Source organism: Trachinotus anak, unplaced genomic scaffold (genome assembly GCF_046630095.1).
Source record: "Trachinotus anak isolate AG129_WGS33_773 ecotype Australia unplaced genomic scaffold, CSIRO_AGI_Tana_v1 ptg000008l, whole genome shotgun sequence".
Lineage (NCBI taxonomy): Eukaryota > Metazoa > Chordata > Actinopteri > Carangiformes > Carangidae > Trachinotus > Trachinotus anak.
The window spans coordinates 14,920,793-15,420,000 of record NW_027273859.1 but is presented as its reverse complement, the minus strand read 5'-3'; the positions used below and the strand labels follow the sequence as shown (position 1 = coordinate 15,420,000).

The 499,208-nt window shown below is 41.4% G+C and overlaps 27 protein-coding genes across 60 annotated transcripts in view; 12 read left to right on the top strand and 15 right to left on the bottom strand.

Moving 5' to 3' along the window:
• usp39 (ubiquitin specific peptidase 39) overlaps positions 1-445 on the top strand; it is a 6,963-nt gene extending 6,518 nt beyond the window's left edge. The window contains exon 13 of the mRNA XM_071482984.1: positions 146-445. Coding sequence (XP_071339085.1) covers positions 146-199 — 54 coding nt within the window. The 3' untranslated portion in view covers positions 200-445. The remainder of the gene's footprint in view (positions 1-145) is intronic.
• An 8-nt stretch (positions 446-453) lies between these two features.
• On the bottom strand, positions 454-4,387 carry sftpbb (surfactant protein Bb). Its single transcript, XM_071482985.1, has 11 exons — positions 4,234-4,387; positions 3,966-4,018; positions 3,491-3,565; positions 2,954-3,076; positions 2,717-2,848; positions 2,532-2,612; positions 2,255-2,438; positions 2,023-2,165; positions 1,583-1,663; positions 1,200-1,310; positions 454-1,013 (listed from the first exon to the last, which is right to left on the bottom strand). The coding sequence occupies exons 1-11, from the start codon at positions 4,283-4,285 to the stop codon at positions 969-971; spliced, it is 1,080 nt and encodes a 359-aa protein (XP_071339086.1). The 5' UTR covers positions 4,286-4,387; the 3' UTR covers positions 454-968.
• Positions 4,388-16,356: 11,969 nt separating this feature from the next.
• Positions 16,357-21,633, top strand: LOC139624138 (eosinophil peroxidase-like). The gene is made up of 9 exons (XM_071482983.1): positions 16,357-16,532; positions 17,195-17,324; positions 17,590-17,796; positions 17,899-18,259; positions 18,543-18,703; positions 18,802-19,060; positions 20,236-20,406; positions 20,538-20,775; positions 20,850-21,633. Exons 1-9 carry the CDS (start codon positions 16,372-16,374, stop codon positions 21,055-21,057), a joined length of 1,896 nt encoding a protein of 631 aa, XP_071339084.1. The 5' UTR covers positions 16,357-16,371; the 3' UTR covers positions 21,058-21,633.
• A 1,924-nt stretch (positions 21,634-23,557) lies between these two features.
• Positions 23,558-28,821, top strand: LOC139624137 (eosinophil peroxidase-like). The gene is made up of 15 exons (XM_071482982.1): positions 23,558-23,636; positions 23,857-23,925; positions 24,243-24,330; positions 24,450-24,625; positions 24,719-24,851; positions 25,082-25,211; positions 25,475-25,681; positions 25,784-26,144; positions 26,266-26,426; positions 26,527-26,785; positions 26,876-27,046; positions 27,161-27,398; positions 27,512-27,708; positions 27,800-27,820; positions 27,941-28,821. Exons 1-15 carry the CDS (start codon positions 23,615-23,617, stop codon positions 28,351-28,353), a joined length of 2,646 nt encoding a protein of 881 aa, XP_071339083.1. The 5' UTR covers positions 23,558-23,614; the 3' UTR covers positions 28,354-28,821.
• A 5,934-nt stretch (positions 28,822-34,755) lies between these two features.
• LOC139624136 (eosinophil peroxidase-like) lies at positions 34,756-40,417 on the top strand. Its single transcript, XM_071482981.1, has 15 exons — positions 34,756-34,842; positions 34,991-35,059; positions 35,379-35,466; positions 35,586-35,761; positions 35,855-35,987; positions 36,754-36,883; positions 37,138-37,344; positions 37,447-37,807; positions 38,091-38,251; positions 38,350-38,608; positions 38,699-38,869; positions 38,984-39,221; positions 39,335-39,531; positions 39,623-39,643; positions 39,764-40,417. The coding sequence occupies exons 2-15, from the start codon at positions 34,993-34,995 to the stop codon at positions 40,174-40,176; spliced, it is 2,622 nt and encodes an 873-aa protein (XP_071339082.1). The 5' UTR covers positions 34,756-34,842; positions 34,991-34,992; the 3' UTR covers positions 40,177-40,417.
• A 4,108-nt stretch (positions 40,418-44,525) lies between these two features.
• On the top strand, positions 44,526-74,349 carry ebf2 (EBF transcription factor 2). Of its 4 annotated transcripts, none has more exons than XM_071482980.1 (16): positions 44,526-45,145; positions 47,041-47,197; positions 48,958-49,015; positions 50,468-50,523; positions 50,645-50,718; positions 52,113-52,181; positions 67,797-67,878; positions 69,337-69,478; positions 70,442-70,572; positions 70,794-70,920; positions 71,036-71,124; positions 71,235-71,300; positions 71,898-72,072; positions 72,170-72,352; positions 72,468-72,638; positions 72,816-74,349. In XM_071482980.1, exons 1-16 carry the CDS (start codon positions 45,012-45,014, stop codon positions 72,845-72,847), a joined length of 1,746 nt encoding a protein of 581 aa, XP_071339081.1. In that variant the 5' UTR covers positions 44,526-45,011; the 3' UTR covers positions 72,848-74,349. The 4 variants fall into 4 exon arrangements, with proteins under 4 accessions (XP_071339081.1, XP_071339080.1, XP_071339079.1 ...); XM_071482979.1 differs by having other exon boundaries at positions 44,886-45,145; positions 48,952-49,015; positions 72,816-72,996; XM_071482978.1 differs by having other exon boundaries at positions 44,886-45,145; positions 72,468-72,824.
• Positions 74,350-77,122: 2,773 nt separating this feature from the next.
• On the top strand, positions 77,123-174,710 carry ank1a (ankyrin 1, erythrocytic a). Of its 4 annotated transcripts, XM_071482971.1 has the most exons (46): positions 77,123-77,365; positions 87,764-88,274; positions 119,596-119,688; positions 138,292-138,393; positions 141,162-141,260; positions 141,699-141,797; positions 142,094-142,192; positions 142,376-142,561; positions 142,675-142,773; positions 142,862-142,960; positions 143,060-143,158; positions 143,451-143,648; positions 143,756-143,854; positions 143,978-144,076; positions 144,195-144,293; positions 144,634-144,831; positions 144,950-145,048; positions 145,155-145,253; positions 145,345-145,542; positions 145,654-145,752; positions 146,463-146,561; positions 147,125-147,223; positions 147,314-147,406; positions 147,567-147,639; positions 147,797-147,817; positions 150,132-150,252; positions 150,439-150,517; positions 151,509-151,624; positions 151,726-151,950; positions 152,696-152,850; positions 152,946-153,157; positions 155,307-155,511; positions 155,765-155,861; positions 156,030-156,258; positions 156,407-156,535; positions 156,658-156,777; positions 156,888-156,972; positions 157,114-157,188; positions 157,581-157,712; positions 157,910-158,065; positions 164,139-164,784; positions 164,965-165,313; positions 167,509-167,592; positions 167,957-168,109; positions 169,322-169,420; positions 170,812-174,710. In XM_071482971.1, exons 2-45 carry the CDS (start codon positions 88,149-88,151, stop codon positions 169,391-169,393), a joined length of 6,114 nt encoding a protein of 2,037 aa, XP_071339072.1. In that variant the 5' UTR covers positions 77,123-77,365; positions 87,764-88,148; the 3' UTR covers positions 169,394-169,420; positions 170,812-174,710. The 4 variants fall into 4 exon arrangements, with proteins under 4 accessions (XP_071339072.1, XP_071339070.1, XP_071339069.1 ...); XM_071482968.1 differs by lacking the exons at positions 77,123-77,365; positions 87,764-88,274; positions 119,596-119,688; ... (37 more) ...; positions 164,139-164,784; positions 164,965-165,313 and adding an exon at positions 166,154-166,643; XM_071482969.1 differs by lacking the exons at positions 77,123-77,365; positions 87,764-88,274; positions 119,596-119,688; ... (38 more) ...; positions 164,965-165,313; positions 169,322-169,420 and adding an exon at positions 166,151-166,643.
• Positions 174,711-175,295: 585 nt separating this feature from the next.
• LOC139624133 (eukaryotic translation initiation factor 4E-binding protein 1-like) lies at positions 175,296-178,942 on the top strand. 4 transcript variants are annotated; one of them, XM_071482975.1, is made up of 4 exons: positions 175,318-175,482; positions 175,624-175,769; positions 177,162-177,353; positions 178,281-178,942. In XM_071482975.1, exons 2-4 carry the CDS (start codon positions 175,634-175,636, stop codon positions 178,310-178,312), a joined length of 360 nt encoding a protein of 119 aa, XP_071339076.1. In that variant the 5' UTR covers positions 175,318-175,482; positions 175,624-175,633; the 3' UTR covers positions 178,313-178,942. The 4 variants fall into 4 exon arrangements, with proteins under 4 accessions (XP_071339073.1, XP_071339076.1, XP_071339075.1 ...); XM_071482974.1 differs by having other exon boundaries at positions 175,614-175,769; XM_071482973.1 differs by having other exon boundaries at positions 175,600-175,769.
• Positions 178,943-182,004: 3,062 nt separating this feature from the next.
• On the bottom strand, positions 182,005-184,252 carry spaw (southpaw). Its single transcript, XM_071484167.1, has 3 exons — positions 183,803-184,252; positions 182,582-183,396; positions 182,005-182,469 (listed from the first exon to the last, which is right to left on the bottom strand). The coding sequence occupies exons 1-3, from the start codon at positions 184,086-184,088 to the stop codon at positions 182,317-182,319; spliced, it is 1,254 nt and encodes a 417-aa protein (XP_071340268.1). The 5' UTR covers positions 184,089-184,252; the 3' UTR covers positions 182,005-182,316.
• Positions 184,253-184,524: 272 nt separating this feature from the next.
• dguok (deoxyguanosine kinase) lies at positions 184,525-188,053 on the bottom strand. 4 transcript variants are annotated; one of them, XM_071482965.1, is made up of 8 exons: positions 187,775-188,053; positions 187,397-187,583; positions 187,133-187,242; positions 186,847-187,046; positions 186,357-186,504; positions 186,027-186,142; positions 185,374-185,473; positions 184,525-185,158 (listed from the first exon to the last, which is right to left on the bottom strand). In XM_071482965.1, the coding sequence occupies exons 1-8, from the start codon at positions 187,778-187,780 to the stop codon at positions 185,132-185,134; spliced, it is 894 nt and encodes a 297-aa protein (XP_071339066.1). In that variant the 5' UTR covers positions 187,781-188,053; the 3' UTR covers positions 184,525-185,131. The 4 variants fall into 4 exon arrangements, with proteins under 4 accessions (XP_071339066.1, XP_071339067.1, XP_071339065.1 ...); XM_071482966.1 differs by having other exon boundaries at positions 187,764-188,048; XM_071482964.1 differs by having other exon boundaries at positions 187,397-188,048.
• An 818-nt stretch (positions 188,054-188,871) lies between these two features.
• Positions 188,872-206,345, bottom strand: tcn2 (transcobalamin II). 3 transcript variants are annotated; one of them, XM_071482952.1, is made up of 10 exons: positions 206,342-206,345; positions 192,460-192,533; positions 191,751-191,940; positions 191,451-191,620; positions 190,836-190,988; positions 190,107-190,279; positions 189,806-189,980; positions 189,543-189,723; positions 189,309-189,427; positions 188,872-189,194 (listed from the first exon to the last, which is right to left on the bottom strand). In XM_071482952.1, the coding sequence occupies exons 2-10, from the start codon at positions 192,515-192,517 to the stop codon at positions 189,133-189,135; spliced, it is 1,281 nt and encodes a 426-aa protein (XP_071339053.1). In that variant the 5' UTR covers positions 192,518-192,533; positions 206,342-206,345; the 3' UTR covers positions 188,872-189,132. The 3 variants fall into 3 exon arrangements, with proteins under 3 accessions (XP_071339053.1, XP_071339055.1, XP_071339052.1); XM_071482954.1 differs by lacking the exon at positions 206,342-206,345 and adding an exon at positions 192,846-192,954 and having other exon boundaries at positions 192,460-192,530; XM_071482951.1 differs by lacking the exon at positions 206,342-206,345 and adding an exon at positions 192,846-192,901 and having other exon boundaries at positions 192,460-192,527.
• On the top strand, positions 193,032-197,031 carry ccdc117 (coiled-coil domain containing 117). Of its 8 annotated transcripts, none has more exons than XM_071482961.1 (6): positions 193,032-193,213; positions 193,865-194,071; positions 194,218-194,268; positions 194,371-194,643; positions 195,735-195,881; positions 196,055-197,031. In XM_071482961.1, the coding sequence occupies exons 2-6, from the start codon at positions 193,929-193,931 to the stop codon at positions 196,293-196,295; spliced, it is 855 nt and encodes a 284-aa protein (XP_071339062.1). In that variant the 5' UTR covers positions 193,032-193,213; positions 193,865-193,928; the 3' UTR covers positions 196,296-197,031. The 8 variants fall into 8 exon arrangements, with proteins under 8 accessions (XP_071339062.1, XP_071339064.1, XP_071339063.1 ...); XM_071482963.1 differs by lacking the exon at positions 193,032-193,213 and adding an exon at positions 193,243-193,562 and having other exon boundaries at positions 193,824-194,071; positions 194,221-194,268; XM_071482960.1 differs by lacking the exon at positions 193,032-193,213 and adding an exon at positions 193,245-193,440.
• Positions 197,457-207,632, bottom strand: LOC139624126 (trichohyalin). 6 transcript variants are annotated; one of them, XM_071482947.1, is made up of 30 exons: positions 207,545-207,632; positions 206,840-206,915; positions 206,642-206,748; positions 206,501-206,555; positions 206,279-206,401; positions 205,436-206,044; positions 204,785-204,853; positions 204,584-204,679; positions 204,290-204,397; positions 204,097-204,178; positions 203,845-203,989; positions 203,621-203,713; positions 203,431-203,543; positions 203,161-203,287; positions 202,919-203,038; positions 202,548-202,661; positions 202,157-202,387; positions 201,880-201,975; positions 201,543-201,644; positions 201,280-201,462; positions 201,052-201,183; positions 200,727-200,959; positions 200,483-200,609; positions 200,318-200,401; positions 200,006-200,217; positions 199,761-199,787; positions 199,477-199,552; positions 199,131-199,328; positions 198,467-198,527; positions 197,457-198,000 (listed from the first exon to the last, which is right to left on the bottom strand). In XM_071482947.1, exons 2-29 carry the CDS (start codon positions 206,904-206,906, stop codon positions 198,507-198,509), a joined length of 3,750 nt encoding a protein of 1,249 aa, XP_071339048.1. In that variant the 5' UTR covers positions 206,907-206,915; positions 207,545-207,632; the 3' UTR covers positions 197,457-198,000; positions 198,467-198,506. The 6 variants fall into 6 exon arrangements, with proteins under 6 accessions (XP_071339048.1, XP_071339046.1, XP_071339049.1 ...); XM_071482945.1 differs by lacking the exon at positions 198,467-198,527; XM_071482948.1 differs by lacking the exon at positions 198,467-198,527 and having other exon boundaries at positions 205,436-205,969.
• A 2,483-nt stretch (positions 207,633-210,115) lies between these two features.
• On the bottom strand, positions 210,116-258,073 carry osbp2b (oxysterol binding protein 2b). Its single transcript, XM_071482937.1, has 14 exons — positions 257,775-258,073; positions 251,442-251,650; positions 226,840-227,090; positions 222,462-222,660; positions 221,205-221,325; positions 220,431-220,497; positions 219,741-219,893; positions 219,394-219,639; positions 219,088-219,208; positions 218,258-218,361; positions 216,465-216,560; positions 215,862-216,046; positions 215,519-215,739; positions 210,116-213,025 (listed from the first exon to the last, which is right to left on the bottom strand). Exons 1-14 carry the CDS (start codon positions 257,930-257,932, stop codon positions 212,883-212,885), a joined length of 2,274 nt encoding a protein of 757 aa, XP_071339038.1. The 5' UTR covers positions 257,933-258,073; the 3' UTR covers positions 210,116-212,882.
• Positions 258,074-259,357: 1,284 nt separating this feature from the next.
• rasl10a (RAS-like, family 10, member A) lies at positions 259,358-273,876 on the bottom strand. The gene is made up of 3 exons (XM_071482944.1): positions 272,779-273,876; positions 264,762-264,886; positions 259,358-261,478 (listed from the first exon to the last, which is right to left on the bottom strand). Exons 1-3 carry the CDS (start codon positions 272,992-272,994, stop codon positions 261,208-261,210), a joined length of 612 nt encoding a protein of 203 aa, XP_071339045.1. The 5' UTR covers positions 272,995-273,876; the 3' UTR covers positions 259,358-261,207.
• A 2,237-nt stretch (positions 273,877-276,113) lies between these two features.
• ap1b1 (adaptor related protein complex 1 subunit beta 1) lies at positions 276,114-302,839 on the bottom strand. 3 transcript variants are annotated; one of them, XM_071482936.1, is made up of 24 exons: positions 302,437-302,556; positions 300,011-300,071; positions 297,671-297,776; positions 297,425-297,560; positions 296,526-296,771; positions 296,119-296,309; positions 295,785-296,006; positions 295,465-295,585; positions 295,260-295,355; positions 294,602-294,717; positions 292,741-292,906; positions 291,791-291,889; positions 290,361-290,620; positions 289,778-289,982; positions 289,546-289,566; positions 289,225-289,311; positions 288,434-288,463; positions 288,201-288,338; positions 287,965-288,110; positions 287,743-287,872; positions 284,848-284,932; positions 284,243-284,329; positions 283,434-283,588; positions 276,114-277,676 (listed from the first exon to the last, which is right to left on the bottom strand). In XM_071482936.1, the coding sequence occupies exons 1-24, from the start codon at positions 302,461-302,463 to the stop codon at positions 277,602-277,604; spliced, it is 3,006 nt and encodes a 1,001-aa protein (XP_071339037.1). In that variant the 5' UTR covers positions 302,464-302,556; the 3' UTR covers positions 276,114-277,601. The 3 variants fall into 3 exon arrangements, with proteins under 3 accessions (XP_071339037.1, XP_071339036.1, XP_071339035.1); XM_071482935.1 differs by lacking the exons at positions 289,225-289,311; positions 289,546-289,566; positions 302,437-302,556 and adding an exon at positions 302,747-302,839; XM_071482934.1 differs by lacking the exons at positions 289,225-289,311; positions 289,546-289,566 and having other exon boundaries at positions 302,437-302,553.
• A 2,524-nt stretch (positions 302,840-305,363) lies between these two features.
• Positions 305,364-327,222, bottom strand: gas2l1 (growth arrest-specific 2 like 1). The gene is made up of 5 exons (XM_071482933.1): positions 326,013-327,222; positions 316,764-316,871; positions 311,777-311,873; positions 310,516-310,825; positions 305,364-308,651 (listed from the first exon to the last, which is right to left on the bottom strand). The coding sequence occupies exons 1-5, from the start codon at positions 326,712-326,714 to the stop codon at positions 306,572-306,574; spliced, it is 3,297 nt and encodes a 1,098-aa protein (XP_071339034.1). The 5' UTR covers positions 326,715-327,222; the 3' UTR covers positions 305,364-306,571.
• Positions 327,223-331,381: 4,159 nt separating this feature from the next.
• On the bottom strand, positions 331,382-340,386 carry ewsr1b (EWS RNA-binding protein 1b). Of its 2 annotated transcripts, none has more exons than XM_071482938.1 (15): positions 340,312-340,386; positions 339,791-339,827; positions 339,458-339,509; positions 338,977-339,118; positions 338,244-338,439; positions 337,886-338,145; positions 337,604-337,763; positions 334,229-334,266; positions 333,613-333,642; positions 333,357-333,472; positions 333,143-333,272; positions 332,892-333,002; positions 332,422-332,548; positions 331,979-332,335; positions 331,382-331,784 (listed from the first exon to the last, which is right to left on the bottom strand). In XM_071482938.1, the coding sequence occupies exons 1-15, from the start codon at positions 340,325-340,327 to the stop codon at positions 331,748-331,750; spliced, it is 1,809 nt and encodes a 602-aa protein (XP_071339039.1). In that variant the 5' UTR covers positions 340,328-340,386; the 3' UTR covers positions 331,382-331,747. The 2 variants fall into 2 exon arrangements, with proteins under 2 accessions (XP_071339039.1, XP_071339041.1); XM_071482940.1 differs by having other exon boundaries at positions 338,977-339,115.
• A 1,195-nt stretch (positions 340,387-341,581) lies between these two features.
• rhbdd3 (rhomboid domain containing 3) lies at positions 341,582-344,224 on the top strand. The gene is made up of 5 exons (XM_071482943.1): positions 341,582-342,135; positions 342,219-342,602; positions 343,239-343,365; positions 343,452-343,706; positions 343,875-344,224. The coding sequence occupies exons 1-5, from the start codon at positions 341,973-341,975 to the stop codon at positions 344,041-344,043; spliced, it is 1,098 nt and encodes a 365-aa protein (XP_071339044.1). The 5' UTR covers positions 341,582-341,972; the 3' UTR covers positions 344,044-344,224.
• Positions 344,225-345,181: 957 nt separating this feature from the next.
• On the bottom strand, positions 345,182-397,857 carry emid1 (EMI domain containing 1). 2 transcript variants are annotated; one of them, XM_071482941.1, is made up of 16 exons: positions 397,023-397,857; positions 390,531-390,644; positions 390,099-390,202; positions 358,044-358,133; positions 357,866-357,927; positions 357,606-357,738; positions 355,504-355,548; positions 355,296-355,403; positions 353,062-353,169; positions 350,294-350,383; positions 349,712-349,764; positions 349,527-349,589; positions 349,394-349,438; positions 349,093-349,137; positions 346,619-346,709; positions 345,182-345,640 (listed from the first exon to the last, which is right to left on the bottom strand). In XM_071482941.1, the coding sequence occupies exons 1-16, from the start codon at positions 397,211-397,213 to the stop codon at positions 345,507-345,509; spliced, it is 1,476 nt and encodes a 491-aa protein (XP_071339042.1). In that variant the 5' UTR covers positions 397,214-397,857; the 3' UTR covers positions 345,182-345,506. The 2 variants fall into 2 exon arrangements, with proteins under 2 accessions (XP_071339042.1, XP_071339043.1); XM_071482942.1 differs by lacking the exon at positions 346,619-346,709 and adding an exon at positions 346,894-346,978 and having other exon boundaries at positions 397,023-397,589.
• Positions 397,858-399,884: 2,027 nt separating this feature from the next.
• On the bottom strand, positions 399,885-425,487 carry dnah10 (dynein axonemal heavy chain 10). 2 transcript variants are annotated; one of them, XM_071482929.1, is made up of 79 exons: positions 425,009-425,487; positions 424,673-424,779; positions 424,423-424,531; positions 424,208-424,323; positions 423,837-424,026; positions 423,468-423,625; positions 422,976-423,206; positions 422,603-422,793; positions 422,243-422,441; positions 421,951-422,145; positions 421,621-421,791; positions 421,089-421,265; positions 420,822-420,980; positions 420,518-420,696; positions 420,277-420,428; positions 419,993-420,157; positions 419,696-419,903; positions 419,415-419,571; positions 418,828-419,307; positions 418,565-418,723; positions 418,352-418,468; positions 418,140-418,242; positions 417,863-418,041; positions 417,544-417,755; positions 417,285-417,441; positions 416,950-417,183; positions 416,748-416,870; positions 416,423-416,656; positions 416,116-416,339; positions 415,749-416,018; positions 415,469-415,652; positions 415,237-415,371; positions 414,448-414,600; positions 414,130-414,318; positions 413,829-413,975; positions 413,362-413,553; positions 413,100-413,218; positions 412,852-413,010; positions 412,564-412,699; positions 412,344-412,466; positions 412,127-412,258; positions 411,468-411,684; positions 410,989-411,108; positions 410,727-410,872; positions 410,483-410,635; positions 410,117-410,377; positions 409,852-410,024; positions 409,663-409,756; positions 409,314-409,481; positions 409,017-409,205; positions 408,427-408,598; positions 408,131-408,334; positions 407,969-408,049; positions 407,568-407,765; positions 407,323-407,484; positions 407,034-407,208; positions 406,551-406,732; positions 406,279-406,415; positions 405,969-406,186; positions 405,610-405,831; positions 405,237-405,384; positions 404,793-405,072; positions 404,453-404,682; positions 404,080-404,353; positions 403,849-403,953; positions 403,563-403,717; positions 403,327-403,481; positions 403,036-403,219; positions 402,699-402,899; positions 402,368-402,577; positions 402,129-402,224; positions 401,871-402,042; positions 401,646-401,777; positions 401,310-401,521; positions 401,054-401,221; positions 400,741-400,921; positions 400,518-400,663; positions 400,250-400,422; positions 399,885-400,054 (listed from the first exon to the last, which is right to left on the bottom strand). In XM_071482929.1, the coding sequence occupies exons 1-78, from the start codon at positions 425,235-425,237 to the stop codon at positions 400,276-400,278; spliced, it is 13,722 nt and encodes a 4,573-aa protein (XP_071339030.1). In that variant the 5' UTR covers positions 425,238-425,487; the 3' UTR covers positions 399,885-400,054; positions 400,250-400,275. The 2 variants fall into 2 exon arrangements, with proteins under 2 accessions (XP_071339030.1, XP_071339029.1); XM_071482928.1 differs by having other exon boundaries at positions 399,885-400,422.
• Positions 425,488-425,782: 295 nt separating this feature from the next.
• Positions 425,783-438,046, bottom strand: atp6v0a2b (ATPase H+ transporting V0 subunit a2b). Its single transcript, XM_071482931.1, has 20 exons — positions 437,486-438,046; positions 437,059-437,137; positions 436,537-436,634; positions 436,246-436,383; positions 436,017-436,114; positions 434,926-435,052; positions 433,719-433,801; positions 433,509-433,602; positions 432,559-432,771; positions 432,033-432,183; positions 431,437-431,576; positions 431,154-431,311; positions 430,860-430,950; positions 430,256-430,374; positions 429,948-430,158; positions 429,683-429,802; positions 429,454-429,573; positions 429,216-429,333; positions 427,707-427,878; positions 425,783-427,600 (listed from the first exon to the last, which is right to left on the bottom strand). Exons 1-20 carry the CDS (start codon positions 437,600-437,602, stop codon positions 427,498-427,500), a joined length of 2,550 nt encoding a protein of 849 aa, XP_071339032.1. The 5' UTR covers positions 437,603-438,046; the 3' UTR covers positions 425,783-427,497.
• A 1,155-nt stretch (positions 438,047-439,201) lies between these two features.
• tctn2 (tectonic family member 2) lies at positions 439,202-443,839 on the bottom strand. The gene is made up of 18 exons (XM_071482932.1): positions 443,621-443,839; positions 443,318-443,431; positions 443,096-443,166; positions 442,729-442,930; positions 442,532-442,632; positions 442,232-442,431; positions 442,000-442,120; positions 441,737-441,890; positions 441,562-441,645; positions 441,347-441,469; positions 441,155-441,229; positions 440,946-441,041; positions 440,712-440,829; positions 440,531-440,634; positions 440,189-440,336; positions 439,899-440,042; positions 439,674-439,762; positions 439,202-439,509 (listed from the first exon to the last, which is right to left on the bottom strand). Exons 1-18 carry the CDS (start codon positions 443,718-443,720, stop codon positions 439,388-439,390), a joined length of 2,166 nt encoding a protein of 721 aa, XP_071339033.1. The 5' UTR covers positions 443,721-443,839; the 3' UTR covers positions 439,202-439,387.
• A 467-nt stretch (positions 443,840-444,306) lies between these two features.
• LOC139624115 (tRNA (32-2'-O)-methyltransferase regulator THADA) lies at positions 444,307-457,345 on the top strand. The gene is made up of 31 exons (XM_071482930.1): positions 444,307-444,611; positions 444,727-444,907; positions 444,995-445,081; positions 445,162-445,189; positions 445,263-445,411; positions 445,504-445,626; positions 445,731-445,851; positions 445,973-446,118; positions 446,207-446,291; positions 446,375-446,511; positions 447,105-447,302; positions 447,396-448,125; positions 448,491-448,643; positions 448,762-448,871; positions 448,969-449,129; positions 449,218-449,387; positions 449,487-449,651; positions 449,756-449,904; positions 450,034-450,171; positions 450,260-450,364; positions 450,451-450,651; positions 450,736-450,886; positions 450,973-451,225; positions 451,461-451,697; positions 451,807-452,011; positions 453,017-453,205; positions 453,641-453,900; positions 453,996-454,166; positions 454,250-454,516; positions 454,606-454,808; positions 454,915-457,345. The coding sequence occupies exons 1-31, from the start codon at positions 444,490-444,492 to the stop codon at positions 455,160-455,162; spliced, it is 5,643 nt and encodes a 1,880-aa protein (XP_071339031.1). The 5' UTR covers positions 444,307-444,489; the 3' UTR covers positions 455,163-457,345.
• A 1,385-nt stretch (positions 457,346-458,730) lies between these two features.
• On the top strand, positions 458,731-466,422 carry pik3ip1 (phosphoinositide-3-kinase interacting protein 1). Its single transcript, XM_071482926.1, has 6 exons — positions 458,731-458,995; positions 459,184-459,312; positions 459,845-459,961; positions 461,891-462,079; positions 462,167-462,245; positions 464,565-466,422. The coding sequence occupies exons 1-6, from the start codon at positions 458,884-458,886 to the stop codon at positions 464,779-464,781; spliced, it is 843 nt and encodes a 280-aa protein (XP_071339027.1). The 5' UTR covers positions 458,731-458,883; the 3' UTR covers positions 464,782-466,422.
• A 759-nt stretch (positions 466,423-467,181) lies between these two features.
• On the bottom strand, positions 467,182-485,813 carry limk2 (LIM domain kinase 2). Its single transcript, XM_071482925.1, has 16 exons — positions 485,548-485,813; positions 485,133-485,229; positions 477,135-477,270; positions 473,954-474,063; positions 473,558-473,743; positions 473,141-473,246; positions 472,178-472,392; positions 471,876-472,062; positions 471,671-471,757; positions 471,215-471,346; positions 470,623-470,679; positions 470,052-470,117; positions 469,571-469,745; positions 469,408-469,463; positions 468,901-469,058; positions 467,182-468,520 (listed from the first exon to the last, which is right to left on the bottom strand). Exons 1-16 carry the CDS (start codon positions 485,561-485,563, stop codon positions 468,307-468,309), a joined length of 1,998 nt encoding a protein of 665 aa, XP_071339026.1. The 5' UTR covers positions 485,564-485,813; the 3' UTR covers positions 467,182-468,306.
• Positions 485,814-490,651: 4,838 nt separating this feature from the next.
• Positions 490,652-499,208, top strand: part of LOC139624110 (sodium- and chloride-dependent GABA transporter ine) — a 15,555-nt gene continuing 6,998 nt past the window's right edge. Inside the window, exons 1-6 of one of the 3 annotated variants that reach the window (XM_071482922.1) lie at positions 490,652-491,230; positions 492,320-492,454; positions 496,710-496,920; positions 497,305-497,437; positions 497,922-498,056; positions 498,693-498,796. In XM_071482922.1, the coding sequence (XP_071339023.1) occupies positions 491,023-491,230; positions 492,320-492,454; positions 496,710-496,920; positions 497,305-497,437; positions 497,922-498,056; positions 498,693-498,796 (926 nt within the window). In that variant the 5' untranslated portion in view covers positions 490,652-491,022. Of the gene's footprint in view, positions 491,231-492,317; positions 494,722-496,709; positions 496,921-497,304; positions 497,438-497,921; positions 498,057-498,692; positions 498,797-499,208 lie in introns of those variants that run through there. The other 2 variants (XM_071482924.1, XM_071482923.1) reach the window with 2 other exon arrangements.

Below are 499,208 nucleotides of genomic sequence, written 5' to 3'. Positions count from 1 at the left end.
TTCAGATGTGATTTAAGTGATTTCAGAGCATCAAGAATAAATTTAGTGGGGAATTTCTTGGTAAAAAGACAAGATCAAAGTTTCAAACGATAATAAAATAAAAATGGTGATTGAACCCAACTTTTTTTTTTTTTTTCTCTCACAGATCTGGAAGAGACAAGAGAGTGATGGTGACACAAACAACCACACAGGGGTGTAAATGAGGCAGGATTTTCTTCATGTTGGCCAGAAGTGTTGTCACCATTAAAAAAAAAAAAAAAAAAAAAAAATGAACTGGGTATTTATGTGATTGAAAATAACCGCAAAATATACGAGAGTGGCAAGAAAACGTGCAGACTTTTTCTTTGTCTACAGAAAAAGCAAATAAATGTAAATGTCTCCATGTTTTTTCACACCGTTTTATCTTTTTACTAAATGGAAGTTTCTAAATAAACAAGCTCCAGGACACACGTCTCTGTCTGTATGTATAATTTTAATGGCAAACCTTTGATTTAATATAGTTTTCGGAGTTTGTATGTGGCAATAAGATAACAACAGGATAAGCAACTTTGCAGTCGAGTTGTGTAATCAATTGTCCAAATTGTCTTTAATACATTCTGAGAGTTAATCTTGTGGCGTTTGTTTTTCCTCTTTTCACATTCATAATGACACATATTTGTAATGTACAGAATAGCACTTCACAAAACTGTTGACTGCTGCACAAACTGATGCTTTAGACTGAATCCCCAGCCCAGTCTTGTGACACATTACTCCATGACTTCATGCAAACCAGAGTATTTCATAATTAATATTTATAGCTGACTGAAATAGTATGAGATGAATAATTTCCCCAAAAAGTAAAAAAAAAAAAAAAAAAAAAATTCAGTGCATTACATTTATAAAACATTTAACTGTTGATAAATTTAACATTTGTAAAAAGAAAGTGGTTCTTTGTGTGCACATATCTTATTTTTGAGTTGTAGTTTGGTTCACTCATTCTTCTTCCACACGTATTTCTCACAGAAGGCTTGGTTCTGCAGAAAAAAATACACAGAAATAGTATGTGAAAAAGAAAATGAAATTATTCATAAAATCACACTAATGGCAAAATGACTGTTAAGGGAAAAACATGTTGTACACTGCAGTTTTCATATGATGGCTCTGACCTTTGCATCACTTATATCAGCTAAATCAGCAATAATGGACTGCCTTAAACTTACACCACACTTCTGAGCAGTTTCCCTGTCTTTGCACCAATAGCTTGGTCCCCAAGTACAACGATTCTTTCCCAGAGGCTCCAACTTCTTCGAGGCAACGCACAGATCTGATCTCTGCAGGACAGATAGGCCAGAAGATTCTCAGAATTTTAACCAGAGCAAAGAATGATTGCACATTTTTAGTCACCAGTAGAAGTGTGCTGCGGTAAGTTATGGTACAATTCATGTTCAGAGTGCTAATTTCACCCCCGATGAAGGTGGCTCCTGTGAATATATGGAGGTAGATTAAATTACTGCAGACATATCCTCTTGTGGATTTGTAATGCTGTTTAAGGACTTGGATATAAGCGGTTTCCTTTTTGTAGGTTCTTTTTTCGAATTCTTACTTCACAGGCATGTGGAACATCCATCTGGTTTCCCAAAACCTTCTGCAGTCGGGAGCTGTAGATTTTGGTGAAAGCCTCACACTGAGAAGAGAATGAGAGTTACTGAACAGTTTTTCATACAAAGTGACAATGATTTTTTTCTTTCCTATTTTACCTGGTAAAATCTGATTAAGTTCCTTTACTGAAGACTTGACTTTAAGGCTAGGTGTAGGTTTATTCAAGCAACAAACAATGAAAGCATAGAATACCAGGACATGTGGAGGTGTAAGGTATAATCAGCTTGAATAACTACATAACAGTATGTGTTTCCACGCAGACATATTTTGTCTGCATCCTCACAGACAAAATCTGTTGGTTGGATTATGAAATATTCTAAAGGTATAGTGAGTTTGTTAGTTGGGGGTTGGCTACTTAGTGTTAGCGGGAAATTAAGGTCAAACCTTAGGGATGGCGTTGGGGTGATTGACACACACAGACAGAAGGAAAGAGGAAATCTGAGGTTCGGTGGAGTTAAGACCCAGGTGCAGTCGGCTCAGCACAGCCAGCGTGCGGCACGACTCGCAGTCCGAGGGGAGGAGAACCTCTGGGAAATCAGTAGAGCGTTAACTTGGTATGGGTCTGACCTATAAATAAATGCTGACCAAATTTATTCACGATGAACATGGTACTTACCTGGAAGAGGCTGCTCCTCGAACAAACAGAGGTGCAAAAGAGTGCATATTGTGTGAGGAGCGGCGGACGATAAGAGGAATTCGACTATCTGTACGCCATATTTGTTGACGAAATCATCACATTGGTCCTTATAGCTCTGAGGTACAAGATGGCAGACCTCTCCCATGAGCTTCATTAAAGCATCCTGCAGGGCAAGACAGAAGATAGTGACATTTACATGATGTGACGTGTGGTGCACCTCAAGCAATACACTGACACACACACACACAAAAGTCACCTCAGTCATATTTTGGGGCAACAGGGTCTCCAGTTTCTTGATGATAAACAAACACAGGGTGCAAACTGGATTGAACTGCTCCTAAAGAGAGGATTAGCTGATTAGAGGGCCACATATATAATGCAAATAAAAACGTTTCACTTCAAGTTTCATTTCATATTCCACTTCTGCTTTCTCATACTAACATGGCTGCTGGTGGCTGTGCCAAGTGCAGGGCTGGATATGTCTCCATTGGTAGCATGGGGGATCAGTTTCAGTTGTTCTTCCTCCTTGTGGGCAGCACAGAGTCCAAAAACCATACAGGTATCATCTGGTTTCTACAAAACACATATGGTCTGATATTAAACATCATCTCCAAAGGCCATAGTGTTTATTGTTTTTCCATGTGGCAAAAAAGAAGCTCAAATAGAGGTTAAACTCACCAGGTGACCAGGCGTTTGCTGCAGGACTTTGGGCAAATACATCTTCACCTGTGAATCACACTCTGATGCCTGTTCTCTTGGGAGGTGCAGGCAGAGAGCATGCAAGGTTACATATACAGTCTCCTGCAAGAAGTCACAGGAGTTAGTGGCATGTCTTCATTGTGGCAAAGATAGTGGGTGTTTTAAATGTGTTTTTCTACACAAGGAGACACTCACTTTACCCATTTTATGTATCTGCACAAGTGCAAGGTGAGCACATGCAAAATAGCTTGACCAACCTTAACTTCTGTCAAGAAAATCACAATTCAATGCCGGCACATGTTCATGTTGGAATTTCTCTCACTGACCACTAACGGCAGACAACTACCTCATTACAAATATCCATTTTAGGTTGAACCTTTTAAGATATTATGAATCCCAGCTGCTGGGTGTGGCAGCCAGTTTCCACATCAACCAATTTCACAAACCCATGTGATCAGTAAAGTGAAGTGAAGGTTTAATGAAATTACGCAATGAGTGAATCACAGAGATCCTCACCTTAGTATCTCTGCTGGAAATCATGTTAGTGGACAGCTGGATGATCTGGCTGCATTCTGAGCAGATGTCCAATGTCTAAGGAGAAGCCACAGTCAGATAATTATTTAGGCCTGAGTACAGCAGTGTCAGTCAACACAACTTCTTTCAAGAAATAAAGCATTACTTGGGTTTTTCGCTTAGTGTGTCCACTTTTTAAGAGCAGTGTAAGGAAATGCCCAATGACTGTTGGTGGCAAAAACATCATCTCTAATTAATAAATGCACTGACATCTTCTGTTGCTATTTTGAACAAACATAGCCTGCATGTGCAAAAAGAGGAAGAGGATGTGAATGAGACTGACATTTTTCTAATTACAGTTAAGTGCTAGTATAAGTACAGCAAACCTATGTGCATGTATTACTTTGAAATTAATCTCGCTCCATATATTGTTTTGATTTGACAAAACAATGATAATGAAGGAAATAAACAGGTTTACCAGAGATTTCTGTTTGATGAACGACAAAGGGTCTATGATCAACCTGGAGTCTCCTTTAAACCGCAAGACACAGAAAGACATGAGAGAACATTTAAAAGGTACAAAATTTCAATGTTTCGGTGTCGGTCAGAATATCCTATATCTGCATCCATTGTGCAGTAATTGCATGTTGTCATAAATCCCATATTAGCAGCCCGATCCATGACAACAATATTAATGGCGACCGGTCAGGTGACGTTGAAGTCGCTGTAATAAACCTTCATCTTACCGGGACACAGAGACGCAGCGAGGATCAGCAGCACAAACCCTGATGCTGACATGATGCGAAGGAGGACGGGACGACAGGAGATGCGGATGATAAGGTTATAATAACATCAGTGCGCACCGGAAACACAAGTTAACCGTCTCGCCCAATCAGAACCGTAGATGTGATGCGCAGTCGCTGTGGAGGAGATCACATAAACGCACACGCATGTACCCACGAATAAATAAATAAACAGACAGACCTGGGGAGTTAACTCCTCGCTGCACGTACCTGGAGCTTGTCGAGGCCTACACTGTAGTCTAGGTCTAAACCATTAATTGTGTATGTAGTCTATGGTCTAAGCAAAAGGGGGATATCCATGAATTAAGTTATAACTCTTTACTGAAATGAAAAAAAAAAGGTTGCTGAAGTGACCAATAGATGGCAGCATAGCACAATAAATATACAGGGCCATACTGAATAAAAATGTGCATATGTCACAAGTGAAAATATACAATGTGCAGGTCAATGCAAAAGACTGCACAGAAGCTGGAATGGTCCATACCTGAGGCGGTGAGGCTCCTTCACTAGCTCTGGTTCTGCATCCTCTGTACAAGTCCTTAGCAGAGCAGTATCCATACCAGGCGGTGATGACCCCTGGTTGGATTCTTTCCACAGCACCAGAGTAGATGGTCTTTAAGATCATCAGAGAAATTGAATTCCCTGTCTCAGCTGTCTGAGGTAGTGAAGGTGGCAACTCACCTCTCTCACCAAGGTGCACGTGGACCACGTCAGATTCATGGAGATGTGGACTCCCATGTACCTGAAACAAGACTCCTGTGATTCCCAGGAGTGTGTAGTTCCTCTGCTGGTTCCTCCATAAATCCACAACCAGCTCCTTGGTTTTGCTGACGTTTATTAATAGACAGGTCATTCACCTCTGACAGGTGAGCCTTCGAAGCATTATTGTTGGACGATAAAGTTGGGCTGCTAAATACACAACCATGCATCTATTAATGAGTTATCTAATATGTATTTCTAATAGTTTTGTATCCTTATTGCTTTCTATGTTGATTAATCCTCAGTTCTGTGGTATGTTGTGTCTATTTATGAGTTATGAAAACAGAAAATATTATGCAATTGAACACAATAGGTATGTGAAAGTTACAATCTTTATCCTTTTCTCTGTTATGTAATAGTTTCTGGATAGTTTGTGTTGTTGCACCGCAGTGTATTTAAGGTTGTTTCTGTTATTAAATGTTTTTAGTTGGCTAACTGCTCATTATGAGTGAATTAAATTTTGATGTATTATGGTCCGTTTTGTCTCACCTGTTGTGTCTCTTCTCACTTACAGTGCATTGGGAAAGTGTTCAGACCCCTTCAGTTCTTTCACATTTTGGCTATGTTGCAGCCTTATACTAAAATAAAATTTAAAGAAATCAATATTTCCCTAATCAATCTTCACTGAATACCATGTGGGGACAAAGTGAAAACAGAATTTTAGAATTTGGTGGAAATTTAGCCTATTAAAAAGAAAAAACTGAAATATCACATCGACACAGTATTCACACCCTATGGCGCATGAAATTTAGCTCAGGTACCTCCCATTTCTCTTGATCATCTTTGAGATGTTTCTACAACAGTCCACCGGTGGTAAATTCAATTGATTGGACACGATTTGGAAAAGCACACACCTGTCTATATAAGGTCTCACAGCTGACGTTGAATATTAGAGCAAAGACCAAGCCAGAGACAGGATTGTGTTGAGGCACAGAACTGGGGAAAACTACCAAAAACTTTTCTGCTGCATTGATGTTTCCCAAGAGCACAGTGGCCTCCATAATTCCTAAATAGAAGAAGTGTGGAACAACCAATACCCTTCCTAAAGCTGGCCCCTCAGCCAAACTGAGCAATCAGTGGAGGAGGGCCTTGGTAAGAGAGGTGACCAACACACACGCACATACAGTACACACACACACACACACACACACACACACACACACACACACACACACACACCTGCTCAAACCTGTTGCACCTGTTTTGGAAGGATTGACATATTACCCTATTTAACTTAGCCTGTGTAATTACATATTTTTATTGAGATGTGGCCATGTACTTAAGTCTGCATTTATTTAACAGAAATCCCCACATATCGTTCCAATTCTAGTGATTCATATGACAGAAATGTACCTGGTTGTGTTCATGACAATTACAGTGATGACTATCTTGGGAGTGTCTGATTATTAATTACTCTTTCATTTTCTTGCCTACTAAATGATCTTACCATTACTATCCACGATTTACTCAGAAATAGAAGGGCGTTCCACAAATGTTGACATAAAAACAGTTTCATGTATTTTTGCAGAGCATCATATGCAAATTATAATAATGTGAACCTACATGAAAATGCTTTTTGCACAGATATTGAACAACAATTCAAATCAGACAAACACAAAAAACAAGTGGGTCAGCTTTGCCTCTGCCAGCAAAAACAGAGTTAGCAGGTTTTTCTTCAATTTTTTAAACACAGGCAATAAATCTTGCAATAAAAACAATTATTTGTTAATACTTCCTTGCACATGAAACAGGGTTAACCGTAGTTCATAACATAACTGGCAGGCAGAAACAAATATGAGGAAAGACAATTAGTGGACTTTCCTGTTCCATCTGCAGTGTACCAGAAAGAAACATGCTGAGGGGACAAAAGAAGCCAAGACAATGACGAAGGTATGACAGAGAGTTAACCTGGAGACAGATGGTCATACATGAGTGAACACACACACACACACACACACACACACACACACACACACACACACACCTGTGAGGACACTCATTGAGATAATGCATTCCATAGCCCCTTACCCTAATGTCCTCACAACAATAGTTTCAAACCAAAATTTGTCCACACAACCATAGAGTCGTATCAGCCAGTGGTGGTGAGTATCCTCTGTGCTGCAGTCTGCAGAGGCAGCAACATGTCAGATAAGAAAATAAAGAGACTGGACGAGCTGGTTAAAAAGGGTGGGTCTGTGCTTGGTAGGAGTCTGGACTCACTGAGGACTGCTGTGGAGAGATGCACGCCATCTTTGACAATACCAACCACCCTCAGCAGCAGCCAGCGTTTCATCGTTTCACACCTCAGTCAAAGGCAGTGGATGATGACACAGACTTAAATCCTAACTGGACACATTCATGAGCTACTGGACAATCAGAATTTCCTCTGGGGATTAATAAAATATTTTATCTATCTATCTATCTATCTATCTATCTATCTATCTATCTATCTATCTATCTATCTATCTATCTATCTATCTATCTAAGATTTTTTTTTTATTGATTTATTTTTTTATTTAAATGACCATTCTTTTACAAGCATAAAACCCTTCAACTTCTTGTTCACAACACCACAAACAGGGTGAACATCTGTAAGCTGTTCATTATCCTTTACTGCTGAGGTGGAAAACACATTTTCTCTCTGGGAAACTGTGAGACGTTGAACACTGCTCAGATATATTATTCCTTCTTGAGACTCCGTGTGTTGACTGATGAACATTGATGTCTTCATTCTTTTCATTTTCAGTCTTGCAAGATGTAAATGTACATGGAGGAAGGAATTCACCTTTAATTTCTCATTTCAGCAGCGAAGAAAAGTCATTAAGTGCTGTTCTTCAGTACAGTTTTGAAGTTCTTACTTCAGAATCAGAATCAGAATCAGAATCAGAATCAGAATCAGTTTTATTGCCAAGTATGCTTTCACATACAAGGAATTTTTTCTGGTGATTGGTGCAATTGATCAGCAACAGTGGGGACTTATATACTTATACTTCACCAGAGTATTTCCATTTTATAACCACAACCACCATTATCAAGTTTTTTTTATAGATTTTTTTGAAACATTACTTTACTATACATAGTCTTGCATGAGGTTACTTAACCAAAATGTTTTTAAAGTATGAAGGAAGTTCTCTACAATTAGCTTGGGAGTTTTCTGCAGGGCAGGACTAAAACCTTAATTGAAGCAGCTTTTAACTCTTCTGCTCCAAGCTGTTTGAACAACCTGTCTGTCTGTCCTTCTTATTTCATTCCACTTAATCATCATCTTTGAATGTTTTTATTGTCTTTTACCCCATTTTGTGTTTTATTTTCATAAATTTTAATGTTATATCTGTGATTTTTAAAATGTTTTCATATATTTAATTCAGCATTAATCTCATCCAGTGCATGCATCAGTCTCCTATTATTTACTGTTTATACTTCTACTTCAGTTTGTCAGTCACCTGTAAAACACTTTGACGTCAACAATCCTATATGAATATCTTACATGGATTTCCAAGTAATAATCATATTATTGATGTAAAACAGTTTTACTTTGTTTAGTTTTTTTGTTTTTTGTTTTTTTTATTGGTGACAGTTTGATTCATTTTATAGAGGGAGAACATGAATTATAATTCTCCTTTTTTATATGCTTTATTGGGTTTGAACTATTTCCTCATTTTCTATTTTATGTTATTATCTTGTCTTAATGGCTTTTTATGTCTTTGAATGTCACTGAATTGCTTTGTTGTTGAAAACATTGCTTTGGTGTTGGGAAGTCCTCTACAAATGAACTTGTATTTAATGGCAGTTGAATAAATTCTCAAGGCCACTGCAAAATCCTCACTTACAATTCAAGCACAACACGCATAGTTTTCATCAACTTGTTATGTTTTACCATATGATACTGAGACTAAGTTATGGGTCATTTCCTAACTCTGCATGTTCTCTGCATTAAGTGTAACAGCTTTCCTCAAAGACAAAAATAGCATTTATTCCAATACAATGGGTAGATTTAACATTACTTTCATTTTCCAAAATACTGATTGCCAGAGTCAGTGCAAATAATATATAATAATTATAAATGTTAACAGATTTTATTCATATAATTCTGTTATCTTGACTTCACAAATTGAATTACATGCTGTTTCTTTCTCAGTTACTCTTTATAGTGTCAAGTAAGTTGGCAAAGTATCTACTGACGGTGATTAGTAATGCAGGAAAAAGAAAAGCATTTTTTGCAGACATATGGTTCCTATAATTACAGGCTGTCATTCACACAGTCATAAACTGTGTGGTTCTTCCCATTGTCTTAAATGATACTAATACTTCTTGTAATGATAAACTAAACTTAACATGATCCAATATGTTTTTTGTTTTTTTTTAAATATAAGAAACATTTTAAGCTCCAGGTTACAGGTTTGTAATATGTGTTCGATTGGAGGTGGATGTTATCTGTTCATTATCCTTCACTGCTGAGCTGGAAAATTTAGCTGGAAATTTTCTCTCCAGGAACCTGTTGAGCGCTGCTCGTAAACTTTATTCCTTCTTGAAACTCCTCCTTGTGTTGACTGATAAGCACTGATGTCTTCATTCTTTAGATTTACAGTCTTGTAAAATAAAACTGTAAATGTAAGGGACAAATGTACATTTCATTTTACATTTATCAAATATATGATTCATTTTTTTTTTTACCATGAACTGCTGTAACATTAAATTTAATATTTACATGTTTGATATATATATATATAAATAGGATTTTGTTTGTTTGCTGTTTTGTTTTTTGATAATGTAAGCATGCATTCTGTGTATTGACCACTTAAATAATCTGTTAATAATCTTACAATCCACAACATGAGGATCTTTTGTGATGTGTATATATATATATATATATATATATATATCACAAGCATGAAACACTCTTTCTTGTTCACAAGACCACAAACAGGGTCTTATTTTAATCATGTAGCCACTATCATAAAGGTTTTATAACCTAATTGTTTTTTTTTTCAAATGTCACTTTATAACTACTAGATTACTAGATTTACTTTGTGTTATGTCAAAGATTTAGTAAACTACTAAGTTACTCTTCCAGTTCTTCCAGCATCTCTGATTTCCTCATGCATACCAGGGTCACATTTCAATCAAACAAGTAAGCTATTTACTCAATCAGCAGTCAGGTATCTCACCTGATATACTGAAACTATTTCATGGCTTCTTCCCTGTGCAGGCATCCTGAAGACAAACAACAGATAATTAGATAATTAAAATTTCTTTTTTTACGGCCCTGATACTGAAAGATGAATTGGATTTGTTGCTACCAAAAGAAAAACCTCTGGTGGTCCAGAGTGGAGATTCTTAGTCCTCAGGGTCTGAATATTTAGAGAAACCAAAACAACTAAGATAACTTCCATGTTATTTTATATCGGTTTTTCTGCCTCAGGAGTATGTTTACTTTGAGCAGCAAGAGTAATTTATACATTAAGTAACTGTTAACCAGTTTAATAATACTTATGTAGAGCTATTTTTAGATGCAGGGGAGTGTCCCATGGTGAAACAACATAATAACAGAGTGTTGCAATCATATACTGTTACAATAATATAACAGTAATGTCAAGTCAGAATATGATGATATACTTTCTGTAAGAGGAGAACCTTTGTGATGATTGTTTTATTTGTTTTTTTTGGTTTTTTTTGTATTCAATAGCCTGAATAGGAGGGGAGGGTGTAGTCATCAAAGCCTACACTACACTATCATTTTTGTGCTACATTCTCTGTGTCTGATGGCACGACACTGCTGGGAAAGTTCTGCCACCAGGAGCCTTTGATGAACTTGTACACACTTATTATTTTTAGAAGGCAGTGGCCTGATACGGGGCTATCCGTGCTGCGTCAGCCTGTGCCCAAACCGCTTTCTCCAGCCTGCAGACATCTCATTCAGGTGATGTCATAGGGTTGTCATAGAGAAACTCCCCAAGAGAAACCACTCCCCACATAGTTTAGTCATTCCTTTGTCTGGTGTGTTCGGTAACTGTCTGACAAAACATGTCTCAAGTTTCAGTGGGCATAACTTGTAATAGTTAAACACTTACTTGTGTTATTTATTTATTCATTTATTTACTTCCTCAAGTTCATCATAAAAAAATCCATATATTTGATATACTGTTTTATTTGAAAATAACTATATATTTGGTGGTTTGCAAAATCTTAATCTGCAAAGTAACTAGTCTCTAACATTCTCATATATTTGTATTGGAGTAAAAAGTTCAAATCTTTTATTCTAAACTATTCAATAAGTATAAAGTAATATAAAATAGAAGTATACTTCCACTGAAATATACTTCAGAACTGTGCTGTAATACAGCACTTTTCTGCTGAAATGAGAAATGAAATGTAAATTTCTCCCTCATATTTACAAGACTGAAAATTAAAAGAATGAAGACATCAGTGGTTATCAGTCAACACAAGGAGGAGTTTCAAGAAGGAATAAAACTGCCGAGCAGCGCTCAACAGGTTCCTGGAGAGAAAATATGTTTTCCAGCTCAGCAGTGAAGGATAATGAACAGATAACATCCACCCCCAATCGAACACATATTACAGACCTGTAACCTGGAGTTAGCTTAAAATGTTTCTTATATTTAAAAAAAAACAAAAAACATATTGGATCATGTTAAGTTTAGTTTATCATTACAAGAAGTATTAGTATCATTTAAGACAATGGGAAGAACCACACAGTTTATGACTGTGTGAATGACAGCCTGTAATTATGGGAACCATATGTCTGCAAAAAATGCTTTTCTTTTTCCTGCATTACTAATCACTGTCAGTAGATGCTTACACATTGCCAACTTACTTGACACTATAAAGAGTAACTGAGAAAGAAACAGCATGTAATTCAATTTGTGAAGTCAAGATAACAGAATTATATGAATAAAATCTGTTAACATTTATAATTATTATATATTATTTGCACTGACTCTGGCAATCAGTATTTTTTGCCATTATAGCTCTACTGAGCCGAAACAGCAAGACTTTTACTTGAAGCTACATTATTCATATCATTTTGGGCCCTTCTTCCTACTGCTGATTTTATGTCATATGTTCAATTAACAAACATATACAGTAAACTTTAGACTAATTTTATCACTGGCTTGTCACACATTCAAATAATAAAACAAGAGAGGTCACGTATCTGAATGAAAGTAATGTTAAATCTACCCATTGTATTTTTGTCTTTGAGGAAAGCTGTGACACCTAATGCAGACAACATGCAGAGTTAGGAAATGACCCATAACTTAGTCTCAGTATCATATGGTAAAACATAACAAGTTGATGAAAACTATGCGTGTTGTGCTTGAATTGTAAGTGAGGATTTTGCAGTGGCCTTGAGAATTTATTCAACTGCCATTAAATACAAGTTCATTTGTAGAGGACTTCCCAACACCAAAGCAATGTTTTCAACAACAAAGCAATTCAGTGACATTCAAAGACATAAAAAGCCATTAAGACAAGATAATAACATAAAATAGAAAATGAGGAAATAGTTCAAACCCAATAAAGCATATAAAAAAGGAGAATTATAATTCATGTTCTCCCTCTATAAAATGAATCAAACTGTCACCAATAAAAAAAACAAAAAACAAAAAAACTAAACAAAGTAAAACTGTTTTACATCAATAATATGATTATTACTTGGAAATCCATGTAAGATATTCATATAGGATTGTTGACGTCAAAGTGTTTTACAGGTGACTGACAAACTGAAGTAGAAGTATAAACAGTAAATAATAGGAGACTGATGCATGCACTGGATGAGATTAATGCTGAATTAAATATATGAAAACATTTTAAAAATCACAGATATAACATTAAAATTTATGAAAATAAAACACAAAATGGGGTAAAAGACAATAAAAACATTCAAAGATGATGATTAAGTGGAATGAAATAAGAAGGACAGACAGACAGGTTGTTCAAACAGCTTGGAGCAGAAGAGTTAAAAGCTGCTTCAATTAAGGTTTTAGTCCTGCCCTGCAGAAAACACCCAAGCTAATTGTAGAGAACTTCCTTCATACTTTAAAAACATTTTGGTTAAGTAACCTCATGCAAGACTATGTATAGTAAAGTAATGTTTCAAAAAAATCTATAAAAAAAACTTGATAATGGTGGTTGTGGTTATAAAATGGAAATACTCTGGTGAAGTAAGAACTTCAAAACTGTACTGAAGAACAGCACTTAATGACTTTTCTTCGCTGCTGAAATGAGAAATGAAATGTGAAATCCTCCCCTACATTAACATTTATATTTTACAACACTGAAAATGAAAAGAATGAAGACATCAATGCTCATCAGTCAACACAAGGAGGAGTCTCAAGAAGGAATAAAACTACCGAGCAGCATTCAACGTCACACAGTTTCACGGAGAGAAAATGTGTTTTCCACCTCAGCAGTAAAGGATTATGAACAGCTAACAGATGTTCACCTCTGCACACGATTAAATATAAGACCCTTTATTTGGTGTTGTGAACAAGAAGTTGAAGGGTTTTATGCTTGTAAAAGAATGTTCATTTAAATAACAAAATAAATCTTTAATAACATTTAGAGATGATTTTGGCGTTCTGTGTTGTTCTAGGCCTATATAATTTATTTCATGAATTTCATAGTCTCCAAACATGTGTGCTAATGACAGGTTTTTGTTTTTATTGCATGTGTGTTAAAAGCTACATCAATTAAGGTTTTGGTCCTGCCCTGCAGAACACACCCAAGCTAATTGTAGAGAGCTTCCTTCATACTTTATAGAGTGCTTAAAAGAAAGTAACATGATTTGTACAAACCTGAAAATGTGTGGTTGTGCTTTATCCTCTGCTCCTATGCAGCAGAGGTCTGAGTTCAGAGGTCAAATGAAACTGATGACTAATCATGTTTTCTGGTGGACTAGACAGGGAAGCACTACATATTACACCATGTGTCATTGAGAAACAACATGAAAGAACTGAAAGAACCATTTTGTGGTTTTGTCTTTTGTTCAGAAAAATGTTCTGTCTGCTTGACTGACCTAATTCCAAAGATGCCTTTATAAGTCTCTGAACCAGGAAGTCATTTGCTGTCTGACTGATGTGATGTTGCACTCTTAGTAAATGTTTGTTCAGCTGGATTAAAAAAATCACTTGTGTTTACCTAAATCACCAGGTTTCTACATATTACATTAAATAAAAAAAAAGTTTAAAACAATATATTCATAAATTGCTTTTTTTAAAAACAGGTTAATACTGCATAGATGATCAAACAGATGACTTTATAAATTTCTTGTCTGATAGCTGCAAAAACCCGTGGACAGTGATCTGGACTCAAGCAAGGCCGATTTTTATATAAAAATAAGTACAGATATTATGTCTAATAAGAAAAAACCTTCCATTAAAAGAAAACAATGTCTGCTTTTGTTGTGCATTTGTAAAATGTAACTAAATTCTGTAGTTTATGCTTTAGGCCAGGTTAAAGCTTCAGCTGTGTGTATTGTAAATGAATGCTAGGATTATGGTATTGTTATTGTTGGGTATTGGACAGGATCTTCACCTTAACAAACATGAGTAAAAGGAAGTGGTGTGTGCCAGAGAGGTGACATAATTTATCCAAATAAATAATAAGGAGCTGTTTCTGAAAATGGGCCCATGTTGGCAGGAGTCATTACACCCAACTGTCTTTATCAGAATCAGAATCAGAATCAGAATCAGAATCGGTTTTATTGCCAAGTATGTTTCCACATACAAGAAATTTGTGCTGGTGATTGGTGCAATTGGGGATCGGGGGGATCAGTGACTTATAACCAACTTAGTTTGTTGTATAAGATTTTACATGATCCTTCACCCAGTGTTACAAACTATGAAATAACTCAACAGGAGCTGCATGTGTGTTTGACTGTCAAGCAAGAAAGAGGTTTTAACACAAAGGACCCTCTTAGTCCCAAAGCTGAATTATGGAGCCATTCGTACCTGCAGCATTGTGTTGATGGGTTGTTGAAGTGCTGGGCTCTGCAGGTTTTTTAGCTTCCTGTTTAACAAGTTAATTTCTTTCGAACCTGCTCGAACAATGTTGCTCCAGGTGTCACCAAGGGGTATTCTTCTGCCACAGAGAGTACCATATATATATTTGGAGGACAAATTGCTGTAAAATGCACTGACTCCTGACTGCAGCTGGAGGATCAGACTGGGACTTGCAGGACATTACAGGTACTGTGGTCAAGCTTCTTGGCTAACTTTTTACCTTTCAAATAGTGTTTCTACATGCTTGCAGTTGCAGACATAGCTTATATTCAGGCAACTATGCAGTCCTTGTGCATTTCTGAGCAATTATTTTAAAGAAAAGTCAGAAAAAAAATCTGTATTTAATCAGTTTTGGTTATTCTGTACATGATGGGACTGTGCTTGTCTTTTTCAGAGATGAACTGGTTTTTGTGTCTGATAACTGTGGGCTTTTACCTGTGTTTGCGAAGTCACGTAAATGCTGGTGAGTATCATGAAATTAGAAAATAATAAATAATAAATTTCATACGTATGAAATGAAATACAGTCATTATAAATATGCATAGAATAGTCTGTTGTTACAGTTTATTTTGTCATTTTGATAAAAGAAAAAAATCAAGAAAAAACAATCAGAGAAGAACAAGTGAATTTATACTTACTGTATATTAAAAAAGTGTTTTGCTGTAATTACTGGATTGACATTGTACACCTGAAAGAGACCTGCAGAAACACTGCCCACTTCAGAAATGTATGGCTGTGACTGGATTGTGTTGTGTGTAAGAAAGCAGAGAGCAGATTCACTACAAGTTCATTTTTCAATTCTTTTGCCAACAGGATCACATTTAAGTAGAAGTGTAATTGAAAAAGCTGTGACTGAAGCAAAGGCCACTGTGGACTCTGCTTATGAATACTCCAGGAAAGAGTGAGCGTGCACGTCTGCTGAACTGCTGCACATGTTCTGCATGGATAGAAAAATAAATGGCATAAATGTATCATATGTATTCAAACTGATGATTATACAGCATCAGAGACATCTAAGTGCTGATAAATCTGACCTCTCCTCACAATACAGGAGCATTGACCGTGTGAGGAGGAATGCAGCGAATCCTTCAGACGTCCTGAGGCTGCTGAAACAGCCCGCTGGGCCAACCCGCACTGCTGCTCGTGCTGCAGACTATATGGATATTGCTGTGAAGCTGATAAAGAGGTCTCTGGATAGACGTCCAAAACGCTCCATCAATGCCACAGGTGTGTATCCAAAATACTGTGGGTTTTTTTTTATTTTTATACAGGTGGCTTCAAGTTACTAAGTTAGTCAGCTAAGATGTCTATCCTTTACTTCTGTAAATTAGATCTGATCTCTGAGGAGGATCTGCAGTTCATCGCTGATCTGACAGGCTGCTCTCCTCGACATCGTGTCCCTTCTTGCAAGACGACTCCCAATTTAGACAAGTTTCGCACTGCAAGCAGCGTCTGCAACAACAGGTGAGGCAACTGCTCGTAGCAGAAGTAGAAACTTTAAAATTAAGGGAAGAACAAGGAAAAGAACAAGCCACAGACACAGTCCACAGCTAATGGACTGCTTAATTTTTGCCCCTCGGGCTAATTTGGATCTTGCAAATGATTTTCGCCCCAGTCCTGTCTTTTTCTTCATTTAATTTCGCGAATACAGATTGTGACTACCACTCCTCTTTTGCTCCGTCTGGACTGTTGCTTGCCCTTTCTCTCTTCCTCATTTCAGGAAGCAACCAAGCAGAGTGGTCATCAGCCAGAAGTGGTTCACCTGGGCTGTGGGCTGGGCAACCCTTTAAAAGCTGCCTGCTCAGTCTGTCTCTCTCTCTCACCAGCTACATCCCTTCTTTGGTTGTTTCATTTGTTTGGTTAATTTTAGCACTCAGCACTTTCATTCATCCATGCATTCCCATACACTACTGATTTTACTGATTCAGCATGTCCTGTTTAGGTTTAGTTATGTTACTAGGTTACTTTACAAAAATTAATTTTGTTATTTGCTTTTTAAGCATGCGTGTTCTCCCTCCTTCTTTGTCCGAACCTTGAGCCAGGGTGTGAATAGTTGGAATGCAAACATTGGTACATGTTGTTCATGATACACCCAGGAACAACACAAGACATTTTTTTTCCCTTAGACAAAACACTCGCTGGGGATCTGCCAACACACCTTTCACCCGCTGGCTTCCTGCGGAGTACCAGGATGGCATCTCTCTACCTAAAGGCTGGGACCCTAAGCTAAAAGTCAACAGACGATTTCTTCCATTGGTAGTGTAATTATATATATATATTCTATACAATGAGCATTGTATTGTACAAACTGTGTGAGAATAATTGTTAGAGGAAAGACAAGGTGTAAAGGTGTAAAAAGACGATAGTACTGAAGAATATATAGAAGAGTTATAAATTGAACATTTAATCCCATCTGCACTGATGCTTAAGGTATTTTCTCACCTGTCAAATGAGAGATAAACAATGATAGATGTATAAATCACTCTCACCAAGATGTTCATTGTCTACATCCTGTCCCCAGGTCAGGGAAGTGTCCAACCAAATTCTGCGCACAGCTAACTCTGATGTGGAGAGTGACCCACTCTACACTCACCTGGTGACAATCTTCGGCCAGTGGACTGACCACGACCTGACCTTCACTCCTCACTCTCCTGTCATCCGCTCATTCAGTAATGGTATTGACTGTGACAAGAGCTGTGATCGCACAGAGCCCTGCTTCCCCATTGAGGTCAGTGTCACTGCATTACACAGGAAAAGACGTGAATACACCTGAAGCACAAACACACACACAAACATACTGAATTCTAACAGCTTCTTCTCATCTAAACAGATTCCAAAGACAGACCCCCGCTTTGGCAAAAAGTCAGAAGAGTGCATACCCTTCTTCCGCTCAACAGCAGGTTGCGGTTCAGGCAACACTGGCCACATCTTCGGTGCAAGCACTGTCCGTCAGCAGATGAACTCTCTCACAGCTTTCATTGATGTAGGCCAGGTGTACGGCTCAGATGATGCCAAAGCTCGCTATCTCCGCAACCTCACCACAGATGAGGGCCTATTGAGGGTCAACACGCAGTACACTGACAATGGCCGTGAGCTCCTGCCCTTCACCACCATGGGTGCCAACATGTGTGCCACACGAGCCCGCATTACTAATGATGTTAATGCTGAGGAGGTGCCCTGCTTTCTAGCTGGTGAGTGGCAACAAAAGCACTGACATGTCATCGGTACAGGTTAGGTAAAAAAAAACCTTTAACTGCAGTGACAATTACGAAAGAGGCAATAGACAATTCTTTTGCTTCATATTATCATTATAAATTCAATTTTGATGTGCAATGTAATGGCTATAGAATAATGACACCATTGCTGTTTAGACTGGTTCCTTTTATGAGTCGCTTTCACTATGCAGTTCTTTCTCTCTTGGGGGTCTGTTTGTCTGTTTCAACTTGAAAAGCTGCCTTTTGCTTTATCTTCCAGGTGATGAGCGCTCCAATGAGAACATTGGTCTGACCTCTCTACACACACTGTTGATGCGCGAGCACAACCGTCTGGCACGTGCTCTGGCCAAACTCAATCCTCACTGGGGCGGAGAGAGACTCTACCAGGAGGCCCGCAAGATCATGGGAGGATACTTCCAGGTTCGAGAGAGGCTTGGCTGCATAAAGAGCACAAATCTTTCATTCATGACTGTGCCCTTGTGTGGTTCAGTTAACTCATTTTCTTTTGTGTTCTTCAGGTTCTCACCTTCAGAGACTACTTGCTCCACATTGTGGGTCCAGACTTCATTGCCAAGCAGCTGTCCACCTATCCAGGTTATGATGAAGACGTGGACCCCAGCATTTCCAATGTGTTTGCCACAGCTGCCTACCGATTTGCTCACCTGATGGTTCAGCCGTTCATGTTTCGTCTTGATGAGAAATATCAGGAGCACCGTGAATACCCCAGCCCGCTGCTGCACAGAGCCTTCTTCGCACCATGGAGGATCATCTTTGAAGGTTGTTTTGGAAATTGCATAACCATCTTCAATAATAAACACACAAATGAGTGGGAATGTGGAATGTTCACCCACACAGGTAGAGTGACAGCGGGGATTTCTAATGAACAAAAGTGAAGCATTCAAGAGAACAAACCCTTGTACTGATAATAACACCTGAGACTCATATAGCCAACACACTCAGCCTCACGTGTATAAGACCTATAGCATACCAGAACACTTGAACATATAGAACATTACAAAGGTTGTAACTGCATATTAGTAAAAATCACATATCACACCCTGTCAACCGTATTATACTCCTGTCATACTCATATGTCATTGCTGAGAACAATGTAAAGACATTGCATAAGGATGTTATGTAAGACTGGATATTGTCATAGTCTTAAACAACATAGTGTACTTTCTCACAGTACGGCCAATATGTTTTACTTGTTTCCGTAATCATATTAAATCAGTCTTGTATGAACTGCTGTACGACTTCAGTTGACAAAAAGACTCCTGAACAGTCAGCTGCAACTGCTACAAGCTATGATAAGTATTAGTACTGATCCAGTACTATCCAAGTACTCCTGGATCCTGACTTTCAGGAATTCAGTGCCCAATTAGTCTCTCAGTGGGAAAATGTTGAAAATTATTAATCACTGAAAGAAAGGTGAAGGTTAATCTGGGAAGAAGTTATTTTCAGTATTAGGTAACAAAAGCATGGAGCACATTGATTGTGAAGTGAACACAGCCCATGTAAAATAGTGTATAATCTTTTAAGAGGGCTTCACAGCAGTCAGTGCTACGGATGACAGCTAGAAGCTTTATTGCAGCAATATTGATGTAAAGTCCGCTGAAGTGTAACCCCATCATGCTGGATACTATATACAACCTGCATTCTTAAACGTACAATGTAAGCAGATAAATCCTTACTTACAATGAACCATTGGTACAAAACTGGATGGATTATTAAACCAAAAAATAAATAAATAAATAAATACAAAGCAGCTAAATACTACACTGAGCTGTGAAAGTGGAGGCATTATTCTCAGTGGGTTTCAGCAACACTTTCATTGCTTCAATACAACGGAGGCTCATAAGTAGATTCAATATTGATATAAAAAAATGTAGCTAAACTAAATTTCAAAATAGCCTTAAACTTAAATTGTTTCTACCTCTTGGCCTCCTCAGGTGGACTGGATCCAATCCTCAGGGGGCTGGTGGGCCGCCAGGCCAAGCTGAACACACAGGATCACATGATGACTGATGAGCTGAGGGACAGGCTTTTTAAATTCTCCACTGAGTTGGCTCTGGATCTGGCCTCTCTCAACATGCAGAGAGGGCGAGACCATGGACTCCCTGGTATTACTCTGGTTCAATCTTTCTCTGTGTTTTCTGACTTGTATCTGTAGGATGTTCTCTGCATCTGAGTCTTTGAAGGTTTAAAAGAACATACACACTTTTCTATTTTCACACTGTGAGCTCCTTTTTAGGTTACAATAAATGGCGCAAGTTCTGTGGCCTGTCACAACCACGAAATCAGAAACAACTGGAAAAAGTGCTGAAAAATAAGAAACTGGCCAGGAGCCTTCTTAAGCTCTATGGCAAACCTGACAACATCGATGTGTGGCTGGGAGGAGTGGCTGAGCCGTTTGTCCATGGAGGAAGAGTGGGGCCCCTGTTAGCCTGCCTGATTGCCACTCAGTTCCAGAGGATCCGCCAGGGTGACAGGTAAGCAGACAGGAAGCAGACATGAAGTTACATTAATGATATTAGCCACAGTTTTAACAAACTGTCAATTTCAGACATTGGTGGGAGAACGAGGGTGTCTTCACTGAGACTCAGGGAGAGTCCCTGAAGCAGACGTCACTTGCCCGCATCATCTGTGACAACACTGGTATCACTGAAGTACCAGAGAAGCCCTTCCAATATAAGCTCAGAGGGTCCCGTTTCACTAAATGCAGGAACATTCCTGCCTTTGACCTCAGTCCATGGAGGGAGAATATTAGGTAGAAATCCTTGCTGCAATAGTCTGACTAAAGGCAGCTCTGAGGGCATCTCAGGAGGAGATCATTGTTCTTCATGCTATCATGTCCTCAAAATATTACTGACACAGAGCTACAATTTGATTTCGAATATTTGCTTTCTTTGTTGTGTCGAACTAAATAATTTTCCTTATGCTGTTTACCTACATTTCTTGTTTAAATGAAAAGGCAATTCCTATGTCACACATCTTTATTAACTGCTGAAAAAACATGTGATTGCTATGAGTGCTATTTTCTCAGGTCCCTTAAAATGTTATTTTCATGACTCTCAAGTAAATGTGAACCATCTGATAATTTCTATATAATGGACATTAAAAGACATGCATTTTTCAAACATTAATAAATAAAACAATGTGTGGATTAAAGATTTCCTCTCTCTAAGAATTTACATATAAGATTTATATCTCTTTAAAAGTAGTATAATAAGCGTTCCTCATGAATAGCTATGGCCCAGTATTTCATTCTTAGAACAACATTTGGAAGATCTCTGGTGTTGTACTGTGCAACACTGAAAGCAGGAGAAAATACATAAATCCACATGGTGGCTTGGTGGAGACAATATTGACATTAAAAGAAATGTACATAATCATCATCTTATGTATGCATCTAATGGTTTCAGCAACCGTCAAATCAAAATAAGTTGATCTCTCGCTTAATTTATTTGTCCTTGTTCTTTCAGAGCTTGAGCTCCTCCAAATGTTATCTGTGCAACCTTGGAACTTCATATTATGTGTAAAGGGCATGTTTGATATGCTACAGTATATATGAAGTATTTCACTTGAAGAGCTGTGTTTTTCTTAGTTAAAAGAAGTTGTCAAAATGTCAGTCCAGTGTCTTGAATGCCCAGATGGTTGGCATGCAATTAAATGATGAGTGTAAGTGTAAAATAAACAGCAGTTTATGCAAATTATGGACTGTGATCTTACAATAGGGAGTCTTTAAGACAACAGCAGTACAGTTTGTAGCTATTATCTACTAAACCATCAAGCTATAGCCCATCCACATCGTATAACAAACACATATCAACATACCTGCCTACCAAATAAACTATTTCTTTCTTTACCATTTATACTGTAGATTGACATTGTAACAGAATTAGCTTTTTTCACAAACTAGAAACGGTTCCTGACTTCACTGCACTTACACATGGAGAAGGATTCACAATGGCCAAAAAGGCCGCTCAATTTCCTGCATAGCTTGGAAATACGGATATTCACATATTGGATCTCTGTAACAGATTGAAGGTATTTTGTAATATCTACATAAAGACAATGAGATTAAATGTCCCACTTCGTGACATTATTGTAGAACATGTAAACTAAAAATGAAACCATATTCATGATAAAGACAAAAGGCATTGGTAAGCCCAAGCATTTCCATTGCATGGCCTAAACTAATTAGTTTAATTATGATGACTCAAGTTAAAGGTGGGGTTCTGTAAAACACCCTGGTGCTTAGTACAAAGTTGGCTTGCTACTAATTACTGTTAAACCCATTTGACCTGAATGGAAAAGTTTCTTGAACGAGGACGAAATAGATCAGGAAGCAAGGAGGCCCACAAATAAATAACAATAATATATTATTAATGTAAGATGGAACCTCCCCAGATTTTAATGTGTAGAAATCTCTGTGTAGATCAGAGTTTGTTCTCAAGCAAAAAAGGCATGTGCACACAGCTTGATGGATCTGCTGTGGTTGTTTTTAAGACCATATTAAATAGGCCTTTTCACAACAGACGTTTTGACGTATTATAGCAGGGAAATCATTAGTGTAGGTGATTCAATGGCTTACTTCTACTCAAGTGTCCCAGTAAACGCACAGAACTGTAGAAAATATGGATTAATACTTAAAATTTCACATAATTTCATAATTTCAATGTTACACACACTCCTACATGGAACATCAGCAAATGAAATTACATATTTAATTACATTATTTTGCTTTTGGCACAGAAAAGCACAAAGCTGTAGGCTATCTTGCAAAGGCTACTTTTTTGTTGAATATGATATGTAGTTACATAGAGAAATTGGTCTACCCTACAGCCTATTGTTTTTTACATTGGTCCAGGACCTTGGTTTGTTTTCATTAGCCACTCAATATGATGTCTCAGACCATTATGTGCTTTATCAGAAAATGTGGCAAAAGTTTCCACTACGTTAAATTGTGGAAATCTGACATATGTGACATTGCTGACATTTTTGTTTTGTATCAGGTGAAACGTTGACCTACAGCTTTGTTGCAGCTGACATGATCTTTGTATGTTGCATTATTCCTGACAGCTTGTTCTTTTGTCTGGAATTTTTCTAAATGTATATCCACTGATAAAAAGACAAAAGCATCAGGAGATGTTGGCTGTCAGTGGGGTTGTCAATTCTTCACTGCCATAGCTCTGTGTTACTGTAATTAACATTCTCGACAACAGGTTTCACATCTAATGATGCACTGCCTGTCTATAAAAACCAGAGCAACACTGATCCTGACAGCAGCTGCAAGTTCAAGTTGGATACTGCAGAACATAAGAGGACATGAGCTTCAGCTTTTACACAGGTGACTTTTACAAATGCTTTTTATTTTTACACAATATACACAGTTAATATGCTATAATCATTAATAATATATTTGATTGGAATATGTGTTTTTCCATAATATTTTTCAAGTAATTATTATAAGGTAAATTTTGAAATATTAGATTACTATTATTATTATTAGATGTTTGTACTGTTTGACCGCTGCCTTAATGACCACAAAATATTTGTCTGTTTTGCAGACATGAGTCGTTTTCTGTGTTTGCTGGCTGCAGCACTTTACCTGTGCTTGCAATGGCAGGTGAATGCTGGTGAGTGCTACCTCTGTCATCTCAGAAGAGACACAAACCTAAATTAAATCATTGTGTAATTGAATAAAACTTATCCCATCCGAGCACAATTTATCCTCTTATGATTGTATTAAATATTCGATCTCAAAGAAATGTATGTTTGGTTCCTCAGTTTCTTATGTTACTATAAATATTCTGTAAAATTCTGTAGCCCAATTGTGTGATATGTTCGAAAGTTGAATATTATTGTGTCAGAAATGCACTGACCAAAAACATCAGCATTAAGAGTGACCCATAAGTAAACAAAATATGTTTTGTGTTCGTTTTTTTGTTTCCAGAATCACGTTTGAGCAGGAGTGTGATTGAAAATGCTGTGATGGCAGCCAAGGCCACGGTGGACAATGCCTATGAATATTCCAGACAAGAGTGAGTGCAGCCAATTCTTCAGGAAGTGAAAAAAGGACAACAACATAGATCTATTCAAATGAAACTGAAGCTATTATGACTGAAGGTATTGATAAATCTGACCTCTCCTCACAATACAGGAGCATTGACCGTGTGAAGAGGAATGCAGCGAATCCTTCAGACGTCCTGAGGCTGCTGAAACAGCCCGCTGGGCCAACCCGCACTGCTGCTCGTTCTGCAGACTATATGGACATTGCTGTGAAGCTGTTGAAGAGATCTTTGAATAAACGTCCAAAACGCTCCATCAATGCCACAGGTGTGTAGTCTTGACACATTCTCTGACCTTTGCCTGCAAAAGTCTGCAAGTGGGTTACAGCTGAGGTGCCTTTTCTGTGCTGCTTTTCATTAGATCTGATCTCTGAGGAGGATTTGCAGGTCGTTGCTGATCTGACAGGCTGCTCTCCCCGACACCGTGTCCCTTCTTGCAAGACGACTCCCAATTTGGACAGGTTTCGCACTGCGAGCAGCGTCTGCAACAACAGGTGAGAAACCTTTTGTTTTCATTTCAAAATGACAATAAATGAAAAAAGGTAAATGATACGAACTATGATGTTCCTGGTTTTGATTGCACAGAGCCCTGCTTCCCCATGTTACTTTTTCCCTATGTTTTCTCAGGTGAAAACATTAAAAAAATGTGAAGTACCACAAAACGTTTACTAAAAACAGAAAAGATAACAGAGAACAATGATGGATTTATTTCTCTCACCTATAGAGAAAACACTCGCTGGGGATCCGCCAATGTACCTTTCACCCGCTGGCTCCCTGCTGAGTATGAGGATGGCATCTCTCTACCTAAAGGCTGGACCCACAGGCTGAAAGTTAACAAACATTTTCTTCCACTGGTAATGTATTCATATGTATATTCTATATAAAGTGCATTGTACTATACAAACTGTGTGAGAATAATTTTTAGAGGAAAGAAAGGTGTAAAAAGAAGATAGTCCTGAACAATATATAGAAGAGTTAAAAATTGAACATTTAATCCCATCTGGACTTATGCTTAAGGTATTTTTTTTTATTTTTCACCTGTCAAATGAGAGATAAACAATGACAGATGTATAAATCACTCTCACCAAGATGTTCATTGTCTACATCCTGTCCCCAGGTCAGGGAAGTGTCCAACCAAATTCTGCGCACAGCTAACTCTGATGTGGAGAGCGACCCACTCTACACTCACCTAGTGACAATCTTCGGCCAGTGGACTGACCACGACCTGACCTTCACTCCTCACTCTCCTGTCATCCGCTCATTCAGTAATGGTATTGACTGTGACAAGAGCTGTGATCGCACAGAGCCCTGCTTCCCCATTGAGGTCAGTGTCACTGCATTACACAGGAAAAGACATGAATACACCTGAAGCACAAACACACACACAAACATACTGAATTCTAACAACTTCTTCTCATCTAAACAGATTCCAAAGAAAGACCCCCGCTTCGGCAAAAAGTCAGAAGAGTGCATACCCTTCTTCCGCTCAACAGCAGGTTGCGGTTCAGGCAACACTGGCCACATCTTCGGTGCAAGCACTGTCCGTCAGCAGATGAACTCTCTCACAGCTTTCATTGATGTAGGCCAGGTGTACGGCTCAGATGATGCCAAAGCTCACTATCTCCGCAACCTCACCACAGATGAGGGCCTATTGAGGGTCAACACGCAGTACACTGACAATGGCCGTGAGCTCCTGCCCTTCACCACCATGGGTGCCAACATGTGTGCCACACGAGCCCGCATGACTAATGATGTTAATGCTGAGGAGGTGCCCTGCTTTCTAGCTGGTGAGTGGCAACAAAAGCATTTAAGTACAAATTGCAGTGGAAGCATTTACCACACAGTTGTTGTAGGTAAAATAACCTTTAATTGCTATTATTAAAAGCTGCCTTTTGCTTTATCTTCCAGGTGATGAGCGGTCTAATGAGAACATTGGTCTGACCTCTCTACACACACTGTTGATGCGCGAGCACAACCGTCTGGCACGTGCTCTGGCCAAACTCAATCCTCACTGGGGCGGAGAGAGACTCTACCAGGAGGCCCGCAAGATCATGGGAGGATACTTCCAGGTTAGAGAGAGGCTTGGCTGCATAAAGAGCATAAAAATCTTTCATTCATGACTGTGCCCTTGTGTGGTTCAGTTAACTCATTTTCTTTTGTGTTCTTCAGGTTCTCACCTTCAGAGACTACTTGCTCCACATTGTGGGTCCAGACTTCATTGCCAAGCAGCTGTCCACCTATCCAGGTTATGATGAAGACGTGGACCCCAGCATTTCCAATGTGTTTGCCACAGCTGCCTACCGATTTGCTCACCTGATGGTTCAGCCGTTCATGTTTCGTCTTGATGAGAAATATCAGGAGCATCGTAAATACCCCAGCCCGCTGCTGCACAAAGCCTTCTTCGCACCATGGAGGATCATCTTTGAAGGTATGGCTAAGATCCTAAACTTCTTAGTCCTTCCTTATGGAGAGAATAAATACAATAGATCAAAATTAAATGATCAGTTGTGCTCTTCAGGTGGACTGGATCCAATCCTCAGGGGGCTGGTGGGCCGTCAGGCCAAGCTGAACACACAGGATCACATGATGACTGATGAGCTGAGGGACAGGCTTTTTGAATTCTCCGCTGAATTGGCTCTGGATCTGGGTGCTCTCAATATGCAGCGAGGCAGAGACCATGGACTCCCTGGTATTTATTTAGCCTTCATAGTTTTGTATCCTTTATGCCGAGAATTCAGGCATTATGGATTAAACTCTGACACTAAACATGACAACATTTTCACCCTGCGTGTCCTTTTTTAAGGCTACAACAAATGGCGCCAGTTCTGTGGGCTGTCACAACCACAAAATCTGGCAGAGCTGGCGAAGGTTTTGAACAACACTGAACTGGCCAGGAACCTTCTGAATCTCTACGGAACACCAGACAACATCGATGTGTGGCTGGGAGGAGTGGCTGAGCCGTTTGTGCGTGGAGGAAGAGTGGGACCCCTGTTTGCCTGCCTGATTGCCACTCAGTTCCAGAGGATCCGCCAGGGAGACAGGTATATTACTTAACCGACATTGCTGAATTATGTGGACATAGCTGTTTTAGCTGCACCTCTATGTTCACCTTTAATCCGGGCTCTTCATATGTTAATAAAATGTCCAATTTCAGGCTCTGGTGGGAAAATGAGGGAGTGTTCACTGAGGATCAGAGGGAGTCCCTGGGGGAAACATCTCTTGCCCGCATCATTTGCGACAACACTGGCATCACTGAGGTACCTGAAAGACCCTTCCAGTACAGGCCCCGAGGGTCTGGTTACACCCAGTGTAAGGACATCCCTGCCTTTGACCTCAGTCCATGGAGGGATGGTGAGTTGATGTTGTGAAAAGTGCTCTGACACAGTTGACTGACAGTGACCTGTGAGGAAATACTAATTTTTCTCCCTTTAATTTTCTGTAGGAGACTCAAGTGGAACACCAGGTAAGTCTACCACTTCCTGTCCTATTTATCCATAAAGGGTAAAATGTATCTACTAAAAGTATTACTTTAAAATGAAAAGGTTCTCTAGGTATAATTATACTCATGTCTTTTTCCACACAGGACCCAAAAGGCCACCTGCTCCAAGAGGAACAGAGGCGAATGTTGCCTTCTCTGTGCGACTGGGCAACAACTTCCCCAAAGCTGGCGTGCCCATCGCCTTCCGTGATGTCATCTACAATGGACAGAACAGCTATGACATCAAGACAGGCATTTTCACTTGTCAGCACACAGGTGTTTATGAGTTCCAGTTCCACTGTACGATCAACAAGAACGATGCCAGTGTGGATCTGCTGCGTAATGGAGAGCTAATTGTGCACTCATTCACCACGAAGCAGAACGGATCCATCACAGCCAGTGGCCACACGTACATTAAGATTCACAAGGGAGATAAGCTCTGGCTGATGGCCAACCATAGTAGCAATGGTTTGACCAGTGACAGTTTCTTCTCAGGACATCTGTTGTTCACTGAGTAGGAAACCTGAGGGTACTGTGCTCTAAAGCAATTGAAGACAAAATAACTGGTTAAAATTGACATTGCAGTCAACCTTGCTAATAGAAAAGCAGTTTTTCAAAACCCATGGCATTATTTGACTCTTTAAAAGCTTTATATTAAATAAAATTTTCATGATGCACTGATGCCCACACTCGTAATGTAGAAGTAACATCAGGATATACATGTTGTTTTGTGAATGTAAACAATCAAAATCAGCACTACCTGACTCGATACAGTATGTGATATTTTTTGTATTTAAAAAAAAATTCTTACTTTTAAAAGTGTATGTAATCCTGAATTAATATAATCATTTAATGCTTAAATAAGTTTAAATTGTAAGCTCTAAATTCTAACAGATTTTTTGGAACACACTTTTGTTTGTCCCAAATTTAGGTGTAAGACATTGTGTCACTTCAAGTTGGACATTAATAAAGGATTCTGCCTCTGAGTGAAATTCATGATGATTATTTTTTCGGGCTTTTCATGCCTTTATTATATAACCCCATTTCCAAAAAAGTTGGGACACTGTGTAAAATTTAAAAACAATGCGATGATTTGCAAATCATGTAAACCCATATTTAACTGAAAATAGAACAAAGACAACAACCCCCGGGGCCTCCTCCCAGTTGGACATTCCCAGAAAACCTCCAAAGGAAGGTGCCCAGGAGCCATCCTTACCAGATGCCTGAACCACCTCAGCTGGCTCCTTTCGATGTGAAGACTGGAGACTGTGCTCCAAACTCCCTCTGGATGTCAGAACTTCTCACCCTATCTCTACAGCTGAGCCCAGTCACCCTACGGAGGAAACCCATTTCAGCCACAGTATCTGTGATCTCATTCTTTCGGTCAATACTCAGAGCCCATGACCATAGGTGAGGGTTGGAATGAAGTCTGACTGGTAAATCAAGAGCCTTGAGGCTCAGGTCCTTCTTCACCGCAACGGTCTGGTGCAGTTGCGGACCGTATTACTGCTGAAGCTGCGTCAGCATTCCGTCTGTCGATCCGCCGCTCCATCTTACCCTCACTCATGAACAAGACCCCAAAATGCTTGAACTCCTTCACTTGGGACAGTACCTCACCCCCAACCTGGAGGGAGCAGTCCACTGTTTTCCGGCTGAGAACCAGGGCTTCAGACTTGGAGGTGCTGATTCTCATCTCGGCCACTTCACATTCAGCTGCAAACCATCCCAGTGAGCACTGGAGGTCATATTCTGATGAAGCCAACAACAAAACCACATCATCTGCAAATAGTAAAGATGCAATTCTGAGGTTTCCAAAGCAAACCCGCTCCTCGCCCTGGCTGTACCTTGAGATCCTGTCCATGAATATCAAAATCAGGATTGCAGACAAGGGGCAACCGTGGCGGAGTCCAACATTCACTGAAAATGTGTTTGACTTTATGCTGTGAATGTGGATGCAGCTCTCACTTTGCTTATACAAGGACTCTTCAGAGCTGTTTTTTTCTAGTTAAAGCCAGTTGGAAAATGTCAGTCCAGTTTGTTGGACCCCCAGCTGGTTGGCATGCAATGACTCTTCCTCAGCAAACAGTAAACAAAAACAACTGGAACTGGAAAGGACTAAGGGAGAAAAAAAAACTTTCCCCCTCATAGGTCCTCATATGTTACATAGCATCTGAGCTAGGGCTAGTCCTTACCTCCCTGGGGCCCTAAGAAAAATTTTGCTAAGGGGCCCTCCAACTGACCTGTAAATATGCATCCATATTGCCCAGAAAACCCATCTAATCAATATTTTAAATTCAATATTTAATCAACAGTGTCAATCCATTGCTTTTCATCTTGCATCTAGTATATAATCATGTTCTTGTTTTAAAATTATCTGCGCTATCTAGTCTATTGTCTGGACTAGTCCCCACAGAGGTTACTGTTCATTTCCTGCAGGTGCATATGAATGCAGGTTCACACGCGTTATCTCAAACTGCAGTTTATAAACTGTTGCCCGTTTGTTTTTTCAAACGTGATAAATAGTTGTTACTTAATGTCACTCTCACTTTTGTCAGGCTCAAAGTCACATGACATACAGACCAAGCGCACTGCTCAGACAGACTATAGTGAGCTATGCATCAGCATAATGTTACTGTTATTTGCTGACATTAAACTTGGAGAGGAGAGAACAAGTTTGCCTTCTTGTTGTTCCTGCAATTCACTCTCTTGGTCTATTTTCTTTTCTGTTCTCTCTTTTCATGACCAGAAGCATTGTTCCACTTTATTCTCTCATTAAAATTGTTAATACTTACATTACGGGGTGGTGGGGACTTATGCAAACTGCCCAGCTGTTTCAAGCTGTTTTGTGGGACATTTCCACGGGACATTTTAAGTGCACTTTGGCGCCCTCTGGTAGCCAAGGGGGACCTAAGCAGGCACTTAATTTGCATACATGTCAGGCAGGCTCTGGTTTGAGGCACTTTTCCTCCTTGTGATTAGAAAGTAGCCAACTGATTTGATCTCTTTGAAAAGTATTAAAACTTAAACCAACAATTTGATCAAATTTAAGCAATCTTTCTTTATGGTATTTTCTTTAAAACCTTAGAAGCACATGACCTCAGTCAGTGAGACATAGTTGTCTGTAAACTACAGTGTGTTCAGGATTTACAGTAGTATACATAAAGATGTAGGCCATGCAGCAGGTGTAGAAAATAAAATGATGAGTTGATGTGAGTTTTCTATGCACTGCATCCTTACAGAAAACATGGATACAAGCAGTTTTCCAGCACAATGGAGTAAATTCATGCTCAGCTTTCCACAACTTGGATCTCAAAGGTGAAAAAGTGAGGCAACCACTAAAACTTGAAACATTCTCTAGTGTAAAATAAACAACAGCTCAAAGTAAAATTATTGAATGCAAATCACAGAATATAGTGAGTCTTAAGTATAGTATTATAGGCTGTTTTTGCTTCATATAGCGATCACTGTCTGGAAGATTATTACAGTGTTTGAATTCATATTATTGAAAAGGACCATTTAATCATTCTCCTTTATTCCATAATAGTAAAAAATAAATTCCAGTGGCCCCCTTGCAATTGTGCCAAGTGACATCTCTGGGTGTCTTTCTTTTGCCATTGACAAAAATAAACCAATAGGCCTAGTTTTATTTGAAAATACAGTTTTCTGTTAGTGATGATTCGGCGCTCCTTTTGGACAACAGCAAGACATAGAATTTGAAGCTATCATCTATTTGTTGACCTTATCTTTTAGGAAACCATCAAGCTGTAGCCCATCCACATCTTATAACAGACCACATGAAAACCCAAGATTGCATCGATGCTATGCAAGCATACGTAGAAGAGCTTTAAATGCGTCTTGACCATAGATTCCCCGCTTTCCTATACAAATGAATGGTGTCTTTACGACAACCAAGGATGATTTACGGCTTACTGGTTTTGTGAGAGCGCGCCGCCCAGCCGCAGAATAGCTCCAGTAAAAATGAAGAAATAAAACTTGCAACGGATTTTGGAAGTGATTTTTGATGACGACGAAGAACAAGACATCTGGTGCACGGAGGAGGAATATGAGGAAGACATCGATGCATTTACAGGAATAAAAGTAATGTAAAGTTAGGCTATAACACATTAAGTGATTGATATAGAATACTGAACTATAGAACTGATATAAGAAATGATCAAAACTGAGTGATGGATTTGAAGAAATGAGGATTACACTTTATAAAAACATATGCTTTCAGCTCAGGCCTACATGATAAGACGCCTCATCTGCCCCACTACCCTCCACACTCCTCAGGACATTATCTAATCCACATTGCACTTGGGGTCTGTTTATGAAGCTATCCATTTTCAATAAGTTGTTGTTCCATAATATTGTATAATGTAAGTGTTATTGATAAATCAGTGAATGTACTGCAAATAGATTTGTGTTAGCCTCTTCTTGCTACTTTGGAAATTTTTCCCATTTCTTTTTGAAAAAGTAAATGATTACTTTAACTTAAGAGCCACAGACATCATACCATAACTTATTATTGTTGGCATGTGATTATCGTTGACTAATTGTGCATTTTTGCTGTTAGATGCTGACGCTTAATATATTGTGGGTGCGTTAGGTCCTTCTGTTAAAGTGCGCTTCCTGGTGTCACAGGGAAGAGCACACACTGAGCCTATATGTCACTAAGGAAAAAGGTCTGTTTGCACAAAACTTAACATGGAGCCCTCAAACACCTAAATAAAACTTTTCACATGGAAAAAAAATCCCTGATTGACCATGGAGTTATTCAACAAAACACAAGCTTTTTTCTTTGTCCGTTTTTTTTTTTTTTTTGGTCAAATATTGTGTCCTTAAGCAAAGGTCATGCATGATGGCGACTTGACATTGCACCAGACAGAAAGGGTAGGTCCTCCTGAATCTTACGATGTGTATCACTTGCTGCTGACTCAGAGAATAATTTTTTTATGATTTTGTTTGTTTTATCTAGCTAAATGAGGGGGTCCTTTGATTGCTTAATGCTGACTTTTACTCCGCTTTTCTCTAGGATATTCAACATAGTATATGACAGTATATTGTAGCCTATTATTTATGTGCCTGTTGTTTGCGGGCCTGTTTGTTTATTGTGACGTTCTGTCACAGCTTCAGTGCTAAAAATGTGACTCCGTCTCTCTCTCTTGCTCGCCCACTCGCCCTGTGAGCAGCCATTTGTGCGTCCTGTGAAATATAGCCTGATCCTGCCGGCGCCCCTGCATTGCAGAATGATATCTTGACACAACTTCAAAACGTTTCCTGACTTCACCGCACTTAGAGATGCCAAGGATTCACGAGGGCCAAAAAGGCCGCTCAGTGCATGCAGACCAGCCAGCTAACTGATCAAAGGCACTGTGTCATATCCGCACGGAGACAATAAGATTGAATGTCCAGTATCATGACATTATTGTGGAGCACATTAACTAAAAATTGAGTCATATCAAAAACAAAACAAAAAAAAACAAAAACAAAAGAAAGGCAGAGGCACCGGAAAACCCATTTGCTTCCACTGAGTAGTGATAGACTAATTATTTTTAATGAGATGACTCAAATTAAAGGTGGCTTTCTGTAAATTCCCTTTGATGCTTGACACAAAGTTGGCTTGCGGCTGTCAGTAATTCCCGAGCAGCCTGGATGGAAATGTTTCTCGATCAGGAACAGAGGAATCCTGAATGCTGTATAGAAAAGCAGCAGAGCGCGGATTTTTGCTGTTTAAACATCTTTGTCCAGTTGAACATAGTTACAGAAACTTAATTTGGTTACACACAGGCCTCCTATGAAACTTCTATGTTTCGCCGTGGGCCATCTTGATCATGTGAATGGACATTTGTGCTTTTGCCTTATTTTGTTTAGAGTTCAGTAAGCGATGCAAACTTTTCTGTGAGTGAGTTAAAAATCAGAAAAACATTGTTGCTCTATATTGCTTGTTTTATTATCATGATTATATATAATAGCCTACAGCCTATTTCTTTCACGTTAGTCCAGGAAGTTGGGTCCTTTTCGTAAGTCACGCAATATGATGTCTCAGACCATTGTGTTGTTTGTCAAAATATGTGGCGAATGTTCCCACTCCAGGAAGCTGTGGATATCTGACATAGCTAAGCCGTGGTTTTTTTTGGGGTTTTTTTTTTTTTTTTTTTGTGTGTGTGTGTACCTTCTGCAGAGCTCAACTAAAGATTTCCCCTTAGCCTACATTATAATTACCACAGCCATTAAAGGCTTACGTTTATCAAGCAAAAGCGTAAATGAACAAGAACAACTGACGAATTTAGTTACAAAAACAAACAAACAAAAACTGCAGTAAATGCTAAAACTGGAAAAAAAAAAATAGAGTTAATGACAGATGATAACTGTATTTCACTTTAACCTGCGCAAAAGATTTAGTCTATTTATGAATTGTTGCCCAGGCATGTAAAAGGGCAGTGTGGCTTATTCTGAGTCACTTGTTCAGGCGAGGCGTTGCCCCGCAGCTTTGATGCACCCAACATGAAAAATGAAACAACAAACAAAACGCGTCACTATTTGAGCAAATGTCTCATTAAAGTCTCATTCAATATGTAACATGTCACATTCTTTCACGACCGCTTATTCCTCTGCCTGGCCTTTTTTTTTTTTTTTTTTTTTTTTTTTAAATTTTGATATACAACAACGGATGAACTCGATAAAAAGTTAAAAGCATCTGGTGACGTTGACCGTCAGTGGGGGTGTTCATTCCTCAGTGTCACGGCTCTTTTTCCGCAATTAGCCCGCAGGGCTGCTTGTGAGAGGTTTCGCGACAGAGATGCTTCGGAGGAGGAACTAGGAAGAAAAAAAAAAAAAAAAAAAACATTTCACTGTCTGAGAAGTAAATTCCTGACAACAGATGTTACATCAGATTAAGCCCTGACTGGCTATAAAAACCAGAGCAACACCGATCCTGACAGCAACACAAGTTCAAGTTGGATACTGCAGAACATCAGAGGACACGGGCATCAGCTTTTACACAGGTGACTTTTACAAATGCTCTTCCTTTTTACACAACATACAGTTCGTTTATTTGAAATATTATTTTTAATAATAATTTCTAACAGTTATATTTGTTTGAACTATTTGACCGCTGCCTTAATGAAGGGACAATATTTGTCTATTTTACAGAGATGAGTCGCTTTCTGTGTTTGCTGGCTGCAGCACTTTACCTGTGCTTGCAATGGCAGGTGAATGCTGGTGAGTGCTACCTCTGTCATCTCAGAAGAGACACAAACCTAAATTAAATCATTGTGTAATTGAATAAAACTTATCCCATCCGAGCACAATTTATCCTCTTGTGATTGTATTAAATATTCGATCTCAAAGAAATGTATGTTTGGTTCCTCAGTTTCTTATGTTACTATAAATATTCTGTAAAATTCTGTAGCCCAATTGTGTGATATGTTCGAAAGTTGAATATTATTGTGTCAGAAATGCACTGACCAAAAACATCAGCATTAAGAGTGACCCATAAGTAAACAAAATATGTTTTGTGTTCGTTTTTTTTTGTTTCCAGAATCACGTTTGAGCAGGAGTGTGATTGAAAATGCTGTGATGGCAGCCAAGGCCACGGTGGACAATGCCTATGAATATTCCAGACAAGAGTGAGTGCAGCCAATTCTTCAGGAAGTGAAAAAAGGACAACAACATAGATCTATTCAAATGAAACTGAAGCTATTATGACTGAAGGTATTGATAAATCTGACCTCTCCTCACAATACAGGAGCATTGACCGTGTGAAGAGGAATGCAGCGAATCCTTCAGACGTCCTGAGGCTGCTGAAACAGCCCGCTGGGCCAACCCGCACTGCTGCTCGCTCTGCAGACTATATGGACATTGCTGTGAAGCTGTTGAAGAGATCTTTGAATAAACGTCCAAAACGCTCCATCAACGCCACAGGTGTGTAGTCTTGACACTTTCTCTGACCTTTGCCTGCAAATGTCTGCAAGTGGGTTACAGCTGAGGTGCCTTTTCTGTGCTTCGTTTCATTAGATCTGATCTCTGAGGAGGATTTGCAGGTCATCGCTGATCTGACAGGCTGCTCTCCCCGACACCGTGTCCCTTCTTGCAAGACGACTCCCAATTTGGACAGGTTTCGCACTGCGAGCAGCGTCTGCAACAACAGGTGAGGAACCTTTCGTTTTCATTTCAAAATGACAATAAATGAAAATAGGGGACTATGATGTCTCTGGTTTTGAAAGGTTTTCTTTTTTTTTTTTTTTTTTTTAAATCATCTGGACCCACAAAGCACATGAAAGGGAAATTGTTATACATTCTTATGATAATAAGTAATAATACTTCAGTTCTGGACGATTGCTGGCGTTATAGTGGAGTTATAGTGGAGAGTGTGGCTGGTAACAGGAGGACTGGAGACTGGATCTGAGGGACAAAGAAAGGTCAGGTTACAAAGAATTTAAAAGTAAATAAATAAAACACAAAACATCGATCAGGCAAAAGTTTGACCGGAGCGAAATCCAACCACCTCCTATGACGGAACGGTCTGGGGACGAGTGGTGAGATGAACCGGTGTTAAATACTGTGGCAGGACAGGTGCGGTGGAGGATTAGTGGCTGCAACTGGAAGCCACGCCCAGCTACACACACACACACACACACACACACACACACACACACACACACACACACACACACACACACACACACACACACACACACACACAAACAAGGAAGGGGAAAACAGCAGAGACACAAAGAAACGGGGCCAACTGGACCTAAAGCTAACAGGTTTTGAGTTTGGCTACATATTTCTTTTTCCCTGTGTTTTTTTTATTTTTATTTTAGGTCATTCAATAAATGTGAGGTGCCACCAAACTCATCTCAAAAATAGAACAGATAACAGAACAATGATGGATTTATTTCTCTCACCTATAGAGAAAACACTCGCTGGGGATCCGCCAATGTACCTTTCACCCGCTGGCTCCCTGCTGAGTATGAGGATGGCATCTCTCTACCTAAAGGCTGGACCCACAGGCTGAAAGTCAACGGACATTTTCTTCCACTGGTAATGTATTCATATGTATATTCTATATAAAGTGCATTGTACTGTACAAACTGTGTGAGAATAATTGTTAGAGGAAAGAAAGGTGTAAAAAGAAGATAGTCCTGAACAATATATAGAAGAGTTATAAATTGAACATTTAATCCCATCTGCACTGATGTTTAAGGTATTTTCTCACTTGTCAAATGAGAGATAAACAATGACAGATGTATAAATCACTCTCACCAAGATGTTCATTGTCTACATCCTGTCCCCAGGTCAGGGAAGTGTCCAACCAAATTCTGCGCACAGCTAACTCTGATGTGGAGAGCGACCCACTCTACACTCACCTGGTGACAATCTTCGGCCAGTGGACTGACCACGACCTGACCTTCACTCCTCACTCTCCTGTCATCCGTTCATTCAGTAATGGTATTGACTGTGACAAGAGCTGTGATCGCACAGAGCCCTGCTTCCCCATTGAGGTCAGTGTCACTGCATTACACAGGAAAAGACGTGAATACACCTGAAGCACAAACACACACACAAACATACTGAATTCTAACAGCTTCTTCTCATCTAAACAGATTCCAAAGACAGACCCCCGCTTCGGCAAAAAGTCAGAAGAGTGCATACCCTTCTTCCGCTCAACAGCAGGTTGCGGTTCAGGCAACACTGGCCACATCTTCGGTGCAAGCACTGTCCGTCAGCAGATGAACTCTCTCACAGCTTTCATTGATGTAGGCCAGGTGTACGGCTCAGACGATGCCAAAGCTCGCTATCTCCGCAACCTCACCACAGATGAGGGCCTATTAAGGGTCAACACGCAGTACACTGACAATGGCCGTGAGCTCCTGCCCTTCACCACCATGGGTGCCAACATGTGTGCCACACGAGCCCGCATAACTAAGGATGATGATGCTGAGGAGGTGCCCTGCTTTCTAGCTGGTGAGTGGCAACAAAAGCACTGACATGTCACCGGTACAGGTTAGGTAAAAAAAAACCTTTAACTGCAGTGACAATTACGAAAGAGGCAATAGACAATTCTTTTGCTTCATATTATCATTATAAATTAAATTTTGATGTGCAATGTAATGGCTATAGAATAATGACACCATTGCTGTTTAGACTGGTTCCTTTTAAGAGTCGCTTTCACTATGCAGTTCTTTCTCTCTTGGGGGTCTGTTTGTCTGTTTCAACTTGAAAAGCTGCCTTTTGCTTTATCTTCCAGGTGATGAGCGCTCCAATGAGAACATTGGTCTGACCTCTCTACACACGCTGTTGATGCGCGAGCACAACCGTCTGGCACGTGCCCTAGCCAAACTCAATCCTCACTGGGGCGGAGAGAGACTCTACCAGGAGGCCCGCAAGATCATGGGAGGATACTTCCAGGTTCGAGAGAGGCTTGGCTGCATAAAGAGCACAAATCTTTCATTCATGACTGTGCCCTTGTGTGGTTCAGTTAACTCATTTTCTTTTGTGTTCTTCAGGTTCTCACCTTCAGAGACTACTTGCTCCACATTGTGGGTCCAGACTTCATTGCCAAGCAGCTGTCCACCTATCCAGGTTATGATGAAGACGTGGACCCCAGCATTTCCAATGTGTTTGCCACAGCTGCCTACCGATTTGCTCACCTGATGGTTCAGCCGTTCATGTTTCGTCTTGATGAGAAATATCAGGAGCATCGTAAATACCCCAGCCCGCTGCTGCACAGAGCCTTCTTCGCACCATGGAGGATCACTTTTGAAGGTATGGCTAAGATCCTAAACTTCTTAGTCCTTCCTTATGGAGAGAATAAATACAATAGATCAAAATTAAATGATCAGTTGTGCTCTTCAGGTGGACTGGATCCAGTCCTCAGGGGGCTGGTGGGCCGTCAGGCCAAGCTGAACACACAGGATCACATGATGACTGATGAGCTGAGGGACAGGCTTTTTGAATTCTCCGCTGAATTGGCTCTGGATCTGGGTGCTCTCAACATGCAGCGAGGCAGAGACCATGGACTCCCTGGTATTTATTTAGCCTTCATAGTTTTGTATCCTTTATGCCGAGAATTCAGGCATTATGGATTAAACTCTGACACTAAACATGACAACATTTTCACCCTGCGTGTCCTTTTTTAAGGCTACAACAAATGGCGCCAGTTCTGTGGGCTGTCACAACCACGAAATCTGGCAGAGCTGGCGAAGGTTTTGAACAACACTGAACTGGCCAGGAACCTTCTGAATCTCTACGGAACACCAGACAACATCGATGTGTGGCTGGGAGGAGTGGCTGAGCCGTTTGTGCGTGGAGGAAGAGTGGGACCCCTGTTTGCCTGCCTGATTGCCACTCAGTTCCAGAGGATCCGCCAGGGAGACAGGTATATTACTTAACCGACATTGCTGAATTATGTGGACATAGCTGTTTTAGCTGCACCTCTATGTTCACCTTTAATCCGGGCTCTTCATATGTTAATAAAATGTCCAATTTCAGGCTCTGGTGGGAAAATGAGGGAGTGTTCACTGAGGATCAGAGGGAGTCCCTGAGGGAAACATCTCTTGCCCGCATCATTTGCGACAACACTGGCATCACTGAGGTACCTGAAAGACCCTTCCAGTACAGGCCCCGAGGGTCTGGTTACACCCAGTGTAAGGACATCCCTGCCTTTGACCTCAGTCCATGGAGGGATGGTGAGTTGATGTTGTGAAAAGCGCTCTGACACAGTTGACTGACAGTGACCTGTGAGGAAATACTAATTTTTCTCCCTTTAATTTTCTGTAGGAGACTCAAGTGGAACACCAGGTAAGTCTACCACTTCCTGTCCTATTTATCCATAAAGGGTAAAATGTATCTACTAAAAGTATTACTTTAAAATGAAAAGGTTCTCTAGGTATAATTATACTCATGTCTTTTTCCACACAGGACCCAAAAGGCCACCTGCTCCAAGAGGAACAGAGGCGAATGTTGCCTTCTCTGTGCGACTGGGCAACAACTTCCCCAAAGCTGGCGTGCCCATCGCCTTCCGTGATGTCATCTACAATGGACAGAACAGCTATGACATCAAGACAGGCATTTTCACTTGTCAGCACACAGGTGTTTATGAGTTCCAGTTCCACTGTACGATCAACAAGAACGATGCCAGTGTGGATCTGCTGCGTAACGGGAAGCTGATTGTGCACTCATTCACCACGAAGCAGAACGGATACATCACAGCCAGTGGCAACACGTACGTTAAGCTTCTGAAGGGAGACAAGGTCTGGCTGGTGGCCAACCATGGTAGCAATGGTTTGACCAGTGACAGTTTCTTCTCTGGGCATCTGCTGTTCACTGAGTAGGAAACCTGATACAGCTGCTGATCCATGTATGACTCCCTGCAATGCTGAGAGTTTGCTGAAGTCACAAATGTCTTCACATTAGGGGTTAATATACATGTTGTTTTGTGAATGTGAAAATCAACTAACAACTACCTGACTGGATATGTGATATTTTCTCTATTCTTTTTTTTTTTTTTTGTTGTTGAATGAATCATTTTCTCGAATCTTTTAAAATTGTTTTTAATTATTTCTGAAAGTTGCACTATACAGTAATTTATACAGCCTATGTCTGGAAAGTGAATGTAATCAGTTAATGCTTAAATAAGCTGAAAGTGTAACAGCTGTAATTTTTGCCAGTTCTTTTGGAACACACTTTTGTTTGTCCCAAATTTAAGTGTAAGACATTGTGTCACTTTAAAATTGACATAAATAAATGATTCTTATAGAGATTAACTTCTGCCCCTGAGTGAAATTCATGATGATACAGAACAATACGTCAGAGGACAACATATTTGTTTGCAGACCCAGTTGACAATGTCCTAATGCAGACCAGCAGATGGCACTGACATACAAATTTTCAGGGACAGGAAGGCAGGCACAGGCACAACCTGTGGGTTTGGATGAATTTCAATTATTGCACTGCATGGAGCACTTATAGGTGGTTCTCAAGTTGAGGTGGTGATTTGTTTATATAGCCTATATTAGTATCAATTATAAAAATCACTCATTTTTACCTTTGCTTTGAACACATGCAGTCTCAGACTTTGTGATATTTTCTGCTAAAGCAAAGCAAATCATCAAAATAGATTGATTGCTTGGAGCTAAATTACAAGACAGGATGTTCAGAGGACATATTTCTTTAGATTATACCTTGCATATGGTAATTCAGTGTATTTCCCCCTAAACCACTACTGATTGAAAAGATATATCAATCAACATTAATTAATGATAGATGCATTTCATTGAGATTTGGGCCAGTTTCAGGATATTGTGCATGCTGCCTCACTGGCTTGGGTTTAACTTGGACAGAGTTCAAAGTTCATTGTTTGTAATGTATGTATGTATGTTATGTGTAAGAAGAAGAAGATATTTAAGCACTTTGCTGTAGTATTTTTTGTGTCTTTTAAGTTGAAAGTTGAAACATCATGAATGCCTTTAACTGCACATGTGCTTCTTATGTTGTGTTAAGTCAGAATAGCTGCTTTGAAGGTTAAAGGTTGAGCGCAATTCAAAGTCGAAGCTAAAGTTAAAACATATTCAACCAATTCACCAGAAAACCAAAAATGTCTCACATTATGACACTGCTGTGACAGCAATATGAAGACTTTTAGTAATATTGTGATATTCAGAAGTACTTCTGTGATGGTTTTACTCCATCAGTAACCCTTACAAGATTTTCTGTGGTAATTTTTGACTATAGATATTTTAAGCCTATAGTAGTTTTGTATCCTCTGAATCCAAATGCTTGTTAAACGCTTAGCAGATAATGGCTTTTGATATTAAGGAATGAGGCAAAAGGTGGTCACTCTGCTTTAATTGCTGACGCCGACACTCCCCTGGGGGATCTGCATCCTTGCCTAAATATAAGTAAACAAAAACCGAGAGCAATATGAGGCGATCGATTGGAGACATGGTGGGTTGCATTAGCTCTGTTGTTTTCTGCACAGTGGAGAGGAGGGACGAGAACCAGCTGCTGTGTCTCCAGCACCCCCCCCCCCCCCCCCCCCCCCCCCCCCCCACACACACACACACACAGAAGCCACGCCCCTCCTGACCTCCGTGGACACAGTGCCATCCACAGAGAGTGGCTCTGGGTGTCCCATGGGAGCAGGGGAATGCTGGAGAGGACGAGCGGCACACGATACCCCATTGTTTGGTTTAGCAGTCACTGATCAGCCCCCCCCCCCCCCCCCCCCACCCTAAAACACACGGGCTGACCGTCTTAACGGGTTAAATTGATTAGAAAGACGACTGTGGTTTGTATAATCCCCTATTTTCGCTCCGGCTCTGCGCTTCACCAAACGAGAAAAACCACATTTAGACAACAGCCCTCGCACCTGTGGGACTGAAGTGGAGAGACGAGTTGGTCAAAACACACGAAATGGATATGAGAGAAGGACTTTAAGTTAACTTCCTACATGACTTACAACTTCCAGTAAGCTTGACAAGCTTGACAGCATCCTAATGAAATGTTGAATATGATATCGATTATTTTCAAGCCAAAAGCTAAAATAATATGCAGCTAGATGAAGATTGCGAGATATAGCCTAGTACCATCTTGATTAACTGTTCAACAATTGTGTATCTTTTTGGCAAAATGACTAGAATTTTCTTCTGGAATAAAAAGCCTAAATAAATAGGCTACGGTAAATAAATCCATAATTTGCCTACTATAATACATTTTATGAAAGGTGCACACATGACTCCTTAATGACACAAAACATTCTCAGCCTAACGACTTGTATCAACTAAAAATGTGTCTGATGACTCAGGTGATTTGTGAGTCTAGGCCACCACTTCCCAGCATTAGTGGTGTGGTGCAGTCTGTTCAAATCCAGTTTTTAATTAATCTTTTCTCTTCGGGCAACTTGCAGAGGAACCATCAGAGGCTTTAATTTCCTGCCCACATTCTGCATCAGTTACCAGAGTTTTACAACAAACCAGCCCTGCACTGGATGCAGCGTTCATCTGCTGCTCGTTTTGAACGGGACAGTCAAAGAGCCAGTAAATCCACGCAAAGCTTTAAAAGAGAGCATCTCCCTGCGTTTCAAGAAGAGACGTTTTACAATGAGTGGAGGAATTTTATTAAAGTGTGTCATCATATCTAGATTTTTCACGGTTAAATAGAGCTGTCAATCATGTCAGGGGAAGTGTGTGAGGGACACGGCGACAGGGCGGAGACTCGGCAGCAGGATTCCCCAGGACTGCTCTCATAATTGGGGGAACATCTGACTTTGTCCCGCGCTGGCAGATGGTGGGTTGGGGCGGGATCCAAGGGGGGAGATTTACATTCATTGTCCAGGCGCACAAACTCTACACAGAGACAATAGTCTCGGCGAGGGGCAAGGAACCAAGGTTGGAAAAAAAAAAAAAAACAACTTTCCTTTTCATCGCCAAAACGAACGGGAGCGGAAATTAATTTTTTGTCTGCAAAAAAAGGTCCAAAACATGGTATATTTTCGTTTTGGGGGGCTAAACAGAAAACACAGATTCATTTTTACTCAGAAAAATATCTGAACAAAATATTATTTATAAAAAATATATCGTTTTTTAGTTAACTGAAATCAGAAACTGTTCTTGGAGTTATAGCCCCACACCTTTTGGGCTGTTAGACTGTTTTTTCGAGCTTCTAAGCCGTGAAACAATCCATCTCAGCATCTAAAGAAACTTTGTCAGCCTGTATCCAAAAAATATTACGCGCATTACTACTCGTTTTTTTTTATTTTTATTTTTTTATATAGATCACTTGAAGAAGCTTTTTTTTTTTAATCAGTGTTATTTGTGACTGATTTCATGACCACCAGATAAGGCGGTCGTTGTATTGATTAAGAACTCATTTCGGGCACTGTCAGGCAGCGGTCCAAACGCCAATCAGAGCGCAGCCCTGTCCGCGGCTGGCGGAGATTGATGGACCAACCAGACGGCCATTGTTGCGGCTGACACTGATGCGATGCCTCCTCAGCGGAATCACTGCGTTCAAAGGAGCAGACGGTCGGGCTGCTGAATACGCGCCTGTCGAGAGCGCACTTGTGTTAAATTTTGACTCGGATGAATGGGCCAAACAGGATTTGCTGTCGAGACGACGCAGGGCAGTGTACAGGAGAACTGAAAACCAGAGTGAACAAGTGGCTTTCATAAAACATTCAGACATTAGTAAATACCCAAAATACAAATTATTTTGTGAATGAAATTTAAGCTTTTGACAATATTTGTTCGTGAAATTTGTGGCTGAATTATGTCGATTATAGGCTATTAATTTTAAAGGTTCCCCCACCTCTTCGCCCACGCACACACACACGCACACGCACACACACATACACGTACACACGCATGCACACAAAGGGGACCAATAATTTCAGTCATAAGCAACAGATAATATTCTATTTCATGATTAAAGATGATTTTCAGATGCCTACAGCATCTGCTTTAACATGTTGCGTTTTCCCTAGGCTGCATTATCACCCTGGGCGAACCTAATGTGTGAAAAGTTTGCAGCAAGAGTCAGTGGTTGGATGCTGAATCTGGCAGAAGTCCAAACAACGGATGCACTTTACACCAATGAGAGCATCCATTTCAACAATCGGTCCCCCATATGGCACTAAGGCCCCTCCTCCACGCTCTATCCCGGCAGAGGGTCTCATTCATGCTTCAAGACAGCGGTTCACTTCAAGCTTCCTGGCCCTCGGATCAACTGTTTTGATCCAGTCTGGCCTTGTGACAAAGGGAGACTTTCTACACAGATATCCGAAGAGTACTCTGAGACGGACTCGCTCTGAACCGTCGGAGGAGTTCAGCCCACCGAGCAGGTGATCGTTTGCGCTCGACCTGACGCTGGAGATTTGCGCTTGGACAATGCTTGTAACTAGTCGGGGAGTGTATTTGATATGATCTTTTGAGCCTTAAAAGAAAGTCTGTGTGGATTTTTTTTATTTATTGAGACGCCCTTTGAAACATCACACAGCACCGGCCATTTATTTCTCAAAGCTCCGTGCAAGCTCTGCTTTCTCGTGGCGCTCTGGAGGAGCGCAGAGCCTTGGGGTGGACCTTCTGTTGTTTGCCAAAGTGCTTTAGCTCTCCAACCCAGTGTTTTCCCCCCAGTTCAAAAAAGTGCACCACACGATCGGGACAAAGCTTAAATGTTCGGGATCGGGGAGCATCTGATACGAGAAGTGAGCGGATTAAAAGAGAGAACTCTTGCGGAGGAGATGGATCCAGTCCGGTCGTGGGTGCGCAATGTTGGGGTTGTGGATGCGAACGTCGCGGCGCAAAGGTACAGTACAAACCCAGCTCATCTACCTTCTCACCAGCTATTTTCATCAGTTACGCTCAGGCTTGGCAGCAACGTGACAGAATTAATTTTCATGATCATTATCATCGCCACAGTGTGATATGCGAATATCTAACATTAGAAGAGGCGTCCTTTCAGAAAAGAGCTGCAAACTACTTGTTGCAGAAGATGACACGACTCCCCTTTAAAACTCATAGGCCGCAAACTCGTTAAACTTCTTTAAATGGGACGACAGAAAAGAACTTGAGATTGTTGTCATCATCATTATTATTAGGTAGCCTATTATTAAATAAATTAAAGGAAAGTTCTGGTTATGTGCACAACGGGAAAGTAGGCTATGTTGCCAAACATAAAATTATTAATCAGAGCTGCTTGAGTTTGACATAAAGTCACACACAAGGAGCATTTGATCAGAGAATTTACTGTCGTGCAAAAGGTCAACTTACATTTTTAGTTTACACAATTATATTTGAGATTATTTCTCAACGTGACAAAGCCAAATATATTTTTCCTAGACCAGCTATTTTAGCTGATGGAGCTGATATTTTTATTTCAGCTTAAAAACACTATCATTCCAATGGGCCAAACACTTTTTACATTTACACCATTCTTCTACTTATGCAAAAGTCTTCCATATTTCGCTCGATGTTCATTCATCCTCTTTGCCTTTTTAATTTCTATGCAAACACACATACATCAGTGTTCTTATGTTCCAAATTGAAAGTTTAGAAAACAGTCTAAACAGAGTCAGTAAAACGCAATAGAAGACAGAGTAGGCAGTTAATTAGTATAATGCAAATTTATATATATATATATATTATATTATATATATACATTATCCGTATTGTATTTAAGTCAATTGATATCATAAAATATTAATTTGAACTTATACATGTAATTTTAAAAAGCTGATTGTACATTTTATATCTATATAAAAAATCGTCAGAGGCAATTTTTTCCTCAGGCTTTTTTTTTTCTTAATAACAGAAACGTTTACGGCTGCTTGAATAAAATCCACAATTTACTCAAGTTTAAAGGAGGCTTTCTGAGACGATATAAAATGACTCGTTTTCCGTTTTAGACCGAAGTTACATTTACAGAAAAACAGTGCAGGCTCTCTGTTGAACAGACCGGAAGATTTGATCATCTCTTTTTTGTCTTGATCTGAGATAAAACACTTGGAGTTTTTTTTTGCCTAAATCTATTATGTCTTAATCTTTGAGATCATTCATTTAAATTCAACGGTCAGTAGCCTATTGTACGTTTTTCAACATCAGTCCCAGTCAAAAGAGCTGATTCTATTGTGACTTTACAGCTTTAGAGCTCAATCCCAGTTTATAAGTTTTGGTCCTGTTTTTTGCCTTGGTTTTTGTTTTTTGTGTAATTTTCCAGGCCATATTAGGTTCTCGCAAGTTATAGCAAATATAACATATCTATAAATTCAGCAATCAGTTTTTTTCTTTGTAAATGATTGATAACTATTATGGATAAATTGGCCTAAACAATTAGAGAGCAAAAAACTTTTTATTCATTGAGAAATAATATGCTTTTAAAAATTATTTTAATATTAGAATATCTACCTTTAAAGTGCCTATAAATCAAAGATATTTGATATACATATTCATTTAATTTTCATGATTTAGTGCAAGCAGAGTAAAGTGTCTGGTCTTTAGTTTTTGTTTGTTTTATGTTGATTACTCTGAAAATTTTTTCAACCATTAATTTATATACATTATATATACATTGATAGGTGGTAATGTAGTTTAAGATAACCTTTATATATGCTGATGTGAATCAGTTTATTTAATGCTAAATGAATGTCTTGAATATCATAAGGGTGAGTGTGAGCTGACTGTCTCTTCTTGTTGTGTTCTCAGTGGCGTAGCTCTGTCAAGAGCTCATTTTGAGAAGCAGCCGCCCTCCAATCTCCGCAAGTCCAACTTCTTCCACTTTGTCCTGGCGCTCTATGACAGACATGGCCAACCTGTGGAGGTGGAGAGGACTGCGTTTGTGGACTTTGTTGAGCATGAAAAGGTGTGTGAAATGTTTCTGTCTGCCTGTCTATCTTAGTAATTATTTTAGGATATCATCAGTTCACTACATAGCTTTCATCTTTACAATTCTTTTAATGGACATTTAGACATGATGAAGCTGAGGCAATAGTGGCTGAAAAACTGTGGATAATAACAGAGTGTATTAGTAATGTACACTATATTTCAGCTGTAACCAGGTGCTCAACTTGATCTTCCCCATCCCCAGTAAAGCCAAGCATATCCAACAGCTGACGGCTACATGTTTACACAAGCTTTACCCTCAATGAGCTGATGATGTGGGATTGAAAAAGAATATCTAATGACTAATTAGCAGCTTGCCTCATTAGGAGGACATCACTACTTTTTAAAATGCAAATTATGCTCGCTCCTGTTAAGTTATACAGTGAACTAATCATCAAAGTCTCTTTTCCTACATGCCCCCCTCCCATACTCTAAATACTGCTGTGGGGGGAGCTGGATTCCTCAGGTTTGACAAGACCGAAATAAGGAAGGGTGCAGTGTGGAGACAGAGATAGATAGAGACCAGAGAGGGCAGACTGCCTGGAGTGGGAGCCTTATGCCCAGCGTTGATGGATGTTTTTGCCTTGTGGTGAAGGGAGCAAGAATCTCCTAAACTGCCAACAGCTCTCCCCTGTGAGAAAGACAAGAGGACACCGTCCTGTCAACTGAAGTTCAAATATAGTTTCACTATGAATTTCATGGGGGTATAGGGAGGGAGGGAAGGCAGCAGTGCTAATGCCAGGGCTGAAAGCTGTCAGTGTGCGCCCCTTTGTGCCACACAGGCCAATGTAGAGTAATATGACGGCAGTGGAGGAGTTCATTTTCTGCATGGTTACCCTGGCATCTGTTTTTGCTTTGTAATTATGAGGAGGTAGAGTGATGGCATGGCAAAATAAATGTTCCTCCGTGTATATTTACAAAACTTATGAAGCCAGCCATCCATCTATCTCCTGATGTGTCTCAATCTCACTTCTGATATTAAGTTTTGAGCTGTGTTACTTTCCAACTTATCTTCATGCATCTCAATTTCCCCACTTCTTCCTCCCTCCTTACAACTGTCTCCTTTTCCTGGTATCTCCTACTCCCCCAACCTCCCCATTCTCTCTGCTCCTTTCTTGCTCTCGTCTCTGTGATGCCAGCCTCCTGGGTTATTGGACCAGAGAGCATTCCTTTGAGACCACTTAGAAAGACCAGTAGAGGTAGAGGAAGAGAAAGGAAGCTGGGGAACAAGAGACAGAGAGCGGGAGAGAAGGAAGAAGTGAGAGGCTAGTGGGTAGCCTGGGGGAAGGAAGGATAGTGGAAAGGAAGTTTTTCTGTCAAGGTCGACTGCTGCTCAGTCTCACGTACAGTACTTTCCACCAACTGGAACACACTTTTCACACACACACACGCACGCACATATAGCCATGCCTGTACTACCTCGTTGTTGGGAGGACCACTGCATTTGATCTTATGGTTTTAGGAGTTCGCATCAGACATGATAGTTCAACCTCTACAAAGAACATCCGACTCAAGGTTAAGCATTCAGCTTATGAGCGCAACACAGGGTCCCACATGGGCTTTGGGCAGACAACCCTCTGATCTCAATGCTGCTCCTAGGGAAGGGCAAGCTGCAGGATTAGGAGAGACTCACTGTGCTTAACACTGCATGGGGATGCCCAGCTGTACTTATCTGTGCCCCAGATGTGCTTAACTGCATGCCCTGCATTTGTCTGTCTTCCATGTCTTTCCAAGGAGCAGCCGGGAGAAAAGACCAACAATGGCACTCACTACAAGCTACAGCTCCTCTACAGCAACGGTGAGTAGAGTCAAGCACGAGTTCTCAGGTCCTGGGGTGATTCTTTGCCCTCTGAGGTGTCTAATTTGATCATTTAGACACGATGCTAAGTCCTGCACATAACAGGAGTGGAAAAAAGGTTACCTGTGACACCAGCACGCTAACATGACAAACACCTTTCCACTTAAGTAATCTCCCTCCACATCCTCCCCTGCATTACCTCGCCTCTCCTCTCTGAGCTCATAAATTTCCTTCCGCTCATCACCTAATCACTGGGCTTGTACCATTCAGCACTCAACTCTGCGAGTAGCCTCTTCAGGGCCCACGTATGGGGAAATGAGGTACATGTTGCCACCCCACCGCATCCCCCCACCCCCCACTCCAACCCCCCACCCCTACCTCATGGTGCTTCCACATCAGATCGGGGGCTACACAGAGAAATTTGGTTCCCATGAGCCACTGCTGGCCCTACTCTGCCATCGCAGTGGCACCCATGGGAGAGAAGATAAAAGACATGTTCTACAGCAACCCCCTCATACACCCTCAATACACACACACACACACACACACTCACACACACAGATGTACATACAAGCACACCAAAAGCACTTCCTCTACATCCCCTCCTCTCATCCCCTTCCCCCAAGCGATATCAAAGGCATCTCAATCGAGACTTTGATGAGAGGAACACATTTTAAAAGCAATACTCACCAAAGTCTCTATAAAAATTCCTTGGGTAATGCACTCTTCTTTCAAGAAGCAATTCATTAAATGTTGTTTCCCAACGTAGTGTGATCTATAGTGGAGGTTTCGAAGCATCCAGAGGTTCAGGTGTCTCTAGAAATCGCACTCCGAAACACAACTGATCACATAGACGCGAAAAACTGATAAAAAGACATTTTCTCTCCAATTAAATCCCCCAACAAACGTATCAGTCACCTGTTGGTGTATAACTAATCTCCCATTAGCGAACTAAACACGGGAATAAATCAAAAGTTAACTGAGAAATAACCACAAAATGAACAGCCTGACAAATCGTGAGAACCTGGATATAAATTCTGGCCTCAAATCGTAACATGACTAATAATCATCAAACATCAAATAACTCTCAATCCCCTCAGAAACCATCAGCAAGAAAGTATGAACTGCATGCCAATCTTATTCCTCCATGTTTGCTGGACAGAGTTCAGTGCTTTTTCTGAGAGCTTGTCCAGAGTTTGAGAAAAAAAAAAGATTTATATCATAAATCTTTTCATTTTATTTTGAGAATCCACAGTGCAATGCACTTTTTTATCAACTCGTAAGAGTGGGTTAGTGAGTTTAAGTATAATGTCAGTTGTTTCACTGAGGGCTAGAGAGCATACATTTAGTTTATTTGGAAAATTTATTTCACTTTAATAAAACCTTTCTTGTGCCTAAAATGAGTTGTTAGAGTTATTAATAACAACTGATTTCCATGTTTTCTCTTTGCAGGAGTTCGTACAGAGCAAGATCTTTATGCACGACTTATTGATTCTGTCACTAAACAGGTTGGTAAACTTTCCTTAAGTCTTCTTGAAGTGGATTCCACCTCCAGCTTTATAAACAGACGTTTCATTGATTCTCCGTGAAACTGAATCTGTCCCATTGCTTCTCATTTCCTCCTCTCAGCCCATATCGTATGAGGGACAAAACAAGAATCCAGAAATGTGCAGAGTTCTGCTCACACACGAGGTTATGTGCAGGTGAGCGTTACACATACATACAGTGCACACACACACACTCACACACACACACACACACACACACACACACACACAAGCACACTCATTGAAACGTTCACCCACAGGGACAAAATCCAAATATCCATTACTCTCCTTCACTCTGCTTTGTCTCAGTCAGCCCGAAATGTGGTTTTGGGAAGACACTTGGGGCTCTACGTTTTTGAAAACTAGACTGTGGCTGAACCGTAAGTCAAGCCTGTCTGTCATCATCCTTGTTACAGTGGTAGCCCCCTGCTGCTTTCTGCTGTAACGCAGCATGTTCCCGGGCAGCTCCTGTTTCTTCCCGGAGCTCCTTTCTCTCTGGCCTGGGGTTTTGCAGCCAAACCTCAACTGACAGCAGGAGACAGACTTTAGGAGAAAAATCTACCTTTCGCTATCAAAACTGCAGCACTTCTGTTTAGTCGAGACATCATGTGTGAACTTTGTCAACAAGTGTATTGGTGCAGAAAGTTCTTTCAATGGTAGAGCAAATTTAAAAAGTCTAATCATGGCTTAGGGACCAAAGGGTTTTTGTTATTATTTGGTGAGTGAAGAACATGGTGAATACAGGGTTATGGATGGAGAAGACAGAGCAAATCTGAGACAGTGGTCTGGAAGTGGAGCAGTCACCCAGTATTCGAGGGCAGTAGGGGGAAGGATAGGGGGCTGGGACAAGGGGAAAGGGGCTTAAACAGAGTGGGCTTTGCCATTGTGTAGCCAGCAGATGCCCGAATGTGACTCACAGCTGGCTAATAACAGAGCCGAAGAGGCAGAGGGCAAGCGTCACAGCTGGGGAGTGAGGCCGTCTGACAGGGGGGCGGAGGGGGGCAGGGCAGGGCCAAGCTGGGACACGAGAGGGGTGAGGCGAGGTGTAGGGGTGGCAGATGGTTAGGGGTGGGGGCACTTTTGTTATGCAGTGAAGGGGACTTTGGGGAGGGGTGGGCTGGGTGGCCAGCAGGCTCCTCGGACAGGACTGCTGACGAATGGTAGGATGTTGTGGGACGGTGTGTGTGTGTGTGTGTGTGCATGTGTGTGTGTGTGTGTGTGTGTGCGTAATGAGGCTTCGTGGGGGTTGAGTTTGATTTTGAAATCAATGTGACAGATTGCCTGGCTGGCTTTTCACTTTTGAATAGTCTCTCACTGTTTGTAGGGTGTGTTGTTGTACCTTTTCTTCCTCTTTTATTCTTTTGTCTATTCCTCCCCTCCCCTCTCATGCCTCCTTTGTGTGCTCCTGGATCTTGGCCGACTGCGGGGCAGAGTAGTCTGGGCCTGAGGATGTGGATGGCCCAAACAAATGATGGCTCCTCTTGTTTAATTTGTTTTTCTTCCAACAATGACTTTTTTCCTCTTTTCTGTCTCTTCAACTGCCTGCTCAGCCGCTGTTGTGAGAAGAAAAGTTGTGGCAACCGAAACGAGACGCCCTCTGACCCAGTCATCATTGACAGGTAATGAGATCAAATCATGTCCTACACAGTGTCCACCACCTCAAACAAGCACCTCTTCATACTAAGTATTCAGGCTGCCCTTTCTTTGTGTATATGCACCTACACACTCACACACAGTGCAGGAGAGAGGTTCGTGTGCTGAGATCCTACCAATCAGCTGCTGCACTTACAGCTAATGAGAATAGTGACCATAGTGAGAAAAGCAGCAAATAGCAGAGTAGAAGCCCTGGGGGCTCAGCATTGTTAATGTTTGTGTGTTGATTTCACATATGAATATTAATCTGTACATGTATAGTGATACAACATAGTGATAGGTGTTCACAGTAGTTAGTGTTTCTGCCATGTCCGTTTAAACTGCACCAGTGCAGGTAGGCTGTAACATACAGTACAGAGTATCCGTGTCCATGTCTGTCTTCCATGTGTTTCTCTCTCTTCAGCTTTCTGTTTATCTGTTGATCTATCTTCAGCTTTCTGGGATCTGTTTCAGATAGGTTTCTCATTACATTGAACAGCCGGCATTGCACCTGAAACCTGCCAAAAGCGCAGATTTCCTTTTTATCAGAAGCATGTGGATCTTTCATACCACCAGACAGGCTCACATATGTAGTAAATGTTCATCCTGACAACCACTTATCAGGCTTAAAGGCGGATGACCACCGCTGTAATCAGCGTGTGTGAGGGCCTTCACGTCTGAGGGATTTCGGAGGTCCAGCACTGTCTGCCTGGCATTAGCCAATGTGATGAATGTTCATAAGCAGAGTGCATGTGAAATACCTTCTCTGTGATGTCATAGATGCAACCTTCATCACCTTTCCCTCCTCTCTCTTTTCCTCTCTCCTTCCCTACAATTGTCTGTCTAGAAAACACTCACTTCATATACGTCAAGGACCCTTTTCTTCCCCCTTCTCAGTTCAAGCTGGCTGGCCGTTGACAGTGTGTCTCAAAGGATCTCAGCTGAAGATAGTTTTCATATAATGGAAAAATGGGGCTGTTGTTTTTTGAATTTTCCCAGAATGCTATGGAGCAGCTGCTTTTCTCATTTACTGTAGCGCATTACTCTCCCAATAACCCCCTCTGCACCATTTTTATACTTCCTCCTAACATGGCTAAGCCTCTCGAAATTTGTTTGTAAGTGGCTTGGTGGCGTGCTGGTGAGGAAAGAGCGATCTATATCTTGTTGTGACTTTGTGTGTGCATGTGTATGTGTGTGTGTGTGTGTGTGTGTGTGTGTGCATATGTGTGTGCAGGCTGGTGTGCAACTGCGAGGATTGATTTAAATGGAATCATTGACCTACTGTACTCTCTAATCACACTGGGCATATCCCATCCTGATGGGGGCTTCTCCCTCTTGACTGGCCTGCGAAATCCTCTCCTCAGGGAGCTGCCTATTAGCAGCCAGTTAATTTCTGATAAGCCAATGGAATTTTGTGCAGCCCTGTGCCCTTTTATCCCACCTTATGTGCACTTTCTTACTTGACTGTGTGTATGTGTGCACACTATACACTGAAAGCAAGAGAGAGCAGAAAGATTGACAGGGCAGGATGTGTGTGTATGTTCTGAGCCAGTTTTCACTGTTTGTGTGCAGACAAACGGATGTATATTTTCATCTGAGTGTGTAAGGATCCCCGCACATTTATTTATGTATGTATATGGACGTATGTGCAATTGTCTATGTGTCTGTGTGACCCCTACTCTGACCTTTTTCCCTAGTCACTGCTTGGGTCTTAAATTATTCATGTGTGTATGGGTGTGTGTTTGTGTGTGTGTGTGTGTGTGTGTGTGTGTGTGTGTGTGTGTGTGTGTGTGTGTGTGTGTGCAGCCTATGTACATTTGTGCATGTGTGTATCCCTGTATGTGCAGTTGTGTGTGTATGTGTGGAGGAGACGGTCTGTTTCTGTGGCTCCAGTAATCAGCCTCCTGCTCCCAGCCCCAACACCTGTTCTCCAATTAACATGCAGCGTGCTGGGGCCCTCTCGCTCCTATCGCCCAGCCACTGCTTTCTACCCTTTTTCTTCTTCTTTTTCTCTTTTTTTCTCTCTAACTCTCACTCTCAGCCCCATGCTCCCTTCCTTCCTACCTCAACTTTTGTCTGCACTTCTGCACACCCCTTGCGTTCTTTTTCATTTGCTCTCACATGCTCCTACTGTGCACTTACTCCCTATTGCTTAATTCCCTTGATCCACTTCTTTTTCCTTCACTTTACCATCTCCACCACTACCCCCCACCTTCCCTTTAGCCTGTCTAATTTTGCCATAATTAGGCGGTGTCATTAGGACACCTACCCAAGCACAAGGGAGTTTTCAATTCCCCAAACGGCCCAAACCCCCTCTTTTCTAATCTCCTTTCCATATTGTTTCAGTTTTCTCTCCCCCCTTCTCCTGCTGCTGCTGCACTCCCCCTCCACCTCCCCTTCTCCCTAATCCTGATTTGAGTGAAAGGAGAGAGGGGAGATCACAGCTGATCCATAGGGAGGGGTGAAGGGATACAGGGTGGAGGGACCGAGGGATGAAGAGGGCAAGGGCAGTTGTTGACAAAGAGATGACTCTTGAGTTGCCTATGGGAGAAAATTATCTATCGCTCTATCTGCCCCACTACCTGCTGTGCCTATTAGTTTTACAATTGTCTAAACTTAACTTCAGTGAACTGTTATATTCATAAGCCTGATGTGACTTCTCTGTTTGGAGGATGTCACCTATCTTTGACTGATGGATCAGCTTGTTCACTGATTGGTTAGATGATTGATCAACAGACGGATAGATAGATTGTTTCCTCTGGGCTCACCACCATAAATCCTCAGTAATGCTTCAAAAATAATGCTGTCAATTTTTTTTACTGCTTTTCTTTTTTGAATTATTTTTCAGTTAAGTTTCCATTTGGCCATCATTTTTTTATATTGTTTGGTGGTTTTTGTACAGTTAGTGCTGAAATGATTAGCAGATCAGTTAGTTAGTTGATTGATAGAAAATTAATTGACAAAAATTTTGGTAACCACTTTTTTTTTTTTTTTTAGGTAATTTATCAGGGATTCATCCTTATACCCTATGAATACCTGACAGACCAATCAAACTAAAAATTCAATCAACCCCTTGTATAATACAAATATTTTTCACCAATCTTTGTTGCTTTTACTGTGTAAAGCTTCTCTGTACTGAGAGTTCTCAGTATTAACTCAGGCAGATCTTTTAATGGTGGCATTATTGTCATGCTGACCTCTGACCTCTGAGAAACTATATTGGTTCTGGGCCAAAGCTGGCCTCTGTATTTATGAGTGAGCCATAGGTTTACAATGGAGACAAGCAGATGTCAGTATTAGTATTAGACTGTGTGGTTTGTACGTAAGGGGTCAGCTCTCACCGTGAGTGCGTGCTTTTATATTTGGCTGAGAAGCAGAGATCAATAGTTGGTCATAAGGCATGTGTGTGGAGGGATCCATCGTGAGGCAAGAGCCTTATGAGGTGGAGGGGGGTGATCAATGGCAAGCACTATCTCACTAATTGATTGTGTTTCCAAGAGGGGTCTTTTTTAACAAGCCGGTGCTCAGAGAAAAGAAGAATAATCAATAGGAATTTTCCAATTTGTCAATATGGCTCTTCCCTCCCCCAGACTCAAAGGAACTCGCAAAGACTCAGAAGGCTTTGATTTTGAAATACTGAGACAAAAAATTTTTTTTTTAGTTTTTCATAGATCTGTATTTTCTTTTTCTTTTAAGCAGTTAAATTTGCTTTCCGAGTTCATCATTTTACTGTTTAAACAGTGATTAGTTGTCCTGGGCAATGGCTTGACTTCAGATGCTTGGCTGCAAGAGGAATCCATTAGTCTTAATCTTAGGTTGTGGGTTTTATTGATCTGTTTGTAGTCTTGTTTCTAGTTATATGTGTGTATCATAGGTTTGTTTTCAACTAGTCAGTGCAATGTTTTTGTTAGTTTTTTTCTTTTAGCACCAATCGATGTACATTGCTGCAGTTTCAGCTCAATTACAAAATTCCCAAGTTGAATGTTTATTATTGCAGTCATTAGTTGTTAATTTATTATGCTGATATTAATTAATTAATTGTGAAACCTATTTTTCCTATGAAAAGACGTCTTACAGTATAGTAACACACTAACACAGATGCACACAGTCTCAGTTCTGTTGTGCAGTTTTTTTTTTTAGTTCTTTATGGATTAACACTGTCTGAAAAGTTTGACAATAAAATATTCTGTTATTTGTTTCTGTATGCAAATCAGAGAATCAGTCTGACCATGAGTTTCACCTTTAGTCAATCCAGCTGTTTATGCCTGCCCATCTTAAAGTAATTTAAAAAAATAACAATATGTAATGACTGAGGCTGTTTCCCTGTGTGCGTCCTGAATGGCATTTTTCACTGCAGCTTACCTGTTCTTACAGCAGCCCAAAAAGTTTTTCCTTGTACTGCTGATTGTGGAAAACGCCAACCTCCTTATTCTTCAGCCTCAACCAAAAAGAAAATAGAAGCTGCAAGTCTTTGGGAAAAGAACATTAAACTATCAGCCAAAGAATAAATGCAGCAACATTTTTTGGACTGTGTCAGGGGTCGAATTCCTCCCCTTTCCCAGATGCATACTTAAGTTCTGCCGCCAAGTCGCTCTGTTAGGTCATCATATATGCACTTGAGAGTTTTATGTGTGAGACAACAATGTCATTTTAGGAGATTGTTTCTCATACTCTCCGTATAAGATTCTCCTGTAGCTGTAAAGTGGAGCTCATAACTCTCCATGTTGATACTGGCATGTTGTACTGCCAGTACCTTCTGTCTCATTACTTCAAGATGGATTTTCTGATGATAAGTCAAGAGGTGAAAATCCTAAGGGCCACTGCCATGATTAGGTTATTTCTGAATGACACAATTCAGATATAATTTACATTATCAGATCTCCTTGTCAAGAAAAAAAATTAAAATCCAGTCAAATAACTTATTTTTATACTTTTCCTTTAAATATATTTCATCCTGAAACAAATGATCAGTAAGGATTTGAAGTGCTTGGCTGCAAAACTGTCTGAGACTCTAACTGTTGTGGATCACTCCCCTCCTCCATCATCCAACTTACATAGGATGTGGAGGAGGTGCATTTTTTTTAACTCAAATTGAGCCCCTGCCTGCAGACAGAGCTGCAGATGATTTTGGAAAAGTTACCGCAAACTGACACAGACCCACCATCAACTATAGTAAGTGCTGCTAGTGATGCTTGTTAGCTCCGTGGATTTGTTATGATGGGAAGAGCTGGATAGTTGGAGGGAGGATTTTTTTTTTATTTTAGGTTTGATTTTTTTTTCGTAATCAATTGTGGATTATGTAATTGTCTCAGTTATTTATGATTTGGTCCCTTTTTGACTGCTGCAGCCTGTGGCTCTAGTGCAAAGATTTTGAATCATATTGTGAATCTGATGCCTTGTGTAGACATGTAGAGTGTGAATGCTCAACATTTTGCTGACCAGAAGAGAAAAGAGATTTTGATTTTTTTACAAAAAGGTTTTAAATACCCAATCTACATTGCAACATGCCCCCATATACATCATTGAATACTACATACGGTGTCCTTATTTACCCAGAACAAGCTGACTAAGCATTTATGCTTTTCATGTATAAGCAATGATAAATGATGAGCTGTTCATCCATAAGAATATAAGTGATGAAGTGGAGATGAGGAACATCATTCTGTTTGGCATTATGGTATCTTCCACATCTCAGAGTGTGTCATTACACTCTGCTCTTACCAAGCTGTCATGTTGTTGATATTCATGTGCAGTGAGTTTCATTCTTGGTGTATACGTTTCGCCTGCTGAGTTACTTGTTACTGTAGCATGAATTATATGGATATGGTAACCTGCAGTTTAATAATGGCCTGCACACTTGGTTTCAGTAACATCTGAATTTTATATTGTTACTTTTTATTGGGTTTTACAAACACTTGCCATGTCATAGGCAAACTACTTCACAGCTGCTGTGGATATTCACGAAAGACCCTGATCACCCTGTGAAGCTGCTGGTTTGCACTCACAATCATCCACATCACATAGCTGCAGGTATTAATATGTATGCATAAAGTCTGTCACACATACAAACATGCAGAAAGACAAAGTCAGACACACTGGTCCCCTCAATCTACTGTCACAGGTCTCTCCCTGGTGGGCTAGTACTGTCCTGTCCAGTCCCTCCAGACCCCCTGTCAGTGAGCCCCTCAGGCAGGGGGCCAGGCAGCGTGGCGACAAGGCCCTGAGGCTCCAGTGCACACCGCCTCACACAGCAGAGCGGCACACAGGCTGGACCACTGAGCAGCTGGCACAGGACCGTGGGGATGGCTCCTCCCTTGGGGCAATGCAAGGGAGAGAATGACACAAAGACAGACAGGGAGAGACGATGCAATGTCTAGAATATCAAACCCACTGACAGGTGAAAATAGTGAGAGCCCCACTCAGAGTTAGACTCGTAAGAATGAGTTGAGGGACCTTTTGGTGTGGCGCGAGCTTTCTGCGATGTGTCTCAATGTGAAGATCCTGGACTCCTGTTTGCACAGGAAGTGTATAATGAGTGGTAGGTTATGAGCCAAGTTTGTGTTTGGTCACCTTTGCTCTGCTTTGGCCATTGTTGGCTGTTGTGGCTTGAACCCTGACATCTGAAGTAGGCCTGGTTTGTTTTCTTTGAGAGCCTACAGAGGGGGCAGTCGGAAACAGAGAGCAGCAAAGAAATGTTTTGACAGGAAATGGGAATGGACTACCAATGGGCTAATGTGGAGGAACAGCAGGGGGACTTGTGTGAGTGGGTGGGATGCGGGGCGGTGGGGGGGGGGGGGGGGGGGGGGGTAGAAGTTTTTAGCTGCAGCTCAATGGCAGTCTGAAAGGCCTCGCACTCCCAGAGTGGCCAGGGCAAACCCTCCCATTTATCTGGCCACTAATAGGGTTCACCTTTGGTTGAGCAGTGTAGAGATTAAGTAAGGGCACTCAGAGGATCAGAAGGGGGCAGATTAGTGTGATTTAGAGGCACTTCAAATTGCAAGCAAGTGAGCAACGTGTGGTTATGAGTGTGTGGGTTGTCTGTGGTTTTATTTTTGATGTGAAATTCCTGCATTTGCCATTTATATTTCGTAAAGGGATCTTGTGTCTGTGTAATCAGGATCTCATGAGTTTGTGTCTACATGTGTGTGTGTGTGTGTGGGTGGGTGTGGAGTCAGAGGCCAGTTAACAGTGGTATTTAGGTGCAGGGGCTGTTTTCTTTGGATGGGTGCTGAGAGGGTGTATGTGTGTATGTGTGTGTGTGTAACTGGGATCGGTCATCCTCCTCTGTTAAGGTCTTAAATTTCACTAACGACTTAACAACACCCCCTGGTGCTGGGCCGGCCCCGCAAGCCACCCTGTTTGTTTGTTTGTCTGTTGATCTGGAATCTGGACACACAGCAGTATTTCTCCCAGGAGTTAGATTTCTCTAAAACTCACCACCCTCTAACACTAATATGTACACATCTGCAGTATTTCTTAAATAAAATTTAATGAAGTATCCCTATTAGCTAGGAAACAGCTATTCTTCCAGAAGTCCATTGGAAAAGCAACCAGGCCAGAATATTATGTAGATACATTTTTAAAAACTTCTACTGACACTTTTAATCCCTCAGTGCTAACAGAAGAATATGCAAGGGGGTGTAGTGAAAAGTTGTGTACTGAAATGCAGTATATAAACTCAAAGAGAAGCAGGAATCGGTGCTTTTGTGTTTTGCTGCCCGAATCTTTGATGCAACAGATGTTGTGTTTGCCTCATCACTGAGGAAAATCTAAGTCAAAGGTAAACAGGAGCAGCAATTTAACAATTAGAGTGTCACTATAATCTTTGTCAGTGTGTGTGTGTGTAATGGTCCTGATGAATCTGTCAGGGCTGAGGGCAGGGGGTGATGTGACTGCTGACAGGCTCCCAGCATGCATGCTGAGAGCCCCAACAGTCTGCGTGCCCTCCCTTCAGCCCCCCTATCAACCCAGCTCCCTTTCTCCTCTCCCAGTCCTCAGCTCAGCTTCACACATTTGCTGTGTATTAGCCACGGACAGTAAATTACAGCACCCTGGACCCCTGAGCGATTCCATTCCCATGTTTTCACACGTTCCACGTTCCTCTCTCCCTCCAGCACCATTATCCAGCTCACCTTCTCTGCGTCTGTCTATCTCTCCCTCCTTTTCTCTCATTTTGATCTGTTTTCCTCCCTCTGTCTGTCATATTCGTCCTGGCTCCTCGACTCCCTCAACCCTGTCAGATTTCTCTCCCCTGTCTGTCTTTCTCTCACTTCTGTTATACTTCTCATCCTCCTTTCCTCTATTGTGTCACGCTACACAGCGTTCCCTCCCTTACACATCCCCTCCGCTCCCCCTTTACTTTCTTACAAGCAGGTCCCTGTTGTCTAGGCTTCACAGGTTTCTCAGCCGCTTTTCTCTCTCGCTCTCTCTCGTCTTCCTTCCTATCCCTCTCTCCCGTCCTCTCCTTCTCTCTCCCTCTTTGCTCCCCCCTCTCCTCTCTGTTTCTGGAAACAGATGTTGTTTGTCAGATCTTATCATTACTGGCTAATTAAGAAGACATCTCTTCTCCTTCTGTTGTTGCTTCTCTTTCCACTCCTAGCCCTCTCGGTGGCATCCATCCCAGATTCATTGTTCTTCTCAGAGGAAGGTTCGGGTCGAGCTTTGATAAACGCATGTTATTGGTAAATCTGATTAGCGGCTGATTGATTGAAAGGGTATTGAAAAAGCAAGATCAGTGTTGGTGTATTGCAGATGACCTTCTGGTATGTTTGAAATCTTTTCAGCTGTACAGGGTGCTCTGCGTTGCATTTGACAGTTATGAGAGTATATTTTGAATCCTCGTCCCTCAGGACACACCAAGCATGCTGGGAGAGGTCAGGCCACTGATGGGACTTCTATTCCCTGTCCTGGTTGTGAATTCATGCTCTCTAGACTCTGAATATCTATCCATATCCATCTATTTGGCAGGCTGACCGCGGTCCCATGTGGCCAAGCTTTGTATGCAATCTATGGCTGAGCTAAGCTTGGGAGACTGAAACATTCATTCATTTGAAATTGTTGAAATGCACATTTAGCAGCTAGCAAGAGGTTATGCAGTAAAGCACTTAAGCACCCAGGAGAAACCTTGTTGAAACACTCAAGTGCCTCTTGTGTACCCTTCCCATCATTCCACTTTCCTCCTTCCAGCACCTCTTTTCCTCTCAGCGCTGCCGCGCCTCAGTCACTTTTTGCGGTGGCAAGCCCAAGGGTTTTACAGCGCTACCCAGCTCTATAAATCAGCACTAGTGGTTTAAATGTTTGGCTTTGTCACAGTTCTCAAGTTTAGAGGCGCGATAGGCCGGGCCTGAGGTTGCAGGGGTGAAACCAGCCTGGGAGGCAATGAAGAAAAGGCCAAGAGGGGCACAGCCAGTCCACCAGGCAAATTCATAAAGAGTTTCCCCCATGTGCTCACCGTCTGCCTGACATTACCTGGAGATGATCTACTCACTGGTTCTCTCACCACTGATCAATAAGATAGATAGATATGATTTTTTTCTTTTTATATTCAGAAAAAGAAGCCAAAGTTATCAAATATTCTTTTTTTTCTACACCCAAGCTGCAAGACAAAAAACTTTGCCTGAATAAAATGCAGTTTAAAATATACCAAAATATTATTTAATCAGTAATTATGTAATTAAAGAATGAGGAAACAAGACTGTGAAACTGACCTGGCTCTCAATTCCAACTGTCTTGAGGTTTGAAACCCAATACTTAAACCTGGTATTTCATTGGTGAAGGAAAGTAACTAAGTACATTTAACTACTGTATTTAAGTTTTGAACTACTTAGCTTGAGAATTTCCATTTAGTGCTACTTGTGTTCCTTTGCATTTATTTGACAGCTATAACTATTGGTTACTTTTTTAGATTTTCACACTTTAAACACACAATCAATGTATAAAATATTATCATCTTTTACTGATTCAAATGCCAAATAGTACACAAGGTGATTAAAATGAACTAAACCTTAGCTACAAAATGAAAATGATTTGTACACATTTATGCATCTGAAATTATAATCTAATGTATTATAACACTGTTCTTTGTAAGAGTACTTTTACTTTTAATACTTAGAGTACATTGCACTGACAATACTTTTACTGTGAGTGAGATTTTAAATGTAGGACTTTCACTTGAAATATATGAATACTTCCTCCACCAGTGGATTTCACTTGGCCGGTTTGGCGAGCATGTCAACGCGTGGGGCAGATGTTGTTCAAACTCCATTAGCTCACATAGAATAGGTACGATGCCGCGGACTATTAGTCATCAGGGTAATGTGGAGACCAGTCACTTGCTAAAAGGGACACAGTGGATCCAGGTTTAAAAGTTTAGTAAAAATGTAGAAAAGTACAGCTGCCACTGTCGTGTTCATTCTAAAAGTTGTGCCAAAAAGGGAGAAAGACAAATACGAGTCAGTTGGACTCTGTGACGTTTGCTTATGAAAGGTGAGTGAGGTTGATGCCAGAGATTTCCCTGTATGTTTTAGAATGAGAGGGGGTTGTACTGGGAGGACTGGTGTGAAAGGTCCTGTGGTGGTATGCGACAAAGGGGGTATCAGTTCGTGGACGGTTTTCTGTGCCCCATTAGCAGTGTCAAAGGTCATGTGCCCCGGGTGTTAACCCTGGTGACCAGTCTAGCTTCCAGTCTGCCAGGGGACCTGGGTCCAGGGGTATTTATTACTAACCCCCCTCCTCCCCCCCTTACCTCCCTGCTCCATCCCCCAAACACAGCTCTCCCCATGGAGGAAAACAAAACACCTCCATCCCTCCCCCCTAGCCTTTCCTCAGCCTGGGTACATGTACTAATTGGATGCATATCCATACACTGATGCATGACGACCCATCTGTAGATCTGTGCCTTGGCGTGAAACATTCTTAGGTCAACAGTGGTTTATCCAAATCCTCGTCCATAGCCATAAGCTACAGCATTTTTTGGCCCATTACACTCATGCTTTATTAAAAACCACCAAGCACATTTATGACTTTTAGACATTTGTTTCTGAGGCATCATTTTTGCTAATGTGTATAATTTTGCATGATTGATTGTACACACACGGTTGCTTGCAAGTCAGTTTTTGTCTTTGTGTATTTTTCTGTGAACTCAAGCATGTGTGTGTGTGTGTGGCTTGTATAGCCTGTGTGTGACATATGCATGCATACGTGCATGTATCTGGGCCTGGTGTATGAGTTAGTGCTCTCAGTGTGTGAGTGTGGCAGAGGAAGGCCCTCAGCATGTCAGTATGTTTTAAGGCTCCACATCTGGTTTCCTAATTTTCCTCCCTGCCTCCCTCCTTCACTCCCTTGCCCTCCCCGCGGCTCCCCTCCACCACGATGTCAGGACACTGTTTTGTTTTTTCAGGGTGATGGTGGTGGAGGGGATGTCCGATGAGTGATGGCCCTGAATACAAGGCGTCAACATTCTCCTTCTCTTCCTCTGTCTCTAAGTCTGCCTCTCCTCTTCTTCCTCTTCTTCTGTTGTGCAGTCTCTTTAGATTTCCTACACCCACTATCAATTAGGCATTACGGAGTGGATCAGGGGTTACATGTACAGTAAGAAGGGGATGAAGAGGAGCAGCTCTTTTTTTCTGTCTCCTCTTTGTCTTCACTCCTCCTCACTTCTGTCTGAGCAGCAGGGCATCCACATCTGCTGAACAAAAATAATGACAATCTCCTCCTCCTCCTCCTCATTCTTTTCCTTACATTTTTTCCTCCCATATTTTTGTATTAACGCATAAATTTGTCATCTATGGTGCACTAACCCAAAACTGGAAGGCCGTAGGCAACCCCAGAGAAGGAGAAGCGTAGTGAAAGTTCTCTAGCTGTGCTGCTAACTAACTTGAACTCTGTTTTAAAACCTTTCGCATCACATGCTCACATGCTTCAAGAGCTGCTGCTACCAGTAAACCTTCATTTACAATGAGCACAGAGGGCGATGTGTTTTATGTCTTTGTGAAAATGCAGTTTATGTCAACAGTGATTAGTGCTGATGAATGCCTATGAAAATTTTTGTTAGAGGTCCTGTGCTGCTTAGGTGCTCACTGCATGATTAGATCCATATGTAAAACACTTATGTGTAACAGATGCCCCATGGACTGAGAAATGTGAAACAGAGCGTCCACAATGATGAGTAAAATTTTACAAAAAGCTGCATCTCTTTTATTGTTTTTAGTGTCATGACTTGCTGGTTGGGCGTTGAACTAATTTTAGTTAAGCAAGTTGTCACCATTGGGATGGCTGCCTCATGCTGCGAGGCCTGTGTTTAGTCTTGGGAACTGAAGCAGATGCAGACAAAAGGGATCGGAGGCTTTGACAGAGATGCAGAAGTGAAGACAGAAAAGAAAATAACAGACTCCCTGTAGTGCCGCAGTGGAAAATGATCCCAAGGTTTAAGACTTGGGTCTATGTTTTGTTTGTGTTTCCTGTTTTAAGTGTGTCTGTGGAGGATAGGTGAAAAACTTGGTTTCCATTGCTGACCACAACAGACTGTGTGAAATTGCACTCATCAAGTTTTGGTGTCACATTTGTTAGAAATCAATGCCACTTGTGCTTATTCTCCAGCTTGACAAAATTTACTTGTTTGCAATTAAAGACAAAAATAATCATTATCACAGACATGTATGACGGCTTAAAAGTTGAATCATGTTTCCCATTAGCTTTATTACATTATGTTACTCACTTGACAGTGTTTTAATCAAACAGAAGCACCATTTTACACCTACATTATAGAACAGTATATTCTGTAAATGCACAGAACAAGACACACATTAGATATAAACACGCTAAAGCTAGTGGAGTTCTTTGAAAATGCCCTTTCTTTGCAATTTCCCCGTGACATGAAGATCACCTCCAATTCTTTGCATGCTCTGCTCATCTCTTCCCTGTGGATGGGGAGGTGTGTGGGTGTATTACATTACCAAAACAAAAACAAACAACAGCAATATTAAACTTCTGCAACCACAATAGAGGAGGGGATAAAAAACAGAGGGTCCTCGACTTCTTATTAATTATGCAAGATTAGTCTAATTATAATTCAGCAAATGAATGTGTGGCAGAAGGTGCGAGGCGACGGGGCTGGGAGATTTGCATGTTAAGTGGGCAGGGGGAAGCGGCTAATGCATGCTAATATATGCGTCAATGTCTCGCTTTAATTTCAGCATTTGCAGCTGTGTGCGTCCGAACTGAGGGGGGTGAAAAGTTGACTCAATGGGTTTTTGGGAGGGGGGCAAAGGTGGGGGTGTCAATGTATTAGAGTGTGCATGCATGCATGTGAATGCGTGTTTCTGTGTGTGTGTGTGTGTGTGTGTGTGTGTGTGTGTGTGTGTGTGTGTGTGTGTGCGTGTGTGTGTGTTTGTGTATGTTAGGCATCTGGTGTCATACAAACAGGGAATGATGAGAAGAAGTCAACAAACAAGGTCAAGAACCCTCAGAAAGTGCACAAAGCCTGAGATGGATGTAGACAACCTCTCAATTAGGGTTGTGATTTCACTATCTGAGGCATCACCGCTGTACAGATTTATCATGTCAGTCAGTAAAATGAGTGATGACTGCTGGTTAGATGAGTTTTAAATAGTCAAAAATGGAAGTGGCAAGGAAACTAGTGTTACCAAACCACAGCCAGACCATGTACATGGTTATTAAATCAAAAATATGGTTCCCATGCTGTTGTGAATTACCCTCTTATATATGACTGCTATAGACATAATGAGCCATATTGTAAGAATCATTGCCCAGGATATAATGTACATATTGTATGACCCTCAAAGGAGGCAGTAAAATGAAATACAACACTTTTGATTGTGGTCTCTTTTCAGAGCCAACAAACAGTATAACTTTCCTACCGTGATGCACCAAATATAGGGATTTTAAATAGAGCGAAGCTTCTGTCATTGTCTCTAGTGGGGAGATATAAAGAAGGCTGACAGAGTCAGACATCGAATTGAAAAAGAAATGGAAGGAGGAAGTGGGAGAGGCGCAGATGTGCCCTTTTACATGTTTCCACCCCGATCTGAGGTCTAGTGCAGCTTTGAGGTTGGAGGTCCGAGCTCTCGTGATAAATTATAATCACCCTCTGCCAACAACAATATTGATTGTCCTCAGACGAAATAGCTCAAATCAAGAAATATTGGACACACTGTTGGAACTGAGAGCTAGTTGCAAGCCAGGTCCTGTTCGCAAGGGAGGAAGCTGGAGCAAGTGATGGAAGAATAGCGAATAAAAGCTGACAGAATGAGGGAGAGATTAGTATTCGATGGGAGGGTTCAGGGATGTGGGGCCAATATGAAGTTCCTCTCCAAACAACCGCTCTCCATTAAGATGACTTATATTTGCAGAGAGCACAGTGTGGGTGGGATTGGAGCTACCCATGTATGTAGCCCAAAACCACGGCCTCCCTTTGCAGCATTTTTCTTCTGCACTGTTGTTGTTTGTTTAATTAGAACATTAATGGACGTGTTTTTCACTGTGAAGTGAAGTGGACATCTGGTTTGAGGTCTATACATTTGCCAGTTGCCATAATTATATCACAACCCTGCATCATTTCCAAGCTCATTTGTCTTTTCTGTTGCTTTAACATACATTGTCTAAATTCTCTTCTCCATGAGATTTGTGTGGTTCTTCTCACCCTCGTCTGCACCTGCACTCTTGATATACTTTCCTGCATCTCACCTTGCCAAGTCTCTCTCCTCCCTTCTCGCTGTATTTCAGTGATGGAATGTGTTTCTTGTTGTTGCCTTCTCTTTCCCATCGCTGTCTTTGCCTCTCAGCATGGGGACTTTGGGATTGCGGCAGAGCTTCGTTGCCATGGCAGCGGGCTGTGTTGCCGAACTGTGTACACCTGGGATTTGGAGTCTCTCTCCATAGTCTCCCTCGCTCCTATTTATTCCACCTTTCTCTCAGGTTTTCTTTGGTGTAGCAGGGGCTATCAGCACCCCTCACTCTCTCTCTGTCTCCACATTCTATCACACTCAAAAGTAAGCTCACATACGTAATGAGACACATATACTTGAAAACACAATTCATGTCCATACCAAATCCTGTGCCTCTATCACTACCTTCCTCTTTCCACCTCCTCATTTCACTTTCTCTGTAGTTGTCTCTACTTCGTTTCCCTCTCCATTCCCATGTGGGGGTTCAAACACAGCATTGCGGGATACCATGGTCCCCTGAGTCCTCTGGCATACATCACTGTCTCCAGTTTACTTTGAAACACAGCAGCACTTTTCACTGGACTGTGCTTCAGATTCTCATCACTTGATTTAAAGTATAATAACATTGACTTTAATACTAAGCTAAACAGCTGGGATTGATGTCAGAGCTGTAATCATATAGATATGCACAAACACACACACACACACACACACACACACACCCACACACACACACACACACACACACACACACACACACACTCGTGTGCCTGCACCATGCCTGTCTCTGAAAAATAATGACTGTCTCCTTTGACTGTAAGTGTGTTGCAGGGTTGCAAATAATCATATACATGGTTCTTTCATGTGATTTCTTAGTTGCTGATGTACAAACATGTGTCCTCTTATTTACCTTTGCAGGTTTTTCTTGAAGTTTTTCCTGAAATGTAACCAGAATTGTCTGAAGACAGCAGGAAACCCGAGGGATATGAGGAGATTTCAGGTATGAAAAATTGAAAAAAAAAAAAAAAAATGCATGTGTTCTTGTGTGTGAGCGGAAAGAGGGAAGGTGGGTGCCACTCCATCCTAACAGAATGATTAAATAATTAATTTCTTGTCCAGTGTGTTCTAAGTTGAGTTTATGTTCTCATATAGTGAAGCTCTGGAAAAGTTTTTCCAATGGAAGACATAGTCGGGAGAGTTAGAGGTGAAAGTTAAAAATCAATAAGAAGTCAGAGAGATGGAAAGACAAACGAAAGAAGTTAGATATGTGGGAGACTTGGCCATTTGAGTGCTGGGGTGCAGGAAATAGGTTGAGGTGTTTCAGGAAGTTGTCAAAAATTGAGTGATTGGCTCCAGATGGAGGAGGTCATGCTCCGTGACCCAGGAAGTGGTCACGAGGGACACTCCCGCCTCACTTCCTCTGCCGTCTTTCAGCACCAGCGGCCCCTGTCTGGCATTCTCCTTCTCCCAGCAAACCCTCTGTCCTTTCCTCCTCTTCGAGCTCCCCCAGTCTTCAACCATGTTTGCTTTAACTCCTGCTATGTGACGCATGCTGAGAAGTTATGAGCACGCAGGACTCTCATCTGTGGGTTAAAAGGTGATCAGAGCTGGACAGGATACTGCTGCTTGATCGATAATTTACAGTTATTTTCCTTTAGGTTCCCCCTCCTTTCCTCCACCTATAGCACATATGCTTTCTCTCCTTTTCTTTCTCATGTTCTTTCACCTGTAAAATTACTGCCAGGTGTTTATTTTGAACTGAGTGCAAGCGTTTATCTTTGCCGTCTGATTTTCTGAAGATACATAAAATATTTATGGTTTACTATTTAATTAAAAATGACTTTTTCTCACTGACCCATTCCCTGTAATTCTCAAAAACATGTTCATAAACACACACCCAAACTCATTATCAGTTTCAGAAATAGTATCACATCGACACTCATAAATATCCAAAGAGAAAAACCTACAAGTATCCTCTCATTAATTATATGTGTGTCAGCCACGCAAGGCAGATGTGGGAAGGGACACACACATGCTGTGGCCAGAAAATCAAATTAGGGCCACTATATATCATCCACTATTTTAACAGCCGGCTAAAATGGGAGATTTCGTCCATATGTTTGGTGTCATTGAAGAATCAGGAGGAGACAACGATGAGCCTGCTGCATGCTGTATGAATCAAAAAGTTAGGCAAGAGGCAGCGGAGAGGCCATATGGAGACCTGATGGAGGAGTGGAGGGGTATATGAGCAGCGTCATCGCCAGAATGCAGACATATTATGGAGATCCCAGAGATGTCACATTACATATTGAGAAATATTACCATCACCTGTATGCCGAAACAAATTGTTGCTCAGGGATTTTGCTGCTGTAACTGGAGACTGTGACTCACAGCATGCTGTCCAAGTCGTGCATCTACACTCATGTATCTTCCTCCTGGCTCTTGTCCTCTCTATCAGGTGGTCTTGTCCAGCACTGTGAGTGTAGACGGCCACGTCCTAGCAGTGTCTGACAACATGTTCGTCCACAACAACTCAAAACATGGTCGGAGAGCCCGCAGACTGGAGCCAGGCGAGTCTGTCGAGAATACTATGGAATATGGTAAGACACTGACACTGCAACGCTACAGTGTCACACCCCATTTATCTTTTTTATTTCCTTACATGTCTGCTTCATTATTCACACTCAGAAACATAGTACAGAGTCATCCATAGCAATCCAATGGCAGGTTGCCTAATGTCCGTTTATAATCACCATGATATATCAAACATTACCAGTGATGCTACTGAGGTCATTAACTGAGCTAATTAATGCATTAATTAAATACTTCTTCACATAAAACATAACACCTGATCTTAAATCAATTTAAAAACATAATATAATTTAACCAGCTCTTGGTCAATAAGTCATATTTATCTCCAAAACCAAAAAACACACATTACATTTACCCGTTCTGTGATGGAAAGTAACTAAGTACATTTACCCAAGTAATGTACTTATGTACAATTCAGAGATACTTGTACTACTTTCCATTTTAAATTCCATTTTATGGTACTTACTGGTTCTTGAAACGCTATACTTAAAAAAAACCCCCAAAAAAACCCATTACATTTCTTAACGACAGCTATAGTTACTTTGATGATAAATATTTAACATACAATACATATAATGAACTGTTATGGAATTAACTATGATGTTGTTCAGAATAAATCCATACTGGCTGGTTACAACATAATATAATATAAATGATAACACAGTACTCATAGGGGCCATTTTTGTCCTGCCAGTTCTTTAAGGTGTGATACCTTAAAGAACTAAGTACATTTTGTTGATAATACTTTCATATTTTTATTCAATTAAGATTTAATTTATTTTAACACTGTTGTACTTTTACTAAAGGATATGAATTTGCTTTGAACATTGCCTCAGGACTTCTTCAAACTAAAGAGAGCCCCTCCAGAGACACCCATTACGCACACGTTCTATCCTCTCTTTTTTTCCCGATACTTGTCTGTTCTGTTTTTGAAACCCTCACAGTAAATCTTGCTTTGCTCTCCTATCCAGCAACCCCGTGTATCAAAGCCATCAGTCCCAGTGAGGGCTGGACCACCGGCGGGGCCATGGTCATCGTCATTGGGGAGAACTTCTTTGACGGGCTGCAGGTGGTGTTTGGCAGCATGCTGGTGTGGAGTGAGGTAGGAATTGTCTTCAAAACATCTCACTAATGATACAGTCTAAAGCACAGTTTGAAATGATATATATATAGCATATGGCTTGTCTCATTATTTAGATGATTTATGGGCAGTCTACATAAATTAATCTTTCCACAGTATTCTGTTAGCCTAAATATTTACACGGCATGGGGAGGAATTGTTTGTTGCTGTTTTGTGACACAATTTCTGTGCTGTATCCTCAGCTGATCACACCACATGCTATCCGTGTCCAGACACCCCCTCGACACATCCCTGGGGTTGTGGAGGTCACACTGTCTTATAAATCTAAACAGTTCTGCAAGGGAGCTCCTGGACGCTTCATCTACACAGGTATTAAGACAACGCACTGTGCGCTTTTTGCCTATTTTATCCACAGACTGAGGAATTTTAAATATGAAGTTTTGATGAACATTGACTGAGGTTTGATGTGCTTTATGTTTCTTAGCTCTTAATGAACCAACTATAGACTATGGCTTCCAGCGTCTTCAGAAGGTCATCCCTCGACATCCTGGTGATCCAGAGAAACTAGCTAAGGTGAGAGACTTCTAAATTAATAATCTTACTATGCTCATGATTATTTTCAAGAAACTGTCCACGCTACACTCTTATTAAGATATTAATGTAATAAATTCTGTTCTTTGTAGGAGATCCTCCTGAAAAGAGCAGCAGATCTTGTGGAGGCCCTGTATGGAAATCCACATAGTAATCAGGTAAACAGAACCATGTTTGGTATAATGTCCAAAATACTTAGAGACATGACATATTCTACATCTCCATCTTAATTCTTCATCAAAAATGACACATAGAGGTTGTAGATATTTAAAAGACTATAGTGGATCAATCAATAGTTTTCCAGTTAATCCAGTACTGTATGAAAATAAATTAAATTACAGTGATTTGAAATCTGTTTGAGATAGTTAATCCACCAGAATGAATATATTAGATGGCTTTATTTTTTTGTAAAATTTCTATCAAATGAAAATACAGTTCTGAGAAGAGATTGTTTTGAAAAGCTTTGCAGTAAAAGCTTCAGTATCAGAGGTTTGACTCAGCTGCCTATGCTGTCAGAAAAAGGCCCATAAGATAAACAGTATGCAAACATTGTAAACAAACATTGTACCGCGCTGGTAGTTTGTGGCGGCCAAATGAATGTTTGGCAGCTGACTCCCTGCGCTCAGATGTTGGCATTTTATGACAAATACTTTAATGCACCAGCATGAGTTGGACAACTGACAGCAGAGCCATCTAACAAAACAGCATTATGGTTTGTTGAACCATTGTTGACCGTTGCATTTGATCTCCTGTAGGACATGCTGTTGAAACGTGCAGCTGACATTGCCGAGGCACTCTACAGTGTTCCCCGTCCTCACAGTCAGCTGCAGGCGCTGCCAAGCTCACCAGCCCATGGCAGTGTCATGGGTCTGGGCTCCTACCCCTCTCAGTTAGGCGTTAGCATCGGGGATCCAGGACAGAGCAGCCAAGGTGAGCGGAAAGAGACAAATGCTATTCTCTGCTTCTTCTTCTTTTTTTGCCACAAATGAAGCTCAGATCTGACCCAGCATTTTCATTTTCCATCCAGGTTACATTCGAAACTCCAGCAGTTTGTCTCCTAGGGGTTACCCATCAGCCTCCACTCCTCAGCAGTCAAGCTACGGTGGCAGCGGTGGGATGACCGGAGGCTATGGGACAGTTCCCATGACCAGCCTAGGAGTTCCTGGTTCTCCTGGTTTCAGCAGTGCCTCCCCCACAGGCTCTCCCTATAGTAAGACTTTATGTACTCTCTTAATGTCTATAAATGTGTTTGTTAATTTACCTGACTCTACTGATCCCATTGTGATTTTCAGACTTGACACTGACTGCTGCTCTCTGTTCCACAGTAATGCCCTCCAGCCCCACTATACCAGGAAGCTCCAGCTCCTCATCGTCTCTCTTGCCTTTCTCCTCCTTCCCGTCTGCTGCTAAACAGAAGAGTGCTTTTGCTCCTGTCCTCAGGCCCCAGGGCTCTCCCTCCCCTGCCTGCCCTGCCTCAGGGGGGAACAGCTTCAGAGGTAGCCACCCAACTCACTATCTGACCCCCCTGTCTGAACTTACGAATGCAGTCTAACCCCTCATACTAACCACTCGAAAGCTATGACTGACCAAGACAGAGAACAGTTGCTGGATGTACATTAATGCAAGACCTGATTGATTAGAATCATAGATTTTGTATATTTTTTTCTCTCCAGCGATGACGGGCCTGGTTGTACCCCCGATGTAGCAAAGCACCCACCCCAATCTACCCCAGACCACTGCTTCACTTAGCCCCTCTTTTGGCACTGAGAGGACAGGGACAATGGAAAATTGTTCACTAGTGACCAAGTATAACTTTCCTCCCTGAGCCCCCTGCCATTACTTAGTCCCCTTTTCATCTACGTGGATGAACGGGACGGGGTATGAAAATGTCCAAAGACCAGCCATCTACTCCAGAGGCAGAGGAGATTACTCCACCCACAACTACAGACAGACCATGCTCCTTAGCTAACAGCACCAGACTGGACCATATTACCGCTGTGTGTGTAATGAAGCAACTGCATTTTGAAAGGAAACAGGAAAACTGGTCCTAATTTCACCTCAAGCTTCAAAAGCATCCGTATTGACGTCTGGCCTGCTCACATGCAGTATTCAATTCTTCCAACACCTGCCCAAACCTTGGCCGGAGATGCACAGGACGCGTTGTGAGAGCGCTGCTGGATGACGGACAACTCTGATATAATGTTGCAGCTCTAAAAAGCAGGGTGCTATTCTGTCTGTGTATGGACACCTTCAATGGCATGTGTGTACACTGTCTGTGTGTTAGCGAGAGGTTTTTTTGTAGTAGACTTTTTGAAGACAATTTACATTCCAGAAAAATAGACCCTTTATTTTTTGTTCTGATCTCTACGGTTTTACAAGGGAGAACTCTTTGTCTCAAGGGTTATTACTAAAGGAATTCATATATTGATTTATTTAAGAACAAGCAATTTAACTTATTATAGTTAGTTTAGGGAATAATATAAATGTGTTTTTATAAAGTGGTCCTTTTCCAACTGTGACTGAAATGAAGTTATCTCAACAATTGCCTATGAATTTGCTAAATGATCTGAGGGAATGGATTTTTTTTGGTGGAGAAGATAAACTCAGTGATTTGGATTAAAACATCCCCTGTTTGCAGGTTCTTGCATAACAAAATCCCACAGTTAAAGAAGGTTATTGTCCTTGTGTAAAGGAAAAATGTTAGTTAGCCTTATCCTTTTTAATTTCACTTATAATGCATGCTTTGTCACACCAATGCCCTGATATTATTTAATTCCACACTGCAAATTTAAATGTATATGACTACAATTACAGCATCATTTTAAATGTCTCAACCCAGTACAGGTCTCTAGTCACTATGCAGTAGAGTAAATGAAGGCACAACTGCTCAGTAGAAAAGAACAGGGCGTATTAGGTGTTCATTAACTCATACCATGCTGGTCTTTTTCATAGATTTTTGTCATCACAACACAAACTTCATTCTCAGGACATGAAAACAAAGAACACAAAGAGTATGTGACGTTTGCAAATTTGTTTTGTTTAGAGTTTGGTTAATTTTATTTATTTAAAAATTATTAGCAGTTTAATATTATGTTTTTTGAAGCCATCTTTCTTTGAAACGCAACAAAAAATGGTGCAAATGTGATTTGTATATCTCAAGGTGTAATTATATTTTGTGCTCCAAATAAAACAAATGAGAAAAAGAAACCACTGATGCTGATTTAACTTGTTTTAGTTCTTACCATGGATTAAATTTTGACTTGTCTTGTGTGCAGAACGGAATCACAACAGAAGTATTTTTACACACTCTGTATTATCTAATATCCAGGACATGCAGATTTTCCTATAAGTCTCCACATTTCAAAGTTCTGCTGGATCTATTTTTGTCTTTGCCCATCACCTGTGTGCTCGTGCAGTTTGCTACACTTTTTGTATACATAGCTGATGAGCCGCAGCATCTTAATTGTGATGCGAGCGTTAAAGACTGAGTAGAGCATGTCAAGATAAACAACAACACCCTCCTCCCCCCATCTCTCTCCTCTCCAATAAGCCTGCTTCTCTCCAAGGACCAAGCCTCTGGGGGCCCAGAGTGAGAAACACGAGTCTCCCTCCAATGTGGCCTCCTCCTCTCTGTCTCTTTCTCTCGCTTAAAACACACACACACAAACACACACGCGCGCACACACACGTAGGCATGAGCCTCACCACTGCCTTGTTTTTCAGTCTTTGTTTGGTACTGCTTCATCTCGTCTTTCTTTCTCACCTCTTCTTTGCTCCCCTGAAATGACCCTTCTCCGCTAATGTAATTAGCACTGGTAAAGAAGGGCAGTTAATTACCCACTCTATTTTGATCGGGTAATTAATGTTATGCCAGGAAACAGCAACTGTTTCATTAACATAGCGCTCAAAGCAGACAGCGGGCAGCGTAGCACCCAGTGGATGCATTTCTATGTGTGTTTGTATGATGCATTTATGGACAAACAGTGTAACTCTGCTCAGTGGCAGTTAAAGACATGTGGACTTCAAACATGTGACAGTGTCTGTCTGTGATCTGACCTCGACAGCAAGTCACAGCTTCTCTCTGTGCTGTCTTTGTCATCATCAAGTAGCACTTGTCAAAATAGCTCAGGCTGTTGCCTCTTCCTCCTCATCCCTCCCTCTCTCTTTTGATATGCTGTTAATTTGACAAGTTAAAGTCAGCTTTGTTGCCGGCACCTCAGCATTCATCTTGCTGAGCGCTCCTTCTGCCCAGTGGTGCAGGAGCCATATGCTCCTCTTCCACATGACTGTTTTGTTGTTGGTGTAGTGGCTGCAGCGGCGCCATTTACTGTCTTCATGATCACAGTTTGGATAAAGACAGGATGAGATGCCACCTGCCACCAAGTCGTTCCACATCACACTGCGCGCACAGCTTCAAAAGAGCATCTAGCTGCAGGGCATATGAGAGCAAAAACCATGTCATCTTTCATTATCGATACAGCTAAAGTACTGATGACTCCCCATGTTTAAGTTCCAGCATTGTCTTCCTTACAATAGGAGGAGCATATAGCACAAAATACACCCTTCCCCTCTCGCCTCTCAAGGGATGTGTTTGTGTTTATATACCCAATTAGCCCTCCGGCCACAGCATGGACATGCATTAGGCTGACATTAGCCGTACATCTGAACGTGTGTGTGTAAAATACAGTGCACCCCCTTCTCATTTGAGGCATAATTTTCAGGGGTGTACCTTATTAGGCAGACTGAGGCAGAGCTTGACAGGGGTGGCCCACTGTTTTGTCAAATAGATTGGTTTCCACACACCCAGCCAGTGTCCTTTGCCTCTGGCCGGTCACTAAAACCTGCATTGTTGCCCATTAGACCACTGGACCCCGATTCCTTTTTCCTAAATGAATCCCCCACCCCTTCTGCCATTCCCTTGGGTGTCAGTAGAGTGGGGTGGCAGATGGGACAGACACAGAGCTGCCCCATGAGATCCCCCCCCCCGCCCCCCAGCAACATACACACATATACACACACATGTAAACACACACATGCACATTCACATATAGGTGCACACACACATACTCAGACATGCATGCATGCACATATGCATAACCAACAACACACATACACAAGCACAGCAGCAGCAACACATAGCTCCCCTGCCCCCAGACACAAACCTCATCTGTCAGCCTGCTGCTTTTGTCCAGACCACCGGAGTTTGTTCTGTGAACACAGAGTGATGTCTCTGTCCCTGCCTCTCAATCTGTGCTTTGTGTACCTGGGTGTTAGTGTGCGTGTATGTGTGTGTTTGTGTGTGTGTATGAGAGAGAGCGAGAGAGAGACAGAGAGAGAGAGAGAGAGAAAACTGCACAGTGACAGCTTCTCTTTCTACAAGAGAATTATTATAAATGTCATGATATGTTCCTTCTATAATGCTCAGATCCTGTTTCTGATCTGAACACTGTATCGAACCTGACACACTGTATAATGTTAAATGTATGAGTTATTATATTTATGTAGATTTAGATCAATCAAATAAGTACTTTCTTAAAAAAAAACTTTTTTACATAGGGGTGTTTACTGCTGTATGCATGTGCAAACACTGACTTTAAACAAAGCATTAAAAGCGATAGAAAGCATTATACACAATTACAATTTCTTATGCCAATGAAATTTGGAGTGACCAACTTCCTGTTTTAGTGTTTGGTGGTGGGGGCATTAGTTAACTGTGGCCTATTGTGTCAACATAAACATTAAGTAAAGGCAGTCTGTGGCACCCAATAATAAAGGTTACATATCGTCTCTAATGGTTCCACTTTCTATTATATTTCCTTGGCCTCCCTTGTTTGCACATTTGAAAACATCAAGTTTGTCTCTGTAAACTGCGCATATAACCGATTTTTTTTTTTTTTTTTTTTTTGTCGGTGAGGAAGAGTTTGTACATCACGATCTACTCCTCCTCTGGGTATTATATTGACAATTAGCCAGATTAGAGGAGCGGGGATGTAAATTGGGCCAAACGTACGTATTGGCTGTTAGTGCGCACGGCGGTGTGAGGTGAGAAGGCCCCACGCTGGTGATTAATTACAGCCACGCCGCATGACAGAGGTGGGAGCTCTCCCAGTGCTGTCTGCAGCCGACATGCAGGGAAATCCAGCCTGGCTAATTGACCCGGCTTCTGTAAGGCCATCCATCAACCGTGGCCCGAGTGGCCCCGTAAGAAACACATTATTCAGAGGTAAGTTAGTTACCCAACTAGCTCTCCGCCGTTCATTAATGGTATTACCTTCTGTCCTGTCTGTCTCTGCTAGCAAAGCACATTGTGAAATGTTCGCCTCATCAACAAAGAGTATACTTTTATTTTGTGTTTCATAGTCGTTTTGGTCGATAGTTTCATTACTTGTATCGGGCCCGGGGGTAAACAGCGACCACGCCCAGTTTGAGTCACGTCTCATGTTTTGGGAAGATCACCCAACTAGTTTCCTTCACTTTTTAAACAAGTAACAAGTTTTGATGCCAGTGCAGTATGCACATATATATCAAATAAATATTCCTGGGGCAATTGCTCGAGTCTAAAAAAAATCTGTTCTGTGCCAGATTTTCAGCTGCTGTGAGAAAAAACAAGATTTGAACTCAGTTTTTGTAGAATAGTCTGGACAGCAGGAAAAGTCCTTATTTCTGTCTCAAAGTGGAGAAGTCTGTTTCACTGTCTTTCCATGGGCATCCACTTGAGAGAGAAACCCAGGTACTGTGTTCTTGTCGTGAGAAATAGATGGAGTACTATTAATTTTTTGGTCAAAGCCCCATTAAAAGCATCCTTATAGTTAAAAAAGATCACATCAGTGAGGCAAATACCCACCTTTTGAGATGGACTGCTATTAATTCTATAACCATAAACCTGACACCATTACCTCACATCAGCCTGTGTGGTACCTGTCAGCCCTGTCTGTTTTAGATTTCATTTCTCTTTTTTGCAACCTGGAGCAGGCTGAATAGGAGAGACAGGTACAGTAGTGTCCAGATCAGCTGTCAGAGCAGTGTCTAGGCGGTGTGGTTATGGCTAAGTCAAAGATGGAGAAGCCCGAGGTCTCTGCTCGTCACACCTGGTCAGGGCCCACACGTGCTTTCACTTACTTTCCCCACAAAACATCCCTCCAGCTATCTCACAAGAGAAGGGGAGAACACATATGGAGACATGCATTAAAGTCAGTGTGAGCAGGAGGAATGATTTCTCATCCCCAGAAGGTGACTTGTCACACTGGAGTCTCTCCCCAAATATCTGCCCTCCTCGTTCCCCGTCACACTTACAGCGAGGGAGGGCAGAGAGTAATTGCTGTTGGGTCACATCTAGTTGTCACAGTTGACCTTTTGCCAGTGATGAAGTTGTGTGTGTGTGTGTTTATGAGAGAGTGATGGCATGCGTGAGTGTGTGTGTGTGTGTCTGTATATGTGTATGTGTGGTCTTCAAACCAAACAAATCATCAGACTTATAATGGCAACTTTATAGATGTTTTTCATATTCCTGAGGATGCATCAGTGCTGCTCATGATCACTTTCATTCATGCAAACTGTGTGTGTGTGTGTGTGTGTGTGTGTGTGTGTGTGAGGCAGCACCATAGCGCCACCTACCTGTGAAAGAGCAGGGTTTGTTTTTTCTTTTCCTTCAATCTTCAGTGTTCTTACTAGAATCATTTGCACTGTAAGAAGTGCAGTAACTGTAGCAGTACATCTAGTTGCAGCAATTTTCTTTCCATGCTGCAACTAGGGGTTGCAAGCAGCTTCATTTGTTTATATATATATATATATATATATATATATATATATATATATATATATATATATATATATATATATATATTTATATATATATGTGTGTGTGTGTGTGTGTGTGTGTGTGTGTGTGTGTGTGTATTCTGTTACATGCAGTGTTGTAGTCATGGCATGCCAGTGATAGCAACACTGTGGCAACAACCACAAACAACTGTTTTATATGTCTCCCTGTCCTCTGCATAGCAGCATGCATAAATATGCAGGAGGATATCTAATCAAATAAATCCATTCATTAGGAGAGCTGCTGGTATTTCTGCTTTTGCATTAATTACATAGTCATTACCATATCAATTAGAGAAATCAGAGATCATGTAATTAAGGTTTAACCAAAAGCACCTGCTGCCTCTGAGCTGTGTTGTGTTGTTGGTGTGTGTGTGTGTGTGTGTGTGTGTGCGCGCGCTACAGTCCTAATCTAATCTATCCTTTGACAGGACTCCCCCTCATCAATCCTGAGCTGACGGAATTCAGCTTCTTTTTTTGTGTGTGTGTTTTGTTTTTGTTTATAAGGGTGGGTGGTGGCGGTGGTGGCAGCGGTGGCGGTGATGTTTGGAGGGGCGTCATGCGAAATGTTGTCATGGTGATCAAATTGATTGGCAGGGACGCCTGCTTAGAAAGGAAGAATAGGAGACAGGTGGAAGGAGGCGGGCTGTACATCTAAAGGAACAGATTGGGACAAAGTGAGGACTCACTGGGTGTCATGAGGGGGACAGTGTCTGCTTGGCTCCGGTTACACCTTGTAAAAAATAACCACTAATTACTCTAACGGTCCACAGAGGCTTTTTGTATTCTGGGATTTCTGAGTTTGCAACAATGTCACCAGATGTTCTTGTATTCGGCTTTAGTTAGATAAAGTGAATCAAAGATTTCTGAAATTTGCTACAATGACAGATTAATACCAACAAGTTTCAGAGGCACGGTGGCTCAGATCACAGAGGGAGAGTGAACACAAGGTGTATTTTGTGGTGTTAGTTTTCCACCTGTGAGGAAAAGATGGATATAGCTGAGAGGAGGATGGAATATTTTTTTCAATGAAGGGGTCAGAGGAAGCCATGTGTAAGGAATCCATGGAAGAAAAATAAAAAGAGGAAAAGAGAGTGGGCAGGAGAGGAGATGAGGAATGAGAGGAGGGAGGAGTGAGAGGAAGGGAATGGGGCTCAGGGGGATGGACACCAACCTCCGGCCTCCTCCTCCCGTGCACTTCCTGTTCCATTTCCTTTCTCCTCCCTCGTTGCCCATTTCACTCTTGCTGACATCTCACCTTTTTTCTTCAGTGAGGTCAACCCTGCGCCTACATGCTCTTCATCAAGCTTTTCATCATGTTTGCAGCTTATAAATTAGATTTTGCAATTTGCATGATTACTACTGACTGTTACTGACCTTAATTTTTTTTTCATTTCACTATATGTCCTACATTCCAGGGAGCCATAGTTTTATAAAAATCAAACTACAGATACATAAAAATTAACATTTACTCATTTACTCAACTTTCATTTATTTATTGTCAGTGTGTTACTGTCATTTAGTGATGCAGAAACAGGTAGAGACAGTTTCCAGAACTCATGTCATTGGTGTATTTATGTAAAGTCCCACAGCCTATACGATTAAATTTAGGATTCTTTTAAATGCTAGAAGTACATGTTATCTCTCTCAAGCTGGTCTCAAGTTTGTGCAAGTTGTTTATGCTTTGAAAAATGTCATGTAAAATGTAATTTAAAGTAAGTGTAATTTTTTTAGTAAATGGGTTGAATCACCCACCAAAATAGTTTTTAAAGCAGAAACTGTGTTGTTTGTATTGTTTGAATTTTAAAGAGGTTCACTGAACAGCTTAAACTGACAGTGATTAATCAACACTGACCCTCCAACACATATAAAACTGGCCACCTGCAGTGATCTTGTTCCCTGATCAGACAACCTTCGACACATCGACTCTCCGAGTGTGCGCCTGTTAAAGCACTGAGGTGGTAAATCTTTTCCCCCTCGTGTCCTCTTCTCATCCTCCTCATAACAATTCTCCATCCTCACATCCCGTGCACCTTGTGGTTCAGTTAGGACATTTAAGGCACAATGTTGCATAAAACTGTAGTTTTCTGCAGTATTGACTTTAGATGATCATATCTCAGGCTTTTTTACATGATGAGTTTGATGAAATAAAAAGATTCCAACATTTTATGTCATTAAAAACTATGTATGTATGTTTAAAAACAGTATGTTTTTAACTACAAAAACACTGAAATATTATATTTGACATTTTTGACATTCCATTAATCTTAGATGCGTTTGAGGTAAAGCCTAAAATCAACCATTGACAAGAAAAGACAATTGTGTATTAACAAATTCTTTACATGACCATTATTATCTTTAGGAATTTACCCATCGGTCAACTATAAATCAGAGAGGTGAGACTTAATCACTCTGCACTTCAGTCTGCTTGGTGGACCCCATAGTTTGTTGTATTTAAAAGTCATGTGCACTATGACACCACTAGATGGCGGAAGAGAACTGGATAAATATCTCTCAGCTATTTTAGCTTCATTTGTCAAAGGAGCCTAACATACTGTAGCTTCCTCTTTACTTTACTCTTCACTATCGATTCACTGCTTAGGGACTTTGTGGAAAATGCTCCAGTTATGGAACCATAAAGTAAGCAAGGTCACTTCTCAGAGTTTTTTTTACTCTTTGTTGAACTGTCTCTGTCTGCAGTTGTTGCACTTCACACTCCACAGATGGCAGCTTCTGTTATTTGTGACAAGAGACTCACCTGATTGATTTACAGAAATAATGGATGTCACTCTGAGCTATTTTTAGACTTTCAATCAAGAATTGCTGCAGATTTCATCAGACTCATTACATTTCTCCTTCACAGTAAAAAGATAGTGGCAGTTATGTAATTGTTGTGATCACTATACAAGCCCCCTCTTACCAACCAATTGAGAACAAAGTATTGCTTTTCCTGCACACTGCTGTGCTGTGCTTTGACAGAGGCCATTGTCTTTCCTGGTTGGTGTGACGGTGATATTCACTGCTGACTCTGCAGCCATGAGACTACTCTGATCTGCTGTTCACACCACCGAGCTGGTGATAGTGGAGCTCCAGTAACATTTGTGTCATATTTACACTGAACTCTGGTCTGCATACTTCCCTAGAATACAGAGCCAAATCAGATGAGCTCTTAACATGAGGTGGCAGGGTGCCTGAGCCGCGGCACACTGTGGACATGAAGCCTGCCCTTGGTTTGTTACCTGCCATATGGCTTTCCCGATCAGTGTTGCAGTGCCAGCACAGAGGGGGAGAGAGACACAGAAAGACATAGAGAGAGAGAGGGAGGTGTTTCTAAAGGAGCATGTCGGTCTTTGAGCTAACCTGTGCTATCCTCCCTTCATGCACCACTAGCCAAATGTCAGGAGGGGAAGGATGACGTTTACTTGGGGGTGTGCAAAATAACAAGAACCCCTGAAAATTTCACCATGATTGAGCAGTAGACCTGCAACAAATATTAGTTTAGTAACCTTGATGTGATGTGGATCTGCTTATCAAGACAGACTGGGCTTGACACATTTTTGTTTTACCTATACAGTGCATTACCCTCATTTTCATAACCAATTCATTCTTCAGGTGGATTAAGATTTATTGTTTAGTCCAAGAATATAGTAACAAAATAGTAATAATAAAATATAAAAGGTTAAAAAAAATTAAAAAGCAGTAAAAAAAATGTTTTTGTTTGAGACAAAAGTGCAAAACTCAATAATATTCAATATAACCAAATGTTTCATAAATAGTCAGAATTGATGTAGTTTTTTTCTGTGAATAATTGCAGTACTGATTAAATACAAAGTTCAGTGCTCATGGTCACATAAAATTAATTTCATCCTGTTCGTTTGGACGTGTGGTTTTATGTGAACAGTGTGTTCTTATCAGAGCAGCACTGAACTGAACCGTCCTGTGGTGTTGCTCTGAGTTGGCCGTGTGCTGCAGTGCAGTGTTGAGCTCTGCTGTGTGTGTGTGTGTGTGTGTGTGTATACGCTCACTCCAAATGCTCTAAGAGTCGCCTACGGGTGGCGCTATGATCAATGGTGTAATCAGTATTATGAATTACCCCTGATTCTGCCACACTTGTTGTCTCTGCTTTAACAGTGATGTCATTTTGTCCTGACAGATTTCACTGGAGCTGCTTCTATCAACTTTGACTGTATATTATCTGATTAATTCCCATGAATGAACACATTTCAGCAGCATGTTAATACTGAGACCCTTCATATAGAGACCTGTGTAGCCAATGTCCCAGTTCCTGTTGGTCACAGTACCCCCTGCTCATCAATAGAGGGTGCTGTCTGACCTCTCTTCTTCCCTGCCTCATGTTTCTTGCCTTTCCAATTGATCTTCTGTGACGACCAACCATAATCTGTTTCACGTGGTTAAAAGGGCAGTATAATGATCCTTTGATCCACTTGGAATCACAAAACAGTCCACAGTGTTTATCCAAACTGTAGGAGCACAAATACAGGAAAGGTTTTTGTTCGTCCCATCATCTCATTGTGGCTGGTATTGACTGACGATGCTGCTAAAATAACTCTTCTGTAAGCCACAGTTGATGGTGCAGAGGATGGCAAAGGCCTGCAGAAAACTGTATCTCACTTTAGACTGTGGCCCTCTGCCAGCTAACACACTGGAGACTCACTGTATTAGAACTGTTGAGCAGCATAGTAAAAACCAGCAGCACAGTTGGCTGTATCTGTACATGAACTACTGCTGATGCTAATGTGTGAATATAACTGATGCAAAGCAATAAGATGCATTAGCAGCTTTCCTGTCGTTATGACTAACTCTGATCTAATAAAGTGTTTGTTTGAGAAATATTCTCCAGACCTGTGCACCCATGTGATCTGTCCCCGATGAGAAGGATGACTAAATTAGAGAAGGAAATGAGAATATTGTCCCATGAGTTTCACCTGTGGCGTGGGTGTAAATTAGTGTAAAACTGACATTTACTTTCGAGAATGACTGGCAAGAAAGTCCAGTCCAATGTATTTCTTACTTGTTAACGCACCCTTGACCTGCAGAATGGTGGCATTTTAAGGCATGGAAACTAGTCACCTGCTTCCAGGAAAGTGTTTCAGTTTCAAGCTGAGATCTGTCACTGAATCTGGCTACACTTAAACAGTTACATGACTGACTGACTGTGCTGCTATCCTGAGGGTCTGGATTTGACAGCGAGGTTACATACAGTATGCTTTATGTACTGAATTGGCTGTCTCTCCACTCTTTTCACTATGGTGTGTGTGTGTGTGTGTGTGTGTGTGTGTGTGTGTGTGTGTGGGGCTCTGTTGTGTCCTATCCACAGTTTTTAGAGGAGCAGTGGAGCGGTTAATGTGCTGGTGGGTGCTGGCCGTCATACTGAAGAGAGTTCGGGCAGTAGCTGCGTGTTTCTTTCTCCCCCCAGGTCCACACAACCTGTCCCTTTGTGTCCCAAGCAGGACCACCCCAGGGACCGTCTATATACATTGGGTGCACTCTGAAACACCAAAACATACTTATATGTGGTTTGCAAGGCCCACTCTAGTGGCTTTGCATGTTTTCGCCTACTATATTCTAACAAAAAATGTGTATGATAATTATTTGTGTAAACACTGGTGCATGTTAAGAAAAGAGTCTCACCACAGTGCTGTTTGTAAAACATGGCATTGCCTCCATTTGAGATCTATATATAAAAGCTTCTGGAGCTTTCAGTCATTTCACACAAGCTGCATTAGCTACACTTGCTCAGTTGTCATGGAATTATAGATGTTGAAATTATGTTTAAATGTACATTTATTTGTTAGCGTTTGAAGGAGGTTCAAAGTTCATTCATGAGCCAACATAGATACGAAGTACTAAAAACAGCAGTAGTAGTGAAAATGGAAATTTTAACATCTGAAATACCATGACAACTGGGAAAACTCAGTCTGCTGCTAAAGATCATGTCATGTGTTTTAAAGCTCCAGAGGCCCGTAGCACAAAAGCAAATTTGAGCACTGTTCACATTCAGATCTCTAATTGTGGAAATATCACGTTACACAAATGACAGATGCTCACAAATTATTCCATGTTTGACATTTTGTTTAGATTAGTAAAATTAGTCAAAAATGAACAGGAAAGGAATTGATCTCATGTTGAAACAGACCTCAGACCAGCCACTAAATAGACTTTGTGACTGAATTTAGAACTTCAGTATTTCTGTTATCATTTCGGCTCATGTGTGATATGTTTGACATTTTTAATTATGCTGCGGTCCGTTTACCGCAGAAGTCAAATGTCCGCATTCCATTACAACTATTGGAACCTTGTTATTGTTGTTGATGGCTCGTTGTTGTTATATTTAGCAATACCAGTTTATAACAATACATTATGCTGTATTTTGCACATACAAACACTAGAGCAACATGTCTACAGATTGAAGTTGGACAGTACATTGCTGCAGCTTTAATTTCTGTTGATTCGCAGAGCAGCCATCTTGGATGTTGAGTTTGGAATCTGACTTGAGGGGGCATTCCAGCTGAAATTTCTGACTGGGAACTCAAACTTCCTAGCTCAAATGAAATGCCCATAATAAGCTAAATATACTTGGCTGTTGGCTGATTGGTTGGTTGCTCTTCTGGTTAGGTGTCATTGGTTGCTGTAGCTGTTGTCAATTTGCAGACATTAATTAAAAATTCCACAATGTTTAAATTGATTACCCTACCCTTATTTTCCAAACCAAACCATAGGTTTTTTGATTGATTTCTTTAGCCACTGGTTTCCATTTAATTTCTGAATGAAATGACGTGCATCACAATTCAACATTCGCTATATGTAAGGCATTTCTCTTGCTATTAAGTTACCCTGATGCTTGAAGTGTCATAGAGACTGTATAGCTTTGTCAGTATGTAATGGATGTGGGACGCCCTCTTCTCCAGAGGGTCTCTCCAGGTACAGCCCCAGATGATCTTGCTACAATAAGTGGTCCCACTGGCTGTGATAAAATCCACTGTAAAACTGCCCCTCCATTAGCTCAGCAAGAGTATGGCTTAACAAGACCAATCTAGTTGGCTAAGCAAAAACCTCCTTATTACCAGTGCAGTCAGTCCTGCTGGTGATTCATTTAGACACATTCCCCAGGAGTTCGATATTGTGATGGATCTCTTGCCACAGAGCTGTCAGCCTGTCAGTATTTGTGTTTGTTTGTGTCATAGCTGGGCCACACGAGCAAGTGATTTGTGCAGTAGCATTGCAGACAGAAGGCAATATCACCAGTTCTATTCATTAGTATGCTGCAGTATAGAGAGAGAGAGCTGCTATCAGATCAGGGGAAGCCTTGGCAGGAGAGCAGAGGAAAAACAGAAAGAGAGAAAGACATAAAGCACAGTGACATGGACAGGAAGCAGCAGCTGATAATGAGTGAAAGGTATGAGGGACAGTCTTAATTTTGTAACGTTTTGCCGTTAAATAATAACAAGAACAGCCCAAAATTGGATTCTCAAATGAGCACTTTTCTTTCAAATTGGGCTCAATATCATGAGTCAGTGTCCGTCAGAAAAGACTTGACAATGACTGTAAGAATATAGTTGAGAGAACGGGATAGGGACCGATAATATCCTGCCTGTTTTTGTACATTTTGCAATGCAGTCATCTGAAACTGGCCCTCTGTATGTGTGTGTATGTACTGAAGCACGTGTGTTGGCAGGCATGTGGACTGTGTTTGTATGTGTTTGTGAGTCTACAGTATCAGTGTGAACTGTATGTGTGATGTATAGTGAGCCGGGCAAAGAGAGATGTTAAAGGATCTTTTTTGCCTGCGTCAGCAGCATTGCAGGGAGGAAGAGAGAGGGAGGGGAGGGGAGAGGGGGAGAGAGAGGGAAAAAGAGAGAGAGGATACAGGAGTGCAATACCAGTAAACAGGTGCTGGCTCTATCGGCACCTCCCTTCCTATGGACCTCTTTCTGTCTGCGCACACATCCACACATACATTGTACATGAGCACTACACACAGAAGCCTTTTATACTATAATACATATATTTATACCACACATTGTCTTTATTGTATGCAAAACTGTAACAGGAGATGAGGGAAAGAGGAGAAAAGGAAGACAGTGAACCAGAAAAAGGACAAGAAGTCAATTACACAAAGCTTTCGATAATGTTACTTTATCACACTCAACAGTAGACGGTCAGGGTGTGATAAGGACTAGCCTGTTATTGCACACAGCCTCCCTGTAATATACACAAGCTCACTGCACCAACATCCTTGCATGGGTACCAATCCTGTCTGCTGCAGCGCCTGAACAGTAAAGAGGGAGGAGGGAGCAGAGACAGGGAAGGGGGGGAGAGAGGGAAAGAGTAAACGAGTAAGAGGCAGTTTTTTTCCCTCATGCATGTTTTAGATTTTTTTTATTTCCTCTGGTATCCTGGTGTGTGTGCATGTGCATGAGAGTGATGGTGTGATTGGCTTTGGTGATGACGGGTTCCCTGTGCTGCCTAGCGATCCTCCACAGATGGACACACAGCAGGACTATGAGATACTGAGAAATTAAATACAGGAAAAGGAAACAAAATCAATGCAATGTGAGGAGGGAGAGCTGACTTTGATTTAAAGCTGCTCAGGCTATTCCTCAACTGACTGTCAGTACATCCCTTTTTAATCTTTGTTGATGGGGAGGAGGGGTGGGGGGGGTTGAAGCAGTTTTAAAGCATGTGAAAGCAGTGAAGGGAAGGGTGATGTAGAGGAAGAAAAGAACTAAAAAAGAAGGAAAACCTGCTTGTTCACTGTCATTTACCCATTTTCTTCTGCACATAGAGGGAGGAAGACCTGAGAGGAAAGCAGCACAAAAAACTGAACGAAGGAAGAGTGCATGAGCGATTGAGAGAGGGAGAACATGAGAGCGTTGGAGAGAGAGAGAGCGAGGGAGAGAGAGAGAGAGCTGCGCTGCAGTAGCATCCCACAGCAGACGGCTGAGGACTGCCGGTGTGTGTGTGACTGCACTGCTGAAGAGGAGGAGGAGGAGTAGGAGGCAGAGGGTGAGCACGCTCGCAGACTCTGCAGGGCCATAGAGGAACACACAGCAGCAGCGGCAGCAGCAGCAGCAGCACTAGTGTTGGCCCAAACCAGGTAGAAGTCCCCGCATTCCACCGCCGAAGGATCTGGACACGTCAACACCGCCTAGACCCCCACTACCAACACCATGGCACAAGCGGCCAAACATCTCCGCAAGAACAAGGATTTAGAAGCCCAGGCAGAGCAGGAGCGCAAAGAGAAGGAGGAGGAGAGGGTCAAAAAGAGGAGTCGCTCGCGGGATAAAAAGCGCAAGGTACTGGGACTATTCACAGGTGGAGTAGTCAGGGGTGGGGTAATGGGGGGGAAGGGTGGGGAGGGAGGGGTGGCTGGAGAGGGCGGCAGGAAGGTTGAGACGCCCCCCCCCCCTCTTCTTTCTCTGTCATGCTAAGCTGTGGTCAGGGGTGCCGGGGCACACATGGAAACCCAGTCATGAGTGTGTTTCTACTGTGTGTACACACAGTCTCCCTGGCACACATGTATGTCCTGCGCATACAGACACGGGGAAACGGTACAACACACTGCATGCTTTCCTACTCCTCTCGACCGCTTTATACCTGCTTTATTGACTGTCCTGTTTAAGCCGTCTGATAAGGCAGTGTAGTACTCTACCTCTCACTGTGTCTCTGTCCCTCTTCACATCTCTGTCTCGTCCCCTCTCTCTGTCTCCTCTCTGTTCTTTGTTTTCACACTGCGGTATAGTGTCAGTGAGACAAATTTCACTACAGCACTAATCTTCCATGAGGACAGTGAGCTTTCCACAACAGTGCATCCTCTTCTCCACTGAGCTTTTCCTCTGTGTGGCATTGTAATGACCGCAGAGCAACACCTGCAGGCTTCTCTCTGTCTGACTGAGAAGTCCCAAGCAGAGCTGGAGCGACTGGCGGGTCTCATTGTAAACAATAAATCTCTGCTCTGCCAGTCACCGACTGCAGGGATGTATCATCAAGCCACTACTACTTTATTCCTCTGGCTGCTCGTCGCATTTCACTCAAACTCATTAATGAAAATGAGTCATCTGCAGATTGTGCTGTTGTGTATTGGTGGCAAATTGGTCCTCAGCAGCCGAGTATGAGTCCAGCCGCCCTGTGAGCCTGCACTGTGCCAGGCTGGCTGTAAACCAATCTGATGCTGATGCAGTAGAGACAGTGTTATGGACAGACACACAGTACAGCTTCCACTTTCCCAGAGGGGAGGCAGGGCTGAAAGGACGGTACAGGGATTAGATTTTTCTTTTTGGTGTGCTTGTGCAAAGTAGAGTAAGAACGGGACAGAGGGTGTGTTTGAGAAAAATCAAGAGAAAGGCAAGAAAAACAGCAAGAGGAGAGGGAAAAGTGGTATGACTCACATACACCAAGGGTGGTTGCCTGTCATTAGGGGTTTTCTCCTCAGCTCTTCTTGTTGGAGAGTCAGACCCACTCCTTTCATCACAGACACACACATGTGCCACCTCTCTGTCGGCGATGATTGACATGAGCCACTGACTCCTAAGTTAAGGTTTCTCCACACCCCTAACTTCTACCCTCTTTCAGAGACAGCTCTTATCAACCTTTTGCTTTTGCGAAGAGATCCAGTGTGTGAATGCAGTATGTTCAAGTCTGGCAAGATGAGACTCGAGAAGGGAAAACCTGCAGCTCCAACAGTATGGACGAGGCAGGGGTGAGATTTCAGGTGAGGGTACTAATGCAGCCCAACTTTGACTGGAAGTGTATGATTTCAGAGGATCCCATATCACTTACGTAACCATGCAGCTTAAGTCTTTCAAATAAGCTTCCTGACTCCCCTCCAGCTCCCCCTCCCAACCTCTCTTCCTTTTTTTAACACCGGCTTACAGCCATTCCTGGTTTCTGGAGCAGATGTTAATACTGGGGGAATTCTCTCTCTTTATCTTTTCTTTCTCTCCAGTTCCCTCTTTGTTTCCTTGCCTGCAGCTACAAAGTCAAATTCTGCTGACTGTAATCCATAACTTGACTGATTGCCTTTCCTTATATTGCATGGTGGTTAACAAAACCACCGTCGCTCTTGGTTGTTTTCTTTGTTTGCTACTCGTTTTTCGGTAGTTGTTCCATCAGCTGTCATGTGTATCGACCTGCACCTCAGGAGTGTCCCTATCATCGCATTGTAAGCAAGGTCAACACTTTCTCTGTGACGGAACTAAATTTTTTATTTAACTGTTAACACACATGTTAACAAACAGGCACACTCACCAGTTTTTTTCTTTCTCTGTCATTTTGTTCCAAGCAAAACAAGGCTTTTATTTATGTATGCTTCAGTTTCCGTCTTCACTGGAGGCATTTCAAGCCTTTATCATGCACGACTGGTGTGTTTTAAGTTATTATAAGAAAAATCTCTCATTGCTTCCTTATTGATTTTTACATGCCTTGTACAGCAAATTGTTTCAACTTATAGTGGTTGAGATATTGTTGCTCAGGTGCTTTTAGTCACAATAGCAGGAGTGCAGGGTCATAAAAGGATAGCAGTGTTAGTCGGTCAGCCGGTTACACAGACCACCTGGTTTAGTCTCCTTTGGTCGAGTTGGGTCCAATGAGTGTTACGGCCTCCAGGGGCTGGTGTAGCTGGTGTTTTAGAGTCAATTTCTTTTATTTTTTTAGTAATTCATTATAATTTTGGATCTTTTGAAGACATTTCTTCATTTGCTTACCTTTTTCCTCATCCTCTTTATTGTTTTAGTCCCTTTAATCTACTGTTTGTGACTAATCTATGTTGGTGTTTTACATGATTATTTCCATCCCTGTGGGGACACAAACCAGTGTCCGCTGATAAATGTCCAGAGTCATAAAGCTAGCAATTCGTCATCAAAGGGTGAGAGTGCCATTTTAATTGGCTTCATGGTGTAGTGGTATTGTACAGCACAGGTCAGTTGCTGAGCAGTGGATAATGTTGTCCTCAAATTACTTTTATTGATGAGTTTGCTTCTCATGAAAAATGAGCATTGTCAGGATGTGAACAAACCCCTATTGTCCTAGTCAGCACCTATTTTCACCTTATTCTGAATGTGTGTATGTGTCTACATCTAAAGCTGCTATAAAGTGAAGTGGTTTACCTGCCGACAACGGCCCTGAAGTATGTAGCAGTGCTTTGCTGTGTGCATCGTTCGTATCAGCCTCACGGATAAAAACGGTAAAAATGTGTCTAGTGCAGTTTTTATTTCAGGCAGTTTACTTTATTAAAGATTCAGGACTGTTCCAAGGTCACATGAAATGTACACCTGGTATTTATTACTAAACAAGCTGTTTGAAAATTGAAGATATATCAACACTCCAGGAGCACATAATCTTGTTTATTCTGCTTGACTAGTGTTATTTTGGCCTGTGCATTCTTAACATATTGGTAGCTTAATCTTGGTATCTGGCAAATGAGAGCTTTTTCTCTATTTGCAGTTATTTTTATCTGTTTTATGATGATCTGCTTTAAATCAAATCTAGACAGATTAGGAGGATTGTGACCAGAAAACATGTCCAAGAGTTCAACAATATGATCAGACTGTTATATTTAGCAGTAATTTACTTTGCCACTTCAAATTTGACATCTAATTACAAATACTTAACAAAACTATAAAGCAATTTTTCTTGTGAGCTGTTATTAAAAGCCCTAAAATTATTTCAGATGGTCTCTTTATGACCATATAGAGATCTGCTGCCTCCTGTTACCAGTTGTTTTAGTGCCACAATATGTGATCATTATTTGGTGACCACCCCCAGGCTGTTTAACAAATCCAATAGTCCTTCTCAGGATGTATGTTCAGAGCAGTATTTTGGTGTGCAATAATATGGATCTCTCTTCAGTGTCATTTGCCTTTTGCACATTTAGTTGAACGAGAACGTACAGTAAGCAAGTTTTGTGTTTCAGTGATCACTAATCTCGAAACAGTGTGGGTACATGGGAATGCACATGTAAATCTCTTTACATGCCACTGTTGTAATTGTTATTGTTGTGATTTTGGCTGCAATAAGGATTATTTTTATTTCTTCTGTTGTCCAACCAATAGCTCATTTAGTTTACAGTCACAAAGATTAATTAAACCTGCAAATAATCACCGTTGGAATCGGTGTATATTTGGCATTTCTGCTTTAAAATTGACTGTAATTATTAATTTGTAGATTCATTTTTGGTTAATCAACTAATGGAAAACCACCCTGATATCTCCAGGTTGTAATGAATGTATATCTGCAGCTTTTTTTCTGCCAGCAAATGTAACACCACATGCTCTGACAGAAGCTACTTCTCCAAGGCATGAGTTCAAATTAAAGATGTTTCTCTTCAATGTGTCATTATCAATACTGTAGGGCAGCAACTAATGATTGATTTTATTATTGATTAATGTAGCTGTCATTTTCTTGATTAACCAATGGATTATTTGATTTATAAAATAAAATGTAACAATATATGCGGGCTATAAAAACAGTGAAAAAATGCCCCTCATAATTTCCTAGAGCCCAAGGTGATATCAATATATAGTATCACAAGTAACAACAAAAGTTATTACATTTTCTGTAATGTAAGACAGGAGAAAGTATCATTTCTGACATTTGAGAAGCTGGAAACATCAAATGTTTGGCGGTTGGTCTTAAAGAATTACTTCAGCAATAATTGATCATCTGATTTTCTGACAATTGATTATTGTTTAATCATAACTATATAATGCAGTATTGATGGATGTATCTGAGGATGATTAGAATCATTTATAAAGTCTGTGTTTGATGTGGCTAAAAGGTCATTATTAGCGTTTACATATGTTTTTTGACTTGTCAAGCTGTTTCTTGCAAGGCAGTGAAGTACAGAGAAAAAGAGTCATGGCAGCTGAGGACTGACTATTAGTGGTTCAGGTTCTCAGACTCATCAATACGATAAGTCTGGTCAGGATGCACTATTGCTTTGTTTTTGCTGTATATTGTCTGGCACTCAGTGGTGCTGGCTGCAGATCACAGCCCATCAGGGATCTTAAAGTTAAAAATCAGTTGCAGAGACACTTAGGCTCCCAAACAACAACTATGGTGCAGGACTGTGCAGCTAACATGGCTGCCAGCGAACAATGCAATGGTGAAAGTACTAGTACTGGAAAGTGCTATCTCCGTCTTCATATAAAACAGAGGTGGCAGCAGTGGATCAACATTCCAGCGTCGTCTCTGTCTGCCCTCCAAAATCTGTTACCCTCCCTGCCCAAACAGGAAGCAGAGCCTTTACTGAAGGTAATGTGTTGATCTCTGAGACAGATTGGTACTATAGTGCTGTCTAGGTGTCGATGCTCTGTTTATGTGCATGTAAGGCTCTGTGTGTTGTTCAGTGTGTGTTCAGGTTTGGTGCAGTGGATTAGGGGTGCTGCAGCAGTGACTAAGCCCATCAGAGCCAACTCTAGTACCTGTCTGCTGATCAGCCCTGCAGGCCTGCTTATCTGTACCCTGATTGGTTGTGATCAAAGTGATGAATTTTGAATGAACCATCCTTCAAGCCAAACCATTGGCAGATGGTAGTTAGTTTCATTATTGGCTGCTACAACATGTGAAAGTTTTTATAGTTTGCGTTCCTTGTCTCTTATCTGGAACTTGGCTTCAGTCAATATCTGTTCCAGGCTCAAATAAAGTGTGGTCTTACTTCACCTCTTCTGTGTGTTACTAGTTGGATATTGGCTGATCCTGCATATTCCAGTCTAATTAATTGTTTGGCCTATGAAACAAAAAAAGAGAAAAGTAGCACACACTCACAGTCAAGTTGCTAGAAGCAGCAAATGTTTGGTATTTACTTAACAGTTAATTGATTATTAAGGGTTGACATTACATTTTTGTCAATTAATTAGCTTATCATTTCACCCCTTCTCCTAACTCCAGCAGCTGATTTTGGTCCATGCACAAAGAAAACATAATCTAGCTATAGGTTTCCAAGGTTGCTCATTGCTGACAAATGTTTGGAGAAAATCTCAGTTTGGACAACAGAGTTGAGCCAGGGTAGAGCTGACTAAAACCACATGACTGTGTGAGAGTGACAGCCTGCGACACCTGTCAATCAAGAGACCCTAAATGCTCCCTACTTCTGTTTGAGCCTTCTTCAAAACCAAATAACACACAAAAAATAGAATGTGCTGTCTTTGTGCTTGGCTAACTGGTAAGTGTAATACCCAAAATGTCAAACTATTCTTCTAAAGTCTTATGTGAACATTTTATTTATTTACATAGATCTTGAGTTTAAGATTAGTGCAAGCATTAGCGTTAAGATTATATATTTAATATATTATGTTTAGTCTTCATAAGGACACTAGTGAGTGTTTGTATGGATATGTGTGTATGGCTGAGGGTGGGTGGGTGGGGCAGCATCCATCCATCCATTTTCTATACTGCTTATTCGAACTGGGCCGTGGGGGGGCTGGAGCCAATCCCAGCTGACATTAGGCGAGGGCGGGGTACACCCTGGACAGGTCGCCAGTCTATCACAGGGCTGACATATAGAGTCAAACAGCCATTCACACTCACATTCACACCTACGGGCAATTTAGAGTCACCAGTTAACCTAATGTGCATTCCTTTGGACTGTGGGAGGAAGTACCTGGAGGGAACCCACGCAGACATGGGGAGAACTTGCAAAATCCACACAGAAAGGCCCCAGCCCTGGAGGTCAAGCCAAGAACCTTCTTGCAGCATGTTGCATCATAACCAAGTGACAATTCCTGAGGCTGAGTGACAAAAACTGCAGTTCCTCAAATGGCCATTTGAGGCCAGCTCCAAATGAGAGTTAATCCCTTTAGTCTCCCATGTTAAGATGCCCAACTTCACAGCACGTTTACAGCCTGGTACAAAAAACAGTTTCCCCCTTCGTGACAATTCTACAGGGGGGGATTTTTTAACGCACCCTTTTAAATTTTATGAAGGTTTAAAGTTATGCATTGTTTAGGGTGTGTCGCTTTGAGCGCCACAAAACGGCATGCACCGAAGTCTCAGCTCCACACATGCCTCACCTCTTTGGCCATTTTTGGATTCGCCAGGAGTTGGGCACAGTCAGGCACTGCCAAGATGGCGATGCCAGAGCAACCCACTCTGAGCTTTAAAACCGTTCCTCAGAAACCTATGGGTGACGTCACCAAGACTACGTCAATCTTTATAAACATGATCATAACACATCATGAGGCATCACCAACATTCACCCAACGACTCAAAGATGAGTGTGTGTGTGTGTGTGTGTGTGTGGCCCTGTGGAACCCCTCAGACAGATGACTCAGCAGGCCTGGCCAAGGCACTCACTCATGTTGATAGAGCCTGGGAATGAGTTTCAGTGAGTCCAGCTCCTGGCTCTACAGTAAGTGGTGCTGGGGCAGGTTGGCCAGGATCTGAAGCCTACACTCCTTTAATTAAAACGGGAATGGAAGGCGCACGTGAGGCCAATTCCCCAACCCCCACCCCTCTCCTCCATAGTGGCTCTTTATTTATGAGCTAGCAGAGACTGAGTGATTTTTAAAGCAGATACCCCACCAAACACATAAGGGTTCATTTGATTGGACAGAAAAAGTCCATTCTTTGTTAAAATAGAATAAAATAATGCTTGAAATAAACAAGCAGAATTACATAAAGCATCTGGCAGGCACTCCCTCTCTGCAGGGGTTTGGCTTCCCCAAAACTCGAAAGCCTGAGGATATTTTTGAATTGTTGATCAGTGATAAAGATGCAGCGATTCACTGTTTCATTTCAAGACCGAAGCCATAAGCATTTGCACCTGCTTATTTTCTCTTACTATCTCAGTAATAAAGGAAAGCATGATGCATGATTTTGATAATCCTCATAAGCCTTCAAGACGCCAACCGTTTATTGGTGTGTTTCTTGGCTGATGATTGTAAATGAAGCTGAACTGACACGTAGGACTGCAGCGCTTTCAGCAAAGCATTAGTCTCCAAGACAGGTTTGCGTAAACCTCCAAAAAAATATCAACAGTAGCAGCATTTGTCTGTGCCTGTCCTCCCACTGCACAGTTAAATCTATTCATTTATGAAACAGCACGTGAAATGATGTGTCATATTGAGAGGGGCTTCCTTAGATTTTCCTCTTGGTGCCTCCCTCCCTCCCTCCCTTCATCTTCCTCTCTCTCTCTCCGTGGCCGATTGCGCTAATCTCTCCTCCCAATTGTTATTCTGATAGTGCGGCTGTTACGTAACTGCCTGAAACAAAAATTGAGAGATCAGGGTTATTGAAATGGATCCTCATCATACCCAAATAAAAGAGAGAGAGAGGAAGAGAGAGAAAGGTGGAGAAAGGAAATGAGGAAGAATGAAGCAATATCGTCTTAGAGGAATTTGATAAATTACTGCTGGACAGCTTGTAGTCAAGAAAAGAAAGGTTTTGGTGTCCGTTACTCAACCTGAGCTCTTTCCCTTTAAGCTCCTTCTGGCTGATGAGAGAGGAGAGAGGAAAGGACAGGAGGTGGGATAGGGAGCTTAGTGCAGTTTGATGTCCAGGTACTCCGAGTCCTGATTTGATATCCTCAGACTCTGCAGCATCTCCTGGACTGCTATGTGCGATAGTTAGGAGCCTCTGCAATGTGTAGCCTGCCATTTACTGTATTGATTTGCTATACTTTGCACTGTAGAAAAAAATTATTTGTTGTATGTGTTCAGCTTTAAAAAACAGGGCATATAACTTGTAGATATTTGCAATCACATTTTTCTATGTGGATCCACCTTTTACTGACGTTCTGATTTTGTCACTGTCTTTTCTTTTCATTCATGCTTCAGCACACAAAATGGGAATGAATGAGTAGATTAGTATGAGTGATGACATTGGATTTGCAGGGACGTTTGCTCATTTATGACCTTTTTAGCAGCACGGCCCTGGGAATGGCAATGCCAGTCTGTCGGTCGGGCCACCACTTTCGTCCAAACTGATAAATCCAAACAACAATTCAATGGAATTACATGAAATTTTGGTGAAGCGTTAATGTTCCTCTCAGGATAAATGTGGTGATTAACTGGCTTTTCATTCATGCTAACACACTAAACTAAGATAGTGAACATACCTGGTTAGCGCCAGCATGTAAGCATTGTTATTGTGAGCACGCTGACATTAGCTTGTAGCTCAAAGTACTGTTGGGTCTTAATAGAGTTGCTAGCTTGGTGGTTCACTTTTGGTTTTGTTATTTTAGGTGAACTTTGCACCTCAAGTGCACATGTTTTGCAAGTTTGTGTGTGTGCTTGTGTGTTGAAGGAAAGCTTGCCAGTGTAGGACTGCATTTGTATGTGTGTGGGAAGCACCTTATGTGTGTGTGTGTGTTTGGTGTTAGGATGAGCGCACAGGCTGAAGGAATATAGCCCAGGGCCATAGAAGAGAAGAGTGAGAGCAAACAGGAGTGAAATATCAGAGGAGAGTGGGTGACCCTAGCGTGACTCTGCACCCTTCCCCTCTGTATTGGATGACGGGTGTCTTATTTACCTGATTGATATGATGATTCCTTTTTTTTCTGTCTACCGAAGGGAAGAGGAATAATTCAATTCAAAACCCAGCAGTACTGTAAGTCATTACAGCAGCACAGCCTCCCTGCTGTAATTCTCAGTTCCAGTTCTCTGAGTGCGGACAATAGAGAACGTCTGATTCGTTTAATGTGATGGGCAGGAGAAGATTGAGTTCATGATTCCAGTCTGAATTTCCTGACTGAATTAAACCTGCATAGTCCAAAGCAGTGTCCAGAAATGCTGTGTATATGTTACAGAAGTGTAGCTGAACGTTTCAGGAGGAGATTCAGATTTACTTTATAACCACAACAGTCCTTTTAGGTTACAGGTGATGGCACTGCAAAACCAGGGGTTTTGACGTTGGTTGGTACCTTGGAGTATCACTCTGCTCCCTGTTGATAAATCTTACTTAGTGGAGTGCAGATTTCTTGAGTCATCTAATCCTTGTGTCAAGTGTCATCACAGTGTCGTAGCATCATGGACCTGTTATTAAAAGCTTAGGCATTTGTAAACCCCTTCATCTGAATCCCCTGGAGGCAGAGGTGGTGTCACTTTGATTTGATCCTCTTCACTTCTCCCACCCAGCATGCACTGTGATGCTCTGCTCTCCGGGAGCATGGCCAATAAAATGTAGATCAGTCAGAGGATAAAACATGGCACAGACCATAATAAGACCTTAGTTCATTCATCCATTCCTGTGGTGAACACGCTACAGCTGCAGTTGCCCATGTAAACATTGTTATTTAATTACCTTGGCTGAAATATTATGTAGTTTCTTTAAGTGTATAACTAACAGTTGTTTTAGTGGACAGTTACTCTAACAATTTTTCACCACAGTAAAATCCTGTGTACAGGTACAGTCAGTCTTTTGTGTCATTTCAGTGTCATTTCATTATACCCAAGTCTCAAATTGGTAATGTGGCGATGTTTGTTATGTTAAAATGCTAGAAGAACAGCAGCACTTGTAGCTCTGTTCCAGGGCAATAGGGGTAAATGAAATTTAATCTGTGACGATCTGTGATCGTTTTATATATAATGTACCTGACAAACACATTAGGGTCCATTGACACGAATGGGAAAGTAGTCTCAGAATATTGGACCCCACTGTATCTAAAACCATCACCACTCAGTAGATATTCTGGAGCTCAGCAGATGGAGTTGTTCCCTTGTTGTGGAAAATCATAAATTCATATGTCCACTTTCTCAGTTCCAGTTGTTTGACACTTGAGCAACTCCATCTGCTGAGGAAGATAATGTGATATGATGAAAAGCTACTGAGTGAGTGAGGTTTTTAGATATTAGTCACTGAGGCAATATGTCTTGGTACAAAATAGTTCAGGTACATTGTTTATGGAAAGAAATTTAGTTTTAAAAGCATAATACTACAAACAACATGTATTACGATATGTCTATTGTATTGGTGTGGAGGCAGACATTGCAGAGATGCAGATCTCAAAACCCAGGCAAGTAAAACCAAATCTGTCTACATGGGTTCTACCGATTTGGGTAACTGCTTCTTAGACACATCTGCCATTAAAGCAGGTGACCCTTAAATACGTTCCATGTTTAACAGTCGCCAGTTTCACCGTGTCCTTTTTTTTTTTTTTTACTGTGTGTGTCTTGGAAGTTGTCCGCGTGTCTGTGTATGAGCTCACACGTTCATTGAACAGAGGCACGTGGGTTGTCTTGTGGCGCAGGATTTACTAGTTAGCTGGGAGGATAGTGGTGTCACCCAGCCTCTAATTGGCTGACCCCAGGGATATTTCTCAAGCAGATGCAGAGCCAGGTGCCCAACCCCTTCCCTTTCTCTCTCTCTCTGCTAGAGTACATTCCTCCATCCCTCTGATAATCAATTCTCCTACTTCGATATAGACTACAACTCCTTCCCTCTCCCCCTCTCTCTGCCGCAGTTACTTGCGGCACATTGCAACACTACGAGATCGTGCTTTCGATTCTTAACACCTCCCTCTCTTCTCTCTTCGTCTCCGACTTTGCACTGAACACTATGGATCCACATTTAGAGAGAGAGAGAAATGAGAGAGATTAAGTGAGCAACAGAGAGAGGCAGGAGGGGGGATGAAGCATCAGTCATATTTACTGTTCCAGAAGCCTAATGTTTTCAGTAGGCAGGAAAAGAAAAGAAAATGTGCAGCGTAGGTAGATACGGACTAACCAACTTCCACCACACATATTTGTAAAACCTTTGATGAATCAAGAAGACATTTGTTCAGATAATGTTTCAGCTGCACCCCCCACCCCCCTCCATTTAAATCAGTGTGGATTGAAGAGGAGGGGGGTCGCTCCTTGGGGACTGTAGCGGTATCGGCTCAGGATGAAGGAGAATCAGGGTGTATGCAGCAGCTTTACAAGGTCAACCGCACCTCGCACTGGATCACATGTAAGCACACATGTATGTAGACTTGGCACACGCGCATCTCACTGTCAGCCAGCCCTTAGTCAGCACAGAGTCGGCTGCTCTCTGACAGAGTTGGATGTCGCCACCTAGTGTTAACACAGAGACGCTTCTAATCATGATATGAACACTGACATCATCTCATTTACTCTGGGCTCTGTCCTCTCTCCGCTCTTCAAGGCAAATACACAGCTTCCCAGACATATGACTATATAATCTCTCTTTGTAAACACATCTTCTGTAATAAATATACAAACATCCATGGTTGTCTTTGTGCACTCTAAAAGAGTTCAGCGTCCACTGTGATTGAGTTAGAGGAAAGCGGTGCAATACTTTGATCCGTCTGCCCTTGATCCCTTTGCCACTCTGGGGCAGTGTGGCACCGTGTGTGTGTGTGTGTGAGTGTGAGTGTAGGGTATACACTCTAACCTGACCATGCTGAGTGCCAACAGCTGGCCCAGCGCTGGCTGTAATTATCTCCCTTGGAAACACGGAAACACTGTCCTTTAAATGTAGCCTACTCACAAACAGTATATGCTGTTACACATCCATATTTCACTTCCTGTTCAACCACATGCTGCACTGAAATTTCATTTTAACCATATGGATCAGGTTTCTTTTTTGTTTGTTTCTTTCTTTCTTTATTGGACAGTTACTGCTATTAGTTAAGAGGCAAACAGTAAACATGTGGGAGAGAAGGGCTATGACATGCAACAAAAGTCCATGATCAGATGAAAAACCATGGACAGTTCAATTATGTGACGTGCTGTAACCCTTCGGTCCCCAGATCACTCCGTGTCCCCTTGCTTTTGTCTTTTCAATCTGGGTTGGATAGTGATACGGAGAGACTAACAGTCTTCATCCATTTATCTGCTCCTTTTCTAGCCTACTCATACAGCAGCACTTCCTCCATCCCTTCCTTTCGCTCATGTGGCCACTCTTCTTTTCATCCACCTCCCCTGCTGCCTCCCTGCAGAGTCTAAGTGAAGGAGAATGTATAGTGGAGCTTGAGGCGGTGCGGGACAGTTAGTCTGCTGGTAATGGAGAAAATGTTTGTCAGAGCATAGAGCACTGTGACTTTGGCCTCAGCACCCCCTTAGGCACAGACCTTTAATTGCCTACACACACTGCTGGAACGCTTCTGCATCTGACGCAGATGTGTATGTGTGAGGGAGCGAGAGAGTATGTACATGTGGGTTCCTCTTTGTGTGACCATATTACAGCCTCTGGGTTGTTCTGTGTGACTAAAATAACTCCTGGATCAATATTTTGCCCGTGTCCCTTTCCTCTTTATTTAAAAGAGATGTGTGACAGATGTACCGTAGAATACTCTGCTGTTTATCCTGCACATCTTAATGTTTAAAACATTTTGGACCTAAGCTTGTTCTCAGTCATATCACAGTTGAGTGAACCTGTCAGTGAACAGAAAGCTCATGGATCTAAAGTCTGAATCAGCTGTAAAGTATAACGGGTATCTTTGTAAACTTTAATACGAGATAAGCACAGAGCAAACAGTCTGGTGTTTCAGCTGTGTTAAGTTTTCAGCAGATTTTCTTTGTATAAACACACACATTTGTCAGTGTGTATTTAAAAAGAACTTCAGCCATTTAGCAAGAGGTCCTGTTTAGAACTGAGACGCAGGATAAATGATCAGTTAATCAATAGAAAATTAATTGGCAACAGTTTTGATGATTGATTAATTGTTTTAATTGATTAATCTTTTAAGCACAAATTGCAAAAAAAAAAAAAAAAAGTGTCACGGCATCTTCAATGTGGATATTTTGTTTGTTTAAAAAAAAATAAAATCTTTTGATATTAAAATTTGAGTTTTGGACAAAAGAAAACATTTGCAGACATCACCTTGGTCTCTGGGAATCATTTAATCATGAAAATAATCAGGACATTAATAGATAATGACAATAATCAAGCCTTACACCTGTTAATATTTTAATCTTGTTTTTTCCACCTCTTCTCTCTCTCCTTCAAGCAAACAGGAGAGGGGTGGGTGGGTGGCTGTTTGTCCTTGGTCAGGAGCCTGAAGGTCATCATAAAGCAACTTCCTTTAAAAGAGCTGTTTTCCCATCATTCATCAGTTTTCTTGCCCCACACCTCCCCCTCCTGTCAATCCAGTCTAGTCGTTTTTGCATACTTGCTTCCTGCTGAGTCGATGAAATTGAATCCACTTCAACACTTACTCACTGTTTTTTTTTTTTATGACCACCCCCTTCTATGGTGCCTCATGCTCACTTTGTCCATCTTCAAGTCATCTTCATCTGAGTCATCTGATGCATCATGTGTAAATGCAATGTACAGTATTTTAGGGTTGGACAGTGTAATATAATCATTAAAAAAAGCTTTATTACATACAGTCTATAGCAGCAGTTTAATGTTTGAAAGTGACTTTGCAGTTTATTTTGGCTTTAATTTCAGCTCTCATGCAGTTTAAACTTATTATGTAAAATTCCAGCTATTTTATTTAGTTGTAAATCTTATCATTCCAGGTACGGACACATTTTTCTAACATGGTTGTGTAGTTATTGTTCATTTTATCATGGTTATTTTTATGTTTCACATGCCTGTTTTTACACACTTGTAGTACCCTTAAACCTTAGCCTCAGCTGTTATGTAATGTGCTCAGAATATCCTGATACTCAGCAGAGGTGTATGTGAGATTGTGAAAATGTGGTTTGTGTGTCCAGTGAGGCATTCTGCTGTGTGAAAATCCTTTTTATTTGGCCCAAACAGTACTAATCCAAAATAATCACTAGGTCAGTTTAAGTGTTGTTGGTTGTGTCATAACTTTGCCAAATTTAATAATATACAGTGTATCACAGTCAGAAAATCTGTCATATACATACCCCCACCCCCACCCCACCCCCCACAAATTATTGTCTTATTTGTGTATTTTAATGTTAATGGCCTCCCTGCAGAGAAAGTTTAACATGGTTCATCTGAAGCTGGCACTGTATCCTCAACACTCAGATTTGTGTTGTGAGAACAATCCAAGTTTAATGAATGTGGTATCAATACAAAAATGAGCAGCTGACAGGCCAACATGACTTTACTCTCGGTTGTCTTAAAAAACACAAACTGTGTCTAAAATATGTGATGTGGAATATTAAGTTTAATGTGTTCTCTTCCTTGAAGATGGATTGTCAACAGATGACAGATGGAGTGGTCTTAGCTCCCTCTGCTGGTCAGAGCGGGGTCAGATCTCATTTACATTCAGCTGCACTGTGACTTGGTCAGCATCTGAGCAGGTTGACAGCACAGCATGATGCAGTCAGTAGGCTGACAGTTGGTTCAAAGGTCATCCACAAGACAGGCACATGTCCTGAAGAGAGTCAGAGGGGAGAGGGCAGGAAGTGTGAAGGACATAGCATTACACTGCCTTCACAGGGAATCTGTTGTGTCGCGTTGTTGTTGTTGTTGTTGTTGTTGTGTTGTGTGAGACGCCTGGAGGACTCCATCTTTATCCGTCACACACAGAGTCACACATTGCCCCAGATACCAACCGAGTGTGCAGTACACACACACACAAGCTGTGTTCACACCCGCCTCTCCCTCTCATCCAGTGCAGCAATTCATCGCTGTTCTGCAATACTGTTACGCAGAGTCATCAATTATTCACGAAGGATTTCTGCACTTGTTCAGCCATTGGCTTGATAGACGGGAGAGATGGAATCCAAGGGTGAATAGGTTAGAAATGTATATCATTTTCTAAAAACCTCAATGAAACAGTATATTTGGTCAATTACTCAAAAAAAAAAATCATTATCCCCAAACTATTGATATTGTGCTAATATTATCCCAATGAATCTGTTATTCTAAACCTTAGATCAGTGTGGGTAGGTAAATAATGATGCAACATATGATCCAGACCATCTGATTTATTTGTCATGTGGGAAGCATCCGTTGCACTGCCAATGAAGCATCACCATCTCTGCACCTGCCTCATAAACCAAACGCATGGCTCCATCTTCTCTGCATAGATGACTTGGGTCACGCCTATAAATAACCATGTCAGCACAGCTTATTATGTCGAACTCTTTCAGGAGGGGTTTTATTAAGTAAAAGTTACAGTGAACGTCCCCTGATTCCCGATCTGGGTATTTAAGGACAAAATTCAATGAAGTCATTGAGCAGATTTTTGAGGACAGACAGGAATTTGCAGGTTCATTTGCTCTTAATAAGTGGAGGAACATTTTGCTCAGCAGAGGACAACCTGATAGGAGAGGGAGGGTGATGTCTTAGGGGAACCCCCTCTGCAAAGAATTGGTATCCAGTGTGGCCTGTCAGACCCTGTGCAGAGCTCATGAATATGGACATGAGGCTGATCGATGGTGCGGGGAGTGCCGTGCAGAGAAAGAGACTATAAGAGAGAGGAGGTGATTTAGACACATTTTATGGATTGATGCTGGCACTGAAGGCAGCAGAGGATACAGGTGTATGGAGCAGGAGCAAGGAGACACAAATGAGTACTGAGTGTCTGAGTGTTTGTGATTGTGCGTGCCTGCTTGGATGAGCATTTGTAATTGCTGTCTGTGGAGGCTGATTTTAGTGCAGGGCTTAAAACAGTGAGTCTACTGGCACGCGCATGTGTGTTTGCATACCGTCAGAGTGGAGACACAGATTGGTAGAGGCAGGGTTGGCACTATGTGACCCACAGCACTGCAGGGTCATGAATGATTTAATGGCAGGAGAGGTGAGCTCCGTCCTCCAGCTCTCAAGATGCACACAGGCAGTTATGACCTGCAGGAGTGATTCATTTTCATGACTGAACCAACTGTTGTATTGATACTCTGAATAAATTGGATTTCTTTCAGTTATATTTATGATGATATGTGTTTATATGCAGCTCTACACACAGCACTGCTGCAGCATTTTGCTGCAGTTTTTCAAGAGATAGAGTTCACTCCTACAATCTTGTCGATGTTATTCTTGAACTTTTCAGTGTAGACTTATGTAAGTTTTTAAAAAGAGGAGGAGGAGGATCTGCCGGCCCACTTTCTTAAGTAGTATGCTACAGAAATACTCTTCACATATCAATATTTACCTACAGTACAAAACCACACATGCTGCATTGTTCTTATATGATGCTTATGAGAGAATAGTATCATGTTTCCCTGAGCTCATGGTATGGTAATACTGCTCCAACATAGCACATCATGTCCAAGCTACTGCTGGACTCAAGCCAGTGAGCATGTTCATATACATACATGAACACAGTTTTGTTCATGTGAAAGGTCATGTGTCATGTGTGAGATCAATTGAGCCTCTTATTCCACATATTAAAAAATTATATTCATTCCAGTTTGTCCTCTTACTGAAAGTCCAGAGGTTAAAACATCTCTTCACCTCCTTCTCCTCCTCATTTCGTCATCCAGTCCTTTTCATTCTGCACTGGCATTTCTTCTTCTCTCATCCCCATCTAAATGTTTCAGTTTTTCAGTTATACGGGAAACTGTTACAGCAACAGTTAGACATACTACCAGTTTGCAAAGAGAATCACACTAAAACACTAAAACACACAATTCAACTCTAACTGAGGCATTAATAACACATAGATGGAATCTGAATTACCATACTACCTGCTCAGAAATCATGTCTCCAGGCAATGTTCAGTGTTTAGTGCATTACATACTTTTCTGCTCACAGGGGGAAAAAAATTCTGATTATTATGCTTTTAATCAATTTCAGTACATGTCAAAAATAATTTCATAATAACTTCACAGTTTAATAAATATTAAATGAAGATGAGATATTCTTCATTTTCCTTACTGACTAAAATTCCTAGACAAAGACCAAAACCAAAACAGTACTTATAGTAAAATAGTACTTAACAATTGTTGCTCAAACAGGAGGAAATAGTGCATTTGCTGGGGACTATTTTCAGCTGTGGATTAATACACACTTGGTGTTCTACTCAGTGTTCACGGCAGCAGGACAGTGTATGTGGGACTGATTGAAAATTAACTATGGGGCCCATATGCAGGGAAATGAAGGAGCATGTCACCTAGTGCAACAGTATTAGTGCTTATTAATGTGTTTTTAAGAGCTTTTACAGCAATGGAGCTCTATGGCTGTTTTCATGGGACTTGCTGAAGGTAAGCAAAATATAGAATATGACAGGACTTAGCCTTTTTAGCTGGGTTTAAGTATATGCATTTAATATGTGTACATGATGTTAAAAGAGGATAGCATTTGGTTAGGTGGGGCTGTAGGTAAGACATGCAGACTTTTTTTGTGTACATGCCACGTCGCACAACAGGGCTAATGAAACACAAAGGGCACCTTTTGTCAGAGCTGAAGAATACCTGTGTGAGAACACATGTCCCGCATCACTGGCAGAAGGACAAGTTTGACAGAGATTAATAACACAGGCCGTGACAGAGTGTGCATTTGAATACAAGAAAGAAATAAACACAAAGAGAGAGGGAGTGGGGAAAGGTGTATGCGTGTGTGCTTGCGGCAGATTGAAGAGGGCGTGGAGTGGTGGTATCTAGCTTGGCGCTTCCTTGGCTGTTCATCCCTCTTTCATGCTCCATTTATTCAGAATGGGAGCCAATGTGCTGTCTAAGGTTAAAACTATTTTGAGGCATTGCTTCTGGTTATAGACTTTGTTTTTTACATGCTGATACAGGCATTTTTTGAGGCTGTTATAACACATTCAGCACTCTTGAAGCAGCTTGTCCCCTTGTCCTTTCCATTAAGAATAATGCAGCAAATGTGTTCACACAGTATGGTGTCCTTCATGGCACTACACTGTTGAAACACTGAGCACTGGAGAGAGTTAGATGTTAAATTCACATTTCATATTTATATGTTGACACTCCTGGAGCAGTTGAACTGTATTGAGTGGGACACTCCTGCTTTGATTATCACACAAAAGTGATGTTTGTTTTGTTTTTGTTCAGAGCGTGCCGTCTTCTCTGGCTTCAAATTACTGTGCAAATTGTTGATTTGTCAGTCCTCCTTCCTTTGATCCAAAATATTTGTTCTCCATAGCCCACCTCCCACTGATGACAATTTACTCTCAATTTTTCCCACACACTGTGCCTCTCAGTACAAACACGTTCCTTCAGTAGGGCCAACGGTGTATCACCTTTTCACTTTCTGCTTTTTTTCTCCCTCTTGACCCCTCTCATCGTGTACAGCTTCAGTTACAATGTTCGCTCTCATCACATCCAAACCTTTCCGCTCGCTCCTCTCCTCTCTCTTTTGTACTTCTTTTCCCTATTTCTCTCCAGCCCTCTAGTTTTCACAACGCTCGCATTCTCCTTAGTCCTTGAACTGACCTCAGCCTCTCCACCATATGTGCGTCAGTCTTTGTATGTTCTGTGCTTTGACAACCCCCTCGAGCCACTCTCACCCATCAAATCCCGACTCAAGTGCTCTCTTCCTGTTTCGGAGGGCTTTGCTAAGGGTTGGGGACTTCTCTGTGGTTGGTATGTGTCTCGTTTGGAGGGGGAATACATGCTTTGTGAGAACAGAAGTGTTTTTTTCTCAGGCCACAGGTGTGCAGCAATGGGGAGTTCGTATTGTATGTGTCTCCTCTTGCTCGAATAATGCGAGAGGAAAGTTAATTTAGATGTTGACAGTGGGGGTAGGGAGTTTGCAGGATTTACACCAACTCCCAGTCTGTGACATACCACAGAGGGCAGGAACTGTGATCTTCATACAGATTAACTCTTTAAGCACCCAAAAAATAAGGATCTTGTAAAGTCAACCTGAACTTCACTGACATGTTCTTCCTCCGCGCTACATGTTTCTGCAGGTGCGTAGACCAGGTGTTCAAAAACAGAGAAACAAACATTGACACTCCAAAGATAAAAGAATCAAGAGGTCAGAGTGCAAGGGTATTTATAAACACCTGTGCAAAACATAGTTTTTCCAGAGCATTTCATCCACCCAGACTACCCTCAGACCCTCCAGACTGTCTCTCTGACAGCATAAAATGGATGCTTCTCATTTTCTGTGGAAGTAAACTTCTTCAAAAGAGCACCATGAGCCAATTAGTTTTTTGTCAGATCATTTTTCAACATTAGGTTTACTAACCTACTTTTAGAGCCCATTCACATCCAGAGCCAGCACCATGCATCAATTCTGGATATTCCAAAGTGACTAAAACTTTTTATTTCCTTGCCTCAGTGCAGTTGTATATTTTTCATCATAACCTGTATTTAACAAACTATAGGTCCCACATAATGACCAAAGTCGGCTTCATGATATTTTTGAAGGCATTGTGTGCTGCCATGCTTAAGTCTTTGGTCTATCAACCCCTCCGTGACTAGCTGTAGTGCTTCATTCTTGGGTTTAGAGCTGAAATGATTCGTCACTGACTTTTTCAAGCAGCAGTTATCTAACATTATCAATTATCTGATGTTCCAGCTTCTTCTAGTTGAGAGCATTTGCTGCATGTCTGTCTCCTGTGTGATAGTTAACAGAATGTATTAGGTTTCTTGACCGGTGGTCAGACACAACAAGCAAAATGTCACCATGAACTCTTGGAAACAATGTTGAATTGCAATTTGCAATTCAAAAATTTCTTTTTTTTTTTTAAATAGAGAAAATAATCAGCAGAATACTCCACAATGGAAACAACCATTGTGGTTGCAGTCCCACTCAGGTTACTGCTAATAGAAAGATTTATAGATGACTCTAGTGATGCAGAGGTTACCTGATTAAACAACTTGTTCCTATTGAAGCCCATCTTCTTGGTGCAACAGTAGAAATTAAAGCAAGCTATGTTTAATATCTACTGTAGAGGTTTTGACTGCAGCATGTACTAGATGAATACTGTGAAGATTTTCCTCTCAAGTTTTACATTGTTGTGTTTCATCATCTCATCCATCCACTTTTCATCTGTTGTTAGTAGTGGTTGATGTCTTCATTAACAGTGGATCCTCCTCCATCTCTTTCTCTCCACACTGGTGGGTGTCACTCATCAGTGCTTCCCACTAAGCAGGCAGAACGAGAGAGGGGGGAGGTGGAAGAAAGGGGAAGGGACCTAGGGATGCTAGATGGAAATATCAGAGAGGAGAGATGGAGGATAAATATTGAAAAGAGGGTATGAGGAGGGTATGGCAATGTCAGTGTCAATGGGGGGGGTGAGGAAAGCTCCATGAAAGCGGCTTGACTGTCCACCAACTGAACGAGCCCCACGCTGCTGATAAGGACGATGAAAGGAATAATGATGGCAGTGGGGTTGACAGTGGGGTACTATTTTTAGAAGCATTCAGCTTGCCAGCTTTGTATGGCTGTGTATGAGAGTGAACCTCTCTTTACATGGACCTCTTTGTGTGTGTTTGGGTCATATGTGCAGGCATGTGCGTGAGTGTGTGTAAAGGTATGTCCAAGGGTGTGTGAGTCAGTGTGCGTGAAAGGTTATGTGTTTATCTTAGCTCCTGTCCTATTGGGCACATGGGTGTAGGTTTAAGCCACGTGCCATTAGTGCTGACTACAGAGTCAGAGAAGAGCTGCAGTGAGGAGCTCAACGTGCCCTCTTCATGAACACACAGAAAATGGCTCTGCAACAGCTGTGTGTGTATGTGTGTGTGTGAGGCAGATAGAGAAGCGCTGTATTTACAGTCACCATTTCCCATCTACTGAAAACTTAAAATTCTTGATCCAGTAGAAATAATGTAGGGGACACAGTACATAACAGCGCTAAATGCAACAGTAACTGTTGTAATTTGCTTTTTTGGCCTTTGCAATTTGCTGCAAAGGCTGCCACAGCTGTGGCATTGTCTGTAGCAGTAGAAAAGGTTAAATGGCCAAAAACTGATGTTGTATACAAGCCGCAGTGCTCATATTGACATCCTCCTCCTCTCTCTCCTCTCACACATTTCACTATATTCCAACTTGATAAAACATCTGTAGACATGTGTTCACATTTTTATAAAGTAATCCCATAGCACTCCAGCACACCATCTACATGTAGTGTATGTTCAAATGTGTACTGTACAAGCCTTTACCATTGCCAGCAATGCTCCAGCCCCACTGCAGCCAAACCAGGGCTGGCTTCATGGTCTCCCTGAGGGCTGAGTCAGCAACAACAGGAGTGAAAGAAAGAAAGGAAAGAAGGAAGGATGGGGATCTTAACATCAACTACACCAGCTTTTTTCTCCTCTGCTAAATAACACATATCAGCCAGTCCTAACATCTCCTTTCTTGTACCTGTCTGTGTGTCTTTATGACATGACATCTGTGGTACAAGACAGCTCTCTCCCATCTTTTGTCCTCATCTTTTACAGTACATGCTGCTAACATTAATATACAGATGCTCTAGTCTCTTTAGCATAGTCATCAGCTTTCTTTGAATCCAATGTAGCTTTTGTGAGTAAATGTACACTGTTGATGAGCTAATGCTGCCAGCAGGTGTATTTGTGATGGTTCAATATCACCAGATTAATATATTTCATTATCCTGTGAGTTAATCAAACAGAAGACAGCTACAGTGTTAGTGGTGCAAACCTTCACACCAAGCTTGTTACATTAAAACTCTTCATATGTAATTTCCCCTGCTCATCACGGTTTGCTCATGTGAGAGGCGCACTCTGTAGGCTTTTGGGGGCCTTTCTCTGCCTAATTTTTCTGTGGGATTTCACAGGCTAAATGCTTTGTCTCTTACCCTCACAGCTTACCGGGTGCTGTTTTTGTTCCTTTCCCTCCTGAGAATATTACCCTTCAGTTTCAATCTCCCCACTGTGAATCTAATCAAGGATGCTTGCAATAAAGTTTTCTCTTAAGAGCTATGCACCAGCCATCTGTGAGATTTTATTGCCTTTCCACATTATGGCACTGCAGTGTGAATAGTGTCAGGACTGCCTCTTAAAAATTCCAGAGTCGTATGGTTAGGGTTCACTTCAGGTACATGATGAAATGAAAAGAATGTGGGGATGCGGACCCCCAGACCTCTGCAGCCCACTCCTCATTTCTGCTCGAGGTTAGCAGCTTGGGGCTACATTAGCGTCTACAAGCATAACACACCTAAATCTCAGACCGAACTGATAACAGTCAAATTGCATCGTGGGCAATGCAATTCAGTTCAATTCAATTCAGTTTTATTTGTGTAGTACCAAATCATAATATACATTATCTCAAGGTACTTTACAGGGTAAGGCCAAGACCTTACTTTGTTATAGAGAAAAACCCAACAGTTCCCACAAAGAAAAACCCAACAGTTCCCAAAAAAGAGAGAGGAGAAAAGAGAGAGAGAGGGACCAGGAACAGCTGTATAGGTAATGGTGTTATCAATAATAATGACAGATAACAGTGGTTAATAGTAATGATGAGTCGTGGTGGATCTGGATCCTGCTGCTCCAGAGGCAGAGATACCTGCAGAATAAAGACAAAGAAAGGGAGAGAGAGAGACAGAGGAGAAGCACAAACCACGGGAGAGAAAAAAAATACAAAGTTAATGGCATAAAGTAGTCGAGAGAGGGAAAGAGAGAGAGAGAGAGAGAGAGAGAGAGAGCCCAGTGCATCATGGGAATCCCCCAGCAGTCTAGCTCTATAGCAGCATAACTAAGGGATGGTTCAGGACATACCCGAGCCAGCCCTAACTATAAGCTTTATCAAAGAGGACAGTTTTAAGCCTGATCTTATAGGCGTAGGTGGCTTAGAGTATGTAGTTCCTTAAAACCGTGACATTACAAAAACTGTGTATTTTGTGTGTGTGCGTGTGTGTTTGTGTGTGAGAGTAGGAGGACCACTGACTTACCACAGCAAAGGGGCTTAATGAGCGCTTCGTGTAGTAGTGATATAAGGGGCATCTGTCTTTGCGTCCCAGGAGGGAGCTGGAGAAGGCGAGTGTACAGCTCTGATAGATGACCACCAGAACCTCCAGCTCTATTTTGCCAGATGCTGAGCAGAGACATACACACATACATATTACACACACACATGAAACCAGCACACACACACACAAATACACATATAAAATGCATTTTATTCTCACAGCTTCTAGCATGTATGTGTGAGACCTATATGTGTGTGTTATTTAGCATATTAATGCTGCATTAGCTGGGTTTTGTTGACCACTTTTTCACTGAAAATAGCTGCCTTTTGTGCATTTTACATGTACTCATTAGAGTCACCTTTAAGATAGAAATGTTCATTAGAGCAGCTTGCATACAGGGATATTATTTTGTGTGGTTGTTTTTGGTGCAGCTGACTCTGAAAATAACAATGACACAAATGAAGTTGAAATTGACCTTTATCATCATGTATTGTTTGAACATGTATTATTACAGGTCTAATGTGATGAGAGACACAACAAAAGCAGACAGTGACCTCAGGTTTTTCAGTGACAAAAACATTACTCCTATCACTTCTAAACATCTAATCTTATTGGCGTTCAGTTTGAGACATGGTGCTGTGTGGCTAGACTGCACACTGCATGCTGATTATCAGTGGACAGTAATATATTTTTTCCAGTGCTATGATAGCCGTGCCCTGGTTTAAAGACCTAGATGTATTGTCCACACTGATGTCTGCGCTACAGCAGCTGGACCGGTCGGTGGTTCTGTCTAAGTGTTGACGTAAGTCTGGGTAATCCACCGGCTGCTCTGTTATGCCTGTGCACAGCTCTGGGCTGGCCCCATACAAAAGAGCAGACCTGAAAAGCACCATAATGAGGCACAGGCTGAAAGAAAAGGCATGTCTCTTTCCATTTCTCTGAGCGAAAAGAAAAGAGCAACATAAAAGAATAGAAGACAAGAAAGAAAGATGAAAATAAGCCTCTCAAATCCAGGTTTTTGGCTGCGCTGTCTCTTTGAGTTTATCTTTTTTTTCATGCATGTGTTTTATTATGGTAATGAAATGTTGCATAAATATAGTCTGGGATGGAAGAGCAACGGTTTTCAATGGAAAGAGGAGAAACCATAGAGGGAGGGGCAGGAGGTACAGCTAAATGTCATTGATAAAAAGAAATTTAAACTGGCTTCCCTCTCCCTCATACTGTCAGTTTCTCTGTCTTCTCTTTCTTTTCATCTGTTCTTGTCTGAATTTCTTCTCTTTTTATCTCTTGGTCTTTTCTATGAAGCATGACCAAAAATGACTCGTGATTACTCACAATAACTTTGCTGCAGCCCTATAAACTGCTGCAGCACTCATACCCAAGCTCTCTATTGTTAAAACAGACTCCTCCACTCACCGCGTCTACAATACCCTGTAAGTATTCCCTGAGGAAGACAAGGCTACAAACAGAGCTGAAGATCAGAAGAGACTGTTGTACTTCTCTCCACTACAGAGAACATCATAGTGGTCTGTGATGTTAATCTTTTTCCGCTTTAATGACCTCTGACCTCCACAGGCTCAGAGCACAGGTTGGGGACAGGGGGAATCCTGAAGGGATAGACAAAATAATGGGAACACCTTAATATGATATACAATCCAATACACTCGCCCCTGTTTAAGACAATCTAAAGTCCTTGTGCATCTTTCATGTGTAACAACAAAATTATATGACATGGGAAGAAAATGACTATATATTATATGGGAAAAGTGACTTATTAAAAAAGGAACAGATGCAAAGCATAGTACAGCGTATCCAAATTAACTGAAGGACTGGTAAGAAGGGATTTGCTTAAACCTGCATTAGCAGAGTTTTTTTTGCCACTTGGGGGCAGCAGAAACAAGATGTAAATACAATACTTACATCTTATCCCCTATAAAGCTGATATGATGAACTTGATAGCAAGTGTGCTTCTTTATACATTCAACAAATATGTAGCAACACTATCATTGGGTAACTTTAAATGGATGGTTTTTGCAGCATCCAGTTCCTGTGCTTCATGTAAACATCATATCCTGAATGTGATCAAAACTGGGATAAGCCTCATAACCGGGACAGAGTTGGTTTAGAGTCGTTTGTGTCCAACTGAGAAATGTACATCCAATATCCAGTCTCCTTTTAGCTCTGTTTTTGGTCTCTACCAACTCCTGGAGGAAATACCTGTCTCTTTAGCTGCTAAATGCTCCACTCTGTTCACAAGCCAACTGTGCTAACTGCTGTCTGTCAGCTGCTTGAGAGCAGTGAGAGTGAACCAAAACAGTAACGTCTCCCGGGCATCCTTCATGCTTGTGCACACCACTGTGGCGAACCCCTTACTGTGCATGAAGACCGAACGAGAGGGAAGACACAGGTAGAGGTGAAGTGGACAGTAAAGGATGAAGACAGTGGCCGCACATGCACATACACAAGCGTGTATTGGACATGCAGAGAGTGAATGTGAGCCCAGATGGAGAGTTATACAGAGGGTGAAAGAAAAGCAGAGTATAGGTGATAGGTGGAGGTGACTGCACCATCCTTCCCTTTCATCCCACCTGGCGGTTCCACCTGTGCCTCTCCAGAATCCGCCTCTCCTCTGCTGATGGAGCTCAGGCTGGTTGCTGCCTGGCACAGAGCTGGCAGTTCTCTGCCATGCATTATTAATCAGGCTGCGATCTGCAGAGCTCTCCTGTTCATTCTCACTCTGTCATCTCTTTACTCTCCTCTTCTATATCCGCATTCATTTACGCCTGCTTACATGTAAAACCTCTCACCCATTTCAAATGTTTAAAGCAGTGATGTTTTATTTATTGATTTATTTTTGTTTGTTCATTTATTTTGGGGCAGTGTGTGTGTGTGTGTGTGTGTGTGTGATATCTTCATATCAGAAGTCTTAAGGGTTTTATTTTTTATTCTTTTCTTCTTGTGTGGGGCTGTGTTGCATGTCTGTAATCATTATCAGCATATTAATAATAATAATATTAAAGTATTTTTCAAGTATCATTATAGGTGTATGGTAAGCAATCACATGAAATAATCCATTTGGGATACAATGCGGTGCTTTGTTATTTAAACAAAACATCAGACGACCTTTCAGTCAAGAAAAAAAGCTTGATTGATTTAATTAGTTTTTTAGTTTTCTTGGAATAATTATTTGGACAGCATCATTTTTTTAAAAATGACTCTATGATACAGTTTCATCATATCATTTGACATGATTCCTCTGACAGTTGATTAACAATAACATTTCACCATCTTCAACGTTTTTTTTCCAAAACTATATGTTAATGAAATACTGCCAATGAAGGCTAGGTATTTGGACTGTTATTAAGGCTTTTTTGTATGGTTTCACTGTGGCTTTGGTACATGAGTTGTGTTAATGCAAAATTAGCTATTGCTTCAGCGGTAGTATCAAAAATGTTAATATCCAGCCTGTGTGCTAATGCATTCAGCTAAAAGACACCCTATTCAAGTACTCTGTCAACTGCTTGGGACTACACACAAATTTCCTGTCTTTAATCACCCTTGTAGTTTCTCACACTAGGCAAACATCCCCTGTGCTTTGCTGATGTGATCAGTTAAGTCTTGTCGAAATAAGAGCTGCAGACCAGATAAATCAGGTGTCTTATGGGATTCTGAGAAGAGCTCTCTACAGTCCGGCACCTCAGTGAAGATGCTATCTTATAGTTTTTTTTTTTGTTTTTTTTTTTTTCCTTTCTCGTGAGTTGAATAATTTAGTAGGGGTCCATTTAGTTTAGATACTGTGTCAGCCCTTTGCAAAGAACTAGCCAGGCATTGGCCTAGTTTGACTCAAGACATTAAAGCTTGATTACCTGATGTTTGTCCTGTGCTTGATGATAATGGACAGGCAGGTGGACAATAAGAGAGAAGCTGACTAAAACAAACTCGACTGATGAATAGGTGTTGTGAGAGAAGTGCTTGGTTCTTAATGCTACAGTCATTTGTGTATATGCCTTATTGTTTTCCCTGTTCTCACAGAGGCAGTGTGAGTTATTGAGGCAGTGCAGGTCCATTGAGCAGAGCTGCTCTCTCCCTGTGGAGTGCTTATTCTAATGAAAGCGCCGTGCACAATGCTTCTCAGTTTAGTGAAACCCGGTAGCTCAAGCAGATATATACTGTAGTATTGCACGTACCATAATGATCAACCCTACTGTGATCTTTAACAATATCTTTAAGTAGTAATTCAGGCCATTTTTCTTCCTAGCTATACATCTTGTGCTTATTTTTGAGTGTTTTGTCCCCTGTTCCAGCCTGTTAATCAATAAACTATGATCTTACAAATTAGGGGTTTGCATAGGTCACTGAAGCCATCATCAGATCACCATCATAAAATATTTTAATTAATTGTTGTTGTTTTCAAACATCTCTTAATCTGCCTGATAGTGGTAAAGTGCTACAACAAACAGCTTTAAATATTGTAATTTAAATGTAAACTTGTCTTTGTCTGGGTAACTGGGCACGGCTAATTCATCTGGACATGGATGATGTATTTTATTTGACATTGTTGTGGGCTGCTTTGGTATTGTATTGTTTTATCTGCGCATATTTATTGTGTGTAAATTTCAACCTGACAGGCTGATGTAAAGTGCACTGTAATCATCTCTGGTGAGGCTGCTGTTTGTCAACCACAGCAGGTTCTGTTGACTGTCAGTACAACAGTGTGTATAGTGAATGTGAATTCACGTAGCGTCTGCAGCCATAGCCTAAGTCTACAATCTGATGTAGATGTGACACTGTCTGTTTTGTGATTGATCAAAGAAAAGAGGAGAAAATAGGTTATATTGTCATGTGTATATGTGTGGGTATTTAAAAATTTATGCAATTTTTACTAACTTGATGGTGTTTAATTTCACATTTTTGCTGCTCGACATTTTCATTTCTGTTCCAATACTTGTGTGATTGGAACTTCCTCAGTCCATTTCTGTGGTCCACCTGAAGTCATCATGTGTCAACTTGCAACAAATGATGCTTGTGACAAATGAAAAACCAAGAAAGCCTTGTTACGCGATATTTCACCAGTGCCCTTTCCCACTGGATTACTCTGTAATTATTCTTCTACTTCTCTCCCTCACACACTCCTCTTCCTTTAATATGAGACTTTCTTTGACTGTCCTCCTGTCCTCAGTTCTGTCCTCAGCGCTGCCTCTGTAGCTGTCACTGTGAAGGATAAGCTGCAAATGTGGAGAGGTAACAGCCTCCAGAGTGGCCCTACTCCAAAGGCCATCAGGAAGGTTTAAGAGCCTATAAAACAAGTGGAGACAAAATGATGTGTCCTTTTTCTGTTCTGCTGTACATGACTCATATTATTTGTCTTATGCTTGTCTTGGAGTTTGATGTAAAGTATACCCAAATGCCAAGAGGCTGCTAGTTAGTTGTCCAGAGACTATGAGTGTTATCCTTCTATCCCTCTAATCTACGGCGTAACGGTTTGAGTTCCCTCAGCGTGTCTGTTCCCTGCCTGGAGGCTCCCAGAGGCTCCGCGGCAAATGGCCTCTTACTCTTATCAGCACCTCTCTCCCCCTCTGCCTCACTCTGCCCCCCCACCCCCATGCTGCCCCCCCGTTTCTCCCCCCTTCACCCCTCTCTCCCTGTCATCACTAGCCGTCTGCTACTTAATCCAATTATTCTTTTAAGCTGACACGCTCTGTAACTCACCACAAACTCTAAGGATTGATGCCGCTGTGCATCACGTACACACACACAGACATACACACACTACCCCCGTCGCACACACACACATACCACATGCAGAGACAGTGTTACTGAGCACTGCTACTACAAGTATTTCTCACCGATGAAGAATGTGCAGAGTGCAAATTCATGCTTGGAAACTTTGAAAAAGGATCAAATGTGCTACAGTGCTTTCTGGTTGTACACTGTAGTTGCCCCTGTGCGCTTGTTTTGTCTATTTTCGAGTGTCCTAACAGAGGCTTTGGCCTCTGCTGTCACCCTCTGATTCACTGTACCCTTGAGGTGACTCTGTCTGTTTCTGTGTATTGTCCTCCACTTCCCTGCTATGTGTTTACCAGCTAATGCATCTGTCTTTGCAGACACACCACCTGACACAGAAGGTCCTGCTCCCTCTGTGTGTGTGTGTGTGTGTGTGTGTGTGTGTGTGTGTGAGAGAGGATCAGATGTCCTCACAAGTGTAGAGAGGCATAATGCTACCCGTTCCTTGCCTCTTTAAAGGGGTTTTTGTCAGGTAAGACTTGGCTTTTACAGTTAAAATTCAAATTTGGATTAGGTTTACATAAGGATAAAGTTTAAAGGAGCCAGTATACACGGTCGGAATACATCTCTCAAACTAATTTGTCACCCGGCCTTAATGTAGTTGGTCTTACAAGTATAACAAACCTGTACAAGTGTCCTCACTTTCTCTGGTCATGATCAGTGTTTAAAAAAAAGAAAGCCAACAGTTTTTCTCCTTCACTCAACAGTTCCTGTGCTAAATGGTCCTTCAGTGCAAAACTAAATGTTATTTTGCAGTGTCAACGTATGACATCCCGCATCACTGCATTTTAAAAACATAACACAAATACTGTAAAATTTGCTGGCGTAAAGTAAATATTGAATGTGCAGCGGCCGCCATGACAGGATAATTAATCCATGGGTTCTGTGATTTCACCCCAGTGCAAATCTTGACAAGCATTTCTGCCGCAAAGGGGCAGTGAGCGAAACAAAAGGAGCTGTGTTTGGTTGTTTTTGGTGCTGACACGACAACAGTCAAGAGTAACAGATGGGGTTTGCTGGGTGTGTGTTTGTGTGTGTGTGTGTGTGTGTGTGTGTGTGTGTCCGTCCGTGTATGTGTGTATGTGTGTTTGGAGACTGGGACTAGAGTTGGCTACAGTATGTGTTTGATCGGAATCACAACTGAGAGAGTCTGAGCAGACCTGATCTGTAACTGTCCCTCCGTCTGTCTGGAGGGAGAAGTTTGGGAGATTGCCTATTTGTTTTATTGTCTGATTTGCTGAGAGGAGCAGACAGTTGTGCCTTTCTGGGACAAAAAAACAAGTGTTATCTGGTCATTGTCTGGAGCTCACAGACTTTTGCTGGCTGGCTTTTTTTTAATGAATTATTCCTGCTGTTTTTTGTGCCTTTTCTATATTTATTACTGTCTGTCTGCATACTGTATGTACTCTGAAAACAATTGTAATGTTTCTTTGTTATAAAACAATGCTGAAATATAGAAGAACACACAGTGTTTCTGTTTCTGTGTTATTGTGTTGAAGATATTTCTATGTCGTGTTGTTTTTGTACTGCACGTATGTGGTTGCACATTTCTGTCTGTGCATTCTGGGTAAGTACGCTGCATTTTGTGTCCAGATTGAGCAAGCGTGATACAGAGGACTCGCTCCAATGTGTAGGTTGCCGCTTTCCACAGAGGTACAGCTGATCCATCTGTGAGCCACAAACCATCAACACCAGATCCTCCTCCATCGCCATCAGTGTGCCGTTGCCCAGCGATCACCACTGTATGTGTGATATCCTCGCGTCGTGCCACATCGTGCTTCCACACTCATACCATTCATTCTAACCTGACCTGTTTCCTGCAGGGAGAGATTTTTTTTTTTGTTTGTTTGTTTTTTTTGGGAGGGTGGAGGGAGGGGTTGGACAAGCAGGATGGGATAGGATAGGGTGGGACAGGGTGGGCTGGGGTAGTTCCTCTTCCTGCTCTCTTCCTCCTCTCTCTCCCCTACCTCCTTCCCTTCCTCCTCCACCTTGTTTCCTACCTGTGTCTCAATGTAATGTTCACCTGTTCCTCTTTAAGTCTTCCTCATTTCCTTGCCATTGTTTTCTGTCCGCTATGTTGCTCTCCTCTCCCCCTCCTCTCTTTATTCCCCTTTCTGTTCTGTCTCTCCATCTCTCTGCTTCTCACTGTTGCGATTAACTGGGCTCTGTCTTTATGTCGTATGTCCTTTTAGGCCCACGCCGTGCATCGCTGGCTAATCGATCAGGACAGTAGTGTGAGCTCTGAGATGCCGGATGGCCAAGGAGTATGGCACTATGATGATGAAGTAAATATCTGCAACACGTATATCTGGCTTTTCCTATTTCTATATATCTATATATCTATATATGTATATATATATTCTGTATTTATGACCATCTTGTATCTGTCACTTAAAGTTTGTGTCACTGTTGTTGCTCTGCTGTTGTTGTTGTTTTTATCTTTATCTCTCTTGTTTTTGTTGTGTGTTGCTTATGGTATTGTAGTTCTGGTTCCTTTGACTTTCTAGTGTTGCTGTTGTGCTGTGAGCTGATTCAGTCAGGTGTCGTGGGATCAGGCTGGAGCTTTTTCTTTGTTCCTGTCCTTGCTTGATGTATTGTACTAACTTGCTGATTTTAATTTTTTTCATTTAGTTTTTTTGTTTGGTTGTTTTGAGTTCTTTCTTTTAGTTCCACATATTTATATATAACATGAGTGTGTATTTGTATCTATATTTACATCTATATTATTGTCTGTGATTTCTCTGAAATTAATGTTCACAAGCAGCATATTACATGGCAAGAGTCCACGGGCAAAATATAGCTTTGATATAATTTCCATAGACCCCGATACTAGTTTGAACTTAGTACGTCTGCGTTTCCTGCCACACAAAGTATTTCACACAACACAGGTTTACAGTAGTGATAATAGACAACAGTCCAAGTATTTTTCCTGTGGGTTCTTCTGATTTAGAAAATATGCTTGTGTCATTTCTACCACTGTGTTTGTGTTTAGGATTATATCAAGGTGTGTGTGTGTGTGTTTGTGAGAGAGAAAGCAAAAGTGTGCGAGAAATGTGTGTGTGTGTTTTTTTTGGGGGGGGGGGTGGGTTGACCTCTTTATTCTTATCAGTGAGTTTGTGTGCATGCTTTGTTTCCGTCCTCGCATGGCTTCAATCTGTGTATTGGTATATAATATGATTTGAATGTCCGTCTGTGTTTTGTCTGTGCTTAAGTCTCTGTTGGTGTATTTTCCACTGTGGTGTTCCTGTTGAGTGCTGTAGATGTTGTGGTTCTGCCTTGCCTTAGCCTGTGCCTTTGATGTGTCAGTGTTGTGTATTGTGGCTGTTGTGCATTTCACTGTTTGTCATGTGCTGTGCCTGTGTTTTGTCTGGTTTTATCTGTTGAAACAGTCTGGGATACGTTTGCCAAAGGTTTTATTGCATCTATCTAGCAGATGATCTTGAATCCATTACCACTCGATGGAGGAGAGATCATCTAAGTGCAATACGGCTGCTGGGAAATTTGTTCCAGACGACTCTTGCCCCTGATGATTTCCCCTCAAATCCTAGCTCCCCCCCTGCGCCCATGTCAAATTCCTAACCTACTCTCCCGATCTCCATATTGCTCCCAAACACTCTGGAGCATCATTGGGTTAATCTTTACTCAAAGTAAGCCTTGTAAAAGTACTGAAAGAACAAAGGACAAAAAAATGGGGTGAACACACTTAACACAGAATGAAGATAACACATAGAAGGCAAGTGGATAAGTATGTAAACTATCATCAGTAACAGTTTTCCCTGGCCATTGGCCCAACACACAACAATATGGAGTATTGTCTTTCCCTCGATGCTCATGAATGCGTGTGCATTGGGCAATTGTATTTTTACTTTGTCGTTTTGAATTTTTCTTTTCCCTTTTGTGTGAATGGGTGAAAGATGACATTTTTATTTGTTTATTTATCTGTCAGGACTGTTAACATCATCCTGTTATAAGTACAGACCCAAACCGGTTGGGACTAATGTTCTTCATACTGGTTTACCAATAACATAAAAGTCAGCAAGTAAGTAGACAGAGTAGGATATAGAGTAGGGTGGTCCTGTGTCATTTTGGAAAGAAAACGTGGGTGATTGCTGGGTGGGAGCAGAGACATACAATCTCTATGTTTGTGCCCAGACAGAAAGAGTGGTGCATTGATAAATCGCCCTGAACAGCCCAGTCCTTGTCGCTGGCCCTTTGCCAACACAGCAGTGGAAAACATCAGCAGCATAAACCAAATTTCTGCAACAGGGTGTCACCATCCCCAACTAGTGTTTACTGGAGAGTGATACAGTATCCCTCCCTTTACTGCCCCAGTCCTGCATCTTGAAGTTTAATACAACTTTTTAATTTTTACTTGTGTATCTCTAGCCAGTCAGCCTATCAGAAACATTATACTCAGCAAAGTTAATAATGAGATCATAAGAGGGGTCAGATAATCACACAGGTTGTAAATAAGCCAACAGTTTGGTCTGATTATCTAAATGTCTTAATTTTGAACTAAAACTTAAAGCTGTTACAGTAGGTCAAGGAAGTTGGGATGTAAACTGCATGGAAGTGTTAACAGAGCTGAATACGGTGCCACTGGTCTTTCTTGACCTCAAATTTGTCCCATTGGCCCAAAAAACTGTTTTCCCCTAAACTACCATTATACCATCTGTAAGACTGGTGACCGGAGAACAAGGTCAATTACTACTCTTTGCATTCAGAATTTTTAATCCGTGAAGGATTTATCTATGATAAACTGTGACAGATGTTTACAGCTGACAGTTTGGGTAATGATTTTACCCTTTAGCCTTTGTTTTCACCTTCAGATAAATTTGACTAACCTGGAAGTTTGTTTACATCCTGATTGTCTGACCGACTGTCATTACCTGGTTTGAGCCTGGTTTTAGCAATGTGGCTGATTTCAGGGATTTTAGCAGTTAATGTGGTGGAAAAAAACATACCATAACCGAGAAGAACTGAATGGTCAATGCTGTGAAAATAAGAACCTAAGTTGTAATACACCATAATTTCCCTCCAGCTTAATTTTATTGTTCTCAGCTTTGGGAACAGGGTAAGTCCAAAAGCATTTAGCATAATGCAGATTGGCCAGTCAGCATCTTAGTGATTGAAACTCTCACCACCCCTCAAACTGGTCGCTGAAACCATGACTCTTTCCCTGAGGGCTGATTTAATTTGCACAAAAATCTAACGCTTCATCAAATGCCCCATCCGACCCGCCCCCTCCTGTAACACAGAATTGTGAGATGTCAGAGGTCTGTGTAAAGGCGCCGTCCCCTTTGCCACCATTAATAGTTAGTGGGCCTGGAGAGTATCCCTTATCATCCCACAGTTCTAATTACCCCTCAGTGAGTCCTCGGAGACAGATGCTCAGGGAGCCAAGCCCCATTCGTCACAGTACGGCTGCATGGCAGACTCAATATGAAAAAGAAGCAAACTGTCACACTCTGCACTGTCACATAAATTCTCCCCCCTCTCAGTTTCCCTGTTCCAGCTGCTCCCCAGCCCACTGTAGATGCAGACTACATTAGGAAGCCCATTCATGTCCAGCCACCAGCAGTTGGCTGTAATTTGTTTCGGCTAGGGGGGCTGAGTTTAATTTACATGTGAAAGGCCATGGCGCATTCAGATATTGTAACTCTCATTTTTGTCCCAGGGTTATTGATACCAGCTTCACAGAATTCAGATTAAAGGTAGAGAGGACTTCACTGCCATTGTGCACCACTGCAAAAGTCGTGTAATAATGTCTCAGTTGGCCAGAAACCAAGTTTAGGAAGAAGATGGGAGAGCAGGATTCTCCTGGACTTGCTGACCCATTCAAAACTGATGTTTTCTGGCTTTTTGCAACAGTGAGATGCCTCAAGGGAACAATATAGCCTACAAAGAATACTTTCATTGGAGCCATCCAAAGTAACTATAACCTAAATGGCTTTATTAATGCAGACCACACCTACTGTATAGTATTGGTTCGATTCGACTGGGTTTAAAATTATTTTTAAAAAGTAGATTCACATTTAAAAGTTGAAATTTCAAACACAAGAAGAATTCACAAAGCATTGCAGGTGGCAAAAACTGAGTGAATACAGTTATGCCAAGTTCTGTGAAATGTATATATTTCACTCCATCTCTAAGAGAACAAGATATCTTAGTTAGTAAGCTACAAAGATAAATGTATAAACCTGATCTTGTCACAAATGAGAGGGTAAATATAAGGGTGAAATTGTGTTGCTTTTGTAATACGAACAAACATGTAATATAGCTATTATAAGTTGACAATCAATAAGCTTGTTTCAGGAATGTAGTAATGAGCAGACAGTTGAAATCAATATGTATTTTTCAGATGCACTGAGTCAGAGTCTAGCTGCTAACACAGGAGGATTTAAGAAAGCCATGTTCAGACTTTCTCACTTTACCACAAACAGATTATACCTTTTTACTTTTTGTTCATCTGTGGCCCTTCCTGAACTCCACCTTACTCACCATGTTATTTCACTTTTATAATGTATTTCATTTATTTTTTATTTAATTCAGCGTTATTTACTCTCAGTTCATTCATGACTGTGTTATCCACAGTTTCTACTTCTATAGAACATAGTCATAGTTTTTACTTTGGTTGACTTTTAAACCGCACCATTTATTTTTCCTTTTCCACTGAAATATGGCACTTAGTTATCGTCAGTTTAAGTTTTTTTGTGTGTTTACTTGAAAAAAGAGAGAAAGAGAGAAACTGAGCGACAGTCAATGTGCATGCATGCGTGCATGTGCATGTGTTTGAGGTTAATGCGCAGAGTGCATGATAAAGGTGGAAGTATACTCCAAAAGAAGTGCTGGTCGGAAAGTCTGAAAGGTGTAGAAAACTCCTTTGCGATAGATAATCTTTCTGCTCATATCGGCCAGCTGTGTAAACAGGAGGAGTAAAGATGTGCACAGGTCCAAGTTCTCTACAGTTCTCCCCACATCCATGCTGCCACGCTGTCTGCATGAGCAGTGCTGAAGACCTGGTTGGTCGTCAGAGAACAGAGGCAGGCCAGGACAGCTCAGTGTTTCACAGACAGACTCTGTCTGCTCGACATTCCCAAGTTAAAACTTCGCAGCTCGTGTGTAGCACAGACCAGGACAGGAAAATCAAATAGCTATAGTTCATGTACACACAATATTGTGTCATTTTTATATGTTTTGATTTGATTATTGACAACAGTTAAAGAAACTGTTTCACTTTTAGATATTATTAGCTCTCCATAATAAGGGGATAATAATAATAGGGGGAATTGTGCTTTTATTTTGTAATTTAAGAGTCATACCCAGTTTTCTCTTGCGTCTAACCAAAACCTCAAGACCAAATGCCTTTTATGTGGCATAATATTATAATAATTAATAATTAACATGGCATAATAGTATTTTCGTGGAGCCTACCACCGTTACACCTCAAACCAAAAGTTAATATAAAGAGCTATTAATTTAGAGAAATTATCAGTCCTGTACTGGATTATAGTGCGTCCCACCACTACCAGCGGTGTAGATAAAGTGATGAAAACAGCACATTTTCAAAGTGAGATCTGAACATACAGGTTCCTGGTTTGGGTGTTTAAATGATGCAGAGTGTATAAGTTGATACAAGAGAAGCACATTTTAAACAAGGTATGATTGTAATTTTAATGTTGACTGTGACTCCAGTGTTTAACAGAAATATTTACGTTTTACGCCCACCTCAACCTGAGCTCTTAGTATGCAGACAAAAATGAGTTCAGCCCAGATACATCACTACCTCGAGGCCCTGTCAGGCTTTGGTTGAGTTGCACCTCTGCTACTGATCTCTTCTTTCAATGTCTACTTCACCTTCAGTTTATAATTTGCCCACCTCATCTTAACGACCAGCTTCTCACACCCACTTTTAGTGTCTTACTCTTAGGAAAAAATTTAAAACACTTAAACTTAGCCTCCCCACATGGTCGGACAACGAGTTGCACGACCTTGTTCAGTTTGAGTATACCGCTGCCTGGACTGTATGCCTGCATATGGAAGGTTGCTGTGAGCTGCACATATGTGTGATGACCACGAGTGAGTGCGTGTTATGCACCTGCATGCACTGGACTGTAGGTGAATGTGTGTGTGTGTGTGTGTGTGTGTGTGTGTGTGTGTGTGTGTGTGTGTGTGTGTGTGTGTGTGTGTGTGTGTGTGTGTGTGTCGATGCAGATGTCTGTGTATTTGTGAGTGTATGTTTGAATCTGTATGTGTGTAAGGCAGCATTAAAGTAGTTGAACGGAGGCAGTTGAGTAATTGGCGTTAGTTTTATCATCTTTCTTTTGAGAGCATCTCCCTTGATTGGTTGTATTTAATATTTATTAACATATCAATCTCAGATACAGCAGGCAGCTCAGCACCTGGCCCCTGAGGCAGCAAATATTAACTGTCATAAATATTAACTGTCAAATATGTATTTCTTTGTTCATTGAGAGCTGTCCATACATTGAAGTCTGAATGGGTCCCTCTTACTTGCAGTCAGCCATCACTGCTCAGTGTAGATAACATGGTGATAGACGGTGTGTGTAACAGAGGGAGAGCGGAGAAGAGAAATCAGAGTCTGACTCAGCAATGCTGTGCAGATGAAGATGCCATAATACTGTCAACAAGAGTGTGGAAGAAGATACTGTACACACACCCACTGAGGCACACACTCAGTAACGCTCCCCAGGCGAATTTATTTATCATCTCAGTTGCCACTATGCCCAAAGCGTCCACCCTTCTCTCCGCTGTGCCGTGTACTTCTTGCTCTTTCCATCTATCTCGTCTTTCATCTTTTCATTCCCGGCCTGTTTCCTCGCCGCTGCCACTCTTTATGGTGAGAAATGAGGCAGCTGCTGCACTGAGGCAAGCCGCAACAAATGTTTGGAAATGCCACTGTCCCCATAAAAATGGTAATGACATACTGTAAGACTTACAGCTGACATATAGACAGACTTAAAACCAAGTGCACTGAGAACAATATAATGCAGAAAGGCAAAGCATCCATAGGGTCCCACATTTTTAAATCAACCTCAAAAGTCCAGTACTGGTCAGGTACCTATCTGCAGCTTATTTGTAATTGTGATTCATACAGCAGCACAAGATTTTGCGAAAGCAGTGATCAACATGGTTTCATGTTTGTCCTTCAGAATAAAAAACAGGGAGTTTCCTTCTAGACTCACAATTTTGCAACTCAAATGTGCCTTTTGAGTAGGGGGTGCTAACCTCACTGGTTCTTGGCTGGAAAGCAGCAGCAGTATTGCTATTGTTGTAGCTTTTACAGACCTTAGAGCGTTAGAGAGTATGTAATGATAAAACAGTAGAGTGACATTTTCCTTTGAGCTCTTCCTCTTCCTCTAAGGAAACAGTACGGTTCATATTCTCAGGGGACTGACTGTTGAATTGCATTATGTCCCATTTTAACAAAGTCATGTCGACAGTGGCAGGTGAACTCTTAGTGGAGACTGAATCTTATAGTTTCAGGACAGTACATTAGGTCTGAATAGAGTCTGAAAACCTGGGCCAGCTGTATTAACCAGTCTGATTGAATTATAGTCTGGCTGCTCGGATCCTGCCTGATGCTGACTCAAACCCAGTTGTGAGTGATGGTTAGAGCCTTTGTTTTAAATGATAGAGTCTGTGTTCTCAGCTAGTGCTCAGATATTACGTGAATACAAGAGAGAAAGACATGGAGAGTTGTGAGGACCTGTTCCCTCCACGGTGATGGTCTTTCTCTCTCCTTCTGCACATCTTCACGCTGTATTTCCCCATCTCTACCTCTCCACTTATGAAGATTAATGGGAGCCTGGTCCTGCACAGACATATTGCTGCTGTCATTCTTCTCTATTGCCTTCATCTTTTCTGCCCTCCTCCCTCATCTGAGTATTTCTAACTCCCTGTTTTTGTCTTCCACAGGTCAGTCTGCCTTTGTCACATTGAGGTACATGTGCATTTGTTGAGACTTCTCTTTGTGCACTGTGATATACACTATGATATTATGTATATGTGAGTGAGCCAGGATGTGCGTGCTGGCATGTAATATGTAATCTGTCAGCAGAGTGAAGGCAGTTTTAACACCCACAGCTGTTAATGCTGAGTTTAACCGCACCTCTGACAGTTCAGAGGCCAGACGAGCTTAATGTAGTTTGTGAAGAGGAGCTGAAGCACAGGATAAGAGGTTGAGTGTGTCAGTGTGTGTGTGCGTGTTGTGAGTTTTGTGCCAGGGCTGCAGTAATCAGCCCGACCCAGCCCATGCTCTCTTGGAAGCTGCTGCAGGCCAATACTGCAGAGCCTCATCACGCCACTAGAGGGCTATTATACCAACATAGAAGCATCTTTAAAACATTTGAATTTAAAACTTGGGATAATGTACAGAGTCTTTAATTTTTGATTGATAATCCCACATCTGTTTCTGCCTTGGAAACCAGGCTCTTTAAAGACGTTGGAAATGTAAAACACACAATACACAGCTTTTTTTTAAACTGGATGTTTTTTTCCTTTTATTTCCAAATTATTTACGTTGAGGTCCCATGTGCATTACGGTCCCTGTTGCTGTTTGGTTAGCTCTCCCTCTGTCAGCCTTGAGAGTGCATAGACTAGTGACTCAGTGAGGACGTTTACCAGCAGGATGAACTGCACAAAGAGTTTCATGCTTGCCTCCCATATCGTTCCTTCCACAGAACACCCAAACTGATCAACCTGCATTGGTTTTGCAGAAGGATGGACATGATGCTCACCTGCTCACATGACCCCCCCCCCCCTCAAATTCCTGGTTCCTACTCAGGAACCTTGTTAATGTGGTTAATTCAAGCATTAAGCAAAGCTGAAAATATTGCAGCTTGAGCTCAGACCTGCACCACACTTTGACATGGAGGTGTGGGACGATTCAATTTCATCTGTGCCACTCAGATGTCCATTATAACTTTTGATATTTTAAAATACCACCTTACATACTATTTGTTTTTATCTGTGTGGTGTTAGGCAGAATGTGAGAGGCAGTGAGAATTTGTTGAAGAAAGACAGCTGACAGACTACAAGTGTTTATGTTGAGTCCCCCCCCCCCCCCCCCCCACCTTTTCAACTATAGTCTCTGTTCTCTGAGACATCAGGACACGGGCAATAAACCACCACAAGCAGCACACGTGGGACAGCTGTAGCCCTTTATCCTGCCAACAAGAGGGGCTCAAAACAGGGTGCAGAGGGCATGTCTGTCCCAAACCTAAATCAACCCAGTTACAAAACAGGAGTGTGGCCCATGTGTTATAATGACCTGAAACCACACTGGGCCACACACCCTGACAGTCACTGTTGCCTGTTCCAAAGAATATATGACAATCCATGTTTGCAAGCTGGCACAGAGTTACAGCCTAGATACTTATGATACTATGAGCCCCAGTCCAGCCCACCTGCATCATATACAAGCCCAAGCCTGATCCCCTTTCTTGTGCCATCTTTTTTTGTGTTTCAGAACTTAAGGACCCCTCCAGCAATGTTTAAGACGTAGAGAAACATTCTGCTTTGAAAGATAATTTGTGCCTGATATATTGTTTCCACAAAATTATGAAGTTACTTAGTTAAAAAAGTCTTAAAATGACTTGTACTCCATCTCACCTACTCCTCTCATGAAAATTCTTGAATCTAGGGATATGCAAAAAGTTTGCATTTGAACAGGTTATAGGATGGAGTCACATTTTTTCAAGTCTGTCTTAAAACAATAGACCCCTGTATGTTTGGATATGAAGCAGTTTTTGCTTGCTGTATTCATTCCTCGTGTCAATACTGATCCCCCCCAACATGCTTCCAAGTTTATCTGAAGTTAGTTGGGGCTTCAGCAGTCAAATCAAGAGAGCATCTTCCAAAGTTAGTCTTTTTAATATCAGTCTCCTTCATGTTTCTACAGACTGTTTCTGTGCTGAGCTGTGGCAAAAGTACAACAAAGACTAACTATGGAAGATACTCACTTCATTTCATTAGTTCAGACTGCTGAAGCCTCATATATCAGGAAGGGCACCTGACTGTTGTTTTAACTAGAGGTTTAAGTCTCCATATCACACTTGCATAAGTTACATATTGAACATTATTGATCTACAAACTAGTTTTGGTCACACGGTGCTGCTTGTGTACACACATTTTAAACTCAGATTTAAGCTGAGCATAGAGAGTCTTCCCTCCTTCTGCGGATCAGAGTGAAAAAATGCACCATTCTGCACAGTGAGGCTCAAACATTGAGGCAAAGTCACATTGAGCAAAACAAATTTTTGAGTGGAGGAGGATTTTAAGTCATTGATGCTAGGTAAACACATCCAGAGAAAACCTCAATCATCACTCTGCCACATCAAGAAGGTCTTATCACATAGGACTAATGATAAGTTATCATCCCGCTCCTCACATGAGTTGAGAGACTCTCTGCAGGCTGAGCTGGAGAAGGTTTATGTCAGAAGGGAAGAGTTGCACTCCCTTTCCATGGAGGACCACAGGACAATTTGTCATGTCTTCATGGACATTAGTGTCCGTGGTCCCCTGCCCCACATTCTTTGGCAGCAGAGCTCTCATCGCTGTCCAAACTTAATACTGTGGACAGGACAGACATCCCACGTGATGTTTTTGCCCAGGTCACGGTCCAGTGGCACTGAGTAGTGCGTAGCCTTCTTTCTACATTACCCCCTCCTTCCCCTCTCCTACAAGCATTTATCTCTCTGCATGGTTTTGGCAGCGATGTGCTTTTCCCAGCATTTAGCCAGGAGAGGGAGAGAGGAGGGGAGAGGCAGAGAAAAGGAGGCCTTTTCAAGCGGGGAATGACGGACGCTTTATTAAAAGAGGCAGGGCCTTTTGAGAGGCTGGCCCCTCCGTCCTTCCCCCCGCCCCGTGTGTCTGGCCCATTGTCACGGGGCGGTGGCAGCAACCCCCCCGCCAAGCGCTTTGTCACTGTAAGTCACCTCACAGACTGAAACAGACCCGCTCCGAAAAACACACCCATTCTCCACAGTAACTCTACGCTATTTTGGTATTGCCTGGTCCGTGAAAAAAAATGATTGTCTGGCTGTCACAAAACATACAGGAGACACAGAGACGGGCGTGACGTGTTGGTAAGAAGGGACAGGAGAAAGGAGGGATAAAGTTGGGGTGACACAGAGTGATGGGGTGCAACAAAACCTGAAAGGTGGAGAGGATAGATGAGGTTCGAGAGCAGAACATAGACTATGATGGAGGGTAGAAGAAGAGAAAGATGGAGATGGAGGATCAAAAAAAAAATGTTTGAGGCAGAGTTGGAAATATTAAGTTCAGAGAAAATGGAGAAAAGAAGCCAGAAATGAACCAGGATCTAGGCAGGAGACCCATGGTGAGAGTGTGGGGCACCCATCTGTTTTTGTGTGTGTGTGAAATGTGTGTCTTTAGATACAGGCAGCATTCCTCCAGAGATAAACCCTTGGGCCCCCGTCCCCTCAACCCCCACCCTCCTCCGTCTCTCCACCCACCATGCTTACTCAAGTGTGTGCGTCTGGGCGTTTGTGTGTATGTGTGGCATGTGTGTGAGTGTGTGTGTGTGTTCGTGTTTACGTTGGACAGGGGTCTGCGTGCTCTGTACCGCAGCACTTGCAGGGGGCAACAGAAAAGACAGCTGAGTGTTTGGGAGAAACAGAAAACGTAAGAAAGAGAGAGTGGAGGGCCAACAGGCATGCCAGTCAAGACCGTCACTTTTGGAGTGAGTACCACAAACTCTGCTGTTCTCCGTCTCCTCTTCACCTTCCTCCCTCTACACTCTCACTTCATCTCTTTTCCTGTCACTCTCGCTGTCTCTTAGTATTATCCATACACTTCTCCATCATTCTTGTTTTATTGCTGTCTTTTTTGCAATGTTTTGTTCTGTTCTTGGTTGCATTTCCACAGATGTAATGCACCTGCCAACGCTCACCGTCTTTATCCTTTCACATCAGACAGTGATGGGCCTGAGACTTTGTTCCAGGCTTTGTTCCCAGTTTTAAATCCAATTCTTTCAAATGTACTTTCTCTCTAGCGCATGAATATTGATGTATTGGTATTTACTCTTTGCCCATTTTGTTACAGCTTTTTTTATTAAGTGAATGCCTCTCTGTGTTTGCTCTGTTTACTAAGTAGCATTCTTGTTCTCCGTCCCTTCAAATCCACTGTTTTGGAGACTTCTCTCTGGCTCCACTTTCACCAATCGTTCTTGTTTTCCATCATGAATATGCCCTCATCTTTCAGTCTGACACTGAAAAAAGAAAAATGACAGATGACAGAATACAAGAGAGAGCTGCCGGTCATGGAGATGTAAACACTGGTCCTTCTTTATAAGAAAGTGGTTTGCAGACAAACTTATGATTGCAATCAAATGAAGCAAAGAACACAACAAAGAAGCAATGGAGCATTAAAAACACATAGCAAGTCATTACGCACAGACCCAAACATAAACTCACTTGATCAAACTCTTCAGACAGAGCCTCCCATAGGGAGGGAGCTTGATTGCTTGAGAGTATCTTTGAAAGTTGTGATGCATGTGCATCCAAGATTAGTGTAAGTGCGTATGTGTGTGGGTGTGTATCATGTTCTGTTTTCCTCCTTAATCTCGTTTTTGACTTTATTTGTTCTTCTGTTTGATGTTCAGATTGTATGGTGTCAACCAGGATTAGCTGTGGTAAGTAAACTAGAGGTCAGTAAACTGATTAGTGTGTCAATTAATGAGATTCTTTCAGTGTGGCTTCACTGGAGACTATAGACTGTTTAATCTACTGAGCCAGCAGAAGTAATAGCAAAACAGGGCACACGACCACAAGGCCCTGCTACATGGATGTGTAAAGGCACTAATTTTGTGTCAATCAGAGTTTACCTGGGGCTATGAGCAGCAGCAGTTTGTGTAAGGTTTTACTGTAGATGATGCAACATGCAGAAATGTGCCACTGCACAATTTACAGTTTCGTCAGTGGAGTTTATTTACCTCAGAATCCACTGTTGTCTGAATGTTTCACTTTTTGCAATATTTCATCCATTATTTTAGTTGTAATTTTTTTTGAGTTTCTCCCAAAGATTCAAGAAATTTGCAAGCAAACAGACCAACTTCACAACAGGAAAACATGGCCAATAGTGAAATTTAAATAGCAAATTTAAATAGAAGTAAAAGCACTAATATTAATTATCAGACCTAAAGTACTTAAAGTATTAAAAGTAACAGTAATCATCATGCAGAATATGAAAACAGCATTTTAATGTTGTAGTGGGTGAAAGTTTAACTACTTTTAGTTTGACTGTTGAGTAGTTTAATTTATAACAAAACATATTTTAGAAACTAATCACATGTTTTATTGGAAAAAATCTTAATCAGAAAAAGTAGCAAGTCACTATAGCAGTCAGATAAATATGCCGGAGTAGTGGTGTAAAGTATAATTGAATAAAAAGAAAAAGAAAAGTTCAATATTTCAATAATTCTACTTAATTATGTTCCACCACTGCAAAAAAATGCTCACAATACCTTGAGCGTTCACTGTTTTTTCTAGCTGTTTTAGCAGGCGTGATACTGAGGCATCGTTCAGTTTATGGTGTAGATATGCCCTCAGTTATATGAAGTTTTAACAGTGCTAGACTTTAATTTTTATAAATGTAAGTTCCGTCCAATATCTGCACTAAAGTTGTTTATATTGTTATATATTATCTATTCTTTCTGTCCCTCAAACACTTATATTCTCTATAACTACCGTTGTGTTACTGTGCAGTTAAACACAGGTTGTTTACCATATCTTGATCCTATCCTCCATAGGGTTCAAACCCTATCTCCACCCTATGGCTTTCACCCTCTTTGTCATCCCCACAAGAGATCACAGTAACCATGACAATCTCATCTACAAGCGCAGAGGCTGCAGCAGGGCAAGATATAAAGAGACAATCAATGAGTACGCCAGGGACAAACAGTGGGATATTTGGAGGGGGGGGGGGGGGGGGGGGGGGGGGGGGGACTGTGAGAAAGTAAATAGTAAAAATGGGACAAGACGCTTCGCCACATACAGGGAATAGATGCAGACAGACAAATGGTCAGACAGACAGGCAGATTTACATACAGACAGTGTTGAGTGGGGGAATGTAACAGCTTCATCCCAGTGGCCCTGCTCGCCTGCTTCCTGTAAATGTGTCCATAGCTGAGCAGTCCCACGGGTCTCAGTCTGACTGACTCTACACTTACTACATCTCTGTAGCCGGAAACAGCCCGCTGCCTGCTCAACCTCTTCGAGCAGCCTGAGAGATGAAGGCAGCGATGGAGGCCTGAGAAAAAAGGACAAAGAACGAAAATCAATTTCTAGAACAAATGCAAGTCAGCAGAATTGGGTGATGGAATAGCTGTTTAAGCACTCCGCAGGAATTTCCATATCCGCTTTTCAGTGTTCACTTACAACGTATAGAAACTGTCCAATCACGCAGTTTAGTTTAAATACATCAAGGTATTGAGTTTAGCAGAAAAACAGCAGACAGAGTTTGGTAGGCTTGCAAAATTTATGTTGTTTAAAGTTCAGGAAATTATTGCAATTAAAGTAGGACTCGTGATATGCTGAACGTACATATGCACCTTATTTTCACCTTTCTGCTGGGTGTACAAAGAGCTGCCGTGGCACTTAAAATATTCATGATTTGCACCTGGTGGTGTGTCAGCAAATTCATGTTGTTGTGCGCGTGTGTGAGAGAGAGAGAAAGGAGATGGGGGGGCTCTCTGTATTGTGAATTTTATGTTAATAAGAAATGCTGAGATTCTCTGAGGTAGATGAAAGTTCCATATCCCAAAAAGATCACGCTGATCTTTGACTCAGAGATTCTCCCACTGACATTCAGTGGAGGAGCTCCAGGATTTGTCTCTTGATTGCATTGGTGAAATAGTCCTGGATTTTATTCCACCAGCAATGAGGCCTGGTCAGACTTATAACCTGTCTAGACTGTTAGGAGAAACACATTACAGTAATTTAAACCAGTGATTCCCAAGATAAGTCCAGGGCTAAAGGGGATTTAAGAAAAAAAGGTATTTATTTCTGTGACACAGAATTTTTCTGCCGTTTTTTTTTTGGGGGGGGGGTTTGTGCAATGCTGTTACATGTTGAAAAACTCCTCACATTCACATGAAACAGTCAAAGAAGGAAAAATATTTGGGTTATAGATATTGCCTGATGGGTAAAAAAAGAGTTGGGAGGCCCTGACTTAAACTGTAGCTGCAAGTGGGCATCAGCTCTGTTTCTGCTTGATTCATATGACTACAGTATAGTAATAGAAATTAAATGAGCCAGAAACTTTGGGTCATTGTCTTTGGAGTCACAATAGTCAGCGTCCTTCGCTAAAATCACAAGAAATCCCCCCAGAAATGTGTCTACTTGCAACTGATATAATGGTTGAAACACTCAAACACACAAATACTGTTACTGAGGTTTGGTGGCTCCAGTGATCATCTGATGAAACCAGTTTGTTTTCCACATTGCTCTTGTATTGACAATGGCAGATGAGAAAGAAGCTACTGTGAATGCAGTACAGCATGTATCTGCTTACGCAAAGAGATAGAGTGGGAACAGTTTACGCAAAGATTTAACACAGATGGAGAGATGGCATAGTGAAGTTCTAACAGCCATTTTCAAGCCCACTGTGGACACATGACGGCATGTTCTGTAATCCAGTAAATTTAGATCCACAAACACAGTTTCCACTGCTTTCTACTCGCCAGTATCCCTGCCTCACATTGTCTTATTTCACCCCCCTTTAAACACACAAGCACACACAGTTGATCTGATCCCACTCTAAATAATCACAAACACATGATTGATCTTGTGTGAAAAATATGCTTCTTCGGGTCTAGCTGTGCGTTCAACATCCACGTCATGGTCATGGATGTTAAACTCAGGCGTCCTCCTCGTGTGCACAAACACATATATATGTACACGTTGAGTTTTCGAGCACTGCAGTCCACCGGCGGGGAGGTGATGTCATTCTGTCTGCTGCAGCACCAGCAGAGGAGGCAAGCGAGGGGGGAGAGAGAGAGAGAAATGTAAGAAGCAGGGGATAGAGGAGAGAAAGAAGGCAACAGAAAAGAAAAACTGAGATAAACATGAGAAGAGGAGAGTTCAGAAGAGAGGATTTTCTGTGATGAGATAGGGGAATCATTTTACTTGGTAATTTTGAGCTTCATTATCAGGAGCCTTGCACTGGCTTAGCCCGCGGACAGTTGTGTGCACATTGCGGGACAGTGTGTGTTGATACTGCTGATGTTAACCGTATAGCTGCTGAGCAGGTTATTGTCTTGTTTCTTTTGCTCCAAACAGTATGATTAATTTGCTCGCTTATTTTGCGCTCAGCTCCAGACCCCGAAGCTTGTTTGCTCTCTTTGGGAATGATCAGAGAGGGACTCATTCATCTAAATCATACCAAAGTCCAGCAAAAACTCAGTAGAGGAATTATACCACAGAGGATTTTTAGACTGCTCTGTGTGTGTGTATGTGTGTGTGTTTCCACTGCTGTATGCATGTGTACCGTACCTGTTTACATCTCAGTTAGTGGATGGGTGTGGTTCACTTGCATCCTTATCTCACCGCACCACACACTCCCTTCTTGACGCACGCAGATACACTCAGAAACATGCAGCCACACACATGAGAATGCAGGACTGATCACTAGGAAAGTGTCACCATGGAGCGAGAGAAAATTTGCTGTAACCAGCGACAGCTCACTTGAGTCTTTCCTCTGGGATTACAGTGTGAGTCTCTGTTGTCTTGTAAACTTCAGCAGGCTGTGTCTGTGGTGCAGTGCTTTGAGTCCAGGGGGGTGGGTCGCCTGTAGAGGAGCCTCAGTCAGGGTCGCCATGGTGTTACCATGCTGCCGTTTGCTTTCAGTCCATGTATGTTGTGTTAAGTTGCGGGTGTCTTTGCATCAGCTGTATTTGCTCTGACTTTGATGAAAGAATTTTTCTTGTCTCACCATGGCAGAGTCTGCAAACATCTCATACAACAGCCTGCACTCTGCTACACTGGGTGTAGCTTGCGCCTTCTGATGTTTATATTTATCTTTTACATACAAAATTCACTCAAGTGTAACTGTATGAAGGAGGCAAGCATAAGTAAGTAACACTATTAACTGAGACAACTGAAACTGAAGCTGAGAGACTTTGCAATATGTGTTAAAATACCTACAGGTATATGTTTTTGTGCCTCTTGTTTTGGGTGTTTCCTGTATCAAAGTAATTATCTAAATATCATAGGGTAGATTCATAGATGCAGTTTTTTGCTTTAAGTACAGGCAGTGTTTTGTTTTTATTTCATTTTTGTGTGTGGGAATGTCTAATCAGTGTCAGCATTTGCGTGTGTGTGTAAGTGACTCAGAGGCTTTGTACTGCAGAGTAATATTCTTCTCAATTGTCTGTGAGCAAAAGCTAAAAACAAAACCATATATTGGAGAGAATGACAGTGACTCATAGGCAAGTGGCTCCGCATGAGTCTGTTTACTCACTAAAAAAGCCCAGGATTTATTACTTTACACACAGGATGTTGTATACTATGTGAAGTTCATCTGATAAGTGGAACCTTCGCCATTGTATAAATTTCATCTTTTTATAGCAGACATGAAGAACAAGAATCTCAGACTGTCAGAAACTGTTCTGCTACTCCAGTCAGCTTGGAAGTTTTCTCTTTCCCTTCCATTACCCTCACTTTTTTTTTGAAGTGACCTCTCTCTTTGCACAGCACTGTGCTACTGGTGTCATGCTGAGTGTGTGTTGTGTCATTTGTTGCTATGCCTTTACTCCAGGCATGTGGATCTTTTCTCTTTTTTACCCAGGCTCACTCCCTCTCTGTCAAAAGAGGACCAACAACCCTGTCACAACAATAGGCAACACAGCTTAAAGCTCTGTGTTAGGAAGTTGAGAAAAGCAGTTATGTTGGTGTGTGTGGCCGCATTTGATGTTTTTTCTTTTGGAACAGTAAATCTTTGGTTTGTGAATGAATCTAATCTCTTCATTTGTGCGTGAAAACATGCACTGAATGAATGGATGGCTGTTGATTTTCCTGACCAGCATTTTGAGATAGCTGGTTAGATATGAAGGGGATGGGTACGGGGAGAGGGGAGATTATGTAAGTGAAATGAAAAGGTGCAGAGTTTGCCGCAGTCAAGTTTCTCCGTGTGGTTTTCCCTCAGATGCTCCCGCTTCTCCTCCTCTCCTCTCCCTCGCTCTCCCCCTGTGCCGCATGAGTGATCCTGTTTCAGCAGCACCCCTGGCTGCCTGGGAGAGGCATGAAGCCCTCAGACACAAACAAAACACAGACAAAAACACCAGACGTGCCATGAGCTGGCCCGTGAGCCAGGATTCACCAAACCCTCTCTCTCACTCTCTCCTTTCTCCATTCACCTTGTGTCTCTATCTCTCATTCATTCACACACACATAAACTCAAAGACCAACACAGCTGACACACCAGAGACTGTCAGTATAATCACACTTGCTTTATCACCTGAGCACAGAGCAGCAGGTAGACTTTATGGTCACATTTTTGGCTAAGAGACCAGTTTACACTCAGGGGGGAGTCTGTGTACTGCTTTTACTTCACTGGCATTCCCACCACACCCTCAAACATACAAATTACAAGGTGCTAATGCAGATTTTCACTCTGCACTCTCCAAAATACCAGGGGAGGAACAGAAATGAGTGGGAAACTGATGGGTAACCGCCATCTTGCCACTGAACGTTTTCATTTTTTCATATACTGTTTTTCTAAAAAATAATAACCAAACTCTGTCTCCCTCTCCATTTTTCTTCTCTATTCCTCTACTTTATGTGTCTCTCACTTTCTCTTATACCCCTTACCCCCCCTCTCGTTCCCTCTCTCTGTTTCACTTGCAGGCAGATGCTGGCAACAGTTTTCTCCGAGCGGCCCGTTCTGGCAACTTGGACAAGGCCCTGGAACATATCAAAAATGGCATTGATATAAATACAGCCAATCAGGTGAGAAAACGGCACATTCCCAAAGTCATAGCTTTGGACTGGAAAGCTCATCTAACTATCAGACAGTGATTTTTATTTGTACTGTACTTGCCACTCTTCTCCTTTTATTCATTTCGGGTAGTTTTGCTCATCTGCAAAAAATGATCTTCAGTTGTACTGTGTAATAGTGCATGGCAAGAATAGAAATAGAAATATTTGAGTTTTCATTTGCCCACAGTTGAATCCTGCCAGGATTTTGTATTCTGTCTCTCTATCTGCTTTCTAGCTGATTCAATTAAAATTCAGGAGGTGGGTGTGCTGCCCACTTCTTATTCAAAAAAAGAACAACAATGTATGAATGGAAACAGCAGCACAATTTCACTAATGGTGCTTACAAACAATGAAATGATTAGTCATTTTTCATTACTTGGTCCTGATCAGATGTAAACAGAAAAATGACCTGCAGTACTTTTACATTTATTCTAAAGTAGACACAGAAAAGAACAAGTTACATTTTAAAAAAATGGTTTCATTTAGGATGTAATTCATATTTTCATTATATTCTGTGCAAATATTGCCCATGTATGCCACCATTTGGTGAATCATTATTTCTATATAAATGTGTTTTGAGTGTCCAGTGTGCATGATGTGTCTGTGCTGTTATATACCCATTCATCTGCCTGTGCACTCAGTCATACACTGGACTGTATGTGCATGCTCAGGTAGACTGTTAATCAGTGGCTGGAAGTGACAAGTAGAGTATACAGGGTCTCCAGAGAAGGTGATAAATGGGGCAGGGTCTTCTCCTTCGCCCTGCCTCTTTCATCCTGCCTCCTTTACTCTGGCGGTTGTTCCCAGAGTGTCCAGGAAGAGGCAGCGCTAGTGGGCTAGGGCTGCTGCCCTCAGGCTACTGAAACTTTGCCAAATACTGTACTTGTGTGTGTGTGAGAGAGATTTCTCTGGCTCATTAATCTAACTTAGTCATGGTATCCCTTCCATTCACTTATGCTGTCCTTAACATTTTGTTATTATTGCTGGTAATGCTTCTGTCAGGACGTCTATGAAGCCTATTCATGGGCCTCATAACAGACCCCACATAACAAGAGTTTTATTCATGTAAAGTGACACTGTGCAGTGGCCATTTCCACCAAACGCCCTCATTATGATGAAGGGAGACACCCCATGGATTAAAAATATAATTACATTCAGAAATGCAGTCTGATACCAGGATGTTTTTGGACTTTCAAGATGAATTCTCCTAATTTAGACAATTTCATTTCATTGTTTTGTTGGTATTTGTCATATGAAATTGGGTTATTTTCACTATTTGGTGTTAATTGTGTTTGAGTTAAAGTGATGATCTACAACAAACAACTTGTTTTATTTGAATAAGGTGACATATTGCTTTCTAGTTTTGCACTCACATCTCCTGTTAAGTTGGATTTTTATGTGATTATAGCTTTTTAATTAGTCTGGTGGCTTTTGTGAAGATTTGTGCAGTGTACTGCACATGTTACTTTCAGTCAAGCTACTCTCCTTTTTTATACTACTTCTAGATGTTGGCAAAATTAGACATTTTCAAATTCTACACATAGTGGCTTTAATTTTGCTCAGGCTCAATGCAATTATAAAGACATTAAATGTGGGCTATGGTAACTTATGTATCGCCATGTTCTTATATTTACATATATCTCATAAATACTATTGATTTTCATTATTGATCTGAAGTATGTGTAGATTATTTTCTGGATTCATCTATTATAATGTCAGAAAACGGTAAAAAAAAAAAAAAAGTTTTCCATAGTTCAAGTCAAGAGGATAAATTAATCTTCTAACTTTTACAGCTCTATGCAAATTACCATGTAAATGTTTTTGTGGTGATACAGAATGACATGATATTTTTATATTTGAAAATGGTTGTAGACTGTCACTTTAACACTGGCAGCAAGAGTGTCGTAGTTTTGGTTGTGTGGCTGTTTGTCCTGGTGCTGTATGTCCAGTCTGATGTGTCAGTCTGATGGGAGTGTGGCCAGATGGAGGTTGGACTGTGGCAGTTGTGTCTCTGTTAACTTGTCTGAGTGGATACCTCTGCCATGGGTTGCTCACCAGCATGCTGCCTCACTCCTGCCCTCCCATCATTGTGTTGTCTGTCCTCTTCTGTCCCTCTCAGCCTAACAGCTGCTCCACTACCCTCAATCCTCCACCTGGTTTACTGGTTTACTAACTCACCTCCCTTTTTTTTCTTTCTGTTGCTTTTTCCACCTCCATCGCCTCCCTCTCTCCCCTCCCTCCTTCTCTCCTCTGTCTGCAGTAGAGTGATGGTGTGCTGTGGTCTCCCCACTCAGAGGAATAATATCAGTGGTGTGGGAAAGGTCCAACCTCACATGTCCTGTGCGGCTGAAGGAAGGCTGTGTGAGGTCAGACCTATTCCACACGGCTTGTATTCTTCCCAGCCACGAGACCAGCGGCCTGCCATCCCCCTCCCGTCCTCCTCTTCCCTCTCCTCCTCCTCTCACCATCATTAATCAAATGAAAATGATCACATCCTGATTTTCATCCCCGTAGACGTTGTTTACGCTAATGACCACTTTGATTCTGAGAGTTCTGCATGCGTGGTGTCTAGTGTAAGTATTCGCCTGCTGTGGTTTGTGAGTGCTTTAGTCACTGCGATAACAATCACAATTGTTTCATTTGGCATGGCCTACGTGTTTGTGTGCATACATGGATATTTGTGTTCATAGTGTGTTTAGGACTCTTCAGTATGAGGTCTGCTCTGCTCTCTCACTCAGAATGGGCTCAACGGGCTACATCTGGCCTCGAAAGAAGGCCACGTCAAAATGGTGCTGGAGCTACTCCACAATGGAATCGTACTGGAGACCACCACAAAGGTAAAAATCCTACTACCTACCTAGTTTGGTACCAACCAAAATGTGTCTGAGTATCAAAACCTGTGAAGCATTGAAAGCTGGCATGTAATGACTGCGCAAATGTGTACTTGTCTTTACTTATTCTCAGTTGCTTCCTGATTTAAATCTGAACTTTGATACTAAAACTAGCATCAATACTACGATAGAAAAATTTCAAACGATACCTATCTTTTACATGTAAATCAATGCCGTTTATTTAACACATAAGTACACATAACACATAAAGTAATCAAAGCACCTTTCATCTAGATTTATGTAATGTTAGAATACAACATGAAAGATTTGTCCACCTATGAAACTTAACATGGTCATAACCACATGCACTTTGAATATAAATGTTGGTTTTTAGTGCTGATTATGACTGTGTAATCTTGTCCCCATGTATCTGTGTTTAAACAGAAAGGGAACACGGCCCTGCACATTGCAGCCCTGGCAGGGCAGGAGCAGGTGGTCACAGAGCTGGTTAACTACGGGGCCAATGTCAATGCTCAGTCCCAGGTGAGATTCAGTGTTGCTCTCACAGCAGTGACCACAGGACACGGAGGCTACTCATCAGTGCTTACTATGTGAACTTTACTGTGAAACCATTGTAGTAACTACTGCAGTTCCATCTGTTAACATGTGTCTTTGTTCCTATATTTCTGTGTGTTGGTGTTTCCTCCTTTCTGTGTACATCCTTGTGCGTGCATTTGTGACTGTCTTCCTACCTTTCTGTTGCTGTGTCTGTGTCTCCTCTACTGCTGCTGCTGTGTGTGTGTGTATGTGTGTGTCTGTTGTGCGTCTTTCTGAGACAGAAGGGTTTCACTCCACTCTACATGGCTGCGCAAGAAAACCATCTAGAGGTTGTGAAGTTTCTTCTGGAGAACGGAGCCAATCAGAGCATTCCAACTGAGGTACCAAAGACCTGAGAGACGTTTTAAAAGAGTAATCTCCCAAATTTCTCGATCCCATCCTCGCTGATCCAGACTCGTTGTCCTTTCATTCTGTTTCGTTCTCATGAGCCTCTCTCCTTTCATCTCTCCAATTTTCTCTCCATGACTAAATCCAGTTTTCTAACCCTCTCCCGTGTGCTTCAGGATGGATTTACTCCTCTGGCCGTGGCTCTTCAGCAGGGACATGAAAATGTTGTAGCCCTGCTCATCAACTACGGCACCAAGGGAAAGGTCCGCCTCCCTGCGCTGCACATTGCAGCACGCAACGATGACACACGCACAGCAGCCGTGCTCTTGCAGAACGACCCCAATCCTGATGTACTCAGCAAGGTGTGTGGACGTGTGGACATCTTTGTGTGGTGTCCTTGTTTGGTTTGTCTTTGTGTTTCTGAAGTGCAAAGGTAATAAGAGTGACGTATACTGACCCTGATGTGTCCCTGCAGACTGGATTCACACCCCTCCACATTGCTGCACACTATGAAAACTTGAACGTAGCTCAACTACTGCTCAATAGAGGAGCCAACGTCAACTTCACCCCAAAGGTAGATAATTAGTAATAGGAGGTTAATCTCTTGTACTTGCTCTCTGTTCTCTTTGTGTGTGTCTAAGTGCATCTGTATCTTTCTGCAGAACGGCATCACTCCTCTGCACATTGCATCCAGACGAGGGAATGTGATAATGGTCCGACTCCTGCTGGACAGAGGGGCACAAATCGATGCCAAGACCAAGGTACAGCAGACATCTATCCTACTGTTTCCTAAACTCTTTGATTCACTGACTGTCTTTGATGCATCATTAGCTAAATCGCTAACAATTGTGTCTCTCCAGGATGAGCTGACTCCTCTGCATTGTGCTGCCAGAAATGGTCATGTCAGAATTATAGAGATCCTGCTGGACCATGGGGCCCCCATCCAGGCAAAGACCAAGGTAAACCATCTAATGTAGATACAAGTAAAGAAAATTCTTCACCCCTCTTATAAAATCAACTAAACACCATCTGGTTTGGCCGTGAATGCAAATCAGTGAGCTTTTTATATTTTACTTTTAATGAAGTGAATGAAAATGAAAGTTTGCAATCCACAGCACAGCCATGTATTCCTCTTTCTGCTGCGTCTTAATTTGTTTTCACTATAAGACAATTTGCTTCCTGTTTTGCAAGCAAGGGTTGTGAGAATCAACACAGGTTTTTTTTCTTTTGTTTGTTTGTTTTTTTTTGCAGAATGGCCTGTCTCCAATCCACATGTCAGCGCAGGGCGACCACATGGACTGCGTCAAGCAGCTTCTGCAGTACAACGCAGAGATTGATGACATCACGCTGGACCACCTCACTCCTCTGCATGTGGCGGCACACTGCGGCCACCACCGCATGGCCAAAGTACTGCTGGACAAAGGGGCCAAACCCAACTCTCGGGCACTGGTCAGTGACAAACACACAGAAGAACACACAGTTAATTTGTCAATTCAGACAAGGCAAAGTTATGTCTTACCATTGGGGTGATTATAACTGTTCCTTTGGATTTGCAGAATGGCTTCACTCCTTTGCATATTGCCTGTAAAAAGAATCACATGCGTGTGATGGATCTCCTGCTCAAACACTCGGCATCATTAGAGGCTGTGACTGAGGTGAGATGGAATAAAATAAATGAGAATAATTTATCTAAAAATGGGTTCGAAATAAAAGCATCTAAATGTAATGAGGTGCAGGTCCATTTATAATTCTTTTAATTCTGCCCCCCTTTTGAACAGTCTGGTCTGACCCCCTTGCATGTGGCATCGTTTATGGGTCATCTCAACATTGTGAAGATCCTGCTGCAGAAAGGAGCTTCCCCCAGCGCCTCCAATGTGGTGAGTTCCCATCTAAGATTCCAAGAGCTACACAACCAGCTAAATAACACTGGAGTGTTGTTGTTGAAGTGTTGACTCTGATGGTGTGTTTTTTGTGTATGTTTGTGTGTGTGAGCAGAAAGTGGAGACTCCTCTCCATATGGCATCACGGGCAGGACACTATGAGGTGGCAGAGTTTTTACTGCAGAATGCAGCACCGGTGGACGCCAAGGCCAAGGTACAGATTTCACACAGCACAGTCTGCACATCCATGGACACATGCAAAAGATTCCTCAGAGATGTATCGTAAATGTGCTGAAGGATTAATTTTGCTACATAATATATGAAAGTGTTGATTTAAAAAGTCAGTTTACCAACTTATTCTTGGCTAATGAGGTAGACGGAGCTTTGTGTCTACATGCTAATACCCCTCCTGCACACCAGAGCCTCATTTTGACTGGTAGTGGAGATCACAGTGGAGAAGTTTAGAAATTAAAACAGGATGGTAGAAGACTTTTCTTTTCAGGTGTTTCATACAGTACGTTACACTTCATAAGCACTCTCTCCTCCCTGACCAGGATGACCAAACACCTTTGCATTGTGCCGCTCGGATGGGCCACAAAGAGCTTGTGAAGCTGCTGCTGGAGCACAAAGCCAACCCCAACTCCACCACCACAGCAGGGCACACACCCCTACATATCGCTTCCCGGGAAGGTCATGTACAAACTGTCCGCATCCTACTAGACATGGAGGCTCAGCAGACCAAGATGACCAAGGTAAAGCGTATACTGCATATAGAGTATGTCTTCCCTAATGTTAAGTATTTGCCTAATATGGACTTTGAGCTTCAGTTACCCTAATATTGTGTCCCAATTTCTGTTGGTGCCTCTGTAGAAAGGCTTCACCCCACTGCACGTGGCCTCCAAGTACGGCAAGGTGGACGTAGCAGAACTGCTGCTGGAGAGAGGAGCCAACCCTAATGCTGCAGGGAAGGTAAGAAAAACAAAAAGGTCTTTGATGTACAGGAGGAAGTATCAAAAGATTAAAAAAGTGATGAATGATGTAATGATATAACAAAGTTTTGATTCTCTTTTTACAGAATGGTCTAACTCCACTGCATGTTGCTGTACATCACAACAACCTGGATGTTGTGAACCTGCTTGTCAGCAAGGGAGGGTCACCACATAGTGCAGCCAGGGTACAAAGAAAAAACACAAATCCACATACATTTAATCCTGAATGTGACAAATATTTTGTTTTTCTGACCACTACTCATGTCTATGCTGCAGAACGGCTACACCGCCCTGCACATAGCATCCAAGCAGAACCAGGTGGAGGTGGCTAACAGCCTGCTGCAGTATGGAGCTTCGGCCAATGCTGAGTCACTGCAGGGCGTCACACCTCTCCACCTGGCCTCGCAGGAAGGAAGGCCCGACATGGTCTCCCTGCTCATCTCCAAACAAGCTAACGTCAACCTTGGCAACAAGGCAAGAACCACATGAATGAATGATGAAAGAATGACCAAAGTGGGCATTATGTGTGTGCAAATCTGTGATATATGTATTTGACATTTGTTGTTTGACTTTTGTTGCCTACAGAGTGGATTAACCCCACTCCACCTGGTGGCACAGGAAGGACATGTTGGCATCGCTGATATCTTGGTGAAGCAGGGAGCCTCAGTCTATGCTGCCACACGGGTAAGACCTCTTCAGTCTCATGTTCCTATAATCAAAAAAATGAATATACCAAGAGTTTCACTTTACCCTGTTAAACAGGGTTATCAAAGCCTTATCGTTGTGGAAACTACTCGTGCAGTAGCAGATAGTGTCTGAGTTCTGTAACAAAAATAGCCTGATGATCTCATGGTAGAGGGTTATGTTACCAGGGGTTCAGATCACTCAGACCTCTGGTGCATTGATTTTACAGCTGTGTTGTAACGTGACATTGTATCAGATTAATATAGAGAACAGTAAAGTTTCATTTATGCATTATGAATCACATAATGTGGTCAGTACAACAAACACTACACAACAAACTGCAGGCTTAAACAAATGAAACCTGTTTGACACAATAAGCATTTTATGTGGTAGTAATTGTTGTGGGGCTCTTGAAACCAGAATTTATTATAATGTCAAGGTGTATCTGTCCTTTACTCGAGAAACAGTTGTATCCTTTCTCTCCTAAATTGCAGCCTGATTGCAATTTTTACCGTCACTGTCTCTTCAAAACTAATTTTACTGTGTGAATTTGACTCATCAGTTGATGTAATATTCATGAGACATTCAACCTCAAATAGGATCAAATTTACATAATGTAGTCAAATTAAAAGGTCATTAAGACACTAAAGTTATGCGACTTTGATGTTTTTGTGTTGACGACTTTCTACTGTTACTCTCTCTCCTCTCAGATGGGTTACACTCCTCTGCATGTAGCGTGTCACTATGGCAACATCAAGATGGTGAAGTTCCTCTTGCAGCAACAGGCCAATGTCAACAGCAAAACAAGGGTGAGTGCCTCCCTCTGGTTTTGGATAAAACTACAACAAAATTAGCCTGGGCATGAGTCACAGGGCAACACTGTGTCAACTCTCTCTGTCTCAGTCATCAGTAACTGCAACTACAATACATTACCCAGCACAGTTCGTGACTGTAGCAGGGATCCCCAGCTGTTAACAGAGACCTTTTTATATTACGATTTATTGGTTTGAGGGTATTTTGCTTCTCTAAAGTGTGATGTGTCAGCCTGTGTCATATTGTATGTCTCCTGTTGATTTTTTCTTTGTAAGGGATAGTGGGACTAACATGTTTTAAAAAACATGATTTTCTGTCTATTCCAGGGACAGTTTTGCTGACAGTTGCAGTTTAAAACTGGAACATTTTTTTATTTCTATTTATATGATGATAAATGCACATACAGTATATGTTGTAATAAGAAACACAGTTTATTGGCTGACAGATAAGGTCAGCTGATTTAGCAGAAAATTGTAAAAAATTTCCATCACAAGTTCCCAGAGCCTAAGCTGACCTATACACATTACTTGTTTTGTCTCGTCTCTTGTCACTCTTCCAGCTTGGATACACTCCTCTGCACCAGGCGGCCCAGCAGGGACACACAGACATTGTGACACTGTTGCTGAAGCATGGAGCCCAGCCCAACGAGACCACTACAGTGAGCATGAATATGCCATCTCTCCCCTTAAGCTCATAAAAAAGTGTTTTCTTCAGTGATCTGATCATTCTGCTCCTCTATGTCTGTTAGAATGGTACTTCAGCCCTCGCCATTGCTAAGAGGTTGGGCTACATCTCTGTGATTGACGTCTTGAAGCTTGTCACTGAGGAGACAGTTTCCATGGTGAGAAGTTTAGAAATGCTATTATGCCCTTTTGATACAGTACTGGCATTATGTGGCCATGGTAATCACATGGAAATATGATTAAAAATTCCAGTTTAAAACCTTTTCTCTCTATGTTGTGTCTGTAATTGGTTCTTTCTCTTCCTTCTGTGCCCTGCAGACAACCACAGAGAAACATCGCATGAGTTTCCCAGAAACAGTGGATGAGATACTAGATGTGTCTGAGGATGAAGGTAGAGCAATAAAATTATTATTAATCACAATGTGTAATGGACTGTCAGTGTTACAAAAATATAACTTAATCTTTACTAGTTTGATTTTAAGATGATTCATATGCTTAGATAAATATTTATTTTTTTCAATTCCTGTTTTGCCTTTGCCCTTTTTTAGGAATTGCACAACTAACATTAGGTATGAATGTCTCTTTCTCTCTTTGTGCAGCATCCATAGGTTGTTGTAATAAAGTGTGTGGCTCCATTTCAAGCTCACTCTCTCCATCTTTATCTCCCTACCTCTCTCTTTCGTTCCCTCTGTAGTGGTGCTCACTGTGATGATGGCTCTGGTTTCTCATTGGCATGCACCCATAGCACCCATGTCTGTAACCTTTATATGTCCCTTCAATAACACCCCCATCCTCTAACTCTCCAGGTGTCTTTTTGCCTCCATGTAATGACAGCAGTCCTTGTTTTTACGGTTATAGTCAGTACGTACAGACAACCCCTATAAGTACTGAATCCATTGTTACTAATATCAAATCAAATTTATTGAATATTTGGTTAAAAAACTTTGCTAGAAGCTTTTGTGGTTCATGGTTGAGATGTGTTTGTGTCTCTCTGAAGTCATTGTTCTGTCTAAAGTTGTGTCTGCATTGCAATCCGTCTCCGTTGTACATCTTGTGTTCCTTACAGGTGACCTGTGTTTGTTAGGTTGGTAGTTTGAAGGGTATGGTGGCTTAATAAAATGATAAAAGGGACTATAAAAAATTAACATTTTTGTATTAATGATGGATCAGGTGACTATTTATATCTGAAATGAGGTGTAGTTATGAGAATTATTACCCCACTCTACATTTACCTACAGCCCTACGGAGGCTAATTGCAACATTATGTTTTTGGTTCGCTCTCAACACTCTCAAAATGTTGTGACTGAAACAAAACGCAGATGTTTACCTCTAATAGCCAACTACATGCAACCTTTCCAGTCCCAAACAGGAGACAGACACAGTTAGCAATTAGCTTGTGAACATAGTCTAACATTTAGCAGCTAAAAACAGCTAAAAGGAGAGTAAATGTTGGACTTACATTCATCAGGTGGACAGAAACATGACACTAAATAAATGCTAATGTTGCTTTGAATCTGTAAATAAGCAACTGTTTGCTAACAAGTTTGCCATATCAGTTTAAAAGTAATAATATGTCACCTCACGTTTCACAGTTTGTTTCTGCTGCCTCTAAGTGACCAAAAAAATCACTTATTGCAGGTTTAACTTTTAATGCCTGAAGTTAACAACAACACAGACAATGACGTCAGAGGACATTATGTCTTGATATTTTTAGTCCCCTGATAATTTAACTGACAGATTGTCGCCTTTGCTCTAAATATAGAAAGTAGCTGAGTTGCCATCTTAAAGACACATATCCAGAATGATAAAATGATGCTGGCAGGATATCCAATGTACAGGCTCGCATACAGTAACACCTCGCCTGCCCGACGTGGAACACGCACATGGCACACAAGACAGAGAATATCCAGGACATGGGCTGACTCATATGAACCTGTGGGAAGTGCGCTCGCAGAGTCAAACACAGTGTAATGACACCTACGACATCACTTTGGCTCTGCAGCGCGTACAGACACCCACTCACACAAGCTGTGCTGATACGGACACAAATTAATAATACACACGAGGAAGACTTGCTTTTGTTGCCGGTGAAATCTAGAAAAGTACAGCGAGTTTTGGGGGGGGTAAGTAAACAAGGACCCACCTCTGCTCACATCAAGATGTACTGTACTCTGCCTTCAAAGTGGAGTAAAGAACAGCTTGTACTCTTGTCATGTGTGTTGTCGTGTCCTGATGCTGTTGTGATGGTCTCTGTCTTCATGTGTTTTAGAACAAATCTCCTCATACATCTCTCTCTCTGAGCCAGATGAAACCTCTAAAACCTCCAGTTCAATAACTGTTTATTCACTAGACAACAAATTTCTGGAATGAGATTATGCTGATGCATGCTCTCCCCAGAGACAGCGCTCTGTGCACATCTATAATGCTGTTGTCTCTAACTGAGCTTTTATGGGTTTTGAAAACTCAACACTACATTTATAAAGTGTCCTCTCATTTCAATGCAGTGATATTTAGCTGTGCTGAATCAAAAGCATTGTACTCAGCAGGCTGAAACTACAACTGAGTATAGTGACCTGCTGTATTGTTCCTGTCCTTGTACCTTATTTTTAAGTGTTTCTGGTGTTCTGTAGAAGTGGCTGCATTTCATTTTTTTGCTATAGACTAGAAGTAAGGTCAGTGTACGGCACATTGTCACTAATGTCTCATTTCACCAGTCTAACCCCTAAATCACAGAGCCATCACCTAAGTCCTGGGTTGTCATGTTGTCTAACCCTTCTAACCGCTGGTTAACAATCTCGTTCTTTTCTTTCTCTCTTTCTCTTGTGCTGTTTCACCAACCTGACCATGGTCTGTTCGCTCTCTTTGGCATGTTGTTCTCTGAAGGAGAGGAGCTCTTGGGGACAGAAGGGGCCAGGTACATGAAGATGGATGACATGAAAGACCATGATGACGATTTCCTCTCCCCCAAGAAATCACTGGAGTACGAGAGAGGGCTGGGCACAGCGTAAGGGGGGCTGGGCGGGGAAGTAGGGGAGAGAGCCAAGCTGGTAGTCACAGGCTAATAGGTGGATGGATAGAGGGGGATACACCATAGACACTCACTGAACACCAGGGATGAGTACTTGGGAGGAGGTGAGATGTGGAGAAACTTTTTTCAACTGACTTGTGTTTTTCTCTTTTCATTCAACAGAAATTACTCGCCAGCCATTCCTAGGATCCCCCGGGTCTCTCCAGAGACTGTCATCCTGAAAGAACATGTGATGGATCAGGTACTGTACAGAGCAGCATGACTAAGATATTGCAAACTGAAGATATTAAAGTTGTTCTCCAGCATTTTCATATTGCAGTTCCACTACAATTGCAAGACAAAAAAGAAAAAAAAAGAAATGGTCCAAACAAAAGCAGCACAGCCCCAGACTTATGGGTCAAGCTCCAAAAACACTGGATCCTTAATTTCCTATAACGGCGCTCAATAACATCTTTCATTATATGCCATCATCTTTCAAACTTGTCATCCCCAGTTTGCAAAGCAGAATCTGTTTCCCGGGCTGAAATGAATCAAGCGTCGTCACTTCGAAAAATCAATGGAGCGCCACTTTAACTAAAGGCCCACTTACTAGTCCTTTTTCAAAGTTTACCACATCTCTCAGTCTTCCTCAGGCAATTACGTTTGCTTAGTTGTCAGTCACCATGACAGCTGAGCAACTTCCACCTGCTGATAAAGACTGAGATACAGGTGAAAGTTCAGTAACACCCTAGTATGTGGGCCTAGAGTTAAGGTCCACTTACTGCATTTTTGTTGTCAAAGTAGTATTTCCATGGTCGATAATCAACACTCACATTCAAGTCATTTGTTTTTCAATGTGATCTCATTAATATAAAGGGTTGTGTATAGTGAACATGTTTTAATATAAACTCACAGTTTTGATTAAAACTTTAAAAAACATCTACTGTCTGGCTTTTACTTGAAAGCATGCAACATGAAGCAGTTATTTTAGTTTCACCGTTTTTTGTAATATGACATCAGTGTAGATGAGAATTGCTCCACAATGGTCTTTTGAAGTTTAATACTATATTTCTCCAGTATTCACTGTAAAAAAAAAAAAAAAAAAAAAAAAAAAAAGACTATAAATATGTTAATAGTCATAATCTTTTTAATCAGAGCCCTGATGTTAGTATAAGTAATACAGTTTTCGGTTCTTATAATGCTTAACAGTGTTCTTTTGAGGATGTCACGAACAGTTTTTCTGTCTGTTGTAGCAACACACTCCACTTCCACTGCCCAAAGAATACGATGAGGACTCCTTGATTCCCAGCAGCCCAGCGACTGAGACCTCAGACAATGTCAGCCCAGTCGCCAGTCCCATACACACAGGGTCAGCACAGTGATGTTTCAGAAGAAAACATTTTATTTCACTTCATCTCTATTTATTATCTGATCTGGCAGCTAATAATCACGCTCTTTGCCCATTGACAGGTTCCTGGTCAGTTTTATGGTGGATGCTCGGGGCGGCTCAATGCGAGGCAGCAGGCATAATGGTCTGCGTGTCATCATACCTCCACGGACCTGTGCGGCCCCCACCCGCATCACCTGCCGCCTGGTGAAGCCGCAGAAGCTGACCAGCCCCCCTCCACTGGTGGAGGGAGAGGGGCTGGCCAGCAGGATCATCTCCCTGGGTCCAGCTGGCATGCAGTTCTTGGGGTGAGGAAGCCACTGGGTAACACTTTACTCTAAGGGCTGTTTAGCATTTATAAGCACTATATGAATATTTAATAAATGGTTTATTACACACTACAGTCTAGTTGTATGCACCTATAAGGACATTTTACATTATTACAACAATGTGTTTTTTACTATATTGTCATTCACTATCAGTTCATGCAGTAGCCTTTACTTATGGGTGTCCACAGGAGGAGTTGCAGTGGTTAATGAATACATCAATAAAGTCTTATATCTGCTTACAACTACATTATAGTGTGTTATAAACCTTTTCTGACATGTTTATATACTGCCTATAAAAGCTACACGGGGGAACTGAGAATAAAATGTTGCCTGCAACTGAAACGTTCTTCTCTTTGTTCACCTGTAAATAGTTAGGGTTTGACTCAGGTTAGATTTTTGAATTCATCTAAATGCACAAAAAACATTTTTTTTTCTAAAAATTTGGTAAATAAGTAGTGAATAATTTTATGATTTATTGCATCATCTGCAAAACATTGTGTTTATAATTAAGAAAGTTATGACACTGTTTTCTGTTGTTTTGTTTTTTAACATCATATTTAACTATTGTAAAGGCTCAACAGTAGAATGTCCATCCCAGACACCGATAAAAACAATACCCTTTTACCTTGTTTATTTTTGATTGATTGATTGATTGATTTATTTATATTTTTATATTTTCTAGTAATTGATTAATTGTACAATCCATTTGTGTTATGATGTTCAGACCAGTGATAGTGGAGATCCCACACTTTGCTGCTCTGGGTCGTGGTGACCGGGAGCTAGTGGTGCTGAGGAGCGAGAACGGCTCTGTCTGGAAAGAACATCGTAATCGCTATGGCGACGAGGTGCTAGAAACAATCCTCAACGGGATGGATGAGGGTAAGACTTTAAATGTGTCATGCTTGATTACTGGCTCTTAGATGCTCAAAACCTGTCACTGAGTGGTATCATTTAACCTTCTCTCCTCTGCCCAGACTTAGAAAGTCAAGAGGAGCTTGGGAAGAAGCGAATTCGCCGTATCATCTCTACCGACTTCCCCCTTTACTTTGCTGTTGTATCACGCGTCCAGCAAGAGAGCGACCTGATTGGTCCGGAGGGAGGTTCGTTGACAAGTAAACTAGTGCCGATGGTCCAGGCCACATTTCCTGAGACGGCAGTCACCAAACGGGTCCGCCTGGGGCTGCAGGTGAGATGGGACGATGTGGAGAAGGAAGGAGAGGAAAGACAGAATCGTTAATGCCTGTGTTGCCTGAAAAAAGCATGTTGGATGTCTTTTGATTGATCTTGGAATGACCTGATCATATCAGCACTTGTGCCACGTTTTCCTGATTTAGTTTTCTGTTTCTGTGTTTAATTTGCTTTTCGCATTTTTAGGACCTTTTTTCCTTTTATTTCACACAGTGCATGCACCTTTATACAACTATGGACTGCTCATTTAGTGCTGATATGTTATTGTTTGTTTTATCTTCAGTGTTGTCTTTCTTACTAATGTATTTATGTCACTGGCAAAGCCAGCCTGTATTTAGTATATTTAACACATTAATTTTAGATTAGTTAAACATTACTTGATAGAAAATCTTCAGCATTCTTGGTGTAGCCAGGAAAGACTGTCTTTTACAATTATTGTCGAGTTGTTTTGGTATCATGAATGTCTGAAAATGTGCAAAAAGACACTCTTTTTAAAAGAACAGAAGTGTTCCCCCTCTCAAAAGGGCCTGACACCTGAGCACCTGAGCTTCAAATCTATTTAACTGCAGTTATATCACTGTTTGTTGAAGCTTGTAGCCCCTTTTTACAGCTACACTTCCCAAGTCAGGTTTCATCAAACATACACACCAAAGACAAGAGAAACAGTTTTTAGCACACTTTACCACGCTTAGTTATACAGCAAATATTTATTTTTAAGACAACATATTAATAAGGATCCTATAAAATGGGCACTTTTCAACAATTGCACCTTTCTGCCTGTCCTATCAAATCAAAACAGCCTTTTTACACATTCACCTATGATTTAGTCTGAACTGTCTAATGTCCTGACCCCGCAGGTTGTTTCAAAAAGAAAATATGAAGTCAAGCAAGTAATGATACCATTTCATTGGACTGTCAGCTGTAAATCAGAACATTTCCTTATGGGATTTTTTAATGTGGTTAAATTGTAGATTGCTCTTACTAAAGTCAACAATCCAGTCATTAACCATAAGATTTTATTTATTTTGGCACAGTGACACTTTTCACTTTTACCAATTTCAGTTTCCACTAATTTCAGATGTTTATTAAGGTTTCTAAACAAAAGTATATTAAATATCATATTTATTTTCCAGCAACATAATTCTTTGCAGCATGGATATGTTTGCTGTATAAATAAATATGCACCATTTTCTCAGTTTTGCTGATTTGGGATTTTAAGGTTCCATTTGCATGTGATTTGATTTTGACAGATTAAATATACCCACTCTTTAGTTTCCAGCTCAAGATTGATTTCATTCATTCCTGTTTTTAACAAACTTGAAAAAAAATCCACTTTAATCCAAATCTAATGCAACATCCTTTATGAAAATGTAGGTCAGCAATTTATGGATTTTAATCATCGGATGTCAGAATATGTTTCAGTAAACCAAAATGACAGTGTGATACAGTATGAATGGACCTTCTGCCATGTGTTTTGGTTCAACATCTGTCTGTTAGATGAATGAATGAATTAATGAATAAATGACAAGCTAAATATTTCTTGTAAACTAACTAAATGCTACTAAATCTAACTGAATGTAAGTAAAATAGTTCAATATTTCCTTGTACAATGTTATTTTAACCATTTCATAATTTTCAAGAACAAATCTATTTAACGAAAATGTTGCTGTAGTAATCATGTCATGAATGGCCTTGTGAAAAACCACAGAGCGTTTTTCTTTGATATCCTTTTTGTATTAATGAATGTAAATGCCTCTTGTTAACACACATTGTTATTTTACACAATAAAAAAGAATTATTAAGTCCTACAACCAATTTGTGTTGCTATTGTCTTTCCAAATGTATTGTTAAAACCATGAGGTATTTTATTCACTGTGGGATTCTCTCTCTTTTTCTCTTCACCTTTAATTTCCCCTATTTGGTTGTCCTCTCTTTGACCCTTTTTTACTCATCCATTGCTCCATCATCTACCTCCCATTATCTTACTCTACCTGCTATCCTGTTCTCTCAACATCTTTTTTTTTTTAAATCTTCATTTCCTGTTTATATGTTTTTCTCCTGTACCTAATTTCCATTCTTTCTACCACATCATCAAACCTGTGCCGATGTTACGTCCCCCTTTCTCCATCATTTACTTTCAAACTCAGGCTCAGCCAGTTCCAGATGAGCTGGTTGCAAAGCTGCTGGGTAACCAGGCAAACTTTAGCCCTGTTGTCACTGTGGAGCCTCGGCGGCGCAAATTTCACCGACCCATCGGCCTGCGTATACCCCTGCCCCCGTCCTGGAGGGAGAGCCCCCGAGACTCTGGGGAGGGTGACACCACCAGTCTGCGTCTGCTTTGCTCTGTGATAGGTACTGCATGCCATGACTGGGTCTTGTGTGGGTGGGTAAGTGTGTGTGTGTTTGTGTTGACGGGGGAAGTTTCCTTCCATGGCAAGGAAAGATTTATGAGGCAAAAGTGCTGGTTTGAAGTGGGGACGTCAGTGACACTGCCATAGTTGGACAAAAAAGTTTCTTACTTTGTACAAACACTGTCACTGTCTTTATGACCTTTGTTAAAGCTAGATTTACCAGTTTGACCTTTCTCATCCTGCCTGATTCCCAGGTGGCACAGCTCCAGCCCAATGGGAGGACATCACAGGCACAACCAAGCTTATCTATGCTAATGACTGTGCCAGTTTCACAACCAATGTGTCAGCACGGTAAGTTCAGTAAGCAGCATGTCCAATACGTCAGCCACCATACCATAAAACTAAGTTTAATAAAAGTCTGTGCCAACTCAAATTATTCTAGCAATCAACTTGACTGTCATCATAAAAGACAGAGATTTATGTATAATACTGTGATTACATGTCGTGATGTCCTCTCAGATTCTGGCTCGCAGACTGTCCTCGGACAGCTGAGGCCGTCTCCTTTGCCAACCTGCTCTACAGAGAGCTGTCAGCTGTACCCTACATGGCCAAGTTTGTGGTGTTTGCAAAGATGAATGAGCTCCGCGAGGGCCGCTTGCGCTGCTACTGCATGACCGACGATAAGATGGATAAAACCCTGGAACAACATGAGAACTTTACAGAGGTGGCTCGCAGCAGAGACATAGAGGTCAGTTTGGAGACAAGGGCAGTGCATCACACTGATGTGATAAAATTGGCATATGTTGACAGAGGACACAGGTGCTGCTGGGGCCCTGCTATTTGTTTCTACTGAAAGTTCTTTCCACTTTGGCTAACACCTGTGTCACACCTTGCAGGTGATGGAGGGGATGCCACTTCACCTGGAGTGCTCAGGAAATCTTGTGCCAGTGAGGAAGGCCACCCAGCAGCCTCGCTGCTTCAGCTTCCAGGCCTTCAGAGATAACCGACTTCCTGTCTCTGTTAAGGTATTATCATTTGGCCCTCTCTTAAAAATCTTTTCTCATTTTTATATTCTTTGTTGCTCACCGTTAAACCACCAGCTCTATCCTCACATCACTTCATTGGTTTCCTTGTGTCTGTGTCAAAGGTGAGAGACAGCAGTAAAGAGCCCACTGGGTTTTTGTCTTTCCTGCGCAAGTCCACCAAGTATGAGGACAGCCAACATGTGCTCTGTAACCTCAACATTACCATGCCTCCATGTATTAAGGTAAAGCTCTTAATGTTACCTCACCTTAACAAGATGCATCAGGTGTGTTTATTAACAGTCTGTTTTCCCTGAGATGTGTGACTTCAGTGGTTTTTGTTCATGACTGGCAGATTGTTGGGAGTGAGGACCGGAGGAGAACTCTGACCCCTCTGGCTTTAAGAGAAAGATACAGCGCCCTAAATGAGCCTGCAATGGGTATGAGAATCTATCACACTACTTCATCCGCAGCACTATTCCATATACAGAATCCACGAGCGTTCAGTTGCAGGAATAAGCTGAACTTCACATTCAATAGACTCAGATGTTTAAGCCTCAGTTGTGCTTTGGTCTCTGCAGCATCAATGAGTGCCATGGAGAGGACAGAGCTGAAAATGGCTGTGATTGCAGAACAGTTGGGTCTGAGCTGGGCTGGTAATATACTAATATATGTCTATACGTATATCCTATATACTAATATAATATGCTAATATATAATATAGATTTATATGCTGAATCTATTTTTATGTGCTATGAACTATCCATGTTTACCTTATGTCTGACAAGCTTGCCTAGCTTGTTGCTGATTAAACAAAGTTATAATATGGCAACCAGCCAACGAAACTAATTATTTTCTGTTTTCCTGCCAAGAGCCATAGTTATTTTGCAGACAGAATATTCTTCCTCTTCTGCTTAGAGCGACTGTGAAGCAGTGTACCATTTCAAGAGCAAGACCCTGTATGCTACAACAGCATGAATCGTAAGCTAAATGATATAAATATTTCCCTTGCCTACTTGGTCTTTTTCTGTCTCATTTTTTAAAACAGAGTTGGCACGTGAGCTTCAGCTCAGTGTGGATGACATTAATAAGATCCGCGTGGAGAATCCCAACTCCCTGCTGGAGCAGAGCTCTGCGCTGCTCAACCTCTGGGCCACCCGTGAGGGCAAGAGGGCCAAGAGTGAGTATATGAGATCCAAGATTGCTGTGAATTTCTCTCATCCCCTCATATTCTTTGTGTTTCTGCATCTTTAAACCAATCAGATTTCAAGTCAGATTGGTGTTATAACTGCATTGCTGTTTGTCCTTGGAACCCCCCCTCCCCTCCTCCTTTTTCCTTGTCTGCTTGTGTGTCTCCGTCATGCGTCTTCACTGCAGTGGAGAGCTTGTACACAGCTCTGAAGAGCATTGACCGTATGGACATTGTAAGCATGCTGGAGGGCCAGCCACCTCAGCCTGTGAGACAAGGCTCCCGTGATATCAACAGACGCCGACACAACGAGAGAGAACACCTCTCCCCTGGTATGACCAATGGTAAGATCCCTCCCCAGATCCCACAATGCAGCCCCCTCCCCATATCCCTTTTTGCCTCGACCCCGAACCACTTTTCCAATAAACAAACATACACCTCTTTCCCTAAAATCCCCTGAAGGTAGAGTGAAGTTTGTGTCCCTCTGATTTCTCTGTGTTGTCCACATGTCTTTCTTATTTTAATTCCCATGATGCTGTTGTGTATGAAAGCTGCCACAAACAACTTTTGCAGGACTTTACCCCCAGCAACATGCAGAGGGACTCAGGACACTCCTACTGTACTACAAACTCTGTAGTGCCTTGGTTATACATTTTACATTATAACTATTTATAGTGGTGGAAGGTAGTAGAGAAATGCAGTGAAGTATACAGAAAAGTATGCTTAAATGGTGAAATGGTGAATGCTTGGGGGTCAGTGTTTTTGTAGATTTTCCTTCACTGGAGCGCTGGAGCTCCAGAATTTGAAAGAACCCCCGCTGAGCAAAACACTCCAAGTGGTGTAGTAATGTCACACAGAGATAAATAAACTCTTATTATTATTATAGTTTTATTGTTGTCGTTAGGATGTGTGTTCATTTTGATTATTCAGATCAGTCAGCTTATAGTATTTTTATCCACCATTTTAAATTTAGATGGACTACATTTTAGCTTGTATATTGTGTTTATAAAACAATGCCTTGTCATACATGATCGGTCCACATAGATCATAAGTATAGCCTAGCATAGCTGGCCTTCTTACCAATTGTCAGTCCTCAGTCTTTTACTCCTTTTCCTCATGGTTTCCTTCACACATGCATAACCTACATCTTATTGACTCCATTTTCACCTCTGGACTGGTGTGAGCCCCCAGTCTTACTGGACTGGCTTCTCTTCTCCGTATCCAGTGCAGGCGACGAGTCAGTCCACCAGGTGACAGATCCCCTCTGTGAAAACTGGAGCAATAATGAGAGATGTAACGATGCATACAGATATGACCATGAGGGTCAAAGAGTGAAAAGGGAGACGTTCAGATCACAGCTGCAGTGAATCTGATAACCGTGTATCTGTGTTGTCTGTCTATCTCTCTGGCTACTTGCCTCCCAAAGGCCGTTCCTGTGTTGACGTTCTGCGTAAAAACATGGTGGCACTTCGAGTACATGGATTTTGTGTCTTCTGCTTATGTCACAATGATCACAGTGACGGGTTTCAAGAGGTTCTGCCTTACTGTTCCAATTTAGTACGTCTACAAAGTGGAACAACAAACCTGTTTTAGGCAACAAATAAGGCAATAAATAAAATGAATCATTGAGTAAAAGGTTCAGATAAATTGAAAAAGAATCAAATAAATAAATAAAACGGGCAAAGAAATGAAAAATAAATCTATAAATGTTCAAAGAAATTGAAAATAACTATCAAGCCCTAAAATATATATAAATACATGAATACACTAATGCATTTTTGATTTCCTCGTGCATTATAATATATTTTTGAATAGTTTATTTAATTCTCATTTTGTTTCACAGGTAAATGTATTCATTTACTCATTTTATATTAAAGGAATATTTAATGTTTGATGTTTTTGGAAATATGCTATTTTGCTCTCTTGCCAAAAGTGTCAGTGTTAAATATGAAGCCACAGCCAGTAGCTAGTTAGCTTAGCTTAGCAAAAAGAGTGGAAGTGGGAAGAAACAGCTAGCTTAGCTCTGCCCAGGCTCCATTTTTGGCCAGGTGCAGAGCAGTACCTTTCTGAAGTCTCAGTGGGTTTCCAGGCAAAAGTTACCCTGCCAAAAAATAGTAAATAATCCTCAGCACAATTTATTGTTTTTACTTTTTGGTTTTTGTATGGATTAAACGATGAGATTAAACTTGATAATTAGTTAGCTTTACAGGTGCTGGGAGGCATCTGTTTCCAGTCTTTTTGCTAAGCTAAGTTATCTGGCTGCTAGCAGTAGCTTAATATTTACTGCACAGACATGAGAGTGGCGCCCATCTTCTCATGTAACTCTTTGCAATGAAAGGAAATATGTGTATTTCCAAAAATGTCAAATTATTAATTTAAGTCAGGTTCAGTACTCTATGCAAGAAAAGCCATTATTATCAGCAAAATAGCAGTTTTTAGTCAAGAGGTTTTACAGAAAAAGCAGCAAGAATATTCACTAGTGTAGAGGAATAAGTCATACTGCAGCTTTCTTCTATCTTTCTCTATCTTGACCTGTCTTTCCTTCTATCGTGACAGAATGTGTGCAGGATTTTACTTATCAGTTTTTCTTCATAGTTCTAGTGCACCTCTACTGTAGGTAAGCAAATTCCCAAGGTTTATTCAAGATAATTTCCCTGTTAGAAAATAGAAAATACACTAAATGATAGAGTAGGATCCCTTCTTTTAGAGGGACATTTAAATGCTGTTTGCCTGTGGCTGCATGGGGAGTACTTTGAGTTTCTTTAGGGCTACTGTTGGTGCACTGAATGTCCTTTTGGGAGCCCTGTTTACATTCCCTGTGAATCTGTCCCTCTCTCTGTGTTTCTCTGGACATGTCATCTGCAGCCTAGCCGCCCTACTCTTCCTCCTTCTCACTCCTCTCCGAACTCTGACCTCATGCCGACCTCATGTTGACCTCTGACCCATATCTTTTATTATTTGGCGACCAGTCGTGCATTTTCTTTATTTTTCTATGATTGAAAACCCCTCCTTTTTAATTGTCTGCTCTGTGACCAATAACCCTCACACAGACTGTGTACTCAGCACCCACTGGGAGGGGGGAGGTGACCCTCGCTCTCTCTCACTGTTTCTGTCTGTGTTCATCACCCTATTTTATATTCCTCTTTCTCTCTTGCTGCCCTTCTTTTCTCTTTTTTCTTCTTCCCACTCTGTCCTTTCCCTCTTTGCCCATCCCTTATTTCCCTGCCCTCCTGCCTGACCGCATGTGCATGAAGGCTGACTTTCATCGTTCATCTCCCCCAGTGTTTGCATGGAGACACTGGGATGAAGGGCAGGAGTAACACTGGCTTGTTGGAGATGACGACTTTAACACTGCATTAGCACCTAATGCTGCTTAACCGACAGACATGCATCTCTGCATGGCATGCTTACTGATAATGACCCTACAGTCTGTCTCTGTTCCTCCTCAGTGATCTGTCCTATGGGGGGTAAAAAAGGCCTAAAACCTTTTTTTGTGAACTATGACTTGTGTCTGCTCTGTTCATGTATGAATGTTGTGGTTGTTTTGTATGTCACTGATTCTACATAAACTGTATCCATCTGATGGGTTATTTGGTATGAAACATATGTGTTTAATGTCTTTGTGAGTGTTGTACAAGGGTCAGTTTGACATTGAAAATGTGTTTATTGTGTAATGTGAATCTCATCAATCGGTCTGTGTGAGTGTGTCAGTGTGTGTGTCTTTATGTATGTTTTAAGTTGTAATTGTTTTGTGTCTTCCATATACGCGTTCCCAGTGTATCAGTGTTTAAATGTATGGGTAAAACAAGCACATTTCCTTTACATGTATTTTTACGTGAGCATCACCGCTTTGTTTTTCTGTATTTGTGTCTTTCAATAAGGGGGGTCAGCAATCACAGCGACATTTTTCAAATTTCACACTTTCCCTTTCCTTAATCTCTTTCTTTTCCAAAGCTCTTTCTTTCACCTCCATTGCCTCATCTACTAACATGGAGAGAGAAAACTGAAAAACACAGTCATGATTCAGATTTTCATTTGCAACTAATCCATAATACAGTGAATTGGTTTGTATGAGGATTTAAAGGGAAAATAGGTGGTCAGTTGATTCCAGTTGAATTTAGAATGAGCTGTTTTTAATTATATTATTAAAGCTATAAATGTATTTGCTGCAGCTGATATTACTCAAATTAAACTCCCAGTGTACTGACAGATATGAATCACTATTTAAAGTGAAGCCAAAGGACGGTCAAGCATTTGTGAATGGGACTCCTAAACTTTAAAGGAACATGACAAAGCAGATATCTTGACCCAGATAAATGAGGAATGACGACTATAAAGTTAGATTTAACACTTTACCCAATATTTTCAGTTTTCTGGTAGTACAGTAAAATATGTGAATTTCATTAGCATCAAAAGATAGAGTCAGTGTGTATTGTTGTTTTTACACCTGATTTTTGTCTGTTCTAGTAGCACTTTTATCTTCATAAGGCAATTCTCTATACAAAAATATATATACAGTATTCATGAGAAATAGTTTCGATAGACAAATGACAGTAGTTGAGAGGCTAAGAGAGAGAACAGAAAGTAGGACAAGAGATCTGTTTGGTTGCTTGGTGTCACAAATATCTCCTGCACTCTCAGCAGTACTCAACAGCAGTGCTGCCAACTATGAATCAAGTTACACCCTGCACAGCTCTGCACCTTTTTCTCATCATTACACAGTGTACACATACAGTCAGTGTCTCTCTTTCTTTCTCTCTATTGCCTATGCATTTACATGTTACCATGCAGGGCAGGAATTCTCTTCTCTTCATGCTCCTGGCCTGCACCATATCTCCTATTTCATCCTCTGGTTAATAAATGTCTTGGTCTTGTGGTGTTACAGTAATAGTAGGCCGCCACACTTTGCTTTACCTACATTGTCATCCATCAAAATCTTCACATGAACAATTCACTGAATTTGCTGGGTAGTTGGTCATTTTCAGGATGATTAATTCAGTAGGTCTGTGATGAGAGCAGAAGCTCACTCTTTTTAGTCTTCAACTGGATTTTCTTGGTGCTATATAAAGTTATCTTAATAAAGAAATCATTCCTGCTGCTGTGACATTGTGCTCTATCATGCCAGGTCTGCCTTTACAAACAAAAAAAAGAGATACTGTTGCGGGTGTTTAAGAAACAGCTGTAGGAGTGACCTGAGTCCACAGTATATCAACAATTCTCTGTTTTTCTAATATATCTATTAGAATGATATATGTTTTTCTAGATATAACCACCTGAAATACTAATTCAAATATATGTTTGAGGCAGCAAACGTGTGGCTTTCACAACACAAGGAGAATCAAGTCTACTGTGTTTGTATAAATATCAGCATTACTATCAGTTCTATGCTCATATACACTTCATTGGCAGTTTATTAGGTACGCCTAGCTAAAACTAATGCAGCCTAATACAACAGTCCTTTCGTCCACTCATCCCTTCATAAAGGTTATAATTGGGGTGGCCAAAACAATATAAAACCATGTCTATATAGTTCAACAGCACCACAAACTACATCCTCCAAAATGATGAAACTAAAACAGTTTCAATACAAACTGAGCATATGACCTTCCTGAATAGAGGATTTATTGGAGGACAGTTGTAGAAGACTGCATTAGTTTTAACTCGTTGTTCCTAATAAACTGCCAACTAAGTGTACCTGTGTTTTACTGAGTGCATTATGACAAATATATGTGTCAATGGGAGACCAAGCAGCTGTGTGGCGTGAGCTGAGGTGCGAATATGTGTGTGAGGAGAGAATGAGATTGCCTGCATGCATGCTATCCAGCCTGACAACAATATTAACCTGCCTGTTTTGAGTGGGTTTGAATGCATGCATATACTGTATGAGTGTGAGTGTATGTGTGTGACAGTATGAGACAGAGTGAGAAAGAGGGTTTATGGCATGTGTATGTGTGACAAAGTGTTCGTCACTGTTGGACAGGTGAGTGTCCCAGAGGCAGTAATTCCTGTCCGTCTCCCTGCAGGTGGCAGCCAGCAGAGCAGCATCAGTCACTGCTAGGTTCGAACCTCAGTCTCAGTCTCTCGGTCCATCTGGCTGTGTCTGCTGCTGCTGCCGCTGCTGCTCTCACCGTCAGCTCTGGCTGATCGAGCTTGACAACCCCTCTTCTAAAAGTTGCCCTTGCTCTCTTGTCCTAAGCTCCTTGCACCTTTATTCCAGCTCCTATTGTCTTGGCCCTCCCCTCTCTCCCTCCCCACTTTTCTCCTATTTGTCCCTTCAGCCTCCTCTACTCCTCCCCTAGATGCCCAGCTCCTGGGCAGGGGTACTTACCCCCTCCCAGGTTCCCGGTGCTGTGGGGGTGAGGTGGGGAGCGAGGTGGGGGGCCGGGTGTCAGTGTGCCTCTCTCTGTCTCGCTCCAGGTTATGGGCTCGCGCAGGAAGAGCTTCTCTCACCGGCCTCCATGCAATACAGTCTGCCCTCCCCGCTGGGCGCTGAGCCTTACTGGCAGGAGGTTTCCAGTCTGGACTGTGCACCCATTGCCACCACAGAAGAAGACACCCTCATGGAGATGTCTGATGTGCAGGTGTGGCCTTCAGGCAACAGCCCCTCCCTAGTGCCTGTGGAGGACTCCTCGCTGGAGTGCAGCAATGCTGATGATTCAGAAGGTCTTCTGGGGCTGCCGTATGGAAGTCTGGGTCGGCCGGCCAGTCAGGCCAGCGCAGCCAGTGGAGGGGGTGGGGTGCTGAGTGGCTCCATAGAGCTGCCCGAAGACGATTCAGAGATGGGCGTTGACTCGCTCAGCACTGCCACGCCAGCCTCGCTTGGGGGCACCATTGCTGGGATCAATCTTAATGGGCTGAACAATGGTCAGGGGTCAGAGGCAAGTTCGGAGGTATCAGCAGTCACCAGTACGACTGGTGGTGATGGAGCTGGAGGAGAAGGAGGAGGAGGAGGTGGGAAAGGCTCAGAGGAAGGGCTTTCTCTTGTTGCAGGACAGCAAAGGGTGTATGCTCGGCTGAGTGAGTCACCTGGTCTGAGCTGTGTTGCTGATCGAAATGGAGACAGGTGAGTCAGCCCCTGTTTGCTTCTCAATAAATCTGTGCTTATATCCCATTTAACTTCATTGCATGTCAGCAAATGTCAGTGATGTTGTTTGGAGTTGTTTCAAAATTCAGTGAAGAGGAAGTGATCACCAAGGGGACAGTTGTTTTACTGTCCTTGCATTGATCCGTTCTCTCCTTCCAGGTCAGGTAATGGTGGAAACGGAGGTGGTGGGGGCTCTTTCCTTTCCTACCTGCAGGAACAGACAGGCCCAGGGTGGATCCCTGTCACTGACCCTACTCAGGCCTGGGTAGGCAATCAGCCGAAGCCCAGGCAGGCCATGGACACCATGATGTCATCAGTACTTAACGCTGTGGATGGGGACCAGTCCCGTATGTCCCAGGAGGCCTTGCTTCAGCCTGTAAGGGACATGGGGCACTCGGAGATCTTAAGGGGGCACTTCAGAGGTACCCAGCCATTTGAGAAGGGTTTGGGCTTCCCACACAGGGTGCCAGAGCTAAGGGCCTGGGACGACGTGCGCCTGAAGGGCCAGGTGAGTGTGTCTCCTCCAATGCAAAATAAAACAAATGTTTGTCCTGCCTTTAGCTGAGAAATGCTGTGAAGTCGTAGGAGCAGAACATTTTCTAGGTTATATTTGCAGCAGATTCACCATCATGTTGAACACACAACAAGCAGCACAAGTCTGATGCATTTTGTTTTTTAACTGCCTCTCCTAGAAGACACCTTGAAGTCAGACTTAAACCTCAAATCAGTATTATAATTATTCATGACAGATCCTAGAACCAGTCAACCAACAAACATAAACACACAGACACACACACACAAAGTCTAGGGCCCAAGATGGGCACAAACAGCATGTCCAGCCAAATATAGCAAGCATTCTCACTGTCCCACTCATGTTACATGATCCCCACCCCAGTCATTCCCACGTGTTAACTTTCTGGCACAACACAGACACATCACACTCTAAAAGACAATCTGTGCCATGAAACTGTGTGAGAGCAAAAATAGATTGTTGCGTTTAGGGCTTTTGTGGGCTTGACAATGGCTCATACAGGTAATTAAAGAGCCCACTTTGGCTTTATTTGGATGCAGTGTGTACTCCATAAATATGTCTGCATAGAGCTATGATTGACTTTGAGGAAATGTGCCTACAAGGCTCCGTGGATCATTAGGAATGGGAAATATTTTGTGGCAACTAGTAACTAGTACATGAGAAAAGTCAGGGTGCAAGTTTCTTAGTGCTCTTGCCACAGCATACAGAGCTTCACTGGAGTAGCTAGAGGTATTTAAAGCCCACAGATCACATGGTTAGAAAAAGAGGTGGGAATAGAAGCCTCCCAAGGTTGCTTTTGCCTGGATTTGTCATTGACTGGCTACTCCTGACCTGACAGTGTGAAGGAGAAGGAATAGAGAACTGGGGAAAGGGCCCCCTGCCCCAGCTAGTGGAGGACGGATATGAACTAAAAGACACCAAGCCACTGTGAATGAACCAGTCACAAGAGGACTGAAGTTATTACCTCCTCTCTTAGCTGAGAGAGGCGCTGTGTCGGGAAACAGGAGTCACGGAGTGGCTGAGGGGGTGTGAGACGTGCATTGTCGTGTGCAGGCTGCGTTGATTTGCTTGGGATCTAAGCGGGGCGATGTGGGCCCTGGTGACTGAGCTCCTCTTCAGCTTTGTGCTGCTGGCTTTCCTGGTGATCAGCTGTCAGAATGTCCTCCACATAGCCAGCGGCTCAGTGCGGTCCGTGCTCACCTACATACACCTTCAGCTGGACCGCGAGCTCGGTGAGGTTGAGGGAGTGGCTGATGAAGAGGAGAACGTCACCACCAGAGTTGTCCGCCGCAGAGTCATCCTCAAGGTACAAAGAGGAGGGACAAAGGAGAGTCAAGCTGAAATTTGGAGAAAGGATTTACTGGCAGGAATACAGTGATGAAAGAAAAGAGAAGGAGGAAAATATTATTTGGTTTAAGGTTGTGGTAAAACAGGTGAATAAAGTTTTTACTGCAGTGGAGCTGAGGGGGCGTGACAATCGGATTGACCTGTGTACAATAGGAAATGTAAATGTGTGAATAAATAGTAAATATTTTCAACTCAATACAACGATAATAATTAATCTTCTAATAATTTCAATCTTTGTAATGCTATCAATTTACCGTGAGAATGTGGCTCATCTTATCTTCTGCTGTTACAGATGTAAATAGACTGTCTTGGGCTTAACAAGTTTGGTCTATAAAAAGTTCCCTTCCTACTGTATGAGTGCCAGTGCACAGTATGACTCCGGACTCTGTGAATTTTGCTCTGTGAGTTTTATTCAGAAGCTTCACCCATGTGTTCAACTCTCACCCGTCTGGCTGCATGAGTTTCTTTGAGCTTATAAATAGCTGTGTAGACTCGCTGCAATTTATTAGAGGCTATAACAGTATTGTCATGAACTTCATGAACTGTTTAGTGTCACTAAGAAACATCCCCTCACCCATCTGTCATTCATATGCTTCCCTGTGTTTCCAATCAGTGGATGGGTTTATGGCAGTGATATAATTACACTGCAGTGACAACTGTTTTAACATGCAGTTGGTCCATAATTTACTGAGCCAGTTTACGCTCCACCACCTGAGTTTACTTGGAAAGTCATATCTTGTAGAATTAAAATGTGCTTTGAATAAAAAGGAAGTGCAGTTTGTGGTTTATTTAAATACAAGTACAAATGTTTTTTCTGTCCACAGGGCGATGAGGTTGAAGATCTTCCTGGGGAGCAAGTGAGTGAGGAACAGTTCACGGATGAACATGGAAACATTGTCACAAAAAAGGTTAGCCATGTCAGCATGTTTTTGTGTTGAAGTCTTAAAATGGGGTTAAAAAATTGTTTCCCTTATGTCAGTGTCACAATACTCTCACAGCATCGATCCACAGAATGATTATTAAACTAATAATAATCATTAAGTTCATCAGCGTTCATTATATACAACATTACACTGTGGATTTACTGTTTACCCCCCAAACAATAGATTTGATATTGTTTTTTAAAAGACAACAACTTTTTTCTCCATCGCCATTTCTTTATACTTCACCAATTCAGTTGTTTCACTTCCTTATTCGCACTCTCTGCTTTCACCCATCACTCTCTCCCACCCTCCTGTGTGCGGTTGTTGTGTACATGTGTGTATGTGATAGATTGTGCGTAAGGTTGTGCGCAGAGGGAAGGGTTCAGGTGAGGAGGGGGTTCAGGAGGTGTGCATGGAGGGTTCTCTGCAGGACGCCAACGAGCTGGAGGTTGATGCAGAGCAGTTCATGAGCTACGCCATCCTGGGCCGGGACAGCAGCAAGGTGGGATTCTGATCTGCAGGCAGCTCTCTGTTGGCCTCAAGGCCTCGCAACACCTCTGGCTCCCGTTATAAGCTAAAAGGAGCAGGGAGCAATGGACTGGGGCCCTGTTTGATTGAAAGCCATGTAGTAGCTAGTTTATAGTGAACAGGGGACTCTGTGCTGGAATGAAAGTCTCGCCTCTTCCCTTATGTACAATAGCTTAACCTGCATGAGCTTCAGTATGAAGTACTGACAGGCTGAGAGCACAGTGTGTGTACACTTAGCCCTGTTTCATTATGTGTCAGTCTTAAATCACTGCAGAAGACAGAGTGAGATGTGTGTTTGGTTAATTGTTTGAATGCTGAACTTGTGTAACATTAATCTCCACCAAAGTATTTCTGCCTCATGTTCATCTACTGCATGCAAGAGGGAACAAATGAGGCCACTTTGCTCTAGCGCTGTTTTTGAGATTGAGGTGCTCACTGTTCATCAGCCCACACAGGGTGTCATCATTTTAGTCATCACTAAGCTGCATCTACAGCTCATATGTTTGGTTCTTGCATATCAATGACTGAATAATCTGACTGTGGCTCCGTGCATTAGTTATATTTTCCATTCTCTCCCCATCAGTTCTCAACGAGTGACTCTTCTGTCTTTTTGCCTTCATTAAAGTTTATAGTCCCTCAACTGTGATTGTGTGCTGCTGTATCACTCAAACCTACAGGACTCTGTAGGGCCAAATATTATTTACAGTCATTCAATGTTTTTTGTATTTTACCTGCAGGAAATAGCAGAGGATCGGGGTTTAACACATCAAGATAATTCAGACTACCAGGGTGTCTCTGGTTGTGTAAACCCTCTTGAAATTAGTGAATTGTCTCATGTGGCTTAACCCCATCCAGCTAATCAAAAATGTATTTGCAAATATTTTTGACACTACTCTGAATCCCAAATACAGTAGATGTTTCTGGTGCCATCTTGTCTTCAACTGTCGCCCATTACTTCTGTCTTTGCTTGACAGTTTATACATAATTTCTTTCTTTTTCCCCCTCTTTCCTCTCTCTTCGCGTATTTGTCTCTTACATTTCTTTTACATCTCTGTTATTTTTGCTGTTTTTCTGTCTTTTCTCTCCCTTACTAACATTCCCTCAACCTCTTGTTCTGCTCCTGTCATCCCACTTCTTCTCAATCCTTGCACCTTTTCTGTCGTCAACTCCCCTCCCCCTGATGTAGCCCGATACTGTGGATGTGAAGAAAGGTGCTCAGATAGTGAAATGTGCCAGTCTGCGGAGAGTTAAGCAGTGAGGCAGACTGAGCGCTGCGTCCCCGCAGGTATGGGACTGACCCACAATGCCTCGTCTGACCTGTGGGCTAGACCATTTAATCCAGTCTCTCTGGATTAAATGCATTTGAATGTACCTTTAATTCTATACTAATGATATGTAATGTGAGGCTGGCACAGCAAAATGACAATTAATTATTCAGTTTAACTAATAGCCAATATATAAATGACACATAAAAAAGAAGAAAAAAACTATTTTTTGTCCTTATAGTACAAAAATATAATAAAACTATCATCAGGAAATCCCACATGCTACAAAAAGAACCTGCTAACTAATGACCAACATTAAGTCTGTTTAATGTAAAATCTTGCGTTTCAGTTAGTATTAATGCAGGTGATATGATGACATATGTGTAGAAACCTGACATGATCCTTGATGCTTTTTAGATACTTTTAGAGAGTTGATATCTATTTCTTTCAGCTTTAACAGATATTATAATCTTTTATAACCTGAATAAACAATAGAATTTCAGACTGCTTGCCTTCAGGCAATTGCCTTGTCATGTTTACTTCAGTTGTATGGAGTTATATATGTGAATAACTAAATGTATTAGTTTTTTTTTTTTTCTTAAATCATTCTTTATATTATCTTTGTATGAATGTACAGTAATTTCTCTGTTCAAAATGACTGTGTACGCAGAAATAAGACACAGATATAATTCCATACTGATGGACAATGCAAGTTTGATGCAAATAGATTATTAATGTTGCAGTAGATTATACTAGACCATTTGTCATGCATGTTGTGACAAGCTGGAAAAGGGTTGGCACAATGTGCACTCAGCAAAACATCCAACCAAGAAGGAGCTTGTAAAGTGAGAGCTCTCAAGGTCAAAGCTGCAAAGCCAGTTGTCCAGTGAATTGCAATCTGGAGCCACTGTGATGTGTGTGTGTGTGTGTGTGTGTGTGTGTGTGTGTGTGTGTGTGTGTGTGTGTGTGTGTGTGTGTGTGTGTGTGTGTGTGTGTGTGTGTGACCTGCCCTTTCTAACGTAAAGGCCATGACATTCCTGAGATTACTGATATTTCAAGTGACTCTCTACTGAATGTTAAACCACTTCTGCCAACCATTTTTGCTTGAATGCTTTTGCAGAACTAATGTTCTGTGTTTTAGTTTTACAGTGACTGATTAAAATAAAGGAATCTGGGTGATATATGAGGATCAACTTAGGGGCAATTTAAAGATGGACATTTCAGCCAAGGCCATTTTAAAGACTGCATATAGCAGTTCACATACCTCAAAACTACTCACATTTGCACTGGCTTACTGCAGCTTGCATGCCACCTGCCATGTAGATTCATGAGGTTTTGCTCTGATCTGTTGTACAACAGCAAGACAAATGTGTGGCTTTTCCTGAATCAGCGTGTTTCCCTCTCTCTACAGAGTTCTCCGCAGGATTCAACCCCTTCACCAAAACCATCCTACATGGACACATGACCAGCAGCAGCTGACAGGAGGAAGAACACATAAAAAGGCAGACAGACGGAAATGAACGGCAACAGACACCAACTTAATGACAACCACAGCGGTTATGCCGACTATCAGCACGCACCAGAAGAGAAGGATACGGATTTACTTGTAGTTTTTATTACCTTTTTTTTTTTTTTTTTTTTAAAGAAACTGTGGGAAAAAAAAACATCTACTACTAGGCTAGAAGCATGATTTCGTAAAAAACAAAAACCAAACACAAACAAAAAAAAACTAGCAACCAAAACGTGCTTCCTGTTATCTGTATCAGCATGAGTGACTGCTGCCGCATGGCCTGTCTTTAACTACAAATACTGAGGGAATACAGGGGTGGGTGAAAGGGTGGGGAGGGATGGGGAGGAGACACTGCTGTATGGGACAGGCATGCAATGTAGGGTATGGTCCATCACTGGCCCATTTTCTAAACCAACAGGGAAAAATTTATCAGTTAAACGTAAGAAAAAGGGAGACTAAAATAATGAGAAATATTATATAATCTCTAGGCAACAGGTTACTCCCCCTCCCACCTGCAATACTCTTCCAACTAAGAGCATCACAAACTAGTTTTAAACCTGTCCCAGTGCTCTCAGAGTCCAGTAAAGCTACAATTATCACCCAAGGATATTGGTGTTGTACATAATATCGTATGCACTAAAATGCTCTACGTGACTGTGTGTTACGTGTGTTGTTTATGTTATAAGATCCCTATGCGATGCCACTGATGCTGCTGTTTCAGGTACAAAAGAAATTCCTCCCTGTTTTTCTTGTTTGGTTCGTTTGGTCTGAACCTATATATTATTCTATATATCTTGAGATCTTTGTGGGTACAAGAACATACAAATGTTGTGTCGCTCTGCCTGTTTTGAACGTCGGATTTTTGTGTGTCAGGCTGTTTGTTTCTTTGTGCTTTTCACGTGGTTTCACCCTTTGCTTTTGACATGTCAAACTGTAGAGGGAAGACATCCTGTAAGTCATTTACTGTACTGTGGGTTTTTTGAGCTTTGGGAGGCAGGTTTCTGCTTTGAACCTGCCTCCCTGACCTTCCCTCAGAGTGGTTTGCCTTGTGAATAGGGTGACAATGAGTAATAAGGACGAGGGACAGATTATCATGAGAGATTAACCTGCTCTACCATCCCACTCCTCCGCCTTTTACTTTTGTTCCCAGTGTGCTGTATCCTTGTGAGGTCTGTGTTAATCAGATATCTGTCTGAGCCAAAATCCCAATACCTCTCTTCACCCTCGAGCTTGTCCTTATCACCCTACCTCCACCTCTCACCCCCCTGCCCCTCCAGTCAGCCTCTCAGAATAGATGTAGCAGTCCTGTCCACCCCCAGCAGGGGGCAGGACCCCACCTTCAGCTAGTAGCAGTGTCTATTTGACCTCATCGTGCAGTGTCTGACACCACCACCCATTAGGTGCACTTATAGACCATCTCACCACCACCAGAAGATGTCACTTGATGAGGGTAAAGTAGCTGAAATGCTGGTAATAATGTAGCACTGGTTTGACTGGGTAAAAGACAAAGAGTCAGCTGAAGAAAGAAAGGAGAGTGTTGTGTCGAGGGTCAAGGATGTGTTGAGCTTTGATGTTTGTCTCCTTGGTAGTTCTTCAGAGTGTAGCAAAGGCAGTCAGTCACCAATCACTGTGATGAGAAACTGTAATACTGACCCGCAACTGTGAGCCTGACCCTTCCCGAAGCGTGTCCTTTCATTTGTGTTACGTCTTTTTTTTTCATGATTTACTGTCTTAATTGTACTTCAGAAGAAGCAATAACTGCTTACAAAAGGATAGGATTGTTTGTCTGAGTGTGCTTGAGTGTGTTTGTTTGTGTGACAGAAAGACAGAGAGAGAGAGAGGATTTTAGGATCATAGTTCATGTTCTTCCTCAGCATTCAATCTGTCAGTCAGAGCTTTAGGCTACTCCTCACTACACTCAGAAATGATGTCAGTACATTAGTATTCTACATTATATTATCACTTAGCCTCTTTAGAAAAGAAAACTATTAAGTTTATGTATTACACTGATCAAATATTGGTATGACTTAATACCAGCCACCCCATCGAAGCAAAGTGTCTGTTTTTGTTACACTCATCAGGGAATGTAGGCATGTTCAGTCATATTTTTTAAATCCCAAAAACATTCATATGCACCTTGACAGAAAAATCCTATTGGTTGTTTGTGTGTGTGTGTGTGTGTGTGTGTGTGTGTGTGTGTGTGCGTGTGCGTGCGTGTGTGTGATTTTACTATCACATATTCAGTCCTGGATAATGGGACATGTCAACATTGTGATAATATCACAGGAAGTCATATTGCAAATGGACAAAGAGCAGCAGCTCTCAGATTATACGTGTAATTCTAATTCACATCTTTTTTAAAGTTGATTTACCTCAATAAGCACACCGTCTCACATGATATCAATTACCTACATGCATCTCTTTCAAACATTTCATGTGACATTGAATACTTTATTATAGAATAAGATGTAAGTCACAAAAACGTTGCAATAAGCACCCATCAATAAGTGTTTAGTGTGGCTTCACAGCCAGAGATGATGAATGTAAAGTCTTGGTATACTGTAAGTCTTGTTATAAAGTAGTCATCTGTGTTGGCTCTGTACTTTAGTAGATAATAGGGTATTCACTCTGTTGTTTCAACTCAGTATCTCCTGTTGATCATCAAACATATGTCTTCATTCTCATTTCATCACAAACATACATACAAATGATGTGAGAGGAGAGACTTAAAGAGAGAAGCCTCAAATGGGTTTTGACATTTTAACAAATATCCCTTCACCAGATATTATTTCTATTTTATTATCTTTTTTAATAACCACAACAAGTTAGATGTCAATAAAAACTGCACAGCAGTGTAATTGTGTGGTACCCCTTATGTCATAGCATACGGTTTGCTCTGTAAGGGCTCATAATTATGCTTGTGTTAGTTTCTGAAGCAGTGGCTATTTTATTAATCCACTGCTGATGTCAGGGTTAGAGCAGGGGGCGGGGGTCTGATGAAAAGACAACAAGAGGGAGCACTTTGAAGTTCTGTGGAATTGTGGGGAGGCTCAGTGGCTTCGATGGCTAGTCTTTCAAGATGACAAGCATTTTTCCTCAACACAGCCCACCCCTGATCTATTTCTGCCCCCTTACCAAATATAAGACTGAGCCGGTTCTAAGGCTTCCACATGGTGACGGTTTGAAAGCAGTTTGAGAGGAGGAGTCCGACTAAGTGCGAGCAGAGGGAGGAGTGGTTACACCAGAAAGCCCTGCACTGAGGGACGACTGAGATGATGCCATGCACCAAGTTCATGCAAAAATATTAACTGTTGCAAAAACTAGAGAACACATGTATATTCCTTTAGAATGGATTGAAGACATTATTAACGCAATAGCATATTACTCAATACTAAGGAATGCAACTGCGCACATGCACAGAAAATGTTTTTAACATAAAAGGCTATATATATATATGAAATATATGAAAATATATATATATATTTACTTAGAATGCTATGCACCCTTACTTGTCAACTGGGATTCTAGTTATGTTATGGATGTACTTTTAGCATCATACAGCTGTAGCTACCAAGAGACTGTTGAGTTCTGGGTAATGCCTGCAACCTGGGGATAAATAGGGGTCTTGTGGGTATTTTAACCTGTTTTGTTTGCTTTTTTTATTGTTATGGAGAATCAAACATGAATTTAAAATATACATGTAAAAGCCTTTTAATCCAATCAAATCCGAGGACATCTATTGACAATTTACTCTGTACACCAGCTCAACATTTACAAAATTAATAAAGAAATGAAATGTCTTTGTGTATAGTGTGTATACTTTTGTGTGAGACACATGTGCACCTAACTACAGGTGATCATACTGTAGTTTTCAACAAACCAAACGTTATAAACACACTGAATTGTTCCAGGCCTTGTCCTGTGCATACCGCTCAGCAACCCTACTCCTCATGAAAATGCCACCAAAATAGGCTTCGTGTTTAACAGGGTTTAGCAGGGCTGCTTGAGACCATAATGCCATAAACAAATAAGTGAACACACCAGTGGCTAGACCCCGTTTGTCCGTGAAAAATGGTAAAATGAGTAATGTATCAATTTTCAGGATCCACTTAATAAATGCAGTTTTGCAAAACATGCAGGCATTGCTTGTGTTTACTAGAGGTTAGGCTGGTTTCTCTGGTGAGATCATAAAATGTTGAATTGATCATTTAGCCTAATTTGTCCTTGATTAACTCAATACTTTATTAGATGACACGAGTCTATTAAATATGCGTTTGCAAACATGCTATAACGTGGGGATTGAAGCAGAGTAAGTATTGAGCTTTGTTCAACCATTGCACAGGCATCAAATACCAGCAGGGGGCGAAATAAGTCCACTTTGTCCACCTCGGGAGCATTTACCCCTGCAGCCTGTCTGCTGTCTGTGTTGTTTTGTTTGCATGTAGAGGGTGAGTGGGGGAGAAGGGACGTGTGCTCAGGTCCTTTTAACAAAGAACCTGGACACTCTGTGTGAGAGACTGCATGCTGTTATGTTAGATATTACCTTTCATCATTTGCACTTATGAAAAAGAGGTATTTATTTTTCTTTATCCTCGAAAGTAGCCATTCGGGTTGAGCCAAAGCAATATCCGTAACAGGCACGGTGTGGCTTTGTTGTTTTGATTCTCTTGCCTGTTTGATGTTATTCAGTTAGCTAGTTTTAGTTTGTCATAGTTGAGAAAAGATGTCCACTGACTGCCAGAAGACCACTGCCAAGGCCATCCCGTCGACCAGGAGGGTGACAGTCAACGACGCGGAGCACATGCCTCATGACTACTCCACTACTCCCGGAGGGACCCTGTTCAGCACAACCCCGGGTGGTGCGTACTGTTATTCACTGTATTCACTTAAGAGATATTGTATTAACCACGGGCATACGATTTGTACAACTATCCATCAAGCAGCTGCATTGTCGGAGAGTGCAGGCGCTGCTCAGGCTAGCTCCATGAGGTCTGCTCCTGTCAAACGCCACCGTGCAGAGCCAGCTGCTAGCTCCGCCTCAGCTAACTGCTAACCCTGGCTAGCAAGTGTTCGGCTGGAAAGAGAGAAGGAGATACAAAGCTGACTCTGAAGCCGTAAAGTAAATACGACCCAAGGCTTGTGGGTGGTATAGACTTAAATCACAAATAAAGTCTTTTATTGTGGGTTTCCTCAGCTCATTTTGGGACGTTAGCGACTCCTACTGTTCACTTCTACGTCACCGAGAACTCAAGCCGTGATTGGGTCTCTCCAGTGTGACGTCACTGAATTATGTCTAGTTTTGTGCACTTTAGATTTTTGAACGACTTTTAATTAGACGTTTTATTTGTATGTAAATATGATAAACATGAGATCAGAACAGTAACACCTTTTGTGAACAATTATGTAGTAGTTTTCAAACTTTAACATTATGTGGCTCGTTGCAACCATGAGGAAGTGTAAAGTAAATTGATGAAGTGTACAAGCAAGCGAAAGAAAGAAATACCTTACCATCTTTGTTTGTATTGGTATAATTAACCTCTCCTTCATCTGTTTTTTTTTTTATGTATGGCTGATGTACAAAACCAAACACACCCACAAATTTTTTTATTATCTTTATACTTATATACTATATTTAAAATATTAGCAGGGTCTTATTTGAACATGCTAATACACTCTGCACAATATAAGGGTAGAGGTTAAAAATACTCACTTTTGTGCAAACACGTCTTTTTTTTCTCCATTCAGTGTTTCATAGTTGGATTTAATCATTTTTATCTGTAAGATTTTAGTGTCTAGTGTAGAGCTGCAAAGATCAGTCAATTAGATCAGATTAAATCAGTAAATAGTCGTTTGTCAGAAAAATAATTGGCAACTATTTTGATTAATTTTGATTAGTGGTTTAAGTCATTTTTTGAATTAAAAACTCACCAAACAATGTTGCTTCCACCTTGGACTCAGGAGAGGGAAGGAGGAATATTTTTCACTATTTACTGACATTTTATAGACTTAATCGAGACCATAGTTTGGAGATTAATTTCTCAATTAGTTGCAGCCCTAGTCTAATAAATATATGAATACATCAGCAAAGTAATAAGTACGGGTGAGAAGTGGATGTGCTGCACACCTGCAGACACATAAGCAGTAGATGCCAGTCAGCTACAGTATGTGAGACTTCAGTGCTCTTTCTGAGCGAATGCAGTGCTCTATCTCTGATGGTCATCCATTGCTTTTCCTGCCTTTTCACTCAAAAGGTACCAGGATCATCTACGACCGAAAGTTCCTGCTGGGTTGTCGCAGCTCTCCGGTGGCTAAGACTCCTCCACGAGGTCTGCCCAACATTCCAGGGGTGACCAGTCCATCCTCCAAAGACACCAAGGAGAAAGCCCATAATGGAGAACTACTGAACAACAACAACATCACTGCACCTGACAGCAACAACACTGGTATATTCAGACACCTCAGACACACATCACTGGGTGGCATTTGGAGTGAAGGATTCAGTCCTAGATTCAAATGTAAATTCAAGTAACCACTGAAAACCACAGCACTGATTCAACGCTCTGAAAAATCGTTAGCCCAGTTATGTCATTTGTATCACTGTTAACCATTAGATCATACAACATACACGTTTTGCTGCCCTTTTCTGCCTTTGGCAGATGATAGGTGGAGATCATTTGTGCTGTGCATAACATTTTTCATGTTAAAAGAAACATGCCAAGTTAAGAGTTGTTATTTCTGTAAGTCGACTTGCAACAAACTGTACAACTGCATCCATTTCATCTGCACCATTTTCATTGCATTTTTTTTTCTGGCGCATTTTTTCTGGTTGCGGCACAAGAAGATGACATGCCCCTTCTTAATCCCATTTACTAAACTATATTGGCTTGGTTTGTTTTTACAACTGGGTGAACAACTGTTACTAAGCACAACATCAGGCATATTTTATCTCTAAAAAACATGATGTGGGCTGTGATTCAGAGGGCTGGGACCGGGCTAAAAAGGCACAAGTGACAAGTTACCTCATTTGATTTTGTCTTTTTTATTCTTGAAAGAATTGGTTGAGTACTAACACGAGTAAATGTCAGAGTGTGAGTAAATGTTTTCATTTTAAATGAATTCATATTTATGCAAGTTGTTTGTAATCAAGGCATTTCAAATTACATTTTATAACAGTGTTAAAATGATTTATTGATACGTAACTAACTTGTCAAATTATTCACAAACACTTCCTGCCATGCTGACTGTCTGATGTTATTTAATTATGTTTTACCAGCTAATGACATGTGTGCATGAGACTGTTAAAGATGAATCGTATTGCAGTGTGGCAGTTTGTGCGCTGTTTGTGAAATGTGTTTTTGTGTTTCTTTAAGGTGATGATGCGCAGTTTGAAATGGACATCTAGGTGGTGCTGGAACAAGTATTAAGATGTCAGACTTACAACATGATGCTGTGAAGAAAGAATCAGGAGCACCTTCTCTCTTCCTATCGTCCATTCCATGAAGCCGGAGGTTCGCCTTTAGTATCCACAGTGTCTTTTTGTCTTCAAGTCTGTCATTTGCTAGTTTTGCCCAGAACAAATCTGTAATGAAGCCTTTTCTGTCTGTCTCAAGGCTTAATCCTGATTTATGTGTGACAAAGTGTGCCTTCCTGTAGCGGCTACTTGTTCGAAATCAACACTGGGAAGTATGTAACACCAACAAAGCCTCATCCTTCACTACTGAGAGACATTAATGAAAATGAAGATCTAATTTTCTGAATTTATAAGCATTCCACAAGCGTTTGTGACATGATGTGCTTTTATTTCCATACATTTCCTGACACCTCTCCTCAAATATTGCCTTGAAATGTTCAAGTTACTGTATAATTTGATGCATAGCTGATCGTGCTCTTAAAATTTAAAATAGTACTTCACCTGAAGTGTCATACAGAGAATGTATGAAACTGAATTTTGTTGATGAAATTTTGCAACAGATTTTCACACGGTTTGTAGGGAGATAAAAAGCATTAAAGCACACACCATTAAAGTTAACAACACATTGTCTTTGTCATGTATTTTTCAGTGTGCATTGATTGTGTGCTACTAGTGGGTCTTGTGCTACTGTCACATCAGTAGGTTATAAAAATACAGTCCACTGACATAAGTTGGGCAGTGTCTTCATGTTAAGTCAGTTCTCTGGTTTGAATACACATTTCTCTTGCAGATGTCATCTGAAAGAGCAAAGCCATGGATTTTGTTCTTTCTTCAATGAAAATAACAAGAAAAAAAATTGAATACAACTCATTTAATTTCACTTCAAATTTTTAAGTAAATGAAAAGCTAATATGCATTTTGAAATGATATTTCTGAACTGTCTCGCTTCGCAGCCTGTAGCAATTCCTGTGTTCCCCTGATTCAGCACAAATCGTATCAGGAATTCCTCCAGGAGATCACTGATAACCTCAGTCGGTGGACTGTATAAAGAGAGGTCAATATACATAGCTCTCTACATAGCTTGGGAGAAACTCCTCCTTTTCCTTCCATTCAACATTTCCATTTCCACTTCTACTACTGGCACCTTGTTGGTATTCTGTGCCTGTTTTTCTAAGCTCGTTCTGAGGTGGCTTAGCAAACTTCCCCTTTGAAGATTTTAATCATTACAAGCTTCTAAATAACTGGATGAAACTAATGTGCCATGACATCCCAACCTGAGTATTACTTATTGTACTGAATTACTCACTGTACTTTGACAGCACCATTTGTCACTGTGTGGAGTTTTATGTTCCTCTGTGTGTATGCACTACCCAAAAGATTTGCAAGTCAGGTGGACTGGACACTAAATTATCCACATTTATGAATAAGAGCAGTTTTGTTCAGCCTGTGATGAACTGGTGACCTGTACAAGGTGTGTCCCTACCTTTCACAGATGCATGCTGTAAGAGGCTTCAGCTCTCTGTGACCTTGAATCTTAATCACAGGGTTTGTGGGTTGCAGATAATGTCAAAGAGCCTGTTTACAGGTTTACTGATTGTGTGCAAAACATTTCAGTGGCAGAAAAAGAAATACTGCAGGTCCACTAGTTCGATCCCCAACGCTGCCGAAAGTGTAAAATTATCCCTAAAGCATTTTCAGTAATGTAAAACCAGGCCTTTGTGGAAGGGCCTTTATATCAGTATTTCTTTGCAGTTATTCCTGGTAGAGTGAGACAATGCAGCTACCGGACCAACAGGGTCACGTTTGTTCCGAATAGAAAGTGACATGATTTGGAGTTGGTGACACCAAGCTCTCGCTGAACATGGTCATTACCATTACTGTTATTTCCCACTTAGTTCTTTAAGTATTGATACAAACCAACACAAATTGAAGCTGAGACTTGGGACTTTAATGTAGTATCCATTTTTATTTCAGATTGTGCTGAAGCATCTGTCACTGCTGTTGTTTAATTAAGCATAAGCATATGTGATGGCGTAAGCCTTTCGGTGATGAAAATTTTAAAGGCGTCATCAGCAAGGTCATTTCTGAAAAAACCAAAACTGAGCGAACTGTCTGGTCTTGTCTTGGCTTTCGTTGTGGATTGAATGGTTTCAGATGATCAGTTCCAGTCTACCCTGTCCTTCCTCCACAGTAGCCTCAGCATCCAGACGTTGACTCTCCCCATTCCTTCAGACTGCTCTCTGTTTGTTTGGGGTCTAATTCCCCTTGTCACCTCTGCTTCCTGACACCCCCACCCCGCCTCCCTAAAATAAACAAGTGCTACTGCTTTTTCCTCCCCTATTGATCTGTCCTTCAGTATACCTTTGGAGCTGCTCCACTCAGCATGCTTGTTTGATCACAATCAACAAAAGAAGCCTGGCCACAGAGGAGCTAATGACCTCTGATGATGAGTGCACTGTAATGGGACCAAAGATGCGGATTGGAGGTGAAGAAGGCAAATACACTAAATTGTTTGCTGGTCACCAGTCAGAGAAGACAAGTGGGATTAAGATGTAAATGAGTATCTACGAGCAGGTTGAGCGTCTGAGGAGTGGTTTTTGTTAATCCAAAACGATTCTGTATAACAAGGTGTGTGACTGTCATCCTGTACAAAAGCTACTGATAATTCAATGGAAAGTGCAACAAATGAAATACAGCTAAAAATTGACATGAAATGAATTCTCTCAAGCCCTGCATTAAGTTGTGCATGGAAGTAAATAGTGGCCATAAGGTTTAGAAGCAAACTTAAATATCATTTAATAATTAGCTCTGAAATATTTTCCTTTGAAAATCATCTGAATTTATGTTGTCTGAGTTCCCATCTTTTAAATGTTTGTCAATTTAATTTTGTGTGGTTTCAAAAATGTTATTCTCAGTATACTGGTCAAAGGTTTTTGAACACCTCAATTTTCCTGTTGTTTATATAAATTTAGATAGTGTTATTTCTCAGTGTACTCTGAAATTAAATAAATAATAATTTTTTTTTTTTTTTTTGACTCATTCAGCAGCCAAACACACTCGTAACATCTTTCTACAATGGAACACTGTTTGAACAGTTTCTCCCAACACTGTTGCACAAGCTCTTCCATCATTTAGTTCTTTTCTTTTGATGTTTTGTGTCATTATCTTGCAGTAGGGTGAACCCTGACTTTGTTTTTTACTTGTCTTTTTGACACCATTCTGATAGCAGTATTACAGTTGTAGTCCCTGCAGTACAGTATTGTTCTAATAATGCATCAGTGGGTGTAGTAACACAGCTTGTTCCAACACTGGCCTTGTACAGATGGAGGGTTTGTAAGTCATTGACAAAAGGTGGGGCACCAGTAGGAGTTGTTTGCATTGACTTTCAAGGCTGCATTTACGTCTTGTTTTTTCATTTTCAGTTTTTGGTGACCCAAACTTTTTTTTAAATTTCTTTGGCAGTTTTGTTTTCTTACCTTTGTACCATTCAGTGTTATTCACTGGACCGAACTACTTAAATTTCTATAAAAACTGGTAAAATAGGGCTGTTCTAAAACCTTTGACTGGTAGTGTACATAATATACTTTCAGGATTCAATAATTCATTCCAACTGAAAATAAAAGAGCCCAATATTCAAATCTATACTCACAACACCATACGTTTGTCAAAATAAAATGTTTTAATATATCTTACATATTTTATGTACAAAATATACATGATGATGTATAAATAGATAAAACATGACACTTGCATATTGGAGTTCAGTCCATAATAAAGATAGAAAATACTATAGTGTACCACCCAGTATGGATGAAATATACTTTGAAGTCATTCAACCTTAACAGTCATATCCTGTCATTATTCGTGGTAAAAGGTCATAACTAGGAACTCTCAGTTTTCCATTTGAACATGTATACATTTGATTTAAAGTTCAAGATTATGCTCTGTCGATAGTTGCTCTTTTGACTGCGGTGAAACTAGTGATGGGTGGGTCTTCAGTGACATCCACACTCTTCAACAATCATGTCCTCGTGATGCCGCAGGGCCAAATCATCATTCTCGTAGTACAGCATGGAGAGTGGGCTGAGGCGCGTTGGTACGCACGACGGGCACGTCACTCTTTCTGGATGGTGATGACGCAAGAGGCTCTGAAAAATAGATGAATGATTCACATGAATAAACCAGGAACTACAGACAAACTTGTGATTGTTTAAGATTCTATTGTATTAAATGGAATTAAAAAATGAGTTGCCATCTTACCTGCATATATGCATGGTTGGTGGGATGGAAGGACTCATCCAGTGGCGTAGGACACTCTCCCTCACAACGATATGCGTTATAGCGCTTAGGATGGACAATCCACTCATCCCAGCCAATGTGGTCAAAGTCCACCCACAGGTCTACCTTCCGACACAGTGGCCTCTGGGCCGGCTCTGCTGCTGGCGCAGCAGTAGGTGCAGCACCACCAGCCACTCTCATCCTCTCCATTCGGTTCCTTTTGTGGCGTCGACTTTGACTGTCAGTGCTGACTCTGTCCGTAGTCACATACTTGGAGTTCTCCACAGTATGAATGAGACTGTAAGCTGAGTGACCCTCTTGAGGCAGGTTATGATTGGAGAAGACGACCATCATGACCCGGTTCATGGTTAGATGGTGTATTTTTCTCTGCCTCAATCCCAAATTTTTGAAGATGGACTTTCCAGTTCTGTCTCCTTCCTCCCCTGCACCACTCCCATGCTCTGTTTCAGACTCTCCTGAGGCCTCCTGGCTTGACACTCTATCTCCTTGGTACAGCCAGTATTTTAACAGAGCAGTCACATTAAAAACCTTCCAGGAAGACTTTGTGCTGCTGGGTGATGTGCCAAAGCTCCCCAGGAAAAGGTGCTCATCCTGGCATGATGTGCTGCCCAGGTCACAGCTCTGCTTTCGGGAGTGATACAAATCCACAGTGGCATGCTTGGAGGCAGAGAAAGCTGGCAGCCCGATCCGAAGTTCTGCCAACTGGACCAGTTCACTAGTAGAGATGGTTGACATATCGAATGTGACTGCCCATCTTTCACCCACTTGATGGCAACCTAAAAATGAGACAATGACATTTGAATGAGAACTCAAATTCACACACAACAGTCAGCAGTCTGGATGATTCTGGGAAAACCAGATCCCTGGACAAATGTCAAAACACTGGAGTGGGCGGGTGAACAGAGCAGGATGTGTATTGAACCCCCCTGTGCAAGGACGTCTGAGGGCTAATATACACACCCTCTCACATAAAACAGAGAAAGCCTTTAAAGTGGAATAAGCATTTTGACACTTGCTAGGTTGTAAAAAGGGAGGGTCTGATAACACAGATAGTGAACCAACCAGAGAGCTGCAGGAGAGCAGAGTACACACAGGAGAAACTAACATATGCAGTATGTAAGTACAGGTTTATGTCCAGTAATGTATATAAGCATCATCAAAAAAACAAAACAGTTAACTCACCTCTGGCCACCAGACTCAGGACAGAGTCAGAACTGTGCGCTGATGGGTTGTCACCTTGTGTGGCGATGGTGTTGACAGCTACTGATGATGAGGAATCAGCAGTCCTGAAGGAGCGGTACAGCTGCATCATGTACAGAGGGTATCTGCTGCGATGACTGACCGAGAGATTCCTCAATGCTAAACTGGTCTCGAGGCGTGTGTGATGTCTGAGCCTCTGAGCAGAGAAAACAGTTCCAACGGAGTCGAGGAGGAGCGCACAAAAAACTGTCAACACCTTAGCTTCCATTTTTACTGAAACTCCAAAAATCTACACAAACTACAACCAGAGAGAGGCAAAGATCTCCTTCCTTCCTCCAGCTGGTCTCTGGCTGAAATGATGCTGTGTGCAGACAGAGCTCCAGACAGGCCCCTTTATAGTGGACAGCTGCCCTTTGATGACCTCTGACCACTCCAGGCATCTCGACAGCCCCTCTGATCATCAGAGCACATCAGAGGGGCAGAAAAAAGAAAACATTTAGCCAAGGTCATTGTCCTGCCAAACTGCCTGGCCTTTTATATTCATTCAGGAGCCTAATCCTCTTGGCATGTAAAAACCCATTAACAAATAACACTTAAAATCTTGTACAGCCATTAGCACCTTTCTGTTTCGTAACAGTGGCACAAGTAACGGAAAGTTTTACAAATCTTTCACAATAAAATGGACAAAACATCACAAAAAAATAAAAAAATGAACACGCTTTTATTATTAAAAAACAGAACAAATACAGTATTTGCCTTGTTTGCTTGTTCCAGTCTGTCAAGAATGTATTAAATATTATCAAGCACAAACAATGTGTGATGGTCAGTAAACCATGTTTTCATATGTTCACAGTAGTGATAGCACAGATTTAGTGTATGATTTGCATAGGCTCTAAAACCGCTTCAATGATCTGTGTGTCAGTAACGTGGTTATGTGAGTTATTATGTCATGGAGAGAAACAGTTCTTATGATTTCAAGTGGAATAAACAGTAAAACAAGTACCTTTTATAAGTACACAGTGACTTTCAAAACTAACAAATAACTTAACAAAAAACAAAGAGCTGAAAAACAATGTAACAATCTAAAGGTCTCTTTAGAAGAATATTTGTACACAGATGAAAGTCAATCTGTGTTTCATGTAGAGGCAGCGGTTTATCAAAAAGAGAAGTCTGTTTTACATTACTTTATATTTCTTTCACATGTATATTTATATTTATTTACATTTATATGTCAGTTAACACACTTGATTGAATGAGGTATGACTGGTCTCATCTGTTTCCCATTATTGATGTTAGCTGACGACTGTCCTCTCACAGAGTATTGAAGAAGTTCTTCACCTGTGTATGAAAAAGGTACTTTAGGATCACAATGGGTCAAAAACATGAAACACATCACATCAGAAAACAAAAATGTCCCATGGCTATGAGTTCTCATTAAATCAGGGGCAAGACTGTGGGGATAGGAAATGGCAGCTCAAACGTTACAGTGACCTCTTGTGGTTAACTCTGGCACAGCAGCTGCTAGATCAGAGCGCAATAAAAAATGAACGCACCTTTGTAATAAGCTGCTCTCGCACCTCTAGGTCGCTCAGAAACTCCACACTGGCATCGAGATGTAGCACAGGTATCTGTTTCAACTTCTCAAAATGTATTCTGAAAAGAGAGAGCCAAGCTGTATAAGACACTTCATCACATTAACAGCCCACATTAAGTCCCCAGACCACACACTGTTGACCGTCATTTGTTCACAGCTGAGCAACAAACAGCTGCGAGGAAAGGCATTTAAGATGGTGGATGTTAAACAGGAATCTGAGTAGAGCATCCCGTAATACAACGGCTGTCCCACTGCTGGTGTCATTCATTTCAGTTTTAAAATTACGCACCACATTCTGGTGGGATATCAGGATTTCAGGTCATAACAGCTAAATATCACATTTGAATTAATTAATTTGCTTATATTCATTGCAGGCAAACCTGGATAAAACAGGTCTGTATTCACAGAAACCAGCTGAGTATAAAAAAGCGTAAATAATGACGAACTAGGTGGATCCCCAATAATGGCTGAAAAAAGGTAACTTTTTATGACTCACTTCAAAGGTTATGTTTAAATGATTCAAAAAACAAATATCAGTGGTCCCTGAAAATATTCAAAACAAAAGGCTCGGAAGAGGACAAACAACCCCCAAGTGATGTCAGTACTACTCACTCAGTGCTCTTCTCAACAAGCCACTTCTCATGTTGAACGTGCAGCTTATTCAGATAGTCCAGTTTCACTCCCTTCTCCTCTGCTCTTCCTCGACGCTCCAGACGCTCCATACATTTCTGAGAAATGCACAAAACTGCCCATGTCTTTCTACTTTTTTTTTTATGATGACACTGAATATTTGACAATGATGAAAAGCTACAGTAAGAACTATAAAAACGTTAACATTGACCAGAACTTAAAATTGTTACAACTGCATGTTTTTTGGATTCAAATTCTTTGTTGTTATTGTCTTGTCTTGAAATCGAAACATGAAACATTTGATGTTCATACCTCTGGTGGGGCTGTGAGGTAGATTATGCCTTCCAGCTCCACCTGGTGTCCAAACTGCTCCACCAGGAGGGAGTGCCAGTCCTGGTAAACTGCCCACTCTGTAGAGTTGATACAACCCAACTCAAACATGTTCAGGGCAAAGATGTATCTGGCAGGACAGAGAGCCAAGTTTCATTTTATGCAAAACAATAAAGGGAAGTGCATTTGCTAAATGAGTTCAATCGCACACAAAGTACATGTATACATTTCATATTAGTTCTATCCTGATTACCAAAACAGTAATTATACGGTGACAATGTCTGAGTTTAGGGATAGTGTACTAAGTCCAATCTAAGTCTGGTTTCAAGAGCTTTGGGAACGATGACATCAGCACCTTCACACCGATATGAATTGATCATGTGCCTTTTAATTATAAGTTTAATTAATAGAGCCAGAATTTCCTCCAATACAAATTCACTTTCACTTTCCAGTCTTGCCCTGAATCACTCACCTGTCGCTGTACACTGAGCGCTCATACACCTGGACAGGTGTTCCCTCTGAGCTGAGCAGGCGAGCTGGAGGAGGCTGCAGTTGTGTTCTCAGCCGGCTCATACACGAATATGTCTGAAATGTGTATGACCAGCGCTGAGGGTCCTGGTACATCATCTGCAGCAGGTTGCTGACTGTTGTCTGGGGGGATGCGTCTGTCCCCTGTCAAACACGCAAGAAGACATGATCAACTTGGCCTCTTTTGATTTTTCTTGGGGACAGATATGGAGGTCAGGAAATGTGCACACCTTTGAGGTCCCACTCTCAATGTTCTGCCACTTGCTGACAGGCTCTGCCATCACCTCCCAGTCTGGACAGGCTGACTGCAAGAGTCTTGCAAAAGTCGACTTTCCAACAGCTGATATTTGAGATCACATAACCCAAGGATCTTACATACTAGCAACACTTAGCAACACTTAGCAACAACAGACGCACAGCCAAGCCACAAAGGTCTGTGTTAATATAATAAGTTTAATCTTTTGTTATTAGTGCAAGTACACTCATGATCTTACCGATGTTGCCTTCGACAGAGACTCTCTTCACTCGAGCTTTTCCATCTTCAGTTGAAGCTTTACTCGACAAACACCTTGAACAAGAACCACCGATCTTGCCTGTCTTACTGGCCATAGTACTTAGGTTAGTGGCTGTCAGTGTTATGGCTGTGTTTCCTCCTTGCAAGAAGCTGCCCGGTGTCTTCCACTGTGGAGGAGGCGCATTAAACCCCAATCTTATCAATTCTGCTTGCCTTTTAAATTTGTAAACACGGTTGAACAGGACGCATCGGTACAGGGCAGCCATCACAATTACTGCTATTAGTACAGTAACGGAAGGACTGTGGTGTTTCCTAATGTAAATGAGCAGCTAGGACAATGACATTACCGGTGAGTTACCCTCATGGTAGCTAGCTCATCCTCTCCATGATGTAACTGCAACGGTCGTTAGGAATAATCCATTTATAGCTCATTTGGCAAACGTTTCTGTATTTATATATAACGTTATAATATTTGAATAACCCCTGTAGCGTTCACACTTCAGTGTTTCGTATATTTGCTCCCGGTAAGTAAAATTGCGACTGTAAGTTCAGAAATGACAAAGTATGTCGAAAGGCTACAAACAGTAGAAACAAAAAGTACTTCCGGTACACAAATTCTTTCCTTTCACAATAAAATCCTTCTGGCAAACCATATCCTGTCTGAACAGAAAATGAACGCCAAACGACAAATTCGTACTTGCTGGATGTCACACGCTGAGCTTATGTTGTGTGTACAGTCTTATGTTATCCCAACTACATCGTAGTTTAGGGTGGTGACAATACACAAGCGTTTGTTTGACACCCCGGAAGTACTTTAGTTTTGGCCCAGACATTTTCCATTTAGCACATCCATGGGTTCAGCAAGGACAGTTTGTTGTTAGTCTATGGAGGGAATAAGATAGAGACAAAGGCAGACAAAAGCCTTTTTTTATTCTCATAATTCAGTGATTTTAATTTAAATGTAAACTTCAAATTGTATTTTTTTTTGTTCACTTCATAATGTGGTTCCTGTGTCAAGTTGACCTAAACTCACTGATGAATAATTAAACAAGTTTACTTTTCACAAATGGAAGTGTACTTTGATGTGGCATTAGAGTGACTTTTAATGATGCCTGCGTAAGAAGCATTGTTGTTGGTACCATTTCCAACCATATTCAACCTAAGCCTTTTAAAGATGTAATCCAGCCATCAGAAGTTATGTGTGAATGGCCTCGTTTGTTAGTACACAAGTGGAAATGTGAGATATTTATGTGTTGCCTTTTCCCCAACAATGTGACTTTGAAGACATCCACTGTTTTGTCTCTAGGATTTGATCTTGCTTGTATGCCAATCAATCACATGCAATGTCAAATAGATGATAAAGTGCTGCATGTTTGGATTTATGTGACAATGTCAGGCATAAAGTAAACCCAAAATGCACACTTTTGATAACAAAGTCAAGTCAAAAACACAAACCTTCAGAAATTCTTTATTTAAAAACAATCATAAAAAAGCTTTACAATTTACATACTAAAGTTAGAATATTCACAGCAAAGTCTATTCACTTAGGTCTAAATTACACTTTCATTCAAGTGAAATTCTGTGAAATTACTATGACCATTTATTCACAGATTCACAGACAATTGAAGTATAATCACTGGTTGAAACTACAAGGGTCAGCAAAGAACTTGAAAAGATTGAACCACTTTTGATTCACCATAGCATCTGCAGTGATTCTCAGTAGGCTGTATTTTTGATGGTGATCTTTTGTGCCGCCTCTATCTTGAAATCACTGATACCTGAAGGAGCAAACCAGCATTATTTTAAACAAAGTGAAATTAAAAGAGCAGATGAAAGAAATAAAAAAAAGCTCTATTAGTGAGTCACAGTGTAATATATGTGTGTGTCCTCACCCTGACTGAGTGAAGTCCCATCAGAGGAAAGGTGCCAGTATCTGCGGTCGCTCTGTCTGGCCTGCTCTCCATTCACCACACTCAAGAAAGGTCCCCACAGGCTGGACTCCTTCTCAAACCTACCAAACAGCACCAGAGTATACTCAATGGAGGCTGTCATACACAACTTACAGGACATACAGAAAAAAAGCTATAAAAAGCTGAAATGCATAAAGGTAAATGATATGAACTCACGTGAAGCCAGAATTTTGCACCTTGAGAAGTTCAAGGGCCTCCAACAGAGAACTGCCCTTTGGCACATCAACAGAGTAAACAGCCGCTGCCCCACTGGCTGTCACCACTTCCACCTTCACACTCACTTTGGTCTCGCTTGGTAAAACCACCACAGGATCTATGGGCTCCAGCACCAGAGTGTCTGTAGGAATGCACATCCAATTACAAAAACAGTGACAATACACAACACTGACCACAGAGGGTAGAAGTAATGCTACACATACTGTCCTCATTGAGACACTCCTTGGTTTTCACTGTTAGGTAGGATTTCTGCTGGAGAGCTGGCAGGATCTGAGATATGGCCATGGGGTTGTGGTATATGTTGCGTCTGGCGTCTGTCCTCATGGCCTCCATTGAGGCAGCACACTCTGCAACCTCGCTGCCCATTGCCAGTAAGGCCTTGAATGAAACAAATAAGTATATTTAAGTTGCAAAGATATTGTCCTGTAACATTTCCTGCAGTGAGAGAGACAATGGGAGCAGAACAAACAAAAAAAAAAAAAAAAAAAGGAAAAAGATCCTTACTTGAACTGCAAGACCTGTGCTGAACTCATTGCCAATATGGCCATCAGCCCTCAAAGAGCCAAAAAGCTTCTGCTTAATCTTGCTAAGGGCGGTGTCAAGCTCAGCAGCATTTTGCACATGAGAACCAGCATCCTTCACACACTGGAGTGCCATCGCAGCCATGGCATAGGTATCTAGGGAGAGAAAGTAGGATAAAAATTTGCATATTTGGCAGACAGGGGACTTTCATTTGAAGCATGAGAAACTGAGCTGTTACCAAGAAAGGCTACAAGATTCCTCACGCATATAAACGTGATGGTGTTAACAGAACTGAGGATACATTCTCCCACCCTGAACCTTCACTCTGACAAATTTCTGAGAGATGACCCACTAGAAAAAAATCATCCCAGGTAGCTTTGTGGACTTTACCTGTAAATAAATATGACCCCAAATCTATCTCACTCCATTGTAAAAAGTTTGCAGACCTGCGACTTTGTTCATAGTACAGAGCTGATTTGTATTAAAACCCCCTTTTATTTGTATTATACAACCCCAGATGCTACTGACTCCAAGGCTCACAGCAAAACTCAGGGACTCTCTCTTTTGTGTGTTTATGTTTACAATGTCTGTGTGAAACCTGAAAACAATTAAACATCTCATCTTTGGGGTATTGTTAATTATCCTTTTTTCATATCCTTTTTCAATTTTTTCATATTTAGCAAAGAAAACATTTAGGCAGGTTTCACTCACCTATACTATCACCGTCTCCATGTTTGAAGTGTTCATGTTCCACTGCCTTGATGAGTTTGTTGCTGACATGGTTGTTGACCCTGACACCACTTGCACAAAGAGCAAGCACACCCAGAGAGTACTGGTAATAGTTGGTCAAAGGGCGGTGGCTGACTGTGTAAAGGACATAGAGGAAACCAAATTACATCAAAACTTAACTTCCCAGCAATGTTCAAGAAATTAAGGTACTTTATTTTCTTCAGTGCCACTGCGATTTATATTTGATTTTTGATGGAAATGGTCAATAGTTAACTAATGAGGCTGACTAATTCCATCAAACCTGAAATATAAATGTGTCATTCATATGTCAAATACAACCTACACACAATCTAAAATTTCATTGAGATAACCTACTCAAGAGACATCACAGCTATAAAGCTACAGCCATTAAGAAATGGTCTATATAATAATAGACAATAATTACAAACTAGAGTTTCTTTTTGTTGATTATTTTACACTTTTACATACATTTTCTTGAGTTTACTTTTTAAAGACACTATGTAAAAGCACTATGTAAAACAGTATAGTGAAAACTTTTTTATGGTGTTGGCCTCCAAAATGTCAAAGGAAACTTACAGCCAATGTGCTCTTTTTCTTGTTCCATCTGCTTCTTCAGGTGCGTCAGCAGTGTCTCACTTGTGTCGCTGGCGGTGAAGCTGACTGTGTTGAGGTCGTAGCAGGAGGACTTCAAAGCCAATGTGTACAGTGCCATGATGCCAGTCACAGGCTGGCTGTTAGAGAGGGAGCTGAGAAAGACACAGGAGGTTGAGGCTCAGGTGAGAACATCAAGGGAAAAGATAAATGCAATGGACATACAGATTAAACATAACATGACATTACTTTGCAGCATAAGTATATTTGTAAACACTGCATTACTTTTGTATGTCATTGTGCACGTGAGTTTTCAGTTTATTCAGGTGTTCGCTCTCCTTGTCAAGGTTGTGGTAATTAGAAAGTCGCAATGCCAAGTGCACACTGGGATTGGGGAGTCCCTCCTGCCTCTCCAGAGAGCGAAGCAGGTCCTTATTGAGTGACAGGAGCAGCTCATTGATAGATCCTTCAGTATCTGGATTAAGATATTTCCAAAGAAATGTTTGTCAGAAATGTCAGAAATGTTTCTCAGAAATGTTAATAAAAGGCATAAAAGTACTTCAGGAACACTCGCTTGCTGACATCAACATGAACTTTTAAGACATTGCAAAACCAGAACTGCAGCATCAGCAGTCACATCAAGAGGGAACAAAGACTGTGAAAACAAAGACTGTGGAGATCTAATAATTTAAAGTATTTTCATTGCTGTGTTAGTCTTACAAATATCTTAATGTTGCTCTATTTTTATCAGCACTGAAGACAAAAAAACTTGCCATCATTCCCAGTAATTTGACAATTGCACAACTGTTGTCAATGAATACGCAATATGAAGGCCATTCAGATTCATGAAACAGGTAATTGCAAAATCTGTAAATATCCAGACGGTGAGTCAATGTATTTGCAAACTGTGTTTTTCCCAGAGTTGGCTAAGATTTAGTAAGAACAGTCAATGTGTCTAATGACCGTTCATGGTTTATTTAAAAATGTTACATACCACATGGTTTGCTGGAGGCAAAAGCCAGTAGACATATCATTATGACCGACGACAGCATTCTGGACAACCTGCTGAATAACACAAACAGTGGGAACACATAAATATTATTATATTATATTATATATATATATTTGCCCAAAACGTTTAAGTAACAACACAGATATACAATAAAACGAGGAGATAAAACTCCTCTTAGTATGAAAATTTGCGCGTATTTGAGAAAGACAGGTACACAGATGTCAAACAATAAATATGAAAATAATAGCTATATTGTTTTTTGATTAGGCATGTAACTGTCCATTTAGCGATGTTAGGCATGACAGGATGGCTGTTATAATATCATAACAGAAATGTAGTATTTTAGTTTGTAAGCTTTTAAAATGTACCTGTTTGTTACCTCCTCAGAGAGACAGTCCAGAGCGAAGAATGGGAGCTGAGTAAGGAAACAAGTAGAGACAACAACGTCTAGTATTTCACTGTCACGTGAGTCGTCATTTGAGATGACAAAGCGATGAGGAAAGCTGGACGGCCCTTTACACCAGCTGTAGGTCAGGCCGTAAACAGGAAGTTACAGATGAACATCTTGCGACCGTTTATACTCTTTGGTAAGAGCGACACAAGAAAAGTAGACAGATGTGTATCTTGTTTTCCACATATCATCTTCCGGCCGCTGTTGGCGTCCTGTTGTCACCACTAATAGTTCCCAACTATGTCGCGACAACTGGTATTGACGAAACATCAAAACTTAACTTAGGTAACGTTGCGTCTCTGTCCAGCCGTGTTTTACACAAAGAAGACTGTGTAGAAAGCAGTTCGTCCACAGGAACTACAACTCCCACAATTCACCGGAAGAAACTTACGCATTTTCTAGAACCTCGTCGCATCTTCAGGCGCGACTCACTTTTTCAGAATAGCAATCTAACGTCGACTTAACCAAGCCCTCCCTTCAAGGCGTCCACATCACACGGGACCGTCAATTTGGTGCCTATTTTTGTTTGCAGGTCCTTTCGTGGTATTAGGGTTTATGAGACTTGAACACGCTGAACCTTTTGCTGTTTGCTAATGGGAATATCCCAAAGGACAACGGTGTGAACCAAACGGAGGCAAGCTAGCAAAACATCAACGTCAACAACAAAAACATTAAGGGGCAGGGCAGCTGCACGGGTCAGTCTGTAACACGGACTTTAAATGTCTGGTTATCTGATGCAGAGTTGTTATTCAGCACAGGGATGAGGCTATCATTGTGTGTTATTATTAATACTTTTATCCGGAACGTTAACGGTATCACGCAACAGTAGCGTTATAAGCTAGCTAGATAACAGCCGGCCTCCTGTAAACAGATTTATAACTTGTGCGTCATGTAGGTTGCAGGAGATACCTTTACCGTTTCATTACTGATCTCCAGATCAGACCCATTTGTGGTCATCTACCCGTGTGTCTCTTCAAATCATCTCACCAACTGGACCGCCATGCATCACTCTGCTCCCTCAAGCAGCGAACTGGGGTTCCTGCCAGCCATGTATTCATTTTCAGGCCCCTCCAGCCTACCTGAGTTTGACCTCGGACCTCCAAGCACATCTGCCCACCTACAGAGATCAACTGTCTCAAACAAGTACGTGACTGATGATGATTTGGGGGTTGTAAATTCCCTGCATACAATTCACAGCAATACGCCGGCAACACTTGAAATATCTTCGCTATCTTAGTGAGACATACGTGCATTGTCTGTTTTGATGCATCTGTCTGTCTGTCCCACAGCAGCTGGGAGACACGGTGCCTCAGGAAGCACAGAAGGAGAGTTGATGATGAGTGAGTGAAAGAGGGACAGGAAAAGCGGTCTTACCTAACATGCTTGGAATACACAAATACTAATATAGGAGTATTATGATAAATATCCTGATGTTTTCTCAGGGGATGCAGTGCAAAAAGGAGAAGGTTAATGGTGGAGGCAGAAGTCGATATTTCAGAGAACTCAAACACTAGCACTTGTCATGACTGGTCTACAGCAAACAGCTGCCCTCCCATATCTGCACAGCAACCCAGCCCTGCACTTCCACAGCCCTGCCCAGAGCCTCAGTCCCCGACTTTGCCACATCCCTCCCTTGCCTTGTCCCGACTTGAGACAGAGAGCTCTTGCATGGAGATAGAGGCAGCTCAGAGGAAACTTCAGGAGATTGAAGACAGGTATGCAACAATATGCAGTATGTGCAAAAACTGCTTGCCAGAATTAGACTTTGGACTGACAGGTCATTACCATAAGTCCTTACTCCAGCAAACCATCCTGGAAAATGTTGTTTATGGGTTTGTGTGTGTGTTATTTATGCATTTCCATGGAAAGAAAAACACTGCAAAAATATATAAGTGCAGCAAATGTGCAATTGAGTGCACTTATTGATTCAGAAAGAATTCAGGTATACATTTTCATAAATTATTGAGAACCAATATGAACCGATTCTTTTGTTTCGTTTAACCTGTTCAGGTTCACAGGGGCTGGTGTTTATTCCAATATGGATTTAGTGAGAAGAGGGGTACACCCTGGACAGGTTACCTGTTTGTTACAGATCCGAATATCCACTGATGTGGGTTTGATTAGGCTCACAAATCCTGCTTCATAATAGAACCAGGCATATAGCCTGTTGTATGCTTTAAAGGTCAGTTCGCTGTAACATTGCTTCCCTGGTCAGGAACCATATCAGTATAAGTGATTGTTCAATATTAAAATCATTAATTGTCTTGTCATATTATCGTTTCAAAGTTACTATGATAAGAAATTTTGCGTCAGTTTTCTGATGTCTAAATGAACGAGACCATCATGAAATTCTTCAAAACACTTTACAAACATCTGAAATATTTGGGAAATGGTTTATTTACAGGATTTTGTTTTTAAAGAAATTCTCAATGAAGTGTTTTGAGTACTTAAGTAATTACCATCATGTACCAGTATCACCAGTTATCTTGCTGTGATAATCATCTTCTAATGAATTAAGGCATATCACCCTCCCCCTGCTTAGACATGTACTGTATGTCAGGAAACACTGTCTGCCACATTTCAAATACAGTTCACAGACTGTCTGGTATGTTTGGCTGCAGTCACCAATACACTGTCAAGATATCTGTTGGTTCCTGGTGTTACTGCTCTGCATTTATATCAGCCACAGTGGGTTTGTTATGGCTCTTAGTGGTCGTGATTGGTTTGGGAATTTGTGTCATATTAAAAGGTGACATCAACACATACTGTACTCTCTACTTCTTGATGTGTATACCGTGTATCACAGAATAACGCTGGAGGATGACGATGAGGATGAGGATCTGGATGCAGAGCCAGCCCCAAGAAGGCCAGTGCTGGTGATTTCAGACAGTTTGAAAGAAGGTCTGCAGCGCAGCATCAGCGACATCCTCCCTCACAAAGTAGCCCAATCTGTGTATGTTCTCCTTATTTTGTTATCGGAACATTTCATTTTGAATGAAATATCTTCACTTGAGAACTAAAAGTAACATGACTTGTGTTGTGGCAGGAATTTCCTCCTTGAAAAGCACTAGATACATTTTTTTCTTCTGATAGTTATTTTTGTCTGCGACCTCCTCATACTTTTAGGAGCCATTCCTGCATGGAGCTGGTGTTGTGGCGGCCACCTGACGACCCCTTCTGTCGGAGGCTAAAGGGCTCATTACAGAAACAGCGTAAACAGACAGTAACTCGGCAACCCCCAACTCCGTGTCCATCTCCTACCCCTCACAGTCATCCAAGCCCCTCCACTCCACCTGTAGACACACACTCTCCTCTGTACAGCTTTCCTGTTGCTCACAGCTCTGGGGAGGAGGACATGGAAATGTGATAGTGCTAAATGACTTTGAAAGCCATGCCAAAATAAAAGCCTGGACATGTAGTCACACAAAAGACTATAAAGGTCCCAGAACCACTTTAAGTCGGTCAAGTTGACAAGGCATATTGGCTTTACATGGATATTGTGCTGTTTTGGACAGTTTGTGCAACACATACAGTATTTTGCTTTACAGTCACTCATTAATATTTTCTGACTATAATCCTGGGCAACTATATGTAATGTGTAACAATAATATTGACCTAATTACTTAGTTTTATTTATTTAAATCTCCAAAGTAACTTATGATCTCAAGACTCTGAAAAGATCTGTAGACAGCCTTACTTAACTAGTTTTATATAACTTACAGAATTGGCCTTTGTTCATAGAAACAGGATGATTTGTACAAAATTTTGCCAAAGCCTAGTCAACACACCGATGTATTGTAAACATAACTTTGCTCTTTGTGAAACAATCAGTATGCAGTTCCTGAATTTTGTACAGTTTTTATGTTCAGCTTCTGGGCATCAATTACAGGACACTATTTGTTCCTGCATGGCTTGCAGTTGTACTTGTGGTAGAATGATCTTCCTATAGTGTTTAGCAGGTATGCCATCTGCAAGCTTTGAGAAATGAAAATGCACCTTTTTATGATTTGATTGTATTTTCATACATATGTTACCAGAATTGCAACCAGCCATTAAGTGTTATTACTTTATAATTGTTTTTAAATAAACTCTTAAATTGTCAATGTAAAGATTGTGCACAGCATAGCTGGTTTTTATTGGATTAAATTTTGGTAAGTAAATATTGAAAACAGTTACGTATGAATGATTTTAACCAACAAACTTAGCATATTGAATACAATAGCCTTAAATTTGTTACAGAAAATGATATGATTTACTGTGTCCAATGCCATTTCCAGGGTAATTAGATAGATCCATGTCGTTGAGTTTAGAGAGGATGACTTTATTCATTAGTTAATTTTCCTGAACCCAGAGTGATACTGGTGATTGTGTTTATTTAAATAGGGATGTAATTCAATTAGAACTGACAACGCTACTACCCTAGTCTGCTTAAACACAACAGAGGGTTGACTGACAAACATACTGTAGGTGTGATAACAGATGTGATTATAGGGAAACATATTTAAAAAATCTCAGATCCAGTAGATTTTTGACATTAAGATAACACATTTTCAAGTCTCAAGTTTATTAAGATGTTTAAAGACATAAATGCTTATCACAATGCTCTTTGAAATTAAACACCCATAGAACTTCTTTCTTAAACATCACAAACATTTATGAACAAAGAACTATCAGCTTTATGAGGTTATTTGACATAACTCACATGATCATCAGTCTCCAGTAAAATGTATGCTTATCACTCATTCACAGTTCACTGTAACCTTTAGCTATAAAATTTGACTGCCTTGACTCAGAGGAATGTGAACTTGATGACTAGATGTTCAGTTGTGTCATTTGTCACTGTGACCTGCTTGGTGATCTGCCATCTGAAGCACATCTGACAGTAAATGATTCATTTCTATGGTACGCAAAGACAGCTTGAAATGCCTGGGACTCAGATTGAAGAAGGTTATATCACTTGTGTTCATCCAGACACACACGTACATACAGAGTAAGGCTCCATTTCCTTAACTCGAGACTGTCCTGATTGCCAACTGGGTCTGGATCCCAGCGCTGTCTTGACCTTGAGTGATCTGTTAAGCAGACATCAATATTACCTGATATTATGACGACAAGCACAGATATAACATTCACACATTGGCGATGCTGCTACATTTACAGGACCATTTTCCTTGTCTTCACAGTTTTAGAATTAATTCAAGCGTTTCAAATCAGATCCAGAAGTGCTGTGCCTCTCTCAAAGGAAAAGTAGGCAGTGTGTGGTGATGCTTCTCGTTTCCTGTGGTGCTTCTACAAGACAGTGCTTGTTGTCATTTATAAATGTAAAACACACAGAACTGTAAATGCAGTTTGTAATGCTTTACCCATTAACTACATAATCTTCGTGAATGTGAGTGTAGTGCATCAGCATCCTACACTGCCATATTCTTCATAAATTGTTGATTAAATTCATATTTTCAGTTGTGCTGCTTAATAATGTACTACTAGCATTTTTTTCCACAAAATTATCAATGAGATGTGAACATCTTTGAAAAGTACCTTTAGCAGTGAGCAGCTGTGAACAGTTTTCTTGTCATGTTTAATATAAACAAATGGTGATCTGTGAAGATATATAACAACAATTATCTGGGTTTCTTCCTACATACATGACATGGCATATTCACATCACTCCTCTTTTAGCTTCTGGCTCCCACTTTGTTGTAGAATTGATATTAAGATATTACCAATTATTATTAAGGCTCTTGATAGCTTTTATCCCACTTATAGTTTAGTACTATATGAGAGATTTTCAGGCAGAGGCCTTTTATCTGTTCCACAGACCAGCTTCTTTTTAAATCCCTTCTTAAAACATACTATTGTATAAAACAAACTATTTTTTTCTCTACCCTGATTTTATTTGAGTTTTTATTTATTATTTTATTTGTCTTGTTTTTATTTAGTTTAATCCCTTTTTCATAACTTTTTTTTCCAGAGATAGGATATTTTTTATCTTATGATTTTGGTTTTAATTTGCTGGCCTATGTGAAGCATTGTGTAACTTGAGTTTAAAAAATGCTCTACATATAGAGACAATAATAATAATAATAATTCATTAAATTACAAGTACTAATGTTTGCAGTATACTTTTTTAGTAGTGCTGCAGATGGAGCTAGTGGTTAAATCAATGATCAATAGTACCCTGCTATTAAAAGAATTTACTCACTGTTGTAAGATAGGATCCTGACAAATCTGAAGGGACTGTATCTGGAGGAGATAAGCTCCAGGTATAGGCCTGGTTTTCTAGACGGAGCTGCTTCACTCTGCTCTGGAGGTAACGTAGAAGTTTAAATGAAGCCATGTCTGAGGGGCTGTGGGAAGCAGCAAGGTCTACCACATCAAGGCAGGGAGAGCAAACTGAATTCTGACGGGAGGGAGACATTGGCAGAAATAGAAGAATTTTTTTTTTTTTGATAACAAATGAATACAAAGTGTCTACACTATAAAGTATGAGGTACTGTGTGTCTAAGAGCTTGATGTTACTGCTCACACAGGAACAGTAAAACATTTACCTTTGCACTATGCGTCAACTCTCCTTCAGGCCTCTCAGGCTTTCCCTGCCTCTCCCCTCGAGTCTTTGATGTTTTTCTGGAAAACAAACAACAAACCTATATTTGAAAGGTTCTTGGTGCGATTGATTACTGCGAGAAATAGGTATGGGTTCACATGTATAGTTAATATTACATCTATGGTCTAAAAAGCATATCACAGTGAGTTAAAGTGAGCTCATGCTATTGCAAGGACAGACAGCTGGTTAGTATGTCATCTATGTTTCCCAGACACAGAAACCAGTTACCTGCCCCGTAACAACTTTGCCTTGCACCTGTAGGATGGCAAAAATCAGAGCAAAACTTAACAGCAGAACAACAGAGGAATAGTGTTTGATTTCTATTGTGTGGACCAATAAGATTCTGAATGCCATAATGATGAAAAGGGCAAGTATGGAAAATGATTGCTTATTAATACTTAGAAAGGACAAAAATTATGTGGCTACATTTTGACTTAGTTTGGAGGATGTAGTTTTCATGTTTAACACGTCACCTTTCCAGCTCAGCCGTCAGCTCTTCTTCAAACTTGCATGCCAGGCGAGCTGCAGTCTGTTCCTTCCACTGACCCATGCTCCTCTGAACCTGCCTGAGCTCAAAGTCTTTGGCCTTCAGCTGCTTGCGGAGAGATGCTGCTGCTCCTCCTCCCTCAGCTCCTCCATCACTCATCTGAGCCCTGTTCAGACTGCTCAGCTCCTCAATGTGCTCCTGCACAAATATCACGGGGACACAGCATTTCTGTAATGCTGAAACTGTTTTTAAATCTTTTTGCACAAACATGAGCTATACAAAGTGTGTAAGCTCATACCTGAATGAGACGCTCCTTAAGAGAGTCCAAGGCTTGATCTCTCTCCATCCTCAGCTGTTGTCTCTGGATGCTCAATTCTTGCTCCTGAAAACATATGAACATATGAACACATCTAGAGCCCTGCAAACAGCAGGTATTATGCAGGATGTCAATTCCAAACAATACCTTGTCTTTTCTCAGCTGCTCAGTGGTTTGTTTCTGGGAGTCAAGTTCCTGTTGTAGATGGCTGATCAAGTGCTCCAACTGCCCTCTCAATGCTCTCAGGTTTGTAAGAGCCTCGGCTACTGTAGAACTGCACAATACACAGGCACAGAATCAGAACCTAATCATCAAACACATCATGCTGCCTACAAAGTATCCACATCTTTCTAAAGAAGATATGGATGTGACCCAGAACAGGACATTGTACCTGGCAGGTAGCTGCACAGCATTCTGCTTGACTCCGCTCTGTTCCACTAAGAGGTGTAGATGCTGGCACTCTGCTCCCAGCTCCTGGGCCAAGTGCCTGAGCTGCTGGTCCAGCTCAGCTGTGATTTGGTTATGGCCGCTCTCCCTTTCTTCTAGCATCACCTGGAGCCTGTCAACCTCTTGCTCTGCCAGCTGAACAGCCTGCTCGAGCCACAGCACTGTCCTTTGACTCTCCTGTGACCACAGACCAAACCATGTCAGGTTTTCTGTAACACCACATCTCTTTATGTGCCTACAAATTATGACTCTCTGTGGTTTTCTTGCACCTGAGCCACCTGTTTCTTCAACCTCTGCAGCTCAGCCTTGTGCTCCTCTTTCAGGGATTTGCAAATAACAGCGAGCAAAGAATCCTGCTCCCTCTGCTGTACGCAACTTTCACTCTCCAACTCCTGCACTCTCTACAGATGAAAAGAAAATAATGCAAAGACAACAAAAATGTATTCCGATTTATTTATGATGGTATTGTTATATATCATGGTTGCGAGTCGCCTTACTGTTTTTAGTTCCAAAACTTTATGTTGAAGAGCTTGTGCTTTACTCTTCTCTTGCTGCATCTCACTCCTCATGCTCTCCAGGCTCTTTCTGTTCTGCTCTTCCAGTATCCCACAGTGCATCTGCACAGCTTCCACTTTTTCTGCCTCCCACTTCCTCCTCTCCCCCTCTATTGCTTTGTGCACCTGAATGGGAGCATACTCCGCATATTATGCAATCATGTTGAAAAAGAAGGCATATTCTAGGCAGAAGACTATCAGAATACCTTTTCAGAGGCTTCTACATGCAGCTCCTCTTCACGGTTCTTTGCCTCCTCCTTCTGCTGCTCCAGAGATTTCCTTAGCTTCTTTGCTTCTTCTTCTTTTAGCTGCCAGAACAGGAGGAGATCACATCTTTAAAAGTAACCCAGTGGAATGTTTTTACTCACAGTATCTTTAGTGTATAGAACAAGAACAACATAGATAAATGAGTGGCATCCAAACTTAACATACAATATATGCATTCATGGCAGTGCTCGGTATTTTGGATAAAATACTTCACCAAACATTGTATATTGAGGTAATGTTGTGCTGGATTTTACATGCTCAGTGTGACACACTGACCTGAATGGAACTTTGCATGGACTCAATGCATCGTGTCAGAGCCAGGGCCTGTTCTTTCAAAGCACTTGCTTTCTCTTCTTCAGCCTGCTGATTAATCTGAAGTGGAATTAGATGAATCAGTATTTTAAGTTCTCAGATTCATTTGCTCCTCATGTGCCAAAGCCAGCTTTCTTCTATTGATTTAATACCGTCTCCTGAAACAAATACAGAGTAACCCCAATAACATTATGATATATTAGAAAAACCTTAGAAAGCCTCAGTCTGTCTCAGCACCTACCGACATTCTCTGGGCTTGTTCCTGGGCTTCCTTCAGGGCTTTGCAGTGCTGGGTTTTCAAGTGTTGCAGCTCCACCTTCAGTCCATCTCGTTCTGCCTGTAAGGCCCCACATTGTGTCTGGAAATCTAGCAGCTGCTGCTCCCTCTGGGCCAACATCTTCTCCAGAGTACCCACCCTGATCTTACATTCTCCCAGTTCAACCTGCATCTTGCTTACTTGAACTTCTAGTGCCTTAGAGTAAGAGAGACAGCAATAGTGGGGACAGTTAGGAAAGAAATACAGAAAAGTGGATGCTGGCATTGTGCCTGCCCTTGCTTGACAGATAAAAATGTGATTATTATTATTTTAATTTTTTTTTCTTTGAAATTAGCATGATGATAGAAAGTACCACCTCAATTTGCTTCTTTTTCTGGATCAATTTCTCCTCCAGACAAAGACACCGGCTCCTCAGTGAACTCTCTGCCTCTGTGGCCCTCTGGAGTTCCTCACAAGTTTCCTCTAAATTCTGCTCCAATTTCATAGATGATATGTAAAACACAGAGACTAAATGTGCCTTTTACACAAAAACGGTCATTCACATCTAAACACTTAAAACAGCACGACTAAAATGTTACACTCACAACATAGTCTTTTATTAATTTCGGACGTTGTTCTCTTTACACTGTTAACAGTGCTGGTTTTACTTCTAAATATTAATCTTGATATGGTTTATAATTGTGATATAGTTCTAATTGTAAATATAACTAAGCTTTAAAACTGTACCTCTTGCAGACACTCTAGCTTCTCTCTTGCACGTCGCTGTTCAGCAAACAATTCTGTTTTTGCACTATCCAGCTGTCTTTCCATCTCTTCCCTCTCAAACAGTGACATCATGATGCTGCTCTGTTTGTGGAACAGTGGAGCAACAGAGAAGTGGCAGATTAAAATGTGAATGTGAAAGTGAATGTGAATGACTGAGCACAACCATAATTGAAAGACATACTGGTTGAGTCAGGTTTCATTACCCTCTCCATGCAGGATCTATCCTTTAGACTCTTTCTATGTTGACTCAGAGTTGTAAGTTCTTCTTCCATGTCTCTAATCTCACGGAGACAGGACTCTCTTTGCTTCTGCAGCTTCTCCAGCTGGCAACTTCAACACATTCATTGTTGTGTTACTCCTTAACAGAACTATCCTTCACAAAATCCAGTATTATGTTGATGCAGTTTTATGTTAACCATGTCAATGCATATGGCTCTGTATAGTACAATTAGCAGGATACAGTATTAGGATACCTAACAGAGTCCATCTCCACCCTGCTGTCACTCAGAACAGACTCCAGAGTCCGCTTCTTCTTCTCCATCTGTGCTGTCTCTGCAGTTAGTAGCTCTAATTCCTGCAAGGCATGCTGGGGCATGAAGCATAAACTGTGAGTATTACTGAGACGTTTATACACAGTTTTCTATTGATTATGCTGCATGTTACCTTTCTTCTCTGCCGAAGTTCAGAGAGGCAGAACTCAACGTCTTTTAACTGAGTCCTCTTCAACCTTAGTGTCTCCTCCTCTTTCTCACATTTCTAAACCACACACATAAACCTCTTGATATCTCATACATATCTGCACAGAAGAATTTATACAGCTGATATAAAAGTATTTCTCAAATTATACTAAGTAACATATTAAAATACACTGGGAGATTCATTCTTACTTGTTGAAGGTTAGTGAGCCGCTCTTTCATCTTTGCCCAATCTGTGTGCATCTTCTCTGATTTCCTCGTAGATCTGCACCTCCCGCTCCAGTGGTTAGTTTCCTCATCTGTGTCCTTGTCATTGTCACCCAAAGAATTCACAAGTCTGGAAGATGCAAAATTGCAAGTCTGAAATATATTTTCATTTAATTTTTAAAAATTATTATAAGACTGCATAGAAGACTAAAATGCTTAGTAAGTTTTAAAAATGACCTGTAAGTTTCTCTCTTTTTATGCTGAGCTGTACGAACAGGAGGACTTCTTTTTTGTACATTTTCATAAGAGGATCTGTGGACTTAGCAAACAAAGAAAGGCAAATTCTTTCAAACAAAATTAAAGGATTAATTGTTCTTATGTCACTGTGGACTATGTGGATAAAAGACTATACAGTCAGATCATGCTTCACCTGATGTGGATTGAGGTTCACTTTCTTCCTGGGTAGGTGTGTCATAATCACTGTGGTTGGTAAAATAATCATCTGTTCCTGTGACAGACTGAATGAGAGAGCGCCATCCTGGGAGGGGGGGCACTAATGATGTTAACTACTATATATATATATATATATATATATATATATAGTTTGTGCTGTCAACTGACTGTACAAATAACTGTATTCAAAATGGTGATATTTTATCAACAAATATGATTTGTGATTTTAAAATGAAGCTCACTTTCCTCCACATTTTCTGCAATCTCTTACCTGGCTGCCTGTGAATGTGCTGTCTGACTTGCTCTGTGCAGACTGAGTCAAGGTCACTCGCAATGGACACAGTGTCAAAACTCCTCACAGGTACTCCTATAAAAGAAACAAGCAGCCTACAGTCACTGTTTGCAGTGAACAGATGTCCAAGAGAATTAGTTAGACTGTGATTGCAGATGCAGTGTAATCTGTGTGTGGTACCTGCCAAGCACCTGGCCATAGGCGAACAGTTGTTGTTGTGTTGTAGGTTTTCATGTTCTGTTACAATCTCTGTTTTGTGACGGGAAAAGGGAAGTGAAAGAATCAAAGGTATAACGGGGCTGCAAAGAGATCAAGACTGAGAGTCTAGAGCCAGGCTGGCAGACCCAAAAGGCAGTAATAACTAAAAAAGTGCTGGAAAAAACAATATACTGGCACTGGTTATGTATACATAATACACAATGTGCTCAGTCATTTTCAAGACAGCATGGCCATCAGCACATTAAATTTAATGCTCTAGGTACTATGAATATTTCTGTTTTTTGAGATACCTGGTAAGTGTTGATTGAAGGGAAATTTTGACATGCCCTTTTTCTAAAAGACAAGTCAGAGACTATAAAGTCCTTGGGATTCATCAATGGAGCATGAACATCAGTACCAACTTAATAGCGACATGTTGAGTAATTGTGGAGTTAACCTGCTTTGGATCAAAATGTTGGACACACAGATGGACACACAGATGCGTGGACGTAAGAGCAGACAGATGGATCATTTTCTTAATCTCATGTGTTGAAACTAACATTGTTAATGAAAATGTGGAGCATATCTGACTGCTCTTTTTGGTCTCCCAAAGTGATGTTGGGTTGTACTTACTGCTGTTATCGTCAACAAGCTTCTGTGGTGCTTTCTCACTAATATGTGATATATTTACTTCAGAATTTCCAGAAAGACATTTATCCAGGTCCTTTCGTTGACCTGGCTTGTTTGACTGGGAACAGTGAACTACGTCTTTATTGCTTTTCCCAAGTGTTGTTGATCCTCTTCTTTCTTCATTAAGAACACTTTGTCCTTTTTGTTCATTCTGGCAAGTGTCACTGTCGGAAATCTCTGTCCTCCCAGCCTCTTCTTCTTTGTCTAGATGTTGCATATTACTCTCCGGCAATGCCAATTCCACCATTTCCTCTCTGAAGCATCTGACAAAGTCTTCGGTGCAGATACTGTCTGAAGGAAGATGTGTTTCTCCTGCCATCATATCCTCCTTACAGGTGTCTCCAAGCAACCTCTCGAGTCTCCAGATGACCTGCTCCCTCCGAGACTCCATTTCCTCTTTGTCTCTTGTCCTTCTGTCTAACCTCTTCTTAGTTTCCTCGTGAATGCCAGGACCTCCCCAGCAGTCTGTGCTCCTCTCTGGGGTAGAGCAGTGGAAAGATGTGTTGTTTTTGTGGAAAAGAAAAGCTTGTCCTGTTGCACTAAGGACGGACACTTTGATATAAACAAATTATCCAGTTAACACACCTACTTGAATATTAAGCAGATTATGAAACATTCATACATCTTACTCATTTTTTTTCATTATCTTGACAAAAAAGCTAGTGACAAGCAGCACTGCAAGTTATTTCCCTAACAACAGCCTGTAAAAAACAACCTTTTGAGAAGAATATGGCTTAAAAACAGTTAGAATTCATATTTCTTCCTGAAATGATATTGAAATATTACCTGATGTTTGCTCCATCATTGGAGTGTGTATCAAATCAAAACAAGACATGGGAGTGTCATTTGTTTGAGTTGTACTTCCAAGACCCGTGTCTTTGCTCAGAGACTGACTCCACTTAAGAGGAGCTACAAAAAAAAAATAAAAACACATTATCATTTACAAAATATATATGTATGAAAAAAATGCATTAAAAAAAATAAGGTGTGTATTATGATATAAATTACCTGCATCACTGCAGTCAGGCTTTCTGAAAAATTCCTGATGTTTCTGGGGCTGGACCTGCATTAATCACATTACTGCTTAAAAGATGTATTTCCGATAATACTTGCATACAGACAAGCAGACAGACAATGAAAATCACAGACCTGCAGCTGACCAAGCTCTGCATCCATGGCATCTAGGAGGAGGTCACAGTGGTCCAGTTTGAGAGGCTGGGGGTCTAATCTAAACACACCGCTGCTGCCATTTAGATCTGTGAGGTCAGACAAAAGGGTTAACAAGAGTGGGTGCAAACACACAAGAGAGTGAAATATATATACTGTACTGCTGATTAAACCTCAGACCAGTGTAAAGCAGCTCATCGGCGTCCTCTGCATCTCTCTCTGCTCCGCCATGGCCTCTGTCTGCCATGTCTTATTGCTGCAGACAAATGTGCAGATAATCAGCAACACCATACAGACACAACTTCCACAGTACCTACCAGTGGTGAAGGCTGGCTGGGCAGTCTGAGAGGTGGGGGGTTTCTGTTGCTCAGTTGTCCAGGAAACCAAGACAATGTAGCTTGTTAGCTGGTCACACTGACTTCTTTTCACTAGGAAGACTATAAATTCCTGTAGCTTCTTGTCTCTCCCACTCCCCCAAACGAATATCAAGTACAAAGGGTGTGCAGCTTAAATCCACTGTAGAAGGATTTTTTCCTCTCAGTCATGGGTAACATTATATGGTGCTGGTGAATTGTATTGCGTTATAATGACAAGTTTCTATTATTTTGCCCACCCCATTAACATCGAGGTTAGTTTAGTTAGCCATGACTAAAATTCCTGAAAACAACTTTAAGTAGTACTTTAAAACTATTTTCCTTCACCGGGGCTACTAAAACTGTACACAGCAAAATTACAACACTAAGATGTAGACCGACAAACACTGTTAACTTAACTGATTCCTCCTCTCACATAAAGGTAGGTTATCTGAAGACAAAACAATATCACTTTTGAAAATCTCTAAATCATTCCTCCACCACTGCATTGCCTCAAACAACCATAACTTACTCTGAAGGATCAAACGCGGAGACTTTAAATCGATGCTGTGCCTGACTCCTCAGAGCTGAAGCTCACAGCCGCAGCACTGAGTCCTGATTGACAGGCGCGTCACTTGGTTGCCCTGGAAACGGTTAAACAGCAACCCCAACGTTCGCCGAGCGCCCGCCCGCGAACGTTCGCCGAGCGCCCGCCCGCGAACGTTCGCCGAGCGCCCGCCCGCGAACGTTCGCCGAGCGCCCGCCCGCGAACGTTCGCCGAGCGCCCGCCCGCGAACGTTCGCCGAGCGCCCGCCCGCGAACGTTCGCCGAGCGCCCGCCCGCGAACGTTCGCCGAGCGCCCGCCCGCGAACGTTCGCCGAGCGCCCGCCCGCGAACGTTCGCCGAGCGCCCGCTCTTTGTGTTAATGAATGTATATATAGACTAAAAGTCACATTTTTTACTGTTGAAATTATTACTTTCATTGAAAAGATTCACGCCAGCACAAAACTTAACGAAGTAGCAAAGTTGCTTAGTGACGAGGGTTGCCTTTGTGCTGCATTTAACCTTATGTAAAACCTATGATGACAGTTGGTCTTTTGAAATGGACTTTAAGGGAGAAGTATGAGGATGACTTGTGCAAGAAGCAGACTAATGATCAGACTTGATTTCCATTTAGTTTCACTGTATTGCTAAATCTTTTTTAGGGCTGGAAGTTTTTTTTTGTTTGTTTTCCTCAAATATGCCCATTAAATTCATCCCATCTTCAAAATGCCACTGAAAGAAAATAAAACAGACGCATATTCAGTGTCAACAATAACAACTTTATTATCTTCTTTTTTCATTGTTGTGTCTTTCTTGTTTAAAGACAATGTTATACGAGTATAAATTAAGGGAGAAAATACACAATTTAAAAAAAAAAAGCTAAACCTCAGATGAATCTGCAGTTACACCTGAATACACAGTCGTGTATTTGGGAAGTAAGAGTAGTAGTCAAGGCAGGTCAATCACCTTTGACCTCCTCTACCAGGCCGCTGTTGTGATGCGTTTCAGAACTTTCATCAAATACAGAGTAACATCACCATCGTCTTACAACAAAGCCGTGAGTCACAGTCCAAGGAGAAGCAGGGTTGAGTTTTGACACGGCAAGAAAAATCTCCCCGTCTTCATTAGTTAACCACTGCCTCAAAACTGAGCAGCATCAAATGAGAAGGAAATGTGTGCCAGGGATGCACACAAATCAAGCTCATTATGCATACAAACAGTATGAAAACACGAACATAAGAAAAATGGCACCCATGAGCAGATAGAAATCAGAACAGAAAATAAAAGCATAAAAATTAAAGCTAAAAATCACACCATAGTGAATTAAGAGTTGGGTGAGATGAAAACATGAGAGGGGAATTACATTAGATCCCTCTGAGATAGGGAAGGCAGATGAAGAGTTTCTTTTTTTAAGTCTACATACACTCTCCATTTACACTTTGGTTGTGTTTTCCTCTTTCTGCATGAGGCAGACAACTGTATGAAGCAACAACAGCCATTACCTAACAAATCTACACCTCACTGCGTTATTGCTACAGCTGTCTGAGACTGTACAGGCCCTCATTGGGGCAACTTCAGTAGGCAAGTCACCATCAAACACTGAGGTCAAGTTATTTGGAAATATATTGATTAAAACGTATGATGAGCTCTCCATTATCATTTAAAATATAATACGTATTCTCAAATATAAAATCATCTCAAACACAATATATTAAAGTAAATCTCTAGTGAATCTCATATTGATCACTGAAAAAAGTAAGTTACAAACTAACTTTCCATTTGTACAGTTTCTTCCCCACCACTCAGCACCGTGTTCTTTCAGATGTCATGACTGTGCGTAATGATACAGAATTAACTGTACAGTGACGATTTTCAAGATGGCAAAAAAAAAACCCAAAACATCTTGCTGCAGTAGTGTCCATCCCTATACGTTCACCATTGATATGATTTAAAGTGTACAAAACCTCAATAGCTTGTATTTATCTACGTGCTAATGGAAGTGTTTGAGTCTGTGTGAAGCGGATAGACCAGAAGAAAACCCAAGCAGTGAAGTAAAATTGAAGGAACTGACATTGCGGGAAATATACTTATTTGTTTTCTTGTTAGAAGTTAGATGAGAAGATTAATACCAGTCTCACGACTGTCTGTCATACAGTAAAGCTAAAGCCAGCAACTAGTTAGCATAGCATAACTTAAAGACTGGAAACAGGGTGACAATTGGCCTCGTTCTGCCCAAAGGTAAAAAAAAACAAAAAAAAAAACAAAGTAGTGACATCCTGAAGAATAAACAAACAATATATAATGTGTTATTGAGCTTCAGAGGGGCTGGTAGGTGGATTCTTTACCACTGGACAGAGCCAGGCTAGCTGTTTCCCCCTGTTTCTAGTCTTTGTGCTAAGCTAAGATAAACACCAGCTGGTTGTAGCTTGAGAAATTAAATATGTATTGTATTAATCTTCTCATCCAAAAAATATAACACATTTCGAAAAATTCTTTTTCGGTCTAGACAAGAGATTTAGTGATTGATCAAACTGTGTTCATGACAACCACAAATCAAAAATGAATTAAAACTTTTTATGTAAGTGGGTAAAAGAAACATGTTTTTGTGCAAAAAACATCAATCATCAATCATTTCATTTCATTAATTCACTGGTAAAGAATCTCACAGATAAACATTTTACATTTTTAGAGCTCATATTATACTACTGAAAATCTCCATCAGCCAGATACTCAGAATGGAGGGGTACTCTTTTGTGAATGAATTTCTTTTCCAGTGCATTTTTCACATCTTTATGGCCCCCAAATCAGAGGAAATGATAACCGAACCACAGTTACTAATGTGCTAGTATCAAGGACTCTATAAAAAATGTTTTCAGTGTGTTAAGACAGTTTATGGAAGTATAAAAGATGAATCTGCAGCCAGATTGCAGGTGCCTCAGGATTAAATTCCATCTTCACAGAATTAATGCGGATTAAAAATTAAAATTACAGCAAGTCCTTCGGGCTCATTCAGTCAATTTTTCAAATTTGAACAATGCTGTACAGACAATACTCCGATTAGTATAATTATTCTTAATTTTACAATATCATTCTTTTATCACAAAATATTCACACAAATAGACTAGACGGTAGATACAATACCTCCAGCCTTGAATTCTACATTCCAACAATAATTACAAAAAAATACTAACTGGTTTTGTCACCGTAACTCTTGTCACTGTAGACATGTAGTGCACAGGTCAGAGGACTCTTTCCCTTGTTCAGTCAATTAAAGGCAAAAGACTGAGGGTACCTTCGTGAGCTGATCCCAGATCAGCGTGTCCACAAACACATGTGAGCTATGGTGAGTCTGGAGCAGCGGCTGGTGGAGTCCTCTGTGGCTAAAGCTGACTGCACAGTGGTGTGCTACAGGAACCAGCCCTGACCTCCTGTCAGCTGAAGCCACTCTGAACTCCTATGAGAAACCACTCCAGTCTCATGTAGCGCAGTCCCACTGCAAATGTCTGAACTACAAATTAGTGACTGATGGGAGGCTAAGGAGCTAGTGCAATGCACACTCTAGGAACCAACATGCTCCTGGATGTAGTGGGTGGCAAAGATTGAACGTCTCAGTGATTTGGCGCAGGCTTAATACTTTGTACGATCACTGAGAATGATGTCAGTCAAAATGGTCACCGAGGATACGGTATGTGTTGCTATGGGAGAGCACCAGAAGACAAGGTAAAGTCTCAACATCAACATCGACACAGAGATATGTGCTAACCTATGGTCAACCACAGTGAAAAGTGCTTGATGAAGATTCCTGTTCGAGTGATATGAATGTTTTGAAGTTTAATGTTGTATTGTTGCAATTACACTGATGTTGTTACAACTAAAGGACTGACTACTGTAGAATTTTGCTAATCAGAATCACAAATGGAAGATGTGTGAAGTATGTTTAGATGACTGAAATGCATTGAAGCATAGAGGCATTTCATATTAAAGTATGCAATGGATAAGCAGCCATTATCATCACTACATGGACTACAGTCTAACTGACTATTAAACAGACTAACTGCATGTACCTAGAGGGAAACCCCTACATTCACACCAAATAAAACATATTTCTGCATTGCTGCATATTTCATCACTTCAGATAAACCAACCTCTAATTTATAAGAAAAACATAATTTGTCAAATATTAGCTGTTTATTATGGAGACCCAAAGAGTTGAAAATTAAACAAATACATTTGGTATAAAGAATAATAAGAATAACTACAGACAAAATACATCCAGAACTCCAATAAAATACTCCACTAAAACTCTGGAATAATGATATTCATTTAAGCATAGCTTATATTCACACCTAAAACTGTTTATTGCAGCCAGCTGCATTTATTTTTTAGCTTTAGCTAAAAAAAATTTTTTTAGCTAAAGCTTAGCTTTATTTCATTTTTCACTATGACCATTTCATTTTATAATGTCATTTAGATCAAAGCAACATCAGATAATCGACTTTGCTTTGTCTTGACTACCAGATAAAATTTTTTGATAAAACAGTTAGAATTAAATAAAATGGAAATAAAATCTATTGCTACTAATAAGCAGCAAGAAATAACACGTCATTACATGAGCTGATTTTTTAAAAATGTATTTAAAATGTATTTTTCACAATTTTATGGTTATATTACATTGTCTGTAGTTATTAATATGATGATGCCTTGTTTATTTATTTTTGAACACTTAGGGTCTCCATAATTTTTTACCAAAATCATTTTCAGGCATTAACTGCTATCTTTAAGCAACCAAAAGGGGCAAATATAAGCACTTGAAATCATTCCTATGAATAAAAAGAGGGGAACTAATTAAAATTTTATGAAATAGGCCTAGCATAAGCTCAACTATGCTAAATAAAACTGAAGATGAGAACTTGTTTTCTTGTAACCAACAAAATACTGATGTGTATTCAAAACTGTTGTGTTTCTGTGTGCCTCTTCATGACTTTGTCCTGTTAGTTGTCAGTGATAGGGAGTGCGCAGGTGCCTTTATTGTGTGATGTTACAACTTCATTATCTCACATCCACACATTATCTCACTGCTGTTTCAGTACAGTGTAAAAGAGGACTTATCAGGGAACACCCCTTCTTTTTTCCCATAGTAAAAACAGAATGAGAGTGTACGTTTGGAGGTACAGTGTAATCTGAGAGTGTGTGAAACATACACATTCTCATGCTCACAAAGGTCCACATAGAGCTCATAAGCCAGCTACGCCCGACGGCGTAAGGACCAGAGGCTGAGAAGTTCCCTGTCTGATGAGGTTGGGTGTGATCTGGGGTCAATTCCTGGGTTAGAAGATGTCAGGACACATGCTCCAGTCCTGTCTGTCCTTTGTCTCCCAGTAACCTCCCTTGTACACAAAGTTTGTCTCTCCAGTGACTGAGTCCCTCCTCTGGTGAAACCACAACGGCTGGTAGCCTTCATATTCTCTACCTGCAGGAAGAAGCATAGGTGTTACTCAGTCTCCATCATTTAAATGCCAATCTAGTGGAGAAGCCACACTTGCAGGCAATTTCACTGAGCGATCAATTTCCATCCACACATACGCAAATATGAGAAGCAATCAATCGCTAAGCACTGCATTCAGGATAACTCCAAATGTGAACCAAGCTCTTGTGACGGTGAGCAATTTGACCTTGCATTAATAAAATCCAAATAAGCGTGATATGTATGGTGCCAAAGCCTGGCTCGATCATGGTAGAGAAGATAATTATAATCACAGTTTTGGGACCTTTAGAGCGGAATGATCCATCTGTTTCTTAATATAGAAACCCAGCCCAGAAAAGGCAGAAATGTAATAGTTTAAATCCAGCACATTGGGCTATTTGTAGCTCATGTTGTTGCATTTTTCTTTACAGTTCCCCTCATAAAAGTGTAATGTAAGTATCATTTAAATTGAACAGTTTAAAATAACTTGTTTACTACAGGTAAGTGCACCATAAAAGTGCCCACAAGCAGTCCAAGGCCCTGTTCAGACCTGGCATTAACCCCCGTCTCGGGTGATCCAATCACAAGTGGACAGCTTGTACATCAGTTCACACCTTGTGTTAAAATGTGTCTCCACGTGTCTCGAGTGACCACTCTATATACAAATAAACACGTATGAGTTGTTGTTTTTAGAGTTACAGAGAGAGAGAGAGAGAGAGAGAGAGAGAGAGAGAGAGATGTGCACAGTTCTACAATGAAATAAGGTTTTAGTCATTTAGAATAGTAAAATAGTTTCTGTTCATTCTGTGGTGGGGCAGATTAGACTGTTGCAGAGGACGTCAGGTGAGTAGGCCATGCTTCAATGTGGCCCAGGACACTTTTGCATTCACACTGGTAAAAGAAAGTGGCTACATGTGACCCAGACCACCTCTGAATGTGGTCTAAGTGATCAAATCTCAATGAAATACGTCCTCAATGCGTCTTGAGTGCGTTCACACCTAAACTGTTCACTTGTGATCAGATCACCATAGACGGATGTTAATGCCAGGTCTGAACAGGGCCCAAGGGACAGGATGACAGTGCAGTGCAAATTAATCACTTGCTGATGTGGCTTCACCATAGCACACTAAAAATACTTTTTAGATTTTAAAGTTGTATCTGTTATTACATGTAACATATTGTTGAGGCCAGATCTAAATGAAAATGTCACATGTATGCAGGAAAAAGTCTTTTTCCTGGGTCATTATCTGTAGAAGTTGACATGAGAGGGGCATCATGCAGTTCCCACACAGAGGCAGACAACACAGAGGACACACAGAGGATGGTGTGTGTGTGTGTGTGTGTGTGTGTGTGTGTGTGTGGGAGTGATGCACAACAGAGGGGCACAGGGCAGCCCCCACTCACCAGAGTCATAATCACACTCTGACCACCAATAGAGGGAGGAAAAGAAAGACAAGTCATGGGTACATCGAATACAGTCTAGCCTACGCACAACACACACACAGGCACAGGAAGGCAACCACGATGAAATGTTTCTGCTGAGTTCTCCTTAAAGTTCAGTCTGGCTTCTATCACACCAAACTCCTCTTAGCTCTTCTCTGTTAAGCCTGTTTCTGCCCTCTGACCTGCAATAACTGCTATACCTACTTGAACCTAAACCATCAAGATCAAGAGACCTTGAGAAATTATCCATATTAATGAAGGTTAACAGCTGTTATGTATTAATCATTTGATGTAATGCTATGGTTTGGCTGTAATAACTGTGTTGACACGCAGCTGTACACTGCCTATAATGATAAAAATAGCATTCTGTAGATAAATATGTGAGGCTTTATTGCCGTAGAGTTGCAAAGGAAGGAGGACCAGCTGGTTCTTGAAGTATTTTTCCCCACTAATAATTCCTATTTCAAAGTTTTCTTTTTATTATGCTATCAGTGTCCTTCAACAAAGAAAACAGGAGTCTGTAAGGTAGTTTAACAATACTACAGATTTATATTATCATTAGTTTTAACTATTCCAACTTGTTTCTGAGAAATCATGTTTTCTCTGTCAATTTGGTGTGGCGGCTAGCTCGAAACACTACAATACCCATGAGCCTCAGCTGCCATTGCTATGGAAAAGAAGCTAGTTAGAGGTGTGAAAATCAAAGCTGCTGCAAATCAAAAATGTTTTGTTCTTGCAATTGGGAACAAAACACAGCAGCATAGTTGCAGTTGGATAGTTGCATCCAAATTTGACCAAGAATCTGAATTTCTTTTGTATATGTACGGAGTCTTTTATTAGTTGCTTAACTTTTGTACTGTTGATAACATTGACTAACAATGTCTAAGCATAAACTGAATGGGGCTCGAAAACCCTGGATGCCTAAAATAAGTCCTCCCACTTTGCAACTCTAAACCTTTCCCTCCCTTCTTTCTTTCTTCTCTATCATCCCTGCTTGTCTCTCACTCAGCAAGTCTTTGCCTCTCAGACATCACACTCATGTTCTCCATTTCATACCTTCATCCAGAGCGTCTGAGGCCTCAGCTTCCCTCCTCCTTCTCACAGCTCTTTGTTTCTCCTCTAGCCTCTGTTTTTCTGAGTTTGCTTCATCCCATCGCCCGTCCTCCATCAGCCTCTGGTCTGGTCTCAGACGGCTATCGGTCAGTCCCACTCCTTCTTCCGGCTCATTCAGGGTCAGTGCCAGCGCAGAGAAGTAGTACATGTTCTCAGCATTCTCCCTGAGAGAGTAAGAGAAGAGTTACATTGTGTCTTCTGCAATCAATGATATTGACTGAAGGCTGCAGTTGTTATGCAACAACAAGGATGCGTTCCTTTTGAGGCTGATGAGACAAGCGCTTACGGGAGAGGGTATTTCTTCCACAGTAGTTTGGGGGACAAAGTCTGATATACGGTCTTCTGCTTGCCCTCTGATCCACTGCCCCCTCGGCTGCTCTGAATGATCTTGGCACTCTCCATCTTATCATCCCAAGTACCAGAGAGGATGTAGTGAGCCTGGCCACCACTGTCTGCCACCACACCTGTCACCTGAAAACAGCAAAAGGAAATCAGAAAAGAGACTTATCACATAGATACTAAAAGAATTAAGGCACTAAGGCAAGTTATCTTTCTGTGAGTATCACCATGGTGTTTTCCCCTAATGCTACTCACTTTAAATGCACAGTCCCTTCGGTAGTACATCAGTGCATTTTCATAAGCTCATCTAAAATTAGTCACTACCAAGCAAAGCAGCATTGTGCCCCATTTCTAGGTAACTGCTATGTCTCCAAAGGAGGTCACTTCACTGAGATGTGACCTCATACAGTGAACTTCTCTCATATTACACTTCTCTAATATATTTGTTGGTAGTGTCCAGCAGGAGGCAGCATCACACAAATTAACTCCACACTGTATGGCATCACAGCAAGGTCAGGTATCGGGAAAGTGTGAGAAGCAAAGCATTTACCTTCCGTGGAACGTCCCTGGAGAAATAACTGTAGGGAGAGAACTTGAGTTGGCAGGTCTCCTTGGTCCTGTGATTCACAATCTCAATGTCTCCCGACTGCACATATACAGAAATGAACCGACACATGAGTGAGAAGGACAAACACAGAGAGAGAATGATAGATACCATATAAGCAGAGAACAATAATCCTGAAGTAAACATGGAAAACAGCATGACTGACAAAAAAACCCTGAAAACTGAATAGCAAGATGTGATTAATCAGCTAAAGAAAAGATTTGGAATGAGTCCCATTTCCTCCTGCATAGTTTTGTTTTAAAGGCCATTGAAAACTATTTCCTTAGTCAGCTTCTTGCTACTGTAAGAAGCAGCTATAGTAAGCACAGTAAACTGAAATTACCCTGCATAAACATGTTTTCAGGCGATTTAAAGGTACCATGTGGACTGTTTGACTACTAATGCTGCTACGGAGCAATGTTTTGATGAGCAGCTCCCTGTGTTCTTTCTGCATTACTACCAGCATGTGCGGCATGATGGCAAAATGTGCCATAGTGTTCAAGTCTTGTACTTCACCAGTGACACCAGTCTCTTTTGCAGCATCTAACAGCCATGAAATTTAAATTTCAAGGACTGTCATGCTGTCAAGCTAATTATAAAATGACTGCTCTTTAATCCTAGTCCACTGATAATATGTCCAATGCCAAAGCCATGCAGATGACTGTCTCTACCTTTAGTTGCTGTGCCTGCTGTTACAGTGGCCAGCAGTAGAAAAGGCACTACAAAAATTGTTTTCACAGTTTGGTATGGGGGTTGTTTGGCTGATGTTGTTCTGCACCAGAGGGCAGCACACTAGCAGATCAATGCATGGACACTGTGGCAGAGGAGGGTGAATATATTAAATAAAGAAAGCAAAACAATAACGAATAAAACACTGTTAAAACTGACAAGGCTTTGGTGAGCTGGAGAGACAAACTTTCATCGTGGAGGGGGTGTCATTTTTGCTGAACTAATATGTTAAATTTATATGTGCATAGCAAAAATAACCATAACAACTTATTTGGATGCATATTTATGGTATATATTTATGGCACATTTACGCTACTTGGGGTACTATGGATCCTAAATTTTAAAGTAAGTACTAGGTCCCAAATAAGGATCACCTCCCAAGAAAGACCACAGAGGATCACAAACCCATGTTATCACAAAATAAAGACAGTGATGGTTTCAAACAAGTCAAGAGCTTTGCTAACAATTGGTGAGATGATTCAGAGATGTAAGTGAATTTTTCTTCCATACATCATACTTCTATACATTCTATACTCATTTGTCCATGAATTATGTATGTTTACTCTTCAAGGTCGCACAGAAACACAAGCACATACATGTTTTGACAAAGGGGCCAATATGACACAAACATAACTATGTGTTATCAGGGTAGAGATGGGGGGGTTTCTGCAAAGACAGGCAGATGTGAAGCCTGCCCCTCCTACCTCCTCCCCCCTATATAACTGGGCCATTTCACTGAAGGAAGAGGCTGTTATTTTAGGGTCTTATTAGAGATCAAAGCTAAAGATAAATCCCTGGAGATTGTGAAGCTCCTTACTCATGTGCTGTAAGGTTTTGCTCTGATTCTCTTCTTCTTCACAAAGCCCTCCTGGACTGTACCACACACTGTTCTAGCACAGGAAGGAAAAATACCTATAGGCTTCTCTGGAAGGTTAGAGGTATTAAGGCAGGGTTGCTGGGTTTGGAGATGTGGTTGAATGGTTACCAATGAGAAGTGCTTGCAAACAGACCTGGTCAATCCAAAGCTTGCCCACAATGATGTTGTGCACTGTGGAAGTGACCTTTCTCCACACATAGTGGTTCCCGCTGGAGTGGAACTGCAGGTGAATGGCACCTGGGGAGGGACAGGGACAAAAGGCTGTAAGGGGAAAGAAATATCGCAACTGCTTTTGTTACCAATCTGCAACTGCAGACCTGAAAATGATGTGTTAGATTGTGTGTTTGCTAGTGTAATTCTAAATCTGGTTGTGAAGATGGTCACTTCTACCTGCAGCAGCTGAAAACATGTCATCTAACAAATTTATGCCCTGTGCACAGGCAAGGCATTTCCACCTATTTATAGTGTGACCTAATGCCAGAAGACTGATAGCATGTCTTTTAACATAAACGCTTTCCACTTCAGACACAGCCTTGATACACTTTAAGGTATGTGTTTAACCAAGTGAGCTACTGGTGTACCCCTAAAAGTTTTTTTCTATTACATGGCACCTCACAGCAGGCATATAACAGGAAGCAAGATAAGTCAGATAAATACCACTGCATCCCTTGATAGGACCGCACACATCAAATCTCTCACACAATAGACCCTGCTCTCTACTGTCCCTGTGCAATAGAGACCTCCTTTTATATCCATACTTTATGTGTGTGTCAAAGGGGTCATAAAACCCTCCTGATTCATTCACACACCCTTTCCTCTGGCTTTAGATTGTGAGAGAGGCAGGTCAGTGGTGTACTGCTCTCAAGTGGGATGTCTGGTGCTGTGGCTGTTCAATTTGCATGATGGAGCCTTTATTTACAGATATAGTTTGTTAGTTTCCCAGCTGAATGTGAGATGTCTTACCCAGAGGCATTATGGAGAGGTATTTTCCGCGGAACTTGCTGGCAATGGTGATTTCCTGCCACAGGGTCCAGCCGCGTTGGGAAATCACATGATGTGCAGCTGCCGGGGGGTGATGGCTCACCTTTGTTGAAAGACAGACATAAAGGGAAAGTATAATATAGGAAATGTGTTCAACTAAGCAGCAACTGCTAAACAACCAGTTTGGAAAACATAGTCTGACCTCGTGTATGTCAGTTTGTGTGTGATGTGCCTGCATGCACACCAGTGAGCACGTAAACAAAAAACTGCCCGTGGCTCTGCTGTTACCTGCTCACACAGCGAGCGGTAGCCGAACTCTTCCAGGCGATCGAGCTCATACGTCTCGCCCAAGAGGGGGTTGAAGGGCTTGGCTGTACGGTGGACTGTGGTGGAGTAGGAGGAGACGGAGAAGGCAGCAACCAGGCACATCTGCTCCAGGGAGGACTCACAGCGCGCCGCCTTGTCCAGAAGCTCATGATACTCGAGGTCCTCAGTGAGACGCTGCAGCATCGACAGAGGCTCATTGAAGTTTACCTGAGTGGAAAATAAAGAAGGAGTGAAACTCATTAGATATAATTCACACAGATTTATGCTAACCTGTCAGCAAGGAGGAGGACCATGCCTCACACACTTACAGGCATGGGGATTTTAGAGAGCTCCTTGCCAATGCAGTTCTTCATGATGCTCCATAAATTGAGGGAGTAGTTGGGCTTGTCTGGGATATGAGTCCGCCTCTGTCTGCGGGGTTGCAGCTCCTTCCCTGACACATCATTACAGCTTGGAGACATCTGGGAGTGGGTGCAGGGTGAGGGGGAGGAGGATGAGAAGGTTGTATCTTAACTTTGTGTAAAAAGAATATTCGATATATATACAAGTTTGAGAAACACTTTCAACTTCATGGACAGCTTGGGAGCATATCATCAGGCACAGTCACAGAGCAAGTGATAGACAGGAGGAGAGGAAACAGAAGACACAGATGTGTAAGAGAGAGAAGCTGCAGCAGAAGAGAGATAAGGGGAGAGAAGAGCAGATGTTTGACTGGTAATTAAGATTTAGTTGAATGATGCAGCTGTGAATCTTTGGCACCACAGGGGTGACAACGAGACCACAGGAAACACAGACAAACACTTTGTGTCTGCATTGGATGAATGTAGGGTAGGAAGGGAAGACTGTGAGAACAGCAAGTGAAGATGGTTATACAAATAAATCAATGAGCTGTGTGCTCCACACCAGCACAAATGAATCTATATTGGAATTACAAAAGTCAGCAGTGTTCACAAATGTCAGTCCTATTAGTCAGACTTGTTAGGAAGACAGACACTTACATGGTCGTCCTGGTTCCAATCATTGGAGTGACCTCCGCTCGCTCCGCTCAAATTACTTTGAGATCGCCTGGAACGGAATGAAAATATTTTCTTCAATGGGCACTGGACACATTCACAGACTCCTTGTCTATTTCTCTCACTTGCACATACACCCAATACACAGTGCACACACAGGCGCAAACAGACTGGGTATTACAGTTGAATGCTGTGTAAATGTTCCTATCATTTTTTAATGGTGTTACTGAGTCGAGGGATATGTTGCAAGAGATGAGCCATAACAATGATGAGGAAGGCACTTCATTTAAAAAAAAAGTAAAGACTGAAGCTCTGCAAAAACAAGTGGAGTTGGCAGCAGGAGACTGACTCCAATGCAGTAAACAAATATGCTATAAAAATGTACTGAGAGAGGCAAAAACGAACACAGGAAATAGGTTTACTCTGCTACAGGAAAGCAGACTGGGATCAGAGTTATTTTTATCTGTGTAACAGAGTGAACACATCTGACATACTCCAAGAGTGAAGGGATCACCAGTCTATGATTTGTGTGTGTGTAGGTTAAGTTGTCACATCATAAGGCATCATCATCAGAGCCTTGTTCAGCTGTCAGCCAGAGTCAAATTCACTATTATGATTAATTACACACAGAAATATTTTATAGCAACTCTCTTCCCTGTATTTGTCTCTCAGTTGTTTTTCTCTTTCAAGAAATACCTATATAAATACTACACAAATACTACAGAGCATGAACCACATGATTCCCTGTGTGAGACTGACCTGTGCTGTGTGTTTTCAGTGGCAGTCACTGTGATAAATGCAGGGGAATCCTCCATGGCATCAAAATACTCAGTATCCTCATCTTCATCACTTGCCTCTTCTTTGCGCGGCCTCTCACTTCCTTCATTCAGGACATATGCATTTGTGAGTACATACAGAGAGCATGCAGCACTTAGGAGAGCCGTCACATGTTGGCGAGTTTGTTTTCTACAGAGTTCAGGGAAGAGCAGCATATAATCACAGACCCATGGCAATTAATCAAGGAATAATCAGCTTAGTAAAATTGGCAACGTTCCTGCTGGTTAACTAGCCTGAATGATGCAGGTTCCTCAGGGGGTGCTTCCCATACTCAGTATCCAACATTCAATATTCAGTATGTTCAGTGATCCATTATATGCACAAACTGAAACCTCCAACAGAGGACATCATAATGCCTTCAATAAAAAGTGATTCTATTAAAAAAAAGAAAGGTAAACTATGACTGTAAAACAAATGAATAAAAATGATGTTTTTTCAGTTTTAAGTTTTAAGGGCAATATAGTTTCTTGCACTTATTCTTTTAAAACCTTTCTGTTTAATACTACTCACTAATAGTCCAAGTATATTGATTAAATATTTGTATTTGCCTCAGATGATCTACTTCAGAAATAAAAACAGAACTGAGAGAAAGCAATTTTATGTTTAGGGTTATGAAATGTTTTTTTTCACCACTCCAACCTTTTAAAAGGAGTGAACACTCATCCCTTTGGTTAGCCATTACCTTTCCAGTCAGCACTGATGGGACACCCCATTCTCCACTTTTAAAATGAAATGCTTTGCATCCCTATCCATCAACCGTGTCTTCCTACTTCTAACTTTAGGTTATACTATAATAAAGTTACACTACCTCTTTTTTTGGTATTGACTGCTGGCTTGAGCTCTTTTTTGAAATGATTAGTGCTGTCATTTTTCTGGAGAAGGCCAGTCTTGCATTAAAGGTAAAGTCATGGGGCCATGTTGGTAATAGGTACACAGCCAAGAAAAAAAAACAACTCGATGGACAGACTGACCAAAGAGACCACATGACCTACAGTCATTAGCGAAGGTAATTACCACCTATAACTGAAGTATAATCCAATCCAGTCCTTCTGACACAACTTAAAAATTCCTTCCTCCACATGAGCAATGCTTATAATATTGAGCCTGAGGCCACACATGACTTTTAGCCAATAGAGTGAGGTCCACAGAAGTAAGTAACACACAGACAGTCAGTCTCACCCTTGTTGGCGATAGGGGCACTGGGTGTGCTGGAAACAAGCGTGGGTGCTTCTCTCCACGCTCGCTCCAGGCTGTTATGCTGCTTGGCTAGCTGCTCAATGGTCTCCTCTAGGTGAGTGCGCTGCTCTCGCTCATACTGCAGCGCCCGCTGCCATCTCCTACTGTGAGTCTCTGCTAGGTCCAAGAAGTCTCGACACGCCTGGGGGAGCAAATGCATACAAGTACATAAACAGAGAGAGAGCACCGGAAGTTTAATTTCTATAACATTGAGTCTGTTGTTCATAATTCTCAACAAGGTGCGAGTTTCTTTCCACTTGCTATTACTAACAGCTCAGATTTTTGCAGTGTCCTCAAATAATTCCTTTTGTGGCTTTGACATCCAGTCACCATGGGGACTTCTTTTGATTCATGTTCAAGTTTAGGTTATACCTTCTTTAAAATAACACCATTAAAATGATAAAGCTTTTATGAATCTGTAGGCCAACAAATAACACTATACTGAAAAAGATCATCAGGATGTAACTTTTCCTGTCAGCTGACAACAATAGAGAGAGAGAACACTGGGACAGAAAAGGTTGTGAAGACATCTGTGTCAATCATTGTAATCAAGGTGATTTATCACCACAGTTTCGAACAATCATCTATATGCCAATTAGCTGTCTGTGACACATTTTCTGGGTCTCCCTGCTGTGACAAATGTTCCTCAGAGCAAACTGAAAACACAGAAAACATCACTGAGTGATGAGCTGATTGCATAGCAGACTATGTCTGAGTCAAGAGGGGGCATCATTGTTTCTGCTTTGGTTTTACTGCTGACACGCTGAGGTTACTTCAGATCAAACATATGTCAGCACTTGTGAGCAGTGCATCATATGTCTGACAGTTTTCCCTGATAGTGAATGAAAGGTCAATGAACCTAAATAACACCTCACAGCTGACCACATGCATGATGAAAATGTCATGTGATGGTCACTGAACTGTCAGCGAGTGGGCCTCAAGAGGAGGGGTTTTATTAAGTTTTTTGAAACTGACGCATTACTATCACTAGCACTTTATGGGGGCTAGTTTTTGTTATTTCCCACGAGTGGAACAGCTCATGATTAGATAGGGTCCACTCAGTATTTGCAGTAAATGTCTCTTTGGTCACAGAGCCAGAGGGGCTGCTGAGAGTGAGCTTGAACCACTTCGATGAAGTTGTGGCTGCAGGCAGCGAGCCGGGGGGGTGAATGTGTCACAGAGCTCAAATAATCTGTCAGGATGTACAGTATCAGCTGTAGGCAGCCAGAAGAGAAACAAGGATGCTTTAACACCTCCAGAAAACAGGTTTTTTTTCTGTGTGCTGAAATGCTCTGTCATACTGATATACTATTAGATGGCACTTAATATTTAAAGAGGTGATTATTTTTAGTGAAATTTGAAAGCTATTTCTAAAAATCACATTATAATTACATTTAATATGTGCAACAAATCTTTAATCTTACTGAGTAACTAAATTAATGCTTTACATTCAAACATTTACCATTAATCTTTATTGTTGCAATTAATTATTTATTATAATATTATAATAATGTTTATTATAACCTTAATAAGTTTACTTGTTGTCATGCAAAACATCATCATTGACATTTCCACATAACTAATCAAAGAGAAGGGAAACCAGGAACAGAAAGCTAAAGCTACAACATAAGACATGTTATGACTACTAGACACTGTATGACTGTTACAATAACGGTTTTAAGTAGCACATGCAGTCTACATAACCATTCTCTTATTCACATGTTTGTATGTTGTTTGGTTTGTTTTTCAGCAGGACTAGGCAAGAAGTTTGTACCGAACTTGGTGGAGGGATGGGGCATGGGCCAGGAAAGAACTCCAGATCAGATCCAGATCATTTACTACGAATTTGAATTTTTTTCTCTAAGTCTGGTGTATCTTGTTTGATATTGACCTTGGCAGAGGTCTGCACTCTCTTGAGTGCCCTTCTAGTTATAAATGTATTTCAGATTATTTATAGAGCATTTTAGCTTCATTGCCAAGATATGACTTAATATCTAAATGTCTTTGAAACAGAAAAATGAAAAAAACCTGACATGTTCTCCAACAATACCAATGTATAATTTCATGAATTACATTATCCCAAAAATTGAGATACCACACCATCATTAACAAGTGAAGAACGATCCTGGGAGTTAAGGCTGATCAATTAAGACAAAGAAAACAACTTTGTTTTGTTAAGACATAAGAGAAAAATTACAAAATATCTAACAGTGAAAATGTTACTACACCCATCTCCAATCAAAGTCTTACCTTCAGCAGTGCTGCACGCAATGTCTAAACATCACTGTCTGAGTATCAGTATTAATGTTAGATGTGCACGTGACGTTGTGGTCCACTTCCTCAGACATAGCCATGATATGAAACTCAACACCCACTTGAAAAACTATGATAGTTCCACTTTTTTATGCTGACTGTCCAGTACAAACAGAGACTGCATGTGATGTCCGGTGGGGGAAGAAAAAAGTTAATGGGCAATGCAGGAGTGGAGGTGGCATTCAAATTAAAAGTCCTGGTGAAGTATGCAGAATGAGCAATGTGACCAAGAATGAAACAAACTTGAGCAACATGTGATTAAAGCACACAAGTCTAAAAGTGGTAGATGTGTAAATGTGTGCATACACAAGCAGGCTAGAGCCTGGATTCTTGTGAGAAGTCACATCACCACTAAATCAACTAGACTGAAACCCTCTCCCCAGGCCAGGGTCAGATCACTAAGAGCATGCAGTTGTGTCTTGCAGTTATGGCTTCCCTCTTCCCTTAAACCCCCACCCCCCACCCCCCTTATTCCCTCCTTACATGTATAGCACAATTTCTTTGAAAAAGCACATAAAACTACATTAATATTTTAAAGCAAAGAACACATCATTACAGTGAATGAACCAATGGCTGCAGAAATCCAAATACCCCCATCCTGTGCTGCTCTCTGCTTGAAGAGAAGCTTTTATGACACGAAAAATTACCACAGGGAGTTTGTGGCAGCACTTCTTTCTCATTACATGCACATTCTTGGCAAACTTTGTGGCATTTTAATGAGTTAGGTAATCGACGGGGGCCTATTTTATTACTTTTGTCAAGAAACCTTCATTTTCCTATAACAATTGATAAAAAATGGATGACAAGAAGAAACAAAGGCCTCACCATTTTGAGTGCAATCTAAATTAAGACTTTCGTTTTTTCTTACCCCATGGTGCAAGTCTCTTAACAGGCAGAATTAGCACATACTATGAGTATGCACATACTATGAGTATGTGCTAATGAGGGCATTATTACTATTATGAGTAATTTATCTCTTACTGGCTGATTTCAAAACAAATTTTAAGGTAAATGATTGCCACAATTGAATTATTTTACACCTATCAACCAGATAAGCAAGAGAAAATTCTGTCAGACATGCATTATAATAAATGAATCATTTGAAAACATTCTCTGACCCAAGAACAGACAAAGCTATGGAACAATTCAAAGCCATCGAGAGAAGCAGGCAGAGAGACAAACCTTGTATGATTGTTTGGCTTTAGTCAGAGCAGGTCTGTCTGTCTGTCTAACTGTTAGTCCAGAAGCCTCTGACATTCCTCACCAAGAAGGGAGGGTCAAGGTTTTGAGAGGAGTGGGAGAGCAGGGGCTATTCCTGTCCCCCCCACCCACTATCATATCTAGTATCACTCCCTCAAGACCTCAACTCTCCCTGAACTCATGTCCATTACCAACATACTGTAAAGCCCATGGTATTTACCATTGATGAGAATGGAACAGTGCCAGATATAGTAGGGCATTTCCTATTATGACGCTAGTACTCAGAGCCAACACATCTGACATAGTTGTAACTGAAAAGCTCATTGTGTTGATTGTTGTGTTGTGTTAAATGTAGCTGACAAGGTTATTACTTAGCAAATAGAAAGCAAAATAGGAGTTTCATGGATGTCGCACAGACCATACAGCTGTTTGAGAAAAAGCTGTCAATTGTCTTCTAGGGCTATATTAATAAAAATGACATGACCCATTCTAACAACAGCAGAGATGTTAGTATTCTTAAACAATAATAAGCTGCAGGCACAGGGACCCACCATCACCTCAGCAGCTACGTTTTTCAAACATTAAGGTAGGTGGTAATGCAAACCCGCAGTCTCTGGGCCTGCAGCTCAGTGTCTCTGGTTTAACATTCCTCAGTGTGAAGGGATCTCATCTCTCATCACTCACTAACCAGGGCATTATAGATGACTGGCATTCTTGTCACATTGATCATGCCAAAGCACGAGGAACTCAGATTACTCTGTGCTCACTGCTGCTGTGTCTTGTAGCCTGGTCTGTCCCAGCTACTTACATTGATCATAGCATTGGAAGTGATGCGGAAGAGGGTGGCTCTTTCGTTGACAGCCTTGATCTTCTCCCCTCCCTCCACAGGGACTTTCAGACCCTCGAGTTCACTCAGGGAACGCTGTAGGGCCGCCCCATGCTTGGCGATCAGGTCATTACACGTGCTGAGGTCATCGAGCTTGCTGACCAGTATCTTCAGGGTACCCTGAATCTCGCTGCGGTCCGACTGGGATGTGGGCTCTTCGTCCCCTGAGTCATCTGAAAGGGAAAAAAAGGGATTAATAAAGACAAATGATGCAAATGTCTTTCATACAATATTACTGGATAGCTGCTGAATTTCAAAATAAGTGCAGGCACCTTCCTTTTTTAAAACTTATACTTCCCACTTGAGATGCACTGACTTGACTTCCACAGTGGCAAACAAATATCCAGTTACTTCATTGGTCTGTGACCTTAACTGTCAAACCTCCATCATAGATAACTTATTACAGTCACTTCAAAAATTGTAGTGTTAAATTGCTAACGATAGAAAGCCACAGTGCCACAGTGTGTTGTTTACATATTTCTGTGTATCTGTAATGTGTTGTTCATTTAAAGATAAAAAGGCAAAAATAAATAAATGACAAAAAGACAAACTACTTAGTAACCATATTTAATAGTAATTCATTCAAAAGGTTGAAATTAGAGTTAATTGGACAGCCGTTTTACAGATACCTTCCTTTGACACACACAAATACACTGTAAACAGTAACTCACTAATCATGACTGCTCTGACTGCAAAAATCCTTGAAAGCTTATTAAATGTCAATGTGAGCCGTATTAGGTCATTTTAATACAGACAGCTCGCCCATACACATGAGCCTTTGCTGTAGCAGCTGCCTTTCTGTATGATGTCACTAAAGAGGTTACTCAAGGTTAAAGAGAACATATGAGAACAGTGTTGCAGTGTCAGCTCTATATTACACACATATACGCACACACACTGCAAGCACAAGCACACACACAAAAAGACAGAAATATACCAACAGTAAGACCCCAGTCTATAAACAGCCCACTCATATAGCAAAGGGAAAGAAATAAGGCAAAAGTACAAATTTTCTGAACTTAAGCAAATGTATGCTGTGCACAATCTTTCTGGAAGAATAAATTCTACTGTTTTATCTTTTTATAACAAAGCACCAGGGAACCCGCATGTTGGACTCTGAACTTAAGAGGTTTTTGCACACCTGTGTATCAAATCTGAATCACACAAAAAATATTTCCCCACATAAAAGCATCTGTGTTTGTGTGTTTCTAGTTTGATAAATGAAGCTAACAAAACCACGGCAGAGGAGTGATGTTGCTAAAACTAAGAAAACAGATGACAAACAAGAAGGAGCAGAGGGGACATGGAGAAAAAGAAGGAAAATAATGACAAGGAGGAGTGTATTATTTATCTCAAAGGGGAAAATCTATTTCTGTAACAATGGGGTTAAATGTTTGAGTGTAGAGAGAATGTCTCTCAACCCTCTGATCCACCATCTTGACCCTCTAATGCTCTAATGTCTAGAAAGTGCTGTTCTGCTGTCTTCTACACCACAGCATGCAGAGTATGGTTTGTCACATTGAAAAGGTGTGTTATGCAGCTGATAGGAGAGACTGTCACAGTCTTGGTGAGAGGCAGCGCTACAGCAACACTTTCTCCTAAGAACATGGCAGCTGACTGTGACCTTGCAGTGGAAGAGACTATCACCTCTGTCAAGAACTATTTACACCATGCAAGTATAACACGCATATCCGCCTGGGGGATGCTGGTAGCCTGGACTACATCATGTAACAGCAATATACTGAGGTCAGATTTGACTGGGACCTTTGTGCAGTGGAACATCCAGCTCCACTGAGAAACAAGCAATACACAGACGTATCCACTCGGACGAGCTGCTGGTTGGCATCCAAAATAATGCTCCAGTTAGTGTTTTTAAAATAGTTTTGTTAAATGCAATGGCAGCACACTGAACAATAAAGTGAACATGATCTTCTAAGTGAGTAACATTTTTGAGTCGCATTGCAGGAATTCACCAGCTTTCAGAAGCTTTCCTATAGTCTTTGACTGACTTGTCAAATCAATGATTGAGACCAAAACCAATACAAATATTTGAGACTTATTTGTTGCAGAACATAAACATATAATATTAACATTTCGTTGAGAGGGATCCTCCCTTTAATTTGATTATCAAAGAATTGTGAAAACTTCACAATGGATTTTCTTTAAGGATGAAGAAGTCAGTCAATCAGGCTGATACGTCTCAACAACTGCTGGATGGACTGCTATGAAATTCACAGATAATGTTGCCAGAGGATGAATCCTAATGGCTTCGGTGACCCTGACTTTTCCTCTAGCACCATCGCAAGGTTGACATTTGTGTTCTTTAGTGAAATGTCACAAGAGCCATTGGGTGGACTGCCATGAATAGTATTTCAAACATAAATGCGCTCAGGATAAACTGTCATTGTTCCTATGAATTTTCATCTAGTATAATACTCATAGTGTTACAGTGTGTTATAGTACATAGTGTTAGCAACCTCCAATCAACAGACCAAAATTACAAGAACTGTGTGACTACAAAAGACAAGATGATGAGATGACAAGAGCATACTGTACAAAGATGGAGCGAGGTCTTCTCATCTAAGAGTACCAAGTGGAGTTCATTTAGAAAGAAGGGGGGGCAGGGAAGGATGGGGAGAAAGACAAAGAAAGATAAAAAGTCCTCACCATATTTGCATTCCTGGGCATCCATTTTCACCAAAAGGTAACCACAGTTTAGCAGGAAGTAGCAGCACACACAAGCCACTGAGCTCTAGCCTCAGACTTACTGTGTGAACATGTTGAATAGGCTTTCAGAGAGACACAAATGTCTGACCGTTAGAAGAGACAAAAGCAAAGCAGTCCAGCCAAAGGTCGACCCAGCAGCCCTACAGCACCAACAAAACCTAAAGCGGACCTGGATCAGAAAATGATTGCACTATGCACCCATTACCAGCCAGCAATAAGAGGAATTAGATTACACTGAATTTCAACAAAGTTACTGCGGAGAACAGAAAGCAAAGTAAAAAAAGCTGAAGTAAAGTCAGAAAATTGACTAGAGCGTGTGTCAAGAGACGAACTGCAAAGTAAGAGGTGGGGGAGAGAGCCAAAGAGGTTGGGAGAGAGTTGGAGAGTTGGATAATGAAATAAGCCTTAAATTGGAAAAGCGTGACAGAAAAGTTAGTTGGAGAGTTTAGTACAGTTTTGAACTTCCTCCCACAAGGCAACAATAAGCCTGCTCCAAATCACATTTGATTGGATCAATTTATGCATACACCCTAAAGTTAAAAATGAGTCATCAAAAATATGTTAAAGATTTTCACAGGAGGAGAGAAGATTTTTTTTATTGCCCTTTTGGGCATTTTATGCTTTTATTAGGTTGCGATAGAAGAGATAATGGTAAATGGGTAAGAGAGAGATCGATATGCAGAAGAGGTCTGACTCAAACCAATCACTGCCTTAATCTCTAAGCAACAGGAGCACCGCAAAATGAGAGATATTCTGATAACAAATCATTTCAGACATTTGCTAATGAAACAACAACAAAAGGACATAGGTTTAACTTGAAAAATGGTTTCTTAATTCATTCAGTCTTCATTTACCTTAAGAGAAAATAAATGAAAAACTTCACTTCCTGAGAGACTAAAAATGGTGACAAATGTTTAATCTTTATATCAAATAAAGACCACTGACTCTAACTTGTGTAGAACAGGGATAACTGGATATGTGGACCTAAATTGTATCTACTTTAAACATGCAGCTTTGGATATTGCAAATTATTATAAGGTTTTATTTTAACAATATTTAATTTATTTTTATAAACAACACGTACAATAACAGGGCATTGTTAAGAAAGTGAAAGTTACAACAAACAACCCCTTTAGAGACAGTATCCGTTAAAGTTAGAGTGGGTCTGTCATGGAGCTAGGTAGAGTGTGCCAGGTGCAGAGACCTCGGTTAAATACAGGGTATAAGGCATTGTGCCCTAGAGATTCAGACTAAACAAAAACAAACAACTGAACATTGGAGACTGACCTATAGTAACCCCCTCAGGGAGATCAACAAAAACATCTTTTGTTCTGATGGAAAACCAAGGTTACTGAATGGTCACCACTGAATGAATTACAGTAAACTCAACACCATGGCTGTGCATCACGTCCACACTTGAGAGTGTGAAATTACAGAGTAGCCTCTGTATAATATGTGGTTTACCGTTGAAGGGTCACTGGGCAGTCATGAGACATTATAGAGGTACTGTAAGGAAAAAACAGAAAGTGCAAGAGACACATCTTACACATTTAAAATATCAGTGCACTGGCTCAAGATAATGATTGTTTCCAATGTTCAATTATATGCACTATTGGGACATTTGAAGGTAAACTGAAACAAACAAATAAGTGAAGACATTTCCAGCACTGCAGTCAAGGCTCGCTCATATTATTCCCCCTCATTCTGCCAATGAGTTCAGCTCTAAGCAATGCCACTTAAAAATAAACTGTCACATGTACCACGGCATATTTGTTTAGAAGAGACTCTGCTAGCAGCATGTCGTCTCCAAAACTTATTCTCTTTCCAAAACCTCACTGGGACGAGCTGCGAGAGCACAGATTTTGGCTATCGGCTCTACAGTGTAGACAGCTTGCAATTACAAGGAGACACCAGGACACAAAGATTTCTTCAATCTAAAACAAAGTATGTCACAAATGTCCTTTCTGCTCCATCCTTAACTGAAAGGACGGACTTTGCTATTCAGTAGCCTTGGTTTTCCATCAGAACAAAAGATGTTTTTGTTGATGTCCCTGAGGGGGTTACTATGGGTCAGATCTATATAGCATCGATAAAATGTCAGGCACTAGCGGACAAGTTTGAATATTGAAGATGAAAATCCTCCACAATAACACATTCTCTCAACTGTATATCACTCAGAACTGGAATAAAAAGTGAATACTGGGTTACACTAAACCTGTAAACTCAGTAAATAGTCTTTCTGTGCTGTCACTGCCTAGCTTGCCCCCTCACAACGGCAGATGTGGATGGATGGTCTGCCGTAGCAAAGTCGGCACCATGAGGCAAAGCCAGGAGCCCATTACCACTCCAGTCATGCCTCAAGGGCGGATTTAGAACGGTCAACCACCTCGAAGAACACCCTGCATAAACGCAAATGCGGGTTTGTTCCCAGCTCCCTCCGTGTATCTACTGCACTCTCCTCCAGAGGAAGGGCTGCACAATATGCTAAAAAATCATATTGGGATTACTTTGGCAGATATTGTGATTGCGATGAGTCACAATTTCAGTTTCACTGATTATTTTTGCAATTCACTTAAATAAAATTTTTTTTTTTTTGATGTGATTTTTGTTTGTACCAAACAAGCATGTTCCCATACGTCTGGAGAATATGATTTGTAGGCCTCTTTTTAGGCATCTCAGTAGCACCACAACACTTATGGTTCTTACAATGCACAATAATATTGTGTCACATTTTACCTTGATCAAAAAAATTGCAGCTCCTGCGTTTTTTTTTTTGCAGCTTCTGCGATTTGGATATTGCACTTCCTGAGGTGATATGATTTAAGCAAATATCTGTGTCTGCAAGCAAAGACACAAGCTTACAGGTCACAGCTCACAAATCACAAAATTTTGACACACAAAACACACATCCATCTTCCTCCTCAGCATGTGTATACCATCTTTGCTTCTTAGCCCCTTCCTTATTGTCCATCTCAGTGTTGAGCACACAAAAGCGAAGCAAAGAGAGAGAAAGCGAGAAAATAGGCAGTGGGAGAATGTAATTGGGATAGCAGCACGCTGCTATCCCACTGTCAGGGCTTGTCTCTCTGCTCGTCCCTGAGGACAGGCTGTCAGATCAGTGGAGACAGACCTCCGGCTGACAAGACGTCACCCTGTGGTAGAGAGACGTGCATGGCCAGCAGCCGAGCACATGGGAGAAATGTACTGCCCCTCTGGATTAAAGATGGCATTTAAACATGGTGAAACGCCTAATCAGAGAGGAAACTAACGTCAGAGCTCACTTTCATTTCTAGTGTTATTTACCGTTCATTTTCATAGCTCAAAGTCACCATGGTGTTGTGGACTGTAGACCAAATTCATATACAAGCAGTATAGCTGTGATGCAGTTATGTCTATATTGTTAAACTACTGGGATTCATATCATCCTTAAAACTCTTCAGTCTTATTACTAAAACTGATGCACATACTCGGTTGTCCTTTGCCTGTCACCATATGTATAATATGTGTATTTGAATACAGGAAAAACTAAGATACATCCATTCACACTGCTTTAATAGTGTATATCATAATAAATTAATCATTATGATTCTAAGATACTGATTCTACTTAGTCAGCCTTAATGCACATGTAATCTGAAGATCATTGTTATTTTAGCACAGAGTGTGTTTATACCTGGCTGGAAAATAATTCTTTCACCACTGACAGCAAAGAGGGAGTTGACTGTTTTGATGGAGCGTGCAAGAGAAAGGGAATATATGAGAAGTTTATCAACAGAAGTGAGAACAAGCCAGATGAAGAGTGAGGATGTGTCCCAGGGGATGGGAGTGTAATACTGGCCAGTAATTGCTAACTGGCTCCATACCTCCCCTGAGATACATCACACAGAGACAAACACAGGAGACAGCAGGTTAAAAGCAGTAACACGGTGCTCAGCTCTACACAAGCAAATGAGGAACTGTGCAGTGCAACTCATCACTGTCCCCAAAGCTCTGCAGTACAGCTCTGGCAGTGAATCTAATCGAACACTCTCGGTAAGCAGCAAACAACAAAGGAAAAGCTTAAGAGCAAACTGCAGCAAATAAGCAATGTGTTTTAATTCAGTAAAATTTTATAATATGCCAGGACAGACGAACAGAAAGACAGTCTGCTGAATACTAAACTGTAGATTTATATTCTGGTTTGCTAAGTACATTTAAAAAAATTTCCATCTGGTGCATTAAACTGGTGAATGGAAAATGGCTCTTGCTCACTGCATAACTCCTACAGTCTGAAGGTTGAGGTCATTAATTATCCTACGACTTCAGAATACTAACTGTCATCTCCACAAGTGTGGTCACTGTACCAGAATTTCCAGGATATTACTGCAGTGATAAAAAAGCGTATTGTTGTAGAGAAACAATGGATCACAAGTAAAGTGTGAAGCCAGTGTTCACCATCTGAAACAGTCTTCTCTGATTTCTCCTTTCACTGATGTACAACATTTTTATCATGAAAGGCAATAAGTTTAATTAAAACCAATGTATACAACACTGGTAAGCATACATTAACTACATGCATTCTCAGAAGCATAAATCTTTCATTTAAATGCTTGCAAACATCTGCTCGGCCTGTGAAGTGGAGGGTCTGTTTACAGCTGCTGTGCTTCATGTAAAACAGGGCTGAAATACAAACATAAAAATATCAGTGCTTTAGACAGACTGGTCACATCAATAGAGGTACAGCACATCAGGTACTATTTTTACTTCTTACTTGCTTGTTGCAATTTTTAAGTAGTTAACTAACAAATGCACACAAATGTAATACACTAATACATGCTTGAGATGCAGTATTATTGCTCATTTAAATTTATACTCTTTAAGACTTTCATGAAACCAAGCCCTGTTTGTGATGTTATTTGTAGTTGTCACATTAAGTGTATTTACAATATGTAATTACCTGTCTGTACGGTAGTTTTCACTGTTCCTGTGCCTGCCTTCAAAACACACAGGATTCCAAAGACACAATGCACACATGCAATCCAGTGTTACTTTTGCTATTCTATTCCCCACATTGCTGGGACCTATGATATTAAACCACACTTCCTGTTCCCATGGTAACCACAACATCTTAAGGCAGCTATAGCTGATATTTCTATGATGACAAATGCCAGTGTAAAAAGGTGTCGCTCAGAGTGATGCTAATCTCAGCTTTATGGAGCTTCGTAGAGAGTTTCAGCTCATTGTTTCGCTGGCCAACAACTATACTGCTTTGGTTCGGTCTCACAGCTTTCACAGGGTTGTTTTTGGTTGCAGCTGTTTGCAGTGAAAAAACAAAACTCTAGACAGACACAGAAAGTGACTAACAAGCATTTAGCATCTAAAGAGCCCCAAGTGGCCAAAAATATCAGGTATAAGAGATTCAGGGATCACAACCTTTAATGACAGAATTTGACTCTTCCTTTTATGTGACGCGAAGTTCGTGCACTGATTCTTAGTTGCATACTAGTGTCATACTAGCATTAATTTCAGCACTAGACTTTGGCATTATGATGCTAATAACCATGAAACAAAACAGATTTGTCAACCACAAGATTTTTCCAAACACTTGAGGTCGCTCTCACTTTAAAATCACTGACTGTATTGTATTAAGTAATTTGGGTCAGTAGTGTTGCATCTCAATAAGCATTGCTTTATTTAAATAAAGATTTTTTAAATGATTTTTCCATCAGTGTGATGACATGCCTTGATTGGCCAGGTATTTAATTCATTGGATTAAACAAAACAGACATTCCCTGCCCATCTCAATTGATGTTATAGAAAATTTTAGATATTGCTCTACTATAACATTGTTGCAATAGGAAATTACAGTGATGGAGGATTTTATCTGTATTACCTCTCAAATTCTACAAAACCTAGCAAGCTAAAATTAACATGTTGACAACTATTTGATCTGCTATTTGATTTAGCAAGATCATCATCCATGACTCAGTAACCTCAGAACATATCAAGATTGTGATCCATCATGCTAACTGTTTGGGTGCCAGTAGTGCAAGATAATGAGCCATGAAGGTAACAATAAAACCAGAGCTGAGGTGAGATCCTTCTCAGGGCAATAGCAGAGGGAACTCTCGAATTATATGCATTAATATTTGAAAAATTAAACATGATGAGAGCACTGCAGGAGCTCCAGGGGCCAGACCGTGCACTCTGACTCTTCTTAAAAAATGCATTCAGTATGTGCAGGGAATATGTGTGTTTATAACTGCGGAGAGATGAAATGTCAAATGTCAACTGTCTCTGCACGCTGACAAAGTTTTCACTCTCTATTCTTCTCCTGAAACAGACTCAGAGCTGTGATTATCACAAGAACTGATTATCAAAGTGATGTAGAATCTGGCATGGTAGTGCAGCTCCAGAAGAGGCTTAACATGTCAACAAACCACTCAAAATAATTCTGTTCATCATCGCAGCCTGAGCACAACAAGAGCTTTCCACTGGGACCTGAGAATATTTCATTTTGTGACTGCAGATGCCACTGATTATCGATGACTTATCCTGAAAACTCATAAATACAATATATGCTCCTATTAAAAAATAGATAAGAATGAAGTGATGTGTATGAGACTTTCTGGTAGAAGTACAGTACAAGACACAGATATTCTCTGACATTTATTTTACATGACTGTAGTGCAGATATGCGCACGTAGGATTTTCACGTCATCATTTAAATTAAATTTGACAAAACTCACAAAATGTTTCAGATGCTTGTCAGATTACATTCAGGTTTTTAGCAGCAAGAAATCATCCTTACTTTAAGGAATTATTGAGGAATGATTGTACTTTCTTAGGCTGCTTTGCTTTTATTTTTCACAAATCCCAGTGCCTGCCTAAAACTGGAGCACTGCCTTCATGACAGTGACAACAACATGGCTGTCACCCAGACATGACTGTTAGGCGTGTGTGTGCCTTCCAAGGTTCTCCATCATGGGGAGCTGTGACATTGTAAAGCATCTTATTATTCAGGCTATTTATTTGTTGCTTTTTTCGGCAGTGGCTCTGACAGTGAGTTCTCCAGTTTCTTGAGCTGAAGTGGTTTCGACTGGCCCCAAGCCACTGCTTAACTACTGTTACTGAACTCTGCAAGTAATTTACATTGAACTGAATTGAACTGAATTGAACTGAATTGAATTGAATTGAATTGAATTGAATTGAATTGAATTGAATTGAATTGAACTGAATTGAATTTTATTTGTATAGCACCAACATGCTGACCGGTTGGTTTGACCAGAGCCACTACAGTGCCATTTTGACTAATTTTGTTGCTTGGTAACAACAGAGGACTAAGTCACATCATCTACATAGTTTATGTTAGTCTGTCTATGTATCTTTATCTGTGTCCATGAACGCAATTAAGAAGTGGATCCTTCTATCTAAATAGCTAAAAGGTATTTATAAATCCTTTCATAAAAAATTAATGATCAACATCAGACTCTTGGTGATGTTCGATTTACACACAGCGCTACAGTCACTTCGCTGTTACAAGTAAGAAATACATCTTTAAATGTCCGTTGCTTTGCAGCTGCCTTACAAAGTGTTATTCTAGTTACATTTATTCATGCACCATATCAAAACACTGATCCCCAATCCACACCAACTGAGAGAGCTACTTTATGTATTTAACACATCTTAAATTTATATTAGCAATTATACACCCAGGACGTACTCATGAATATCTTTGAACTGTCATATTATGTTGTGACAGTGTAAGAGAACAGCTAGTACTAGTTTGTCCTTAGAGGATTTCAGGCTATTGCTTAGATGAATATTTAGAGTTGCGATAATTGGGCTCTGACTCATGCTCTCTGTATAACTTCAACACATCCTTACATTCATATCATGGAGAGTGTGCAGAAGCCTACTGTGAAAAATCTTTAAAAAAACAGGGTCTATACTACCTATCCCAAACTCATTTTAGTAAACAAACAGGCAAAGTGAGGAGACAGGAAGCCCAGGGCTTTAGAGCGCAGCTGTTCAACTCAACACGGTCCAACTCTGACACACGCAACAAAACGAGAGATGAAGTGCGAGAGGCAGGAAGATAAAACAGGATGGCAGTGAGGTGAAAACGCTAACGCATTTTTCATTGTTCCTCAATAGGTCACATAATCATATACAGACAACATGAAGCAGACTCTATTAACCTGCCATTAGCAGTAATTCAATATAGATTTTTTTCTGTCCAAAATCCTTTATCATTTGGATTACATGTTATGCAGGCTGGTATCTCCCATGAGTATACAAGGCAAAAATCATATTAATTTGTAGTCCTTACTGTCCTCACCACTCCATTATATGAACACATTAAACTAGTCCTGTCCTCCCTAAGACAGGTTCTAGGACCCTGTGATATACAGCACATCCCTTTTTACAGTTTCTGACGGTGCAATAAACTCTCCAAACATTATATGCATACACAGATGCACGTTGCCAACATAACACGTAGGCTTGGCAGCCTCCGACTCATCCATATGCAAATGTGAGGTGGAGCAGGCGCAAAGGAGAGAGGGGAAATGAGTCTGAGTGAGAGCGGCACAGGAGAAAGAAGGAAAGGAGGGAAAGGAGACTGCATGCAGTGAGGAGTGCAGGAGAGGAGAAACGCCGGCGCTGCATTGTTAAAGGAGGCTGCAGAAATGTGAGCATCCATGGCGACAGATGAGAGATGCCACAGAGAGGACGATGGATGGAGGAATGACAGCTACCTCTCAAACATATGATAAGGTGGAGATGGCAGGATGAGGAAGGTTTTGTCGTTGCACAGATGGACAGGAGTGTGACAGCTCCGTGTTCCTGTGCTATAGCTTTAGCCATAGCTGTACTGACCCTGGTTGAGTTTACTCAGGCAGCCCGAGTTGCAGAGGGAGCGGACCGTCCCCGGTTCCCAGCAGCTCCGGCCCTTCATCTCACTCTCTGCGGGCCTGATCCCACTCCACGCTCCCTGAGACACAGCGCTGCCCTGGGCCGCTACATAATCCCAGCGAGGGGGGGGCTGAAGCAGCGACTTTTTCTATTCAGCATTGCAGCATGCACACACACACATACATGCATACACACACACACATACTTACAGTGCACACATACAGTGATGTGGGGAGCAATGCAGGCGCTCCCTCTTGTAATTCCTATCTCCTCTCCTGCATTGCTTCCCTTTCTCCCGGAAACACACACAGACACACACAGACACACAGACACACACACAGACACACACTCAGGATACACACATTCACAAAGCTCGGCACATTTACAATTCTCCTCCACATGCTTCTCGCAGTGCAGTGCAGATTGGAGAGGGAGGAAGGGAGGGAGGGAGTGAGTGAGTGAAGCAGAGAGGAGATAGGACTCGGCAGCCAGCAGTCATCTACACAGCTAAGACCATAATGCATTGCCTCCTCTCTGTTACCCGCCATCTGCTGCTTTCGTAGCTTGATGACAAAAGTCAACTATTTCAGTGAAGTTAAATGCCAAAGATTGTATCAAGTAAAAGCTGTGTGTCTTCAAAAATGACAACATGAGGGATGAAAAGATTTCAGATTGAGTTATGACATATTGACTCAGAGTGGTGCCACTAGACAGTGGTCGAAAGGTCAAATTATTTTTATTTCCTCTCCCGATGTATACTTCCTCTGTTGTCCTCTGTCCCTCTCGATAGCGCTGACCATGGGCCGCTGACAGATCACGTGAAATCTGACCTCCCACAGAGGTCAGGGTCACTGGACCTATACCGCACAATTCTTGCTGTAGTCAGCCCTGGGCTGCAGTAACAAGCCCCCCCCCCTTTTTCAAAGCAGGTGAAGGTTATCATTTCAGTATTACTGCCAGAGCACATATCACACTCTACTGTAACTCAAGGTCACCTTGGTCACCTGAGCCCATGCACCCCCTCTAGAGATAAAGGGGTTTCTGTTAACATGCATGTTACAGCATATGTACGTAGGAATGGACAATTATTCAGTTTATCATTTATGTAATTTCATTTGAATCGCATCACAATTTACAGTATGACCATATCCTGTTTTTGCTCCACAAATGCTGTGTTACCGTGTTACTGTGTTCATAATATAATGCATAATATCAAGACCTGAAAATATCCTCAATATTATCATGATAACTTAATTACAAGCACATTACACAGACAGACATACAAGCTGGATGATAACTGAACTACCAACCTACATTTACTCTCTTTACGGTTTTCAGTTAAGAGATTTATAGTCTGAATCCCATATGATTAAAATGAGAAAAGCTATAACATTCAGTGACATCTAAATGTAAATCTAAGAAACCAATCAGGTCAAAGTGTAGTCCATAAGTGCTGAATCTTTCACTGGTCATACTGTAATTTATCCAGGTAAACAGATACATTGGTCATTGATATGAAATTGATTATTTATAATACTTTTTTTTGTTTTGGATCGTATCATGCAGCCCTTTCCAGTTATAAATGACCTCTTTTGAATGTGTTTGAATATGTCATGACCATGGCTGTTATCTGAGTGTGTTTTTATTTTTTGTTTTAATTACCTCTAGAAATTAAAAGTTTTACCTTTTTAACCTGGCGTAATGAATAATAAAGAGTGTATTTTAGTTAGCCAGAACTCCCTGTGCCTTGGATGCAACATCACACATAAAAGAAAACACCTTTTATTTATCAATAATGCATGTGAATATCTCTGGACTATGCCTTCAAGAAAAGCTGACTGTGACTGCAGTTCCCTCTTCCAGGGTAGCAGCATGGATAAAATACACAAAAACAGCAGAGCAATTAAAAGCACTGCCTGAATATAACATGAAGCCTGTCTATTGTAATATCTGTGCAGTGATTCTGTAAAATATCTGGTAACAGCAAAACCAGCTAACATGGACGGGCTGCTATGGACTGTAAGTGAGGTGAGAGAAGTGCTGATTGGGAAAGATCGTTGGACTGTTAATAAATAACATCACCTAAATGTCCCAGGGCATGTTCAAGGGGGAAATGAAGCATGAAACTTCAATTAATTTCATACTTGACCTTCATCATCTCTTTTCTTCACTACACTGCTTTGAACCATACAAAGAGAGGAAATCTGGCTGGTGAAAAACAGCAATATAACTGCTCATTTCCTCATGAGCATTTTATCATTTCTAAAATACATCATCTTTTTGTCTGTAATTTTAAGTTCTTTAAACATCTGTTCTTTCAGTCATTTTGTTTTCAGTCATTACTCTAAGTCTCCATGAGAAGGCTTCAAGTTTAAAAAAAAAAAAGCTCTGGACTCTGGAATAAAATCTTCATTATATCTAAAATGATGTTCTTTTGAAATCCCAAAGTTAAACACAAATCCATCTCTACATTTCCCTGGTTATTTAATGGAGGAGAGACAGTTGAAGGCCAAACCCTCCAAAAGACAAACTAAAGGAGAAAGAGAGCATTTAAACAACACGAGTTACAGTCTCATTAAGCCAATTACTGCCTTAAGAACCAGGAACCCACAACACTCCTCTCAGCCTGAATGCACAAGCGCTGAGCTCATTAAAACCAGTTAAACAGCTCAGTTCAAGTGAGAAAGCTTTTTTTTCACCATTTTTTATTGTGCAATGAAGGGATTACAAAACAAGTTTAGACAAGGGCAGGGACACACAAACAGCCAACAGAGAATATACAAAGTAAGACAACAACACACAGAACTACACACAAAACGAACTGAGGAATAATATATGAATTCAAACTGGTGGGTCTTTAGTAGACAAGAGGCAAAAACAGGTCCAGCAAAACACTGTGTATGCAGAAGTGTGTGTGTGTGTGTTGTGTGTGTGTGTGTGTGTGTGTGTGTGTGTGTGTGTGTGTGTGTGTGTGTGTGTGTGTGTGTGTGTGTGTGTGTATGTGTGTATTTATGGTGTGAGAAAGGACACGTAAATAAATAAGTACAATAAAATACATATCAAAAAGACAGCCAAGACAGACATACAATAATTATAATATATTATAATGATAATAGTAATAGTTACAAATGGTCATATTAACAATGAAGGGATTACAAAGGGATCATATATACAAACAAGCTAAAACCACAAGAAAAGGAAGGAAAAAAATATTGGTAACTGGTTTTAATCTTTTTTGATCTTTTTTGGATTTGTTGTTTTTTTAATGACATCAATGATTTGGCTGATAAATGGGAGGTCAGATAGAACCAGAACCAGAAAGAAAGTTTGGCACATCTGAGTGGGTTAGTCAGATGTCATTTAAAACATTTGGCTGCGTCAGTTTCTGCAGGAGTAGCTATAAATGTTATTGATCCATGCCAAAAGAGATCCCTGCTCTTACGCTAGAAACTGAGCAGCTTCACTTTCATTGAGGGAACAGAAGACGACTTGAATGGAACTAAAAAGACAAAAATCGACTGCAGTGAAATACATGCCGAAACTGTGCCGTCCTAATGGACTCCTGCGGTGATAATAAACCGCTTATCCAAAGGAGGTGGAAGATCTTTAACTAACCACAAATGTAAGACTTAAGAGTAACCGCTTCCTGCATAAGCCTGTGGTGACTTATAGTAAGAAGACTATACATCAACTTGATGATCACAAACAGACACAACACTTCATGTGAGTTCCCCACACAGAAGACTGAAATTACAGTTGATTCTCACGCTGGGGGAATGAATCATCCAGCCCTGCATGCACTTAGTCATCACTGACAGATACACTCAAGTCCAGATAGCATCTTTGCACGGCAGCTGCTGGTGCTGGCAGCGCAGTGTAAGCATCTCTGTGAGTTCCAAGATTTTGATGTTTGAGGACTCTTTAAAAATATTGCTGCACGTGTCTTGAAGCATGTAGAAGCAATGGTGGTTAAAAATAGTTTTCTCATTCATATGCAAATGAAGATACTCTATTTGAACAGACAATCTGCATCACAGAACATAAATGTTTTCTAACACTGTGTCTATTGCACACTTTGTACCTCTCCAATATATTTTATAAATCCTTGAAAACTGATTTTCTACTCCTGACTGAATTTCTTGCTTAAGCACCAGCAGCCCTGGATTTTAAAAAGTATGTGAGTTTTACATTTAGGAAGTGTCAAACCTCAGCCAATTGTTTCCATGGCTGCTGACCATAGCTGCAAGAATGAGCAGTATTTTTAAACACTGCTCATTAAAGAATAGTTTCAGTTTCTGTGACATTTGTGGGATGTCTTGCATGTACAGTTTAATGGGCTTAAGGTCAAGACTCTGACTTTCAGATAGGAAAATTTAAGTAACCATAACCTGCTGTGGAAGGTGTATTTCTGTGCTGGTGTTAGTCATTATCACATTGTGTGACCTGACCTCTCTTTCAGATTCAGACCTTAGTCAGATACCTCCATATTTTCCTGTAGAAACCATTAGAAATTCATCAGACACTGGACACAAAGCTCCCTCCACTGTGCTTCATGAATGGGGTGAGGTCCTGGAGTTAATATACTTTTCTGAGCACTAGCGAAAATAACACCGTCTTTTATTTTGCAAATTGGTTAGACTTCTGTATTTGAAACATTGTTCAGTAGTCATGGTTGAGAAACAAAATATTTTTAGGAAATATTTTGTCCATGTTTGTTTTTCTGAGAGAACACTGCACAAACACCACTGTTGTAATCTTCCTTATTGTCTAATGAAATTGAACAGTAGACTGGCATCACCTCCTTGAGAGATTTTCATACATGTCATTACAGAGATCAGATCCTCAAATGACCACTCCTGGTTTCCTGCAGGTTGACATACATGTTGCGTTTGATACAACCTGAAAAAGTACAGCCCTTTACGTTTGCTTGTATTTTTTTTACTATACAACCAAGACGAAGATCAGATCACATTTTTAAAAACAATAATGCTGGAATACATTTTGCTCATGATATTGAACCATGTGCTAAGTATTTTTTGTGAACTGAATAAACAGAATAATCCCTACTGTACCAGTGACATCCTCTCCATCAGTCTTCAATTCCTTATCATCAACTCAACTCACGGCCAGCTCTGGTTTGAGCAATGATCTTATCCAGTATCCATTATGAACATGGTTACACGAAAGGATAGACAATGCCAGCAGCCATAGAGACCAAAAGTAGCAGGGTCTTTACCAATCCACTGATGCTGCCTGGTGCAGACTGCTACCAACCCTGATCTAAAATAAAGCAAAGAATATTGTGAAAACAGCTCAACAACTCAAACACAACTGAAAGCACTAAAACAAGATAGATAATTACATGACACGTTGGCCTTTTCTGAAACATTTAACATCACTTAAAGAGATACTGTAAGCCACAGACCAGACGGGTCCATTAAAATGGGTATAAACAAGAATGAAGCTACTCAGTCTCACATCGTTCACCAGTAGGGTGGACTTGTTAAGCTGAGCCATTCTGACATCATGGTTACTGTACTGAACAAAGAGCTTGGCTGAAAGGAACGCTTCATTAAAAAATTATGACTTTTGTTATCATCTCTCACAGCCCTTAGCATGAAAGGCCACACGAACAAGTTTAAATTCATAATGTTCACAAAGACCTGGGCTTCCAACAGCGGTGGCCTTTACACAACCGCAAAACAATATCAGACCCACTGTGTCAGATTGTAGTGCTGTAAGAAAAACACTCTTAGCTGACTGCAGAGAAAAGACCAGAAGTACACACAAACGGCTTCACCTGACCAGGGAAAATGAGGTGTCCCAATACAGAAATCCACTAAGCGGATAAAAAAGGAGGAAAATGGAAAACTGAACCCGGTACTGAAACACTATTGTCCTAGTTGACCGCCTTGCACAACGTTCAAGTAATATTTTAATGACCCGCCTGTATCAGCATTCTCAGTTTCTCAACTTCTGCTCACTGCTGATAAAGCAGAAATGTGACGGAGAGTAAATGTGTGTGACGACCGGGACACAATGTGAGCTTAATAAGGAATTTCATGCAGCATACAGCACGTCACTGCACACACTCAAGTCATACAGAGCCATACAGAGCAGACACAAAAACAAAGGACAGCACAATAATAGCAGTAATATAGTGCAGATTCTGTAATAATACAGTGTTTCAATAGCACTGTACACTGACTGTATAGACTGTATATGATTAACATTATTTATAGATCCAATAAACTGAGTCAACAATAGTCTAATACTAAAACACCCATGTAAGAAACAAAGACAAACACAATATTATATCTAAACCTAATTATCTAGCTTAGCCAACATCATGTGACAACACACACACACACACACACACACACAAACAAGCAGAATGGAAAACTGACTGGTCATAATATCCCGTTCTCGAACAAGTGGCCTCTTTTTAGAGGATAATTCCTGTTATTTTCAACTATATTCTGGTAGTTTTGGTCCGATCACCTCTGATCTGAATAGTGAATGAAAATACAACTGTTCCATCAATGCCAACAGCCAAAAAGTTATCACCATTATCACATAACATTTAATCTAATCAACCTTTTTGAATACCTTTTGGCACCTCTGATACTCTGACGTTCTGATGCTTTCCTGTCCTGCTGTCTGCAGTAGTTAATGTGTGTGAACCATCGCAGTCTAATATGAACAGGTAAACAATACTTTTCCACTAACGTTGTGATAGATGAGAACACCTATAACCATGGTACCATAGCCATAGCTTAACAGCTGAAGACTCAGAAAGCTTAAAAGACATAAAAATTAGAAATCAGCAAAAAAAGACTAGATTTCCACTAAACTATTCTTCTTTTAATTTTCGTTGACTGAAAATGGAGTAAAGCTCTTAGATAATCTAGTCTATGGGCCTAAAAGAAAACCTACAGGACTTGTGTTTCTACAATAGAAAAGTTTAATATCCCAAAATGTTTGAATTTGAGACTGAAATCCTGAATGTTTAAAAGTTGACTGTAAAAGGCTTGTTGTTTGTTCTTTCACAGAGAATTGGTTCTGTGGTCAAAACATCCATCGTAACTTCTCGGTCCATTTCTGCAGCATAACAGGAGGACGGGGGCGCCCTCAGACCGATGCAGAAGCCAACACTGCTTGTGCCAGTGCAGTGTATTTGGCCAAGAAAGCTCTCTTCAATGTTAATTTAGATGGAAATGCCATCCATAAACTGTCCAGATAGCACTCACCTACTGGTGGAAGTCCACTCAATATGTGTCAACTAAAACTGCATAGTTTGCCCAGTGTGGTTTCAAAATATAATGAGAGGAAGAGAAGAAAAATAAGAGTGGAGAGAGGAGGTGAAAATTAAGATGTAGGAGGGAAAATGCCAAGTAGCTTTAAGTTAGAAAACTGGCAGCAAGTCCAATGGAAATAGAACAATGGGCTTTATTAGTTTCAGTTGTTTAGAATACACTGTAAGAAAAACAACAACAACAACAACTTAGACAAAATGGAGATTCAAAGGGCAAGTCAGACCCGTGGGAGAGGAGGCAAGTGCCAAGATCGATGTGTGGGTATGGTCAACAGCGGTGGGTGGGACATGCAGTTCATGGAGGGATTGTGAGTCCAGAAAAATCCGTTGTGAGAGAGCAAAGGTTTAATTTCACGGGGACACTTTCCTTCTACATTCACAACAGATTCCAGAGACACATAAGGAAGAAAGACATTAAATATGGCCAGAATACACGACAAAAGCAAAAGCATGCAGACCATCATTTTTAGCTGTTTGACTGCTTGAGACAGCCAGAGCGTTTATGATCTCTGTTAGGAGCTTGGCGTCATCTGGCAGTGATGTTCGTTATGTTACAGGACTGAATCTGACTCTGATCTTTGTCTACATCTCACTTGTCAGAGGAGACTGAGCTGATCCAGGAAATCGACCTCTGCCGGCAAACGCTTTTAAATCCAAGACAAACAAGGACAAGCGTTTCAATCCACAGCCACTGCAGAGCTAATTGATGAGGATGATAAGCGTGCCATCTGTTCTGTCATAACATTTTTTCATGAGCTCAGACAGTAGCACTTCACACAGGATGGGCCCTATTGAAAATTTTGCAGATTAATTAAAACTATGTGAATGTGAAAAAGCGGCACTGCTTATTTGTAGATGATAAAACACTTTAAGATGCTGTTTTTGGCTCTAATCAATAGAGTAGGTGTGAACATTTTTCATAACAGTCAAGAGAGTGTAGCAGAAATTGTTTTATAGAATCTATCATCAGAAAACATTTTTCACTCTATTGGTAAATCATTAAAATAATTTGTGCGTCATGAATTTATTGGTGGAAAGGAAGCTACAATTACTGCACAAACTATCTGAATTTATTGCCATATAGACTGGTGTAATAAAACTAACACACACATTATATACTCTGTCCTACAATCTGAGTCTCCCGCCCTGCCCAGAAAGAATCAATTACCTGCTCACAGTGCAAAACATATATAAAAAAGAGCAAAACAATATAGAGTCCTACCTGAATTCATACTAAATGTTTTCTATGTTCTCCTGATGGTGAAAGATTTTTACATGTTACTTCCTTATTTCCTTCATAATTCTCCAATTTCAAAGTCTCAATTCGCTTCAACAGTTTCAGTGGCAATTGTCTACTGTATGTAGTCTCTACAGTAACATCAAAAGTACAGATACCCTTGATATATCCACTGTAAATCAGCCAATATACACCTATATGATGTATGATGGAAAATAAATACACAGCAACATCTAATCAACTTAACCAGATACACATGTATGCATGTAAACACACACACACACACACACACACACGTACACACATTCCTGAGGATAACACAACTGGAAGAAAAGCCGTGTACTTACAAGGAGACTCTCTTCCTTATTGCGTTTCTATTTTTTTCCCCAGACTTTGCAGGACAATAGCAGTGTTTTAAGCAAAAGAAATGGGTGAAGGAGCGAGAGTTGGACAAAGCAGAAGGTCTTTCCATTCAGAACTAAAACCCCGCTGGAAGAAAAGCTGAGTAAATGGCTTACTGAGAGAGAAGGGGAAAGAGAGGGAGGAAGAGGGAGGGGGCAGGAAAACCAGACAGCGAGTGAGAGGGAGATTGGAGGAGAGAAGAAGAGCGAGCGCTGGAGCAAACGTAGGGGAAAAAAAAAAAAAAACAGGGAGACAGCCAGGACCAAGAGATAGGGACAGAGAAGGAGGGGTGGAAAGAAGGACAAATGAAGCGTGTTTAAGGAGGCATTCCTTATCTGCCCTCATGTCATCCTCCCTGATATCCCCACTGTTTCAGGACCATGGACAGAGCACTACATGTTAGTGTAATGGGGGAGCGGTGGCTGGGCTGTCAAAATAACATAAAAGACACAGGAAAACAATGGAACAGAAACATGACACGAGCAAGAGGATGAATGTAAATATCTGTAATAAATGAATCCCTATGAGTAAATAATATGACTACCAGCTTACTACCACACATGACCAGAGCCAGTTTAAGAAAAACCTCACCCAAGGACGGTCAGATTGACTTACTGATCAAACAGCGCTGCAGATCAATGCACTGTTCGAGAACTAACGATACACATCAGCGTGCATGCTGGGCACATCAGAGTCAGGTGCTGTTTCGCTGCTGCCTACCTCAGCTGTATCTGCCTGAACTCAGCTAGATCCAGAGGAACCCCTGATTGGATGAATGGTCTCAGTATCTGTCTATATTGATTTATCATTGTTTTTCCACCATCCTCCACTAAAGATTTCGAGCTTCCACTAAAATTCACCTTTTGAGAAAATTTTTACTTGTGTTAAATTGAAATAGTTGTGTGTGTCAAGCTAGCAAATTCAAGACACCATTGGAAACAGTAATTTAATGGACTGTGAGTCCACTTTAACAAGCAGAGGCAAGAAAACAGGCAGGAAAACGCATAAGAAAGGTTCTGTTGAAGTGAGGGGAAACACTGCCACCTGCTGAATGTATAGGGCTTAGACTACAGTGACCAGCTTCAGTAAGCTGTTAGAAATCCAATCTAAGCCTAAATTGAAACAAGAGGCACTCATGTAGGGACAGGTAATTTACAAGAGAAGGCTTATAAATGGAGAGGCTGCAGATGTGATGCCAGTCGTAATGAAATTCAAGTCAAGATTGAAGGTGCAGGTCAGTTGTACACAGAAAGAATCTCATGGCTGACGGACAAAGACTGACTCAAGAGTCGAGTCAGTACAGGAATTTTAAAGTATATAACTGGATGTAAAGATTTTATAAAGGACACTGCAATCCAAAGCGGGGGTAACGGTAAAAACATAAGGATATGAAGTTGTACCTTTGATCTCTATCGATACACATAATGTGCCACTACACTGTGCTCTCCTGAGGAGATCAATAGGAGCTCTTTGTTCCTCTGACAGAGAGGGGAGGGCAGGTTAATGAATGTAGGCATGCTGTCACTGATCCATGTTTGTCTAATGCCATGGACAATGATATGCTCTGACAATTATCCATAAATTTAATTTTGACAAGCTCTGGCAACATATACAGCCATTCAGTGACGTATTAAAGCATTACTCTCAGTAGCAGCTGCATTAGCAGATATCACACAGTGTCCCTTTTCTCACATTCTCTTAAATCCTCCTCCCACAGACAGATTAGCTGTGAAAGGGGAAGGTAATAAAAACAAAGACATGTATTCTTTCTCTAAGCTTTATAGCATTTACTGACTCAAAGCTTAAACGAAGTACAAAGAATTTATTGCTTATAAAATAAAAGTCTAATGTACAACAGACAATTATAGAACTAACACGATAAATACTAGAGATGTTCAAGTTTTGCTTTTATAAACAAAGTATTTAGTAAACAGTTTAAGAGGTTCTGACTGACAGGACTACCTCCTAACTTAAGACTTAACAGAAAGTCTGCACTGGCATGCACTGGCATGCACTGCAAACTGGAGGTGTGAGGTTGAAAGAAGTGGGCATTTAGGTAGCAGGAAGGGACTGATAAAAGACGCTATTCAGTTACATTATGTGAATGGTAGGATCCAGTGTTTTTTTGGAGCTTGACCCATACTACGGATTTTTTTCTCTCATGAGTTCTCCAGCTTTACTGAAGAGCAAAACTGCTGCAGCACATCTTCAGATGTCAACAGTTTACTGAGAGTGGTGGAATAAAGAAAAACAGTTGAGGCAGTGACAGACTTGTGAGTAAAAATACCTCATTCAATATGGAACGTGACCAATCCTTCAAACAAACATGTTGATCACACATGAAAAACAACAGGTAAGTACCTCTGAGCACACCACTGAAGCAAACTCATCTGGGCAATGAGCAAACAGACAAATGGTAACTGACAGCTTGAGGAATGAAAATATATGCAACACATTATAACTGACCCTCTATTTAAATGAAAAGCTAATACTTCTATCATTATATTAGAGTAAAACCATGGTTATAGTGTATGATCTTTTTTATAATAACTTTTATGCTTTATTACTTTTATTACTACAATCCAAAATCTGGCTGCATCCTGCAACAATATACCAGATGCTTCATTTTAGGATCAGATTGCAGAAGCATTTATATTGTAGTTCTTGCAAACTTAGTTGAGATGTCAAAGCTATCTCAGCTAAGGATACACTGTTTTCTTTTAAAATAAATTTCCAGCATATTCCTGCTTTTATCATGAAACTAACACAGTGGATCCTGGCATGGACCCAGAAGAGAACAATGATGCCTAACTACAAAAAAGATATACATGTTTAGATTTCTGTATATTCCTTCTACTCTCGCGAGTGGACTAGACTACTTCTCTTGTAACAAACCAGGCAAAACATATTGTGCAAAAACATAGGTTAAATACACAGAGAGGGCCATGTTCTAGTAAGGGACTTTATATAACACAGAACATCAAACTGTGTCAGCACAAGAGCTAAGTAAGCTAAGTGTAGCTTAACACGAGTCCGATTTAACTTGACAACAGACTTGCTGCTGAAAATATGCATATTAGACAAACACAAATATGCAACCACAGACACACATAAACATCAAATAATGGCTGTTCAATAGCCTAACCTTTTTAAAATACAAATATACAAGCATTCCTCTCCTACTTACTGGAAGTGGTAAGCTAAAAAGCACTCACATTCCCTCCCTGTCTATATTTAGTGATCTGACTTTCAAATGGAGGCCAGGGGAATATATAGCCTGTCTCAGTCTCTGTGGACCCTGTCTGCAAAAGACTGTGGCAGAGAGGCTTTGGGATCATGCCAGAGAGAAATGTGAATAAAACGCTCCTCCCAGGCTTTTCCCACAGCCTTTGACCAACAACACCTAGTAGAACCATACAGGAATAAGTCTCCTTGGAAAGGAGAGCGTTCTGTTGTCAGGAGGAGGATGAATGGAAGCTCAGTTCTCACGGTACCATTTGCATACTCCAGTTTGTTTTCCAACTCCACTGAGGAGACAGCACTGCCCTCTCCTGGCTCGCACAGGAACCTGAATCGCATTAAAGGAGGAGGGCGTGAGCTGAAACACCAGCTGTGCTGAATATCAAATGCCAGGGGACACTGGAAACCAGTGGCTGGACTGAGAATCATGTTGAACATGTTGAGTTAGTGCTGAACGCACCTTTCACCGTGCAAGGATCTTAATAACTGAACTAGCAATTCAGGTCAGAAGACAAAAACACTCTTGTATGTTTGCCCAGACTGTATGAGCCCAGCCTTTATTTGCCAAGGTTAGATTCTGACTGTTAACCTTTTGCACCAGTGCCCCATGGGTGTATTACATTCTTTTAGCTTGAACTTCCACAATAAAAGGCATGTCATGCATCTTAAATTTTCAATATATGTAGCTGCTTGCTTCAGCTGCTCTTACCGGACTGATCGTTCATCATGCGGATGGCTTTAGCTTTGGCCAACTCCAGTGCTGTGACCCATCTCTGCCGCTCCACTTCAGTGCTAGCCTTCAGGTGGTAAGTGCGGCCTCCGCTGCTCAGGACAATATTGCAGGCATCCTCTGTGTCGATGTGTGCCGTGGCCAAGTTGATTGTTCCACGACACGTATGGGCCATCTCCGCCTGCGTCCTGCAACAAGATACCAGGCAGAAAGAGAGACAGAGAAAGACAGAGAGAGAGAAAAAGACAGGCAGACACAAGAGAGAGCTGAGGATATCGGTCTTGGATATGAGTTAATCATCAATGCTCATAGTATTTGTCCTACAAATAGTCCATTCATAAATATACCAAAGCTAATTATAAGTATAATTCAGCAGGGTTGTAGGTAGGATTGCACAACTTACATTCCTATGGCCAATAAGCACAAGCAGGGAGGTAAGGAGGGACAGAGGACTGCCACAGTGATCATGGCAAGAGTCATGGCAAGCAGTAATGGAAGTACCTGTTCATTTGACTGAACATATACACTGTCTCTGAAGCACACTTATCGATGACACCTAAACCTGCATTAGCTAATGTAAAACAAAAGGGATGGTTTGAACATCTAATTTGCTCAGCGTGACCTGCCTGTCCTGTTGTGGATGTGCAGAATTGTGGGTATTCTGTGTGGCCTCCACTAAGACCAACTGTTGCACATTCAGTGGGCCACAGTGGTCTAGATAACAAGGCCATTGTCTGGCTCCAAGCCTGTGTAGTGAACAAAACCAAACAATGAATAACAGCGCAAACAAAGAGAGGACAGAGTGTGAGAGGTGGTAAAAAATGAGACAGAGATCGCAGGGGAGGGAGGGAGCCAAAGCAGCAGGGAAAGAGATTAGGACAAAAAGGAAAGGCAACAGATTATGTGTCTGTGCATATATGCACCGTGTAAGTATATACTCCATACATATCTGTTCATGAATTTTCCAATAAATCAGAAAAGGGGAAGCAAAAATGTAAATGCTGTTGCACGTCTTCCAAAACAGACAAATATAGTGGAATTTATGGTTGCATTACTACAACTGATTTCATTGACTGAAAAGAGAAAGTTAAAGAGAAACATCAAATTTACTGTTGTGTGTTGGAAACCTGGCTGTCTGACAATCCTTTCTCAGTTAGAAAAGCAAAGCTGGAGGGCAGGGATGGACCATCATGTCCCTCAGAGAGCTGAGTGTATGCAGATTTTCAGCGCAGCCACAGACGGCTGATTTTGCTGATTAACACCTTCAACCAGAGGGCAGCAACTAATCAGCGAAATCACATGCTGTGTTGGTTGCTTCAGATAAAGCAAATCCTCAGCTCTCCGTGTCACAATTGCCCGTCCACAGCCCACTCTGAAACATGCAGCCATGCAATGTGGAGCTGTCTGTGGGTGCTAACATCCGTTCATCCATCCTCAGTGAGCCCTCACTGCCACAAGCAGCTGCCTCTCAGCAGCACTAAGCCCTACACCAGCTCCAGTCTCAGTTAACACTGACAAGGTGGCTGCCTCCCTGCTAAGTCAGAGGTTGAAGTGCATTTACAAGTTCTGCCAGGCGGTGACTTCCCTCACAGTGTATCTACTGGCTGAAGTCAAGTCTTGTTATGATGCCAATCTAGAACAACGCTTCAGTGTACCACTCTTCTGCTGGCGCTCGGTGCACATCAGTTGTGCAGACAAGACCGCACTGGGGCCATGCGAAGCCGTGAGGAGGGCGGGCAGAGATCCTGTACAGCCCGGTTTCCAGCCTCACCCAGCCGAGCTCAGCTGCAGAGTCCCGTCTGAAAGTGGGGCAACAAACTGAATGTGCTGCTGATGAGTAAGATGAGATCCATGCAGATCATTTCTGCCCTGTGGGGATGCGAGGCCATGCAAAGGCCATGAAATTATACAGTCAAGGAAACTACAAAAGCTGGGAAGAGAGATAAGGACTACAGGGGCATTGAGGCTCTAGATGGGGAGGGGGTGAAGGTGAGTGGGGGTAAGCTAAGGGCATGAGAGAGGGTCCAGCATGTTGCGCTGAGCCAGGAGAGAATTGCAGTGCTTTACCTGTCAGTCCCCTGTGCACACATCCTCATAAAACACAAATCCACCGATCTGGAGCATGTAATGACAAAACAACAACCAGTGAACAACACAGAACAGACGGCCATAAGCATGAGGAGACATACACAGACAGGCGGGGGAAATAGGACACAGTACCCAGAGCATGAGAATGTAGATAGGTTTTGTTGTGGCTCAGGGCTGAAATATCACAAGACATGGAGGGAGAGAGCCAGAGAAACGCTGGGGAACATGCCATGCTGGAGACTGAAAAGAAACATAAGACAAGAAAACCAAAGCAGTGATACTGCAATGTGGACGGCATGATGTGCTGAAAGACTGAGGCAATGAGATGGTGAGAACTGTGGCCAGACTCCCTGCTCACTTTAACGTCACTCTGCTGTTCTCACCTTCACATAAAAACACAAAGACCACCCAGACAGGCGCACACACACACATACTCTCTGTAGCCTGGTGCTAAGACCAACGAAGAGCCCATTAACAAGATTAGATCACAGCATCCACATCTCGAGCTCCAGTCACTCTGCTGATGTGCCAAGTTAGTAAACAGGGTTCAGGCCAGGCTTTACCCTGCAGCTGGGCCCAAGGTTAGCAAGCTCACCACCCTCCCACCTCCCTTCACCCAGGAGCTGAGCGTGCCAGGAGTAACACCATAACTTGACTCTCCAAAGGGACACAGATGGTCCCGAACCCCCACTGACCACTTAAACTGATAGTATCTAGTTACTCTCCTCCACAGAAGGAAACGTGGCGGGCCTAGTCTACTATGAAAGACAAAGCCAGATTCACTGATATGGCAGCTTCAATAGCACTCAAAGCCTTAATGCCCTGTAATCTTCCCTAAAGCACCAAGCCTAAAGCACCAAGCCGGATTTACTTTAAGAGGTGAGCAAGTAGTGCTGAGAGTATTAAAACTGGGAGGAAAAGTCAATAAAGAAATTAAAAATGAAAGAAGTTCAGTGAGAGAGGGAGGACAACGATCTTATCACATGTCCTGGCAGAAGCAGCACAGTGAAGCTCTTTGGGTGATTTAGGCAAAAGGCTGATGTAGAATAAAAGACAGTCAGCCTTGCAGTGTCAGAGCCAGAAGTAATCAATAACAAGAGCAATGTAGAATCTCTATAAAACTCATTACAGTTTAACAGGCGGAAGTGCTGAGTGTGTCAGTTTGTCCACAGAGTCAAAGCATTGATTACAGTCCTCCACTGCCCTTTGGCTTCTCAGCTACAAGCTAGAGAAAAAGGCCTTTGCTTTAACAACAGCAGACCCTGGAAATGAAAGTGATTCCTCATGTTATTGGCTAGACCTCTAACTGGCAGTCAGTCACTATCGATTTATCAGAAACATAAACTGGCCTTTTAAAAAGGGCAAACAAATATTCAACACTGCAAATCAAACAACTGATCAATGCATGCTGGGATACATCTGATGTCACATAAGATGTGTGGGCTTTAAAGTGCGTCTCTTAGTATAGAGTTCAATCTGTCATGAAATGTCTCTCCATTAAATCATATCATACACTGATCTGTCTTTATAAGAATCTGAAGCTGCTGAAAATATTAGTGTAAGAGCAGCAATTTTAAACTAAAATATTATTAAAACATTGAGCTGCAAGGCATATTTGTGTGTTTATTCCTCGTCTTATAATTATATAACAAGAACAAAAATGCGCTAGAGAAAGTGTACATAAGAGATGCAACACAATGATCACTTCACATACAATGAAGATGCAACAATTAACATGTCGTCACATTTGTCTGACTGTTTCCCTTTTACTTCACTCACAATAGATGTGCAGACAGTCGGCCAGAGAAGGCGCACACATAGAAGCATACAAAGCCTGAAGTCAGACGCACACAATGTGGTTTGCAAGGAAGACATGAGTGGAGGGGACAATTCATGCGCTTCACTGCATCTGTGCTCAGATGTTGACTGGCTACCTCTACCTCAGGGACAGCAGTCACCTTACAACATAATGGACTATTAATAGAGGGTAGAGGCAACAGGCATCTTTCCTTTCACCAGGCAGGAGTAGGGCTTCGGCTACCATACCTTGTGTCAGATAACACTTTGCTGACAACAAGAGACAATCAGGCTGCTTGAGAAAGTGTGGCATGGAGGTGTTGGGTAAGACTGTAGCATGAGATGAAATGGTTTTAATCATATTTTACTGCAAGCACAACCAGTAAAGAATCTTGTCTATCCAATCTGAAAATGTATATTTTGGAAGATTGCATTTATGACTCTTTGAGCTGCAGGGAAGCATGATGACTCAAAATATTGCCTTGCAGTCAGAGGACCCAGATTCAAACCCTCATACTGACAAGAATTCACCCGACAGTAGAGCCTTTAAACAAGGCAGTGAATCCCTTCCTGCTTCATAGCTGATTTTGCAATCTACCCTCCCAGTGAAAGATGACATTTGAAAAGACAATCATCCTAGAGGGACCAGCTTAGTGTCACATTAATCATTTTTATTACTGCAAGCAATTATAGTTTGAAATAACACGTTAAACTAGAAGGTAGAGACTTTTTAAAATCATTTCTGATTTAAGAAAGCATTTAAACTTCACAGTCTCAGCTCTGACTAATAGTACCGTTAGCACAGGAAGACAGCTGCACCTTCATTCTGCTGTGAACCATTTAATTAGGCAAACTGGGTTAGACAGGGTGACAACTGTTGCAACAAATATTTTATTTCTAGTTTTATGTGGACCATGTGTATACACAGGAGGTTCAGGAGCTTCATGGTGAGCCATTATTAACTGCTTCAAGCTCATCCTGTGGTGTAAAAGGTCCAAATGTTGAGTCTATTCATTAATACATTTTCCTGTCAAGAGAGATACTTTAAATCCAAACATGCAACAACAATCAATACTAAGTTTCAATCGGTAAATGTTCACCAAGGGCAGTGTAACCTAGAAGTCGACAGAGCAAAACATGTTGACAAAAGCAGTCACGTGGTGGAGAGCAGGTTGGTTAAACATGAAAGAGTCATGCAATGAAGGCAATGAAAATAGTCAAGCTCTAGAAAAGGTGCACATATTGCTTTTTCAGAGCTTTCATCTGCATCTCACTGCCTTCATCAATGAATAAAGCTGGCTCAGGTGAAAGCTCTGTTAATAGAAAAAAAAAATGAACCTTAAAACTGAGCTTCTTTTGTTACACATGCTGTTCCCAAGGTCAAGACTGAACTTCCTCCTGGACCATGTGACAGTGAATTTACCAGCTTGCAAGATTGTATTAATATTAGACTGAATGGGAAAAAAAGCAGTTGTAGTTTTAGGGGAAATTGAGTTTAAATTTGGTTTCATTCAAAGAACAACACTCGTTATAAACGTAAAGTAATAATACTTGTTGAACTCAAGATTTAAAGTTGCTCTTATGACCTAGTACAATCTGTTCAAGTTCCTAAATATATAGGGCACTTCTATGTTGAAGCAAACTGAATGTGTTGAGGACTAAATATTTGTCACCCAGCGACTGGACATGCTTTATGATCTAGTCATTGTTTCCATGTTGTGCCTGTACACCCACACCTGTGGAAACATGACTCCCTTGCGAGAGGCACCTGAGCCACAGGTGTTAGGCTGTTGTATGGCCAACCTTGGCTCACAGCTTGCAACTGTGTGATCAGACTGAAGACAGACTGATAATGACAGCGACCATTTCTAGAAACACTATCTGGCCACAGTGATCGCACTTGGCAGCCCAGTAGCGTTAGCTAACGCAATGAATGAATGAATGAATGAATGAATGAATGAATATCGCAGAGTAATATGACGCTCATAAAGCATAATGTTTTCAAACAGTGAGATTAAGACAATAAGCATGTCGACCTTATTAAAGAGCAAATTCAAAGAGCAGTATGTTGCGGTGCTGGTGTCTCTGAGCGGCGGACAGCTGGACGGTCCGCTGTCCGCCGACTGAGGCTGCAGGGCTAGCTTAGTTCGCTAGCTAGCGTCGGCACTTGTTGTAGCCCCCGTTTCTGTCACTTTATTGAGTCAGGGGCGGAGATGCTGTCGCTGCTGTATGTAAGCCTGTCTGTGCTGGCACCTTTTCACAGCCCGCAGTCAGTCAAAGGAAAAGGTTTTGTCACTGCCAGGCTGAAGTAAACACACAGCTTTAGCCCGCTGCTAGCCAGCTGAGGCAGCCAGCTGTAATGATGCACCGACAACATGACACGGGTTCATTTTGTGAAATATTACACTCTGCGTTGGCAAAATTTACCTGTAATACGAGAGCAGGCCATTGCTGAGGACGAACCATCGCCGCTGGTACCCTTTCAAATAGTTGGTCCATTTAAAAAGCCAGCCTTTGTAAGTGTCCGACCCTGGAGCCGGGGCCGCGGCAGAGGCGGATGCCGAGCCCTTCCCTTGCTCGCTCATCCTCCGCTGCAGGACAAACCGGGGACAGAGACACTACCCCACGGACACTACGTGGACAAGGAGGTTTTACCAGTGAGCTCGACGGAGTGGGGGTCCGTACCGGAGCGAGAGAAACCACCGTGAACCCCTTTCACATGACGCCGGAGGAAGGACGTGAAGTGATGCCAAGACAGTTTGCTGATGCAGACTGCAGAGGATCCAGAGCACAGAGCTGCGTCGGATAGAAAGGAAAGTCCTTACATGGCTCCCACATTATCTGATCAGGTTGTGAGGGAGCCAGCGGTGATTTCCATGACGACAGAGCCAAACAGTTCATGGCTGTAGTTACAGAAGGGAGCGGCTGCTAATCTGGCATTTCGTGTAGTATATGTTTGAATGGGAATACCCGCTCTATCAGTCCAAGTCTATGGCTCAGCCCTGCACCATGTGATGTTGTTATCTAAACATTCCCAAACATTTGACATGCGGTTTGGCTGCTGATACCAGACCTGATACCAGAGCTGATACCAGACCTGATACCAGACCTGATACCAGACCTGATACCAGTCAGATGAGTTGACTCTATGAAGTGCAGGCGATTACATGTGATAAGCAGCAAAAACACACACAGAGGGACACATTAATACAATAGCTGATAACAGCGCACAGCAGTGATAAGCCTCCCTTTCACTTTTGAAGAAGTTCATCTTATATGTAATGAATTAAATACAGTATGGGGTCACATCAGGGGTCAGGTGATGAACTACATGATCAGAGTCTGGATTGGCCACAAAACTAGACTACCTAGCCCTGACTTCCAGTGCCCCATGGCCATTACCTGTTGATTGATTTTTGGTAGTTTCCTGCATTAATGTCAAGGCTGTAGAAGGAATCCTATGTTGGAATTTAGTTTAAAAAATTCATTATTTCTTTCTATATTGTGCTGATATGGTGCACGCTCTCAAGTAAAATTACCATAAACTGACTGACATTTGTGTATTTAATTGAAATAATCCTGGGCTGTAAATAAAGGGATAAGGAGATCAATAATGAGCCAACAACAAACTTGGGATCCATAACAGGTTAATGCAGCCATATGACCCACAAGAAAAGTGGGGGGGGGCTCAACATCAGCCAACCATCAATCAGGCACAAATTTATAAATTGATGATTGTCATCATTATATATATTATCATAAATGGAAGTAGGTCAGTTATTACACTGGGGAAATCACCAGATGATCATTTGGTTCTGTTGCATACAATGTTGTATGGACTTTCAGCAAAACTCCAACAACTGAAAGAGGTTCCTATGCGATACCTGATACATTGTCTGCCTCTGATCTGACTCCTGATAACATCACTTTACCACAAGATGGCAATGTTGTCAAAATGATCTTTATGTGGTGTCATTGTCGCACAGAATTAAAAAGTGACCAGAGAAAGGTTGCTGTTCTCAAATGCATTTAATAATAAAACAAAATTACCCACAGTACTAACACAGTAAAAATAAATACAAGTAATGTTTCTGATAAAAAACTGTAGCCCTTTTAATTTGAAAACGCGCACACAAACAAACTGATGAGAACTCATGCTACACACAGTTGCTTTCTAATGCATCTCTGCTACATATTTCATTTTTTTGTTACTAGAAAAACAAAAAAACTAACACACCCATCTGCCCTGATTGAAGGGTTCAAAACTACATCTCGGAGAGAATCATGAGCTTGTGCTCTCACATGCCGGTGAAAAACGACCACACTCACTCAGCTGCTCATTACAGTGTCAGAAAACCATGTATTACAAAAAATAAACACAATATCACATTTTCACATCAGTGCAATTAAACCCTGACCCGTTGGCTCTACCAACAAAAGCATGCAAGTCAATTACTCTAAAAATCACTCTTATATACAATAGGTCTGCTTACTTTCAGTGCAGCCATGTTCACAAAGTACCTAGCCTAGGCCTAATCAAATGAATAAGCAACTGTTAATCTCACAACATTATCAATTAGATACTATTCAGATACTGACATGTAAGCTAATTTTATTAAGGTTCCCTGTGTGTATGTGATGTACTCATGGGGTGTTTGTGGAAGTCATTGAGCTCTGCCCCCTTATTTCTGCAGGATGTATGAGCACAAGTGGATTACATCTACTGTGTGTGAGGCATTTTTAATATAACATGGTGGTAGATATATCAGTCAGGACGCCCCTGTGGGATTTTATTGCTCCTTCCTAATCCAAAGATTCAACATCTGTCTCTTATCTTGTCGTGTCTGTCCTTTGCTTGTCTGAATGTCAGCTATTAAACCTGCCTTTCTCTTTCTCTGTCTGTCTCCATCTCCCTCACCATCTCTCTCTCTCTCTCTCTCTCTCTCTCACACACACACACACACACACACACACACACAAAAACACAAATTCACATTGCATGTACAGGTTCGCGTTTCAGGCTCTGCAGCCTCCTGCAGGTTCCCAGTTCCCTGGATTTAATGTATTCATCAGAAACAGACACTGAGTGAGGGGAGGGAGCAGATTAAAGTCCTACAGTACATCATGATAAGGGACTGCAGTATTTTCTGCTGCAAGACAACCTTAAAACACCCTTCATCTGAACAAACAGCTTTTACCCTAGGCCAAGTTTGTAATGGGGACAGGGAAAAGAAAAAAACGTAGGCTACTTCTCACAATCTAAAATTAAACACCATCTCATTGTATCTGTACACACCAGATAATCTCTCCAGAAAGGAATATTTTTTTGCTCTTCATCTATTCCATCTTGTTGACCACTGCTCTCAAATAAATCCAACTATGTCAGGTACGAGCGTCTGCCGTTGACCTTGCTGAATATGACAAATTCAAAGGAAGACTCGATGATATTGCTGCCTCTTCATTTTGAGTCTCACTAACACAGCTTCCATCCTTTCAGACCCCGATACACCCACAAGACAATCCTCAACAAGACCTGCTGCAGCCTCAAATGCCTAACTGTCTAGGTGACGTGAGAAATATAACTGTGCTATATGCTAATCACACTGGTTTTCACCTGCTTCCTCTCCTGCCTCCTTCCTTGCATCTACACATTTAGCAGATCTTGACTAGGAAGTGGTTGGATGATCATGTGTGAAATTTCAGTGTCTTACAGCGCAAGAGTCTAATAAACCTCATTATGAAAAATCAGCTCAGTAAAGCAGGAGGCCACGGGGTATTTTTCCAGCCATTTAGATAACAAGTCCTTTACTCCACTGCCGCTCCACTCCTGAGGTGAGAGCAGTGGAGGGGGCTCTCAGGGTCACATGATGGTGCAGCGATTCCTCTGTAGCGCCCCCTGCAGACGGATGGAGGTGTGGTTCTGGCGCATGCCCCGTGCCACAGCGATGCCCAGCAGCTCCTTGAAGAGCAGGACGACATGCCAGTTAAACTTGGCAGAGCACTCCACATAACCGCACTTCCAGGTCTTCTTCACCAGGACTGACACTGCCCTGCGGGGCATGAAGCGCTGGCGCTGCAGATCTCTCTTGTTGCCCACCACCAGGATTGGCACCTCACTGCTGCTGCCTTCCCTGCAGGAGCATGTGAGAGGTATAAAAATAAAGGTTAGTTTTAAAAACGCACAGTTATCATCATGATGTTTATCACAGTGGTTGGGCGTGTGTAAGATGTCTGTGTGCAGTTTTTTCTTTTCCTCTGAGGTGTGCGGGGGCGGACTGGAGGATTAGAGCTCACGGGCTCAAGGGGCCTCCCACCACACTCTGCAGTGACTGGTTGACAGCATTATGGAGTGTGAAAATGTACGCAAGCCAAAGATAGGCATAAATTAGTGTTACTTGTGTTTGTAATACTTACTCCTACAGTGTTAATGATAAACATCAACATCTAAGATGATGTCATCAAGTACAACAGTTTCCAGTAACAACTGATCGGTGGTGGTTTGGAAATCAAGTCTGAAGATCTACTTAAAAAGGAGAGAATTATATTTTACTACAGCAATGTAGATAAAAGTATTACTGGAGGAGATCAAATTGGATTGTAGAGCAAATACTATGAAGGAAATAAGGCTGATTATATAAATAGGATTTTTAACAATGTTGTGAGCCAGAGCCACTGGAGCTGGAAGCTTTAATTGTTATTTATCATGAAAAATAATAATATTAGCATATGAGTTTTATATTTAAAAGAAACTGTGGTATGTCAAGTTGAATTCCCCGAGGACTAATAAATCAGGTGAATTATGAGACTTGAAGGAGCAGCGATGTGTGTAAGCACAAGACAGCTGCTGACTTGCTGAGCTCAGTGTCAGCTGAGGTATGAATTGTTAAAGCTGCTGCGTTAACAATTCATCTCTTCCTCTTATACTGAACAATGGGGTTTTTTTTTGCCTTTTTATGCCTTAACAGATGGATAGATAGCTCAATAAAGAATATTTTAGAGACACAGAGAGAAACACACTGATGATAAATTAGACTAAAAACCCACAAAAAATTGTCTGAGTAAGGGACTGTTTCATCACAAGCCTCCAGATCAGCTTCACTACTGGAGGGATTAAAACCATCTTTATCAAACAGTTTCTCTCATTTGGAGTTTTGTTGATGGTGGTGGAGAGTAATGTCTAACTGCAGCCCTGCTCAAAAATCTCTCATAGTGTTCAGTTGGGTTGAGATCTGGTGACTGTGAGGGTCATCGCATGAGATTCTTATCATTTTCGTACTTAGCAAAGTGTTCAGTGACCCCCTGTGCACTTCAATGAATGCATTTACGTGCACACTTGTATCCAAGTTTTGATCATGTTTTTTGAGAAACTTATGTGAAACCAGGAGTTCTCCAGTGGCTAATATGACATTGGTAAATGGTAAATAGCGCATCTGATCATTCCTTCATGATGGTAAACAATGTAATGCTGATCTACACACTGAAATTAAGGTCTGTCACTGGTAATGTGGATTATAAACTGATGATAACGTGAAAGAGCCAGAAACCAAATTTAGCTCATCCTGTGCCATTGAGGTAAGACTGTGTTCAGACAACAGCCCTGCTGTCATACGGCAGAACAGGTGAACCAATCTCAACTCTTGCTGGAACGCAACATGGCGTCATCCAGCAAGGACCCGTGCTGGCCAATCAAATACAGTTCTGGCATGCACACATTCCTGATACATTACTTTGCAATGTGAACACTTTTTTTCCTACTGTTTACCTAGCGATTGCAACAAGAAAAGATACAACTGACACTGAAATAGCATTTCAGAGTTGTTGTCCAGTGTTATGGGGTCTTATTTCATATTTCTATTGTGTTTTTTGGATCATATTTCATTTCCACTGTTGCCTGAACCAACACGCCCCCATCAACACACCCCCGTGCATTTCTTTCACCCAAGGTTGTTACAAAATTTTTACCAAAGTGACAGGTTTGCTGGATGTGCAGGGGTGAAAGGCATGCCTGCACCGCCACAAAGAATCAGAAGCCTGGAGACTGTATGAGCTTGTGTACAGAGATATGAATAACCAGGTTTCTTATATTCCCCACTTGTCATATATACCGAATATGAGCGTAATCCAGACAGAACTTAAAACTGAGATACCAGAGTAAATGTGAATTATGTCATTTTGGTATTTCCTTTAATTTGTCACATGCATGTATGGTAGAATTTCCAAGCCCTGCGGCAAAGTTGTTAAAGATGTGGAGTTGAAAAACACATTTCACTTTTTTCCTTTTCACAGGTTGTGCTCACATAACAGACTTAAATATATCTCCAAGCATATCTGCTCAAGCTTGGGTGTTTTAGCACATCGAAATGTACTGTGTGTGTAGGAGTGTGTGCATGCATCTGTTTGTGGGAACTGGGGGAAACTATACAGAGGTAATGGAGGGACACAACGCTGTCACAGACTTCACTCAACTGAAGGCACGAGGACGAAAAAAAAAATAGAGGTTATTCTGTTTTTGAAGAGATTTTGTCAGAAGAACTTTGAGGATTATGTCAAGTATTTTAAGGATATATTTCAAAGTTGAGCAAAATGAAAAAATCTTTATAATTGACATCTACACTACAGCCACCCTGAGCTGCAACAGCCTCCATTATTCATGAGTTCAGTTTATATACAGAATTTGTCCTTTCTCCACTCTTCCCTCTCTTCCTCCAGTCTTGTCTCAAATCTTTGTCCTATGATTACACATCTCTCCTGTTTTCCATTCCTCTTGCATTCACCATCCCTTCCCCAGCTGCTGGTGATAATGGTTTTCTCTCATGAGCCAAGAAGGTGGGGATGAACTGTGCAGTGGCAGTTTGGTCATGTACAACATAGCAGAACAAATGAGGCCACTCATTGTACCTTTCAATATGTAAATATATGCAGGTATGCCAACAGTAAGGATGATAGAGTAGGTGATGCCTTTCCATTGGTCTTTTTTCCCACTTGCCAGCCAGGAGACCTGTACTATATGTTATCTCCCTCTAGCTATCAAGCTTCCTGTCTTTTGCTGCTGTACTCTGTCCAATAAAAGCAGAAATATCCTAAAAATAATCTTTAAATCACTAGTGACATCTCAGGCAGCTCTCATGCAGCAATGCCAGAATCAAATGTTATTACTAAACTGTCAGGATGCAGGGAGGAGTGTGCTGAATTAAAAGATATCACCACAACCAGACTATCTATCACTGTCACACTGTCACAAACGTGTAATTGTACGGCTTTGTGGCAGGGCCCTGAAATTGCATGCTGTCTCCAGATGGGTGACATGGTAATGTCATCAGAAATAACCAGCGATGGTTAACCAGCTGTCTGTCAGTGGACGTATTTTCAGTCACGGTTTGGCCAGCTTAGCTTAGAGCGCACAGTTGACTGTACCTGTTCTCCACTATCTGCTGTCGGATCATCTTGACATATTCAAAGCTCTCCACACAGCAGATGTCATACACCAGGATGTAGGCGTTGGCATTGCGAACACCTCTGCAGCGCAGATCCAACCACTCCTATAGGACAGACACAAAGAGATAAAAAAATGTAAATATACAAATAAAGAGACGTTGTATGGCCTAGAGAAGTGGCATCGCTCTGTCAGTCAGTCCACCTCTTTGGTCCAAAAGCTACTAGATGGATTTTCATGATAGGATTTGGTCCTTGGACATTCATGGTGCTCAGAGGATTAATCCAATGACTTTGGTGATTTTCTAACATTTCCTCTAGTGCCACCTTGAGGTTATTTGTAGTTTTGAGTTAAATATCGCAATAAGTACGGATAAAATCTAATGACGTCTCCGATAATGGCATCAATAAATCAAACTTTTAATGATTGAATTCTTTGATTCATGATAAAACACCTGCAAAACATTCTCATCAGCCTCTACTATGTGTTGTCTTTGTAATCAGCAAACCATAGCACGCTAACACCCTAAACTAAGATAGTAAATACTGCCAATTATTCCCTGCTAATGATCATCATGTTAGCATTGTAAGGGTGAGCATGTTAGCATGCTGATGCTAGCATTTAGCTCAAAGCACCACTGTGAAACCTCACAGAGCTGCTAGCACATAATGCACCTACATATAGAATACAAAAATGTTAGGGAGTGACTGAACAGCATGTGTCACGTGTTCCTATAATTATTCTAAAGCACTCTGGCCCAGAGTCATAGTTCATCTGCCTCTACTACTTATCATCTGTGAAAAAGTGCAGAGTCAACGAAGTCCTAGAGCTGGTATTGCTCTGGGAGTCTCACAGCTTAAAACAAAGTCATAAAACATGGCAACCGGCCAGCAGAAAGCACTGCACTGTGTCCTAGCTACACATGTTCAAGGACGGTGACAGAGGATACAGCTTATAAAAGATAGGCAAACACACAGCCTTCTGTCAGGAGAAGAGAAAGGAACAAATACTACTTGTAAATTTTAAAATTTTGCTGCTGCGTAGCTAAGCTTTTTGATTCAGGCAAACAATATTTGTTTACTGGTTACGAGTTTCAAACTGTAATTCAAGCACATGATGGGTACATTTGCATCTTACTGGAGGACAGTTATTAGTAACACAGTGACCCTAGCTTCTATTCATGCTGTGTTTTTGAGTTTTCACCAACCCACCACCGTAACCACCTCTAACAGCATACAATGAATTTATATGCATTTGATCTGATAAAAGGGGGAGGAGAAAACTGAGGAATTTCAGGGGTTGGGAGGAAAAATTCTGCCGAGGGAGGAAAATGAGAAAACAAACGCAGCCCTGAGAGACTGTCAAAAAGATGAAAAAGGCAGTGGTGGATTAAGGGATGAACAGATATGTGTCAACATAACCTCTGGTGTGCCTGCACACTGCTAATGAAGGGTCTGGAGATGTTGACTGTCAGGAACTGAACTCAGTTTAAGTCTATTCTATTCTATTCTATTCTATTCTATTCTATTCTATTCTATTCTATTCTGTTTGAATTTCAGTTCCATTCAATTCAATACAATTTATCAAGCAAACTCTGGACACTATGCTTTGTGCAAGAAACAATAATGTTTGTCTTATTCAGTGCTAACTGCTGTAATGCACAAATTATGAGCATATTCATTTTGGAAAACACATTTTTGTAAACACGTCTATTCACCGTAGTTGCCAAGAGTTACACGAGAAGATTAACACCACTCTCACATCTGTACGCTAAATATAAAGCTGGAGCCAGCAGTTGGTTAGCTGAGCATAAAGACTGGAAACAAGGGGAAACATTTAGCCTAGGTCTGTCCAATGATAACAAAATCTTTCCAGTATCTGTAAAGCTCACTATTTGGCAAAATTGCAAGTTATGGTTTTAGAGGTTGGTTGGTTATGTGCTAGACTATTTCTTGGCTGGGTGCAGTGATTTATCATCACTCATTCTAATTCTCAGCGAGAAAGGGAATAAGCATATTCCACATAATGAATGTTGATATATTTAATTCTGAAGCAACTTTGAGCCTTTATCAAGTCTCATTGTTTTTATGGTATTATTTGGGTCCAAGTGCTGAGTATTTTGAGCTAAAAAGATTTTTTGCAAGAGATTTAATAATTTCTCTGCAAACTATTATTTTAATAATATATCTTCTCATCACACACTCACAATAAACATTTAGATCCAAGCATAATTCCATATGTGACCACTCGTTTCGTCATATGCAAGCTGTTCTGATTGATTTAGTATATAATTTGGCTCTGTTTTTTTTTTGTTTTTTTTTTTTGACTGATGCACCTGCACCTTGGGCACAGCTCTTTGGAGTTCTGTCTGTTGCATCATGTTGCTTTGACTACTCAAATATCAAAGTGTTGATTGTCAGACCTCTTTTAATTTTTATGCCTCTAATTAGCATCCAAGCCACTGTGACCCTTGTTTGTACAAGTGCTTGCAATGATGAACAATTTGCTACAGTGTTAAAGTCATTCTCCACGTGCTGTTTACATTTGCTCTTGTAGCTCCTTCAGCAGCTTGTTCATCCTGAAGGAAGTATTTCAGAAATCTAATTACATTGCTCTCAAGGTTGGAGAAAATATGCTTTTCAAATCAACATACTGCACAGGCAGTCTGTGCAAATAAAATCAACTGACAATTTGTGACAGGGGAGGCTAAGGGAGCAGATGATGATCAGTGTGACTTCTAATGATGATAACGATAGCACATCTGTGTCAGTGAGGAATTATCTGCCTTCAATCAGTTTGGGGGAGGGCATTTGTGGGTTTGTGTCTAGGTGAGTGTGAGGAAGAAACAGCCTCACACATCAGCACGGAGATAATGAGGCCAATCAGGCAATGGAGACAAACACGTGGCGTGAAGATTGCTGCCATCAAAAGCGAAAGAGAGGGCAGATGAAGGGAGGGAGGAAGGGGGGCCGTGTGTTGTAAAACCTGGTAGAAAGTGTGATTATTTTCTCTGTCTCTATCCAGGTTGAATCAGTGGTGAGAGACAGGGAAAAACATGGTATGATTTCGTCTTGTTGTTGAGAGTCCAAGACAATTTAAATCCAAAGTCATGTCAGGCAGACTTCAGAAAATATTCACCTGTTTTTGCCAAGACATGTCCCGTGTCATAACACATCATATCATCACAACTCACTCTTTTCTCTTAATCGAGGCAATTGATGATGTGAAATGCACACAGTGGCTTCAGTTGCAGCCTCATATCCCTGGGGCTAAAAATAGCAGCTTGTGTTCTCATCTCATATCTCTTTGTCATCCAAGTCCTGTTTTTAAATGTAGAGGAGGGGCTAGAAGCAGCGATACCACTTCTCTAAAACACAAACATGAAACACAGGCACAACAAGGAAATTAAGAACTACTGCACAGTGAGCCTGGGAATACAAGACAGTGCAGCAATACAATGGCTGATGAACCGAAATCAAAGAAATTTAAAATGCATGTGTGGGCATGTTTATTTGTGCGCACTTGCAGAATGTGAGAATGTGCTTGCAGGAGTGTGAATACGAAGTGTGGTGCCACTGTCTGTGTCCTGCGGTCTTCTTAACACGGCGCAGAAAAAGAGCATCTCGTCCTTCACTCCTCACGAGCCAAACAGATCATGTTTCCCTGACAACTGCAGGCCGTGGTCAGTTTGTAGCAGGTTATGACAAAGCTGTCGCGTCTCCTGATATAAGGGGAGGCAGCTTAATAGTAATGAGTGGTGGTGATGGATCAATACTCAAGCACAGGAGGGAGGCAGGTGTAACCTGGTGGGGGAAGGGTGCTGAGTAATTATCAAAGATATGCCACACATAAGCCACGATGACTGATTTGCAATTAAAATCTATTATATACCCTGGGGATGAAATTGCCATTAGTCACTGGTGACCTATACCAGGAAAACCATTAAAATCTGTAGGGTTTATTGTCCTTTTCAGTAATTCACTTTGAGATGACACAGAGAGGATGGTCTGCTGCTGGTTTCTCACATTCTCGCACACAGAATCACAAAGAAAGCAGTCAAGTAACTCCGGGCAATGTAGTCATGAATTGTTAATTTTGAAAACAGGAGCTAACAAGGATTTTACACAAATTGAAACAGCTTGAAAGGCATAGTTCGACATTTTCAGAAATACGCTTCTTGGCTTTCTAGCTGAGAGTTAGATGCGATGATTAATACCATTTCCTGATCAATATGATGCTAGATCCAGTGGTCAGTTAACTTAGCTGAGCATGAAGACTGTAAGCGAGAGGGGAAACTCTGCCCTGTCTGAAGGTTATGAAATCCTCCTTGGCTGAGCACAGTGACAACTTGTGTTTAAACTTTGGTTTTTGTCAGTTAATGAGCTTTAGATGTGCTGCTTGACCCATTTAGTCACCTTTGGAAAGAGCCAGACTAGCTTTTCCCATTGTTTTCAGTCTTTATGCTAAGCTAAGCTAACCATCTCATGGCAGTAACCTCATATTTAGCGTACAGACATGATAGTGGTATCAACCAACTCGTCTAACTCCTGGCAAGAAGGCAAATTAGCCCGAAATGTTGAATCATGCTTGTATATAACAACAATGACACTATTCACTGATATGTAATTTGCTGATAATTCATTTAAATATTTTCTATTCTATTCTGTCTAATTTATACGTGGCTCAATTTTAAAAGTCACAACCAAGACTCTCAACACACGTCAGCAAACACTTACATGGCTCGTAAACCTCATGTGCACTTCACAGACACTCACCTAATATTTGTACGCCGCCTGTGAGAGTCAAAATTACACAATGTATGACATGCGAAGCAATAATTTCCAGCCTGTTACCACAGACTGTATGAACAGATAGCTGAGAAAAATGTCCAGAGAGAGCAGGAGGGGGAGAGAGAGCATTTTGCGTGGGAGGAAGTCATGGAGATACATTGTGGCAAGAACATAAAAAATAAATAAAAAATTTGAAGAACAATAAAAATCATTGCTGAATCCACTGTCAGGCTTAAAACCATCTGTCATTCCGTCCTATTGACATACTGTGACAGATGCTCTCTAAATGCAATACTCTCTGCAACAGACTCACATAAACCAAAGCAAACAAATCATTACACCATCACAGCCTCACAGTAAAATAATAGAAATCTTGCCTGTTTCCAGCATTGTAAAAAGATAAAAATGGCTGTCAATGTGGTTGAATTGGGGTCACAAGTAGCCCGCCAGAACATTACTGTTCTTCTTTTAAATATAATCTGAACTGATGATAAATTGCCGCGCTGCATAAGCATGGAGGCGTACTGACTCACTCCATTCTGCAGCTTATTCATCACAAATTTCAGAGGACATTATACAACCTCATTTGGTAACCCTTACTTTGACAGTGTCCATTAAACTCTGTGCAACCTTTCTAATTGAGTGCAGTAAATGGCTACTGTCTCCTCTGTTGGTCTTTTATTCCCAGCTGTATTCTAGCAGGGAACTGTGATTTAATTCAATCTATTGTGTACTGCAAGTAAATTTCAATCAGGTTTCTTACCATTATAACTCACTGCTCATTGTGCCCACTGCCCCTGACCCATGTTACGTTTCTCTGTCCACGGAGTAAATACAGAGCAGGGCAGTGAGTCAAAAATGCCTCATATCTCATCACTGCTCTCACTCTGAATAGAGGACATCACCAGACAAAGCAGGAGATCGAGGCTCAGAACAAGCAGGACGTGACAGGAGCGGAGAAGAAAAAGTACAGCAGGCCTCAAAGGGTCGTTCCTCTGCAAATGAGTGGCCATAAATCTGTCTGGTAGAAATGTTGTGGCAGCACTCAGCTAATGGTTTTCTCCGGATGTGTACCTTCCACAAAGGGACATGCCAAACCACCACTCCAAGATGAGCATGAAATGTTCTCACGATATGATGCAGCGTGATACCAAATGAAAGCAGTGTAAGCTTAATAGCTCTCTCATGTGACTCAACCTTAGGGACACACACACATACACACTCACACTCCCACACATGAACTCATGAGACTCATCCTGTCCTTTTCCTGCTTTCTGTTCACACACACCAGCTTGTTCCCTAATGGAGGTTAAGCACCATTTAGCAGAAGAAAGAAAAAACTCAATCAGAGTGTCTTTACAGAAGGTCTCTGTGGGCAGGGAACAAAGGACTCTGTGGGCCTCTTAACACTTTCTAACAAAATGTTAAATCTGGTAGAGCAGCTACATGTAATTCTGCAGCAGTGTGACAGGATGATGACTCTGGCCCATCAGCCTCCCTGTCAGATGTTTTCTGTGTTAACACCGGGGTTTCTGAGTGCACAGCAAACCAACACTTTGGGAGGCCTCTCACTCAAACTGCTCTTTTTTTTTCGTCCCCTCCTTGGCTTGATCTCATTCTCTCAGTTGGTGCCTCGTCTGTGTAAGGCTATGTGCGAGGCCATATGGGAGAAAAGGAGGGAAATGTTAAGCAGCAGCAGCTGCAGCTGCTGTCAGCTTGGTGTGGTGACCTTGGAGATTTCTACTGTATCTTGAAAGCATCGCAGCCTCTCCACCCTGGCTGCATTGGACAGGAGTGAAAACATACCTCAAGACAATAGACACTTGGAGTCGGACACTTTCAATATCTGGGGACTATTCACACTCATCCAGACACAAACCAAAATCTATACTTTTTTGTGAGAACAAGATAATTTTGCCGAGGTTAGGTTTTTCAAGTCTATTTGAGAACAGTACTCACATGCCCACATGTGCTGTGAAACAGGTTTTGGTCGCTGTAAGATCCCACTGGCCTTGAAGACATTCTTTCTTTTAAAAGTTTCTATTTGTGATGATAAGGGATAGGGAACAAAGTCTCATTGTATGCAAGAAATGTATAAGTTCAGCTGTAGCTAACTTGATGCTTCAGCAGTCTGAATTAGACAAATCAAGTTGGTGTCTTCTAACATTTCATCCGACATTTCAGTCTTTTTAGTACAGAATTCCCGTTGTGGGGAATATTAATGCAAAGACAGAATTTTGAACTAAAAAGACTGGACAATGGACTATTGAAGCCTCATGATGGCTTTGGCTGAAATACACTGTAACACAGAATAAGAACTGTGGATTTTGTCACCCAATCACTTACATTGAAACGCAAGAAGGAATCTTTTCAGGGCTTATATGGACACGAGGAACAATTACAGCACCCACTAAAGCTTTTAACATGAAAATTTGAGTTTTTTAACCTGTCCTTTCAAGAAAAAACTTCCATTGAAGAAAAAAGCTGCTGCTGAGATAATTCCTCTATATCCCTGATTCTTGGCAAGGAGGAGGACACAGCTACAAATCTGCTTTGCAAAGTGATTACAAACCTCGGGCCTTTGGAGCTACAGTGCATTTTTGCTATGATCCTGCAATCAGATGTGTCTCCAACTAATGAGGTGTGGCATATGACCTGTGGCCATGAATAAAAGGGCAGTCTGTCTGTTCTATTTTTAAACTGGGAGTTCAACCAGGTGCTGTGTCAAATGCCTGCAGTACAATCCTGCTATTACTTTCTGTGCGTGCAAGCCTGATACAACACAACCACCACCGGCACTGTAAAATCAACTCTAAACATATTTGACACTGCTCTTAGTTAGGAGTCTGTAGGAGACACGGTATGATCAGTAAACAATATGCAAGCTGGCATTCCCTCCCTCCACATGAGAGGGGTGGGAGAGAGAGAGAGAGAGAGAGAGAGAGAGAGAGAGAGAGTTTACAAAGTGAGGCTCTCCAAAGGTTTAAGTCAGTCAGGTCTCCATAGCAACTACTAGACTGGGGACATCTGATAGTGATAGAAGAATAAATAAAATTGGTGGGTTTGCCTTTGAGGGATGCCACTGGCACTGAGCAGAGAGAGATTCAGTAAATGAGAGGTGGGTTCAGGGAATCTGCGAATGGGTTGTGGATTGTGTAAATCCTCTGATAAAGTTAAAGATCTAAGTCCTGAGACTGAGACACGGTACCTGGCTGGAGCTTGATGGAAAAGAGGAGATCGGTGGGACGTCTAAAATCTTCAGCTCATACATGTTCCCGTTGAGTATGACGGAGGGTCTGTACACATATCTGGTCCTGGTCGGCGTGTACACCTCCGAGAAATCGTTATAGATGAACTGGCGGATTATAGAAGTTTTCCCCACTCCGGGAGCACCGATGACTGCGATACTCAGCGTCTCCACCATCCCTGGAGCACGACTTCAGCACCATGGACAGCGACGACAACGACGACAGATGTGACCGTCCAGGAAGCACAGCTGGCCGCCGCTGCTTTGCCGCCGCCGCTGCTGCTCTGATGGAATTCAACCCACCGCTGGCCCCTTTCAACCCGCAGCCTCTAAAATCACCTCAACTGGCTTCAACTGTGCGCAATCAAACGAATCAATGGCCGAATAAATCATCCAGCCGTCGAACAGAGAGAAGAAACTTTATCTCCGGGCTGAGGGAGAAAGAGAGAGGAGCCACGCAGCTCGGAGATTGTCAAGAATAAAGCTCAACCATGATCATGCAGATGGAGGGGCTCTCGCTGCCTCTGCAATCCAACACACAGAGAGAAACTCTTGGTTTTCAGGGGACATCCCCAGGCGACCTCGTCGGCCCCCGAGAGGAAGCGTAAAAGTCCGTCCTTGCTGTCCCCACATGGACATAATCTCATCCAGGCTAGACTCTGACCTTGTCCAAACGCACAGGAGTCCTCGGTGTCTTCATTGATTATCTCCTCTGCACCTCTCAACACATTTCCACTGATGCACCACCACCAGCACCACCAGCACCACCACAGCGCGCCTCCATCACTCGGAGGACGGGCGCGCAGCCGCCAGCCTCGCAAATAAGCCCTCCGCCACGTGTTCTAAAATTTTATACAACCTCATAATCTGTTTTCGGTCGATGGCAGAAGGATCAGTTTACATCCATGTGATCCAAGAGAGAGGAGGCAACCCACACAGCCCGCGGACGCGCGTTTTCTGTAAAGGCATCTGGAGCCTATGAACGAGCATTGTGTGTCTGCCGTTGGAGAGACATGAGCTGGTGAAGACTGCTCTCCATCTCTCTCTCTCTCTCTCTCTCTCTCTCTCTCTCTCTCTATCACTTGCAATATCCCCTGCCCTGCTCATCCAATAGGATCATGTCTTGCGCAAGGCGTGTGAAAGCTTTCAGCTCCTATACGCCGCAAATAAATGGCAGAGGAATAGGCCACACACCATACATCACTCATACATCATCTCAGAGTCAGGGTCATGGAGAAGCGGCGCAAGACTGAACATCATATCTCTGAGGACACGGCTTATTATTGGTGAGGGTCCTCGGGCAGGGCAGGGACGACGTGTCCCATCAATCACTGCTGCATGGCAGCAGCACACAATGGCCACAAATCCACTTTAGTGACCGGTCTGGGGAATAAACACGCAGACACTGTGTGATCCCTCAAAATAGATGAGCTTGTCTCGTCAGGAACAGTCCAATAAGAGCACATGCATATCCGTGTTAAATGGTATGTTTAGGAATGATTAATACGTTGTTTACTAATAGCCTACTTTATAAGCTATTAATAAAAACATTTGGGAGTCCAGGCGGTGAACAGTCCTTTTGGTTGGATTATAATCAGTGGGAAACTTTCCTGGGCTTCCCAACCCTCAGGGGCCCTACACCCACAGATTCAACGTGTGGCAGTTTTATCCACTGCAGTTATTTGGTAGTTTGCACCACTGAAGCACAACATTATTATATTAACTGCAACCCTGGTGTTTGGTAGTAATGTGGTTAGAAATGTTGGTGATCCATTAACAATAACTGGTGCGTTTCTCAGCCTCTAACAGACCATCATGTCTGCAGTTGTAAATGTCAGGGTTTTTGCAACAACCCTGAGAGTCTGCAGCTCTGAATATTTAATATGTTGTTAATACATGAATTTTGGACCTGATTCTCTGCAGCCCTCATTCAGGGAGTGGTGGTCAAACAGAGAAGAGTCTCCTGATTAGTTATTTTTATTAACTGCTTGTAACAGATCCAAAAGTGTTAGTAAGTGGAAAAAAAACATCAGTAATTTACAAAGCTTTCATAAAAGGGTGTCTCATTAGAAGATGGGACCGCAGAGCCCACAAATGGGAAATCTACAAATGTTTGCACTTCAAAGGTCTGACAAGCGACATGATGAACGTCTTTATGTGTCAAAGAAGGAAAAATGAAACTGATTTCTTTTGTTGTCAACTGTGACCTGAATTTATCAGTGTACTCCCAGATATGCGCATGTGATGGACTTGGTGCTCTATAAATACACTCAGCACCAATGTCTGTTCCCTCATGCACTGGTTTTGCCTTTAAAGAGTGTGGAGCATCACATAGATCATACAGAGAAGATCATCTTTCCAGCCGTCAGAACATGGAAATGCATTGAAAATGAACCGAGTCGTTAGTTACATTCAGGGCCATAGAGCACTCAGAGAATGTCCTTGCAACTGTCCTTCATGTTGGGAAAGAAAATGAATAAAATGTACACATACCTGAATAACTGAACGAACTGTATGTTTCTGGTCCAAATTGTCTTGGGTCTCTGGTCCAACCTTGTAAATCTATGTTACAGTGTACAAATAAAATGTTTACTTACTTAGTGTTACTGGTTAGGAATCAATAAGCCCTCAGTTATACAGACTGAGCTTTTATCAAAATGCAATGCAGTGGTGCCCCCTGTTGGAATGCATTCATCACATAGGACCAATATTATAGATCATTCACTTGTAGAAGAGTTGCAAACTTGTCACAGCTTTGCACTACTGAGTCTTCTCTGATCGGTGAACCTGCATCTTTGAGCACAGCTGACCTTTGTCATTCACAGAGGAACTGATCTGAGAGGTGTTCGTTTTCCCCAGTGGGTCATGTGGTTAAAATCCTGGTTAAGCTCTTCCGAGCAGCTTGGACTTCAAAAACCCCATCAACACCTCACAAGATGTATGCTGTAGATAAAGCCCAGACTTCACTCAAGGTTAAAGGACACAGAGGGCCTGCTGACTTTATATGCAAACGCCGTGACGGCTGTTCAGTCTGTCTGAGCTGAGTTACCCATGAGAGAAGCGACGTGAACACCTCAAAGGTCACTAATGATTATAAAGCATGGTGGGAAAACAATGCCCGCTGGCTTCTAGGGACTTTGGGAATGAGGACTTTAGACAGCAAATAAAACTGAGATAACGTTTTCCATCTGGTGACACTGGGAGTTTGGCATCAGCAGAATGTGCCACTAGTCTCTGCACTGGATTTTTAACTTTTATTCTGTCACGTCTAAACAATGAAGAAAAAACTCCATATGTGAATTTATCAAGACTTTTAATAGTTGGTTTTCAAATGATGTACACACAATGAACAGAATCATGTCAATCAAAAACATCTGATTAAACACTTGATGATTTTTTTTTTTTTTTTTTTAAACAGCATTTCATATGAATCAGCCGTCACCACACACAAAGACACACTCAGAATACACAGCCACCTCTGTTGTAATCAGTAAAAGGTGTTGGCGTAGGTGCATACATCCTGTACAGCTGATATAAAGGGCTTCAGTGTAATGACTCAGTGAAGGAATCCAATTAATCTGCAGGTAAGACAGGGACACTGGATGTTGTTCTCGCCTTGTTTCAGCTAAAACAGAGTGCGCTACCAACATGTATACTTATTACTGTTAAGTGTTACAAACCATGACATCATAAGTTTAGAGTTATCCCGCCTGAGCCTTCATCTCAGGTGGCCACGGTTCTCAAAAGCTGCAATGGGAATAAAGAAAGAGCAAAGTGGCAGAGAGAGCCTGAGTGGCTTTCACTGCCGCAGGGGCAAGCAGCAAATATAAAATCCTCAACACCTGAGGCTCTCTCCCAGTTTGCCACATGTACACTAACAAGACTATGGACACAAATTAAACCATGGAATGACTAAGTATAAGAGCAGTCAGTGAGCAACTGCTGCTAGTCTATAAAATGTCCAGATATTGATGTTAAAATGAAAAAGAACCACACATCAGCAAACAGTTTCCATGCACACAACCACGTCAGACATTCTGCTTTAAGGGGAGAGCAGAGGATCCGATCCCACTGCTAACCACAGATACTAAAGAAACTCTATAAAATGACAAAGACAACAATAATGTAGTTTGTAAGTATTTATGTGTCTCTTCTATGGCCCAGACAGCCACTTTCCACTCACACAGGCGGAGGGTTAAGGAGAGTTAAAGCCTTTTTCTGCTGCATTTTAATTGAAAGTACCCCAAATAAATATGCCCCACGGCGATGATTCACCTGCTGATTGCAGACGCCAAAAATAGACTGCAGTGTGCAGAGAAGTGGGGCTAGATAATGATTAAAGAGAAAACAGTCACGGGAATACAAGTCATACACCTTCTGTCCCCAAAAGAATAAAGGTCGTCACAGGATGGCTCGGGCAGGGAGGAGTGGAGGACCTGCTCAGTCTCAAAGTGTTCATCAGATTATTTATCACGAGATAATGTCCTGAAACTGAAACTTATAGTCTGTCAACAAACACAAAAAGACTAGCCAAGAAAGTGATTCAGACATCTCCGCAGTCTTAGAAAAAAAGAAAACATGGTTCAAAATGAGACAGTAGATCATTACCATCCTAAGTAAACAGCTGGATGACATACAGAGAACAGTCTCCAGGCCCAACATGGCAGGAAGGGGCTCCTGCACTGTGTGAGGTTGTAACATGGTCCATGGGTCAGGTGAGGGAGAGCAAGAGGAGGTGCCAGGAGTCTGTGAGGGCAGCGGCCGGGTGGATGTAGGGGTGTTTTTCAGTTCTTCAGCACCGCCTCGTAGCTTTGGAACACACACTGGGAAACCTCTGGAGCTCTGCACTTCAGAGAGACCTGAAAGGAGAAAAGAGTCAAGTAGGGTTGAATATGAACTGATTTAAAAGCTGCTCTACACATCCAGACAAAGTGAGTTAATAAATGCCCCTTGTGGGATACGAGCTACCACAGGCATCAATAAGTCACATAAACAAGGCACACAGAAGAAAGTGATAGAATTAATTTTACATCAGCCATATTACAAAATTAAGACAGTTGTGAAGCAGAATCAGGTTAGCGTCAGCACTGTATAAATGAGCATGAATGGCGCACAGGCGCAGGGAAAAGAAGTTATTCGCACAATGAATTCTGCAAGCTTCAAAAAAATGTAACGATATAACACTTCAGCCTTCATCTGAGCATTGTTCAAACATGAGCATCGTTAGTATTTCTTCAGGTTAGTGAGTTAATGGGTGTAAATCAGATCTAAGGAAATAATCAATAATAAACAGGAAGAAAAAAAAAAAAAGCTTTTGATGGAAAGTCTTCTAAATTCAGTCTCATCAGACACAGACAGACAGAAATATACATCCATAAATTCACTTGAAAAAATAGAGGCAGCCTCTCCACTATTTGATGTTAGTCTCAGCTGGGAATAGGTTTAGGATTTGATACAACCTCACAAAGTGAGTTTTCTCCACCCCACAACTGCACTGCAATCATACTGCAGATGTCATTTTCTCAGATACAAAAACACGCTTTTGACAGGAAGCACAAGGCAGCAGGAGCTTTGCAGTAATTCTATCAGGACAGACACTGTCATAACGTAGCATTAAACACAAAAGACAGTGATTCTGAATATTTCAAAATGTTTCACTGATTAATTGCTGCGCCATGGGCTGTGCTTTCTCACAAATGGAAGCCTAAGACCCCACATGTCTGTGTGACATTGAAAAGAAAACAGTGCGGTCAAGGTGTTAGCTAACCAAAGAACAAGTATAGATCCTCCACGACTGGTTTACACTGACAAATCCAAACAACACAGCAAGACTCTAAATCCAAGAATACTACAACCTGGGGGGGAAAGCTGTTTAACTGCCTGAAGAGTTTGAAAGATCTGTTCTTTTATTTGAGCAATTTGTCTTTTATTTCCTTGACTTTCTAGCAGGTACTTTGGGCATTTTCTGCCAATTATTAGACAGCAGAGAGTTGACAGGAAGAGAGAAAACAAAGAGACAGGAATGAGATAAGGTCTGTTCAATTCTGTCCAGCATACCCTTATTTTCTTCAAGTGTTCCTTTCTAAAGTTTTTTTATTTTTATTTTTTATTTGTGCTTTCTTGGTTTTCACCTAAATATTGATATCCAGTATTGTTCTTTTGCACTACCAAGTACAAAGTACTGTTTTTATTCCTCTTTGTTTTTTAAGCAGTGAAGTGTCTGTTGTTTGAAGCAGTGAAGTTGTTTTCCACTGTGGTAAAGAAAATGGAATATCAATATTTTTCAACATACAGTGGTGAAGTTTGATATTCCAGTATCGTGACAAGACTATAATGTTTTCTCTTTCAGAGAGACACAATTATTGTAATTAGAGTGATGAGTTATTCAGCAGAGATTTGATGAGTCACTGATGTGAACTTCACACCAAGCCCCTCCTCAGCTCATTTGAATACTGAGACCAAGCAAAGGTGATGAGTGCGATGTGGTGGATACCACAAAGCTGCAGTGGATTGAAGCAGTAATCTAACACAGCTCTTTAAGTGTTGCCTCTGTACACTCAGAGCTCTTTACTAATGTACGCTGCTGCTAGCAACATTTAAGCAGCCATGCTCCTGTCAGCACGGGGTAAGATGTGAGGAAATGCAGATTCTCTAGCTGCTGTGTGCAACCTGCTATTAGGAGAGCTAGAAACTGCGGCATTCAAAAAAGGAAGAGGGAGCTATAGTAACAAGGGAGGAGGTGGTAATCACCTGAAGGTGTGTATTTAGTATGTAAAGAGACAAAAATATTCTTATTATCAAGCTTGTTATGTTCCATCATCCCAAGACAATGAACTTACAAATTTCCAGGGTGATAACACAGCTCTGCGTTTCTAACTGTTACTGTTACAAAAACGGCAGTGTCCTATGTGATGCAGTCTCCAGTGAGAGACAGACACGTGGGTTCATACAACTCATCATGCAGTCTAAAAACACTGCAGAAGTCCAAACCAGTGTAAATTGTGACCTACAGCCGCCGCAGTTCTCTGATCAGCAATGCAGCACTGCAACGGGAGAAAACAAAGAAAGAAGACTCCTCGATGCATGATCATGTTCTGACAAAGTCACATCTATCTTCATCTTAATTTGATATACTTAATATAAGTTGTTTATCAAGTTAAGGTTGAGTCTAATGGTTTACAACTCATCCTATGTCATTAGTTTAGTGTGTCAACTGTGCGTGTTAACTGGGTGTAGGTGGAGATATATTTTAATACAGTAAATGCTCTGAAAAATCAAAAGGTTTATGAGATTGAAATGTGAGATTTGAACAAATTTATATAGTCTCACAGTATATGTTTAAGGTTTTAACCCAAAAACAGAGACTCAATATGAGGGACAGCCCATATATGTGTGTGTGTGTGTGTGTTGGGTAACACTGTGGTGTCCATTTCTCTGCTGAATTTTACCAAAACCCTCAGAATTACCAGCTCAAGATGTGGGAAGAGAGAATCAGCCAACATCACTGGTCACATAGTTGCCATGGGGACAGGAGATGGCAGATGAGAACACCATGCTTCATATCAAAAGGATCTCAGTTTTCCATTGTAAATACTACGACATATACATGAGCTAGGTTGAAAGCAAATTAAATTTGTGCGCCTCTGAAGATTTCACATTTGCAAACCTGAAGCAGCTGTAATCAATATTTTTATACCAAAAATGTATCAAATGAGAATGTGAAAAAACAATGTGACAAAGTGAAATGGGTCACACACTACATCTGCAGCTCCTCTCAGCTTTATGAAGCTAAATAGCGAGTTTCAGCTCATTGTTTAACTGTCCATCCAGCAACATTGCTGTAAGAGTTCACTCTCAATACGCCACCGCTCTCAACACATCATTTTTCGACTGCAGCTGTTTTCAGTGAAAAAGCTCACACTGTACAATACCTGCTGAGCACCAAACAGCAGACAGACACAGTTAGTGACTAGCTGGAGCAAACAGTGGCATATTTAGCAGCTTAAAAGTCAGATATTTCTCTCAGGAGTTGGTAGAGACCAAACAGAGAGCTAAAAGAGCGCACAAAGCAAAGTCTGCAATATAAACAAAGGAGATGATACGTCAGTGTTGTGTTCACAATTTGTCTCCACTTCTCTCAAACAGCCAATATTGCAGGTTTAAGGAGAATGAGGAATGTTTTTGAATGATGTGATGGTTTGTTTTCTTAAGCTGAACTTTCTTACTATGAAGTGTGGAATTGGGGCACAGCTATCACGCTATAAGTAGTGAGGCATCATGGGAGAGTTGAAGCCAATCAAGTTTTGAGATATCAGAAAAATAGGCCAAGCCATGTTTAAACCTTAAAACAGCATGGGTGAGCAGCAGCAAAAATGGAACATGCCACCATGCATCTCCACTCATGGCAATGAACAATAATGGCTTTTGTCTCATCTTCTGAAGCAAATTAAAATGCATAAAACATGCGGTGGCAGGGCTTTACTTCTTCAAGTCTAAAAATAGCTTCTGACAAAAGGCTTTGGCAGCTTGGCTTTAATGTGCCGTGCCAAGAGAGTGCAGGGATCATGCAGCAGCCAGCAGCCAGCAGCCAGCAGCTCTCAGCAACAAGCATCAGAGTACACACCGTACATGCAGCACAGTTAACTTTAAAGTCTAGTCTTCTCTTCACTTAACAATTTATGACCCATCTGCAAAAAGTAGGGGAGCCTTTCCAGCCGCAGTGAGGAACATTTTGGACTTGAATATGAAATTAGAAAGACAGAAGGAGAACAGGACAGAAACAGCTGAGGGTGGATGAGAACAACCTCTTGAACGAATGATGTGACATTGCAAAAGGACGCACAGGGGAAATATAAACACAACAAATCAAGAGCAAGAAAGGAGAAAATGTACACCACCTCCGGTAGAAAAAAAAAAGTTCTACAAACAATCATTTCTTAAAAATCAGCTTTCACTTAACCCAAGTCGTGTTCTCTTAAATCTCCTGAGCGAGGTCAAGCTATGTGTTGACTAAAGAGGGAGGGGTGTGAAACCGATTTAAAATTCAGAAGATTTAATGAGTGAGAGCTGGGTGGCTGACAAATTGACTAGTCTAGACAGGGAAAAACAAAAAAACACTTAATGCCACCTTATGAAAAAGAAACATGATCTGAAAGCTGACTGAGTGATGAACAGGGAGGAGAGTCACACCAAGGTCATTGTTCTGGACTAGTCATGCAGAATTTCTAAGCCAAACACAATCCATCAAGAGCAGAGACCGTGGCATGCTGACGGAGCAGAGACATGCAACAACACAAAGGAGGAAGCAAACAAATACATGTGCACACTGACACACACACACACACACACACACACACACACACTGACACACACACACACACACACAGATGAGTCACCAATACTAGAGACACACTCCAGTCACTGTACAATGAACCAGCCTCCCGCCTTCAGCGCGCTCACCACTCATTACTTCACATCAATCTCCGTCATGTCTGTGCTTGTTCAAATCAGCTGCTGCTCTGTCATGCATCTCTATCCATGACGTGCAGGGATGACAGTATTTTGTTAACTCCATCACACTGACTTAATTGAACAAGCAGGGCAGTGCTGAAGAACGGAAGCGAGAACTTTCCTACACTGTATATGGGAACGTACAACAGTGAGACCATTCACTGGGTGGTTGGTTCAGTTCAGTGAGCCCTTTGATTCCTGATTTGTGTTTATTATGGGATAAATCTCCAATCCCAAACAAAATGTGCTGAAATCAGTTATTATGGTAGGTATGATTAAAGCCTCCGAAAATAGCTCCGGCTCTGGATTTAAAAGATGTCCTCTCACCATGTGTTGTAATATTGCTTGCTTCTAAAACACAGACATGATGTAAAGATCTACTTGGCGCCATGTGCCAACACTTTTTAAAAATCAAAATCTTACAAAACTTACATAACCCCAAAAAAACCCACACAAACTCAAGTAGAGATAATTATTTTTGGTTTGAATTACAAAAGTCTGGGAATAATTTTAAATAACAGTAAGTAAGGATTGTAAACACTGGATAAAAACATTCACTAATACAAAAATTCAGATGAAATTGGATTAAATAAAAGTACAATTTGTACTGCAAACACTGATTTCAACAACTGTTCAGATAAACTTCGCAGTTACTTTATGATGATATAAAAATAATTTTAAAAATCACCTGCCCTATTCCAAAGAATCCTTTATGACCCATTAAAATGCTGATGAATTTTGGCATTTCACCCAAGAACAGGTAAAATCAAGTTCCACATCTTTAACAGAAACAGCTGTTCCAGATTATGTGGCAGGAATATAATGTTAACAAACTGTATACAACACATATACACATAATATATGTTGCCATATTAAATCTCTCTTCATCAGTGAGAAACTTGCCTGCCATTCATCCTACAGCATAACAAACTGTCCTGGAAGTATTTAAATCAGTACATTAGTGGCTTCACTTAAAAAAACCAAAAGTTGTCACCTTCTCTCACCAGCTTTTTGTTTTGGCACTAATTAGTTAGTAGAGCACCAACACCACAACAGCAATGACTTAAATTCATGAATTCAGCTAACACAACAAGCTCAGTACTCACCGTGTAGTTTGGGTTTCCTGCCTGCACCCTCAGTTCAGCCAGCACCCAGATGCCGTTGGAGAGTTTCATGGACTGATACAGCATGTCCTGCCCCTCCACCGTGCGCTTCGCTATGGTGAAGATGTTGCTACCCTGCAGTTTGTTGGAGGCTGCATCTGTTGAGGGAACATTTTTTTTTTTTTTTTTTAAAAAGGTCACAACACAGTCAACACTGTACATGTTGAACTGAACTTATAATGTCTTATCTGAACAAGCTAATGTTCCTTTAGTATTCAGTTTTTCACACTGTTATTCAGTGCCACTCACTGACTCCTGCCATGCTCTATGGCTGTCTGCTGAAACAGTCATTAAATGTATCAGAGCATGGAGGATTTCTTTTTTCACTTATCATCCCCTAAAATTTCACTCTAGGCTGTCTGTACAGCAAAGATATAGTCACTAATTTGGAATGAACTTTTCTCCTCAGACTGTTTTACTGCTGTGCCCCAGTAGGATCTGAGACGCTCTCTCTTTGTTCATGAAGAAGAAATTCAATCTGTGGGGGGAAATCTCCATTAAACTGTCATTATGAATTCTTCTCCAGTTGAGCTGCACTCTCACTTGTGTAAAACCAAATTATCGCACGTAAATAGGGACTGCAGCTGATGAGTTCTCATCAAATACAATTTGCTTCATTAGCAAGGATCTGAATTTGAGTTCGCCGCTGCTCTGCTTGGCTGTTTTCACATAAAGCCTAGCAGCAGGCTATGGCTGCATAATGATGCATTCTTCAGCTAGTGCACTCTCTGTTCTCTGTTCCTACTTCTCACCTGAGTTGAGATGGCAGTCTTTGATCTGAAACTGGGACTCATTGTCATTAGGAATGTCTTTCCATGTGGCGAGGAACACCTGTCGCTCTGTAGAAGAAGAAACACAATCACTGAATGAGTCCAAAGACAGAGCACAAACTTACATAGTATAAGGATAGAAATAGGATTTGTGGTGAAGATAAATGTACACATTGTAAGTGTTGTATGAGTAGTCTGATTCAACACTAGACATAGGGTGTCCTGCTGTGGCTTAGGCTCTGGAGCATTAGCTTGCAGCCTTTGGCAGAAGTCCTGCTGCCAGCCCCATCAGGAGACTCCACAGGGTGAAATGCCAACATGTTATCACAACATAAAACAAACAGCAACACAAAAACAAAAGGGACAAAGGCCCAAAAATGGCACTGGTGTACTATATAGGAGCGAGTGTGCAGCCGCAAGATGTGAATGAGTTCAGGCAGGTAGACAGTCACACACATGTACGTCACACACTTCTTCACATGCTCATAACAGTCACAATAATGTTCCCTCACTGAAGAATTGACGTATGTGTGTGTGGTTGACGTCAGGTGGTCTTGAGTGAAGAGATTTAGCCAAGACCCACTCACCCATCTTCCCGTCCTCTGCAAACAACATGCTGATGGGGTACTGGCAGCTGAAGTAGAATACGTCAATGTTGTTCTTAACAGCCACCTGTGAGAGTGATTACATACAAGGAGGGGGTAGAGGAGGACGACAGGAGGAGAAACAAGAAGCAATACATAGGTAATTACTTTTCAAGTGCCCTTCAAGGATGGACATGGCTGGTTTATGTGTGCTGTTTACTGAGCAAGAGGGCTACAGTCCTCACTGTCTCACACATAGGCAATACTATATCCTATGATATCATCGCTCTATCCATGTTCTTTACTGGTCTCCTCTCACACTGTACCTCACAGTAAATATGAGGCTGCTTTTTGCCAAACAGTATTAGCAAACATTATTTAGATGTTAAATATATCATAAATAACTATTTCTATACACAGCCTTTAATAAATGATTTACAGGAGGATATCAATAAAGATGAAAATAGAGGGAGATAAGAACAGCAGGTTAAAAATAAAACACCAGACGCAAAAAGCTAACACACAAACAAGACTGACAAGTAAGAGGAAACAAAAAAATAACACCTAAAAGCAGGTCTACGTTTTCAAAAAATGAATCTGTGAACATTGGCTCCTCATGCTGGACCTTTTACAATCTATGGACCCTGAAACACAAGAGCAAGTGTGGAATAATGGGGGCACCTGAAGTAGCAAGCAGCAAGCAGTGATACTGATCAAGCTGCTTAACAAAGAAGTGCTGAGAGAAGGACAGTGAGTTCAGCCAAAGGATAGCCAAAGAATGACTCATGAATAATTCAATAGGGCATCTTCTTCCTGGGTGCAATGCAGGACTACACAATGCTTCACTCTGAATGCTTGTAAACTAAGAGACCTCTATTACAAAGGGTTATATGACCAAGAAGAAGTGGTCTGACACCAAATACAATTGGGAAAAAACACTACTGTATGATATAATTTCTGACATTTTATTACAGGTTTTCTGTGTCATGAGTTGACCTACTAGACCACTGATTCCCAACACTGTAAGGTCCTTCCTTTGTACAAAAGGATATTTTTGCAAGCTCCAGCACTCTTGCCAGCTGGGACAGGATGTCACCTCTACTGTATTGTCTTAATTTTGCTTGGCAAAAACTGACTACATGATTTTGCAACAAATTTGATTGTTATTTTTAAAGCAAAAATGCCCCCCCACCAAAAAAATTGTGATAATGTTTTACTAGTTTATGACATTTTATGGCCCAAATGACCCAATGTAATTTGTAAAATAATCCTCAAATTAATCAGTAATGAAAATAACCACATGCTGCAGCTGCACTGACTTCAGTCCACCACACTTAAAATCAGAGGAAATTATATTTATATTTAATATAAAGCTTCAGGGAAAAATATTACAAAGCAATAACCATGAGACAGCTGTTAACAATGTCATCTCTTAACTAAACTGTTGCACAGACGAGATGATCATTGATCAACTGAATTGAATATTTATTATTTCGTACTATATTTGATATTGATGGGAAAAAAATATCTAAATTCTTAGATCTGGTACAAAAGATTTAATTCAGCCTCCGCCAGTCTAGGAGTTTAGGAGCCACTGTACTAGACTGATTTTTAAATGTCTTTACTATTGAATAATTATACTGTATATATCCACTTCTGTAACCAGGAAACGAGACCAAGTCACCACTTTGATGTTTAAATGAACTTCTGTGTTGTTCCAGAAGGCCGTAAGGTGGCAGAAACAGCTGGGAAACGTGTCCCCATCATTACTAAAGCCTTTCCCTTAAACTTGTTGATGTGTGATTAAATGGTTTTAGTGAATGTGGCAGTGTACAAGTATCAAAAAACTGCATCCACACATCAGTAGTTCAAAGAGTAGTTACAGTGATATTCTGAGACATTATCTTCCAGCAAGACAATAATCACGCAAAACCTCCTAAAATAAAACATCTGAGGATATAAAACAGACCGTCGCACCCATCAAAGCAGGGCCTAGAAGCAGCAGAGTAGAAAGGTTAGCTGGGCTGCTGAGGCCAGGAGAAACAATGGAGTCATGTGTTGTGAGACCACTAATGACCGCCCCCACCTCCATCATCCCCCTCGATACTCTTATCTTCCCTCTCCAGCTGCACACAAAACCCAACCACCATTCTGCCCACTTAAAAGAACCACCCTGATCAAAAACAAGCCTGCCTCTGCTTCTCTTTATTTACAGCTTATCAAAACCACTCTCTAAAACGGCTGTTTTATGTTTTAATTCCGTTTAATTCACAGCATGGGAATTCAGCAGTATAGGTGAATAACCGCAAGGATGCATTACTAATAGGTTAAGATGTGGTCATGTTTTCACGACCAAACTTAATATCCCAAGAGATACAGTCAGGTTCATGAATATTTCACACATGAAACATTTTGATATTTTACATCTGTAAACTTACAAATATACAAAAACAAATGATTAGGAAGTTACAACACTTCCAACTTGAATTGGGAATTTCAAAAATTCAGCAGTATTTTAATTTAATTATCAAAAACTTAACATGCAGCTATGTCTGCTAACTCTGCTTACATAGGAGTACATCTGACAGAGTGCTCTCATTATGTTCAAGGCCCTGGGCTCCGTAAGAAGCCATGTTAGGACAGTAAACTTGAAGCGTCATTATCCTGATATGGCCAGTGTTAAATAAATAAATAAGTTGACCCACATAACATTGTGCTTCTAGGCTGTACTTGACAACTGACAATCCTCTTGTCTGTAAGTTGCATCACTGTTAATTTCAGCTGGGAATCAGGATTCATGACAAATAAAAGCAGAAGCAGCAAAAGAAAGTTACTGTTCACCCAGAGCAAAAACCTGCACAGTCACATTATATTTAAGGGAAATGAACATTGCATTACCTGCAGGTTATTGAGAGGCTCCATCTTCATGACAGGTCCCACATTACTGAGGGGAAGGGTCACTTCAATGCTCTGGTTTGGGCTAAGAGGAGTGAGAACCTGGAGTGGACCAGCCGGAGCGAGACCAAAGCTACAGAGAAACACAGAGGAAGGAGGAAAAAAAGTGTCACAAAATGTGTAAATAGAAAATTGCAGCATCCACAGCTAAGTAGATGGTCTTACCTGTTTCTGTTAAACTGGATGGCAAAATCAGTCATCACACTCATAGCTTTATTAGTGAGGGTCATCTCCATCTGGATCACCCCAGAACGGCGGGCAAAAGTGCCTGATATCTCCAGACCCTTGGCCTTCATGGCAGGAAGCCAAACCTAAAGAGAGACAAGATCAGTATTTTATTGGGGATCCCACCACTGGTGTCACATAACTTTGTTTGTATGTACCAGCATATCAAGACTTACTGTTTTGGGGGGGGTGTAGGCTCCCATAGGCATACCAACTCCACCACCGAGATCAAACAGGTCATCCAGACCACCGCTAACATGGGCACTGAAAGAGGCTGGCATTGCAGCTGGAGGAGCACTAAAACCAGCCCCCATCTGTGGATCACAAAGTAACATGTTACCCTAACACATTCAGTGTCACTGTGTATTGAGAAAAGCCCGACAAAACTTCACTAGACAAAATTACTTACGGCAGGACTTGCTCCAAGGTCTCCTCCAAGCTGGGTAAGGGGAAGAAGCACAAAAAAACATTCAGGTTATCTGTTGCTGTAACATTAAATAAAACTGGGAGGTCTGAAGAGGATGGATGGAGGGATGTGAGGGTCAAAAATGTTGTTCAGTGATTGATGACAGCTATGGGGTTTACAATACTAAATAAAAACAAGGTGACACCAGTTCAGGAAAATTTCTCCTGTCATGTAACTGTCATTTTACTGTCCACCCAAGTCCGACTGAGTGTCTACTGAATTCCAGTAGGTTTTGTTCAAATGCTACTCACTAGATGTATCTATTGTGGTGATGAAAAGGCTGGGGGTACAGCGACAATGGTGGTTGGGGGGGAAAAGAAAAAAAAAAAAAAAATATATATATATATATATATATATATATATATATATATATATAGATATATATATATATATATATAGATATATATATATAGATATATAGATATATATATATATATATAGATATATAGATAGATAGATAGATAGATAGAGAGAGAGATTCCACACAGTGGCATAGCTGAACTATTGTGCAAGAGACTTTTTTTTAACCAAAAACAAAAAACACATAGGCAAGATTTACTAACATCTCACCTAAATGGGGCGGGAAACAAATACAATGCAATATAAAGTGCAAACAGGCACAGTTCAACTGGTGGGGGGGACTACTCAGAGGACACAGTGGTACAACAGGGGACAAGAGGGGGTTCTAGGCTGTTGCTGGCCTTTACTGGTCCAGTGTGGTCCCCTGGACCAACCTCAGTGGGGCTGTAATCTGGGGGCGATGGGGACTGATGTGGGAGCTGAGGTGACTGAGGAGTGTCCGTCCGCAGGGGAATGGGCGGCTGATTGAAAGACGAAACACAATCGCAGAGCCCAGACATAAGAAAAGAGATGGACTTAAGGATTTAACAGCATGCCTATTGTTCATATCATGATAATAACTGATGATAAATGATGAGTGAAAATGTCAGACTGATGCACAAGAACTACAGCAAAACAGCAGTGGTTAAATTAGTCCTCTAAAATGGCCTGAACATGATTTATTAAAGTTGTGCCCTCTCCCTCCATGTAGTTACCGGCTCAGACTCATCCCCCATCTGCAGGTGCAGCATTGAACAAAGAAAGGAAAACACACAAGGGTTAAAGAAAGAAAAAGAAAAGGCACCAAAAGATAGAAGAAACACAAAATACAAAGATACATTACCGTCACTGTCACATTGAGCCTATCACCAAAATCAAATACGATGTGTTATACCAGTCTTTCAGAACCTGAAAGCTTCTCTAAACAGTGGTGTGTAGAAGACCTACCAAGCTGTCCAGTCCTCCTCCAAGAAGGTCCATAGCACCCATTTGCATGCCAGAGGAGGGGGGTGGTGGTCCTGTGGTGGTAGGAGGTGTCAGGTCCAGGTTGAGCAGATCTCCCAGGAGATCTCCCTGGGATGGGATGACAGCAGGTGGTGCCTCAGAAACTCCAGTAGCAGAACCTGTGTCTGGGCTCTCAACACTCTCCCCACTACAAATAAAACAAGGCATGAAAAAGGAAAATAACATTAACTTAGATTACGCATTATAGTGGTGATGTCATTTATTTGATTACTGTTCTGCAAACTAGATATTCCTCGTGATTTTCATATACACTGTAAATCTAATTTGTCACTAAAATGCTGCTGCTGCTAAACCTCCATCTAGTCCACTGAGAACAATGGCTAGTACACGTGATGAGTGGGATTTGAAAGCAGGAGGAGATGCACAGCTTGACACTGCTGGAAAGTGATTTACTCAGCAGATTTGAAGGGAACCATAACAGCAGAGTCAAGATGCTTGCTCCACATAAGTAAACAAACCTCTTTGCCTGCTGTGTTTAAAAAAAAAAACCAAGTGCACGACTCACGATCCAGCACTGCCAGGCAGTCTCTTGTGCTGAACACCACGGCTTCCCTCAACAAAGGCACTCGGTGGCTTATGGTAGACAGAGGCCAGAGTACCAATGTGGCAGATGAGCTCCTCCAGCAGCGTGGGCTCAATGAGATCTGTCTCCTCAGAAATCAAGGGCTTCTCAGCCAGAACCACCTCCTTGGCAGCCACAGGGTCTGTGGAGAGCAGACGCCAGTAGATGTAGCCGCGGTCCCTGAGGTCTGGGTTATCAGAATCCTGCAGACAGAGAAGGAGGCATGAGGAAGAGGGATTACTATTTATGGAGCATGTTTAATAAATACTTAATGTTAGACTCTTTTCTGTCTTGGCCCCAATATGTGAGACTGAGCAGTGGCTCAAAGATATCAACAACCAAGTCAGCCTTGGGGTGGTGCTAGGATTTGGATAATGTATGAGGCAGCCTTACTCTGCACATTTTTATTAGTGTGTTTATCTATGCCATATTTTTAAGGAATAATTTGAATCCAGAGAACAAATATCTTGTTATAAGATTCTTCAGTTATGAGGCACATTTTCTTCCCTCTGCTGCTTTCTCCCCGCCTTGAGCAGGAGCAAAATGTTTGTGTATCTGTGGTTGTTGCACAAACCGTTACCAGTTATTTAATGGAGTTGCATCTGAACAAATTATTATACACAAGCCCGTGTAAATGTGTGAAACTCATGATAATATTTACTGCTTGAAGACATTCTCTCAGAGACCTTGCCTCAACTGTTTTTGAAACCACAGTTGTTGTGGCGTTGTATTAGACTGCATGATATTGAGGTGTTTCTCATATTGTGTCATCCTCATGTACACAAATGATGAAGCATCTTATCTCTTCCATGATGATACAGATGATCTATGATGATCAATAACCACACAGCCGTACACTTTTCCCTTGACTATGTTGTGTTGACTAAACACGGTTGCAGCTAAACAGAGTAGTTCATATAATATACCATGTAGCATATTCTAGATGGTCGGCTGAACTGCACTTCAAATTTAACATTTAGAACTGTTGATTTTTTTTATTCTATTTATTTTACATTTTTTAAAACCAACTCATTACTTTCAACCATAAAACACAATTAGTGTAACTGCAGAGTAAGCTCAAACCACTGAAGTCATTACTATGCTAAGTGCGAGGTTTGGATCCATAGTGGCATTAAAATACTCCAGAATCCCTGGAATGATAAAGTAGTGAGGAACTCTCTGGAAAAGACACAAAAATAAGAGCTAAAAAGCCATGTTGAAGAGAACCAATTATCCAAACCTGGGGAAGAAAAGAAGGATGGTGAGTTCAGAGTAGTAGATAGGAAAGTGAGGACTGTCAAACATCGGTCGACAGATGTTAGCAGGAACATGAAGTGCACGAATTAAACTGTGCGTCTGTGTTTTTTTCTCACCTGTGTGGCCAGGCTCAGCACCTGCTGCACTAGCTCCTGGGTCTCAGTAGGCTTTTTCAGGAACAACTTGACAATTGCTGTCAGAAGCTGCAACTGCACCTAGAGGGCATAGTGAACATATACCGTATGTTACAACTGCTCACTGCTCAGATTTCCAACATCCTGCTAAACAGTAAATATTTCAAATATGTGCCAAATCTGCTCCTGCAAACAGCAGCACAAAACAGTTGTTGTCTAGACAATGTTTTCTAGATCACAATTTTGTAAAAATATGGTTTTATGAGATGCTATCGGTTCCACTTTCCACCTTACTTGTTTACAACATCTGGACACTAGTGTGGGGAAACAGGGGCTGTGATCTGCCAGGGCTGCGGCCCCAGCTAGTGGCATGCGGCTGTGTAACATCTCAGATTAGTTTAACTGACTAGTATTTTCGGTGCTAACTAGTGAGAGTTGCGCTATTTAATCATTTAGTTGACTAATCACACACATCACTACTAATACAAATCTACTACTCAGGGGGAGCTGTCTAACAAGTGCAGCTTGGTTTAAACCCACAGTGAACTGGGGCAGAATGCTCCTCAGAATAACGGCTGGCCTCTCTACAAAATGTGCCTCTCAGCCACATATAAAAAGTGTTCCAATTACTGTAGTGTCTTCCCATTAAGCACAGCTCGAGTCAGAAAAACAAAATATTTTACTCAGGATTCTTTGATTTCTCTCATGGTTACCACTGATTTTGTCAGTTAAATAAAACCAGTTCACCATAGTGCTTCTGTGTCTGTGTATGGCATGTCACCTCCATGCTTTGCAGCAGCTAACTAATGGCTTTATTTTAAACTACAAAAACCAAAGTGTGCTACTCAGTGCCAGCACTGACTGCAAATTAGTGCTGCCACCACCATTAAAAATATGTTTCACATTTTTAAAATAAGAACGTCCCTGCACACCTGAGTGCTTTCATCGTGGAAACCCTCTAAAAAGCTCTCCAGCAGTTCATCAGCGTTGTCAATGCGCTCAGCATACTCTCCGACAATCCAGATCATGGCAGCACGAGCCTCTGGCTCATCCAGGGAGTCCAGGTTTTCACACAGAGTGGCAATCACACTCTCATACCTGAAAGTAGTCACACAAAACATGCGCTCAAATTTTGCAAATTTTTTAGGAGAGACAACAAAAAATAAACAATTACAGTTTGAATTACTGTAATTAACAATAAGTTGCATTCATGGATTTTTGGCCACTATGGACAGCAAAAACAACATCAGCAGACACAGAGCAACATTAACATTAACCTGGAGCTGTGTTTTTTTGTCCACCTGACAAATGTAAAACAAATACCTTTCTTTACACCAAAATTAGTGCATATAAGCAGGTTTTTTTTTTTTTTTTTTAAACATGAGTAACCCACTACACAAGGTGATTAAGCAATGTCATCACATGCAGTTACAGAGCAAACACACAGACACAGATTCACTCATTCTCAGCAGAAGGTGTAGCCACAGTGTTTCTTGTGTAACAGCACTGTGCTGGGCAGGTGACAGGCCTGTGTAACGTGTTCACCTGGGTGTTGTGTTTACATCGCTGTCGGCTGGAGCCGGAGCCAATAAATATCCATGACTACTGCAGGGTCATTTGAACCAGGACTGAATGCCTATTGTAGCCTTTCACAGGTACAAAAAACGCAGGTCTTTTTTGACCTATGTAAAAAGGGGCACATAGTTATGCTCCTTTTAGTCTGGTTTGGTCACTGGTTCCTTCATTTACTCAACCAGCTTCTGTTGTGGCTGATGAATTTCTGTGGTTTCTGATCTGCATAAAATGGCGAATAATAACCCGATCCATTTAAATATTGCTTTTCTTACAAGATATGCTAATGAAGAAAGATTTAGTTGGTGCCTAATTAATAGAAAAGGCAGAAGTTTGACAGGGCAGTGACTCATAGAGCTAAAGGCCTGGACCATGCTGAGGTGTAAGCTTTGCAAAGCTGCTTCCTTGGAGCCTCACAACTCCAGGGTGACGGTCTACTGCTGTGTGGCAGAGGTTTCTCTCTGGCACATGAATCCACTCTGTTGGATCCACAGCAGAAGTCACACTCCAGCCAAATGTGCCAGACCTTTGACCAGGTGCAATCCAAGCAGTTTAATAAGCGCTATCCACAACAAAACACAATCTGTGCTACAGATTCTCAGTTCTCTTCTTTAAAAACTCTTGTCAAAACCTTGACTTCCAGCACCTCTCTGTAATATTCCAGTGGCAAAGTACAAGTATAAGGGGCAGATGAGGGTTGAAGGGGTTAGAGTTAGATCTTCTCTTTCTTTTAATATGGACATGTTCTGTAAAGCTAACATAAGCAGGATACAAAGTACAAATTGTATCCTTTGTTAATTCAGTACTACACTGACATATCCTATATACACTAAGTATTTTCAGTCCATTTGGTCAAATCCAATAAAAAGATCTTTGAGGAAAAAAGCTTTTGTATAACTGTTTAGATAAAGGCCAAGCTGAAAACACTTTCTGTCTGTGCAACTGCCAAAGTAAAGACCGAGAAAATTTAAACAGGGTAAGAGGAGTGCAACAGTCGGGGTATCTGCTTGTAAATAAAATGTGTGAGTAAGTACCATAATTCTTAGATGTAAATATCAGATAGCAATGCAAAGCATGTAATAGGTCATACAATGTTACATATCTACAATGTCTCGATGCAAATGCAAATGGAGTTTTTAAAACTAAAAACCTTACTCAATACGTCAGGTGTTGAATAAAAAAAAAAAAAAGGACCACAATGATATCTAAGAGGGAACTTACTTGTTGGGGTATTTGCGGAAGATGTCCTTGATGACCACAATGGCTTCCTGCACCACATAGTTGACCTTGGTCTGGATGAGGTCTAACAGAGTGCTGACACAGCGCTCTGCTGATTGCTAATGAATGGAGAGAAAAATAATTTGACATTACAGGCCTACACATTATATAAAGAGTACAGACATATTCATATAAAATATAAACGTGTAATATATATAAAATATATGAAACTACATTAAATTTTCTTTATTCTTTTAACAGGAAAAAAATCTTTTTAAAGATCTAAATCTTTTTATCTTGTGATATTATTGAGGAAATAATAGTTGTTTTTATGTATTTAACTTCAGGGTTAAAAACAATCACTTAGGCCCAGGCTCTAATATTAAACAGTCGTGTGGTTCTTCTCATCATGATCTGTTGAAATTATACAAAACAAAAATATATATCATGATATATAACTTCAGTGTATTTAGACAGAGCACTGACATGATGACAGAGCCCCCTTGTGTTCATCATAGAAACACTAACTAATCCTCACTGATCTGATCTGACTTTGAGTCTAAATACCAGTAAACAAACAATTTTATAGACTGTTGCTTTATCGTTTAACTACATAGTTGATTCAAGTATCTGATGACAGTATTACATCATCTCCACCCACCTCTACTTTGATGGCACAGCGGCCAATGGCTCTGACAGCTTTACGGACAAAGTCCACGTCCACCTCAGTGGCATACTCTTTCAGCTCAGCCAGCACCTACAGCAAGACAGACACACATCCATGTCACTCAGATAATTTTGTTAATACCTTTTCTTTCTTAAGAGCACCCTAAGACAACAATGTATTATAGCTGTGGGTGCGATACCTGGGCGATGTTGGCTTGAGATGCAAGGCGAATCATGATGTCCAGCTTCTCCAGTTTGACATAGATTGGGTCATTGTACTTTACAAAGAAAACCTTCATCTCGTGTTTCAGGATCTCTGGGCTAAAAAGGGACATCAACATTTCTCATCATTTGTGGTACCTGCCTTAGATTGTAATACAACAGACAATGAAGCAAAAAAATAAAATCTTGATAAAATATACCACACAACAGTAAATACAACTTATATTAGGGGCTGCTATTTCCAATGTATAAAGAATAGTAAAGAAACCCTCTCCCCAGGTCATCTCCCCAGACTTACCGTCTCTGTACGATGAGATTGATGTTTCTGAGGGCCACATATTGCAACTCAGGTTCAGCGGAGAGCAGAGTGACCAGTGGAGGCGCGAGTTTCTTCAGCAGGGTGCCATAGTAGTCCAAGTCTTTGGGCAGCATCTCCATGAACTTCATTAAAACTTTAACTGCTGACAACACCACTGCAGAGTTGGCATGGGAGAGCCGTGGGGTCACACGCTCACAGATGCTAGCAGATGTTAATGATATTGGGAGACAAAGAGCACAAACGTTAAATTGAGTTTACTGTGAATATGTGCTAAATGACATGCAGTGTTAATTAAGGCAGTGTTTGCTTTTACCTTTGGGACTCACGATCGTCACGAGGTGTGTAATTAGCCAGGCAGTCAAGAATGAATATCTGTCCCCACTCTGTACACTCATTTAAAGCCGTCAGCAACTTGTTGATGGTCTGGGGGTTCAGGTCCAGTAGATTACTGTTGGGATGGGACTCGGCTATCTCAGACAGCGCTGCCACTGCGTTTGCTACAACCTAAAGATGAAGACAAGAGAACCGATAAATGCTGACAGAAGAGGTAAAGGCCAACAGCTATATTTAGATATAAAAGAGAGATCATTGTACTAACACCATTCTGGCATCATGTTGAGCATTTAAATGCCAGCACAGGGTTTATCAGTGAAAGCAGAGCTGGGGTCTGTGACCAGCTATGTCACCCTGAGACAGAAATCTGCCAGCTAAGAGTCGTACCATGGGGTTGGAGTCAGAGATGAGGTCTTTAAGGGTGTCCAGGAAGCCTTGGTCCTCCACCAACTGGGCATTGATATCATGCAGCTTTGCTACACACACGGCAGCTGTCTTCCTCACATATGGGTCTTCGTCCTTCAAACATTTCCTTAGTGGCTCGCAGAGGTATTCAGTGATCTTGTCCACACGAATGCAGCCCATTGTACGAACAGCAAGAGCCCGAATGAGAGGGTTGGGGTCTTCACAGTCCTAGATGGGTGGATTGGAGAGATGATTTATATCTCTGTCATCCTACATTTTCTAAGAGGCATTTTGATTTCCTTTGACATTTGTTTATATTAGCATTCTGTAAAGAATACAATGATCATATGTTGAGGTGTCAAGGCTGCTGCAGGATGATGAGAGGGAAGAAAGTGGAATGCACCATCAAAGACTACAGGTGTCTGCAGCTAACCTAAACTGATACCTTAGGGTAATTGGTAATTATCTCACTGACGTCAGAGATTCAAGAGGGAAATAATGGGAAATTACTTTAAACAGCTGGCAAAAACAGCATGCATGCATGAGTAGATTCAAATTAGCACAGAAAATATTTATCCTTCCAATCACAGTGCTGTACAAAGCACCTGCATGTAAAAAGAAGGAACCAAGAGTTGGTCCTAATGGTGAAATTCTAATACATTCTACATATTTATTATTTCCTGATAATTTTCCATTATGAATTGAGATTTCCTTTTTCAATACTTTATGTTTTAAATCACTCATTTGATAGGTTCAAGGACTGCATGTACCCTCTTACAGCACTGTGCAATACAAGAATACAGATTTCTGCACTTAAATAATGAAATACAAACTGATTATTTCATACAGTTTCTAAACTTTTATGACAGACTGAGATTTACCTTCACAAAGGTGTTAACAGCCATGATAGCCATGTCTGGCTGACTCTTGGCATAGTTCATCAGGTAGAGGTAGACCAGCTTTTTCAGTTCCAGGTTGTCCGTCTGCATGCAGTTCACAACATCTGGAAACAGAGCACTGGAGGAGGCACAAGATGTTTCGTGAATAATGACTCAAAATGGAAGGTGATGAGTTACAGTACATAATTCCAGTGTGGGATGTTTCTGACATAGTTTCTCCTTGCTCACCTGACATCCTTTCCAACTGTCATAGATGCAATGACCTTCTTTACGGCCTCTTTCTTCTTCTCTTTCTTATCACTGTTCAGCTCTGCCTTCAGCTCAAAGATCTCCCCTGCACACACACACACACACGAGGAAAGAGGGATCATTCATCAGGTAATCCATTTGTGATGGAGAGAGTGGAAAGGATTACTGTGCAGCAGGGGTCTCTCTTCACACATCATAACATATAAACTGGACACAGACATTTTTTTAAAGTTGTTTTTTTTTTTGGGCCACTTTATACCTTTATTATTTGATAGGATGGTGAAGAGTGACAGGAAATGGGAGAGAGAGAAGGGGACTTGTCTGCTCAAAGCATTTGCACCCACATGGTATGCGCCCTAACCATTCGGCTATCAGGTTGCTGTCCTGGATAAACAGACATGCATTGTACAGCACCCTTGTCTATCAGAACCTCTAATAAACAGAGAACACTGGCACCCCCTGTAGTTTCTCATACTGGTGGGTGGTATTGGTTATCTGGGGTTTAAGTGCAACTGGTTTTACCGTTTTTCCTTTGGACTGTCTAAAACAAAAACTTGTCCGTATATTTATGTTTTTTTATTCAATAATGAGTTAGTGCATCCCTGATTTTGGTGACAAAGGAGACACTTCCAATAGCTCCTGCAGCCTATGAGCCTTCTGGCAGGTCAGTGATAAAACGCTTTTATTAAAAAGTCGCAGCAAAACATGTTCACATTCTTAGTAGCTGGACAGCAGCTCCAATAAAACGGCAGATGGGAGTGCACAAGTCATCTCCCTGACCGTTAACGGGTGGAGCTGGCTGATTATTCAATAAGATCTTTCACAGCAAAACTTGGCATTGAGGTTCTTGCCTGTGCTTTGTAAGATGTAGTGTGTGACAGTGGAGCAAATCTTAATGCATTGAATTTCAGTTTGATTATATGAGATTTTGCACATCCTTGTGTGTGTATATACTGTATATATCCTTGATATAAAACCAATATAAGAAAAATATTCTTATTAATGTCAATTTTAACTACACCCCACCCCATCAGGACTTACAGGTATTGTTGAGCAGATGATAAAAGGTAAGTGAGTGCAGGGTCACCCACTGATTGTCGAGAATATACCAATTGTTTTCTAATCATTGTGACTGCTTAAAGACAAATGATATCCATACAGCCTTGTTTTATGTAAAAAATACAAGAAAATAATGATGGCATAGGAATTCCTTGCATTTAATTGACTATGTTATTTTTCCTCACTGCCTTAAACAAAAAGAGTATCTGAACTGTGAGCGCAGGTATTGAACAAAGCATCATGTCACCATGTGAAACTCTCAGGAAAGATGGCAAAGTAGTTGTGTTTGTTTATCCATTTGTGTTGCTTTGTGCTAAACTGAAAGAGACTAATCTTTCTTTAGTTTACATCTCAGTGCAGTGTTACTTTGATGCCTACATACACAAACACTGTCAGTACACTGTTAATTTTGGGCTTGAATTGGAGTCTACCTGCTTAGAGTTTCCCAGGCATTGTAAACCGTTAATCACTCCCAATCTCCTTCAAGATGCCAGCAACAGACTGCACACAGCAACATTCAAATCCACAGAAGAAGCACTACTAAAAGAAACATGCTTCTACAGTATCTCTCAAGAAACCCTAAACAAACATAAGGAGTCTACACACTATTACTTACAAGTATGTTTTCATTATCTAAGCAAGTATGTGGGAACATGCAGTTCTGGGATGTGTGAGAGGAGCCACAAAAATACAACAGGAGGCACAGCGAGACAGTTAAATCTCTGAGCGCTAAGGCTCAATATGTCTAATCTGCTTTACAATAACCAGAGCTGTGAAGCTCTTGGCAACAATGTTGATACCAAGCAGGGTGATAACTTCTTTGGTTATTTATTTTTTTGAGGTCTAGTCAAGTCAGTTAGATGTATTCAACAACTCAAAGTTTATCGGAATATGTATTAATTGTAACATATGAATCTTAAACTGAGTAAGAATCTTTGGTTTCATCCACTGAAAGACCATAAATGTGCATCATGCATGCATCATGTTGTTGGGAAAATATGCAATATAATTTTTCTGAAATCACTGAACAGCTTGAAGTTAATTGGACAAAATTAACAACCTGAAAAAAGCCAAGGTCTGTCTTTGCAGAGATAATTCAGCACCATCCAGCTAAAATCCACAAAGCACTTGCTTAAAAACAAGGCATGGATGCTAGCAATAGCTAAGAACTAAAAATAATAAGAACCTTGTAACTTGTCACTGAGGTTTTACATGTTACACCATCTATCTTATGAACTAACAAACAGTAAGCTATCAGACCTTTCTTGGTGGTGGTGAAGTACTTGGAGTCCGTCATCTTGGATCCAAATTGTCGATTTTCCTGCAAAAGACAGAGAGAGTGAAAAAGATGATTGTGAAATCTTTTCCTGAGTGGAAACTTGGAAGCACAACAAGAGCAAGAGGAAATACTAGAAGTGCAAGCACAGGGAAATAAAAGGAATTCCTGTCTTCTCCTGAACAAATAGCAGTGATCCATCAAAATAAAAAACAATGGATTCTGGTGAGAAAACAGACGCCAATATCTCCTCTTTCTTGGTCAGCAATATCCCTTTTACTGAGCAGCATGAAAGGATGTCTATTTCCTGTTGTTGATTTCCACTTGATCCAGCACCTCTCTGCAAAAGATATTCTCTCACTTACAGTACTGGTCAAAAGTTTGGACACATTATCCCATTCAAGTGAATAGGAAAGTGTATATAAATAGACACTCAGTTGCCAGCTTATTAGGTTCACCTAGCTAAAACCAGCACAGTTAATATAGCAGTCCTGCTATAAACCCTCCTCCATGAAGTTTATAATGTTCAGGTTAGGTTTAAACTCTTTTAGGGAGATGTTCACTGAACTGTATGATCATTTTGGAGGATGTAGTCGATGATGCTGTTGACAGTTATTACATTATGGAGACAGGTATTTCTGCTATTTAGCCCACCCTCATTGATATAAATGAACACAATTCAACAGCACCACCAAGTGCACTGTTATATTAGACTACATTAGTTTTAGCTAAGTGCACCTATTAAACTGCCATCAGAGTGTGTGGTATATGATGATTATGATACTTTGTTATCATAGTATTAATACTGATCTAAATCCTGGCAGTGGTCTGTACACTACGACACAAGTGGCATGTGAATAAGATTTATCATGGCTAATAATTTCATTAATTCAACTGACTTTCCATTTACTCAGATGATACCATAGACAGGTCCCTGCCAATTTTCCTTGACCATAATCCATAACCTTTCAGCCTTTCATTGATAAGACAGTATTATTAATGAACTCTGCCATTATCAGTCCGGATATACATTAATATTACAGCGATTTACTTATTCTAAATTTGATTTCATTCAAGGAAATAATTTCCGGGAACAATGATGCCAGCAGATAATGATGCTGATGTTCATTTCTACCAAATTTAAGTTTATGGCTGAGACAGTTATAAACGTTAAATTGCTACCAGTGACCACAACAGTGAATGACAGTTTCATTATTGAGCCTCAGGCAGCTGAAACATCAGACAGGTTGTTCAACTCAAGTTAACCAGATATATTGTGGACACAACTGTGGACGCAACAACTACACTGAAGTTTCCGAATGGGCATTAAAGATAGCCCTAAACCTAACTTCTCTGTAATTTGCACCTCTTGCTGTGAAAGGGTGTTGGACACTGTAGATAAAGCCTTAACGCTGTTTGAAACCCACGTTCAATTTCGTTAAAACTTTATTTTCTGTATTCTATACATCATACTAGGTCGACATTTAAACAAACAAAACAAACAAACAAAAAAAACATTCAAGACTTGTCAGATTTGGACTAGATTATCCCAGACAAGCAAGAAACTCTTTAAAACAGTTTCATATTTGTGAAACTTTTATTCTGTTTGTGAAAATGCACAAAAAAAAGAGCGATTTCACTGCTTTCCTCACATCTAGAGCACAAGTCTATGTATAGTGTTTTTTGAACTAGATCTGGTCTCATGTGGTCTAGTTATAGGGAAAAAAAAATTACTTTTCACAAATAGAATAAAAGTTTAACCAATCTGAAGCTGTGTCTTGAAGAGTATTTGGCTTGTCTGGGATAAGCTACTCCAGATGTGACAGTATAGTAGGTTTTGATGTAGACCTGGTCCAATGTGGTCTGGATGTGAAAACAACGAGATCTCTATTTCTCCAAGTTTTCATTCATTTTAAAGTGGATTTCAAACAGCACTGAGGCTTTATCTATAGTGTCTAATACCCTTTTACGGAACTAAGGTGTAATCCTTAGCTCAGATTTGTTCATTACTATTACTTAATTACATTAAAATCATTCTCCCTTAGTTCTCCCCTCAACTATCGAATCGGAAGCTAACTTCAGCATCGTCTCGCAACACGAAATACCTGATTACAGTTTGAACGATAATTCACGCTGCTACCCTGCCATACTGACACTGAACTATTAGTGCAGTTTTATATAGTTTGAAAACTAAATAAACGAGTTATTCACAGTGGCTGAGTTTAACTTAAACCGCTGACTTAGCCACAAAGTACAGGAAAGGCTTGCTAGCTGGCTAGCGTCAGGCTACAACGACGTCAACGTTAGCATAGCTGGAGGAGCAGTAAAATACATGTCACGGTAACTTGAAGTTAGGTCAGTTAGTGCAGATAATTCAGCAGTTATCGATGCTGCCCGATCAATTACTCACGCATAGCTGATTCGCCCATTCCTGCATGTTTGCGGCTGTTAGAGTTAGATGAATGAAACTGGTGCTAAAGGCTAGCTGTGCGGTGCAGGCTGCCTGTCAGTGTCAGCTAGCGCCCGGCCACTTCTCCAGCTAGCGCAGCTGAGGCATGACCTTCTAAGTAGGGGCTTAAGGAAGCCTTTGCCGGGATAGTTAAGCCCTTAATCTGTCGGCCCGGTTTAAACCTTACCCAACGAATTAGCGTACCTTCTGGAGTTAAAATTAGAATCGCCACACAGTGAATTTGGAGAGAAAATCTCCACAGACATCTTACCGTGACAGGCGTAGCAGTGGCTGTGGTGGCCTTCGTCCCCTCCCACTTGATTTACTTCCGTCTTTGCACTAAATATCGTATGCAAACAGACGAGCAGCGTCAGCTTTCGCAGGAGGAGGGTTGTCCATGTTACTCATAGTGGTTAAACGACTCTATCGACAATATGTTCTTTAAAAAACTGTCCAGGAAATTGGTGATTCTGGATACAACAGGCTGCATCACATTCACTGACTTTTTAAACAAGTTGTTTACAAAATGTGAAATGTAACTGTTTAACTGAACACAAAACTTTGAAAGAGATGTCTGATATAGTTACTGAAAGTAGTCCTGGTTCTGTAAATGCAGTGGTAACTTTTATTATGCAGGTGTTTATATTATTTTGTACATGCATCATATATCAGTTTACAGTGTTAAAATGTTTCTTATGTTTTCTGCATCCATTTAAATGAATGAGTATAGACTAAATATTAGAAACACCTCTAAAATGACCATAAAATTGAATTAACAAACCCTCTAAAACAGTTTCAACAGAAATTGAGCACTATAACTTTAACAAAAGTAAGATTAATCATAGGACTGTTATATTTTTTATTTTACCAAATATACTGGCTAAGTATAGGTCAAATCGAAAAAAAAATTATAATCTTCCGAACACATGTGCAGATGGAAATTTTGAAGGGAAAGTATGTCAGTATTTCTGCTTTTACATACTCCAAGACACGGCAGGGTTTATGTTGTTCAGTTTTGTTGCATTTTTGAACATATTCAGAACTTAAGACTACAAAATCTGCACAAAGAGATCATCAGATATCAGCGTACTACACAAATCGTATGATCACATAACAAACAAAAGTGAGTAAATCACATTGTGCATGAAGAATAATATTGTCAGTATCCACATTTACATTTTGGCTTATCTCAAACAGGTGATGCAGGACTTCCCCCAAATCTTCACGCAGTCTGTTGTCGACACTGCTGTGACCAAAGCCCTTCATGAAAAAATGATCAATGAGCTAATTCATGAACTTCAGAGGAAAATATTTATTACAACAACTTGACAGCATTTTCAACTTCAAAAAAACGGTGAAGTCTTGCAGTATTGCTATTTCATACATACAAATTCCACAATGTCAAGCAATCTGTACATTAAACTGAAGTTTTAGTGAAAATAACATTAGCAAACAAGTAATTGTCTTATCATGAACATTCAGATTTCGCTGACTGGGGGTTGAGTGTTTCATGAAATTTGTGTGCAGGACAAAGAGCAAACTATTTTTGTGATTTATTACCAAATGAACAGGCATGTTTGTTTGAAGTCACAGTTCACATAACTGGTAGAGTTTAAAAACCAGTTGATCAAAATGTAAATGTCTTCAAATACATACATACACACACACATACACACACACAAATTAATTTAAAACAATTCCAACACATGTAAATATCTGGTTAAACAGTTGAAACTGATAACCAGCTACATTATGGATCAATGTAGTTCAAACAATACTGATACATCATAAATTATTTGTGGGAATGAGGAGTTAAATCAAATTATTGTATCTCTGAATATTGCAAAAAAGCCTAAATATGTTTAGTCTGTCTGTGGGATCATTCCAGTTTTTAAACTGGCAACATTTTGAAGGATTCATTTGGATTTCCCTAAACACTTATTCACTTACAGTACTTGGACACAGATGTAACTTGAGCCCAGTGAGACTTGATTTCATAAATAAATAAATTAGACCAACAGCACTCCCGTCTTTACTCCAACTCTGTACATATTCTCATACAGTATGTACACAAACATATGCACACTCTTTTTTTTAATCCATTCACTGTGTCAGTGTCCTACAAAAAAGATTTTATCACAAGAGGTTTTTTTTCTTTCTTACTGACATTGCCTCTACAGTCTCTGTGACAAATCTCTGTAAAACTTCAAAAACAAATGGCTGCCAATTGCTCTTAATTGACAAAAATCTGTTTCTGAAGTTCCCGGGTTTCTGCAGGACACTGACACTACAGTTCCTACTATTCCACTTTCAAATATATTTTACAAAGTCCACACCTGTTAAATACCAAAAACAGAAGTACTGTAGCTGGAGTCTGGCCTCTTATACTGATGTCCACTGTGCAAAAGCTTCAGAAGAGAACCATGATATCCAGTTACAGTATCTATTATTCATGCATCGTTGCACACATGCAGTCACTCAAGTCAAACTCATTCTTCATCCATCAAACGCCACCTTATCATACCATTGTTACTGCCTCTCTTGGCTCTAATCAGCACAAGAACATGTCATTCTAAAAGTACAGAAGAAGTGGTTTGTGTCAAGAAAACAGTTTTTCTTTTCTTTCTTTCTTTTTTTTTTTACTGTGAATAAAACATTTCATTCTTTAGCCACTAGATGTCACCATACATTGTGTCATGTCTTTGAAATCGATATTCTAAGTAGGTTATCTGGCTTCTGGTGTTTTAAAACAACTAGTAGGATTCAGAGGCAATAAATTATACATCTTTGTCATGAATTGTGCACCTACATCAAGTATAATTTATATTAAAAATTGGCAATGTTCCTCACTTTTTTTCCACATTCACACTCAAACTCTCCAATTACTATTTCTAGAAACAGTTAATGATGGCAATGTAGTGTCACCGAACAGATCTTGGTGATGTTGAGCAAAAACATTCAAACTAACCTGCGAATAAAATTTAAGGCAAAGGGAACTGTCAAGGCATTTCCAACACCAATATTGCATAGCTAAGGCAGCATAGAACTTAATACAGTGAATATGTACATTTAACTGTATCGTCAATGCCTCTATATACAAAATACCCACATCTCTCAGTGAGCTCATCGACATGTATTTACACATTCATTTTCCTTAGCGTTTGATTTCTGCACATTTATGTATATTTAGCATTGTATTCCAGAGTACTGTTTGGTCAGATGAAGAACTCTCAACATATCTGTTTCAGTGACAATGACACAAAGTAATATAACCTTCACTGCTCCCGCGAGTGTTTGCACTTAATCCACTTAAAAGAAGAAGTTAAAATGTTTTACTGCATTAAACATAATCTTGAAAATGTGTGACAGAATAAGCATTTTAGAAACAAAATATCTATCTCGACTACATCAACTGATTGTGAAAAGCTGACATCATACAGTAATAACAACATCAGACAACTGTACAGAGATTGGTAGTGCATGTAATGTTCGCAAAGTCACAAGAATGATGGGGGTACCTTTGTCTATGTTACCTATGAGTATATTGTAAATATGTGTAATATTGAGTCATATGTGAAGAGACTGAAAATGTCACAGTCATGAAACCAGTAATTTGACTATCAAGGCAAGCAGAGATCCTAAGAGAAACCACAAGAGGGAGCTAACAGATCTGACTAAAGGTTTAGGGTTTACACTGTTTATAGAGTTGCAGCTTTAAATCTCTGGCACTTCACCATGCCCCTCGGTGGGGCACATGGCAGCACATATGCTCCGTCTCCACCTCTCTGTGTCAACCGTGAGAATTTGACAAGTGTCTTGCAAAAATAAACACCCCCTGATTGGCAAAAGCATCCCCATGCATACATAAAAATGACAATAAAAGTAGTATTAAAGACCATTCCTTTGGTAATAAATAATTTGGCTTGAGTGCAACTTAAAAGCAATGTGAAGCCCCTGCAGTTATACAGGGGAGAAACTGTAGTGATGCTTGACATGCAATGAAAACAGTCTATAGCCCAGTCTTAAGTCTCTTTTTTTTACACAGTAGTCAAAGTTCATGTCAACAAGCCCCCATGTCATACCCATCAGTTTTGTGCTACATCCAAGCTTCAGTGTCCAGGCTTCCTGACTGTCCAGGGTAGGAGCAATCTTTGTTGCCCATGGCTGGGGAACGTGGCTGAGTATGGATCATATCTGCAAAGGCCTGGTGCAGGCTCTTGCACGTGGCTGGACGACCAGTAGAATGGGAGCTCTGGGGGGACAGTGGTGGGGTGTGGCAGGGGGAGAGAGTGTCATGAGCCTGCAGATCTCTGTAGCTGACCGGGGTGGGGATACGTGAGGGGCTGTTTTCTGGCCTGTTGTCAATGCGAGGCCTGATTCTGGTTCTCAGTTTGTGCTTTGAGATAGGGGCTACCCTGTCTGCCTTCTTCTGTCCTTTCTTAGTGTGTAGCACTTCTCTGTCAGTGTCTCCATTGGCCAGGGGGGACGATGGTGGAGGGGACTCAGAGCGGGATTCGCTCAAGCTGAAGCACATGGAAGAGTTTTCACTCGAAGAATCCTGGAAAGAGCAGTCTTCAGAAGGGGGAAGGGGCACAGGTGATGGGCAAGCCTCTGGGGGTGGGAGATCATCACTCCCGTCACCATTTTCCAGGTCATAAGGTAAGTTTGGCTGGTGATTCTCCAGAGGAACATCTCCTTCAGGCCCTGTCCCCCAAACAAGCTCACCCTGCTGACCTGTCAGCCCCCCAGTAGGAGAGTAACCTCCATGGTCTCCATTCATATTTCTACAGTGAAAAGCAGGTTGTGAGGGGACCTGATTCATTAAACTGTCTGACTCTGTGTCTCCAAGGCCAGGCAGGGAAGATGGGAGTTCCCTCTCCTCTATGGAGCTTGAGATAGCTGGCAGCTTCTTGAGACCCATTCCACGCTCCCCCCAGTGTTCAGGCTCTCCTTGACCAAAGTTGTGTGATCCTCCAACATTGTGTCCATAAAGTAAGTGTAAGGGGTCCTCGAGTGGGAAGTGACGGGGATTATTTCTCTTGGATTCCCTGAGGTCAGGCAGAGTTCCTATCTTTGCCCCCACATTCAGGGAGGAGGAGGAGGAGTTAGAAGAGGAATAGGCAGAGTCAGTGACATTAGGATCAGTGAGTGTTGGCACTGAATGTGTCCCAGCTCCCTGCAGACTCGCTCCTCCTGGGGATTTACTAGATCCTCCTCTAGTCTGCTGTGTATTGGCCAGAAACTCAGCCTCAAAGCTGCGATACAGGTCCTGCTCCCTCTCAGGGTCTAGTGTTGGCAGCATCTGGAAGCCAAAGCCTAGTCCCTCCTCCTCAGGCTCCTGGCGCTCCAGGCCAGGCCAGTTCCTATGGTGGCCACGGCCAGCAGAGCGGGGGCCCTGAGACAACCGAGGAGAGCGAGTAGCGTGATGGTGAGAGTTGCGTGGAGATGAGTGCGGTGAACGTCGACCTCCTGAGGTTACTGGTGGCAGCAGTCTACCTTTACCTACGGAGGGTGAGCGAGGGGCAGGAGGTCTGGGAGTAGTGACAGTCTTTTTGCTGGGGCCGCTATTGTTGTTCTGGACCCCTTTGATAGGTGAATTGGAGCATGAGGAGGACTGCCTCTTGGTCAAACCACCACCTACTCTGGGAGAGGATGGGGGCACTGGTTTGGCCCGCAGGTCCTCTCGTCTGTCTGAAGGTGGGGGCTGAGGGTCTCTGTAGCAGGAAGCGGGACTTGGGCTGACATCACTGGACCGAGTACGGCCAGGTAACTTACTCTGGCTGTGGGAACGCGGAGCGTGGAGCCTTCTCGGGCCCTCATTTCCGAGGGAGCGCCCCCTCTCTGTGCGAGCTGTCCGTGCTCCATCAGAGGATCCTTGCGGTGGGTTTGGTTTGAGTATTGGAGCAAGTGCAGCACGATCCCGAGACTGACTGCGTGCACGGGGCAGTGAGGGACGCAGGGAGGGGGTCTGACTTCCTGCTCCAGGTCTCTCAATCATATGCTTGCCCTCTTTGCGATTGACAAGCAAGACTACCTCTTCACCAGAGCGACGTGAGGCACCACCAAGAGAGTACCGCCCCCCTCCTCCGCCTCCTCCTCCTCCCTTAGATGACGCTGTAGAGGAGTCACTGTCTCCAGACAGGCGTCTTGTCAATGGCAACTTTGTCTCCTTATTCCTATAACGAAGGAGGGAGACAAAGAGTCATTAATATCTATAGTAAAACCACATACTCAAAAGAAATAGTCCAGAATGTGACTATCCCAGTTTGCACTCCTTACTCATCTTACTACACAGTTGGTACTTGGGCAACATATTGCCTCTGACTCAGCTCCAACAGATTTATTGTAAATATTATTTTCCTTCATACCATGAGGTGACATGTAATGTGCGATGTTGAGGATTTGTGAGTATTTCCCAACCCGCCACTGCCACTCACAGACAGTGTTTCTGACCTCAGTCTCTGTGTTTCTTGGAACAGTGGGCAGTGACAGCCAGGGGGATTACAGGGAAGATAAGAACAAGTGGGGGCAGGATTAGACGTTTTGTAGCTTTTCTAACCCAACACACAGCACTGCTCTTTCTCAACCAGACACCACTCCACTGTCACGCACCACAAGCACCAGCAGCTTTAACTGTATAATCAGCTCATAGTTCACTTATAGGAAGACCAAAACCTAGATAGATTTGATGAGTACAGACCAATACAGTATTATAAATTGGACATTTAAAGACTCAATTTGTGTGACTATGCAAATTTCTAAATATCTACTTGTAATTGAAGGTAATAAAATGCATTTAGTGTGTTTCTCAGCTAATCGTGATAGAGCATATTGGCCTGTTTTACCCAAAGGTTAATAAATATTTCTATTGTAACTAAAACTTTAAAAGCATCAGAAAACAGTATATTAAGTTGTGTGGAATCCATGTATTAAAAGACCTGTCAGTCAATTTAGCAATTTAGGTTTTGTCTCTATTTAGATCACAGGTTGTGCCTTTAATTGGTGTTTTTATTACACCAGCCTTCTAAAATTATCCTCATAAATTAGATTTGTACATATTCAGACATGCTCATTTGCCTGCATGGAGCCCACCTGTTGACCTACTTCCCCAGTTAGCTGTGAACAGTTGTCTAGGGATAGTTGTCAGATTAGTCTTTATCTAGTCTGGCACACTTGAAAAGGGATGCCCCACCCACACAGGGTTAATTCAGATGAGCTGCTGCCCTGACGTCTGGTCTGAGCCATCACTCAATACAGAAAAGAGTCACACATTGGCTGGAAGCCAAAATAAACCAACATTCAGCTCCTAATTGTGTTTAACAATGGTGCCTTCACACTGACATAGAGGAAAGGTATGTGAGCAACTTTTGCCAGCTTCATGGAGAGCATAAGCAGATCTTTCTGTCTCTGAATCTTATAGAAACAGCCACCTATGAAGATCTTAACATGCCACCACTCTGGCTCTTATTCAATCAGCCTGCCCACTGCCCAATCACTGATACAGCTCTCCAGAGGCACATGGGAGAAGACTGATGTGCGGTTTCATTTGTCACTGGTTTCATACTGATTCAGACCATCTGTTTGCCATGGCAAGAGAAGAAAGGCTTGAGCAACAGCTCTCACAGAATCCCAGCCATTATAGACCGTCAATAGTCTAATTAACAGAATTAAAGTAGATGAGAGGAGTGTGGAGAAAGGAGAGCAGGGTCATCATGTTTGGTGTCTACCTTGTAGCCACTGGGAGGTGCTGTAGGGTGGCTGTGTGAGGCGGACTTATCAGGGCAATGTCACCTGAGATTAGATAAATCTGCTCTGGTCTAATCTGTGGCTTCCTGACATGTGTTTGTTGTTCTTTGTGTATGTGTGTGTGTGTGAGCCCTGTCTGCTTGCCCGTCTGTGGGCAGGAAAGAGCAAGTGGCAAAAACTGAGGGAGCCCTTCCAGGCTACTTGTGAGAGATTAATTTCTTATCATGGCATCACACTTATCCACACACTTATCCACACACTTATCCGCACATTTGCGTAGACGTACACACTCACCTGAGAGGATTAAAGTGGCGGGGTTCTGAGCGGTCTCGTGGCGGCCGTGGGAGTAGAGTACGAGCTGCGCAGGAGTCAAGCTCGTTGTGGACAGAGGAGTTCTGAGACCGGCCCGGCCGTGTGGACGAGGAAGGGGCACATGGAGCAGACGGGAGCTCTGTGGAGCGCCTGTCTTGGGGCTTGTAAGGTGCTATGCCATCATTTCGCCAGTGTGGACCTGGGCTAGTGGAGCGGGAGGAGTGGGCACTCGAGGACTTGCTCTGGCCCCCCTGACCTTGGCCGCTGGCTTTAGCCTGGTGGTAGCGGTGGGCTGTGGAGACAGATTGATAACAAGCGGTTAAGACAGACTTCTAAGTAACAATGTCAGACCGCCTGTACAATCAACAAGGATAAAAGTCAATGAGAGGTCCTGAAATACATCATATCTAACCACATCAACACCATCAGGCTCTTAGATCGCAGCAGTAGATTAAATATTGTTGCTGCCTCTCTAAGCCAGAGAGATTGACCTTTACTTGTGAAGCAAGCCAATCAGAGAAACGCTAATGATCCCACTATTTAGAGAGAACATTTATAGAACACAAAAGGCATATTTCATCACTTAATACTGCATGACATGGCCTTTTGTGGTTAGAAATGTAATACCAATTATGATTTCAGATAGTCTCAGCTGTCCAGGCCAGACGGTCAGCCCCTGACATCATCACTTCAGCAGCAGTTAGGAGAGACAGTCTCACCCAGCATAGTTATGAGCATGTATCACCGTGTTGCTAATCAAAGTGAGCAATTTATGGTTAGGTGTCTAGTTTATGGGCAAAAGAGAAGTCTTTGTGCTGAGATGAGCCGCTACACAGATGTGTTGTGGGATCAGGTAGTGGCAGAGGAATTACACAGTCCGAGTGACCACACACTTTCCATTACCAACGTGAATCAGCTTCCAGACCTAAATTTGTTGAGATATTATATTTGTTGAGGGTTCAGTTAGATACAGACTGATTGTTGCTGGGTGATAAATCAATAACAAATCAATCATTAGCAAAATTTAAAAAAAAATTGAGATGACACGTGTGCGAATACTGAATAATAAACACTATTTCTCGACACACTTGATCTTCACAGTGTCTGCTCCTAGTCTGAACATAGCACATAAGACATGAATCATTTGTTTATAATCTTAAATGTGCTATGAATTATGCAACACTTAGACTCAACAGTGAAGTTGTTTTGTAAGGGCCTGACAGGGAATAGGAAGTGACCTCACCAAAAGCAGCACAGCGGCACGGGTCATGCTTGTCCAAATAGTGCTCTAATGTGTCCCAGCCCCCTCCAACACGCACCATCACATGAGTACGAAGGACCTGAGGCAGGAAAAGAGAAGGCTTTAATAGATAAACGGATAGTAACATACACATTCACGCACAAATAAACTGGCTAAACCTTTTGATATTCCTGCAAAACCACACACACTGCACAAGTCGACAACAGCCATGCAAATTCTACCAGTGGGGCAGTTTGCTGAAGGCTGGCTGGCCCTCAGTGTTACATAACATCTAGATGCACCCCTGCCTGTGCCCCCTGCCTTTCCCTCCCCCCCAACTCTTTCTCCCACATCACCCCCAGCTACTGCCCTTATGAGGGCTGTTCATTGCCATGCCAACTCGCTATCAAAAAGAGTACTGTAGCATAATAAAGAACCAAAATGCTGTGTGTGAAAGACACTTTTTTTCCCTCCCATGCCTCTCAGCTGGCTTCCCTGTGTTTTCAGAGGGTGAATTAGCATGGCAACAACTCACCCCTGCTGTCCTCTCTGCTCCTCAGTTATCACGGAGAGGAGCAGAGAGGAGAGGGGGCCTGGATAGCCATAACAGAGGGGGAGTGGTTGATATGTCACTTCCCACTCTCCTCTGCTCTTTGAGGCACACACATCCACAAGATCAGACCAAAGAGCGTCACCCCCTCCAGGCAGAAGCTGCCTTCACTGAAGCAGCACACTTTGTCTGATGTGTCAGCTCTGTGTGTGCGTCCCCTGCTTTGGGTTGTGTAATAGGGTCTGCCAGACACATGTTTTAAAGGTTGTGCCCGTTTCTCTGCGGGCTGGCAAGGCAAAGCCATAATGGTACATCTGTGTGGGCTGGCACTGAGTTTATTTCCACCAAATCACACGTGGCACGGCGTCTCATCTCTGGGTCCCTGACCAGAGAGTGATCAGAGAGAGGCCACAGACACGGCATGTGCGCCAAAGTCTGACCCCACCTTCTCTCTAATACAATCCCTGTCAATCCATTACAAGTCTTTTCATCAGCCTTGCTCCCCTACTACATCGAATCCATCAAAACAGCTGATCTGCTTATCTCTATCAGACCTGAGAGTATAAACTGCTTACTCCCCACTGCTCTGGCCCTATATCAGTAACAGGTTTACTGTTTGTGTGATGCAGCCTAACCATCACAAGCCAGCAGTGAAAAGCAGGGATGCATGAGTTTAATATGTGATATATATATATGTGATATGAACTTCCACAACATAAAGATCACAAAGGTCTGCTAACAAAGAGCCACAAACTGTAGAGATATAAAGGAACAGATCATTTTTAACACAGCAGATTTGCTGTCACTATTGACTCTCATTGTGATCACTCATTTTAGCTTCTGCACAGTGTACAGTGTACTACAATAGAGGTGTTGTTGTGACATAGAAAGACATGGCTTCATATCTCTAAATAATGACTTTGTTATTGGCTTTTTTTGGAGGAGGAGTAGCTGCCATGATGGTAGCCACCACAGGGAATCCAGATAAAAATCTATCTAATTGCGATGTGATGATTGCATGACTATAAAGGGAATTACCGAGGTTCATAAAAAGCTACTTGCACAGTACTAATTTCCAGACTGTCAGCTCATTCAGTTCATTGTAATGGTCTGACAACAGACACTCTTTGTTAATGATTCCTATCTTGTGTGATGTGAGATATTGAAACACAAAATCTGCAATAACAGAGACTGTAGAAAACAATACAGGTTAACATTGTTGACGAACATGACAAAAAGATGTATATCACATTATACAGGTACAACACTACACGATTCGTGGGCCTAAACTTGCAGCATAATCAGAAATTGAATGATAAATTAATCAAAATTACATATATAAACATATAAACATATATATATATATATATATATATATATATATATATATATATATATAAACACTTGTATGATAAAATCAATGTTTTGATGCCTTCTGTATCCCTTGTTTTCATTTCCAACGAGCTTATTGCACATTTTATATTTTATGCATAATGCTGCAGCAGCACTGAGGAGTCTGCTGAGGCTCAGTAGATGATTTGGGACCATGTTACCACTTTAGAGCTGTGGCTAAGCAGACAGATTTCCCAACCACTGAAGGGGTACCAGAGTCTTCACCAGTATAGAGAGACCCGATCCCTGTTTCTATGGCAACAGCGAACAGAGAGACTTCTTGTCATCATTGCGGGGGCGGGCTGAACCAATTTCTCCTTGAATCTTTCTGGTGAGCTCAAAAATTAAGCTCATGGTTCATTTCAGCTGTTGTGCCCCACGACTGAAGGCATCTCCTCCCTTTAGGAAGCGACCTCCCTGGGGACAAAGACGTCTTATTAACCCACCCCCAACCCCCCTCTCTTCATATGGCCTGTTCGCCCATTTGCTTTCTCCACTTTATCCCCTCGTTCATCCTGAGATCCTTGTCACAGCTTTGGCAGTTGAATAGGGGTTTGTTGGCATTCTAAGCGGCTGCCCGCTTCCTGCCCTCAGAAGAATAAGGGAAGTGTGTTGGGTGCACTTGTAGCTGCTTGGGCATATGCATACCCACTGTCATCCCCAGTGAGGAATCAGCAGAGGGCGGAGACAATATGAAGAGAGCTAATCTGACAAGTCAAAGGCTACCAGACACATGCATGCATGCACACACACACACACACACACACACACAGTCCATCCACATACAGGCACATTTAAATGTGTGTCACATTAAAGTGGCTGCAAAGCTGCAACAGGCAAACATGTGCTTTACACACATCTTAGGGATGGTAGGAAAATTATAAGGGATGGAGTGGAGGTCAGAAAAGGGGGGGTTGTGTGTTTTGTTTCTGATGAAGGGAAGGGAAGTAAAGGCTCTTTATAGTTTATTTATACTTCAGCTGTGCTTTGCAGGATTAATTTTTTAAAAAGGGAACATATAGTCACAAATGATTTGTTTGAACCATGGGTCATAAAGGTGGTATATGCAGAGGACAACAATCCTATCTCTGTCTCAGGACTTTATTTTTTCCATCACAGTCAACCCAATGAGACCAATATTAATCTTAATAATGATTTAACAGATCTAATATAGTGATTAATGTTATAACTATTAATAATACTTGCATCTTTCAATTTAAGTCTGCAGTTTGACTGTAGTATAATTCAGGTTTGACCTCTTATTTTTATAGAGAACCTATAGAAAATTAATAATTTCCCCTATTTTTGCCACACATTTTGAAATTGTTAATTCTACTTCTTATGTGTAGTAATTAATGTACTAATATGTTATGGTTAAAATTAGATCACATCATCAACCTTAGAGTCTTTATGCTTTGTTTCTAAGTCAAGAGGAGGGTCCAAAGAAAACAATAATAATCCCCACCTTCCGGTGTAAGTCCTGTTCAATGAGTCCTACCAAAGTCAATATATGTGAAACCTTTCTTGAATAATTGTACAGATCACTGTGTAGAAAATGTAGAAAAAGATAGGGGCATGCCAAACATTTCAGCATGTTGAATGTATCACGTTTCACTGTCTGGATATAGTGGTGCTGCTCCAAGTAAAGAAATATTGACATTACTGGCAGTTAGGCACCACAATCCTGTGAATGCAGGCAACTTGGAAAGGTACCCACAGAGTCCATTAATCTGTCCGTGGCACATTTTAGGTAAGCGAGACCAAATCGATCCCTTGTATCAACCAGCCTCCCTGCACAGTCCTCTGAGGCCTGATGTGGGTATAGGGGCAGCTCTTAAGCTGAAACTGAGACAAACAGTCCAGCAGAAACAGGCTAGAGCCAAGATAAGGAGCAACTCAGGAAATGACCTAAAGCTCTATTTGTGTCTCAGTGGAAAAAAGTACAGTCCTGGGAGTGGGCCAGACGAAGGCAGTGTGTAAACAGTCACATGAGAGAGAGAGATCACAATGCTGTTATATACACTGTACAGTTCACTTGGCTTTTATGAAGCCAAGCAGCTGAGTGATTTATCTGTTGCTACTGTACATAACCTTGCTCTTCTTGAAACAACATATGATGCCATATGCCTGCACCGTATGGTTCCATCCAATTACTGCAGGCCTCACTGTCTTCTGTGCCACTGGGCAAAGTAGCCCAAGTATATAACCGGCTGAACATGTAGTGTAAAAGTGACTTAAAGAATAATTGAGGTTTATTACATAAATATATGTTATATTTTTGCTGTTTTGACCATGTTTATCAGTTAAGATGATCTTAAATTGAAAAGGGATTCTTGAGATCTGGAAATCAATCTGGAAATCTGGCAACCAGGCGACCACATGTATGTCTGGATTTTAAGCAGGTGCTGGGTAACAATAATCTGCAGAAAAGTATGAAAAGCTACCTGCACACTGCCATCTCATACCCAGAACTTTTTTTTTTTATTTTTTACTTGAAATGAACAGGACAACATTTCAACCACAAATGTTCTTCTTCAGACATCCCTATAGAATAAAACAAGCCGGATAGCAGTGGGTGGGTTTTTCTTTGTCAAAGCAGATCTAGGAAGTCGATCTGTAGCTGAGGAAGATGTTTGCAATAAACAGTTTAGGTTACAATTTTTACAAACCATTCACTTTTATTTTTTCCTTCCACACAACTTTGACCAACCAGTTTGCCTATTTGTTTTGATAATATCGCAGAAATTCAATTTCAATTGAAAATCAAATGTTAAAAAATGGAAATTTAGTTAATGAAAATAAATATGTAGCAAGTCATTAGATTCGATTTTTAAAATCACCAGTGCACCAGTGTTTGACAGTCAAAGCTGCAAATTATGCAAAACATCTTGAATTTAACATTTTCAGTGAGAAAATAACATGCAGTTATTTCAGATGAAGTGGACTGTACCTTTATCTGTAACAATTAAGAGTAAAGCACGCCCAGTCATGTGACATAGTGAAAGATAACTGTACTTGATGCTAAGGTTTCTGGTGGCGACGGCTCACCCTAATGAAGATCAGCGCACTGGAGTCTCCCACTTTGTACTTCCCCTCCGACACCTTGATCATAGGAAACTGAGCTGGACAGGAACATCGGCCCAGAATCTCACGCACCTGAGGAGAACAAAAACAGGACATTTTAACAGTCAGAGCACACAAACATGACACACACATCTGAAAGGAACCTAACAGTGATCCCTTCCTGCTCTTGAGGTCAGTGCCCCGACATGAGATCATGTTTAGACACATATCTGTAACGGTAACCAAAGCACCACTGGTCCTGAGTGACTGAATGACTCTTTTTTATGGTGTGAGAAATGAGCAGTCTTGGCCGCCTGAGTATATGTGGGTGTTGGAGTGTGTGCGTGTGTGCGTCATCTTCCTGTCAACTTTGCTCTCCAAGCACCTACTGAGTGCTGAAATGCCCCACCCCGCTCTCTCACCACATTAAAAGCCCTGCCTCATTTCATCTCTCCAGAACATTTTGGTAATTTAATTCACCACAGAGTGTCACAAAAGCACTAAAATACATGCTAATGAATGATCTCCCTCTCCAGCTCTCTAGGCTGTTACAAGACAATGTTTCTGCTTGTGACATCATAAACTGAGGAGAGAAAGAGCTCAGAAACCAGACTGGTGGTGGTGGTGATGATGTCAGCAGGCCTGCGCTGCCAGCTGGGGTTTGAATCGAGAGCCGGTGCCCTTGCTGTGGATTGGGGGTGCTTATTAGGCAACTGGAGTCAGACACAACTGCAGGGTGGGGCAAGATCCACCCGTGTTGCACAGGCCCGGGCCCTCGCAGCACTGGACAACTTTGCTATTTTTCTTGGCGTCTCTCTCAGACAAAAGCGTGTGCGTACTTGTTGACCGGGAAGGGGAGAAAGTCAAGCAGCAAAGTGAGAGAGGAAAGCACAGGAGGAGAGGAGGAATAACTGCTCCATAATTGTATGCCATTACAAAGGGCAGTAGAGTATTTTATTGATTTTAAAGTGATCAAATGATGTTAGAGGAACATTTCAGGCTGTGAGCTCCCACCCTTCGGCTTTTTGGAGCACCTTTAATGCCGTACACATGGGTCAAGGGATACAGCTTGCTTGTGTGTGTGTGTGTGCTTGGCCTACAACACTTACATTATGGTGAACTCAGAGGATTAAGGCGGCACCTTGTTATTTTCTTGAAATAGCACCCTTCTTTCTTTCCCATGCAAATCAAAGAGGGGGGAATCAGCACTAAGCCTCAGCATCTCACCTGGCGCTCTGTTCCCCCTCTCACCTGCCTCTGCTGAGCCTTCTATCCTTCCTTTTCTCTCTCATCTACTTTGTTGTCTTTCAGCCTTTATTTTTAGCCTGTGCTCTAGCTGACCAGACCTATATTTGTCTGTCTTTGTTTTGCTTACATTTCTACATCTGCTTGCTCGCTCTCTTTTCTCTCCGCTCTGTCACTCCGTCTTTTCGTTCTGTGTCAGTAGGTGGACGAGCCCTGTTTGGAAAAACCCCAGCCAGTGAGTTAATGGAAAGATTGCTATGGCAACAGACACACACAGAGCCTTACCCTTCCCTTTTTAACTGTACAGTTTGCCTTCTTTTTTTTCATTCTTGCTATAGTAAAGCCTTTCCCTCGTCCCAAAACACCTCCCCTCCAAGAGCTGTTCAGCTGAGGTCATAGGTTTTCCTCCAGAGGGAAGGTGTAGGACTCACACAGCGTCTCATATGAAACACTGAGCAGGATACATAGTCAAACCATGAAGTGTTTTAATAACCTCATCAATTGCAGCCCTGATATTTGAGGTATTTACTCCGTGGAACCTTTGACATGAAATGTGTGCACTTCCCATGTCTGCACAGTGTCAACAATGGGTACACTCAGGCCGACACACTGAAACCAAAACACACACACACAGTCACACACCGAAAGAGAAAGAGATAGACGGGGAGGAGCAAGACAAGGTCACGCAGGAAACATGCGGAAGTGGAGCTGGAACAGTGAGAAAAAGTGAAGGATGAATTATGGATGCTGGCTGGTCACACGAGAGACACTTTCAGCAGGAGCTGCAGATGTTTGAGAAGGAAAAGAGGGAAAAAGGAACATCGACTGAACAATCCACAGCACGCCCCTATACTGGGAATCTGCTGCATCTATCTTAAGATAGGAATGCAGAGATGTTTGTGCAAGAACAGGGAAACATTTTCATCAATAAGAAACTGCTGCAGCGTTCCCGTTGAACTGAGCAGCCGAGTTTGTCTCAAAGCAGTTTAATGTACAAGAGCATATGAAGCACATATTCCTTTAATGATCCCACTGCTCAGATCACGTCATATCTGCTGAGTGTGAGTCAACAATCTCTTCATTCCTTTCCTTCCTGACCTGCTAACATCTGAAAGAACACTCATGGAAGAGATAGGCTGAGACTGAGGCCTGAGCAAACCCTGGGGATGAAGAGAGGAAATGGGAGGGGGAGAGATAAAGATGTTTAGGTTTTATTCTGCATTTTCTTTACTGATTTGTAGCGTGGACTAACATGCTACACAAACACTTCATACCATGTCTTAATATGATGGCGTCATAACAAGGGAATGTAAAACGTCGCCAGTATTGTTTCACTCTAAGTATATTTGCTGCCGAATGATTTGAATTTATTGGTTGTTATTATGTGAATATACATAATATAGTTCTGGTGCTACATTTCTGGTTTTGTATTTAGGTTTTCAGACTGGGATCCAATTTTCCTAAATGTAATCCAAGAAGCCACACATCCATTTAAATATTTGTCTGTTCTCCTCATGACTCAACAGGCTGTGTATAACTACAGTTTGCTCTAGTGCTTTCATCAAACATAGGTGTGCTGGCCTGCTGTAACTGGTTCCTTTTATGATTGTTGCACGAAGGATAATTATTGCACAAACTCCAACAATAAAAGCTGATCATTACAACTCACTCCATGGGAATTTACATGAGGGTGTTTCCAGGATTTGACTTCTGTGCCTTCTGTGAGACAAATTAGAGTGGAAGAAGTTAATGAGAGAATACTTAAGTTCTTTCAAAATTAAAGAAAATTGGGAGGAATAAAAGATTATATGGCACAGCGCATACAGTACATTCAGGGCGAGATTTTAAGAAATGACAGAACAGAGTAACTCTTCTTCTGTCATGACTGGAAACCTCCCAAGATGAAACAACCTCGCCATCAGATAAGCAAGAAAACTAGGCAAGAAAACTAGGCCACAGGGGGCGCCTGCTTGGCAGGAGAGAGATTTTTGGACCTTGAGGGATTATTGCTCTACCACCCACATGTGTGCATTCCTAGAGCCTGTGAATGCACACTGAAAACAGCTACATTTCAGAGTCTATCCTCCTATTAAACCTCTGGCCTGACAGTCTGCATAAACAGCTCCTCTGTGGACAACCATGCTACATCTCATGAACATGGAACAGCCTCCTTTGCACAAATTATCTGTTTAAACAACCTCTGGGGTGAAGGGAGGTTATGAACGACTGAATGAATGAATGATAATTATGTTTTCTAATTATGTTGGGCTTGTATCCTGAAGGGACATGGAAATATAAGTATTTAGAGGCTGTTAGCAGCTGGTCCAACAGGCCAGACTAGCTGAGACAAGACAGAAGACAGTGTTGGATAATCGCCTCAGGGCCAGGTATGCCAGTAGTGCTGGTAACACTGGGAAAACATAGGGGAGATATAGAATACTTTGGCACTGAACACAAATGAAGAATGCATAAAAGCTATATGAAAGATATGAGGTTTATTTACTGTTTTTTTTTTTTTTGCATCGTTGGATCAGAAAACTGAAACCTCTGTCACATCTGTCAGTCAAATACAAGGCTACAGCCAGCAGCAGATTAGCTTTTCTCTTAGAACAAAGACTGCAAACAGGAGGAAACAGCTCACCTGGCTCTGTCCAAAGGTATATAACAAAATACTCCTACAAGCATCTCTAAAACTCACTGATTAGCAGGTTGTATCTTGTTTGTTCAATTCATTCAAAAAAACTTAAGTGTAAAAACAGCAATTCATCATTTTACAGGGGGTTATATACCGGACTATTTCTGGCTTGTGGCAGCTACTTCCTTGACTCTTGAGTCTTGACTACAAGGCAATGGAAAAAGCGAATTTCCTTTTTTTCTTTTGGTACCTTTAAACTGAGCCAGGCTAGCTGTTTTCCCTTGTTTCCATTTCTTATGCTAAGCTAAACTAAGCTAAGCAGCTCCTGGCTCTAGTTAAACATTTATCAAACAAATATGGGAGTGGTTTCAATCCTCTTATCTAACCCTTTGCAAGAAAGCACATACGTGTATTTTCCCAAAATGTTGAGCTATTCCTTTAATTGTTATCTTAATAATATGCTTTTTATTATCCGTGTTGTATGTTTGATCAGGGTGAAAAGTGTAATCATACTTGCTCCAGGGCAGACATTATCCACTGCCTCAGGAAAACCATTCCCTGAAAATCGATGCCTGTCTTCTGGCCACATGACAAACAGCCCATCTGGGGCTGGGAGGATATCAGAATCTAATGGACGTCAAGAGCTGTGAGGTGAATAACTCCATTATTCATCTGTTTCCGTCAAACAGCAGTGTAATCATTCAGTGCACGGAGCTAAACATCAGGCCGGTGCCTAACTCGTTTGGGCTCAACAACACTCAGCCCTCTCCCCTTGTGACAGGCAAGGTTAGAAGAATTGATGTCATTCTGACAGTGTCCACCTGAGAACAGATTGGACAGGCTTGCAGGCAGAGGCAGACAATAACCAGACTACTCACACTCACACACCAAATTAAATGATAATCATGCAAAAGATCAGCTGATAGCATCAAGCACCGCAATAAAGACATAAAGTGGGCAATATGCAAAGTGTGGAGTCAGCTGTTTCCACATGCACCCTGCTGCACGGAAAATAGTGGAGTGAGATCTGGTCTGTCCAGTTACTATGCAAAGCCTAGAGGGAAAAATAACCTTTAAGATACTAAACCCCTAAAATTATGAGTGCATGTGATACAAGAGGGAGAAACACTGAAGGATGCCACACTCTCTCAGCAAAGCGTACAAGTGTGACCCAATGCAAAACATGATGACCTACTTTTCCCTTTCACTCTCTCTAGTGTAGCTCTCCCTCCCAGAGCAACATCCATTGCAGTCAGGTTTAACAGAGTGTACAGTAAAGTCACTGTAGGCACACTCTTTCCCTCTACTCCTCTTTTTTTATTCCCTGAATGCATGAATTGAACCATAAGGATAATAATGGAGCAGAGTGGCCACACATTCATAACACACACATTTTCTGTTTTTATCACCCTTCCCCTCTGCGCTTCTCTGCTGCTGTTTCCATCCAAAGATTGAGATGTCAGCCTTTGATTGCATCACTGCCAACAGTGGCGGTCTATTTGTTTCCTCTCTTCCATGGCACCAACAAGACATATTGTTCTGCACTTAGCTTTTATCATCACCAGCAGAGACAGAGGTGGGGGATGGGAATGCGGGCTCGCACATATATGAACTAGACAAGGGCTGAATGTTGAAGCCTCGGGTGAGAAGAGACATGAACCAGTTTATATGATTGAGCAGGAAGAAGGAAAAATGGTGACTGAAGGAAGCAGACAAAGACTGTGAAGCTCTTATGATCTGTTGTTTATAAGCTCAAATATTGTTCTGCATAGATGCCTATGCATGTAGTGAATGTGAACAATTGGAGTATGCATTAAGGGGTCAGTGGGTCTAATTTTAATTATATACATACGTTAGTATACAAAGCTACAGAATGTGTTTTTACAGCTCAGCCCAGGGCCTTAGTGCAAGACCTAGAAAATATACAGAAAGGTTATTTGTTTAGGTAGCTGACCATGTTCCTTTGCCTAAGGCTCAGTGCAACATATAGGAAAATACTGATTCAATCGAAGTCACTGACATAATCCCTCTCTAGTGGTGATATGAAAGAAAATCCCATAATGCAAAGGATAAACCTTATGTTTATGTATACAGCAATATGAACCAGCTGCTGTCTGCACCACTCCAAAACCATTCAAGGAATGGGAAAAAGGAGCTTTAAACTTAACTTAAGATAAGCTTTAAGTATCACTGAGTCAAACTATGATGAAGGAAATGAGACGCCAGCCACTTCCTCAACTGCAGAGTGGGAAGCCGTCCCACTGTGAGATGAGTAAGAACGTACGTAGTGGCAGATGAGTGGGAGACTCAGTGGTGGTGAGTATTTACGTGAGGGTGTGTTGTAACCAGGAAAGTAAACTGGATACACAACAGCTATACTTAAGATGAATACCTATTGTTTCCAGGAGGTAGTTGATATGATACATCAACAAGTATAATGAGTCAGGTTACAGTTACATAAGCCAAGTATTCAGGGTGAAATTGTAACTAGTAATAACTGATGACAAACATTTACTGTGACTGTTGAATAGCCAGATGTCCTAAGACGGAGTTGTACTTTGAGTGATGACAGTCCGTTAGTATACACATTAGAATAATGACATGTAATCCTATTATCACTACGCTTGTATTGTCTAAACAAGAAGATTAGTTTGATCAACCAAACAATGTAGAGAACAATACAGAGTTGCTAAATGTACAAATCCCATTAAGATCTTACGAGCTGCACGAGAAACAAATGCCAAACTTTTCAAAACAATGCACCAGAATTTAAAGTTTCTCTTAATATGGGATTCTGAATGTAAAAAATCTAAATAAATATGATCCTATATACAACTCTCCTGTTAGTTAATAGACTGCAACATAAAATACTTGATGGTTATGCATACACTGTATAGCTCACATTTTCTACTTGAGTGTTGATTGGATATGAACATCCTTGAGGTGTATAAATGTATAACAATGTCCTGGATTCACCTATAACTTGTGATCACAGGTAGATGTTATCCTTCACCATTTGTTGGCTCATATTAAGGTTTCTGTAAAGAAAATATCACAACTATAAATGGGAGCTTAACATTTTTGCACAAGCATGTGGGGCTGCAGCACACATCTCCGTGTGCGTTAATGGCCTTGTAATTGATTGATGACATTTCATCAATAATGTTATTGGATATGAATAGGCAGGCGGTTCATGAATAGGTTGATAAATAATGTTTGTTTTTTTAAAGCAGCTCCAAAATTAAGTCATAGTGAATGGCATATCAATACATTTTTTACTGACAAAAACTCAGTATTAAAATGAAAGAAATAGTCATTAAATAAAAATAGAATCCATCTTGAATGATGCAGCAAAATCGCCTTTGCCTGCAGGACTGAGAGACGCAGACACACAGTCTGTGTCACAGCTGTGGACCAATGACACGATTCCTCTCTCTCACTGTCAGATACTCATGTCTACTAGCAATGAGGTTTCCAGTAATTACAAGACACTAATCTCTTGCTAGGCCACTACAGACAGAAATACAAAGACAAGTGCACAAGCATTCTGCAGGATAAACTTGTGACTGATGTTATGGAGGACAGAGAGGCCTGGTGTTCTGCAGAAAGAGGTGGAGGGGGTTTTTTTTAACTAGTAAATATACACCAGTTCAGGAAATTGAGAGGTATTCTGTGGAAGTCTGTCATACATAAAGTCTAGGCCACAAAATGAGAACTGGACCAGAGCTGAAGTCATTAGACAGGATGTGTCAGTACAACTTAGCAAACACTGTAAAATACCCTTGAAAATACCGTACTCTTCTAATATTGCAGCCTCTTATCTTAGTGCCTCTGTGGTTGAGTTAGTTAGGTCTAGTTTGAAGAGGCTCGTGTTGCTGATGTGGACCGTTGTGCACAGTGTACATGCAAGCAGTTTTCTCATAGTTGACAGATTTTATTCACCAGACACATGATGACTGGGAATGCCACATCCTAAATCAGTCAAAGCTGGGACAATCCGCCAGATGACACTGTGTACTACATGTGTGTATGTGCTCTGAGGAATGTGTTAGTGCCAATGACAAAAAAAAGGGGGACAGGCATACGCTCTGTCGCTCTCCTGTGATCTTTTTGTCCCAAAATGTAGTCGGCTTGTATAATCCTCAGCAGTCAGTCATATGAGTGAGAGTGTGCGGACTCAGACAGTCTGGATACGAACAGCGCACATCCTCCTCCACATGCTCTCCTATTTCTGTCCATAGAGGTCACAGTGGAAGCGCTCTGCTCTGCTGCCGGGCCAGCATGAGTGTGACTGTCAACTGTCTCCCCTCCTCCCTCTCTGCCGTCCCTCGCATCTTTAGTGTCAAAGACAGACTTTGTTCTTCTCGTCAGTATGAAAATATTAACTTCTCCCCCACTGGTCAGTCTGTCTGTCTGTCTGCTCATTAGCTTTGGCCTAATGAGATCTTTGTCGCTCTCGTGTGAGCAGGACCAGGCAAAGGTCAACCAGTTCAACTGAACAAATGACGAGAGTTGATGTTTTGAATTCCACAGGAACAGGAAGTGTATTAGAACCAAAATGCCAGAAGATACACTTTCAGTGGTGTAGGTAAGGAGCTGCAGAAGTAACACGCAATTACCAATCGTCCTCGATAGAAGGATATTGTATTGATTATTCTAGATGGACAAGCCATATAAAAGAGGCTGAAGATGATCGTCAACAGTGACGAAAACATTTCAGTCTCTGGAAACCTCTCTCACAGAGGCAGAGCTGACATTTGTACAAGAATGCAGGTGAAATGTCACTCAGTTGACCTGTGACTTTTTAAAAGCTCTCCTGAGGCAGAAAACAAGAATTTAGTTGTCAAACACACACTGACCCTACAGGTGAGCAGGCATTCAACAGCACAGCCTAACACAAAGTTATGCATTGAAGCTGCATACACACACACCCACTCCACAAAGAATCTATAAGGTGCCCGTCTTCTTCTTAGCACCTACATGACCTTTTCAGAGAGGGTGCTTCACTTTTGACACATCTCTGTGTTTTACCGTGGGAGGGATTCGTTCTCTATCAGCTGCTTCATACTGTTTTTAGCACCAGACAAAGGAAACTGGATGTTTACCTCTGACCAAGGCCAGAGGGTGAGAGAGGCCTGTGGGAAAATCTACTGTACTTCACACTCATGTTGTGAGAAGGGATGATGACATTGTGTGAAGACTGAGCTGGAAGATCACGACACTAGTCTAGTACTTGTTGTGTGAATCATAGTTGTGAAACATTTTGGGTTTCCATGTCGTCAACTTGGATTATTAAGAGTCCAATCATAACATTATGTGGCTTCAGATTTGATCTTTTCGTTGGAAAAACTTACCAACTCATCCAAATTTCGCATGTCACATAAAACTCTCTTCTGCTGCCAGATGAACGGCTCTGGGTCAGGTTCAATGTCATCCTCCACACTCTGACTGCTCTCCTTCCGACCGAAGCACCTGCTGGGCGGGCTCTGCTCGGCTGGCTCCCTCGCATCGATCCGCAGGCTCTCCTGGTCCCGGATCTCCTCCTCGATCTCCTCCTCCAGCTGGATCAACATGGGGGCCAACATGCCAAACTTAGACCCGCGTCGCGCCACCTCAAGGAGACACAGAACAAAATTCTTCTCGTTGCATCTCTCCACCAAGTCGTTGGTCTCAAACATGAGGACGTCCTTGACCCAGAGCTCCTGCCTGCACCAAGTGATGAAATTGGACACGTTATCCCGCGCCACAAACGAGCCGGCCGCAACGCTGCGCGACTGAAAGACAACATCTTTGGATGGCAGTTTCATGGTCTGTGCAGCCTCCGGGTACTCCATCTGGAAGTCCTGCGCGGCGCGGTTCACGTTGTTGGCGTGCCGACAGAGGGCACAGCCCGTCTCCAGCCCGTCCATAAAGGTGTCCGCAGTGATATCTAAGTCATACAGCGTGTTCAGCCATTCAGCCAGATCCTCCTTCATGGCATACAGGTATTCCTCACTGGATTTAAAGGGCCGGATACTCTTGGAGGCGGCGGACTGGATGTTGCTCTGATCAGCCATATTGTTGGATTATGTATCAATAAAGTCTACTTGATAATTCCCGATTGTCTCATTGCACGACTGCGCCCCAACGCCTCATCCGCAAAATACAGCGAAACAACCGTGTTGACGCACCCATGCCGATTTGCATGTGTGGTTTCTTATCGGAGCTCCTTGAAGCCAGGCTTTGTGTTGTCAGAAGCATTTCGGGATGCGGAGTGGCCCTGGCGCATGGATGCGTTTTCCGGATGTCTCTGCGAAACCCGTTTCCTCTAAAGAGCGCATCGCCGGGTCCGGGAGCGAGAAAACGAAATCGGAGCGGCCCGGGACGGCGACACACACCCATGCGTCGACCGGTTAATCCACGCTTTGGCCCGTGGGACCCCTCACACGCAAAAATCCACGTGTCACCATGTCTGTGTCAAGTCAGCTCCTCGTCGATGAAATCACGACCACTGTGCAAGCACTGAACCCACAGCTCATCTTCCCCGCAAATAGGCTCAGCCCATGTTGCGCCGCCTCTCGCACTGAATATGTTGACCTGCTGTAGCTTAGACCAGCAGAGCGACTCGGTGGCACATCCCATTATGAGGGATAAACGCTCGGCAGAGGAGGAAAACTTAACCCCATCTTCACCAACTCAGCACATACTCTTATTCCCCGCAAACCTGAGATTGTGTTGGTCATTAAAACATTAATTTACCACTACAACCCCACTGATGTATAGGCTACTCAACATTTTAAACTCAAAGGTGTTAAAATTGATTCTTAATAATATAAAATAAAGCAATATCTTGCCAAGACTATGCCATCTTCATCTAGTTCGTACAGCCATAAAAATATACTTTAGGTAACAAGGGCAAAAGAGCTCATAATGCAGAATGGCCATTTTCAGGTTGTATATTATGTTACTGGACTATAACTGTTGCATTAATGTGTAATTGTGGCCCAGTCAAGGTGGAGTAATGGTTATTGTCACCTATAAGGAGTCATATTTGAAGTGTTGATCTTAAGTTTCATGATAAATCAGAAAAACCTAGAGTAAAATAGTACATTTCCTTCTTAAAATGTACAACTATAATGGAAATACTCAGGAAAGTACAAACACTTCAAAATTGTACTTGTAGCAAATAAGGAGCATTCATTTCTAAAGCTTATTTTGTTCAATTTTTGTTGAGGTGGTGGTGATTTGAGAGTATGGTATACTTTATTTGGAGTTTATGAAAGTGTTGGATTGACTGCATTGTGTATTCATGCTGTTTTGTTCACCCTGTAACAAAACAAGCAATGTATTTTTATGATTTTTCATAAGGGTCAACACATAAGCTGGGTTCCTAGTCTCTCAATAAGCAAGTCTTTGTGTGACCTCTTTACCAAATAGCCTAAGGTGACAAAGGTCTTTAAAGTCAGCATCTCAGCATCATGAGACAGCTACTGTGCTTAGTGCAAGAAATTCCCTTCCCACTATATAATCTTACCAATGATTAAAAGATATGAAGAGGAGAGTTAAGCTTTAACAGTGTTGTCTCAAACTCTTGCAAGTTTTGTAATGACTGTGTGATTGTTGGTTTGTTTGTAAGAGGCACTGTACAAATGAAAGATCTCACACAGCCTGTAAACCCTGAAACAGCAGGAGATTGGGGATTAGAAGCGGAGATAGTGAGATATACTACAGATGGACAGTTGCAGTCTTTGACTAGACTGGATGGTCTAGTCAAAGAGGCTGCAAACACAGCACAAGACAGAGTAGTCAATTCAGGAGCACATGATCTGATGTGTGCATGATAGGAAATGTGTTTGTCACATACTGCACAACAGGGCTATTGCTGGTGCAGGGCAGGGCAGCAGACCACTTTTATGGGGACATTAGAAGGCAAGTTAACTTTAGTGTTACTTTAACTCAGGAAAACATGTTAGATTCCTCCATTTCTAGTTCATCTTCACGACCAAAGACCAGAATGACACTGGAAAACCAACACGAGTGACAAAAAAAGACAAACTGTTCTTAATTTAAGGTCTATTGGCTCATCTGAACTTATGGTTTAAACCTGGGTCAAATGTAAATGCAAGAGACGCAGAGAGATTGTCAGGTTTTTATGGTGGGTTGGGATTTTGAAAACATCAGGGAAACTTGCTAAGGGTTTCAAAGGCACAGTCTGTGGGCTACACCCAAAATCTGAAGCACATGATTCGAAACTGCTGTGAATCCTAACATAACTTCTAATACAAACTCAACTAAATCTAAGTTTTTATTTCTTCTTATACTTTTGAAAGTTGGTGTGTAATGTTTTCTTGATTCTTTATGTAAGCTTTTATTCTGAAAATCGTTCGGAAGCACAGAAACCACTCACTTTCTCCATTAAATCCTCAACTGTATGTGCATATACCTGTAATGTTCAAAAAAGTCTTACTGTGCCTTTAAAAATCTTTTCCACCATCTCATTTCCCCTTTAAACAATCTCTTTAAAATGTGGGCTCTCCTCTATTGGAGCGGCTCATGTACTCTCCTAATGTGTGATTGTTTGAATTAAAGCAAAGCCCACTGCCAAGAGGGAGGGCTTGTTTTCATTTAAAAACAGTCATGTGTCTGTTTAAGAAAGGGAGAGAGAGAGAGAGAACGAAAGAAAGGAAGGGAGGGGACGGAAGAGAGATAGCGAGTGAAAGAGAGGGAGAGAGAGGGGGAGAGGGAAGGAGAAGGTGGGGGTTGATGAGATCATTTTCTGGGCCTGGATGAATCAGCTTTTCTGTCAGTAAAGAGAGAGGGAGAGAGAAGGAGAGAGAGAACTCAGCACTCCATTAATCCACATGAACAACTGGCCACAGCAAATGAGAGGCACTTCAAGATGTCAGCTGTGACCGTGTTCACCCGAGGGGTAACATAGAGGGTCTGAAGTTGAAAAACAAAACAAAAACAACACACACACACACATGCATAAGCCTTGATTAATGTATCTTATCAATCAAAAGATTGCGAGCTGACAGTGTTTCATCAGAGACTGACAATTTGGCTTTTGATAATCAAGGAGACTATTTAATTTTTGTATTTCCCCCTGTGCTTCCACAAGGAGGTCAGAGCACAACAATCCTGGAGTTGGAAAAGACGTTGTGTCCTGATCTAAAACACTTTTAGGGAGGTTCAACTTGGATGCTCTGAAAGAGAGCCAGGATTCACAGGGTGTTTTCCACACAGGTATAGAAAAGCACTGGCCTGTTTGTCAGAGCCAATTAGCAATCCTGACTGCTAAATATTGATTACTGCAAAGGATGTATCCGACTGTCTCAATATATGAGGCAAGGTCCTACAGGCAGGTTTATCACAGTAGGTGTATGAAAAGAAAACATCAAAGAGCTGTGGGATGGTCTTAACAGCCACATGTTTGACAGATATTAAAAATAAAATATGCCAAGGACTGACATCTGTAATTAATAACACTGCTTAATTTAACATGATAGACTTATAGGGCAATACTGTTTACTTTAAGAGTAATAAGACCCAAGCTTGAATGCAGTTAAAATAAGAAAAATATTTAAGGTACTTGTGATATCCAAATTATATGAGGTACTTTTCTCCAGAGTTCAGAGTTGGTGCCAGTGTACAGATCAGGTCATTGTGTATTTTGTCTGTGGTTATTTTTATTGCTGTGCATGGCATCAGTAAGTCATAGAAGGTGGACAAGAGGTTATAGACTGTTACTTAAACCTTAAGGGTAAAATTAGATTCGACAGTTTATAAAAAAAAAAAAAAAAAAAGATTTGAAGTCCCGTATGCTACTGTTTTTTTGTTAGGTCAGTCACTTCAGTCTTTTGTGTGACACAGTGCCACTGATGCAAAACTCCAGACAAGCCACCATCATCTGATTGAGCTGGCACCTCAAGTTTTAGTCCAACCTGCACCACCTATTGGCAGGAAGAGTAACAGCAACAGCTGTTCAAATCCACAGATGTGCTCCATCTACAGACAAGAAATAAAGTAAAAGAAGAAAAAAAAGGGGAGCGGTACTCTTAGTCTGAAAATGCAGATAACTGATGCATTAAAAATATGAATATTTGAAATGTTCTGTGGCCATAGGAATAGAGAAATAACTTCTCGTTAGTCAACTACACCAGGGTTACGATCTTGTGGACAACAATCCAAAGAATTCTATGGTACACATTTCATTTTATTTAGGCACACTTTGGCCTCCAGGGAGAGAAATGGAAAAAAAAGTTATCACAGATCAGAGAGCTTTGGCATTTATCTAAATCATTATCTGTAGTAGAGCAGGAGGAAGCAGGAGCTTCACACTGGTCTATAATGAATAAAGATGGTTTATCATCACTACTCTGGTTATACTCCCAGTCTTAACTTGTTCAGTTATGTTTTGATTCCAACCTTATGTTGCATTATTCTAAATTCTGCTTGTTTTCACTTTAATATTAGTTGTAGCTGTTGTAATGACCATAATTCTGTTACCGTAACAGCAAACTGCCAAATATGACTTCAGCAGCAACTTTTCAGTCACACATGCCTCAAGTGGACAAAGGCAAAATCCCAACCACTTGTGATTTAAAAAAAAAAAAAATAAAAAAAAATAAAATCATTTTCATTGTTTCACCACAACTTTCATCGAGACTACTGATCCATTTCTTCTGGCTTTCTATATGACAACATTTTTCTTGGTTGACAAAAAAGTCAGAGTCCACATCTGAAATACATCAAATCGGTAAAATTTTATTTCCCAAATTTGTCATCATACAACTGTCAGTTATGGGAAAGGTGAGGCAATTATGTAAATGAATGAAAAAATATTGCATTTTACAATACATCAAACCTAGTCTGCATATTAAAAAAAAAAAAAAAAAAAACACAACGAAAAAAACATGCACAATACAAGATGCAGCATAAACATGGGTAAACTAAGATTAAAAAAACAAACCAAAAAAAAGGAAACATGAGTAGAATTAAACTGCACAGGATGTTTGACAGCAGTTCTATAACCATGAAAATGCGGAATCATAAATTAAAAATTCTTAAAACACAAATTCCACTAGAGGAACAGTCATGAAGCTCTCCTTCAGTAGGGTCGGTCTCTGCGCTCCTGACGATGGTCCCTTTAAAAAAACAAACAAACAAACAAAAAAAAAAAAACAAACAAAAAATAAAAACACAAGAGTCATCAATGACAGATCTTCATATTTGCAGGTCTGGCTCTCACAGTAAATCTGAATCAAAAGTTCTGGTCACAGATTTGCGGTCACTGGCTATTTTTTCCATTACACTTAAAACTAAAGGAACTTTATCCTACCTCATATCCATCTTGCCACCTGGTGGGCCCATTCCTCTTCCACCTCTGCCACCCATTCGATCCATAGGTGGTCCTCCACGCCCAGCCCCACGAAACCCTCCCCTATCCATTCCACCACGCCCTCTGAATCCACCACGGTCGCCTCCCCAGCCTCCACGGAAACCTCCAGGGCCACCTGGACCTCCTACTCCTGCTGGCCCACCTCGGTCCATACCTCTGCCTCCACGCATTCCCATTCCACCTCTACCTCGGTCACCTCCAGGGGGAAATGGAGGGCCACCGCCCAACCCTTCTGGTTTAGGAGCTTTGCACTGGTTACACTCCATTCTCCAGGCAAAGTTCTGGTTGCCACAACCCCTGTTAACAGACCATTAAATTACAAACTCATCTTTGATACAAAATAGGCATCCAATAAATCATTACACGACAAAAGTAATACATACGGGTTAGGACACTCCCAGTCCCCAGCTCTTTGCTGCATGTTTCCGCCTGTGGGTCCACCTCTGCCCATACCACGGGGACCACCTCGTGGGCCAAAGCCACCACGGTCTCCTCCACGGCCCATCATACCTAAGAGACAAGGAAATGTCAGCACTTTTTAAATCATATGGCTGTATTGACACTTTTTTCATAATCTTTAGCCGTCTCCAGCAACTAGGATGCAGTTCACTGCAGTCCATTTTCAATATACCACAGAGGTCAACTGTTTTGTCTGTCATCTAAAGCAAGAGACTGAGCAGCCAAATGTATATTTAAACTTTAAGTTTCTTATGAAGCCAAAAGCCAGACAATTTATAAAGACTTACAGAAGAAAAGTGGGCAGGTTCCAAGTCACAAAAGCAACTCACAGTGTGAAGAATAATGTTAACATTCCGTTAAGTAATCTACACTAACAAATACAACTGACATTTACCTCCACGACCCATCATGCCATCTCGCATGGGCATGCCACCTCTCATTCCACCCATCATGGGCTTTCGGCGTGCCATGGATACCTTAAGCCTTCTGCCTTGGAACTCCTTCCCTACAATAAACAAAATATAAAGATACATATTAACAACCATTCACAAGTTATATTAGTTGGATACATTTTAACAGGTGCTTTAAGATTTATGCATTTCCCTATGTAATTCTTTTCAGGTCCGATGTGTCAATAAAACATACCATCAAAGTGCTCCACAGCTGCTTTGGCACAGATAGGCTCCTCATAGGACAGAGTGGCATCTCCCTTGGGCTTTCCTGTGTCCTTGTCTGTGTATATGTTAATGGCTGGCTGTCCAAGTCTGCGGTTAATCTTAACACACAATGAGAATTGATATCAGTTAGTTCCACATTGGTTTTGTTTGCACTAGGATTCAAAATTAGGAATTACTCTTACCCTAATCGGGCCAACGTGCTTAAAGAACTCAGCCATTTCCTCCAGGTTAGCCTTCTCAGTCAACCCTGTGATGTAGATCGTGCTGTTCTCAGAGTCATCCTGCTCTTCAGGGCGTCCTATAAGAAATACCAAAAAACACTAAATATGCAGTAAAATGCAAAATTTTCCAATCATCATCTCAAGAAAAGAATTTAATGTGAACCAGCAACATCAAGGTTTAATGAGAGGGGGGGGGGGGTCTACTGAGACTACCTACCCATGTCACGGTCGTCACTGTTCATAGGGCCTGTAGTCCCATCAGTCGAGAGGAAGAGAAACAGATTGAGAAAAAGTCAGTGTGTGCAACTGAAGTTGAGTGTACAAGACCTGAGGAGTACTACAACAGATAATCCAGACACTCCCTTATAGACGCAGTCAGACATATTGGGAAGTTGAAAATGGCACCTTATGGTACACCACAATTCCCACAAGTGATATTGAATTGAAAAAATAGAACACCTCAGACCCTTTGGCAAATAATTGTGTGTCATTTGAAAAGCCTCTAAGACCAGTAAGAAATCCTCAAAAAAACAAAAACCCCAGCAATTCAGCTCATGAGATCTGTTAAAGCAGTAGCACACGTTTGAGTGAAAATTTGTCATTAACCTGTCAAAAACTCATTGTCAAACCATAAGCAGTGACTGAATTATACCAGGTACCCCAGAGAATATGGTCTCAGGCATTGAAAAAAAAAATTCCCCAATATTTTCAGATATGTTCATGTAAATAAATTTTGAATACCACAATGTAAGACACATCAATACTCGAAGCGTATTTGCTCAAAAAGTTTAAGGCTTTTAAAGGACTAACCAGTGTAATACTCGTTAACTTACCACCAGGCTTACTGAAGCCACCTCTCTCTCCAGCGCCGCTATGGGGGAATAAATGGAGATATGAAGGCGTTTTCCCTTTTACAGCCACTTCCATGGCTCGAGCAAAGTGGCTTGATTGAGGGAGTAATCAAAACATTCTAACTAGTTGAACAGCAACTAAAAGCTCCCCAGAGTAATATAATATACACAATCTAATTGAGGGGATAAGCGTATTAACTATGTGCCGTGCCATACCTTAGCTAGCTGAGTACAATCTCAGTGACAGTTTCAGTAGTCGATACATTTGTGCAAAATATATTAAAGACTAACATATTTTCACTGCCTTTGAAAATGTGACAAAACCCAAACATTTGTACACAGGTAGAAAGATTTCAGATGCATTGATGGCATACAGTTACCCAGACACAAGCCAACACCCTAGTAACATTAGTTCTAGCAAAAGTTACAGCTGATTCATATAGGTAAAAGTGTAAAAACACAATGCATCTGAAATTTCACAAGATGATCAGGTGATCACATTCACCAGGTAATATATTTAAAAAAAAAAAAAAAAAAAAAAAAAATTTACAGTTATAAAATGTTAAAGACAGAATCACACCAACAGAATTTTTACAGTGTTTACCAAGGTTATGTTAAATTAAAAAACAAAGACTTGGTCAATCAATATACCCATCATGCTTATAAAAACCACCATCCTCAGTTCTTGAAAAAAGGCAGACCCCGAATCTTTGTTTAAGCTCCCTCCTGCTGCTTAAGCTGGCGTCTCTGTACTGAGAACAGATACTTTTTAGAGAATAGATGGTTTTAAATGGCTCTCACTGTTACCTGTACGGTATAAATGTGACAAAGCATGTTAAAAAGTGCTCAAAAGAATGTGATCAAACATTTGTATTCCAAACCACAAAAACAATTTAAACATTTCAAAATGACACAACAAAGATACCTGTGCAAAGCTAAAATTAGGCTAAAATGAAAATATAAGTGTAAAAACATCTATGCTACTACATCTGAATTTGTAAATTGTTTAGGGTTGTATTCCTATTTATGCAATCTGTTTTTATGCATTCTTTTCTAAGGTTACTTTGGTAAGACTGAATAGTTGCTTGGTTAGAGTCCTGTATCATAAGATTCAGTGCAATGTCCAAAGATTGCATTTCTTTGTGTATGTGTATTCACTAAACCAATAACCATAACAAGTCATGAAGAACTCCATGATCTTTAAAAACGATTTACACTGTTTGACCAGAAATTATGAAAAACTATTTTTAAAAAAGAGAACACCTAAAATAAGAACTGATGATTAATGCGCCCTTTCTGACCCAAATTTCATCAATCACGGACTTGAAAAAAAACAAAACAAAAGCTCTTTCCCAATACCACATCTTCAAAAATGAAAACTTATGTCAGCAAGATTTATACTGATGCGCGCATCTGTAGTATTTGAGAAACTAAATATGTTGATTTAACAAGGCTTTTCATCTTTTAGTTTTAGAGCAGTGATATCAGATCTAAACCAAAACAGATGAACAGTACAACCTCTGATACCCTCTGATAACCTTAATACCCCTGGCCTTTTTGGTAACCATTACAGTCAAAGGAGTTGATTTGAGTTTGGATCAGACCATTTCCAGCTGCAGAGAACCATACATAATGTGAACAAACTGTTCAAATGCCAAATCTGCATCACGAGCAAATCTGACTGGCACCTCAATAAGGGTACTGCAGTAAATGTGTCAAGAACCAGCTCAACTGAGTTCTAATTTCTACACAAGACATACAATACAAAAAGCATAATACACCTGTGTGCCAGTTTTTGTAGCAAAGCTGGGTTCAGAGTGGATCATACTACACCAAAATCCATGAACTGAAGGATATCAGCCCTAAAACAATTCCTGGTGCACTCCTAAAATACTGTTATCATAAACCAATATTGCATGTCTGTGTACAGTCTTAATAAGTTTTGCATTTTCCTGTGTCGTTTAAGATTGCTAAACCTGTTTTTATTTTTCTTGTATCTTTGTCAAAAATGTCACCACAAAACACTGCCAGCACATGGTTGTGAAATAAAGACAGTGAATGTGTTATTAAAAAAAAGTTTTCATGCTTTCAACATGTTTGACCTTAAGGGAAGTTAGTTTCCATTGATGAATTTTAGCTTGACTGGATATCGAAATGTTGAGCATAAAAACCAATTGAAGAGATTCAACATCTTTTATCATTCGTGATCATTTTCCAGGATCAATGTTGCAGTTTCAAGCAGACACCTGACTAAAAATCTTGAGAAAACAGATAGTTCCTCATTTTCTTGTCTCCCTGTAGTTGATGCAATGCATTACTGAGGTCTTCCAGTACCATTAGCACATCTGACTCCACTATTTTTAATGGTGCCATTTTTCCTTTCTGGTGTTACTTCCCTCAGGCCAGTCAAATGAGTACAAATACTACCAGTGACAGCCTTACCAAACCCAACCACAAAGTAAAAACACAGGTGAATGCGTTTTTAAGCAAATAAAAAAAAGAAGAAAAAAAACCCTTATCGGAGAAGAATATATTGACCCAAATATTGCACTTGAGTAAGCATAAATATGTATATGAAATGCAACAGAATGTACTGCATGAGGCCAGTGTCTATATATTCCTTTAAGTATCAATAATGTGTTGTAGGATTTTGCAGAACAAACTTAAGTTTAGTTAAGGACTCCAGCACAACAATAATTGGAAAAAAAACCTGCATGATTTCTGCAACATCTACTTTCTTCCAACTGAAAATGTGGGATGATGCACCTTGTTGAGAAACTGATTTAAAGGAGTACTGCTCAGACAGTATTTGAACCTCCCTTAAGGAAACCCATCATAATTTTGATAATGTGAAGATATTGTGGCCATACAATTATATCATTCCCTGACCAATCATGAATTATGCAACTTCTCAGTTAACCTAAACTTTTTGATATTGGCTCCTAATCAAATTTTATTTTGTATATAAGCTGTTCAACCTAAATGTTTATGCACAGGTCTCTGATCAAAATCAACTTAGATTAAGAAGGAACAAACCTTTTCTTACCTTTGGCCAAATGAGAGGTAGGGCTGAGATAAACTGGATGACAATATCTACAACTGCTGCCAATGTTGGCGTGTATTACATTTTCAATCAGTCCTCAGACATTACAGTAGAAGCTCATAACTTACCAGCACTGACTGCCGATAAATCATGACCTTCCCATTTTTAAGAGAATAAAGTTGCATTGATGATAAATTACTTTGGATTATTCCAACTGTTTCTGTTGGGGACTAGTCTCAGCCCTGCCCCAAATGGCCACAGCACCTGTAAAGTCAAAATACATGTGAGGTTGAGTGCTAAAGAAAGACACTTACCCCATGCCACGGCCCATGCCTCCACGCCCACGATGCATCATTCCACCCCGATCGAAGCCATCCCTGCCTGGGCCCCTGCTTTCCCCTGCCCCTGGGTACCTTGAAGGCTCAGAGCCAGAGTAACCTGAACCTCCACCCTGGCCATCTTGTCTGTAATTACCTACAAAGGGGAGCACAATTGCATAGCCATCAATGTATATTTACTGTAAAAATAAACTGAATGATATGAATAAACATTTAAAAAAAAAAAAAAGTTTAGCAAGGATGAAAAGCAAAGCTTACTGTAATGGTTGGATTGGTTGTAACTGGGTGGTCCACCTTGCTGGCCATACTGGCTGGATGGAGGCTGCCCGTATGAACCAGCAGCCTGAGGAGGGTAAGCAGGAGGGGCCTGTTGCTGCTGCTGGGTCTGTTGCTGGTATCCCTGCTGTTGGCCGTAGCCTGCCTGCTGGGCCTGGTAACCAGGCTGTTGCTGGCCATAGCCTGCTGGCTGGGTGTAACTACTTTGGTTGTAACTAGCCGGCTGACTGTTAGCATTGTAACTGATAGAGACAAGCAAGACAGAACATAAGGTAAAAGATAAGTACGTTTTTGTGGAATTCACTTGTTATTATTTGGTTCCGAACCAATAAGTTCATACCTCTGTGGCGCAGTGGGAGCAGCCTGCTGTCCATAACCAGGGTAAGCAGACTGGGCAGTATACCCTGGCTGAGAGCCATAAGACTGGGAAGCAGCTGGAGCAGCAGCAGCTGGAGTACTGTCATAACCACTGGCTCCATAACCCTGGGCTGACTGCGAGTAGCTGTGAGTGGTAGACTGGGCAGCAGGATAGCCAGCTGTGGAAAACACACATTGGCAAATAAGATCCTGTGTGTTTTTTTGGAGGGTGTGGGAGGATGCAACAAGCTATAATACACCTAATAATTAAGGCCATCATGAAAAAGCAATGATCAATTTGACTTTAATAGTACATCTTTTAAACAAATACTGCCCAGACAGACAAACCTGACGTTGAACTAAAATTCAATATTCGTATTTACCAGTGGACTGCTTAGTTAGACTTAGACTTAGTTCAGGCTTAAACGCCAACAAGCACTGTACAGTTAAGCAACATGCTGTGTGTAGGAAAACAGTTTAAAATCTTGGGAAGCCAGACTGAATGAAATCTGTATCAGATTTCAAAGGGCATGTGAATGAGACTGTCATCCAATTTACAGCTCAGAATTTCCATGCAATTTTTTAAATCTCCGAACTTCATAATAAAAAAAAAAAATGTTTGTGACTTATTTTGTTCTGTCCAACCCAGTCCACTCCATGTACTTCTTAGCAGAATTACAACAGAATGAGTCAAAATGTCCCTTCTAATAACCGACCTGATGCTGGTTGGCCATAAGAGGATCCATACTGCTGTTGCTGCTGAGGGTAGCTTCCAGCAGCAGGTGTTGTCTGGGTGTAACTGCTATCAGCAGCAGCAGGTTGGGCATATGATCCATAATTCTGCTGGCCATAGCTCTGCTGAAAGAAAAGAGCAGACATTAGCTACCAGGTAGAATAATCAACTACACATGAAGACTGGGTAATCATTTTCTATGTTCAAAAAGACATTACACTTCAATAGTGATAATTGTACCAATTTTAAACAAATTTATTAAATCAGACCAACATCAGTTACAGCTGCAACTTAACGTCTCATTCCTAGCTCTACCCCTTAAATGCTGTGCCCACATGTGCTCCAATTTATATTAATACATGTTCAGTCCTAGTTTTTAAGTTAAAATGAGAGGTATCACAGTATTACAAAAATAAATAAAAATCAACTATAGTCAGTCAACCAACCACTATGTTAAATCTCACCTGTGCAGACTGTCCATAACTTTGCGAGGGCTGGGCAGCATATGAAGCATACCTGTAAAAACACACATCAGTGTTTCAGCTACGGGAAATAGGGTCCCTGTTAGTAGTATAAATGTGAGTAGTATAAATACTGCACTAGAAGTACAAGTAAGTAAAGTAAAGTAGCATAAATGGAAATACTCAAGTTGAAGTACCTCAAAACTGTCCTTAAGTACAGTACTTGAGTATTTATAGAAGTTACTTTCCACCATTGCTTATCCGATGCTTATTAAAAACTGAGCCCCTCAGAAATACAGTGAAAACAGATTCATATGCAGTATGGAGTAGTCTTACCCCGGCTGGGCGCTGGTCTGGTTGTAGGAGCTGTAATCTGTTAAACGACAGTTGGAACCTTCGTCAGTTAACGTCTCAGCGTTCGAACAAAGACTTTTTTTTTTCGCGCGCCAGCGGCACGTTGCGCAGGCCGGTTGTTAGGTCGCCATTCAACAACAGCGCGGAAACGGCCACTAAACCGCTCATTACACAATACGGCGCTTCAAAGCGGACTACAATTCATTGCTACCTGCATTTGATGAACAAGTTTGCAAAAATGGGTAATATCTGCCGTCCGTTATCAGACCTCTGTGTGCGGAAATTATCCGGTAGAAAATACCGCAGCGATCCGAGCAGATAATACGCCTAGGCCTTGTGCCTGGCGCTAGCAAAGCCCCTTTCAATGTCCCATTGAATATATAAACCGAAAATACGGATTATGAAGATATAATCGCTTTTAAAATCAATCCATCCACTTTCATCTTTGATTAAAAACACAATTTCTTCAAATTCGGTATAAAATATCGTAATTTTTCACTCACCCTGAGCCGACGCCATTTCAGTGTTCCTCTGCAAGACGACTGGACAGAGCTTGTTGCTAGAGGAGGGCTCTTCTTTTCGCTAGGACAAAATATCGCGAGATTTACAAGGATTTGTTGATCAGTGACGGGAGCGCCTGAACGACATGGATGTATTATAAGAACATGCTGAACTATCACTTTCACGTTTATCAAAAGATTATATAACCTAAATGAAAACGTTTTAAGTTTCATGTCAGTATTATAATATGTCACTATGGACAAAAGTATGTACGTATTAATGAGAGGGGTTTGAGCTCACAGGGGAATGAAATGAAGTGTATAGGAGAAAAGGAGAGAGAAAACTGAGAGTTGAATATCAGAAAATGGCATTGGTGGAAAGCATGGGCCTAAGAACAATTACACAAGTACTACAATCAAGTGCAATTTTGAAGTACTACTCTTTACTTGAGTATTTCAGTTCTATACAAGGCCCACTTTGTATTTCTACTTCACTACGTATCACAGAGAATACTGTTTTTGAAGTTTTGACTCCACTTCTCATATTTGACAGCTAGAGTTACATTTCAGATAAGAGTTTACATATAAAACATAATCTTATAATCATAAAATACAATTCACTCTATAATATTATTCCACATGGTTCCTAACATTTTTGGCTTGTAAATCCTTACAAAAGAGCAGTGTCTAGGTGGGGCCTCTAGTCATGTTTCAGATGTCTTTGTGTTGTGCAATTAACTACTTTTAAAAACAGTTTGAGAGGTAAAATTATACAATATTTCAAAAAGCAAGCATTAGAATCATTCCCCAAAAAAGAGTACAAGTTTGTGTATCAGTAACCATGAGCCCTCAGATTTATCCTGAGACACACCAACCCCTCAGTTGGGAACTGAACTAAACTACTAAACAATGTTCTGTGTAAAATACACGCAATTAAGTTACAGTAAAACAAAGCTTACACATTGCTACACTAGTATTGACCAGTATGGACATACCTATCACAAGAATCTAAAGTTAGATCTTCAAATGTGTTGTTTTAACCCGACCGACGTTCAAAACCAGTTGAAGGACAAATATAATCACAAACAAATGGTTTCAGCACGAATAACCATTTACACACATGTGACTACTGTTTCCTGCTGGTGGCAGTAATGCGCCTTTACGGTAAAAGTTGCCGACTACAAATGAACACAAACACAAAGGAGACTACTGCGTAACGTACGTAAGGTTACGTAGTAGTCTACGCTACTACGTTGTAACGTACGTAACGTAGTACGGAAGTGGGCATCTGCTTAGCATGTACGTATTATGCTGCTTAGCTGTGAAAACATTTTCACGCTGAGAGTTTTCTTACTTAAATCATTTATTACTCGTGTTTTAAGGATGTGGCTGTTTTAGGACATCAGATAAAGTCGTAGACTCTTCCTGTGGGTTCAGCGTCGTTGGCAGAGACGATGTGACGGGACAAATCTTACTGGGCTTTGCAGCCAGTTGTAGATTTATGCTGTTAGCATAGACTCCAACTCTTTATCTGTAAATGCCATATGTATAACTACTATATACCCTATCTACCGTGCTTGTGATGAGCAGCAACAGATGTTTGTTTACCAGAACTGTGCCACTAAAGGACAAGTGAGTGGAGAAACTACAGCTGATCCTAAACAATGTTTGGTCGCATGTTGTCAGTATGGTACTGGTTTGGATCAGATCGCCCTGGATTTTGTCTGGGAACATCTTCATGGATAGCACTCATGTTGCTGATTTATGCTGGGGGCATCCAGGCAAGTCTCAGTTTAGGTCCAGGTGGAGACTTCCCAAGGTTCAGAGGTAACTGTCCAGTGTGGTTTTACATGTAAATCTGATATTTCAGTGTTGGTGAAATTAAATCATTCTCCCTCCCATCTCCTCAGATCCGTTCCTGTATGCTCTCAGTCATGATGATCTCCAGTCTCTGCTGGTCAGTGTGGCTCTCCTGCTGCTGGTTGGACCCTGTCAGGAGCGTCGATGGGGAACAGTTGCCTTCCTTGCCCTCTCCGTCCTGACAATGGCCATATTACCTATTCTCTACACTCTGGTCCTCTTCATTGGTAGTGGCGAGGCGAGTCGGATCTGTGGTTACTCTGCTGTCCAGCTGGCTCTGTTTACAGCGCAGTGTCGTCAGGTGACACAGAAGAGGCTGCTCAGGTGTTTGCCAGTCTGGTTTCTCCCCTGGATTTTTCTGCTGATTGGTCTTCTCCTGCTGCCAGGGACACCTGCCCTGCTTCACTTCTGCGCAATATGCATCGGACATAACTGTATCCTTTCTGTTCCAGCGCAGTTAACCTTTACTAAAGTACATGTGATATCTTATTGCGTCCCTTGACGGATGCATTAAAGCCTCTACAAACTGAAGGTACAAGCACACAGGTGTTTGCACTTATTTTGGTTGATTAGACCTCCACTGAGAACCGTGTGACTGTCTCACAGTTTACAACTATATCATTCTCATTGGTATAGAAATAGAGGACATCCTGTTATTTTTACAATAGCTCCTCTAAACATCAGCCAGAGCAGAGGTCAGCAACAATGACAGAAAACACTTGAGTGGGTGTGCAGGGTAATTAAGGTATTTGGTAACAAATTTAAATGTTAAAAATCTTCTTCAAGTTTGCCCCTCTGAGAAAGTTTTAGGATTTTTCCTTTTAACTGTATTGAACCATGACAAATAACTTTCCTGAATCCTTTCTGTATCTTGTGCTTCAAGCCTTCTGATAAAATTAGGGAAAATTAAAAACATAATTATAAATAACTCATACTATAGGCATATTATTTGTTACTGAGGGCCAAAATGTGCCCTCCCCCACCAAACCTACAATGAAGTGTATTTCCATATAATTGACACAATGGTTCTCTCTCAAGTCTTTTTTTATGATACTTAATACACCCCTCAGATCATCAGTCTTTCATTGGGATGTTACAGGAGCTGGAGGAGGCCAGTGTCTTGGCTTTCATTCCTGATTGGGCGCATGTTCCCACTTCAGCGAGGTTCAGATTGCCCACCTACACTACCTCACAGAGGTGTGATGCATCTCATTCAAAACTAAAGTCTCACTGAACGCCCAGTGGCAGATTTTTTTTCATTTCAACTTCATCTGTTGTCACAGATCTAGATCACTTTCTCAGACGACACCTGTAGATCAGGCAGCTGCTCCCCCCGTGAGGGACCCCTTTGTCTTGAACCACCACCCATGGATCGAGCCATCACCTGCCTGGATAATGGAGGAGTCCGCTGCTCTGTCTGAAGCAGAAGTGTTGGAAGAGCAGATGCTAAGGGCAGGGATACTGGCCTCGTTACAGGACTCTCCTGATGACCCTGATGCAAAAGTGGAAGTTCCTAAATCATCAGTTTCCTCGTTGCGGTTAGTAATAATTTAATATCACCATGATGCATTTTCTGGGAATGGGTGGATATGTTTGTTGTTTTTCTTCAACTTAAAACTGTTCTCATTACATCAGAAATGTGGTTTTATTTATGTGACTTCAAGTAATTGTTCACAGTTGACTTAAAGACCAGTGTTTTCTCTCAGGCTCCAGCAGCTGGAGAAGATGGGCTTCCCCACAGAGAAAGCTGTAGTGGCATTAGCAGCCTCAAAACAGCTAGATGGCGCCATCTCTCTGCTTATTGAGGACAACGTTGGTGAACAAGCTGTGGTGGTTTCCAAGGGAAAGGGCCCTCAGCCGCTGCAGAGCACCTAGATGACCTCACACTCCTGGACTGGATCAGTAACAGTGTTTGCACTTATGCAGGAAACTGGACTTAAAATATGCTTGGATTTTGCTGAGCTTCAATATCGTACATTTCCCCTGTGGGCATCTTATTGAACTATTTTAATGATGAGAATTCTCTTTTGTGTCTGCACATAAAATGTACATTGGAGAGAGTGGATGCAATTTATTAACATTGTGATAGTGTTGAAGTGAATATTGTTGTAACACAAATGAAGACAGGCGACATGCTTAAAAAACAATGAACATTATTTAATTACACCGATCATCTAGACAGGATTATCTTAACACAATAACACATTTGCAAGAAAAACAGTTCAAAATATGAAATGGTTACACAACAGCATACAAAATAAACTACACTTGATCATTTTAAATAGTTTCACAATAAGTAGATAAGATGAAAAAACAATCATCAAGTCTTTTCATCAGGACAGTTTAAGCAGTCTTAAGTTTACCAACACAGCAGTGGTAAAAAAAATATGTTCAAGTTTTGTTAACAGTTTTGCTATTTCCTCTGTGTGTGTGTGTGTGTGTGTGTGTGTGTGTGTTTTTGTGTGTGTTAAAGATCTTGAAATGGACAGCCAGATCTAATTTGAACATATTTTGTTTCCAGAATGCAACATGATTTATGACTGTTTCCACTGTTATGCAACCAAGCCCAAATGCAAATGTTTTTTTGTTGCACAGATTGAATGTAAATATACTGTTGTATATTAAATCACTTTATCAGTGTGTACTTTAAGGGGGAAAAACACTCACACCAGAAAACTACAAATCACTGTTAGCAACACATATCTCACTTAGAGTAGAGATGACTTCAATTTTTAGTGCACTACATAACATTGAGTTAAACAATATGATAGAAGTATAACAAAATTAATACTAGAAGAAGAGGTTTGTTTGTGTAATTGTGTCCTGCAGACTGTACATGCTCAATATACTTAAATAATGGAATCTCTTCAGATTGCAGTTACATTGTGAAAGCAATACAAACTCAAATCCAGTCTCTTTTCTCACATCTGATTTCTCCTTCAATTGAATACTCTAAGTGACCCTTATTGTCCAGAACAGTTTAAAGCTCAAAGAGAGCAACAAAAGATTCAGATTTTTCTTTTTTTTTTCAAACATGATCTGTGGCTATTGTTCTGCAGCCAAATCAAATGAGACACAGAAGAAGCTGCTGGGTGTATTGTGTATAGATAAGTGTGTAGTTATGGCAATGGGTTGGGATCAAACTAGTTCTCAGGTTCCCGATGGAGGAGGAAAATTGTGGAGTATCAGTGGAGTTTCCCTGAGGTGTCCCCCATCCTAAATCTGATGGTAAAACCCAGAGAAGGTATCAGATAAGATCTACATCTGTTGAGTGCCGATGAGACCTATGGGAGGGGGGAGTCAACCCCGCCTGTGGTCCTCAGGGTGAGCAGGGGGAGCTACTTCCCTCGAACCTTGGTGTCGGAGGACAGAGGAGAAGCAAGTCGATATGGAAGCGCACCTGCTCGCTTATCTCTGTAGAAACTAGGGGAGGCTGTGCCAAACGGTCCATCCCCAGACCCTAGATCAGGCTCTGTTGAAAAAAGACAGCAGTTGGAATGGGGCCTCCCTGTCCATCAGTGAGTGTGGACACGTGCACTCTGTGCTCATAATCCAAGTCTGCACTGATGTAGCTATGTCTTGAGTGGGGTCCTTATTTTTGCTATGACACCAGTCGCTCAGTTATTTTAAATTAAAATTATTAATCAGCGAACTAGTGAGAAAGTTCAAGGTCCTAAAATTGACTGTTGTGTCCCACCAAAACCCAAAGATTTGTTGTTTCAAGAATACAAAACAGCAAATTCCCACAGTGGAGAAGCAATTTTTACTTGGTAAATGACTTAAACAATTCATTGATTATCCAAGTATCAGTTGATTTATTTTCTGTCAAAATTATTTTATTGTCTACCACTACTAGCTTGAATATCATACTATACATCCATTGGAACACGTTAACTTTCAAAGCACGATTATGCAAGATTATTCTTGATCGTAACATTAAAGCCCCTGAAAACTTGGTCTAAGATCTTAAAATTCATGACTAAGTAACAACAATTAAGTTAAAAAAATATTTTTTGAAAGAGTTGGATTTTGACACTCAAAAACCCAGCTAATCTTCAGCAGGTCTGTTTTGATTGACAGCGCTGGTGACATCAGAAACCAAACAAGTAAACTGCCACCTGATTTTGATTCAGATGTTTCCAAATCCTAATTTGGTGCTTTAGAGTATCTGATATCATCTTTTTCCAACTGAGTCCCATCTACTTTAAACTTGTAGGTTATCTGTGCTGCCAGCATACTGCAGGATCATCACAACAAAAAGAAAAAAAAGTCATACATAGGAATATATTTCTAAAGGACAAATACTTTTCAGCGACTTGATCAACATTCAACATTTCAGTAAGGTAATCACAAATTTTATGCTTCTAACTCTCGATCAACATTTTCTAGATCTTGTCAAAGAGGTCAGTGAGGGCTGGCAGAGCTGTGGGTGGGGGTGTCTCAGCATTACCTGGCCAGATGATAGCCTCCAGCAGTGTCACCCTGCGAGCCAGAAGCTCAAGGTCTGCCTGCAAGTCGTGGAACATCTGCAAGCTAACGTCCTATCAGAGAGCAGTGACAGGGGGACTGTGTGAGGGGGTGGAAACACCAGCCCGAGTCCTGGGGCTGCTCACGACTGTTCCCACTCCCTGTCCCCGCAGTGAGGTACAGTGGGAGTTTGAGCCCCTTCCCCCCTCACCTTTGACCCCTGCCTAAAGCTGACCCTTCCTCAGGCCTCCTACTCACCATGAATACCGATCATAGTCTCAAGGATTAAAACCCTCTCGGCTAAGATCTTCAGCGCCTCTCTGATCTGATGTATTCCGTCCCCCTGTGAAGATAGATACAGCCGTCAAGGTAAGGAGCACAAGCCAAAGAACTGCTCGCCAAGATGCAAGTCATTTTTGTCAATACAGTTCAGCAGTTAGAAGGTTAAAACAGTCCACATATCTGCCCAGCACTCTCAGACATCATCTGGTCCCTGTATTTCTCTGTATCTCCCTCATTCTCTGGCCATGCTGCTGTATGAACTCAGTCTCTGCCATGCTGGGCTGGGCAGCATCAGCATCAGCATGCACAATACAGACCAGACCATGTTGGTGACATAACACAGCTGAATTAACACTCTCCAGATTTGATCATGCCATCTGCATTCCTTTTGTTGGGTGGCCAGGCAAATATTTTCAGCACCACAGAGTTCATTCTTAAAGCTGTGGTCACAAAGGATACCCAACTTTATCTGACAGAATGAGCAGTATAGATGTGCAGTGAAATCTGATTTGTCTTTTGTTAAATGATAAGGCATTGGCTTCATGAGTCAAACCTTCAAAAATAATAAAAGTAGTAGAATAAGAGACGTAAAGCAGACAGAGGCAGCTGAAAGCAACACCATTACAAAAGATGGCATGCAGAGAATAGCTGTAGCTTTTGGTGCCCAGGTGAGTGATTCCCACTACGAATACTGATTAGTAAAACAAACTAAGGACATACTTCATGTTTGAAGAAAAAAGGCAAAGTTTCCCTCATACAGTAACTGATTACATTTTATTTTAAGGATCTAGGGATGGCAGTGTCAGTTTGTTGGTAAGTACACCACTTTGGTGGATGGCCACAGAGACATTCATGTTGCCCAGAGGATGAATCCTACTGACTGTGGTGATCCTCTGGTGTTTCCTGTGGCATCATCCAGAGGCTGACGTTTGCAGCTTTTAGGGAAATATCTTGACAAGTATTGGATGGATTTCCATGAAACTTGGCACAGACATTCATGCTCCCCTCAGGATGAATTGTAATATTGTGATCCTCTGACTTTTCGTCTCACATCATCATCGGGTAAATTTGGTTTATTGCCAAATACTCAAAATAACCACAAAAGTAATGACATTGCCTTTGGGAATTTAGAGCTACTTTGCCTTATTTCTGTTGTAACGGCATTGTGTTATTTTACTCATTAGACTAATTTTGAAGTAGATTTTCACATCCAGAAAAGAAAGTTAATGTGATGCAGTATTTTAAGATGAAATCATGCAAGGTTGCATTGTGGGATAAAAGAGGATAGCTGTATCCACTCCACTCACATCAGAGCACAACACCTCTAAGCCCAACAGGACCCACCACTGACACATATGGAGTGATTTGGCATATACATTTAACACATTTTCTTTGTGCTTCAATGGGACATTTTAAAGTCTGTAAAATCAAACAAACTGATTGGATGTAAGACAGCAGAGCCTGATTCAGTTGAAATGGTTATAAATTTGCCTTTTAAAGGATTTGAACATATTATACGTTCTTTGAGTCCATCAGAGCTGGTGCATGTTGTTACAGGATTGACACAGTTTATTGTATTTTGTATATTTCTATGTATATGCCAAAGTCAGATGCTGAAAAGGTGACTGTGAAAGGTAGCCATGGGGACAGTAGCTTGCAGAGGGAGTCAGACAGCTTTAGGGTCAAGAGGACAGTGTCGTGACAGGGGACAGCAGTCCAGAGCACACCCCAAGGACCGACAAAAACAAAAACACATTAACACCAAAAGATGTCACACAAAAAAACAGACAGATCAACAGCTAAAATCATATATAATCAAAAACAAAAACAACGTATCGCACCGTGACTATCAACAGGTAGGAAAGTATGAACTTGAGAGAAACCATAACCTGAGATGTAGGTCATGGTTATCCTTCATTTAGGTCACTGAATAGATTCATTGCTATGCAAAATGAACACACGATGACATAAATAAAAATATCTTACATTTAGATTGCTCTTGTAAAATGAGAAAGATGTAAAAGAAAAGTAAGGGTTAGACAAGCATAGAGAGAACATTTAATGCTCAACAAAGGAATCCTGAAACTTTTTAAAAACTGTTTTTTTCTACTACCCCTCCTGTCCAGACCCCACATCACTATGTAAACTGTCAACTACCACTAACTACTTTCTTACCGGCAGGCCCTTCTCCCCTGGCTCTCCCTTTGGACCCGGTGCTCCCTGTGAAGAGATATTAACAAAAGAAAAAATAAAGTTTGACTTCAAAACATTAATAAACAGAATGAAGAAGTTTACTCCAACAGAAAGAGCTCGTTTTCTCTGAGACTGTGTTGACACTGGTCAGTGTGGTTTGTAGTGCCGCTGGATAGTGTAGTTTACAGAAATATAACCAGCTATGACATGTGTTGATGTTTCCCCCTACACACTCATTTACTCAGACCATATTCTTTAAGGCAGCAGGGTGGAGGTGGCTTACCGGCTCGCCTCTGAAGCCCCTCTCTCCTGGGTAACCTAAAGGACCCTGGAAAACCAAAGGCATGTCTCAGAGAGTTTTGTTTATGGATGTAGAGTTAAATGAAGAAAACTTACTGAATACTGAGTATACTCACTCTCTCCCCACGTTCTCCCTTTGGCCCCACAGGGCCCTGTGTTCCAGGAGATCCAGGTTTCCCCTGCATCGAGCCAGAGAGGAAATTATCAAAAATGATAAAGATAAACTTGTAAGATCTCAAATCTGACAGTGCTTAACTCAGCAAGTGACTGCAGTGCACTACTGTGCTGTGAGTGAGCTTACGTTATGTCCTGGTGGGCCAGGTGGTCCTACTGGGCCTTTGGGACCTGCAGGACCTGCGTAATAGATAGAAAGATTCATAGCAGCACCAAGTACCTTCACCTACTGGGAGGAGGTGGTGCTGGTTTTTAACTGTGTTTTGCCTGGTGATATATATATACAATATACTGTATACTGTATATACACTGCCTGTAGCTGTTTGTGATTTTAGATAACTTTAGAGTAGCATTCAGTGTGCTGACTCAACTTTCAGCAATGATGTGTGTTTGGTCCCTTGGTTAAGAATGAGCACATGTGCATACAAAGTCACAAACACTGAACCTAGAGCCCTCTGACAGAGAAAAATGAGACTTAAATTAGAGACCAAATACCATATGATTAGGAAAGTTGAATGAAAAAGTATGTGCTGGAAAACCAGTATCCAGTAGACATACCCAGTATCATCTACAGTGAACATATGCTGTATTTTGTGTGTAAAAGCATTTTCAATATTAGAATCTTAGAATCTATGGACAAAAGTTTCTGAAAAACAACACTCAGGTAGGGATAAACGCAATAAAGAGAGATAGAGCGATAAACACTCACCGACAGGCCCCGGGGGGCCCTGAGGTCCTGGAACAGGCACCCCCCTTGAGTCATGGAAAGTGTTGGTGAAGAAGGGGTCTTTTCCACGAGCTGGAGTTGAAACAAAATGCATGTGTTTAAAGAGATGTAGAAGCTACACTCCTGGCAGAGGACAGTATTTGCAGGAACTAAGCTGATAAATCTTTGACAATAATCTGTCATACCTTTACACAGCAAGAAGCTGCTTCAGTGACAGAAAATCCTCACGATCCAAACAGATTTTCAAATACCATACAAGGTATGGATTATTGTATTACTCATCTAGTATTTAATCAGTTCTTGTTGATTTTATGTTGCCTGTCAGGGAATCATTGGGACTTACACCTCCACCTCCTCCACCAATCAAACTGTTCAGTTTTAGTTACATATATAGATGGTGATGTTTAGGGTTAGGTCTGTGGTTGCCATTTCTGGAGACAAATTTTAGTGGGCGAGTCGTATTTTGTATGTTGCCTAAGAGAAAGTGCTGCTTGATAAGTGAACCGGAAGAAACATGTAATAAAATGCACTGTTCCTACATTTGCGCCCGGTGCTTTAATAAGTATGAACCGCCTTTTAGTGTGCCATGTTTTACTTTTGTGATTGTTGCTGCATGAGCCTGCTGTCAGAAGCTTGTTGTAAACTGTACTTTGCTGATGCTGCCTGAAGAACTCAACTCGGGGCAAAAAGCGTCACCAATTATACTTACCTCTACCTCTAGAGGGCAGTGTTTTCCAACAAATACTCAAACTACTGACTTCAGCAGGAGAATAAACTACACTGAAATGTGGTCAGAAGCACTGTCGTAAGTGGATCAGAGTTACACATCATTAGAAAAAATTATGTAATATTATATCAAACAAAACTTATACTCCATATCCACTGTATACCGACACTGAGCAGGCAGACACAGCTACATGTGTCTACAGAGAAAGGACAAGAGGAAGAGGGTGGTGAACGTGTGAGCCATAGAGGAAGTGTGAGGTCATCGGGTCATTTTATACTGACAGGAAACACAGATCTAATCACAGCATGAGACTTCAGGAGATACAGAGAGGTGGAGGATGAGGAGGAGGAGGAGGAGGATGGGATAACGGCCAGATACATCCTCCAGCTGCCAGAACACAGCACACCGCTAACAGATCGGGTCTAGAGGTGACATCCAGACCAGGGCCACTCTCTCTGTGTCTGTGTTTATTTCTACACACTTTCTTTAGTCCCTGCTAAGTACAGGACGTGATCTGTGACTTAATGTGACATGAAAACATGTGGGGGAAAACACTCAGAAACACTAAAATCAAACTTTTAAACAACTGAACAGTCCTCCTTCTCCTCACAGCTCAAAACTCTGGCTGCTGCCGGTTCAGGGACCCTGTCCTGCTCTGCAGAAGGGAATTCCAACCTCCTGATGGAGACGTAAAAGCCAAATAATCCAGTGTTTTCCAAAGGAAGCTCAGCACAGAACCCTCCACCTCCACCCCCACCGCTCACGCTCCCTACTGTTACTTTGATGTGAAAGAAATGGCTCACAGTCTCTGAAACCATCATGCCAACCTCAACCTTTCTCCACACAGGAACCCAAAGCTTACAAACCTGTGTGCTGCATATTTTGTTTTACCACTGAATCCACATATAAAAGCCACCGATGCGTTGACCTTGAATGAGCCAGTGCAGGCCCCATCTGTCTCTCACACTCCCCTTCAGCTGTCTGAGCGGGCTACATCTGGAAGTTGTTGAGTGACATCAGTGGTGGACAGGTTCTCATCCCAGCATGTGAAGTCTACGTCAATCTCAGACTGTCTCTGCCTCTATTTAATACTCTTTGAATCTGGTCTACTTGGCTGGTGGACAATACAAAGCAAGTAGCAGTTAAAGGATTACCGTCATCCTGCCTGTTTCTCATTCTCTTTGTTTCTTTTGTTTAGCATTAGTCCTAAAACTAGTGAGAGCCCTCACGCAGCAGGAGAGAACATGTCGCAGAGGCTGCTAAAGACCCAGGAATATCAGCAGTTTGAACCATCAAGCTCAAAGTCTGTGCAACCTACGTCACCCTGCCTGAGAATAAAGGCTTTGATTAAATTTGTGTACACAATCATGCTGGGTTCATGGCAAGCTGATTTTGTGTGGAGCATGGGGTCACATTGTCTGTTCTGGTTTGGCCCAGAAAAGCTCTATGTAAACCTCTATGCATGGAGGAGGTGGTGAAGTGGTTGTTTGACATGGATGTACTCTCCATCTGGATTTTGAACCTCTGGGACAGGTCCAGATCCATAAAGACAAGTGTTAAAATGAATATGCTGCAACCTAGCGGGCGTCCAGTTTTTATAAAGCCACAAAGGGAAAAAAATGGCATGAAAATTAAACATACAGCAAATAAAAGGGAAGTTCACTGATCACACATAAAAGACTGCTTATAGGTCTTAGGGAGTATACATGGAAACAGTGTATACATGTAAATATTCACTTACGTCAGTGTTGGTTGGGTCTGAAGACTAAATGTTTGAAAATGAAAAAAATCTGGGGGTGTGGAGTCAGAAAGAAGTGACCTTACCCTTACCTAGCCTATTCCACAGCTCTGCTTGAGGATGGCAGCTTGAGGCAACGCACCCAAATCTGGGTAATGTGGTTGCCAGGGTTCAACCAGGGAGAAGAATGTATGGAATAGACTCTTTTATGACAGATTGTACTTTTAGGTGTGATGTGTTTGTCATGGTGACTGTGTGAAGTCTGTTGGTTGTCCGGGGTCTTACTGTGGTCCGGCTCTGGGATGTGGGCACTGGCTGGTGCTGGAGGCCCTGGAGGCCCAGGCGGGCCTGGTAGACCCCTTTCTCCTGGGAGTCCTGGTGGACCACGGGGGCCTGGGAGTGAGGGATGACAGAAACATCACTATGGTGATAGACTTAATGTAGCTACTTCAGAGTTATGTCATAGCAAAATATGATCTTAAAGTGTCTTTTGGAGAGGAAAAGCACAGCAGCAGACCGGTAGTGATGAATGACAGTGGGTGATGTGATGATAAGAGGGTAAACTATGACAAATACCAGAGAGGAAATAGATTAGATAAAGTGCTGGATGATACATCATAATAGTGTCTAGCAGGAGTGTGTGTGCCTTTGTATCTGTGCATGTGCACATGTGGAGTAAAACCAGCCGTTGGACTGAGGAGGAGAAGTGGCCAACTTCTCTCTGTAATTAACAGGAGGAGGTCTTTAATGGGCTGCTGCTGGGAACTTACTCAGCTACAGAAGAAAATTCAAATAAACACTGTTAAACTCCACAAAGTGTTACTGACGCCGCTTCATAGTAAATTAAATGCTCCCTGCATACACAGCACTAGCTTTTGTACATGTGCGAACCAGTAACAGCCTGTAGCTGGTCCATATGGGCTGGTCAGTGAAATTGTCCTTCCTCCTCACCTAGCAATTTTTTTTGAAGGTGGAAAAAACGCACTAGCACAACTACACCTGACCTCATTGTTTGGACTCTCCTGAGGTAATGCTGGCCCCTAAACAGCACCTCTTGCCTCCCAGCACACCCACACTCACCACCTTTCTGTTTATGTTCGGATGCAACTGACAATGACAGTCTGCTAATTGCTGCTTTTCAAGGTAATGTTGTTACAGCTCTGATTTGACACCTCTATGGGCTGTTTTCACTTAGCCTTGGTAAACACTGCAGTGTGACCTGCCATGTTATGGCTGCTTTGGAGGGACTGTAAGCTACAATCTGCAGCACAGTGGCTCAAATGGCCAGTCAAAGTGGCCCATTAGAGTCTATGTGACATATTTGGGAAAACAGTTTTCTTTCTTTTCTGCAGAATAATGGTTCCCTAGAGCAGCTCTGGGATGCCTAGGCAAAATATGAGTCACAGTTTGTAATACAACTCTCCTGTAACTTATCAGGACTCATCATAATGTATAGTGTCACTTCCCCTAACATTGCAAGTACATTCCCCCATCTTTCCCATAACCCCTGGCTTAAAAACATATTTGTCTACATTTTGCCTGATACTGGACACATTCCAATCCTGTGTTTATCTTTCTCTTTAAATGGATGCAAGACACAGCACTGGCTTTGGGTACTCATGAAGTAATGGAGATATAAAAAACAATAACACCAAAGGCATATGGAAATCATAAGGACCTGGGATTTGTGTACGTATAGCTCATGTTCATTTCAGATTGAAGTCACATGGTGCTTCTTGGAAAGTGGGTTTCTAGTTTAACTTTTGCTCTAAATCTCATCTTTACCCAGCAGCAGGCACAGAGCAGGGGTCATACGTTGAGTGGAGAGGCACTCCCTTCATGATCCAGAGCATAGGAATAACAGCCTATAGCAAGAGCAGATGTTGTGACAAACTTATACCACCATTTACTTTATTATCATTCAAGTCACAGCTGCTTTTTTCCATCAGGTCATTTATTATTTGTACATAAGCAGTGGACTCTGAATACATAGAACAGATGTATGCCTCTGTTTCTGTTCTAGCTGGTGACCATAAGCAGCAGCACATGTTGGGGAGTTTTTATGCAGTCTGAAAACAAATGCTTTTGCTGCCCACTCATACAGCACTTTTAGAAACATATGATTTTAAAAGCTAACCAAAAAAATGCCCAAATTTCATTAAGTTACCAGCTGGCCTCAGGCGCTCCGACATTTACCACTGGAGGGTCTATAGGGTGGTTGAGTCTTTCAAGTGAAAGACAAACACTCTAGAGCAGGACATCATGGGTCAGGCTTTTGTGGGAGATCTCTCTGATTTTCACACTGTTGTTTCCACATGTCTTTGGTCAGTACTTTTCCATTTAAATGTCTTGTTCTAGAGATAACAGGTTAAGTGGATAGATAAGCATAAGACTGCCCTGTGAGACCCTCCATCACTCTCAATGACACTCACTGTGTCAGCTTCTACTGAGAGAAAGTTAATTTCTTCCTTTCTGCTAACAGTCAGCTGTGTGTACTTCTACTTCCAGTCCTCTCTTACCTGCTGGTCCTTGGGATCCCTTCGATCCAGGGGCTCCAGTTGGGCCCCTTGCACCGCCCTCTCCCCGAGGCCCACTGGGACCTGGTAGCCCCCGAGACCCTGGCTTCCCTAAGAGGAGGAAACAGTCATGAGTAATTATGAAGCCTTAACTGGTTTCCATCTTAAATGGTTTTACACTGAGTGAAAGGCAACTATGATTACAATTTACCATCTCTGCCAGGAAGCCCATCTCTCCCCTTTTCACCCTGGGGACCTGTAATGAAAACAGAGGGATGGCTTCATTGAGAGATGTAGCTCTGTGAACAAAATCTGGGCTCAAACCACTTGGAGAAGAGGTAGAGTAAAACCCACTGAGGGATGAGGTGTAACTCTGAACTCTGTCCAAGTAATAGAGCAAAAAGATTTGTCATTACAATGTTTATTAGGGCTGATTTATATTTCTGTTCTGTTAATTATTAATTAACTTTGACTCTGCCAACAGATTTCTGAAAATGACATCTGGTTGAATGATTTCACTTGTAACAGGTCTTAATTAGACCTTCGTGATAGTTTCAGCACAGAGCTCTGGCTACAGTGATGTCAGGAAGGCTCTCTTAGTTAAAGGGGAACAAGACCAATTTTTCAAATTCTGTAGTTCTTGGAGAGTACCACTGCATAAGTAAGAAAATGTGTGTAAAGCCTTTTGTAGCTGCACAGAAAGCTGTGTAAAGTTTGATAAATTGCCTCAAGTGATGTCATTTAAGTCAGCATTGGTTGGGTCTGAAGTTTGAAAACGAAAAATATCTCTAAGGTGAGGAGTTAGAAAGAAATTAGCTTAGCATGCTCCTTATCTCTGCTTGAGACTCGTGGCTCAGGGCTACATTAGCCACTACTAGCATAACATACTCAAATCTCCGACTGAACTAAACAGAACAAGTTGCATTGTGGGTAATGGCACTGAGTCTAAAAATGTTACAGGATTGCAGTGCCAAACTGGTGGAGTACCCTTGATTATGAAGGACTTACAAGACTGAAGCAAATGAAGCAACAATAAATGCTCCCCAGCAGTCCCTTGAGGTAACAATGTTCCCTCCACATCAGAACAAAGAGCACAATAACACTTATCACTATTCTAAAAGTCTTAACATGTAGCGGTGCTAGAGGAAAGGCAATGGCAAACAATTAAAATCAAAAGTGTGTATTCCTTCGGGATCAGGCATACACAGCAAACAGTAATTTCATAGTAATTTGCCCATTTGATTTTGGCATGCTTTATCTTGTGTTGAGAGATGTACTTTGGCCTGCCGGTGGCACTAGAAGAAAGCTTAGAGGGTATATCCTCTGGGTAGAATGAATGTGCGCAGTAATTCTTGCCATTTCAATTTTATGTTTCTTATTTAAAAGTGGAACTTGTTTTCCAGATTTTGGCACCATCCAATGGTAGTATAAAAAAATACACTGTAGCAGAAAGAAGTGAGAACCACAAACCCTCGCAACACATAGGCTGCATCTGGATATTCCCCACTGTATAGTATGAACGACTTTTACTGCCATTTTATGTGTTTTATGTGCTCAAATTATGAGTGTGAATTTTATTCAAGATATTGTGCCTACAAAAAATCCACAGTGGAGTGTCCACGGAGTGTGCACCACTTTCTGCTAACAATCCCACAAATTCAGATGCAAAAATGACCGTTGTACAACTCCTGTCAGTTATGAGGGTCGGTGTCTGAAGTCTCAATTTACCGCAAACTACAGAGTAAACTGAGTGTCTGTTATGTAAGTAGTAATAGAGTGAACAAGGCTGTGATTTCAGAGATAGGACTGTCTCACTTTTCTACAAATGAAAACGTATGCCATCAGAGTAATTGTGCATAGAGTTAAATATAATCGCACAAGATTCCTTCACATGGTGGCAATATTTAGATATGATCGGTACACTTTTAAACTTCTTCTGACAGTGCAGCAGTCTGTGTTTTTAGCTGCAGCCAGCGCTGGGCTCGAAGCCAGGAAAGGAGAGGACTTTCATGCTCTGAAGTGTTTGCTTTCCACACAACCACAGAGCCCTGAAAGTGAGCAGCACAGACAACTGAGCTCTTACTTTTGCTAAAGGAAATTAGTGTGTGTGCAGAGGAGGAAAAAGGATATGAGCGGAGGTGAACAGGTAGAGGGCAGATAAAGAGCTGCTGCTTGTGGAGAAAAGCTGCAAGGAGTGATTTCTGACTCAATTACCAAAACACAAAACCCTGGACTCCCCTTCATGGAAATATGCCGTTTTTTGTTTTTTTTTAACTTAAAACTTATACATGCAAGGCAGTGTGGTGTATCTACCTGCAGGTCCCTGCTCACCAGGAGCTCCCTGGGCGGGCACAGCCCCCACCAGTAATGAGGCGTCTGATGCAGTTCCTCCTTTACCCTGAAGGTGGCGATGCGATATGGAAGCCGGAGCAGTGAGTAATTGGACCTGGTAGAGGAAGACGTAAAACAAGTGTGGGCAATTAAAAAACATGCTTGTTAAATGGAGGCCTGTCATGTTTCTCAGTGATTCAGATGATGTGGCTGAGTGAGTGACCTCAAACGTCGGGTCTCACCTTCGCCTCCAGTGAGTTCAGCCTGTCGCTCAAAGCTGTGATTCGACTGCAGTTGAGACAGTCTAAAATAAAAACAGAAAATTGGTTTCTTTACCTACCAGGAATCAGACATTTACACACATAGTATACCTCTGCTATTATGCTGTGTTGTACAGTGAAAGTAGTAACATGTTCTGACTAGAGATTGGCTCTCCTGTGCGCGCAGGCGGCCGGCGTAGTGTAGATGGTTTCCTCACTGCCTCCTGAGCCACGAGCTGGTTCCCTGATTCTGAAACAGAAGATAAAAAGACAGAAAACATGTCATTTCTGTGACTTGGATTTGAACTTACACATATTTCTTCACCTTGAAGACACAATCTTTAGAAGTCTATCTCTAAACATAAGATGGGAATCCTCATCCAGAACTTTTCAGCTATTTGACAGCCCAATAACTATCTGTCCACCACATCAATGGAAATCAGTTTAACGTTCTTTGCAGTCTGCTGCTGACATTAGAGCTGAAAGGATTGTTACAGTAATCGAGTCATTCTTCAAACATAAATCCAAGATTGTCTGGTTTGACCTTCTCAAATGTGAGGTTTGACCGCTTTTTTCTGTTTTACATCATTTAAAATTGAATATCTTTGGGTTTTGGACTGTTCCTCAGACAAAACAAGACATTTGAAGACATCAGCTTCTGGGAAATTATACATTTTCACTTTTTTGTGACAATTTATAGACAAAACAAATGATTGATTAATCAAGAAGATAGGCATTAACCTCTAGATGACAATGGAAATAATCAGCTGTAGCTGACAGACAGATAAACATATGAGAGACATAGAGTAAGTTTATTCATGGAAAAACTGAGGCGATCCAAGTTAGACAGTTAGGCAGTCAGAGGGCTAGTTAGAGGACAACAACAGAAACTAAATCTAAAGAAAAAGAGACAAAAACAAAATACTGATCCAACTTCTAAATACTGGTATTGATAGGCTGCAGGTGTCAGTGTGTCATGTTCTGTTTAACTGTAATGTCATCACTCCAGTGACATAGAAGTTACACAGACTGTGCTGCGGCTTGTTTTAAGATGTTTCATCAGAAATCACGTCCATGCTGTTTCTGTCAGTGTGTGGCTATCCTCCAGGTGAACTAGTGTTAGGCAGAAAGAGCTGACAAAATGTGAAGGGGGTGCACAGAAGACAGAAATGAAAATCACCCGTTGCAGCTTTTGCCTCTCTTTCATTTCCAAGAGACAAACATTGTGCACACTGCATGTTTGCCAAGTTGCTTTCCGTTTGCCTCGTTTCTTTATAGAGAATAAAATCACAAGGCCTGGGAGAGATGGGCGTGTAAAGACAAACAATAGTTTCCTTGTGCAGAGAGAATGGGCAGTCTCGGCTCACATTATGTCCTGCCTTCATTTTATGAAGTGTGGGAGTTTGTGGCCCTGGATTGAGGATGTTTTGAATGGGCAGACCTTGGTGGAAAAGCTAGACTGACTCCTTTGTCTGGCCCGGTCTGGCTCTGGTCGGCTCAGGTGCTCCTGATACAAACAAGAGGCCGGGTTCAGCACCTCATTAGCCACCAGGACGCACGTCTTTCCATTCGGCGGCCAGCAGCCGCAGTCAACACCAAGTGCTGTGCTAAAACAAGCCATGAAATAGCACCTGCAGCACTGAGCTGGAGCAGGAGAACGATATTCCTCTTAAACAGCCTCATGTCATGATCTGTCTCTGTTCACTGCAGACCCGGAGAAGGAAAATGGAGAGCTTATTGTCACGAAGAAAAATAAACGTTTGGGAACTTTAGACAGGAAAGCATAACGGGTTGAGTGATTACCCAAAGAGGAGGGAGAGAGAGGGCAAAGGAGGAGTATGAAAAGTACACAGAACACATGGTTTAGGGTAAATTGAGACCGCTCCAATAATTCCCCCTCCTCAACCTCTGTGCTCATGATTTCACTGTTTTAGGTTTGGAGTATTTCTCAGTGGATTACAAGTGTAGATGGATTTAGACCATGTAAGACCTGAGACTGAAATGTTATGGCATGTGCTGTAGATCGTAGAAAAATCCTCCACGTTTTGATAACAATATAAACCTTGCACAGAGACAAGGAGAACACACACACACACACACACACTCACACACACATCTGCTCTTCACTCGGCTGCACCTCGCTTCAGTCCACATGGTGAAGACTGTGGAGACAAACAGAGGGGTGTGTGTGTGTGCGTGAGCATGTAGACGAACATGCTGGGGACGTATTCTCTGGAGCTCAGCTCATGAAGATGGCTGCATTCAATTACAAAGGGGGCTCTGGATAGGAAATGTAGCTCTCGCCCCTCCCCTCCCAACTGTGACTCTTCTCCCTCTAAGAGAAAAGAACAATAAAGCTCCAAGATCCCCTCACCCACACTCGGGCTATTGTATGAAGCGTGAAGCCAACTCTGGCACAAGGACAACCGTCTCCCACACACACACCTCTTACCCACTCCCTCTCTTTGTCTTGAAAAAACACATTTAAAATCCTGCAAGACTCATCTTTTATCCTGCTTCCTCCTGTGACGCTGTGTGTTAACTACAGGGCCTGTGGTGTGTTTGCATCCAGGCTGGGCTTCAGCAAGACCTGGAGACAGAGGATCACTTGGATGCCTCAAGTGTGATCTGTCGCTTTGTTAGCCAACAATAACATCATCACAGTTAATGAATGCCCCCTGATGGACACGGTTCATTGTATCCACTCTTTGTTCTCAGTGGGCTAATTGCCCCATTGGGGGGTCAAAGAAATGTGTGAATGTATTTGACCTTTTGCCCCCATGTTGCACTGGGCCCTAATCAGCGACTGAGTCAGAGCTCTTCATTAGAGAAATACCCCTGCAGAGAGTTCAGTGGGCCAGAGGCCGTCCTGACATCAGCTCTGTCTGTCGGTGACGGACTGCTTTTCTCTCTCTTCCACACATTCACACACACAGAGTTTAGTCATTTGTTTACAAACATGCTTTGAATAGCCCCTTATAGTGCAATAATCTCACAGGAAAAGGAGAAAGATATGAGGAAGGTCACTGTGAGGTTATCTTTTCCTTTTCCATGATTGTGTGTATTGAGTCAGTTATGAAGGATGGCTTGAGGGACTGTTTCGGCTCCAGCACATGATGATATGCACTGTATGTCGCATATAAATGTATTTCGTAGCAGCTGGAAAAGGCGTTAGGGCTCTGGCAGTGGTGAGAAGACTCTAAAAAGCAATCAGATTCTTTTTTAGACTGAATTTATCTGAAGAAAAGTTTATTATGGAGCTCTGAAGCCATCAGAAAGTCTATGGGAGCTTTTACAGCATACCATCTTTGTAAGCATGTAGCTGTGGGCTATGGTTAGACACACAGAGGAAACTGTTTGCCATAATCAAGGGAATAGATCTGCCAACCCACACAGTTGGCCTGGTGGGTCTCAGATGAAACCCAGACAGGACAGACAGGAAGGTGAGTAAACTGGCCACTCAATAAAAAGAAAATATTATTATTATTGTCAGTGAAAATTAACTATAATGTAATATATAAGTTTGTTTACATTAAAATTTCATTGTATAATGCATCAAAGCTAGGCAGCTGTCTGTTCAGACATTGTATCTTGTAGCCAAACAGTGTCCAGATGCAGCTGAAACAAACTGCAGTTCACATATGGTGATAAATGTGCACAGAGTTATGACTTGTCATCATATTTCACTTTCCCACTCACACTGGATTTTACTGATAGTGAAATTGCAATTTCTGCCAGAAACGAAACATTATTTTGCTGGATAAAAGTTCCAAAAACTTTCAAACACAAGTGAGACACGACAGTTCAGTCAGAAGGTGAGTGAATGTGAGCCAACACCAGTGACACACTTGTACCAAGTGTGAACTGTGCAGAAGAGGGAAACCCTGAAACTGAACTGACTGCACTCAACAGATTTGGATTCCACAAAAACATTGTGGACCTGCCACTCACTATCATTAAATGAGTATGTTCTTATTGTCGCAGCTTTACTCCAAAGATACTGTTATTATTGGCCTTAAAAACACTTGGAGCTCTGCTGGTACCACCAGAGTGAGAGCCAAGGGCACAATGACCTCGACTGCAGCTGCACCTCTCACTCTACAAACCAGGGTGTGTGTGCATGTGCTCTTGTGTAGGGTTTTATGTATGTGTGTGTGTGTGTGTGTGTGTGTGTGTGTGTGTGTGTGCGCGCACACTCTGATGGTATTATTAATGGGCCAAGGTCATTCCTTCAGTGATACTCTCTCAGTGAAAATAAACCAGGGCCCTCATGCTAAGAGCCCAGTTAGCCCTGCCAACCAGAGCCCTTAAACACACATCTCACACTCAGCTGCACTGACTGCCTGATCCTTGAAGCTCATCACCTCCTGAGGTTTATTTGCTCTCTGCTTCTGGAGAAAGATTCGGCAGCTTGCAGACAGGCCGGAATTACGGAGCTTTACGACTGTACGAGAGAGGCTTCTGTTGTCCTGTCATATGGTCTGCAGCAGAGGGTGGATGAACATGAAGACAGGGCTGAGGCAGATGTTATGTTGCACAACCTCTAAAGGCTTAACTGGGCTGTTTTCTTGAGTCTACCAGCGGTACCTGAAAGTTTGAAGTTCCTGTGGGGGAATACAGTACAGGGCCTGGCAACAGCTGCGAGCGCAACATCACAACACACACACACACACACCACAGTGAGCAGACACAGCTGAGAGAGAGCAAAGTCCTGATCCATCTCCGTCTGGTCAATTAGCTGAGCTCAGCGCTGCAGCATCATTAGTGACCAGGTGCTGACAGCCAACCAGGGGGAGGCGTTTATCTCTGTCTGCGCTGCCTCCGACAGACTGAAGACCGCTGCTGCTGCCTTCAGATAAACACTCAGAGAGAACACTGTACTCCTCAAAATAAGCCAAGCCAAGCCGAGCAAGTGTGCTACTCAGAACATATGTTTGCTGAGCAAGTTGTCTCTTTTGTCTACTTTCAATCCAAAAGAGACAGGTTGAGGTGATGTGAACCTGGTGTTGTTTCAGTCTGCTCTCCTCCCGCTCACGGTCTCTCTCTCTCTCTTTCCTTGTCTAATACTCCGTCTCCAAAAAAAGAACTGTGTTAAACCCAGGTATTGTGCAGACCTGCTGCATTAGGGAAAGTACAGATGTCAACATAGAACTGTGATTACAGAGGTTAAATTCTGTGATCACTTCAGAGACAAAATAAATGAAGCAGTTTGATTTTGATTTTGATTTCAAAGGGAACAGATCTCACCCCTGGTTCAAAATTATGGCCTTCAAGTGTAATCAGTTTATGAGTAACACAATAAATATGACATTTCATTTTCATTTTTACATTTTTTATGTGGCAGCCACTGGAGCCTAAGCAAGCAATCAAAGATTTTTATGTCAGGCTGTGGTAGAGGAGCACATTGTGTCTCATCCAGTTACCGTAATTGTTCAGCCTTCATCAAGTGATTTTTCACTGATCACTGTACGTTACACAAACTTATTCTACCCTGTATCTTCAGATGGGTCATATACCATGGATCTGTGTAAATACTCTATTCAGTACCTTTGCAATCCGTTACATTGAGTCAGTCATGGCAGGCTGTAAATACTGTTCATAAAAATGATTCCCATGAGCTCCCTGGTTTGAGTTGTGCAGAGTTTATATCTGGTATCAGATCGGTAGTATCAATCTGCAGGTAACATTAGCTGAGGTATTTCCACTGGTATGAGGAGAGAAAAAAGATGGATTGGTGCAGCCCATCTCTTCTACACTCAGGTTGCTGAACCAGGGGAAACCCTTGCCACTGTCGACCCAAATCAATCTCAGCCAGTATTAAATTGTATCAAAGCAGGCTCATCAGCAGCTTCCACCTCCCATGCAGCTGATGGGTCTGGGCATCAGTACTTGGTGCTCTGCCCATTGCGAACCTGCGTCTGAACCCCAGTGTTTACTGTGCTTTCCCAGGGTCACAGGTTTCTTTTATTAGGTGACGGACTTAAAGGGTGGGACACACCTCATCATTTCCTTCCTCTGGAATTGCCACTTTGCCTCCCCACCTCTCAGCCTGAGAGCGGGGCAGCCCACACACCGGACAGGTTCAAATGTAATTACAGGTGAGAAGGAAGTGCAGCCTTGCTACAACAATTGGTCAGATAATTGGTCCCGGAGGAAAAAGTAAGCTCAGCAAGACTGAATCCTCACCTTCACAGTGTTTAAGATGGAAACAAGTGTACGCAAGAGGCAGCCGGTCTACATCTGCTCTGCTTTACAAGTCTCGGCGAGGTGTTGCAAAAACCCGCTGCAAATGAAACCGCACTGCAGCCTCCAGGACCCTGAGGTGAGAGCACGAAGGGTCAGAGAGGTTCTCACTTCACACACACACATCTCACCCCATCAATCAGCACGGACACTTAAGGCAGTGTAGGGCACAGTGCACTCTCACCACACCACCCTAACCACACCCTCCAGAGAGCAGGACCTCCATCAGTCACTACCAAGGGTGAAAATAATTAATTGTATTCAATGTGGTTGAGGCACCTGAGGCGATGATTTATGTACTTGTACTTTTGGGAACTGTATAGTATTTTCAAAATTGACATCACATGATTTGATTGGTCTTTGTCATAAATAACTTACACACAACACACTTGTCCAAATAACTTTGATGTACTAGTAGATTTGTAAGTTTCAAAATTCAAAGCTTTATTGTCACATGCTTAGAGAATAAGTTAGAAAGCATGGTGAAAATCTTAGTTGTCTGTTCTGACAGAAAAAATACTTAAAATAATGAAACTGTGCAATAGGGGTCTGCTGTGCAGAAGTGCACACTCATAAAATCCAGTTGTACAGCTGGAGTAGCTGTGCTCATCTATAAAGCTGTGCAAATCTGTTCTACTTTGACTTCTACTTGAAGAAAATATAAACCAGACTTTCACTTGAGAGGGACACTGTTGGATTGCAAGTTACTTGGAGCTGAGTGAAACTGACAATAAGATCTGTCATCAGAGGCCTCATTCAGTTCTTTACTAGTGGTTTTTAAATGTGTAATTTTGGTGTTATAGCACATACACACAGATAAATGCTGCAGAGGCCAGTTCTGCGTGACCAGCAGTGTTGCTTCACTAATCTTCTTCAGTTGGGCCCTTGCTCAGCCGATTCTCACATCAGTGCTTTCAGCTCTTCCAGCCCATCCAGATGTGCTCACGCACACAGTCTCTAATCTTTCACAGGAAAGAGGAGGGTCTCCCGCCTCTCTGTCCCAGACAGGGCTGTCTTTACCTCACCTTCCCTCTCACTCACTCTTCCTATCTCTCTCTCACTCTCTGATTTTCCAGCACATGCCTGTAGTGATGCTGATGGCAGTGACAGGGTCTGCATCTCAGTCTGGCTGCCCCTCCTGCCCCCTCCCCAGCAGGCGGTGGTGTGTAATTACAGAGCTGAATGGTCTGACTGGTGGGGTGACTGTGGTCTGCTGACAGAGGTGTTTGTCTGGCCTAAAGACATGTGCTCCCATTGGCATTCTGGGACTGGAGAATGGCCTCGCTGGGCACAGAGAGCTGTGGGGTAGACCTCTGTGCACAGGATGCAGCACTCACCTTCCATTACCTCCCTCCCATCTGGCTTCCTGCTTGTTTTATTTTCCAGAAGGTTTCATCACGAGAGACCCAGAACTGTCTGCCCCAAAGAGGCTTAGTCCAGACTGCCCGAGAATACCTGCAAGGCACTCGCAGATACTAATGACAGGAAGATTGAGCTTTGTTTCACAATCACTCAACACCTTCACCTCTAATTACTGAGCAGAGCGGACCTGCCCTCCCTGTTTGTTAACTGCTTGTTTTGGAGTGTAGGAGCGCAGTGGCGGTCTCAGTGGGCAACACGCTACCTGAATGTCCACAGCAGCAAGAGAGGCCATTTGTGTTCAAAGAGAGAGCCACAAAACAGAAAGAGAATGTGGTGTTTATACAAACACAGAGAACAGAAACCCAAGAATTTTAAGTGAATTTTTAAAATGGAATTACTCCAATTTGCTGCTGTCCCAGCAGTATTACCTCCAAAACATCAGTAGAACTTCAGAATATGGAAAAACGGGAACAATTTTCTCCATGTCATGAAAGCAAACAATAGTGTGGTCTGTGTAAAGTGGCTTAAATTAGCGGTGGGCACATCTGTCAAATTGCAGCGTGCCGATTTGAGATAGTATGTGGTCGTGACAGACTGCACAAATCCACCAGGCCCTCTTTAAACATTTCCTCCACTTGAAAGCAACAGATGTCTAATAAAAGCGTGTGGCGGAGGCTGACGATCCCACTCACAACTTTCACTTTTATAGAGAGACACAATAACGCAGAGGCCCGATGAGACCCGGGTCCTCCCTAATGACCCTGGTTGACCTAAATAAAAGCTGCTTTGTAAACTTTTCCTTGGCAACACTCCCTTTCAATGAGCTTGGTTGGCATGTTGTCCTGTGATGTGCAACTGTCTCTCAAACTGCGGTCACCAGGGAAACAAGTAAAAACAGGACTGCGAAGCTGCAGACCTGGACTGACTAGAAGAAACCACAAACTCCTCTGTTGCAGCTTGAGCGTGGCAGGGAGGGGTCCGTCTTGTCTTTGACCTCTTCTTATAAAACATTCCCCACACACCGCAGTAATTGAACCCCTCTCCTCTCAGCCAACACACTGCCGCAAGTGGCTCACAAACAATAGCTCTAGAAACAACAGGGGCTATAATTAAACCTCCATACACACATATATGTACAAGAGCATATGAACTGTAAGTTATTGCTGTTGACCACACAAGTTTGAAATATCATGCACTGAGCTGTTTAAGAGTTTGCACTTTATATGCCTTTGTGACTAAAACAGGCAAACCCCATCAATGTTATGTACAGCTGGTTTTCCTTTTAGGGATAATTCCACTTTATTACAATTTAGGTCTTATTTTAGTACATTTGGCCATAATTCTGTCAACTGTGACATCATGGCGCTCATCAACGTGACCGCCAAGATCTGAGAACTGGGCGGCATTGCTACAATAAAAACCAATGGGGCAACAAACAGACAATATGAGTTTAGACGGGTTGTTAACTACCCTTTCTCAGATCCATCTCAACAAATTTAGTTGGAAACAAAACTACTAGATCACAACTGAACCAAGAGTCAGTCTGTAAAATGTGATGGATGTTTATAATGGGCAATTTGGGATGTAATTTCACCATTCCCCTTTGTTTTTCTCGTCCAAACAGGTTTGCATAATCATCATCAGACTTTCAAATTTCTAATATAGCTGTTTCAGACATCTCAGCTTTTCACTTATTGCATAGAATTTCATCACCTAAAGAAACGGTGGCCAAAAGTACATAAGTAAGAGTGTTGGGTAAGCAACTTTACAAATGTTCTAACTTATTACTCACTGAAAAATGTGTCATATTAGAATTATCTAATTACAAAAAAGTAGTTACATTACTTGTTACTCAGCCCAGCTCCTAAAAAGTGCCTTAAAATAACCACACATCACATCCTCTGTATTTTACAAGTGTAAATAGGAAACAAGCCACTATGGTAATTTCTGGATGTAGTCTTTGCAATGGCCAGCTAGCAGCCAGGAACACCTAAGATTTATTGCATTCAAGCCCTTGCACCAAACTGTCCCATACCAGTTTCTCCACTGAGTGCACCCCCTCTATCCAACTCCAGTTAACACAGCACACAAGCAGAACTCTAAAATGTCAGAGTAATGCAGCATTACTGAGATTACTAACTGTAATGTAATTAGTGAATTTCAAATTGTAATCCCCTAATTGCTGCTAAAAAAGTAACTGGTTCCTGAGATCTGCATCATTGCCCAGTGCTGAATAAGACCAAAGCTGTAATAAAATGGAAGATGAGAAGTAATAAAGAGAAAGTTTTGCAGGTCTAAAAATATCCAAACAATAGGCTGTAAAGACTAAACAATAAAAAGATGTTGAACTAACCAACTGCAAGAAGAACAGCAGTGGAGAGGAGTCTACACACTGCGGCTCTCTGCAAAAACATGCTGCTGAATTCCTGGCCAACAGACCCTTTACTCTGACCCTGTTCATTACCATACAGAGGTTGACAAGAGCTCCAGCCCTCTGCCCACAGCTGCAGCCAAACAGAGCGCAGGCCAATCCACAAACCCTCGGCTAAACATCCTGCCCCATGTCCTCTGCTACGCACACTCAGCGCTGGGTGAGTAAATCCTTTGCCCTCGGTGTTTGAAGGACACGTCCAGTCCAACACATAGTTTATTTGTCCAAGGCTGGTCTGAGCGCTCACTTATTACGGCTCAGCGGCCTGTTGCCTCACCAGCCAAATGTGATTTCCCTCCTGTAGTGTGATTTGTGTGTGAGTACACATGAGACTGCGCCTTGTTAAGAAAAGGGGTTTCAATAACCTATATTTTTCCTTAACCACCCATGTAAACAATAAAAACAATCAAGTCCCTTCTGACAACCGTGCAGCAGGATCCATGACAACCAAACAAAAAAGCTCCAGTTGAACACAATGACTGTGCGATAGTGACTGCACTCATCCATCCAGAGCCAAGACATGGTTGCCAGACTGTAGCTATTCCAGCTCCCCTTAGGACGATATTCTGCTTCAATAGCAAACCATAAACCTGCCTCACTCTGCAGGGCTATAAATGAACTGAGAACAGCAGACGTGTGGTAAGAAGTAGGCCAAATCTTTCTTCACTATTGTTTCCATTTTCCTCATGATTCAGCTTCTCTCACAGAGCATTGTCCATTTCCTCCACCATAACAAATCATTTGATTTGTCGGTTTCCTTCGGGACATCTCATATAACACCCTAATCTCCATTTTGCCTTCATAAGCTAGGATCATTTTACTGTGGAGGTATTCGGCCCTGTTTAGAGGGTTGTCAGAGTGAAAAATGTTAGATGTAACATACTGAAATAGCTGAAGAGTGCTGTTTCATCACATACTTTTAAATAGGACTTAAGCAGAGGAGTCTGAGAAGATATTTTATTTGCAACCTCCTCTCATCAGATATTCCCCCTTGTCACTGTAAATATGCTTCACTGCCAATATAAACAGTCTGTAGAAACATAAACTATTGAGTAAAAGCTCCTCTGTTCGAGTGTCACAATTTCAAGAATGACCTGTTTCTTGTCCTTTTTAGGTGTTGTTGAAATGAAGGAATTGTGTTTATCTGAAATGAAGGTGCAATGATTGGATTTGGAAATAGTTTTAGAAACTCAAAGGTGAAAAAATAAGATCTCCTCAGTCTATAGGTAACCACATTATCCTCCAATGCTAAAAAAAAAACCTATAAAAACTACTCAAATCTATGGCCTCAGAATGCCTCACATAAAGTGGAAACAATAGGACTGCTGCTAGCAAACATGGATGTAAACAATGGTCCAAAAATATCCCAATAAAATGAATTTGCAAGAGTTTTATGAGGAAAGAAATGCATTCAAAGCATTTATTAGACTGCATACAGTGGGTTTTGGTGAGAAATGGGGAATGTAAGTATAACTTTGTTCGTAAGAAAACCTCAGTGGGCCTTTAATGCTGCATTTGGTGAGGTCTAAGCAGGATTTGAAACTTTTTCAAGCTCTTCTCTTTCCTTCTTCACACAAATACTTCCATCACTTTTTGTGTATACACCATGAAAAGCCTTCAAGAAAAGACTTTCCAAAAATGTTCAATGTCATAACCATTTGAACAAATGATTGCATCTTCACACTCCTGCAGATGACCAGCTTTTCACCCCTGCCATCTGAAACAGCCACAAAGACTTTAGCCTTTAGATGTAGTCAGACAACAACGAACTAGGTTGTTTTAACCACAGTAAACCCTTTAGGGTTTATAGGTTCCTGCAATGTATCACTACAGACACACTGTAGTGTATCTGCACTTTGAGCATTCAATGCCATGACAGGTTCCCTGACAGCAGATACGTTCATGCATGAAAGGAAAGCAGACATGGAAGTCTGGCTGATAAAAGTGCAGCCAGCTGTGTCTGTGTGTCCGACATGCTGCATGTTTGAAGAAGTCCTTTGTTGTCGACCTGGCTGAGTCACATAAAGTCTATTACTGTAGACGCAGACCTGACTCAACAGCAGGCTCTCGAAGCCCCTGATTTAGACGGCTCATATTCTCTCCTCGAATAAAAACTTCGCTTTGAGCGCGGAACAACAGTAAAATCTCAGAAAACCACATGATGGAGGAGTGAATAAGAAAACTCCCAGGTAAGACAGTGGAAGACATCATAAAGTAAACTGACATCGGACACACATCCCTTTCATTAGATCATATGAAATCTACCTGCTCACGCTCTATTACATAAAAACAGTCACATATGGGTAAGTTCTCAAAGCTGTGGCAGAGTGCCAGGATCAACATCCCTCCCTCCACACTCCAGGTTCACTGCAAGATTGATGAGTCTGCTGCATACTGCTGCCTCATTGTCTTCACCATCGACTTCATGCCAAATCTGAGCATCACTCTCTACATCATCATACATTTCTGTACAAGTGTACACCTGTTAAAACACACACACACACACACACACACACACACACACACACACACACACACACACACACACACAGGATGGAGGCCGACCACGATACTGTGCATCTGTGATTTGACTTTGAATAACACAGTCATCCACCTGATACTACTGCATCCCTCCTCTTGGTGTGCTGACAGACGGGGCCTCCACACTCCGTATTTCTTGTAGACACACGTAATCCTGCTGCTGCAGTAACTGAAACCTGAACTAAAGCCGACAAGTTTGCATTTTCAGCTCTCAGCTTTCTCTTTTGAGGACCAATAGAGTATCAAAAAAATATGTTTGGAGGAGTGTTGGTGTGATCAAAATGGATGCTGATTTGTTGCTGTTGATTCCTGGGTTACAGGTTTTTATAAAACTAATTCCCGTTCCACAATGACCATTTAACAGAAAGTTATTTCATTACTTGTGAAGCAGAATAGGGAATAACCTCAGACATAACACAAATTAGCTTAAAATTTCCATATTGTCCTCATTCCTCCTTTTAAGTATTTGGCTTCTTTTGTCTTGTTTTGCAACAGGGCTATAATTCAATAACATCATACTTAATCAAGTTTCAGCAGACTCATATCATGATGGTATGAACATATCATGTTGATATTTCACAAAAGTCTGCCGTGTTCTGTCTGATGCAATGAAACAGTGGAAGACAGTTGATTCGACTGAACATTATATTTTATGTGTGATTTCGCAAACATTTATTATTATATACAGACGATTAACTGCCTCTATATCGATATTGGACAAATAATCTTAATAAGGTGATATATCTTTTTTTTTTTTTTTTATATCACCAAGCCCCTACATTTTTTTTGTGTGTGTGTGAATCAGTGCACTCAGCCTTGGCACAGATCATTTGACCTCTGTGAAGCTCCTGCTGCTGAAAACTCACATAGGCCTAAAGTATCAAAGAGCTGGTTGCCAAACCTCTTTAATTACTAGCAAATGCTGCTAATTATCATTCAGCCTAATATGACCTGGCTGGCAGTGTTAGCAAAGTCCTCTTGAGGTTTTGGGATTATTTTGTCCCCCTGTATGCATGCATGCGTACAGAATTTGCATACATGTACATATGCACGCACACATCCCAAACCCACGTGCATATACTCACACAGAGTGAGTGGAGTAAATGACTGTGTGAAGCTGAGCTCCTCTCAGTCTAATCCCTGGGTGAATGGTGAGCTGTGTGCCAGGCATTCCTCTGTGTCTTTCTAAGGCTTTCTGGGGATTAGACCCCACTTACTTCCAGGGGCCGCAGGGTGGGATCAAAGCTTATTGGGCTTTTTGGGTTCAGGGTGATAGCATGTGGAACAGTGAACCTGTAGTCAAGTAGAGTCGCAGGAACACAACACCTCAGGCGAGATGTGAGACGTTGATACAGGTCGCACACACCTGGTGGGGGTCAAACCTGCGCTAATCCAGCACAGCGCTAACCGGCACTGTGGTGATTGATGGCTGGCCTGCAGGAGGTATGGCTTTAACTCCAGCAATAATGCAGGTATGCCGCACCTCAGCTCACTGAGGTTACAAAAACACGAAACACAAATCACAAACGAGGGAGATTTTAATCATAGTTTTCCCCTGTCATGCTTTCAGTTTACACAGTATAAGAAACCTTTCAGGAGGAAGACGTAAATGAAACATGCGACAGACTTCATTCTCCTGATCGCTCACACAGCACCGCAGGTTTTACTCTAAACTTACATTCATCAAAACAGACAAAAGAAACATGATGACTGATCTGCAGTGACCTCAGAACACACCAGCAGATCCATACAGCGTCTGACCTTTACCCTGCCAGAAAAAACTGGAGGCTGTCTTTAATCCAGAGGAAGTAGAGGAAGTCTTCTCCGTGACACAGCAATGTGTAAAGTATTTGAATTACCAAAATAGCCCACAGCAAGACAAATACACAGAGATGGTATAGAGCGCTGAGGCAGAGATACAACAGCAGGATTAACATGGCTAACATGGCGAGATCCTCTGGGTACAATGAAAATAAACGAAGTATATCCTCAAATATACTCAGATATTAATGGGAGATGAGTGTGTCTGGGCATGTGCAGTATTCAAGGAGAAAACTCACACCAAGACACAGACACACAACGCAGGCGGTGGATGACACTAAAAAATGCATGAAGGAATTTCAAAGGCTCATTAGCCAGAGCTATCTTTAGCATCTCAATCCTGATGACAAACACTTACATGCAACATGTTTTGGAAACTTTCTAGGAAATAAACAAAATGACCTTCAGAGAATTTCAGCATCCTGCAGATAAGCATAATCATGACAGACATGGTCTGGCAAAAAAAAAAAAAAAAAAAAAAGTTGATTGTGTGTACGCACCACTTAAGCTGCAGCGAATTATCTTGATGTTGTATTCCTGCTCTTTGTTCTATCAGTGCAGATGGAGGATTATTACTCATGAAGGCCCTTTGTGCACCTCATGTGCCCTCTGTACAGGTGTCTTTTTGCATTTACATGTTCTATCTCTGCTCTGTCTGGAGTAACGCCAGCCCCCATACCCACACACCCAAACACAGTGACCACCCCTCAGGTCTGGGCAGTGTTAACTCCAGCCAGCATGTGGTTCTGTCTCATGTCTGCTTCCTCTGACAGATGGAAGTGGGCCCTCATGCACGCGGGGGCTACGGTTTGTTTGTGTTTTGCACCATTGGAGATAAGTATGCATGCTTTGTGTGCTCGACAAAGGGATGATAAGCTAAAGAGGAGCATCCAGAGCGGAGCAGCGCAGAGGACAAAAATACAGACAGAGGCAGAGGTCCTGGAGTGTTTTTGGGCACAGCAGCAAAAGAGAAGAGAAGAGAAGAGAAGAGAAGAGAAGAGAAGAGAAGAGAAGAGAAGAGAAGAGAAGAAAAGAAAAGAAAAGAAGGTACAACCTCAGCTACTTCCAAAGTAGTCCAATAGTCTGAAGAGGTCAATCCTCCAGCAACAATTGTAGAAAAAAGAACAACTTTATTGTGAGACCAACACATTTCACCTAGTGGCCTTCATCAGAGTCATCATACTGTACAACATATTGCAAAGAACACTAACATTGGATGAGCACGAATAAAGTTAAAAAAAAAAACTGTATACAAGTATAGAAACCAATCAATGGGGCCTTCACACACAGATCTGTAAGAATAGTCTGACAGAGGAGGCCTTTTATATATATATATATATATATATATATACTGTATATATACTTCATAAATGTCAGACAAATAATATAACCATTTTTTAGTACAAGCACTGCTGCTATTTTGTTGGTTTAAAAGTTCACTATGAACAAAATCATTTGAATTGTCATGAATTGTCAAAAACTTTAAAAATAAAATACATACTTTTACATTTCGAGCCAGCACCAACATGATTTCATAGCTTTCATTCGTAATTCAAATAATACTCCCTCAGATTCTACCATGAAATAAGTACAGCAACGGCCGATGGACAATCTAAAAATTAGTTTTTCTGGAAAGCAATGAGCTGAAACATTAAAATAAACAGTTTTACTTGAGAGTATTTTAAGTTTCAGAGGCAGATTTATTAACTGTAGAATGAGTGCTCGAAGTCGTAGAGCAGATGTGGGGATTTGGGCTTTTGCTCGCTTTTTGGCTGTAACACGCTAGAACAGGCCGCTGGATAATTCAGTCTAGGAAAGCTCTCAGTGATGCACTATTCATCCTTCAATGTTATTTTATGTCCAGCTCTTTCTCTCCCTATCTCAGTTTGCCAAGGCAGAGATGCTGCTAGGTGATGGAGTGCTCCTGTGTTCATGTGACATTCATTCTCCGTCGCTCCTCAGGCTAAAGACCCAGAAACTCTCCCACAGTTTGCAACAGCACCGCAATTTACTGCCTCTGCTACAGAATCACTGTAAGAGAAAAATGAGAATACTGCTGGGGAAAATGAAAAAGGATTAAAGATAAGAGAGGAGAGGAAAAAAGGGAAACAGGGGGAGGAAGAATTGATGCTTCTTTTCACAGTGTTTTCACTCCCTACATCCTCTACCCTTCTGCCATCACACCAGAATGAGGGTCTTATCTCTGAAATGTACTTCAACACAACATGCCCACAGACAGAGCTGAGTGTGTGAATACACACACACAGGGATGAAAGCAGACACATACAGAGGAGAGGCTCCCATGCAGGGGAGTGGAAGCAGATTACAGGATCAGAGGAAGCACAGATCAAAACATAGAACTATCACTGCCTTTGCAGCAGAGAGAAACAACAGGCCAAACAAGCAGTGAACAATGCCGAGCCATCAATCATGTTGCTCCTGTCGGCCAATAAAACAGACTGTGTGATCACACTTTCAGGTCGACAGGGGTCGGCTGACCCTGCGGGGCTCCAGCAGGGGCTGACGTTTTGGATGTGGCCCTTATCTCGGCACCGCATTACAAAGCAACACAGGCTCCCCTTCAAACTCCTCTCGGCAGGCATTCACAAAGTTTTTCAACAACTGCCTTCCCTGCACTCCCTCACACCCACTCTGTGAGAAACTGCTGATGGAGGAAATGAAAAAACTTGCCCATGGTAGACACTTTAATAACACCAGTGTTTTCTGTAGCTTACCTCTAAAGAACTAAGGTTGTGAATAATTCTTATTGCTGGCCTATAAAACTGAAAAGAGTAAAAACTATCCATCATAATTTTTGGCATTTTTTTCTTAAAAAACAAAAGTCAAGTATCAGCTCGATATGAGACTAACCATTTAGAAATAACATCCAACAGCAGTTATCTTGTCTATTTTCTTTCTTCTGACTTTATTTTCTTTCTCTTTCTCTCTTTCTTTCTTAACCAATTTCTACAGTGAAAAACATCCATCACAATAATTCAAATGGTTGTTTTGTCCAACCAAAAGCTTTTAATGCTCTAAACTACAAACAGCAACAAGGCCTCACATTCAAGAAGCCATAACCAGAGAAGGTCTGAGTTTTTGTTTGATAAATGAAAAAAAAAAGTATTTATTGATGTATTCATTTTGATTGATCAATTGATAAATAGCAGGAGGTGTAGATCTGAAAAAAAGTATTGAAAGGGACTAAAAGGATGTTTAGATGTTGACAGCATCATTGAACTAGCCTGAATCAGATGACTAATTTGATTATGATTTATGTGTAATTATTCTGTTTGTAATCAGCAGCACAGTATTAATCATCATATCAACATGTCTCAATGGTTATATTTACATTGGTTACATTTTGACTGTCAGAGAAGGTGAAGATAAGGTTTCGTTATCGATTTTCATACAGTGACTCACAGGGGACAAGTCATACTAGGTCTATCAAAGACTTATGGAGCACGGGGTCTTTTATGGATTTTCAGATCTAAACCGCATACCACCCCCATTTTCAGCGTGGTGTCATTTATCAGAGCAGCGCCGGTCATAGCAGCCGTGGCGATGTGCCGACCTCGGAGCTCCAGAGATTAACACTCCTCCATCAGAGTGAGCGGAGCGCTCTGACACATACGTGCTGACATAAAACATCTGGCCTGTCTCGACTAAATATGTCTCCCATGTGTGTGTATGTTAGTAGTGTCTGTCTGTCCAGAGTGTACATGTATGTGTATGTGTGTACTCCAAACATGATGAGTGAATCCTCTCTATCCTCCCCTCTTCATCGCTGATATCTGGCAGTGTGAGCTGTGCTCTGGAAGAGACTTGGAGGTCTTGGCTGAGATTGACCTGATCTCTCCAGACATTTGGTGCTGCAGTAAAACTGGATGGATGTGTCCCACTGTCTGACTCCAAGCCCAAAAACATCTGAAGTACAGTATATCAAACTGTGGCACTTCAAGATATGGAAAGAGTGTGTGTGTGTGTGTGTGTGTGTGTGTGTGTGTGTGTGTGTGTGTGTGGGTGTGTGTGTGTGTGAGCAAAACAAGCACTCCTTCTTCATCTCCTCCTCTCACAGTAGTAGAAAACAGACAGAGGTTAAAGTACAAAGCAGCGGCTTATTAAGGACTTCAAGACGCAGCAGTCAACCAAAACCATCAACGGCATCTCTTACGAGCTCTTAATCCTCTTACTCGCCCTCTATTTATTGTGTTTTAATTGATTCATAAAAGTCACTTCTGAGAGAATAAGTTTCACCGTCTACACATGAAATGAAGGCGGACTGTGCTGACTTAGGGAACTGTTTTATCTATTGACTGTTAAACCACTTATGAAAGCTGTAAAAATCACAAGTGACAATTTGGGGCAGATCAACCTTTAAAACTCATTATACACCCATCTACATAAAACTATACACCAGACCGCTATAAAGGTATTTCAGTTTAAAGCTTTATGATGGCTTCAGAATTACACATGACATCACCCCGCAGTAAGATGATAAGACTCAACACAAGTGGAAAAGCAAAGTAATTTTATACTGTTTTAGCACTTAAGTCCTCCTCCCTATTTCTGTGAAGTTATGAGGGTAAAAACCCAGGGAGTGCTGTGTGTTATCATAATTCATACATGAGATACAGCCAGAGAGCCTCAGGGCTGATTTCATAAGGCCCAGTGATGATCCCTCTATCTGTGCACTGGCTGACTCATGCACACTAAACCATTGTGTCATTTTACACAGCTAGAGTAAAATACTATATATTCTATATATTCTATATTCTATATAATAGAACTGGCAAGACAGGTAGATGGTATTTGGGCAGGGTCCTACATGTCTTCTAAACCAAACAACAAAATGTGTTGTTTGTCACTACTCAATCAATTGAAGCATTACCTGATTACAAGATAATGGCAGGATGACTATATTACTTTGTGTCTCCAAAACAGCCACAAATGACTGCTAGAAAAAAAATTCACATGGCATGAAATTCACATGGTCAACATGAGGAACAAAAACTATAATATAAGTTTAGAGTAAGATCACGGTTATAGGGAGAATATCATATGGAAGTGTATCACACACATGCTTTATTGCCCCATCCGTCCAACCTGACCCTACAAGTCTTTGTTTCACGATAATTTCACACTATTTCCGCTATTTTTGTTCCTGCCAAAAAAGACTCCTACAAGTAAACATACACATCTGACTGTAGGCTTTTGAACAAACTTGTAAGGACACAAAGGTATTAATATCTGAGCATATTTCTTGATTTCTAAGATGCAGCTGTGTCTGTCTTTTCAGTGAGGAAACTGATGGTGCAAAACAGTGGCTGAGGTAGTTTTTGAGCAGTGTTCAAACTGTGTGACTCATAATTACAAAAAAAGCAATTGTACCATGCACATCACTGAAGCTGCAAACTAGCAGCAAATTCTGGACATCAAACAACTACACTACAGCCGCTTCCCTTCCTCTCATAGAACTCCTATACTGATAGAAGAAGGAGGCAGGACTGTATCCATCGTCTGGCAGTGGTTTGGGTATTGCAAGGAAGATTTTGAACAAACAGCAGTTCTCTGCAAAAATGCAGCGAAACCATTGCAACAAAAGGGAACAGTACTACAAATTTCATCAACCATTTGAAATGTCGCCCACTTCAAGACGAAGAATGTCAACATCCCCACCCACATCAAATAAAAAACGCCAAAGCAACCAGCCTAGAAGCAAAGACTCTGAACCTCTGCCTCTGTGGTTCACACACTAATGACCTGTTGTCACAAACATCACGCACAAAAAGTTCACTTTCATTGAGGTTTAGAAATGTCTCTGTTAAAGGACTCTGTGCAACCGCCTGGTTTGAATAAATAGCATTTTGTTCAATTCAACTTGCTTGTGACTTCCCCCTTTTTGCATGCAAGTTTAAAATTGCTCCAAGAGAAACCACTATTAATATAAACATGACTGCTTTAATGCAGGGGCTTCTAGATTCATACTGGTGAGATTGTACACATCAAAGGGTTAAATTGAGCATTTATTTAGAGATTTCAAAATAGAAAATAGAAAAATACTGTGTATCGTGATAGCCAAATGATATACTGCAATATTATCTATACCCTATTCTACTGCACTGAAGCTTTAGTTTAGTCTACCTGCCATATTATCAAGCTCTAAGTCTTAATAAGCGTGTCTCTTTTTCCGCACCCTCTGCATAGTGAACGGTACCACATTATGTCATTCCCTTTCAACATCTACATTTTTCATCAACAATTCAGTTCAGCGTGTATAGTCAAACTGCTGATGATATCCCTCCACGCTCCACCCTTCTGCTGCACAGCCTCTCTGATCGATCTATTCCAGAGAGGAGGGCGACTGCTTGCTGCAGACAGAAGCTGCCTTGGTCTTGACGAAGAAACCTCCTGAAAAGCTCCAGCTGCACTTTTGGAACAAAAAGTGAACTGGCAGTAGCTCAGGCTAAGGTTTCTGCACTGTCAGGTGCAGCCAGGGGAAAGGAATTCCAGCTTGGCGAGAAGAGCTGCTCTGATGGATGAATGATCCTGAGCAGTGTTTGTAATTCATCTCCCAGCATGCCCTCTCCTGTCCCCGTGCGGATCAAGGAGTGTGTGAGGCCTCCATCACAATTACAAATCTACAGTGAAAGTATCCCAGGCTGAGATTTCATTGTCACTCATAATGACCTCTGGAACCTCTGGCAGGTATCCGTGTTGGCCAGCCTTCAGTCTAACAGAGTAGATGAAGAGAAAACAGGGGAACAAAGAACAGTTACATCACAACAACACTACAGAAAAAAGAAGGTAATATGAATTGCTCAGTTATCCCAGTTAATCATCTTCCTAAATGTTGAGGCACTTGTTCAGTGCTCTCTTTGGCTTTCATCATTCTCTTGATTTACTGATACTCAGGCGCTAAAAGGGACACATTGTACTGGCCGACCATGAGATGCTCACAACATGCAGCTCTGAAGTTTCTCCGAAATCTTAGACGCCGAATGAGCATGTTAAGAAATTTCCTACGATAGTCTTGATACAGTGCTGGCACTTAAGGAACAATACTTGCCATTCTTCTGCGGCAAAGCACAAACCCTGCACCCCTCAATTCTCTGCCCTTTCACCCCTTTGGCGTCCCTATGGCTACCCACCCACACCCAGGGGGTAGTGGTGCATGGACTGTGAGAGCGTCACACAGAGCACACAAAGACAAGGGAGCCTCAAATCTAATTTTACTTCTAAAGTTCAGTTACATTATGAAAAGATAAATGACCTCAAAGGATCATTGTGGTTATGGCTCACAGAGAAAGTATGAATGATGCTCATCATGGTTATTACTTCAGTCTGTTCTTTGTCATTTTAACCGTAACATGAACAGACCTTTCCAGTTAAGAAAACCCCCTCCATTTCCCCCTCTCTCCGTGCCCCTGTTAATATTTTTCCTTGGTCTGTCCTAAAACAACAGTGCCATCTCATTTCTTTGCAAGTGTCAGCTTGTGACAACAAGAGAGGAAGAAAAACACATCCTCTTTTCCATTCTCACTCTTGTTGCCTTTTCTACCAGGCAGCGCTTGGGGAAACGCGTCCCACTGGAGCTGTGCCACCTTTTCATTAGTACAGCCATTCTCGTTTTACACACTCATCTCTTTCTCCATCTATGCTACAGGGAATAGATTACCCTCCCTCTGAACAAGGCCAGAGGGCGAGAGCGAGAGCTGAGCTCGGACTTTCAGGACAAACTGTAATTCTCCACTTTGTCTCGGGGTCGAGAACCCATCTGGCCGCAGATTTAGTAACTCTGCTTCAATAGGGCTCTGTTTACTCGAGTAGCTCGGTTTACACAGGCAAAGTGAAGAGTTCATATAAAACGCATTAACTGAGAATAATCCTTTTGGTCTTTTGTAAATAGGATGTAATGATGGGGGATGACCAAAGAGGGTAACCATTTTGAAAAGGCTTAGAGAGGCCAATTTGTGTGCAGACAGTGGTTCAGTACCAGATCCTGAACTGTGGTTTCTGATATATCAGGAACAGCATATCCCTAATTTCAGATGGATATTGATTGAAGTATTTTCATTCAGTACACACAAATGAGAAGAGCTTCAAATATCTAACCACACAAAACCTATACTTTTCCTTCTTTAGTTCTGTCATGTAAAATAAGAATCTTATGTCTTTTTTTAAAAAATATATATATAAAATACCAAAATACAAGTAGTTTGTAGTGGTAGCAGTTTGAAGTACACTACCTCTGCCTGGTACAATGCCTTTTACAAAGTCTTCTTCTTGTTTTGTCCAATCAACACACCAAAAGTGAAAAATTACCACGTAAGACATAAGACAGAAAAACAGCAGATCCTCACAAATTGAGAAGCTGAACTTGGGGAAGCTTTGGTATTTTTTACTTGAAAAATTGCATCAATGAAAGTTGAGATTGTTGACAGTGGAGACAGCATGAAGCGAGCTGATGAAAGGCTCAGTAATCTTCTTCTTATCAGTAGCATGCACATATAATCATGTCTCTCTATTACAGAAAACACAACTACATTGAGGAATATAGTTAAAGCACAATATAACATTATAATTTACAACTACATGTAAATCCACATTAACACAGACAGTGTTGCTGCCATTCAAGTAAAGTCTGGTTAATTTGAATGATTTGATAATTGCTCTATGTGACTGTAAGCTCTGGTGTCTCCACAAAACTGACTAGACATGGCCTCACGGGGCCACATGTGGTCCCCATCAGGTGAGACGGAGCCCTTTAGGAGGACAAAATGGACGGCAGCCAACAGAAATAAAAGGACCATGACATAATCCTCCGTCCCTCAATCCACAGTCAATGATCACAGCAGACAGAGCAGATAGAGCTCTAACTCTGGCACAGTAGCAGTGATTTACTGCCCTGTCAGCCTGTCTGTCAAAAAGCACACATGCAACTGATATAGAGTATTGCACGCGCATGGAAACACGGAGACAGTGAGCGTGTGTCTGCGCCCTATATCAAGTTCATTGATTACAGCAACTCAGCAAGTTCATCTGTGGTGCAAATATTTACGTTTAATTTTAGTCAGAGCCACGTGTCTGTCTGTACATACAAGCTTGATATATGCGCCTGTGCTTGTGAGAGCAGGTGTTTTTGGCGCCTTCAACAAGTGTGCACGTGTGCGAGCGTGCATGTTTGTTTGCTGCCAGGCCCTGGCTGTGAGCTCAGCATGAATGAGTGAGAGAGCCATAAACACCTGAGGAAGCAGGAACACACAAACACTCTCTCTAGGCTGTATTTATGGTCCTGATGGAGGCGGGAGAGGTGGAGGCGGAGGGAGGGAGGGGGGCAGTCGTCATGCACAGCTCAGCTCTGGCTGTGGCGAGGGTCCAACCAAAACACCGGGGCTGTTAAAGCCCCCCTGGATGAGTCCCAGGGGGCACTAGAGCGGACGGAATGCAGGCCTGGGTTTAGAGGTTCAGGGGTACGTCCTGTTGTTAATGAGCTCACCTCGCTGGGCCTCTCTGGCTCTGAGCCCCCGACACTGCCTCACCAGCCACACCAGCACTGCCACAACCAGCCACGAAGACTGGACCTGGACCACTGAAGCATGCCACACTTCCTGCACATTACTGTGTGCCCCTCAGATAATCTCCAGAAGATGTGCTTTTCCAAGTGAACAAGGAGACAGTAAAAGGAAGTGTTGAAATGGTCTGTAAAGTGCTGCAGAATCGACATGCCTGAGTGTGTGCGAAGGCCCATATGTGTGTGTGTGTATGTGGATATTAAGAGGGGCCCGTGAGACATGACCCCAGACGATGCAGGACGGCAAAGATATGAGCTCCCTTCTAAATGATGCATGTCTTACATGCTCTGTTAGTGCGCGATAAACAGCACTCCGAAACACACACGCTGAAGACGGTTGTAAGTGCAACATATGTGGCGGAGTAAGTTTATTTTAAATATCCAAGCAATTCAACATGCTTTACAAAATGAATTAAATTATTAAATGAGAAACACTACGAAAGACATGAAGCTACATTTATAGAAGGGAGCTCAGGGTGGAGGTGCGAGGTGGATAATGATGAATGCTTCAGATTTAGTTTGAAAGTTTTCATCTGGCCAAAGATAAGCTGAGATCCACATGATCTCTCGCCTCAGTGTTGCCAGGTGTTTGATGACTGGATGATTGATTAATTATTGAACATCAATTATGTCAATAATTTATTGCAGAAAACTGACTGTGGATTTGCAATAACTTACAATAGCTAATCACATTTCTGGCAAGATCTTGTGAGATAGTATTTCTTGTAGCCTGCGTAATGGAATGTAGTTGGAGCCCATTGCAGTCTACTTAATGGATGTAGTAAGTAGTACGAACCATAGCACAGACAGTTGGCACAGATTTATAGACAGTATGCTGCACACTCAGCTCTGCAGTCTGGATTTAAAAGTAGTTTGCCCTGGATTATCATAACTACAGAGTCTTAATATGGTTTTGTTTTTTGGCACCTGGTAACACTGTCCTGCCTGAACACCAAGCTGAAAACATGCAAATAAAACATTTCCATAGTAGTAGATTTCTCACAGCTGTCCTCTTGTCTGTGTCTCTGTAAGACCAATAAATGTGACACTAGAGGAGAGTTCTATTATCCTCTACTCTTTCTTCTTCTAGCCAATCAAGTGAGGTCATTTCTTTTTGGTCAAGGCGATTGGGTCCTTGAGGGGGATGCCTGCTCCTCTGTCAGGTTTGAGCTCTGAAAGCCAACCAGGCATGTCTCTAATTAGACCGACTGCTGATGCAGTTCATCCAAACCTCCTCCCCGTCCTCTCGTCTTCAGTCCAGAACTAATCACAACCATCAGCACCACTCCCCTCATCCCCGCTGAGCACCCTATCAACCGCATGAGCAAATGGAAATATATGCAAAGACCTGCTCAAAGTAGAGCTCAAAAGTCAACCGGGGCAAAGAATTTTAAATTGTACACCTTATCCAAGAGTGCAGCGTTTAATGTCTGGGAAACTCAGACTGAACCGGAGGGGGGGGGATGTTTGGGAGGTCCGTGATACGAGAGGCCATAAATGATGTCACCACAGCACACCGCAGCAAGATCTCTGTGATGTGGTGGTCTGTTTGTGGTTTAGCGTACATGGGAGTGGAGGAGGTTTGAAGGTCGGCTTCATGAAATCCCCACCCACGGAGCCACAGCACTCGAGCCTCTCTTATGTGGTGTTGTATATGTTTATAAACTCATAACAGTGACAAATGAGCAGCTAGATCATCAGGACTACTGGGAGTGCACCGAAACCACAGACTGATACAGTGTAAGAGGAGAGTATTTAACCTAAAAGCAACTGTTTTTATTGTATTCTTATGTTTTTGTGGTCCAGAATGTGGCTAGAACTGAGGATGAGACAGCAGTAAAAGAAGGAGACATAACAGGATTTTACAGGAATTCACGTGACTGATAGAAAAAAAGGGAGCAAGAGAATGAAAGACTGAATTTTTGTAGAAGCGGAGTTGAAGCTCTACTTTGCCAGTTGAGAGAAAATCAATGAGCAACTACTGATGATTGATTAATGGTTTACATGTGCTGACTCCAGCTTCCCCAGTGTGAAGATCTGCTGTTTTTCTTTGTTTTAAATCAAACCAAATTTAAAACCTTTTGGGGTTTTGTACATTTGGTTGCACAAAACAAACAATGTGAACACCTAATTTACCTAATTACCTAATTTCCCCCTGGGGATGAATAAAGTATTTTGACTCTGATTCTGATTTAACACATCACCTTAAGCATTTTTCACTATCTTCTGACATTTCATTGACCAAATGATTTCTGGAAAAATAATCTTCTGTGGCCTGATTTATATTATGAAATGTAGGGTTGTGTTGCTTGTTGTAGGTTAGAGGATCACAATGGAAATAAGCCTTCAGACTTCATTATCTTTAAATCCTTAATGACTGTAATTATTCTGTTTTTTAATCATCAAATAAATTCAGTCAATCAGATAATCAAGAAAATAGTTAGCAGGTTAAAAATAATGAAAATAATCGTTAGTTGCATCACTACGTAAAGGATGAGAAAGCAAAAGTAAAAAATTGGCAAAGAAAAATGAAATGTAGCTTTATGAAACTAAATAAAGAGGGAGAAGAAGTTTAAAACATAAAAAAGAGGAATAAAAGCGGACTGGTGACTGGAACTCTGACAAATTAGTAGAGAGATGGGGATTTGCAACAAGTCAAGGGTTCGCTGGGTCCGTTGAACTCATCACAGCTGTATGGAATCAACAGGACCCTCCATCAATGCTGCTATTGTCTCAGCACTGACGTCAAAACGGCAAACATGCTTCATTACCTTCTCAGAACCCACCTAAAGACAAAAGTGCTGTGTTATACAGTACCTAGATCACGGCACTCTAGACCTAAGAGCTGAGAGATGCCGATATGTTGAAGGGCAGGGAGGGCAGACGGGTTAATGCAGCTTTAATGACATCAGTCACTGAGCGGATCAGAGACGAGAGAAAAGGAAGTAGAGGCCACACCTCTGCTGGTGAGGGGGATTTTAAAAGTTCAGGATTTTAAAGGTTTATCTTTCTACATGAAAAAAAAGCTCTGTCACCAGTTCACTTGGCCGTATCTTGGCCTGGAAGAGAGTGTCTTTCTTCTCTCTGCTCCTGATTGCGTGATCTGTCAGGGGGTAAAGAGCCTGCCTGTCTGTGGGTCACTCAGTCAGCTCACAAGTCCACTTAAAGCACTGGGTGAAGGCAAATGCCTCTGCTTTATTGGGGACAGAAGAATACTCCAGCTGCCATGCTGTGAGTGAGTGTGTGTGTGTGTGTGTGTGTGTGTGCGCGCGCATGTGTGTGTATGTGTGTATGTGTGTATGTGTGTGTGTGTGTGTGTATGTCTATTTTCATCCCTAAAAGTTGTTTTGCACTGCTGACTGCTGCCCACTTTATTCATTTCTGACTGCAGGAAAAATCGTTTTCAATACACTCCCTGGGGAAATCTTGGGAAATAATAAATAAATCAGTAAGCAGAAGAGGCATTTCCAGTCCAGGAGCCAGATACATAAAACTTAACTCAGATTCAAGGCTAAGCTTGTATGAAACTTACAAAAAAAAAAAAAGATTCAGCAAAAGAACAGTGCATCTGAATTTCTTGAAGTTCACTTACTTTAGATTTAAGAACAGACTCAACACCAGAAGATGCAGGTCGACAAATGGAGCGTAAAGCATTAAAACAAATGTGGTTCCTTATGTATAGACTGGATATCACATAAATAAAATAGATTTTATGGTAAATAAAATGTACAATCATATCTCCTGGAAGTCTAAATGAACCTGGCTGTGCTAGAAATGATATTCTACCATTACTGTGCCTGACTTATAGACGAACATAGACCATGAAGGCGCATGGAGTTATAATTATAATTCTTATGACTCCACTACTTTTATTCCATAGACTGCCAGGTTTTAGCTGTTCAGTGTGTGCTCCATATGTGGTTTACATGGAACATTTCAAATATAATGTCATAGTAATATTATCATAATTGTTAGTATATATTCCAGTTTAAATAACTGAACCCGTCTAGGAAGTATAATTTGCGGATTTTGCATAAACTTGATTCACATACCAGCACACACTTACATAAGAAGAAGACAGTATGGAAAGACAGACAGACAGGAGAAGAGAAAAAAAAACTTCCCTCTACTGTTTAATTTGGTTAATTTTGGGTTGGCTGGTCGGTATTTTCAGTGGTGCTGTTTGTTAATTAATGACTATTATGACAATTCCCCTGAGCAGAGCAGCGTGGGCTGAAAACGCTGGACGCTCCCATGTCTAATCTCATCTGGGGCCCTCAGCCCAGTTTGCCGTAACTTCAGCTGCTTCCAATTTGGGCTCAGCACTTGTGCTGTGCTAGCCATTTACATAACCATGAATATCAGCTGCTGTGGCCTTTTCTGCACACTGGCTGCAGCCTGCCTCCCTGCATGTATGTGATTTACATGTCTTTGTCGTCTCATGAATGCAGAAATATTCTGGATGTGTGTGTAAATGCAGCTAACAAATCTGATATCACATCTGTTTTTTTGTGAATGAACTGGAGACTAACATATTTAAGACCTGCTAATGCAAACACAGGGGAATCCAGGAATGTGAGTGAAAGGAGGAAGGAAAGGAGGAGGGCTGAACGCAAAGGTGACTCCATGTTTTGTCAGTGTAATGACTTTGATAATGCTGCTCTGTGTGGTCTAAGAGGAGTGGGAGTGGAGGTCACCTGCTCTTGCTCAGGCTTCCCTCCCTTTTGACCTCAGGCTGGTGTCCCTCCAATCACAGCTACTAAAGCCTGCTGCCATTAAAGCAGCTAATCACACTGAACAGCTGCATCCTTCACTATACAAATCCTCAACACCTCGCTCTGCCACCCACACATTCATCCTGGCAGCCAGACAGAGACATATACTGACGTCCACGCACTCCCACTCCTCTTTTGCTAATGGCAAGCTGCAGCCGACTGATGTTTAAAGCGCGGGGTTTAGCGTGTAGGCCTGTGATAAGCTGCGCTGAGCTGTGAAAACACAGATTACATTTCTGCGGCTTATTACAGACAGCGTGCCTCTGCCTCCCAGCCATACCGTAATTGCAACCCAAAAACCGCAGCCTCCGCTTGGCTGCGAGATACGGCTTGATGGGGACCCCCGCAGCAGAGTTTTGACAGCCGTGCTAATTCAAGTCTACGTTCCCCCATATGTTTCACTGCATGGCGGCCCCCTCCTGTGATAAGCTGCAGCCATATTTCTTTTAAGTGCTTCCCTCTATAAATCAAATCAGGGCTGAGATGTCAGCTGCTGTCTCTCAGTGTCATCTTCACACTTTTAAGACTCCATCAAAATTAGAAGATGGAGGACAAAAGTCCAAAATGCTTGTGAATATTGTGGATTTCCACGACTGCTGAGTGTGTATGTTGATGCTGATGCAGCCTGTATGACAGCCAGCTCTAATGTAGTAGTGTTGCTTTTATGTGTTACATTTGATATTCTCATATCACAAAATTGCCGCTAAATGAGGTATAATTTTGATATTTGCGTTTGATGTAGCATAAGGTGGGATATCCCATCTGAAAACAAGCATTTACTTACTTGGAATGCCAAAGCCAGCCAGGCATACATTAAATCCCTGTTTCTGGCAGGCTATGAAAGTGCCTCCATCTGCAAATACTTAGCTTTTTTTTTCTAAGGCTCAATCAGAGATAAAGACCATTGTGTTCCAGGTCCAGAAGTAAGACAATATCTTCCAAACCTCATAGAAAACAATTAGGACCCAGTAATTACACCATTGGCCTGGAACTGCAGCCAAGTCCTGAGTTTGGGTTCAGGAAGTACAAAAAAGAGAGTGAATGTGAAAGGTGCTTGTCTGATGCAGTGTTATCTTACTCTGCTTGGACTCTGATGGAGCAAGTTTATTTATCAGCCTGCGTGTGATGTAATGTTTTGCTTTTAGAGCTCTCAGTTTGAACGTGATAGGCCAAGAATCCTCATAAGCCTGTGGATGACTGGATGACAGCATGGCTTGATCTTTTCCCATAATGTTCATGTTCATTTATATCTGCACCCTGCACACTGCTGCTTTGGTTAATCTAAAATTTAAACAGAGACACGCTATTTTAACTTTAGACTGGACCTGTTGATTCAGATGTTGACTATTTGGGCAGGTACACAAGAGAAAACAACTCTCTCATCTTAATTTAAAAGATAACCATGTCAATAACCGTGCTAACACACTTCCTTTCCTCTCCTTCACCTTGAAGCAGCACAGGTACTGCTGGTATGGAGATTGTTGAGATCTGCTGAAAAGCAGACCGGCCTTGGGAGACAGACATGGCCAGGGGCTTTTGAGGTGGCATGGTGAGAGAACAGTGGAAAGAGAAGCAGGGCAGTATGAGTAAATGAGCGGATCATACACATTTTCCACAGTCTGAAAAGCAGACGTGCAGAGGAAAAGGGATGGTGGGAGCAAAGGTATATGACTTAACACTGGAACTCTGGGGAAGAAAGTCTTTAAAGATGTATGTATCCGGTATTAGCTATTTATGAGATTTCTGAGATCAAAAGCAATATGTTATTAATGTCTGACCTAGACAGCAGATTTCACAAAGTGCAGTAGGATGATGGCTGTTTGTTCTTTTATACAACAGATGTGCTTCGTCTGCTGAGCCTTTTTAATTCAGCCTCACTCAAGGTCAAACAAGTGCTCGCAGCCGTCTAGAAATCCCTAAAGAAATGTGTGGAGATTTGCAGATGGAGCCACACACAGGTATTAAGATCCTGGATTTGAAACCTGCACCCACTGAACTACGAATGCAGCTTTAACTTCACTTGGCAACACTATAGCAACAGATTTAAGCACAATCTGGTCTCCAGCTTTGCCCGCCCGTGTGGCAAGCTTTTATTTCTCCTTAAAGCGGCAAATGAGGCAGACAGCAGTGGGGTATCAGGTTCTGTGCTGGCAAGAGGTTCTGCTCACGCGGCAGGAGCAGAACAAAGCGCCGGTGGCCCTGGATAGCATCCATGGTGCCGGAGAGTAAAGGCCCTGTGAATGGGACCTGTCACTTCCACTCAGTGACGCCTGTGATCTGAGCCACCCGGAACGACGCTCAGATAAGTGGCTAATCCCAGCATCCCTGCTGGCTCGACAGCCCCCTAATGCCATGACAACCGGAGGGGAATCTCCTCCAGAAACAACTTAATTGGATAATTTCCTCCCCGTTTGACTGCGTGTCCCTCTGCTTTTGTTAAGTAAAGTCTGGTTTGCCTGACTGACTGTGAGTGTGTTGCCTGACTTTGAGAGCGGGGAGAGTCTAAAACAAGCGTGATATTCAGGCAGCTTTGATGCGTGCCATCATGTGTAAACAAGCAGGAAAGCTGGAGACATTTCTGCAGCTGAAGGGAGGGCTGCGAGTTGTTCTTAGCTCACCTGGGAGTGGGAGCACAAAAGAGAAAAACAGCCTTTGCTTTTCAGCACCACAAGAAAGTGACCACTTAAACTACTGTAAATATTTATTGTCCTTTGTGTCACAAAGCCCCGTGATTTATGTTACACCCAAGTCAAGTCCGGGGTCCCGGCATAAACAGACGCTCCACCCTTCTCCCCAGACTGCCGAGACACGGGGGCCAGTGCCAGGGGAAGTCATTACACACTGGGAGTGTATGTGTGTGAGCATGTGTGTGTGTCTGTGTGTGGTGGGCAGCTACCGTAGTCGAAAAATGAAAACAGCAGCGCTAGCATGGCACTTTAAGAGGATGAGAACTTGGTTCCAGCTGGGCCATAAAACTCAAAACCACACAAAAGAATCAAGCCTTACGTTGTACGGTGACTCCTCGAATGAACACATTAAAAGTGATTAATAAAGTGGAGGTATCTGACTCACCCTGAGGAGGCTGAGGGATCTTATTTCTTAACTTCATTTTGAAGACAGAAGCAGCCTTATGTAATCCTAATGGAAATCACTCCTGTTTATAAGTATTACTTGTACACGTGTATTGGAAGGCACACCTGCAGACCAGAGGGATGCAGATGGTGGTCAATGAATAAGCTTTAAATTATGATAAAAAGAGGAAACAGAGAGGCAAGTAAAGGGAAGAGGTGAAGGAAAGAGAAAAGTGACAGAAGTCAAACTTGCCCCTCTAAACCATATCTCAGCCCCGGGTATCAGTGTTGGCCCCAACAAGAGCCCTGACTGTTGTTCCTTTCTGTCAGCTGATGCCACACTATTGTGTGCACGTGTCCGGGAATCCATGAAAACCCTCTTTCTCTTTCGACTTACCTTCTTCACAGGCAACGCCGCTGAATCCAGGGCAGCATTTCCACTCCAGAGAGGTCACTGTGCGGTACACCACTTTATAGGAAGGTCTGACCACGGTCTTGTAGCTGAAAAACACGCACGAACTCTAAAGTAATCACAAAGACACACAGCTGTTGGTGGCTGACGTGAATGGTTATTCTGACTCACTTGCCTGTAAATATGGTCTAAACAATATGACTTGCACATGGCATGAACTGCAGTGACGGTTAGTGTTTTTTTTTTTTTGTTTGTCTGTTTGTTTTTTTCTAGTATTAAACTCCAGTACAGTTAAAGTTCATAAAATGTGTAAAATACCAAATAACACAGAATTTATTGTGTGTTTTAAGGTGGGTTCGTCTCTGTAAAGAGTGGTCCAGCAGCAGCAGCATTAGTGGTAAAGGTCCCTTCGCTCACCTGCCTCCTGTGCATCCCTGCGGCCAGCGGCACGTCTGGTAGACCCGCTGGAGAACTGTCCCATTCTGCACCTGACACGTCACTGTCTTAGTGACCGTGTGAGGACACCAGTTTCTGAGGGGAGAGATAAAGTGAGAGAAACTCAGGAATTCAGAGTTTACAATAAAAACAACAGCGGGATCGGCTCAATTTGTTATTTTTAGACTCATAGGAAAATCCCATTTTCAAAGTAAACAATTTAAGGAAGAACTGTGTATATTTTAGAAACACCTTCAGACAAATGCACTCACACTACAGCACGCTCACTAAAGTGAATTAGCAACGCAGTCACATTCAATAGGCTGTTGTCTTCCCGCAGGTTTTAATTCTTCCCTCCCTTCCCCCACCCCTTTGTTTTGAAACTTCTTTATGGTGTTTACACGGATTTAATCAGCCACGAGATTTTCAGTAGTGCATTGTGGGCTGTATTTGCACTGCAGTCTCTCCTCTGTCAATACACATCCGTTTGCATTTGGCTCTCAGAGGAGGCAAAGTACCCCAGGAGGGAGTAAAGAGGAAGACGAGGTCTCACACGGAGATCAGAGTTTTTCATCACAGGTTAATGCTGGGTCACGAGTGCACTTCGTTTCCAGAGAGGCCTTGCAGGACACTATGAGGATTTACTGAGGCTGTTAAGAAAATGACCTGCTTATGAAAGGGTCAGAGGTTAAGATCTAATAGTGAGGATATGATCACTTAGATATCAAGTGTACTCATACGTTATTATTTCGTGGGCATCTAGAAGCCAAATTAAATATTCTGGCTCAGTAAAAGGGCTCAGCTATAGTACATATGTGCAACCATTAGGCTAAAAGTCACCAAATTAAAGATACTGGTTAAGAGAGAGCAAATTGGTTTGTTTAAGCCTCACAGAAAGCTCACTGAGCCCTCTTAACAGGAGAACATATCTGCTCCAGATAGCACAGAGGAGCACGAGAGGCCAGTTTCATCTCATGCCTCTACTTATCAGGAAGATAAGATAACACTTACAGTAATCTCAAAGGAAAACACTGAATGGTGGTTACCCAGCTTTAATATATGGAAAACCCACTGAGGTTGTTTGAGCTACCATATGTTACTATTATTTTATTAACAATGAAGAGAATAAACACCCTGATTCCCTTCGTATGGCTAAATCAGGAGGAGAAATTACAATTACTATAGCCTCTGTTTATACGGTCAATAGATGTATAGAAAGGAGGCTCTGTGTAGAAACCACAAAAGACACTCTGTGAGTCCTACCACCAAACTACACTTCGTGTGTTCTGGTGCCAATGTGTTTGCAAGAGTGGGAGGGTGCGCCCACCAAAGTCTGTTTGTCAATATGTGAGACCACATGTTTGTGTGTGAGAGAGACAGTTTACAATAAAGGAAACTGCCAAAGGCGGAGGATACGAAGCAGCCCTGAACCAGCTCCCATTAACGATCCCCACATGTTGTGGTGGCCGCACACACACAGACCTGAACCAGCGAGAACCGGGCACCTCTGAGAAACGTTTATGTATGACTGCAGCTACTGGTGCATTTTGAAAAAAAAGGTTCTTGAGCCAAAAGAAATTACAAAGGAAAAATACTTGACTAGGACAACTAGGACAACATGTTCCAGGGACTATTAAAAAGTAAAACGAACTCTGCAAAAGTAAGACAGTTTGAATTAATCATCAACTTGTCAAGAAAAGCGAGAAAAGCGAGCAGGAAATTCATCTGCCACACGTGCTATTCAAATACAGGCCCGCCTGTCATGTACATGTCCATCAGCCGTAAGGCTACTAAAATGAACTTGGATCTATATGATTACCCCATGATTGCTTTCCCTTGTCCAGAAAAAACTACTCTAATCATCGGTGGAAAATTTCAGACATTGAAGGAGCTGTGGTCAGGTACACCAGGGGAGGGGGTAATATCCCCAACTCCTCCCACCACTTATCCTCCAGACCCAACAGATAAACATCTGAGTTTCCCAGGCCGAGAGGAGGTTTCACCTGGGAACAGCTAAGATTGTCACCAGGGGGTACGAGGGGGGAAGTGGGGGGAAGTTTTACAGTCCCAGACTCTCTCTTTGCATAGCACTAATGCAATTATCAAAGAGGAAATGCCAACCGGTGCTGCCTCAGTGGATGAAATAACAACAGCAGTTGGTATAACAGAGTTTACAATTTCCCAAATGGCTTGACAACCAATACCTGCATTAGCTACATAATTTGCTAAAACTGATTCACAAATGACATAGTAATTACAAAGCAGCAGGAACAATGCTCTACCGAAGAGAGGAGGGGGATCGGATGATATATTCCTTTGATGCCTAAAGATAATTGTATTAACTGGGTACAGGTAACATCATTATCTTTTCTTGGATGTAAAAGACTAAAGATTAATACATATATATATATCTTACTTAGGAACTACTATACAATGGGCGATTGAATTTTGTCTGGCTTTATTCATAAAGCGACGCAGGTGCACAGTGCACTCGGTCTCTCACTCTAAAATGTTTTGTAGTCAACACCTTCTTCTTACTAGAGGCGCCCTTGTGTTATGAAGTGTGAAACCCACCAGCACCGTGCTGTTTCACTGGCAAAAACACCAAGCAGGCCCTCAGTGAGTATCAGGTCTCTAAGCACACATGGCACACTCTGAATGCTGGGCCCAAGCTAAATAAATCATCAACCATCTCTCACAGTCACACATAACCACAGCCAACAGTTAAGAAAGAAATACACAATCTTAAAGGGACTGAAAAATCACAGCTTTGGCCCATCTGTTCGTCAACCCTACAGACGCCAAGACAGTGAAACACTGAAGGGAAACAAAAACATGCTGAGCAGTAAATGAATGCAAATGCTGACAGAGAGCTCATGAACTTGTCAAAGGCTTTATGTGCTGTATTCTGGTTACTGTGTGTGCCCTCATTTCGCCCTGTACGCTGTGCAGTCTGCATCTTTCATGATCACACTACCAAGTTAGTGCACTTTCATCAGCAGACTGTGGGAGGAAGGCGCTGGGAGTTAAGCTGTGCGAACTGCCAGAGGGACTGATGAGAGAAAGAAGCTGGTGAGACGCTGGTGAAAAACGTCTCAGTAACTCCCTTTCCATCCACCCATCCATTCACATGCTGTGGGAGGAGGAGGGCTGAAAAGTCAAAGATATGTTTGAAAACAGCATGGATAGGAATCTAGAGGAATTTCTCTGGATTTCTGTCTGTGGGAAAAATGCTTGGGGAGGAACAAAGGACAAAAGACAGATGTGGCAAACAGCCAGATAGAGGAGAGGAGAGGAGAGGAGAGGAGAGGAGAGGAGAGGAGAAGAGAGGAGAGACAAAGGTCATTTTATCATAAGGGTCACACAAGGGAACTTCCCATGGGAAGAAGGAAGTGGAAGGAAGGACAATTATGATGCAGTGTTGATCCCACAGGGTAAAGAGGAGGCGTATGATAAATGTGGTGCATCAACAAAAGACAGAGAGAAAGAGAAAGTACGGTCACAGTAAAATTAATGAAGAGAGAGGGATACAACATTCCTGGAGTCACTCTAGGAAAAACAGAAAAACCTGCAGAAGCCTTGATGGGAAGAGTGTAAAACAAACTGCTAGTGAAAATGAAAAATAAAACTGATAAGAGTTACATTCAGTTGGATTTGATAACAGATAATAGATAATAATAATTCTGGTGGGATGTCAAAGCTGCCGTGTGTTTTCCTTGTGCAGAGGACAGTGAAGATCGCGAGAGAACCTCAGTGAGGCCTTGAAGGTCAGGGCTAAGTGACTCTTCACAGCCGCCTCAGAGGAACGAGCAAAACTCTCATTTGTCTTTGTCTGTTTTGAGCGTTGAGGCCCAGACACCTGTGAGCTTTGAGTGCGTGTCTGTGTGTAACGGGAATGTGCATCTTTAAGTGTTTGGAGGCAGTAAAGAGCTGCTCTGCTGATCATGAATGAGACTTTGTGGACTGGTCTCTTGCAGCGTGCAGAATGTAACTAGGGCACTGGTGTAGGGCTGCTACTGACAATTTTCACCATGAATGAATCTGTCTATTATTTTCTTGATTATTCGATTCGTCATTTAGTTTATTAAAATGTCAGAAAGAGGTGAAAAATGTCTATCACAATTTTCTGAGGTGATGTCTTCAAATGTCTTGTTTAGTCCAGGCAACAGTCCAAAACCCAAAGAGAATCATTTGCAATCATAACAGATTGAGGAAACAGGCAAAAATTCACATTAAAGGAGACAGACCTTGATTATTTTTGGATTATTCATTTATTTTCTTTAAAAATGTAGGGCTGCAACTGATGATTATTTTCCCTATCAACTGATCTCATAATTATTTCTTCGATTAATGGTTTGGTCTTGAAACTCATGAAACTTCAGAAAATAGTGACTCATCGGAAAACAGTGCCTCAAGATGTCTTAGTTTATCCAGCCACTCGTCCAAAAACCAAAGATATTCGGTTTACAATTATATAAAACGGAGAAACGCAGCAAATCCTCACACTGGAGAGGATGGAAATCAATGCATTTTAGTAATTTTTGCTTACAAAGTCACTCAAATTAATTATCAAAATAATTGCATTGGTTCATAATCAATTAATCGTTGCAGATCCACACCGGTATATGGTCAATGAGACTCATCCTGACTAGTGTAACAGCAGCTGATAATTATTAATAGAGCTGTACAAGTGAGGACTGATGCCCAATATCCATGAACAATTTACCTAGAGCACATACGTTAAATGAACTTATCTGAATGGTCAGATTTAAAGCCATTCTGCTTTAAGCCGCTCAGGGCTCAGCCCCCTGGAATCTCTGTCATCTTCATTCCCATGCTTCAAGAAAACGTGGATATAGTTAAGACGAGCGAGGAATGAGGGCGGCCACAGGGCTCAGACTGCCTGTCAGACCATGACAAGTCCTCAGAGGGAGGATAAAGAAGCGGGCGAGACAAGAAATAAAGAAGCGGCTACCTCCGTAACCCCTCAGTGTACTGAGCTCATATAGTTGTTAAGAACGCCAAGGGTGAATGAACACTTTATCAGCTCCTCTGCAGAGCAACCGCTCCAGTCAAGAAATTACTCAAGAGTTGTTAATCCCCTTTGATTTGGGTAATCACTGTGTGAAGACAGCCTGGTACGGGAGGACATTTGTAGTGAAGGTTTTCCCGTGACAGAATCCTTTCCCAGTCGGCTGAAATTAATATCTATTTCCTTTTAAGATGAAGTTTCTGTCACTGAATGTCAAGTTGCTAATGCCCCTGAGAGAGCCTCCTCTTCTCTGAAATCCCACTGCCACTGTTTGGCTTTGTTGACACACCAGACAGCAGGTGGACTGCTACTTTCAGCTCCTCTCATGTCACCTCAAACCCGCTGACCTCTCTGCCTCTGAGGACGGCGGCTGACTCACAGCAGCATCAGCTTCCTCTCTGTCTGTCCTGCCGTTCCCCCACTGCCACTGACAAACAGCAGCAAACCCACTATAAACTCATCTCCCCCTTCCCAAAACAAGCCCAGATGCAGTGGAGTCCCAGCTGCATGTGTTTGGTAAACATGTCCACAAACCTCTGGCCATGAGCGAGTGACAGGGCGGTGGAGTGGGGAGGTGAGCCAGTGGAGCGAGGCTGGGGCCACTGAAAGCCACCTGGACACACCCAGAGGAAAGGGCCTCATCAGGGAGCGGGGCTTTCAGCCTCCGGCCAGGTTCAGCCCACACACCGCAATCTGCACACACACTCACAACCTGACAGCATAAATATTTGTAAGATGGGGAACGTCCTCTCATCACGAGGCGCTGGCTAGTCTCTGAGCTAAACACCGGGCCTGTCCAGGAGGGAAGCAGAGCTGGTTAGCTCTCTTTACTGTGTGTTTAGTCTGTTTCTCCTTCAGAAAACTCCCTCGTCAACAACATCATTTTAAGGAACCATCTCATCCCCCTTTTCATTCAGCGGCCTTTACCTAAGCTATGAATCTTCTGCACTTTATTACAGACATAAAAAAACAATGCTCCCTCATTCTGTGTCTCAAACTCATTCGAGGTGCATCTTGTCTTCCCCACTGGGGTCCACATAGGAGCAGACCTGGGGGCTTAAGGTGGTGTTTTGAAGAGCACCCTGACAGCTGAGAAGGAGCAGATGTTGCTGCTGCTGCTGCTGCTGCTGCTGCAGGGACAAAGAGCCCAGAAACCCACCTCAGAGACAGCGGAGGTGCTCTCAGGAGCCACACAGAGAGAGAAGGTAGGTGAGCTGGGACAACAAAGGCAGTCAGCAGAGCAATGTGTGCTGCCAGCACAGGAAAAAGGAAACCGACTGTCAGGAAGACAATAAGACCTGGTAGATGGATGGAGATGGGAGAGTCATGCATTGACAAGAAGTGAGACCAGTAGTTTTAAAAATAGCCTGTAGAAGCAAAAAATAATAATAAAAAAAAAAAGGTCAGACAACACTGATTAACGCACAGCACAGTAAAATTACCTTTTCTGATAGATTGAGGTGTGAGAGGCTGCTGCCTGGTCTCTGCTCAGCTGCGTCCCGGCTGGGTAGGGTTTGTACAGTCCCGTCCTCCAGGTCGCGTCCACAGAGCCGGTCAGCCAGAGCACCAGCACGGGCCACAGCAAACTTCTCCTGCAAGGCGCGGACACGCTGTCCCGTTGGCGCGGTCCCATTTCCCTGGCATCAAAAGTACAGCCAGAAAAGTTTCAACGAGCCCAACTTCCCCCGGTGAGAGAACAGACCGGTGAGTGGATCCAGCTCCGGGACGGGGGGGGGGGTGATGTGTCAAACAGCAGCGGGTCGGCGGGAGAAGACGCGCATCCTATTCACTAAAGTGGCAAACACGGTTTATCTGTGGCTCACGTCTCTTGGTAAAACAGCCTCAAATCCTCGGCGAGGTGAAGAAAAACGCCTCCTCTCACACTCCCGCTCCTCGCCTGTGTCCTACCTATGACAGATCCGATATCTGAACATGAACCCTGGACACTGTGCGGAGTTGGGAGTGCGGATAAAAGTGTGGCTGCCCTCCTTCCCCTGTCTTGCTCTGCCTACCTCCGTCCCTCTGTGCGCACACCGAGCCGAGCCTTCACAACAGCGGGCATGAAACCAAGTTTTATAGTCTCGTCGGGTCTTTTAAAAGCACAGCCTGCTGAGTCTTTTTTTTTTTTTTTTTTTTTTCACCCTGCCCCGTTTCAACCTCTCACAGAGGACAATGCATGCTCAAGGCGACGGCACATTGCGTATTGTGTTTCTTCTGCAGAGTTATGGACTGCTGCTTGTCCGAGGCGCCCTCTGAAAACGCTGGAGCTGTGCCGGTGAGGAGGAAATGTTGTTTGGCGAACACAAGTGAATGTAAAACCAATGGACTTGGATTTGAAAAGTTATATTTAAAAGCGACGTCCATCACTCAACATTTCCACCGTCTAATATTATCTATTATATTTATATTTATATAAAAGTAAGAATCATCAGTGCATTGTTAACATCAAATATCTATCTATCTATCTGTCTGTCTGTCTGTCTGTCTGTCTGTCTGTCTGTCTATCTATCTATCTATCTATCTGTCTGTCTGTCTGTCTGTCTGTCTGTCTGTCTGTCTGTCTATCTATCTATCTATCTATCTGTCTGTCTGTCTGTCTGTCTGTCTGTCTATCTATCTGTCTGTCTGTCTGTCTGTCTGTCTGTCTGTCTGTCTGTCTGTCTATCTATCTATCTATCTATCTAAAAAGCCTTCAACAGCTGTGGTCTGTAGCCTCTTTATCAAAGCCATCAGTGTTCAGGCGGACAGTGGCAGCAGAATAGTTGAGGTTACTGTAACCTCTCTCTGCCCATGCTTGTGGGACATGTAGGTTTACAGTGTAAGCAGCCTGTAACCACAGGGCTGCGGTCCTGCTCCAAACCAAACACCTGGCACTGCAACCGAAAACCGGGGCCCAAGATGTATATCTGCGGCCGGGGTGACTACACCAAAGCTGCAAGTCTCACCAGCTGCAAAGAGTACTTGTGCATCTGGCGAGGAGACTGCAGTTTTGGTGAAGTTCTCAGCTGATGAGAGGTGGTGTTCACACTCTCAGAGGGGTATTTCAGACTGGCACCAAACACCAACTTACACCACAGGGAGAAAGCAGCAAACATTGCATGCACTTTAATGGGGCCGAGTAAACCCACCTGCTCTCAATCACAACAAACGGAAACAGTTTGGGATTGGGGGGGGGGGTTGTTGGAGAGGGCTGGAAAATGATGTGTCAGAGTTTTTTGTTTCAGGGCACCCTTGGCATTTTTATGAGGCCACTCGGTGCAGGCAACGGAGCAAAGCAGGAACTGGAGCAGTGTAGGGTTAATGTAAATCCCTCCAGTCAGGAGCAGCTGAAAATAATTTGACCTCTAAGGAGAGAGACGGGGGTTAGTTCCATTGAGAGGATTTTTTTTTCTTATCTCTCATTTCTTGAGTAGTTACTCTACTGCTTCCATAATTTCCTTCCCTTTAACTGTTTAAACAGAAAGAACTGCATTACCTATTGTCCATGTAGGTATGTGTTTACTGAAGGTCCCTATAAAGAGTAGGTTAATTAAACAACACACTATTCTTTCCTTCTTTTCAACAGGGGAACATAATTCCTCCCTTCCTGTGTTTGGTCATAAACATGTCCTGATCTTCACTCTTTATGATAGTCGTACCATTTAAAGCTGAGAGGGGGCCTGTCTAACCTTTATCCTCTGCCATTCAGAGGGGGCTCTTTCAGGCTACACAATCCAGTATTGAGAAGCACGACAGTTATATCATATGAGTGTAGTGACTTTTGAGAAAGAGAGTTGACTAAATTTCATATATTTTCATGTTGCTGGTTGTTCGCCTTATGATCATGTCCATCCACAGTTTAGTCAAACCAGCACATCCTTGATTACAGCTGCACTCTAACAACTCAGGCAACATGATGTATGTTGGGCACGTTACGGCTCAAGACTGTTACAGTTTTTATTTCTGTGTTTCAGTGACCTCACTGCCACACCAGCTGCCAGATCCTCCAGGGGCTGTCTAATGTTTAGAGTAAACTTCACCTGCTCTGGCATGCTGACCTCAGCAGCCTCGATTACTCAGAGCTGCACTAGAAAATGTTACGATAAAGCATACTCTGCTAGCAATACTGCGGAGAAAAGCTGAAAAGCTACTTGGGTAAAGTGGAAAACTTTAGCAACCTTTGGTCAGTGTTACATTTTCCACTGTAGGCAGCAGCTTACACTCCCCTTACAACCTCAGCCGAAATGTTCAGCATCTGCTGTCCTTGTGTAAGAATAGACAGAATTCAGAACATTTTATCAAAGAAAGACAAACATTAAATGTGATTGAGCTGAAATGCAAACATTTATTCATTGACAAACAGTAGTAGACTTTTAGGCCTGACAGATCCTAACCTAATGTTGTCCACTGGCACTTAAACCCACAGTGACACCAAAGAGAAATCCCTAGAGCTGCTGCCAACAGTGAAGAGCTCAGTACTGTAGTGTGCTGCCATCTAGTGAGAAAATAATGAAAAAATCCCATCTGGTGATCTAATAATTGTATTAATTTATTTTTAAAAATATGCAAAAGCTTTAATCATAACTAATTTGTTTTCCTGTAATGTAATGTGAGTTTCTTCTCTAAAAATTAAACATCCAGCTTCATCCTTATTACTTCACATGTTGGAACAGAGTGTGTGAAAGCTAACCAGATCAGTGAGGCTGAGGGTTGTCTTTAGTCAGAATTGAGGCATAAACAGACTCCCTGGAGCACCCAGTGGGAGATGTGCATGGTGGTGAACAGGTCTGCCTCAAACACCAATCCCACACCCATTGCATTCCGCCTCAAGGATGTGGTGTACACTGGTGTCCGGAGCGTATTCTGTGGTACAAAATATACACAAAAATGCAACTGTTAGTAAAAAATCAAAATAGTGAACTTCAGTATAGCGTGGAGGCCTGAGGTGTGGTCCACACCTGTAATCTGAGGCGGCGTGTCTCTATGGGTATGACTTTGAGAATGGGCAGTTCAACAACCAGAACTTTTGGTTTACTCTTCACTAGACAGCCCTTCTCCATGTCCCAGTCTGCTCCCTCCAGATACAGGCCAGACACAAAACAGCCTGCAGGGAAAAAAAGACTATGAGTATTTATAACTCATCACTAATCATGCTGCAAATGTTAAGTCTCATTTGATTACCTTGTCCAGGTCTATCAGTGACTTCTTCCTCACTGCGGTACTGGGTCACTTGTGTGTACAGTGTGGAAAGATCCAGAGGCCAGCCATTTTTCCTGCATGCAGCTTGGACCAGGGCAGTCAGGTAGGACTCTGGGATATGAAGTCCTGATAGCCACATTACCTTTGGCTCTCCCTCATCCACCTGGTCAACACAAAATACACAGATACATCAGACATAAAAATATATTCTCAACTACTGTGTTAACTATCCTGTTATTCCAGAATGATACAGATGTGTAAGAGGTTGTCTGTGATAGTGAGTGTCTGTCCTCACCCAGTAGCTATACTGTTCATAACGCCTCTTGAAATGGCTCATCCAGTTACCAAGTGATTTAAGTGTGTCAGGAGCCAACTTCTTCCAAATGGCAGGGATGTGACCATTAAAAAGGGCCCGAGCGACCTCATCCAACTCATTGCTCATACCCACCTCCCCAGCCAAAGCCTATGGGATACAAGAGAATTAGAACAAATCCAAATCTATTTGAAGCCCAAAACACAACACGCAACACCCGTCTGTTTGTACTCCTCACCCTCTGCAGCTCAGCCAGAGAGTGCTGCATCCGCACCACCAGTTTGTTGAAGCGTTCTAGTTCTTGAAGCAGCACCACTGAGGTCGGGGAAATGTCCGTGCCAAACTTTTTATGGATCACGTCCATGTCGAATAACTGTGGAAGCTTGTTTTGAATGTCTTGAGCCACCTGGCTGATGTAGTCATCCCTACTGATGCTTCCACCAGATTCACCTGAGGCATAAGACCGTTTGTAAAGCCAAAAAGAGAGAAGGCATTAGGCTGCATGATGGCAAAGAGTGTAAAGCAAACAGCCTTCAATTAAGAGGTGGCAGAGATGAAAGATACCAAATCATACCTGTCTGAGGCTGCAGGTCTATTAGGTGAGTCCACATGTCTTTAGCTGCCTGAGTGTAGTATCCTATCTCTGCATTAGAATGAAGGCCCAATACCTCTGGTGTGTTTGCCAGTGGCAGGGTCTCAATTTCATCTATAACACAACAGTGTGAACCTGTGAGTGGTAACAGAATATTAACTTTTTCTTAATGTAAGAGATTGTTAAGAAGTGAAAATGACAACTGACCAACATATACTTTCTTGGGCCCATTTTGGGGGATCTTATAATCCACGTCCTTGTTGCTGAAGAAGTGGAAGCACTGAAAGGTGTAGAACAGGAAGTCTCCAAGGTACTCATCCATGTAGACAGTCAGGATCCTGCGGTCAAAGCTATCTATGGCTCGCCCACCATACATCACCTATAAAACGTTATACACATATACTAAACTTACAGTATCAGCTATATTGATATTCAGTTTATTAAACACAATAAATTGAGCCTAACCTCCCCAATAAGGTATTTAAGACTTCCCCAGGGAATATTGCTGTCACCCTGGTCGTGAGCTTTGGTCAGGTAGGTGTTCAGGATCTCCATACACACCTGTTGAGCACAGTTACATTGTGTAAACCACTTAACCAGCATCAAGTGAAATACAACTGCTATTCTAGCAGCTAAATAGCAACTGAAAATCTAATTATATCAATTAGTTCCAACATATTGTAAATTACTTCCATGTAACTTACAATGAAATCAGACTCGTTGAAGTCGTAGGGGACATTCCAGCCAATTTTGCCATACTTGCGTCTCTCTTGTACCACAGCATGGAAAAAGGCTAACACATACACCAGGCTACAGAAGACAGGGTGTGGGCATTCAGTCAAGGTCTCATGGGAGATTTTAGAGTACGTGGCTCTCATGTTGAGCTTCAGTCCATTGGGAGGCTCCGTCACAACCTGCACACAATATTAAATTGCATGTAAACACACTGATTTCTCCTCAAATCAAAATTTCTATTGTAGATTCTCGACAAAATGAGGAAAACACTGCTGAAGACAAAGAGAAGTTGTTTTTCACCTTTAAAGACCTTTGCAGTATACCAATGGGGAAATCCTGAATGGGGTTGGTGGTGATCCACAAGCGGAAGTTGGGATTGGGCTTGGTGATCCTCTCTAGGGACTTCTCCAGGTCCTTTAGCCACTTTACCAGCAGGTGGCAGTTCTGTAGCATCAACCACTGACCACGCGACACCGCTTTCTCCAGCAACTGCAGCGCTACCTTCAACACAGGTATGAAGACAATTACACTCAACTCCTTTACTTTATATTGTTTCTTATTGTGACTACTTAATGATCCCTATACTTATTTCACTTAAAGCTTCATCCCTGTGATATATAAAATAATTTGTCAGTACCTTCTCTTGGCCTTGGCCCATAGCAAGGAACTTGAACTTGTTGCCTCCAAAGCCTGATCTCTCAGCTAGTTTCATGAGGTCATTGGCTGGGTCAGAGCCAGGGCTCAGGATGAAGACAATGGGGGAGAAAGGTGTGCTCTGTTCATGAATTGCACCAAAGCTGATCACAGGGGGCTGTACATATCTGAGCAGAAACACAAGAAAATGTGGAAAGTCAGGGCTTGATTCCTCTCTGTTTAAATAATTACAGCTTCTGTAAAGTTTGTATAACTGCGATAAAAACAGTCTCACTTCTCGCCCATGGTGACAGTGACATAGTCAGTCACAGCTCTATAGACTCTATCAACACGGAAGCAGCGCAGCAACAGCAGCCTCTGAAAGGCTGACAGGTTCTCCTCATATTTCATCGGGAATGGAGCCTGTTCTGGTCCGTCTAAGTCATACCACTGAGGTGAAAAAGAATGAGGGTTAAACTCGACTGATCAAATAAAATGCCTATAGTGATTGCTGTCACTGCAGTCACTTACAGACTTCCAGTCAGTGGAATTTTTCTCCACGTCATCAGGCAGAGAGCCAAACTGCTCAGGAAAGAGCTCTGCGAGTTTCACTATGTCTTCCCAGCCCTGATCTTGTAGCCAGTCACAAGGCTTTTTGCGCTTGCTCTTTTCCAGAGATAGATTACCTTCACATGAGGGGAAAAACATTAAAAATGGGCTTTGAACATTGTGTGCATACACATTTGTGTGTGTTTGTGATCACTCAAATATTCTACTTAAATATTAAAGAGGAGTTCAACTTCTCTGGATGTCTGACCTTTGATAAAGAACTCCAACTCTTCCTGCGGTGCTCTCCCTTCTGCCTGCTCAATCTTAATGGCCATGTTAAAGGAAAAGAGCAGCTTGTGTCTCTCAAACAGACCTAGGGATATGCAGTCAGTTCAGGTTATAAAATCTACAAAATAATCATAGATACTGTGCTTTATCTTAAGAAATCGACCATTTTCTATGCTTTCTACTATTAAGTGTTCTTACCTAAGTATCTTACCTGTGCAACCATAGTTATAAACACTGATTGTCAGAGTGTCCATGATGTTCTTCAGTCTTTTGGATAAAACAGAGTCTGGCAGCGATTTGCGCAGTGAAAAGTCAAACACCTCCAGGTAGGAGGCTAGAGAGTACTGGTACATGCTGTTCACCAGAGCCATTTCTGTCAGTACAAAGAAAAGAATAGCACCACGCTTGGCAACAGGACGGTAGCCATCTCTGAGTTCGTCAATGTCCCTGGATGTCTTCTCAGCCAACTTTAGTTTCTCAGACACCTGATGGCCACAACATCAAACAAGAAAAAAAGATTAATCACTTCAGTGAAACTGCTGTTCTTCCATGAGCTCATCGATACTTGCTGTAGCAAAACTGACCTCACTGGCTTTTGACTTTGTTATCTCTAATGTATGAACCAGCTCTGTGTTGTCTAACATGTTGCCTGTTGATGTGGCCAACTCTCTGAGCAGGGAGTCCCCGAGGTTCTTCAGCAGCTTCTTATTGTCGCTCGTCTCTTGGATCAAATGCTCACGCTGCTCCTCCAGTTCCTTCTTCTCAAAGCCCATGATAACACTCAGCAGCTGGTCTTCCAGACCCTTAAGGGTCACTATATAACAAAGATATAGACAGACAGACAGACAGACAGACAAAGGATTTTATACATGCTGTTAAAATGTTTTGGACAAAAACTATGGTTGCCATGTCAAAGGATCTTACCGGTATAATTAATAACCATAGCCTTTCCGAACACTGCTGGGGAATATTTGGGGTTAGATAGTTTGGTGTTGAGATACAGTTTAAAGTTGGGATCAAAGTCCACTTCCTTGTCACCAAGCATGATGACCTGTCTGCCCTCTGATCCTTTTACATTCTTCTCCAGGACATTGTCAATCACAGGGTCAATGTATTCATCCACATCTTGGAAAAGGAAGGGGAAACCATATTTGATGGCCATCTCTAGCTGCTTCAGGAAATCTGGATCATTGAAAGATGAAATCTGGGGAAAGAATGAGGATCACAATCTCAGGACCACATGTTGTGACCCTTTCCAAAGTGCTGGCTCTGGGGCTGTCAGCTGTGGGAACCTGTCTAAAGCAGCCATTCTGTGGCGTTCTGTGATGTTATAACATATAACTTGTATGAGCATGAAACCTCTTGTACCTTGAGGTTATTGTTTTCTTCCTTCTTCTTAATCCAGTTCAGGGCTTGCTGTTGAGGGTCAATACACAAGGGAAATCGGCTCCCTCTGGTTGTAAGGATCCCATTCTGCACTGACAGCTCATCTGGAGGCAAGCCCTCTGAGCCCCATCTACAGTGTCATACAGGGTTTATTTGACACATACTTAACCCCACAGTACCCTTAGTCAGAGTTGAGTACATCCAAAATAAAGGTGAATCCACATATTTGCAACAAGCACCTGCCCTGTTACCACAACACCTAATTCTTATCATTTGATAGAACAAATTTCTATTGCATATTGTCTTCTCGAGTTTCATGTTTCAAAATCTGTCATTAGGACATGCTCCTTCTCACCTGCTGATTTCTACTTCATCAGTAAGAAGAGTTTCCACTTTGAAAGGCTGGCTCATGGGGATGCCTCTGTCTTGCACCTCCTTAACCCATACTTGGTATACCATTTCATTCCGGAAGTTCCAGCTGAAGGCCCCTTCATAGCTCAGAAAAGCAGCTGCGATGAGACAGTCACCCAGAAGACGCACACGCCTCTGTTTCAATTCTTCCAAATCTTGTGTCCACCTGAGTGGGAATAGTTGAAAATAGTGAGTGGTAAAGAGAGATGGGTGGAGACACAGAGGGATGAAGAAAACCAGATTAAATAATCAGCTCTTAGCTCTAGTTGGTTAGGCTCTTAGCAACAAGTGTTACAGCCTCACCTTTCATTCTCAGAGCTCAGGCCTGAGATGAGTTTGTCAGCAGCTATTAGCCTCCTCTCCATGAGTTCAGCCTCCTCCTGTAGCAGCTGTTTCTCCTCCATAGCAGCTTGGTACTTCGCCCCAAGAGCCTGCAACTCCTTCTGAATATTGTTAAGCTCACTCTGAATATCCTCCAGCTCCCGTTTACTCTGAAAGAAGTTCTTCTCTAGACGTGCCACCTGAGAAAATAATGGAAATATGGCTGAATGGGTGCCATCTGTGTTCCTTCTTATAGAGCATCATGTAATAGCACTTTCAAATCTTACATTACCTTCTCTCTCTTGGGTTTTATCTCCCTGGCAACTTCACAGTAACCCATGATAGCCTCGACAAACTTGAGCATTCCTGAGCCAGCTTTACTGATGGCTTGCATCTCCTCAAAGCTTGTCTGGAGGTTCTTCAGGAAGCCTGGCCAGGGGAAATTGCAAAGAAAGCAACTATAGCATACGTGGTAAACACCAATGCCACTATCATATACAGTTCATGGGTATTATAATTTGCAGTTTTTATGGTGGATTTCCATTACTCATGAAGCTGACTTACCTTTGACAGTCCTGACCTGGTTGTTACCTATGGAATCACAGTCCATCTCCATCAGCGAGCGCAGGAAGTTAGCCTCTGACATCATCCCCTTGGCTGACTGCCAACTGATCTCCTTGTAGCCACGCAGCACCAAGATGCACTCACAAACCACTTGCACCTGTTTGGGTGGCTTGGCAAAGGATCTGCACAATGGACCAGCAAGAAAGGCAGATAGTGGGAAAGGATGGATTAACAGATGGTGTACGTTTGTTTTGTTGTCAGGTATGTTAAGTCCTGGTTTTGAGATCAATTTGAGATCAGAGCTTGACTAGAAATTTTAGAATATCAATCAATCCCCTATACAGTATGTTTTCCGTTATCATCTATCTTCTTTACAGAGGTTTAGTGTGGTTGTCTGAAATAGAGACATCACGGTATATCTATTCATTCATCCTCATTGCTGTTTTTTTCAACTACAGAATTAAAATGACAATCTGAGTTTACCGGATCTCTGTGACATCAGATTTTTCAAGGTCTTGCAGGGCATTGCGGGCTGCCTCTAATGCTGGCAGCGCCTCAGCCAGGGAACTTTCTGCTTCTTTCTTCTCAACAGCAATCACTTTGTTCTGCTCTTCAATCTCTTTGGCTTTATCCTCTGCCAGAGTCTTTTTCTCCTCAGCTAAAAGGAACAGTTATTGATAAATGGTTTGTAACAGGTGTGTTTGCTTTTGGAAGCCTATGGTACATTGTGGCTATTATAACTCCAAGTTAATAGATACAGTTACACACTGACCCACAGTGGTGTTTGTGGCGATCTCATCCAGCAGGGTTTCACAAGCTATGGACTTTTCAGCGAGGACCACCTTCTGCTCTGCTAGCTTGACATTTAGCTCAGCCAGCTGCACACTGGCCTCCTTAAGTTTATCCAAACCTCCCTCCAGACGCTTACACTGAGCTGGAACAGCAGAGAACACGTTATCAAAACAAAGTCTCAAATTAGCGCAGACACCAAAGTAATAACAAGTTCCATTTTCTCACCCAGGATGTACTGGTCCTTTTCCTCCAAGAGGTTAGAATAGGTGGTAATGAAATCCAAATAGTTCTTTGGAGTAACATAGTTACTACGTCTGAGTTTCTGCTGGAATAGTTTGCTGTAGTCATCCACAGAGGTATGGACCTTGCATACATGCGCTATCACTTCTGCAGAGTGAGCCTCAGGAATCATGGGATTTTCACCTGTAAAAAGAATAATTAAATTAAAATTAAAATCAAAACTTTGCGAATTCTTAAAAAAACATATTGAGATTTCGGGACAATGTTCCTGCTGTAGGCCTCATCACAACTAATCAAAGTTAAGAAAGCCTTTAAATCACTATCTGAAAACAAACTTTTCCACAACAAAACCATTTAAAAAAGATAGAAGTTGTGTAATTACACACCAAGGAAAGACTGAGCCACTGCAAGTAACGCCTGTGGAGGCCATGGCAGGAACCAGTCTATCACAGTGTTGTTCATTAGTCCTGAGAAAAAAAAGTATACAAAGTCGGTAAAATAAAATCAGAAATTATATTATAATTAAGTGAAGCCTGACACTGTGTTACCCGGGAAATTTCTGCAGCGTGTCCTCAGGGTGTCTCCCACTGGAGACATGCCTAAAACAATGTGTAGATTGTTGGCGCTCTTGTTGACAAAGTACTGCCACACACTTTCTTTCGAAGGACCTGCTCCCATCTTTAGAGCCTCATCGCGAAGCTGGTTAAGAACTGACTCCTTCTCATCATCCGGGAATAATGCAGGAACAATCCCTGTTAAGAGAGACCATGATCAGAGTACTACAGCTGTAGCTTTTAAGAAAGACAAATGTACTGTGAGCCAGGAGGTTTGAGTTATATCCAACCTGAAGTGAGCATGTTGTTAATGAGTTCCAAGAAGCCTTCCTCAGCAACATGTCCATCAGTAAAGAGGAACACCATCTTCTTATTTTCAATGCCAAGCTTCAAGTACAGTGCTTTCAGATCTTCACGAAGGTTTGACTCATTGTATCCTCTGCTGAGTGTTATCTCAAACACCTGGGAAAAGCAGATTCCATTAATTATTGTGGGAGATTTCTTTGCAAATATAGTTTAATGTTGCTTAACCTCTCAAACCCTTATTCTCCCTTTCAATTTATCTTTTAGCTGTTTTAAAGTTAGAAGACTCATGTTTCCACATTGTTCCAAACCTTCAATGAAGCTTTGATTACACAAGATGCCACATTCTTATGGCAGTGAATGGAAACATTTGTTGTGTGTCCTGTGCAAATATGGCATGAAACACTTGGTGTCTAGTGGTGAAGATGTTAATAAAATGTTTATTTGCTCTGCCATAAGTGTAACTCTAGCATCTATGACTTTTATTTTTTTGGAAACCTAAAGAGGTGAAAATTTTAAATTTGTTCATCATCAGGCATCATTTGCCTTTCACTACACCCGTCATGTGTTTAACAACCTCACAGCCAGCGGTGAAGGCAGCGAGCTTGGTGAGGGACTGCTTGCCAGAGCCCCCCACACCGACGAGCAGTGCATGGCCACGATCAATGCGGATAATGCGGTGCACCCTGGTCAGATGTTCCAGAGCGTCATCAAACAGTACTAGGTTCATCCTGGACTTGTTCTCATTGTATTCCTCTAGAATTTCCTGCAGAGAGCAAACACAGTGTATTTTATCAGTATATTTAAAGACAAATTATGAATAAACAATCAAAAACTATTGTTATATTAGTGTACTATTACAACTTGGCAATACCTGAAACAGGGCTTTTGAGGCATCATAGTCCTGTATGTCCTCATAGACCCTAGGTTCAGTCTCACCAAGGGCTGTCCTGTAGTCTCCAAAAAGAATTGGGTCCCTCATGACTGCCTCCATTTCTGACTTGAAATGCTCCTCAATCAGGTTCTTTATGTGGCCTTGGACCTAATGGCAAAAACACGCATAATACACGCATAACACAACACTACAAAACTATTAGAATAAAATGGATTTTAAGCCTACAATTACAGCTGGAGGAAGTTTTACACATATTATGTTTGTCCCTGCAGTCAATACAAAGAGGTATCTACAGTATATATGTACTGCTGTAATTAATAATTATTACCAAGGCTTTGTCAGTTTCATCAATGAGTCTGTCATGGAAGATTCTCAGGCATTCATTTCTCCAGACTCGTACAAATTGGGTGACAGTCAAAAACCTGTTAGCGAGAAATCAGATAATGCACACATTTGAAAACATAGACCTCCAACTTCAAAGTCTGTTAATGAAGTATTTTAATCCACTACATCAGACCTATCAGGTTTGGTGAGGGTCAGTCCATTGTAGACTCTTGACAGGTCCCTCAGGTTGAAGATGTAGTGGAACTTAGAGGGAGTTGGTGGCATGTCTTTGATGATGTTGTTGTACAGTTCCAGTGTGCAGATCGTGACTTTATCACAAACCTTCTGTATGGCATCCTCAAATGACTAAAAGATTTGATCAAGTTTATTAAATTTGAGTGATTATTCATGACTGAGATTCTGATATGTACTGATTTATGCGGGACAGAGATACTCACTCTGGTGTGGCCTTTGATAATGGAAGCATAGATAAGGTGGAGTGACTCCACTGCAGGGAAGGGGATGCTGAAGACACTGAAGAGCGAGATGAAGCGGGGATCCACCTCATTCCTCCCACCTCCTGCCTTTCCCATGGCAGCGATAAAGCCGAGATCCTTGAGGACTTTGTAGTTAAGCTCCTTCCCTCTATCATATAGGCCTCCTCGGTTCAATAACAGCTTCAGAAGTGCAATAGGCTGTTGTGTGCCATAATTATCCACCTGGATGAGCATATAGTACATTACAGTTATGTCAAACAAACCAAGCACTGTCATTCACCACAATACAGGGGATAAGAGGCTTGATTAAGAGCTTGGAGCAGGTACCTTTGGCATATTCATGTCATCTATAAAGACCAGCAGTCTCTTTCCCATAGGAGGCCCGTAGATCTCTTTGGTCCTTTTCTCCACATTGGCCTCCAGGTTCCTCTGCAGGTCCATTGAAGTTGTTCTAGATGAGAAGTTGATGATGAGAGTAATCTGGAAACAGAAGGGAAGATATTTAAAGAATTTAAACTCAGATGACATAACGTTCATAACGTTGGACGACAGAGTTAGATGGTAAACGCACACTTGTGTCTGCATTGAGGTTCTTGAGGAAGTTATGAATGGTGGCAGTCTTGGAAGTGCCAGACTCTCCAACCAGAAGCACTGCCCTCTTTATCTTCACCATCTGTTCCAGGATCCAGCTGGCTCTTGTGGTGTCAATAGTTGGCACTAAAGTAAAGATGAGGAAATCAAAATGGAGAAAGGAGTTTGGGAGGACCAAAAACTATAAATCTATATGCATGTATGCAGAACACTTGATTTGTCCTCATAGAACTGATCTCTACCTAGGATATCAGCAAACTTCATTTCAGGGTTGTGGACATATTTGGTTACCAAGGAACTCCAGGGTACCCACTTCTCCTGTGTGCCATCAAAATGGAAATCATACAGAGTCGGCAAGTATCCTGTATGGATGCAAACATTTTGTTATCAATAATAATATGTGACACAATAAATCACATTTGCACTTATTCATATGAAGAAGAATGCTGTCAAAATGTAAAACTGAGTTTGTTTTCATCATGATATTAATTAATTAAAACTAAAACCATAGAGCAGTCATGTTCGTTGATTTTCAACAGTCACAGCTATTATGGGCAACATTTTTTTTAATAATGTCATATATAGTCATATCTGCCAACCATGTTCTCTAGTATACAATATGATATGTTAACCACAATCAAATTATATAATTATTAAATGCTTAATGTCGATAATACATGCTAATTTCATAACATTCTAAATACAAATTCTTGCTTCTTACCTGGGATCTGACCAGGTCCAGCCAGGGCTTTCTCATCATGCACGACAGTTAAGCAGGAAAGCCTTTTGATGAACTCATCAAACTTGATCCTGCCGCTCTCCAGCAATGTGGCTCCTAGTGAGCAGTACAGAGCTTCCAGGAAGTAACACTCCAGGACTTCAGCACTGTTGTTCTCACTCTCAAGTAGTGCATCCAGTGTCAAGCACAGCTGAGTCACCTGAACATACCGCCAACACATGCAATCAATCAATGTGAGTAGTCTGAAGATAAGACTATCTTCATTCCATTCTTCATGCATAAATAAAACAACACACTGGAGTATAGGGATATGTGCAATTAGGCAACTAAACGTTTAAACATTGTTACCCTTGCTAGTTGACACTAAAACTACTAGTTGGTTAAATTAATTATCAATATTCATTATTATACAACGCTGATTAACTGTTGTGTCCAAGATGTTACACCTGCCACTAGCAGGGGCAATTCATTATAGAATTTTTGAAATTTTGTGAAGTGTAAGTAATTAATTGTTTTTCTCACTTGTAGACGAGTCAACTAGGCTAGATTTTAATTTCTGTTTAATCAAAAAATATATATATTGTCAGGAGCATTCCCACTGGAGCACACATGAGCACACGAGATGGATGAGAATAGCCTACCATGTTCAGATCTGTCTGAGGAACAACAGTCTTCAGTTTTTGGCCCTGTTTGCCATCAACAATACCATCCACAATCATGTCAATTGAGCTGTGCAAATATTTTTCAAACAGTTTGTTGAGCACATCTTGTTCCTGGAAAAACAAAGATTACTGAGATATTATCAAATTACAAACAAGTACAGTTATTACATAGTGTATATGTTTTTTTCTCCCATACCCTGTCTGGTCTGTTGTTCACCCATCTCTGCCAGTATGGGGTGTATCGCAGGTTTTTGGGGTCAACAAAAACCATCCCACAGCGGGAAACAGTAGCCGGGGAAGCATACTGCAGATCTCCAACCTGTAATGGTGACGTTCTCTTACAATATGCTCTGAAAGTTGCAGAAAAGTGTAGGGAGAGGTATTCTGCTGACAGTAACCATGAAATTCACACAAACCTCAAACAGCAGGGCACAGTGACTCTGTAAACGGATCCGTTCTCCATTGGCTAGAGTGAGGAGCTTGTTGTCATCCATCACTGAGTTCATATTCTCGACCCAGAGAGCATCAACATCGCCATCAAACAGGATGTACCTATGAGTCAAAGTTCATGTCTCTGTGTTGTTATTTTACACAAATTCTTACTGTGTCTCTCAATGTATGAATAAATGACATCAGTGGCATATTGGACATCTCTCATCAATTAATTGATTAAATGTCTCCTTTGAGGTGTTTTTTTTTTCAACCTTCGCTCTTTTTTGTCAGTCGGCTTGTTGATGTCACGGAAGATGTTGGATAAGATCCCGTCAGTCCAGTCTCGTGTTTCAGGGTCCAGAACACCGTAAAGTTCAATGACACTCATGGCTTTAGGGTTCAGGGGATACAGCTTGGTTTGCAATCCCAATCTGAAGATGAGATTTTTTAAAAAGTTACAATTGTCCATACAAAAGATTAGGAAGGTGGTGGAAACTCAGGTGATGTAAGTGACACTGACTTGGTCTGAGCTTGACATAATGTGCTGATGACCACTGATTTCCCTCCACCTGTTGGGCCCACAACCATAGTAGTGTGTCTCGTCATCATTGTCTCATACATCTGCACCACTTTATCCACCTGAAACCATAGACAGCATTTAGAATAGGGTATATCAACCACTCTCACCACTCATATGCTGAAACTAATTGTTTGTCACTGAAACTCAGTAGTCTTAAATTGGTGTATCTCATAGAATGAAATCTAAGACCCTGACGAGACACCTGGTTAGGCAGTAGGACATATTTGTTTTCCTGGAGGATCTGTTCCACAGCATCATTGAAGTCGGGATAGCGAACACGAGGGCAATCCAGCCCAGGGAACAAGTCTGAGATCAGCCCGAGGAACAGAGGCACGTCCTCAAACACAAACTTTGGCAGGTTCATGTCCCTGAGAGCTCGCATCAACACCACATCCTATGAAGAGGAAAAACAGTAAGAACAGGGAATAAACAAGAGAAGACTACAAAGCATTACACAGAAGTGGACACTACCTTTTTGTCATAAAATCTGAAAAATTGCACTGGGTAATCTAAATAAATTCCCTGAATTTTCCTAATAGCAATCAAGCTTCAGTCTATACCTGTGGGACTACAAATTTGGTTCCCCATTGAATTTAAGCCAAATGTTTTCTGTTCACTTTATGAAAATGAAATGAAATGAAAACATGAAAGACAGTCTTTAGTCTCTACCTCACTGAGGTCTGGTGAGCCTCTCTTCAGCTCTCCTGCCATCACTAGGACAGATTTCAGAGCTCGCAGGCCAAAGTCATAATGAGACTGCTTGGACAGCTGCTCACGAGCCAGCTTATACAGAACCGTCATCTTCTTTGCCAGGACCTGAATTGAATAAAGACATAAAATCCTCAGAAAGAAATGTACATGTGAAGGTAAGCAGTAAACCCTTTTCAGTGTGGAGTTACAGATTACTCAGGATAAGAGCATCAACTAAATAGTAACAGTGTAATTTATGGTTTGTGTGTGTGTCCCTCACCTTGGCCATTAGGAAGCCCTCAGAGAAGAGCATGATCTCACAAATCTGCTGCAGGTCAGGGACAATGACCACCACAGGCCTGAAGAGGGCTTTGACCGATTCTGGCAGCTCTGTGCGTCCTGCATAACCAGGGTTCATGGTGATGAAAATCCCCATGCGGTCGTCCAGGCTGATCTCTTGCCCTTCAAACTGATGTGCAAGTATAAAGTATAATGAGGGTCAACAAGCGAAATAACCTTTAATCTTTAATATTCCTATGAAAACTGGAATAATTTCTATCTTTTCGTTACTGGTTCTGCATAACTACAACAGACTTACATGGAATCTTTTAAGGTGCAGAATGAGAGCATTGCGGATGGTCTGGATTTGGGAGGAGATAACCGACAACACCGAGGCATCTATTCGATTGAACTCATCAAAGCAGCCCCAAGCTCCACACTGGGCAAGGCCAGAGAAGATCTTACCCACAGCCTGCACACAAAGAGAGGAATGCTGTTTGTTTTGGCTTTATTTTTCCAGCATCTGCCCAGAAGTGCATGAGCCCACCATAAGCACACATGAAGGATGATTACAGCAGTGTTTCCCACAGACCAGGTAGCAATGACACCACTGACACCGTTGGGGGAATGCACCAGTGATGCGCTGGTTGATTTTCCCGCACACCGCTGGCATATGCATGCTTGTCTGTGTGTGTGTGCGCGTGTGTGCGTGTTCCTGTGTCTGTGTGTATCCGTGTGTGTCCGAGAATGACAGAGAAAGAGCGCTATGCGGAGATGAATGAACCGAACGATATTACATTGAGAGCATAGACTAGAGGGAAAACAACAATGGGAAAAAAAAATACCAATCATTCTGTGGCGGTTGGTCTCCATTCTGTGGCGGTGCGCCACAGAATGATCTATGTATGGGAAACACTGTACAGCCAACCTCTAATATTCAATATACATTTACACAAGAGTCCCAAACAAGGTGGTTCTTAAGACATTTGTTTTATATATTAAGGCAACACACAAAGTCTTGTGTGAATATGATGTAAACAATTTGATGTCCTTTCTCACAGGAAAAAAGCACAGAACAGGTTTAAGGTACTAAGTTTAGGCTTCTTACCATGTAGTCCATGCCCTCACCACAGTTGGTAACCACACAGAGCAAGCCTAAAGCTTTGGCCAGATCTTTAGTGGACTCTGTCTTTCCTGTACCAGCCGGACCAGCGGGAGCTCCACCCAGGTACATGGAGAGGGCCTGCATTACAACATTTACAGGCATCCTGTTGTCAGAAAAAGCTAACATAACAACTCACATGTGTCGGCTTGGGTTTTTTATGCAAAGCTTCTCAGACCTGGGTGAGGGTAAGGTAGATCCGGTCTGTCAGTGGAGTTATTACCAATCGGCCATTCAACCCCATGTATTCATATCCGTAAGAGAACGAAGCACTGCACTGACGCACAAATAGGTCATCATGTTCCCGAACCCAGTAAAATTTTAGTTGGCTTTCCCACTCAAACTCTTTTACGTCCATTATACTGGAAAGAGAATTATATATTTTTTAAGTTTACCTTCAAACACACAAGTTACGCTGTCATGTACAATGAATAAAGTTAAAACTGGCAAATGTTTACCTGTTTAGAACAAAGCTGTCCACAATGTCTCTTGCATGGACATCGATAATGAGTACAGTGTTGATCTTTCGTCTGTCATTTTTCTTCATTGGTTGTGTAATGCGTGTTACCAGCTCATCAATCTGCTGATGCATTTTCTTGGCGTAGTTCTTCAATGCGTACTTCTGTCCTTTCTTCACATTTATAAAGACGTCCTCTACCTCCCAGGTCCACCACACTTGATTGGCAGCCAGCACCACCATGCCCTGGTACAGCAACATCCAATCCACTCTGAGAGACATGGAAATGACAAATTTACTGTGCTTCATTTGCACACACACAGACTATGGCAAAATTGCTCACGTCTACACAATCAGGCTACACATACCTGCTCCTGTCTTCACAGTAGTGGAAGATTGCTTCCTTGGTGATGAGTCTATTAGTCCTCCTCATCTCCAGTAGTACTCCCGTCATCCACTCCTCCACTCTGCCCTCCACTGGGATGGGCTGCCTCAGCTCCATCACCTCACCTTCAGCGGACACCATGGCTCCAGCTACTGTATCCCCATTGCTCCCCACATCAAACCTCAGAGATGCTATGTTGTCATACATCTTGTGGAAAAAAGTAAAGAAAGTGTTTCACACGCAAACTTTGAAGAAATATATGAGTATGAAAAGCATCATAAGGATCATACCTTGATCATGTGCTCCTGGACACAGGCAGGGTCACTACTCCCCAGAATGCTGAGCAGTTCATCGTCAGAGATGAAAAAGAAACGAGGAAATGCATTCCGCTTAGAGTCCAGGTAATCATTAAGACTCTTCTGGCACCTCTCCAGGCCATCACTCAAGGCCTGCAGGTCTGTTAGCCGGTTGGGAACCAGGCAACACCTCTTAATATGTGGGCCCCTCATTGTGTCACTCATTATCTATACAAGGCATAAATGAATTATATTATTTTGAGATGTTCAGTAACAGAGTACTTTGCTTTCATCAGGTCAATATCATGGCAACACTCACTTCTTTAAACCTTTTGTCAATGTTATCAAATTTCTTGGCTTCTTCCGGTAACTGCGATCGAATGTCTCCACCAATGAATATGCTCTCCAAGTACATCCATTTTCGCTGTACCAGCAACCAAACCTGTACACGAAATATTTTTTCAGTAGGGATTTTAAGAATAGGCTAAAGTGTGATGAGAGATTTGGTTGCTCTCACTTACCTCTATGGTCTCACTAATAAGGGACAGGTCTTTTTCCCATTGTTGTATGGTGCCAAGGAAGGGTCCAACAAAACGGCTGCCCGCCATGCTCTGTAAGTTCATGGCATCGTTGTCCACATTCAGCAGGATCTCATCCACTGCCCCCAGAATAGAACCACGTTCCTGGGTCCCTTTGAAATAGGACTGCACACTGAATTTCATGTTTTCCCAGGTCTCCACCACCTCCTTCACTCCCTGAAAGCACACCCATATATGGATAATATAATTTCACTGATAAACTGATACAATTGATCCCTAACTCCAGTATGCGATCATTCACAAATATGGATGCTTGCCTTCTCAATACTGAGCTCTTTTACAGCAGAGGTGACAATCTCACTTATAACATTTGCATATTTGTGCAACTCCATGGCGAACATGTTCTCCAGAGTGAAGCTGTCAGGGTTCATCTCAAAGCTGGTGCCGGTCTTTTCCATTAGTTCCTTCCAGTGTCTGTGGCCCCAAATAGAAAAACATATGTATTTATACCCTGGTCTACATTTTCAATATCCCATACACCATTATTAATCAGCATTTTGTTTTCTGAAGACTAACCTGTCTCTGAGGGATTCATTCTTCAGGTCCAGGAGAAGAGGCAGAGACTCTCTGAACTCCTTCATGCGTGCTTCTAGGAAGAAGGCCACAGGCAATGCCCGCACATCTTTAGGCAGCTGCCTCAAGCGTTTGATGAAACCCTCAACACCCTCCTGTAGCAGCTGGATGTTTAAATCCACCCACAAGGTCTGAGACCACTCTGTCTTTGCATCCTGCAAGATTTAAGGACAAATATTAAATACTTGAAAAACCATGTTAACCAGAATGATGTGTCCAAATATGGAATTAAAATTTCTAACAGAGAGCCACTACATCCCACCTTCTGAGCTTTAAACACATCATATATTAGTCTCAAGGCCTTCATATCCTTCTGCATGTTGATGACCTCTGGGTACACAGTGACTGATAGGTCCAACAGCTTCTCAGCATTAGTTAGCTCCTGCTGTCCTGCAACTATCTTGGCAAGGTCTGTCTCATATGTTCCCATAATGGTCAGTCCTGAAAAGAACAAAAGTGAAAGACTGGTTACCCCACTACATTTCAAGATTTAACACCATATATTATTGTTCTGGATATAACAACTAAAGGCAGAGTACCTTTCTCTAAATCATCTCCCACAGCTCCAGGACCATGCATGTTGAAGCTTTCAGCAAAGATAGACAACTCCTGCTTAAACTCTTCAGTCTTCTCCTTTGTAGTCTTTGGGTGTATTGGTAGGAGAATAGGAAGAGAACTGTAAATGTAAATCTCTAAAAACTATACTTTCATTTGTACTATGTAAGCAGATTGTGTGGGTTTGATGTCTTACTTGAGTAAAAGATTTCTTGACATTTGTCAAGCTTCGATCCACTCGTCTGGATTCTGTAAACAGGTCACTCCACGTCTGGTCAATACTGGCAACCAGCTCCAGTTCATCCTCTCCAACCTACACATAGAATACAGAGCACAAGAAGTTCAGCAACATAAACAGTAACATCTTATGTTTTCAGAGGACAATTAATTAACATTAAACACACAGTACCTCCACTTTGTACATGGCCAGTGTTCTGTATCTTTCCTTGATATCAGTGAATCTCAGCTCCACATCTAGAGACATGTGCTTGATGTCTGAGATGGTACCAAGGACAGACTTCAGGCTTTCAAAAGTGTCGGGTGTCTGTTTCAGCTTCGTAGAGAGTTGCTTTTGTATAAAATAATAATAATGATAAAAATAAATGACATATAAAGATCAAAGAATATTTACAAAAGAACATAAAGCATAAACTTTGTAGCATGATTCAATACCATGAGTTCATCTCTCAAGTTGAAGAGATCCTCTTTGGCAGGCTTGTTGAGCAGGCTACCTAGTGAACTGATCCAGGACTCAGCAGTCTCATGCACTGTGTGAACCAGAGGCTCCAGATTCAGATGGATGATGTGATCATTCTTAAACAGTTGCTCCTGCAACACCTCCTGATTGATGCGAGCAAGGAACTGCAGCTTGTCATCATACATGACACAGGATGGTTTTCTTGCAGCAAACTTTTCATTGACGATGGTTTTGTTCTTTTCCCAAAGAGGCCGATAGCGTTTCCAGTGGTTAAGGTACCGATCCACAGAGAGGAGCAGCCGCTGGATGTTCTGTGACACTGTCATGGCACTTTCATTTATCTGAGGATGCTGCCACACGTCACTGTAGAAGCTAAATGTCACCAGTTCATCTTCACCACCCACATGTTGTGGAGGGCACTCAATGCAGGTCCCACGCATCCAACGCACAAATTGCTGAAACACAAAATATTTGCCTGAATTAAATCAAACTGTGATCGTTAATGTGTTACAAATAATTTTTTTTAATTCAGTGATACATAAGATAGTCATGATGATACCACCTTAGTGCTCTCTACACAGTCTCTGATACACTGCATGATCAGCCAGTAGATCTCATTGCTTTGGGGCTGCAACACAATCTTAGGGGCAGACAGGATGGCATCAATTTGGAAAAGTGGGGTACTTCCCATCATTGCCCTGTTGAAGGCCTGAATGCTCCTAAATGTGAAAGTCAGAAAGAGGGATATTAGAATGGTTAAGACAGATATTGTACTGCATCTTAAAGGAGCAGTGATTAATCACAAAATAGATAACTTCAAATGCATAAACATCATGCAATTACCTCAGCACCATCTTTATAAGGGAGTCTAGCACCTTGCGTTCCCAGTACATGTAATAATCTGCCATACATGTGGCTTTGCCACTGCTGGTTTCCATGATCAGATGTTCTGTTTTAGTGATGAGGGGTCCAATGTCAGCATACTTCCTACTCAGCAAATTCACGGTTTTTACTCGCTCTCGCTCAATGTGTTCACAGAACTCCTTGACACCTTGAAAAAAACAAAACAAAACAAATACATGCAAATAGGCCAAAGAAAAAAATTACATCAAATAAATAATATCCTACTATTAGTTCTACCTGGTAAGTCGCTTGATTTATCTGGGACTGGAAATTTCAGTAAGTTTGCCACTGCCATGGATTGCAACTTGGAATCAATATCCTTCTCATTCTTCTCAATTTGATTGACAACTGACTCAAACTTAGAGACAGCCTGAGTGCCTCGGTTGATGTAGTCAGGAATGCCTAAAACCAAATACCATATATTATCTGATTACAATTTTACAGAGAATAATCATTTCACCAGACAACATACATGAATAAATAAGATTACACAGACATTTTAGCCTCTGTATGAACCATACCCAAGGAATTCCAGTTGAGTCTTTTGCATCCAAAATACAAGTCTTTTTCGACAGCGTTTATATGTTGAGTCAGCATAATGAACTTTGCCTCACTCAGGCTGTCTATTACAGAGTGGAAGCAGTTAGCAAGGTTGTTCAGATCTTCACTATACCTAAGAAAAAGGATGAAACAGGTTACATCAATCAGTGGTTCTGTTGTTTGGTATAAACTCTGCATTCAATTACTGGTGAGCATCATTACCTGATGAATTTGTGCTCCTGTAGAGCAACATTTTGAGCCAGATAAGGCACAGAGTGGCCCTGCGACACAAGGTTGTTTGTCTCAGAAATGATTTCCCTGATCTCTGGAGGAAAGTTCACAAGGTATCGCACACCCCTCTGTAGGCTGCCATCAGCTGGTGGGATATCTTTAGAGACAGCCTGAGATTAAGAAAAATCAAAGCAAAGTTAAGTTTGAGAGAAGACAATAAGCATAATTACTGTATATGTGTTTTGCACAATACTGAATAATAGTTACAGGTAAGTAAATAGTGAAAGATAAATACCAGTTCTGATTGGATTCGGTCTTGAGTGGTAATCATGACCAGCAGTGGTTTTTTCATTAGCAGTGGTAAGTTGTGTTCTGTCTGAGTCACCCAGGTCTCATAGTTACTTATCTCATAGTCCTTGAGCTTCAGGGCCATTTCCACATATTTTTCCTTGGCCTGAGCAGAATGCAGCAAAAGTCACATAAAGGGTTTCAATAACATTTTGGTGTCTAAACAGTTTAATATTTATACTGACGTATGTGGTATAACAGCGAACTCACTCACCACTTTGCACTGTTCACTCTCTGCCATCTCTGGCACATCCAGGAAGGGAAGGATGGTTTGTTTAATGCGGTAGAGAAGAGATCGGCTCCATCTGATGGATCCTGCCACAGGAGGCTCATTCTTATTTAGCGGAGGTTTATCCTTCCTTGCCTCAAAGATTTCATTCATGCTGGCCACCTACAAAGACAAAAAAGACTTAGGTGTTCTACAAAAGTGCTTGTGCCAGACCATGCTCAGTCTATTAAAAATTCTAATAATAAACAGGTACAGCAGCACAACATGAAATATAATTTATTTGTATATTTTTTTTAAAGTGTTGAATGATGAGGCTGCCTGCAATGTAGGCTGAACCTGGATGTATCAGAGGTAATTAGAATAAATAGGTATAAATAGGTAATTTCAAAATTTAGTTTGTTCATTCAACAAAAGCTTTGTAATGATCTGATATTATCACATACTTTGATAGTAATTCAAATTTAACTACACAGTCAAGTATCAACCAGCACTTTTGCTTGATTTCACAGTGCACTACCTCTTTGCAGTACTGAACCAGGATGTCATTAAACTTTCTCATCAAATGGTTATTGATGGTCTCTCTGGAGCGGATGTGTTTGAACTTCATGAGCATGTCAAAGGCAGCAGCTGCAGAGCGCAGTGTCTTAAAAGACTGATCAATGAAGCTGATGGCCTCTCCCTCAATAGCCTGAGTAGACACATGTAAAAAGTGAATTAGCCTGATAACTGAGAAAATTATGCAATTTTATTAGTGTGAAAAGAAAAGTACATTGATACCACCATGATTAGTTAAACACTTATTTTGATTCAGAATTTAGATTTTCATAACTTCTCCACCTAAACTCACCTGAACAGTAGTGTCAAATTCTCGCATGATCATTTTCCAGCTTCTCATCTTACAGATCTTGAAGGGACAAAAACTGACCTCCTCAAAAGGCAAAACCAGACTATCCACTCCGCACAGCACTTCATCAATGCTTTTTGGGTCACCAGTCACACCTTTTAGCTCTGGGCCAAAGATATTATAGAACTCCTCCGAAATCTGCACAAAACAAATTCAGGAGAACAGCTTCTTATACATTTTCCATGTTCAGTAATTAAGTGAGAGGTCAGTATCTATGAGGTATGTAAACACTGACCTGCAATACATTGTACAGGTCCTGGCAGACAGAAGCCATGTAATCAGTCCTCTCAAACAGTTTCTTGCGGTCAAATTCCCAACGGGCGTCCCTTCCTGACTCTTCAATTTCAGCGCGCACCTCAAAGTAGGATGATTTCCACTGGTCCAGAACCTGTTTAGCATCATGCACCTTGGATTTGGCCACTTCCCTCTTATCTCTGTCCAGGGCACAGCACATTTTTAAGTTATACTCAAACTGCAAAACATCCTGTTTGAATAAGGGATTCTGAAAGACTAATGAACAATAGTGACACTTAAAATTTATACTTGATCTAAAATCTAAACCTCCAATGTATAATTTAGATGTATTCACACATACTTGAATAAAGTGTGGACATCTATGACTTGCGAGACACGTTCACACAGCTGCCAGGCAATACGCTCCATTAGCGGGACCATACGCTCATTTGTGTTATAGTGGCAAGAGCTTATCCACACAATTTGCAGGCTGTCCATCAGAGGACCAATGGTCTCCAGGATTACACCAAAATTTGCTCCAGTAGCCAGATTCTACAACAGACAATGGTAACTTTGAAAGACGTGAAGGTGAAGATAGCAGAACAATTCTGTCGTCACTCTTTTGATCAAAAAATAATCTTGGCAAGGGTGTTTTATATACAGTACACTGTTGTCAATGTAAAGACAATGATCAGAATATTCAGCAAATTGTATTCATAGAAAGTGCAGCTCACCATGAAGTGTCTCTCCAGTGTGTTGAGGAAGCGTATATTATTGTCTGACTCCACACAATATTTAATAAGTTCAGCAACCGTTCCTTCCAGGGTCTGAATGATTCCTGAATCTGCTTTGGTCATCACCTGCAAGATCTTCTTTACCACGGGCTGTTTAAGCTGCTCACTCAGAGCACCCAGGATGGATGCACGTTCCCGCCAGAAAGCTATCTCAGCCATAGGGCCAGCCGCCTGGAGGAAAATGGAAAGTGAATGTTTCACTTTGGCATATGGACATCACTGTGCATGTTGCGCTTTCTGCTAGCTAATAATTTTATTTTGAGCTGATAGGGATTTATTCTGTTAGAAATATAGCTCGGACATTTCAGCAGAAACTATGCATGTGAATGCTGGGCTTGACCTAAAGTCCTTCAGCTGAAATATAAGTTCCTCAATTCCAATACCACCAAGCCTGCCTGTGTTAAAACTCAGGATACAAGAAGAGGCACAAACCTGTGGCTGTTTGTTTTGCTGCTCCTCAATAACAATAGTAATCTGAGTCTGCCAGTTCATCACACACTGCTCCAATTTCTCTACTATCTCTGGATTAGAAAGCAGCACATCCACCTCCGGCTCCAGGTCTAGCTCCGGGATGTGCAGCATAATCTCATCTGTGACAAAGGGAGTCATCTTAAGATTGTAAAGTTTATTATAAAATGATATGAATTGAGTATTAAAAATAAACAGGAGCAGTATATTGAAGGCTTGCATTTTATTCTTAAGACTTCTATAACATTTTTACTAGTTTTTTTTATAGTCAAAATACAGATAAATTTCTCAAATTAAAAACAATGAGCCCTTGGTATATCAAATAAAACAAACCTTGAATCTGGAGGTGTTGGAGAGTTGTATTTACAACTCCCAAAAACTTGTGCATCCTGTTCAGCAACTCATCACGAATTGTGACTTGCTCACTTGACTTCCCTGAACTCTCCTCTTCACCCTCTCCACCGGTCTCCTCCTGAGAAGAAACTATCTTCATCTGGTGGACACTAAGCAAGGGTATATACACCTGACAAGAAACACAGAGAAAATATACCTCCTATACTCATTATTCAAAACAGAAACATTTGAAACACATGCTTTTCTGCTGTTATTACATTATTATATTATACATTATTACAGTTATTACATGTTATTACAAGTTTTTGTCTGATGAATAGTGGTTGAAAGTGAATTGTTTTTCATTTTACATTAGCAAGTTTGTTCTGCAGCACAAGAAGAGGGTGCCCACTATGCATGCCAATGTCAAATAGCCTGGGCATGAGGATATTGGCTTCATTCATGTCCAGTGGTTCAACAATGGTCTCTGTTTAAAACACAAATGATATTCTTGTGGTTAATCCTTTTTATACACAATAGAAGCTTGAACATGTTTTATTGTAACAATACTGAACTGTCCTCTCACCCTTTGTGTTCCTGAGAAAGTAGAAGATGCGGGATTTCAAAAATCTCTCTGGGTATTTGTTTATTGCTACATGAAGCTCAGTGTGATAGACCACTTGAACCTCAATCCTCTGAGAACACAACACCAGAAATGGGTTAAACATTTTTTTGTCTATCCTCTCCATTGCTGATAAACTGTTAAATGATTTCTAACATGGTCACAATGTGAAAGAAATTAAGACGACAGGGTATGAATTAAAGTTTGATCTCACATGGCTGGGACTTTCTTCATTTGTCTGTGAATCTAAGGTCATCTCTGCTCCACTGTGACTCAAAGACTTGTTGTCAGGATCTGAAGAATCCGTGTCTTTCCTCGTTTCTGGGGTTATCAATTAGATGCAGTTTTATTATTCACGTTAACAAAATTCTACATGCAGTACTAAAACATGTGTGAAAAGCTTAACGAATCAATATTTCATACAATTGTGACTCACTATGTAAATTACTACATTTTGATATTTCAATCGCTTTATGCAGAACAACACTTATTCTGTGAGCCCAGTGATGCATATGAGGGACAAACTAGGGCTACACCTTAGCCAACTTACCGACTGGAACCTCAACCTCAATTTCCTCCTCTCTTATAGTTTTGAAAAACAGAAGACATGACGGTGAGTCTTCATCTGAGACAACGTTCAGAAACCGGATGATTCTCTCCTCTTCCTCTCCATCTCCGCGGCTGAGGAGCTCGTCGAAACAGTTGGGACGGTCCCATAAATTGAAACCGGCAGATACCCGCTGTCGGAGCCACTCCACTCTTAAATCGTCATGAACCATTTTTTTTTTTTTTTTTTTTTTTTCAGTTATCGTTAGTTAACATTTGGAGAATCGAAAAACAGAACTACTCTTTTGTTAACAACTCGCCATTTGAAACTTTGTCAGCGCTAGCTTAGCATTAGCACTTGGTTGTTGGTAGCTTTAACGGCAACTCAAGAAGTCGTGTTGCTTAACTGTTTCACGTTGCCTTGGCAACCGTAAAACGCTAGGAAGTTGGTTCCCAGAGCGATGACTGGAAGGCAGCTAGCTGTGTGCCTGTCATCTTTTCCCAGAGCGATGACTGGAAGGCAGCTAGCTGTGTGCCTGTCATCTTTTAACTGAAGACAGGTTTGGTCAGGGATCTGAAAACCTTTATAGTTTTCTCATAAACAAATAGTAAACCTCGTGTGGGAAACTAATTTGCATATCAATCTAAAATTAAGTGTTTTCATCGGGATGATGGCATTATAGTTGCACATTACTGACTACCAAGCAAGCCAGTAACTTCCATGCAGAAATTCAATTATAGGCCCAAAAGGGGGAAAAAAACACAAAGCAAAAACAACTCAAACAAAAACAATTTATTATTTACATGATGATGAAGAAAGGTTTTTTTTTTTCCAAAAGAACTGGAGCATGGAGTGTTTGACAGTGAAACAAAGACAATTCTTAATATTAAAATGAACTCTAAGATTAGGGCTGTGTTAGAGGAAACTACAATACCCCTTCAACCAACCAACCAACAGTTCAGTGTTAATTAAGGCAAATGATTGCAAATTAAACATCACTCTACCCCAATAACAGTATTTGCCACTTGTATTACCAAGATAAGAAACCATACTGTTCCACTTTTAAAACTCAATACACCTAAAGTCATTACTTTCATTAACATGTGGCAGTACCTTACCATAGCAAACTTTGTTGCCATTGAAAAAGTGCTGACAAATCAATAAGGTGATGATGACGATGACAATTAAGTCTCCTTCCCTTAGAAAAAAAAATCCCAATACCAATTCCATACAATACTAACAATTCACAAAATTGGCAAATACTACTAATGTCTGACATTAGTACATAATTCAACCTTCTCCTAAGCAGATTTACTGCAGCCTAACCACTGTGCTTAATTTGGAAATAAGACCTTTTAAATTAAGGGGCTCTTGACCACCAGAGCTGGGTCAACAAATCAATTATTTAAGTTTTTCATGCATGGAATGTTTAATTGTACAGTAAGTGGACGCATAGGTAACACTGTGAATGCATAAAAATCATATCCCATTAACATTCATCTTTAATTCTGAAGTAACATCTTAAAATATAATAAATTAAAAAAATAACTCTGCCAAAGTATATACATCTCATCACACACCTGCCCAAGCACTTTTCAATACTGAAAAGTCAAAGATCCTTTGCAGTGTTCTGGTACCACAAAGAAGGAATACAAGGGGAAACTGAAGAATGATACAGTATGCTGTCATTTGGTTGTACTTCGATAAGGCAGTCAGTGCAAGAAAAAGCTGACTAAGAACTATGTAACTGAACAGTGGCTCACTATCCAGTGTATGGAAACCAGATCAGCCAAAACATAACAGCATTAATATACACACTTATGCTAAAAATTAATGACAAAGTAACTAGATACAGAAGAGAGGAAATGGAGGGAAACTGAAATAAATAAATAAAGAGATGACAGATGTTCTTTTATCTATCTATCTTAGTAAGTCCCATGAAAATGCCGAAATCAACATTACATTTATCCTATAACGTGTTGTCTGTGTAGCCAAACCTTGGGGTCAAACATTTGCTTATTACTGTTAAGGTATCTCATCCTAAAATCATATCTCTTCTACTTATTTATTCTACTTATCTATTCTTTGGGGGATGTGGTTCTCCATCCAAGTGACATCAACAACTGCTACCAAAAATGCCTCAAAAGAGAATTGATGGTTTTAAGTGTGCAAGTTAAATTTTAAATTTGAGACTGACACTATAAACTCACAAACTGTTCTGCAGTGAGGCATACTGATCCTGGTACAAAATACCCTCTGTTACAACAGTACAGTCTGCAATGTCTGTTCTCGAAACAGTTTGGAGGACAGTCCACAGTCCAAAGTTTGTAAAACTCACCATACAATTTCTTTGCATGACAAATTATTATAAAGATGAAAAGAAAAATCACAATCGCTTTATGACATGTGGAGAATATGTCTGTATGAGCACAGAACCCAGCTGGCTTGTTTTGGCTCTGTTGACCTCTTCACAGCATTATCAGATAGTCCCTTCACAGTAAGCCATCATGCTCAAAGCTGGAGGGCAGGAGGGAGAAGGAAAAGGGGCAAAACTTGATTCCAGTCCCACTGTAAAACTTATTCTGAAACTCCACCCTGAGGAAGAAACAAACAGGTTCTATAAATATAAAACACTGAGATAATTCAAAGGACTTTGGCCCTGTCAATGACACAAGTACTTTAGGAGTTACTGTTATCTTACCAGTGCAGCCGGAGCGCATGAAGGAATGCAGACAGACCCTCCATTACCAGAAGGATGGACACAGTGAGAACGGCAAACAGGCCAAACACAGGCACCAGGAATAAAACCCCGACAGCAGTGTCCATTCGAAACCCCACTTGCATCACCATGGTCCACAGCACCTCTGACAGTTCTGTGAAAGCAGAGAAAAGAGCATGTGCACCATCCTTTTATGCCTATGCCTGTACCTAATTTTCTCAGGCTTGTTGTCAATGGACATTTTTATTAATGTGTCTGGTCATGGTCAAGGTCGCAAAGTGGTTTGAAAGGGTTTAGCAGAATTGTTAAATAATTAAAGGGTTAAATGTGTTTGGTGGGACTGATCCACCCTTCAGACGCTTTCAGACACACACCCCACTCAGAATTTTTCTGTCAATTTCATGTTTGTTTTTTCGCGTTAAGTTTGAAAGGGACCTCAATGCCCATTTTCCTGTTGAAGTCATGCTGGTAATCTGATTAGATACGACCTATGATGATTTCTGCAACACTTCCATCACGGCTCAATAATGATTGGAAGCCATACTAACAGAATGGCTGAAGTGCACACACAAGGTTATATCAACATATTAGAGCTATGAAATGGCTGTTTGGTTTTGCCTTCTTAAGACTGCCCTGTAATCAGTTTTCCATTTAATTATAATTGTCTGTGCAAAATGAACTAAAATCAGTTTTAGTAACCATGAAATACTGTGCATGAACACATTTCCAGACATTCTCTCTATGCATTGAACAGTGTTTTCATTGAGGATTTTTTTCCTTCCTGGTGTAGCAAATGAAAAATATAACTTTATTTGTCAGACCATCATATACGAGCACCTAAATTTTTGACATCAGTTCATACAGGCTGAACATTTTGAGGTCTGCTTCATACCGATAACACACGAGCAAATGCAGAAACTGAAAAAGGGGCCATTAATGTTATTTTTTCCTGACGCTTGAGCGCTGTTGGAATTTATAAAACTAGTGCAGTGTCCCAGAAATCTAGGGAAATCTGGTACATAATAAAATTTATGAGAAACTATATTGGGGCATCTGCAGGGCTGAAAACTAAATTCACAACTGAAACCTCAGCAGGCAGCAGCATGACCTGTATACATGCTAACAGCCTCTACACCCTGCAGCTGGGTCACAGACAGCACACTCTATCACTCTGATGCAAGGCTGCGTTTGGACCACATGTGTGTTCATGCTGTAAAGCCCCTAACAACTGTGCGTTACAGAAAACGTTATTTACTGTAGATTTATGAGTGAACAAAGAAACAAAAACACACAGTGACTATCACCTCTCATTATGATTGGTTGTCATCTGGTTCACATCATGAAAGACAGAATAAAATAGAAGTGGCTCTTTGATTTGGAACAAAACCTGTATTATGTATAGTTTTATACATTCACTTTGCATTCAGTGTGTGATTGTACAGATTTGAAGGAGGGACAAACTACATGTGTAATGCAAACCATCATACTCACGGGCATGTGCCAGGCTGAGAGCCCAGAGCCTCAGGTAGGAGGCTGTGTTGGAGATGCAACCCAGGCAATACTCTATAGTGTGGATGGCCTGATGCAGGAACTCATCTGCAAAGTCAAACTATCACAACAACAAAGCAAAACTCAGTGTGACTGACAGAACCCTTCAAAAATAACAATGGTTGCTGGTAAGGATGATTAGGAGAAGTGGGTAACTATGCAGTTGTTCTGCTGTCCTGACCTCCTCTGTGTGGTGCTCTCCACTAGTGGAGAGATCACTGTGACTGCTGCCCTCCTCCATGTCGTGAGTCCTCATCAGGTAGAGCTCCTCCTCACTGCTACGGCGCACACGCTCATACCCCTGAGAACACATGGACAAAGTAATCAGATTTGCATATTTGCAGTCAGAGAATGAATATTTGGAGATCTCTATAGACATTCATAGGCAGACATGCATTTCAAACCCTCACCCTGTACATTCCAAGGCGGTGGCTTCCATTGTGAAGCCAATAAAGGTAGATAGGTTTCCCCAGGAGTAAGACAGGCACTGAGAGAACAGCAATGACCACCAGAAATACCTGCAGGCCAGCCTGAGAGAAGCAAAACAATATTGTATTGTATCTTTCTATCTCAGTGAGATCGGTGGTGTATTTTAAACAGTAGATCCGATGTGTTCAGTTAGAACAGATCTAAGTTCTACTGTCACAAGAGTGGAGCTTTACATCAGCCTCTCACCTGTCCTGGGTAGAGGGGCTGCACTGTATCACCCTGCATGAGGAACATGTTTATGAAGTGGATGAGGATGCTGGGAGCGTGTCTCGAGTCCTTGGCAGAGAAGACTAGCCATTTGTAGAATATCATGAACACCAGGTAGCCGAACAGGCACAGCAGGAACAGGAGCTCAGGGAGAAATACCAAGTACAGGTTGTGCTTTTTCCTAAAGTGCCTATTTTTGTTGACAAAGATGAGGCAGGCTATTAAAACCAAAACATCCAAAATACACACCAAAAAACAAATCAAAAAATGTACTAATTGGTACTTACAAGTGATTGTAAGTGCTGAGGATGACCCCAAAGCTCATGTGTACGATGCCCAATATCACTGACATCTTCATCTTATAGGAGTTCAGAAATGTGAGGCGGTTGGTTGCCAAGTTCCAAATCTTTGCAACAGAAAGATGACAAATTCTGTGTTACACAATGAGTTGTTTTGATTGGTAAAAGATCCACTCCAGCAATGCTGTTTAAATCCAATAAACAACAGGTAGAGTGGCTGTGTATGTTCATCACTTAATTATTAATTATGAATTCTGGTAATACATAATGCTCTTTCATAATTGCTAAATTAGAAATATTTTGTATGGTAAGTGTATTTAAGTATCTGACCAACTTCATCTGCCATTTCTGTAACTGATCGAGCAACTAAGTTCTTCTTGCTGGAAATGAATGACATACAAAGTGCTATTTAGCAATTTTTTTTTTATTATTGTTTTCAGCTATTTGGTATGCACACAAATGTATCCTTGTTAATGCATGCATGTGTGATTTTAAGTGATAAAATAATAAAATCATCAAATCTATGTATATGAGGCATTATATGGAAAATTATGTCACACATGACGACTCATCTTCAATAATTTCTACTCACTGGGTCAATTCCCAGAGGGTACGGTCCCTTGAAAACTCCTGTAACATTTGGATCCAGAGTAAGAAAACGGTTCCCCACGAGAACAGCTTCGCTGTTAGGCACAAATAAAGCCACCAGTGTGTCAAATGTATGTCACTAGGAAACAAATCCACACACATGATCTTATCTTTATGACTTAAGCAGGTTTTACACAGGTTGTTCATTCAATTTCTTAACAGCTAAAACAATACTTATGCACTTCTGAGCCTGCTTTGCTGTTTCATAATGACGTTCCTCTTGTAATGAAGTACTCACTTCCACACTTTCTCTCTGAACATGGCCTTCACACTCCATCCAGAACCAAAGATGTTCAGGGACTTTGAGAAGCAGTCATTGTATATCAGACCAGTGTAGATGGAGAACAGGCCCATCATGAGGATGATGTAACGCCCCTCAAAGAATGTGTTCCAGATCTGCACATGCACAACAAATCACTCACACTTCAGACACACTGCATGCCAAACACTGGCATTTGGTTGGTTACTTAAGTGAGCTTTTAAATGAGTGTTAATTAAAAATAGCTTTGGAGTGCTCTCACCTCGTTCCTGGTGTTTTTAAGTTTGCGGTTGTTCTCGTACAGCACCATCCAGGCAGCAAAGAGAGCCATGATAAGTCCATGACCCAGGTCCCCAAACATCACAGCAAACAGGAACGGGAAAGTGATGATTGTGAAAGGAGCTGAAAATAAGTGGGAGAAAACCAAAAGGGGAAAAAAAATACTTACATAATGTAGCATTACTAAAATTAAAAATATAAGGCAACAGGACCTTTAAATCTAGAAATAACACAAGACATACAAATAAAAAATTAATTGGCAAAATTGAAATAGAAAAAAACATTAAAACTGGGAAGATTAAATATCTATGATGATTTCAGAAAGACTTTTCCATAAAAGTCTTCTTTTTCAATAACTCTTATGCAACACATACATGTTGCTGTCACATCTGATACAGTGCAGTGAGACCTTGTAAAATATCCAAACAGATAAATAAAGTGCTGGCTTTGTTTTGGCCTGTGCAGATTTTATGTTGAAGCCTTATCTAATGATGCATCTGTACACATGCAGAGAGGAAAAAAAAAAAAAAAAAAATCACAGAAAAGTAAAAAAAGAAAGAAAAAAGAAATCTCACTCACCAGGGTTGACCTCCCTGTAACTGCCCACTCCATAGGCATCCACAATGTTCTGGAAGCCAGAGGTAAATTTGTTGGTCCTTATCAGGGTGGGAGGAGTGTCGTTGGTGGGAATACGATTGACAAAGGAAGGCACTGTCGCTCCGCTTTTTCTCTGAAATATCAAAGTTAAATCAAAATGTCAGCAAATTACCATAGACTGATTTCACTGTAATGTCTTGAAATGTCCCTTTGTGGCTCAGCAGTTTTGAAAAAATGGTTTAAAAAGAACAAAAATGAACACTTAAGTGTCTCTGTCCTCCTCAGCCTGCAAACTGAATTAACAGAGGTCTTTCAGTACCCCCAACAAGTCATGGAAGAAATTATTTTTCTTAAACAAAAGAGGGCAAAATAAAAGCAATTCCTCATACAGTGTGTGCTTTTATGATAACAATATCCAAATTCATGAAGCAGCTGCCCCGGTTAAATAAACAGAAAATGAAAACCTGCAGTGTGGCCAAAGTCAAAAATTGAGCAAGAGTTTCCTCACCGATCCTTCTTCTAGGGCTCTCCGCAGGGTGGGAATGTCATTGACAGGACACCACACCTCAGCAATCAGACACTTGTTAGTAACATCAAAACTACACAGGTTCAGAATATAGTAGATGGCCTTCATCTTCTTGACCTGGATGACCCAGGTGTAGACGGATTCTGAAGCCTTAATCAGGACCTGTCTCAGGTAGTCCTCTGTCCTATGAAGTACCTGGACACAGTAAGAGTGATACATCATATCAAAAGATATTCAAGACTTTCAAGAAAGGTTTATAAAACACACTGCATTTTTTGAATTTCTATGATTATCTATGGAACATTAACACAGGGAAATAAACGTTTCCATTTTAAACAAGAGGCATTTTGAGTGTTTGTGTGTGTGACTAAGTGACCTAGAGATAAGGAAGACAAGAGGAGCAGTCAAGAAAGGGGAGAGGATAAAAATTAAAAAAAGAGAAAAAAAACAGTTCAACTTTGAGCTGAAGCCTCATGTTGATCATGTGCTAATGGGGTGTGTGCAATTCTATTTTTCAGTCACAGTGGGTTAAAGGTCACAAATGATTCACTTTGCACTACCCCAGACAGAAACTCAACTGACCCTGTAACTGGCTCACAAGAGGAACAATTAAGTTAATCTTTTAATTTTGTTCTTTACCATAAGAAGTCCATTTCAAAAGAAAACCTCTTACTTAATGTAACGTTATTCACTGAAAACAATATTTTGTGCTGGCTTGTTTTGGAAAATGTTGCACATCTTTATCTTAACCCCCCACCCCAACCCCCCACCCCCACCAGAAGAGCGCCTATCTCATATTATCTAGGTTATATTTTAACAGTGAGATGACATTTAAAAGTAAACCTTCGGTGAATGGCAAACAGTATAACTTCTTCTTCTGTCACTAATTAAACATCTGCATAATTAGATCATTTAGAAAATGTGAGACATACTGTGTGCAGGTCCTGAATGCGAGTTCTCAGTCCTTCCACAACATCATTCCTCTCCTCATTGTTACTGGGATAGGGATACAAGTGACAGTGGTAGCTATAGAGAGAAAAAGTATGTTACTTAGAACTCACTATTAAATAAAAAGAAAAAATAAGTCTTTTTTTCTTACATTAATCAAGCAACCATGGGATACAGTTTTGTAGAATAATTACCAGTCACAAATTTTTTTCACTTTCTGGCCAATTTGGTCTCCCCAGTAAGAGATCAGGAACACCACACTTTTGGTAGGCTCCCCCTGCAAAAAGAAAATAAGAGGACGTGTTGTATATCATTGATATGATAACAAAACGAGAAAAGTGTCACTTTAGGCCCACAGTACATCTTCTATACTGTGGGCCTAAAGTTGTTTGTTACGTAAACAAAATCGAACAAGTACTTGAGATTGAAAGTTCATTCATGATGTTGGAAACAGCTGCTGGACAGCACTGATTTCTCTGATTTTTTGAAAAAGCATGACTGGTGGAGTTTTTAGCTTAATGTCAAGTTTCCTCATTTCACACCACTCAGTAACACGTTAACACTGCTTGTGAATTTTCTTGTGAAAGTCCATCCTGACATTCCACCAGTGATCAGTTGCAGTCCTGCATGCCTGCCTTCTGGCCAAGCAGAGGAAATGGATAACTGGATTAGTGCTGTCACTCAGTGTGAATGGGCAGGATCACTGCACACATTGTTTATGAGAACAGCAAGGAGGACGAGAACAGACTTCACAGCAGCTTCACCCGTGTCATTTTCAATACTGTAGCATCATTAAACAAATATACATTTGGTAACCGTTTCAGGATTGTCCTTTTCTTTTTGTCATTTACGGTGCTCTGGTGACAGTTTCTCAATCAACTCTACTATGGCAGCACTTCTTAAACAAAGGGGGCTGACAATGAGATTTTTTTGTAACATTTAACACCATGTAATCTCAATCCAATGTGTGTTATTTTTCTATCATGATAAATTGCTGTAACAGCAAAATAATTAAAAAGTTGACAATACAAACTATGTGGTTAACAAGTATCAGGTTATCAATTGTTTCCATCGTTTTACATCAATTCTGAATACCTACAAAAACTATGGAAATAGAGTTTATAGTTTAGTCCCACAAAAATCCTTATCATGTGAAGACACAGAATACAAACAGAACCAAAGTGTCTTATCAAAGTTGACTTACAGTAAATCAAATTCAAATTATTCTAGTTTGTCTTGTCTCAAACCAAGTACCTTGCATTTAGGCAATTTAGGAAGTGACACAGTAATTCATGAAAATATTTCTCCTGCCTTCCCTGTTGAAATTTTAATCTCACACTGTAACTAAAGTAATTCAACCTTAGCATAAACCATGGATAAAGTTAGCCTTGAGAAACCTACCGTGTCAGGATCTTCCAGATACTCCTCGACCTCAGCATAGCTGAGGATGGTGTAGCCTTTACAGACTCTCCAAAGCATCCGCTCAAAGGCCTCGATCTTCACCCTCTGAATAAGGCCAGAGATGAAACTGCAAGAGAGCGAGGAGAACATTCACCAACAGCTGAACATTTACATACAGTACATACTGTATATCTACAAGCGATATTTGAACCGTTAACTTAAAAATGCCACAATAATGATAATTATGATAAAAACACAACCATTTTAAAATAATTCAAAATTCAGCTTGAAAATAGTTAATGGTCCTTTCATAAATATATTCTTGAAATTCAAGAAGGCGTCCTTGTTCATGTATCTACATCACAAAAAAACTTTATGTAAAATAAGATAAGATTACATTAGTTTTCTCTTCCTTTCATCATGAGCTCCTTCTTAGGAATGAGGGAAACAGTGTGTGTTCTTGCATGTGTGAACATCTTCACTGACACATGTGCATGTGAGCAACTAATGTCACAGTGACCATAGTTTTGCTATTTTACATCGTTGATGTCACATAACATAATACATGCTGCCTGCTGTAGCTGTGACATGTAGCAACAGCATGGTGACGGCAGAGACATGCAGCTGTGAGGTCAGCTGTCTTTCCTTTGAGAACTTACTCGTGCTCCACATTCACAATCAACAAAAACTCACATTCAACCAAAATTATGTTCCTTTTATGGAGTATAGAGTATTCCCACAACACTGGATTTGTATGTGCAGCATGATGTTGGCAAAGAGCCACAGCAGCATTTCAGTTATTGCAACTTGTGAAGCTTGTCCCCGTTGCCAGACAGGACACAGAAAACTATTTATGAGGAGGATGTAAGTGCAACTTGCCTCATTTGAAACTGTGCAACTTTTTCCTCAAAGATATTGTGGCTGGGAAATCACATGTTATACTATTTCATTTTTAAAATGAGTTGTGAAAGCTGGTAAACCGTGACATTGCTAATGCCTACTGTCAACTCAAAAACAAATCAAACTTCAAGTCCAAACACCAACATAAACATAATGCTGATATGGCTAGCGGCCAGAATTTCATCCCTCACCCCAGTTTGGCTCCTAGCCTCTGCATGCTGCTGTAGTCCATCATTGTGTCTTTCTCTAGGAAGGGAAACTCCTCATACTGTACTTGTAGGGGCTCTCGCTAAAGGTAAAGACAAGACGCAGGAGGGTAAAGACAAAATTTATATTGCAAAAAATAAAAAAAATCCTCCCTGAATAAGATGAAAATGTGGATGTAAAGAATCCAGTCACATTAGGGCATGACACACTGACCTCAGAAGATCTCTGTACAAAGTTGCGGGTGATGCGCAGCATGTGTGTGTACTCTGTCAGCTCCAGCAGATTCTTCTGCAGCTTCTCTTTATTCCTGGTGACCTCACCTAACTCCACTTCTAGCCTCTGTAGCTGCTCCTGTAAACATATAGATACCTGGTGATCATAGGAATGACTGTAATATAATAACAACAATAATAATAATAATAATAATAATAATAATAATAATAACAGTAATAATAACATTAAATTCAAAAATGATAAATAATAATACATAAGAAAGTAACTAACCATTATTGTCATGACATGCTTGGGCAGAGGAGCCACTGGGTTCACATCTCCTTCTGGCAGTGAAATGTCAGCTTTCTTGATTTCCCTCAGAAGGTAGCCTGTTAAAAATAAAGAACAATCTTTTCTAAAACAAAAAAAAACTGTTTCAATTTGTTTCAAAGTTTTCAAATACCATGACCAGCATTTGAACAGTAAAGGATTTGAAGCAAAGCCTAACAGTGTGTTATTCTCTTCCCCTAATCTAATAATAAAGGCTTTAACTAACCAAGGAGGCAGTTCATTCAACTAAATTTACAACCAGCTGACATTTCTCATGACTGTAATGTCACTGGCTCTCAATTCAATTCAAGGAGAAGGCCCTCTGTGGTTTCATGTATTCCTGCTTTGCTTCAACAGTCCCATCACAGCTTTGTTTTGGTCCAGTCTGAGGACAAAGAATTTAATTTCCTGCCCAAGGCTAGACTGCAGCTAAAACTCAATAACCAAATAGAGAGCCTTGCTGGTAAATGAATGTATGCTTACCAAGGATCCTCTCCATCTCCTCACATTTTTTGATCTCGTTGACATATTTCCGCTGGAACGCGTTCACACTGGGATTGAGCTGAAACAAGTGCAAGACACAATCAAGAATTGAACGATTAACAATCTTCATCCCCACTCGTCACCCTCAGGACTAACTATCATAGACCACACAGGAGGTACCTGTGCACCAGCGTTTTACCACAGCTGTGCTCTATGGGCTACCGATGACTCCCTTCTGTATGTTACAAGAAAAGCTGCCACATCTGCTTTGACAGCCATTAAAAGCCAGTGACCAATGGTATCTATACTAAGCAAACCGGTCAAGTTAGATCCACTTTGTCGGGTGTTTTCGGTCTTAGCCAACTCAGCAGTAACTTTTCAGAATTAAACATCACTGAGTTTGAACACGGTTTATTTTAAGACTTACATCTCTGAACTCCACCAGCCCCAGCTCTCCAAGTTCACTGATGCAGTCGTATGCTGACCCAGACTGCAGAAACAGCTGGGCCAGACACATCTCTTCACCCCGGAGCAGGGAGCACATTTTGACAGCTCGCTCTGCTATTTCCCTGCTCAGCCGACGGGCTAATATTAGCAAGCTAACTACTGCGGTTTCTGTAAAGTTAACGTCAACGGCGGCCAGAAAAGTCTTTCTTAGACCTTTTCATGTTTAGGTTTCGGTGATACGACGCTGTTTGACTTGCACAACGCAGACTTTAGATAGCCGTGGCCACAGCACAGGCTGTTCCTGATAGCTAATGAGCTAGCTGAGCGAACTGTTTCTTAGATTAAAACATTTAAAAAAACTTGTTTAGTCGAAGTTCAATCTGGAAATATGAGGCCACAGGTGTTAAAGCCGCTAACGTAGCATATCCAAATATGTGGTCCCGACTCTTCTCATAGTTTGTGAAGTTTTAGAGGACGTCTGCTCGTCATGTCCACAGTTCTCCACGTCACTTCACTTCACACTGTTGAATACGACCAACTTCCACAGTGGAGAATAAGCCTTTGACCAATCATCGCCCCCCGCCGGAGTCTGCGCACTACATGGGGTTTTCAGCCCTCAGCGCTGACTAAAGGCAAATATATACGCCAATGGTACACAGTAATGGTACACACGTACGCACTCAGTTGTATGTAGATGTTGGGCCTAATGACTTATTTGGCGACTTTTCGAAGTGGAAAAAAATACAACTCCTGTAGAAAACGGAAATTAAAATTACCCTTTCTTCAAGTGTTAATGTACTGTTACTTTTTATTTCATTAACTAGGAAAAATAATGCAAAAGTGGCATGTGCAAAAGCTTGGTCACCCTGCTAACTCAGTACTTAGTGAGTGGAAACATCCTGCTTTTGGAGAATGGAGTGAATTAAATTACTGGTTCTGGTTACAAATGTCGTGCAGTCAGTCAAGAAACTGACCTGATAAAAGGTTGGGCACTACAACAGCACAGTGATCCAAATCATACCTCAAAATCCACTATGAACTACTTCAAGAAACACAAGATGAAGCTTTAGCAATGGCCCTCCCAGTCACCTGGCTTTAACATCACTGAAAATATGGGTGCAGGTCATAAACATGGTGTTGGTGCGGGACAGCCTAAAGATACCTCAGTACTTCAAATGATCTGCAGGGAGAGAGGGTGAAAATTCTGACGAGAGCTGTGACATCTGCTAAAGGGGAGGTTACTAAGTACTGCCACAACTACTCGTTTTCTCTCTTTCAAGAAGGTGATACTAAGGTACCAGAAAAAATGAGGGGAAACAAGGAGAGAAGACAAATTAGATTTTTTAGATTTTTTACTTCCCCTGTCCTTTGGAACAATAGCTAGAACCTCTGTTTTGACCCAATTCAGTCAATTTAAATATTAGGTCACCCATACAGTGAGGACAGATGAAGTAAAGGGGTCTAGAATCATTAAGAGAAGCAGCAGCTTTATGTTTGGTGTTGTCTGCACAATACTGAAAAAATATTGTGCTTGTGGATGATAACCTGCCATGGAACATCTAAAACCTCAATAAGAAACAATCTGAAAGGTGGAACTGAAATCAGACTAGAAGACTGCACCGAAGGCCTAACCACTTCTCAAACCTATCATTGAGAATATTGTGATCAAAAGTATGTGGAGGGATTGAGCCGAAAATAAATCATAGAAAAAAATATTTTTATTACAAAATAGTGCACCAATACAACTATTTACATTCCCAAAAACATATAAAAACTATATTATTATAACACATTCCAGTGACATTTAAATACATCATCTTGTTTAGTCTCTCACTCTTTCATCATCCCTCAAAATGTGTCTTCCGCTACATTTTTCTCAGTTTTAAAGAGCAGCGCTGTTCCACGCTTGTCGGATTTGTCTCCATGGGGTCCCGAGAATCGAGGCGGTGATAAAGAAGAAAACCAAGATAAGGCCCTTGGCCAGTGACTGGGAATATGGCTCACCTGGGGAGGATAAAGGTAAAAAAAGGTTGGTAATGTCAGTATCCGTTATCATACTTAATTAATTACAGTTGTTTTGCCACAGTAATTACATTTTTCATTGCACAAAGACAGTATGCAGTTTACTAAAGAATGATCAGATTTCATTGGATTAGATAAATTCCCACCTGTGTAATACTTGGTGATGGGAAAGGCTAGCTCAGGCCAACACACGTCATTCCTGTCACAGTCATACTCTGTGAAGTTGATCTGAAACCTGGAGAGAAAAAAAGTCAAACAGAGCATCACACTCTAAGTTAGAATTAGTCAGGTATCTTGTACATAAAGCTAATTTGTTTGGCTCAAGTTAACAGCTCTCTTCATAAGGTTAGTCTTGCGGTTTGAGGAAGCACCTGGTTTTTGGTGGTCCACTGTTGATGGGAATGTCAGTAAAGGTGACTGAGGAGGTGATGGGGAACAACTGAGTTTCCATTGGGTCCACACATGGAGAGACATCACCTCCTCCACAATCCATAGTCCAGGTGGAAAGGCTGTAGCTAAAATTACCCAAAAAAGGATTCTTGATTCATAATGACTTTTTACTTTGCTTTGTACATCTGATGGGAATTAGGACATATGATGACTTATAATGATTGAGAATACAATTTACACTGTACATTGCAATGAGCAACCTGATACATACCTAACTTGCAAAGCACGGATATCCCTTTGAGGTACGCCCTCTACCATGCTGGTAATAAAACTCCATACATGGATATGCTGGTGGGATGAAATCCCATGACATGAACTTGTGGTATCTTCCACTGCTGTGCTTGAGTTTAGTGTGACATCTGGAATTTATATGTTGTGTGTAACATTTAGTTAGAATGAAAAGAAATAATAATTTGGCACGACACTGCTGCATTTGCTTTACTAGTTAAAATAAAAGCTAATATCATTACCAAATATATGTCATTGCACAAAGACACATGGTTGTACAGAAAGAAAACTTTGTATGAAGTGTTTCTTTACACCGTCTACTCACAGCTTATGTTCACCCAGTCTGTCACAGTTAGAGGATCTGGGTTTCCATTCCTTGACACATACGTGGCTGTAGTTAAAGCTGCCTGGAGTGAAGCAACAGTCTCTCTAAAAGAGAAAAAAAACATTCTTTTTTATTTCCGCACAAACACACATCAAATATGAACTCATGCTGAGGTACTGACCTCAGGAGATTACACTGAGTCAGATTCTGTCGGCTGATAGGTAGCAGACATCCTGTTGTTGCATTCTCCCCAAATAGAATTGGTTTCTTCTCATTAGTAGAACAGAGTCCATCACTCACTGTTAGCCAGATCAGAAAACGGTGCTGTGTCTTCAAGTCAAGTTGTTGATGGAAATAAACACAATTCACTATTATACTACTTGAGTTATGAACATAATGACTTGATAGGTTTTACCTGGTTTCCAAAGATTGATTGTCATCCTCTGTATTGAGCTTGTATTATTGTTCAAAGTGTCGATTCCAGCAATAACAGGCCTTCCCACTTGGTAACCTGTCATTCATAATGTCTGTGTGTTAACCATTACAGCAGACATTGTGAGGTATTTTCTACAGAACAGTTCACCCCCACAACCATTCTTAGGATGAATTTTATCTCGCTCTCACCTGGGTTTCCTGAGTTGGACTTATCTGTGACTTCTCCATTTAGAAACACAGCAGAATACCTTGTAGTTAAGTCACCTGTTCAGGTGACAGAAAGAAAATATCAGCCTAAATGACATCAAACATATCTCTCAACTTGTGTCACTCACTGACTGGTGCTAAGCCAAATCATGGGCAAGTGTTATGGACACTTACCAGCACCATTTAAAGTGATGGTCCCAACAGTGCGTGTCAGTGTGAGCCTTGTGATGCCATTTCCTCTCCAGTAGATTTTATAATCCAGTGCTAAAGTCACATTCTCACATACCAGCCAATTATCTTGAGAGAAACATGAACATATTTAAACATTAAGGTTAATTGTCAGTTTAAGATGTTGTTATTTCAGTTATGATGTGTTGTAATCTCCATACCTGATGAGGCAACAGCATTTGTGCTTGAAATAAACTGACTCAAGTCAGTGGCCACTTCATCACTTACATCCACTATAACATCACCTTGATTACACAGGAAAAAAACAAAAATTAAAAACACATAAACCAGAATGTATCAAAGCATTGCTACAGAATGTTAGCAGGTAAAACATACCCCCTTGCCCGTTCTTCACTTTAATCCTCAAATCCATTGGTAGAGTGTGTAAGGGAGATCCAGTTGGACAGGTGCGTAGCAGAGTTACACATTTCACTTTGAAATCTTTCAAAAATGCTACAGGAGCGCTGTTTACACAACGCCCGAGCACCTTCTGTGGAACAGAAACACACATTGGTAGGCATTAGTTGATACAGCTTTGGAAACACATACAGTGCAAAATATAATCTCAAACATGTGTGTTGTACATACACACAACTAACCTGGGGAATAGTGAAGTACTGGTCATTTAATGTCAAAATGGGACTTCCTTGAATATAAACATTCACTGGCACTGGAGCTGACAACACAGGCTGTTGGAAGGTTGGGCCAGGCTTAGGTTTGCTTAACAAGTTAAAGAGCAAAAGAGACATCATAACATGACACAAGCATAGATAAATGAATTACATAATTAAAACAAACAAATAAAAAACCATCGATTAAATCATTTCTCACATTGTGCCTCCCTGGTAAAAGAGTCCAAGGTAAGGGTTGTTTTCAGGTGAAGAATTGACACATAAAAATGGAAACCAATCTGGGGAATTTTCAGAGGACTGCACAGAGCACTGATAATCTGGAGCAGGAGAGACCTGTCCACCAAAGGGCCCTGGGAGACAGTGGGACTCAAACAGCTTCAAATCTTCAATGGAGCAGTCCTGACAAAAAGACAAAAAAATCAATTGTTGATTAACATAGAAGGAAATACATTAGCCAAAGTGCACTGTACTCCTGTTAAAATAATGCAATAATAAATACCTTGTCACAGCAGCAGCGTACATCACATGCTCTGAATGTGAGATCACAGGGACAAGGGCCCAGTGGTTGGTACACTTGGTTTGGAATGGTTGTTTTATTATCTGAGATGGATAGGAGGTTTATATTTATTAGAAATGTGGTACTCTCTACGTGCATGGAGGCCCATTATGATGAGACACGCATTTCATTTGAATTACCAGATCCAGCATTAGCAGGAACCAGCAGGGCGTGTATCTCGGCCTGGATCAGCAGTGATGCCTTAGGTGTGCCGCCCACACAGGCAGACACCTGAAGGGTCTCCAGGACACACAGTGGCTTGGGACAGCAGTCTGTGTCTGTCTCATTCTCTCCACACAAACGCAGACTTTTATCCAGTTTCAGCTGAACCCGAACTGCAGTCTGAGGCAAGAAATGCAACAAAGACGAGTCATATACAATATCAGCTGTAATAAATTTGATGTGATCATAATTACTATAAATAAACCATGTCTACCTGCCTCCTGCTTCAGCATTATTTGGAAAAATGATGAAGGTTACCATTTCACTGTAAAACTGGTTTCTTACCTTTCCCACCTGCTGCCTTGTGAGCAGCCACCGTGTTTCCTCACCCACACACGATGGAGGACCGATACTTCCTGTAAAAATAAATAAAACAAACCATCACCAACCACCAAATCTGTCCAACATGGAAACAGACTGCACAAACACAATGTACAACAGTAATCTGCAACAAAACTACATGGAGATGAGCAGGCAGGGCGCTGGGGAGTCTGTTTTAGCTTTCACCTGTTGTGTTGGATGGAGACACCGTCCTCAGACTCAGAGATATGTCCGTAGTGTTTCCGAGCAGAAGTGCAGACACCGCCGGTCCAGTCGCAGTGAGATAGGACGGCTGGAAAACTGTCGAAAACAGCGGTAACATTTCTGATTACCATTAGCTACATAAAATTAATTAACAATGGGCATAACCGATGCACCGGGTTAGCAATTGATCACGATTTTTGCTCTAGCTAACGTATGGTTAGCTATGTTAGTGTAAAACTGAATGAATTCATTTGTTAGTATACACATATATTATCAGGGACTTACCGACAACGTTTTGAGTGTGAGCCAAGGAAAAGAGCAGTAAAAGACATACGACCTGGCGGGAAGTGGACGAGGGACTGAACATAAAAACGACGTTAGCCATTTGCTTAGCTACCGTTAGCTACACATTAAACAGTCGACATATTTGTAAACTCTTGGCGACGTCATGGCAACGCAGATTTTAAACGAATCACAGCCCGGAAAGGTTCTTGCTCTGCGGTAAAAACAAGAAACAAAATTATACTTAAAATGAACAACAGCGACCTCATCTGACCCGGAGGGAGACATCAATATATCCATCCAAGTTTTTCAAGCCAGGTTTTTCCTTTTTCAGTTTCTCAACTCTCCATTTCCAGTCGTCATACAAGGATACAAAAATTAAAAATGGCGAACACCAAGTCTCACCTCTACTGTTGTCCTGTGGAGGGCTGGACTAATAGGAGTTATTAACACAACAAAAGATCTTCTATTTAAGGAGTTAAATCCTTATGCCTGAAGAGCAAATATAAAAACAAAGGTGCTAGATGTGTTCTCCAAGTTGATTGTTTAATTAATTAAAGTACTTTCTACTTCATTGATATTTGCACCTCTAACGTGTTGTCTTTTCTGATGTGAGCTTTGGGCGTCCATGACACATTTAAATAGATAGATAGATAGATAGATAGATAGATAGATAGATAGATAGATAGATAGATAGATAGATAGATAGATAGATAGATAACCTACAGACTCCAGCCCCTAGATGGCAGCATATTATTGTAATTCTTCGATAACCACTGAATTAGAGTTATATCCTGTGACCGGTCGCTGTGGGACTAGCATGCTGTCAATGTGTCTGCCAACACCGGGACTATAATAAAGTTTATACTACAATGTTGTCGTTTGAAGACCTGGTGACAAGTCTGCGAGACTGTGTGATCACCGAGGACCAAGCACCTGAGGATGTCTGCCAAGCACTCAGGCTCTTTGTTGATAAACTGTGTGAATCCTCCAGGTTGGTGCCAAACTTCAGCATGTCTCAGAACTTGGTTACTCCCTGTCTAACAGTATTTGTCACATGTTCCTACCAAAGTGTGGCAATGACTGAATAACGGTGCTTGCACGAACAGGAGCAGTGTGAAAAGATGTAAGGAGCGCTGTTTAGAGGAGGCTGCCCGGCTGCTGAGGCAGATTTCAGAGGCACAGCTCGGTGGTTTAGAGGAGAGCCATCTCCTGCTTCTGGTCAGACTCCTCATCTCCATGCAGCTGCGGACGGTCAGCATCTCCACAGCCTGTCGCAAAGTGGACCAGGTCAGCCCATACAGTGTGTTTTTTTTTCACTGTGCAACACTGAAGACAAAATGCAGTCTCACTGAAACCTCATTATTTGCTTCACAGATGCTGCAACATTTGGCAAAGGTGGACCACCAGTTAGTTTTTAGAGAAACCCATCACTGTTTGCAATCCATGGTCCACACTGACCAGGTATGGAGATCTCACTTCACTTGTGTTTAGCATATAATTGCATAAAGACACTAGGTAATTTTACCATGTCTTTGTTTCAGATATTGTCTTTTGAGGATCTACAGAGAGGTTGGTGCTGACTGAAAGTGGGTATTACAGTATAATAATTTCATATCTAAGCTTTTATTTCCTTGTTTTTCAGCCTGTATGTTCCTGGAGGACAGCACTGTTGGCCGTAAAGTGTGGCGAGAGTCATACCCGTGCTTGCTGAATAAAGTGTCCGAGTTGTTCCCTGTTGTATTGCAACAAGAATCCCTGAGAGATGGACCACTGTGTTACATCGCGGTCAAGGTACATGAGGAGCAGTGTGCTTCATCCTTCACATTTATCACACACTTACTTTGTGATCTCTGTCACTGACCTGAGAACTGGGATCTCTGCAGGTGTGCTTGCAGACATTTCAGCTGCTGTCCAGTGAAGTGGCTCCTCTAGTGTGGGACAAGGAGCACGAGGGCCCAACAGTGCAGAAGATCCTGCAGGCTCTTATGGACATAATACTTGGACAGGTTTCTTATTAACTGACTAGTTTGGAGTCACTTATGCAAAAGACAGATATCTGCATATTGTATTGCCTCTATTTCATCTCACCAGCCAGTGTTGTGTCTTGCAGTGCTGCAACAGGGACACTCGTCTTTTGGCAGGCACTGCTGTGGCCATGCTGATCAACACAGCATCAGAGAGCAGAGCTGGAGGAGCTGCTGCCTGGAGTTTACTACAAGTCTCTCACATAGGTAGAGACCCTGTACCTATGTTTTGGAATTTGACCCATGTGGTAAAATGTCAATGTACCACTCTGAGTGTGACTCCTTAGAGTTTCCTGACAGAGCAGCTGTTGTTCCTGTTATTCCTCAGAGCCCTGGCTGCTGACTGTTGGTGCCCTGCAGGTGCAGTGCACCCCCACAGGGAAGGATGGCGTGGCGAGGCTGGCTGTGAGCAGGGGCCTCCTGACCTGCTGTCGACCTCACATCTTGCTCAGTTCACATGTGGATGCTTCAGAAGTAAATCTACTCAAAGCCCACATCAAAAACAACTTTTCCTTTTTTTTCTGCTTGCTTTCATGACCAAATCCATCATTTTCCTTTTCAGATGTGTTTACTACTGAAAGGGTTGTTTCCTCTGGTCTACGCTTTGTGTGAGGAGAAGCTGGACTGTCACTACTTTGCCTTTGAAGGTGAGTAACGCCCAGGTCAGGTCAAGTTTATTCATGTGTGTAAATGTTGTTCTCATCTGTTCAAATATGACATGTTGTTGCAGCGTTAACGCTATGGCTGAGGAAAGTTAAAGAATGTCTGGCTGATATCTGGAAGCTGACAGGTGCCCGCCTTCTGCCTGACAACAGCAGCATGCAGCTGCAGCTCATTCACATTATCTGGACAAATGCAGACAGCCCAGTGAGTCAAATTAACATTATTATATCAATGCAATTCAAAAACATGATAGCATATGTACGTACAAGGGCATTAGTGAATTTTGTAAACTCAATGGATGGCTGTCTGTTGTGTGCATTGTGTCCGTGTCTGTACTGTATTGTTGGTCTTATATATTCAGTGTTATGATGGAAAGTGGCAGCACATTGGTTCTATTTGCCCAAGACTAATTTCCCTCTTCTGGGACAATAAAGTTCATCTTATCTTATCTCATCTCAAATAATGCAGGATATCATGTACAGTGTGTTGAGAATTTGAGAATTGTACTTGACATTATTCTAATCTGACCACATACTATTACTAAATATTCACAATAAAGTTTTATTTGGAGAAAACCATAAACCCATAAAATAGTTCAAATTTGCCCAAATTTACAATGAGTTGTGTATAGATTTATTCTTTCCTATCATAAAGAAATAAATTCAGTACCACCTACAGTAACAGCCATAGTCATAGTCCAGAAACAAGTCATGTCACATAGTGGGCCTCATATTGGCTTCTTAAATGATTAAAAACATATTTCTTCCAGTGACATCTGTCTCGCTGTGTGTTTGCAGGTGGATGGTGTGTCAGAATTTGTGCGCAGTGCCTTTTGTCTGCTGTTGGACCTGTATGAGATGGACTGTGAGCAGTTTTCTGACACAAAGAAGACTCTTTATTTTACTCTGCTTCAGCGACTAATCAAACTACCGTGGGAATCCAAAGCCAAATATCATCGCCTTTGTGCCCTACTGCCCTATCTGGGCACTGACATGGTGAGGATGAAACATTATTACAGGGTTAATAATGTTATAATGTAGTCAGTAGTGGCCACGATGATTTTGATGCGTGTTTCTTTCATTAATCAGGTGCTGGATCAATATGCTGAAATACCTAATCATCTCCTGAAGTGCTTGTCAACCAATCACCTGTCACCATGTGGATCAGAGCTTTACAAGTGTCTGATCCAGCAGCAGAGGCGAGAGCTATGTGAAGGCTTGCATAGATTGGATTCACACACCGAGCTGGATCTGGCCGATCAGTGGGCGAAACGTTGGCAGCCCGTCCTTCACAAGGCGCTGACATCTGATGTGACTCTTCTTCAGAACAACAGCTCAGCACACTTATTACCCTGTACCTTTCAAGTCTTCCCCTCCGCTGTGGATCGTCTACTGGCTTCTCTGGACCTATTCGCCCCTGGTCACCTCCACGCCTGGGCCTGCATCATGAGCTCCTACCGAGCCACGACTGGAGGTTCACCCTGGGCTCTGCAGGGCAGCTCAACCCTTGAAACCCTCCAGCTAGCTCTAGGATCTGCAGATGACAAAGTCCGTCTCGCTGCTCTCAACCTCCTTTGCTGCAGCCCAAAGACCAAAGACACTCCCAGCACAGAGGAGATGTCAATAATGAGGACGTTTATTCCTCAGAACCTAAACTGTGAGTCCTCGCCTTTTCGCCAGCATTTCCAGGCTGGAGTGAAGAGGTTTCTGGTTCGTATCAGAGACGGATGCTTGGCACTTGTTAGAGGACAGAAGAGCAAAAAGAAAGGAGATACCACCCACTCAGAGAGGGCACAGGATTTACTGGAGCAGGGAGTAGGTGAGATAATTGACAGCCGCTGTTTTATAACACAACTAAGGACTGTTCCACCACACAGACTCATCACACTGGATTAGTGCTTTCTTTGAAACTTCATATGTCTACACTGAGTGTTTCAAATGAAGGTACACATTCCCTTATTCCGCGCTAACACCCACTGCATTTCAGCCTTCTGTTTTCTGGTACATCTATTATTCACAGACCTTTGAATGCTGAACAAAATACTAATAATTAGATCAAAAATAGATACCTACGGGGCGGCCACTTGGCGTCCAGCCTAATATTATCTGCCTCTGTTGCATCGCTGGTAATTTCAAGTTCTGTTTTTTTTTTTCCTGTCCATTCTTTTACCTATTTTCATGTAGGGTTTGTGGAATGGTTGGGTCAGCTTCCATACAGCTATCTGGCACCAGGGCACAGTTACCAGAGGAAGAAGACTGTGTTGCTGTTGCTGTCTGCAGTGCTGGAGACCTGCACAGACACCTGGAGCCCAGACAAAAAGAAGGGACAACCTCCAGGTCAGTTTGGAAAACTAGGTTCTGTGCGTACTTTGTATTAAATGTTATCTTGTCTTTTATATTGTTTAAATTATTTTTGGTTGGAATTTTAATTAGCTTCATGAAATCTTTTTTGCAGCAAATATGGGGTCTCTTATTGACTGTGCCAGACAGAGAGGACAGTGGGATTTTTTCTGCAGGACAAAACAGCTGGTCCTTATCAGCTGTTTAGAAGATTCTACAAATGAGGTAGAAATGCCTTAACTTGACTTTATTTTATGTAGCTCAAATGGAAGATTTAGGTTGAAGAGAATATTTAAGAGGAAAGTTTCGTTTTACTTTACAGATCCGGGAGCTCTCAGCTGGGTTATTGTTGAGATTTTTCCCACCCAGTTTTCCAGATGATATCTCTGCAGTGCTGCTCAGGCGAACCAAACAGCTTCTGTGCAGTCCTCGGGTGCAGGAGGCTCAGATGGGAGCGCTCATGATGAAGGTCCTCCTTCAGAAGTAAGCCTTGCCTCCTACATACCCTCCTTCAGTATTATACCTGCTTTAGATGCCAAGGATGAGCAGTTACCACTTGTTCTGTGCGTAGATCACAGGACCAGCCTGAAGAGTGCAGGCTGAACAGTGACATTACTGTCAGCAGTGGAAGTAACCCCACAGCCTCCTGCATGGTCAGATTCCTGGTGAAGGAGCTGGAGGAGCACTATCTGACAGCTAAAGCTGAAATGATGCTTGCTGCCAGAACCAAGCCCATACATGGTGAGGCATTAGATCTACAACACTGACATTCATATAAATTATGTTGAGCCCTAGAAAATATTTTCAGTGCTTTAAATCCTGTCATGAATAATATTCCAGGTGTTGTAAGTGCCCTCCAGAGGTGTTTGCTTGAGACCCCCAGCAGTGTCTATGACGTTCTTGACCACAGTCTGACCATTGAGGTGCTGGGCCTGCTGGAGAACATCTCTCTGCTGCTGCTGGGTGTCCTGTATGGAGACCAGGACGCTTGTGCCACTGAAAAAGGTAACGGAGCAACTTGCAGAAACAATACAGCTTTGGGGACGGAGCGCACCACATTTCAGGTTAATTTACGAAGCCACACAGTAAATCACGCTCCTCTGTCTTAGATGCCCCTCCTTCTTTCTGTGATATGGGAAACGCCATCAGCTCACTGATAGCCCAAACAACTGGAGGAGGCCAAGGGGATGGAGAGGAGTGTGTCCTGCTGTCTGAAGAGCATAGCCTCGTTCTCACCTGCTGCTGGGTCTCCCTCAAGGTAAAACACAGTCAGATGCAGGACCAGATATCTTAACATTTAGGAAGATAGCTACAGCATTTTAGCTTAACATATTTGCTGCTTGTGTGTTTTGTCTTCATCTTATTTAGTGTCATGTTTTCTTGTTAGGAAATAGGAATCTTTTTAGGTTCTCTGGTGGAGAGAATTCTCACTGAATTCAAACCAGGCAAGCACTTTCTAATAAAAGAGCATCTAATGAGAGCATCAAAAGTGTTCAAGAACATTCTCCTCAAATGCCGTCACTGGGTAAGTTTCATGAATCCATTTAGAGTCATTCATCGACCATTTAGAGTCGATCATGTTCTCTTTTGAAAAACATATTTCTCTTCACCAGGGGGCAGTAGAGGGATGCTGTATAGGCTTCACCAAGTTCTGCGCCTCTCTGTTGAGCAGCAGTGATCCAGAGTTTAGGGATATCCCGGCCCATATGCTGAAACAAGTGAGTGGAGATACACGCTTGTATGCATTTTTCATGAATAAATGGAGATGCTAGACTGCTGGCGTTTCTCTCCTTTCTCTTGATAGGGATTGCAGGTCGTGCAGTGCCCTCGTTCTACGTCTGTGACCCGGCGGGCTGCAGGGCTGCCTATGCTTATCCTGTGTGTTGTATCAGCAGAGGAGGCCAGTAAAGCAAGACCACTGTTAGCCCACAGTATGCAAACCCTGTTGGAGACAGCGAGAACACCTCTGCCTGACAACTGGGACCAAACACTGGACCTGCCACAGGTTTGCAGTCACAGCGAGAAGATTGAGGATACTGGTCTTCATAACCAGACATGGTCTAATCCGTTGTTGTCCTTTCCCTTACAGGTGTGTGCGGTTCACACTCTGCAGGCCCTGGTGCGTGGCTCAGGTCTAGGAGTAGCTGTCCTTCAGTTTGCTCCTGCTGTAGCCATCTTGTCACTTACCCTACTCAGTTCTCCCTGCTGGGCCATGAGGAATGCTGCACTTCAACTTTACAGTAAGACACAGGCACATTAAGAGCTTTACTTTTAGTCTGTGCTTGCGGACCCCTGATACCACAGTCATTTAAAATCCTGTTTCCAGGTTCTCTGTGCTCGCGAATGCTCGGCCAGCGGCCCAGCAGTGAAGACAGTGGCCCTACCCAGCATGGCATGTCCCCTGCTGCCTTCTTCTTCCACTACCCGGCGCTCCAGCCCTTCCTCCTAGGCGAGCTGAGAGGGGCAGCAGAAGACCTCCAGGGTCGTCCTGATGAGGCCAAGCTACACCTCCGACCCTCGCTCTACCCAGTCCTGACTCTCTTAGCCCAACTCCAGCCTGGTGTCCAAGACTCAACAGAGTGATTACTGTTTACTTACCGCTACACTGTTTGGTCAGGTTAACAACTATGATTCTTTACAGAAGTGGTTTTCATCCAGGACAGAAGTATGCAGGTTTTAATCCCAAACAAATGTTCGACCTGTGTATTCAGTCATTTGCTCACCTGTACCAGTGAAGGTGTTTGATTAGAAATCAAATTAACATGACTTGTTGCCTTAATGCCGTGACTGAGGACCACTGGTCTTTCTTTTCAGGACTTTGTCAGACTTCCTGCCTCCTTTACTCCAGCTGTCCGCCAGTCCTATTTACAGTGTGAGAGTGATGGCCTCTAAGGCTTTGGTTGCCATGACTCCCCCCTCAGAGTACATGAACATCCTCCTCAAGCTGACGGCTCAACTGCCCAGTCCACAGGAGCACTGCTGTCACAACCGGCTCCACGGACAGCTGCTGCAGATCAAAGCTATTCTCGAGAGAGCTCTCTGCACAGACAGGTGAGACTTAAAAGAGCTGTTTATTCATTCATCACACACTTTCAGCCTGGATTATTCATTCGTTAGACGCTGTCAGGCTTTGAAACCCTGCTGTGTCTCTGTTTCGCAGTGCCCCCTCAGCCACCCTGTCTGTGGTGCTGAGCAGGGTGGACGCCTCCCTGTGGCAGGTGACTGAAGCTCAACGCTGCCCCCTGGTGAGAGCCGTCTACCTTGGAGTAGCAGATTCACTAAGAAGGTTCTGCTGCGAAACCTTCTTTTCAAAGCTCAGTGACACAGTCCTGCATAACCTCCAAACACCCCAAACAAGCCTTCAGGTGCGTAAGATGCACACTAACACACCTATAACTATAGTGGACATTTACATGCTACGCCTCTCAAAGACCCTCACACCCTTCACTCAGCTCTTTACTATAAGCAATGGGTGCATGCATGATGCAGATTTTCTGTTTGTTAATCCACATGAAATATTTCTGCCTGTGCTGTTTTGTCTCTGCTCTTCTCACAGGGTTCAAGTGAGTGGAAGTCTGTTGGGGAAAAAAATGTGATGTGTTACTTATTTATGAGCATCAGTCAGGATTAAGCAACAAACACTAACCTGAAGAGACAGATTATCTGATTTTTAGAGCGTTAAACTCATAATATATGAAACCTTAGAGTCATATTTTCTGAACTTTAACATTCATTGTTGTGTATTGAGTCAATAATATTTTCTGTCACACAGTAAAACTCGAGATTTTAAAGCCTCCAAAGACTTAAAATAATTTGAAAATGATGCCAACCACTGGTTGGTTTTTGCAATAAATTTTGCATGACCTTGCAAAATTTTTGTGTTCCTCCTGATCCATAGGGACAGTTAGTGTTTTCTAGTCTATTATAATACAGTGGAAGCTCAGAGGAACGCTGCGCAGATACTACAGAAAGGAGAGAGGATGTGACGCTGTACATGATACATTTGTTTATGCATTTGTTTATGCATTTGAAAAGGCTAAGCCCTGAAAGTTTAAAGCTGCTGGTTGTATCTATGGTGCTATGGATATGACTACAGTAGCTGTACTGTGACCGCTCTTTGCTGCTCTTATTAATGTTAGTCAAGTTTGAACCCACAGTGTTTCTATCATGTATGACAGATGTGTTATCAATACACCACAGGAGTTCAGGAATACAGCAGCTTCAACACAACGCTCAGCCAGCACAACCTTGTCTATTCACTGCACACACACACACACACACACACACACACACACACACACACACACACACACACACACACACACACAGCAGATACTTTTTCTAATGCTTGATCTATGTCATCCCCTCAGGTTGGGTTGTCATCCTTTCATCAACGAGCCATCCACTTTCTATGTGCAGATCTAAAGTGGGCATGCCAAGTCTGGCACAGCTTCTCTGCAGCGAGTCCTGACCTGAAGCTCGCACTGGTTATGTGGGTGGTGGATGAGCAGGCCTCGCAGCAGACCAGCCTGAAAGAGGTGATCCACGGGGCGTTGCAGGTGAGACATGGATATGTTCCTTAGACTTCAGCATGAAGAAAACAAACGTTCCAAAACCTGTTTAACAGCTTTTGTTTCTTAGAACACAATGTGAGGAAATCGAGGAAGCAAAAGATAGGCTTAAATATAATGCCATGGGAAGGCTGAAATCTGGCTGGAGATCTCTTTTTCCCTCTTACATAAAAAAGGGTGTGTCTCCCTCTGTACAGTCAAGCTGGGGATATCTGTCCTTTTATTATTTGCTTTGTTAAAGTTCATGCAGGTCATTTAGATAAACTCCACATCATGTTACATTATCTAGACCACACAGTTGCACCTACCTTTATAGTGTTTAACTAAGTCTCTTTAAAATAAGCTTGATAAGATTTAAAAGCCCTGATTACTGATCATTTGTCAAGTACATTAAAGGACTATTCTACTGCCCTGTGTCTTTAGTCAAACCTGAAGGAGGCATTGTTGAGCCACAGTGTGGAGTACCGCAGGACCTACCTCACAGCCCTGGTAGCGGTGATGGCCGGTGGTGACTCTGCTTCACCCCAGCTTTTTCCTCAGTTGGCCCCACTGGAGGAGCCGGTTCTGCCTGAGTGTCTGGGGCTGTTGCTTGGAGACCTGGAGGAGCAGCGAGGCGGGCCAGAGTTTCTTTCCCAGGCTCTGCGTGCTGCTAGTCTGCTGCTTTCTCAGTGGTCGGACTGCAGGTCTTTATTTAAACTTTTTGCTTTCATAATAGATTTACATACTGAAAGACTCCTACCTGCAGCTCTGACTCTCTTCTCATCTTTGTGCAAATTAGTCTCAAGATATCTGTGCTACTGCGCTGGTGTAGCATCTTGGAATGCCACCGGTGCCCAGATGCCCCTGAAGTTCTCAGGATGGCGAGTGCTGAGGCCCTGTGTGTAGCTGGAGTCCCACTAATGAGCCACAGCCTGAGGAAGCACCACACTCTGCCTGCCATCATGACCAGGTATGACGAAAGTCAAACAGCGTTGTCGATCAAGTGATACACTGTTGAACAGAAACTTAAACTGTGGAATCTTCCTGATTTAGGTTGATCAACACGGGCCTTTACTTGCTGCAGGACCAAAGCCAGCAGGTGAGGATGAAAGCGGCTTGTTTTACCTCCATGCTGCACCATGCAAGAAGAGGGGAAAGCCAGAGGAGCGTCTACCTCATGCAGGTCAACCAGGCTCTGCCACTGCTCCTGGATCTGCTGCTGGAGGAATGTTTGGATACTGCTGGCACATTGGAGGTGCTGCTGTGTCACCTCCCTCAGTCTGACCTCAGATGTGTGCTGAGAGAGGCCTCAGAGACGGGGTGTGTTACCTCACTGCATCAATGCATTATTTCAAACGGGAACCTTTTATTGGGTGTCGCTTAACTGTTACTATTGCTCTGTTATTCAGGTGCACCAGCCTGTATGAGCAGGATGAGGCCAATGTGTTTGCTGAGCCCTCGGTGATGTCGGCACATGTGCTGCCTTACCTGCTGCAGATGGCTGAAAAATACTCTGAATCCTCTGCTTTGGCACAGAGCCTGAGAGTGTGGGCAGAGCAGAGTGCTGCACAGGTGTCAGACAGCCTTGCAGTGTGCAAAGAGCTCCTGCCAGGTATCACTTCAGCTTGTCAGTCTGAATGTAATATGTATGTATATATTTTTGATAGATTCAAAGTTTCCTGCAATTACAAATGCAATTATTTGTTCTCTCTCTCAAGCGGAGACATTGACCCCGGCCTGGCTGGCTCTCCTCGTGGACCCTCGTTTCCACAGCACCCTGTGTAGCCTGTTCACCAGGGCTGCCTTCCTCCTCCACCTGTTGAAAACATCTGATCATGTGCGACACCTTTGTGATCCTTCATTGCTACACAAGAGTTTACAGGACGTTTGTAGTCTGCTCAGTCAGAACGGTGTCCACTTTCCCTCTGCTTTAACAGCTGCTGTGGCTGGAGAGCTGCCACTGTGACGGGGTGGAGGACCTTTTTTCATACACCCAGTGAGCGAAGCCTTTTGGCCAGGATAAAATTACCTTATGACATCTACATGTACAGTTTTGGATGAGCACTGCAACTGCTGATGCTGCAGTACACTAGTACTTCACCGGCTGACCGAGTTATGTAAGAGCTCAGTGGCTGAGGCCACTTATAGCCATCATCATATTATGTACACAGACAGGAGGCCCACTGGGCATTGTGTGCCATGTGCACATGAGAGGGGACAGTGTAACAAAGCAGTTGTTCTTTATAACCTCTGGAGGCTTGTTTTTGATACAGTGCTCACAGAGTTTATGAAGTTACATTTTCGGGAGCTTTAGTCTTTTTTTTTTTTTTTTTTTTAAATAAATCTTTTTTATAGAGCCACTAGAATATCTTTATGATCACCATCAACCCAAGCAGTGTGCTTGTTTTTACTCCCAGAGCAGTGCTCCTGTTCTCTGTTGTCTCAGCAGCAGTAGCAGCAGTAGCAGTAGCAGTAGCAGTAGCAGGGCACAGACTGATGCAGTGATGTAATGCAATAGCATCTGGAGAAACTGGCTGCTCGGTGGCCAGCAGGGGAATACAGTGTACGGTTTAATGCTCCATTAGAGGCCTTCTGCCTGGATAAGTGTCCATTTTCCAACCACATGAGGGCTGAAGATGATTGACTGGATCTGATAGAGGGCTGGCGGTTGCCCCACAACGGACCACATACTAGAGCAGTCTTACATCACCAGATAGCCCACTGCCTCTGTTTGAGATGGGCGGCTCTCTGTGTTACACAAACACCAACATTAAAGAGATTGCACATGCTACGCTTGGCCATATTAGACAATGAATTAAATGTATATGGAAGTTTTTACTGTTGTATCTTCACAACTTTTATTTTCTTGGGATATGGAGCTAATTAAAGTATTAAAGACATTTTATCAATAAGACTGTAAATCAGCAGAGTTACAGTTTTAATCTCTTTTTTTTTTTTTTTTTTACCATTTTACATACCTCTATATGCACATAAGGTACCTCTGTTACATCTCAGGTCTCATTGTGTATGCATTAAGTATTGTGTTTGTGAACATCTAGATTATGCATTAGCTATGACATCAAGATTAGTAATGATTCATACATAAATCTTATGTAATGTATTTCCCTACAACCCACGCCAAAATGAACACCTGTTGTGTCGAGCTCTATGGGATTAAAATGTTCCTCAAAGGAAGTTACAGGTAGTTCCTGTTTAGAACATGACACAGAACAACAAGGTGAAAACAAGGTGATGCTGGAGGAAAACTGTGACATACGCCGACATTGTTGGACAAACCTTGAATCATCTTATCAAGAACTCTCCCACAGTTTGAAATATGCCTCACTGAATCACACCTACAGAAAGCATTCATGAAGTAGGGCTGTTAACCAGACACGTTTCATAGATTCACAAGTAGTTTGAGACAAAGCCTCACAGCACAGACTGTAACATACAAATGAGGGTGTGAACTTTGCTCTACTTCAAGACAAAGGCAACAAAAACATGTGGCGAGAGCACTCGACAACTTGTCAACATGCCCGAAAAACGGAAGCTAAATTCTAATGAAAAGACATTTTACTTTTTATTCATCTATCAGACTCTGCTTGAACAGTGTGTGCAATAATACGTCTTCTGGCTCAACCTAAAAAAAACAAAGTTTGAGAAGTGAGTTTAAGGTGAACGGGGTTGGAAATTTCCTGAAGGCAAATTGAGTATGAAACTATAAAATGACCATCTGGCTTAATGAAAGCCTTTGCTGTTGTTGCTGACAGTGCTGAGTTTCTGGAACCTCAGTAAACCTGCATCCTGCTAATTAAATGATTAACTATGGCAACAGGGAACAAGGCCAAGTAGGTGCAACCACTTCCGTTTGGTGTGTGTATGTGTGTACATGCATACAGACGTGTGCACCATTTGGAGCATGAACAAGTGTTTTTCCACTGTTGGATCCTGACTCTTAAGGTTAAAAAAAATGGTGGAGTCATTTTTTTTTCTTTTTTTTTTTGTACAAATGGAATGACAGTAAAAGTTATTGAGTTAACTTGATGGATGAAATGCTTTTTAAAATAAGGGATTTTGTCAGTTTTAACTGCATTTTGATTTTTAAAGAGAACTGTTTATGCTGAATATAATAAAATGTACTACTGAGGTTGTTATTCTGCAACTTTGTCTTTTATATGACCAGTGCTATTTTCAGTAGGTTTATTTTCTACAGCTACCTAGTAAATAGTGCAAACTAAGGCTACTGTACCTTCCAAAAGACATTGCTCACTTGAGGTAGTGGACACTGTCAGTAATCAGTCCTATACAATGTGAACCCCTTTAATGACTTGACTTTTAGTTTACTGTTGTGTATTTTGATTTGCTCAAAGAAATTTAATTATTTTGAAAATATATAAATAATCTTTGGGATGGTCACATATTTTAGTAGCTTAAGTCTCAAATCAAGTTGTTGCCATTTTCACAGAATCAGTCAACTCGAGCCCAGTTTAGGTAGATACAGAAATCCATTTCCAAAAGGTTTGTCATGATAAAAAAAAAAAAAATGTCAAAAGAAAGGATAAAAAAAACATGAAAAAAAATCACAGCACACTTTTGTCTATTTTTTTGGTTTTTGTTTAAGTGTTGGGTCAGTTCCATATGTATTGTGACTTAACAATTTCACCCAGTGCATGCTGGGAGAGGTTTCTGCCCCCTTTAACCCTGAATGAGCAGTGTGACAGACAGATGCTGTGTGTTTGCTCTAGTAATTGCCTGAAAACTGGGTAAGCATCTATTTGAAAAGTGGCTCAGTGAACATTGAGTGAGTCACGCGCTGGCTGCCCTCTTTACCCATCAGCCAACAATGACACAGGGCCTCTGTGCTCTGAGTGGACATCTCCCTGTGCACGGCCAGATTGAAACAAATACTATTGGCAGCTGTCCTTTATCAGCCTCTGTAGAGCCCACCTCTGACCAGGAGCAGCAGAAAACAGGCCCGGTGGGGTGAGGAGGAGGCCTGGGAAACAGGAAGACTGGGTTTGGACAGATGCACCAAGCACTTTGATCCCGATAAGGCCCTGCAGTTGGATCAGGATTATACATGGAAAGTAATGACTCAGTGTATTTTAAAATGAAAATGGAAAGAAGAGCAGCTATTCATAGACAACCACATCAAGTGTAACAAGCATGGGAAGAATTCCCGGGCATGGAAAAGGAAACGCAAAAAGTTAGATGTTGGATTGTAGAAGGAACCGAAAACTTGTGTTTGACCCTCAACCAAAATGTGGATGACCTTCCTTGACTTCCCATGCCGACTGTTTTGACGATGTGCTTATTCCCTCAAGGTTGCACACCCCGATAAGTTGCCAGAGTGTTTTTCAGCCTGCCTGTGTGAGTTTTGTGTGTCTTGTGTATATGTGAGGTGTGAAGCCGGAGAGGCTTTAGGACCTTGAGGAGGTTTGTACTGCAAAGGGCAGCCCAACCCCCCCCCCCCCCCTCCCTCCTCCTCCTCCCACTGAAGCTGTTTACGAAGAAAGCTGAGCCCCTCTGACAAAAACAAGGGCTGGGACTCCAGCGAGAGGAGCAGTGTGTCTGATGCGCACTCAGCACAGGCTCTTCGTCCACTTTATGAGCATTTAACATTTTCCTTTCTTTTTCCTTTTTTTTTTTTTTTTTAATTCTTGGAGGAAAAGCCCGTCGGCACCATGCTGTCGGTGAATTCAGCCCGTCAGCTCTGCAAGATGTTTCTCTCTTTGCACGTTGTTTTCCTCAGCGTGGCGATGGTGGAGAGCAGCGCATCAAACGGAAACCAGAGAGGTAAAATGACACATTATGGACTATTTTATTTATTTTTTTATTTCATTTTTTTTTTTTTTGTTGCATTTCATTTCTCATTGGTTGTAAAAAGCTGTGCCTGGTTTACTTCAAATGACATGCATAATAATAATAATAACATTTATCATGTCTCTCTCTTTGCTTCTCTGTTATGTTTTTGTTATTCTCAGACTGCATGAGATCCGATGGTGTGGAGTACAGAGGGGGACAAGAGAGCTCCTTCTCAGGTCTGGCCTGTCTAAACTGGTCCAACATTTCTAGAGACTATGATGTTGCAGTCCATCCGGATTCTCAGACAGGTAAACTACTGAAACTGATTCTTCTTTTTATACATGGTGAATGGTGAATGTCCCTTTAAATGGAAGATGAAATTGTGATTTCTCTCCTGTTTTCTCTGTGTTGGGATCGGGAGACAGGAGATTTAAAATGTCTCTGATGTTGATGGGTGCAACAGTGTTTTTACAGGAGCAGCTCTCCCCTCTAACATCTTTTGAGATTTTGATACAGTGCAATAACATAGTTTTCCATAGGATTGCAATTAATCTCACAAACATGAATGATATTCGCAGCCCACACTTCAGATGCTGCGCCACTGATTTGTGTGTTTATAGTGTTAAATGGCTTCCTTTACACAGCAGCTGCTGTTTCCTGTCTTTGTGCTCATGGTGGCCTGTTCATGGTAGTGTGATGAAGTAGTGTTAATGATTAATGAATCCAGTGGTTTACCCACACAGCAGGACAGACAAGCAGACACAGACAAGCCTGTATTTCCATGAGGCATCTGAAACAGACGTGGGGTGTTTTTTGTTTTTTTTCTCGTTCCTCTTGTAGGTGTTGGAGATCACAATTACTGCAGAAACCCAGACTCCTCTGAGAGGCCTTGGTGTTACATTGCTGGCCCAGATGGGACGGTCCAGAGACAGTTCTGTGCAATTCACACATGCAAAGGTAGGTAAACATTGTACATGACAATAATCCTTAACATGTGTGACATTTGTAGAAAATCCCAACTACAGAAGTCCAAAGATAAATATGCATATTCCAAATAAAGGACAAACAACACTGGAACGGCAGCTTTTCTTTCAGTCTGTGTTCTCTTGATGCCGCAATTACTTTTTCTTCCCTGTAAACCGCTCATTATTTTAAAAAGTGGGTTATGCTAGGGAAAAATAATGAGGTGAAATTTTTGTAGCTATGCAAATGTCCTAATTACTCGACACAAGAAGAGAGAATGATGGGAGAGGATGCAGCCAAGTTATAAACTTTGATGGGGTAAAAACTTTGATGTGGTAAAAAACTTTTTACCACAAAGAAAAAAAAAAAAACATGTGCTCATTGAAGACTCTTTTACTGACAATTTACTTTTCCCAGTTAAGAGTTAAGTCTGTAGTAGGTCAGTTTGTCAGTGCTAAGCTGCTCTGAGAAGTGTTGTCTACATTGCCCTTTGTTTCCTTTTTGTCTCAGAGACCAACCCAAGTCACACCATAACAAAGCCCTGCCGTCACATGGCAGAAAGTTCAGTTTCAAGGAAGCTGTTGACCACACCCTAAAAGCTCATTTGCAGAGAGGAACACTCTCCCCTTGGCAACAGCAAGGGGATTGGCTGCTTGAATTCATGACTTCATGCCTTATAACTCCAGTACAGTTGGTAAACAACAAGATGTATGATGGAAAGGAAAAAAAAAAAGTTAAAGAGCAGACGCTGCTATGCGCAGCTGAACCTTCCGGTCTCGTGAAACAGACTCGAGCATACAGAGCCTGTATGTGTCTGTCACATGCATGCGCTCGCCAGTCCTCCAACTGATTTATGTACCAACAGCTACGTGAGAGCAGTGTTCGTCCTGCCGTTGAGGAGGTTTTTGCGTCAGTGGTAATGTTATTGGACCAACAGTAATTGGAAACCACATGGTCCAGATGATGCACTTCTAGTCAAGTCCAATCTAGACAAAGTGTTTTCAAGTGCATAAAGTGTCTCCACACACTATATAATAAAAGAACATTAATAATAAAAACAGTGCCGTTAAATATAAATCAGATTAAGTACCATACACATACACATACACCTACACATTAAGAATGAATTCTTGCAGTGGTATGTGGTGTTATAATGTTTGAGTGGTAAACTGCTTGTGTTAATACTTAATATCTTTTTAATGTGCTTGAATTGGCAGAGAGGTAAAAATCAGTTCAGTTTGATAATAGAGAAGGAAGTAATGGATGAAATTCATATATATATATATATATATATATATATATATATATATATATATATATATATATATATATATATATATACTGTATATGTAATTATAATTTATATAACTTTATATTGCGATAAATGCTGGGATAAAGGAAAGTTTCTGGAAAATCAGTTGATAAATGGTTTTTGGACAAAATAACTTTGCTGGCTAATTCAGCTAATTTAATTATAGTATGAAAATCCAAAAATAAAACAGTCATAAAGCTCATTGATTTGCCTGTCTGTCTAATGTGCCCTGACATATTAAAGGGAGAGATAGCAAGGTATAAATGATTTGATTGCAAAATATCTGATGATATATAATATCCAATGTACAAATTTACCTTGCCAGAATATATTTGTAATTTTGCCTAATCTATATAATCAAATTTTCTGGTCATGGTAACGGTTATGGAGGGAATATTCTGCACAGGATGATTGAGGTGGACTGGAGAAATTAAAGTGAAAGTAATCCAGTCACTGATCTCCATTAAAAAAAATATGTATAAGGCTGAAACTAACTTTTAACTGTATCTTTGGACATATTTTACTTTGATCAACAGAAACACAACTCACAGCATGTTCAAGTCACTCAACACTGTTAATTTAACACTGGCATTGTTTAATTGTGATTTTAGAACAAGAGTCGACTGTGCCAGCAGAGGCCGAAACCCTCACTCGAACAGGAACCACTCCCACAGCAGAAAGCTTACAGCCGGCCAAGTCAAGACCCTCTCAGGGAGAAGTTCCTGCTGTGCAGCCGGTGATGGGAATCAGCCAGAGAGTGCGCACGGGACCCAAAAAGAAAAAGGACCTTGGGACGCTTGGTGTGTTGTAGTTGTTGTTGCTTTGACAACATATATGATATGATATCGGCGGTACACACTAACTTATGTTCTCACTTTGTTTTTCAGGCTACGTCCTTGGCATACTCATGATGTCGATTATAATTATCCTTGGAGTAGGCATCACATTTGGCTACTTCTACAAGAGGTCAGTATCCAAATCGCAGCAAATCATTAAGTAATGGAGGATTTTTTTTTACGAAAGAAGACTCAGTGTAGTGCCTGTTTAGCATGTTTCCAGGACGCCATTATTACATGCATACACCTACTGTAACTGTGACATAAAGCAAAAACATGATGCCTCAGAGCCTCCTTGCATTCCTGCCATAGCAAATGTAGTGCTATTGATAGCTTTGAGATGCGCAGAACTAATGCCAGTATGTTCAGCTGAATCACACAATAGCATTCATGTTAATGGTCTCTTGAGTTTAGGGCATCACCTGTTGTTCACATTCCCCAATGCTCTCTGTTGTTCCACTTGGATGTAATGCAGCCATTTTAATGGCTTTTTTACAACAACCACAGCAGAACATGGGGAGGAACGTGGCACGAAATGAAGTGCCTGCAGTCTATTTTAAGCATTCTTAGTTTATATTCTTGAAAGAGAAGACAGTGCGGAGGGAGGGTTGGATGGGATGGAGAAGCCCTATCATTCGCTGCAGTTATGTAATATGCAAAATGATGGGCCCAGTGTTGTGAAAGATGGGTACTGTGATTCCCTTTGGCACAGCACAAAATGCCCTTCCAAATCTGTGCTTGGCTGTCAAATCTGATTAGCAGTGCCCCTGTATTTGTTTTCTATTTTTAGGAGGTGATTATTAATAAGGAGGAGCAGCATATTATGTCAGAGGCTTTATACCTGCCCTCAGTTCACAGTGACATCACCCTCGCTTATGTGATAGATGCGCTGCGTGCGTGCTCATGTTCTTTGGGATTCAGCTAGCTCTCCACAGGCCAGGGGTGGTCGTCGACTACTGTATGCCTCCTACAATATAAATGACTCTTTTAATACATGCAGAAGTTCATACTATATCCCCACAGAGAACAACCAGTAGGAGTAGGTAGTGTATTGACAAGGATGCTGATCCCTTGCAGGCTCCTCACCCATCTGAGCAAACAGCACCCTGAAAAGCCGGGGGCTCTGCAGTGATGGCCAAAAGCTTTCACCCAATGTCATTTGGTAGCTAAGACTGGAAATGGGGGAACAGTAATCCTGGGTGGTTTGCCAGGCAACTAGCTCCATGAAAGTTTCTGGTCTTCTCTAAGGAATAATTTGGCACATAAGCCGACCTAAAACTTCAAGTCTAGTCTGAACAAATTAAACAGACAAGATGTGACGTGAATGACGTGAACTGGTGAGCTTCAGAGGTGCTTTTAGGTAGATTTTGTTACGCTGGACAGAGCCAGGCTGTCCTCCTGCTTTCCGTCTTTATTCTAAGCTAAGCCAACTAGCCGCTGGCTCTTGCTACTATACAGACAGGAGAGTGGTATTAATCTTCTTTACTTATTCTCAGCAAGAAAGCAAAAAAGTTTGTGGGGGATGAGAAAAAGCAGAGGAACTGACAAACCCCGGATACATTTCAAACTAAAATTAACCACACCTTTGTGTAAAGAATTGGTGGTGATATGCAGTGTTTGAGTTTGTGTTGCACAATGTGCTGTACTGAAGCAAGCGGGTAGGAGGTATTTTGAGTCCAAGAATATATTGGCCCGTTTTGGCTCCAGATCAGTAGAAAGCAGCCTCATGCTGCTTCCCATCACTGTGTTGCCTTGGAGTAGATAAACTCCTTGCCAGCTTGTCAGCTCGCTGTTCCCTGTCACCATCTGTCTCTCGACTTTGTTACAGACCAGGCACTTGTTATAACAGGCCGTTATCTACATACAGTATGTTATCAGAAGCTCCTTATCATGAATATTTAGCTCAGGTGGCCCCCAAAAACACTGCTGTATCTAGCATCAGCTACAAGACTACTTAAGGCAGCATTAGAAGCGCTATTTTTATTATAATACCAGCTAAACACATTTTGACACACTGGTAATTTACATGATATCTTTGACCTTTAGCTCAGGAGTAATTAATTTGTCTGTAATAAATATTACTTTATTAACATAGGATCACATGACTACTTGTTGGTGAGGAGTTGCAGTAGCACCAGGTGATGATTCCTCTCAGCTCTACAGAACAGTTTAGCTTCTTTCAGCTCCTTGTTTTGGTTTATGGTCCATAACTTTCACTCTCATAATATTGTTTTTGGCCACAGAGGCAGTTTGAATGGGAAATCTCCAGTGCACACAGCTTCAAACAGCAGACAGACACAGTCAGTGACTAGCTGGTGAACATAGCGGGGTCTTTTGCAGCCACATATTTCTCACAGGAGTTGTTAGAGACCAGAACAGAGTTAACCTGAGATGTGATTATTTGTGTTTTGTTCACAGCATAATGACTCTGTTGTGTGTCTGTGTTTAGGGGTCGGGACTTAAAGAAGCAGCATGAGCAGCGAGTGTATGAGCGCGAGATGCAGAGGATCACCCTGCCCCTGTCAGCTTTCTCCAACCCCACCTGTGAGCTGGTAGATGAGAACACCATCGTAATCACAGCGGAGCACGAGACGACCCCCGTCCAGGAGGGTGTGGAGGGCGGGGACCCACTCATGGGCCAGCAAGCTGGTACCCCTGGAGCATGAAATAGCATGTGTAGTCCTCAAACAGGACTGTGATATGTTTTTTTTTTGTGGACCAAAACACTCCCATCTCCCTGTTTCTCTTTTCCATCTCCCTCAGTACCTTCTGTTTTTATAAAGGAGAAGGGGAGTAGTCTTCGCTCCAAAGACTCGAACTGAATGCTGTGTCCTCTGTGTCCCGCTTTCTTTGGGTTTTTATACATCCAGAGGCACAAAAAAGATAAGCTGACACACAATGGACACAGTCTAAACAACTAGAAACCATGAAGGTCAATCCGTTGCTATGTGTCATGAGGTCTTTTAATATTCATATTTGATACATTTGATGACTGGGAAAATACGGTCATGGGCTGCCCCCGTAAATAACAGTCTGAATATTGTAGTATATCAAGTGAAATGGGCGTTGACAAGTATGTGTTTATAATGGTGTCTGATGAAACCAGTTCTTTGTAAAGAGATGATGCCTGGAGTGGGGTAATGTTCATAAGGTTTTGTTTTTTCGTATGTTTCCATGTTGAAGTGGTGCTCTCCACAGGAGGTGTCGTTACATGATGAATATGTGGTTGATTTCCATTTATACTGACCCACTGGCTGTGCTGAGGGAGACGCTGACAAAAAAAAATGTGACTGATTTGTCTTGGAGACACACTGGTGACACAGATGTGAGTGTCCAAAAATAGTCATCCTGCTCTGAGACAGGATGAGAGAACATGAGGTAAAACAGGGCCAATAAAGAGAAGGGAAGGCCTCCAACTCAGAAATTGCCTTAGCATGATACTTCTGAATGTATTTGTTTATCTTTTCCCGTATGATTTTTTTTGTTTTGTTTTTCCTCTTTGTACTTGATTGACAGGCCAATGCAGTTACAAAGCATGACAGCAGGCATTGGCATACATTAAAGAGGACTTGCCCTTTTCTTCCACAGGTTAAGGAGTGACAGGAAATACACAGAGTGCTCTCAGGAAGCATGAGAGAGTAGTTAGTCCTCAGGACAAAATAGCACTGCCACAACACAGAACAGATGGGATGAGAAAGAGAAAGTCTGAAGTCTTGTCTTTGCAGTGCAGGACAGTGTGTGTTTGTGCGAGTGGTGAAGTGCTGAAGAAATCTGGTACCTAGATTAGATTCAGACATTTGAGTTATGCACTTGATGCTTCAGGGTAGAGACAGGAATGGAGTAGAATAGAAACTGTCCGACGTTTGGTGTTGTTCATTCGAAAACATGAATGCATGTAGACGGTTACCTGCTGTATGTTTGTATTCAGGAGCCACTTTTTGCATCTTACAAAGCAGCACTACTCATTGAAGAAGACAAAAATACCTGCCTGAAAACAGAAATCATCGAACACAGAGGATTTTAGTTTGTCGATGCACACGAGACACTGTTACTTCCCAGTATATTTCCAGTTTGTTTATCAGTCATCACCTCTGGCGATCTTGCTTGTGATTGTTGCTGGATCCACATCACTGGTAATGTTTGGTTACAGCTGCTCCATTATTTCAAGTGTGCTGGCTGTGATTGTTTTCTTTTTTCATATAAGCAATGTGTTCACCATACTGTTGTTCAGCATTTGAATTTAGTACTTGTATTTGTATGAATGCAGATTTTCACTGCTGAGACTGAAATAAAACATTAAACTCAGACATTATGGTGAGATGTAGTCTGTATATTTAAAATAACAGCGGTAGACAACAACAGCAAATCACAGCAGGAATTCCTGGGCTGTTTTAAGTATTTTGTTTTTCAAAGTGTGTTGCACCAGCTCCCTCTGTTGGTAGTTCTTATAAATACATTACTTCAGTCATTGGAGTCACCTGAGAAAGCAGGTGAAGATAATTAAGAAAGAGGGACCATTGGGACAAATGGATTTGAGGAGGCTTCTGAAGACAAATCACCCTGTTGCAAAAGAGTTTGGATCTCTGGATTCTCTTCAGTGACCTTCACATAAACTTTAATAGTGATACATTTGGTTTCTTTCTAATCATTTTGAATTGGGTATGAGGGAACCTTTGACGCTTAAGACCCCAATTCACAATATTCACTGTTTTTTTTCCTTTTTTTTGGGTGAGCCACAGCTCTATTGCAGTATTACAGTAAATGGGAATCATTTATAAGGCTTCAAGTAATGATTATTAAACAATTTAACATTTTGTCATAACAACTACTTATCATTTAGGATAACCAATAGTCAAATATACAAGTATTTTATTAGTTTGTCATTTTTTTGCTGTGAACTAATTTCGTCTTCCTTTCATATCTGATGACCAAAACCCTGCAGTGTGTGTTTAAAGGTTCTAAAAACAGATCTAAAATGTATTTAACTTTGGTCCCGAACTGAAACAGAAGAGCTGATTCTAGCAATTTTCCTGATGTGCAAAATTGAAGAATGACATTAAAAAGGAAACTTTCTGAAAGTTTATTTATGAAACACTAAAGTGATATAAATAATAGTGGTTACAACTGGTCGTCAGTACCTTGCATGGTGATAGCAAAACAGGTAAAAACGTCCATCGTTGACGAAATGTCTAAAAATCTACAAATCTAAAGATCCCGTTAGAAAATGATATCCAATTAGAGGCATAATATGTACATATTTATATACACTGCTAAAGAATAAAAATCCAGTTCTTCTGTTCAAGGCAACTTTTTATGGTCAACTCTTGCATGGTTATGTACGACAATTATTAAAGAGAGCCCTTCCTGTCTAAAAACAGGCATCAGGAGTTTGATAGAAACTTTGAACAAAATGTCAAAGTCTAAATAGTGTTAATTCATCATTCTAAGTATGATGGTAATTAATTAAAATCATTAGACTACAAAGTACAGAACCATACTTGTAACCACCTCGTCAAAAATTACATCAGAAAAAAAAAAAAGTCGAAACATTCCTTCGCCATCTTGTGCCAAATCTCAGAGTGATGAAACTATTTTGGGTCAGTGGTTGTTTTGCTTCCACTGCTGCTCCAGTTTTCTTCAAAACCTGACCTCTGTTTACTTGGACATGTCAATCAGCTAAACTTTCAAGCCTCTTTGTTTTCTTTGCTGCTGCAGTGAAGTGAGTCCTCTTCTGGGCCAGGACTGATCTGTGCATTCCACACATGGCAAACAACAACTTCAGAGCAGGGAAAACAGAACGGCTGTCACATGCAGACTCATTGAGGTTTTCTGACCTTATAGAGATGCTCATCCTCTGTCAGGGACAGAATCACAGAAAGTAGCATTTTGTCTCTATACACAGTAAACATGAGTACAACCCTGTGTGCGTTGAGTGGGGGCTGGGTAGGGTTTTAAAAAATAAGAAAGAAAGAATTTGTAACTAAGACATGTCTTTTTGAAATGCATCTTTCCACTCACACTGCAGCTGAGTGAAACTCTCAGAGTTAAGGTCCCACACAGGGAGAACATTGTCCAGCTACCTCAGGTTATCCAGTTCTAATATGGCTCGGGTTCAATGCAGTTTTCCTCTTTTTCACATCCACAGTATTAGTGCAGCAGTTCAGAGGGGTCAAAGAAGGGGGGTGCAGGTCCTAGGTGCCATCGTCTGTCATGCTGGAGGAGACTGGAGAGGCTGCTGTTGGGGTTGATGGCTGGTCTGTGCTCTGCGCCGGAGAGCCGTCTTTAGGCCAGTGGCGTTGACTCAGACTCTGATGCAGATCATCCAGTTCGGCTGGCAGGGGGATCCCCAGCTCCTGGTTGAGGGACAGAGCTTCAAACCAGTCCTCCAGCTTCTGGAAAGGTGGACTGAGGGAGGAGGAAAGGGCAAGGAGGGCACACAAAGGGGTTTAAGGTGAAAACCAGAATGACAAGGTTGAGAGAAAACATGAGGAAGCAATCTGGCTGCAGAGGCGTGTCCCTGTGCAGGCAGGTTTAGATGGCATCTGAAAGTAGTTGTTTTTTCCCCTCTGCTTCTACAGATTCTTGAGTTCAAATAACTGGCAGGAGACTGTGTCTCAGGGTGGACGTGGACCTGTTTCTCGTGTGGCCATTTGAGTTGGTGATAAACACTATAATTCCCATACATTTCTTTAAATGTTTGCCACACAGCTATTGCATCCCTCTTGATTTTGCCTTGTTATGGTTATTATATTAGAAGTCATCTATCAGTTAGCAGCTCTGCTCACCGGGTGTCTGGTGTGAGATCACAGCAGGCCACAGCCAGGGGAAAGAAAGCTGGTGGGCTGTCTTCAGGAAGGAACTTCTCCACAAACTTGCCAACATTCAGGCCAAAGTCCAGCGTCCTGGGCAGGCACTCGGGGTCTGCATAGACTTTTCCAATAATCTGGATCATAAGACAGTGGAGTAAATAAGGGTCAATCAATTAATAGATACAGACATACATTTATAATGAAATATCAGGACAGACTTTTAGCACATCAGCTACTGAATATGTTCCATTATTTTCTAAAGCACATAGTTGCAGAGTTGATACTTTCTTGGTAAATCTGTGTTGTCATGATCTGATAACACAGCTGTGAGCAGAAGCTGTTTTGAAAACTATTTTTGGTGTTTTCCTTGAAGCTCCCTCATCCAGGGTTTTTTTGAAGTGCCTGCCAAAAAGCACTGAAATCACAAGCTGTGTAACCAGAAAATCTAAGCAGATAATCAGGGAAAAACCAGCATGTTCCTACCTCACAAAGTACAATTCCAAAGGAGAAAATGTCCACTTTCTCATCATAGCGTTTCCCTGAAATAACATCAAGTGAAAGATAAAGTAAAAGCACTCACTGACCCACATAATGAATTATCCTCTGTAAATCAAGTTGGTCATTCATTCTTTTGTGAGCGACTCACCATTTAGCATCTCTGGAGCCATCCAGTAAGGGTTTCCCACAACAGTGTACCGCTTCTTCCGGTCAATACGCCTGAAAACCCTCTTCTTAGTGGAAGGTTTTTCAGGTGGAGGCTTTACTTTCTCCTCTACTATGAGCCGGGAGAGTCCAAAGTCAGCAACGACCACGGTGTTGTCCTGTTGAAAAATGGACAGTTTTAATGGTTCACAGTTCTGAGCTCCATTTGAAGGTAAAGGAGTCATTAACACAGTAAATGCTCCTGGAGGCTCTGTTAGTATCTGCTTATATAATGCAATATTGTCTTGACCTCACATTAAACTTTCACAGCTACTCCTCTTTCTATAGACACCACTGTCTTTGCAAATCACAGGGCAGGGAACAACTTTTCCTCAGTTCATTAAACCAAAAAATTGCTCCCACCCCTTATTCTTATTGTTCAGATTTTCTGATGTGCGATGTTGGTAAGATACCATGTCACGTACCAGTTTAACCAGGCAGTTGTGAGAGTTGAGGTCTCTGTGTATGATGCTCATTGAGTGAAGGTAGGCCTGAAACAAAGAGGAAAAATTAAGGAAGGTAAAACTTGCACACTCGCTGGAAAATTTATTTTTGTATAGTAAAACTTTTCAGCATTGTCCACACATCATCCATGAATGAAGTCATCTTTAACATCTTGTCACACCTCTGTAACGCAATCTAAAATGTTTCACTGTGTGTTTACATGCATGTTGATACTCTACAGCAGTGGTTTCTAACCTTGTTTGCTTGTGAACCCCCTTAATACAAAGCTTTGTCAACTTATGAACACCCATAAGGCTGCATATATATGGGCTGTGAGCAGTTCAGTTGCAAATGTGATTTTTGCTTCTAAGATTAATTTTATTTGAATCATTTCTAGAAAAGAATTTAAGTGATAATTCATTTACTATCCCAGTGATCACCTGCTGTTGCTTAGATTAATCTCTCTGAGGCACATTAACACACATTTAGAGGGCTGAAAATAGCAGCTGAAGAGTTCACTAATAGTAATGTCTTTGCAAGAAGCCAACTCACCATGCCAGAAGCGATGCTCTTTGCAAAGCTCACCCTTTGCTCCCATGGAAATGGGTCCTGTTCGTCCCAAGTAAAAAAAAAACAACAAAAACACATAACAGAAATGAATGGAAGGTTCCTCACAGGCCATAATGCATAACAGGGGTAAATACCACATGATTTTTGATACAGACAGAGACACAGTATTCAATAGTATCAGTAAACAAAATTAAATCTTTATGAACTAAATTCTCAATTGGCCCACATAATTTAAATATAATTAGAGGCAGAAGAAAACCCTCTCCCTCTCCTCCTTAGACTTTGTGCTGAGCTGTACTGTTCCTCACAAACAGTCAGCTGTGGGAGGAGGCAAGTACAGTTCTTTGAATTTCACCTGGGAACACTTTCTAAAACTTTTCCCAATCCAAGTCTTGGCCAGCTGACATGCCAGCCAGCCCACTATAGCCCTCAGTGCAGAGGTTACTTCAGGTCAGCCACCTCCCACACAACTCTGAGCTGCAAACACCTCCTACAGTGGCCACTGAAGGGTTTTTGTGCTCTACTGTGGAAGAGGAGAGTTAAAGAGTTAAGTGAATCAGCTGGTTTAACTCACTGTGTCTCTGATGAAATCCTTCAGGGTGCCTCCCTCGATAAACTCAGTTATCAAATTGAGCCTCTTGTCCTTATATAGCACACCGATGAACTTCAAAACATGTGGGTGTTCAAGGCTTCGCATTACTTTAACCTGAAGATTAGTTGAGTGACAGAGAGACAGAAGTTCATGATTATGGATGCAGACAGATTATATCTCATCAGATTCTACTAAAGGTGAAATTTCATCCATGAGAAAAAGCAATAAATGCAATAAAAATCAGGCAAATGTTTTCTCACAAGACTGGTAAAAAAAAAAAAAAGCCCTCCAAACAACAAGGTACAAAGAGGTAGCTGTTGGAACATGTGGCATGCTTTCAGTTATGACTATAATAAATCACAGCTCGATGCAGAGCAGAGCCAGAGGACTCTGTTTTGTCTATGAGGAAGCACAGGCCTCCTGCTGCAGATTACCAACCTCCTTTAGGAAAGTTTTCTGGGTCTCCTCATCACAGCGGATCAGCTCCTTCATCACCATCACCTCTCCTGTGGCTTTATGAGTCACCTTTCAGTGGGACAAAAGCACACGTGTATTTAAGCTCATTGCATGAGGAACCAGAAAAAAGTCCTGAATGGGAGGAGTAAAATACATGGTTAGGAACTGATGGGAGTCGGAGGCTGACCTTGATGGCCTGTCCGAAGAAACCTTTTCCTAAGATCTCTCCGTGGATGAGGTCACATGGCCGGAAGATGCGATGAGAGCAGCTACTGGAGGATCTCAAAGATTCAGAGCGCCCAATGTCTCGTGTAGTAAAGAGCGACTCTTTGGGAGAATTTGGCCCCGGTGACTTACATATGCTGTTACTCCGCCTGCGGTAGAGAGAATGTGACTGATTTAAAATTAAATACACTCATCTTTTGTCCATAACTAACCCACAGTATGTAAGTCTTAAAGTTTAAGGGGCCTTAGTTAAGCCTAACGTACCTCAAAGACCTCCTTTTCAGTGTGCCGTCATCGACCACATCCGTTCTCTCCAGGACTGCGTCAGAAGGTGAGGACAGACGCATGCGGGAGGTGGCTGGGACTCCCAACCGGCTCCTGGGCGATCCCAGTCTGAGCCGGTCCAAACGCTGCCTGACTGGGTCATACTCTATAAGCAGCTGGAGCGTGTGACTGGTGCGGTGAATAAGATCGTCCACCTAAATAAACAATGAGATTTAGGAGATCTCAGGATTTGTTGCAACAAATAAAATTTGATTTTAAACAAAGGACTATGGATAGTTATTTACAAAAAAAAGTTGATGAATGACATTTTATATATAATAAAATGAGAATCTTATATAATTTCAATATATAATATTGAAATGCATTATATGGGAAAACAGGAGAGGTTGGAATTTGGAAACAAAACAGTCAAAAACAAAACAAGACTAGAATTATCGCCTGGCGATCGTAAGCCTTCGCCAACCAGTCAAGGTGCAGTTTTCATCCATGTCTGTCTACACTCATGTAGTGAAGACTTCATGAATTCAAAAAAAGGTCTAAAGTGTATTTGATCATAATCAGCATATGAATTCTTGAGTTATGGCCAAAAACATGTTTTGTGAGGTCAAAGTGACCTTGACCTTTACCCACCAAAATCGAACCAGTTCTTTGAGTCCAAGTGAATGTTGGAATGTATGTAATTTTATGAGGGTGAGGTTGTGGGAAAGAGCCTTTCAGTGCAGTCATTCCACATACCGTCCTCTCCCAGCTGAAGTATGTATAAATGATGGAGGAATGTGAGGAATGCCAAAAATCATGTTATATAATAAGAACATACCTTTTCAAATTGGACTCAAGGAATTGACTTGTCCTTAATAAGGACAGTAGTTAGCTTCATTCAAAGAATCTCAGATCACACGTCACTCCATGAGTATCGGAGATATGAGCAAGGTATAAACCCACCTCCTCCTCCATTAATGTCCCAACTGGAAGGCCATTGATCTCCAGGATCCTGTCTCCAACATGGATGGCGTTTCGCACCTCTGGACTAATAAGCATCCCTCTGACCCTGGAACCACACAGCACCAACACCAATATGTGAGTATTAGCACTGTAGAAGGAATGCACTGATTAAATGTCAGTAGATTAAGGACAACTGGGTCTCTGCTGGTCAGCCAGTAAACCAGGACTGAGAAGACGTGTGACTAAAACACTATTACATCAATAACTACCTTTTTGTGCAGTGACACACTTTTACACACACACATACACACACACCAGTGCCCTGCTATTTAGCAAACCAATAATCAGTCTTATGTAAGGCATTACTCATGCCGTCTCCACAGGGCAGTAGATCAGCCTCCAGAAGGTGCCACTTACTCTTTGACTTGAACACTCGCTGAGCCGTTGACGTCCCTCAGCACTGAGACTGAGAAGCCCCTCTTGCCATTGGCTGCAGAGGGCATCGAGATAAGGGTCACCGTGTGGGGCAGGGAGTCTAGCACCGAGTCGTGTGAACGCTTTTCCAACATGGGTGTGAGTACCACCTGCTTGTAGCACTTCCCACTGCAAACAACAGGAGAGGGAGTGAAGCATTACATGAAGGGACATGAGCTAGTTGTTAAATTACGGTTGAAAGAACAAAAAATTCACAGCCGAACATTAACTTGAGGACCTTGTTGCCTGCTATTCTTCAAATCCGTAACTGAAAAATATACACATTTCATACATGAGTAAAATCAGTGATGATGGTATAGGCATGAGCAGGAGACTTACCAGTAGAGTTTCGATCGCTCCACTAAGGCGTAGGTATCCCTGTCCTCAATCACCACCTTGCAACTCAGACACACGAAGCACTCAGGGTGATACTTGTGTTCTCCGGCCACCTGGAACCACAAAACCATCCAGTTAATCTTCACAGTGCACAGCATAAAGAAGTAATATGCTGACGGTGAGGCTGCTGCCTCGCTGTGCTGTGCTTTGCTCGTCAGAGATGAGTGTGTTGTGCTGCGTGTTGTTTCTGCCCTCCTCTTGTTGTGAGCTGTGACACAGTCGTAACACCTGCTTCACTCTCTGCCTGTCTGGAATCTGCTGTGATGTCACCTCCCTCTGCAGGTCTGAGCCTCTCGCCTCGATGACGTTCTCGCTCTCAACAGTCTGTCATGTGCCTCCTCTCTCATTAACACTGCCCACACATCACTGACCAATTTCCCTTTCTGCAATTTATGTCACACTCACATTACTTCTCTCTCTCTCTCATGCAAGATGAGATAATGCACTCAGCCCACGGCAAGCAGGTAATCTAATTGTGCACACAGCTGAGCATGAAGCATGTTGAGTTCAGGTTCAATTAGTAAACTTAAGTTCAAGAAATTAAGCCTTTTTAAATGCACCTCAGTGGAAAATCTACCTGCGCACCTGAGTGATGTGGCAATAAAATGAGACAGCAAAACTTCAGGATGGTGTTTTCCAATTCCATATATAGTTTATAGATCATATTAATCCAATAGTATAGATTTTTTTGCAGTTAGTTAATACCCTTCCTTAGGCAACCTGGGTTCAGGGAAGCTGGAGAACAAACTGCCAACCAAAGGATCAGCTGCCAACCTGCTCTACCATCCCAGCCATGGCCCCCCTCATACTTGTCATCTTATACCAACAGGAAATTAAAAAGGGGATTTCAGAATGCAACTGCCAATTTAAGTTCACAAAGAGAAAGCAAAATTATTTTTTCTCAAAAAAATAAAAAATGTAACTGTAAAATGTAAATGTATGTTACAGAACCTGTCCGATCCTGTCCTGTTATAGAAGCTTTTTCATCACCATTCATAATTTATTTTAATTTTCTCCATCTCAGAGCAGCTCCTCTGTTTCCATTTCCCAGCTGTAGAATCACTGTTTAGTTATCTGCATGTTAAGTTGGACTTTTACCCACACTTGCCACACCTGTAAGCCAGTGACTCAATGCTGGGAAAGGATTCCCTGCTGCTACAGAGGGATTAAATTGAAGTCAGCCAAATCATTGTGACATCTCAGGAGTGTGTCTGAAACTCCCTGCCTTCAAGCCAAGAACAGAACCACCACCACTGACCGCAGTCACAACCTGCCTCAGGTTTTAACGGCAAGACAGAGCTGTAAAAACAAGATCAAAGTGACTAACAACTAAGTGGGAGTCATGTTGGAGAGGTAGAAAATGAAACTGGACAACAAAAGTAGATTCATTATAAAAAATGTTCACCAAAAACTGTCTTAAAATATAACAACCATCTTCAATAAATCAATAAACTAACAAATGATTAAAACCGGGACAAAAACAATACTGTTCTGGACTTGAATGCCTAACAAGCAGCAGTAGTTCTGCATGACCCTCCTCTGCTGATGGACCACAATGATTCTCTTTCTGGCTGAGAGGCCGCAATGCCAGTTCTGCTCTGCCAAAAACACTTGGCTTCACTGGTTGATGAAGCTGGATGCCAATACTAAATAGAGGAGTCCATTATGTGTGTTGCTTGGTGGCAAAAAGAAAAACTTCAGTCTGGCTCCATGTTAGACAAGTGACCCCGGTTGTGACCAGTAGGAGCTGCTGCCACCTGAATTTCATGTTTCAACTTGTAGATGTAGCTGGCGTTTCTCTGGTGCCACATTTAACCTTTAGTGTTAGTTTCTAGTTATATTTTAAGAGGGTACTTCAGACTCAGTCTGTGTCAGTCTGAAGCCACAGCCAATCAATGTAAAGTGAATAGTTAAGTCTGCTATGTATTAAATAAGGGCTGCTCAGTAGCTGGAACCTCACTAAGACAAAGGCGAGGCTTTTGTTGAATTGTGGCCACAGGTGTCAGGTACAGGAAGCTAAAACATAGTACAACATTAGCACAAGTAGGTGGAGGGAGCAAGGTTGTGTTTTACTGCTTCTTAATTAAGCTTTTAATGTGTCGAAGGAAGAATGTGTTATTTCATCTTCCTAAAGTAACATAGTATTTCTTTAAGAACCAATACTTGATCTCTGAAAACCCACCAGTGCAGCTCAGAATGAGCGGTAGACAGAGGCTAGTATCTACATAGCCATCCCACCACAGAGGACTCAACATGACGGGCTCCAAAAACCACCTCATGTTCAAGCGTCTTCCCACTAGATCCTCTGTGTACTTGAGGAAGTGAACTGTGGAGAACCTCAGTACAGAGAGGGAACAGAAAGGGGCCTCACGGGGGGGAAACTAATTCACAAGTGAGGTCTAGGGTCCAGTTTGCTATTTTGAGCAGCAGCCTATTAAAGTATCACTCATCTGTAATCGCCACAAAAACAGGACCCCTGCCTTTTAATGCATGTTAGCGTTAATCTGGAGCAGTAGGGAGAATCGGGTACACAGGGAGCACTGACACGCTCTGTGGGCACTCTGGTATTATTTAAGTAGTGGGGGAAACTGTTGGCAGTTGTTCCTATATGATTCATGGTAAGGCAGACCCCTGAAAGCCTGGCAATCAAATCGCAATAGCAAAAAAATACCAATGCCATACCAAAAAAAAAAAAAAAAAGCAAGTCTAAAACAATATAACCACGCTAACAGCCTGGTGGGTTGTAATGTTGATCATACTCTTGGAAAACACCTTTAATAGAAGGAAATAGCATAGAAAACAGTTTGGCTTGAAGGTGGTGCCAGAGCAAGCGCCATAGGTTAGCATTTCATGTTAGCATTAAAGAGGTACTTTAAGTTAATATAGCACTTCCATAAAGCTGGGAGACTTGCCACTTTATTATGGAAGCAGCAGAGGCCAAGACATCCTGACTTAAAGTTTCAAAAACCTTGGATCTTTCAACTGATAACACCTTTTGTTACACCCTTGCTGCCTGGAAAATTCATCCATCCATTAGCTATACTGCTTACCCCTTGAGGGAAAGAACAACTAAAAATGTCTGGATATTGTGTAAATGTGCAAACAATGAGAGCAGCAGACATACCATGGCAGGTCCAGTCATGAGCAGAGAGCAACCGTGGCAGAGCTCTCCAAACTTCTCCCAGTAGTGTTTGCGACAGTACAGCTTACCATCTTTCTCATAGTACCAGTTAGTCAGGTTGTCACAGCACACAGAACACCTGTTAGGACAAAATAAAAACAGTCCTGGTCATGTTCTCACAGAACAAAACACATGAACACAGAAGAAGGAAGAGATGAAGGGGGTTTTTTCAACTCAAAGGCAATCTTCTTCAAAGTGATATGTTAAGACTCAAAAGCCCGGTGTATCATTTCAAAGGTATGTGGGTGATAGTGTTGTTCAGATACCGTTACAGTATCAGAAATCCCTCTGATGATAATTCTCAATCCAATAAACATCTTTTAGAAAAAAAAAACAAAACAATTTTCTAAGAGAGATACACGATCACTGAGAAAAAAAGGAGACAAAAGCCTGAGGTACATTTGCAGTTTGGTAAGAGGTAAATATTTGAACCATCACCTAGACTAGGTGAACTTTTCTATGTTTTTTTTTTTCTTTCTTTTTTTTGTTAAACCTCATTCCTCATATTACATACATTATCTTCCAGTGAACAGTGTTAAGGTGTAAATTATGAAAAAGATCCCTGTAAAAAAACATCAATCATACTGCTGAAAACAACGCTTTCAGCTCGGAGGTTGGATAGGATGGGAACATTCGCTGGGGGCAAGTTCCTGACTATGGCAACATGTACTTTTCTCTGTAGTTAACAAGGTGTAGGGCACAGTAAATGCCTCATTCATGAGATGTGCTGAGTCTTGCATGTGTGCTGTTGTTTGTGCAGTGTTACAGTGCAAGAAAAATTGACGGCACAAAGAGTTGTTCCATTATTGAGAGAGGAGAATCTGCCAGGCCTTGGCAGATGGTGACCTCAAGGAACATTTGGTTATTAGCCTCTGCACACCACCAATAAGGCAGCCAAATCCTCAGACAATTCCCAGCACCTTAATAGGATCCAGTTGTTTAAGAAAAACCGGAGCTCAACTTTGATAACAAGAAAAAAAAATCCCAATAGGGGCAAAGTCCTTGGTCCTCATCGGGTTGTTTATTGTGCAGTTTTTGCTTGCAGTTACTTAACAAACTTCTCCTTGTGCATTTTCTTATTTAGGTCATTCCAAATAATGAGAAGCTACCTGTTAGCCTTGGGGTCAAAGAAGCAAACCATATCACTAACATCCAGGGTTAATTCAGGAACTTGAGGCAACTTTCACCTTCCTACTTCTCTCTGTCAAATGTCTCATTAAGGTGAAATGCCGCAAATGTAACACTATAAATAGTTAAACATTAAGAACCTGTCATACTCAATTCCTTTTTATTGCAGTTTCAATAATACTACTCCAATACTACTCCAGCAACTGATTGATCCAAGCTGTCACCTGAGAAGATACTTGGCAAATTAAGGGGACGTTTATGGCTGCAACTTCAGGACAAAATGTTCAGAGTGAGGAATGCTGAAGTTGCCAGCAGACTGGGAAGCACCTGCAGGCTATGACTGTTCTTCGAACAAGCTGCACTGGTTATGCAAAATGGTGGCAGCAGGTTTGACTGCCAGAATATAATCAAGGATGAACCACTCTGTCAGAGATTAGGTTACTGAAATGTCTGCAGTCTTGTTTTTTTATGCTGTTCCTGCCATTTAGACATTACAAATCCCCCAACTGTTCCTCAGCCTTTTTGTTTTCACCTTGGTTTTCAAGTAATTTGAGCGAGATGCAGATGCTAGAAGAGATTTCAGATTTAAGTAATGAAGTACAGGCACATGATTTACAATACATTGTTTTGCAGTGTATGTTTTTGCAACTGAATGGGAGTGTAAAACATTCACAGGACTAATTCTTTAGACACAGGTTGGTTTCAGGAATGACAACAGTAATAAACTTTCAACTGACACTTCTGACTTCCTGATCAACAACTATTTCTAAATCAGGGACATGATCTTATTCAACAGGACTGTGAAAGCTTTGCTGACGTTGTTACCCTTTTGAAAAACACTCTCTGAATGCTCACATCTCTCTCTATGATGATATCAAAAATGTCACTGGGTCTGAGGCAAAGGTGATGTTTCAGCCTTTAACATCAAGTGGCAAACATGTTAATGGACTTATGACAAAACACTGTGAAAAAACAAAGCCCGTTCATTTCAGACGAAAACAACAAATATTAACAATGAACACGAGGTCAACGTGATAATGACTCCAGCCTGATTCATCACACTACGACATGATGAGGGGAAGCAGAACTGACAGTTTGTTATGGTTAAGATTACATTAGTAATGGTAGCTGTGCTGCTGTGGCCACAGCTGCGCTGAAGGCCACACATCGGATGATATGTTTGTGTGTGAAAGAAACATTCATGTTCCTACTAAAATCCCTGACGTTAATTTAGCTCTTGACCACTTTTGTAAGACTTTTGACTCTGTGGTCAATAGGCACACATGCTTTAAAAAACACAGGGTGTAGAAAAGGTCAAGTCCCTGGAGAGATAAATCCCGGTCTCTTGCCAGGCGTAGTGGCAAACCTGGTCACTTGCTTAGTTTCAGGCACCTTAGAAACAAATACACAGCAGCAATAAAGAAGGCTAAAGCTAATTATTGTTTGTTTTTAATTCCCAGTTCATATTCAAATCCATCAAATTTTGCATTACCAGAAGTCATCACTCTTAATTCCTCCTCTTACCTCAGCCGATGGAATCGTTAATATCAGATCATAAAAGAGATTTGTGTTGCTTTTGATGAACATTTTTAGCTTCTGGAAACCTATCTGAAGAAATTCATACAAGTACCCCTCTGCCCACTATTGCTCCTGACTCTCAGGTCATGCCAAGGTCTCGTTTTATGCTACATCCCTTTGACTCCAGCAACACCTAACTTGCCTTAGATTTAAAATATTCAGTTGATGGGAACAAACTTGATCATTGCTTTTTAAGTTTTCCACCCCAATTGTAGACAGCCAAATAACATATTTTTAACCTTTCTATTTTATGTGGTACAGTTCTCAAAGTTTGGAAAGCTGCCTGTGTGACTCCTCTCCATAAAGGCTGTGAACTGGCATCTCTAGTAAGTGACCAACTTAAATCATTCTTTAGGCACATTGTATTTTATGTACACACCAATCTGGTTTTAGAGAAAAGCACAGCACTGTTTCTGCTGCCGCTCTTGTTTTAAATGACACTATTTTAGCCTGGAATAATAACAAACACTGTGCAGCTCTTTTTACTGGCCTTTGAAAAGCATTCGATTATGCAGTGTTTTTGGTAAAACTTCATTATAATGGTATTTATGAGGTTGTGTATAATTTAGTTATCTCATGGACAGACAGCAGTGTGTAGTAATAGGTACAGTTAAATCTGAATTTGTTCGAATTGCAAAATGCGTCCCATAAGACTCAGTCCAAGGACCTGTTCTTTTTACTCATTATATAAATGATATTGTTTCTGCTGCAATTGGATGCAATGTTCATCTTTACGCTGATGATATTGTTAAGTATTGTATTACAGATACTGTACAGTCTGCTGTAGAATCTCTCCAGCTCTGCTTTTCTGATTTGGAGGTTGCACTCAATAAACATAAGTTAGTTTTAAATGTGGACAATTCTCAGTTTATGTTTTTCTCCAGAGCGAAAAATATTGAAATCTCATCATCACCATTACAAGCGGCACCAATACTAAAACAGTCATTGTTTACAAATACTTGGCATTTGGATTGATGCAAAGTTATTGTTTAAAAATCATCTCTTTCTCTCTCTCTCTCTGAGAGGCATGATTTGCATTCATATTTGTTTATTTACAAGGCCCTCACTGGACACCTGCCTTCAAATATTACTTCCATCTTAGTTTGATGCACTGGATCACATTACACCAGGACTAATGACTGGCTTACGCTCCATGTCCCTTGAGTTCATACTGAGCTTGGAAGAACTGCTTTTGGCTTCTTGACTCCATTAATCTCAAACTTTTTTAATTTCTTTGAACCCGTTTTCATTGATTTTGTTGATACATTATTTATTAATTGCATTTATATGTTTTTTTGAATTGATGTTCTTATTGATTTAATTGATGTTCCTCTTTTAAGTTGTATCTTGATTATTCTGTATATGCTCATTGTCATTTTACATGAGTGCTTTGCTCTCAATGATTTCCAAGTCCGAATAAATAAAAATAAAGACATATCACACAGTCTGAGTGCAGAATTACTCTAAATTCTAGTTTCAGTTTATGATACTTAATGAGACCCTAGACATTTAAATCATTTGTGAAGTTTTGGGAAATTCTACACAACAGTAGAGCCCAACCAAGAAATTACTCTTGGATATTATCTTATCACAAATATCATTATTGGCTTATATATCAGCTGGAATGTAACAAGAAACTGCAGTGCTGAAATACCAAAAAGCTACCAAAAACAGCATCCTTTTAGTAATTTAGAAACATTACATGTTGTTACCATTACACAGTTTGTCCACCTAATGGCACTGACAAATTCGGTTTTTAACTATAAGAGAGCCCACTCTTTTCAAATTTATGCAAATGTAAGGAATCCTAATATAAAAAAGTTGAATTGTCATTTACATAACCATAATTATTAGATTTTTCAACTTTCAAATTGTGTTATCGGCATCAGCTTTAAAAATCCAGTATTAGTCAAGCTACAACATACACAACAGTACTGATAGGATCAGTATCACTATCAATATTGTCTTGTGTAGTGAATACATTTGGTCCAATCAGATAAACGATATATGAGCACAAGGAAGAGAAAGCACAGAAAGCTCTTTGTAAAAAGAGCAGTGTTTCATCTGATTCATATGACTTTCAGTATCTGACCAGGTGTGGCATAAAAACTTCCATCTTGTGTACGCCTTGTTTTGACAAAAAGCATTCCAAGACGAAGACCAGCTCATAAACTACAATTACTGTCCATTCTGTCCCAATAAATTGTTGAGATAAAGTGATGTAGGGGTGCTTATAAAAACACCTGACTTCCTTCTACGTGCACTGGTGAATGGGGGGCGGGCACGTTTAACTCAGGTGGTTCTTCCACGAACAATGCAATGGGCCTGCCTGGAGAAACACTACAAAGTAAACATTAGTCATTTCCTTAAATCCACATTCCTGCTGGAGGGTATTCTTTTGGTGGAGTATGGAGTAGAGATGGTTATAGAGGGACCTTCGGTAATGGGCTTGAGACCTGCAGAGGGAGTGTTTTACTTTTACTGAGACTTTATCTCAGGGTGTCTGACTATTGTGTTCCCACTGTTCTCCACAACAACTTTTCCAAGAAGTGGAGAGTGACAATTGTTTCTTCATTCATATCACAGGAACAGTCTGTAGTTAACACAATTTTTGTAAAGTTGCCTTTGATTTCGGTCAATATGTGAAAAAGCTCTGTTGATTTTATCAAGACTTAGAATTCAATCGATTATTTTCATTATCAATGACTTTGCTGATTATTTTCTTGAATAATTGATTAACCGATTTTTAAAATGTCAGAGAGTAGTTAAAAGGCCCTTTATAACTTCCCACAGCCCAAGAAAACATCATCAAATTGCTAGTTTTAAGTTCAAAATCCGAGGATAATTCAGTTTATCATATAAAACAAAGATACACAGCAAATGTGCAAATTCGAGAAGCTAGAACCAATAAATCTTTGACATTTCTACTTTCTGGCCTGAAATTATTAATTAGTTATCAAAATAGTTTATTTTCAGTCAGTGAAGTAATCAGTTGATCAACTTATTGTTTTGGCATGACATACAATTATGGTCTAGAATACAGAGGTCGAAACAGATGGTACCAAAAAGTAGAATAAACAATAAAAGGATAATCCCAAGTCTCAAGTCTCAAAATGTATTTAATAGTGGTTATGTTTCTGTGGTTATACTACAAATGAACATCCACAATTTCCCGCATAATTGGAATTTAATATTTTACTACAGAAAAAATAAATGGGGATAGATCAGGAGTACAAATATCACAATCCTGTATTGTATAAACAAATATGAAATATGCTCTTTTTACGAGACTCCTTCTGAGGCCAAGTTTGATAACAATGTCTGGAGCACTACACACTTCCAGCAAAGTACAAGACAGGAAATATCAAGCTTTGTTGGGGGAAAAAAAAGAAAAAAAAAGAAAACAAGATTCTGCAGCCAGTGTCTGACACAGCGGACTCACACCTCTGAATCGCTGTCTAGGAATGCAGAACACAGTCGAACGTGCCGCTACCTATAGGCCTCAATAACACTGCCAGGTTTACTGGAATAAGAGTGACTTCATCTTGTAAGAATGCCACACAAGGTGGAGGTACATGGACGGCAGGAGGGCAGCATGTGGACAATAGACAATAGGAAGACCAGAGGGGGTATCACAGGAACATGGACATTTTATTTTTGCTGTGCTATTTTTTTTTTTTTATTATTATTATTTTTTAAAGATTTAGCTCTTTAAGCAAAATAATTGTCTTGGAAAAAAAAAAAGTGTTTAGAGTGTCACATTTCTGCAATGGAAGTGATATCTAAAACCTTGTTTGAAACCAGGAGTCAAAACTCAGGGGCACAAACTGCGAAAAACTTAAGATGATTGACAGTACTGCAGTCTGGCGTCCAACATGCACACCAAACCTTTTAATATATGCAAGTGTTTCAGAGAGTGTAACTGAAAACGTTTCAAACAAAGATGCTGCTACGGTGGAGGATGCCAAAAAATATGAGGGAGCATAAAAGTACAAAGGAAGGGAGAGGATCAATGGTGAGTAACACAGCTATGTCAGGAACTTTGCCTCTGAGGTGACAGAGGGAGCTGTATGTATGATTGAAGAGTCAGTGTTTGGACAGAGGCGAATCCCAGGTTATGTAAGGACACTGCTAGATACTGGCTCAAAACTTCAAGGCAGCTATTTCAGCTTTCAGAAACAGGCAACACAGTCAGCATTAAAACTGTTCTATTCTTAAGGCTTTTTGGATATACCAGAGGCCCTCCAGAGCCAGACTCCAGTCATTAAAACCAAAGGATTTTTGGGTATACAGTATGTGGCCTCCAAGAAAAAGTTATACTCCAGTCAGCTGGATTACAGATTCAGGCATCCAATCCTTACTCATCTGCTTTTGCACAGTGACTATTGTACACATACTCTTTTCATCAAAAATTCAGCTGCTATCCTGCGGTCAGTTCAGACCTCACGCGGCAGTTTTGACCAGGAACAGTTTGATCAAGAAGTGTCATCAGTTTTTTTTTTTTTTTTTTAAATCTGAGACATCTCATCATACATTACAACAAGTGACTGCTAACCAAAGGGAAACTCCAATAAGTGTCATATACTGTTGGCATGTACAGTATGTTGGCATCCAACCACAGGTTCACTGCCCCCCCCCCCCCCCCCCCCCCCCCCCCCCCCCCCCCCCCCCCCCCCCCCCCCCCGTTCAGAGATATCTCACTATGGGGCAGTGACCTGTGAAAACCAGAGAGCTCACATCAGCTCCAGTATGGCAATCATTAAGCCTCAAAGCAGAGGGTCAAAGTCCTCCAGGATAGCAGGACCATTTCACTGACCAATCTATATTCAAGAGCCTAGACCCATCCCCATGCACAGGCCTGTCAGCCGTGACAGTAGCAGGAATGACATCCTACACAGGGCATTTTGTGCAGAGAGGCTCAAAAACAATGCTGAATTGTTTAAAAAAAAAAAAAAAAAAAAAAAAAAAAGGGGGGGTGGGGGGGCGAGAACAGATGTAGGACCATGTTTAGGCTACAAGACAGAAGCTTCTGGGATTATCCACAAGGCTAATTCTAAGTACACCCAAACGGAAAGCAGCCAGCATGTTGACTAACAGCAAAAAAACAATTGTATCCATGTTAATGCAAACTGACCCCCTCTTCTTTCTATGAAAACAAAGCCTTCACTCAGCAGACAAACCAGTGGGTACAGGGGGTATTCGCAGGCGTCAGTAAATCATAAACTGGACACTTACTGAAAGCAGGCGTTGTGCCAGATATCCTGGAGGACTTTCATGTGAAACGAGTCTTGAATTTGTCCTCCACAGCCCACACAGTAACAATGATCAGTACCTGCAAAAAAAAAAAAAAAAAAAAAAAAAAGACACGAAGTCCTCAGTTAAACCTGGAGGAGCACAGTCGCCTTAAAATTCCGGCTAAAATGGGTGAAACTAGTAGAAACTAAGTAGTTGAGGGAGAGTGAGTAAACAACAGGTTCGACATTTCTCCGACACAGCAAAAAGAAAACCAACCAAACAAACAAAAAAAAAACAACAACAACTGAGCTTTAAACGTTGTATCAATTTACCGTGTAAGACTTACAACACTTTGCTCAACGAAAACAATGTAACCTCTCCTCGGTATGAAGTTACAATCTGAAATATTTCTCACCTTCTGGTTCCTCCATCTACTTTCTGAGAGTGTCGTCGATTTTCAGCCACTTTTACAAACGTCTCATACTGAGGCAGGAGAGCTGTGATGCGCCGCTTCAGAGTTTCATTCCTCCCCGTCGTCCAGCCAGAACTCCCAACTCTGAGTAGGAGTAAGGGGGGAAGAGGCTCACACAAATCCCTTTAATTCTCCACTGAAAATAAGCAACCTCAATTCTCTTGGACGGAGGTGCTTTCTTGCCGCTGGCAGGGTAACTGACGTAATGCAGTCTACAAATTCCTGTACGGAGAGCGGAAGGGCTCAGCTGCAGCACCTGGAAGCAGGAGAAAACCGAGGTTTGGCCCCAAACTGACAGGGAATAACAGTGGCGCCATCTACTGCCAAAATCATAGTACTACAGACACACACACACACACACACACACACACACACACACACACACACACACACACACACACACACACACACACACACACACACACACACACATACTTGTACTTCCATCTTTGTGAGGACACTCACTGACATAATGCATTCCCTAGCCCCTTACCCTAACCTTAACCATCACAACTGAGTCCCTAACACTAACCCTGACCCAAACCTTAACCTAAACCTAATTCTAACCATAACTCTAAAACCAAGTCTTAACCCTCAAAATGTGATTTGAAGGTGTCTCAAAAAGTGAGGACCGGCCAAAATGTCCTCACTTTCCCAAAATGTCCTCACTCTGTTAGTAAAATACTTTTTTTGGTCCTTACTATGTAGCAAGTACAAGTACACACACACACACACACACACACACGCACGCACACTGTAGGAGAAATTTTCAGTCAGGCACAGGAGTCATTCAGTGACATTTACATCATCTTTAAAAGTCCTACGAGTCATATTGAAAAGCTATATTGAAAATATATAGTCCCTTCAACCTGGAAATTAGCTAGGATTTTAGCATTTTGGGTTCCATTGTCCTAAAGTTTATGAGTCTTTTTTAATAGGTTTTTGGTTAGGTGTCTGAAATAAGGCCTGTGGTTAACACATGCTTAAGACATTTTAAGGTTTTGTTCTATGACATATATATCAGTAAATAACCAATTCATGATTTCTTTAAGCTTTTACGTCTCTTAAAAAAGGCTGGTTGCTGACAATTGGCTAAATGAGACTGCAGAGGTTGTTGGGGATGTTAAACATCATCTCACTGAACATGAAAACAAGTAGGCTTTGAGCCTTGTTGTGTTTATACTTGCGCTTTTGCAAACTATTACTTATTAAGAGGACTTTTTTATTTTGACTATTTCTCTTCTGTAGATCCCTCTGAGCTCACTTCCACAGTTGCTTCATCTAAACCATCGACTTGTCTTCTAAACCCCGTTCCAACAAGGCTGTTCAACTAACTAACTTTAACTTATCTTTATCTTTATCAACATGTTATGTACCGCGGGCTTTTAAAGTTGCAGTAAAAAGCCTACTCTTGATCCAGATGTTTTAACCAATTATAGACCTATATCCAACCTCCCCTTTATTTCCAAAATCCTTGAGAAGGTCGGTTCAAACCAGTTATGTGATTATTTGCACAGGAATGGTTTGTTTGAAGATTTTCAGTCAGGTTTTAGAGTCCATCATAGCACAGAATCAGCTCTGGTTAAGGTTACCAATGATCTCCTCATAGCCTCAGACAATCGACTTGTCTCTATACTTGTCCCACGAGATCTTAGTGCTGCATTTGATCATAAGATTTTATTACAGAGACTTGAGCATATGGTTGGCATTAAAGGAACCGCACTAAACTGGTTTAAGTCATATTTGTCAGATAGACTCCAGTTTGTTCATGTTAATAATGACTCCTCTATCATCACTAAAGTCAGTCATGGAGTTCTTACTCTTACATTCAGACAAAACTGAAGTTATTGTAATTGGCCCATAATACCTCAGAGATACACTATGTGATAATATACTGACTCTGGATGACATTACCTTGCTCTCCAGTGCTACAGTCAGAAACCTTGGTGTCATTTTTGACCAGGACTTATCCTTTACCTCACATATAAAGCAAGTCTCTAGGACAGCCTTCTTCCACCTGTGCAACATTGCTAAAATCAGACCCATTCTGTGTCTAAAGGATGCTGAAAAACTAGTTCATGCATTTGTTACCTCAAGACTGGACTACTGTAACTCTTTATTGTCAGGATGTCCCAAAAATTCAGTAAAAAGCCTCCAATTGATCCAAAATGCGGCAGCACGAGTACTGACAGGAACTAGGAAACGAGATCACATCTCTCCTGTGTTAGCCTCTCTGCATTGGCTCCCTGTAAAATCCAGGATAGAATTTAAAATCCTCCTCCTCACCTACAAAGCCATTAATGCTCAGGCACCATCGTAGCTTGGAGAGCTTATAGTTCCCTATTTTCCCAATAGGACACTTCGCTTTCTAAATGCAGGTCAACTTGTGGTTCCCAGAGTTTGGAAGAGCAGAATGGAGACCAGAGCCTTCAGCTATCAGGCTCCTCTCCTGTGGAACCAGCTCCCAGTGTGGGTTCGGGAGGCAGACACCCTCTCTACATTTAAGATCAGGCTTAAAACTGTCCTGTTTAGTAAAGCTTATAGTTAGGGCTGGCTCGGGTATGTCCTGACCCATCCCTTAGTTATGCTGCTATAGAGCTAGACTGCTGGGGGATTCCCATGATGCACTGGGCTCTCTCTCTCTCTCACTCTCTCTCTCTCTCGACTACTTTATGCCATTAACTTTTTAATTTTCTCTCTCTCCTGTAGTTTGTGTTTCTCCTCTCTCTCCCTCTCTCTGTCCTCATTCTGCAGGTATCTCTGCCTCTGGAGCAGCAGGATCCAGATCCACCACGACTCATCATTACTATTAACCACTGTTATCTGTCATTATTATTGATAACAATACAATACAGCTGTTCCTGGTCCCTCTCTCTCTCTTTTCTCCTCTCTCCTCCCCCCACCCCCTCTCTCCTCCTAAACCCAACCGGTCGAGGCAGACAGCCGCCCACCCTGAGCCCGGTTCTGTTGGAGGTTTCTTCCTGTGAAAAGGGAGTTTTTCCTCCTCCCTGTCACCAAGCGCTTGCTCTTTGTGGGAACTGTTGGGTTTTCTCTATAACAAAGTAAGGTCTTGACATTAGCTTTTGACTTTTTGAACAAAGATGATTATTTAGTCCAGACACATGGAACAAGATGACATCATGCAGTATGCAACAAACCAAACCAATACAAGCTGTAACTGAACCCAATGAAAACAGTAGGAATCACACAGAGATAGAAACCTTGAGGTCAACACACTACAACTATCTGAAATAAAACACCTGAAAGTTATTACACCCAGAGAAAAGTATAAAAGAAAGCTATTTTCCAAAAAGGAGTAATATCACATCTTTATGTTTTTTATACTGTATGTAAGCAATGAATAATAGCACTTTCCAATAAAAAATGTTTGGGTAAAAACAGTCTTTCTTTCTTTCTTGCTTGCTTGCTTGCTGTCTTCAGAAAAAGATTTTTTTTCTCACAGCATTTTCTGTCTTTGGACTCCACTTCTTGATTTTGTAGAGGAAAATTTGAAGAGTACATTAGATGTTTCACAACAACCTGGAATACATACATTTGTATGACTATTATTATTATTTATTATTTTAAAAAATCGTATTAAATTAATTTAAACAATACATTCAAATAGTATGGAAAAATTGTAATAGGGAAGAGTAAATTGAGCAGTCTACAGTGAAAATGTAAACAGGAGAATATTCCTGATAAGGGTGAATATTAATCTTTTTTTTCCTTGTTTGTGGACAGTCTGTGAGAAAGCCCTCTCATAAAGCACAGCTGGTTTCCTCTTTGGAGAAAGCATAATACTATATACGATGTGATATTGAAAGGGATTTGATGGTACAGTGTATTTACTGAAATAAATTCAGCCATAATGCCACAGTGGACTTATGGACTGCTTGCGCTATTACTCATATATACCCTAAATGTGACCTGACACAATACCAGTGTTGAGCCACTGCTTTCAGTTTTAAGAGCTCTCTCAGCTGTAACTTAAACCCAGTTTGCCTTAATGGCTGTGTTAGTTTCTCCTTTGAGACAGTTTATGTTGTTGCTACGGAGTCATTGTCTACACAGCTTTCTTTGTGATGCTTTTTGACCCTCTTACTGAACAGCAGAATTAATACAGTGGTTGCAAAAAAGTTAGGGATACCAGTAACATGTATAGTTGCACTGCACATGTTGTTCCCATACATGTATTTTTACAAAAGAGACTTTGAGTAGGCTATAATTAAAGTTCATGGCCACTTATCTTCTGGAAAAGGGCTGCAGGAAAACACAACTGCATACTGTTTGTAATCTTACACAGTTTTCACTAAAAGTACAAAAAAACAAACAAAAAAAAAAAAAGAAAGGTTTTCATTAATTAGACATTATCAGTTTAACTGCTTACTTTTTGCTGTGTCTGAAAACAACTACATTAAAGCAACATACAGCTATAATATGCATTTCACTGTGAATATGATTTGCTCCTGTAAACATTTTTAATTTTTTTTATTTATTATTATTATTATTTTTTTTTTTTTTGCAATGTCTGTCTCATGTGGTTATGCACTGTACAGCTCGTGGTTGTAAAGCAATACAGAACGACGCGAAATGAACTTAAAGTTCAACGATTTCGTCTTCAAAATAAAAGCACCAAATTCCTAGTGTTAGTATTTGTCTTCTATAAGAGCTACAATCACACTGTGGCTACAACAAAGACTGTGTTTAAGTAACCAGATTCTTTTGTTTTTGTTTTGTTTTTGGTTTTTTTTTTTTTTTCTTTTCTTGGGTTGATTTTAACTGTCAATTTAATTTCCTTCTTTTGCACATCTTGTGCAAAAACCTGTTGTTGGGCCCTTATACCCTTTTTCATTAGGCCACTGCTGTGAAAAGTGCGACCTCATGGCCAAAATTAACATATGCGTTGCTTACAATACAAAACGAGTTCATTTGTGACACAACAATTTACTTCGCAGCCAGCTGAATAACGGACTTGGCTTTTATTTTGGAAAAAAGGCGTATCCTGCTTTCCTGGTAGCTGTCTAACCAGTGAAGATGAAAGGGGGCATCTGCGGTTATATCACATTGAACTGGACTGAGTTGGCAGGGTCGGGAACAGACGAGGTCGGCTCTGCATGTGCACTTTGCTTGGTGTCTTAGCCTTTCCTCACTGTCTTGGCTTTCATTGAAAATCATCCATCACCGTTAGGAAACCAGATGTGTAGGATGTCCACTGTCGGTTTGAATGAGATCGCCACAGGGACCTGGGGATAATTTAATTTCGTGAGGGTCGATCCAGCGGAATCAGTGCAGCTGCCTCACCCCAAATTTAACCGGACCTCTCATTTTTCGGACGTATGATATCCTAGTGTAGGGCAGCACCGCCTGACTGTGACACAAAAACCCTCACTATACTTTCATCTCTGGTAAGCCACAATGGAAGTCGCTGCCGACAATTCAAAGACACCATGTGATGAGGCAGAGTATGCTCTGAAACCACTGGATGACCAAACGATCGCGGATGCAGAGGCTCACAGACCCACATGGAGCGGCCGGCTGGAGTTCATCCTGGCGACGGTGGGCTACGCGGTGGGACTGGGCAATGTCTGGAGGTTTCCTTACCTGTGCTACAGCAGCGGCGGAGGTGAGACTGTCTGAGACGGTCAGGAGACCTGGCATGGCTCATAAACAGATTTAACCTACAGGGAAATACACGCATGTTTTTCCATAACTCTTTGAGGATGCTGCTGTTGTACAGGCAACTGGATGCATACAGCCACCTAAAGCAGCCTGCATCAATTTGCATAGGGTCGCTGAAAAAAGGAGGAAACGTACTAGGCCGCCTTTTAAAAAGTGCAGTAGTTGTAACGCGTTTGCATTTTTGGTATGTGACTGAGACCAAGACTCTCATTCACTCCTCTTCACTTTAAAGAAGCTACCAGTTCACCTGTAAGTCGAGTCTTTGCCCTGCAGGAAAAATTGGAACATATGTGAACCCAGTAGTTAAATTTGACATAGGCTATATATTTTTTTTGTTTTTCCTCAGATAATGGATTATAACGCCTTTAAACCTTTTGTGAAACGTGGAAATGTTCTCACTGGGCTACAAACACACATTCAGCAACCTTACAGAAATGTTATGCAATAAAATTCTCTCTCTTGTCATTGTTTTACTGTGTTGTAAGAATGACTCAGCAAAATTCAGCATAGAAACTGTCTAGCTGATGTTTAGCAAGAGCTTCATTATCATTTTCACTGAATTGACATAATTGTTATGGTTTATTATTTTTTTAAGCTGTGGGTGTACACTAATAAACCATCCAGGCCTAGTTATAAATAAAAGAAAGTCATAAATGGTTGGTGCCCAGATCTGAGTATTCTTCCTTGGAATAGAGGGTTATGGGATGTGTTTTTCACAATTAAAGGACAATTCACGACAAAGCTATAGAAGATATTTAGCCTGAGTACTCATACCCTGGCATCTCCAAAACCAGTTTCTCTCAATAGATTACCACAGGTTATTGGTGATTTGTTCAGCATTATTTAATGATTTATTAACCCGTTATAAAGTCAGTAACATTGTAGGAACTGTTAAGAAAGTATGTTTTATCTAAACAATGACACAGCAGCTACTACATCATGTTTATCTCTGGACTCAGCATTACACACTCAGGAGATACTTAGAGGATCAGCTGCCTTCTGTTCTTTCTTGTCTTTTGTTCTCCTGGTTCAGGTGCCTTCATGGTCCCTTATCTCACCATGGTGTTCCTGTGTGGCATTCCTCTGCTCTTCATGGAGTTTGCTATCGGGCAGTACACTCGTTTAGGGCCAGTGCATGCTCTCGCCAAAATTTGTCCTTTGTTAAAAGGTGAGTGACCCTCCAGGCCAAAGGCCCTGCTCGTGTGATGGGCATGAACTTCTGATGGATTTTCCGTCATTAACACACAATGTTCTTTTGCTATTGCAGCATGTATATAATAGGACATTTCTATATGCATGTGTTGTTGTGCTCGCTTCTAAATGCAATAAATTAATTTGCAATCCTTACCAAGTATGTGCATAGCATTATCTAGTATTTCAATGTGTTAATGTATACAGGCGCATCCTCTCTTACCTTTAGAAAACAGATGATAAGGATGATAAAATAACAGAAATTGAAAATACTTGCACTGGAGAAAGCAGACATTTTTGCCATTACTCACGTTAACTCATTCAGGCCAGTGAGTGATCATATAGAAAATATGTCAGGGAATGAGGATTTATTGTTTTTTTCCTTGACTACATTTCTGAAAGAAGGGACTCTAATCCCCCCCCCCCCCCCCCCCCCCCAAAAGTTAATTATTAACAATCAGTCCCAGAAATGCCAGTCAATTTACAGTATATAAACAAAGAGCTCCACATTTTTGAGCTAAATTATTCCTGGAGAAGGCAACAGATTATGAACATAAACGGTCTAAACAGTATGGTCTTATGAATTTATCTGACACATTTTTTAAAATGTATTTAACAATTGTAACGAAAAGTTAAAATACAAGATTAGACACAACTTTTATTTCTCTCCGCGGGCAGGACAGGTAATTGCATGAGCGATAATTGAAGAAAATCGTAATAGCTGTCATTATGAGAATAATTTGTTTCGGTGTCAGTCAGAAATGATAATTGTTTGGGAAAGTACATGTACAGCTGAACAGAATGGAAAGAATAGAATAGAAAGAAATAAGAAAAGAAATGAAACAATAAAATATCCCGCAGTTGTGTGTAATTGTAAACTGCTGCAGAAACCACCTTTGGGAGTGACATGGTCATGATGGGGATTGACAGAGAATCTGAAAAAACAGATATAACTGATGTACCTTGCTAAACGTGACGCAAAATAAATTCATTTAATTAAAATTATACATAATAATTTATGTAGTGAAATGAGGTCATATTTCTGTTGTTATTTTGTTTAGTTTCAAGGTTTTTCTCATGTCTCACCTAAACACAAAAGTCTTCAGACATGAATAACTCTTTTGTCACGTTGTTACAGATGTGCACAATCGCTGTTACAAAAAATGCACTTGGATAAGCTGTGCCATTCGTTTTACACTGACCACTGAGTGAATGTACAGTCATTCAATAAATGAAAATGTCTCCAGTTTGATATTAATAGGAAGCTAGGCTTTTAGCTTTTAGCTTTTTCAGACATATTTTGAAAGTTTTTTGTTTTGTTTTTGATAGGACTATTTTTTGAAGGATATTTTTGAACATTTTCCCTATTTTTATTTTATAGTTATTTTCTATTTCACTATTTTCACATTTCTCAGGACCTAAATGAAAAAAAAGATCTTGCATGTTTATCCCATGATCCTCTGTCATTATGTGTTTGACGCTCCAGATCCAAATGAACATTTAAAAATGATCAGTATTTAACCCTGGTGAAGGCATGCTCTTTCTGAGTGCCTCTAAGTTTATAATAAAATCTGCTTTTTTTTTTCTATTTGATGAATGAATTGTTTTTACAGTGTTGATGGATGAGAACTTGTTAAGCAAAATTTACAATCACTATAATCAGTGTCTTTTTTGACTTCTTTATCTGTATTCAATAGTGCATTCTCTGGTATTGAATGCATTTTAAATCAACAAGAAAGAAATTGTCAAATAATTCACACATGAACCAATATTCTTAAATTCTGCATGATAATAAGTCAAAGGTGGGTGACTGAAGGTGTGCTCTTACAGTCTACTTTAGTTGTTTAAATTGTAGACATCAGGCTAATTGCGGCTCAGTTCAATGGGTCGTTTGTGCTCATGAAAAAAATCACACACACCAGGAGGTGTTTGCAAAACTATAAATCAAATATGTAAATGAACTGGGTTTGTGTGGACTCAGAGAGCACTGACAGTCACTTGACAGCTTACCAGACACAACAGAAAGATCATTAAACAAGAGCCCAGCCATCAACAATCAGTACTTATGGGTGTGAACTGAAAAATGCTTTCTGTCTTGTTCTAACTTAAGATTTTTCTCTATAGTTTTCTTATCTCCTTAAAGACAGAGATTATCTACCCGGTCAAAACGTATGGGTCCTTCACTTGATTTATCGCTCATTTCTTCCTGGTTAATGCTCTGTGCTAAACAAGGGCCAAAAGCAGGTAGTATTTTTGTAACTTCTTTCTGAATGATGATGAAGTTCAGTTTACTGTGATGTACCTGTGATCAGTGATTTAGATGCCCACTAATATCTATCGCAAATCAACAAATATGGTCATTTGTAATGTGACTACAGTAGGCTTGATCATAGCAGATGAAAGTATAATTTTAACTAATTACATTTTTTTGCACTCAGGACTGTGTTGATTGTCCAGTTTGTCTCAGTGAGGGCATCTACTTGACAGGTGAAGCATGACAGGGTAATAAACAAAGAGGTGGAGACAGAACAGGATTCCCTCCATCTTTGTCTGCTCCGATCTGTTATTGAGTCAAGCAGACTGATATGTTTTGGCAGTTGGAAATGAGGCATCACCGCACCACGTGTCTGGTGTACCAGCGGAGCGCTCGACCATGTAAGCTAGAAGTGTACACTGAAAGAGGCAAACAGACAATAACAAAGGAAGGAGTGCTCAACGTGGACTATGCCCAGTGGTTCTGGATCCAGTGGAGCATGGCATTCCAGCCTGTCCACAGCAAGTAGAAAAAAAAGAAGTTTTCAGGAGGCAAAGTTTTTATATAGGCTACCTGTGAAAACAGCAGAGAGACAGTGCCAGTGCTTTTGTTCCCATCAGTGGAAAACGGATCTCATTCATTCTCAAACATCAATGATAATAAAGGTAGCAAACAAGATATGATGCAAAAGCTCAGGAACAGGAACAAAAATTGTGGAAATACTCTTATTTGCTTTCTTTCTGAAAATAAGATGAGAGGTTTGATGCTGCTCTGTAAATATTGTATATATATGAATAAATATGTAGCTGGAGCCAGCAGCCAGTTTTCCTTAGCACCAAGACTGGAAAAAGGAGAAAACAGCTAGCTTGGCTCCACACAAATTATGAAGTAAACATGGCAGATAGTTGTTATGGATGGGGGATATGGGCAGATCATTTCTTGGCCAGGACCAGTTGCCAGGCAACTAGCAGAGACTCCAGGAAAGTTACTGATCCTGACCAAGACATAGTTCAGTCCATGACCCATGTAAAGGTTTTTATGCAGTGTCTTAGTTGTTTTTGTTATGCAAAGTCACAAAAAAAAAAAAAAGTTTTATGCAGCTCAAACAAATTATATATTAATTTGTGACTTAAGAGGTGCTAGTAAGTGACTCAGCCACTTCTGACAGAGGCGGGCTAGCTCTTTTCCTGCTTCCAGTCTTTGTGCTAAACTAAGCTAACTGGCTGCTAGAACCAGGTACATATTTATCATGTAGTTTACAGTTCTTTTGTTGTGCCAGATAGACAGTTTATACAGAAGAACCAAATGGTGTGAAATATTTCCTCCTGGATACCTCAAAAGTACCCTTCCTGTGTTTAAAAGGGTTTAAGCCCGTCCATTCTCCCGAAGTGTCCTTGAGCAAAATAATGAACCTCTTCCTGCTCTAGAGGCCAGGCTTTTAGCTGAGTCATTGCCCTGAGTTCCCTGAGGGGGAGACAGGTAAAAAAAAAATTGTTGCCCATCTGGTGCACACAGGCATACACACACCCACCTGAAACCCGACACGTAGTAAAGAAACACAGGTGTTACAAGACTGAATAATTAACATCTGTTGGAGAACTTCAGGTGAGATCAAAGTTGCTCACCTTGGTCAAAAGCCTGTTATATTCGCCAGCCAAATGATACAGTGGAATTTCTAATCCATGGTTCAAGGAATTCCTTTTATCTGTGGCCAAGTTTGTTTGATTTCATCTTGGCCACCGCTGACCAGAGATCACCTCATGATACTGGATCTTCCTTATGTAAAGCCTGGATTATACCTATAATTGTAAACCTGTGCGCAGATAATTGACACTTTGTTGCAAAATATGGAGCTTAAGAGTGATTTTATAACAGTTTTGAGAAATAAAGTCTTTAATTTCTTCCCCTACAAATGGCACGACCTCTGCAGAGTTGTTTCTCAGTTGTGTCTTTCTCCCCGTCGCGTGTCACTTTGCAGGTGTTGGTCTGGCCACAGTCGTTATCTCCTTTGTGTTCTCCACGTACTACAACGTGCTCATGAGCTGGACCCTTTACTATTTCTTCAACTCGTTTGGGGCGACGCTTCCCTGGAAGTCCTGCAACAACACTTGGAATGTCATCGAAAACTGCTCCAGTGGTTTCCCCGGCAACGCCACCCACCTACAGTCTGCCAGTCAACAGTTCTTTGAGTGAGAAGACCTCACTGCATTTCAACTACAGAAATATGCTGTATCTGTGTATTCACAGTGCTTTTTCTCTGTGTTAGACTGACTACAGAAACGTTTTCGCACGAGAGATTTCTGTATTTCCTTTTTCTGTGTATTGGAAACTGTGACGTCACACATTTTTGTTCACAAATCAGGGTCTAGCAACAAAATCTATTTGTTATTCTATGAGGCCACCGTCAGTCACATCTGATCAAACACCCCCTACACACTCATGATGAAGTACATTAGCTTAGTTTTTCAGTGTTAACCTCTTAAACTGAAATTATTCAGTCAATGGCTTTTTGGGGATATTGTCATGGGAATCACTTGCTATTTGTATTTTCACGTCTTTTTCCATTTTCCTAGCCACAAACTTCTGGAGAAAACCAGTGGCATTGAAGAAGGTGGTGGCCTTCGCTGGGAACTCTTTGGTTATCTCCTTTTTGCCTGGGTCGTCGTGTATTTCTGCATATTTAAAGGAGTCAAATCCACTGGCAAGGTCAGAATAACACTGCTTTTCTACAAGAAGCGCATGTTTTTGTGTTGGCCCCAGTCTTTGATTTCATTGTTTGAAAACTTGCTGTCCACTGTTTTGTCTCCTTTAGCGTGTCTATAGTCTGGAGGGTAAGTCATTGGTTTCCAAGAATGAGATCTAAAATAATAAGTATATAAGTATGTGACTCAGGAAGTAGTCACATATAGTTTAGAGTAAAATACAAGACAAGCTGCAGGTTCAAAACAAATGTTTGCTCAGACAACTCAGAATCAGGGCACATCAAATGAAACAGAAAAGAGCTTTTGAAATTTTAAATCTTTTAAATTTTAACCTTGTTATTATGAGATATTTATTTGAAGTGAAAGCACAAATCATCTTCACTGGTGCCGCTGAAAACAGGTCCACCATCGCTCAAGCCTCACCTACAAAACAAGTCCAATTTCTGCTTTCTGATCAGTTTCTGCTGTCTGCTGCTTGTGCCACACAGGTTGTGTATTTCACAGCTGTATTTCCATACTTCATCCTGTTCGCCCTGCTCATCAATAACGTGCAGCTTCCGGGAGCCAAAAATGGGATCCTCTTCTTTGTGACACCTGTCTGGAGCAAACTGTTTGAAGTGAAGGTGAGACTCTGTTAACAAATGAGTAACAGAAAAAACGTAAGCTAGTCCTTTGGACCTTGGTTACACATTGGTGCCACATAGTAGTAACTAACTTTTACATGTTTAAATCAAATTAATTATTGTCTCACACATGAGATTGACAGATTGTATCAATTCCACATTTCATTTGACTGTATATCTGAAACACCAGGTCATTTAATGCACCCATCATTAATTTTCCTAGACTTTCAGATAATAGTAATAAAAATAAGCTCAAGGCTCAAACTCTGCAAAAGCCAGAACTGCAAGAGACTAAGGGGGAACAGGTGATTTCAGGAATGAAAACTCCACTTAGATTGTTCCCAGCACAAGCTAAACAGTAGAAAGAAGATTTTAGGGACAAATGCCAGAATGTAATCAGAGGACAAAAAGCTAAACTAGAGTGATAGTTTCCCTTTGATGTGAAGTGAAATCCAGAGCAGGAGCTCACAAATGCAGAATACCGTAATGTGAATGAACAAAGACTCCTCAGAGAAAATGTTTTGTTCACACCGTTATTCAAGGTAAAAAGCTGAATAAGAAGAAAGCCTTTCAAAGCACTTTTAATGAAACAATACTAAAATACACTTTCATGCTCTCATTTTATCTCCATCATAGGTTTGGGTCAATGCAGCTGCCCAGGTGTTTAACTCCCTTGGAATAGCATTTGGCTCCATGATTTCGATGGCCAGTTACAACAAGTTCAACAACAACATTTTCAGGTAAAGACTAAATGTTCTGTTTGGAAAAGCTGGATGATGTCTTTGACTTGAAAGACAAAACAGGTTTTTTTTTTATATTGATCAGCAAAAAAGCCGTTTCTGGGACTCCCTTGTTTTCTTTCTGTTTCTCTATATTTTAAGCTCAAGATCTCAAATACAACTGATTTCAGTTACAAATGCATCAAAAAGGTGATACTGACCCTTTTCCAAAACCATCCACTGTACAGTTGACTGTACAGTGTGTTCATGGAAGAAGCTACATTTTTGGATTCCTCTTTCTAAATTTGCTGTGTTTATTGTGTGGTTATATCCAAGAAGGTCACTACCATCCTGCAGAGCACTGAAATGAACCCTGTCTGCTAAGCTCCCTGCCATCCACATAGGAGGGAGAAATAGAGCAGGTTTGGTAGGA

Coding starts and splice junctions, on each gene's coding strand:
- sftpbb (XM_071482985.1), bottom strand. CDS start 4,285: ATGTCAGCATCAGGGTTTGTGCTGCTGATCCTCGCTGCGTCTCTGTGT. Junction 3,566..3,965: donor TCATCAAACAGAAATCTCTG/GTAAACCTGTTT, acceptor GCTTCTCCTTAG/ACATTGGACATCTGCTCAGA. Junction 2,613..2,716: donor GCACAGCCACCAGCAGCCAT/GTTAGTATGAGA, acceptor TCCTCTCTTTAG/GAGCAGTTCAATCCAGTTTG.
- LOC139624138 (XM_071482983.1), top strand. CDS start 16,372: ATGTCTATCCTTTACTTCTGTAAATTAGATCTGATCTCTGAGGAGGAT. Junction 16,533..17,194: donor AGCAGCGTCTGCAACAACAG/GTGAGGCAACTG, acceptor TTTTTCCCTTAG/ACAAAACACTCGCTGGGGAT. Junction 17,797..17,898: donor AGCCCTGCTTCCCCATTGAG/GTCAGTGTCACT, acceptor TCATCTAAACAG/ATTCCAAAGACAGACCCCCG.
- LOC139624137 (XM_071482982.1), top strand. CDS start 23,615: ATGAGCTTCAGCTTTTACACAG. Junction 27,399..27,511: donor AGGATCCGCCAGGGAGACAG/GTATATTACTTA, acceptor GTCCAATTTCAG/GCTCTGGTGGGAAAATGAGG. Junction 27,821..27,940: donor AGACTCAAGTGGAACACCAG/GTAAGTCTACCA, acceptor TTTTCCACACAG/GACCCAAAAGGCCACCTGCT.
- LOC139624136 (XM_071482981.1), top strand. CDS start 34,993: ATGAGTCGCTTTCTGTGTTTGCTGGCTGCAGCACTTTACCTGTGCTTG. Junction 36,884..37,137: donor ACGGACATTTTCTTCCACTG/GTAATGTATTCA, acceptor TCCTGTCCCCAG/GTCAGGGAAGTGTCCAACCA. Junction 39,222..39,334: donor AGGATCCGCCAGGGAGACAG/GTATATTACTTA, acceptor GTCCAATTTCAG/GCTCTGGTGGGAAAATGAGG.
- ebf2 (XM_071482976.1), top strand. CDS start 45,012: ATGTTCGGGATCGGGGAGCATCTGATACGAGAAGTGAGCGGATTAAAA. Junction 70,573..70,793: donor GCATGCTGGTGTGGAGTGAG/GTAGGAATTGTC, acceptor CTGTATCCTCAG/CTGATCACACCACATGCTAT. Junction 71,301..71,897: donor GAAATCCACATAGTAATCAG/GTAAACAGAACC, acceptor GATCTCCTGTAG/GACATGCTGTTGAAACGTGC.
- ank1a (XM_071482971.1), top strand. CDS start 88,149: ATGGCACAAGCGGCCAAACATCTCCGCAAGAACAAGGATTTAGAAGCC. Junction 143,855..143,977: donor CATTAGAGGCTGTGACTGAG/GTGAGATGGAAT, acceptor CCTTTTGAACAG/TCTGGTCTGACCCCCTTGCA. Junction 147,407..147,566: donor CTGAGGAGACAGTTTCCATG/GTGAGAAGTTTA, acceptor TGTGCCCTGCAG/ACAACCACAGAGAAACATCG.
- LOC139624133 (XM_071482972.1), top strand. CDS start 175,634: ATGTCCACTGACTGCCAGAAGACCACTGCCAAGGCCATCCCGTCGACC. Junction 175,770..177,161: donor GTTCAGCACAACCCCGGGTG/GTGCGTACTGTT, acceptor TTCACTCAAAAG/GTACCAGGATCATCTACGAC. Junction 177,354..178,280: donor ACCTGACAGCAACAACACTG/GTATATTCAGAC, acceptor TGTTTCTTTAAG/GTGATGATGCGCAGTTTGAA.
- spaw (XM_071484167.1), bottom strand. CDS start 184,088: ATGGAAGCTAAGGTGTTGACAGTTTTTTGTGCGCTCCTCCTCGACTCC. Junction 183,397..183,802: donor CCTGAGTCTGGTGGCCAGAG/GTGAGTTAACTG, acceptor TCTCATTTTTAG/GTTGCCATCAAGTGGGTGAA. Junction 182,470..182,581: donor CCAACCATGCATATATGCAG/GTAAGATGGCAA, acceptor TCTATTTTTCAG/AGCCTCTTGCGTCATCACCA.
- dguok (XM_071482964.1), bottom strand. CDS start 187,682: ATGGCTGCCCTGTACCGATGCGTCCTGTTCAACCGTGTTTACAAATTT. Junction 187,047..187,132: donor TTGAGAGTGGGACCTCAAAG/GTGTGCACATTT, acceptor CGTGTTTGACAG/GGGACAGACGCATCCCCCCA. Junction 186,143..186,356: donor ACCTCACAGCCCCACCAGAG/GTATGAACATCA, acceptor TGCATTTCTCAG/AAATGTATGGAGCGTCTGGA.
- tcn2 (XM_071482952.1), bottom strand. CDS start 192,517: ATGCTGTCGTCGGTCATAATGATATGTCTACTGGCTTTTGCCTCCAGC. Junction 190,989..191,450: donor AGAAAAAGAGCACATTGGCT/GTAAGTTTCCTT, acceptor TCCTTTACACAG/TCAGCCACCGCCCTTTGACC. Junction 189,428..189,542: donor GTGCAAAATTCTGGCTTCAC/GTGAGTTCATAT, acceptor GCTGTTTGGTAG/GTTTGAGAAGGAGTCCAGCC.
- ccdc117 (XM_071482961.1), top strand. CDS start 193,929: ATGCATCACTCTGCTCCCTCAAGCAGCGAACTGGGGTTCCTGCCAGCC. Junction 194,072..194,217: donor AGATCAACTGTCTCAAACAA/GTACGTGACTGA, acceptor TCTGTCCCACAG/CAGCTGGGAGACACGGTGCC. Junction 194,269..194,370: donor AGAAGGAGAGTTGATGATGA/GTGAGTGAAAGA, acceptor ATGTTTTCTCAG/GGGATGCAGTGCAAAAAGGA.
- LOC139624126 (XM_071482945.1), bottom strand. CDS start 206,906: ATGGCAGACAGAGGCCATGGCGGAGCAGAGAGAGATGCAGAGGACGCC. Junction 203,288..203,430: donor GTGGAGATGGACTCTGTTAG/GTATCCTAATAC, acceptor AATGTGTTGAAG/TTGCCAGCTGGAGAAGCTGC. Junction 200,610..200,726: donor GCTGTGCAGCTACCTGCCAG/GTACAATGTCCT, acceptor TGTATTGTGCAG/TTCTACAGTAGCCGAGGCTC.
- osbp2b (XM_071482937.1), bottom strand. CDS start 257,932: ATGAGCGAGCAAGGGAAGGGCTCGGCATCCGCCTCTGCCGCGGCCCCG. Junction 251,651..257,774: donor GGCCTGCTCTCGTATTACAG/GTAAATTTTGCC, acceptor ATCTTGTTGCAG/GACGCAGGCGGAGATGGCCC. Junction 215,740..215,861: donor TGGAAGAAATACCCTCTCCC/GTAAGCGCTTGT, acceptor TTACTCTCTCAG/GGAGAATGCTGAGAACATGT.
- rasl10a (XM_071482944.1), bottom strand. CDS start 272,994: ATGGTGGAGACGCTGAGTATCGCAGTCATCGGTGCTCCCGGAGTGGGG. Junction 264,887..272,778: donor TTCCATCAAGCTCCAGCCAG/GTACCGTGTCTC, acceptor TCTGTCCTATAG/GAGTGGTTGGATCTGCGCTG. Junction 261,479..264,761: donor CAGCAGATAGTGGAGAACAG/GTACAGTCAACT, acceptor ATGCTCCTGCAG/GGAAGGCAGCAGCAGTGAGG.
- ap1b1 (XM_071482936.1), bottom strand. CDS start 302,463: ATGCAGGAATGGGCGAATCAGCTATGC. Junction 295,586..295,784: donor AATCTCATCGTACAGAGACG/GTAAGTCTGGGG, acceptor GTCCCTTTTTAG/CCCAGAGATCCTGAAACACG. Junction 289,983..290,360: donor CTGCCTGGCAGTGCTGGATC/GTGAGTCGTGCA, acceptor TTTTATTTGTAG/TGGGGAGAGTGTTGAGAGCC.
- gas2l1 (XM_071482933.1), bottom strand. CDS start 326,714: ATGGCTGATCAGAGCAACATCCAGTCCGCCGCCTCCAAGAGTATCCGG. Junction 311,874..316,763: donor GTGCGCTGATCTTCATTAGG/GTGAGCCGTCGC, acceptor TTCCTGCCTCAG/GTCCTTCGTACTCATGTGAT. Junction 310,826..311,776: donor GTGCCGCTGTGCTGCTTTTG/GTGAGGTCACTT, acceptor CTGTCTCCACAG/CCCACCGCTACCACCAGGCT.
- ewsr1b (XM_071482938.1), bottom strand. Junction 337,764..337,885: donor CAACCAATCCAACCATTACA/GTAAGCTTTGCT, acceptor TCCCCTTTGTAG/GTAATTACAGACAAGATGGC. Junction 334,267..337,603: donor GGCATGGGCCGTGGCATGGG/GTAAGTGTCTTT, acceptor ATTCCCCCATAG/CGGCGCTGGAGAGAGAGGTG.
- rhbdd3 (XM_071482943.1), top strand. CDS start 341,973: ATGTTTGGTCGCATGTTGTCAGTATGGTACTGGTTTGGATCAGATCGC. Junction 342,603..343,238: donor AATATGCATCGGACATAACT/GTATCCTTTCTG, acceptor TACACCCCTCAG/ATCATCAGTCTTTCATTGGG. Junction 343,366..343,451: donor ACCTACACTACCTCACAGAG/GTGTGATGCATC, acceptor CTGTTGTCACAG/ATCTAGATCACTTTCTCAGA.
- emid1 (XM_071482941.1), bottom strand. CDS start 397,213: ATGGGACCGCGCCAACGGGACAGCGTGTCCGCGCCTTGCAGGAGAAGT. Junction 355,549..357,605: donor TGGTGAGCAGGGACCTGCAG/GTAGATACACCA, acceptor TTTTCATTACAG/GTCCCCAGGGTGAAAAGGGG. Junction 350,384..353,061: donor CATCCCAGAGCCGGACCACA/GTAAGACCCCGG, acceptor TTTCAACTCCAG/CTCGTGGAAAAGACCCCTTC.
- dnah10 (XM_071482928.1), bottom strand. CDS start 425,237: ATGGTTCATGACGATTTAAGAGTGGAGTGGCTCCGACAGCGGGTATCT. Junction 412,467..412,563: donor ACTGTGCCCTGCTGTTTGAG/GTTTGTGTGAAT, acceptor TCACCATTACAG/GTTGGAGATCTGCAGTATGC. Junction 402,900..403,035: donor TGGGCCAAGGCCAAGAGAAG/GTACTGACAAAT, acceptor CCTGTGTTGAAG/GTAGCGCTGCAGTTGCTGGA.
- atp6v0a2b (XM_071482931.1), bottom strand. CDS start 437,602: ATGTGCTCCCTGCTCCGGGGTGAAGAGATGTGTCTGGCCCAGCTGTTT. Junction 430,375..430,859: donor ACCCTCTGGGAATTGACCCA/GTGAGTAGAAAT, acceptor TCTGTTGCAAAG/ATTTGGAACTTGGCAACCAA. Junction 430,159..430,255: donor CTCAGCACTTACAATCACTT/GTAAGTACCAAT, acceptor CAACAAAAATAG/GCACTTTAGGAAAAAGCACA.
- tctn2 (XM_071482932.1), bottom strand. CDS start 443,720: ATGGCTAACGTCGTTTTTATGTTCAGTCCCTCGTCCACTTCCCGCCAG. Junction 441,042..441,154: donor GTCCAACTCAGGAAACCCAG/GTGAGAGCGAGA, acceptor TATGAATGACAG/GTTACCAAGTGGGAAGGCCT. Junction 439,510..439,673: donor CATCACCAAGTATTACACAG/GTGGGAATTTAT, acceptor TATCCTCCCCAG/GTGAGCCATATTCCCAGTCA.
- LOC139624115 (XM_071482930.1), top strand. CDS start 444,490: ATGTTGTCGTTTGAAGACCTGGTGACAAGTCTGCGAGACTGTGTGATC. Junction 445,082..445,161: donor CCATGGTCCACACTGACCAG/GTATGGAGATCT, acceptor TCTTTGTTTCAG/ATATTGTCTTTTGAGGATCT. Junction 449,905..450,033: donor GCTGCTGGGTCTCCCTCAAG/GTAAAACACAGT, acceptor TTTTCTTGTTAG/GAAATAGGAATCTTTTTAGG.
- pik3ip1 (XM_071482926.1), top strand. CDS start 458,884: ATGCTGTCGGTGAATTCAGCCCGTCAGCTCTGCAAGATGTTTCTCTCT. Junction 458,996..459,183: donor ATCAAACGGAAACCAGAGAG/GTAAAATGACAC, acceptor TGTTATTCTCAG/ACTGCATGAGATCCGATGGT. Junction 462,080..462,166: donor AAAGGACCTTGGGACGCTTG/GTGTGTTGTAGT, acceptor TTTGTTTTTCAG/GCTACGTCCTTGGCATACTC.
- limk2 (XM_071482925.1), bottom strand. Junction 473,247..473,557: donor GCGAGTGTTCAAGTCAAAGA/GTAAGTGGCACC, acceptor GTGTGGTTCCAG/GGTCAGAGGGATGCTTATTA. Junction 472,393..473,140: donor GGACATTAATGGAGGAGGAG/GTGGGTTTATAC, acceptor TTGTTTATTTAG/GTGGACGATCTTATTCACCG.